At 39.3% G+C, this 576,716-nt stretch overlaps 1 protein-coding gene, 1 long non-coding RNA gene and 1 pseudogene across 16 annotated transcripts; 1 reads left to right on the forward strand and 2 right to left on the reverse strand.

Moving 5' to 3' along the window:
- Positions 1-3,323: 3,323 nt before the first annotated feature.
- Positions 3,324-475,624, reverse strand: PPP2R2B (protein phosphatase 2 regulatory subunit Bbeta). 14 transcript variants are annotated; one of them, XM_017960026.3, is made up of 12 exons: positions 475,351-475,494; positions 475,153-475,230; positions 280,650-280,843; positions 258,717-258,801; positions 108,659-108,756; positions 105,673-105,838; positions 98,711-98,823; positions 59,844-60,021; positions 47,472-47,636; positions 14,022-14,191; positions 6,779-6,870; positions 3,324-4,043 (listed from the first exon to the last, which is right to left on the reverse strand). In XM_017960026.3, the coding sequence occupies exons 4-12, from the start codon at positions 258,751-258,753 to the stop codon at positions 3,764-3,766; spliced, it is 1,299 nt and encodes a 432-aa protein (XP_017815515.1). In that variant the 5' UTR covers positions 258,754-258,801; positions 280,650-280,843; positions 475,153-475,230; positions 475,351-475,494; the 3' UTR covers positions 3,324-3,763. The 14 variants fall into 14 exon arrangements, with proteins under 14 accessions (XP_017815515.1, XP_017815507.1, XP_017815508.1 ...); XM_017960018.2 differs by lacking the exon at positions 258,717-258,801 and having other exon boundaries at positions 475,351-475,623; XM_017960019.3 differs by lacking the exon at positions 258,717-258,801 and having other exon boundaries at positions 475,416-475,514.
- LOC101021129 lies at positions 114,105-115,815 on the reverse strand (annotated as a pseudogene).
- On the forward strand, positions 116,068-136,426 carry LOC116274967. Of its 2 annotated transcripts, XR_004183848.1 has the most exons (4): positions 116,068-118,012; positions 125,254-125,408; positions 126,441-129,113; positions 135,832-136,426. It is a non-coding gene; the product is annotated as an uncharacterized LOC116274967 (long non-coding RNA). The 2 variants fall into 2 exon arrangements; XR_004183847.1 differs by lacking the exon at positions 116,068-118,012 and having other exon boundaries at positions 122,574-125,408.
- Positions 475,625-576,716: the final 101,092 nt, after the last annotated feature.

A 576,716-nucleotide genomic window follows, 5' to 3' on the forward strand; every position in this document is an offset into this window, starting at 1 on the left:
GCGTTCAGGGTGGTATGTCCAACGACTGTCAGGGGATTTGTTCTGGAAGGGGGGTGGCATTATTGAAAACACAGCAGCTTCATCCACACATTCATCATGAAAGAGGGAAAATTAGTAAGGTTTCCACCATTCAGGCTGTGGACTGTAGTGTCATCCCTAAATCCTCATTATGAGGCCTATCAGGGCTTTCTTGAGCCCTGCAGGGCAGCTAGCAAAGGGACTGAAAAAGAAATGAGGTCCGGGGTGGGGAGGGGAGGGAAGATTTAGGCAGTTGCTCTGTAGGCTTGAAGGAAGGGAAATTATGGCTTTTTAAGTCCTTAGAAATTGGGCATTTGAGGGTATACCTTTTATTATAATGGACCCTAGAATGTTCAAAGGAAGCTTAGTGGAGATAGCTGACTTATTTCATTGGGCCACTGAGCTAGCAGAATTTTAGCTTCATCTTTGTTCCATCTTACAATTGTTCCATCTTATATATGCTGGTTGCCTAATAGATGTTGATTTGGTTGAATTAATTACAAGACCAATGAGAAGTTTAAAGGTGCTTTTTTTTTTTTTTTTTCAATGGAAGAATAAAGGCAGGAGCCAAACTTTAAGGAGTTAAGAAGCAACTTGATTCCCACTGCCCATCTGCCTATGTATATCCCACTACTTGATGCTGGCTAATGTCTTCCTTTTTTATTTTTTCTAACTAATCTTCCTCCTCCTGACAGAAGAGCATGAATGTCTACCAAAGTTTAGCTTTTTGCATTACTTGTTTTTAATGTCACGAACTGAATGTTGCACGAGGATGGTTTTGGTAAAAGCCAAGGATGGCGTGGCTTCCATTTTCCTTAATTCAATGGACACCCTCCAGTTGTAATCTGATGGCTCTTACCAAGCAGCAGGCCTTGCAGGGTAAAGTAGTACAGGGCCCTTAGAATCGAACCAACTGTTGCAAGGTAGCAAATCAGGCTTCAAGTAGTTTTTAGTGTCAGCTGGAAAACAGACTGACTTCTATGTGCCACTAAGAAGTATTACCAGTACTGGGGCTGAAAGATCACACATATAAAATACCTAGTTTAGTACCTGGTAAAGAACAGGTAATTTGTGAAACATTGTGGTGGTTATTGCCCCCTGAGGCCTAATCTCTAGGGTTTTCCCCTCCTGTTCCTGTCCAGGAGACTTGGGTGTTTGCTCTAATGCATCCTTTGCAGGGGATGGAAGAGAGGATGGCTGCCCTCTGCTCTTTCTTCCCTGGAAACTCATCCTACTCTGGGTCTCAGTTTGTACATCTATGTGCTAAAGGTGTTGGACTGGTGTAGGGGCTTTTATTTGGAATTCACAGATAAACTGCCAAGGGGCCTATGAACTCCTTAAAGCATGACAAAAAATTATTCCTGTGTGTGTTCTGGGCGGCCCTGGTGACTCTATCATCTTTGATGCACCTGAAGGCGTAAATATTCCATCATATCAGTTACTCGGTGTCCCAAAATTTGATACACATGCTCCTGGTGGTTCACAAAATGATTTCAGGTGGTATATGGGTGCATGTTTGTTATATTGATAATAATGTGATTCATGTTAGGGAAAAAAACCTAGCATATCACAGTTGAAATTTCATGCATATTATTTCTTTGGAAGAGGCTAAGTCTTGCTTTTAAGAAAAGATGACTTAAAAAAAAGTTACATGAATAATAGTACAAATGTGGGTTGATTCTTAAGTTTGAGATACAATGATTGGTCCCAACTCCCGACCCGGTACAGACAGAGGAGCTGAGTCTGGAGAAGTGGAGAAAAGGCCATAAAGAAAGTTGGTGGTAAAAGGCCAATAACCCAGTGGCCTTCTGCAGTATCATCATTCTCTATGACTGGCAGAAGTTTCTGACTCTCTCATGTCTCTTCCAAGAACAATGTCCCAGTCAGGCCAGAAATCTTGCCCGGAGAGTTTCCACCTTAGGCACTTTACTTGAGATGCCTAAGGAGAGGCTTTCCTTGCAGGAAAAACGAGTAATACTGAGAAAGTCTCGTCTTTTTTCCCATGCTCCCTCAATTCTGAGATGTACTTTTTCACATTTTAATGTTCCTGAAATTGGGCTGCATCTTACAAAACTGTTTTTACCTAAGGTGACAGTTATTTCCTTGCCAAAAAGCTATTAGTAAATGGATAGTAGCTTAGAATTGAGACAATATGATTCTTTCACTTTTTTTTTTCCTCCAAAGCAAATTACACTTGAAAGTCAGGACTTCTAATACATCCGTAAACTGAAAGAAAATTTCCCTTTCAATGAAAAACTCTCATCTCAAACCATTTACCCTGCACTGAATGGAAGTTAGGAGAAATGAGTCATCAATGCAGATGTAGAGATATTAACCCAGACCCAGCTTTCTGGACTCCACCCATCTACTCTCCTCTCTAAGTTTATAAATCCTTTGCATGTATTTAGTGCCTTTCCCAGGGGTATGCCACATAGAACCTTCTGGAAATGGCTTTCTAGAAGTTATAAATCTGGATCCTCAACAGGGGAACAGGATGAACCATCTTCCACAGCTTCAAGTGGACTTCATTCACTTCATGTCACAGCTGCTTGATTTCTCCACAGTTCATTTCTGTAGAAGACAGCCTTCTGGTCTGTTTTTCCAGATGGCGAGCTTGGGGTGAGTTAGAAGTGCCTGACTGGACTTTACAACTCAGCATTTTTATTGGCTATTTTTGTTCTAGGTACAATGGAGGTTGATGGATTGTTACTTTTGGTTACCAAAACCAGGAGGAGGGGAGGGAGCTGCTTAGGAGAAACACCCTAAAAGAACAGACCAGCCTTTCTCAGGGACTCAGGGGTGGTGGCACTGCTTCCAACTGCTTCATTTAGAATACCAGATAATAAGCAACCAGGACTCGGCCTTTAGAAGTCAATGGAATAAATAAGCTGGAAAAGGTTGAAGAGAAAAAAGCCAAGGAACATGTAAGTAGAGGATTATATGGAGCCATTTAAGAGCACAAAAAGCAAGAGTAACAAGGCAGCAGATGGAATTTGGCCTCGCCTGGCCCTGCCAAGCTCACTCTGGGAAGCACTGTGTCGAAAGTGCTCTCTTTCTGTCCCCTGAAGCATTCAAGTTTCCTAGCCAAATTCTCAGGCTGTTTCTATGGAGTTTACAAAAAAAGAGCATAGCAGGGTTGATGTGCCCTTTCCTCGTCATTCTGCATCCTCTTCTCAGCTTCATGCAATAAATCTCTGGCTTAAATGAAATTGTTCAAAGGAAAATGGAAAATAGAAAAAAAAAACGGTGGAGGGGCAGGGGATACTGACTAGTTCTGGTTTTTCACAAAACAAGAAGAATTTGTCTAAGAGTAAACGGTGTTTATTTTTTGTTGTTTTTTTTTTTCAATCAAATGGAATTGCTTAATTAAAAAAAACTTATTTCTTTTCTCCTTAAATACTACAGACAACCTCATTTTATCGCAGCAGACACCTAGGAACAAAACACTGGACCCACCAGAGAAAACTGGGCAATAAAAGCATCAGAAGTTCAAGTCAACTATGGAAGAATTACTGTTAGCTGGCAGCTTTCAATTCTAAACAGAAGTGTCCCAAACCTATTGGGTTTGACAAAAGTTTCTTAGAACTGGGGAGCTGGGAATGTTGGACTCCTTTTAATTCTATTCCAATCATTTCCTGCATAGGGAAATTAAAGTCAATGCATCAAATGAAGACCCAAAGAAACATTTAAAAACTTGTTTGACTAGTATTCAGTATGTGAGATTATTAAGTAATAACTTGTCCACCTAGTTAACCTTGTCCTGGAATATATATAGGTTATTTGTAGCCGCCACTGCTATAATATTTTCTGAAGGATGCCAAGCTGTATGCAAGATCTTTTTGCTAAAGTCCAGACTGTCGACACTGATCTCGTCTTTTCTCCGCTTGCCCCCCACACACACTTTTCTGGGTTTGAGGATAGCCCGGGGCTTGCTGTTTTCCCTCGAAGCCTCAAGGGTCACATCACGCTTGGTGTTTCTGTCGAACATCCTAAAGAAGTTGTTGTAGGAGCCCGTCATGATGACACTGCAAGATAGAGGGGAAAGGGAGTGACCGAGTGTTATGCAGAAAGGCAATGACGTATATTCATTGTGTCATCTTTCTAGAGCAAATGATATCATGTTATGGGCAGCTTGTGACACCATAGGTTTTACTAAAAACAAAAACCAAAAAGTGAGAACAGGCTCTGCAGTGTGATTGTTGGCTTTTTTTTTTTGAATCACTGAACGCAGTGAGCCTTTTGGCTGGGTTTGGACATGAGGGATGGTGAGAACTCTCCCTATAATTTGCTTTTGTTCGGTAGATTCCTTTTGGTTCTTTGGCTCAGTAAAGGTGTCCAGTGGTTTTAATGATCCCAGTCCTACCTACCTCCCATCAGGAATGCGAGACTAGAATGAGGTTTGTCAAAGTAGACACATTTTTGAAAACAATAAGCAGTTGTACGTGTTTAAGGCTTGGCCACTGTCAAGGGGGCTCCTGGACGTCTGACCTCTAAGGCTTTATGGCATCAGTGCGGTTGGGGGAGAGATGCTGGTGGCATCGTGCATGAACCCGGGGCGTATCGTTTCCCTTGCCGAGAACTAGCTCTGAATTCGGCCTTTTTAGAAAACTTATCTACAAAATGGATGTCATCATGGTCTTATCTGGGAAACAAGTAAGAAAATTCAAATTTTAAAAGAATCTGGGATGGAGAAATAAAAAGATTTTATATGGTTTTTATTTCCACATTTAATGGACACATGGCTTCCACATTTTTACAAGAGTTATCCCCTCTTAGGCATAGCTGCAATTGATCAGGAGAGTGGCGAACACCCAATGTCTTCCAGAGGCAAGGTACTCAATGTTTAATGGTGACATTTCAGACATGGTGACAAGCTGAGGTGGGGAGAGAGAGATTCCTTGAGCCAGGGCATCTGCAAGTACCCCAAGTGCCATCACACAGCAGTTCCCCTGGAGGGGCTGGCTCCCGCTCACTTCTGGGTGGAGCTCTGACTGGCTCCTTAAGATGGGAGAGCAGGAACTCTCATCCGTTTCTCAAATTATTTGGGATGTATAGAGAGGTGAAGGAAAAAGCTGACAAGATTGGGCCACAGCAAGGAGGATGTGTTTTTGGGCATGTTGTCAGCTGTACCAGGTAAATTAAGCAAAGGCTAGATTTTGTTACTCTGGCCCATCAAACTGATGCTGTGAACTGTGTCTGTGTCCTTGAGTGGACTGTTATTACCTTGTCAGGCAGGGCACTGAGGGCTTTGCCTCCATGATCTCGTTTCAACTTCTATTATCCCATAAAAGGGTTTTACACAGAGGTAAGTAATTTGCTCAGTGTCACATTGCTAGTAGGTAGTAAAGTCCACCCTTAAACCCACATATGGTTGACTCTGGGGCATAAGTATTCAGCCGGTTGGCCTCACTGCTTCCTGTGCTTTGACGTTCGCTTCCCTCCCCTGACCCAACTCATTTTTAAACAAGTAAGAGATATTATTTTCAAAAAAAAAAAAAAAAAAAAAAAGACTATCAACCTTATTTGAAAGAGAAATTAAATTTCCCAGTTGTGATGTTATAAAAAGTGTTGATCTTAGGATTCAAACTCTACACTTGTTACTTTTGCTTCTACTACTTACTACTTTATGAGGTTGGGCAGATTAATTTCTCTTGCTAAGCCTCAGTTTCCTGAACTGTAAAATGAGAATGATGGAAACAATCTTGTTAGACTGTGGTTGGGATTAAATAAAATGATGTGTATGAATGTGTTTGGTGTATAGTAGGTGCCTAATAAGTGTGGTTTTTGAATCAAGGCTAAGATAGAGGAAAAATCTGAGCAATAATAACAGATATGTAAATAATAATATATGAATAAATCAATACCTATAAATAAAGAATAAAATGAGAGGGCTGGCTTCTTCTCCCCGTGGGGGATTTTGTTCATATGTCACAGTTGCTTTGCTCTCTGTCCTATACCAACTGGTCAGTGTGACTTGGGTCCTTTGCCATGTGGGGACTCCTTCCAAGCCTGCTAAGGAGGGGATTCATTTTGATCAGTGGCAAAGAAAGCCAAGAAACAGGTTGAGTGTGAGAGAGATGGTTTGTATTCACTGAAAGCTTGAATGTCTGAATGTCCTGCCATAATAGAATTTCTATGCTTTCAAACACTATAATTGGTGCCACCTTCATCAAAGAACGAAATCAACCCCTGGTAGCTTGCACTTAGTTCTCATGGAAGTCAAAGAATCATTTGTATCTGTCAAACTAAAAATGAACTATTGGGAGGTATTATGAAGTATTGTTCAAATCAAAGGCCTTAAAATAGTAATAAATCACTTTGAGGGAATGTGATAAATGAGGTCGACTAGAATTCAGTTAATGAACCACCAGGACCATTGGCCAGGTCTCCACTAGCAGCTTCAAGGGATAATTTTTGATCTGGAAAGCCCACTTGGCAGTAATCTGAACTGTTCAGGCTGGAATTTGCTGGTGGATAAGTGATCTTCATTTAGGCATGTTGACCTAGTGCTGGAGGTGTCTTGTGTGAAAAAGATAGGACTTTCTCATTAACATTAAAGTGTTATCTGTGCCAGTTCAGAAACAGGATTCAAAGGCCTTACTATATCCTTCTCTTCTTTCCAGGCCTGACATTATGCATTTCAGCCAGGTTTTGGAGCCCAATTTTGACCTCCCTTTGGCTGTACTCTACTTAGGATAAATTGCCCGAGCCTCTTCAAGACAACCTTTGGAAGGTTCTTCAGCTACAGAGCCTTTCTTACCTGTCTGACCCATTCCACACACACTCAAATTTATCAAAAATGCAGTCATTTTCATAGAGGGAACACAGCTTGCTGCGGAGGTAGTCATGAACCTGGAAAGGAAACATATCGAGAAGGTCAGTTATTATTTTAAACAGTAATTATTTCTGCAAACACCTTCTCTTCTGGTGTGAGCTGTTAAATCTTTCATTTGTACATGCTCCTTGAATCAGATGGCCCTGGATCTGAACCTAGGCTTGGCCCTTTCTAGCTGTAGGACATTAGGATGGGTTGATGAGTTTCTCATGTAGCTGATATGGATTAATTAAGCTTGCTTGTATAGACAGTGGCATCCAGTAAGACTAAAGAAGTAGATTCTCATTTTCTAAGCTGATTTGCTCACAGGCATTAGAGGTCACCATTCATCCAGTCTTTTATTCAACAAATATTTACTGAATACCTGCTATGCATTTGAGATGCAGCAGTGAGCCAAATATCCTTGTGGTGCTTTCCACCCAGTGTTACGTGAGAGACTATATAACCAAGTAAATAAATAAGACATTTAGATGGTGATAAAATCATAGAACAAAAGTGTATGGAAAAAGAGCCTGGGAGATCTTGTCGGGGGTGTATTATTTTATACAGGGCAAGTAGTCAGGGCTTCACTGGAGGAGGCAGCATTGGAGCAGAAGCCTGCAGGTGATGAATGAGCCACAGTGATGTCTGGGTTTGGGGTGAGGGGAAGGCTCTCCAAGCATAGGAAACAGCAGACACAAAGGCCTAGAGGCAGGAATCCTGGAGGGAGTGTGGTTGGGGAGTGGTGAGTAAGCAGCTGGGGGAGAGGATGATCAGTTTACATAGGCCCTTTATTCTGAGGAAGAAGATACTTCACAGAAAGGATTGCTGAATCTGCTGTGTTGCAATGGATCCTAAAGGTGCAAAGACAAAGGCAGGGAGACCAGTTATAACCTGAGTGATAGATGTTGGCTTGGACCAGGGCATGAGCAGTGATGGGGACTGGTCAGATTCTCCTTTTGTTTAGAGAAAGAGCAGATAGGACTTGGGTCAACTCTGAGGTGTGGAGAGAAAAACAGGAGTCAAAGATGACTACCTGATCTTTCTCCTGAGCAAGTGGAAGGAAGCGGGTACCATGTTCACTTTTGGGTACAATGGTTTAGAGATGTCTACGTGTGGAGCTGTCAAGTAGACTCTGAGGTAAAAGGTGCCGTCCTGGAGTATGTGGAGATTCTTTCCTGGTTTTTCTTAACCATGCTGCTGCTTTCACTGGAACTCAACTGAGAGTGAGCAGGAAGAGAGGAATGGTTGGCAAACAATGTCAGATTTCTGGAAGGCACCAGGGGACACTTGACATTGTTGAACATGTATGTCAAATAAGGCTGATCAAGCATAGTTGAATATTTTTCTCCAGCTACACTCAGCAACTCAGATGTAGATGCCAAATAGATGAATAAAGTTCAGAGAGTAATAGCCTGGGTTCAGTGTTTCGAAGGTAATCCTTCCTGAACCCACTAGCACAGAGTGGCAATAATAACGGGCATACCCAAAATGCTGGCTTGTCATTATTAGCCAGGTGCTTTATCTGTCAAAACCTCATTTCATCTCTAAAGCCATCTTATGATGCAGGTCCTTTCATTCTCTTTACTCTAATGGAGCATGAAGCACAGAGATATGACATCATTTGTCCAAGATCACGCAGAAAAGAAAGTGACAGAAGGGGAGGGAACTGAGCCCCGGTATCAGGCTCTGGAGTGCACACTCTGAGCTGCACTAGCAACCTGCCTCCAGCTTGCTCTGGTGGGTCCTCAGTCCTTGACAGGAGCTGTGATAACGAACTCAAGTGAGGTTGAGAGAGAAGGAGATAGAACTAGGTGAAAGCAGAGGGAGGCTACCAAGGGTATTGGTGTTTAACTTTAAGAGTGATGATTCAATCTCTTTTCTCCTGCAACTGTGGCTCTTTCTCTTCCTTTGACTCCAACAGTTCTGCTGGACGCTGAGCTTCAGGCTCAGTTGTGTGCTTAGTCTTGGGTAAAGGAACGAGGTCAGGCTCATCCTATGTTCCATTAGATGTTTTGGGTATTTGAAAAGCTCTGAGTTATTTGGACAGAGGAAGTTATTTCTAACTCTGCAAATTAATTTTCCCCCACCTTTACTCTCTCACTCCCAAACAGTTTCAGGCCTTGTCAGGGTAACAGCTTCAGTGCTTTGGTGACAAGGGAATACCCCTCTGGCAGTGCTGTTGGCATTGTTAGGTGCATTTGGGGGCTGCAAGGGTGAGGCTGTGTCCTGCCCTAACGGAGGCATCTCTGCTATAAACTACTCACTCACCTTCCCTAGGGAGCACAGCAGTAAAGGTTTATAAACCTGGCAGTGGTAAGATTTTTAAGGTCTAGTTCCATCTGCCCACTTTGTGATGAACCTTTCCTCATCTGTCACCATTCACTTTTGGCATTTTGTCTTATTACTCACCTGCGGTGTTTCTATAAGTGTCAAAATGTGTGCTTTGGAAGTCACGCCCATTAGCAGGAATGACATTGCTGAGCACTCTGTAAATAATTCTTGAAAGATAGAAGTTGGGATAGACTCAAGGGAAAATCTAGTCTGAACCATTATTTCTCCTCCACCACACCTAAGGTCTGGGTAGCTCCTACCTGCCTCCAATTGACAACATTTAAAGAAAAAGAATGTCTACTGTGAAGTATGCTGTATGTATGTTTTGTTGCATAGAAAGAAGTCTTCTTAGGCAAACCAGAGGGACCTTTTTCTACCAGAGGAAAGAATAAGGTAAGATGTACACATGAGCAACCTCTAGAGCATGGAGCAAGAGAGAACTTAAAACTCATCCTGTTTAACGTTCTTTCTTCATGTTCCTAATATGACTTTTCTATGATCCTATTAATTTGTGCATGGGATTTTTGACACTAGACTGAGTGTCCCAATACAGTGTTTCTCATTATTTGTGGGAGTCCAGTGTCATACAGTTAGTGGACTGCTATGAGGCAAACAAAGAGCCAACTCTGTCGGTCCATTCTTGTATTTCAAGTGTTGACAAACTTTTTCTCCAAAGGGCTGGATAGTAAATAGTTTAAGCTCTGTGGGCCGTATGGTCTCTGTGACAGCTACTCAACCCTGCCATTGCACATGGAAGCAGCCGTAGAACATATGTAAGTGACTGTACATGGCTGTGTCTTAATAAAATTTACCTGCAAAGACAAATAGGGGGCTGGTTAGGAACACAAGTTGCAGTCTGCCAGCCCTTGTACTATGGGAAAACTTGAAAATAGCTAATCATACTTAAGTCTGCAGCCTTTTATTCATGGAAACATGATTGAGATCTGTGAATGCATGTATGAAAACGTATAATAGTAGCATTACCTGTCTCCTTGCTCAGGGCAGGCATTATTGACTGATCACTAAATTCTTTCCCACTGGACCTCACAACCTATCATGGTGTTCTGGAGGCTCACTGAATCAGAGCTTGTTTACCATCTTTAAATTACTTCATGTAAAAGTTAGATGGCTGTGCTCTAAAACTAGCTTTGTCCTAAATCTACTCTTCCTAGTTAAGGCTCCCCAGCAGCCACACTCAGGTCCTAGTTCCCACTGCTCTTTCTTTTGCATTAAGGATTCGAATACTATCAGGTTTGTCTTATGCAGCTGGAAGAGGACACTGTGGTGACTCTAGTCCTGGGCTAAAGATGAAGGCTGCAAATGAAAGCTTGGGGGTAAGTGATGTGGAGCCAAGCCCTGAAGTCAAGGTAGGATTCAGGAGACAGGAACACTAAATAATAGGGAATATGATGGACCACAGGGGAAACAAAGCTATCTCCACTACATATATGGCTGTGAATTCTGGCTCCCAAACCTTTCTCTAGCACCTGCTGGAACAGAGTCATCAAAGTCTTCAACCTCCTCTCTGAACCTTTCCTTCTTCTTCCTCTGACTGGAATTTGGATCTCCTCTGAAGACACTCAAGTGGTAGCTAGAGTTTTGCTCTCACTCCACATGCCAATGTTGGGTAGGTAGGCTCCTTGTTGCTCCAGACAACTATTCCTATTTAAAGTCCTCAACTCCTTTGAAGTCATGCCATCAAACTAAGCTTCCTGCTACCTGTCCTTCTTTTAGCCATCAAAAGTTCTGAGTCCCTAATCCTTATTCCTTGAAGCAAGTTTGCATCTCTGTCTCTCTTCCATTACTATTCCTGTCACTATTTTTAGTTATTCGAGCACTCTAGTCTCTCTCTTACTCAGTCTCATCATATTCAATGTGTTTTGTCCTTTGCTTCCTTGGTCATATTATGAACCTTGTCATTCCTTATCCCTGTACCTGTCATTGCTATCCCTGCTGCTGCTGTTAACTCCTGTCTTTTTAGTTCACTCCTTCTAGTATCTTGATTCTATCAATCCTTAAAATTCATTATTTCCCCTTTGCCCACCTTCGACTCAGCAGTACATCATTACAATCATTCCTTTAGCATATATATTCAACAAGCTTGCCTTTCTTGCTCTCTCTTTCCATTGTACTCATTTGGCACAACTCTATCACTGGTTAAATCTTACTTTCTACCCTTTCTTTACCTGTATCAAGCAGGTGAATGTGGCTGAGAAGAAACATAATCATACAGGTTAATCTCCCTTTAAATCAATTATGTAAATTTCAAGTGGATCCCTGAGCAACCCTACCACCCTACAACATTTCTCTTTCTTAGATGAGTACTTTACCCCTTTTCTTTCTTCCCATTCAGCTAATGACCTTACTACTTATTTTACTAAAGAAAACACCTACATGTTCTCATCACAAAATTCACAAACCTACTTCATCTATATATGAAAACTGCTGTCATTCCTTTGACAGATGAATTATCTATGCACCTTACCGTCTACAGCCAATTCTGCAATGGACTGCATCCCCCACTGGCTTGCCTCAAGGGCTTTGTTCTTTCAGTGGTCTCTCTCTCTAATGGTCTCTCTCTCTAGTGGCTTATTCCTATCAGCAGAAAACATGCTGTAATAACTTCATTCAGCCAGAATCCCTTTTCAGCTACACTTCCATTTCTCTGTTCTCCTTCAGAGTAAACTTACTGAAACAGTTGTCTGTCCTCATTATGTTATCATCTTCAGTTTCTTAAACTCACTCCAATTGGACATTTATTCACACTGCTCTACTACTGTTCCTCTGTCATTCAGGTTACTGATAATCTCCACTTACTAAATCCAAGTTTGTAGTCTTCTGTACTTGATTCAGCAAAGCATTTGGCAGTTGATGACTTCCTTTTCCTTAAGACATTTTCTCCACTTGGCTTCCTAGTCACTCCTCTCATCTCACTGGCTAGTTTCCCCAAATCTCTCCTGCCAAATCCTCTTCCTATTTTCAACTAGGTCTTATTTTCCGACCTCTTCTTTAATTATACTAATTGCCTAGAAGATCTCATTCAGTCCTATGGCTTTAAATACCCTCTATATACTTGTGAGTGTCAGGTTTATATCTTGAAGCTAAATATATCCAGACTCACATTGAGCTGTCTACTTGCTGTGTCTGTTTGGATGTTAAACTGGTTTAACAGAGCCAAAACCAAACTCTCGATTTTCTCATCTAAATAAATTGGCAACTCTACTTTTCTAATTGTTCAGGACAAAAATTTTGGAGTAATCCTTGGTGCTTCTTTCTTTTCCTGTTACATCCCACATCAAATTCGTCCTCAAACCCTATTGCTTTTACCTTGGAAATATATGAAGAATCTGGCTATCTTCATTGCTAATACACTCATCTAAGCTACTATTTCCCCTTGCCAGAATGTTATAACTATTCTCCTGTCTCTTCCAATGTCCCTCCCACAGTTTCTTCTCCCCAGCGCAACCAGAATATTAATTTAAAAATGTCAATGATGAAAATGATCTGGAATTAGATAGTGGTGGTTTCATTAAATTGTGTGCTTTGAAAGGCCAATTATTATGATATGTACATGATATCTCAAGGAAAAAATGTAAGTCAAATCCTTCTGTATAGAATCCCCCCACTTCTTTTTATCTAACCCCAAATAGCTTAAAATAGGGTTAGTTTATCCCCACCCCACTTGATCTTTGCTTTCATTATACTCTTGCCTGGATTTTGCTTCTTTAAGTCCTCTCTACTTCAAAGTCTGGTCTTCCTCTTTCAACAACACCACCCTAAAAAATGCCTTTCCCTTTGTTTCCTTGCATTTACACCATCTACCTAACACTTAAGTTCAAAACTTCCAGTCTTTTTGATTCCTCTCCCTGTACATTTGATCAGTAAGCAAACCTCACTGACTCTTCATCTTACCTATCCTTCCATCTGCACTCTACCACTACCAGACCAAATTGCCATCATCTCCTCTTATCTAAATTGTCTGTTTGGCAAACTGCAAAGTGAAACACACTGTAAAAACTAAAACTCACAATGTCATTTCCTGGTGTAAAACTTTAATGGTCCTCCATTGTACCCAGTCCACAGGCAAAACAGCCTACTGTACATTACCAGGGCCTAGTGATTGGCCCCTTACCTCTATCTCCAGGCTCATCTTTCTGCCTTTGTGATTCATATTCAAGGTATAAGCACCCTGAACACACCTCATTTCTCTTGACACCAGGCCTTTGAACATACTATGTTTTTAATTATTATACTTTAAGTTCTGAGATACATGTGCAGAACATGCAGGTTTGTTATACGTGTGCCATGGTGGTTTGCTGCACCCATCAACCCATCATCTACATCAGGTATTTCTCCTAATGCTATCCCTCCCCTAGCTCCCCACCCCTTGACAGGCCCCGGTGTATGATGTTCCCCTCCCTGCGTCCATGTGAACACATTATTTTAAGAGCATGCATTTCCTGACTAGTTCATGGCAGTTAAGACTCAGTTTAAGGGTCACTTCTTTGGGAAAATCTTTCTCACCTGGCTGGACCATCTCTTGCAGAGATGCACACTCAATTCCTTGCTCATCATCTGCCTTTTCCGTCAGATGGTAAGCTGCATGAGAGCAGGACCATTTGTTTACCTCTATAGTATCCATTCCACATGAAGTGCTCAGTCCATATCAATTACATTGAATTCTAGCCTCTCCACATGCACCTTTATGTTAATTATAGCCTGTACCATTTTACTGAATGTATCACCATGCACTGCCTTCCATTTTTCTGCATTGTAAACCTTTGGAAGCAGGGGTTGGCTTAAAAGCTCATGAAGGCAATGTTCCATATACCTATGGGTGCCTGGGGTTCTATACCTGGTAAGTCTCGATGGGGCGGTTTTCCATGTTGAGATCCCAGACTTTAACGGTCAAATAGTCCCTGGTCATGATATACCTCCCACTGTGGCTGAACTTCACATCCGAAATTGAAGAGATAATTTCAGAGAAAAATGATCTGTTGCTTGGATCTTCCGGCTCTTCAAAAACTGCAGAACAAAAGCAAAACAAGACAAATTTAGCAATCCTTATCAACTGACTCTAACATGTTTGGACTGGCTAGGAAGCTAATAGTGTAACTGAGAGTCTTCCTTAAGTAGGGCTGGTGTCTGCAGAATGTAAGTTGCTAATAGAGAACTGCCATCTCTCTGGTAGCGGAAAAAGCTGTCATTAGTTTCTGGATTTTAATTCTCATGGAAGGACTGGCATGGGACCTGTCCCGTTCATAGATCTGGCACTGACAGATCTATGCATCTAACTCTTTTTCTGTTTCCCTTGGTATCTGGGTGTCACTGCATAAAACCTGGAGTCATCTTAGATACTTAAAAAAAAATTTTTTTACAGCTTTTAGTGAGATAAAATCCACATACCACAAACTGTAAAGTGTAGAGTTCAGTGGTTTTCAGTATAATCACAAAATCATCGCTATAATCTAAATTTAGACTATGTTCTTTACCTCCCCCCAAAAACTCCATATGCATTAGCAGTTACTTTCCATTGCCTGCTCCTATAGTCCTAGGTAAACACCAATCTGCTTTCTGATTCTCATTCTGGAAATTTCACACAAATGGATTCATAGAATATATGGTCATTTGGGACTAACTGGCTCATTTTACTTGGCATAAAATTTTTAAGGTTCATCCATGTCGTAGCATGTATCAGTTCTTCGTTCTTCCTATGGCCGAATAGTATTCCATTGTATGAATATACCACATTTTGTTTATCCATTTATCAGTTGATGAGCATTTGAGTTGTTTCCACTTTTTAGCTGCTAGGAATAACAGTGCTATGATTATTCATATACAAGTTTTTGTCTGGCCTTATGTTTTCATCTCTCTTGTTGGCTCATGGTGTTTAACGGTGGGACTTTGGCCAGGTGTGGTAGCTCATGCCTGTATTCAGCACTTTGGGAGGCCTGGGCAGGAAGATCACTTAAACCCAAGATTTCAAGACCAGCCTGGAAAATATAGGAAGACCCCATTGCTATAAACAGTGAGCCAGGCATGGTAGGGCATGCCTGTGGTCCCAGCTACTTGGGTGGATGAGGCAAGAAGGATTGCTTGAACCAAGGAAGCTGCAGTGAGCTACTATTGTGCCACTGCACTCTAGCCTGGGTAACAGATTGAGATCCTGTCTTCACAAAAGAAAGAAAGAAAAAAGGTGGTGCTTTCTTGCTGGACTGCCTTGGGTCTAAGGTCAGCCTGTCATTTACTTGTTGTGTGACCTTAGGCAAGATACTTCTCTGTGCCTTAGGTCTCCTTGTATGTAAACTGTAGCTATGATGTCTTTTTAAAATTAACAATATTTACAAATTTGTATAAATTTAATGGGTACAAATGTGGTTTCATTACATGGATATATTGCATAGTGGTGAAGTCTTGGCTTCTAGTGTAACCATTAGCCAAATAGTGTACGTTGAACCCACAATGTCTTCTGTGTGAATTTTCTATTTGCTCTGATATCCAGCCTCTTATTATCTCTCTCAATAGCTTCAGCTGATTTCCACTTACAGGAAGAAGGCATGGCTTCTCAGTATGTTATCAGAGCCCATCATAAACTGTCTCTAATTCTTCTTTCTACCTCGATTTTAAGTTGGATGTATAGAGTATATCTCCATGTTTCCCACTTCTATTCATTGCCTGATTCCTTCTTCATGGATCCAAATACTCTTTGATTCATATACCTCATCTGCTACATATTATTTCACCCCAAATGATCTTTTCTTTTCTCTGAAGCCCTATCATACTTGGTCTGCCCATTTATTTAGTATTTGCTCAGGTACTCTCTTGCAATGAAACTATCATTTTTCACATTATTATTTTAACAATTCATGAGTTTGTTTTATCTCTTCAACTAGGACATAAGCTTCTTGAGAACAGGATTTTGGTCTTATCTTCATACTCAGAGTCTTGCTCACAAATGTTCAATGAATATTTGTTGCTTCACTGGAGCCAAAGCCAGATAAATTAACAGATTCTTTGCCTTCTGGGTGCTTAGCATGTATAGTATTAAGTTGAAACATATGCAGTTGCTGACATTCAATTATTTTTGACCTACAAAGATGGCAATTGTGTATGGTTAAACCCAACAAGGGTTTATATCACAATTTCAGGCTGAAACAAACACTGGCCTGCAGGTTGCTGAGTTAACTCATCCTCCAAGACTACTTCTTTCCTGCCTGGTCAATGCACTGACATAGTCAGTAATGAATTCTGTATAAAGAGCCCAAGTATATAATAAGTTACATTTCAAACCTTGCTGAATTAAACTGTGAACTAAGCCAAAATGTTAATTTTCACAGAACGATTGAAGAGAATAGCAACAAAAACCCTGATCAATCGAATTGAAATTGCAAATTAAGAAAAGAATCATTGAAACAGAAAAACATGGCTCATTACAGCCTCTGACCCATTGTCTTAGTCTGTGCCCTCATCTTTTGGGCTTCAGCTGAGTATTAGTGAAGGCCCCAGGATTCTGATTGGTATCTTCGTAGTTGAGAACTAGATGGGAAGAAAATTTTCACATTAGTTTCAACTAACAGCCATCTCAGTACTGGGGGCTTGGAAATTCCAAGTAAAACACCAGACCCAGAGGCAGTAAAGTGGATGAGCTTAGCAAATTGTGCTCTGGAATCATCAATTCCTGCCTCTGTCAGTTACTAGCTGTGATCATTTTATTTAGTACTCCAGCTTTAGTTTTCCCAGCTGCAAAATGAGGAGCCCCATTGCTTGGCATATAAGCTTGGTACATAGTACGTCCTCAATACATGCCATCACTATTTTCATTTTCAGCATGCACTGCTTCTGTGCTGGCCAGTCATATCTTATTCATGAAGACTCTTGAGAGTTTGGGACTGAGGAGTACAGAACCTGTGGACTATTTAAAAGACATAAAGAATGTTTACATTTTCTCTTCTTTAAACTCAAATCTATTTTAAAATGTTTAAATAGACAACAAAATTGTATATATTTATGGTGCCTTTTAATGTTATACATAGGAATCTGTTTCCCAAATACTTGGCATGTTGGGAGGCCAGTGTAGCAACACTGTAAAGCCTCAAAATGACACCTTCACAAGATGGATGTGAAATGAAAGATGACAATTCTTCAATCAACCCACCACTATTTATTTGTGGAGTGCTGGCTTTAGGTAGCACACAGAGGGCAAGGTACAGATAATATACTGGCATAGCACTTTGCAGTTCATGACATATCTATGTATATTCAAGTTTTAATAGCAACTCCAGGAATTATTTTCATTCCATGGGTAATAGCATTTAATAGTATTAATAATTACTGTTGATGGGAAGCTTATAATACTGCAGACCCTGTGCTTTACATGTTTTACTTCATTTAGTTGTTAAAACAGCCTATAAAGTAGGAATTATGATTCCTCATTTTATATATGTGGATAACTAAGGCACAGAGAGGTTTTGTAACTAGTTCAGGGACACACAGAGGTAGAGCTGCATTTTGAACTCAGATCTGTCTGACTTCAAAATCGTTGTTCTTAATCATGATGCCATGTACGAGACCTTGCTGAGCATTCATTTATAAGTTAAGTGTCTTGTATGCACAGGCACACATACATGCACAATACAGTACATTAGCTAGAGTCCACAAATAAAATACTTTTTATGTGTGGGATGGATATGTGCCAGGCCCTGTACCAAATGCTAAAGACACAATAATGAACAAGACAGATCCAGCACTACTCTCAGTGAGCTCACAGGATAGAGGAGGGGATACATGTTTAGCAATCACACAAATGTGGTTACAGTTGTGAATAAGTGAGATTTTACTGTGTTATCAGAGGGAAATTATGGTGCTATGGAACTGACTAGTGGAAGGTAAATGGAACACCAGTGTGCATTCCATAAAATTTACTTCTCATGCCCCCTCCAATATCAGAGATATGCAAAATTTGTTGACCATGTAGTACAACAGTATCTGGTGCCTGAGTGATAGAACTCGAGACAAATCAACACTAGCATTTCTCCCGGAGACCCTTGGCTTGGTATGGCACTAGAGAATCTGCTGACCTGCAAGGTTTCCAATTAGCTATCAGAAAATAGAGACATTGAGAGGAGAGGGAAGAGAACTAAGGGGGAGACAAGAAGAGCTTTGCTCCCTTTGTGAGGAAACAGTCTTGGTGAGAATCCTGATAGCCCAGTCCTAGCCACTGGGGGTATGTCAGGTTCACCAACAGAAGCGTATGTCTTGGAGACCCCAATAGTAACAGTAACAACAATAATGACATTTGCTACCACTTCTTGGTCCTCAAGCTTTGCATACATTATTGCATTTAATGCTCACACTTCTAAGGAAGGTACTATCCTCTTCTCATTTGTAGATAAGGAGACCAGGAGGAAAGGTTCAGTAAGTCACCCAGGATCATGCGGCTAGGCAGTGGCAGAGATGGGCTCTTGACTCTGCCCATCTGTCACACCACCTCCACAACTGGGCCTTGTCTTGCTTTGTCAATATTGTTTCCCTGTTCAAACAAGTCAAACCAGGATTCCTCACATTCTAGATATACCTTGTATATTCCCACTTTTGTGCCTCTGCTGCTCCTCACCTCTTCCTGTGCCCATCCAGGTACATTGGAAAGAACATCAGACTCAGGGATGCTGGGCTGGAATCCAGGCTGGGCACAAGTCCAGGCTGGCTTTTGATAATACCTATATCTATTGAGCTTTTGTGCTGTGTGCTCTACATGTATTAACTCATTCACTATTCATAGGTATTAGTACTTTCTCTTTTCCACAAATTAGCCTAATCAGTCAACTCAGGCACAACTCACAGCTAGTAGGAACAGAGCCAGAATTTGAACTCAGTATACTTCCAGCTTATGTTCTTAACCTCTGTCCTACTCTCTCATCTGCGTGGCTTTCAGCACTGTCAGCTCTCTGGGCGTTTCCTTCTCCGTAATAGGAAGGAGTTAGGGTTGCCTACTAGGTCCCTCCCAGCTCTTAGATTCTAAAATCTATGAAATTTCACTGGCTTTTCAATTTCCCTTTCCTAATCCCCACTACTCTAGGTAGCCTTTCCAAAGTGACTTCAGCAAAATGTTCAAGCTGTGATATGTCAGGCATTCCAGATTCCAAGGTCAAATAAGCTTGGGAAACCTTGACAATTTTGGGAGTTGACAATGCAATTACCCTGTTGTTGGGGCATTATAGAATGTTCAGCAACTTATCTGGCCTCTACTCACTAGATATGCCCTACTGACTCCATCTGCCCACATGTGGCAACCAAAAATGTCTCTAGATATTGCCAAATGTCCCCCGGGGGCGTGACTATACCTGGTTGAGAATCACTGCTTTAATCCTACTTCAGAGTATTATTTGATCATACCTTTCTCCCCACTCCATTTTATTTTTATTTGGCAAATCATTTGCAGCTCAGTGTTTAGTACAGGCTTCCTCAGAATACACTTTGGGTTATATTGCTATAGTCAAAAGCAACTGAATACTGCCTTTAAAATTCCATAGGCTATCTTATGTGCCTTGTGCAGATGTGTTTTCTGTTATAACGTGTACAGATATGAATACATCTCCATGGAGCTATAAGTATCTTGTGTGAGCCCTGAAAGGGCTCAGATGACTGGATAAATAAATAAGGTTCCAGAATCTAGGGAAAATCTTGAATTCAATAATTCATGAATTCAAAAATAAGAGAAGGAGTTAAGAAGAAAACTGCCAACTTTAGAGAAAGCTAAAGTGAAACAGCATTCATTACAACTGGAGCAAGGGCAGAAAGGAGGCATGCAGAGAGCTGGTTGTGGACTCTGGGGATAGGAGAAGAGAGAGATTAGGTAACCATAGGTGCAGGCTGTTCCTGGGCATGGCTCCTTTCTCTTGACCTTACACTGGACCTTCATTAATTGCACAGGAACTCATGCCCATGTAGAGGGGTTAGGAGGGGTCCAAGGCCACTAACAACTGATCCTGAAGGCCAGGACATCTAAGACATGCTGGCTCTGTCTTAGATGGTGTGGTGACTAACAGTACAGGTGGTTCCAAACTCAGTGGCCTGGGTTGAAACCCCAGCTTTGCTGCTTATAAATTATGGAGCTTTGAACAAGCAGCTGGACTCCTTCCAAGCTTCATTTAATGGACATAATAGTAGTACCTATATTCTAGGGTGGTTGTAAGGATGGATGAGATCTTGCTTGTGAAGTACTTAGCAAAGTGTCTGTACCCAAAACAACAGGGACGGCAGCCATAATGCAGAAGTAGGCATTGCTTAAGGCAAGCGTGGTGTGCAATGAGTCCAAAAGCCTAAAGTGTTTTCCTGTTTGAGGCAGATCTTAAGAACCAGTTGTGATACTGATTTCTAGGTCTTCTGTCTGGGCTGTGACACAGACATGTACTAGTTTGTTTCTGAACTATCCCTTGAAAGACACCCTCCTTGGTCCAAGTGTCTCATTTCAATGTCACCCCCACCCTGGCTGTGATGATGCGGGCAGATGAGAGTGAGAGTCCAGGAAACAAGCCAGGGGGACATGAGGGTCCACTCATGATGAAAAAGGAACTGCCTCGGAATCATGCGCGGGGCTTTAAATTGCTCACTTCTGCTGACATTTCTTCTACAGGGAAGCGCAGCTGGCACGTTTTTCCATTTGGAGACATGGTTGACAATTTCTCCATGATGGGGACACAACTGGCAATTTTCCTACAGAGTGAGGCAGATGGCAATTTTCCTTCAGAGATATGCAGGCAACAGTTTTGCCCCTGGAGAGAAAAGCCTCGCCGATTGAGATGCAGCCAGTAATTTTTACTATACAGAAGACACATCCAATAATTTTGCCCAATGAGAGAAACGGCCAACAATTTTCCCACAGAGGGTAAGAACTCGCTCGGACTGACAATGCTGGCCTTTATCCAGCTGAGGACAGTGAGAGAAGAGGTTTAAGATTTAATTAGTGGCTACTGTGCTACCAGGGGCCTAATGACATAGTCTCCAGACACGGATTGGAGACTGCAAATTTAGATCGTATTAAGACTCAGATGAAGGATTCTGAATTGGGAAATAATGAAACCAAGTTGCTTAACCCTTGCAGTTTGCTTTTCATATAGTCCTCCATTAATTCAACAAACAATTGTTTGACAGTGACACTTTAACAAGACAAGGCATACAATGCACAGTGTGATGAAGCATGAGAAGTTAATCTAGAAGAAATTATATTGGCCCCTAAGTTTTACATAACTTTTCAAAATAATTCTGCATCTACTATACTTCTTTTACAACATGTCTTTAAACAAACTAATCATTCAAAGTTAAGAAGTAATGAATCAAAACCTTTTTTTTTTTTTTTCCCAGACAAGAAAAACTGACCAAAAATTCACAGTGGGGAGAAGTGAGGAACAAATGGGCTGGTGTGACAAGAAAAGACTTAATAAGAAGCTGAGCCTTAAATGATCAATAAGCACTGAATAGATAAGAAGTTAGTACATATTTTAGGCTTTGAGGGCCATTTGGTCTCCATTGCAACTGTTTAACTCTGCCTTTGTAGTGTGAAAGCAGCATAGACAATATGTAAACAGATGAGCATATATCCCGCACGAAGGCTTTGCATATGGACACTGAAATTTCAATTTTGTATAATTTTTATGTGCCTTAAAATACTATTCCTTTTTGATTTCTTCAACTATTTGAAAATGTAAAAATATTATTCTTTGCTAGAGTTGTAAAAAAGAAGTTTTGAGCCAGACTTGGCTGTATGCCATAGTTTGCTGAGCCCTGATAATGGTGTTTGAGGGGTAGGAGGGGGCATCCTATCTAGACAGGGGAATCAGCATGAATAAATGCCTGGGGTGATCAATGCATTTTTGTGGGACAATGGGCCCCTAGGACTGATAGCACCATGAGATCACGTAGAAAGGCTGGAAGATGAGATTACTTCTTAAACTGCAAGTTGCTTTCCTAAGTTACGTCTCTCAGGCTGATACATGAGAATGGACTTAGGAGTCAGACATATTGGGGCTAGAACCTGGGCTTCATCATCTCCAGGTTGGATTGTCTTTGTCAGTTTTCCTTATCTTGTTAAGATACAGCATATCTGTAAAATGTAGACATCAATATCTTATTTGCATGGTTATAAAAATTAAAAGAGATAAAAGCAAATAAGACATGTAGCACAGGCCAGCTGTGGTGGCTCACAGCTGTAATCCCAGCACTTTGGGACTCCGAGGCAGGTGGATCACGAAGTCAGGAGCTCAAGACCAACCTGGCCAATATGGTGAAACCCCGTCTCTACTAAAAATACAAAAATTAGCTGGGTGTGGTGGCATGTGCCTGCAGTCCCAGCTACTTGGGAGAAGAATCGCTTGAACCCAGGAGGCGTAGGTTGCAGTGAGCCAAGATCGTGCCACTGCACTCCAGCCTGGGCCACAGAGTGAGACTCCATCTCAAAAACAAAAACAAACAAGACATGTAGCACAGTGCCTGGTACACTGTCAGAAGTCAACAAGCCCATATCAAACATTTAAAGAAGAACTAATGTCAATTCTACTCCAACTGTTTACAAAAAATAGAGGAGGGAATACTTCCAAACTCCTTCTATGAGGCCAGTGTTACCCTGATACCAAAACCGGACAAAGACACACCAAGAGAACTATAAGCCAATATCCCTGATGAATATTGATACAAAAACCCTCAACAAAATACTAGCAAACCAAATTCAACAATACATTAAAAAGATCATTCACCATGACCAAGTGGAATTTATCCCAGGGATGCAAGACAGTTCAGCATATAAAAATCAATCAATGTGATACGTCATATCAATGGAATGAAGGAGAAAAACCCTCAAAAAACTGGATATAGAAGAAATGTAACTTAAAATAATAAAAGTCATATATGACAGAGCCACAGCTAGTATCATGCTGAATGGGGAAAAACTGAAAGCCTTTCCTTTAAGATTTGGAATACAACAAGAATGCCCACTGTCACCACTGTTGCTCAACGTAGTACTGAAAGTCCTAGATAGAGCAATCAGACAAAAGAAAGAAAGAAAGAAAAGGCATCCAAATTGGAAAAGAAGTAGTAAAATTATCCTTGTTTGCCAATGATATGATCTTGTATTTGAAAAAACTTAAAATATGCCACCAAAAAGCCATTAGAACTGAAAACAAATTCAGTAAAACTGCAGGATACAAAATCAAGATACAAAAATGAGTAGAATTTCTATATGCCAAACAGCAAAGAATCTCAAGAAATTAAACCCATTTACAACAGCTACAAATTAAAAACCCAGGAATTACCCAAAGAAGTAAAATGTCTCTACAATGAAAATTAAAAAACATTGATGAAAGAAATGGAAGGGGACACAAAAAAATGAAACGATATTCCATGTTCATGAATTGGAAGAATCAATACTGTTAAAATGTCCATGCCACCCAAAGCAGTCTACAGATTTAATGGAATCCCTATCAAAATACCAGTGACTTTCTTCACAGAAATAGAAAAAACAATCCTAAAATTTATATGAAACCACAAAAGACCCAGAATAGCCAAGGCTATCTTAAGCAAAAAACAAAACTGGAGGAATCACATTAACTGACTTCAAATTATACTACAGAGTTATAGTAACCAAAACAGCATGGTACTGGCATAAAAATAGACACATACACCAATGGAACACAATTGAGAACCCAGAAACAAATCTATACATCAACAGTGAACTCATTTTCAACAAAGGTGCTAAGAACATACACTGGGGGAAAAGACAGTGTCTTCAACAATTGGTGCTAGGAAAACTGGATATCCATATGCAAAAGAATGAAACTAGATCCCTATCACTCAACATATACAAAAGTCAAAACCAAATGGATTGATGACTTAAATCTAAGACCTTAAAGCATGAAACTACTACAAGAAAACATTGGGGAAAGTCTCCAGGACATTGCACTGGGCAAATATTTCTTGAGTAATACCCCACAAGCACAAGCAACCAAAGCAAAAATGAGCACATGGGATCAAGTTAAAACATTGCTGCACAGCAAAGGAAACAATCAACAAAATGAAAAGAGAACCCATAGGATAAGGAAAAATATTTGCAAACTACCCATCTGACAAGGGATTAATCGCCAGAATATAGAAGGAGCTCAAACAATTCTATAGGAAAAAAAATCTAATCCATTTAAAAAAATGAACAAGTGATCTGAATAGATATTTATCAAAAGAAGACATACACATGGCAGATAGGCATACAAAAAGGTGCTCAACATCATTGATCATTAGAGAACTGCAAATCAAAACTACAATTTGATGTCATCTGACCCTAGTTAAAACGGCTTTCATCTAAAAGGCAATAATGCTGATGAGGATGTGGAGAAAAGGGAACACTTGTACACTGTTGGTGGGAATGAAAATTCGAACAACCACTATGAATAACAGTTTGGAGATTCCTCAAAACACTAAAAATTGAGCTACTATATGATCCAGCAATCCCACTCCTTAGGTATATACCCCAAACGAAGAAAATCAGTATATTGGAGAAGTATTTGCACTCCCATGTTTGTTGCAGCACTGTGCACAATAGCCAAGATTTGGAAGCAACCTAAGTGTCCATCAACAGATGAATGGATAAAGAAAATGTGGTACTTATATACAACGAAGTACTATCCAGCCATAAAAAAGAATGAGATCCTGTCATTTGCAACAACATGGATGGAACTGCAGGTCTTTATGTTAAGTGAAATGAGCCAGGGACAGAAAGACAAACCTCGCATATTCTCACTTATTTATGAGAGCTAAAAATCAAAACGATTGAGTTCACGGAGATAGAGAGTAGAAGGATGGTTACCAGAGGTTGGGGGGCAGGGGGGAAGTGGGTTAATGGTTAATGGGTACAAAAAAATAGAAAGGATGAATAAGAACTAGTATGTGATAGCACAACAGGGTGATTACAGTCAATATTAATTTAATTGCACATTTAAAAATAAAGGATTATAACCAGATTGTTTGTAACATAAAGAATACATGCTTGAGGTGATGAATATACCGTTTACCCCAATGCGATTATTACTCATTGCATGTGTGAATCAAAATATCTCAGATACCTCATAAATATATACACCTCTGTACCCATAAAAAGATGTCAACAAGTTCCAGTGTCACACACCATTCAAACAACAGGTATTGAGTACCCAGTGTGTGTAAAGCACTATGATAGGTGCTAGGGTTACAAGAGTGAGCAAGAGAGATACTGTGCCTGTGCTTCCTCAACAAAGAGTGGGCCTTCTTACCTACCACGGCTGGGGCTTCCTCTCATCTCTTTCTCTTTTTTTTTTTTTTTTGTTTTGAAGTGGAGTCTCACTCTGTCACCCAGGCTGGAGTGCGGTGGTATGATCTCGGCTCACTGCAACCTCTGCCTCCTGGGTTTAAGCGATTCTGGTGCCTCAGCCTCCCAAGTAGCTGGGATTACAGACGTGAGCCCCCACATCCAGCTAATTTTTGTAGTTTTAGTAGAGATGGAGTTTCAACATGTTGGCCAGGCTGTCTCCAACTCCTGACCTCAGGTGATCCACCTACTTTGGCCTCCCAAAGTGCTGGGATTACAGGAGTGAACCACCGTACCCAGCCATCTCTTGAAGGAAGAAAAGTTGCTCAATCAATTCCCCTGTAGTAGGCAGAATAATGCCACTACCCCCATCCCCAAATAAGTCTACACCCTAATCCCTAGAACCTGTGGCTATGTTATGTTACATGACAAGAAGGAATTAAGGTTGCTAATCAGCTAACCTTAAGACAGAGATACTACGTTAGATTATCTGGGTGGGCTCAGTGTAATGACCAGGGTCCTTATAAGTGAAATAGGAAGGCAACAGGGTCAAAGACTGAATAACCCCATTGAGAAAGACAAGACTGGTCACTGCTGGCTTTGAAGATAGAAAGGGGCCATGAGCCAAGGGAGGCAGGCAGCCTCTTGAAGCTGGAAAAGGCAAGAAGCCATTCTCCCCTAGAGCCTCTAAAAAGGAGCACAGCCCTGCTGACACCTTGACTTCACCCCAGTGAGACCCATTTCTGACTTTTGACCTCCAGAACTGTAAGGAAGATAATCAATTCGTGTTATTTTAAGCCACTAAGTTCATTAAGTATGTGATAATTTGTTACAGTAGTGTTAGAAAACTACCCTCCGTCAGTCGACAAAGGGAGGGCTCAAAGTCCATGAGTTCCCCCTTCAACTCTGCAAAGCCACTGTTATTTCCCTGGCCCCAGGGCCAGCTCCCTTTCAGCACCTGCCCGTATAGAGCTGGACAGGGAAGGCAGGCCAGAGTGGGCTGCTTCTGGGCACAAGCCATGAGAGTTTCACCATTTCCAAGGGAGCTGGTGAACCCCAGCTCAGCAACCCTTTCCTCCCAACATTCCTGCTTCTGCCGCTGCTGTACCCATAAGCTGACACAGTTCAGAAAAACCAGAGCCCAGCAGCTGCAAAGGCAGAGCAAGCCAAACTCCTCAGAGACATCAGGGCTTAGCAGCAGAACATGAAACAACCTGCAATCCTACCATGTGCTAAATATTTGAATCTTTCCAAAGCAGTGCCACTTTGCGTTCAGACATCTACAGTGACTCTGTATGACTGACCGCCAACAGTTCTACTCCCTTGTCCTGGTTCAGGGGCTCCATATCAAGCCCTAGGTCAACATTCCAATATTACTCTCTACTTCATTCTTCTCAAATGCTCCACTGAGGTCTGACCCGTCTAGTCATCATTTGCACCAGAGTTGAAGAACTCCTACCTCCAGGGGCCAGGCAGGTAGTGAAATAGGTGACACATTCATGGGTAGCAATAGGGAACAGCAGGGACTGTGGCAAACTAGAGTGTCCACACCCCATAAAAGGGGCAGTTTCCACCTGAGGTCAGGAGTTCAAAATCAGCCTGGCCAACATGGCAAAACCCCATCTCTACTAAAAAAAAAAATTTACAAACATTAGCTGGGTGCGGTGGTAGACGCCCGTAATCCCAGCTACTCCAGAGGCTGAGGCAGGAGAATCGCTTGAACCTGGGAGGCGGAGGTTGCAGTGAGCTGAGATCACACCATTGCATTCCAGCCTGGGCAGCAGAGCAAGACTCTGTCTCAAAAACAAAACAAAAACAAATTAAAACAAACAAACAAACAAACAACACAATAAAGGGGCAGTTTCCACTCTGCTCCGGCTGAACGCGGCCATGCAGAAATGGGGCGCCAGCATATCCAGATTGTCTCATTTATAAAGTCTAAATTTTTTTTTGAGGAACTCTGATTTTTTTTGTGTTAGCAACTAACTAAAGAAATTTGAGTGTGTGATCAAACCTACGTCCTCTGTAAGCTATGCAGGCCGTAGCCTGTGACCTGACTGACTCCCTGCAATGATGATGGTGATGTCTGTGGTGCACTGGCATGTGCTGGGCCTGGATCCATGCTCCTTCCCTACCCTCTCCCTGCTCCCCTGTTTCTCTGGCTCCTATTCAACCTTCAGGACTCACTGTCTTTTCTAGAAAGCCTTCCTGGACAACCTCAGCCCATTGCATCTTTTCCTCTTTACTGGTTAATTTGGCTACCCTCTAATCTTCCTAATATTTTTAAATATTATTTGTTCAGGATTCACAATGACACAATGAGTTAAGAAATTTTAGTTCAGGGAATTGGCCCCACAGAAAGGCAACACCAGTGATAACAAGAGCACCTGTTACCTGCCAGGCACCATCTAGGGAAAGAATTATCTCTATTTTATGGCTGAAGAAACAGAAGCTTGGAGAGACGGGGACCCAAAGGACCATATGGTCCCTGAGTGAGCACAGCATTGGAAGGCTCATTATCTGTGGGGTTAGAACTTTCTTACGAAGGAGCCTCAGCTGGAATCTGATCTAAAGAAGGGGGGAGCAAAAACCTGTGTTTGGCTTAGGGTTCGCCTGTCAATCTAAAGACTGAATTTGGGCTAATATCTACAGACAAGTTCATTAATTGTGGGTCTGTTTGTCCTTCTTTTGTGAGGAATAATCATTTATTAGCCAAGTGGGACTGGTGCCTTTTTGAGAACTGTCATTCTGGAAAGATATTGATTGAAGGAGGCCTCTGAGCACATTCTCTCCAGCAGGCAGCCGAAAGGGAGGCGGCTGCAGTCCAGACAAGATGATGAGTTGGCAGTGAGCATCTCGACAGGAGCCTAATGAAGAAATCTGGTAACAGCGACGGCTGGCTTTATGAGCACTCACATTTGGTCTTTCACTCTCTGCAAGGTTGGTGAGTGGCAAAGGTATCCGTGGGCCTCTACCTCCCATTGTGGAATTACACATTCCTACGGTCAGTGGGCTCTGGGAACCCAATGGCAGCATCCCCAGGCCCCTGGGCCCACTCCACACATCACAGGCTAGAGACTTCTTGTCTGCCTCCTTTCTCATGTCTCTCCCCCAGAGATAGCATGCTCTCCCCTCCCTCCTTCCCTCTCATAATTTGTTCCCAACAGGTAGCTTTGTGCGGCTACTCCAAGAGAAGCCTGAACTCCCTGGGGAGCCTCTGCCCAGGTGGAAGAGACCTCGAGTGGCCATTATTAGGGGTGATTGCTGGGAAGCTGGTTGCCATGGCACCGCAGAGGCCAGTGCTGAACTCCCAAGCTGTCCCCGTTTCCCAGGCTGTCTACATAATCACTGCAATGAGAGGCACAGGCACAGAAAGGGAGAGAGGAGCAGCTTCCCGCTGAGTGATCTCCCTGCAGAGCAAGGTGAGTAGTTCATGGCTGAGTACGACAGTCCATCTTGGCATGGGCCAAGCACTGCCTGGAGGGACCCTGGTGTGGGCTGGTCACTGCTTCACTGTCTTCTCATGGATCTAGCACTATGCCTCTGTGTTCCCAGGACTGGTTTTCTACAGGAAAACACTGCTCCTAATCCACTGACCTGTTTCTTAAAGGTTCTTGGAGTTTGCAAACATCAAACAGTGACAGTCTTCCATCTGCCAGGCGCTGCACTAAACTCTTTATGGAGACAAAGAAATGATGCTCAGAGAGTCATTTGCCCTTGGTCACAGGCTAAGAAGAGGCAGAGCTAGGATGTAAACCCAAGTCTGGCTCTACAGCATCTCATACAGCATCATTTTTCCTCCAGTCCCCTGACTAGAAAGGGTGGCCCCTTCAACCTGGTGCTAAGAACAGACACTGGCGGCCCCACACCTCTGAGGGCATGGTTCCAGCAAATAGAAATTGGACTGGCAAGGATTAAACCGCGGGTTTGGGCTTCATTAGCTATGTGATCTCACCAACCACAGAGAATTAACCAGAGTGGAGCCATCTCTTTACCGACTTAACACAATGTAACAGGGGCAATGTGGAGAACAGTCAGTGAATTTATTGAGCACCTACTACCTGCTAGGCCCTCCCACTGGCTCCAGACATACCATCAACACGTGGGCTATCCTTCTCTTCAGCAGTCACTCTAGAACTTGAGGCCACTGTCCTCTGATGCAGAGAGAAGATACATTTTATAATCACTGTAGACAATAAAGGCTTTATCTGTTAGCAAGCCCTTTTGCTTAATGACTTGGTTATGGGAAAGGAGATACAGGTTGTACTTAGTTCTCATTTTGCACTTGGTTAGAGAGTAAGAGGCCTTTCCATCTCCACTGCTGCTCAGGTACTTCCTCCCAGTGTACTCTAGCACTCCCCCAGCAGGTTCTGTAGAAACACGGACCCTAAGGCCTGGACAGACTCTAGCAGAAAAATATTTGTGTTCCTCTGTGCTCTGCCTAGTACGTGGCTTCCCTGGCTACCTCTCCAACAGGCCTGCGGAGGCAAAGATCGGAAGTGTTTATAGGTATTATCTATTAACAATATTCAACTTTAGACCTGGGTTCAATCTCCCTCTACCTTTGCCTAGATCTTTGACTTTGTGTAAACAACATGCTTTTTCTGGGCCCAATTTTCTCATCTATAACCCCGAGTTTCTGAATTGTTTTGATAATAAAATACTAAAAAATATTGAGTGTTTACTGTGGACCAGACATTTCACTGAATCTGCACAACAATCCAGTAATGCATGTTCCATTATTGTCCCCATTTTATAGAGATAGACACTTAGGTGTCCAGTGGGTAAATCCAAGGAGTTAAGTCCAAGTTACACACACCTGGGCTTGTCTGATCCCAGAACCAGCACTATTGACCACTATGATATACGACCTCTTTCTATCTTCATTAAAGCCAAGTTTCCAAGTCACAGGAATCTCACGAATACCTATAACTGGCCTTTATAACAGTTTGCAGGGGAAATTTACAAATTCTGTGGACTCTCAGATTCATGTTTTTAAAAAGGCATTCACGAACTTCAACAGAGCATCTGAAAGCCACCTAGTGGCTGGAAGTTGTTCAGTAGAATTTGAAATTCTATAAAAGGCAAAATTGTTCCCATATTCCAGGCTCTGCTTCATTGCTCCCTCTCCACCTTCCACCACCCCTTGATATTCTTTCTGAAAAGTTCAGTTGGAAACAATCACTTTCTCCTCTGAACTTCTATAGAGCAAGGTTCCCAAGTTGTGATCAAGACACAAAAGTCAAGGGGCAGAGCACCACAAAATATTGTGACATTATCTGTAAACTAGTTTATATGTAACTCAATATACCATTTTGTACTGGGGTCTGTTATATAGATCATACAAATTTCAGGAAAACTTCCAGGAGAAAAGTTTAACATTGAGACAATTCTGAGTTTTAGCTTATAATTCATAGCCTTAGTGTATTCTGAGATACGTATCACCTTTTATCTGATGTTAGATCTCATCTCATTCACTCATACATTCAATAACTACAATTTAGTATCCATGAAATGTCAGGGATGGCCTTTGGAATCTTCCAGTACTCAATAACCTCCCTAGGGGCAAGCAACAGTACATTGGATTAACACACATTTGTAGTTCTGTGGCTCCACAATGACACGAACACAAAAGATTCTCAATAAACAGAAACTGAAAAATGCTACGCGTCAGAACTTTTGGGTACACATAGGATATGCTGAGGATAAGAACATTTGAAATCACTATTTCAACAGTCTAAAACAATATTCAGCATAAACACTTTTTAGTCAGCATTTTCTCTTTCTGATGATGGGAATCTAAATTTCACATTCAATTGAAAATGAACTTTATATTAGAAACATTTCATAATTTTATATTCTCTTGTCCCACCACGGTAAGTGTACAAAGGCAGTAATTGCGTAAGTCTGTCTATCCATTGTGCTTAGCACAATACTTTGTTAACATTTATTGACCAATTCATTGCTTTGTTTGATTTCACAGTCTTTTTCCTAAGCTTGATGATTCTATTTTTCTCATATGTAACTCTTCAATGACAATTTCACTGCATTACAGACATTTTCAAATGGCACAAAAATGTCAGAATATGCTATTTGACCCTGGGCTTAAGGATGCCCATACATGAGATCAATCCTATTTAAATCCTTATGTTCAGGTTAAAAATAGAACATAAAGGCAAGTATCATTATGAGCTTCATGGGGCTAGCATTCCCCTGCCCTCTGCTGTCTCTGAACAGTAGCGATAGCGATGGAGGCCAGCAGATTACTGATAATTCAGCAGACCGAAAGAGACTTGCACTGATGGGGCTGGAAGCTGCTTGAGTGGACAGCAGATCTCACAATTCAGTTATTGATGCTACCTACGGAGCTGTCAAAATAGAATTATGAGAACTGCATGGGGGGCTCAAATTAACCGATATACGTAAACATGAGTCAATTACACACACAAGAGATCCCCCCTTCTCCATCTTACAGGGCCATGCAAGTCGTGAGGGTCATTGTATGCATTATCTGATATAAGAAAAAAAAAATCATTGTCGGTGTTTCAGACTTAATGTTTTCTAACCCTGATTTCCTCAGCTGCAAGGAAGAGATACTGCAAACTTATTGGGTTTTCAGGAGGATCAATGAAGATAAATCAATGAGAAGGGGCTCTATAAATAGCAAAGGGCTAAACAGCAAAAGATATCAATTTTTACCATTTTATGCCTTTTTAAAAACATGAATCTGAGAGTCCACAGAATTTGTAAATTTCCCCTGCAAACTGTTATTGTTAACTCACTCTGTACGCCTTAATCTAGATGTGTGCTCAGGCCAAAAAGCTGGGAGCTGTCCTTGGTGCTGTCCTTTACTTCACCCTCTACATCTTTTTTTTTTTTTTTTTTTTTAACAGTTCTATTAACTTTACACTCAAAACATGGCCCAATCAATTCAATCTCACCATTTCCACTGTCACCATCTTAGTCTAAGCCATGCTCATCTCTTGCCTGGAGCATTTTGATAGCTTTCTGACTCTTCTCCCAGTATCTACTCTTCCTCCTGATGCCTCATTCTTAAATAGCCACAGAGTGATATATTAAAAGTATAATAAATCATCTTCTTTAAACCAATCCTGGATTTTCTCTTAATACAGTAATATCCAAACTCCTTACCATTGCCTACAGGTCTACCCCCTCAAGTCCTTTGCATGGAATACAATGTGAATGGGGGCTATGTGTTGTGCAAGGGGACTGCCTGCATGTAGCTCTTCCTGCCTCCTCTCATGCTGTTCCTCCTTACGGTACTCTACACGGCCCAGCTGGTGATCCTTCTGCCCTGTGACCTGCCAAGCATAGTCCAGATTCAGAGCTGCTGCATTTGCTGTTGCTTCTTCCCCTGAAATATTTTCACTAAATCTCAATCTTATTTATGTGTGTGTTGTTAGATTCCTTCTCCTTGAATAAAGTGCTGCAAGAGCAGGCGTCACGATTTTCCTAGTGCCTGGAACAGTGCCTGGGACATGTGAAGCAACAATAAACATGTGTTGAATAAGTAAGTAGCCGTTGATTATCATTACTTCATGGACTCCTCTTTCTTTTACTTTGCCTGCAAACACCAAAACTTATGTTCTAGTTCTCCAATTTGTAAAAATATTGCAACTTTTAAAATCTTAGTCCATGTTTGTTTAATTGCCATTTTCCCACTTGTGGTGCCTAGGAATGTGATTTAATTTTAACATTCATGGAACAGAACAGAGCCCTCAGAAATAATATCACACATCTACAGCCATCTGATCTTTGACAAACCTGAGAAAAACAAGAAATGGGGAAAGGATTCCCTATTTAATAAATGGTGCTGGGAAAATTGGCTAGCCATAAGTAGAAAGCTGAAACTGGATCCTTTCCTTACTCTTTATACGAAAATTAATTCAAGATGGATTAGAGACTTAAATATTAGACCTAAAACCACAAAAACCCTAGAAGAAAACCTAGGTAATACCATTCAGGACATAGGCATGGGCAAAGACTTTATGTCTAAAACACCAAAAGCAATGGCAACAAAAGCCAAAATTGACAAATGGGATCTAATTAAACTAAAGAGCTTCTGCACAGCAAAAGAAACTACCACCAGAGTGAAAAGGCAACCTACAGAATGGGAGAAAATTTTTGCAATCTACTCATCTGACAAAGGGCTAATATCCAGAACCTATAAAAAACTCAATCAAATTTACAAGAAAAAAACCAACCCCATCAAAAAGTGGGCAAAGGATATGAACAGACACTTCTCAAAAGAAGACATTCATACAGCCAACAGACACATGAAAAAATGCTCATCATCACTCGCCATCAGAGAAATGCAAATCAAAACCACAATGAGATACCATCTCACACCAGTTAGAATGACAATCATTAAAAAATCAGGAAACAACAGGTGCTGGAGAGGATGTGGAGTAATAGGAACACTTTTACACTGTTGGTGGGACTGTAAACTAGTTCAATTGTGGAAAACAGTGTGGCGATTCCTCAAGGATCTAGAACTAGAAATACCATTTGACTCAGCCATCCCATTACTGGGGATATACCCAAAGGATTATGAGTCATGCTGCTATGAAGACACATGCACACACATGTTTATTGCGGCACTATTCACAATAGCAAAGACTTGGAATCAACCCAAATGTCCATCAGTGACAGACTGGATTAAGAACATGTGGCACATATACACCATGGAATACTATGCAGCCATAAAAAAGGATGAGTTCATGTCCTTTGTAGGGACATGGATGCAGCTGGAAACCATCATTCTCAGCAAACTATCGCAAGAACGGAAAACCAAACACTGCATGTTCTCACTCATAGGTGGGAATTGAACAATGAGATCACTTGGACACAGGAAGGGGAGCATCACACACTGGGTCCTATTGTGGGGAGGGGGTAGGGGGGAGGGATAGCATTAGGAGATATACCTAATGTAAATGACGAGTTAATGGGTGCAGCACACCAACATGGCACATGTATACATATGTAAGAAACCTGCACGTTGTGCACATATACCCTAGAACTTAAAGTATAATAATAAAAATTTAAACATAAGTTAAATATAACAAGGTAGGTATTTTATTATTACATATGTGTGTGTGTGTGTGTAATGTATTCTTAATGCTAGAAATGAGCAGTGAGTCAACTACTCTTTAGTGTTAGCTTTTACATCTGTGTAAAGAGAATTATCAGATGCAAATTTATCAGATTGAATGACTATGGTTGTTTTACCTCTAAAAGCATTTCTTTAGCACTTTCACTGTCCTAAATGGTAAGGGAGTTTGAGAAAAGAGTCTAGCCATAATAATGGTCCCATCTGTGAGAGAGACCAACATAGAAAGAGGTAATTAAATGTATGGTTTTAAGTGCTCTGAGAGAGGGCATTTAATCCTATTTGGGTCCAGGAAGTCTTCCTGGAGGAATATGCCTTAACTGAAACTTGAAGAATGATGGCTCCCCAAGGATGTCAAAATCCTAATGCCTGGAACCTGGGAATATCTTAGCTTACATGGCAAAATGGAATAAAGATTGTGGATAGAATTATGGCACTAATCACCTGACCTTAAGGTGGGGAGAGTATCTTGGATTACCCAGGTGGGCCCACTGTAATCACAAAGGTCCTTGAGAGAGACAGGAGAGACAGAGAGAGAGAGATGTGATGTAAGAAGGATTCATCTCCCTGCTGCTGGCTTTGACAATGGAGGAAGGGGCCATTAGCCATGGAACGTGGGCAACCTCTGAAAGCTGAAGAAAGTGAGGAAACAGTCCCCCCCCAGAGCCTCTAGCAGGAAACACAACTTGATCAAAACCTTGATTTTAGACAGTGAGACGAATGTCAGACTTCTAACCTGCAGAACTGCATGATAAGTTAGTGTTGTTTTAAGCCACTACATTTGTGAGAATTTGTTACAACAGCCATAGGAAGCTAATACAAAGAGAAAGAGGGACACTTTGATTTCTCTGTGGAGGGAAAAAATGGCTATTAGAAGATCTATTATACATAACAATTGTATAATAAAATTCCCACCTTGTTATGATACTTGTGTGAATGTTAAAAGATTAATTCCTTGGCACTACAAATGGAAAAATGGTCATAAAACACAGACTTAGATTTTAAAAGTTGCAACATATTTACAAATTGAAAAAATGGAAGATAATTTTTGGTTTTTATAGGCAAAATACAGAGAAGAGGAGGCCAGCACCCTCCCTAGACTCTAACAGGCCAATGTCTCTTTCTGGGGAAAATATTTCTGGGCATTTCCTTGACTCGGTTCTCCTGAACCTAGAATTCAGGATGCTGCCAGGTGCCTGTGGCTGCTTTGCTAGTTACAGCTTGTTACAGGGCACGATGACAGGTAAGCTGGCCTAGGATGTCCCAAGGCCAGAGCCATCTATAACCCCAATCTTTCCCATTCTGCATGTCTTAGGGGCTGCAGCCATGTATGTGAGGCAATTTTGGCCTTCACTGCTTTCTCATTCAAGACCCCAAGTGAGGGAGAGGGCAAGACTTGGGAAGGTGTTAACTACTAATGAATAACACTCACTTCCAAAATTAATAAGCCTTCTGGTTCTTAGCAAAATCCACTCAACTGTATTCTCCAGGATGACTAATTGACAGAACTGGTTAAATTAATCAAAAATGGAAATGAGGATGGAAGAAGGGGGAAGGGATTCTATTTTTACTCGATGGCTTGGGCACTGCCTGCTCTGTTAATTGCTGCTAAGCTTGAATGGGATAAAGCAGCTTCAGACATGGGGGTGAGGTGGGGGTGGTGGTGGTATCAGTGGATTCTGCTCCATGCAGCAAGGCTTTTGGCTTTTCTCCAGAGTGGGGAGTGTGTGTGTGTGTGTGTTTGCAATCCTGTCATCAGGCAAAAGCATTTTAATAAAGGACCTTGTCTTTTTAACCTAACCAAGCTCCTCTGAAATAAATACTGTTAATTATACCCCAGATCAATACTGAACCCCTTTTGGAAGATGTGCCAAATCTCAGGGGCTTTAAGATTCATTGCAGTTGCTGTCTTAGCTGATGTCTTTGGACACATTCCATCAGAGACCTGGGGAATGAGCCACAGGTTTATTAGGGAGCTCTAGCGGCTTACTTACCAGGGCTTGGCAATTAAGTTTGCAGATGAGGGTGAAGAATGAGAGTGGATTTTATGTTCTGTGTAATGGCAGAATTAATTCTGTAGTTGAAAATCGTCAGGCTGGGGAATCCAGCCAAATGGGGATTGTATAAAATGGACTCTTGTGAAAATTATCCTTCTGGATTTTAGAAAAACATCATGCTCTTTATCCTGTCAGATGCCCAGGAAAGGAATAAATCTTCCGGAAGCAGACCGACATGGGTTCAAATCTTAGGTCCTCCACTGTGATCTGGGGCAAGTTTCCTCACCTCTCTGTGCCGCCTCTGTAAATTAGAGGTACTAATACCAATCTTCATGGGTTGTTGTGAGAATTAAATGAGATACAGAAATGTTCAAAAATAGCACCCTCCCCCTCTACTACACCCACCTGGAAGACAATGAAATTTCTGATTTGGATAGTTGGACTGGACATCAAACTTTGCCCTCTTCTTGTTGGAACTTGGGCTTTTTCTCCAATGACTACACTGTTCACAGAAATATCTCAGATTTTTTTTTTTTTTGAGATGGAGTCTCGTTCTGTTGCCCAGGCTGGAGTGCAGTGGCACAATCTCAGCTCACTGCAACCTCCACCTCCTGGGCTCAAGCGATTCTCCTGCCTCAGCCTCCTGAGTAGTGGGGTGACAGGTGTGCGCTACCATGCCCAGCTAATTTTTATATTTTTAGTAGAGACAGGGTTAAGGTATTAAAATACCTTATTGGCCAGGCTGGTCTCGAACTCCTGACTTAAAGTGATCTGCCCCCCTCGGCCTCCTAAAGTGCTAGGATTATAGGCATAAGCCACTGCGTCTGGCCTAACATCTCAGATTTTAAGGTCTAAAGTGCTTATGCCATTTGCCCCTCAGCATGAAAAAGTCAGACTGCCCCTGGACAGGAAGGCTGCTTTGAGGTCATCTGAAGGAGGGGATTTCTGTGGCCAATCCTTGGGTTGCAGACTTGCCAGTGCAGAAGGGCCTTGCTGCTAGAACAGAGTGTCTACAGGCAGCGAACTTGCTGGTAGAGCCAGTGCAAGGATTGGTGCTGCAGGGCAGCTCCATCGCTACTGCTGAGGGGAACCCTGGCTCCTCGCCCTGGCCCTCAAGACCTTCCCTGGCCAGATTCAGCTTCTGCAATTCCCCAGCACTAGACATTCCCTCTCAACAAGATGGAAGCTCGAGGGGCAGGTGAGGAAGAAGGAAGGTCTGCCCAAACCACAATGGAATTAAGATGCTACTGCAGAACCTACCCTGTGCCATTACACACACACGATTGATTGCATTCAGCAAATGTGTACTGGGAACCTACTATGTGTCAGGCAGTGTGCTAACTGCTTTTACTTTAACTAATTAATGGACAAAGACTTCCATGAGCCCACATCCTATGATCACTTCCCCCGTCTCATCCTTCTTGCCCTCTCAGAAGCATTTGACATAGTTGATCCTAATGTATTTCTAAATCACTGTCTTCTCTCAGCTTACATGTGTTGGTTTTCTGCTCACTTCCCTGGCAGCTCATACTTGATCATCCATAAAAAGCCACCTCTTTCTTTCCCCTACCCCATTGGTAAATGTCGGTGTGGCCTTTGCCTCATTCCTGGGCCCTCAGTTATTCTCTAACCATACCTTCTGCCCTAATTGACATTATCCCATCCCATGGCTTAAAATAGCCATGACATGCTCATGATTCCTAAATTTATACCTCCAGCTCAGACCTCTCCCCAGACTTCCAGACTCATGTTATCTAATTGTCTGCCAGACTTCTCTAATTGGATGAATCACAGACATCTCCAATCTGGACACATCCAAAAGAGAATGCTTGGTCTTTCCATGCCAAAACTGTTCCTTCCCCAGTCTCCTCATTTCAGTATATGGCACCATACAGTCACTCAAGCACCAAACCTATGAGTTATCTTAGATTTTCCCTTTTCCATCACCTCTCCACTGCCAATCTCTCAGCAAGTCCTCTTAGCCTCACCTCCTAAGGGGATCCTGAATCTGCCCACTTACCACCACTTCACTGTGCCCACCCTGGTCAGAGCCATTATCATGTCTCCTCCAGACTGTGGCAACAACCTCTAAATGGTCTCTCTGCTTTCCAGGCCTGGCACCCCTTGTCTGAGAACTCTTTTAAGGTCATAAACAGTATTCACTTCCTTCTTAGCACGATCTCATGGCTTCCCATCTCACTTACAGTGAAATCCAAGTGCTCTGCTCTGGCCCATAAAGCTCTCCATGATCTGGCCCCAGCCTACCTCTCTGGCCTCACTTTCCTTTTCCCCTCCCTCCCTTTCTCCCTCCCTGTCTTCCTCCCTCCCTCCCTCTCTTCCTCCTTCCCTCCCCTTTTCTTTTCCTTTCTTTTCCTTTCCTTCCTTTCTTTTCTCTCTCTCTTTCCTCTGTCTCTCTCTCCTCTCTGTCTCTCTCTGTCGCCCAGGCTGGAGTGCAGTGGCACAATCTTGGCTCACTGCAACCTATGCCTCCCAGGTTCCAGTGATTCTCCTACCTCAGCTTCCTGAGTAGCTGGGATTACAGGTGTGCGCCACCACACCCAGATAATTTTTGTATTTTCAGTAGAGATGGGGTTTCACTATGTTGGCTAGGCTGGTCTGGAACTCCTGGCCTCAAGCAATCCACCTGCCTCAGCCTCCCAAAGTGCTGGGATCACAGGCATGAGCCACCATGCCTGGTCGTGGCCTCACTTTCTGCACTGTCCCTAGCCTACTTGTATTCATCCACTGATCTTTTTTTCTATTCTTTGAACACATAAGGTTGCTCCTCTGTTAGGGCCTTCACACTTAGATGTTGGCTTTCTCTTTGGATCCCTCTGATAACAGGTCTCAATTTAAAGGCTTTGCCACATACTACTACTTCCTGATCCTGCTAATTTTCTTACAGCCTTTTTTTTTTTTTTTTATCATGTCTGAAATGACCTTGTTTATTTGTACATTTGTATGTTCTCTTTCATCCTGCTCCACAAGAAGGTATGCTCCCTAAAGGCAGAAACCAGCAGGTGTTTAACCAATCTTAGTTGAATAAGTGGTTTTTGGTGTTTTCTTGAAGAGCTACAGGTGGTCTGGCTCAAACCTTAACTTCACCACTTGCTCCTTGGTAGCCATAAGTGTATCTTTCCCCCTTTTAGCTAGTTGCCTCATCTCTAGGATGTGAATAATGGCAGTATGTACTTCATAGTGTTGTTATGAAGATTAAATGAGCTCATGCATGTATACTTGGCTTACTTCCTGGACACAGTAAAATGTCATGGAAGTTAGCTGTGAATCAGGCTGTTGACATTACTAGTTTTATGATTGCTGCTGCTCTTCCTGCTCCCACTCTTAAAAGACACATGTGGTAGGGAAGCAAGATAATATCTTCACTCCAACCATAACACGATGCTTATACTATGCACCAGGCATCATTCTAAGGCTCCATGGGTGATATTTAATCCTCACAAGCACCCTATAAGGTAAGCACTTCCACTACCCATATTTTATAGGTGAGTAAGTTGAAGCACAGAGGTTAGGTAACCTGTTCAAGATCGCCAGTTAGGCCATGGATACAAGCTGATAGTGGCTGCTCAACTATGTTGATTTTCCTCCTCTGTTTTGACCCAGTCCCTGAATTAACTCACTACTGTCAGCTTGGTTTGACAGAGGGAAGAAACAAAACAAAAATATCCTGGGCTGTGCTTACAGGGAACATCATGCTGGGCTCCTCACTGCCTTGCCTCATCCCAGTACCTATGACAGGGGCTGCTGGGATGAGCAGGGAGTTTTGATGTTTTCTGCTGTCTCTACCCTGGAGGTAAGGCGCCCAGTGGGGCTCTTCGGTCATTCATCAACTTTCTTCAAGTTATAGAAGTAAAAGAACAACCTTGGAGGGAATCTAGAAAATAAGAAAAATGCCCACATTTCATGGCCCCTGACCTCATCCCTTTCATACAGCCTCTGCTTGTCTTTGCCCACATATACTTATCCTGACCTTGCTGCATTCATGGCGAGATTGTCATTTCGTATGCAGCTTTAACATTCATAAGCATTTCTCCACTTGCTACACCTTTGTGTCCCCAGGTCTTTGGCAAGTCAAGTCTCTGAGACCTTTCAAGGTATCCCTTTTTCCATTCCCAGTCCCACTTGAGGACTTCACCTGCTTTTATGCTGCTAAACCACACCCTACTTATTGGGGAACCTCTCCCTTCAAGATTGGCTTTTCAATAGAAATCAGGTACCTCAATGCCTCTAAAATCAATTAAAGTCCCCTTTGTTCAGAAAGAAAGTGTTCTAGCACCACATGAAAGCCTCCAGGCATCACTGTCCTAACACACATTGGACAACCCTGCCTGGTGAAACTGTCGAGACCCAATGCACAGGTTTCTATCATCCTGGACCTTTGGTCCTTTATCTAGTTTCTCTCCTACCTTTAATAAAAGTTATGCTCATTGTGTGCTTCAAATGTGTCAGGGGCTGTGCAAGAGCCCTGTGTCCATGACCTCTTTGCACTCTTACCTCCTGGAGGAAGGTGTCAGCATCAGCACCTGCCCAGGCATCTGGCGGCAATGAGGCCCAGAAACAATATCTGGAACTGCTGGCTCCAGGGCTTGTGTTCTTGATGACTTTTATGTCTTTCCTGGCTGAGTTGTGTCCCCCCGCCTCGCCACCCCATTCATATATTGAAGTCCTAACTCCCAGTCCTGCAAAATACAACTGTATTTGGAGATAGAGCCTTTCAACAGGTACTTAAAATAAGGTCAACAGAGTGGGCCTTGATCTAATAGGACTGGCGTCCTCATAAGAAGAGGAATTTTGGACACAGACACAGATGGAAGGTGATGTAAAGACACAGGGAGAAGACAGCCATCATCAAGCCAAGGAGAGCAGTGTGGAATTTATCCTTCTTTCACAGCCCTCAGAAGAAAGCAACCCTGCCAACACTTCATCTTGGGCTTCCAGCCTCCAGAACTTTGAAAAAATAGTTGAATTGTTTAAGCAGTGCAGTCCATGGTACTTTGTTGCAGCAGCCCTGGTAAACTAATGTGCCTTTTTTCACTTGTCTTTTCCTATCTGCCTGCCTTTCCACCACAGATGTTCTATGAAGTCCCACCAGGTGCTATATAAATATTGTACAAATTCAGTAATTACTGAGATAAAGTCCCTGTCTTCATAAAGATTGTATTCCAGTCAGCAAGACAGAGGTTAAGTAAAGCAAACAACTATAATGGAGGCTATGAAAGAAATAAAGAAATAAAATAGAGTGATGAGATCGAGAGATGGTAGGTGCAGATGGGGTGGACAGAGAAGTTAACTCTTAAGTAGTGACATTTTCTCAGAAACTTAAAAAGTCAGTACAGGCCAGACAGGTAGGGTGCGTGGTGGGAGAGCATTCCAGGCAGAAGAGCATGTGCAAAGGCCCAGAGGTGGGAAGGGACTGGATGTATGGAGGTGCAGGAAGCAAGCCAGTGTGGCCAGGCTACAGGGAGCTGAGCCTGGAGGGGTTAGCAGAGACCAGATTTATGGGGAACATTGGAAAGGAGTTCAGGCTTAATTCCTTTCATTCCCCAGGTTGGTGTCCATTACACCTGGCCAGTTTCTTCACCCAGACCCCGATACTCATGCATGGAAAGGGAAAAGCATAATCCACTCTAGCTAAGTGCTGCCACCATCAGCACCCTATTGTTTCAGGCATCTAAACTGCAAACACAACCCTTGTCACTACCGCCAGAAGTGGTAGAAAAAAATAGGCGAGGGAGAAAAAGAATCATCCCTTCCAACCCCCGCTGAGTATGCAGAGTGAGGGACATATGGAAATTAATAAATGCAGCTCTGATAACATGGTTCTCCTCGGCAGTTTGATTAAATGCTGATGGTTATTAAATACCCTCCTTCTCAGTGCTCATCTCCGAAAGCCAATGTTGCTTTTCATTTTGAACTCTGATGAACTGTCTCAATTCTGATCGCACACCTCAGCTGAACTGCGGTCGACTGCAGGCTGCCGTTTGAGGAGGATGGAAAAAATCAATATGAAATGTCAGGCTAGGGGTCAGATTGAACTTGTTCTCCCAGCTGGCAGGAGCTGGGGCCTGTAGCCACAGCAGCTGAACAAAGGGAGATGTGCGCTGAAGAAGGTTGGTACTTTGGAGGAGTCGGGAAAATGAATTTCATTTGCGTCTTAATTAGATTAGTAGGCTGGCAGCTTGCAATTCAGAACTCTGTTGGTGTTGGAATAGGGAGTGGGAGGACAGGGCTGGGCAGAGGCCTGAAGGCCAGTAGCTGGCTCTTCCACCTCCTTCAGGATGGTCACCAGGGCTTTGCTTCTCTGGGGCTGTGTGGGGCTGAGGCTGGAGGGAGAAGCAGTTCTGGGGCTCCCTGGGTGTGTGGCTTGACCGGCTTCCTGCTTCTGTATGACTGCATGATTCTTCCCTGGGCTCTCCCCATCCAATTCTCCATCCTTAAGTCTCAGCTCAGCAGCCACTGCCTTGTCGAGCCCTCATCACCCCTACTTGTACCAGCACATGCCTCTCTCTTATACATGTATTGCAGTTGTGATACTATATTTGTTTCTATTCTCTAACTAATACATCTTCTCTCCTTAGACAGTGTGGTTAATGTTATACATCAGATTGACTGGGCCATGAGGTGCCGAGATATTTGGCTAGAAATTCTGGGTGTTTCTGTAAAGGTGTTTTTGGAATAGTTTAACATTTACATTAATAGACTGAGAAAAGGAGATTGTACTGCCTACTGTCGGTGGGCCTCATCTCATCAGCTGAAGGCCTGAAGAGAATAAAAACGCTGACCCTCCTGCAAGGGACAGAGAACTCCTCTGCCTGACTGCCTTCGAGCTGGAACATTGTTTTTTTCTCCCCTTGCTTCTGGACCTGAATTGAAACACTGATTTTTCCTGGGTCTTCAGCCTGAGGGCTTTATTTATTTATTTTTTTGAGATACAGTCTTGCTCTGTCGCTGAGACTGGGGTGCAGTGGGGCGATCTCAGCTCACTGCAACCTACGCCTCCCAGGTTCAAGTGATGCTTCTGCCTCAGCCTCCTGAGTAACTGGGATTACAGGTGTGTGCCACCACACCTGGCTAATATTTGTATTTTTAGTAGAGACGGGGTTTCACCACATTGCCCAGGCTGCTCTCAAACTCCCAACCTCAGGTAATCCACCCGCCTCAGCCTCCCAAAGTGCTGGGATTACGTGTGTGAGCCACCGCACCCGGTATCTGATGGCTTTTAGACTAGAACACTACCATCAGCTCTCGTGGGTCTTCAGCTTCATGGCTGCAGAGCTTGGGACTTGTCAGCCTTCATAACCATGTGATCTAATTCTTTATGATAAATCTTTTTACTTACACACACATACCCTACTGGTTCTGTTTGTCTGGAGAACCCTAATACAGACAGTGAGCTCTAAGAGGGAGGAAACCAGGTCTGTTTTTGCTCACCCTTGTGTGACTCCAGAGTCTGATACAGTACCTGACATAAAGTATGTGATTAACAAATATTGATTAAATAAAGGAATAATGAGGCCTCCTATATCTGGCAAGAGGGTTGGGGTTTCGAACATCTTGCGTCTGCAGGCCTGGAACCGGGAGAATCCTGGGTGAATAATTGTGATAACTGCTGCCGTCATTTATTGACTCCTTTGTGCCTGGCAGAGGGAGGGCTAGGATCTCACACACATGAAATTTAGTTCTTGCGAACAACCTGCCCTATGACGCTGTCCTTAATATTTCTACTTTCAGATGAGGAATCTGGGGCTCAAAAGAATTAAATAACTTACTTGAGGTCTTGCAGGTACTGAGTGTCAGAGCCGAGTTCTGATTCCAAAGCATCTACTCTAAATCACTCAAGTTTTTTTTTTTTTAACTTTCAAGTTCAGAGGTTCATGTGCAGGTTTATTACATAGGTAAATGTGTGTCATGGGTTTTTTTTGTGTGCAGTTTATTTCATCATCCAGGTATTAAGCCTAGTATCACTTAGTTATTTACCATTCTAGTTTTGAAAGCTTCTAAGGCCTTGCCCTTTTTCTATCTTGTGTTCAGGGTTCATCAAGCTTCCCAGTCAGTTGATTCCCCAACATCCAGAACGCACATGGATCTGTCTGACTCCAAAGCCGAGGCTAGTGTCAGTCACACCGGGCTATGGGGATGCCAGGGCTTCCTGTGCCATCCCTGGCCTCCTTCCTGGGTTGGTGGCCCAGAAAGCCCAGTTCTGCCTTCACTCACCAGAGAGGCCCTGCTTCCTTAGACAGTTCATGTCACCTCACCCACAGCATGTCCCGCACTGAATCCCAACCCTTCACTGTCTCTGGGAGGGAGTTAGAGACTTTCCATCCATCCCCATTCCCACTTGTTATTTATGTCTACCCTTAGGCACACATTTATTAAATATTTCCTGACCCCTGCTTATATGTCAGGGGGTCATATAATGTGACCAAATCAGATTCAGTTCTCATCCTCAAGGAGTTTACTATCTAGAGGGGAATGACATTGAACAATTCATATCACATCCATGTATGATGAATGCCAACCTTTAATGTCACTAACATCATTTATGACACCCATAGTTATTTTAAAAGAAAATGTTCATTTTCCCCCTTCTCTTTCTTTGGATTTCTATAGCCACCATTCTTTATCTAGGTTCCAAACTATCCTCGCATTGAGACTAAAGCAAAACCTAACTTTCATACCTTTCTTCACATGACCACTGTGTTAATCTTCCACAAAACACAATTATTATTAAATCTGCTGTCTAGCTAAATGATCTCAAATTACTTCCCACATACTAGAAACTGTGCTTCTCCAAGTAGGGTACCTGTGTGTATCCTTGCGGGTTAGGAAGAGGGGAGGATATGGGGTATACTAGAAATTATAGGAAACCATATGATAAATGTTACATCTTTTAGAAACATCAACTTTGTTTAAAATTTGAGAGTGGGGGATAGAAATGTAATTATTAAAGTGAAAATAGATATTATATGGGGGTGAAATGTAAAACTCACATGAAATTTTAGAAAGAAAAGTAAGGCTTCAAAGAAAATCTGTTGTGGTCAGCACCTCCCCCAGGGTCACCGGTCTCTGCCAGGCATGTGCTGTTTTACCTTTGCTGGTAGGTTGGGCCAACCCAGAGCACACAGGGGGAACAGGATTCCTCTCTGTGCCCTCCTTCCATGGCAGCAGGGCTCATGGCTTGGCCCCACCACAACTGTGTTTGGTAGAACAGCTTAAGAAGGACTGGATGCTATGGGAACCAGACTCTGGGTACAAAATAAGTACTCACTGAATGCATGAATACATGACAGCATAAACTTTGGAATCTGATCTTCAAGGATCAACCTGATATAAACCATCATCCCTATTTAACCTCATTAACCCAAGATTCCCCTTTCCCCCAAGCCTGACACTTTTTATTTAACACTCTTCAAAAGTTCCATTACTTTAGTAACTTCAGAATTTTGCCCATTCTGTGCTTGCTGCCAACAATACTCTTCTTTCTGTTTCCCACCTAATCAAATCCTACTTGTACTTCAACAGTCATCTACTCAGCCTCTGCCTTCCCTGTGAGGTCTGTTTCGAACATCTAAACCCCCTCTGAATGACCTAACCCATAATTATCTCCACCATTCACTTGAGTATTAAAACTGAACTGCCTTATACATTGTTCCTGAAATGCTTCTTGGGTGCATCTTGCCTCATTAGCCAAATTTTAAATTACTTGAGCATAGGAAATAAGTCTTACCTTTCCACTGTACCACTCAGAGTTCTTTATTGTAACAAATACATTGTAGATACAAGAATATCATGCTGTATCTGTGACTGAATGAATTGTAGTTTAGATCAGTGGTTCTCAACCGGGAGTAATGTTTTCGCCAAGAGGATATTTCACAATGTCTGGAGAGATTTTTGGTTATCATAACTGGGCTTGTGTTATTTGCATCTAGTGGGTAAGGCCACAGATGCTGCTAAACATCCTACAATGTACAGGACAGCCCCTTCCCCGAAACAAAAAACTAGGTAGCACAAGATTCAATGGTGTACTGTTAAGAAGTGCTTATCTATATTATAGTGGCTTCCTAACCTGTCTCCTTGTTTCTTTGTTCTCTCAGCCAGAATTTAACATTTATCCTTCTGCCTTCTGTCTGAACAATTTCCCTAACAACTAATTCTGATCATATTACTCCTCTGGTTACTATTATGGCCGTTCACTGACTTTGATGAAAAAAATTCGGGTTTTAAAAACCATGGTCATTACGACGTGGCTCTGGCATCCTATAGTCACAATCTCTCCAAGAAGCCACCAGTTCCTTCCCCCAGCTGCTGTTCTAGATGCCTTTTATGTTCTTAGCCTCCCACGCAGTTCAGCAAGTCCTGTTAACTTTATTGCCAAGATCTGTGCAGTACTGTGCAGGTTACATGGATTAAAAAAAAAAAAAAAAAAAAAAAAAGATGTGTCCAGAACCCATCTACCCTCTCAATTTCCACTCACTTCTTTGTCTAGGCCACCCTTCAATGGTCTCCTAACTGGTCTCCCTGCTATTCCTCAAAGTCATTCTCCCCATGGCAGCAAGCATGATTTCCTTAACACATAATTTGGATCACATCACACTGTTATTTAAACCCTTTTCTGATGAAGGTCATGTCTTATTTATTTTCATCTCTGGATGTTTTGGAATCGAACGTGAATGTTCATCTTTACTGAAATATAAAATACGGAGCTGACTCCCACTTGTAGTTTCTTTACTCCTAGTGTGTCTGGTGTAGAAAGGGAGATCATAGGCTTCCAGGCCCTCCCCCTGCATGTTGGAGCCAGTGGCCATGTCCCCCCACCTCCCTTCAGCTGCTACTCACACTTGGTGTGCCTGTCACACAGGGCAGATGCCCGCATGTCACACAGCCGGATTGTCCCTTTGCTGCTGCTGTACACGAAGGTGTTGCAATGATGGGGGTGGAACTCGGCTGCTGTGATCACCTCCGTGAGCTCCTCCATGTTGGCTGGCTTAATGTCCACGATATCTGGCACAGACGAGTCAAGGAAGAAACCAGGAGAAGGCGGCAGGAACTTGGGGAAGGGTAGAATTAGCAATGGCACCATCTTACATTAGTGTAATATGTCAAGATTTGCTATGCACATGCTGGATCCTCATCATAAACTTGTCCCAGGCAGATGAGCCTCAGGAACTTTAACAGCCCAGGGTTGCCCAGTAGTCAGAGGCAGCATTAGAACTCAGGTCTCTTGACTCCTCATTTGTGTTTTATCCTCTAAAAACATGTAAAAGACATCCACTCATGACTAAAGTTAACTGCTTGTGCAATCAGGCTAAAATGTACCAAGTTGCAAAGATTTTGCTTCTCATTTTATAATAATGATTAAGGTACTACTCCTATTATAACCAAATAATTCATTTTGTCTGATTCCTTAACTGGATTCTTGGGCTAGTAAGTGATATCTATAATAATAGAGTGCACACTCTCTTTCATGAAATCCCTAAGCCCTTCTTTATAATATGTTGATGATAATAATAATAGCTGCCACCAATAATTTAGCACTAGCTATAGGCCATTCACTGTGCAAAGCATATCATGTACTTTATCTCATTTAATCCTTACAAGAACTCTACATATCAGCATTTTCCTTATCCTCATTTTTTCAGGGGTGGAAACGGATGCTCCAAGTGCATAAAGTAACTTGCCTCAAGTCACATGGCTAAATGACAACACTAGGATTTCATCCCAGGTGCAAAGTCTGTGCTCTTTCATAATTATGCAACATTTCTCTCATGTATGATATATAAGACTTCTAGTCTCTGTAAGTTGTGATCTGCTTTTCAGCTTGTGAGGGAGTTTTTAAGTATCAGAAAGAAGCCATCTAGTTGGAAATTTTTAGGGTCCCATGGAAAATATCCTTAGTTTTATCATCTGGGTTTTTTCTTCTCAGTATTTCCCTTTCTGATCAAGAATTATACCTCTGTTTTTTAAAGACTATATCCTTGTATATTGGAATGAAACATTTACTCTTTTATTTATGAAGGTGACTCAATGAAAACAACCCCCTTCTGTAGGATGTCTGGCATGAGTGAAGGAGTGGGTTTGTACAGATCTCTTCACACCTCCACTCAGAGCTTGGGGGATCAGGACACAGAGGGGCCGAGGCACTGTCTGAGGACCCAGCAACATCCTGCAAAGAACGAGCCTTGTGATGTGGATGCTGCTACACAGTGAAGCTGACCAACAGGACTCCCACTTTTCCTAGATTTTTCCCACTTGTGAGCCACCTTTGTGATTTTTGCCCTATCTGTGCATCATCAGGTAGTATGTTTTACTTGACATTTTTCTTTCAGATCAACTTTAAATTGATCCACTGTTTTCTTTACTTAGCTTTATCTAAACAGTAACCCAATATTCATAAAATCATGGGTTTAATAAGGTAGCTATACTTTAAGTAACATGCATAAAGATCAATATATTATATATTGCATTTGTGTGTATATATATTATATATATTTTATATATATTATATATATTTTATATAATATATAAAATAGTTGCAAATGAGTGTACCAGGAGTTTATGCACCACATTTTGGACAACAATGTATCGAATCAACAAGCAATAACTTGATATAACTGCCCCATTAGACTGAGATGGATGAAAGTCTTGCATGTTTTTCATTAACCTAGTAGCATAGTCCCCTCCTTAGAGTTTAGATGTGGTACAAGAAAATGCACTGATATTTTTAGTCCCGCTAGCACTAACAAAGTAATATCTATGATCAAACATCACCTATGCTCCTGCTACAACATTTCAACATGCAATTTGTTGCAACAATGGCTTTGTATTTGGTTGTGCCTCTTTCCCATTTATTATCTCTTATAAACCCTGTTGGGTTCTTTCTAAAATTGGCTTGAGACTGAGCTAACATGTTACTACAATTTCTCCCACCAAACACAGATGCAAATATTACTTGGGTCTCCGGGGCATGTGGGTCTCCTGGCTTCACAAAATACTACCTTTCAACTCAACTTCTGCCAGAGTTATAAATATGATTACAGTTAGCACCACATGCTTTGGAGCAGGAGCCTGTGCCCCTCAGAAGGAGGCTCTAGGCTGCAGCTCTGGTGCTCTCTCAGCCACTGACCCATGCCCTGGGCTCTATGGCCATGACATGGCGTTGGGTAAACAGAGGTTAGCATTCAGCTGCTGTTAGATTTCTTCATCCTCCAGAGCAAGCCTTGATACCCCACGGTGCCAGTGAACATGTTTCTCTTTTCTCAAAATAGGGAAAGAAAATCTGGTGTCAGCTTTCTCAACCTCTACCAGTATAGCTCTAAAAACAAGCTGAACTGGAAGGGATCTTCGCTGTGTGGGAGGGGGAGGTGCTACAGCTACAGTTATTTTTTCCCACCTAAAAATAAAGCCCCAAAGTCAGAATGTGCAAAAACAAAGTGCCTAAACATGTCTATGAAACCAGGAACATCCTCCGCCATCAAGGACGCCAGTGGGGCTGTGCCCACAATATCTGCCTAGAGCTGCCATCTCTGGATCTTTCCTTCTCTCACTGGACCTTCCAAGCCTACCCACCTCCCAGCCCTCATCCCCAAGCCTTTGGCTTCCTACCCCCGGCAGGTCTCAGTCTTCCTTTTTGAGTAGAGGGCTTGTTTAGTTTGACTCAAAGGGGTTCCAGGAATAAACCACGATTATCCCTCTTTTTAATCACTCTGAATTTAAGAGAAAGATATGGCCAGTAGCTAATGCTGATCAGGGGCCAGGTCTGCCCTGTGCTAACACTTTCCATGTGTTGTCCCCCTTGCCCCTCGTCTCAGCCTTATGAGGGCAGAACTATTAACAGCTCCATTTTACAGCCAAGGGAACTCAGATACATTGCTTGAGGTTATGTGACACAGTGGGCAGAGCTGGGATTTGAACCCAAGCTTGTCTGACTCTGGAGCCTGGGTTCTTTCTCACCATGCCCCTCTGCCTCCTTTGAGGAATGGCCTCACAAAGCTGGCCAAAATGTGACAATTTTGGTTCTCTTGAAAAGACCCCCAGCTAATCTGAGAGGGCAGCCCATCTCTTCTGGCTTTAGGCTTGTGCTCTCTTAATTTACCTACCACTTTGGTGACTGAATTTTCCAGAACCAGAATTTTTATGTGCTCTAAGATTTTGTTTTTTTTGAAGCAGAATTTGGGACAAAATCCTGACAAGGTATTGTTTGGATTTTTACCTGTTGGAGGATTTGGTGAGTTCTAGAAACATTTGAGAGAAGTCTAGTTGCTAAAAATTAAATGACTTATGGTGATGATGGGAGAGGATATTTGACATCTGTATCCTCTAGAAACCCGGGCATTTTCCCCTGCACGGCTCTAAAGGGCAATCCATGTTTTCAGCATATGTAATTTTGCCCTTCATGTTGGGAGGGAAGGAGAAAGAAGATGAGCAACGCGTGGCTCCATGTGTAATCTTGAAAATGGAATGATGCATTTTGACAGTCAATTTTCTTTTTTTTTTTAATCCTTTAGAGCTCTCTATCCAAATTATGTCCCTGTTGTCCCAAATAACTAGATGGCAAAAGCAAAACAGAGCATTGAATTCATGGCTAATATACAACTCCGACAGCCAACAGATTGCTATTAAATTAACCCTGGGGCTTGACAGATCTGTTCTTCTTGACCTGACCGCTTACGGCATTTCTTATTAATGCTGAGCCCAGGCAAATTACATCTGCTAACAAAAGGGGTTAATCTGGCTCTCTGCTGGGACTCTGGAGGCAGCTCTGAGGACAGGAGGGGGCACAGCCAGCTTGGCAGCTGAGCTCCATGCTTGGAAGGCAGAAGAGGGGAAGGTGAGGGCACTGCTGTGCCAGGCAGTGGCCTGAGGCATCATTTAAAATAATAATTGAAGACACCAGGAGGTCACTCCTTAAGGGATCCACTTCAAACAAATGAGAAGCCAGAGCCATAAATGGTTCATCAGCGGTGGGATGAGGGAATGGAGAGGGTCATGGCAGGATGGTAAGAGGTAGCATGGGGGCCATTCAAATATCATTTCCTAATCCCAAGTTTAGAGAAAGCTTTTTATGAAACCAAAAGCCCAGTGTTATATTAGAAAAATATTGACAACTGAAATAAATATACAGAATAAGGAAGTGATTAGATGAATTTTTATATATCTCTTTACATTGTTTTTGCAGTGAAATTTCCAAGTCTGTAAAAACCATAGTGCACAAAATTCTAACGATAGTATGATGATGTCATTTAAAACTTATACTCTGAAAATGATGAGCTAAATGGGAAGACACCAAAACATTAGTGATAGTTCTATCAGGGTGGGTTTATGAATGGTTTTTCTTTTGATTTCAATGATCAGTACTATTTCCACATTTTCTTTTAATGAAGTTGTATTTCAGGCAGGAAAAAATCTTAGGGCCAGGCATGGTGGCTCACGCCTGTAATCCCAACAAGTTGGGAGGCCAAGGGGGGGTGGATCATTTGAGCCCGGGAATTTCAGACCAGCCTGGGCAACATGGTGAAACCCTATCTCTACCAAACATACCAAAAATTAGCCAGGTGTGGTGGCATGCACCTGTAGTCCCAGCTACTGGGGAGGCTGAGGCAGGAGGATTGATTGAGCCTGGGAGGTTGAAGCTGCAGTGAGTGGTAATCGTGCCACTGCACTCCAGCCTGGGTAACAGAGCGAGACCCTATATTGAAAAATAAAACAAAAACTTAGGATACGTTCCATACTTAACATGTGTATTATTTTGGGTAAGGAAACTTAGGTACAAAGTATATACAGTCTGACTACGACCACATAAATTACACACACACACACACACACACAGAGACAGAGAGAAAGAGAGAGAAGGGCCCATTTTCACTCATTTATTTCTTCATTTATTCTACAAGTGTTTCCAAAGAATCTACACCCTGACAGTACTTTTCTGGGTGCAGGAGATACAGTAGCGACCAAAGCAGACCCCAAACCCCCTGATCCATGGAGTCTATATTCTAGTAGGGAACAGTCAATAAACAAGATAAATGAGTGTAATACACAGTATATTAGGCAGTGATAACTACTAAGCAGTAAAAGCAGGAAAGGGAGAGGGAAATTATGTCTCTATATGTCCTAGATTGAATAGAAGGAAGGTTCTTGGCGTTGTATGTTCCCACTCATAAGTGGAAGCTAAGCTATGAGGATGCAAAGGCATAAGAATGACACAATGGACTTTGGGGACTCAGGGGGAAAGGGTGGGAAGGAGGTGAGGGATAAAAGATGACAAATTGGGGTCAGTGTATACCGCTCAGGAGATGGGTGCACCAAAATGTCATAAATCACCACTAAAGACCTTACTCATGTAACCAAATATCAGCTGTTCCCCAAAGCCTGTGGAAATAAAAGATTGTTTTAAAAAGAAAAATGCATATGGTATAATCCCAACTATATACAAAATAAAATAATCTGTGAATATGCCTGGTGTATAAATGAATAGAAAAGTATGAGAGTCCATATCCTAACGTAGGCGAGCTTCCATAAGGATCACGTAGCAAATATTTTCAGCCTTTTGGGCCTTTGTCACAACTATTCAACTTTGCAGTTGCAGCAGGAAAGCAGCCACAGATAATATGTAACTGAAAGGGTGTGGCTGTGTTCCAGTAAAACTTTACTTACAAAAACACTTCGGGATAAATTTGGTCTGGGAGCATAGTTTGCCAACCCCTGTTCTAACCTTTTAGCAGAGTAAGAGGTGAATTGTTTATTGCTAAAGTAATTTACCAAAAAATAACTTGTATTAATGTATGATTTGTATTAAAAATAATATCAATAAAAGGAATGTCCTAATGCAAAAAAAAAAGTGGATTAGGAACCTGAACTTCTTTCCTTAGGAAAGTTGCAAAAAAAAAAAAAAAAAAAAAAAAAAAGAAGAAGAAAGATTCTTGGGTAAATCAGGAGTTTTAAATTGTTTTTGGCTCTTTAAATTTCTTTTATTTTCCCCTGAACCCACATTGTTGAATTAGCTAGCATTAAGTTAAAACTGTGATGCAAATCCAATGTATAGACAGCAAAATTGGTAGTGAGATTATTGGTCATTTCATTTTCCCCAAATCTCTACAATGAATACATATTATTAAACAAAGAAAGCAAAAAACATTAAAAATGAGCAGTTTTCCTGGCTTAAAATCATCTTTGAGAGAGTTGGGAGACCAGGAACCTCATCTCGATGGGTAAAGTTCAAGATAATATTGTGAAAAAGATTGTGATGGTAACAAAATGGGGCCCAGAGATTGGGATTCAGTTTTGATTCTATTCCCATTTTGCTAAGAGAATTTGGGAAACTCATTTTCTCTCTCTGGGTTCCTATTTCTTTGCCTATAAATGGGTATAACCCTATCAGCCTCTAAGAATTTTGATTATCAAACAAGATAATGGAAAAGATAATTTATTAAGTAGTTTTACACTGGTGTGAATATTCCTCCTTCTGAAGGAAACACATATTTCTCCAAGGATAGGGTTTATATGCATTGCCTTTATGAGGTGACTTTCATATGCCTCTGTCCCATTGCTGCTGATTTTGCTAATACTGACATGCATATTTCCCCAATTCCTGTCTAAGCCAATTGAGGATAGGAGAGCCAAGTAGGACGCTTTTCTGCAGGGCTGAGTATTATAAACATTGGCCAAGTTGAAGAGTGGAATCTATGTTTACCAGGGTAAAGTACCCACATTCAAAAGCAGCTGAGGCTTTTCATATCCCACTTAAAGTCTGCCGATACAGAAGGTAGAAAATAGTAATATCTTTGTGTGAACACAGCATATTTGTTTGATGAGTTTGATTTCCTTTTAGGGACATGAGTTGCTTTGAGGTCTTTTTTTCTTTCCATGGTCTAAATTTAATCTTTGGATATTAAGCAATGATTATGAAGCATAAAGATCTTATTAGCTGAAAGGACATGTTGCTTGATGATGAGACACTGGAAATCTCCAAAGAGGACTCCAAGGGATATTCCTCTCTTAAGAGCTTAAAAAAAAAGCCAATGTGTAAATATTCATGGAGTGTTTGCCAATTCCTAGGCTCAATATGAGGAGACTGACAAAGAGACACATGGTGTCATATTAAATATGTATTGGGCAGGGTGAAAGCCACTGAAGCAACAAGAGGGGAGAAACTTGTACTAGACCCCACAGCTCCCCTGGAAGCCTGCCTGGCAGAATCCCACTGAATTAAAAGGAAGCTGCTGTCCATGTTAGTAATGAGTGCTAGAACCTGGAAGCCAAGAGTTGAGGCTATGTGGTCCCTTAATTAGGGAATTGACTCTAACAGGGCCTCAGCTTGGTTGACAAATAAAATGAAGCTGCTGTACAGGGTTGTTAGGACCAAGGTCAAAGTTGAAATATCCCTAGAGTCCAGTTGGCTTCTCCCAGATAATTCCTCTGTCTCATGTTCAGAGACTGGACTTCTGAAAGGTGAAGCTTCTGCTACCATTCCCAGCCTTGCTTATGCCATGCTCCACTTCACTCTCTGGGCTTCAAAAATAGTGGCCTTCTTAGAGTTCCTCCAACACGTCATACTCTCTCCTGCCACAGGACCTCTGTACACACTGAACACCTTTCACCACACCTCTTTGCCAAGTTAGCTCATACTCTTCCTCTTTCAGATCTTAATCAATTCTTCAGCAAAGCCTTCCCTGGTCTATAGCAGGATTTAAAAAAATGCATTCATAGAACCATATTCCCTATCTTCACAGAAATTATCTCAGTTTGTAATTATATACTCAGTATATTTGATGAACATTACTCTGAAAGTGGCAAATTTGTTTTTTCTCATTTTCTTGCCTGGCACAAACTAGGTGCTCAATTTATCGTTGTTGAGGGCTAGTCTTTATTTTTACTTGTTATGGGTCTATTTAATAGATCCCATGTTGGACAAGGTAAGAACTCAGGTCAATTCATTCTTAGTCCTAAGAAAAGAGTTCAAAGGATTCTAGGTATACCATAGTTTTCATAAAGAAGCAACACCTTTTAATATAAATTTTCATTTATTGCTATTGTCTCTTGTCCTAGAAAACTACTAATCTATTAATGACTTATTATGGTCCTGATGTAGTTAGCCTATTAAGACCAAAGTTTGACTGTTTATGTGAGAACCTGTTACACAAGACAAGGACAGACTGGCTACGGATGGAAGGGAGAGAATTCATGACCAGGTATTATGAGGTTTAGCAATGCCTTGCTCTGATCTGGTGCTAAACACAAGGCCCTAGACCTCAGAGTTCCTGCAAACATCTAGTAAGTAGAGGGTGACATCTTGCAAAGGACACCCAACTGCAGAGCCAAAGGAAGAGTCTAGAATTGAAAAGATGATCCAGATAATAAATTTAGCAGAATAAAAGCTACCATTCTAATGTTCAACTTTTCTAGTTTCCTTGTTTCTCTCCATAATTATCATGATTGTGGTAGTCCTGTTTACTGAGCATTGGCTTAGCAAGGTACTGCCCTAAATGTGTGCATGTATGTGTGTGTGTGTGTGTGTGTGTGTGTGTGTGTGTGCATTTCATTCTCATAATCCTCTTTGATAGAGCTGCTTTCTACAGATGACAAAATAGAGAAATGGAGGCTTGGATAAATTAAGAAACATGTTAAAGCTTATACAGCCAGAAAGTGGTAGGGCTGGGTGAGAACTCTGTCACTTGTTGGATTCTAAAGACTGAGTTCTCAACCATAATGCCAAAGTCACACCAAACGCCAGTCGCAGGAAGTCATGACTTTTTTCTAACCATATCTCCAGATCACTTGTCTCACTATTTACTCAATACTTTACATATACTTACTTTGTAATCTAAATAGATATTGAATATCTGTGAAATTGTAGGATATGATGGTTGTGTTTTTTGACATTCATTAAATAAATACATCAATATAAAAACCAAAAAAGTCTATGTATTGCTTAGAAGCACGTTGCTTACCACTCCCAGTAGTAGCCACACTATGCTTTGGGAATCCCACATTATGCTATCCTGAACCATGTTTCTTCTGTCTCCTTTGTGAATAAGGGGCGTTGTGGAAATGAGACTTGCCTGGTGGCTGGTATTTTTCTGAAGCTGTTTTGAAAGATGGCCGCTTCCTACCCTAGAGGTGGCTATACTTCAGTGATGAGAGGCTCAGTGCTTAGGGCGGTCTGGTTGAAAAGAACTATATAGATATCACTTATCATCATTCTCATGATGACAATGATTATTTTACATATGGCTGCTTTAAGGGTGAATGGCACGGTCTCATTTGTATGCCAGCATCTGGCAGTCTGTCACACATCTGCAGAATATAACCTAAACTGCACTATTAATATTTCCCCTTTGCATTCTCCCCAAGGCATCTGTCTCCCAAAATGCCTAAAGAAACTCCCCTCCCCCTTGAAGGCCTAGAGGCAAAATTCAGAAAACATGTCACCTAGACTGGGGAAGCAGAAGCTCAGAGTGACAGCCAGCTGAGCCTGAGCAGATTTCTGGCTCTTGGAATAGATAGAGAGAAAGGGAACCACCACCCACACTCATTCTATTAGCAGCTGCACTGCCAGGCAAAATCTGTAGGCAGGCCCAGACAGCATGTGGAGTCTGTTCCGTGATCAACAAAAGATGCCAGGCATGATCCTGATGGTCAGTTCTCATTGCCTCCAAATATATCTCATAATTGCCACTACCTGATTAAAGCTGCCTTCCCTGAAAGCCCTTGGAGACTGTTGAGTGCTCTCTGTGGTGGAGACTAGCTAGCTGTGTACCAAAACCGGGTCTTTTTTTTTTCCTGGGCACACAGCCAGACTACATTTTCCAGGCTGCCTTGCAGTAAGAGGTGGCCACGTGGCTGAATTCTAGCCAATGGAATGTACGCTTTTTTAGGGCCTGGCTCAGAGGAATCTCCCACTTGTGATCTTCCATGACCTTCCCTTTTACAGTCGTGCTATAAACGTGGTAACATTGGGGAGCTGCAGATGAAAGAGGCCTGAGTTTCCAAATTACTGATTGGAGGAGGCTGCCTGCTGATGGGGATCATCAATATTAGACTTTACAGGAAAATAATCTTTTATTTGTTTGAGCCATTATGGGGTCTATTCTATATACAAACTTTTGGAGCTTTACTATAACTCTTAAAATTAAATTTCCAGGTTAGATTTTATGATCAACTGTCTACTGGATAGCTCTACTTTGATGCCCTACTATTATTTCGAACTTGACAGGTCCAATAATTTTCTATGTGTCAGAGTGTTCTACATACTGGAATACAGCAATAGTTCATACAAAACCCTTGCTCTTGTAGAATTTACATCCTAATATGAGGAAACCAAAAATACATAAATAAAAAAATTTTAAATCATGGTAAGTACCATGATGATAACAGGGATAGAGAGTTATTGGTAGATACTAAGAGTTAATGGGAAAAAGTACCTCTGGGGCCTGAATAGTGACATGCAGCTAGCCATGTGAATGCTAGGGACAAAATTTTCTAGAAAGATGAAACAGCAAATGCAAAGACTGGAAGAATAAGGTTTACTTAGGAACAGAAAAGTGATTAGTTGGCTGAAACAAAGTGAATTAGGGAAGAGTGACATGACTGGATATCAAAGATGGAGACAGGTTCCAGATCATGTAGAATCTTATAGGCCGAGTTAAATAACTTGGATTTTATTCTGAGTTCAGTGGGAAGCTACTGGAATGTTTTTTTTTTTTTTTTTTAAATCAGGGAAGGAATGATATTTGAATTACATGTTGAAGGGTCTGTACTGTATAAAAGAGCAAGAGTGAATGGAGACCAGATGAGATTACTGCAGTCACAGAGGTGAGAGACAACAGTGGCTTATGCTAGTGTAGGGAGGTAGGAGTGGAGATAGGGATATATGAGTTGATTTGACATATATTTTAGAGGCAGGGCTCATGGATAGATGGAGTTAGAGTAGGGGAGGCTGGTAAGCGGAAGAGAAAACTCCATATTGATACCTAGGTCAATTGTTCAGTTGCCTGAGTTGTTCAGTGCCATTCCTCATAAATCTCATGCCTCAGGTTTGTGAGGAATGGAGCACATGATAGGTATTCAATAAATGACCAATTTTTACTATGAAATAGAGGGTCAACATAGTGGGGGTGAAAATACTGGCCCAGCTATTTGGCATTTTTTTGACTTTTCTATATATTTTTTATTTTTATTTATTTATTTTTGAGATGGAGTCTGGCTCTGTCACCCAGACTGGAGTGCAGTGGTACAATCTCGGCTTACTGCAACCTCTGCCTCCTGAGTTCAAGCGATTCTCCTGCCTCAGCCTCCCAAGTAGCTGGGACTACAGGTGCATGCCACCATGCCTGGCTAATTTCTTTTTTGTATTTTTAGTAAAGTTGGGGTTTTGCCATGTTGGTCAGGCTGGTCTTAAGAAATCCTCAAGAAATCCACCTACCTAGGCCTCCCAAAGTGCTGGGATTACAGGCATGAGCCACTGCTCCCAGCCGACTTTTCTATATTTTAATTAAACAGGAGATAATGATACTTACATTACAGGGTTGTTTTATCAAATATGTCCTTGGGGGTAGAAGTTACTAATATAAAGAGGCATGATAGGGGATTAAGAATTGTTAGTAAAGTTCTGTTTCTGGATGTCCATGCTGGTTATAGGTGAGTTTAAGCTGTGAAATTTCATCAAACTGTACAATTATAATATGTGTACTTTTCTATATGCATAATATACTTCAATGAGGTAAAAAATGTGATACTATACTTAAAGTTCCCAGTGCAAGTGCTTGGAACTCAATAAATATCAGCCACTATTATTTTCACTCTTATGATATAATGGAAACCAGTATGTCTGTGGTCCATGCAGTTCATACAGATTTGTGAATCCTTTAATAGAGAAAGGAACAGAGAAAGAATCTGAACTCTAGGGTCTTATCCTATTGTTGATAAAATCACCTCTAATTTTAATTCATGGCACATAAATGCCTCCCTATGAAGGAATTGATTCAGAGTCCCAATCCAGAGCTAGCCCTGGCTCGCCACTTGTAATAACAATATTTCCCTAATTTTATTGTTATGATTAAAGAGTCTCATAGGTGCTAGCACATTTTAAAAGGGGCAAGTTCTCCACATATGCTAGATGTTGCATTTCTATTCCATATTTTCCCCAAGCCCACTCGTACCTGAATACTCTTGATTCAGGCCAGTTGATTCTTGGTCACAAAGAAAGGATACTAAAACTTTGATTGGTTATTTCAAAGTTCCATAGGTTAATCCTCAGGTCATCAGCGGACATGTAGGTTTCATAGTCGCTGTTGACGGATATGGAGTTGATGTGATATGTGTGTGCGTTGGCAAATACTCTTCGCGGGGTGGCTTCCACCATCAGGTCCATGGGTCTCAGGACAGGCACCTGGGATGCAAGAGAAACAAATCACTTCAGAACCAAAGATCTTCCATAGGAAAAGAGTTTGCATGCTAATGTCATTTATTATCACACACAAAATAATAGCCGCATTGAAGAAACTGCAAGTTAAAGAAGAGGCTAATAACAAATCACACACTGTTCCTGTTCCCTTCTGTTCCTCCTCTTTCAAAAGATATCAGCATCACTTAGCCCTGATGGAAAATTTCATTCTTTATAAATTCTAAACATTTTTCTAAGCCCCTCCAGGTAGCCTCATCTCAGGGGAACTTGGCTTCCATTGTGGAGTCATTACCTTCCAGAGACATGGTTCCATTTTTTTTAAAACATGAAATTTATTTTAAAAAGGAAGTTGTGGGAAAATTTTAGAAATGTCTAGTTCAACTTTAATCTAAATTTATCTTTTATGTCTTTTCATCTCATGCCTTTGGAAGCCTACACCCATTCCTGGCTTTGTCCTTAATCCTTAAGGGGATTTTGAGAAACTTTAGCATCACCCAAGACTCTAATAGTCCAGATTCAGCCACTAATACATAGGGAACCCAATGACATCTGATTGACCTGAGAAAATCTTGGTTTATATTTGCCTTAGAGTGCGAACCAGGTAGTGTCCACTTTTACATGCAAAACTGTTCCAGCTTGGACATTAATGATATGGTCACCTTACTGAAAAACAAAAACTTCTCAGTAAGTATTTCTTGAATGAGTGAGTGAGAACACATGATTAAATGATTTCTGTCTGGTGGGTCAGAGAATCGGCAGCTAAATAGTCCCCCATACATGACTGTCTTTCTGGCAAACATGAACAAAGACCTATCACTCTTCCTCCTTTGAGTTCTGGGTGAACTGGCTCCAAAGAAAGAGAATAAGAGCACGAATGCCTGAGAGGGAACAGACTTAAAAAAAAAACACCAAAGACAAAGAAGACCCCACAACACAGGTGTGGTCCCTTAATAGAAACAACATAATAAAATACCCAAAGCTATTTTCTTTTCAAGCAAATCATTTTCTTGCAACTGAGCCCCGACTGATTTGATACCAGGTGGTAGATTAAGACTTTGACTTCTGGATTGGCTTCAACCCAGGTGGCGAGGAGAAGAAAAACAAAAGTTAACTTTTCTGAAGTGCAGTCACCTCACCAACATAACATAACCTTTTAGAAAAAAGAATTCTCCCAGTGCAGACTTGAGGGACTTTAACTCATCTATGAGGGAGTTTTTAAATGAAATCAATGATTCAGAGGAAACAGAATTCTAGACAGATGTGGTACTTGATAATCCAGAAACCAGAGGTGACTTGAGGTGTGGCTGTAGAAGGGTCAGGGGTCCTCCAAATACTAGGAAATGGAGGGAAAGTCTTTGTGGTCCCCCATCCCAATTATGGATAATGGCCCTATAGCTTAAGTGTGTGTGGCAGGGACTGGGAGACCAGGGTTCTGATCAGATTCACCACTAACCAACAGGCTATGAGGTCTGGGCAACGAACCTGTTCCTCCTGAGCTCGAGCTCAGTCGCACTGTCTGCGAAACAGTGACCGTGCTCCCTGTGCCCTCACTATCACAAAGGGTGGTTTGGGGTTTTGTTGCGATGATCTGACCTCCAATGCATCCTCCTACCCACTCTTTCAACAATATTTACTGAGTGCCACACAAAGTCCTGGGGGGTTCAACTGGTGAGCAGAACCAGACACAGGTCCTGGCATCATATACCTGTTCTTGTCAGGGGAGATAGACAAAATTAAAAGGGCTAGGTGTGCAAAAGAGAGGATATACTGCCAAGAGGGATTTAACCTGCTCAGGGAGAACTGAAGAGGCTTTCCTGAGAATGTGTGAGTGTGTTGGAATGGGAAAGATGGGTAGAGATTTAACCAGGCCAGGAGGGGAGTGGAAGGGAGAATGTGTCTGAGGGATGTGCAAAGGTCCCATGGTAGAGGTGAACAAAGCAAGAGTGAAAAACTGGTAGGTCACTGTAGTTGAGATAGAAGTAGTGATGGGAGCTATTGTGGGAGATGAGGTGACAGGGTAGGTAGGAAGCAACATCCCCAAAAAAGTTTTGCCATTATTCCAAGTGAATAGGGTAAAAAATGAAAGGATTTGCAATGATTGTGGTATAATTAAATCCAGGTTTTGATTAGATCAGTCTGGATGTACAATGGAAAACAAGTTAAAGGACGAATGAAGTAGAATTTTTAAAGGGAAGATCATATACTCTCGGACATCAATTAAGGGCGTGCCTGAGTTAAGGCATTGTGATGGATAAAAACGTGACTTTGTCCTCAGAAACGCTACACCGAAATATTTATTGGGTATTTTCTCTGTGTCAAGCATTCTTCATACATAATCTCAGGTAATTCTTTCAAGAGCTCTGTGAAATAGGTACTCATACAAAGAGAAAACTCAGGCACAGAGAGGCTACACCACTGGCCCAGGGTTGCCCAGCTATAGGAAGCATAGCTAGGTTTAATTCGGGGACTGGAAAGTGCATGTTCTTTCCACTGCACCACACCACATTGAAATATCATACAGGGTAGGAAGTGATAAATGCTCTGAAAGTGACATAAATTGCCAGGAGAATTTATGGAATAACTAGTTACTGGTAGTTATAATGGTAGTGGTACTCATAGTAGTGCAGTGGTTAAGAAACCTCAATTAGGTGTTGTAGGTGTTTACGGTATTTGAACAGGGCATCTGTTCTTTCAGAAATGTGTGCCATGCTTTTATAGTTTGTCACAAAGGAGCTCCCCACCTGAAGCTTTTGGTTGCTACCTGGTTCCTCTGCCGTCAGGAGGTACCAGAGCTCAAAGCAGAACCCCAAAGGTCACAAAAGAAATGGAATCTGCAGGACTTCCTGTGGCTCCTCCTAAACTCTTCCCTGGGCCTTCTCAGTTACTGTACATTGTCTGTTGAGATTTCTTGTGGCTGTGGCGACATGGAAGGGAGCATGCAGCCAGGAATAAGAGGCATTACAGAGTGGGAGCTGCCAGCCCACAGCTTCAGCTTAATGTGATGGGCCTGCCTGCTAATTCAGGCTGACATATTCCATGATGTACCACTTAATGGGGAAGGGCTCCGTGTAGGTATCTGGGGATGGAGCCTCTAATGCTTTGCCCAGATAAGACAGGGGGAATGGAGAGCTGAATGCCACTCATGGTATTCCAACATCAGTACCAGGCCTACGTAAAGGCTTGTCTGCTGCCCAGTGACTGCCCTCACAAGGACAAAGAGGGAAGTTTGGTGGTTCAAACAGGACAGGATGGACTGATTAGGAAACCACGTTGACTGTTTTTCTTCTGCTCTGGCTACATATTCCTTTTGAGGCCAGGCAAGAAGAAGATCTGGACACTATTCCCTGAGTCAGGCCCACAGGCAATTGTTAAGGCTGTTTCTGGAAACATACATGGAGAGCTTCCTGTGCCAGTTGCTGCGTTTAGAATCCCTGACTCCCTGCCCCACCCAACTCCAAGGTGTTATCTCCTCCAGCGCCCTCAGTAACTAACCTTTCAAGCTAGATTCCTCTGTTTGCCCCATTTTACAGGGGAGGTGAGGGGAGGTGGAGGGAGGTGGAGGGAGGTGGAGGGAGGTAGAGTATCCAGTCCAATGTCACACAAAGTATAAGCTGGGGGTTGGGATCTGAAGCCAGTTAATTTGGTTCCTGAATGAGCACACCTAGCCACTACTGTGAATGAAACTATTAGGTTGAAATACAAAACTGCCATTTTTGCAAGTCAAAAATTGTCAAATATCAGCAATCTCATGTGGTTTAACCTAACACTTTGGAAAGGTTCTGTGGTGTATGGATGTGACATCAAATCAGGGAACATTTTGGCTTGGAGGGACCCTTAGAGCCTCTTCGTAGGACATCATCTGTGTGTGTGGTGGGAGTCTTATAGTGGGAGGCCATAGTGTCTAAGCCTCTCCTCCTTCATTATTCTTGGTATTATATGCTTGCATCCTCAATAATATGCTGAAAGAACTATTTCTGTAGATAAGCAAAGTGTGAAAGCGAGTAGCCAGGGCAGTTCTTGAAATCTACAGATGAGAACATTGAGATCCAAGAGGTGAAGCACCATGGTCACCCTTCCAGGGTTGCTTGCACAGCCCGGGTCTCTGCTTCCTGTCCCAGACTTCTGCTCCCACACACCATCTGCCTGAACCATCCTCCACAGGACCAGAACCTCTTTTTGTCAAATGACAGAAGCAGAGCCAGACAAAATTCAGATCAGGCCAGGACGTCTTAATTCAGTTCAAACTTTGTCTGAGCCACCTCGGCAGAGTCGTTGATGGGGCTAGGACCAACACGAAGACAAGGGACATGCCGCGTGAACGGCGGTCAGTCCTTGGCCCTCTGAGCGGCCAGTCCTTGGCCTACCTGCAGGTGGTTCTGTCTTGAGCAGCTGGAATTCAGTGATGTCCCCTGATTCAGGTGCTTCACCCTCCTCTCTCACCCTGGTTGAGTTTCAGCTCATTCTCCTAGGCTGCTTTCAAAGGACATGCATCCCAGTCCTGTGTCTTGCCTGGACACCCAGTATTACATTAGAATATCAACCAAATAATGTACCAGCCCCAAAAGAGCAGCCGGAATCTAATCTGCAATAAAGCTTACAGAGATGTATTTCAGTTGTAATATTCCTGGGAAGCTCTTCCCTCCAGAGACTGGCATGGCTTCCCCCGTCACTTCAATCAGCCCCTGCTCAAATGTCACACCCTCAGGGAGGCCTTCCATGACCATCCCACCTCAAATCGCACAGCCTCCAGTCTATCCCCTTCCCAACTGACTGCCTAGAGTGTTTTAAACACTTCAGCAGTTCCTCAGTGAATTTTTGTCACTATCCTATGATTAACTTGGTAGATGTTACAATCGCTATTGCACAGATGAGGAAGCTGAGGCAGAGAGGTGAAGGTGTCTGAAGGCTCGCAGTGAGTCTGAGGCAGGGCGAGTGCTCAGGCCTGGTACTCCTTCCACCCCTTGACTCAGCAGTCTATGCCCTTAGTCGCTTAAAGCACACTCAGATGCTTGGGAGGGAGACAGCGAGGGCGATCACGCTGCCATGGAGGTCATCAGGCACTGCCCAGGCAGTATCAGCCAAAGGGGTCCTGCCTGGGGATCCCAAGGTAGACCTCAGAAAGGAGAAGACTATGAAGCTAGGCAGGGCTTGAAGGGTGAGTGGGAGGTCCCCAAAGAGAGGTGGGGATGGGGAGGGGAGGGAACTGGGCTTCAGTCAGAGGGACCAGCATTGTACAAACTCAGAGGAGAGACAGCAAGGTATACACATACAGATGGGTGACTGTGCTTCTGTGGTGAGGTCAGTGATTAGTTATTCATTCAACAAATACTTATTAAATCCCTCCTCAATAGCAGATATGTTACAGGGGCTGGGGCCACAACAGTGAACACTCTGTGGGGTATAAGTTCTTGTGTGTATGGGTACATGAGGAAAACCTGAGTTGGGTAAGGGACTAGCAAGCAGGGGGTGTGCTCTTTGAGGTGGGGTGGTCATAGAAGGCCTCTCTGAGGGAGTGGTGTATGAACAGAGACCTGAATGAAGTGAGAGAGGGAGCCATGCAGCTCTGTGGGGAAGAGCACTCCAGCCGGGGGGAACAGGAAATGCAAAGGCACTGAGGTTGGAGTGTGCTTAGAGTACAGGAGGAACAATAGCAGAGAGCTTTTTTTCTCTTTTTTTTCTTTTTTAAGAAATGGGGTCTTGCTATGTTGCCCAGGCTGGAGTGCAGTGGTGATTCACAGGCATGATCCCACTACTGATCAATATGGGAGTTTTCACTTGTTCTGCTTCTGACCTGGGCAGGTTAACCCCTCCTTAGGCAGCCTGGTGATCCCTCACTCCCGGGAGGTCACCATATTAATGTGAACTCAGTGTGAACACCCTATCAGCATAGGGTACTACAGCCGAGGACTCCTGGGCTCAAGTGATCCTCCTGCCTCAGCCTCCTAAGTAGCTGACTACAGGCACGCACCATTGTACCTGTCAGCAAAGAGCTTTTATGGCTGGAGAGGAGTGAGTAAGGAAGCATGGCAGTTGGAGAAGATGTTGGATCAGTAGTCAGGGCCGGACCAGCGTCTTTGCTGTGAGGGTGAGGAAAGCTCAGGGAGGCGTGAGTGGCTACCTGTGAGTAGCTGCCTGATACGGGACTCTACCCTCCCTCACCATTCCTTCTGTCTCTGCCCATCTGCTCTGTCTTCCTCCCCCAGGTTCTTATTATCTTTCCTGCCTCTTCTCTTGGGAAATACCAGATCATCTTTCACTTCCCAGAACCCATTTACTAACAAAATGAATGTTGCTGTCATTTGGCTTATTTGGTGACCACACCAGTCATTCTTCACAATCTTCCATGACACCTAAGTGGGGGTTGGCGGGTCACGGTGCCTTGCTTCAGAGACATGCAATTAAAGCAGAGTAGAGCCCTAGAAAACAGGAAGCCCCTGAAGCCTCCAGTTTAAAAAACATCTGTGAAAAGGCACAGCAAGGGGAGGCCATCGGAGGACTCCCCTCAATGCGCCGTCATGAGAGGAGTTTTTCACAGAGAAAAAACAACAGCTGTGTTTACCATGGCAACCTCCAGCAGCCCAGTCAATTGACAGATTCAAGGCAAGACTCGGAGAAGAGAGAAAAGATGGCCATTCAGGAGATAAAGAACAGGAAAGATGACGTCATGGAGAAGGAAGAAAAGAGAGATGTCTGTCTGTAAGATGTGGATGAATTGTAGCTGTTCAGTAACTCTAGGTCAAATCTCATTGACCTCAACAGACAAACCTTGGAATACCATTGCTTGGTACGTATAAGCATAATCAATTTTGTTATGGAAGGAGCATCCACGTTCTCCTTCCTAAAATCAGATCTTCTCAGGAGTACCCACAGCGTAGGTTCTCCTTCCTTTTGCAAAAGAAAGATGTAGAAAATGTTCCTTAACTTGTCCTGAATCTTACTAAGGTGTACTATGCAATTCATAAACACTTCTGAGAGGGACAGTTGCATGACACTTTTAATCAAGGCCCCGTAGACATCCCTGTCCCCAGCTCATTGTGATTTATACAACATAATCAACATTATAGGGTCTTTTGAAAAAATTGGTATCAATTTAAATCCACACTTGCTCCATATCTCTTGTTAGTGTTCAATAGATACTCCCCATTCCCCTCCCCAAATAATTGAGATTACTCTACATTTAGACTGACTGTATATATCAAGGTCATGGGGTTTGGTGGGTTCTGTATCACCAATTAGGAACTGCACATAGGAAGGTTATAACCACACACTGGCCCCAGATAAAGCCATTGACAAACATTTATTGAGCATCTACTACATGCTGAGAAGTTGCCAGAGTATCCTTGAGAAGCTTAGGGGAGGTAGGCAATATGTAACCCCCTCCCTCTTGTTACTCAAACCATCCCTTTTGGGAAGGCTGTTTGATCTAGAAAAGACAAAGATGACAACAGAAGTCCTGGGTGTCCACTTCATCCTAGGTATAAGGAAACCCTGACCCTGGTGCTCTGGGACCACAGGTTTGAGGTCCAGTGGAGAACCTGAGGGTGAATATGTTATCCCATCTTGAGGCACTAGATGGTAAATCTCTCAGAGGGGCTTGGAAATTCCAGATTCCGGCCTCACTTCAAACTTATCACCTTGCCTTTTCACTGGGCTTCCTTCAAGAAACAGCCTTTGTGACTTTTTAGTAACAACTGCCATAGGTTTGGGATAAAGCCAATAGCTAAGGGGCACCCAGACTTCATTTTCAAGGAAGAGGGAGTGAGTTGTCATAAAAATGGGAGATCATTGGGTCCTCCTGTAAATATCCTAATTCCAAAGAATACAGCTTGGTGGTACAGAGCAGCTGTCCTCAGTGAGAATACTGTTCCCCCAGGAACAGTAGTGGTGGATGACTTCCTAAGAACTATGTGAAAAAGTTTTAAGGAAATTCATTTCTTCATTCCTAACTTCCATGTTCTCCTTCCTAAAATCAGATCTTCTCAGGAGTACCCACAGCCTAGGTTCTCCTTCTTCCTTTTGCAAAAGAAAGATATAGAAGAGGTACCTTAAATTATCCTGAATCTTATCAAGGTGTACTATGCAATTCATAAACATTTCTGAGAGGGTCATCTGCATGATACTTTTAATCAAGGTCCCATAGACGCCCCCATCCCCAGCTCATTACGATATGCATTTCTAATAAAATTTTACTTTTTATATTTAGTCATCGTTTGTCAGAATTATATGTTTATGTTGTTTTGATGTATTATGTTCTATTAATAGTCAAAGCAGCAACTAAACCCAGACGATAATTTTAAAGTCTTACAGTCACATATTCATAAAAGAAAAAATCTATTTACATCTATATTTGTTATAGAAATGATCAAAAAAGCTTTTAACATGATTTAGGGGAAATGCAGTAAAAATAGATGTTTGAAGAAGAAAAAATAATAATATAAAGCTTCTGACTTAAAAACATTTGTTCACATATTCTTTTAGTGGGTTTTGGTGAGTATTCAGTAATGAGGTATTTAAATCCCACTGGCTGCAATAAAAAGGTGATATAAAAGTTTTAAACTGCTAACGGTTAAAATACTCTGAAATCACATTTTCTGCAATTATTTAACATTACAATGGAAATGCTTAGTTGCCTACTTTAAAATACTCAAGAAAGTACATAGTTATTCAAAATTCTAGAGGTACACAAGTACACAATTTGAATGGTATAAGAGGATTTTTGGAGTTATGTGGACTTGGGCTTGGATCCTGGCTGTGCTAATTACTAACCATGTGGCCTTGGGCTTGTTGCTTAGTCTTTCTTGATATCAGTATTCCCTTCCTTAATGTTGGGGATATGTAACACCTTCAGTAGCACTGTTAAGAGAACTTCGCACAAGGATTGACACATACTGTCTAACGAAGAAACATTCATGGAGACATGATTTGTGCCAGGATTGTCCTAAACACTTATGCACATCATGTTATTGAATCTTCACAATGGCCTCATGAAGTAGGTACTAAGATCATTGTCATTTTATGGATGTAACTCCTGAAGCAACACAGGTCATGAAGTTTGCCCACGGTCATATGGTTGCCACGGGGTAGAACTGTCCCTGGATGTCGGCTGTCTGGCTCCAGCCCCTATGGTAGCTATTATTAGCATTCTTACCATTAACTTCCAATTGTAGAAAAAAATGGTTCATTCTGAAAGATTGCCTGGGGAAGATTTTCTGACTTTTCTATATTGACTATGAGGTTTTAGCATCTCTTCCATCCACCGAGGGAGTTCAGTCATATACAATGTAAGGTTGCTTAGGAAAAGTAGCTAGGGGAATGATTGGTCATTGGATAGCAATTAACTTTATTGAGAACTTAAAAAGCTGAAAGCTCTCCTGGTTAGGAGTTTTGCAAATAGCTCCATCCTCATTGTCATGAAAATCTTGAACAATATGGACGCTCATCCAGTTATCAAAGCAACCTGGGGGGCAGAGTCTGGCATTGTGTGTACCCATTATTGAAGGGTAATGCGGTGTAACAAACCAAATCGAGTATGTACGACGACTGTCAAATAAAATAAACCACTAACAAATTAAATTACTTTTCATTTTCAGTAGGAAGAATGCCAGTCATTTTTCATTTTAAAAAATATGCATCTTAATTCCATTTTTTAAAAATGTGAAGAGAAGCATTTAAAGGCCTCTTGTGCTATCTATACTGATGTTTATTTTCTATAGATATCTTTCTCCTGGTTCCGGGGCATTTTCCCTCAAAGAATTAGTGGAGCGTTAAACCTCGCTTTGGTCAAAAAACCTGTTTCTTCCATGGATCAATGGTGGATGGAGTTCAGAAAGCAGGAGTGATAGGCTGGCTCTGGCTTACAGTGACATATCAGAGCTGTTGTTTCCAGAATGAAACTGCCACTCACCAGCACCCCGCCAACCCCCCCTGGGAATCCTATCCAAATAATATAATTTTGAGATTTCCCTGCTCACACCCTTCAACAGCCTCAATATGTCCCTAATTTCTTCTTTTACTGGCTTTGTCATATAGATTGAAATAAGCCTGAGAAGAAAAACCTCTTTGAACCAAGTCAGGCTTTGTGTTTCAAGTCATTAAAGATCTTAGAATTATATTCTTTCACTTGACAAACATTTATTAAGTGCCAATCACTGTACTAGGTAGTATGTGTACAGAGTGAACAAAACAGATTAAGGGGTAGAATTTCAAGTCTAACACGGAAGAAAGACACTAATGTCTCTAAGTAAATGCATTGTTATAAACTGTCACTGATGCTACAAAGAGATGTATATTGTTTCATGAGAGAAAGAAATAGGGGCTCTAATTTAGATTGAGGAATCAGATAAGTTGTTTGTAAAGAAATGACAATTCACCCCACAAAAGCAGGGCCATAAGCATTCAATCCTCTAAATCAGTGTTTCTCAATTAGGAGCTATTTTGCTATTGGGCAGTGTCTGGAGATATTTTTGGTTGCCACAATAGAGCGGATGTTACTGGCATCTGTGTGCAGGAGCTAGGGATGTGGCTAAACTCATTTTGATGAACAGGGCAGCTCTCCCTGAAACAAAAAATTATCTAGCATAAAATGTCAACAGTTCCAAGGTTGAAAAACCCAAGTCTTAAGGACACTCTCCTGGAACACAGTCCAAATCTAGAGTGGATAGAAGAAACCAAGTACTAACTTCCACAATAGGCCAGCAATAAGTTTCAGTTCATGAAGGTATTTTGGATTAAAAAAGTACTTCATATACATAGATATATTATATACAATATACATAAATATATGCAAATATCTGTGTTTAATATCTATATTTCAAAGACATATAAAATATATATTTGAAAGACTTATCCCCTATGGCCAGCTATAAGAATAATATATAATGCATAAAAGCTGCCTGGGAAATTAATGTATATATTTTCAATTCAATGCATCAAAAATGGTTTGCATGGCAAAAAATGTTCATGCTCTTTGTGTCTTTGACTTCTTTTGGCCTGACTATGAAAAGGAGAGGAAAGATACCTTTTTCTCAGAAGATAAACTCACTATCTAATTACCAACTCATGCAGAAACCTGTAATTCTGCCAGTTTTATCTTATTTTTTTCCCCCAGACACTTACTTTTTATGCCAATATCACTATTTTTTAAAGTGTGTTTCTCTGTTCACTGCCTTTCCTGTTATCTCCTTTGATGTTTTACATTGTGTAATGCCACAAGAAAAAAAAGAGACATCTTAAAATACCCCGGTAGAGGAAAATTTCATTTAACATTTATAGCTGGGGAGAGTGGGGTTGGGAGAGGCAGTGGTTTAATTTTTGGTTAGTTTGGTTAGGATTAATCACAAAAATTGTTTTTGCTGTTTTTTAACTGGTATTGATGAAGTATTACTTTTTCCTATTATTAGGATACTCATCACTGAATCTTTGATCACCGAAGATTGACCAAGCCTCAGAAGTATCACACTGCATTCTGTCATTTATTACTGTGGAATCTATAGAACTAAGAAGATAAATACAAATTTGATATTAACTTCAAGAATCTTACAGCTGGAAGTTACCTGAGAAGTCATTTACATTAAAAAGGTCTGGATAAACACAAAGATGCATTTCTAAGAATTTAAAAAACATGGCCTTTCGTAGATATCCATAGCATGTCAGTTCTGCCTCCCACCAACAGATGGCAGTAGTAATTACTAGCAACACTTTGATTTAGAAACAAATTGACTTAAGATTGACATTTCAGGGTTGCACTGTCTGATTCCCAATCTTGGCCGAGTATCAGAATCAAAAAAGACCTCTTGTTAAAAACTGATGTCTGCCCCCCACTGGCGTGCTCTTTTGCCCTTCTGCTTCTGCCATGGGGTTATGCGGCATGAAGACTCTCACAAGAAGTTGGCGCCCTGATATTGAACTTTCCAGCCTCTGATACTGTGAGAAATAAATTTCTTTTCCTTATAAATTACCCAGTCTGTGGTATTCTGTTATACAAACACAAAATAGACTAAGACCATGGGTTTAAAATGATTTTTATAGTTCTATACTGATTGAAGGTTTTTTATGTTAATTTAAAACATTCTGATTATGTTTATAATCATTAAAAGGAAATCACTTATGGAAGATAAAAATGACAGGAAAAGGGTTACTATTTATAATATACAAAGAGTTCATGAAAATTAGTAAAAAGACAAACAGCTCAATAAAAATACGGGCAAAAATATGAATGAAAAATTCAGAAAAAGGGAAAAGAAAATGACCAAGACATAAATAGAAACATGTCCAACTCATTAGTAAAGAGATACAAATTAAAATTTGTAAAATCTTTAATCTTATAGAAGATTAATCTGATGAATCTTTTAATTTTTAAACTTTGCTCATAAAGAATTTACTATATGCCAGTCACTGTTACAAGTCTTAAAACTATTAATTCATTTACACTCATAACAATTTTATGAGGTAGGTATTCATATCATCCTCTTTTTACAGATCAGCGTATCTGAGCCACAAAGCAGTAATGTGTCCTAGCTAAAAGCACACAGCTAGTACTTGCTGGAGCTGAGACAGGTACTCAGTATTTCCAGCCAAGGGAGTCCTAACTCTAAACCACTACACTATGCTGCCTCTCAGTTGGATGTATAAAAAGAAAAATATAACATCCTATCCTGGAGATGGAATAAACAATGAACATTTACTCATGGAAGCATAAACTGCAACAAGATTTTCAGAAGGGAATCTTGAAGTAGCTGTTAAAATAATCTACACATCTTTTGACTTAGTAAACCCTACTTTAATGAAAACTATCCTATAAAAACATCCCTATATAACAATATACAGGCATGTCCCAGAAATACTGCAAGTTCAGTTCCAGAACAACACAATACAGTGAATATTGCAATAAAGTTAGACAAATTTTTGTTTTCCCAGTATATATAAAGTTATGCTTACACTATACTGTAGTCTGTTAAGTGTACAACAGCATTATGTCTAAAAAAACAAGGTACTTACCTAAAGTAAAAATTACTTTTTGCTAAATAATATTAATGATCATCTGAGCCTTCTGTGAGTCATAATCTTTTTGCAGGTAGATGGTCTTGACTCAATGTTGATGGATGCTGATTGATCAGGGTGGTAGTTGCTGAAGGTTGAGGTGGCTGTTGCAATTTATTTTACTTTTATTTTTAATTTTGTTTTTTTGAGATAGAATCTTGCTCTGTTGTCCAGGTTGGAGTGCAGTGGCACGATCTTGACTCACTGCAACCTCTGCCCCCGGGTTTAAGCAATTTTCTGCCTCAGCCTCCCAAGTAGCTGGGATTACAGGCACTTGCCACCACGCCTGGCTAATTTTTGTATTTTTAGTAGAGAGACGGGGTTTCACCATTTTGTCCAGACTGGTCTTGAACTCCTGAACTTGTGGTCCACCTGCCTTGGCCTCCCAAAGTGTTGGGATTACAGGCGTGAGCCACCGTGCCCAGCTGGCTGTTGCAATTTTGAAAAAACAACAATTAAGTTTGCCATATCGATTGACTCTTCCTTTCATGAAAGATTTCTCTATAGCATATGATGGTGTTTCACAGCACTTTATCCACAGAACTTCTTTCAAAATTAGAGACAATCTGTTCAAGCACTGTCGCTGCTTCATTAACTTTATTAACACTGCTTTATTAATATTGACGTGATATTCTAAATCCTTTGTTATTTCAACAAGGTTCACAGCATCTTCACCACAGTAGATTCCACCTCAATAAACCACTTTCTTTCCTTATCCATAAGAAGCAACTCCTCATCTGTTAAAGTTTTACCATGAGGCTGCAGCAATTAAGACCCATCTTCAGGCTCCATTTTTAATTCTAGTTTTTTTTTTTTTTTTTCTATTTCCACCACAACTGCGGTGACTTCCTCCACTGAAGTCTTGAGCCCCTCAAAGTCATCTGCGAGAGTTGGAATCAAATGTTTCCAAACTCCTATTAATGTTGATATTTTGACCTCCTTCCTTAAATCATGGATGTTTTTAATGGCACCTAGAATGGTGAGTGCATCCCAGAAGATGTTCAATTTACTTTGTTCAGATCCATCAGAGGAACTATTTTTGGTAGCGATAGTCTTTCAAAATGTATTTCTCAAATAATAAGACTTGAAAGTCAAAAATGACTCCTTAATCTACGGGCTGCAGGATGGATGTCATTAGTAGGCCTGAAAACATTAATCTCCTTGCATTTTTCCATCAGAGCTCTTGGGTGACTAGGTGCATTGTCAATGACCGGTAATATTTTGAAATAAATCTGGTTTTCTAGGCAGTAGGTCTCAACAGTGGGCTTAAAATATTTAAGTAAACCATGCTGTAAACAGATGTGCTTTCATTCAGGCTTTGCTGTTCCATTTTGAGCACAAGCAGAATAGATTTAGTGTAATTCTTAAGGGCCCTAGGACTTTCAGAATGGTAAATGAGCATTAGCTTCAACTTAAAGTCACCAGCTGCATTAGCCCCTACTGAAAGGGTCAGCTTGTCCTTTGAAGCTTTGAAGCCAGCCATTGACTTCTCTCTAGCTATGAAAGTCCTAGATGGGATCTTCTTCCAACATAAGGCTCTCTTGTCTACACTGAAGCTCTGTTGTTTACGGTAGCCGCCACCACCCATGATCTTAACTAGATCTTCTGGATAGCTTTCTGCAGCTTCTACATCAGCACCCGCTGCTTCACCTTGTACTTTTATTTTATGGAGATGGCTTCTTATACCTCATGAACCAACCTCTGCTAGCTTCCAAATTTTTTACTTTGCAGCTTCCTCCCTTCTCTCAGCCTTCATAGAGCAAAAGAGAGGGACTTACTCTAGGTTGGGCTTTGGCTTAAGGAAATGTTGTGGCTGGTTTGATCTTCTATCCACCCCACTCAAACCTTCTCCATGTCAGCAAGAAGGTTATTTTGCATTCTTATCATTTGTGTGCTCACTGGAGTAGCATTTTTAATTTCCTCCAAGAACTTTGCCCTTGCATTCACAACTTGGCTAACTCTTTGGCACAAGAGGCCTAGTGGTGGGCCTATCTTGGCTTTTGACATGTCTTCCTCACTAAGCTTAATCGTTTCTAGTTTTTGATTTAAAATGAGAGACCCAAAACACTCCATAAGAATTCCAACATTAACATCAGAGATTAATGATCACAGATCTCTACAACAAGAATGATAATGAAAACATTTGAAATATTATCAGAATTATGAAAATGTGGCACAGAGACATGAAATGAGCACACGCTGCTAGAAAAATGGTGCTAATAGATTTGCTTGTTGCAGGGTTGCTACAAACCTTTAACTTATAAAAAAACCCATACGGTCTGTGAAGCACAATAAAGCGAAATGCAATAAAACAAGGTATGGCTGTATGTCTAAGAACATGTATTGTAGCACTGTTAGTTATAGCAAAATCTAGAAACAATGTGAATATCTATTAATGGAGGAATGATTTAATGTCATAGCTTACCTATGCTTTAGAATACCTGCAGCTCTTTCAAGGAAGGTAAATTGGCCTGGAGGGATGTTTATATTCCTGAGTAATGTGTCTAGTGTGATCTCAGTTTTGTAAACAAAACAAAGTCATATCTATTCATTCATTAATATTAAAATACGTATTCATAGATACAGAGAAAGGTATGGAAAGACACACACCAAACTAGCAACCATAGTTACCCTGAGATATGGAACCGTAAGTATAGTATTATTTGACTGGATTCTATAAACATGCATTGCTTTTGTAAGAAAAGGAAGGGAAGACGTCATGTTTAATGTTTTGTCAGGGCAGGATTCTTAAGATTCTTCAGTCTGCACTGGACTCTTCTTGGGAAAACTTAAGAATCTCTAATGAGCACAACTTCCTCATTCCTGTGAGCTTATATCTGTTTTCCTGAACTGTCCACCTGTTCCCAGAGTGGACAGGGAGTCAGCCCACTCCCTTTCTCTGCACAATGGCACTTCAGATACTTGAGGACAGCTCTCAACCCATCTCCTCTCCAGTTTGATAGATTATACCAAGACTCAGCCTCCAATCTTCACACTTCAATAATGGTTAGGGTCACTTGGCCTCCACAGATGCTTTGCTCCACTGAACACAATCTACCAGTTCAGAACACAGGCATTTATTATTCCAAAGAAGACATGTGCTTTCTGTTTCTGTACGTTAAAACAGACTTCCCTTTGTAATCGTCCATATCATATCATCAAGTAAAATTCCCAGGTCTTTTTTCAAATGAAGTAATATACCAAGTTGAATCTATTCTATACTATTGACTGTTTTGAACTTGAGTGTGATTTCCTAAACTCTCCTCCTAGATCTGTCACTTTCTCTTAAAATACGGAAGTAGGAAATGGTATGTGTGTGAATGTGGGAGATGGTGGTAGGAATCTACTGAACAGTAGGTTCTGAATAATTGGATTTTTCTGTCTAATAAAGGCTATTGATCAGAAGATGAACAAATGAGTTAGGGAGGTGGAGAAGACAATGGCAATGTTCTGAATTCAGGCTTGAGGGTGGGAGAGACCTTAAATCTTCTCTTCCCCAATGGCTGAGCTGAATTTGAATGTAGTGATTCTAGAAAATAAATTGTTATATGAAGTGGATGAAGAAGAAATAACTCCAGAGAGGAAGGTTTGCTGGTTCCAAAGAGAGAGAGCAGGAATAGGCACACACACACACACAAAGGAGATAAACAGTAAACAGGATGGGATGAGCAAGAGAAGAGAGTATCTGAGAAAAGAAGCAGAAATAAGACTCTATAGAGTAAAAAGATGCCAAGCTTTCAGAAATAAAAATGGAGAAAGAGAAGAAAGCAGAGAGGTGAAGTAGTAGTCTAGTCTGGGCTCTTTAGATTTTAAGAACAGAAACCTTCCTAAACTTACTTAAAAAAACCCAAAAGGATTATTGAAGGATAGAAAAATATTACAGATCATCGAGACAGAAATGGAGCATATGAAATAGAACAGGGACTTGGCAAGCTGTTAGGAACCTCGAAAAATATGCTTTGTTTTTCTGTTTCTCTCTTTGTCTGTCTCGCCTAGGGGCCACCTGGTCTCTTAAACGCCTTCTCTCTGCATGTCTGGCCCTTTCTCCTCTTTTTACCAATGACTTCATCTGTTTACCAGTCTGAATATGGCCTCCAATGAGTCACTCCAGCCCAGATTTTATAACACTTTCAGCCCAATTGCTCAGTGCTATCAGAAAGGAGAGAAGGAAACAAGCAGGCAGAGAAACAAAGTGGGAAGAAGGAAGCGTCAGAGCCCTCTAATTGGGTCTCATCATTGTCCCTTGGACATCCCATATTCATAATCACATCCACACCTTTTCCTAGGATATTCCTTTGTTCACTTCACTTCTATCCACCCATCCATATCCCTAAATCATCCCAGAACCCGACTGCTGCAGTTAACAGAGCTCTTTTCATTCCTCCTTTCTTGTATGTACCCACTATGATGAAGAATAATTGTATACTTTTAAGAGTCCTAAAGAAAATGATTAATTCTCTAGCTTCCTTCTTCAACCTGTCACTATTTTGACAACCTTCCTGGAATCATTTTGTAACTTGAGCTCCTAGTGTTTTAATCTAGATTTCTAACAGTGTCTTGTACAAGGAAGGCAAAGCACAAGTGGTCACTATTCCCTAGCTAGAAATTTTATTTGGTTTAGAATGTTATAATTGCCTTTCAATCTTCTTTAGGCAATGAACCCATTTATGTAATGCTCCCTTATAATTTCCCCCAACTTTCCTACCAATCTTAGAAGTGCTATGAGGCCTTTTCATGGCAATCACATTCTTTTTAAAAACTAGATCCTCAAACCATATTAGAGTAAGAATCTATCCTGAACTGAAGAAAATTAGGTAATTACTTCCTCTGGAACAATGCACTATTTGGGGTGACTTACACCTGGTCTACTTTTAAGTAACACTTTTATGTTATTCACTAAAACCCTGAGATCTTTTTCTGCAACTTTACTTTGGCTGTGTTTCCACTTTCTACAAATGAATGGTTGAGTTTTCTCTCCACATGTCCCAGCACTATGCTCTATCCTTTTAGAACTCTGAATCCTATCTATTCCCTTCAAGTTTTCAAGGTTGCCATCCATTTCTGTACTGCTTTCTGACCTCTTTGCCCCCAAATGTTGTGAACTGCATTGCCATAGAATGGAAGGAAGCAGGGCATGGGTGGAATGGATGGAGGTTATTGCCTTTGAGGACTGTAGACTCCATTAATTCATTTTCTTCCTGAAGGAAGGAATATAAATTATTTTCTCCAATAGCCAAAGCAGAGGACCTCCTTTAAAAACCATCAAGCTCTGAGGCTAACAGAAAGGAAAGGAAAACCTAAAAAGAAGGGAAAACTAATCATAGAGAGGGGAAAGAGAACAAATGTGCAGTTCATTTAAAATCACTGTAGTTGAACATCAAATTATGGTACCTGACTTCCTATTTTATATTCTATTGAGTATTTATTTTGCCTCTAATCTAGGAATATAATTATGTACTGAATTGCATCACATATGCATTTAATATGTGAATTCAACTATATATGCTTAGAATAAAATGAACAAAGGAAGGAAACAAATTTAAATAATGGGTCAGAGGTCCCAGTGAGTATGAGATGGGGGAGGGGAGTTAATCTGCTTTTTCTTCAGACCGACGGTGATGGGTGGATCTCATCTCTGAGCATCGTGGGATGTTGAATAAGTTACTAAGGTTTAAGGAAGTGTATTTTTCACAAATGGCCCTTCATATTGTTTGCATAGCTTATATTCTACATTATTCTTTATATCCTATATATTTATATGTATATATTATTCTATATAGAGTTTATAAATACAAACAAATCTTATGGGTGATTTATGGGATTTTTCAAGAGTATTTTTATCCAACCTGGTACTTGCTTTATGGGATGACTTTGGAACCTAACCTCTGTAAAACTGCCACTTTAATGACCTTTTAAAAAACGCTTACTGTCCCCTGTATGCTTTACATACGTTACCTCCTTTAAGCTTCACAAAGTCCTGCATGATTGATACTATAAATATTTTACAGACTTTAAAGAGCTGAGGCTCAGTGAGGTTAAATGACATAGTAAGTCATGAGGTCCTCAGGATCAGCAGAACTAGGATTCAAATACCATCTGAACCTTACAGAGAATGCTCAATACCATGGCATTTTTTTCTGGTGATGTTATTATATTTTGAGTATAAGAAGATTTATGGATTATCTAGATCTTTAAAAATGAATTCCTCTTATATTAGAGGGAAAATAAGGCTGGCTTCAGGCTTCTCTCTGTAGTAAACTCAATGTCAGAATCATAACCAAAAAATGTTCAAAAAATTATGACACTTTTATATCTTTCAGGTTGTAATTTAGCATAGAAGCAAAGCTCATAAGCAGGCAAAAACTCAGTGAACACAGTATCTATAAACACAGTATCTGTATTATTTTCCATCATATCCTTGGCATCCAGGACACAGGACATTATGCAGAATAGATACTCAACAAATGTTTGTTGAGTGAATTTAAAAGAATTTAAAAACAAAATCTGATTTTTCTCATTCAGAGATTCCTAAACCAGTTTTTTTAAAAAAATAGGAATCACCTGAGAGTTCTTAAAGAGAAGTAGAAAATACAGACTTCGAGATGAACTCAGTAGGTCTGAGGTAAGGTTTAGGTATACTGATTTTTTTTTTAAAAGCTCTCCAAATAATTGAGGGAAAATTAGAATAGTGCTTTCTAAAACTCAGTCCTAAAAACCCTTCAGATTTTCTTGTCTTATCTGTTTTACCTGTACTATTATTTATTTAGTAATTTATTTATTTATTTATTTACTTGAGACAGAATCTTGCTCTGTGACCCAGGTTGCAGTGCAGAGGCACAATGTCAGCTCACTGCAACCTCCGCCTTCCGGGTTCAAACAATTCTCTTGTTTTAGCCTTCTCAGTAGCGGGCACTACATGCATGTGCCACCAGGCCTAGCTAATTTTTATATTTTTAGTAGAGACGGGGTTTCATCATGTCAGCCAGGCTCGTCTCGAACTCCTGACTTCAAGTGATCCGCCTGCCTCAGTCTCCTAAAGTACTGGGATTATAGGCATAAGCCACTGCGCCCGGGGCCCACTTAGTATTTTCTTTAAACTGATTTGCTTTCAGTTAACTAACTTTACTTTCCTAGGGAACTTTACATTACTGTAATACATGGAAAACCAGTTTTCTATGAATTGTCATAAAAGAAGAAAATTATAAAAATAAATACAATAAAAATTGTTTTTAAATTCTAGCCACATATAGTCACCTGAAAAGACAGAGTGTAAGGTCAGTTCTCAGTTTAAAAAAAATCAAGATTTGTAAGTGTTATTAGAGGTTAAAAAATATTAACATCAAAGTGAGACTTTGGGCTTGATGTCATCATAATAATTTATAAAGCAGGACAGAAAGGAGTAACTTCCTCAATTATGTGATTCAATATTACTTAGAGTTGTGTCTTATATCAACAGAAACACATACCCCAGACTTTGGGAATCACAATGATGTACACAAAGGTGGTATGTTAGGTGATTCATGTACGTTGATTTTAAATATTTATAGAAAATGTACTGTGTCAGGCAAAATATTGGGTCTTGAGAATAGAAAAACATGTCTCTTTCCTCAGGTTGTTCAATGTTATTTCACATACCTTCTCTCAGTTAAGAACCGCTAAACGGTGGGTTTGATGAGTTATTTGCGTAAACAAATAGAGCTGGGATTCCTGGCTGGACATTGAATGCCTCTGTCTCTCACCCATGTATAACTGCAGCTTTCAAACCTAGTAAAGGGTAGGATTGTCTTTTATGTTTGCTTCCTATAATCATGACACAGTAGTGTCTAATACTTACTGTGGGCTTCCTGTGTGCCACTTCATCAAACACATTACGTAATTTATCTCATCTAATCTTCACAAGTACTGCATGAAGCAGATACTATAAGTGACGGCTGACTTCACTTCTCAGATGAGAAAACTGAGGCACTGCTATAAAAGGAGACATTATCCATCCCAGAGAGCACGAAACTACATCCTCTGTTTTACCTGACTGGCTGAATCCCTGCCTATGGCTTTTCTTCTATTGTATTACCTGCTACTGCTATTTAAATCCCATTTCCTTATCCTGGTGTGATCAGAAAAGGAGCATGTGACTCCAAGGGTGGTCTCATTAACTTCTGGTTATTAAAGAGGAAAATGCGGAGGACTCGGAGGCAGGTACAGATGGGGACTGTTGGACTAAGCATTAAGTTAAACGATAAGCAAAACAAAGGGAGAGAATAAAGGGAATATTTCACTAGAGGTTAAGAGAAAAATAATGAGCTCTTTTTTAAACACAAAAGGAGAATGTAAGTGGTGAAGACGGAAGCCAGGCTGCTGGAGCTTGGCAGGGGGTAATTTATTGATCGACAAGTAAGAATGTGCCAAAAAGAAAGACATAGGGAAGCAAAATTATTTGCTGCCGCTTTCACAATGGGAGACATCCAAGGAGGCAAGAGGAGATGTAAATTTCCCAGGGGAAGATTATGAAGCAACATTCTTGTTTTCCAGTCCTCAAAAGGCAAAGCATTGGTTTTTGATGTTGAACAAGGATCAAACCACACAACTGCCCCTGGGTACTGACGGACATCTGAAGCTGTTTGGGGTACAGGAAACAGAGACTAAATATTCCTGAGTCTTGAGTAGTCAGAGAAGTCCTGAATTTGCTCAGGGAAGGAGCTCAAAAGGTTTTTGTGGATTCTCCTAGAGAAAGGGGTAGAATCTGGACTTAGAGGCAAAAAAATAGCTCTCGAGGATACTGCTGGAGACACGGGGGTGGGGGGAATGCTTGAAAGACACAGAAAGGGTAAGCAGACCTTGTTCGCATGTTCCAGATTAAAGTTACATTATCTATCCCAACAGAGAAAACTGCTTGCAGAAACTGAGATGGATAAAGACAGCTAGGGAAAACGGACACCATAGTTTGGTTCAGCATGCAAACAAATAAAGATGGCAGACCAACCTCCCTCCCTCTATAAGTAGTACATGCAGCTGTTCTATTTGAGTATTCATTTAACACTTTCTTGTTAATTTCCAAGTTCTATAAAGACTCTGACTCACAACTCTCTCCAACGATTTATTTTTTCCTTCACGAGAACTCTCTAGTTTAAAATGACATTCTATTCTAGATATATTTATAGGCATGTAAATTTTTTTGTCTTGAAATATAGAAAATGGGATAAACCCAGATCTTGAGTTATGACACCAAATATAGGGAGGCATTTTTATTTTTTAAGGTTGCAGGGAAGCTAAGTTTACAGACTGTTTGGAATTTCATTCTCTCAACATATATGGCACTTGCAAATGCTTCTGTTCATACATTTTTCTTTCTTTCCTAGAAGGGACCAATGCCAATAAAGCTCATCTGTCTGAGTTATGGTTTTTTCCTTCTGATAATCAGCAAGAATTATGCAAAGGCACAGTGTTGTTATCAAACAGAAATATAGCGCAATCTAATTCTACCTGATAATTTGGCATGGCACATTGTTTTTCCAGAATCTATCTTACCACAGATGCTGGCAGGATGATTTTTATAGGAAAGCAGTCCAATTAAGAGGGAGATTTCTGGAAAGTCAGAACTAATGTCTATGTTGTATCTGAATTTGCAAATGTTAAATGGGTTAATAATGAACTTGTGCTGGAAGAAAAGATATTTTTTTCCCTTAGTGGTCAAGACAGAGGAGAAAATATCAACAGAACTTTTTGGGGGGTTGTTTTTATTTAAGGAAAAGTAACCTATTTAGAAGATTTTTTTTTATTGCTACTAGAAAATAAAGACAGAAAATCTAATATTTGATAGTGGATCTCTTAACCTGAGGGGAAATCCATGGCCTAGGCTGAGAATTCTGCATTTTTGGTGACTAATGATTGAAGCAGAGAATCTAAAGGAAGATTCGAAACTAGACTCTTGACTTTAACAGCTTTCCAGACAACCGTAGCTGCCATCAGCCCAGAGGCCACTCACATAACTGCAGCTTCTTCCCCAGAAAGGAATGACTCTTGAGCATATAACTTTCTTAGCTCAGTGAGAACTTGAAAGTTTACTGATTTTTCAAAAACAGGCATTAGAGGGTGAACTCACTTACCTCCTTTTATCCCCAGAATCTCAAATGACGATTTATTTTTCATCACCATCTGATCCGCACTTGCAGAGTTTCCCATTCTCTGGGGAACTTCCTTCCAGTAAGGGATGGAAATAATCACTAAGAAGTCTTACATGTTGAGATCAGTATGTCTTAGGCAAATAAACTCTGACCATACAACCAAGTTAGAAGTCTCTTCCCTCTTATGTGTTCTTTTGTAAATGTATTCTTCTATCCAAAAGTAGCAACTGGAGTCTCCCAGTTATCTCTCTGTTCTGAGCATTCCTGATTTCCATCTTGGAGCTAGCTACCTATCATTGAATGGTTAGTGCTAAAAGCCAGATACTGTGCTAATATTTTTTTCTGATAACAAGTCCTATGAGATACTTTAAATAATATTATCCCTCCTTTTTGATGATAAAACTGATATGTTGAGAGCTTAAGTAAAAGGTTCAGAGTCATACAAAGACAGAGCTAGGATTTGAACCTGGAGTTGTCACTCTAAAGCCCTAGACTCTCTCCCATAATGATTCCAACTATGGGGTTTCTGCCCCTATTAGATGATAAGTAGAAATAAGTCTGCCCAACATTTCTCCTGGCAGTAAGAACGTTTTGCTCACAATTTTGAACAAACAAACAATTATTTTGTTTTATTTTAAGGTATCCATGTGACTCATTCCCTCAGCTTCTACATCCCTTTGTGTACTGTCTTGATGCACTTTTAGGGTCTGTTTGTATGTTTCCCTTCTGATCCTAAGGAATATAATTGACAGCTCATACATCTTGGGTTGTGTTGTAATTTTGATAATATGCTTCCCTTTAAAATATACCAACGTGGAATAAAAGGTCTCTTCTATCGTTGGCAGCAGGAATATCTGGGCTGGACAAACACGTGGCTCCCTTTCAATGTAGGTGCCACTCACCAAACTTTCTCTCAAAAGTTCTGGGAACTGAGCTTACATCTATTCTGAAGAATGAACCAGTCTCCCCCAAAGTGTTATCTACTCTGTCTAGTGTAGCCCAGAAGAAGCACAAGACTTAGTATTTCTTGAGTTTTGCTGTACAAGTTAGTAGTTACTCAGTGTTGGTGCTTCTCCAACTAGGATATTTCAGGTTCTCACATTCTGCTAGATAATTGCTATTATTATTATTATTATTAGAGACAGAGTCTTGCTCTGTTGCCAGGCTGGAGTGCAGTGGCGTGACCTCAGCTCACTGCAACCTCTGCCTCCTGGGTTCAAGTGAGTCTCGCGCCTCAGTCTCCAAGTAGCTGGGATTACAGGCATACGCCATCATACCCAGCTAATTTTTGTATTTTTAGTAGAGACAGGATTTCACTATGTTGGCCAGGATGGTCTCAATCTCCTGACCTTGTGATCCAACCACCTCAGCCTCCCAAAGTGCTGTGATTACAGGTGTGAGCCACTGCGCCCAGCTGATACTTGGTATTTTAAACAACATAAATTGTGATGAAAATCTGGGTACTGCCCAATCAACTTAAGCTTTTGAATCTTTATTGAGCATCTTCGGACTTGCTATCTTTCATTTAATCTTATTTTGTTTTTATGTTCCTGCCACTTCACTATAAATACCCTGGTATCCCAGACTGTGGGATAGCAGGTTAGTTGCAATTGGTCTGTCTCAGAGATTTTTGCCCAGTGAATGAAAGGAAAATGGCAACAATAACAACCATGATTGTTATGACAATTACAAAGTAGAGAAATCTAGGATCAAACATATAGCAAGTACAATACTAAGCATGCTCCCTGTTAAAGTCTGGGAAAGCCTTGGTGGCTGTTAATGTTAGATTAGCAGTAAACGCTGTTAGCAAATGCCATAGAAACAAATTGCCCCTTGATGGAGCCAGTGGGCATTTGTCTTTGTCGTTCCTCTGGGCATGGGGCTCAGTTTTCTTTGCACGGACAGCAGAGGAAATCCTGCTTCGGAGGAAAGCAGGAGCTCTTTTTTATGGTTCTGCACTGTTAACCAACCTCAGTCACTTTTCTGTCTCTCTCTCTGGCCCACTGCTTGCATGGAAAATTGAGGTAATGATTTATATGTCGTAAGCAGTTCTGACAGGTGCACTCTATCTTGGCTTTCTCCTGCCCCAGGACTAATCGGAAGCTTATCTTTTCCTTTGTGTAATAGGGAGCTGTCAGGTTCTATGACCCTCCAAACAATTCAATCACTCATGGGCAGATTCACCTTGGAGGGAGGACGCCTTAATATTGGAGAAATCCGGTGGAGGCCATGCCCTGACATGTATCGAAACAATGGCAGCCGGGGGCTAGAGGGCAACATGGCCAAACTTACAAAATGTCATTTGCTTCCTAAATTTAAACTCTTCTTCCAGGAACTATCTAGGTGGCTTTTCCACCTTGGCGAACATCCTGTCTTCGGTACAGAACATGTAACTATCTGGGCAAAGTAGGGCTGTTCCAAAAAATGACCTGTACTGAGAAGTGAGGGCTTGCATTGCTCATGGAGAAAAAAGCGAGTTCCTTAACAAGACCTGTGGTGCCCAGCATGATCTGGCCATAAGCTGCCTCACCACCTGCATCTTACTGGTACCACACATCCCCTGCACTCAGCATTCAGCCACCTGGGCAACTCTTTCCACACTGTGTTTTCCTGTGTGACTTCCTACCTGATGGCCTTTGTGCATGCCACCTCCTCTGCCTGGAACATTCTTCCTGCTCCTCTTCTTACCTTCCTCCTGCTGTGGTTTAAATATTAATTGCTCAGGAAATTATTCTCTGCTCTCCCTGAAAAGATCAAATTCTCCTCATAATCTGCTCTCCTGTACACCATGCACCTTTTCTCTAGAGGCCCCATTACACTGTCAGCTTTACATTAGGAGCATTTTATGCATGCTTTTTCCAACCCAAAGAGACTGCTAGCTCCATGAAGGCAGGAACCATATCTTTCATGTTCACTTCTATAACTCCAGGGCTAATCATACTACCTGGCTTACAGTAGGGACTTAATAAGTGCTTGTGGAATTAATTTTTTAAAATGTATAGCAAGAAACCGACGTGGTGCTTATGTTCTTAATTGGTTTGACCGCCAAGTAGTGCAAGGGCATATCTAGTTGGGACTGGTGTGGCGGTCACCTCTGAGTCCATCTGCATAGAGGATTTTACTATGGGAAGGAATAATGATAACCAAGTGTGGCTTTGTTTTGTCACTTCTATCTTAATCTCTAACCTTATAACTCCTGAACTCCTGCCCTGTTGTCTGCTTTGACAATCTTATGTTTCCCTCATAGGATGCTTTTCTTAGATGCTCTTTGAATCTGGAGAGCCTATGATTTAAAAATTCAAGCTTTCAGAAGTTTCTAAACATCTGTATATTTGATATTGAACTGGGAAGATAATTGGACAGAGTTTTCACCTTGTGTCTGGATGTTTTCGCATTAAATAGTCAGTGTCCTTATTTAATTGAATGTTGCAGAACTCTCACTCCCTGAAAATAATGAGACGATGTGAGATCACAGAGTAGAGAAGAAAATGTTGAGAAAGAACTCAGGCAGTTTCTAAATACACAATGGGATTGACTGTAATGTTAGGCAGGGGCAAATGAAGTTGATGTCGTCACTATTTTTTTTTTTTTTTTTTGCGGTGCAGGATTGCTTTATTTTTTACATTAATGGTATCATGCTATAATCTTATACTTTAAAAAAAATTTCCTGTCTCTCTCCCTCCTTTCCTTCCTTCCTCTTTCTGAGACAGGGTCTCACTCTGTCACTTAGGCTGGAGTTCGGTGTCCTGATCTCGGCTCACTACACTAGGCTCAAGCAATTCTAACCACCGTAGCCTCCCAAGTAGTGGGGACTACAGGCATGCACCACCATACCTGGCTAATTATTGTATTTTTTATAGAGATAGGGTTTCACCATATTGCCCAGGCTAGTCTTGAACTCCTGTACTCAAGCGATCCACCCACCCAAGCCTCCCAAAGGGCTGGGATTACAGGCGTGCACCACCGCTCCTGGCTCGTTATGACTATTTTCAAACCAAAGATTCCTAGCCACTGGATTACAAATCCCTTGAGGGCAGAGACCACACATGTCCATCATGACTATACGTATGGAATCCTTTTTAAATAAGTAGCAGGTAAGATTAATGTTAGGTTAGACAGAAGGAAACATTTGTGAACAGTGATTGGTTTTAGATTGGCTGATGGTTCTTTTCTGCTTCAAGAACTCTCTAAAGTAGGATAAAGCCTCCATGGCTCAGATGGTTAAAAGCCATTGCTGTTGGGAGGCCAGGTAACATGGTGGTGAAGAGTGAGGCATCTGCAGTTAGAGAGGCAGCAGTGAACTGTGCTTCTGCCACTTGCTAGAGGACGGACTGCCTCCTCCACATGCTGGAGTTTCCTCATTGTGAAACAGTGATCATAGCTCATGGGGTTAGCAATTACACTAGCAAACGAGCAAAGTTCCTGATACAATATCAGGCACTAGTATGTTTTCAGTTGATATTAATGAACTTGAATGTCAAGAGGGAAGTGCTAGTAAGAATCTTATACCATCAGGTGATTCCTTGACTGGAAGGCAGTAAGGGCAGAATGAAAATCTTGCCAGAGGGTAACTCCTGTTCACTGATCCAATTCCTTCAGCCAGCATTTCCCAAAGTGAGGTCTACTGCTGTGCTACTCAAAATAACAGACTGATGAACTGTTTATTACTGGTCCATAACAAGGTATAGGAGCTCAAGCCAAAATCAGTGCATTGCTTCATCCATTGAGAAAGTCTTACTATGGAAAAGTAAAGTGTCAGCTGAACTATGTAGTGGCTTAGTGGCACACATGACTCATATTCTGGTGCAAGCTCCTTAGCTCATTGTGTACTGGCACGGGCCAAGGACTGCATTTGGAGTAGAATATTCTAGAGAACAGTAATCCTCTGAATAGAGAAAAGAGTTCTTCATGGTCAAATAAGTTTGGGGGAAAATGCTTCGTGCCACATATCTTTCTTGGATTTGATACTGCATATTATCATATTAAAAGTTCCCAGAAACCCTGAAGTAAATAAATTTGCTTAAATGTGTTTAGCTAGAGTTTCCCATATTACTTGAGCCAGAGACATTTGTGAGACAGAGTATGTGTATGCATGTGTGTACCACTGCTTTTAACAGTTTTCTGGTAAAGAAAATAAACTCATCTGATCACAGCAACAAACTACAAGAGCGTGACCCACCTTTCTCCATCCAAACAAACACAAACCTAACACCTTTCAGGTAGAAAATTCCTTTCCTCGTTGCTAAACCATTCTAAGGAAACCAGAGAATAAAATATATTTTTCTGTTGAAAACAATCTCCTCTAACATGAAACCACCCTTGTAAGTAGTTTTCTGCAACCAAGATCTTGTTTTTATGCATCAAAGACAAGATAGTATCTTGCTATGCACACTACCCCTAGGGAAATATTTAAAATATTTTTCTCTGGTAAGGACTGGTATTTAAAATGCTTACATCAATGCATCAGTCGAAGCCCGGCTTGCAACATACTAGGATCAAAGTGATCATGTCCTCTATTGAGGTGGATTCCAAATCCATTTGCACTAATTATTTTCTACAAAAATCCTAATGCATAATGAGGAAGAGGCCCTAGAAGTCCTCTACTGATTTCAAATTAGTTCTTTGCATAACCTAGTAGTAAAAAGGGATCTAGGCATGTATTTTTGATATCCTATTAGTAAAGTCTAGTTGAAAAATAAATAAAAGTCAGCTCTTTACTTTGTTAACATTTTTAGGCTTCTTGAGCAATGCCCTGCTTGGGTACTGTGTGCCATGTCCATGCCTGCACACGCCCACACATGCACGTGTAGTTTCGGGTACCAGAGACACACCCATTGCTCCAGCAACAGTGAGCTCACACTTCAGAAATGGGACCTGGTGTGGGGCGAATATCTTTCCCATTATGCTCATAATTCAGATAATTTCATCTGAAAAATTCAGAAAATAAAAGTATTCTCTCCTTCAATCATCCAATTACCTTGATTTTTCACTTCCTTTGAAAAGTATACAGAGAGCCCTTTAAATGAAAAGGTGGGAGAATCACTCTAATAACTTCTCATTTGAGAAAATCCTATCTGGGTCAGTGTGAATCAGGTTGGAATAGTGACAAGATCCTTACTTGCAAAGCCCTAAAAAGGCCAGAACTCTGCCCTGTCAACCTTCCCACATCTCTGAAATTCAGACCATTTAACAACCAAGTTTAGGGGAAGACAATGTGTCAGAGCCTGGAACACTACCAGGCTTTATGGCCAGGGAATCTCAAGGTAAATGGCACCAGAGGCCGTGGAAACATCCAGATTTGCTTCTGTAATGTGATTCTTTTCTTTTTCTGACACGAGTGGACTTCTCAGCTTGCCACTGCCATTGAGTGTACATATGGGAGGTGTCCTTTATTGGTTCCTATCACATTCAAGAAGCCATGGACACCTTCCAAAGGGTTTGGGAGCAAAAGACAAAGAGAACTCGATCCTAAGCCAGGTATAGGGTTCTGCTTATATTTATATCTATGTTGGATCTAATTACTACACGGTAAGTGCAGCATAACAAAGGTACCTTTGGGAAGAAAGAAAATATTTTATTGTCAGTGAATACACTCTGAATGCAAGGCAGCTTAGGAGAGTCAGTACAAAGGCAGATTCAAAGCATAATGAATTGCTTGTCTCTAGATGTAATACTACTTTGAACTTTTCAATATACTCATCATGCTTTCCTGAAACTCCTAGTCTCTAGGTAAAAGACACGATGGGAAAAAAGAGGAGAAAGGGATTAACATAAACTAAGCATAGGTACAAGATATTATGCTAGATACTTCAACAAGTGACTTTATCAGCCCAACCTCTGTAAGAAAGTATAGTTATTACTTTGGAGTCAGCTTTCACCTGGTTTAAAAATATGGCTGTGCCACTGAGTAGCTATAGACATGAGCATATTGCTATAGCTCTCTAGATCAAATGTCCTCATCTGCAAAATGGGGATAACAATAGTACCCACTCCACAGGTGGCCGTCTGGGCATAGTGAGATGGTACCTGCCTAGCAGGAGGCCTGGCACAAAATACATACTTAATAAATGTTTGCAATAGTGTTACTCTTATAGCACACTGGCAACTAAGTGGGCTGCCCCCATGACTTGACCAGGAGTAAGAAGGGGAAAGAAGTTGAGTTATAAAAGGCACTAACAGCTCACAATCAATCACAGAGTCATCATGGATGCTCATCCTAAATCAAATCACTCGCTTAGTGTAAAGGCAGTCACGTTTTGATAATAATGTTGTCCTCAGTCTAATCTATATAGAACCTTGAGGTAGGAGGAGACAAGAGGAAAAAGGAAGGAATTTTAAAAATCAAATCTGAGAATCTCTACTTTTGAGTAGAGAGATCGTTATGCCAAAGGGTCTCAAATCCAGCTGATCTTCAGGATGGTCAGGAATATGGCCGAGAAATACAGGTGGGTGCCTTGGCCCTACTCCTGGAGATTCTGAGTCAGTTGGTTGGGGATGACTTAGATGTTCCCAGAGTCTGATGATCATCCAGCTTTGGTAAGCCATGACCTAGTTTCATGTACCCTTCCTACCCCGCCTTCTCCCAAAATAAAATAGAAAGCCCACCTATGCCCAAGGCACCAGTAACTTTTACAATCTCCTTGCAAAGTTGTTTTCCAGCCCCTGCTTACTCATATGTGTTTTGGCTTACACTGAATATTCAGATGCATATACTAAGCATTCTATTTTAATACAAGAGGCAGGACAGCAGCATTTAGAGTCATAAAGACATGCACTCAAGTCGAAGCATTACCACTTACTAGCCGTCTAACCTAAGGCAAGTTCTTTAACTTCTCTGGCTTCAGCTAACACATCTCTACAATAAGGATAATATCAGTGACTATGTTACAGGTTAATCTTGAAGAGTAAATTAGCCAATGCATGCAAAGTGTTCTTGGAACATTAGCATAAATGTTAGCTGCTCTTTTAATTCCAACTGAAGCTGTTCCTTTGGCTAACATGGAACTCAATTACCATCATGTCTCTGAACATTAGCCAAAAATATTAGCCAATGAGCAGAAGAGAAACATCCCCAACCCTCATCCACCAAAGGCGAAACATGTCAAAACACAAAGGCTTGTCAGTGAGGGTAGTGGCTGAATTCTCGTAGAGGGCTTTCTGATCCCGTAACTGAAACCCCATGACACAGACAGATACAATCAGATAATGATGGCAATCAATAATGATAACAGAAATTATTACTTATTTTCATAAACACAGAGTATGTGCGTCCCACTGAGTTACACACATCACATGCCAGTATTCACTTTCAGGGCAGTCAATCAATGAGAGATCTTAATATCCACCCACCGAGGCAGGAGGGGGAGGATGGAGTGAAGGTTGAGAAATTACCCACACCAGAATGACACATTCACAAAGTTAATCTAATCCAGGAGCTGTTGGTGCCTGTGAATATGGAATAGGCTTGATTGATTTTTCACTGCAGTAGCTAAACACGCCATTGTTATTTGCAACAAATGTAAGGAAATAAAAGATGAAACCATAAAAGGATTGGATATGAAGCTCCCAGAGCAGCAATAAATCACAAAATGAAGTCTAAAAAAATTAAAAATGGTAGAGGAAGGCTGTATCTATGTCCTAAGAGGCCTCAGTTATCAAAGCATATACCGAAAATTAAAACCTAGGGCAGTAAAGGCTGATCCTGACTCAACCAATAATTTGCACTAAATCTGGCCTGGGGTTCCCCCTTCTCACAGAATGAGTATCATGACATAGGTACCTCTGAAGGAGCAAGAAAGCCTAAAGGCTGTGGACAGACAGAACATGCTTCATTCCTAGTTCTGCCTCTTTCTAGCTGTGTGACCCTGATGAGATACCTGGCCCCTCAGAGCCAGTTACCCTCTTTTATAAATGGGATAATCACATCCACACTACTAGAAAGAAAGAAATGGCAATGCACATCCTGCATGCCTCAAAGGATCCCTGGGAGCCTCAAATGAGATGTCCAGCGTGAAAGCCCATCTACCTTCCAGATGCATCATGGAAACTCCTTCCTAATCCTCTGTCTCCTACCTTTGTGCTTCTTCTGAACTGCCATGGTTATCATCTGGCTTTTCTCAGGACAGTTATCCTTCCTCCATGATTTCTCAAAGTGTGGTCCAGGGACCACCTGCACCAGAATCACCTGGGCATTTTCTGGGAGGGGCCCTGTCAAAGATGTCATTTTTTTTAGTCCAACTCAAACTTTCTAAACCAGCATCCCTAGTGACGAGGTCAGAAATTATATTCTAGGCAGAGTCCCCGGTGACCATGAGGCACATGATCATTTAAGAACCACTGATTGAATTCATTTTATGTTTCAGCCACTCGTAACTTGTCTCCTGCATGCCCCTTAAGGACAGAGAGTGTGTTTCATTCATCTTTGTAAGAACCACACTTTCTGGTGCATGCTTAGTACAGTGTGTAGCCTCATAGGCACTAACTGAGATACAAAATACATGGAAAAGTCCTGCACATCAGATGTTGTCATCCTCACTGTTGTTTAAATCAAGGGTCATGCCATTAAATAGTCCTAATAATAGTGAGGAACAGGAGCTCTGGGGTCAGACAGACCTGGACTCCATTCTTGGCTTTGCTGTTTACTATCTGCAAGGCCTTAAGCTAGTACTTACCTCTCTGAGCCTCTGTTTATACATCTCTAAAATGGGCAGGATGCCTAAGTCACAGAATGATGATAAAGAATGGACATCAAACAGCTGCGCCCCAAGCTTGTCACTAAGAAGGGTTGAACATGCATAGTTGCTATTATTAGTAAACCTAAACCAATAGTCTGTTTAATCAGTTCTCTAGGAAACAAATCAAGTAGTTAATTAAGCTGTTTCACTCAGAGGATCTCTCTTTGGGAAAACTAGCTGGTCTTTTCAGTCAACCTGCCTAATCTCATGACCTTTTAGCAATGGTCCTCAAGAAGTCCTCATTCAGGAGTTAGAGCTGGTAAAACTGAATGCCAGTTGGCCAAGTGTCTTAGACGGTGCCTATGGTTGTGTCCAAATCACCACCAATGGGATTTGCTAACATCAGGGTCATTTTAAGTGGAAAAAGTTTAGTTCTGGAGAGTCATGAGACTGTGTGTGTCCTGTGCCGAGAGGAAGACAGAAGCAGTTATTGTGTAAAACATGATGTCATTTGACCTTTCCTCTAAAAATCAGGGCTTCCCTTGTGTACCCACCCTGTGGCAGAAGAGCCTCTGCAGCCCTCACCCACCGCCTTCCATTCCATCAAAATCAAGCTCATATGTTAAGAAAGCTTTGATAAAAAGCTCTGAGAGACATCAATCAATAATAAAACATTCCTGCCCCATGTTCAGCAATTAATATTTTCTTAAAAAGCAGAACTGTAGAGAATAAGAATGAAAAACATCAGATATGGAGTCATGTGGACGAGGTTTGAATTCCAGCTCTTCCATTTTCTAGCCATGAGATTTTGGGCAAACTTCTTGGCTAGTCTAAAACTTGGTTTCCATTTCTGTGTAATCTGTTCACTTGACAGATATTTACTGAATGCCTACCATGTGCCATGGATTGTTCCAGGTGCCGGAGCTGCAGGAGAGAACAAAACAGAGTCCCTGCTTTCATGGAGCTTACATTTTACTGGGGGTGGAGAGAGGCAGACAGCGAAGAAAATGCTAGACAGTGACAAGAGCTAAGCAAAAAAGGGCAGAGAGAATGAATGGAAAATGTGTACATGCTCTTTTCCATAGGGATACCCTAGGAGGGCCTGTTAGGTAGTACTTGAGCAGATACTGAAACGCAGAGTAGGCTATGGCTTCAGATGATCTGGAGAGAATAATAGAACCTACCCAAGAGAGGTATAATGAGGACTATGTGATATTAAGGATATAAAATCTAGCACCTGGCACCTAGGAAGCACTCAACAGATGGTGGCTATAATTACTTTTATTTGACGTAAGTCATGTTTGAATAAAATTCATTAGAAAAATTGAATTCATCACATCACCTTCATTTTGGGAAGGTTATGACAAGTCACAGCTTGGGAGCTCATAACTTCTAGACTCTATATTTATAATAGGTAAAAATGCCTATTTCAACCTGGCCTAGGTTCCCAGGGCACTGGCAGCTGATAATAATGAGAAAAAGAATACCTGCAGTCTCATCCTACAGGGAGAAGTATGCTAAGTGTGATTTCTCACCACCCAACTTCCATTTCAGGCTGATTAAGTCACTTTAACGGTGAGTTCCCATTACCTAGAAAGAGCTCTGAGGGTCTGTTACTCCTGGGCAGTGGGAGATTGGGGAAGAATGGCATGGAGGGTCTTGTGAAGTAAAACTGCATAGAGACCTCAAGCCCTTTGTTTCTCCACTGCTGAGGTCAGAGATCTGGAAAGCCAATGTGTAAGTGTGTGTATGTGTGTGTGGTGGGGGGAGGGGACAGTGGTAGGGGGGAGTCATGGTGGGAGGGAGGAAGAGGAAGAGAAGGAGAGGAAGGGAGGGAGGGAGGGAGAGAGAGAGAGAGAGATAGATAGATATCAATAGATTGATCCCCTGACCTGGAATAATAATGGCACTAATTATTAAGACAAACATTTCAAATGCCCAATTGTATATGTCTAAGAGCCCTAACTCTTGATTTTTAGTCCCAGTCCTGGAATAACCAGTTGAGAGATACTGGGTAAGTCATTTTCCCTCTCTGAGGCTGCATCGGACTGAAGGGCTCAGATCCCAGACCAAAGTAGATTAAGGCTTGGTTCTCAGCCCTGCATGATCTTGGGTATGCTACTTAACTGCTTGGAGCCTCATCTGTTAAATGAGCTTTTTAACACCCTTTGAGATAGCTAATGCAGATATAGAGTGCAGCATGGTGCATGGGATATGACAAATGATCAATAAATGCTGCAGACCAGCATTTTCACCTGCTAAATACCTATCCTGCCCTCCTCACTGGCTATTCTGAAGATGAATCAAGAGACTAGGTAAGAAAATGCTTTGCAATATAAATGGTACTTTACAACTGTAAGGTGTTATTATTAAATTATCACCATGATTATTGCTTTATGTTATGATATTGAGCAGGGGATATAGTTTTCATAGACATGCTTCTCATAGGCTCTTTTGGTAACGAGATTGATTTTGAAAGGCTGTCTTACATGAAAGATACAGTCACATTCTTGCTTTGAAAAGCTGAGTCTCTCAGCACTGAAACAGAACAGGCACATTACACAGTGAGGATTAATTAGCTGTCGGGCATTATTAAATGTTCTCACTCTCAATACCCACATAGAACTGGAAACTATGAAAGTGAGCAAGAAGTAATCATAGTACAGGGAAGGGAAAAAAAGACACAATTGCTGGCAATGCATATTTCAAGAGGTAAATTATAGTCTGATTAATATCACGTCAGCTCATTCTCTGTTTGGAGTCATTGTTCTGAATCTAGTCTTCAGGGTTGCCTGCTTTTTTTTTTTTTCTTCTTCTACCACTGGGATCAAAAATAAAAGGAAGCTGGACTTTCCAATGTTTAAAGAGTGCTGTGGTGTGGATGTTTACACTGAAATGCAGGATATTTGAGAACCTAGGAAAGGAGAGGAGGTAAATACAGATACTGATATTTATAATCATATAGCAAATATAACATGTCTCTCCAGATTATCTGAGAATTTTCAATTCTCAAATAATTGAAAAATAACAAAGGTTCATAAAAATGATAGCTCGAATGTGTCTTAGGGATGCTGGAGTCCAGTGACAGCAGACCCCCCTTGTCTCAGCCACCAGGGGCAAGTGTTGAAAATGCAGATTCCTTTGGACCTCCTCTCTGGAATGGGTCTCGGGAATCTGCATTTCCCGGTCCTCTGCTTGGCAGCTTAGAAACTAAGCTTAGAGGGAAGAAGGATGATTCATCAGTTAGTTTACACAGCTGGTTAGTAAGAAAGCGAGAACCAGAGCTGGAATTTTCCAACTCCCAGCCACACCTCAGGGCCTCCTTCTCTGTTTCATCTGAAGTCCACTTCATTGGCATCACTGGCTTGGCATGGGGAGGATCTCTGCTCTCGTGGAAACTGAATAGGCCTTCTCTGCTTTTTATCATAGGGATGGAATTCTCCCAGGGTTAAGCACAGATATATGAAATCCCATAGGATGCCATGGACAGTAGGATTCCACAGTGGGGTTTACAGATGGCATCTGAGAAATTCCATCCACATAGCAAATAAGGGCAAGGTAAAGTCTAGGCATTAAGTTCTTGGTATAAACTCTAAGTGGCACTTAATCCAGTTGTTTTCCCCATAAGATTACCATGTCTCAAGGGGCAAAAGACAGTCTTATTCCTGCTATATTGCCAGTACGGTGTTTGCCACTTAGTAAATATTGGTGAGTAGTTTGCAGAATAAATACAGCAGTATAAAAAGTATAAAAAGAAAAACAACTGAATTGTCTCATATTAATAAGCCCACTATCAGTAGGGGGTAGTAATAGCCATGGTGATGATGATGTTATTAATACTAAAATAACAGCAGGAAACTAACATTATTGAGTGCTTTTTGTGAGCCAGCACTACACAGGTTAAGCTCTTTCTTACACAAAATAACTTATTGAATCCTCACAACAATTCCAGGAAGCAGTGACTATCATCATCCCTGTTATACAGATGAGACTTTGGAGGCACAAGGTGTTCAAATATAGCCACGTGCCACATGATGTTTTGGTCAATAACATTGGTTCCATAAGATTATAATACCGTATTTGTATTGTGCCTTTTCCATGTTTAGATATGTTTATATACACAAATACCACTGTGTTATAATTGCTTGCAGTATTCAACACAGGAACATGTGTACAGGTTTGTAGCTGAGGAGCAACAGGCTATACAATGTAGTCTAGGTCTGTAGTAAGCTATACCATCTAGGTTTGCATAAGCATACTCTGTGATGTTTTCACAACAATGAAGTCACCCAACAATGCATTTCTCAGAATATATTCCCATCATTAAATGATACATGACTGTAATATGCCCAAGGTCACTATTGGAAAGTAATGGAGCCAGAATTTAACCCAGACTGGACTGACTCAACAATAATACTCTTCACTACTCTACTTTCCAGCCTCCAAAACCCCTGCACATTCAGAGCATCAAGGTTGGGTTTATGCCAAGTCCACCCAGTCTGATAAAGTGGACGTGAATGGAGGTTCTTCAGAGTTGAAGGCATAGGCTGATGAGAGGAAAGAGAGTCACCAATGCTTGTGAGCTCAGAAGCAGCTCAACTGAAGACCATGTACCCATTAGTACAGGGTAAACACCTAATAGCCTAGCACGGTGGTCAGCAGAGAGTCTATATTCAAAAAGTAACTGCTGAATAAGCAGATGTATGAATAAATGAATTATTAAACAAATAAACAAGTGAGCTAATGAAGCATACAATGACCATCTCATTTTGACTTTCAAACATAGGACAAGAACCTCTTTTCCTCACATCTGCTTCACTGTCTCCCTTCTTGCTTTTGGTCTTTAGCAGAGTTGCTGGTGTCTGAAATCACATATTTTACACAGTTTTACAAGTCCATTGGGGCTAGGGCTATCCTAACATGTGCCTGCTTTACTGCTCACATTGAACGTGTTCATAACTGAGCTCATCATCCAGTCCTAACCCACTTTACCTTACATCTAGAGACTCTTCCCTTAAAAATTCCCTTTGAGAAATCCATTTTTAATGCCACTTTCCTATTTGAACTTTTCTGGTCTCCAACAACCACAGATAATTTCTTCCTCCTTTGATCAAACTACAACTCTCCAACACTCTCTCAATGAATTTATCTTACTATACTTAGTGCCATAATCATTTGTATATTAGTCTTACAACTCCTCTTTATCAGACTATGTATTTCTGAAGAACAGGAAGGAAGCCTCTCAGACTAAGAGTAGAGATCATATATTGAGGACCAGCCATAGAAGAAGGGTTTTCCATCCTTCTTGCATTTCTTCCTCGTAAGTCCACGAGCAGTAGGTACTGTGTTCACCATTTTGCAGATGGAGAAACTAAAATTAACTTGCATGGTGAAAGCTCAAAAAGGTTAAGTGACTGTTGAGAAATTTGGGTAAGTGGCAGAATTTGAAGCCAGGTCTGTTAGATTATTAAGTTTGTGTTCTGAATCGCAAGACTGCAACTCGCCATCTGGGTTCTCATCCCTGTACCTTGAGTACAGAAGGTGCTCAAGACATTTTAGATAATGTGAACAACAGAGGCTAAGATTATAGTAACGTCTGGCAGTGGCCATGTGGGCAAGTCTTCTGGGACAAAAGGAAAAGCATGGATTTGTAGTCATTAGAAGGCTTGGCACCTTTCCTACTTCTCCATCTGCCACCAGAGAGACTGGGGTAGGCTGAGTCTCTGCCTACGTTCCCTCACTGGCCCATTGTAGTTGCAACCTACGGTAACAACCAGCATGTGGCCAACCTTAGGAGACCTGCCCCTGACCGTGGTGGCCAGGGCAACCGTGTGCACTCACCCTCAGGGTTGTGATGGTGGCAGGATCTCGGAGCCGACCCTCCTCATCTTTCAGATTGTAGCCTTCTGGCCTCTTATCACGCTCGCTGACTTTCCACAGCTTCACAGTTTTATCTGCAGTGGGCAACCAGATTAAGTCAGAATTATAGTGAAAAGCAAGCTCATAAGGGAGTTTTCCTGGGGGCAGTGGGGAGAGGAAGAGGTAAGGTTGGAGAGAATTGCTACAGAAGCTGGCTCACGTAAAGGGTTGCCGTGCATAAATCCCTTGTCATTTGAAGGCAGAGCTCATATTTCAAAACAAAAACATACATTATGCTGGGACAAATGGATTTCCCTGACAATGGGCTCTTAAATCTATAGCGTATACCTTAATTTAGCTCATTCCATAAAAGCATTTATTGAACATTGAATAACAAGAGTAGCGACATACACAGAGCTTACGATGTAACTAAGAATTTTACATGAAAAAGTTGTTTAACAGTCATAACTCTAGAAGTAGGTGCTATTATCTCTATTTTAGCATCTCACCTCACTGACACATCGTCCTTACCATGTCCTAAAAGGCCCTTCATGACCTGCCCTCTCCACTTTCTCCACCTTTCTGACCTCCCTGTCCACCCTCTCCCTGCTCACTCACTGTGCTCCTGCCACGTGGCTTCCCTACAACTCCAGGTACACGTTCAGCTCACTAAGCCTTGGGGCCTTTGCACTTGCTGTGTCTTCTGCCAGGAAAGCCCTTTACCCTCTTTTTCATGTAATTCGCTTCTTTACTTTTCTCTTGCATTTGCATCCCAACCTTAGAGAGGCTTATGTAAAACCTACCTAAAAATGCTGTCCTCGGAACTATTCTCTATCTCCTCTCTGCTGCTTTATTTTTCTTCATAATACTTTTTACTACCTGACAATTGGTTGATTATTTATCAAATAACTATCTGTCTTGTCTCACTAGAGTGTAAAATTGTTGAAGGTAGGGATTCTATCTCCCTTGTTCATCACTGTACCACCAGCACCCAGAACAGTGCCTGGCACATAGTAGCTGCTCAACAAACATTAGTAGGGCAAATGAACAAATCTTATCTACCTACATAGTGCATATTTCTATCAATATTCAGGAAAATAAAATGGTAAGGAGATACATTGAAATGCTCCTTTCCTTTTGCTGCCTCTATGGAGTCTCCAGCTGGAAACTACCTGTCTCAGCTTTGTACTGCCCCAGCACTTTACACAACTTGATGACACATGTCATTCTCCATAGCATTGAAACAGAGAACTCCTATCCCTACAGAACTTCCATGAGAACTCCCTTCCCTACGCGTGTCATGCAGGCCAAGGAAATGAGTAAAAAGGGCTAAAGGATCTGTGGAGCTGGAATGGCATGCCCTACATGCAGGCTTTTAATTAATTTATTTATGTATGTATTTTTTTTTAGACGGAGTCTCTCATTTTCACCTAGGCTGGAGTGCAGTGGTGCGATCTCGGCTCACTGCAAGCTCCGCCTCCCGGGTTTATGACATTCTCCTGCCTTAGCCTCCCAAGTAGCTGGGACTACAGTTGCCCGCCACCATGCCCGGCTAATTGTTTTGTATTTTCAGTAGAAACGGGGCTTCACCATGTTAGTCAGGATGGTCTTGATCTCCTGACATCGTGATCCACCCGCCTTGGCCTCCCAAAGTGCTGGGATTACAGGCGTGAGCCACTGCGCCTGGCCTAATTCAATTATTTAAGGAGACAAGATCAGGCAAACAAATCATGTCTGCCGGCCACATGCCTTAGTGGGCTTTCCTTATCAGATCCAGTGTACATTTTTTAATACTTGTTTTAACATATCTTTTTGAAGGCAGAAACTTGGTTGCCTTATTTGTATCTTCCTCTGTCCTGCACAAGGTAGGGTTTGGAATTAGACAACCTTGGGCCCAATCCCCATTCTGATGCCAGTCACATGACCAAGGACGGGGATTCCCAGGCAGTGGGTACATAACCCTTCCTCCCTTCCTCCCTTCCCTCCCTCCTTCCTTCCTTCCCTTACTCCCTTTTTTCCTTCCTTCTTTCTTTCCTTCCTTCCTTCCTTCTTTTATTCCTTCCTTCCCTTCCTCCCTCCCTTCCTCTCCCTTTTCTTCCCTTCCTCTCTTCTTATTTTATTTTTAATTGAGATAGGGTCTCACTCTGTTGCCTAGGCTGGAGTGCAGTGGTGTGATCATGGCTCACTGCAGTGTCGACTTCCTGGGCTCAGGTGATTCTCTCATCTCAGCCTCCAGAGTAGCTAGGACCACAGTCGCATGTCAACACGCCCAGCGAATTTTTGTATTTTTTATAGAGACGTCATTTTGTCATGTTGCCTAGGCTGATCTCAAACTCCCAGGCTCAAGCAATCTGCCCAAAGTGCTAGGATTACAGGCATGAGCCACCACACCCGACCATAACTAGTATTTCTTAAGCAACAAATAGGATTGCCAGATTTAGCAAGTAAAAAAGTACAGAACACCCAGTTAAGTTTGAATTTCAGATAAGCCAAAAAAAAAAAAAAAAAATTAGTATGACTATATCCCCCAGAGTTCAATCTTACAAAGAAAGATGGTGCCTCAGTTTCTTTATTTGTAAACTGGGGAAACAGTATCTTCCTGATGGGGCTCTGATGAGGATTAAATAAATCACAGCATGGAGAGTGTTTAACACAGTATTAGGCTTCTAATAATGGTCCACAAATGACAGCCTTTATTAGAATTAGCAAATTGGGCAACTATTCTGCCATAATAACATGTTGCTCTGACAGCTTTAGCTTCATCCCTCGACGATGTCAGCACATCCTATTTCTTCTCTGTAACACTGTCGGGGAAGAAAAGCCATCCCTCTGGGAATTCCTTCCTCTTTTGCCCCTTGCTTCATTCCTCCACTTCTCCTCACCTGACTTTTCACCACCACCTCCCAATTCTCTATGCCTTTGGGAGGACAGATCTTCTAAGTAGGAGATGTGGATCACAGTACCATTTGCCTTGAAGCTGCCAGAAACAAATGCCTTGTTCTTGGAGGTCTTAATGCACCACATTGTGAAGTGGGCTTTCAGCAGCAAATAAGTGCCCCATTTTCTTGTATCTGGGCATCACTTGGGCTGCTCATGTCTGACACACTGGCAAGGCTGCTAAGTGTATGATTTGTGCGCTCTGAATTGTGCAGTCACCCTGGCTTGTGCTGGAGCAAAAGGAGATCCTGCTGCATACCGAACTGCTTTTTAGGGTGAGAAAATGAACATGGGCCATATTTATACAGTCACGTGACTAGCTCTTGATCAGCTATGGCTTAGAACATCCCCACAATTTTAATACCAAATTTTTTTTGTTGCGTGGATTTGGAATGTATCCTATCCCCTTTGCAAAGTTAACATTGTATATTTTTCTTATCATGAATGATAAATTGCTATACAGAGAAACAGAGAAATCATGCGTATAACATAAAGAATAAAAATCACCAACAACTTCTCAGTCAGGGACGATCATCATTAACATTTTTCATAAATCCTTATAGTACTTTTTCTATGTACTTTGGGGGTAGAATCCAAATCTATAATATTGCCATACAGATTTTGTATTTTCTCATTTTATTTCCTTCTTTTTGTTATACAAGTGGTACATGGAATGGTTATTCAAATAATCATATTGGAGGAGGGGTGGGAGAAAAATAAAATAAAATAATAATAAAGGTAAAAAAAAAACTCCCTTAATTCCACTAGAGATATCTATTACACAAATTTTGTGTTTTTTAATATTTATGTATACAATTATGTAACTGTTTTTAGTAAACATAATATGACATACTTAGTTTATAGTATGCATTTGCCTAATCATATTTATCTATACCAACATCTATCCCTGCAAATATACTTATAGGGATAGAATGTATTATGTATACTATAACATAGTATATATGATTTATAATAGTGAGAATCTGTTAACAGCTAAAGGACTAATAGTAGGAGGCTTACTAGTAAACTACAGAAGAATCACGCAAGGAAATACTATGTGGTCATTATGGTATTTTAGACTAACAATTGGGAAGATATTCCTGTTATTAAGTGTTAATTAATAAAAACCTGGTTACAAAAGAGTTTGCAGAATATATCATATTTCTGTTAAGAAACAAACAGATTTATTCATGTCTTTTTGCTTTTTTCTTTAAAAGACTTAACAGTGGTTCTCTCTGGATGGGAACACTTTTATTATTTTTGTTTTTCTGTATTTTTTTTTTTTTTTTACACTGAACACGTACTAGTTTCATAGTGAGAAAAATAAATTCAGTATATCCCCCCTTCTCATTATAGGTATTAAAGTGGAAGTAGAAAATGAGATAAAACAATGTGTTTTTATGTGGTAAATAATTTGAGGGTCTAGATTCACAACTGAATGTTGGTTTTATTTTTTATTGAAATTGTAAGGTTGAAAATATATTCTAGCAGAAAGTAAAATTGTTCCTAACTATAATAAGATAAGCAGTATATTTTCTTAGAGATAATTGAAGGTGAATTCAATGCAATTCCCCATGGTTGGGTTGCCTGGAGTCATTCTTGACTTTATTATCACACTATTTTTCTTGACTCAGTGTCTTGAAGCTTTGTGAATAAAAAAGTCTAAGGAACATGTGACTGTTAATATGAGTAATGACTTTTTCTTTCTTCTTGCGGGTTCTCTGGGTAGTTTATCATCACTTGTGGCAGCTTTTAAACACAATCTTATCATCTATCTTCATTTTCTCTTTTATAGAGTAATTCCAATTGTCTTCCATTAATTTTTGCATGTTAACCTATTTGGCCTAAGGGGGATTCTCAACCTCAATATTAGTATAAAAAAGAAAATTACATAAGAACATGGGAATTTTTCCTAGAAGAATCATTTTGAGATGCTGTTGGCATATGAAACAGTATCCCAAATGGGAAGATAATATCCTTGTTAATCAAAAAACTATTTAAAAACTCAATTAACAGAATATTATGCTATATAATTAATCTTCATTGCATTTCACTGATTTTTTTGCCATCCCCCCGAACAAAGTAGTTAATAAGTCCTTGAGGTTTTTTTTTTTTTTTGAGATGGAATCTTGCTCTGTCACCCAGGCTGGAGGGCAGTGGAGTGATCTTGGCTGACTTCAAGCCCTGCCTCCTGGATTCACGCCATTCTCCTGCCTCAGCTTCCCGAGTAGCTGGTACTACAGGTGCCCGCCACCACACCAGGCTAATTTTTTTTTTTTTTTTTTTTTTTTGTATTTTTAGTAGGGACAGGGTTTCACCGTGTTAGCCAGGATGGTCTCGATCTCCTGACCTCGTGATCCGCCCACCTCGGCCTCCCAAAGTGCTGGGATTACAGGCATGAGCCACCGCGCCTGGCCAAGTCCTTGAGTTTTAAATGCAATAATCAATAGGCTAAATTTGATCATATAAAGTAAGTTAGCTATAGAAGACAATCAGACATTTTTCCTCTGCCTGAAGTAAGTCAAAATCATCATAAGTCTCTTTTATTCTGAGTAGTGTTGAATCTGCAAAGCCTGTTAGTGAAACTTAAATAGCAAAAGTAAAAGGAAAGAAATTGAAACAAATTTATGTGGTTTGGCTTCCAAGAAATCAGGATTGCAAAATGTAAACAGAACAATAAATACAGTTATGAGAAAGAATCAAACTACCTGGAGTCTGGAAAAACAGATGAGTAGAGATCTGGTCATGAGGAGATGAGATATGCTTGGATAACCCTAAACCAGTTGCATCCGAATTGTAATTTTTTAGACTTCTATGCTGGCTTTATATTTGAGAGATTTGGCGTTCAAATGCATTAAATAACTTCCCCCTTTTTTCCATGACATTAATATAAGACTCATTGTAAAAACTTTACAAATTAAAATGACAAAAGGAACAAATTGGCAAATTACCCATACTGCACAAAAATTAATCATGATGAACCTTATGTCGTATTTCCTTCCAGTCTTTAAAAATATTCATGTATGTTTGATCACATTATTGACATTTTATTTTTTCACTTGAAATATGAACATTTCCCTTTCTTTTTAAATCCCTTGCTTCTTGCTTCTCGATTTAAATTAAAATGTATATTCCTCATAGATTCACATGTGAGATAAAATGAATCATTCTCCAACTCATTTTCTTGGGAGATGGTGTTTAATTTTTAAATATGAATCCTTTTAATTGTTATGCTATTCAATTAGCACCCTTTAACATGTGACTTTATGCCAAGTTGTTTTGAGCTTAGATGGTTTCTTTTAGCAAGGATTTAAGAAGCTGGAGGTTAGGTAATTCCACTGTATAAAGACTTACCCAGTGATTATGTAATTTGTCTCTCTATTCAATACCCAAATACCCAACATCCTCTCTCTCTGACCTATTTATGTCAACTCCTCTTCATCCAACAAATGGTGTTAAGTATGGAGGGAGATAGGGAAAGAAACCCTTTCTTGATTTTTTTTTTTTTGATAAAGTCCCTATCTCTTCTTGCTTTGTGCTCCTATCTTAGAACTTAATTTTTGTCAGAGAGACACACAGCCATCTGCTTTGCAGACCCTAAAATATATGCAGGGATTAATAACTTCTATTCAATATGCCAACCTCACAGAGACAGCATGTTGAGTTTCCTGAAATGTATTCCCAGAATAACATTCAGTGAATCTTAAGACAGGAAGTCACATTCCAAAAACACCTGCAAATCATCTGCAATAGTTGTAAACTGCAGATAATGGGTCTCACGTAATTGGGTCATAAATTTAATATTTTAAAAAACAATAGTTACTATTTAGTGAGGGCCTAATCTGGGTGTGCCAGGCACTCTGCTAAGCATCTTGCAAATGTTATTTCTAAGTTTTTCAACAGCCCACACGGTTCAAAGGAAAATTGAGGTTAAGAGAGATTGAAATATATAGTTTGGCCGACTGTATCACTGAAAATACCAAACAGGAAAAATCACTTCCACCTACCATTAGTAGACAGAAGAAAGTAAGCTGCATTCTGCTGGGGGAGCCATCTTATTTTATTGATTTTTTCTTCTATTTCTAAACTCTTCAGGTAATCGAACTCGGGTTCATGGCTCTGGAATGTGCTGTAAACATTGTATTCACCCCTACGATGAACCTGATTTTTACTCTGTAGGAAAGGAAAAAAATACACAAATGATTAAATCACAGTAGCCAACTGTAAAACTCACCAACCCTCTTTTTTTTCTAGCAGTCATTGGGGGTGGGATGAGGGCAAGGCCACTAGCACCTCTGAAAAAAGAATATAATTATACACATGAACTTCTGTACTATCATATAGTATATATAATACATACATAGAAATATATTAAAATAGAACAAAATTTTAAAATCAATATAAATAGAAGTTCTAATATTTTCTTTTTGCATCCTAACAGATGCTGCACTCACCCATCGGAGTGAGCCATCCCACAGTGGCATTCGTAAATACTTACATCGAGCCCTTAAAGAGACTACAAAGTTGTAGCATCTGTGACTTTCATTGGCCTTGTAAGATCTCATCTGATTCTCATGAAATCTCTGAGGTAGGCGGGGCAAGGAAATGGACAAAAGAGGCTCAGATATTAAATGACTTCCCCTAGGTCTCACAGCTCATAAGGAGCAGATTTGGGCATCAGATATGCCCCTGCTACTTTTTTCTGTTTTTCTTTCCAACATGAGTGACAAAGCAGACAGGAGCTCAGGGATGCTACCTGCATCATTAAGAAATGATGAGATTTTACCTCTTGGCTTTCCTCTAGCACTGATTATGCAATGAGCAAACAGCAGGGACTACATACATGAGAGAATTAAACACAAGGGCAAGGGTCTGCAGAAACGGGAAGAAAAAGAAAAAAAGGAAGAGAAGAGAAAAAACAGGATGTGAAAGAAAGAAGGAGAAGAAGAGGAAAGCGGAAAGGGAAGTTTTATTTCAGGTATTTTAGGTCCTTATTACCAAGAGCTTCGAGATGCAGGCTTTGAAAAACTCAAAAATTCAAATTTGAGTCTTATTAAACGTTTGTTATAGAAGTTTGACTCTTAATAAAAGGGTTAATTTCCAACTGTGTATTTCTAGGTGGATATAAAATATCCAAACCCAAATCTCAACTTACTGACCAGCGAGAGTGCTGAACCCTGGGTGTGAAATGTATTTGTGCGGACTCTCTGGTTGTGTGCCTCCTAAGAATTCACTCCTGGAGTTCACCCACTGAAGTCGAAAGCAGGTCTGCCCTAGATGACGTCACATGGGTTTGTTTCTCAGATTTAGTGCTCATTTTAATCCCAAGACTGGCCACAAAGCTTAATGGTTAATTGCAGGTTCTTTATCCTCATTGACATTTATTTTTTTATTGAACAAAACTACCCTGCTTTAGAAAATGTGTCCCCCATCATTCTACTAATGAATCAGGCTTCCCAAATATTTCACTAAATTAAAATAGGTGAAACCTATAAATAGCTAACAGAAAATGTAGAGCAGAATATTACTGGCAACATGCTGCCTTGGGTAATTTATGCTAAATAGCTCCTCCGGTTCCTCTTTATCATCACTGTGAACCTAATTGGGTTTTTTTTTTTTTTTTTTAAAGAAAAAGCTGGAAAAGGAGGTTTGAAAATCAGTGTCCAAAAGACTTTAAATGCTGACATACTTGGTACTATCCTGCTCATTTGCAGAGAGAGCCAGTCCACCTTAACAATACATTTATAAGAGTGTTGATTTGCTACCATCCAAATCAGACTGTCAAGTGTGTGTAGTATGTGCCAGACCAATTAGCACTAGGCAGCTCTGGAAAAGCAGGAAAAATTCCAGGTCACGAAGAGCTATTAGTTTCTACTTGCCAACCACATTTTCGTGTTTCCAGGGCCAATGGAATAGGCTGGTTGCCTGATTTAATGCTGAACACTTGAATTTATACGGAACCCCGAGGGATTACGATGCCCTTATAGAAATTAATTGCAAATAATGTGCAATTACCAAATATATCACCTCTAAATGAGGCTTTCCTTTTTTGAGGGGAGGTGTAACGCAAATGGCTTTGAGGCACAAAGCAGGCTTTAAATTGCTAGGGAAGTCTCTTGTGAAACCTTCCTCTCACACTGGGCCTCCCTCACGCTTCCTGAGTACCCGGTGAATCTCAGAGGCAGGCAGTGGCAGATGGGAGAGTTACTAGAACACAGACTGGCCTGCTGGAAGCTCCAAGACCATGCCAGGGGAGGCCAAGGAAATCAAATTGGGCCATAATTCCATTCTGACAAACAGAAGCAGACACCAAAAAACTCAATTTATATGAAGAAGAGAAACAATTCCTAGTGGAACCCATGTCTCAGGAAGAAATGGGTTTATGAGAGTCACTGGAAGTTAGAACTCCTGCTCAGAAATGGTCCTATATGTAGCACTGAGCTTCAGGAGCTTCTGTGTCACCTACAGTGATACTGTGATGTGTGTCATATGCTTTACTCAGATGCCAGTTTGTGGCCTTTAATCCCTTTGGTGAGGCGAGCTATCATTTTCTTCTCTCCTGTCCCAAGTTGTCCTCTTCACATCTGTTGGCAAATAAACCATGTTTTTTTTTTTTTTTCCTCCTACATATTCTGGCAGCACCTGAAATCAAGGGAGACTGAATTTCAATGGCTCTATGACAGATCCCACTGAAAATGGAGGAGTTATGCTCAACAAGCACCCATGGAATGTTGCAGGTCAGGCTAGCAGTGAAGATGTTTTGAAGGTGTAACATCCAGGCTTAGAAAGATAAGGCCATGCCCAGAAAAGGCTCTCTTTTACAGGGCTTTTATGAGTCTGAATGTAGAACTGCTGATGTTAATGACTTTTTGGCAGTTTTTAGTTTTCAAGCAAAGTAGCAAGGTTGAGGGCGACACATAAGGATTAAAGAACAGTAGGAGGCCTCCTTTAAAAAGAGAAGAAAATGGGCATTTTGCATTCACCACCACTTACCTCCTGCTCTCGTTGAAATATTACAACCCGACCCCCCTTGTCCCCTGTCGCTAGTAATTCTCCCGTGTGGTTGAATTCTACCGTAGAGATAATGTCAGCTGCAAAGAAGAAGACAAAGGCAATTTAAGTAACTGCACACTTACTTTGAAAGGATAGATAATAGACATACTTTTCTGTGCATTTAAGGGCTTAGGGCTTTGTCTCTGCAGTGGAATTTACAAGGATATTATGTTCTGGGTTTTTAAATGCCACCAGAAGTGGCACTTGGGAAGTAAATTTCCTAGATGCCCACACTGACCTGTGGTCTCCTGGAACATCTGGAGAGAATAAAAGGGAAAAGCACATTTAGACCCTTTTTTAAGTAAGAGAAAATTAACTTCATGATGGCTGAAGGAAATGGTGATTTTCTTTGATGATTTCTACCAACCACACACCCTTCATGCACCGATGGCCTTTACACCAAGAATCTTCCCCACACAGGCTTCAGTTGTGGCTATTCAAATCAGTCCTGGGGGCTCTGATGAAGCAGGGTTAGGACGCTTGAAGCTCAGTCATGGAAAATGGAGGAACAGAGCACAAAGAAATAATTGGGAAAACTCTGCCAGTCAATAATTCAAGGAAGGAACTGACGAATGCTCTAGCTTGGCCCGTGTCCCTTCTTTTTTTATGAGCCCAATGCATCCTTTGGAAGAGCATGCCTTATTTCAACCCCAGGAGAAGGGTGCTGAGAAAACAAGGTCACAGGGGCAGAGAAGTGAGGGCAATTTGTACTCTGTATTTCTAATCAGAGAAAATGCACAGGCACCAGGAACTCAGATCACAGATAATTGCTGACGGCATGCCAGCCTGCCAAGTCTTTCTTCCATGCTGGTTACCCCTGGAGGAACATGGACAGGTAAATTACCTATGATTGGATTTATTAGGGCTATTTTTAGAAAAATGTCAGAGGTTAATTCCCCCACAATTATTCCCCTGCAGGGCTCCAACAATTGCTACCAAGAGTACAAATGAGTTAAAAAAAAAAAAAAAAAAAAAAAGAGGCGAGGGAATTATGACTATGGCCTTTGACAGGAACATTCTGAAGGTAATATCTATGTAAGGAAAGCAAAGGGGAAACAGTGAGGTGGAAAACTAAGGCAATTACCCCTGATTAATTCTGATCTCAAATCTTACTCTTATATCATCATTTCAGGATTTTCTTTGTATGCCTGATTTGTTCAGGTAAGTAGTGTAAAATTCTCCACTTCACATATAACTGTTCTTTTCCATGTATGAAAAGGCTCCTTATGGTCATTCATTGTGCAGAAGTTAACAAAAATAAGGTATAAACCTTCGTCACTTTCAAGCTAGACACATTTAAAAGAACAATTCTTGATTTCTTGTTTTGACTTCTTAGATGATTGACCTCATAGATAGCAAATTCAAAGCCCTACAGGGCCACAAAGTAACACAAGTGAACTAGAAAGACTACGTATGTCTCCTTTAAAGGGACAAGTGGCTATTTAGCTTAAGCTGATTGGGGCCATGATTGCCTGTATTGCCATGTATTGCCTGATGTTTTGATTTTTTAAGTATATATAGGAAGCTGGAAATGAAGACTTTTATGCAAAAATCTCTTAAAGTTTATACATTGGCAAGTATTTTTTTCAATGCCATGAGAATGAAAAAATAATCATATCTGTGGGCTGAATATGATTTGTGGGTTATCAGTTTATGACTTCTAGTGTACAGAGTCTTCATTTGGAATAGGCTATCTCATTCCAATACTGATGCTCTTAACTAGAAATCTAGTTCATTTTCTCAAGAAGGCTACTCCAGTGAATGCTACCCTTAAGGAAACACAAAATAAGCAATATGGTTACTAAGTTCCAGATGTAAGTTTAGAAGGTCCATTTATGTAACCAATGCCCATGAATTGAGAAGAAAGAAAGTCCAGCCAGTGAGAAAGTCAGACACCTCAAGTGAGTTATTTGACCACTTTCCTTTGTTATAGTTTGCCCATCTTAGCAAACCACTCCCATGTTTAGAGGAGAGAAGGCATCTACTTAACATTTGCAGTTGCCTCAGATTGCCCTGCTTGAAAGCACCAGTGCTAAGTTATGCTTCTAACACTAACCACTGCTTCTGACTTTTCAATGAGTGAAAAGTCAAAGGGTTATTCATGGGGCTTCCCAATTTGGGTAGAGCCTAAAGCAGGCATGGCTATTGCTTTTCACCTTGGTCTTTGGTCAGGTACAAAGGCTGGTCCAGTTCAAGGCTCTTGAACTGCTCAAATACTAACATTTCTCAGAAAGAAAGAGTAGCAGGAAATAATGAGAGGGTGGTGGGAACCAGGCCTGAGGTTTACAATGCTCAGCTCTTGTCTTAGAGCTATGTTCTAAGGTTCTGCTTACATGCAGTCTATGCCCTTTCACTGGACAGTGACTAATGCAGAACACTAGAGTTCTGGGTGGGCTGCAAGGGCCTTACAATGAGAACTAAAGATGGGCCTTTCCTTTTGGACAAGTTGGGTATCAGAAAAGAATTAAGTAGCTTTTTCCAATGTGAGCTCTTGGCTCAGTTGCCAAGAAGATGCCACTCCAAGGACAACAACACTTGCTTTCCCAGGGGATGACACATACATTTTCCTTCTTCCTAGACTCTGAAAATGTCTCTACTCTCACTTTAAGGTCCATGCAAGTCAAAACAAGGTGGGATTCAAGTGCAAGTCAAAGTCACATGATTTAAGCCAGTATTATTAGAATTCTGCATTGTGGAATATTAGGCATTGTCCCAGGCAATAAAAATATTTCTTTTGTTTTCCAAGTGTTATTATTTTTCAATGCTATGTCTCCCTCAAGAACCTTGTAAGAGAAAGGGTGATTTGCATGGCAGGATTCTGAAATTCCTTAGTCCTCTTGCAGAGACCTTACCTTTATTTTAATTCTACTAGCCAGCTGCTCTGTACATGAACCTGTTTATATCATGCTATTGTCTACTTCCCTTCAGAGAATATGCCATGGCAGCTCAAGTTAATACTTGTTTTGAACTTTCATGTTTCCTGACTCATTTGTCATTGTTAAGCCAGTAGGTATAACTGGAATACTTTACTGCCCCATCCATCTCTGCATATCTTCCTCTATGACTGTTTAATAATTGATGCAAAACTCATGAATCACTCTACATTCCAATTTCAAGATACGGAAACTTCTGATACAAATACTCTTGTGTTTGCAGCATGCTCTTTGGTAAGGCATTTTAAACTGGAAAATATACTGCTCAAGACACAATAATTTTGAGATATGGAAATAGGACGTAGTAATAGTAAGGTAGCAAGTTTAGAGATAATAACGTCATTTGAAATCATGATCAACAGAAATCAATTCATCGAGTTCAACACGGCTTTCACCTTTAAATTATAAGTTTATATGACAATTCCACATTTCATTAAATGTTCAGCCTAATCATGCTGTTGATCAAGACACTATATGAGCATTTTTCCTCTGTTCTATATAGATGTGGATAAAGTACACATTGACTAAAAACAAAAGCCAGAAACAGCTAGAAAGGTCAAATGTAGTTAAGACAATTTTTAAAGGAAACCCTGGGTAGTGTGAAATTTGCCTGGCTCCACATCTATTTGTGCTGATTTAATTTCCACAAGATGGTGGCCTGGTAACCCCATTTCTAGCTCAATAGGCACTATTAAGGCTGAGCTTTTTTTTTTTTTTTTTTTTTTTTTTAAATCAATCTCAGCATCCTACAAAAGTTCTAGACTGGTAATTTCATACATAAAGTATTATTTACCTGAATAATAGATATTGATTTAACAGTGATACTCATGTGAGGCTAATGATTGTGAGGCTTACAGAAACAGAGGAATCTCCTAGTTCATCCCTAGTCTCTTGCAGTATCATGCTAGGCTGAAGTCTATGCAATGCCAGAGAATTGAGTTGAGGCAGGCACCTGGATTATTAGGTAATATACAGCTCACATAGCAGGGTGACATTATTAGGTGATATACAGCTCACAGACTGTTTTGATAAAATGGAGACTCAGTTCAGACTTAGGATCTAAACTCAAAGTCTACAGATGGAATATCTTACTGACCAGGTCACTAGCATTGACCTCTCAACATCAATCATAGAGATGGAAATGAAAGGGTAATGCAATTTAGTTTTCGGAGCCCATTAAATGTTTTATCTTTCATCTAAGAAACATTTGGTAGATAATATCATAAAGTCATTTACCCTACTTGCATCAGCTGACTAGTTCTGCCCACTCAATACTTAGCTTTATTTCTGATGATTGGATTGGGTTTTGGTAGTTTTCTCCTTCAGCTAAGACAAGAACGGAAAATATAATTCATAGTGAATGACGATGGTGAAATGATCATAGTTACCAGGTTTGTGTTGAGAAGGTTTTGCGGGGTCACTTCTAGGCTGGGGTGCCAAGATTAATGGGTAATGAATCTGGGTGGGTGGTGGGGGAGGTAGGATGTGTATCATTTGTCATACCAGCACAGAGGCTTCTAGCTAGACCGGCAATGACTACTTTGTGGATCATTAAACAAACGGGATTCTCAGGCGTCTTGATGGGAATTACAGTTGTTCCTCCCCTCCATATAAAACTGTAGTCTGCTTCTTGGGTCCTGGTTCACGGTCCAAAGTCAGCATCCATTTTCTCTGATAAGGTTTATTTTGGTAAGTTTTGGTAACTGAAATAGTGCATTTGAGTATATTTTCCACAAATAGGGGGTTGGGGAGGGGACAGGAAAGAAGTCTGGTTATGGCCAAACCCAAATACTCCTACTGGGATTATGCCAAGATGACCTTGTTGAAAGATGTTAATATGTCATAAAATTTATAAAATAATCAGTCAATAAAACAGTTTATGTCAAATGATTGCAATTTTGTCAAAGTGTTTTCATTTCAGAATATATCTTTTCTTTCTTTTTTTTGTTTTTTTGTTTTTTTGGCAGAGCTAGCTGAGGTTTTAATTTTGGACAGAAAAAACAAAACAAAAAACAATTGAATTGTTTTGTAGCTGGAGGCATGGACAAGGGGCGGGGGTCTCCAGGCAGTGAACTCCCCCGCGGGTAGGCTGAGGGCTAGGGCTGAGCCTCAGGTGAGTCTCCTGTTCCCTGTGCTTCCTTGTACAGCGGCCTCCTCAGGTGAATCTCCTGTTCCCTGTGCTTCCTTGCACAGCGGCCTCCCTCCTGGGCTCTGGGGCAGCTGCAGGAGCGGCAGGTGGGAGGGGCTGCCGCAGCTGTTCACTTGGGCAGGAAGTCAGAGGAAGCCAGCTTCCCATCGCGGGTCTCAATCTTCTTCACAGCCACAGACCTGGTGGAGCTAGTGCGGCTGAAGGAGCTGGAGCCTGCGCCAGAGTCAGAGCTGGAGCCCAGGCCGTAGCTGAGGCCAGAGCTTGCGAGGCCCCCATAGGCCGAGCTCACACTACCTGCGTAGCCGCTGGTGGTCTTCGTACGGATACTCATGTTGTGCATCTTCCAGCAGCTTCCTGTAGGTGGCGATCTCGATGTCCACGGCCAGCTTGAGGTTCATCAGCTCCTAGTACGCACGCAGCTACTGTCCTGCTTGGCCCGCTGAAGGGCGGCCTCCAGCTCGGACAGCTTGGCGTTAGCATCCTTAACGGCCAGCTCCCTGTGCTGCTCGGCATCTGCGATGGCGACCTCCAGGGAAGTCCTCTGGCCTTTGAGGCCCTCAATCTCAGCCTGAAGCTGGCTGATGTTCCGGTTCATCTCAGAGATCTCAGTCTTTGTAAGACGCAGGTCCATCCCAGCCAGCGTCTGCAGCTCCTCATACTTGATCTGATATATGCTCTCGGCTTCAGCGTGGCTGTTGTTGGCCATCTCCTTGTACTGTACCTTGACCTCAGTGATGATGCTGTCCGTGTCCGGTGAACAGCTGTTGTCAGTGGACAGTACCACAGACATGTCCGAGATCTGGGACTGCAGCTCCTGGATCTCCTCTTCATACAGCTGCCTGAGGAAGTTGATCTCGTCAGCCCTTCCAGGCAAGACTCCAGCTCTACCTCGTTAACGTAAGCTTCATCCACATCCTTCTTGATGAGGACAAATTCATTTTCCATCTCTGTACGCTCATTGATCTCATCCTCATACTTGTTCTTGAAGTCCTCCACCAGCCCCTGCATGTTGCCAAGCTCCGCCTCCAGCTTCAGCTTCTCCTGGCTCAGAGTCTCCAGCTGCTGCCTAAGGCTGTTGATATAGCTCTCCAACATGTTGTCCATGTTGCTCCCAGCCTTCTTCTGCTGCTGCAGGAGGCTCCACTTGGTCTTCAGCATCTTGTTCTGCTGCTCCAAGAACCGTACCTTGTTGACAAAGGAGGCAAACTTACTGTTGAGAGTCTTGATCTGCTCCTTCTCCTGGGTGCTCACAGCCTGGATGCTGAGGTTCACCTCCAGGTTAAGGGGGCTCAACAGGCTCTGGTTGACCGGGATGGCAGTGATGCCTTCCATGCCACTGGCCCCACCATAGGCCACCCTGGAAGCTGCTGCTGCTGCCCACGCGGGAGAAGCTCAAGGAGATGATGCGGACACCAGGCCCACTTGTTTAGGAGCAGCTGCAGAAGGACCGGGTGCCAGAGGTAGACACCTTGTAGGACTTCTGCACCCTGATGGACATGGTGGAGGCAGGAGTGGAGGCAGGTGGGCTGAACTAGGCGGAGATTCCAGAAGAAGCGGAGAAGATGCTTCTTGGTAGAATATATCTTGTCTAACAGGTAAAGCAATATGTACACTTACAGAAACTTCTGTTAATGACAAGGTGGCACTTAACATATAAAACTAAGTTTCCTTTACAATCGGACTCTCCTACAAGTAATTGTTAATGACTATACATACACACACACTCTCTCTCTATAGACAAAAGTTTATCAAGGAGAATCCAAAATAGTACTGTTTTGGTGTAGGACGTACATAATTTATTTACTTATGGTCTTTTTCTAAATCTTCAGTATTTTCTATTTTTTGCCATAACCATAAATACTTGAACAATTTAAAACTTGTAAACAATTTTAATTGGTTTTCAAACTGAATGAAAGATTTTAGCACTTAGCAGCTTTAAAACTTTTTAAAAATTTAAAATTTATATATAGGCTGGGCACAGTGGCTCATGCCTGTAATCTCAGCACTTTTTGAGGCTGAGGTAGGTGGATTGCTTGAGCTTAGGAGTTTGAGACCAGGCTGGGTAGCATGGTGAAACCCCATTTCTACCAAAAATAAAAAAAAAAAAATAGCTTGGCATGGTGGTGTGTGTCTGTGGTCCCAGCTACTCGGGAGGCTGAGGTGGGAGGATCGCTTGAGCCTGGGAGGCGGAGGTTGCAGTGAGCCGAGATCATGCCACTGCACTCACACCTGGGCGACAGAGCCAGACTTGGTCTCAAAAAAAAAAAAAAAAAATCTATATATCTGTATATCTATGTATATGTGTGTGTGTGTGTGTGTATCTGTGTGTGTGTGTGTGTAAAATTCACTTTATGTGGCATCCAGTTCTACAGGTTTTGACAAATGCATAGAGATATATATCCATAACCACTATCATGATATAGAACGATTCCATTTACTCCAGAAAGTTCCTTCATACTGTTCTTTTTAGTGGACAATTCTTCCAAAAGAAGTAAAATTATGGGAATAAAATGAACTGATAGATATAAGAGCTTCTAAGAGTTAAAAATGCTGTGTAGATACACAGGTTTAACACTACTGATCTCTATTGATATGACTCAACTTGATTTGGCACCAATAATTATTTTCTTAGTACACAGAGGCAAAGTTTTTTTAAATCTTTCTGTCTAGATGTTATTACTATTTGGGATTCTGTTTGGGTGGTATGGAGTTAAAAAAATCCATCAATACACTTTTGCCAACCTGCACCCAAACTAGGTTATCCATTAAGTATTCTACCTTTTCACCTATGCCCTTGTCTTTAAATGGAACTATGTTTGAGTTCCTGATTCAGTAGCATTACTTTCTTAACTTGACACTGCTTCTCACACTCATTTAGTTTGGTCCTAAAGACAGAAGTAGTGAATACACAGTTCTGATTACACGTACCATATGCTTGCTATCCTTGACCTACTGTGCATAATACATACTTTCTGTTTGATCCAGAATTGTTTCCTCTGTCATCCAACCAGTGTCTGGTATTTGGATACTGAATCCTTTTCCTTTCACTTAACTAATTCTGTGCATACTGGTTTTATCTTCAACCTGGTGCTGGTATACCTCTTATATGAAATAATACAGATAGAAGGGTCCAATAGCTCCAAGTCCCAAGCTCTTATCACAATGGCTGTTTCCTACTTAACCATAAGTGCAGTATTAAAAAATAGGCACTGCTTAAATGTTAGTCTGACCCTGTAGATCAAGCCCATTAATGGCAGGTGATGTGTCATGGCAGATACTCTTGCTTGGCTACTCCTGCTCAGTGTCTTTCTTCCTTGCCTGCCTCCTACTGTTCCACTGTAGAGGTTGGAAAACCCACATACTTGCTTTTTAGCCTCCCTTGTGGCTAGGGGTAATTGTGTGACCCAGATCTGGCCATTGAGGCATATAGGAAAGTCTACTGGGGAAACAGGAGGGGACAGAGATTCTGGGAAAGAGTTTTCTTACCTGAATAAAAGTAAGTAAGTGAGGGGAGGCCTTCTGACCATACTCTTCCTTGCTTCCTGCCTTTGTTTGTAATTAAATGTGTTCATAATATGTGGGGCTGTGGCAGCCATCATCTGACCATGAGGTAATAAGCCCATGGACTTTAAAAGGCTAAGAAGCTGAGTATGACAGATGAGAGAATGCGACAATATCTTTGATGACACTGTTGAACAACTAAAACCTACCTTAAGACCGCCTATGTCTGAAATTGTTGGTTTAAGCTACTGTTAGTAAGTTTTCTGTTATATTCAACTAAATTCATGCTACTATACCTGTCTTTCCATCTTTTGTTTTCCTTATAGCACTTTGCACAGGGCCAGGTTATTAATGCATGTTGAGTTGGAAACTCCCTTGCCTTACAATATCTCTGCACAAACTCTCACATGCACATTTCCATTTCACTCCACCACACAACCAATTTTCCTTCCCACTTACTTGATTCCCAGTATTAAGACGATTTGTGTTTTTCCTCCTTCCCCTGCTGGTGTATTATTTTTCAACCATTCAAATATGAAAGCAGCTTACTGGGATAGAATGCCAACCCCAATTTATTCATGGTGTTCATTGTAAAATTATGACTTCACAGGGACCTAGCCACACCCTTTTTAGGAGCCAAGCTTTCCCTGCTAATATGCAGGAAGCCCACCATGCTTGCTGAGCTGTGAAAATCCAGATGGTAGGAAGCAGGTGAGTAATGAATGCCATGCTGTTCCCATTAAAATGCACACAGCTTCCCCAGGCTGACCAAATCTCCAACACCAAACAGGTTTGAATCAACCCAAGGACATGTGGGTTGATAAAGATTGCCTTTTATTCAAAACAAGTTCTTGCAACATAGAAGCCTAGAAGATAAAATTTTCCCATAGTTGAAACAAAACTTGCCTAAAGGGCAAATGAGTCTTAAAAATTATACGTCTCTGAGTACAGAAAAATCCAGTGGGAAATTGATAGCAGTCCAGACTTGCCTACACGCCTGTGTGGTTTACAGTGGAATCTGCTGTCAAGGTGTTTACCATCTGTCACCCAATCTTTCAAAAAGCAGAGGAGTAATTAACTGCTCAGGCAATACAAACTCTGTCAATCATTCGGTTCTATTATCCGCACAACATGGGACATCTATGACTGACCCCAAAGTCGGCAGGACTCCAGGTCCACAATGAGAAAGCTCTCACATCTGTGGGGAAATGGGAGTTCTTGGGCAGGCCCTGTGTTATCCGCTACCCAAACACATATATTATGGCATCTGGCACATGTTTGGTCAGAAATTTTGCTTGCCAGATGCTTTGAAGTCAGTAAGACATGGTATTGACTTTGTGGAAGCTAAAATTCCCCATATTTGGGGACTGGCTCAGGTATCACTTCCTTAAGAAGCCCTGTGTGACTTCTTTTAAGCCCAAGACAGCTCCCTTTATTATGCAGCCTCATTGCTCCCCATACTTTGCCTTTGTAAGTTATCACCACTAATCATTAGCATTTATCACAATGATATTAGAATCATTTAAATGCCTGTTTCAGTCTCTTCATCATAAACTTTACAAGGAACTTGTTCACCACTAAACCCTCAGTGCCTAGCTGAGTCTCTTAGTATATAACAGATGCTTCTCAATCTTTTTTTTTTTTTTCTATATTCACAAGTCATCAAGCAATCAATCTTTTTTCTTTAGTGGATCACTGAATGAGAGCTGAAGAGAGCCAGTACCAAAGTGGACAAACATATAGAGAATGGATAACCCTAAACAAAGTACCAATAATCAAAATATGTATGCTGGATAGATGTAAACATTTACTTAAGATGTGAAGGAAGAAAAAGTTCTCATTTGAAATAGTGAGTGTTTGATGATTTTAGAATGAGATACATTGCTCAATAAAGAATAGATCTTGTCCTAAAAAGCCTCTGCAGCATTGGCAGGGATTCAGAGTCCTATGAATAACAGGAAGAGAAAGCAGATGGGTTGGGGGAAAGAGGATGTCCAGATAGGGTGCTACTTGGGAGAGGGCATGGAGGTGGTAATAAGAAAGCCAGAGTGGATGAGCAAATACATCTGAGATGAAAGGATTCAATTTAATGAACACCTATTATGTGCATGTCACTGGGCTGGGTACCAGGGATATAGTAATAAATAAACACAACTGGTACTTGCCTTTGTGAAACTCTCAGTTTAGAGGACTGGGAGGTAATGGGATATTGGGATACAATTACAATGTTGGAGGAAGGTTGTTCAAAGATTCTGATCATAGAGATTTTTAAGTGAAAGATTTTTTTTTTTTTTTTCCTAGAGGGAAGCAGGAAGTCCTTACCAGAACTCAAGGAAACACATCTCAGCCATATCCTTGCATGCAATAAATCTCTTTTATTTCTCTAAAGGACAAATTGAACACTAAATACAATGCATTTTTTTGTTAAACTATAGATGGGCCTATAGAAATGAATGAAGAATATGATAGGCAAGGATTTGATTTTCTTCCTTCTAAAACATGAGGTCCTGATGTGAAACAAAATAAATATGTTGCTAATAGTTCACAAGGTATTACTATGTTATGATGGTTTTTCAATGGTCTTAGCAAATAAAATGGAAAGTATTAGAAACAAGTGTGCCAATTATAATACCATGAATCATTTAGTATTTTTTTCTCTCTCCCTCCCTCCTTCTAATTTCTGGCTAGGAGTTGTGGTATTCTGAAGAATATTATAAAGTATACTCTTTTTTGGATAATATGCATATTTTAAAGCACTGAATGCAATACTGTACACACAGTAGGTAAAGAGTAAAATGCAGAATGAATAACCTAGCATTGATTTTCATCAGCAGCAGGACCCAATCTTTAATAAATATTCTTCAGGATAAAGGCAGTATAGTAAATACTTACTGCTTTTATCTATCCACTGAAAATTGGATATTTAGAAAATCTATTATATTTGACTTCATGGTCATGTAGCAGTTTAGATAACAATGAATAATATTAAAACTAGAAAAATCAGGAAATACTTAATGTTAATAGGACATGAGGCCGATCTGGTTGCAACATCTGTCACCCCATTGATTGCCAGGGTTGATTTGGATGATCTGGATGGCTAGGCAGGTGTCTCCTTCCTCCCTCACCACTCCGTGTGCCTCCCTTCCAGAGCTGCATGATGGGTTGAACAGCACAACCATCCCCAGTAGAGGAGGACTGGTCTTTGGTCAAGGGTATATGAGTAGCTGCGTTCCCCTGCTAGAATCTCCAAACAAAGTCTAAAGATTTAAGGTTAATCAATTCATTCATTGACCCATTTATTCACTCAACAAATGTACATTGAACATACCAATTATGTGTCAAGTACTGTTTCAGATATTAAAGAAATATCAATTAAAAGATGATAAGAGATTTGTCCTCATGGATCTTACATTCTAGTTGTGGAGAAAATACAATCATCAATGAACATACTAAATTACATTTTATGTTGTGTACTATGGAAAACAAATAGAGTTGAGTAAGATGAACAGGACTGGTATTTGAAGGGAGGCTGCAATTTCAATAGGGTGGTTGTGACAGACTTCATGGGGGAGACTTGAAGGAGTGGAAGAGTTCATGATGCAGGTATCCATAGGAAGAGTGTTCCAAAGAGATGAAACTGACAGTGGAAAGACCTTAAGAGGGTAATGAACATGTGTTAAGGGATCAGTGTGGCTAGAGCAGAACAAACAAGGGGTAAATAGGTAGGAGACATGAGAGGTTCAGATGATATAGAGTCTTGTACAACACAGCAAGGACTCTGTTACTAAAAGTCAAATGAGCACAACAATGTGAATGTATTTGATGCCACCAAACTGTATACTGAAAAACAGTTAAAATGGTACAGTTTATGTTATGTACATTTTACCACAATGAAAGAGTGAAAGGGATAACTGTTGGAAGGATACTAAATAGATAAGTGATGTGCTTTTACAAGACTCAATTTGGCTACAGTGTTGAGAATAGACCGTAGAGGCTGAGGTAGAATTGGGGAGTGTATTGAGATAATCAAGGGGAGATAAATCATGGTGTAGGCTGTGGAGTTGAAGAGAACTGGTCATTTTCTGGATGATATTGCAAGTTGACCTGTGAGGATTTGCTGATGGATTGATTATAGGGTTTGAAAAAATAGAATCAAGGATGATCCCAACGTTTTTGCCCTCAGCAACTGGCATGTTAGAGTTGCCATCACTGAGAATTTTGTGAGTAAAGCAGGCTTTTTGGGGACCAGATGTTCAGTTTTATGCATGTGAAATGCTAGAGGTTTGTAAGTACAGATGTTGAGGAGATAACTGGAAATAAGAAATTGGAGTTCAGGAGAGGGGATTGAGCTGGTGATATAAATTTGGGAGTTATTAGCATTCAGATGGTGTTTAAAGCAACAAGACCAGATGAGGTCTCGGGGAATGAGTACATTAAAATAAATGAAGGACCAGGAGCCGAACAGTAGGGCACCCCAGCACTGAAAAAGCTGGGGGGAGAAGAAGAAAATCTCAGGAAAAAAACAAAGGGAATGACCAGTGAGATAATAGGAAAATCAAAGAAATGTAATGTCCTGGAAACCAAGTTATGTTTAGACAAGTGACCAACCATGTCAAATACTGCTCATAGGCAAGCTAAAAGTTTAGAGTAAAACTTTGAGTTTAGTACTGTGGAGCTCACTTTTAACTTTGAGTAAAGTATAGTTTCTATGGGATGGTGGCCATAAAACTTAATTGGAGTAGGTTTCAGAGAGAATGAGAGGAGAGGAATTGAAGATGGTGACTATGTACTACTCCTTCAAGGAGTTTTGCTGCAAAGAGTTGCAAAGAAATGAGGTGAAAGATGGTAAGGAAAGTGGGATCAAGAGAGTACTTTTACAATATCATAGAAATAACCGCATGTTTATATGCTGATGGGAAAGTTCCAAAAGCCAGGAAAAAAATAACAATGAAGAAGAAAGAAGGTGGAATTGCTGAATGAATAAAAAAATAAATGTATGGATGAACAGGCCAGGAATGAGGACTGGTCACCACCAACATTTGAAATAAAATCTGTACAGGTTCAAATCCTACCCACAGCCAAAATCTGAATAGTAAGAAAAATGCTATTGAAATCTTCTCTCCATATAAGGTTTAACAGGATTCTTAAAACATTTAGTATTGCAAGAATTTATCTCATATATCAGCATTTCAGAGATCCATGTGATTGCTATGAATAAAAGACTACTTGATTTTTTTTTTTTTCCTCCTTACCTTCTCTCTCTCTCCCTTGACCTCACACCTCTTCTCTCTTTTCTGCTTTCCACTCATCTCTCCCTCTCTTACCTTCTCCTTTTGAAGCTGAGAGCAGAAAGGACTCTGTTCTTTTAGCTACCTACTATCTGCGTACCAGGCAGAGGGCTGCTAACTCATATACACTTTAAAATGATGAGAAATCTACTACAAGATCACTTCCACATGGGTAGGCTGACCTCCTTTTGGCCTTCCTTAACTTTCACCAGTATCCTTAACATCTTATAGAAACAAGTCTGTCAGAGTGGGGGAAAAAAATGCTACACTCTCATCCTTTCCCTGTGCAAGATTTACAGACACGTTGTAAATGGTCAGACTCAGGTGATGGTGCCAGGAACTTTCCAAGTGATTTGTAGATCTCCCTTCCAGGACGTCAGTCTTTAATAGAAAACTCTTTTAGCTGCACATTCCTTTACTGCAGTATGACTACAGGAAGAGAATTGCAACTGTCATAAAGAAGACTCACTGAAATTAACTAGCTATTGACTTGGCCTCAAGACATTTCAGTGTAAGAGAAACACCAGCACTGCACAGTTTAGAAAAGCATAGTTTTTCTTTGAAACTACCATTTATTGAGTTGGTCTACTGCAAGCCAGGCATAGCATTCGAGCCTCTATATACATACACTCTCTTTCTAAATCTATAGATCCATGGTTATACATTGGATAACGACTTTGGTCATGATCTGTGCTTTGTGTTTTACGTTATATCATTTAATTGTCACTCAAATGCCATGAGTTTTAGTATCTTCTCCATTTTTCAGATGGGAAAATGGTGACTCAGATAGGATAAATAACTTGCCCATGTTTGGAAGACCAGTCATGGAGCTGGGATTTAAACCCAACTATAGTTCCAAACTTGCTTTGCATTCAGAAACTGCGTTTTGTGTGCTGCTTCTTTTCCCTCCACTTTCTATTATTTCTTGTTCCTATTCTCTTCATCTACTATCTCTTCTTTCTTCTATATAAATTCTTTTTTCATCTTTCACTCACAGTTACAGGTTTTACTTCTTAAAACGCCAGTGTATCTTCTGGGCTCAACCTTCACTTTTCCATCCTTGTCACGCACTTCATCAAAGTTTAACTCCTCAGACTCTCAAAGCAAATACAATCTTTGCTGACCAACTGTTCACGCCATTTCATTTATCTAATATATTACTGTCATTAATTGTGCCTGCTGACATCTCATTCTTTGAGAGAGCGTGTCCCTCGTGGGCAAGATCTTCTGCATTCTTATAGTGGGAGGACCTAGCATAGGGATTGGCATCTAGTAGGTTTGCAAAAAACACTTGTTTACTGACTGAATAAAAAAGTAAATACACAAATCCTTCAAGGCCAGCTCAAATGTCAACTATTCCATGAAGCTTTTCTAAGCTTCATTGATTGGAAAAAAAATTCCTTCTTCCTCACAACAACTGTAACTCTTTGTACTTTTACGTGTGATCCATGACATTGTCATTTACATGTGTACTTGTTCTATTTTCCTAACTGAAATGTATTTCATTAAGGACAGAATTCCTATTTTACTCAATTTTGACTCTACTAAGCACAATTGATGTTTGATGAATAAAAGAATGTAAAATCTGAACCTTTCTCTAGTAATACAATTTAGCTCTTAACCTTTTTTAGGAGATCTCGGACCTCTTTGAGGATCTAATAAAAGCTGTAAATCCTTTCCCCATAAACATGCATGTACTTATATTTGTGAAATTCTGCATCTTATTTTCACGGTACTTCTGAACCTCTGGATCCCTAGTGGGATCTGAGACCATCACTCAGTACTACCCTGCATTCAGACCTTTGCTTAAACAATTCTTCAATCTGGAATTTATCCTCTTAGAACTTATCCTGTTTCCCTTCCCTTCTAACACGCAGTTGAAAATTAGTCTTTTCTAGAAACCAAGTAAAGATAGTTTACATTTAAAACTTCACTAACTTAGCTGGCACCTTCTTATCAGGCATGACTCATTTCTATTGGATTATGCTATAAATGTTAATAGATGGCTCGAATATACTTTGTGCATGTGTTATCTGTTTAACTAGATTATAAGTTCCCTGAAAACAGAATAATATTTATTTCTTTAGTAGATAGCATCTTTTTCAGTACCTAGGATCGTATTCTGTGCATAGAAAACATGACATAAATGGTTCACAACTGAAGATTTAGGATTCTCATGGGGACAACTGACTGTGGGATTGTGTAATGCACATGACAGCTCTCTGCTTAGCTTAAAGTCACACATGTTCCATTTTTGCCTACAACTTATTATGATTCTTAATGGTTCATTGCTATAGGCTTATAGCCTGGGACACCTCTGAAACAAAACCAGTATTTGAGAAATCTAGTACCAAGGCCATTTTCAGAAATGCTTTCTCTAGGAATAGCAGATAGGAAAGGAGTAAAAATCAGATCACATTTCCATACCTCCAAGGACTCTATTTTTGGGTAACATTTCAAGTACTGAGTCCAACAACCTAAGTTATTGCCTTTGGAGAATATGAAGAAGCTTCAAGCTTGAAAAAGTCCGTAACTATTAAATGCATTGGCAAAATTCCTTTCTCTCCAACACACACCATAGCAGGTTTCTAGCACTGATTGTGATGCATTGTTTTCTGCAAAGTTCTTGGGGAATAAAAAAATGATATGTCAATATTTTATCAGGTAACAGAAGGAATCAAACCATTAAGCACTGAAGATATAGACTCAACACTGGCCACAACCTCAAATATACCTCCTGCTTCTTCAATTGAACTTGAATCAACAGTAAAATGTACTAGACACCATTTTGGGGAAGCTTTGGGGTAATACAACCTTTGGTAAGTTATCACTAAGAAAACTTTGCAAACGGGTCCTTTCCTCCCTCTCAAACTATCCCCCGACCTCCTTCCTTACCGTTTTCTAGCCCCACTTTTGCTTTCAGGATCTCATAAATTTCCTGCTTTCCCCCTTACTTTGGGGAAACATGCTGTGCCTAAACTACTCCCCATCCTCCCTTTTCCTTAGCCAACATCTCTTCATTTAAAAAAATTTCAGCTTGAACAGCGGCACTTCCTGAGAGTGGACTTTTCTGACAGCCTATTTTAAAGTCTTCACATTGTTCTTTATAGTACTCGATCCTTTTCCTTTAATGCTTCTACCAGAATTCATCATTATGTATGTTATGTATGTGTTTTGAGTGTTTATTGTTAATGTCTGTCTCCCTTGTAAGACTACATAATTCACAAGAATTCATAATTCACAGGAATCACAGCTGATTTTTTTTTTTTTTTTTAACCAATGGTATTCTTGGCCCCTAGCCCAATGTTTGACACACAGTAGACATGCAAGCAATGTTCAGTAAAAGTATGGTTTTCTAATCCTCTCTCTACAAAAACCACAAAGATTACCCTGGCATGGTGGCACACGCCTGTAGTCTCAGCTACTCAGGAGGCTTAGGTAGGAAGATAGATTGAGCCCAGCAGGTTGAGGCTGTAGTGAGCTGTAATCACACCACTGCACTCCAGCCTGGGTGACAGAGTGAGACCCCGTCTAAAAGAAAAAAAAAGTATGGTTTTCTAGAATATTTATTAATTAATATTTGTAGCCTGATCATTTGGATTATATCCTCTAATGTTGTTCTTATGCACACACATACATTTGGTTTTCAGTTGAATTGAGTGTAGCAGAACTATGGGATCATGAAAATTTGAAAACCAATAAAATCCACATTTGCTTCATTCTAGTTAATAAGGTCTATGCTGAGCTAATCATATACACGATAACACAAGCATTATAAAATGCGCACACACCCTTCTGCTACTTAAATTCTAGCCCTTGTCTAAACCAGTCTCCACCCTTTCAATTTGCAGGAAGAAAGGCAACTGAACACCAGAGACTGGGTGGGAAGATCTTGATATGCCAAGAAGTCTGACCCAGTGAACTATTTCAGTCACACACGCAGTTTGAATTGGATTGCCCGATCCCTGAGAAGGGATTTCTGGATTAGACAGTTCATTAGAGGCTGAGCCAGCTTCTAGGGCTTGTCGGTCTTTGCTCTGCATGCCTGGAATTAGCAAAGTGACGCAGTGAAGGCTGCTTGAGTGACAGCTGCCAGTGAGTCACATGAAATAATGGCTGAAACAGCAGCTACTCAGAGGCAACAACCACACCTGCAGCACAGAATCCCAAGACGAAAATGAGATTTGCTGTTTGTTGAAAACTATTTACTGAGCACCTTCTATGTGCCTGACCTAGGACTTTGTCTTGGGAAACAATTCTAAGAGTTGATCAATAGCAGTCTTGTAATCCCGGGTTAAATTATAGCTTCCACATTTACTAGCTGGCAAATCTTGGGTTTATTATTTAACCTCTCTCTCTGCCCACTACTTATTTAATCTGCAAAATGGAGACGATATTATGTTGAGGATTATGTGCATAAATTTATGCAAAGTACTTAGAATGGTACCTGACACGCAGAAGCACTAAATGTTAGGATAGTATTTTACCTAGAAGTAACATAATAAATGGTTAACAGAATGACTTCAGGTGTCAGAAAGATACCATTCATCCCTGTCATTTACAAGTGATGTGCCTTTGGGCAAGTTACTTGAGTTCTCTGAATCTCAGTTTCTTTATCTGTAAAATAAGAATAATATTGGTGCCATTTTGGAGGGAAATTGTGAGGATTAAATGAGATAAGGATGAGGAGGAGCTTAGCATGATGCCTGGCACATTGTAGCTACTCAATATATATAATTTGTTGTTATTGTTCCCAGTGGATCACTCATCTGGATCCCAGATAAGGCAGAGCAAGTCTCCACAGCTCCACATCATAGGACCAAATAGCCCAGAGGATACCAGTTGCAGTGGATAAGTCATATCTGACAAGCAGATTTATTTTATTTGGACTAGTTTATTAACATTGCAATATTAGCCCACACAAAGGTTTCCAATATTTTGAATGAGTTTCTACCATCTAAAAAGTATAAAGTTTCATTTTAAACAATTGAGATTTTTCAGCTTCTTTAGGAAAATAAAGATTGGCAACATGGAGCTGGCATTCCCATATGGCCATTACTGGCTTGAGTGGGGAAGCAGCTGCTCCCTTTAGAAGGGCATAGGTCTTGAAGTTACTGCACCTCCTAACATTTCCTAGTGTACCCCCAGCCTTAGTGTCAAATGCCATCTCCCATTTACCCTCCTGAGGTTTCCCTCTACCTCTCTGCTTTCATCTTTTATGCTACTTTGCGTCTGTAGGCATCTGAGTTAGCAGCTGCTGGTCTTTACTGTTGAGTGGTATCCTCTGCAAACTGGTACTTCTCTACAGGGCTGCATGCAAGGCAGCAACACCTTTATCCCCACAGCCTTAGGTCATTTGTCAGCACTGCAAGTGCAAGTGTGGAATGAAAAAACAGTCAAATCACAGCTAAGGGCTGGCCTAACCAGTAAGCTAAGCACATTCTTGGAGGACAGCCTCTTACCCAGAAGTTGACTGCATGAATTCACTATTCACTCACCCTGAATTTTCTCCAGTTTCATTTAGACTGAGGGTAGAGGATATGGGACAAAGGATAGGGGTGCTATACAACCATACTTTAAAGCTTAGTTATCTAAAATATATCTTATGGACCATTAGTTCCTTAAGATGCTGTTTATTGGGGGGAAAATGTCGAACACTGTTGGGAAATAGCTCATACACTGTCCCTCATCTTGGGGATTTATCTGGGTAAATATTGAGTCGTCCTGTCAGGAAGAAGTTCACCCACAATTCATACATTAACAGATATTTACTAAGGACTTACAGATATTCATTAAGATTTTATTAAGGACTTGCCAGGCACTGTTCGTTTTGGTGCTGGAGATTTAGTATTGACAGTCAATATTAAATCTGAATATTGACAGATTCAGTTCAGACAATCCTGAACTCAGGTAACTTATTCTAGTGTGGAGTAAAGAAGACTTCACTCTCTTTCCAAATTTATCTGACTATAGAATGCTACTGAAAAATATTGCTTTATATATAGTGCATAGCCCCTTGCAAATCTTATCTCTAGAGACCTTTCATGATAAAGGAATGATAGAGATTTTCACTACGGTGAATACATAAGAGAATAAGACCACTCCAAAATGTTTTAGAAACAGATAATTTCTTTATTATTTCTTGAAAAGTCAACCCACCAGGGCAGTCTTAATTTGGAAAGAACCACAGCCTCACCTGGGGACTCAGGCCTGGCAAAGTTTTCCAAGAATATCACATGAAGGGTTAACTTGACATTTTCCTCCAAACTGGAGCTGTTTTTCTCTGCCTCTAATCTGACCCAGTTGGAAATGTATTTGTTTTTCACTATTTAATCTTCTGCATCACCCACTGTTGATTAGATTTAATTAATTTATGTTTCTAATGAATTTAGAAACTTGCAGTGCTGTAGCAGGAAAATTTTCAGAAAGCATCTGGCCACCAAATGGATTGATTACCTTGTCTGCAAAAGTCTTTCAAACATCTGGGGCCTGATTTTGTGAAACATCCAGAGGCTGTTTCAAAGGTAAGAAAACCCACACAGAAGAATCTTGAGGGGAGAAAGAGAGAAGGTGCTAGAAATAGGTAGGATTCTCTTTGATTTGCAAACCAGGATGCTGGCACTCTCCCAACATGAAATCACATTTTGCTGCTCATTGGCACAGTTTCAATGGCACCAGATAGACTGATCTGAATCTATTTTGTTCAACATCATCGGATTCCACCAGGCCCAAGCCTGGCTGCCGCCCTGTGAACTTCTTTGGCACTTCCTCCTGTGCGGAAGCTCCCAGTGATCATTAAGGCGAAACATTTACAGAAATCATTTAGAGAGAAGCACTTTGCTCTCGTTCACTCAACAAACATTTATCAGGAGCCCACTGTGTGCTTGGCACTGAGCCATGCATACCTGTTTAGTAGCTCTTGCAACAACCTTGTAGGATAGGTAGGTACTGCTCTCCCATTCTCATAGATGGGGCCAAGTAATATGTAAAAATAACAATAATTATTAAGGTTAACAGGAACACTACTAATATAGGATGTAGAGATATGCATACTCACACAGCAGGCTCTGTGTGAAGAACTTTACATGTATTAACTCATTTAACCCTCACAATAAAACCATAAGGTGGATGTCATTATTACTACTCTCATTTTACAGATGAGGAAACTGAGCCACTGGAAGCTTATGTTAACCCAGTTAGCCTTTGGCAGAACCAGCCTTCTAACATGGACAGTCTCACTTGAGAGCTTTTTGCTAGAAACCACTCGACTTTACTACCTCTAGATACTATTTACTGAAGACCTGCTATATGTTAGGTACTATCTTAGGGCTTTTACAACATTAGATTTTAATGACATTTACACCATATGCAGTGGGTGCTATTATTGCCAGACAAGAAAACCAAAGCCTAGAAACATTAAGTAACTTGTTGAAGTCACAAAGAGAGTCAGTAAGACTTAGGCTAGGGCTTACTTAACTCAGGTCTGCGGGGCTACAAAGGCCACTTTCTGCTTACTGAGTTATCTGCTGATGAATGAGAGAAAAAATGAGTGTTGGAAACTCAATAGCTTCTCAAAGCTGCCCCAGGAAACAAACTAAAAGTCAGAAGAGGGGGTAGCCTGGCTGCTTTGCACAGCACAGTTCAGCCCAGTCCAGAAAAGGGGAAGCTAAAAAATATGCTACAAAGAATGAGAAAACAGCTTCGTCTAACAGAAGTAGGTGAAAGATGTTAGAAATCTTACTGCCTGACTGGTTTTTCTGGCTCAAGTTCAAAGAGAAATGACTGACAAGCAGGTGGGTTGCCCACAGTATAAACAATAATAAAAAAGCCCACAACGCTGAACATCTGAAATTTTTTGCAATGTTGCACAATCAGGTTAGTGCCTGATACATAGTGTGAAACACAATTATATACAGTACCAGTGTTGAAGAAACCCAGTTTGACATGGTTCTTGTGATAGAATGTAATTACTAAGTTTGGCCATTTCTTTTGATTAAAAAACATATTTTCTTTGACTTCTTTCTTGTCTGCTGCCACTAACTAAACATGAACAGGTCCTTGCTCCTCTTTGTGCTTCTCTGCCTGGGACCATCCTCATCTCAGTCTCCCCTTTCGTCTGGCTAATCTCTATTCATCCTCGATCCTCAGATTTGTCATCTCTTCCTCGACTTTCCTATTCTGGGTTAGATGCCCATTTTAAGAACAATGTATATTTCCTCCTACTATAGCATTTACTACACCATAAGATAACTGTTTATTTGTTGGTCTCCTCATTGAGAGAGCATATGTTGGTTACCACTGTATTCCCAGTGTATGAGTATGGTACATAATAAGTGTTCAATAAATATTTAATTGACTGGATGAATGGGAGTGAACCTCATAACATCCTCTTGTTGGTCTCCCTGTTTGAAACCTCTCACCTCCACACTTTGTGCTACATCCCATCAGTCATTCATCTTTCCTTTAAACTTTCATAGTGTCATTTAAAAAAAATCGCTTCCCTTTGAATACTCACATAAAAGTTGGAATACTGATAATCTCTGGGCAAGAGAGAATTAAGTAAGAGTGGGCAAAAGGAAATCTTACGGAGTCCTAAAAGTATCCTATACCTTTAATGGGTGACATGGTTGTATACATGTATAAAAGCTGAATACAAAAGAATAATGCTCCTTACTGTAAGTAGTTAACATCTCAGAATAAACACATGAATCCTTTGAAAGGTGACTTGCGTTGATAGGATAAAATCCAACCTCCTTGCCCCAGTTTTCATGGTTCTTTACTGATTGGACCAATGGTCAATGTACTTGTTCAAACTCACTTTTCTAAAACACATGCCTTGATCTTCTAACAGGTCCTGAAACCCCTCTCACTCATTCCCATCTCTGTGTTTAAAATCATGTTTTCTTTCCCTAAATGTTCATTTCTCTTCCTCCCACCTTCCAGAAGCTCCTCCCCGTCTTGGAGGGCCAGGACAAATTCATCCACACAAACTCAACAGATCCACAAATCTCATTAATCCCTTTTTTCTTTGAACCTTTGACTATTTTGTCTGTTTCATTCATTCGTGCCAACATTTCCTGAGGACTGTAAGTTCCTTGAAAGCAGGGATGTTATCTTATTTTCAATTTTTATATTTAGGACAGTACCTGGTCCAATGGTAGATTCTCAATTTATATCTGTTGTGAAGATACCAAGGTCCTACTTACGTGTCCAGATCCCGGGCAGTTATAAGCCTGTACAGAGATTAAAAAGGCAGGTTGTCTATGTTCTTGATAATGAAAACATAGTGGTGTTGTTAAGCCCATGGACTGAGGATTCCCACATGATTTCAATTCCAGGTTTTGCAACTCACTGGCTCTGTGATCCAGTGTATTCGATGGCCATCCCCAAAACTCAATTTCCTCATTTGTAAAATGGGGACTCTCATAGAGTTTTTTTGAGGGTTACATGAGAATATAAACATTTATTTTATTAGTGAGCTTTTATTGTTGTTTTGCTAAATAATACACAATAGCACCCAAATAAAAGCTTATGCTCTTGATGTTATAATGCAAAGAATTCAGCATAGTGATCGACTCACAGGGAAAACTGAACACATGGTAGCTATTCTTGTCAGAGCTATTATAATACAATGTATAGTTGCAGTGAGAAAAATCTATAAATTAGGAGGTAAAAATGTAGAAAGCAAGAAGAGTGGGCTCATTGTTAGATATATACATGTGCACACAAACACAGAGTGAATCTAATCTACAAGAAGTTCCTTAGGGAAATTCCATCACATCCCATTAACACGGTCCCAAAGGCAGGAGCTGTGCTGATCTTGACATATTTAATATCTTTGAAAAAATTCTGAAACCATAATCATCTCAAAATGGTATACAAAAGCAAGTCTATCTGGGAGTTACATGCAAACGCATTGTACCTTAGTTCTAGCTCACATAATTCTTTAATCATCACAATTCCTAGTGCTTCTCTTCAAACTTTTGACCTTAATAGGATTATTGACAGTTAGGAAAGGGAGAACACTGCTCAATAGGGGTTTGACAGTCAGGAAGGGAGAACACTGAGGAACAAGTTCTCAGTGTGCTTTTACACACTCATTTAAAAGACAACAGTTTCATAATTCTAATTCATATATACTTCTATTCATGTAATCAATAATTCATAGAAATTCTTCAGCAACATTTTTAGTGACAACAGAAAGGGTAAAATATTTCTTCTTTTCCCTTTGCCTTCCTTTCTTCACTTAGTCATGCCTGGAGCCTGGAGAGCACAGAATTTCAAGAAAACAGTTTCCATGGTGATTCTTCCTTTGAGTACCCGACTGTATTTTGCTCTTTCTGGAGTGAATTAATGCTTCTTATTGCTTTCATGCTAAATATATTGCAGATTAGATTTGATTTCCTCTGCAGTGATATAGTTTTATTGCGAAAATGGAAAGTAAAAACACAGCATGAAGAAACTATGTATTTCTGCCACTACGCTATCAGAAGGCAGGAAAAAAAACCCATTTTAGAAAAAAATAACCAGCCATAGGGAAATGGATGCAGGTATCTGGAAGCTAGGATATGCATGCATGCATCTAAATGTTGGAAAGCCTGCCTTAGGAGATAATGATCTTAATTCTTCTATATGTTGAAGGTGTTATAAGTTGACCATAAAACACTGAGTTACAAGACATGCTGATTTTTAGTGTACTATCCTCTTCTCAGCACAGAAAATATAGATCATATAGAACAAAGAAATCTTCAAACCCACAATATGGCACTTACTTTATATTTTATTAAGGAGAGCTTTGTTTCCTACTAAAGCTAAATAACTGGCCTTCTTTGACTTGTTAAAATAGTTACATGACCTTCCTAAGATTCCCATAGCAACGTGCATTTCCTGACAGAACTTATCACATGTACTTACTATCCATTATGCCCATCTTCCTCACTAGACTCTAGAAGGGCAGGGCCCATGTCTGTCCTGTTCACTGTTGTACCCTTGTGCCTAGCATGGCACATGGGAAGCTGAAAATTATAAGAAAACTATGAAAGCTAACTCTAAGGCACTGAGGACTTTCTTGTAAAGCATCAGTGGGCTCGTGTGTTGGATAGAGATGGAATCTTATGTACATTATAAATACTGAAATCTTAGCAGCAGCTATCGGTTTTGATAGTCCTACCTGGAGCCTTGATCATCACTTGTCTTCAAGGCATTAAAGGGTTAAAGGGAAGAATCCATCATGCCAGAGGAGGAGGAACAAAAAGCAGGCACCATCCTGTGAAGCCTCCTTTTCCACAACTGCATTCCCACCCCCAGAGCCTGGAGCCAAGCACTTACTAGGTGCCAAACAAGCAGGAAGAAAACCAGGATTTTGGCCAATTTAAGCCAACTAGGGAGTATTCAGCATCTATGACAAACTAGATATGACTGTCCTAGGTGCTGCTGAGGATGAAGAGTGGAACACAGGACTTTTTGGCCCTAGTGAGTTTATAGTCTCTTTTGGGATAGTGCAGAAGGGGAGTATGGCCAAGTATAAACATGCACACATACCCTGATTATTAACAATAGTGACAATTAATATTTGTTGAACAACCCATTAGGCATTCTTCTAAGCACCATGTATGCACGAACTCACTTGATCCTCATAGCAAATCTGTTTATTCCTATTATTTTCATTTGACATACAAAGAAATTGAGACTTTGAAAGGCTAGGTAACTTGCCTAACACTCTAAAACCAGTTAGTAGTGGAGCTAAGATTCAAACCCACACAGTCTAGTCCTTGAGTCAATATCTTAACAACAAAACCATTCTGAATCTCAGGCTCATGGGATCTGATCTGAGAAATCTACTTTACAAAGGATTTCCTATAGTCTCTTTTGCTGTATAAATTATCAAAAGTTGGTTATGTTTATAAATGCTTCTGGGGAATCATCAGGATGCATAGAGGGCCATATACAGTTCTAGATTTCAAGAGGAAACCCAGTTCTGTGGCTATGTAAACGTTAGATTTGAATGGCTCTGTAACTAGGATACACACCATGATGAGATTTCTTGTGGTTCAAGGAGGCGTTCCCAAAAGAAGGGACAACTGAAGGATTGCTGAATGCTAGGTTTCATCCTATAGAACAGACACACTCTAGTGTTTTGACGCCCTCTACAAAGGGGTTCTTTTGGAACTTCATTTTCTAAACTACCCTTCAGGAAATTCAAAATTGCTCAGCTGTATGCTGAATTTGATTCCATAGAAAACAGTGACAAGAACAAGGTCTCATTGTATTAGCTCATAGATATTTCCATTCATTCCAGAGTGTGGATTCCTACAGCTATGTTAAACATTTATTTAAAAAAAAAAAGGACAGGAAGGATGTGGATGAAGTCTTAAAGGGTAGGATTATGAGAGGTTTTTTTTTATTTAAAAATTTTATTTTTAATTGATGAATAATAATTGTACATATTTATGGGGTACAATGTGATATTTCAATATATATTTACATTGCAGATAGATTAAATAAAACTAATTGGCATAACTATTACCTCATATTTATCACTTTTTGTGGTGAGAATATTTTAAAATCTACTCTTTTAAGTGAAATAATAAACACTGGAGACTCTAGAAGGTAGGAAGGTAAAATGGGATGAGGGATGGACTATTACCTATCAGGTACAATGTACTCTATTTAGATGAGTGCACTAACAGCCCGGACTTCACCACTAGGCAATATATCCATGGAACACAACTGCACTTGTACCCCTAAGTCCAAAAATAAAAAATTTTTAAAAATTATAAAAAATAAAATACCCAAAAACTCTTTCAGCAATTTTGAAATATATAATACATTATTATTAACTATAGTCACCAAGTTGTGCAGATCTCTAAAACTTATTCTTCTTGTCTAATTGAAATGTTATATGCTTTGAATAACATCTTCCCATACCCAGTTGCTCCCCATTCACCTATCTCAACCCCCAACTCTGACAACCAGCCCCTGGTAACCACCATTTTACTTTATACTTCTATGAGTTTGACTTTTTTTAGATTCACATATAAGTGAGATCATGCAGTATTTGTGTGCTTGGATGGAGTTTAAAATTTTACTTTTGCTCTTTTGAGATAATTCTATTTCTCAGTTTTCTGTAATAAGCATGTATAATTTTAAATACCACAAAGTAACTCACTCACTTTAAAAAAACTGTTTTATTTTCTCTGAATATGATTGCCAGGGAAACACTTACTCTTTTTTTTTTTTTAGATGCAATGATTCCCCAACCAAAGGAAAGCAAGGACAGAGAATGGAGAGATACCAATGTAGCAAATGTTACCTACGAGAGCTCAGAATCATGAAGGGGGAAAATATTTTCTTCTCAGTATTATCCATTCCACTGTGTGACTCCTATAAACAGAATATTTTTAAATAAGACCTTTTCCCCATGTTTAGTAATAAGAGGGATTATCGCTTATTAAGCAGCAAAAACATTGAATAGGTGTGTTTATTTTTTCTCCCAGAAGAGAGAATGGGCTCAGAGATTATGTTCTTTACACGCTCAGAGTCACAGAGTTAACAGATCTCCATGGGTCTGCTGTACTCCACATCCTGTAGGTTAATACTTTGCTCTCCTGTCTTCATGTGGAGCAAAGTAATACTCCAACAGTTGGGAAGTGATATGGTTTGGCTGTGTCCCCACTGAAATCTCAACTTGAATTGTATGTCCTAGAATTCCCACATGTTGTATGAGGGACCCGGGGCGGGGGGTTAATTGAATCATGGGGACCAGTCTTTCCCATACTATTCTTGTGATAGTGAATAAGTCTCATGAGATCTGATGCATTTATCAGGGGTTTCTACTTTTGCTTCTTCCTCATTTTCTTTTGCCACTACCATGTAAGAAGTGCCTTTGCCTACTACCATGATTCTGAGGCCTCCCCAGCCATGTGGAACTATATAAGTCCAATGAAACCTCTTTTTCTTTCCAGTCTCGGGTGTGTCCTTATCAGCAGCATGAAAACAGACTAATACAGTAAACTGGTACCAGGAGTGGGGTGTTGCTGAAGAGATACCCAAAAATGTGGAAGCAACTTTGGAACTGGGTAACAGACAGAGATTGGAACAGTTTGAAGGGCTCAGAAGAAAACAGGAAAATGGGAAAGTTTAGAACTTCCTAGAGACTTGTTGAATGGCTGTGCCCAAAATGCTGACAGTGATATGGACAATAAAATCCAGGCTGAGGTGGTCTCAGATGGAAATGAGGAACCTGTTGGGAACTGGAACAAAGGTAACTCTTGTTATGTTTTAGCAAAGAGACTGGCGGCATTTTGCCTCCGACCTAGAGATTTGTGAAACTTTGAACTTGACAGAGATAATTTAGGGTATCTGGCAAAAGAAATGTCTAAGCAGCAAAGCATTCAAGAGGTGATGTCAGTACTGTTAAAGGCATTTAGTTTTAAGAGGGAAACAGAACATAAAAGTTCAGAAAATCTGCAGCCTGACTATGCAAAAACCCATTTTCTGGGGGAAAAATTCAAGCTGGCTGCAGAAATTTGCATAAGTAGCAGGAGCCTAATGTTAATCCCCAAGACCATGGGGAAAATGTCTCTAGGCCATGTTAGAGACCTTCGTGGCAGCCCCTCCCATCACAGGCCCAGAGGCCCAGGAAGAAAAAGTGGTTTAAAGGACTGGGCCCAGGTCCTCATGCTATGTGCAGTTTAGGGACTTGGTGCCCTTGTATCCCAGCTGCTCCAGCTGTGGCTGAAAGGGGCCAATATACAGCTCAGGCTGTGGTTTCAGAGGGCAAAAGCCTCAAACCTTGGCAGCTTCCATGTGGTATTGAGCCTGTGGGTACACATAAGTGAAGATCTGAGGTTTGGGAATCTCCACCTAGATTTCAGAAGATGTATGCAAATGCCTGCATGCCCAGGCAAAAGTTTTCTGCAGGGTCAGGGCCCTCATGGAAAACCTCTGCTAGGGCAGTGTGGAAGGGAAATGTGGGGTTGGAGCCCCCACACAGAGTCCCTATTGGGGTACTGCCTAGTGAAGCTGTGAGTAGAGGGCCACCGTCCTCTAGACCACAGAATGGTAGATCCACTGACAGCTTGCACTGTGTGCCTGGAAAAGCTGCAGACACTCAATGCCAGCCCATGAAAGCAGCCAGGAGGGAGGCTATACCCTGCAAAGCCACAGGGGCGGAGCTGCCTAAGACTCTTACATCAGTGTAACCTGGATGTGAGACCTGGAGTCAAAGAAGATCATTTTGGAGCCTTAACATTTGACTGCCCCTCTGGATTTCAGACTTGCATAGGCCCTGTTACTCCTTTGTTTTGGCCAGTTTCTTACATTTTGAATGGCTGTATTTACCCAATACCTGTACCCCCATTGTATCTAGGAAATAACTAGCTTGCTTTTGATTTTAAAGGCTCATAGGCAGAAGGGACTTACATTGTCTCAGATGAGACTTTGGACTGTGGACTTTTGGGTTAATGCTGAAATGAGTTAAGACTTTGGGGGACTATTGGGGAGGCATGATTGGTTTTGAAATGTGAAGACATGAAATTTGGAGGGTTCAGGGGCAGAATGATATGGTTTGGCTGTGTCCCCACCAAATCTCAACTTGAATTGTATCTCCCAGAATTCCCACATGTTGTGGGAGGGACCCAGGGGGAGGTAATTGAATCATGAGGGCTAGTCTTTCCCGTGCTATTCTCCTGATAGTGAATAAGTCTCATGAGAGCTGATGGGTTTATCAGAGGTTTTCACTTTTGCTTCTTCCTCATTTTCTCTTGCCGCCACCATGTAAGAAGTGCCTTTCACCTCCCAACATGATTCTGAGGCCTCCCTGGACGTGTGGAACTATAAGTCCAATTAAACCTTTTTCTTCCCAGTCTTGAGTATGTCTTTATCATCAGCATAAAAATGGACTAATACAGGGAGATTATACTTATGTCGTTAAAAAGACAGGTGGTCAGGGAAGCCTGAATGGGCATGAGGAGTCTGACCAGGAAATGTAGCCAAAAGATATTCTCTGCATTCCAGGAAGAAACTGATGAGGCCTTTGAGGCTCACAGTAGAAAGGGTTAGAGAGGAAGATTCAGCCATGTACGAGGTGTGAGTTTGGAAAGAAAAGCACAGATTAGATGTATCTTCCTGCTGAAGCTACATACAACACACCAGCTGACTCCTTTTCCAATCTATGCTCTATCAGCTAATCCAACAATCATATTTTGATATTCTTCTCATAAATAAAATATTGCATGTGTCACAAAGACATGCCTGACAGGAGACTGTACTCCAAGTAAGTTAGAATGAATGGAGACAAAAATGGGATGTTTTCAGGTATATACAATTATTGCCAGTTAGGCACTTAAAATGGCTGCAAAATCTGTGGTACTGCTGGGTACCTGATGCTTGCTGCAGCCTCAGGACTCTGATGCCTGGACTTTTTCAGGGTCTTATAGTATCCATTGGCTTTCTGCTTATAGTGCTAATGAAAAATTAAAATTATTTTTCAAGAGACCTTAACTATACTATACTATGAGTACTTTATGTGGCAGAGAGAAGGCCAACTTGCATTTCTGTATATGCTTCTCGTCTCCCTCTTCATTTTCCATGGCTTCCTGTAGAGTTTAACTGAGTAATTAAGAGCTTGGGATTTGAAGTCAGATGGATCTGAGGGTCAAAGCACATTTCTGCCATCTATTAGCTGCAAAACCTTGGGAGAGTCAGTCACCCTCATTCTCAATTTCCTCCTCTGTACAACAGTGAAGAAAATCTTTCTGCTTTTCATGAAGGAGGTGTGCAGATGAAATGAGATAATGGAAATAAAGGCGTTAGCACACTGCCTGGCATCTGATAAATCCTCAATAAGTTTTAGGAAAACAACGTGACACAACTGACAAGAATTTGGACAGAATGGGTATGTTCATTGAATTTTTTTTTTTGTCTTTCCTCTATGAGAAGTTTGCCATCTCATCATGGGGTCATATTAATTTCTCTATCTATATTGTTGGCTATAGCCTTTCTTTTTGACCCCAAAGTTAGAAGCATAAATATCTCCCACTAACTTGATGATTAAGATAAGGTCCAGGAACTCCTTCTCCGTTTACGGTTTAAAAACAACCTTCTGAAGAGATTTTTGATGGATTGCAGGGATATTTATGGCTCAGGCCTCCTGGCAGAGTCCTTGATGCTGACTCATTCATTACCCCAAGAAAGGAGGAGGCAGTTGAAATCATCACTCATTTATTCTGCTTCTCACTTATGGTGAAAGGTCAAAGGTAAGTCACTCCGCATAGGACCGAGTATGAGAATCAGAATTTCAATAACTTCTTTTGACCACAAGAGAAAACAGCATTTGTGATACACATACATTCTTAAAAATGTTTGCAAGGACCTCTTTAATACGCACTGAAAAATGATAATATTTAGTCTGAAGCCTCAGGCTTCCAGCTGCTAATACACAGAAACTATGGTTTTTCCACAGAGCAAGTGAAAACCAAGTGACAGCTGATGGAAAGGGAGGATGGACAAAAATAGAAAGGAGGCATGATTTGGAATTTCCACACTGACTATGGCCTTGAAATCAGGAACAAAGGGCAATCTTGCAGAGGTATAAGAGGAAATATAAAAGGTTTTGTAAAACAAACCTGGAAGTGAATTCCCGTTGAAACCATGCTCATGGTAAAACATATTTTTACCACAAACAATAACAGCATTAATAGCACTGTGGCCATCAGACTATATTAGGCAACAAATACAACATCAATAAAATTTACTGTATGTAAAAAGCCTAGGAATATGCAAATCAATAGAAGAGGAAATACTAATAAGGAACAAGTATTTGAGTACTTTGTGTCAGGTGCTCAGTTACAAACTCTAAAAGCATTCTTTCATTCACTCCTCAAACAGCACTATGAGATTGATTCTACTTCCATATAGACTCTGTAGCTGGGGCACTCCAGGTTTACAGATGTTATACAACTTGTTCAAGACCACACAGTTAGTGAAGGAGATCAATTCTAAAGCCCATCTTCTGCTATTGCTGCTTCAGCAAAGTTGTGTTGGAAACAATGCTATCTATATGCTATAAATTACTGATACACACTTACTGTGAAAATTATTTTTACATACTCAACATTACTCTTGGCTCTAGCTACAGGATATAAGAGAGAATACGGGCCAAATTTGGACTTCTAGGTTACCATGAACTCTCAGCATCACTTCCTTTACAAATGTAAATCAGTGGGAGGTGCTGTTCCCACAATCTGGTTACTCATATTCTACCCTAAATATGCAGTAACCCACTCAGTGCAAGTTATGTGGGAACATGGGATAAAACTTCCAGTATTTCCAAAGTACAGGGCTGGGTGGTCAAAAAGCAATGGCAGTATGGGATTGCTAAATGTTAGTTGGGGCAATGCCAACATAAATAGTTTTGCAAGATATAAAATTAATTGGGGGTGAGGGGCTTCTTCCAGTTTCAACATAGCAGATACTCCAACAGAGCTACCCTTGGCCCATATTTTAAATAAATGAATAAACTTTCTAATTGTAAATATTCTAAGTGAATAGAAGGCTACCCATAAACATCTGGCTTTCAGTAAGAAGCATGTGAACTAATACAAGTAGATTTGCTAAAGCTTGAGACCAGAGAGATAAGATGACAGGACACTGAATTCCCATGTTAAAGTTGTTCCAAGCTTGGGCCAGAGCTTTATACAAAACTTCCCTCAAAGTCTAGAATTAGCAACCAGTTTGAGAAGGCCATAAGTAGATCTGGGGCAAGGAAAACAAAACCACACACAGACACACACACACACAGAGACACATACACACACGTCATTTATATGGTAGCACAGGCTGTAATTACTATCATGGGTGAATTCAGCTTACCAGGACCCTACTCAAGGTCTTTGCAATATACAAGCTGGAAAGTACTGATTTTGTATTGAATTTGATTCATGACAGTAATAGCAGCAGCAGTAGTAGTGGTGGTGGTAGTAATAGTAAACAATAATAACAGCAGTAGTAGTAGCAGTGGTGGTAGTAATAGTAGTGGTAGTAATAACAGCTAACATTTATTGAGCATTTCCAGGAATTGTTTTAAGTGATTTACATAATTACCTCATAGGGTTGTTGTGAAGATAAAATGAGTTAGGTTTTTTTTTTTTTTTTTTTTTTTTTGCGACAAGGTCTCACTCTGTTGCTCAGGTCAGAGCACAGTGGCATGATCACAGCTCACTGCAGCCTTAACCTCCCTGGCTCAAGCAGATCCTCCCACCTTAGCCTCCCAAGTAGCTGGGACTACAGATGCATGCCACCATACCTGGCTAATGTTTTTATTTTCCTGTAGAGATGGGGCCTCCCTACGTTGGCTAGGCTGGTCTTGAACTCCTGGGCTCAAGAATTCCTCCTGCCTTGGCCTCCCAATGTGCTGGGATTACAGGTATGAGCCTGGCCATTAGCCATTTTTAACAGATGGAGAAACTGTGTTAAATGCCCTATATACAAGATCTCATTCAGTTCTCACAATTACCTATCTACTTTATTATTCCCACTTTGCAGGTGAGGAAACTGAGGCACAGACTGGTTACTTATGGTCCTACAACTCAATAGGTTAAAGAACTGGAATTCACTTCCAGGTCTGCTTGATTTCAAAGCTCATGTTACATTACAGTTTTGGTACCAGTATTACCCCTCATCCTGGCCATGTTCCAGACACCCCACCCCCTGGCCATGCTTCTCTCTCCCACTCTGCCTGTCCTCGTGAGATTGAGATGCAGCATATTTCAAACTGAGACCCTCTGCTGTCAAATAGGATAAAATCAATGTCTACCTCAAAGTGCTGGTGTGACAACCAAATCCTATAATGTATAGAGAGGATTTGCATGGTACTTTCCATATAAAGACCTGATGATATTTATGTTTTGGAATTCTATTAGACTGGTGCAAAAGTAATCGCAGTTTTTGCAATTACTTTTAATGGCAAAAGCTACAATTACTTTTGCACCAACCTAAATCGCCACTTTCATTACCTTCCCCTCTCCCTGCCAATAGTATTCCTTCCAGGGATCAGAAGGAAGCTGAGGATGAATTTCTCTAGGAGAAGAAGTAAGAAGGCCAAGGGTTAATGTGTAAGAGATGAACTGAGCTAGATGAGAGGAAAAGGAGAGGTGGAATTGCTTTGAATTTCATTGGTAGGAACCCCGATCTTTTTTATTATTTGTATAAATCACTTGGCTGTGAAGACACCACAGGCCAAGCCTCCGAGTGTGCCGATGATAATAAATTGGGTAGCACAATAAATAATGGGTAAAACCAGGCTGCCAAATGAAGAAGGATTTAGATCATTTAAATCCCAGGCTATGAGTTGTCAAATCCAGTTTAATACTGATAAGTGTGGGATAATAACTCTTAGCAAACAGTCCCCTCCCACCAAAACCCCCCACTACAATCCTTCCACTCTCTTCTCCCACCCCTTGCAAACAGAGAGAGAACCCTGAGGGGATTTGCAGAATGAAAAGGGATGGTATATACTGACCAGATATGAGCCCAGGTTATTACATAATAATCCCAGATGCCTCAGCTTGGGCCGAGAGCAAACAGGAAGAGCTAATAGAATGCTGCAAGGTTCGATTAGCTGCAAAGGAGATTCTAAATCAGAGCAGGTTTTATACGATTAAATTGGATGGGGGAAAAAAGAGTCTCACACTTGGGTATAATGGAAAAGTGGAAAGCATAAGGGAAATATAAAACCATGGACATTGCTGGAATGGCTATGGAGTGGCCTGAGGGTAGAGTCAACGCTGAGGGACACTTGTCAAAACAAGAGACAACTTAGTCAGCAGTTCTCAGTAGCTGTGACTGTTCTTACAAGACACACACCCACATTTAGAGGTATAGCAGCAGGATCCTACCTGATGACACTGAAATTTCAGGAATAAAGAGTCATCCATTGCTTGATTTGATGATGATGATCTATTTCATTCATTCAACAAGCATTTATTGAATACCAAATATGTGGTGGGCATTATTATTTATGATTACATAAAACAGGCTGTGATGGTGACTGATATACTTTGGCTGTGCCCCCACCCAAATCTCATCTTGAATTGTAGTTCCCATAATCCCCACGTGTTATGGGAGGGACCAGGTGGAGATAATTGAATCATGGGGGCAGTTTCCCCCATCCTGTTCTTGTGATAGTGAGTTAGTTCTCATGAGATCTGATGGTTTCATAAGCAGCTTTTCCCTTCACTGTGCACTCATTATTCTCCTTCCTGCCTCCATGTGAAGAAGGATGTGTTTGTTTCCCCTTTTGGCATGATTTTAAGTTTCCTGAGGCCTCCCCAGCCATGCTGAACTGTGAGTCAATTAAACCTCTTTCCTTATAAGTTACCCAGTCTTGGGTATGTCTTTATTAGCAGTATGAGAACAGACTAATAGAGTGACAACAACTAACAACTGGGTGTTATGCCCTGCCACATGTTTTACATGCATTTGCTTCTTCAGTCATCACAGAAATCTTCTGATCTAGTTATTATTATGAGTAAACTGAGGCCTGGAGAGATAACTAACTTGCCCAAGATCACATAGGAAGGAATGATGCTGACATCCAAACCTCACGTGTCTAAAGCCCATCTGCTTTAACATGCTTCCAAATGAGGAAGTGAATCATAGCAGCCATCGTAAGGCTTGAGGACATCTCTGCCAGCTTCCTCCCAGCCCCCAGTACCACCCCCTTTCCTAGGTGTGTACATGGGTACATTCCACAATTGGTATTTGAACTAAAGTGAATGAGAATGTTCTGACTCTGGTGTAATCTGGTAATTACTGTTAATACCACCATGAGGGCATGAAAGCAGCTTTGCTTTCATGCAGCTTTGTGTTTTCATCCCTGCTCAGTCATTACCTAGTGGTATACATTTCTGGATCACCTTTGGCATCTCCAGTTTGTTCTTTTTAGACCTATAAGGTACATTTCCTCTCTAACCCAGGACTGTTCAATAGAAATAATGTGAGCCATATATAATTTTTAATTTTCCAATGATAACATTTAAAACATAAAACAGGTAAAATTAATCATATACAGCATTTTATTTAACTCAATTTATTGAAATATTATCCTTTTAACATGTAATGAATATAAAATATTACTGAGTTATTTTACTGTCTTTTTTTTCATGGTAAGTCTTCAAATCCTGGTGTGTATTTTATACTTACATCACATCTCAATTTGGACTAGCCACATTTCAAGGGCTCAATAGCTACTGTGGACTTCATATTGGCAGAGAGCTTTGGCTGCACTGTGAATGTTCATTGACCTGTCCTGATTAAATTATAGGAGCTGTGCCTTCCGGTAGCATTTATTGAGTGTCTACTTCATGCAAAGACCTAGAGTGGGCATTTTGATACATATTATGCTTCATCTTGCCAGTAGCTTTCCAAGAAAACATTGTTGGCCCCAAATTACAGATAAAGAACCTGAAGAAAGTGATTGGAAGCTCCAAGATTGTAGAGAATATTTACTTTTACCTCTTTAACACTTAGCACATTGCCTTGCACAGAGCATGATTCAACAAATATCTATGAAATCAACGGAAGGTTACTTGTCAAGCCTGCAAAAGAGGTGGAATTTCAATCAGGTATGCCTGATTTTAAAGCTTGTACTTTTTGATCCGTTCCACTTTTTTTTGCCACATTATTTTTTGTCAGTGTGTCATAATCCCTAAGTAATATACAGTGATTACACAATGCTTATTTAGTATATAAGCCTTTTATCCCAGTGAAAACATTTATAAATGGGAAACTCTTCAGTCAGGTGTTATATTTATGGGTGTCACCATCTTCTTTCAGTGTATTTGGTTTAACAAATAGTTGTTGGAGGCCAGGTGTGGTGGCTCACACCTGTAGTCCCAGCTACTTGGGATGCTGAGGTGGGAGGATCATTTGAGCCCAGGCACCACTGTACCCAAATAGTTTTTATTTATGTAAAGACAGGGTCTCAACTATGTTGCCCAAGCTGGTCTTGAACATCTGGGTTCAAACAATCCTCTTGCCTTAGCCTCCCAAAGTGTTGGGATTACAAGTGTGAGCCACCGTACTTGGCAAGAAGTGCATCTAAATAGAATTTAGAGAAATCAGGGGAAGCATACTGGAGAAAGCATTCCAGACCTAGTGTTAAAGGACAAATGAGAGTTGGCCTGGCAAAAGGGAAAAGGATGGGGAGGAAAGAATGCCAGGGATGGGGGACAACTCATATAAAGACTCATAAAGCATGGTACATTTGGGGACCAACAGAGATTTCAATGAGATGGAAGCATGGAGTGCCAGGACTGGGCAAAGGAAGGACACATGTTCAGAATATACTAGAGAAGTAAGCTTGAGGTTCATGAGGAAGGTCTTTGTGCATGATAGGAAGAGGATGCATCAAAGATTTTAAGGAAAGAAGTCACAATTATAATTTAAGAACATTTTACTGTAGCCCTGCTGTGTTTCAGGTACTTCTCACATTCCATGATCACTATTTATCCATCTACTTCCATTTCTGTCCTGAGATCCTTAAAACAAGGGTTCCTGTGTTTCTCTTTGTATCCCCAGTACCCCAATGCAGTGTCTGCTACATAATTGATGCTCAATACTTATTTTAATGAATAATGTCTGTGGGAATCCTTTCTAGACCTGAGGGAATTCAGTCTGCTGAGGACGTATTATCAGGGAGTATCCTTAACCTAGATTCCTTGGACCTCTTGAAAATACTTGGAAAAATGTGGGTGCAAATACATGCATTGATTTTAGGAATGAGAGATTATCATTTTCATCAGATTCTCAAAGGAACCTAAGACCTCACAATGATTACAAAGCACTGAATAAATGGGGATCCTTGGGAAATATTGGGAGCCCTCTCTAGCTAGAAAAGACTTCTCAGAGGTGAAATGCTAAATGATGGTTCTCACCAAAGGTAGAAAAATGAATAGGTGAAATGTTGATGTGACCTAACTTTTTCCAAGTGAAGGAGGTGTACAAGTGATAAAAGAGAACAGCTCTGTGGTGACAAGATAATGTTTGCAAGAAAAAAGAATCTTGGAGATGGCAATTTCCCTTATGTCTCCTAAGTTATTAAGAGCTCCTGGTAGCTACCCAGACTTTAAAGAAGAGTGCTCCAGGTAGAGGTGTAAATGAGGAGCTTTGAAACCACCATGGGAAGAGGCTGTTGTAAATGAAGAACTCTTGGAGTCACAGAACTCAAAGAAAAAGTTGTTATCTCTGGAAGAAAAAGGTCTTGTGGAAGCTACCTCCCTCTTTCTTTTCCATAAATTTGGGTCTGCCAAATTAATATTTTTAAATGAGATACACACACACACACACACACACACACACACACACAAAGTTCTTGACAGATGCCATTAAAACATAAAACATTTAGGGCAATTCCATCTCAATGCTGAAAAAACTGATGATTTTTACTCACACAGTCTGATTATTTTTTCACAATGAGCATATTTTTTCACAGATGAACATGAAGAAATTTCACTTTGAAAAAATGATGGTAGGATAATAATGCAAAAATTAGTGTTCTAAAAGAAAGGAGATCACAGGAGGGCAGAGTGCTGCTCAAATTATGTCTCATAGGCCACGAAGCTCACAGTCACCAAAGGAACACATTAAAAATGCAGATTCCATCCCAGCTACTCAGGAGGCTGAGGCAGGAGAATCGCTTGAACCCAGAAGGCGGAGGTGGCAGTGAGCTGAGATCGCGCCACTGCACTCCAGCCAAGCGACAGAGCAAGACTCTATCTCAAAAAAAATGCAGATTCCTGGGTCCCACCCCAGTTCTACTGAATCAGATTCTTTAGGAATGGGGATCTAGGCATCTGCAATTTGAAAAATTCCCCAGGTAATTCCTATGCTTATCAGAGAGATTTTGAAAAAACCTAGTTGATAAGGACAGAGCACATGCAGTAAGGAAGGTTCTCATCTAGCAGGCAACCCCCCTTTCTCCATGTACATATGTGCCTTGGACACTAACAGAGTACAGGACAGAGATGAGCTTAATACAGCGTCTTAACCTAACGAAAATGATTTTTTTCACCTTCTAAAACATTTTCTTATACATTAAAAAATGTACTTATAATCTGAAGTTGGACATGTTGGTGTCAGGGGAAGGTATAAATTATGAGCTGACAGTGCTGCATATTCATACAAATCCTGCCTTTCTAGGAATGGAGGGTGAAACACTCATGGTGTCCTTGTAGGTGTCATACTTCTTGGACACCCAAGGATTTTTCCACTCTCTCACCCCTCTACAGGGCAAATGGGAATCAATAGCTAGGGGTATAATGCGAGGGGCAACTGCCTCTCAGGAGGTGGGGACAGAACTCAGAGCTCTGAGAATCATGCCATCTCAAGAAGGACTGGCTCACCACCTGTTAGGTTTGTGAGAGCTGTCACTCCTGCCTGTGCTGGGAGGCCGGATTCTGATACTGAGAGTACACAATTTTAGGCCACCCAACTTTTAACGTAGTCTATCATGTCATATTTGATAGATCCTTGAATGTCATCCTAAATTATTTTTGAAGCAGAGTAGAATACAAATATTCTGGTTCAACAGAGTATTTTTGGTTCTGACAGATCGATATTAGCCTAGTTTCCAAATATAAACAGGTGAACTGAATGGTGTTTCTATGCTTTTAGGTAAGAAATTATATTTGTGTGTGTAGGAAGACTCATCTGGGTCTGTACCTCACTGGTGATTCTTCATGGAGGTAATGGGATTTCCTTAATCCAACCCATTAGACTATCTTCTTGTAATTATCTCAGGGGCCAATCTGTCTATGTAATGGGCTCTGGAGGAATCAAACCTTCACGTTCTTACAAAGGAAAATGTTGTCTATGTGTCAGAAAAAAAATGTTTTGAAGAATTACTGGCTAACCATCTCAACAGCTGCCCGGGGGGGAACTTTGCTGTGATACTGCAGGAAATTGTTGGATTTGAGACTATATTGCTCCAAAGGGTATTTCTTTTTTTGTGGGCTTTTTAATAAATCTAAAATGCGTATGACGCCAGTGACGCGGGGGACTCCACACCATCTGGTGAGGTTGGGCAGGCCGCTGCCTGCCTGCTCACTGTATGAAAGGATACCAAAATCTTACCATTGGAGAGACTGCCAACACTCTGGATGGCTGGGGTGTAACTAATGACTAGCTCTGCTGCCTCACTGGATTGGGCTGGCCAGTTGTTCTGGATCCTCTTACCTGAAACATTAATGCCTGAATATGGTGGCTATGCCCAACAGTTCATCATTACTTGAAGATATTCACACTATGCATTGATATTCTGATTTCTTCACTTCCCTACTTTTTCCTATTTTTGCAAATTTTTAATTCTCTGCAGGGTAGAGAATAGATTTATAGTAAAAAGGAAATTATGAGAAGCTAACAAATAATGAAGATACAATAATAAATGATAATAATTATTATGGGTTGCATTGTGTCCTCCCAAAATTTGTATGTTGAAGTTTTAACCCCCAACATCTCGGCATGTGAACTTATTTGGAAATAAGAGTCATTGCAGAAGTAGTTGCAATGAGGTCATTAGGGTAGGTCCTAATTCAATATGACTAGTGTCCTTATAAGAAGGGGAAACTGAAACACAGAGATGGGTATGCACAGAGGGAGAACAGCACATGAAGGCGATGAAGGCGAAGGCAGAGGTGGGATGATGCATCTGTGAGCCAAGGACTGCCCAAAATTGCCTGAAGACCAAAGGAGGCTAGGAGAGGGGCCTGGAACAGTTTTTCTGTGATAGCCTTAGAAGGGAGCAACCCTGCCAACACCTTGATCTTGAACTTTCAGCCTCCAGAACCGTGAGACAATACAGTTCTGTTATTTAAGCCACCCACTTTGTGGTACTTTGCTATGGCAGCCCTAGCAAACTAATATAGTAATACACAAACCAGGTCCTATGCTAAGCACTTTGCTTATATCATTTTACTCTCTTTAACGACAGTCTTTTGGTCTGAAGATTGTCATGAATTATTGATGGATGGAATGGCTAGGTGGGTGGAAGAAGAATTATTTTCCTTCTCTTTTCACCATTCAAATAGGGTTTTTCAACATATGCTGGACTGAAAGGACTTGGGCAGTGATGCTGGATTTATAAATTCCCTTCATGTGTGACTTCACTAGAAATTTATAAAACTATCATGTGAGGCTAAAGGAAGGCATCATGTTCAGCACTCCCCTCACTTGTGATACATAAAAGATATTCTTTACAAAAGAAGGAAAAGGTGAGGTAGCTCCTACTCACCTAATGAGAAGGAATTGGGATTAAATGTAGCTTAGTGACTTTGATGGCAATTTTTGCTTCTGGACTAAATGTTATGACCTTCTCCATCCCCATGTCTAATCCAATTCAAATTCCTCAAGCACTAAGACTCTATAGTGCTTTAATTTTATTATTATTATTTCCTTTTAAAACTTATTTCATTTCCCTTCCTGTTAAGTTGATTTCCCCAAGCTTCCTTTCAATAGGCCCTTTGTAGTATAAGAAAGAAAACAGGCACTAAACGCTAGTGCAGAAACAGTTACACCAAGTCACAAGCTAAAATGTGCCTCAAATATGGCCACAGAATCATTGAGCAAATATTGCTGCCAATCAATCCGCCTCCATAGTGAGTGGTTTACAGCCAGGATTACCAAGATTAAAACTAGGACCAATGACGTGCAAAAGTGGGCCCAACTGACCTTATTGATTATTTCCCACTGAGAGAGAATCACAGATTAGCAGGCAGAAATCAATTCAACTGCATTAAGTTAAGCCAAGTGTAGATTTATTCATACCATGCCTGGAAATTATAAAGTGGCAAAAAATTATTTAACTATATCTAGTATACATAGTAACTTACAAATATATATTTACATACATAGATGCTTTCTCCTTCTTCCTTTTCATAATATTTAAAAATCTGAAATAAAATATAGAACATAAGGCTGTTCCTACATTTTCCTCCCACACCACCCCCCACCCCCACCTTTTAAATAAAAGAGGTTATTTGTGAATGCTCTTACATGGCTACTTCAGCCACACCCCAGATTTCAGGATGGAGTGACAGAGCAGATACAGATATGTCTCAGCAGCCAAAGAAGCAATGAGAGCCATTTGCTCTTGAGGAAATCATCATTTTTGGCTTTTTAGATGAAAGGAGCTTGGCCCTTAGGCTTCAGTGCACTGTGGGGAACACAGAATTCATTCTCTTTCCTCCTCCAGTGACAACACACAGGCTAGGACTGAAGAGAGCTTTCAGAATGAACAATGGGTGGAAAACACTGCCGTTCCAGCAGTGAGAAATGTGAAATTCCACTCCTACCCTCACATGTGTCACCAGGGAACCATCCTGTGTGCTCCATCATCAGCACTGGGATATAAGCCAGGCAATCATTTGTACTCAGGGGCTCAGCCTTAACCTAAAAAATCATCAGAAGAGCCTAAGAGGGGTTCCTCCTCATTCCTCATCTGAGAAACAAAGAACAACACATTTTACTGCAAGAAATTGTTTGTGGATCTGATTGAGAATAGCTTAGAGCTTGCTTTTCCTTTAAGCAGGCTATCTACTTCTTAGTCTGCCTAGCTAGCTATATTTATCTCCTACTTTCATGGTCATTCACAGCCACCCAGAACTTTTAAATGTATCGCTCAGGGTCTCTGAGGGTGGCCTGTAAAACAACAAAAATACCTTTATCAAACACACCATAGAGATCAGGCAGTTAAGAGACCAAGGGTCAAATTTATATTCAGTTTAGAATATAAATTGTCCATTCCCAGTTCAATAGGAAAATACACAATTGACCAAAACCCTTTAGTTGCTCAAAGCTGGGCACTGTGGCAATAGAAGAAACCTGTGTCTTTGCAGCTCAGTGTCAATCGTCCTGACTCGTTTTCCCCCAACTCTAAAATGTGCAGAGAGAGAGACTGTAAGCATGGAATGATGTGAAGAACACTGGGTCAGCCAGCAGGCCTGAGTTCTTATCCTAGTTCTACCACTTGGTAACCCTGTGCCCTTGAACAAGGTCTCACTCTAAAATGACACAGGATTTCAATCAATATTCCAAGATTTTGAGCTTTTTTGTCCATAAAAATGGGATCTAAAAAAGATCTGATTTGCAGGGTTGTTATAGGAGATCTAAAAAGAAAATAAATATAACAGCATTTTGTCAGCTGTTAAGTGAAAGATCAATGCTAGTTATTGTCATAGGGATAAGAGAAAATTCTTTAAGAACTTACTATGAGCAGCCTGGCACAATTATTAGGGTGCTCTAGATTGGTAAGTCACTGAATCTCTTTGAACTTCAGTTTCCCCACCTAAACTGCTTGCCTTCTGGTATGAGGAGAAAATGAGGTAAAGAAAGTATGCTTTAAAACGATAAATTTTCGGTCAGGTGTGGTGACTCACGCCTGTAATCTCAGCACTTTGGGAGGCCGAGGTGGGTGGATCACGAGGTCAGGAGATCAAGAGCAACCTGGCCAACATGGTGATATCCCGTCTCTACTAAAAAGACAAAAATTAGCCAGGCATGGCGGTGCACGCCTATAGTCCCAGCTACTTGGGAGGCTGAGGCAGGAGAATTGCTTGAACCCAGGAGGTGGAGGCTGCAGTGAGCTGAGATTGTGTCACTGCACTCCAGCCTGGGTGACAGAGCGAGACTTCATCTCAAAGAAGAAAAAAAAAAAAAGATAAATTGTCCTAGAAATGCAAGCAATTATTATTTAGAGAACTCATTTTGACTTTTGGCATTATGATGCACACACTGTTAGTTCTTGGCTCAATGACAGATTTTAATTGGCCTGGCTATGAAAACCTTATAGTGCTATTATGTGCTACACCTGTGATGGCCATGCAGCGTGTTAATCAAGACAATTAGGTTGGGGACGCAGAGAACGGTTTTCCACCACTGTGCATAATCCCCCTCACTTTGAGAGGGAAATTAACAGCTGCTTTATGGTCTCTCATATTATCTCACTTTCTTGGAGAGAGATCCCAGTCAGATCCACCTTGACTAAACAACACCTACCACTGATGCCTGGGATGACACAACATCTGTATTAACTTTGACTTTGAAACAGCTTTTGGACTGGGAGTTTTAAAAAAAAAAGTCATATGTAGCAATCATTAGACAAAGCAGCCACTGGGTGACAGCCAAAATCAGAGGCCAGAAAGTTGTTCTCTTTCAAGTGACATATTCCAGAGGAGAAAGGAACAGGAGGATGAGCAGATCAATTTAGCTCTCAAAGTATTTATTCTCTAGCCTGCAAAACGAGAACAGGGCTTCTAGGACAACTCTGCTCCTCAATTTCTCACTGCAGTCATAACATCTTTTGGAATTTTCTTCCTTGCCCTACCCCTGCTATCCCCAATTCTTCTAAGAAGCATGAGAAATATATTTTGTTGTTTGGATTTCTTTTCACTCTTGGGCAAAGCAGCTTGAACTGATAATCAGTGATTTTAAAAAGCAGCACATCTAAATGGTGGCTGTTTGCTAATCATAACATTCTGAGTTTACATGCATTTATCTCATTAAATGCTATGAGATAAAGGTGCTGTAGGGATACTTAAACTCCCATTATGCAGTTACCAAAACTGAGGCTCAGGAAGGCCAACCTAACAAGTTCATATGGTAAGTTCAAATTTTTGTTCGGGTCTCTTGGCTCCAGGGCTTTTCTATAACATCATGCTGCATATCATCTGTGGAGGAAGAATTATTCAAGGGCTAGGGACTAGGCTCAATTTATTTCTGTGCCTCCAGTACCTACAACAGTGCTTGTCACCTTCTAGGTGCTTAATGCGGAATTCAATTTTAAGAGGAGCTTCTGAAATTGCTTAATATCTTTAGAATACCAGGAAAAAAAAAAAAAAAAGGTATCCCATTCCTAATCATCTCTGCCATTGCTGAGTCAGAAAAAATGGCTCGTGTCTCCCAATGGTAGGCAGTTTAGCTGTGAGACCATCCTGGACACAGAGGTGTGGAGAGCAGCAGATGGATCATTCCAACTGGAAAGGTCCCAGTAGAGCAGCTTTGGGCCTGAGTCTACTTTGCTTTGCTCTGGAAGAGGCCAAAATGAACTGTTCAACCTGTAATTCCCAATTTATGTACCAAAGCACTCCAGGGCATCATGACAGACTCACAGGGATGCTGCAGGATATTTTAAATTTTGAGTGAACAATAGTGATATTAAACCTCTGTCAGACAGTGTGAGAATGGATAGCATGAGGGAACTTACCACTTCAACATTAGTGCATGGTATATTCCCCTTAATTACAAAGTATTTTTGCAAAGCTGGATTTTTGGTAGTTAATATAATTAAAAACAAGCACTGCATCAAAATCAATATGGAGGAGACAATGAAGGTGACAGTATTCAATCTGATTCCAAGGTTTGGGAAGCGGTACAGACAGGGACACATAATTCATTGTAAGCAATTGTAGTTAAGAATGCAATAGGCCGGGCACGGTGGCTCACGCCTGTAATCCTAGCACTTTGGGAGGCCGAGACGGGCGGATCACGAGGTCAGGAGATCGAGACCATCCTGGCTAACACGGTGAAACCCCGTCTCTACTAAAAAATACAAAAAAAAAAAAAAAAAAAAACTAGCCGGGCGAGGTGGCGGGCGCCTGTAGTCCCAGCTACTCGGGAGGCTGAGGCAGGAGAATGGCGTGAACCCGGGAGGCGGAGCTTGCAGTGAGCTGAGATCCGGCCACTGCACTCCAGCCTGGGCGACAGAGCGAGACTCCATCTCAAAAAAAAAAAAAAAAAAAAAGAATGAAATAAAATTATTTCTTCAATTTACGTTACTATGTTTTCAAACAGTTACTAAATTGTTAGTGCAAACATACTTATTAAGTAGTCTGAACCTAACTACTTAGTAAACAGAACTGTTGTGAATTTTTTTTTTGGCCCAAGAACAACATGAAAAAAGTTAGGAGGATACTAAGGGTGATATGAACTGAGGTACTTGGGGAATCTCTGCTCTACACAAAGCATGGTTTAACCTGAGATGTTCCAGGGCTGAACCTGCCTCTGGATTCTCTACGTGATACAGTGACAGCAACAAAAGCAGCTCCCATCTACTGAGCTCTTCGCCAAACACAGGCGAGCCCTTAAGCATCGTAACTGCACAACCTCATTTAATCTCCAGAGCACTGTGAGCATGGGTCTTTTATGATCCCCATTTAACAGATGAGGAAACTGAGGCCCCAAGAGGCTGCCCAGGGTCATTTAGCTAGTAAGTGGCACAGCAGGAATTTAAAACCAAGGCTGGTTGGTTTCCAAGGCGTGTACATTTTTTTTTTTAAAGAAAAATTAAGCTTTTTTTGAGATACACATGCAATTGTAAGAAATAATAGAGAGTTACTATGTAACATTCACCCAGCTGCCCCCCACCACAATGGTAACATTTTGCAAAACTATAGGACTATATCACAGCCAGGATCTGAGGTTGATACAGTAGAGATACAGACAATTTCCATCACTATAAAAATCTCTCCTGTTGCCCTTTCATAGCCACACCAATTTCCCTCCAGTCCCCACCCTTTCCCTCAACCCTGGCAACCATTAATCTGTTCTCCATTTCTACAACATTCTTGAAATGATGATATCATAAAAACGGAGAATAGATTAGTGGTTACCTGGGGTTAAGAAGAGGTACACCCAATAGTACATAAGCTTTTGGAATTGGCTTTTTTTCCACTCAATATTTTCTAGAGATTCATTCAGATTGTGGATTGTATCAATAGTTCATTCCAATTGCTGAATGGTATTCCATGGTATGGACGTGCCACAGTTTCATGTGCTATTTACACAGCTAAGGACATCTGGGTTGTTTCCAGTTTTTTGGTAATTATGAATAATGCTGCTATAAACATTGTGTACAGGTTTGTATACAGGTTTTTGCGTACACATACTTTTTTTATTGTTTCAAGACAAATACCCAGAGGTGCAATTCTTGGGTCATATGGTATTATAGTTTCATGTTTTAGGTTTTTAAGAAATTGCCAAGTTGTTTTCCAGAACTTTTTCCCCAGAATATTCAGAAGGTACCTTTTACATTCCTACCAAAAATATACGAATGATGGACTTTCTCTGCATTCCAGCACTTGTACTGTTACCATTTCATTTTTAGCCACTGTGATAGATATGTAGTGATATCTCATTGTGCTTTAATTTGTATTTCCATAATGACTGATAGTGTTAAACATCATTTGCTGTGCTTATTGGTCATCTGTCTATCATCTTTGGTGAAATGTCTCATTTCTTTTGCCCATTTTCTAATTGCATTATTTCTTTTAATGCTGTTTTGAGAGTTCTTTATATATTTCGGGAACTAGTCTTTGTCTGACATGTGGTTTTCAAGTATTTTCTCCCAGCCTGTAGCTTGTCATTTAATTCTCTAAACAGAACCTTTTGCTGAGCAAATGGTTTAACTGTTATGAGATTCAATTTATGGACAGTGCATTTAGCGTAAGAACTCTTAGCCAGCCTAGATTCTGAAGATTTCTTTTTTTTTTTTTTTTTTGAGACGGAGTCTCGCTCTGTCACCCAGGTGGAGTGCAGTGGCACAATCTTGGTTCACTGCAAGCTCTGCCTCCCGGGTTCACGCCATTCTCCTGCCTCAATCTCCCAAGTAGCTGGGACTACAGGAGCCTGCCACCAAGCCCAGCTAACTTTTTGTATTTTTAGTAGGGACGGGATTTCACCGTGTTAGCCAGGACGGTCTTCATCTCCTGACCTCGTAATCTGCCCGCCTTGGCCTCCCAAAGTGCTGGCATTACAGGCATGAGCCACCGCACCTGGGCAATTTCCTTTTTTTTCTAAGAACAAAGCTTCACATTTTACATCTAAGTCTGTGATCCATTTTGAGTTCATTGAGATTAGGTTGAGATTAATTTTGTGCCTATGGGAGTTAAATTGCACCAGTGCCATTTATTGAAAGGCTATCTTTCTTCTATTGAATTGCTTTTGCAAGTTTGTAAAAAAAAAAAAAACCCAAAAACCTGAGTTGAACATATTTGTGTTGGTTTGTTTTGGGATTCTTTACGCTGTTCATTGATCTATGCCTCTATCTCTCTGTTAGTATTACAGTCTTTCATACTATCGCCATATAATAAATCTTAAAATCAAGGAGACTGATTCTTCCCACTTTATTATTCTTTCAAAAACGATTTTTAGCTATTTTGGTTCCTTTGGCTTTCCATACACATTTTAGAGTAGTCAGATCTGTATTTATAAAAATCTTGGTGGGATTTTAATAGCGATCACATTAAACCTATATATCAGTTCGGGAAGAATTAACATCTTTGCCTCGTTGGGTAGTCAAGTCCTATGCCTTTATAAACACTTGTTTATTTTAGGAGAAACGAGGGTCACAAATTCAGCTGCTCAAAAGAGGCCCCATGTACCAGGTTTAAGAACATGCAGCCTTCTTGTGATAGTAGACTGGATACAGAATATTTCTACTGTAAGAAAATAACTTAGTCAGATGTTAAATGACAAAGAACCCTTGACCTCAGCATTAGAAACATAACAAGGAGCAGTGGGGATTGTGGCTTGCTGGAGGAAAGCCAGGTCCCCTATGAATGGAGCAGTTGCTACTCAAGTCTTCTCGTTGTTAAGAACATGGGCACAGCATTGCTACGGCTTATATATTTTCAACATAAACCAAAAATCTATTTTTTAAAAAACCTAAAATGTTGGCACCTAGTTTGAATTAACATAAAACAGTTCAAAAACACACGTTGGTACGCTGGATCCAGCAGCCTCTCTGTGGTCTCAGAATTAGAGACAACAAAGGAGGTCCCCACCCTCAGGGAACATACACTCCAGCTGGCGCAGCAGAGAGACACCACAAAGCAGCACTGCCTGCTCTCAACAGTGGGAGCTGAAGAGCATGCAGGAGGATCCTGAACTCTGCCCTGGGAGGTCAGGGATGGCTCCCCAAGGAAGTGGATTTACACAGCAACTCCAAGGAGAGACATTTGGAACCAAGGTGTAAGCACATTAGAAAAGAGTAAGAGATACTTTCCAGAGAATCCAAATCGTGGCATGAGGTAGTCTTGGGAAGGTTAATTCAGTTGATTATTCAACATGTGCTATTTAATCCATTGCCTCCAGAGCAAACATTGATAGGATTAAAGAACAGTACGGAGCTTTACTTCTGGGCATCACAGAACATAGTGGGGAAGAGGTCATAAAGTTCAGTGTTTTTCCAAGTGTTATGTCACCTGTTGGGAATTACAAAGCAAAAGCTTCCCAGAGGTGAACAGTTTTCTGATGCTCTTGGAAGAAAATCAGAACTCCTTCTAATTACTCACAAGGCCCTGTGTAGTCTGGCCCCCGCCTGCATCTTTAGCCTCCTCTTCTCTCCCTATTCCTGTCTTCTTTCTGTCTTTCCAGCATACTATGACTCAAGGCCTTTGCGTTTTGTCATTCTTTCATTTGTTCTTCTCTTTATTCAAGAACTATTGATTGAATAGAAATAACTCTTCTAGGTATTGGGAATACAACAGCAAACAAAGTCGACTCAGTTCTTACCCTCATGGGGTTTACATTCTAATAGGAGAGAAAGACACACATAGATAATATCCTGCCTTGTGTGATGAGTTCTATGAAGAAATATTAAACAGTGTTAAGTCATAGGGAATAATGGTGATTGCCCCTAGAGGGTGGGGGCAGGTCTTCTGGTGAACATATAAGCAGAATTTGAATGAAGTATGGAGCACAACACAAAAGCACATGGGCTTTTCCAGAAAGAGGAAACGACAAGTGCAAAGAGCCTGATGCAGGAGCACATTTGGCCTATTTGTGGGTAGCAAGAAGGGGAGTGTGGTAGGGCAGAGGAGCGGCAGGAAATGAGGGTAGAGAGGAGGCCAGATCATGTGAAACTGCAGGCCTTGGTTAGCACTGTGGCTTTTACCCTCAGCGTAGGGAGGAGCCACGGAGACATGAGTTGACTTACAGAGAACAGACGGTGGATAGAAACCTGTTACAAGTTTATTAGAAAAGTCCAAGTGAGAGATGGCAGCAGCTTGGACTAGTGTGGTAGCAGTGAGGGTGGGGAACGGCTGATCAGCTTGAGACACTGTCAAGGTAGAGATACAGGGTTGCCTTGCACTTGCCTTGGAGTATGAGAGGAAGGAGTCAAGAACCACTCCGGGAGTTTTGCTCTGAGTAAGTGATGCATTTATTGAGATGAAAAAATCGGTGCCTGTAACATCACAATGTTGGCTCCTGATCATGATTCAGGTCTCAATCCAATGTCTTCTCTTTGGAGACATCTTCCCTGACCACCCCTCATCCTATCAGCACTGCTCATTTTAATTTTATTTCTCAGGACTTAACACATATCTGAAATTATCTTATTCATTTTATTTGACTCATTTATCATCTGGATTCCCTACTGAAATGCAAGCCCTAAGAGAATAAGGGCCATGTCTGCTTAGTTTATTGCAATATCTTTAGAACCTAATTCAGTGCCTGGATCTTGAATAAGATCAGTAAAAGTTTATTGAATGAGGTTTGCAATGTGTGAGATAAGTTAAGTCTCCAGGTTTGTGTGTGTGTGTGTGTGTGTGTGTGTGTGTGTGTGTGTAGTTCTTCTCAGAGCAATTAGTTAATGGATTAAATAGTATTGATTATCTGTGGCAGGCACTGTGCCGGACTCTGGGAAAACAAAAGTGAGCAGAAAAAAAGCATTGTCTGCAGCCTCATGGAGCTCCCAGCAGCCTGGCAGAGCCATAGTAAATAATCTCACAAACAGAGTTTCACTGTGCTAATAACTCTGAAGGAAAGATATGTGGAGGTATGAAAGTCTGTAAACTGGGGATCCAATCACTTCGGGGAGCACAGGTGAAGCTTCTCTGAGCTGAGATCCACAGGAGAAGCCACTGTGGGCCTCAGGGACCTCTGAGAATCATAGATGCTGTGGCTATGAATTCAAATTTTTCATGGAGCTTCTTGTGGGAAGAAACCCATTTTTGCAAAAGCAGAACTAGTATAACCTTCTCATGCGCTGGTGCTCAGCTGGGTTCAGAACCTGGATAAGATGAGCAGCTGCTCCATGACAGAACTAGGGTTTTGCATTTATCACAACACATGTGGGTAAAAAGGGAATGCTACCTACTTAACAGGGCTGCTATGAGAAGGAAAAGTTATTGTTCATGAATGCTTAGCACAGTGTCTGGTATACAAGAAGTGCAAAATACCTGGTAATAATTATCATCAGACTTCAAATTTGTGAGGGTATAATCATGTGACTACTCTCCCACACTGAGAATAGACAGCATAGAACCTTACACAGAGTAGGACCTCAATAAGTGTGTATTGAATAAATAAGTACTAGTTGCCTTGATGACACACCATTTTGAATCTGACCAAACATTTTCACCAAAGACAGACACAGTAAATAAGTAGAAATGAACCAGGCCAGTTCCTTTTGTGTGGTTCAGCTGTCTCAGCATTGGTAGCTGACATTAATTATTGATATTACAAGGAGGGAGATTCTTGCCAGCCAAGGACACTTGGCAGCTTGAATGTAAGGAAGTCGGTCTGATGCTCGGTTTTAAACTAAAAATAAGTGAGAAGTGGGAGGACCCAGAGGATTCGATGATTTTATGCATCAATAGTACTTGCCATAGGAAGGCTCAGTCAGAGTCTGGGAATAGCTGCTACTGAAATGGCATTTTCCTTTGCATCGAAATCCACATGCTTCATTTGTGCATGTGACTTCTCAGCTGCTACCATAATAGAGGAAGTGGTTTTGAATTAACACTAATCAACCTGAATCTCCAGGGGCACCTTGTACCTGAAAACCTCCAAGTCCTTTGTAAACAGCAGTTAAGCTTCCCTGTCTCCCGAGGGATGAGCTTCTGGATTTTTGCTTAAATCAAGCAGAATTGTATGAAAGAGGTTGCAATTATGAGCAAAGTGGGTGTCAGATAGGATAATTTCCCATCAGAAACCCAGGCTTGAAAAGGGCCAAAAATAATCTGAAAGTCCCCAAGATATTTTGCCCACCAAAGTTCTGCCACAACTCCCCCAGGTGTCAGGTGAAGGATGATTGGAAATTAGAACAGCCATTCTGGAGGGCAATTTAGCCATAATTGTTATGACAAGCAGACCCTTCGACTCAGCAATTCCGCATCAATGCATTTTTACTAGAGAAATCCTGGCACATGTGCTGAGGAGTAGGCAAGTACCCCCACTGTTGTGTCATCTGCAGAAGTGAAAGTCTGAGAGTGATCTCAAGGTGTACCTATCGGGAAGAGAATGATTAAATAGGTAGTGGAATAGTATGCAGCAACTAAAGAGAATGAAGTTGACCCCCATGTATTGTCGTGGAAAACTAAGATTGTTAAGTGAAAAAAGCAAATTTGCAGAAGCATATGTGCACTATGCCATATGTAGTGGTTTTAAAATACATACAGAAGTTCTTTGATACTCTTTCCCTTATGAGATGCAGCTTAATTCGCCTCCACTTGAGTTTGGGCCAGACTTAGTAACTCATTTCTAGTGGATAGAATATGGCATAAATGACAAGGTGCCACTTCCAAGACTAGGCAATAAAAAGGTATTGTGGCTTCCTTCTTGATCTCTCTCTTTCATTCTTTTACTCTCCCATCACTCACTCTAGAGGATGCCAACTACTGTGTTTTAAGAACACTCCAGGGACCCCGTGGAGAAGCCCATGTGGCAGCCTCCTGTCGATAGCCAGTGATGGACAGAAGACTCCAGCAACAGCTGTGTTGGTGAGCCATGATGGAAGCACATCCTCCAGTCCCAGTCAAACTTCCAAATGACTGTAGTCCTGGCTTAGACCCTGACTACAACTTCATGAGAGACCATGAACTAGAACCTCCCAGAGCTTAGTGCCCTTGGATTGCTCACTCTCAGAAAGTGTGAGAGATAGTAAATATTTGTTATTTCAAGACACTGTTCGCGGCAGCAATTGATAACTAATATATCGTTTATATAAACATAAATTTTTAAATAAGTTAACAATACACACCCAGAGACAAATGTTTAGAGAAAGGTCTAGCAGGAGATGTGCCATAGTGATGAAGGGGTTACCTCTGAGAAGTGGAGAGGAGAGCAATGGAGGGTGGGGATAAGATTAGCTTCACCTGTTCTGTCTCTATTTTTGTTATACAAGCATTCATACATGCATAACTGACTGACATAATTTTAAAAAGCACTAAAAGGGAAGAAATAAAATGTAAAATTCCACTACTTTGGAATTTCATGGCAAGTAAGATAAAGCTGAGGCTTACCTTTGATCATCTCCAAGTAAAAGGGTTGCTTAGCAAACTCATTTAATAATAAACAAGGTTATCGGTGGAGCTCTCCAACCTACTTAAGAAAGCCAACTGTCAGTTACTTTTAAAAATCACCTTAGCATAAGTCATATATAATAAATGATCATTTTTACTCATGTTTCTTATCTATTATTAAAGCAGGTCAAAGAGACCTTTCTTTGGACAACACCAATTGGCAATATTTGTATTCCCAAAGACCATCAAAATTCTTTTGAAAATGACAAAGATAAGCTCTACTGAAAAAGCCAAGTTACATATTAATGCACTGTGGTTTTATCAAATGGTTTAAAAATCAAAGAGGTTTTGTTGTCAGGTAAGGTTATGCAAAAGGTATTTTAAAAGTAACTTTGTATTGGATTTCTTTTAGGCTTGTGCTAATTTGTTTTCAACTTCGAGCCTGGGGGTCTGCATCATTTAATAGCAGTTCCGAGGCAAGGACCCTCATCCTCGTCTGTGGCTAGACTGGCTGCAGGCACCAAAGCTTATGCATTTTCAGTGGAATTGGGTCCAGAGCTTAGCTGCAAAATGCCTTCTGGGTGACTGACCAGAAATTCAATCACAGCACATTCATTTCAAAAATCCCTTTCATGTATCATTTAAAAGCAGCCTGCATACTTATATTTGCATATCTGACCCTGGATTTTGGAAATGCAGGAGAAGAATGGATTGCTGTTTATTTTTCAGGATGATAGGAAGGAATAAACCAGAGGCATTTCCTTCTCTTGACTACTGAGTAGATTTAGTACTTGTGAAAGATTCTGAACCAGTAGTTTCGTAACATAAGCTGCTGTTCCATAGAGCTCGGGAATAAGAATAACATTTATAGAGCATTTTATACCCTACAAAGTGGGTTACCATTCATTGCCTCATTTAATGGGCAGAGGGGCTCTTAATTATCCTTTCTGATGAGTGGACAATGATTCTTTCAATCCCAGCGTCTGCAGAGATTACTCTGGTTTCCTTTCATATGGACATACTAAAGAAATAATGATACTGCATGCTAGCTTCCCCAGCCTGGGAAAGAATACACTACAGCATATGTGAGGTTTATCATTTTCCCCATGCTGTAGTGTGTATTCCAATTTTCTTTCGATTAACTGAAAAGTATATGTGAATCTTCTCTGCAGGAAGACAGGAAAGTTAAAAGGTAGCCTCTGGGATGCCTGGATTTGAATCCTAGCTCTGTCATTTTCTAGCTGCAAAGTCTTGAGCAAAGTATTTGTCTGTTAGATATTTAAAAGCATTTAACTTGTCAGTTTTCTCGTCTGAAAAATGGGGTTGATAATAATAGTACCAGCATCACATGGTTTCCATGAGAATTAAGTGAGTGAATTCATGTCGTGTGCTTAAAAGAATGCCTGATGCATAGTCAACGTGCAGTGACTGTTGTTAGTATGTGCAGTGAGCTGCATTTTAGCCTGGATGGGTAACAAGACACATCCACCATTTATTCAATTACTGCACAGCTCAATGCCAGGCAGGCTCAAGCTCCAAGGATATGTCAAATGTGGTTCCTCTCCTTGCAATACTTACATGCTGGTGGAGGAGGCAGACAAAATCAAGATTAAGGAGGGTAGACAATAGAGAGTGGAGCTAGAGAATGAAGCTCTGAGTGAGATGGGATTTTCTTTTATTTTAGGGTGTGAAAGGCCAGCCTTTCAAAACACGTGGGGAAGAACAGTCCTAGTCAGGGGAAGATCAGGAGTGAGGGCCTGACGGAGGAGAGAGCATGGCAAGTGTGAGGAACTGACAGGCAATGGAATTGGAGGCTGAGTGGAGAGGGAGGTAGGCAGGTTGCCCAGGCCATGGTGGAGCATGACAGTTTTGTGCTGTGTACAAAGGGAAGCCACAGAAGGTTTAGAAGCAGAGGGGGAACATGGTTTTATGTAAATTTATGACATTTAGTACAAACTTAATATATATAATTGTATCACATATAAATATCTATCGCATACACATATTTAAAGATAGTACCGGCTGCCGTGTAGGTTGAAGATTATGGAATGGAGGGACCAGAGTAGGAACACAAAAATAGAAGAAAGAGACACATACCAGCAGAGAACTACAACTGCTTTGGAGTTTAAAGGAAAATGGGTGGAAGGCGAGAAATGGAAGCCCCATTTGAGGTGACTTTGAAGAGGACATTGTTTTGGACATGCAGGGGTGTCTGGAAAACACAGATGGCCTCACTAATTGCTATGTATCTTGCACGGAGGACATAGGGGTCTTCCCCAGAGTGTCCCAAATTTTATGTATGGATCTCTGAAATCTGTACATATGTGTGATATGGAGGAAGGAAGGAATACAAGAATATGGCTTGTTTCGCAAATCACACTGGTACTTAGACTATCCTGTGGAACCAAACTGCAAGAAAGTTCCAGAAATGACCAGTGACTTGATCTGCACCCAAGTGGAACCCTTTGCTTTTGAAGGCCAAGAAAACCTACAGGGTTTAAACTTACATTTTCCACAAAGCTTTGAGGCCAAGCGGAACTCTTCCATGCACTCTGATGACTTGGTCGCCTGAAATGAAGCTGAGTAGACATAAGGAGATGTCCAAAGGAAAACAACCAAGGAAGGACATGAAACCTCTCAGCTACTCAGACCTGTCCAGATATAGAGCTTGGCATTGCAACGCTATTCCTCAGCTGATTTTGCTCACATCATGGTTCTGTTTATGTGATATTCTTCCTGACAGGCCACCCTTTCCTCTCAACATTAACATCAGTGATGTCTGCTTTCTCTGGAGTTACTCATACAAGCATTCTCCTTGGCTTAGAGATTTACAAATGATAGATAACCAAAATTTCAATGACTGCCCAAAGCCTCAATCTGTAGCAGCAAAAGCAACAGGTGAACTAGCACCAGAGGAGCTAGGTTTCAGTTTCAGCTCTACCATGAAACAGCTTTGCGATTTGGGGCAAGAACCCTCATTCTTTGAATTTCAATTTCCTCTTGGCTAAAAGTTACCAACATTTTACCTCAAAGGCTTGTTCTGAGGATTAATTATGACATCTGTCCAAGTATTTTATCAAATTAATAAAATACAAATACGGCACTATCATGATGAAATAACAGCAAATGTTTACATGACATTTAAAAATATTTAAATATTTTCACTTGCTATATTAGTGAATTGCTAAGAAATATAGCAATTCACTAATATATGAAATATGAAATATAGCCAGTTCACTAATGAATGAATTCCCCCATTAAGTTGGCTCCATGAGGGGCCGCAAACTTTGTCTGATTTTTCCTTGTCTTGAATCCTTAGCATCTAAAGAAGTACCAGTACCTACTAGGAGCTTAATACCTACGTGTCAAATGAAAGAAAGGAAGAATGAACAGAAACCTCTCTGGGGGAATGGAGGGACACTGGTTTGCAGAAGACAGAGAATATCTTCTGTAAGTCATAGGAATAATCCTGAGCCACAGAAAAATTTAGTTATCCCACAAACTAAAATTTCACAGCTACATTTATGATAGCACAGGCCTTAATCCTGTCTCTACAGACCCCTAGGTTTTTCTACTTCCTATCCCTGCCCTCTCTTACATGGAATTTTCTTTTCCAAATGGAATTAAAACCTAATGCTTTCCTAATGCAGTCTTTCAGTTCTCTTCTTAAGCCATCTGCTCTTTTATCTACAAAAACTTATTTATTTTATTTGAAAACTTTTAATTAGATGCTTCCAGGCAGTGGCTGAGTTAAGTTTAGAAGCTTCAAGCTTGTCTCATACTCAGCAGCTGCAGTAAGGAAATAAGGCTTATGATTTAAATTCATTATTATCTCCATGTTGATGTCATTTTCTTTTCCCTTGCTATTGCATTGTTCCAGGAAGTTACATAAGGCTTAAGAACCACCAGACTAATAATATTGCTTCTTAGAAATGACCTTTCAGGGAATTTTCCTTATGTGATCAGATGCTAGTAAAGCTATGATAATAAGTAATATACTTCCCCTCTACCTCACCTTTTATCTGAAGATTACTGAAAGCTTTACAAACATTAATTAAGCCAACCTCATAACACTCCGGGAAAAAGGAATTATCCATCGCAGAAAACTAAAACTGAGTTTAAAGGCACATTACTGACATATTTAGAGTCAGCCAATCAGCAATAGAATTCTGATTGTTCTGTCCCCCACCTTCACCCCTACCTCCCCTGTGGGCTTAAAAGAAACTCTTACTTATCCTCCAAGACTCTGCTCAGGCATCACCTCTAGAAAGTTCTCCTTGCCTCCACCTTCCAAGTTGAATTAGGTGCATCCCTTCCTGTTGTACTCTCAACATCTTCTGCAGGTATCTTCATATAACTCATTACAATTTTTACAGTTTGTATTCTTGCTTATCTTCCTCCCTAGACTTCAGTTCACTAAGGATATGTATTTATTTTTCTCACCAAGGACCTACTCACTGGGGACATGCACAACTTGATTATTTTAGTTTTTTCCTAATCATCCCATAGTCTGGCATGTAGACAATGTTCAATATATGTTTGTTTAGCTGGACAGGATTCCTGTTTTAGGCATAAAGCACACTTTCAAGAATATGGCCAAAAATCCCTTAGCTTATAATTTAGTACCAAATTTTTTTTTTAACAAAATATTGTAGGGTGAGGTTTTCTCACCCCAATCTGCTCTAATTTCTTTGTAAAGCATACAAACTGGTATACCGAATAACTCATGGTTAACACTGGCGCGGATCACATTGAATAAAACAGCTTCTGCTGTGTTTGCCTTACAGGTGTTTTCAGGACCTACAAGATTTAACGCTACACATAGTGCCTGGGACAGTGACTCACACACCCTATTTTTTATAGTAACATATATTAATGAAGTGTCCATATAGGTGGCTCTGACGGGCAAATTCATTTCTTCCCTTCGTTTTTTTTTTTTTTTTCATTTGTGATGAAGGGTATAAGGACAGGAAGTGATGGCATCATAATTATTTTGAATCTACATTAATTTATATAAAAGAGCAAAACATTTGTCAACTCCAGTGCTTTAGTTGTTGTTAGTAGTTATTGTGATAAGTCTTACAGTTACATGATGTGCCAATAGTGTAATACAATATCATATTTGTGCCTTCCCATCCTATGACACAACTCCAAAGACAGAGCATCTGACAATCTTAAATAACTCTTGGGTAACAAGAAAGGTGTGTTTGAAGCTAAATGTGCTTTTTATATTATGTAAAAATTAAATGATACTTGCATACAAAGCATTTAGTACAGCATGTAACACATAGTAAACACTGAATAAATTCAGCTGTGTAATCACATCAATAATTACTATTTATTAAGTGCATGTTATATGTTAGGAACTATGCCAAGTGCTTTATATGTACCCTCTTACACTCCCGGCAACCCTATAAGGTATTGTTTTAATCTCTATTTTGCAGATGAAGGAACTGAAGTATATGGAATTTTTATAATTTTCACTGCATGGCTAGTAAGTCGAAAATTAAGCTTGTCTGCCTCCAGAGTTCAGCAAACTATACCGTCTCTCTTTAAGCAAACGAGCGGCATTTATGAAGTGTCTTTGTGGCCACCATGTGCTATTATGGGATGAAATGAACTCTCTGCTCTCCGGCAACTCATAGCCTTGCTGGAAAAGACAGGCAAGATATACCCAGGTGGAAGATGTGAGGTGATAAGACAGTATGTGATGAATTATCAAAATAAACAATTTAAAGCAAATATGTTCTAGATTTAAAGGAGGAAGAGACTGAGGAGCTGCAAGTCAGAAGAGACCTTAGAAGTAAAGGTGTACCTGGAATTATTAGTACGGTCTGCATACTCTGCTGTGATTTTGTGGGTGAGGGATGCATTGGAAATACCTGGCTGAGGGGCAGGGTGCTTTCTCAGACTTCACTCTCACCCACCCTTGACTCACATGGTTGAAAAATTGCTGTTGAAGTTTACCAGGGGTATGAAGAAAATATTTGAGGGTTGTAACTGTCTGGATTTTGTAGTCAGATTGCCTGCGCTCAAATTTTGGCCATGTCTCATTTCTTTTTTAACCTCAGTTTTCTGATCAATAAGATGGAAAATAATAATTACAGTATGAGAAGATGTTTGTAAAACACCTAGCATGGTGCCTGGTGTGTAACATGTTTAATGTGTGACAGTTAATTTAGTAGTGTTTTCCTGGCTTGATGAGGGATAAAAAAAGATGGGACTCGCTAATCTAGAATGTTTGTCAGATAGCAAACTGCACTGAGCTCTCTACAGAGTGTATGCGGGAATGATGGCAGAGAAGGGCTGGAGGAGGAGCTGACAAGCACTACATTTCCAATCTGTCTGGGGACCTAAACCTTCCAGCCTGAGACATCTTAGCATCTTAGCCTGACAGTATTTCTTAAACAGCTCTGACTCCAAATGGCCACCCAAACATAATGGAATGATATGATTTCATACAACATGCTCTTGGGACTGGTAGAATTCCTTTAATGAACAAAACGCTAAAGAAAAAAGTTACTGATATTGGCTAAAACAGAAGAACAGTTTACTGCAGAATATAGAATAATCTTTCATAGATTTTAGGAAGCGACAATAAGCAGTTATGAACAACATGGGCTCAATGGGAAGACTACGCTTGAATTCACTCAATTCAGCATTCTCTGAAGGCATCAGTTTCCCCATCTATTAAATGGGGATGAAAATAGTATCGAAAGCTGCACAGAGGCAGTTATGAGGATTAAAAGAGATAGTGAATATAAAGCACATAACACAGTGCCAGGCATACAGTCAGCACTCAGTTCTGTCCGCTACTCTTACTATTCAAGGTGCTGTGCTAAGATTTTGGGTAACAGAGGTGAAAAATATCTAAGCATCCTCACAACAGTTTTTAGTAGTTATTTCTTACATATCTACGTACTCTTTGGAAACAGAATTCTGGTCTAATCCATTCTATTCATCTCCATATATCCAGAGTCAGGCACAGAACTTGAAGCACAGCATGTGCTTAATAGTTGTGACTTGAATAAATAAATATGGATGCACGGCACCCAACCATCATGTTTAAGAAATTCACAGGAGTGAAGAGAGGCACCCAGACAAGTAATTATAATGCAGTGTAATTGTTGTGGTCAAGAGGCTGTGGATTCACAGAAGGCCTGGGTGACTAGCATCATTGTCCTGGAAGCAAACCAGACCAAGTCCAGGTCTGCCCTGCTTCAGGCTAGTAGGTAATAAGGAACATGTGTGGAATATCACCAACATCTGACTATAGTCACTTAGAGTTTTCTAGTTGAGCCTCTGTCATTTGGCTAATGTGCCCCGCACATCAGTGGAGTGACCTGTGACCTGCCTGGCTCCAAGAGCAGCTCTGTGAGCCTGTTTTGCTAGATTTCTGCCTGGAGCACTTGGTCATAACAAAGTGGAGAGGAGAGAAATCAATAACAACCTGAACTGAACGTACACTTAAAACATCAGCCTTCAACTCTGGAATCACACCCTTGTCACTGACATCCAAAGTGCTTTGGCTCCATGACCTGCTCAGGGTCTAGTAAGCAAACATGAAGAAGGAAATGGAAATAGCTCCAGGGCACAGACAGGGAAATGTGCTATTTGATAAACGGGAACCCACTGAGGGGCAGTTTCCTAGTGTACAGGACAGAAATAATGCAGTTGGTTCAGATGCTGGTTGGGGATCTTCCGGTATGTTTCTCAACCTCTCTGAGCCTCTGGCTTCCTGTTTGGAAAGGATGATGATGATAATAATCTTACCCAAGAGTGGTATGACTGTTTTGGCAATTCAGTGAGCATTAATGCATGTAACATACCCAACACATGAACTGACTCTTGGCTGGTGCTCAATAAATGTTAGCTTATTACAACTGCTTCTCTACTGCTCATAAGGAGGTAAGCAAGACCAAATGCAGTGAAAATAGTTTATTAGCCACACAAATAAAAGCTACAGCAATTTAGGTTTCCCACAGTTTGGTTAAAAGAATGCTTGTCAAGCATCTGTCATGTGCCACCTGCTGTGTTAAGGACTGGGGCCCCAAAATGAGTAAGACAAGGACCCTTCTTTCCAAAAGGTCTTGCTCTGTCTCTCAGGCTGGAATGCACTGGTGCTATCATGGCTCACTGCAACTTTGACTTTATGGGCTCAAGTGATCCTCCTGTCTCAGCCTCCCAAGTAGGTGGGACTGCAGGCATGTCCATGCCTGGCTAATTTTTATATTTTATTTTTTGTAGAGGTGGGGTCTCATTATGTTGCACAGGCTAGTCGTGAACTTCTGGCCTCAAATTATCTTCTTGCCTTGGACTCCCAAAGTGCTGGGATTACAGGTGTGAGCCACTGATCCTGGCAACAATTTTAATATAATTATTAAAAGAGACTTCACAGAAAAGAGAAATGGACAGGTGGCAGAACACACAGAGAGAGGAAACCAGCTCAGCACAGAGAAGATGGAAGCCGGTTTGAGTCTGAAGGACTTCACGGAGCCGGCCCCATGAAGGAAAGTGGAAGGGGCACTCCAGGTGTGGGCTGTAGGGACCTGAGTCTGGAGCGGGGGTGGGCAGGCACCAGATGACAAAAGCCCTGTGGGGCCACTTTTGAAGGAATTTCCCTGAGAAGCCAGGAGCCACTGAAGGTTTTTAAGTAGGAACAGATTTACATTTGGATACATCACTTTGGCTTTAGGGTAGAATGAAAATTATTATTTCATAATAAGAGTATTTAGGGTGCTACTTCTTCATTTCTTTCCAACTCAAGCAAATACACAAGTCTATAGCCTCTTCTGGATGACTCAAATCAGTAATTATACAATCAAACATAACTTCTGGACCCTGAATCATTCCCCTAATGGATAAAATGTTTTAAGCAGGCATCTCTCAGCTCTCATGCTCCTTGTTTCCCTAGAGTCCTTATCCCCTGATCACATACTTGTCTACTTCTGCTGTACCTGCAAGAGTGAGTTCATTACTCTCCATTATACCTCTCCATTCAGTCATAGGCAACCTCAGTGAGAATGTCACAGGTCCCAGCCCTTTTGGTGTCTGCTACAGTTAAGATAATTTAAGTCCTTCTAATCTCAAGAGGTGATCTTGCTAGCCAAGAGATGTTTCTTTATGGATCATCTCTATCCCTCTAGAGAGAGAGAGAGAGAGAGAAACACACACACACACACACACACACTCTGCCTTATCTAAACCATCCTAGCGGATCTTCCTAGTTATTACTAAAATATTAAGCTACTTGAATCGTATGTCATTGCAGTACAATTAAGAATTTAATTATTCTCAGGTATAAAAAGAGTTAATAAGGCCAATAATTAAACTCTTGGTAGAAAACACATAGTTGTAAATAGAGGATTCAGAAGAATACGTAGATTTTGTTAAAAGTGTGTCATACATATTATTTTATGACAAATGTATCTTTTTTTAAGTTCCAAATCAATGAAGATTTCTTATATGCTGCAGCAAATTTAACATCAAAATGTAAAAGGTTGCTTGGAAACACAGCTGTAAATAATAACTGTATTTCACATTCATAAATTATAAGATATCGTTTTCATATGATATCTGAATGCTTTCAGATCCCTTAGCTAGACTGAGCACAGGAAATCCACGTCTAGGCAGTGTGTGTTTTCACACCTTGTACTAGGGTAATTTTCAGAGTCACTACCATTCTGGTAAGAAAGTTTCATAAGGGTTTTAAACAACATATGAGAAATAAGGAAAATCTATCTCTTTCTCCTTATTCCTCTGAGCCTCGAAGTTAAGCCTGCATTGGAAGAACAGTACTCAGAACATGGAAGGAAAAACATCAACTATATACTACGAGAAGTGGCCAAAACCGTTTATGTTAGCATCTGACTTATTATTGATAACATCTAAATTGACATGCTAAATTATAAATAAACTGTGCCCAGCATGAAATAATCAAGACCATGCTTTCTTTCTCAACATCTACTACACTGGCTCAAATACTTCTATACAGATTCCTCCAACACGGCACACATTATATTTAGAACTTGGTTTTCTCATCAGATTTGTAGAGAAGACAGTTAATGCATATTTTGCACCACAGGAAGTGATTGGGGTAAGCTTAATATCATAGGACATTTTGAATTTAGACAAAGAAACCCATTAGTTCTCTCAAACAGCCATCAGAGAGACTTTAATTAAGTCACCCTGACACACGTATGCCTTCCATTGGATCACGATTTCTCATGCTGGTAACTTTCAAGCCCAGAAGAGAGTCACTTTGGGAAAGTGTTTAAACTGGTTGTTTTGGACCGACCTTTTTAGACTCTCCATTTATTATCATTTGGTGATTAAAGAATTAAGATGGTGATACCTAAACATGTTCTTTTAAAGGAAAATAAGTATCCTTAAATCATTAATAGTTGAGGAAAAAAGAGCCAATGGCATCTCTTGAAAAGCCCTCCTTATACTTTCTGTAATGTGCTCCTAGCTTAAATGCATAAAGATGTCTTTGCTAACTTTAACTGCTCATGAAAAGTTACTGTACCACATACTTAGTAGTCTTTGATGTATTTTGCTGATGATAAAGAATCAAATTCCATTCTTCCCACAAAAATGAATTCCAGTATTTTTAGGTTTAAAAAAGATGTCTGGGAAAAAAAAGAGAAAATGTCTCTAAATTAGCATTCGAGATGAATTATCATTTTCCAGAGATATCACTCCCTACAATATTCCACCCCAAATAAACAGGAGGAAGAACTGTGACTAAATCCCTAAGCAAGGAGCGAGTGGGGAGTGGGAAAAGGCTCCACGCAGGTGAAAAGAACCAAGTTAACGTCTGACCAAGACGGAGGTAAAAAACACATAATTCCTTCTGATAACATAGCAGCTATTATTATAGCTAATGTTGTGCTCAGGACTTTCCCTGAGTAATTTCACTAATTCTTGTAAGTACTTCATGAGGTGATTTCGATTATTTATACTTTCACATGAGAAAACAGGCTCAGAGAGGTTAAGTTCTCAAAGTCACACAGACAGCAAGTTCTTGTCTTAGCTTCTGGAACAGTGAATGCTACCACACCTCCCTGGGCCCTATGGCACCATAAAAAAGCTTGGCAGAAGGCCGGGCATGGTGGCTTATGTCTGTAATCCCAGCATTTTGGGAGGCTGAGGTGGGAGAATCACTTGGGGTCAGGAGTTCAATACCAGCCTGGCCAATATGGTGAAACCCCATCTCTACTAAAAATACAAAAATTAGCCGGGTGAGGTGGCGCATGTCTGTAGTCCCAGCTACTTGGGAGGCTGAGGCAGGAGAATCACTTGAACCCAGAAGGCAGAGATTGCAGTGAGCCAAGACCACACCATTGCACTCCAGCCTGGGCATAGAAGTGTCTCAAAAAAAAAAAAAAAAAAAAAAAAGTGCTCAGCAGAGACAGTACCAGCACAGATTATCTTAGGTAGCATTAGTTTCTCCTTGCATATGTCCAGACTTCACTAAATGTTTAGGTCAAGAAGAAAATCACAAAACAGGAATATTTGCGAGTGTATAAAAGTGGCTCATGTCCTTCAAAATTTGAACCCTGAGGCCCACCCCTTGTCTCCTGTTTGGGGAGTCCAAAGAATTCACAGACACGTCAGTCATTAATCTGTAAGCAAATTTCATTTAATTCATACTTTGCCTGGGGTTAGCAGTCCATGGTCAGAAATGCTCCTGGTACCATGTTCCTAAGACTGGCTCTGCAGCTGGTTCTTCCTTGGTACAGAGCGAATCTTTCAGTAGGAAGTGTTTCTAACAAGTTCCCATGCTGCTGAAGCCAACACAAGGCCAGAAGCTTTGAAATGGCTGATGTTTACATTATGACTCCAATACATACATACATACATACATACATACATACATACATGTATTTTTAGTAGACTTTTTTTAGAGCAGTTTTAAGTTCACAGAAAAATTGAGTACAAGCTATAGAGATTTCCCATACACTCCCTGCTTCCACACATGCACAACCTCCCCATTATCAACAACCTCCACCAGAGTGGTTCATTTGTTGCAATCGATGAACCTCTATTGACACATTATTATCACCCAGAGTCCATGGTTTACATTAGGGTTCACTCTTGGCATTGCACATTCCAGGATTTGGGCAAATGTAGAATGACATGTATCCACCACTACAGTATCATATATAGTAGTTCCACTGCCCTAAAAATGATCTGTGCTTTACCTATTCATTCCTCCCTCTCCCCAAACCCTGGCAACTGCTGATCTTTTGACTGTCTCTATAGCTTTTTCCAGAGCCATATATTTTTTGAAACAATTACCTGTGGTCCTCTGGGGAAAAAGAGCTTCTCAGAGATTCACAGTGAGCACTGTCATTTTAAAGGCTCTGAAAACTCTAGCGGTTAACAATTGGTTTTCTTGACATTTTTTGAAACAGGGTCTCACTCTGTCACCCAGGTTGGAGTGCAGTGGCACACTCACAGCTCACTACAGTCTCTACCTTCCAGGCTCAAACAATCCTCCCACCCCAGCCTCCCAAGTAGCTGGGACTACAGGTGCGTGCCACCATGCCCAGCTAATTTTTTTATTTTTTGTAGAGACGGGGTTTTGCTATGTTGCCCAGGCTGGTCTTGAACTCCTGAACTCAAACAATCCATCTGCCCTGGCCTCCCAAAGTGCTGGGATTACAGGTGTGAGCCACCATGCAAGTCCTAAGAACTGGTTGTAATTTTGTTGTAGCCAATGCTTCTCAAGAACTTCCTGGGGGTGAAACAGTTAACAGTTTTATTCCCTCCTCTTCTCACCATCTCCACTCTCACTCCCCAGCTCAGACCAACCTCATCTCTCACTGTCCACTGTCATGGCCTCCAAATCTGGTCTCTCCATCCAGCTCCTGCTTATTTTCCATCCTTTTTCCTCTCAACACAGAGTGATCGCTTTAGAATATAAACTGGCTTTCCACTGCATTAAGGTAAAATCCAAACTCCTTCCCATGATCAATAAGATCCCATACCATCGGATGTTGGACCTACATCTCCAGCTTTGACTTTTATTATTTTCTTCCTCATTATCTGCAAGTCTCACTGGCCTCCTCCCAGCTCTTTCCTGTTCCTGGAGATTTGTTGTTGTGTCTGCCTAGTGTTTCTGAGACTTTTTACGGCTCCTCATCCTTCAGGTGTCAGCTTAGCTATCTTACTATCTTATCTTCAGGCAAAGATTTGTTACTGTTTTTTTTTTTTTTCTTTTGAGACAGAGTCTCACTCTGCCTCTCACTGAGACTGGATTGCTCACTTTAACCTCTGCCTCTCAGGTTCAAGTGATTCTCCTGCCTCAGACTACCAAGTAGGTGGGAAAACAGGTACGCGCCACCACGCCTGGCTAATTTTTGGATTTTTAGTAGAGGCAGGGTTTTGCCATGTTGGCCAGGCTGGTCTTGAACTCTGGGCCTCAAGCAATCTGCCTGCCACAGCCTCCCAAAGTGCTGGGATTACAGGCCAGGGAAAGCTTTTGTAACCACCTAAATAAAGCACAACCTTCTCCCTTGCCCTTCTTGATGTTACTCCCTATCACAGTTTTCAAAATGTGGTCCCAAAACCAACAGCATCAGGAACATCTGGGAATTTGTTAGGAATGCAAGTTCTCAGGCCCCACCCCAGACCTGCTGAATCAGAAACTCTGGGGTGTGGCAAATCCATGTGTATTAGTAAGCCCTGCGGGTGATTCTGATACATGCTAAAGTTTGTGCAGTTCTATGGCAGTATACTGTTTATTTCCTACATGTTTATCATAAACTATAATCGTTTCTTCTCTTTATTTAATGCATTTGGCTTTTCTCACTAGATTTGCAAGCACTGTAAGGATCAGCAATCGTTGTTGAGGTACAAGACAATATCTGAGGCTAATTAATATTTGCTGAATGAAGGAATGACATGGAACATACCTTGGAAAATACTGCTTTACATAGGATCTATATTAGCTTATGACTAAACTTCAATTGCTGTGAACCACCTTACCAATATTTCTCTCCATTCATTTATTCAATATTTATTGACATATGTAATATGCTAGGCACTATCCCAAATGCTGTAAATACAAACATGAGCAAGTCTTTGTTCTGAAAGAAATTATAGACAAGTGAGATTTAAAAACAGGTAAATACACAATTATTTTATTCTGATAAGTGTTATTATAAGGCCTAGAAAAACCTATCAAAAGCATTAAAAATACACACATACTTGTCTTTGACTAGTTATTCTAGTTCTAAAAATTAATTCTAAAAAAAACTCAGGGACGCATACACAGATTTATCAAAAGGATGTTTGTCAGCATTATTTATACTAGCAAAAAAAAAAAAATCAGAAATAACCTAAATGTAAAAGAATGGAGAATTCAGCCAGGTGTAGTGGCTCATGCCTATAATCCTAGCACTTTGGGACGCCGAGGTGGGCAGATCACTTGAGATCAGGTGTTCGAGACCAGCCAACACGGTGAAACGCTGTCTCTACTAAAAATACAAAAATTAACCATACGTGGTAGTGCACACCTGTAATCCTAGATACTCGGGAGAGGCTGAGGCAGGAGAATCATTTGAACCTGGGAGGCAGAGGTTGCAGTAAGCCAAGGTTGCACCACTGCACTCCAGCCTGGGTGACAGAGTGAGATTCCATCTTAAAAGAAAAAAAAAATGAAGAATTCGAAAATTGTCCTAGACATAGGCCAGAACACTAAAAAATTATTGCAATTAAAAAGAATCCTTAATGATGTGAAATTGTTCACAATATGCTACTAAGTAAGAAACTAATATATTTAATTCTATATAAAAATAAATATATCGGGAAAACGTATTAACAATGTTAACAGAAATTATTAGGTGGTATGACAACAGGTAATTTAAGGCTTCTACTCTTATGCTTCTCTTTGTGTCCAAATGTTCTGCAATGCACTATGCTACTAAGAGAAAAATGTTAAGGGCAACAAGTCAGAGTTGAGGGAGCAAGTAAATCTGCTATGTGGGTTGGGAGGTATCATCACGCAGGAGGTGTCATCTGAGTTGGGACTTGAGAATGCATAGGAGCTGTTATCAGGAAGAGTTGTCAGTAAAGCAGGATTCAGGGAAGTGCTGAGTGCCTTTGGGGGCCAAAAAATAGCTCAATGAGGCTGAAACAGTTGCAGAGGGGATTTGCAACTCTACACCGAATTTAGTCTACAGTGAACAACCTATTTACTTTCTCAAAAGAAAACAAAGTTCCATATGGACAGTGGCTTTCTTTTATAATCAAAATCAGAATTTACTTATGCATGATGGGCCATCCATGCTCCACCAGGCTTTCTTCTTAGCATTTTGAAAAGCCACAGACAGCTTTCCTGCTGCATAAAGAATGATACAAATAAATAGAAATTATAACAAGGTTTCACTTTGGCTGGCTGATTATGAGATAAAATCAGATGGAAGAAGGAGGAGGAGGATATATCTTTATATCTTAGACCCAAAGCTGCCAGTGCCAGAATTCTAGAAGCAGGTCTAATCCCATGGTCTGGCTCTCATCAGTGGCCAAGAAGACTGAATGAGCAGTGAAATACCTCTTTGATGCTTGTTCATCACTCAACACCAGCACAGAAATTTCAAAGGCCATGTTAAGTGACTTGACAATCTGGAGACAGATGATAAAGTCTCAGCTTGTGATCACTGAACACAATAAATCCCTTATGAACAGGTGCTACTAATTTTTTAAAAAAGATGCATCTTGTGCTGTCAGTCATTTTTAGATCAGCTACAAGTGAGCCTGTTGACCTGAGGCATACTCAGATTGGGCTAAAATTCAGTGAAATATGACTCTTGAGAAGGATACATGTGATTTAAATAGATGATATTGCCCCAGAGATGCCTTCCATAAGAGTTACAAACTCAAGTGTCAATAGAGTAGTGGCAGATGATGAGCTGTCTACCAATATCAGTCCTTCCCTTCTTGAACAATAAGAAAGTTTTAGCTGGGCACATGATTAGGTAGAACATTTGCTACATTCTCTTGCTATGACAGACATGTGAGAAACTCTCCAAATGATTTTTCTATTTTTCTTGGATATATAGCTAATCCATGTTTCCCAGTCCCCCACTGCAGTTAAAAGAGGGCATGTGACTAATTTCTAGCCAATGAAATGTGGGTGGGGATGAGATACCCAATATCTTGGCCCATAAAAACTATTCCAAGCTCTTTTCACTTGCAGGAGAATAGAAAGGAATCCACAAATCTACAGGAGGTCACAATGTGTGTAACTTCAGAGGCACAAATATTATTTCAAAAAAGTCATCTTACTGAAGCACTTGCACATGTACACAGAGAGTCATTTTCATGGGTGTTCATTGCAGCATTGCTTATACTAGCAGAAAATTGGAAACAACCTGAATTACATCTATAGAAAAATGGTAAAGCAAATTCTGGAATATCCATACTAAAAAATACATGCAACTTTTAAAAAGTTTCTATATGGGCTATCATGGAAAGATCTCCAAGACCTATTGCTGATCACAAAAGCAAGCTGCAGGATAATTTATTTATCCCCTAACACAACAAACATTTATTGATGATTTATATGTTGGGTACTGTTTAGGGAGTGGGGATAAAGTAGTGAACCACACAGACAAATATCCCTGCCTATATAAAACTTACGGCACATAGAATGTATATTTTAATATCCTAAAACTATATATTAGTTAATAACATATATATACTTCTTTCTAAATACAGAGAGAAGATCCAGAATGATACCCACCAAATTGTTCATGGTGGTAATCTCTAGAGAGCAGAGTGGGGTCAAAGAGGAGATAACAACTTTTTTGTCTACATTCTTCTGTGTTGTTTGCATGTTTATAGGAATGCATTTGTGAATTTGAATCCTTTCTAGTGGAATGCATTCCACTAATGCAGCCAAAAAACTGCTCTTCAGGGGCCTAGCCATGGAACTCCTCAAGGGCCACCACCATTGAAGGATGAACCATGTCTCCACTTTCCTCAACTAGCGTGTCTTCATCTGCTTTATTTATTTATGCCCATGAGGTTTCTTTTGATCAAATGTTTCTGTGGCCACAAACATTTAAGAACAACCAACATTGCTCATAATCAGAAAATTAAAATACACAAAGGAATACGGATAGAGATCTCACTTGGGCATAACACTAGACTAATCCCGTATCATTTAAGAGTTTTGATTGTCTTGCTCTTTTGTTACTAAGGCTCCTCTGCCTGTAAAGGAGAAGATTTAAGCTTTTCAGATGTCAAATAGCACACAATAAACATCACGAATGAGTTCTGATGCGGAAAATGCATTTTCAAATAGAAGAGTTTTTGTTTTATTTTATTTTAAAATTGTGTTAGCACCTAAAAGACCCCTGTAATAGTGAAGATAAAGTTAATCCAGTAATGCATTTACCATAGTAAACCTCCAGAACAGAAACACATTACTTCCCTCTGATGGAATTTTAAATCAGCGTAAGGGATTAAACAGTATTATCCAGCTGATGGAGAGCGACTTGGAAATTATGGGAAATGGCCATATTGCATAGCCGTTTGCGTTCCAGGAATTCCGTTTGGCGCTTCCATGATTAATATGTCTGATATAATTCTGGGGAGCTGGTGTCTTTTCTCCTTTAACTTTTTCATTTCATCTTTTCAAAAGGCTTGCACAAAGCAGAGCCAGGCTTCATGCTCTTCTTTCAGACTGTGGTTTATTATGATCTAGATTTGAATTAAAGCAGTGGAAATGGCCTCACAATTCTACAACTCCACTTTTAGTATTTGGTTGAAACAGAATTCATTCTTCATTGTATTAGCACATGCACAAAATAATGAATTATGGCCTATCTACAAAAATAAACATTGTCTGACAGATTATAGGGTGAGTGGATTGGATGATACAGAGCCTGAAGGTAATCAAAGTTCATTCCTTCTTTTGCCACCTTCCCTTTCAGCTTGCTTTCCTGAGCAGCAGTGTTTGAGAATTGTCTCTTTTTTTTTTTCTGTACTTTTAAATTAAGGCGTAACTCAACAGCTATTTCAGATAAAATAGTCTCCCCATTGATCCATCTTTTCCTGAAATATTTTTACCATAGAGGCCAATTTTAATTGCCGTGAGTTTTTTGTTTAATTTGAATTATTTATACAATTAATCTGTTTTTCTTAGCACTTATTGACGGCCTACCTTCACAGACCACCTCTTCTCCCAAATACCTCATCCTTTTTTCTTCCACCTGTAAATATTCCAACTGTAACCCATCATAATAGGTAATGTCAGCCACAGAAGGAAATAAGGTATCTTAGTATCCATAAGCAAAACAAGAGAGAAAACTGTATATTTTGTAGGCTTGGTGAATTCTGTGGACTTACAAGCCTTGGACTAATCCTAAGCAAAATTAAATCTTTCTTTGATTTTCCTGGACACTCTAACTTGATGAATGACTTAACTACTTTGTGTTTCAGTTTTCTGAAAATTGATAGGATAAGATGATAATACCTATCTCATGGGGTTGAGAGTTGAGTGAGATGATATAGGAATCTATTTCACATATAATACCTGGCATGTGGAAAGCATTTAGTAAATGGGAGTTATTATTGCTGTCGTTATTATCACTATCAGCAACGTGTTTTTATCTTAAACTGACCAAAAAATAATAAAGTCTGAGAACCAGGACCAAATATCAGAAAGGTTCTTGGATCCAGATGTTAGTAAAAATCAAGGAAAACCTCCCTAATGATGAGAGAGACAAAAAAACTGGGGGATTGTATACTAACATTACTACTGAGTTTACAGAAAAAAAAATGGATGTAAGAGAATATTATAAGGCTGGGTATGGTGGCTCACGCCTATAATCCCAGCACTTTGGGAGGCTAAGGTGGGCAAATCACCTGAGGTCCGGAGTTTGAGACCAGCCTGGCTAACATGGCAAAACCCCATCTCTACTAAAAGTACAAAAATTAGCTGGGCATGGTGGTGCATGCCAGTAGTCCCAGCTACTTGGGAGGCTGAGGCAGGATAATTGCTTGAGCCCGGGAGATGGAGGCCACAGTGAGCTGAGATCATGCCACTGCACTGTAGCCTGGGTGAGAGAGCGACTCTGTTTCAAAAGAGAGAGAGAGAGAGAGAATATTATGAATAACTGTATGCCAACAAATTGGGTAACCTAGATGAATTGGACAAATTCCTAGAAACACAGACATCACCAAAACTGACTTAAGGAGAAATAGAAAATCCAAGAAGACCTGTATCAAGCAAGGAAATGAAATCAGTAATCAGAATTCTTCCAGAGAAAAGCCCAAGACTAGATGTCTTCACAGATGAATTCTACTAAATATTTAAAGAAGAATTAATACTGATCCTTCTCAAACTCTTCCAAACAAAAACAAAAACAAAACACTTTCTTAATTACTTTATAGGGCCAGCATTACTTTGATACTAAAGTCAGACAAAGACAACATAAGCAAAGAAAACTACAAACCAACATACTTTATGAATACTGATGTAAAAATTCTCAGCAAAATACTAGGAAACCAAGTTCAACAGCATATTGAAAGGATTATACACCCCGAGCAAGTGAAATTTATCCCAGGATTGCAAAGGTGATGAAATGTATGAAAATCAATGAGTGTAATATACCACATTAATAGAATAAAGGAAAAAAAAACTATGTGATTGTCTCAATTGATAAAGAAAAAGCATTTGACAAAATCTAACAAATATCCTTTCATGATAAAATCCTCAATACATTAGAAGTAGAAGGGAACATCCTCACATTAGGAACAAGACAAAGATGCCTGCTTTTATCACTTATATTCAACATAATAATGAAAGACCCAGTCAGTGCAATTAGGCAGGAAAAATTTTTAAAAAAGCATCTAAATTGGAAAGGAAGAAGTAAAACTATCTTTGCCTACAGATGATATGATTTTACATTTAAAAACCTTAAGAACACACACACACACACACAAATCTGTCATACCTAATAAAATGAATTCAGCAAAGTTGCAGAATACAAATAAACAACAAAAAAGTTGTATTTTTATGTACTGGCAATGAACACTCTGAGAGGGAAGTTTATAAAAACTCTGTTTACAATAGCATAAGAAAGAATAAAATTCTTAGGAATAAATTTAACTAAGGAGGTGCAAGACTTGTACATTGAAAACTACAAAACATTGCTTAAAGAAATGAAAGACAAAAATAAATGGAAACACATTCAGTGTTCATGGATGGGAAGACTTAATACTGTTAAGATGATAATGCTGCCCCAATGTGGTATGTCTATTCAAAGCGACACACAGATTCAATGCAATCCCTATCAAAATCCTAATGGTGTTTCTTGAAGAAATGTGAAAACTGATTCTAAAATTCATACGGAATTTCAGAGGACCAAGAATACAAGAATAGTCAATACATCTTGAAAAAGAACAAAGTTGGAGAACTCACATTTCCTAATTTCAAAATGTACTTACTGCAAAGCTGTATTATTAATCAAAATGATGTGGTACTGGAATAACAATGGTTTTATATAACAATATAGGATTGAGAGCCCAGAAATAAACCATCATCTCTATGGTCAAATGATGTTCTACAAGGGTGTCAAGACCACTCATTGAGGAAAGAACAGTCTCCTCAACAAATGGTGCTACGAAAAAACTGGACATTCATATTCAAAAGAACGAAATTGGGCCCTACCCAAATATAAACAAGAAATTAACTCAAAATAAACTACACACTTCAATTTAAGAGCTTGAACTACAAAACTGTTACAAGAAAATGTAGTGGCAAATGTGTATGATGTCAGATTTGGCAATAGATTTAATATGACACCAAAAGCACAGATAACAATAATAAAAATAGATAAAATTGGACTTCACCGAAATGAAAACTTTGTATATCAAAAGACACTATCAAGAGAGTGAAAATACAACCCACAGAATAGGAAAAAAAATTTTGCAAATCATACATTTGGTAAGGGTTTAACATCCAGAGTATAAAAATAACTCTTATAACTCAACAGCAAAAAGACAAACAACCCAAATAAAAAATGGGCGAAGGACTTGAATAGATGTTTCTCTATAAGAGACATACAAATGACCAATATATACATGAAAAGATGCTCAACATTATTAATTATTAGGAAAATGCAAAAAATACCACAGTAAGACACTGTTTCACGTCTACTAGGATGGCTATAATTTTTAAAAAGGAAAATAAGTATTGTCAAGGATGTGGAAAAATTGGAATCCCCACACATTGCTGGAAGGAATGTAAAATAGTGCAGCTTCCTTCCTCAAAAAGTTAAACACAGAGTTAGGATATGGCCCAGCAATTCCACTCCTAGGCATACATCCCAAATAATTGAAAACAGTGACTCAAATAGATACTTATATACCAATGTTCATGCAGCATTATTCACAATAATCAAAAAGTAGAAACACCTAAGTCTTCATCAACAGAAGAACGAATAAATAAAATGTGGTGCATATGTAAATGAAATATTATCCACGCATAAAAAAGAATGAAGTTCTAATACATGGTAAACATGGACGAACCTCAAAAATATTCTAAGTGAATAAAGTTACACACAAAAGGACATGTATGATTCTACTTGAATGAAATATCTAGAACAGGCAAACTCATAGAGATAGAATATATAGTAGAGGTTACCAGAGACTAGGGAAAGGGAGAAATGAGAAATTATCATGTAATGGGTGCAGTTTCTGTTTGGGGTAATGAATATTTTTGGAAATAATGGTGATAATTGCACAACACTGTGAATGTAATTAATGCCACTAAATATGCAGTTGAAAGTGGTTAAAATGGTAAATTTTATGTTATGTATATTTTACCACAATAAAAAGGTAAATTAAGAAGTCCATTATAAACATAATTGTTGGCATTTGTAATAGCACCGTAGAAGGGAACATCCTCACATTAGGAACAAGACAAAGATGCCTGCTTTTTCTATGCACAACTGAGAAAAAGAAAAGTGGCCCTTATAAACTGGAACTTAAACATATTTTTGGCCAGATAGCTAGGACAGGCAAAATGCAATTGGTTAGATTGTTTGTATCAGTTCTACCTAAACATATTAATCCATGTCTATAAATGTTTAAAAAAGTGAATGCACTGTTACAAGGGAGTAAAATTCCCAGCACTGAATATACTAATAAAAAATTGTATGGTAGCCCAGCAGGGAAATTGTAGAAGGAATTTATACACATGGCAGGATGTTAGACAAGATGAGGGTCTCAAAGGCCTTCACTTTTTAAGAGTTTAAACTTCTATGAGAATTGTGTACAACTAGAAACTTTCCCAAGGTTAAACAATTTTCCTTTTTCCAGAGGCAATGGAAAATGGCAATTTGGGTTCTTGCATTCATGATAAAAATTTACCGTTCTAGTCTGGTGATGTCTCTACTGAAAATATTCTTTCCTATAAATCTCGTGCCTGAAATTTCCATAGAGCTTATCAGGTTTCATAAAGCATATCACCTTAAAATGGATTTTAAAAATTCAGAGTGGAACAGATTCCTCTATGAAATTGTAATATGGAAAATAAAGTTCTCCTAACCCTAATTGTCTTCACAGAAGTGTTTCCAAGGAGAACACCCAGGGATATGACATGAGTAGGAAGACCATAATAAAGATGTGAATGTAATTTTCACACATGCTGTCAACCTCAAATATACAGCCTACTCAGAGGCAATTTGGGTAAAAATTGTCATGGCTATTGCCAGTGTTGTCACTTCTTGATTTTTTCCTCCTAGGGACTGTGTCTTATTCATTCTTGGTCTCACTGATGGTGCCATAGCACCATGTTTCAGGCATTCAGTCAAAGTCTCTTGAGTTGAATTTTCAGTCCTCCTAGATTTCCTGTATCAAGAGTTTTTGATAACAAAGGGGATTGTGAAGAGAGGAGATGGGTCAGTGACTCAAACTTGTAAAGCAGAGGTAAATGGCACAGTCATCAGAATACATAACTGGGCCACAGAAGGCACATTTAAGTAACAATTTGGAAAACTCAGAATCTAATCAAACACATCTGTGCTTTATATTCTCTACCTGCTGTCTTGCCTAAAATGAAGATGCTTAAATCCCCATTAGTGGGGCAGGGCTGCCCATCTATGGAAAAACAGAACCGGACTCCAATCTGCTTTGTGTGTCTTCAGAACAGCTGCCAGCTGATCAGAAAACATTTAATGTGGGGGATCCAGTGTGGGGCAGGATGAACACAGCTGGTTGACACAGCAAGCAGTTAGAAACAACAACAACAACAAAAATGCCATTTGATTCGTGGGCTGAGCCAATCCATCTGGGAAATCTCTCAAAGAAAGTAGCTGGAAATGACATTTCAGCTCTGATTTTCCTAGTTAAGTCTGCACCTTAAGCCAAAGACTCAACAATAGCACTCCATCTAGATGGTGTAAACACAGTGACACTTGAGTCTCTTCACTTTGGTCTTTCGAGAGTGATTTTAACTCTTTCAGAGATAACATGGGAGACTGAAGGGGCTGGGTGCTGGAAACAAGACTGTCCACATCTTGTTTCCAGAAAATGGATTACTCTGCTGGCGGCTGATTCTTGGATTTCCTATCATGAGATCTGAACCCTGGGCCTGATGTACAGTGAGGCGTGCGATTGGCATTTGCAGAAGCCTTGACATCCACACTGCAGTTCATGATTGGTGTCAGACAAAGAAGCATATTAAATGACTGCCGGCCTGGTGATAAGGCCGGTTATTACCGAGGTGTAGTTTCCCCAGGTCTAAAGACTCATAGTGGTGCCACTGAAGCATGCTGGGGAGAAGATAAAATTTAATTAATAATTTCCTTAGAGGCCAACAGTCTATTACAACTATGTTCCTTGCTGTTCTCTGCAATGACCTTATAGCTCATAAACATTATAGATGCATGCTTGGTCATAGTCTCATCCCCAGGTTTAATTTATGGCTCAGGTTGCATTGTATAATTAGCTAGTCCAAAATGAAGGTTTTCAGATGCTGAAAACATTTGAAATAGACTCTGCATAAGGTCGGTGTGTGCCTCCCTCCCTTCTGTTCAGTCCAATGCCTGGCATACATAGTGTAAATTCCTAGATTAATAATACACATATGATGAAGCTGGGGATGAAGGTGAAGTCTGCTTTTGAGTTACATATAGGGGACAAATTTTGGTTTATGTTAGATTTGGAGATTCTGGACACTAAATTAGGTAGCTTTTTTGTATTCCATAGAGTACCTCAAACTAAGTATTTTTAGAAACACAAAATTGCAAAACGATGATGTAACATGGGGTTAGATTTTTCTCTACTACAGTAAAACACTTGTTTCTTTGTATGTGACTACAATTTACTTTTGAGCTATTATGTGGCCAACACTTTGTAGAGCTGTGGTAGAAACAAACAAACAAAAAGCCTCAATTGTCTCTGGGATTAGTGCCTCAAAATCAGAGAAGTAGTACATGTTTAATAAATAACTGTTGAATGCATGAGTCAATGAATTGACTGTGGGATATTTTATACATTAAATTATTTTTAAAAATGGGCAATGTTTATATGGTCAGTAAAGTAATAATAAAGTAGATTAAAAATGATAGTTGCTATCTTCCTAAAACTGAGAACCAATGTTTGCTGAAGGCCTCCATCCCGGCCCTGTGGTACGAGGAATACAGAGAATACAGCAGTGAATACTGATTCAGACTTTAAAGGCTGACTGTCCAACAGCAAAAGTGACTCCCTCAACTTGCCAGAATCAAGCCCAAACTCTAAGTATTACATTTTCTACAATTATGTTTGGCATATTCCCCTTTCCATCCTATGCTATATCCAAATTAGATGGGCTTTGTTCTAGTGCCTGGCCAGAATACAGTCTGAAATGCCTGTTGAATATATAACATAAAAAGAAAAGTAATCACTAGGAATCCTGTGCTGTTTGCTGTTGGTGACCCCTCTGGTTAGATATTCTTCCTCAATTGCTAGTCCATGACAACTCTCTCTGCCTGTTCTTCAAGATCTACTTCAAATACCACAACATAGAAGTGCATTGTTGGTATTCGTTTCTTTCGATCACTCAGTCACTCATTTGTATATAAATCACCTCTTTCTAAAATGGCTAAGGCATCACATGTTAGAATTGCACGGAAGGAGAGGAGTATCTATGCTTTGTGAAGATATAGTTTTCAGTGCCAAAGCAAACCACTTTATTCCAATTCTCATCCACATTCCAGACAATGATGAGATCAGTTAATACAGTTAACACTATTGACAGAGCATTTATTATTTGCTCTGGACTATGTTAACTTCTTCATATATAATTATTTCACTTACATACACAATGCCACTATGATATATATATATGTATTATTATTCTCATGTTATAAGTGAAGAAACTAAAACAGACAGACTAAGTAAACCTGCCCCAAATCACATCATAACAGTAGTGTGAGTATATCAACCCAGGTCTATGTCTAAATCTTTGCTCTTAGTCACTACATTATCCTGCCTCTCTCATAATTCTCAACTAATGACAAACAGATGTGAAAGTATGTCTATTGAACTGTATCCTTGAAGAAGGCAACTTGAATATTCCATTTGCCTATCTGATGCCAACGATCCAAATTTGTGTAGTCACTCAACCACCTGGATATTTAGTTTACGTTAACACAGAAATCTGGATATTTGAAAAACTGTGATGCTCAAGCAAGCATTTCAAATCTCATCTAAATTCCTAGCTTCATATAATACCCAGGCCAGGCATTTTTCATGAAAACAGAACGTAAGAGATCTGAGCTAAGAAAAAAAAAAAAAAAAAGACAAAATTTTAGACAAGAAGTATGTATTGCTTAATCAATACCAGTGGGAAAAAATGAATTTTCCTGTAGCCTACCACAACATTTCACAGAGTCACTATTGTCCCAATGTGATACTTTATGAAAACAGAATATTTCAGGATATTACAACCAGATTAAATCCAACTGAAAGTCAAATAAAGGAATAAAGATGCTAGGAATGAAATACATTTTGGATCCATCCAGATTCATCACCAACTGATATGATTTGGATCTGTGTCACCACCAAATCTCATGTTGAATTGCAATCCCTAAAGTTGGAGGTGGGGCCTGGTGAGAGGTGATAGGATCATGGGGGCAGTTTCTGTTGAATGGTTTAACACCATTCCCCTTGGTAGTGTTGTTGGGATAGTAAGCTCTTTGGAGATCTGGTTGTTTGAAAGTGTGTGGTACCTCCCCGACCCATGCTCCATCGATTTGAATAGTGGCTCCCCCTTTGCCCTCCACCATGATTGCAAGTTTCCTGAGGCCTCCCCAGGAGCTGAGCAGATACTAGCATCGCACTTCCTGTACAGCCTGCAGAACTGTGAGCCAGTTAAACCTCTTTTCTTTATAAATTACCCAGTTTCAGATACTTCTTTATAGCAATGCAAGAACAAACTAATACATTATCCATTGTCGTAATTGAACCAGAACTCTCCTATGGCTATTGAGGATCTTAACATGTTGTTTCAAATAAAAATAAAGACACCATTCTGAATCCTCTTTACATTTAGAATATGCCAGTTTCTATATTCATCCAGGAAACTCAGGATCTAAGTTTCCCCTAAAGCAGCTGTTCCTGGAGTGTACCCACCAATTTATAAAGTTATAAAGTCCAAAGAGATGGCCCACAGAAATTCACTTCAGCCTGACTGATGACTACCTGATTCCTCCAGTTACTAGCAAATTTTTCTGTTTGCTCTCTCTTGATTTTTAATTCTTGCACAAGTCACATCATACATAGCAAAGGATATAATATTCTTCAAACCTAATACATCAGTACTCAATAGTTGTTTTTATCCTTGCCCATGTTTTTTTTTTTTTTTTAAATAGTTGATACATAGTTTTTCAAGCTATGCTTCATGTATGGTGACTACCTTGGTGTCTGAACTTTTCTTGGTTATTTCAATATATAAAAATGCCTGAACTTAATTGAAGGGTGAGAGAGAGAAGAAGGGAGAGGAAACAGGAGAAGAAAGAAGGAAAAAGAAAGAAGAGAGGAGAGACAGAGAGAAACAGAGGGGGAAGGAAGGAAGGTAGAAAAGGAGAGAGAGAAAGAAGGGGGAATGTGGCTAGAAATGTGGATACAAGATTGTCGTAGATTCGATATGGAAAAAAATCTTTTAACTTGCTATCACATACACTGACTCAAATTCTGCTTTTAGTGAATTTCCCCAAAATATGAAAAGATAAGTAGGTATAGGAAGAGTTTTTAAGAACATTGAAAAACTAAAAACCATAAAATATCTGAGAATAGAGGATAGGTTAAATGAATTAAGGTTAATGTGATGGGCTTTATAAACTACTGAAAGTCACATGATATAAGAGTATTTGATGACATACGTGTGATCTATTCCTAATACAGAAGCATGCATGGTCATAGTCTCATCCCCAGGTTTAATTTATGGCCCAGGTTACACTGCATAATCAGCTGGAATAAAATGAAGATTTTCAGATGCTGCAAACATTACAAATTCTGCATAAGTTATAGTGTGGTATAGCATAAGCCCTGATTTCATTGAAAAGATATATGCACTGAATAAAGAGATAAGAATTTTCACAAAAATCTTCATATAACATACCTTTGGGTGCTTTAAGCATCCCTTGTTCTGGACCTGTCATTTTCTCTTCAGTTGATAAAATAGCATAAGTAATTTACACTTTTTCTACTTATGCTTTTTGCATCTTCCCCATTTTCCAAAGTCCATACAACTTTTATAATCAGGCAAACATCATGCTATTTAAAAAAACAATTAATATCAGAGGCTGTAAATTTTTTTGACATTCCTCTAACAGAAAGCACCCAAAAGGAACTTCTTGGAGGTGGATGCTTATCTTTGCAATAGTCAACAGATACAAGATTGCAGACGACGCATTTGCAAGTCTCTGACAGATGTTATGAGAATTTCCCACGAACTGGAAATGAAGCCTCTGAGGAACAAGGACTTGAATCACTAAATATCAATTCCACCCCAGAGCACTGCAGAAATTTTGCTACTGTCTGATGAGGAGGATAGGAGGAGCAAGAAGGCTGTGCTTCTGCCTCGGAGAATGACATTATTAACTTATCACATTAGAATATCAAGGAAGATAGGAGCATGCATATATCTTTCTGTGTGTACCTGTCTATATTAGCTTAGCAGGTAATTCCCAGACCTATAAAACTTGGCACACAAAGGAAGCAGCAGCACCGAAATGGTGAAGGATTGATCGGAGTACCCCAAAATCTTATGCAATAAAAAGAACCTCAGCTGGTTAACATTTTACCCTTTCCTTCTTTAATTGTAAATAATAACATTGAATGTTTCGGCCTATTTTTCCCCAAAATTGTCTCCAACTTCTAGTTTTTTTCTGTAAATAGCATGCATGATGTGCAAAGGTTTTCTTGGTAAACAGCTATAGAAACAAAACAAAACAAAAATTTAGTCACAACTAAAAGTGCGAGAAGAGGACAGCCTCAGTCCTCTAAATGACTGGATTGGATTCTGACATATTTAAAAAATAAATGTAGTTATTATTTTAAAGTCAAGGATGTTTCCATATCACCTAAAAAATTGCTGTGAATGAAAATTCTTCTGGATTTATTTTGATTAAGAAATATATTGGCTCTTATAACACTGATGGGAAAATTTATTCAACACAATATTCCTTGGGATGATTAGATATTTTTACCCCACTACAATCTTATTTATTCTATTCACACCTTTAGTAAGTATCACACCTTCTCATAATAGTAAATCAGAATGAATATCAATTAGCACTGGAATTCTAAATATATACAATCTATAATGTATATAATATTAATATATACACTCTATAGGTTGGTCTTAAATGTACTATTAAAAGTGCTAGTTCAAGTTCGCAAACATACCAATACAATTTCTTTTTGTCTGGATCTCAGCTCTTCAGAAGAATGACTGCCCTGTTGATTTTAAAACATTGTTCATTTTTCTAGTTAAATAAATATTTCCACATCAGAAAAGAAGGTTCTATGATGTTAACTTTACAGAATATCAGTTTCCTGGTGAGTTCAGAATCAGACATGCTTGACTTGTCAGAATCATGAAATTGTAGGATTAGACATACATAAGTTAGATACAAATTTACAAAGGAATAAAAGAGATGAAGAATCAACTTTTGGACTGTATGATTGCAAACAAAAAAAGCAAACAGAGGCCGGGCGCGGTGGCTCAAGCCTGTAATCCCAGCACTTTGGGAGGCCGAGACGGGCGGATCACAAGGTCAGGAGATCAAGACCATCCTGGCTAACCCGGTGAAACCCCGTCTCTACTAAAAAATACAAAAAGCTAGCCGGGCGAGGTGGCGGGCGCCTGTAGTCCCAGCTACTCGGGAGGCTGAGGCAGGAGAATGGCGTAAACCCGGGAGGCCGAGCTTGCAGTGAGCTGAGATCCGGCCACTGCACACCAGCCTGGGCGACACAGCAAGACTCCATTTCAAAAAAAAAAAGCAAATAGAAAATAAGAATCACCCAAGAGTGCATCACACCCGTGGAGAATAAAGTGCAATCATAGCACTCTATTTTAGTTAGCAATAAATAAAAAGTAAATTGTTTAACTATTATTTACTGCTTTTGAACTTTAAGAGATAACTCACTGAATAAACCCTCAACCTTAATAGTGGTTACAAAACAGAATATAAACACAATCAACCCTGACGATAATAAAAGGAGAAGAGTATAGAAAAGGAGGAAGGAGATGGGAGCTAACATTCCCCTCTAACACAGTGAGAAGTCAAGATAAAATAGTTGACCTGACACGGTGTCTCATGCCTGTAACCTGAGCACTCTAGGAGGCCGAGGCGGGCAGATTGCTTGAGCCCAGGAGTTCAAGATCAGCTTGGGCAACATAGTGAAACCCTGTCTCTACAAAAAATACAAAAATTAGCTGGGCATGGTGGTGCACACCTGTAGTCCCTGGTACTTGGGAGGCTGAGGTAGGAGGATCACTTGAGCCCAGGAGGTGGAGGCTGCAGTGAGCTTTGAATGTACCACTGCACTCCAGCCTGGGCAACAGAGTGAGACCCTGTCTCAAAAACAAAGAAACAAAAAACAAAAACAACTTAATAGCTTAAGCTGGTGAAACAAGAAATAGAAGTTTCACAGTGACATTTAAAGCTACAAAGGCAAGCAACAGAACTAAAATAATAACTAGTAAAAATCCGAATGGAGTAATTTTTAAAAAGTCGGATAAGTTATGGAAGTAAATCCTTATTTTTCACAGTGAGGAGTTAATAGAAATATATTAAATGTATATATCAAGAAATAGCGATATATGCATGTTCTTACTGATATGTGGGAGCTAAAAAAGTTGATCTCATGGAGGTAGATAGTAAAGTGGCAGGTACCAGAGGTTGGGAAGGGCACAGGGGAGGGGAGAATAAAGAGAGGTGGATTAATGGGTACAAAAATATAGTCAGATAGAAGAAATAAGTTCTAGTGTTCAACAGTATGGTAGGGTGAGTATAGTTATCAATAATTTATTGTATATTTAAAAATAGCTAAAAGAGAAGATTTGGAATCTTCTCAACATGAAGGAATAATAAATCTTTGAGGTAATGGATATCCCAAGTTACCCTGATATCATGATTACACATTGTATGCATGTATCAAAATATCACATGTACCCCATAAATATGAACAATTACTATATATCAGTACAACTATAATAAACCAAAGGAAAAAAAGAATCACTCAAGATATGTAGGATACTATTGAGAAGGACTCATTTCAAGGGTCATTTCTGAGCTTTAGGATAACTCTAGACCCTGTCCCCCACCCCACTTTTCTGTGATACACACATCAGGAAACACTACTTTAAATGCATTATCGTGGTTCACCCAGGCTGCCAAGTGAAGTGCTCCTGGAGACAGTCAGCCAGGTGCCAATTATGAAGTTGGCACCTTCCTGATTATCCCTCATCCTGATAAGGAAGACAGATGCTGCCACTTCCTGAAACCCCTGGCTGTACCCACCTGGGCCTCCTGACAACCACCAACTATCACTGAAGTGCTGTTCATGGGGGCCAGGTTACTTCCAGACAATTTAAGACATTTACATTGCCCTCTGCTTTCTCTGAGCTCTTAATTTATAGCTTTTTTAGTCCTTTGACCATATTAATCCTTCTTGGTATCATCTGGAAAGAGATGATATTGGTTTGATTCTCTCTGGCTCTCCCCACAACCTCCCAAACTGGTAGGGAAAAAAATGAAGACACATTTGGTTATGATGTAATCTAGCAAGTTCCTTTTTATTACAGATCAATCTTTAGAGAAAGACAAAGTCTCCTGAAAGCAATAAAAAGGTGAGGCCTCTAAAATTTTCTTTAATTCAATCATCTCAGGAAGCTTTTCTTTATAATAAAGCTAACAACAACTCTTGTTACCTATGCTTATAATAATTCCAGTCAAATGCATAATGCTTTAGGGTATATCTTGTTCATTTTTCATAATAAATCCCTATTTTACAGATAAAAAACTGAAGCATAGATTTTCTTACGGCCATGTGGATCTTTAGTAGAAGATGTGGGATTTTAACTTTAGATTTGTCAAAAATCAAACACACACAAAAATAGTGCTTACAACTGCCTTTTATTTTCCTTGCCATGGCCTTTATTGAGGGTTGCAAATTCAGATGCCAGGCAGATAATCTCCATGGGGGAGCAGGCTGGAAGGGAAATATGGCAGCCTGGAATACTCCTACAGGATCTACAGGGCAATCACTATTGGCCAACCCCAGCTAACTGTGGCCATGAAGGCTGTATGTATACACTGTGGCCACAAGATCAGATTTGTCAAGGGAAGATAGATATATAGATTTTTTTAACATTTAAAAATTATATGTTTTTCAAATATTGGCAACTCATTTAAAATATTTTAACTGGCTGAACAAAAGCCTTCTGTAGGGAGAGTTCAGATCTTAGGCCACCAGAGCTCTTCTCTCTTTTCCTCTCTTTTCTCTTCTCCTCTCCTCTCTTTTCTCCTCCCCTCTCACCTCTCCCCTCTCCCTTCTCTCTTGTCTTCTCTTCTCTTTCTTCTTGAGATGGAGTCTCACTGTGTCACCCAGGCTGGAGTGCAATGGGGTGATCTCAGCTCACTGCAACCTTTGCTTCCCAGATTCAAGTGATTATCTTGCCTTGGCCTCCTGAGTATCTGGGACTACAGGTGAACACCACTATGCCTGGCTAAGTTTTGTATTTTTAGTGAAGATGGGGTTTCACCATGTTGGTCAGGCTAGTCTCGAACTCCTGACCTGAGGTGATCCACCCACCTCAGACTCCCAAAATGCTGGGATTACAGGCATGAGCCACCATGTCTGGCCTATTCTTTCTTTCTTTAGGCTCAAATCTTAATAGGTGTGATAATAACATGCTGCTTCAATGAAACACTGCATCTTTGGCTTTTAAATTTCTCTCTCTCTCTACTTATAGTTAAGGAGTTGAGTGACAAATATCTTTCTTGTGTCTGCTTTCAGAGGCAAAGTCAAAACTGAGCAGGCTTAGTGGAAGCCTGATTTTCCAGCTGGAAATGAGAATCCCTCTCTCTATCTCCTCCAGGCTATTGTGTGAGTGTTTGTGCAAGTTGCCTCTACTTTTCTCATGTGGTTCGGCTACATAGTGTCTTCTGAGTCTAGCTATATTTTGTCTTGGAGGAGGAAGAAAAAAAATTCCGTGTTAGACTCCAAAAAATATAGCTCAGCTTCAATCTTCTCTGCCCAAATTTTGGAGATAATGGTAAATTCCACACTCACTAACCACATTTTTTTTTCTTTAGCACACCCTGCTTTAAAGAAGAAAAAGTGGGGGGAACAGTAACCTCCAAAGTAGGGAGGTTTAGGTTGGACAGAGCAACCTACAATCTTAACATTAAGTAATTTGGAAAATTACTTTAAAAATCTACGGTGAGGCTGGGCACGGTGGCTCATGCCTCCCAGTACTTTTGGGAGGTCGAGGTGGGCAGATCACCTGAGGCCAGGAGTTCAAGACCAGCCTGGCCAACATGACAAAACCCCATTGCTACTAAAAATACAAATATTAGCTGGGCGTGGTGGCGCATGCCTGTAATCCCAGCTACTTGGGAGGCTGAGGCAGGAGAATCACTTGAACCCAGGAAGCAGATGTTGCAGTGAGCCGAGATGGTACATCATTGCATTCCAGCCTGGGCGACAGAGCAAGGCTCTATCTCAACAACAACCACACACACACACACACGTGTGTGTGTGTCTGTGTGTGTATATATATATATGGTGAAGGGTACTCTTTAAATATAATTCTTTGGATTATAATTAAACACCCTGCAACAACAGAAACAAAACTCTCTGCTTTGGGGTTTTGACTCACATAGACCTCTAAATTCATCCCTCTTAGTTTCTTCCAGAGGCCTTAGCATCAGTAAATCAATCTTGCTCACTGTTGTACCCCAGCACCTGGCACAAACATTGGTAAATATTTGTTGAATAAATGAATAAAATGAAAGAAAGGCTCAGATCAATTGGGACCAAGATAACATCTATGCAGTGATTTATTCATTCAAATATGTTGGAATGAACTCAGGTCCCTAAGGAGCGTGCTCCAGGAACAAAAGGTGGCCACTGTTGAGATTACTGTGAGGTTTTTGTTTTGCTCTGTAAGGTGGAATCTGAGGGCAACAGCTGATTGTGTCTTGATAAAAGAGTAAGGAGGAGGATTTCTGAGTGAATATGTGGGTGAAAAGGAAAGAGAAAATAACCAAAACTTGGGGGGCAAATGAGTAAGACTTGGAAAAGAAAAAAGATGTTGGGTATGTGACATAACCCCTTCAGTCTCTCCATAAAACTTTCAGTAACATGTTCACTATCATCAATGATTATAGAATTGAGTAACATGGTCAGTATTAATAATATAGCTATCACACATGCTTAACATAGAAAAGCAAATACAAATACAAAAATACAACAAAATCTTTAGAGCAAACAGTCTCTGGTGAAACAGCCAAATAAATAAAACCTTATACTGCAACATGAAAATCACTCAAAGGTACTCAGAAAACACTGTTGATTTACACAGAGACATTTACTGAACATTTACTATGTGCCTGATGATATTGTGGTAAACGACACAGTCACGGGCATGGTCCCTGCCCTCAAGGAGAGACAGGCAATACATCTAAGAAATAGGACTGTATCAGTGATGGGGGCTTTGAAGGGAATAAAGAGGAGGTGGTATAAGATAATGATAATGGATTGGATTTAATATTAAATAGGTGGTCATGGCTGGCCTCTCTGAGGAGTGACAACTGAGCCTAAATGTGAAGGATAAAAAGAGGCCAGACATAAGAATGTCTGTGGATGAAGCTTTCCAAGAAGAGAAAAGAGATATGTGCAAATGGCCGGATGTAGCAGATGGTCAGGCAGGCAGGGGCCAGATCAGGGAGACAGAGAATATTACTAGGTCTGCAAGGATAATGGGTAGAGAGGCAAAGTCTCAGGGAAGTTGACTGAAATGCAGAGGTAAAATGTAATCACAACACAAGGGCCTTGACATGCCCCATCTCTGGGGGAAATGTTCTCAAACACTAGCCCTCCAGGGGGCAGGAAATAATGTAGTCTAGTTAATTGCCCTTCGGGACTGCTCTGTGTATGAATGTAAAACTAGGGATTATCCAGCCCCAGATGCAAATGAAAAGGGCACAGTGGGTCACTGGTTTTCCTGAAGACTCTTCTCACTTGAGGTAGAAGTGAAAATGCCAATTACCCTCATTTCTGTGGAAGGGAACTGGGAGAGGAGAAACACCAGAGAATTGTGCTTCCGATTGGCTTGAAAATCATAACAACCACCCCAAAATTAAGAGAACAGGAGAAAAAAAAAAGCCCTTTGCTCTTGGGACCTTAAGTGATTAGAAAGAGTTGTTATTTGGCTGATTTTCACACTTCATTAGCATATGCATGATTTAATGAGGGAACATGCTGGGGGGCTGGCACTGGTGAGGGCAGCTCTTTCTACCCACAGACTAGAAACTGGGGCAGTAGCATTGGGAGTGCTTAATTATGCCAGCAAGGCAACAGAGATCAGTGCACAAAGGGGGATGAGCATATGATGGGGCCTTGGAACAAGTACAGAAAGATACCCCAATGTCTGTCTTCACCTATGAGCACACCTGCACTGAGCCATAAGGCAGCACTGCCTAATATCCCTCCCAAGGATAAATCCGCCTGTGATAAACCTCACATTTTCTTTTTCTTGCCTCAGACACCTAGATTTTCTTCTCTGAAAATCCTACAATGGCAAGAAGAGTGAAGCATTGTATTATGATTGTCCACATTCCATTTAGCATTGAAGAGAGGAGGAAGCAAGTGGGATAGTGTTTTGGGGGCAGAATAAAATGAACTCTTGAGGAAGAGTCAGACCTTCACATTTTAATTCTGAACTCTAGTAAAGTAGATACACGAGTGGAGCAGAAAGGACAAAAGTCACAACCAATGCTGCAAATTCGTCAAGGTTTAGGCTTTCTTTTCCTCCATTCAAAACACCCCAAAGGAAGATGAAAAAGAAGAAAAGGCAAAGAGAGGCTACCTGCAAAGGAAGGACTCAACTATGCCCAGTCACCTGTCTTTTAGGAACTGTTTCTCTACTTGTGTCCTTTGGAAGGACATATATATAACACAAAAAGTAAGGAGTAGAATGATGCGGGTCTTTTTGAAAAGCGGCAGGGAATTTTATGACTATCACACCATATCTTACCTTAGTACCACGTGCAATGTCATATAACTATCATGCTGTTATATCTTAGTCCATTGGTCTATTCTGAGATATTTTGCCAATCTTTTTCAGCTTCTTATACCTCCTCAGTGTCAATTTCCCCTTTTTCTATTAAGAAAATATTACTTTTTATTTTTCAGTCCAATCTGTTGTCTGTGTGTGTGGTGTGTACACGTGTGCGTGTGTGTCTGTACAGCTTAAAGGCCTGAGCTAATTGGCATATTCCCTGCCCCTGGCAACAGTGATTGGTTCAGGCATTAAAAAAAAAAAAATCCAACTTGGACCAATGAGAGTTGGGTCCAGATTTTCACTGCTACATTGAGAAGATTCCAACATATTAGTTTTACTCTCTTCACACTCACTCCTCAAAGCTCTCCAAACATGTCAAACATTTTCATACCTCTGTGCTTTTGCAGATGCTATTCCACTTCTTGAATGAATGAAGAAATCTATCAGTTCTTCCATATGTTATTTTGGCTTGAATCCCCAAACCTTATGCTACCATATTTAATTTAATAAGCGTACACTCACTACTATTTATTATACCAGACCACTGGCTGTCTCCCAGCAACTCATTCTTTTCTTCTTTTGCCAATAATCCCCTGACTTTCCCTTTTCTTATCCTCAAGTAAAATTTGAGAGGTGCTGATTCCTCCCTCCACACGAGAGTGAGGTCTTAATTGGCCTAATTCATCAGGTATTCCATCTTACTGAACATAGGGAATAGATTTAGGAATAAGAACAGAATCCAAACACAGCTAATGAGATGTTAGGAGATGTTTCCTAAGGATTTAAGGAGATGTGGAGCCCTGCACTATGGCAGACAATTTTCCACCACAGAGAGGCTGGAACAGCTGCTGGGTCTACATAGAAATCAGAGGACAGAGACTATTGAACCCGGGTGACATAGCTAGGCTCTAGATCAAGCCTTACCCAAGACTAGTGCTCTTTAGAACTTTTAAGGTGTGTGTGCCTAATTTTTGATTAAGCAAATTTTTAGTAGAATTTTTTAGCCTGTTTAACCAAAAAATTCCTGGCCAATACAGTGACAAAATGTTTAATAGTTCAAGAGCCCAGCCAAAAACCTGTGGGAAATTATAAACTATCTTCTAAGTCAATGCCACATTGTTCATGCATTCATCCATTCAACATGTAGTTGACCACCACTTACTATATGCCAAGTACTATTCTAGGATGTTGGGAGTATAACAATGAACAAAACAAACAAGTGTCCTTTTGAAACACAGATTCTGGTGGAGGGAGATATGTAGCAAACAATAAATAAGTAAAGTATGTAGTATGTTAGAAGGTGACTATGGGGAAGCAGTAGAATAGGTTAAGGCAGATCAGAAAGGCTAAAGGTGCAAGGGGACTGCAATTTCAAATAGGTACTCGAGAAAGGCTTCATTGAAAAGACAACACTTAAAGATTTGAAGAAGCAAGGAAATTGGCTATGCAGATGTCTGGAAGAAGAGCAGGGCAGGTAGAAGAAACTGCCAGTCCTAAGGCCTTCTGGGCTGAGGAGTTCAAGCAGCAGCAAGAAGGCTATAGGACAGGCAGAAAGCAGTAGGAAGTGAGGTTAGAGAATAAACCAAAGGACAGATGATGTAGGGTCTTGCAGGCCATCATAAGGGCCCTTTTTTTACACTGGGTGAGGCGGAGAGTCATTGAAAGATTTTGAACACAAGAGTGACATGATCTGACCTAATTTTTTATAGGAATCAATATGACTACTGTGTGGAGAAGAGACTTGGGGGTCAGTGGTAAAAGTGGAAGCAGGGAACTGCTACAACAATGTATGTTAGATACTTGTTTGCATCAGCATGGTAGCAGTGGAAGTGATCTAAAAAGATTAGATTCAGGGTAGATTTTAAAAATAGAGCCAATATGATTTTCTGATGCATTACATGTGGAGTGTGAATAAAGAATGACTGCAAAGTTTTTGGCCTCAAGAACTAGAAGGATGAAGTTGTTATCAACTGAGGAAGGGACAGTTGTAGGTGAAACAGGTTTATTCAGGAGATGAATAGGAGTTCAGTTGGAAATGTTAAGTCTGTGATATTTTATTAGACATCCAAATAGAAATTTTGAAGCAGCAGTAGCATAAGTAAATCTGGAATTCAGGACTGGACTAAAAACATGAATTTGGGAGTTGTTGACATATAGATACTATTTCAAGTCACAAGAGTAGATGAAATAATAAAGGGAGTAATTGTAAATAAGAGTGGATCCAAGTACTAATTCATTTAAGTCACTTATTTAATCCCTATAACTGTGTTTAGTCAGTTGTTATTGTTATCCTAATTTTACAATTAAGGAAATTGAAGCTTATGGATGTTAAGATCACACAACAGCTTGGCCAAGAGCATATATGCTCAACTGCGTATAAAGATATAAATAGCTGAGCTGGGACTGTAACCCAGGCAGTCTGACTCTAGAGACTGTGTTCCTATCACCCAATATTGCTGCCTATTCCCAAGTGGAATTTTTAAATCAGCTGATACATGTTTAGGGTTAGAAATAAGGAGAGTATAAAGGACCTAAGAGTGGGCAACAGAGCTAAAAGAATTCAGTTCCCTGTCTCTAGGGTTATAGTGAGCTGCAACTACAATGCTGAGACAAAGGTAAGGGCTGAGGTGTCTAAACACAGGGAGACCAGTTTACTCAGTGGTCCCTACACTTAGTCAGATTCACTATATGCAGCTTTCTAGGTGATCATGCCTAGACATTGATTCAGTAGATACTGAGTAGAGCTCAGAAATTTCATTTTGACACATGTCTCAGGAAATTCTGAACACTTTTTGAGAAATGCTACAATAGAAAATAGACTTAGTTTGACTCTGTCCAATAACTCTCCATCCCCAAAGACCAACAAAACTGGCCTTTATCTTAACTTCACAAATAGGATTGTGACCGAAGAAAGATATCTGCAAATGGCTAATGACTATAGCTTAGCTTGGAAAAATAGTTTGATACTCTTTATGAAGGTCTTCAGTCTTCTTTTGTCAACCATAATCAATTTCCTACTTGAATTGAAATTGATCTTCTTTTATTTAGTCATGTTAGTAAACAAAATAATCTTGAACTTTGCAGAGCAAATGGTAGGTCTGCACTAATCACTCATTGAAAGTGTGTGAGAAATTTACATCTTTCATTTGTCAGTGGAGACCCAAGCTTATTCAGATAACTTTACCTAACGATCGTTGTAATCAAAGTGTAATAGCTTTTAACTTATGCTAACAAGTGACTATATGTACAATAAACTGCCAAAGCAGAGCTATAAATAAAATGGGTTGCTATGAATGCCCATTTCCTTTTTAGTTCTGACTAAATAGACAAGTACAGAGCTTCTCAGAAATGCGCATATAACTCCAATAATTGTACAGTTGAGTAAACCCAGTAAAACATGGAAAAAAGAGCTGATATTTGCTTCCAATTTGGTTTGAATCAAAGGTAACTGCACAAATGATTTCCTTCAATACCAAATGCTATTACCAACTGTTTGCACATCCTATTGGTTTATGTTTTTACTTAGGGTTTTGAAAACAGTCCTTATGAATTGTCTCTATTTTAGTGATATGACTAATCATATTAATATGGTGCAGTTTTATTTTAAGAATTTTTTCCAGAACCACTGACTCATCCAATTTATTGGTTCCACTGGGAGGCAATCAAATGGGACTAGACTAATTTCTAAAACAGGAAAACCAAGACAACAAATAGTAGTTTCTTCCTCCTGCACCCTACTTTTTTGAGCAAAATGAAAATATGGGGGCAAAGAAGAAATAATTTCTTAATCACATTATGTTAAATGTTTACACAGCAATTTAGTGTAGTGATTAAGAAAATGGGTTCTTAGTTGCATGGTCATAAGCAGGTTATCAGTTTCTTTATCTATAAAATACTGTTAGTGAAAGTACCCACCTCATAAGGACTGTTAAGGAGATTAGATAGGCTCCCACTTCTGGGTATATATCCAAAGGAAATAAAATCACTATCTTGAAGAGATATGTAAACTTCCGTATTAACTGCAGCATTATTCACAATAGCCAAGATATAGAAACAACTTAAGTGTCTATCAACAGATTAATAAAGAAAATGTAGTATGCATGCAAAATGAAATATTATTCAGCCTTAAAAAAGGAAATCTTCCCATTTGCGACCACATGGAAGAACCTAATACATTATGCTAAATGAAATGAACCACACACAGAAAGACAAATACTGCATGATCTCACTTATATGGGAAATTTTAAAAAGTTGAATAGAAACAGAGTAGAAGGGTGGTTACCAGTGGCTGAGGAGTGGGGTATTCAGGAGCTGTTGGCCTAATAAATTCCAGAGACCTAATATACAGTATGGTGACTATAGTTAGCAATGTGTTATATACTTGAAATTTGCTAAGAGTTGATGTTATTCTCATCACATATGCACAAAACAAGAAAAAAAACACAAAACATAACCATGTGAGGTGATAGATATGTTAATTAGCTTGATTGTGGACTCATTTTACTAGGTATAGTATATCAAAACATCAGGTTGTGCAACTTAAATACAAACTGTTTTGTCTCAAAGCTGAAAAAGTCAATTTACATGACTAAAAAATGGAAGATTAGATGGAATAACGCACATAAAATGACCAGCACAGTATCTGGCACATGATAAATTCTTTGTTATCATTAGTGACTATCATTTTTATCTATGCACATTTTTAATCTATGCTCAACTGGGTATAAACATGCCTGCAAATAGACTATCCCTACTTTTTGTCACTTTGCATTCCACTATTGAACTCAGCTGCCTAGTTACTGCCTAATAAGCATCTCTGTTTCACCTCTTCCACTGTAGGCATTCAGTGTGTTGCTGCTGACTCAAACAATGGTACACCAACAGATAACACCCATATAAAAACGCCATTGCAATGATCTGACATTTGAGGAGGATTTTTAAATGTTGTGGCATCTTCTTCTTATCCAATTCGGCAATGAAAAAAAAAAACAAAGGGTATCTTAATGATGGGTCCATGTGTGCTCCCATATGTCCAAGTGTATACATATCTGTTCCTCGAGTCATCACAAACAGAAGTCATCACAAAGGATAGAGTGAGCAGAACTTAAAACCACCCACCTGGCCTGACTATGTGTAATGCAATTTTTACCAAGTGATAAGTTTAAGTTATTATGAGATAGAACACCACTTCCTTGGCATCTGACTGCTCTAGTAGCTACAAATGGCAAAACATTCTTCTTCTTTTAATTTATACTCACAGAGTGCCTACAATGTGCCATATACTGTGCAAAGGGCCCTGGGGAAAGGAAAGGCAAATAAGACAAGATATTTGAGCTAAAGATAAGCCACAGAATATACTATTTCTCCAACACAAATACCTAGCAGAGGACCTGGCTCATAATTGATGATTAATAAGGATTTGCTGAATGAACAAATGTACAATTTGGGAAGTCCTATTTACAAACCTAGGGTAGAAAAGGAAACTAATCAAGCCAAATTTAGCAAGCCTCTGTTCCCAGTTACCACTGCCAAAAATCTTTATTTGTTTTGTAGCTTCTAAGTCTGGCCAGGAAGCACACGTTTTTTTCTTAGTTAGGCCATTGATTCCTAGTGACTACCATCACCTTGTGATTACTGCTACTAATTAAAGTACACTCTGAACTTTTATAGTAGCGAGAGTGACTTAATATACCACCATTGGCAATGGGAAGAATCAGTTTGATTTCACCAGCCTGTGACCCCATCCCATAAGTTCTCCACCTTTTAAGGTGGAAGTAGCAAATCAGCTAAACTCTTCCATAAGTTTGGGGAGTTGACCGTTTGTTAGCTCTCAACGTTCCCACTGTGTCCTCACAGCATGAAAGTGCTCCACCATGATCCATACAATAACAAGCCCTGTTCCACTGTAATCAGCAGAATAAAGGGCTCTCACATACCCCCTTTCAGCTATTATTTGTAGTGTGACTACAATCCTGCTTTAGCTTTCAAGACACTCAAGAACTTAAGGATGCACCATCTGTGGATTCTTGTCATCACATAAAGCAAATAATTGCTTTTTAAAAAATCCATGCCACTATTGCTAATTTTTTCATTTCCACAAGCTACCCCACTAAACAACCTCTGGGTATTTACATAGTGTATTTGATTATGCAGTGGTTTTGTGTGTATTGAACATTATACAGTGAGTCCATGTATCCTGAACTCACCATCTGGATTTTTCAAACCAACTTGCCTGCTTTCTTTTATTTTTAGCAGGAGGATGATAACACCCATCTTTCTGGCCTCTGGAGGGATTAATACTCACAAAAGCTGTAAAGCTGAAAGACACTGGATCTGTGCTGAGTACGATATAACAAGGTATATTTGTAACCTCACGCTTAAAGAGACCTATCAACCAGGCATCTCCGACTACCAGCAGCTAAGCACATTATTGTCATCAAATGGTATTTATTGAACATGCAGTAACTGTCTGGTGAGCTCCAAATTAATCGGGGACTCCTGAGAACCTAATTTTAAAACATTATCTCCCTCTTTGTTATCTGTATTTGTTTGTTTCAGAGCCTGACATGTTAATTGGGGCTCAGGACTTCAACGCACAACTGCAATTTTCCTTTTGAAAGCAAGAAAGCGGCTGCCTAAAGACGGCTGGCTTAGCTCCTGGAGTTCAGAGGTTGGCAGGGAGCTGTGCAGCCACAAGTGCCAGTAAGTGCCATGAATATGGCAGAAAACTGGAGCTTGTCTCAGGTACAGGCTGAGAAATAGACAGACAAGCCGTCAATCTCCTTTCAGAGTCTCCCTTCCCGTAACTACTCCATCCGAGACAGGCATTTGTCTTATTTTTAGTCTCCTTCTCAGGAGCTTTCCATTTTTATCCCTAGTATCTTCAGGGACTTGGTGAGTCTGGTTTTGAGCCTCTAATTGGCTTTTACCCTCTAATTCTTTTTCATTCCCCCAGAAGGCAAATTGGCCCTTTCCTTGTCTACTTTATCCCATTTTTTTTTCACTTGGTTGCCTCATTTTGTTTTTCATCTTCCAAGGAGACTTACCCTCTTCTCTCCCTTCACATATCACTGGAGATCTGTCAAGCCTGCTGTAACCCTGACTTCCCCAACCTTCCCCAGCTGGTAATTTATTTCTCTAATCCACAGCTTCCACAGTATTTGGTTTGGATCTTCTCTGTAATACATTCTAAGATGATTTGTACCCATTGATAGGCATATTCAGAAGATAAATCTTCACACACCATACAACACTCACCAGCATACTGAGCCTAGAGCAGGAGCTTAGATTATTCTTAGACAAATGAATGCTATCATTTAAATCATATAAGTATTTTATAAAAAAAATGTTTTACTGATGATAAAAATCAACACCTAACATAATCTAACTGTGCTTTAATACTGAGAACAAACAAAATTATCAACAGTAGCAACTAATATTGACTCAGCACTTAACAATGCTCCAGGCATAGCGAGGTGCTTTGCTTGGATTATCTCTTTGAATCCTATCAATAAGTTGATGAGGTAGGCACTAATATTATAGAAGGGAACTGTAGCTTCAGGAATTAACTTTCTCCAGGGTATACAGCTAACAAATAGTAGATCTGGGAATCAGGTCCATGTCTGTCTGACCTCAGAGCTTGCTATCTTAGTCACTTCACTTCTGTCTTCTTTTTCCTTGTGAGCCAGTTTAAAAGGATCTAGTCAGGCTCAACCAGAGTGACTCTGGGAATTTATAAAACATGTATATAAAAATAGGTGACAGATACACTGAGTACTCTGAGGTGACTTTTTTATTTCTGTAGAAAATGTCCTCTGATTCCCATTCCAGGGCAGCCAGAGCAAAGCAATGGCCAAAGAAAGTTTACTTACTCCCCAGTTCTTACATGGAGTAATGATTTCTTCACTAAACAATGAGGAGGCCAATCTAGGTTCTTAGAGCAAATCTTGTTTTCTAGCAATGAACATATTTCTCCTTGTCTTTGACTTAGATGTTATTTGCACTAGCCTAATTTAAATTGTTAACACAGTACAGTTTTTAACAGAAAGACAGAATGAATATGAAAGATTTGGGCTGCTGCTGGTGGTAGTGGGGAGCTCTATTTACTTTTGGTTAAATGCCAGTACTGTAAGAGTCCAAGGTCAGTAAAAGAGGTGTGAAACCAATTAGGGTTTCTCAGCTTCTGGCTGCTGGAAGATATGCATATTGCACACCCAAAATATACAGTTTTGTAAGGAGGTATCGACAGGCTATAGTCACTCTGCCATGCTGCACAATGGCATGGTGCCAATCCAGCCTGAGACAACACATGTCCACTCATGAGCCTTGGGTTAAAAGTGCTGCAACCCAAAGGAACAGAGGTGAACAAAAGAGATTCAGCAAGACTGGGAATGAAGCACAAATCACAGATAGAGGAGATCACCATCAAAAGCTTAGGAAAAATCTGCCAAAGCTATATAGCTCTCTGCTAATGACTATGATTGTAATTTCTGCATATTTTAACAGATGTTCTGTTTATAAAACTGCAAATGAATTTAGGGGTTATGAATAAAGCCAGGAGGCCCTGGAGATGTTTCTTTGTATGATTAACTGACCACAGGCCATTTGTTTTACAACAAAGATGCTCAATGATCCATAGTCCATGATTTATACCAGCCTATGTATACTAATGGCTGATGTCTCCATGGTACTTCTCATTAGCATCAGAAGGGGGATTGGAGGGAAACAGATTATGGGAATAGCTCTCCCATTGCTCAACACGATAGTTCATTAGTGGGTGTGGAATCGATCCGAAAAAAAACCTAAGAAGATAATCATAAGCTGAAATTTGAATTATTATAACAATTAAGGAAGCCAATTCAATGATGAAAGGAAGAATATGGCTTTTTATAGCTCTAGCTCCGTGCATCTTGATAAACTGGAAATGAGAGGATATTCTGTAATTTCCAAATAGAAGATGAATTATAGTAAAATTTTGAATAATAATAAACATAATGTTACTGACTTGTACTGAGTATCTATCTATGGATCAAGCATTCTACTGGGTAATTTATATAAATTATCTCACTTCATCCTCACAACTGTGTATTGTAAGGATGCCTGTGTACTGGTACCAGAATAGCATCAAGGTTAGGGGCATCCCAGGCTGCTGGCTATTTCTTTTCTTCCTCAAGACCCTTCTTCTTGGTGGGCACTCTCTAATGCCCTCTCTACCAAATGAATTTTCTCTGCTTTCTAATAGTCACTGCTGCCTCATTACTTCACAGCTCAGACTTGATCTCATAGTCTCATTTCGTCTTAAGTTCTCAGAGCTAAATACCCTGATGGTATTTTCTTCTAGTCTCAACTCCCAAGAGAAGAAATCTGATAGACTCAGCTAATGCTTTTTTGGGGGACTGGGGGGACTAGGTCACATAAAAAGTCATAAGCCCATCTATCGATTGGCTACCTTTCTGTACTCCTGCCCTTCAGTCTAATTAACTGCTTGGATGTGGTAGGAATGACTCAGGGTTCAAGGTAGGGGGCCTCTCTAAGGAAGTGAAATTAGGATCTCCAAGAGAGATCCACATTCTCATGTTCATTGCAACACCATTCCCAATAGCCAGATATGGAAGCAACCTAAATGTCTGTCAACAGATGAATGAAGAAAATATGGTATATGTGTACATACACACACACATATATACACACATGTATTATATATAAATACATGCATATATACATACATGTACATATAGACACACATGATATCCCAGTGTATACACACACATATATACAATATATACATGTGTGTATATATACATGTATTCCATACGTGTGTACACACGTATGTATATATGTGTGTATTCACTGGGATATCATTCAGTCTTTAAAAGGAAGGAAATCCTGCCATTTGCAACAACATGGATGAACCTGGAGGACATTATGCAAAGTGAAATAAGTTGGATGCAGAATGACAAATATTGCATGATCCCACTTATATGTGGAATCTAAAATAGTTAAACATAAAAACAGAGTAGGATAGTGGTTACCAGGGGTTGAGGGGGTGGGGAATGAGAATATGTTGGTTAAGGGGTACAAAGCTTCAGTTAGACAAAATGAATAAGTTCTGAAGATCTGATGTACAGCAATGTGACTATAGTTACCGTTATTGTATTGTAGACTTGAAATTTGCTGAGAGGGCAGATATTAAGTGTTCTTGCCATATATACACAGAAAAAATGGTAACTCTGTGAGGTGACATATATGTTAATTTTACTGTGGCTAATATTTTATACAGCAAATCAAGTTGTATATTTTAAATATACACAATTTTAACTGTCAAATATACAATAAAACTAGAAAAAAAATAGGGCCTCTCTATAACCTTTTGAATGGAGACTGGAGCATAGCAGATGCCCTTGAATGGGGAAATCACCATCAGTAAATCCAGTTCATGCTGAGGGTGATGGGAGGATACAGGCTGTGGGGTCAGGCCGTCTGCCTCTGCCTCTTATTGGCTGTAGGACCTTAGGCATTTATGTTAAAAGACTGAGCTTTATTCACTCACCCATAAAATGGGAATATTACAATTACCTACTTAATAAGGGTGCTATGAGAGTGAAAGGGATGTACAAGTGCTCAGCACAGTGCCTGGTGCAGAATCCACACTTAACGCTGGCTATTATCATAATCCTATTAATACATTTTATTAATAACAAATTATAACTGCAATATAACAACTTCTCCAGAGCTAAGCCCAAATTCGAAGATGAACTAGTGCTCCAAGTGGCCCCACTTAACCATGCTGGAATGAAAGGGAGGAGCAGCTGCATGTGTCTGTCATTCAAATCAACGGGGTAATTCTGTTTTTATTGTGAACAGACAAAAGCTGTGTCCTCGGCTGGGTCCAAATGATGAGATTCTTTATGACTAACTGAGGTGGAGGTGATATTCTCAGACCTTCCTGAATGACCCTCACAAATACCCAGTGGTTCTTGGAGCTTAAGGAGTAACATCTGACTCTGAGGAAGTCACCACAAATTTCAAGCTCTCGTCCCAGTTTCACCCCCTCTTTTCTCACATCCAGAGTCTTATTTCCCAAATTTGCTTTCCCTGCTCTCTCTAGAATGCATCGGATCCTTCCATTGGAAATGTCTGGGTCAGTACCCAACATCTGGCATAGCTATCTCCAAATTTGTTGGATAATTAAATTCTACCCAAGAACTCAACAGGGGGGTGGCAAATGAATACCTGAGGGCACTGCCTGGCTTTGGAATTTTGAGTGCATATTATCACTATTTGTGTGTATTTGTGAACACAAAAGAATTAGTAAGTGCTCCTGAAACATCATCTCATTCCATCTGTTGTCAAAGTTCACATTAAGCACCAAATCCAAGGGAGCATAATGAGTTATGTGAAAATGAACTTGTGCTTGGAATTTCAATATCCCCAGGTGATGCAAATAGGCACATTTCAGCTTGTTCTGAAAAATCCCAAGCTCTGGGACCTGAACATATGGTCCAAGTTATTTAGCCAGATAAGACATGGGATTTCCTACAAGTAGGGTTTTGTCAGCAGGTTGGTAAACAGTTTTTCCTCAGCTTGGACACTCCAAATCATGGTGGGGGTGGGATAAGGATATAGCAAGGTCTTTCCACAAAGGACATGTTTATAAAAAAAGGAGATCAAGCCTTTAACTTGTGCCCCAAGGCCCAGAAGCCAGCACTAGTTAGTTATGCAAGTATTTTGAACCCACAGGGCTTCTGGGGAATTGGAAGGAGTCCAACCTGGCTATTAGAACTAAGCTTCAGATAAATTTTACTCCCGTCCTCACTATCAACATTAATAAAATGTTCAAGGAGCTGGAACCAGAGCCATAAGGAATGTTCATGTCAGAGAAAGCAGGATACACAGGGAGAGGAGGAGTGAAATTCAGCTTATGAATTGTTCCCTTCATATGCTCCAAATGCTACTTCTCTCTCCAAAACATATTTATTCCATAGAGCACATGCCTAACGCCATCCACATCTAAATGCTTTACAACTACTATTATTTAGCTGAAATTAGAACACTTTTTAAGTATTAGGAGATCAAATCCCCAGGCAATTGTAATGTAAAATTTCCCTGCATCGTGTATTTCTCAGTGCTGTCTGAAACCCGACATTAGAACTACGTAAGCCCTAGCAAATGCCTCATGTCGGGGAATGTTCTAAGACAGTGCTGGGGATTATCAGTCACATTTGTTAACTTTAGTACAATTTAGACACTTTTAAAGATAAAGGTCATTAATATTTTAACATATCATTAAATTTAAATTCAGAACTGAGAACTGTTATAAGTGAGAATCTAACCAGTTTTAATTAGGCATTTAATAAAATTTATTTATGTTAAGAGAAATACTTGGTATTGGGAGAAAAAACACAATAGAATGAATATTTGAAAATATTATATTCTAGCTAAGTCATGGGGCTTTATTTAAGTCATCATTAGCAGACCTAGCAAATTAAATTTTCAAAGCCCTGTGACATGTGCAGCTCCTAAAAATAAAAGGAAACTTAAGCCAGTCACCTGGGGTAATGGTAAGGAATATGAGCCCAAGTTAGACATCCCTGTGTTTAAGCCTGCCATTTACAAACTATGTGGTTTTTGGCAAATTATTTTGCCTTTCTAGACTTTGGTTTTTCCATCTGCAAAGTAGGGGGAAATAACAGTGCCTGCTTCATGTAGTTATCGTGAGGAAATCAGGTGATAATTATATAATTAACCGGTTGGGGGCAGTGGCTCATGCCTGTAATCCCAGCACTTTGGGAGGCCGAGGCAGGCGAATCACAAGGTCAGGAGATCGAGACCATCCTGGCTAACATGGTGAAACCCCGTCTCTACTAGAAAAAAAAAAAAAAAATTAGCTGGGCATGGTACCCAACTCCTGTAGTCTCAGCTACTTTGGAGGCTGAGGCAGGAGAATCACTTGAACCCGGGAGGCGGAGGTTGCAGTGAGCCGAGATTGCACCACTGCACTCCAGCCTGGGTGACAGAGTGAGACTCTGTCTCAAAAAAAAAAATTATTATAATTATAGCTAACATTTATCGAGCCCTACTTCCTATGCACTGGGCATTGCTACAGGCATTTTAATATACATTATTTAATCCTCACAGTAACCCAATGAAGTAGGCACTTTCATCTCTGTTTTTAAAAATGAGAGGAATCCAATGCTTAGAGAAGACCCATGACTTGCTCCAGGTATCACTACTAGCATCCGGCAGACCCGGGACTGGAACCCAAGGCCATCTGTGCACAAAGTTCATAGTTCTGTTGCCTGCCCTCTCCCCTCCATCCCCTCTACACCTGCTCTGATCTATTGCCTTTTAAATTGACTATATTATCAATAACAACATAAACACCTTGAGAGCCAGGGTTGTGACTTGCTACTCAATAAATATTTGCCAAATGAATTACTGACTCTTCTGATGTTGTTTAGAAAGACAAAATCAGAATCTGTTCAGAAGCAATGAGGAGTTCCTTAGAAAGCTTAAACGGAAGGTAGGATGGAGACTGTGGATTTTCTGATATTATTATATATTAGACATGAATGTCTTCAAACTGGAACAAAAACCGATAAACAGAATAATTGCAAAATATGTGCCAATGGCCTTGAAATAAAAAAGGAGCAGGTCACCTGAGGAAAAGCATGTTTAATGCTTCACACTCCATGATGAGTCCTCGAGAAGAAACGAGGCTAGGCAGAAACAAGCCAGCCTAGGTGGGACCTCATATCCAGAAGTGAAGAAAAGCATTCTAATCTTTCAGGGGAATATGACTTCTCAAACTCCAAGAGTTACTTTTCCGAATAAAGCTGTTGGGCCCCAAGATGGCAGCATAAACAACAGCAATTCTCCTCCTCAAGCTGTGAGGTCAGATTTTATGTGCTGGGAAGAGATTAACTTTATTGCAAGGAGAAGGATTTAATTGCAGAGAGTGATTAGCCGAATGCTCAGATCAATAGAATGCAGGTCAAACTGTGCTCAGAAATATCCATGGCTCTTATTACATAGAAAGTTGAGGACCCAGAAACCATTTGGGGACCCTGAGCCATTTGCACATGAGGTCATCTGCAAACCTTTCCCTAGACCGCAGAAGCATTCTTTTCTTTACCCAGCAATGATGGCATGCTGACTCAAGGAACATTCGCCCCTCCCCCCAACTCTTGGAATTAGAGAAAGTCAATAAAACAGCTGGGATCCTTGAATGCTGTTTTCAAAAGTAGAGAAAGGATCCTGCCTGGTCTAGCTCTTTGTTGCCTAATTGCAACAAAAATCAATGGTTTTGAAAACTGAAAGCAGATAGATCATTCCTCATTTATCCAAGATATTTGAGCAGAAGATGGAGTGACATTGTCTAACATACTTTAATTTTCACTCCAGCCAAAGCCCTCTTTATTCAATGAGTTCTGTGTTTGCGTTGTTCTTATGAAGAAATTCATTGATAGGAATGGAATATGGTAAAGCAGATGAGCCTGTAGTACAAATTGCACCTTAGGAAAAAAAATGGAGTGGTTTAAAAGTGGTATTTTACATAAGTGATACCTTACTGGCTAACCAGGCATCCCAACAAGTTGAGACTATGCAGAGGGGATGTGGCTTAAGGGGAAGGCTGTGTTTGCCAACTGGGAGCTCTAAATATGTTGCTCCACTTGTGATCTACACCTGACAAGCAGAGGCCCCAAATTCCCTTAATCGTTGGCAGCTCAGTGAGTCTGACTTCCTAGTTCTTATCATTTATTTCCTAGAATCCAAATCGTATGATGGAAAAGACCTAGAAAAGTGTCAAATCCCTACCTTGGCAACTAAAGCTGATAAAGAAGTAACATCAAGAAAAAGGCCAACTCTTTCAGAATTTTCTGGGAGGCTTGTAGGTAACATTTTACTCATCCTGAAAATACATTTGTGAGATTTGGTGGATGACAAAATGAACTGAGTGTGCCACTGAACAAATGGAGAAGCTAGGGAGACAGTGTGTGTGATGCGCACATACATACATGTGCACAAGCAGAAACACGCCTCTATCCAAGGTCACCTAGAGTCAGTGAAGAGGCTACGACTTGGGCTAAGTTTCAATCTCTCCCACCAAGTTGTTTTAAGAAACTGTGCAGCTCAGCCCTACCAAGGAAACATTTTCTTTTCCCTGGCAGTTTGATACTTCATTTCCACCTTTCCTACTAAGAGCTGTCATTAATTTTAGGCTCCCTAGGAATAAAACATACCTCCAGCAAACAGCTTGTGTATAACCTTTAAGGTATTGCTCGGCTTGTAAAATGGCTCTGAATCTTGCTTGTAATATAGAAAAAAGAAAAAAAAGAGGTACCTGATGCTTTCTATTCCTTCATGTTTTTTGCTGTGTGGTCTCCTATGCAGATTGACCCCAAAGTCCTTATGAAGGCTTATGTTGTTGGCCATCATCATATCCAGCCTGGAGTTTCCCAACATTAAAAATGAAGCAACAGAGGTGCTGTGATATAATGGAAGGTACTCTGGGAGAAGAGTCAGCATATTTGAATTTTTGCTCCAGTTTAACTAGCAGTCACCAACCAGGATAGTATGAACAAGTGGAGTAATCTCTGCCTTTTGTTATCCTCGGCTGACAAATGGAAAAAGGACATGACAGAATGTCGTTTTGCCAACTGCTGATTGTCACGTGATGCAAGAGACTGCCGCCACCTGGGGAAGTACAAAAGTGCCCCCGACAGGGGAGCAGGCAATAGGGGACCTTAGTTTTAGCTTTGGCTCAACTTCTCATTGTCCCATTCATTACCTTAGGTCTACCCCTGTGGGTCTCCATTTCCCCATCTGAAAAAGAGGGTATTGGTCTTATGACCTAGGTGCTCTGCAACCTTGTTACTCTAAGTATGGACCCTAGACTAGGAGCATGTGGGAGACCTGGGGGCCTGGCAGAAACGCAGAATCTTGACGTCCACCCAGACCAACTGAAGCAGAACCTGCATTTTTTCAAGCTTCTCAGGTGATTTGTTTGTACATGAAAGCTTCAGAATCACTGGTCTTCAAGATCTCTTCCAGATTTTTCATTCTATAATTATACTGTAAGTGGTCCAGTGTAGTGCACTGTCACAGAACATCTATTTCATGAGACAGTGGCATAACTTGCTATTCATGGCTAAGGAGGCATGGTAGTATTTTTTTGCTTATAGGTGCACTTCAGCATAGTCACATGAGACCAATCAGTTCTTGCAGAGGAAAAGTTTGTTTTCGTTCTTCCATATCTTTTCCTCTCTGATCACAAAGCTCACCAACACTGATATCCAGACGTGGGTTTTGATATACAAGATGATCATATTTCATATTAAAAGATAATGTCAAAGTTGCTAAGATAATAACTTATGCCAGGCACAGTATTAAGTACTTTCATACAGACCTCATTTCATACTTAAAACAGCCCTCGGAGTAGGTTCTATTGTTATCTTCATTTCACAGATGAGAAATGTGGATCTTGGAAATGTAATTTGCCCAAATTCCAAGCTGGAACGTGACAGAGCTGGGATTTGAATATAGACCTGACTCACACCAGAGTACATGCTTAACTACCAGGGATATGCCCTCTCCAACTCCTTGGTTAAATCTCCTGGGGTACTTTCTTTTCCTTTCCTTTTCTCTTTCTTTTCTCTTCTCTTTTCTTCTCTCTTCTATTCTCTTCTCTTTTTTCTTTTCTTTTCTTCTTTTTTTTTTTTTTTTTGAGATGGAGTTTTGCTCTTGTCGCTCAGGCTGGAGTGCAATGGCACAATCTCAGCTCACTACAAACTCCGCCTCCGGGGTTCAAGCGATTCTCCCACCTTAGCCTTCCATGTAGCTGAGATTACAGGTGCCCACCACCACACCCAGCTAATTTTTTGTATTTTTAGTAGAGATGGGGTTTCACCATGTTGCCCCGGCTGGTCTTGAACTCCTGACCTCAGGTGATCCGCCTGACTCGGCCTCCCAAAGTGCTGGGATTGCAGGTGTGAGCTACTGCACCCAGCTATCTTCTCTTAAATATTCTCACTCCACCTTTGTGTCCTCACATCATTCTTGCTATTGCAAACCCAGTCATACAATATTTTAGGTTGGTGCTGTCCAATGGGTTAATCAGTAGCCACATATAGTGATTCAAATTTAAATTAAAAACTCAGTTTCTTATATGCACTAGATGACATTTCAAGGGCTCAACAGTCATATGTGCCTAGTGGCTACCATGTTGAATAGCACAGATATAGAACATTTCCATCATCAGAGCAAGTTCTATTGCCTAGTGTTGTTTTAGAGAATCCAGTTGCTGAAAACTATCACTCTATCACTGGCCTTGTTCTGTCTCACGGCTTCTCAGTATTGAAAGCTCTACTGTTAAATGCACACACTTAGAAAAGATACCTCAGAGCCCCATTCACTAAGACGTAAGAGGCTGTCTGGAGAGGAAGAACTGACCAATCCTGAATAGCCAACAAACTGGGAGTCCTAAAGCTTGACCCTGACTTCAAGTTCAAAGACAGCATCCCAGAAGCTGGGGCTCTGGCGTGTGTTGCCAGCCTTGCCAGCCTTGGCTCTTATGATTCACTGTGACAACTCTTCATTTCTGTCAGGGGAAAGAAAGTCAACTGGGCAAGTTTTATTTCCTCTCTGAAATAAAACAGAATTGACTTGCCAAGGTATCTGCAGGGACATCCACTGTGGGACCTTAAATTACCTGGTAACACTTCTAGTCAATCCCACTTTCATGTTGGAGTTTGCAATCAACATTTATCTCTATAAGACAGACCATCTGCAGGTTTCTAATACCATTTTTATTATTACCTTGTAAATGTAAAATCCTCGAGGCAGAAATGCCAGCTGCTAACACCGGGGAGTGTGTGTGTGCGTGTGTGTGTGTGTGAGCACCCACTTCTCCAGTGATGAATGTCCTTGGGTCCTCGAGTTTCCAACAGCAACAAAAAGACATACCAAGGACTTGCCTAGAAATGATGTATTGTATGGATCCAATGTCAGGGGCTTTGGGGGTAGCTTTCTGTAGTAGACCCACTGACACAGAATGACCTTCCCTTTCTCCGCCAGGGTAAAGCCTTCTATGTGGCTGTCAGTCTTTCTGCTTTGGAAATTAAGGCAAATAATGGAGACAGAAATTCTTGCCAAATGCTCACAAGCAGACACTTCACAGCCGTCTCTCTGACAGATATTAATAAACAATAGTTATCATTTATTGAAGACCCAACTTTAATTTCTCTGCTAATTTAGAAATTCATCAAGCCTCTACTAGAATAGTTCTGGGTCTCAAAGAGCAGCCAACCCAGTGAGGAAGGTAAGTATTTAATCTAGTAGGCACCCAAATAAATGTATATTAATTGTAATAATGGCTGGGAATGAAAAAAATAAGGCGCTATGGTAGCAATGAACAAAGGAGGCCTTATTTAGAAGCAGTGGTCAGAGAAGACCCTCTCTGAGGAAATGACCTATCAGTTAAAACTGGAAGGATGGAGCAGCTAGCCTGCAGCCAGAGCTTGGTAAGCAAGGAGTGGGCCACGAGGCTGTGGGCACACAGAGACCAGATCTTGCAAGGTGAGCCTTGGTAAGGAGTTTGCTACTAAGAACAATGGGAAATGATTGAAGGGTTTGAGGCAGCAGGCTGACAAGTGCTTCATGTTTTTAGAAGATCACTCTAGCTAAAGTGTGAAGAACGGATTGGAGGTTACATGGAGCAGAGAGTGGAAGCAGGGAGACGGGGTAGGGGCTCTGTAGTGCAGGTGGGAAATAGCAGTGACTTAGACTCTCATCATAGTACTGTGGATAGAGATAAGTGAAGAAATCTGTGAGATGTTTTGGGGGAGTACAAAAAGGACTTGCTAGCCAATCTGTTGTGTGGGGGTAGAGTAAGGAAAAATCAGGAATCAAGGATGACTCTCAAGTTTCAGGCTTGAGAAACTGGTAGGTAGTGGTACTGTGTGCCAGAACTGGTTTTGCATTCATAATTTGCAAGCCTGATAATTAGCCTTGTTAAAGTCAGGTATTGTTACTAACATCTCCCTTTACAGACGGTGTATTAGTTCGTTTTCATACTGCTGATAAAGATATACCTGAGATTGGGCAATTTACAAAACAAAGAGGTTTAATGGACTCACAGTTCCACGTGACTGGGGATGCCTCACAATCATGGTGGAATGTGAAAGGCACATCTCATATGGTAGGGGCAAGAGAAGACAATGAGAGCCAAGTGAAAGCGGTTTCCCATCATAAAACCATCAGATTGTGTGAGATTTACTCACTAGCATGAGAACAATATGGGGAAAACCATCCCCATGATTCAGTTATATCCCGCTGGGACCCTCTCACAACTGGAGGGAATTATGGGAGCTACAATTCAAGATGAGATTTGGGTGGGGACACAGCCAAACATCAGATGGGGAAACTCAGAGCAAGTAATTTGCCCAAAGTCACACAGCTGGTGAATCATCCAGCCAGGATTTGAACACTTGTCTATGAGCAAAGTTCGTGTATGCTCTTTCCTTCACCTTCACTACCTCATGACTGCGTTTTCTCATTCACTGACTTCCAGTCTCTATGGCTCCTATCTTTTTTTTTTTTGTTTTGAGATGGAGTCTCGCCCTGTCGCCCAGGCTGGAGTGCAGTGGTGCAATCTCAGTGCAAGCTCCACCTCCCAGGTTCAAGCAATTCTCCTGCCTCAGCCTCCCAAGTAGCTGGGATTACAGGCATGCGCCACCATGCCTAATTTTTGTATTTTTAGCAGAGACAAGGTTTCACCATGTTGGCCAGGATTGTCTCAATCTCTTGACCTGGTGATCCGTCCACCTTGGCTTCCCGAAGTGCTGGGATTACAGGCATGAGCCATGGCACCTGGCCATATTGCTCCTATCTTTATTAGTCTATCTGTGTGTGTGTGTATATATATATCTACATATATATACTATGAATGAAGCTATATATATAATGTGTGTGTATATATATGTATATATGCTATATGTAGAGTATGAAGCAGTGCCTAGAGCATAGGAAGCACCTAATAAACCTTAGCCTTTTAATATACACACATATGTGTGTGTGTATATATATCTACATATATATACACTATGAATGAAGCTATATATAGTGTGTGTGTATATATGCTATATGTAGAGTATGAAGCAGTGCCTCGCGCATAGGAAGCACCTAATAAATCTTAGTCTTTTAATAATCATTTAAAAAACACTCTCTTGACACACAAACACACGCACCTCACATACCAATTCAACTTCTACACCAACAATTTTGGAGTTACATTATTTGGACGCATGTTTTTGAAAATGTCACTAAGAATGAATATTACCTTATGCCCAACCTGAGGAGCAGCTTCTTCAAGCACAGTTTCCTATAAACTTCGTACCAAATAGTATGCCCCTCCAAAACCAACAGGCTCTTTGTAGAAGTCAAGTGAAAGCAACGCTTAGAGGTATGAATCGCTCAGTTCCATGGAGACAAATCCAAGTGGGCACTGGCAGCTGCCCGAGTCCTCAGTGAGCTGAAGCAGGCCACATGGGAAGATAATTTTAAAAATTTCTTAGCATCAATAAAACACCTCCTTTTTAAGAGCTCCATCTCCTAATTCAAAGTTGAAACCTTCTATTTTCCACTGCTCTGCTCCGCTGCTATTTCAGTTATTAGAACACCTGCCGTCTGAACGAGTTTGCCTCCCAAATAGCTGAATAATCAAAAGATGAGGAGACTTGCTTAAGCAGCAGGAAGGAAAACTGGTGAAAGAAAGGGTTGACGGGCAGCAAGAGGAGGAGAATCCAGGAACACATGGGACAGAAATGGAGAGAGCAAGCAGGAGGAGTCCTGGCAAGGTGGCAACAGTTTAGACCAGGACAGGAAGTGGTAAGAACAGAGAGGAGACAACACCACACTCAGGAGAAGGCAGAAGAAAAGGGAAGTAAAATTGCTAAACCCTCTCACTTGAAGAATATCTATAAGGCAGTTATCATTATTGTGGCAGTTAAAGCCATGACTTGGGACACATAGAACAGGGACTGAAACTGTGCATACAAAGCATGCACTCAGTAAATGCTTTATAATAGATTATGAGCATCAGAATGGGAGTAAAACACTCCCTCCCTCAATAAATACTGAAGGAAAAAAAATGCCAAAAACAAACAAACAAACAAAAACCTTCCATATCCTACGGTCTTTTTTTTTCTCTTTTTGGGGGAGACAATGTTAGTTTTCTAATTTGTCAACTTCTTCAAATGCTGCTGTCTTCCCTAGTAGCTCTTCTACATGAAATCCAAAGATGACAAGTCCTTATGTTACAGTAGGTAACTAGTCAAAAATGAGCAGAGTAGGAGAGGGCTCCCCTGCAACACACACCAGGAATGTCAGGAGACCATCAGGTGATGGTCAGGCAGTTGTTAACTCTAAAATAATAATTGGTCATGGTCAGTGCCAGGGAAAGGCACCCAATAGATGGGAAAGTCTCCCAATAGACAGAAACATCTGAAACTGGTGATCAGCAGCTTCCTGATAAGATCTCAGGAGTTGCGTGAGTGAGCTCAAGCATGCGCACTAAGGCAAAATGGCAGATGACCTCCCTCTAGGAACACTGGACTGGTAAGGGGAAAAGCACCTCAAGTGAGCGTGTACACAACTTTAGTAAACACACTGTGCATGTGGTCCCCCCCGAGTGCTGGCAGGCCACTGCTCATGCAGACAGCCCACCCCAAGGGAAGAATCAGGAAAGAAGTAACGCAAGACCCCAGAGGTATGACAACACGAAAAAGCCCAAGTCAAAAGCCAAACTGCGCACTTGATCTCTCAAGTTGTCTGCTTGGCCCTCTTCCAAGTGCACTTTACTTCCTTTCATCCCTGCCTTGGTCTCTCCTTCTGTCTTATGCCCCTCAGTTGAATTCTTTCTTCTGAGGAGGCAACAATTGAGGTTGCTGCAGACCTGTACAGATTTGCCTCTGGTAACATACTTTGGTGCCACATGACTCAGATGCATTCCGCTGCCAACACTTACAGTAGAAGGAGACACAGAAGCCATCTATCCTACTTCTGCAGAGCTGGAATCTCCTCCATAGAACCCCTGACGGATATGCATGTTGGCGCTGCCTACACTAGTCTGCTGGGGGAAACCCAGTGCTTCCAGCAAGGTCCATTCTCTTCCTTGTGAACTGGATTATGAAAGTTCCTCCTCTTAACGAGCCAAAACACTCTCTGCTGTTAACATCATCACTGGTCTTAAGACCTTTTGGAGTTAATTACAGAAGCTGTATTTCCTCTTCCAATGTATGTTCATTCAACACTCCTGCACACACTTTCACTGTATGCTTATTGAGAGCAGAGAGGCCATCTGTTAGGTTAATTTTTATCTTAGCAGGCTGCACAATACTTGACACACAGTAGGTGCTCACTAAGCATCTGAATGAATAAATGATTCACATAATCAAAGGATTTAGAGTACCTACTAGGGGTGGTAAACTAAATGCCTTCAGGAGTGAACGCAAGTGAAACACATAGGAGGAGGGGCGTGGCTTGTGGCTAATTGAGGAGTGAATGTTCTGCCTAAAGGCATTTGAATTCGAGTTGTTTAGAAGAGTTGATTAGCTGGACAAATCCTTTTACCGTTGGGTTGCAGCCTGCAGGCTCCTGGTTTGTGACTCCATTTTAACCTACCCCCACCTTTCTACACACACACTTTAGGAATCTGAATAGTCTCAATTATATTCTTTACAAATGCTAACTCATGCTTAGAACATCCCTAAGGATAGGGAAAGCAAGATCATCAAAACTCTTCATTATTTAAAAATCCATTACTTTGAGCTGAAAGCTGCTTTTTTGAAAATTTTCCCAGTTGTTCCTAGTGGTGCCCTTTGAGGGTGGCAAAATAAATTGACTTCTTTTCTGTTTGATTTCCCTGCAAATATTTGAAGATATTCACCACCCCTCCAACCTCACTAAACCTGCTCCAGATAAAAGTTCTTTCAGCTATTCCTAATACCAAGATTATGAAACCTCTACCATCTTGACTACTCCACTATATCAATATTCCCCTCCAAAGTGTAGTGGCACACACATACAGTATTATTAATAATAGTGGGCTCATGCCTGTAATTCTAGCACTTTTGGAGGCTGAGGCAGGAGGATCACTTGAGACCAGGAGTTTGAGACCAGCCAGGGCAACAAAGCGAGACTCCAGCTCTACAAAAAAATTTAAAAATTGGCTGGGCATGGCAGCACAAGCCTGTAATTTTAGCTACCAGGGAGGCTGAGGTGGGAGGATGACTTGAGCCCAGGAGGCTGAGGCGGCAATGAGCCACAGTTGCACTACTGCACTCCACTCTGAACAACGGAGTGAGACTATCTCCAAAAACAACAATACTGCAACATTTTGGAAAAGATCCAAACATATGACAATAAAAATTTAGTAAATTTTGGTCATCTTCTACAATAGAGTTTATGCACCTATTAAAAATTATGCTAAAGAGCATAGAAAAATGTCCATATCAGAATATTAAAAAAAGATATCACATTACAAAATGATGCATTCAACATGATTTCAATTTTATTTAAAATTAATTTGAGTAGAAAACTCAGAATGAAGACTGCATGGTCCAAAAATTACTTCTATAATCAAATAAAAACACAGGTTATTTTATCAAATATTATTTCAGAAATTAAAAATTTAAGATTGTAGCTCCTTTAACACTGAAGAGTCTTATGTCAGTTTTTAAAATCAGAGACCCATATAGGGGAGCTGATTCCAAAATCCATGTTCTAATTCCTTATCCCTTCTCCCCGAGATTTGAATACAGTCAGTTTGGGTGGGGCCTGAGCATATTTTTAAAAAGCCTGTCAGGTGATTTTGATGAATAGCAGTGGTGAAGAATTAAACTAGACAGATTTCTATCAATGCTGCCAAACAACACACACCTCTTCTTGGCAGCTGCACGACTTTTTGACTTCCTCTTGGAGTTAACCAAGACCCTGGAGGCTTGTTGTGATGAGCGTTGCTCTCAAGGGCTACTCCCCTCCCTGTATGCATGCAGGTGGCTTTGTAAGACCTCAGGAAAGATACTGGCATTGATCCCCACACAATCCATGTTATTACATTTGGCCCATCACCTAGAGTGTCAAGATCTTTCTTTTCTGCCTTCTCCTTCCAGCTGTGAGTCATCCTAAAACTCAGCCAGAATGACATTTCAGGTACTATGCAAATCTCCTCTTTCCCAAGGTAAACATTCCCAATGTCATCAACCAGAAAGCCTAAGACATTTTTCTCTTCCCCACAGACTTGGACATCTGGCCTAGGTGCTCACCACTTACGACAGAGATGCTACCTCCATCCCACCACCACCATTTTAAAAAACTTTGATGATAAATTTATGTATATGCAAATAAAAATTGCATATATTTATAGTGTACAGTGTGATTTTTTAATATATATGTGCACTGTGAAATGGTAAATCAAGCAAATTGGTATTTCCATCATCTCACACAACTTTTTTTTTTTATTGTGAGCCTTTTCCCTTTTAATATAGATCCTGGAACAGGATTTGAAAAGGCTTCTTTTGTTGCATAAAAGTCTCTAGTATTTTTAATGACTAAAGTAACATAGGCTTGTTGTAAAATATTTTTCAAAAATGTATGGAAACATGTAAAATAAAAGTCTCCCCCATTTCCAAGCTCATTTTCCCAAGGCAATCACTATTCACAGCTTAGTGGTATGCTCTACTTTACATCTCTCATCTAGGCTCAGTTTCATTTCTTTGACCAACAGTCAAATGTTTCTGCCACCCATTTCATAACAATAATTTTTTGATGCCAATTTAAAATTATCAAATCAGTTCATGACTCTGGCTCCCATAAAACACCATCCTCCCATTTGCTCACACTGCTCCACCCCACTTCCTTTTCTCCAAAGTCATGGATCCCTTTCCACCTCGTGGCCTTACCTATGCTGTTTTGTCTGCCTGGCAGGGCTGCCCTATGCCCAAACCTTACCTTTAAGATCACTTCTTCAGGGCAGCCTTCCCTGATCTTGTCAGACTAGATCAGGTTATCCCAGCACGGCCTATGATGACTCCATCACAGAGGAGCCATCCTACTTGGAGTTTATATGCTCCTTTTGTGACTATTTGATCAAAGTGTGTCTTCACCACTAAATTTTAAACTCCACGAGGGCATGGAAAGCTGTTTTGATAGATGCTGTGTCTGTAGCTCTTAGTACTGTGTCTGGCACATAAGACAGCCAAATGATATTTGTTGAATAATTAATGAAATAAACTACAGAGATATTCATCTATGCTAAAAAAAAAATTCAGTGAAAAAAAAAATCACAAGGATTTTTATAATGCCTCCAACTCAATCTCTGCTCCCTCTACTTGATGGTTGATGGGCATTTTCTCCTCACTCTCATTCCATATAATGAGATGTTCCCATCCCTGCCCCAAGATTTATAAGTCACTGAGCTCTTCTTGAAAACATCTTGAAGGAACATCACCAATATTCATTCCATTGTTCCAAGGGAACTCACATATTTTGAGCACTTTACCATGTGCAGGTTCTATTCCCCTGCATCTTAGGTTATGTAATTTTCTCAGTGACCCATGAAATAGTTTTATTATTTCCATTTTACAGATAAGAAAACTGAGACTCAGAGAGACTAAGTAACTTGGCTAAGATAATAGAGCAAGTAACGGTAGGGATTTGACATTAACAGGTTAATAGAAAGGATGCTGGCCTGGACATGAGGAGATGTGAGTTTTAGTCCATCTTCTTCCATGAATTCCTTGGGTGACCTTGAGCCAATACTTTAATCTCCAAGTTTTGACTCCCCGATATAAAGATAGTGTCTGAAGAATTGGCGCAAGGCCTGCAAAAGTTTCTGACCAAGGATAAAGTACAGCATGCTGTAAAGGAGATCATCCTGCCTCTTTCCCCTACCCTCAAGAACCAACAGATGGCCTTCTCTGCATTTGAAAATCGAACACTCCTACCAAGGTCAGTTATGCCTACAAATCAGTGCAGGCTTTCTTCTCCAGCACAAAATCTCCAGCTGAAAATCAGCTCTAATTCTTTCTCTTGCTCAGGCCTTGCTCTGAATAATATATTTTGAAAATGAACTATTTTGGGGCCAAGAATCTGTAAATCTGAGCTGATTCATCACTTTCACCACCAGGCTGCTGCTCTCCTGCATCTTGTGTGTTGTGAGATAAAGATGTTTTTCTTCATTAACAGTTTATCAGTGGGCTATGTGGAGAGTTCTCCTTTTGTCATGATAAGATTCTCTGCAAAATACTACAAACCCTAAGGATGAGCACATTCTCAAGAAATCAATCTGGAGTAAATAGAACACTGGGGTGGGATGGGGGTATGCAGAGAGAGACACAATCACAGGACAGAATAACTGAAATGGAATACAACATGGCACCTCTCTTTGAATGTGGAGATTGCAAAGTGTCAACTCCTGACCTTCCTAACAAAAAGAACAGGGAGGTGAAAAAGGTAATTCCAGAAAATGTACTATTTAAAAACTAGCTCCAGCTAGCTTTGGAATACTTATCGTTTCCTCCATAAGATTTAGCTTTCTAACTATGTTTTTTTGTATGAATGTATATTAAAATGAATTTGATTTTTTAAAAGAAATTACAGAGATACTCTTAAAAACATACTAGGCAGGTTTGTCAAAAATTAAAAATAGAACTACCACATGGTCCAGCAATGCCACCACTGGGTATATATCCCAAGGAAAAGAAATCAGTACGTCAAAGAGACATCTGCACTCCCATGTTTACTGCAGCTCTGTTCACAACAGGCAAGGTAAGAACTGACCTAAGGGTTTATCAACAGATAAATGGAGAAAGAAAATGTGGTATGTACGTATAATACAATGGAGTACTATTCAGCCATAAAAAATGAAATTCTGTCATTTGCAGCAACATGGATGAGCCCAGAAAACATTATGGTAAGCCAGAGCCAGGTACAGAAAGACAAATAGGCACATAATCTCACTCGTATGTGGAATCTAAAAATGTTGATCTCAGAGAAGTAGACAGTAGAATTGTGGTTACCAGAAATAGGGGATTGGGAGAGGTTGGTCAATGGGTACAAAGCTACAGTTAGATGGCAGGAATAAGTTCTGGTGTTCTGTTGCATAGAAGGGTGACTATAGTTAACAATAATATATTGTAATTTCAAAACATCTAGAAGCGGGAATTTTGAGTGTTCTCACCACAAAGAAATGATAAATGTCTGAGGTGATAAATATGTTAATTACTCTAATTTGATTATTATACATTGTATACATGTATCGAAACATCACATTGTACCCATATAGGTACAATAATTATGTGTCAATTAAACATTAAAAAATTTTAAACACAAAACAAAACCAAAACCATGCTAGGTAGAATGGAGCAGCCAGTTAAAGAATAAAAGCAATTGGCATGGATTCTCATTTGTGGATAATTGAGAATTGGCCAGTAGTTTCCTAGGGGCAGAAAACACTCCTTCAGAAAACCTCCTGTGTTCAGTGGAATTTTAAAATGCAATATAAATGAACAATGTAATCACAAAAGCACACCACTGCAATATTATATATAAAAAACGCTATGTTGTTTGGGGATGTTTTCTTCCCATTACTCTTCCTCTAGGCTATACCTCTACTGAACTCTAGACCATATTTCCAAATCCACCTGCAACACTGACATCTCCATGTGGACGTCAGGCTGCTCAAACTTACTGAGTCCTAAATTGACCTTCGCCTCCTCCTCTCTCCAAATCTTCCTCTGCTGCTACTTTCTTCATTTAAGTTCCTAGGACTCCATCCATCAGATTGCCAACCTAGAGACCCAGGATTCATTCTGAACACCTCTCAGCTGCACCATTGACCTAGATAGAAGCCCTACTAATTCTATCTCAAAATATCCCTCTCATAAATCTCCTTTTCCACTCCATGCCCTCTGTACTGCGCTAGTCCTGTTCCACACCATCTCTCACCAAGATTAGTGCATCGCCTTCTAATAGGCCTCCCTCCTTCCATCATTCCACCTCCTTGACAGTGGCACATTCAGCCACACCCTGGCTTCTCACCAGGTCACTCACCACACATCACACACAACACAACCTTCTCACATACTAAAAAATATCCACAGAGAAACACACACAAATATACAATCTCCAACACCAAAACACAACATATATATATCTCCCCACAGACAACATGTGCTTACACACATGTACATGTACTATAGCACAAATCCTCAAATACATCAACTTACCTGCCATCCCTCAATTCCATACTCTTCTCTCCCATTTCTAGATGTCTTTTTAGGCTATTTTTATCTTCTGAGACGTCCTTTCTTCACTGTCATACCACCTATTAATGTCCCCTTGAAGCTATGATTTACCCTTGTAGATCAAGCTCAAAGCACGAGCCCACCCTCCCATGAAACCAGCGAAGCATGGCTCTCCCTTCTCTGGCTGTCACAGCACTTTGTGAATGCATATCACAATGTACTAAGAAGGTTTGCTACCCCTGCCTCTAGGCTTAGCCCTGGAGTCCTAAAAAGCAGCAGAACTTAACAGCACAGGCTTTGGGGGCAAACAGAGTCAGGGTGAAACCTCAGTCATCTCTTACTAGCTTGGGAAAGTAAACTCCCTAAGCCCCCGTTTTCTCACTTCAAAAAAAGATAATATCACTTATTTAATATAGTTGAAATCAGAAATAAGTGGAAAAATTCTAACACCCAGTTAAGACTCAATAAAATGGCAACTATTATTAAAACTATTTAGACCTCATGTGCCTAGTACTCTGCCAAAAAAAAAGCTTAATTACATGAATGGATTTAGCTTTCAGCTGGTTCAGTGTCATAAAAAGCATATTCAAGTATGATGCCACATTGTAAATTCCCATTTATGTAAAGTAAGCAAAGGAGCCACAAATATTCATGTTGACATTTTACCAATGGCAAAATACACATTGAGAACATAAGTAACTGTGCTGAATCCACACTGAATCCATAGCCCAAGTAAGACTAGAACTCAGCCTTTGAGTGTTATTTCCATGTAAAACATTGTCTCACATTTCAAAAATGAGTCCATCTAAAAATGATATAGCTATCCAATCATTTGTACTATGCTGTGTACTTTTCCTAAATATGCTTATTTTACAAGAAAAGAAAGTTGGTAAAATAACAAATTGGTAAGATGCCAGAACAAGGACTGGCTCCCCAATTTAGAGCAGAGCCTTGCAAATGAGGATGAACATTTGAAAGAGCGATCTTCTGGAAAGTATAACTCAGATTATATAATTCTCTTGTTTCTAAGCCCTCCAGTGATTTCTCCTTGCTCTCCAAATAAAATCAGCCGTGTTTTCATGGCCTCCAAGCCTCCATATGGTCTGGATCCTGCCTAATTCTCATATCACTGTGTCTCTTTCAGTCATTATACCCAGGTTGCACTGGTCTTCTGTTTCTCATGTTCTCCACATTCATTACTGCCTCAGGACCTTTGCATTTACTATTTTCTCTCCAGCAAGTACTCATTCCCTAAATTTTCTTCATTTTTGGTATTTTTTTGTTATTTAGGTTGTCCCGTCAAGAATACTTCTCCATCTATTTGTTTACCACTCACTCTATGTATTTAACTTGTCCTAATCGCTCCATACCATTTATCAACATATAAAATTCTCATTTGCTTTGTGGGTTCTTCCTCCCATAGCATATTACTAGAAAAGAGAGAAATCTTGATCTTGCTCACTTCTCTATGACCAATACATGAAACAGTGATACATAGTAGATATTCAGTAAACATTTGCTAAATGAAGAAATAAGCTTCTCTTATCACCACTAAAGCACCAAGATGAGTCTTTCCGTGCCTTTGTCATCTAGATTTATATAACCTCCTTAAAACTAAAAGCAATGCAGTTCCCAAATTTAGAACTTGTAGGAAGAAGTGAGCAAATTGTAAACATCATTCTTACATCCTTGAGAACAAAAGACTTTTGTTTTTATTCATATTTAAGGAAAGCTGAGTTTTTTGGCAAAAAGGACTGTCTGGAGACACTCCCTCCATGTGAACCAAGAGGTTACACATGCTTCTTCTCCAATTTGGAGTTCAGCCCCCTGTTCTGGTTTCAATCTGGAGATTTTATCTGACAGCCTGCATATCACTGCCTATGGTGGACTTGCTCTGTGGCCACAGTTTACTTAGACGGCACACCACATAATGAGCAGAACGTGCACTGAGAGGGGAAGAACAGATTTTCCAAGTAGTCTAATTTCGAGAATTAACTTCAAAATTATCTGGTAACCTCATTCCTAATGTCATAGTACCTCGTCCACTTTAAAGTTTAAAATCTTGGAAATGGATTCAATCATCCATGACAAACATATGTTGTTCTTTTCAAGCAAAAGTATGAAATAGTTCTTCTAACTTTCTGAATTTTCCTTCTAATAACTTGAAAAAATAACAGCCCCCAGTAGCCCACCTGTGTGTTAACAGTGATTTTTACAAAACCTAGCAAAACAGAAGTTCCTTTTTGCCTCATTTCAAGTTAATTTGAAAAAGAAAAGTTGGTTCAACCAAACCTATGCTGTAATGGTCCTTGCTTACAAGTCAGAAAGTATCATCTGAACGCTTAGGGGTAGCACTGCATTTCCCTCCTGGATCCCTGGTGGTAGACGTGCATGCAAAGTGAATGCAGGTACAAACTCAAGTGCTCTCCCAACAAGTTTCCACTGTCCTCTTCATTTATAAGCAGCGAAGCCACAAATTCCCCTCTATCAGATGCCACAGGAAGCTACACAAAGTAGGATTTGAAATGTATATATGTAATTCTGTCAAATCTGATAGCAGCATAATTTACTGAAAAGCAGAAAGCTTATTGAACAGGAGGCTATTTCTATTCCAAAAGCCTAGAACATAGAGTCAGTCTTATCCTCCCAACCCAGCCTTAAAAATCAGATGGAGATTCATGACATGGAAAGAATCATGGGGAAGATGTTCACATTCATAGTGAGGTTGCCTCAATTTGTGTTCCTCATGACCATCTCTAGTTTTCAGGCCAATAAGGGCAGATACTGCTGGTATAGCAGCCATGTTATATGATTTTCAATTAATTTGTGAGTTAGTTCTTTGACTCTCTAGGGCACCCTCAATAGCTACAGAATTAGCATCTATGGCTTTTCATTTGGTTCTTATCATCACAGAAGAGGGTTGGCCATACACAGAATAGTTGCGTTTTGGGGGAAAACTTTGGGTAAGAGGAAGGGAGTGTGCACTAAGAAAAAGTAGACTCATGACACACAACTGTGGTAGAGTGGTAATTTTTGAAATGGGCTTTAACAGAGATACAAAGAAAACTGTATGAAAACACTTCACAATAATTAATTGAGCCTCTCCTAGTCCTAAATTAAGAAAAATGTAAGAATCAATAAGTTGGGTTTTTTGTTTGTTTTTGTTTTTGTTTTTGTTTTGAGTTGGGACTGGAGTGCAGTGGTGTGATCTCGGCTCACTGCAACCTCTGTCTCCTGGGTTCAAGCGATTCTTCCACCTCAGTCTCCTGAGTAGCTGGGATTACAGGTGCCCACCACAACACCTGGCTAATTTAAAAAATATTTTTAGAAGAGATGGGTTTTCACCATGTTGGCCAGGCTGGGCTTGAACTCCTGGCCTCAAGTGATCCACCTGCCTCAGCCTTCCAAAGTTCTGGGATTAGAGGCATGAGTCACTGCACCCAGTCAAAAATCAATAATTTTAAATGTTTCATACTTATTGACATTAATGAAACCTCCTGAATAAGCATTTAATGCAACTCCGCTGATATTTTAAATTTACGTTCCTCACATTACAAGGTCAGGTCAGTTCCGCTGGGTTTCACGGACCTGATGTTATCACACAGACAAGACTTTGTTCATGTTGTGTATGGAACAACCCTTCAGAGGGTTGCTGAGCTGTCCATGGTGCTGGGAAAGCAGCTGTTTCTCCTCTTTGGTTCAGCAGGAGACACACATTCAGAAACGATGTGTTATTTCACAGTGCAGTGACCCACACTTCCACGTTTATTTGGAAAAAGAAAACACATAGTATCTCCTAATGTTCTGCTTTCCTAACAAGCTTTGATTTGTTTAGGCTACCTCAGTAAAGTATCTCCTTTTACTCTTTTACCCTTCAGATGTTAATAACCACATTGAGGTACATCAATTTGCACTTGCTTGCATTTCTATTTGTATCATTGCACTTGCTTACATTTCTATTTGTATCATAAGTGTTTTTTCTTTCCAAACAGACTATAAGTTTAAGGGTTAAAGAAATACTTATGGACTGATTGAAGTAACTGAATTCAAATTTAGGCTCCTCTACCTATTAGCTGATAACCTGGTTGAGTCAAGTTACTTTTTCTGCCTCAGTTTCTTTAACTGTAAAAAGAGGTGATTGAAAGTCACTAACTTTTTGGAAGCGTTAAATGCAGTGGCATATTTTAAGGTATTTTGCAAACTGTGACATGCTATGACAGTGTGCTATGACATGCTATTAAAGCAAGCATTTATCATGCCACATTTTTGTTGTTGGTATCACATGTAGTAAGATATTATTGAAAGAGCATGAATAGCATTAATAATTGAAGTTTTTGTTGTCTCCTCCAATTCAGAACAGGCCTACGGGAATTAAGGACCCATCTCATGCCAGGGGAATCTTAGGAGTTATAGACATAAGGAGAATAGAATTTCACTTGAAAGAAAGTAGAGAAATGTAGAAGCTGTAAAATTTATATCCCATAAATAATTCAAAGATTAATACCCAAAGTCTCAGTCATCTCTAAGCTCATCGTCATTGCCACCTCCTCAGTACTTGGCATTTCTTTTTTAAAAATGCCCCAGTCATGGTTTAATCTGAACACATTCTCTTTAAAGTAAATGATCTAGGAATAATTAGATAACCTGCCTAACATAATAAAGGGTGGCAGAGACAAAACTTGACATCGAATTATTCTGAATTCAAAGCTCATTCTCAACCATCATGTCTACAGTCCTCTAAATCTAAATGAGTCTTTTACGTATAGGTTAATTTAGGAGCTGGCCAAAACTTCTTGGATCCCTTATTCTGAAGTAGAACTTTTGAGAGCCCAAGTCTAGCATTTTAGAGACCACCCTGAAAATAAGGTTTTTCAGGAGGAAGGGGATAAAAGAAAATTTGCTTTGTGAATCTAACACAAGATAATTTCCAGTTTCCATGATGCAACAAACCAGAGGTTGGACAAGCCCCTGGAATCACAAGAACACTGACTTACCACTTACCAATTTACCGAGTCAGTATCCATGAACCAACTAAAACTTACTTTTTGTGCAGCATAAAGAAATTCAATTAAAATGTATTCTGGTGGAGCTGTTTTTCAAAACTCAGCAACTTTAATAATTACACCATTTAAAAATTGCATTTAGTGCCATTACATCTCATCTATTTAAATCCTTCCCATTCTTAAAGATCCAGTTGATATTCCCCTTCCTCCAAGAACACTCACAGATGGCTCCAACTTACAGTAATTTAATCTTTCTCTGCGTACATATCACTTCTGCCTACACCATACATCTGTCAACAAATCACCTATTGCCCTGGAATATCTGGGGTTTTTTTGGGTTTTTTTGTTTTTTTTTTTTTTGTTTGTTTGTTTGTTTTTTTACATTGCTATCTAACAGATTTTTAATTGGCTTTTCAAATCTATACCTTATGTCTTCAACCTTACTGGAACACTGGCTCATCACAGGTGCTTAATAAATATTTGAACTAAAGTTAGCACTTACATTTTATTGAAACTGCTTAAGTTTCTGCTTCCTCCCCATTCTTTTCCCCCATTTTAAGTCCACAAGGGTATAGCTACTTTTTCTGTCATACTCACTACTGTATCCTTGGGACCAAGCATATCATAGGGGCTTATGTGCATGATTGGAATAACTACAGTAATAAAAATATGAGCTAGCTGAATTGTCAGGGATTACTGCACCACCTTGTAAACCCCCTACTCCCAACCCTCACTCCGTGGCTATTAGGAGAAATTTTCAAATCTCTAGTTCAAGGAGATCAACTATGCTCCTAGGTGAATTTATTTTATTTCAGATGAGAATCACTTTCAAAGTACTATTGGGAGATTTTGTTTGGAAATTCTGTTCTCAGCTATAACAAAAAAATGTAGCACAGACCGTAGATCAAGGCATGGAGTAAGGTAAACTAAAATATGAATAAAAGGGAAAGAGCACCCAGAGCACATGAGTTAATTATTTTAGAAATGTCTTATGTAAAGGCTGAGGCATTGTGCTTCAGCACAGAGCTGAGAAGAAATTTGCACGAACCCTTTCAAGAGCTTGCAAGCTGTCTTAACTCCATTTATTTATGTGTTTTTCAGGAATGTTTACTGTGGTAGATGTTAGGGATAGAGAAGTGAACAAAACCAATATAGTCTTGCCCTCATAGAATCCACATTCTAACAAAATGAGAAAATAAAGGAAATTTCTCCAATTCATTTATACAATAAGTATTGACTCCATGCACAGCATTGGGTTTCACTTTCCTGGCTTTGCTGCTCTGATATTACTGAGGGTAGAACAGATGACACAAGTAGTTAATCTGATTTAATAAATCCTTTAATTCTCTTGGTAAATACTGGGAAGGAAAGGGGATAATGGAGAAAGAGGGCCCAGAAATAGACTTTAAGCCCTTTTTCCGTCGTCTTCCTACACTTTAGTAATATTAAGACAGTTCCTTGAGAAAGACAGCAATCTCTGCCTTGCTCAGGGGAAAAAGAATTGGGAGTCTCCATGGCCTAGTTGGGGGGGAGGGAGAGAGAGAGAGAGAGAGAGGGAGAGAGGGAGAGAGGGAGAGAGGGAGAGAGGGGGGAGGGAGAGAGAGAGAGAGAGAGAGAGAGAGAGAGAGAGAGAGAGAGAGAATCATATATGCTTTCTTTCATGGTGGTGTCCTGGCTGCTGTAATAGTTGCAGCTCAAGGAAGGTAGGAGCAACCCCCTCCTGCATGATCATGCATTATCTCCATGAATTCTACCATCCATAATGCACATTCTCTAGTTCAAGGTTTTATTTTCCCTTTTCTTTGTTGTAATGGAATTTTCTATTATACCCTAAAATATTACTTTTACTTTAAAAAAAAAAAGACATTCTCTTGCTGTTTCAGATGCAGTTCTTAGATAAATACTCAGATCCATTTAACATCATAAAAGAGAAACTTCTGTATCAATGACCAAATCAGTGGGTGAGATCTACAAACTAGAATAAGGGCTGGTGCATTGCTTTCAGAATGTTCCTTATTTATAGATAGCTTAATTGCATTAAGTGCCAAAGAATGTACTGCTTTCTTTGTAATGAGTTTTTATGGTCTTAGTGTTCAGAAGCTCAGATTCCATCTGTGACAGCAGAATGTTGTAGAATTCAGCTATTAATAGCTGCTGGTACACACTTACTCAGAGCTAAGAGGCCCAAGGCTGTAGAGACAGCCAGATGGAGATACCAGAGAGTGACTGTATGGACAAAAAGGATGATCTTTTTCCCCTCAACACAAAACAGACAACACTAAAAACACGGCAATCCTGTTTTATTATAAGCCAGACTCTCTGAAGAATTTCTCCCTCTTTAGAATTCTCAGGTCTGGTCCTAAATCACATGTGATTTATCACTGTTTCTGATGTTCAAATAACTCCTTACACAGGTTATAAAATCAAAGACATCCAGATGAGTTAACAACCATGATTTAGTAAAATGATGCCAAGTAATCACACAGAAAATCAGAAATAATACAATTTGGCTATTATTCAAGGAAAAATAAACTTTGACAAAGGACAGTCTTTTGAATCAGGAATATTTTCCTTAACATAGAGAAGAATGGGCAAGTGAGCTGAATAATACAGACCTTTTTATGGAAAGAAAAGATTTTTTTTAAAAACCTGCTTAATGTGACTTAGAGTGATTATAGCTTTAGTTCATCTTCATTCTAGTAAAAGAAAATTATACTGCAAGACAAGGGTGACATGGCCACCATATTTAATGCCATTACATCAATGAATGATTCTTATGGGCCAAAGAACACCAACTCTTTTTTTTTTTTTTTAATATAATATCCTGCTAAGTAAATAAGAAAAAAAACCTATTTTTAAATCATTGGTAAATTGAATGGCTAAGTTATATTTTGGTGGGAGTACAACTGTAAGTTGCCAAAGAAATGTGGGTTATATGCTTAAGCATAGAAATATTAATGGGCATGCTTGTGTGCAATGAAAAATCATATTAAAAAATGGGTAAGTGTTCAGCACATTTTGTTTCATTTGCAACATGAGTAAAATCACATTGTTCTTGTGAAGTCAAGCACAGCTAAAGGCAAGAGGTACAGATAAGGTGGGGCTGGAATGGGGAACCCTCTGCTTTCATGCTTTAAGGAAGTTTCTGGCAAACAGAGAATGGTATGTTAAGTACTTGCTGTGGCCATTTCATAGAGCCACCATATAAAGAATCCTGCAAAGCAAAACTGATTTATGTAAAAGAGGCACAGGGTTACAGTTTCATACAGGTGGGTAAGAAAACCAGGATGTCTCAAACTATCCAAAGAATCTGAAGTCTATCCCTACAGACTTCCATTTTTTCATGTAACTACCCCTACTTTGTAGGAAGGACTTTTTTTCTTTTTAAGTCAAAAACAGGCCTAAAATTTTGGTAATCTATTTTCATTGCAGGCAAATTGGCAAGTAGTTTAGGTTCTAGAGTCACACTCATTGTGTTTCATGTTTGCCTCTTACTAGTTGTGTAAACCTGGGCAAGTTTTTTTTAACTTGGTAAGCCTGTATTTTCTCAGAGATAAAATAGGTAGTGTGAGAGTATCTACATCATAGGATTGTGAGGATTATGTAAGATATTCTATGCAAAACATGTAGTACAATGGCTAATATACAGTCAATGTTCAATAGATGTTTCTTTTTTATTCTTATTTTTGTTATTTATTTACATTTTACTTTATTACTGCTATATGTAAAGTGCTTCTAATATTAGAGAGATCTGGGTTTGACTTCTGGCTGAGAAACCATGATGAATCTCCTTCAGTTTACTCATCTGTAAAATAGGGCTAATCATAGGTGTGCCATAGGAATGTAATAAGTAAACTAAATAATTTAAGCCACACGTTTAACACAGTATCTGCCACAAGCTAAAGCCTATAAAAAATTAGCTATTAGGACTTCAATCGTAGTCATATCCACTCAATGAGGTTAATATGACACTTACATGTGATCATAAAGCCCAACCAACAGTATCTGAAACTTAACAAATATTACCTCACTCTTCCTCCATCTTGGTTAGCCACCTGCATGTATCACATAGTATTTTTAACTAATAGTATCTTCTGTGTATTGGCTTTTTTTTTTTTTTTTTTTTTGAGATGGAGTCTCACTCTGTCACCCAGGCTGGAGTGTAGTGGCACGATCTTGGCTCACTGAAACCCCCGACTCCTGGGTTCAAACAATTCCTGGCTAATTTTTGTATTTTTAGTAGAGATGATATTTCACCATATTGGCCAGGCTGGTCTTGAACTCCTGATCTCAAGTGATCCACCCACCTCGGCCTCCCAAAGTGCTAGGATTACAGGTGTGAGCCATTGCATCCGACCTGTATGTCAGCTTTAATATTTATTGGTCTCCAAGTTCATTAGGTGACTTGCTACCATACTATCATTTCACAAAACAATTGTGGTACAATCGTGTATTGCATAACGACGTTTCAGTTCATGATGAACCAATGTGTGATGGTGGTCCCATAAGATTTTAACAGGGCTAAAAATATTCCTATTGCCTAGTGATGTTGCAGACATCATAATGCCAGAGTGCAGCACATTACTCAGGCGTTTGTGGTGATGGCGGTGTAAACAAACCTACTCTGCTGTCAGTTGTATAAAAGTAGAGCACATACCGTTATGTACAGTATGTGATACTCGATCGTGATAATAAATGACTATGTTACTGGTTATATATACTATGCTTTTTATCATTATTTTAGAGTGTACTCCTTCTGCTTATAAAAAAAAGTTAACTTTTATTAAAAAGCCTCTGGGTTGCCAGGCACAGTGGCTCACGCCTGTAATCCCAGCACTTTGGGAGGCTGAGGCAGGTAGATTACCCGAGGTAAGAAGTTTGAGACCAGCTTGGGCAACATGGCGAAACCCTGTCTCTACTAAAAATACAAAAATTAGCCGGGTGTGGTGGTGGGTGCCTGTAGTCCCAGCTACTTGGGAGGCTGACGCAGGAGAATCACTTGAACCCGGAAGGCTGAGGTTGCAGTGAGCCGAGATTGCGGCACTACACTCCAGCCTGGGGGATAGAATGAGACTCCATTTCAAAAAAAAAAAAAAAAAACCTCTGGGTTGATAGGTACAGCGAACCTCTATGGCACACATTTACCTAGGTAACAAACCTGCACGTGCCTGTAATCCCAGCTACTCGGGAGACTGAGGCAGGAGAATCCTTGAATCTGGGACGCAGAGGCTGCAGTGAGCAGAGATTGCGTCAGCCTGGGTGACACTCCAGCTTGGGTAACAGAGTGAGACTTCGTCTTTTTTTTTTTTTTTTTAAAGCCTCAGGCTGGTCCTTTAGGAGGTATTCCAGAGGAAGGCATTGTTATCTTAGGAGATGACAGTCCCATGCATGTTATTGCCCTTGAAGGCCTTCCAGTGGGACAACATGTGGAGGTGGAAGACAGTGACACTGATAATCCTGACCCTGTGTAGGCCTAAGGTAACATGTGGTTTTTGTTTCTTAAGGTTTAACAAACAAGTTTAAAAAGTAAAAAATTAATGGGAAAAAGCTTATAGAACAAGGATATACAGAAAGATAAAAATTTTGCATAGTTGTGTGTGTTTTAAGCTAAATGTTATTACAAAACAGTCAAAAAGTTAAAAAAATTAAAAAGCTTATAAAGTAAAAAAGTTACAGTCAGCTAAGCTTAATTTACTATTGAAGAAAGACTTTTAAAAATAAATTTAGTGTAGCCTAGGTTTACAGTGTTTATAGCAGTGTACAATAATGTCCTTGGCCTTCACATTCACTCACTAGTCACTGACTCACCCAGAGCAACTTTCAGTCCTGAAAGCTCCATTCATGGTAAGTGCCCTATACAAGTAACTGTGGCATTTTTAATCTTTTTTTTTTTTGAGACAGAGTTTCACTCTTATTGCCTGGGAGTGCAATGGCGTGATGTCGGCTCACCACAACCTCCGCCTCCCGGGTTCAAGTGATTCTCCTGGCTCAGTCTCTCAAATAGGTGGGATTACAGGTGCCTGCCACCACACCCAGCTAGATTTTTGCATTTTTAGTGGAGATGGAGTTTCATATTGGCCAGGCTGGTCTCGAACTCCTGACCTCAGGAGATCCACCTGTCTTGGCCTCCCAAACTGCTGGGATTACAGGCATGAGCCACTGTGCCCGGCCATTTTAAATCTTTTATATCATATTTTTACTATGCTTTTTCTATGTTTAGATACACAAATACTTACCATTGTGCTATGATTGCCTACACTATTCAGAAGAGTAATATTCTCTACAGGTTCATAGTCCAGGAGCAATAGCCTATACCATATAGCCTAGGTGTGCAGTAGGCTATACCACCCTAGGTTTGTGTAAGTACACTGGTGTTCACACAAGGATGAAATTGCCTAATGGCACACTTCTCAGAACATATCCCTATCATTAACTGATGCATGACTGTATGTATTAATATCACAAGCCCTTTGCAAACTAGATAGGGAAGGTATTTCATTCTCATTTTCATGCTTTAGTTAATATCAGAGAGCCACCAACTTAAAATATTTCCACATACTTCCAGCTGAAACTGCACAGGCTGCTTTCATTTTCTACTTAGTTTCTAACATTATCATTTCTGAAATTTCCACATTAGCTCATCACTTCAAAATGCCTTTAATACTAATATATCAGGTCCATCATCAAACAGATCATCTTATATATTTGTGCAATGTGTGAGGCTCTAAGTGAACACTTTCTACAAAGGGAATTTTTATCTACATCCCCAAGTAGAAGAGAGATTTTGCTGTGCTACTTTCCCTCTCATGGAAGGTTTACTAATAATTTCATTGTCATCTTTAAGTCTTTCACTAGTCACAGCAAGAGTACATGCAAGGATCTAAGCAAACCAAGTTCTTAGGCTGCCTTGAAACAAAACCTGTCTGTACCATCATACTAAATTCCCCCAGCCTGTTTCAACACTGGCAATGAAAACACGGCATTTTTCACCTTGACTTTGCTTTCAATGTGACAAGGCAGTGTCTAACTTCAGGGCATTTGGTGGTTATGAAATCTTGACACCTCACCTACGGTGGGAATGACATGTTGAAACCGTTTCTCCATTCTCTGAGGCATTTTCATATTAAGCTCTGGTGAATGAGTAGTAATGAGATGGTCCTTAGAGCATCAGGTGGGCCGTGTCTCTTCTTTTTCTGTCTCTCTCCCCCTGCCCTTCCCCGTCCCATCCTCCTCCCCCACCCCCAGCTGCACAGCTGACATTTATTAATATTGATCCCCTCGTCCCCTAACAATCAATAGTTGGCATCCCCCAAAATCAAATAATATTCAATGTGCAGAGCTGTATTTGTTTTCACATAACACTGCAGGGAAATTAAAGATAACTCATCATGTGAATCAGGTTATCTCTTTATGATTAAGAAGTGACTGCCATTTCCATGCACATCCTAGGGGTTAGCTAACGTGGTTCTAAAATGTCCTGGGCAAACGCTCTTACTACTTATCCAATTACATTAAACTATGGATTGTCTAATGATTCTTTGGAAAAATATAATTTTATGATACCTTGAATGCTAAGAAGGATACTTGTTATCCATGATAAATTACTTATCTTCTAACAATAGAAATAGTAACATGTATTAAGGGCATACACTGTACTAGACAAGGTCCTAGGTGCTTTACGTACATAATCCATTTCATTCTCATAGTAAGTCCAGGGAGGTAAGTACCATTATTATTACTCATGTTTTATGTAGAGGAGAACAATGACAGTCTGATAGAACGGGTGACTTGACTAAGGTTACAACTAGTTAGTGGCAGAACTGGAATTTAGAATTGTCCTGTCTGAAACAAGAATCAAAAGTCTTAAACACTGCCTTTCTTGGTGAGTTGAATTATATCAAATGACTTTTTTTTTGGTTTAGTTATAAATATTTCACTTGTCTCACCTCATCTAGCATCTTTGTTATTCAGGTTATCAAGGATCACAACGCTAATTGGTGCTCTGAATGATAATGACTGCATTTCCCATATGAAAAGTTATACATGTTTATTATTTTTCCAAAAGGTCAGAATCTTTGGATTGTGTTTTGTTGTTGTTTTTTTCTTTAATTTTAGGTTCTGGGAGTACACATGCAGGTTTGTTACATGAGTAAATTGTGTGTTGCTGAGACTTGATATACGATCCCGTCACCCAAGTAATGAGGATAGTACCCACTATGTAGCTTTCCAATCCATGCCCTCTTTCCATCCTTTCCTTTCAAGTAGTCCTCAGTGTCTATTTTTCCCCTCTTTTGTGTCCATGTGTATTCAATATTTAGCTCCACTTATATATAAGAACATGCAGTATTTGGTTTTCTATTCCTGCATTAGTTGACTTAGGATAATGGCCTCTAGCTGCATCCACATTGCCGCAAAGGACATGATTTCATTCTTTTTATGACTGTATTATATTCCAGAGTGTAAATGTACCACATTCTTTTAGTCCAGTCCACCACTGATGGACACCTAGGTTGATTCTGGGTCTTTGCTATTGTGAATAGTTCTGTGATGAACAAACAGGTGCATGGATTGTGTTTTAAAAGTGGATTTCAGAAATCATAATGAAAGATAATCTCAAAGATTTATAAGGATCTATTTTCTCACTTGTAGTTACACTCTAGCAGAAAAATTTTGATGACTTAATAATTCAATTTAATAATAAACAATGTATTATATTATTTTTTCACTTATATTTTGAGGGAAATATTAAAATATTTCCTCAAAAATACATCAAGAAACATACTGAAATTATGAAATATGGCCAAGTTAAATCAGAAATTTCAGCGAATGTTTTGATTTCTCAATCTACCACTTTATGAGGAAGCACAGAGCCCACTTCAGCAGGTCAGTTGGCCTGGGCCCCACCCTCACAAAGCGTGTTGAATTCTAGCAAACATGTACATCTTTGGTTTGCCACCTGTCCATACTGAACTTGGAGTGGAAAGATCACTGCTTCACACCCCTCCTTTTCCTCAAGTTTCAAAGTCTCAGAGAATTAGAACACTGTATAAAACCTTAGAACTCAGTGTATTCCAGCTCTCGGTCTACTGATAAAGAAACAGAAGCTCGAAAGGTAGTCACAGGACCTGGGCCATCCAGACCCAGGTTCCAGAGCCAGCCCAACCATCTCCTACTATCCCATGCTTCCTCTCCAGCTTATGCTGTACAGTACAGACATTAGTAAAGGATTCATCATTTGTAAATAAGGCTGACGATGTTCCCTCCTCTCAATGTCGTTAACTAGAAACTACTTTATTGTAAAGAAAACAGATGCTACTAATTCTGCATCAAAGACATCTTGGACATTATGCTAATGAGAGCCTAATTATCTGGGTTGGCATCCCAGTTCCACCAGTTTAAGCTGTGGGACAAATTATGAAACTTTCTGAAGCCTGAGTTCCATTATTTGCAAGAAGGAGATGATACCACCACCAACCGCATCGGGTTGTTGGTGATACATATATATATATGTAATAATTCATACAATATACCTGACACATAATAAATATTCAATAAATATTACTTTATCTTATCATTTGCTCAATTGTAACAGAAAATTCCCTATAAGGTCTTCAGAGTAATTCTGCCTACTATCCCCTCCTCATTCAGCTGCCAACAAACTTATTGTAGTTGATATGTCACTGGTTACATTTTCCAATGTTTGAAAAAAATTCTACCTCACTTCTCATCCTGACCACACACATACCCCCCATCTACTTGGAGTATAAACTCCTGGGAAACCACTTACAGTGTACACTTTGGCTGTGGCTCCCCACACTCTTCTCGAGGCTCTTCAATATTGGGATGCATGGCAAGAATTACATTTATTTTCTTACCTCTTTTGTTTAAGGTGCTGAGTCAGATTAAGAGATGGCACTGTCCCACATTGCAACGAACTGGACTCCACTTGTATTTTGTAAAGTTGAGCTGGCCCGGCTCAGCTCCTAGAAGAGTGCTGTTTGCCTGCTTTTTCAGGATGAATACTTTAGCAACTGCTGCTCCTCCTGTGTCTGGACTCAGCTTTCAGGGAGGCAGAGACTTTGAGGTTCTGTGGCTTTGCCTAATGAATGATAACCTGGTCTCTGTCATTTTCAAAATGCAAACATTTGTGGGACTCTGAGACCTGTTCTTTGTAGAAACAAGTCATTGCCAAAGTTCAGAGAGATAGCTACAGTCACAGATGTAGTTTTAGGATATATTGATTAGCTTTCTGGCTAGATCCTTTTAATGTAATGGGCATACTATCTTGATGAAAGAAGTTGACTTTTTGACAATTTGCAGCCATGGAACTTGCCTTCTGCATAAAAATCATTGGAAGATTATGTTCCTCTGAAGTTCCTAATACCTCAGAAAACAGCTCCTGTCCATCTATTCATCTGTTCATTCAACAAATATGTATTGAAGACTTGGTTTAAGGTGTTATGGCAACAACTAGCAGCATCAATAATAATGAGGAATAGTATCCTGGAAGAGTTTAAAATTTAGAAGCAAAAATAATCCACATGACAACTACAGACAGTTCTGACTTAGGGTGATTTGATTTAGGATTTTTCAACTTTACAATGATGCAAAAGTGATACACATTCAGTAGAAAATGTACTTCGAGTATCCATACAATCATTGTTTTCACTTTCAGCACAGTATTCAATAAATTACATGAGCTATTCGAACTTTAAAAGTAGGCTTTGCATGAGATGATTTTGTAGTAGATGAGTTGTAGTCTAATGTAAGTTGTTCTGAGCCCATTTAAAGTAGGCTAGGCTTAATTATGATTTTCAGTAGATTACGTGTATTAAATGCATTTTTTGACTTAGGATATTTTCAACTTAATGATGGGTTTATTAGGATACAAACCTGTGGTAAGCTGAAGAGCATCTGTATAGTATGTTAGAAAGTTGCATAGGGATGGGAGAAGAAAGATGTGGTTAGAAGGTGGCACAGGGAAGTACTAAGACAGCACTGTTCAATAGAAATAAAATGTGAGACACGTATGTGGTTTAAAATGTTCTAGCAGCACATTAAAAAGTAAAAGAAAAAAGGTAAAATTAATTTTGATAATACATTTTCTCAAACTCAATGTATCCAAAATATCATTTCCACATGTAATCAATATTAAAACATTATTGATGAGATATTTTATATATTTTTTGTACTAAGTCTTCTAAATCTGGTATGTCTTTTACACTTGCAACACATCTCAAATGAAATAGCAACATTTCACATGCACAAGACTCACATATCTTCTGATGGCTATCTTATCAAATAGCATAGTTCTAAGAAGTTCAAAATGGGGAACAATTGCCTCTAAAATTGATGAAGGTAGAGAAGATTGGTATCAGAGAAACTGATTTAGGAGGGACCTGGGGATCTGAGCTGAGTTCTGGGGCATGTTTGTTCCCTAGCACCATGACCTACACAGCAGTGTCTTTCTTCTAATACTATTTTATGAGCCCCTGGTAAGTAGGCTCTGTGTTCATACTCCTAACAGAGAGCCCCATATGCCCCTGTCTTATGGTGTTAAAGAAATCTTTATATGTTGAATGAATAAATGAAAGAAGAGTTTAAAAAATAGTTACCTACAGCTCGGCAGACCCTGTGTTGGTATTTGCATATAGTCTCTAATACTTATATTGTGATAAACTTTCAAGGAGCTACTAACATCTCCATTTTATAAGAGAGAAATGTGAAGTACAGTGTGGTTAGGGGATTTCCCAAGGTTACAGAGTTGGAGGGAAGGAGGGAGGCCAGGCTCATGCCTGTAATGCCAGCACTTTGAGAGGCCAAGGCGGGTGGATCACTTGAGGTCAGGAGTTCAAGACCAGCCTGGCCAATATGGTGGAACCCTGTCTCTACTAAAAATACAAAATTAATTGGGCATGGTGGTGGGTGCCTGTAATCCCAGGTACTTGGGAGGCTGAGGCAGGAGAATCGCTTGAACCTGGGAGGTGGAGATTGCACTGAGCCAAGATTGTGCCACTGCACTCCTGCCTGAGCAACAGAGTGAGCCTCCATCTCAAAAGAAAAAAAAAAAGAAAAAGAAAGAAAGAAAGAAGGAATGAAGGGAGAAGGAAGGGAGAGAGGAATGGGACAGAGTTACATAATGGGAAGGAGAGCATACAAAAACAAGAATGAGTATAGACTAGACAGAAGGGTGAGCTACAAAGAGAGTTAAGAAGGTGATATACTAACACATTTATGATTAGTAAGTACTAATTTGTCCCTCAAATCTTAAATAGTTCCTCATATATTATACCTTGGGCCTCTCTTCTGTTTCTCCTGACAAGGTTGTCTTGAAATAAGAAACAAAAACAAATGACTACCTTCCCAAGGCAAAGGGTATTTTGGGAAGTCAGAAGCAGCATTAGAAGTTTAGCCCAATCTTCCTCACTACAGACTCTTTAACATTTCTGAAAAGTGAATGTCCATCCTCCCTGTGCGAAAATCATCTCCCAAGACAGTCCCTGCCACTCTTTCATAGGCTGAACACTAGAAAATTCATCCACATACTGATTTCCAACCTTCCTTCCTATAACTTCCAGTTAGAAGCTTGTTCTAATTGTGCCTTCCTAAATACTCTTCTTCATTCAGATATCATGTGCCTACTTAGTCTATTTGATCTCGTGGGGGTGGCAGGAAGGCAAACATTACTTATGCAATACTCAAGTCAAATAAATATGGACTCAAACTGAGTCCTAAAATGTATATGCAGCTGGGTGCAGTGACTCACACCTGTAATCCCAGCACTTTGGGAGGCTGAAGCAGGCAAATCACCTGAGATCAGGAGTTCGAGACCAGCCTGGGCAACATGGTGAAACCCCGTCTTCACTAAAAATACAAAATTAGCAGGGCATGGTGGCGTGTGCCTGTAATCCCAGCTACTTGGGAGGCTGGGGCGGGAGAATCGCTTGAGCCTGGGAGACGGAGGTTGCAGTGAGCTGAGATTGTGCCATTGCACTCCAGTCTGGTTGATGAGCAAAAGCCCATCTCAAAAAAAAAAAAAAAAGAAAAAGAAAAAGAAAAAGAAATAAAATGTATATGCAATTTCTAAAAAATTAAAAATCATGTCTTTGTGTCATCTGGGAGGTTAAGTGTAAGAACCAGGGCTTGGCCCTATAAAATTTAATATTAATTTAATATTTTCTCATTTTTACTTAAGAAATGGACTTGCTAAATCTGCTGACCATCCCAAAAAATCATCAGCAACTTGGAGAGTCAGCTTTACATTACAAACAAGTCTGAAAACTGGAATGATAAAAACATGATGAAGTTCTAACCTGCTGACTTCTTGGCTGTGTTTGGACAGCTGTGACTCCCCTGCCTTCCTAAAGGGGCAGAGAATATAATACAAATAGTGTCACCATTTCTACAATTTTATTCATCCTTCTTTCCAAACATTTATTTTTACTTCCTTAGGGTATGGGGAAGAGCTTGTTCTAACACAATTGTTCTGAGTTGTTGCCAGGAAGTCAAGTGTATCTTTAGCATCATCTCTGGGCAAATAGTACAAACAGAGGAAAATGATGTTTGAGGTCAAATGTTGAAAATTTGAGTCTTGTGTAGCCTGAGCTAAAAGAGCAAAGAGCTAAAATGAAAAGTTAATTATGTTGATTCTGTTTTTTCCTATGAGAATTTCTATTTAGAGGAGCAGTGGCAGTGAAAAGAGGATGGGCTTTAAGTACCAATAGCTTTGGGTTCAAATGCAGGCTTATCAATTGCTGCCTGATTGAGTACCCTTGAATATACATAACAAACATTTAATTAAGTGACTTCTCTGTGCCAGGCACTTTGTTCTTACAGAACTTAAAGTCCAAGTAAGTTACCCCTTGGAATCTTTTTTTTTTTAACATCAAAAAGAAAATATAATACTATATGTGGGGCTCTTATAATTAAATGAAATAACATATCTAAAATTATAAAGTCCAGTGCCTAGCATACAGTAGTTGCTTAATAAATCTTAGTTTTTTTTCCTTGTCTCCCGAATAACCAAATTAATCTCTCCTTTGAGTCAAATTGTGATTTAAAAGCACAGCTCTAGCACATAACTAAAAATAAAATCAACAGACAGTTCCATAAATCTAGACACTCCTAAAATACCCAAAGGGGTTTGGAGGTCCATCAGCTATGACAGGCAGACTTCAAAAAATCAGACTCAGATACTGCCCCATTCAAATAGTTCTCTTTTGACTCCAATTTGTTTTTATACAAAACAAAAATAAACTACTTTTCATTTTAATTATCAGCCAGCAAGTATAGTATATGTAGCACAGAAATCAAAGCTATAAATGATGCTGAAGTATCAGAACTGCTCATTTTAAAAAAATCTATTCATTTTCTGTAATGTGTGAGACATTGTGATGGTATTAGAGTAATAAAAGCAACAAACATGTCCTTAATCTGATGGAGATTACTCTACAGTAAGGGAGATATAACATCTACCTTTAGGGAGGCTAAACAAAGAGATGAAACAAGACAAATATGTATTGAACGTTAGTGGCCAATATGCTGTATTACAAGCATTAAATTTTGAACTAGAGTCTCTAATATAGGGATTCAGGAGAGGTGACAAAGTCAAGGAGGCTTTTTGGGAAAAAAAGTGAAATTTGAGCTGAGACACTTGAAGCTTATGGAGGATTATTCAATGTCTTCTATTATTCCTGTGCATAAAAATCAGATGCACCAAAACTCAAAGCAGAAGCCAGCTATAATAATGCCTTCTCTTTCTGAACGCATGTAGTTCTGCATGAACTGCTTCTTTATTCACTAGTACAAATTTTACTTGGGTCCCATTTCATCCAAAAGGCAGCATTAACTACTCTTGGGTAAAAGGTAACAGGTTTTTATATCTTTGTAGAGATTTTAAAGAAGCTGTTCAGTCCAACTAGCTTCCACTGTCTCACATACACACAAAAGAAATAAAAGAGAAATAAAGGAAGTGAGGGAGAAAATGCACTATTTGCATTTTCTGGTTGTGAAAATTCCTCATTCCTACCTCCCAGACTTCCTTATGGGCAGGACATAATCACAACCCAGACAGTGGATGCTTCCCCTCTTACTACTCAGAAATGGGAGATAAAGAAAATGTGGCACATATATACCATGGAATACTATGCAGCCATTAGAAAGGATGAGTTCATGTCCTTTGCAGGGACATAGATGAAGCTGGAAACCATCATTCTCAGCAAACTAACACAAGAACAGAAAACCAAACAACGCATGTTCTCACTCATAAGTAGGAGTTGAACAATGAGAACACATGAACACAGGAGGGGAACATCACACACCAGGGCCTGTTGTGAGGTGGAGAGCTAGGGGAGAGATAGCATTAGGAGAAATACCTAATATAGATGATGGGTTGATGGGTGCAGCAAACCACCATGGCACATGTATACCTATGTAACAAACCTGCATGTTCTGCACATGTATCCCAGAATTTAAAGTATAATGAAAAAATTTTTAAAAAGAGAGAGATTTGGTATCAGAAAGCTTTTAAAATTTTAAATTGTACTTGGACTGGGCAAACTTCAGAGGTGAGTCCTCTGAGAGAGGGATTCACCTATATTCCCTAGCCACATCATTGTGAAGCCAAAACAAGCACATTCCATTCTTGGCATGGAATACAACACCCTCCCCTTAAAGTACTGCATATTTATCTTCAGTTAAATTGTGCACATTTGTTCACTCCAACCTTTACCTTCTTCAATCTGAAGTGCTTGATCAGCCACTGAGGAATCAACTTCATGGGAATTCATAATCTAAAATTATATGCCTGCTGTACATTTACAGCTTTCTTCCAATTCTCCCCGGTGGAGAGAAGCCAGAGCTTTAATCAAATTTTCAAGGGGTTCCATGATTCCTTCCCACCCCCACACATCCCCCAAAGTATAAGAGCCTATATTCTAAATCTGCCAGGGTCAACTTGCCTTTTATTTCATTTCCAAATAACCATACTCTAACCATAATTCAAGAAAAAGGAAAAAAAATAAGACACACTTGAAACAAATATCTCTATGCTTTTTTTTTTTTTTTTTTCAAGTTCAGGGTACATGTGCAGGATATGCAAATTTTTTACATAGAAAAACGTGTGCCATGGAGGTTTGTTATACAGATTATTTCATAACCCAGGTATTAAGCTTGGTATCCACTCATTATTTTTCCTGGTCCTCTCTCTAATTTTACCTCTCCTCCTCTGGTAGGCCACAGTGTGTGTTGTTCCTCTCTATGCGTACATGTGTTCTCATCATTTAGCTCTCACTTATAAGTGATAACATGCTGTATTTGGTTTTCTGTTCCTGCATTAGTTTGCTAAGGATAACGGCCTTGTGATCTGGTAATAACAACTAAATACTGTTAGAAGGTTTGTCTCGGAGACAGTCTCAGTAAATTATATTAAAATAATTTTTAAATGAGGATTTTTTTTTTCTGTTCTAATATTTTAAAATTGGCCGAGCATGGTGGCTTAAGCCTATAATCCCAGCACTTTAGGAGGCCAAGGCGTGTGGGTCACCTGAGGTCGGGAGTTTGAGACTAGCCTGAACAATATGGAGAAACCCCATCTCTACTAAAAATACAAAATTAGCCAGGTGTGATGGCACATGCCTGTAATCCCAGCTCCTCAGGAGGCTGAGGCAGGAGAATCTCTTGAACCTGGGAGGCAGAGGCTGTGGTGAGCTGAGATAGTGCCATTGCACTCCAGCCTGGGCAACAAGAATGAAACTCTATCTCAAAAAAAACTTTAAAATTATCCAGGTTCCAGGATCAGTGAATAATGATCAATTTGGGTCTTGATTACATCATTTTTTCTTCAATATCTGATGACACGTTGTGAGTATCATTGTATGCCTATTGAACACTATACAAGCTGAAGTACATAAACCCAGTTACTTTGAAGCTTACAATCAAATTGCTTTACCAATAATGTATAATATACAACAACTCCACCCTCTCTTTACCCTGTAGTGATAGAGTAGATAAGGTTTCAAATAGCCCCAAAGGAAACTTATTCCCAATGAGCTTAGACCTTATTTTATACATTGCTAAAAGAGGGGTTTGTAACAGATTGGTGTAGGATTAGAATAGTCACAGGTGTTCTCTCACACAAGAGAAAAAAGTACAAATTAGATGATATCATCTCAAGGTCTATTTTGGCCACAAACTAACCCTTCACTTCTCAAACCCTCTGTTTATTCTTCTATAACTTGGGAATGGTTCTACTTGCTTCTTTTATCTTACAGAGTTATCATGACCCTGAGATAATGATTTCAAAAATATACTGAAACATCCAAAATGCCAGACAAATAAAAGGCTGTCTTCTCTCCTAGCTTCCTAGGATTCTTGCTCTTTCTCCACATACACAAACTGTTGGCAGGACCCTCAGCAAGACGTCATCATGCACCTGTGAGCATTCATGTCAGGAACAGCCAACCATTTATCTGGAAAACCAGAAACCACAGAGAGGGCAGAAGACCTGCATGCCCAGCTCCATTCTGTGCAACTTAGTTTTTTGAAAACAAATTTAAGATTCCATTCAGAAAGCACCCTGAACACTGAAAGTATGCAATTCCTTTACAAGGAGCAGCTCAACAAAACCAGCTGGGTTTAACAACCCCCTTTCTTTCTTTTCTTCCCAGCACTTTGCATCTATAAATCAGTATGTTGTCATTCCAGAACTTTTACTACCTTATTCTATCTTTCTCTCAATAACCTTGTGAGATTGCAGAACTTTCTTCCAACTTTCGCTTATTGCATTTTTACCTTTAGCCTACACAGTGACCTGAGGTTAAGGCAGTCTTCTTAATCAAGAAGCCCCTTCCCTGAAAGCTCTGTAGATTTCACAGCCCTTAGAATAACATTCCAACTCCATTCCACAGCTTACAAAGTCCATGAGATCCGGCTTTTGTCCATTTCTTCATCTCACACCACTCTCTCCTTCCCTTGCCAGCCTTCAGCCACGCTTACTTTTTGATTCTTTGCATACACAAGTCTCAGGGCTCTTGGACATGCTATTTCTTCTACTTGATCAGCTTTCCCACCAATTCTTGTATGGCTGGCTCATTTTCATCCTTTATCTCCCAGCTTATGTCATCTGAACTGAAATCATCTAAAGCCATCTCATCATTGTTATCCAGCATCTCAACCCCTCTTTTGTTTTCATCATAGCATAATTTATGACTATTTCTTTTTTCTTTTTGTTTCTTTCTTTCTTTTTTTTTTTTGGAAACGGAGTCTCACTCTGTTGCCCAGGCTGGAGTGCAGTGGCACAATCTTGGCTCACTGCAAGCTCCACTTCCCGGGTTCATGCCATTCTCCTGCCTCAGCCTCCTGAGTAGCTGGGACTACAGGCACCCGCCACCACGCCCCGTTAATTTTTTGTATTTTTAGTAGAGACAGCGTTTCACCGTGTTAGCTAAGATGGTCTCAATCTCCTGACCTCGTGATCCACCTGCCTCGGCCTCCTAAAGTGCTGGGATTACAGGCATGAGCCACCGCGCCTGGCAAATTTATGACTATTTCATTTTCTGTTTTATTCGGGTCTCTTCCATAAAGGTGTAAGCTGAAGGACAGACACTGTGTGTGGTCAGCTCATGATTGGAGCTCCAATGTGTGAACCATCACTCGTGCTAACATAGTTGATGCTCCATGACCATACAGTGAGTGCTCGAAAAGTATACATGGAGTAAAATAGGCAATTTGAGTATGTACACTAAATTCTGTTTCCCATGTGCACATACTGGAATAGGAATGTTGATTACCTTGTTTTAAAAAAGAATTCCTCCAGCAAGTATAAATCTAAACTATTTTTGACTAACTTTGGGAACTCCAGACCTGCACTGTGCAACATAGTAGCCACTAACCACGGGCCATTATTGCTCACTTGAAATGACACCAGTCTGAATTCAATGTGCCGTAAGTGTAAAATATACACTGAGTTCTGAAGACAATATGAGAAAAAGAATATAACATCTCATAATTGTCCTTTTGATTAGATATTAAAATAATATGTTTGATACATTGGATTAAAACATTAAAATTAATTTTATCTGGCCAAGTGCAGTGACTTGCGACTGTAATCCCAGCACTTTGGGAGGCAGAGGTGGGTGGATTGCTTGAGCCCAAGAGTTTGTAACCAGCCTGGGCAACAAGGCAAAACCCATCTCTACAAGAAATACAAAAATTAGCTGGGCATGGTGGCATGTACCTGTAATCCTAGCTACTCAGGAGACTGAGGCAGGAGAGTCACTTAAACCTGGGAGGCGGAGGTTGCAGTGAGCCAAGATCGCGCCACCATACTCCAGCCTGGGCGACAGAGTGAGACTCCATTTAAAAAAAAAAAAAAAGTTGGGCATGGTGGCTCATGCCTATAATCCCAGCACTCTGGGAGACTAAGACAGGTGGGTCATGAAGTCAGGAGTTTGAGACCAGCCTGACCAAGGATGGTGAAACCCCATCTCTACTAAAAATACGAAAATTAGCTAGGCATGGTGGCACATGCCTGTAATCCCAGCTACTCAGGAGGCTGAGGCAGGAGAATCGCTTGAACCAGGGAGGTGGAGGTTGCAGTGAGTCGAGATCATGGCACTGCACTCGAGCCTGGGTGACAGAGAGAGACTCTGTCTCAAAAAAAATTAATTTTATCTGTATTCTTTACTTTTTTTAAAAGTAGCTACTAAAAAATTAAAATTACATATGTGGCTTGTGTTAGATTTCTATTGGAGTGATGCTAGTCTAGAATACTCCTCTATTCCCTCATCATTTCAGAGTTAATCTGATTTTAATGCTTATTAATTTTTCTTAAACTTGCCTATAATGGTATATATTGAGGGTGAAAAATATTTAGAAGTCTCAAAGTCACTGCCTTAAATTCTTATGTTATTCTACAGTATTCTTATCTCACGTAGATCTTAGAACATTGTCCAAGTATCATCAACTATAATACATCGGACTATTGGGTGGGAAAATATCTTCACACAATTTTAGAATCATTATTTACCCTACTGTTCAAATCCTTTAATTCTACTTCCATCTATTAACCATCATTTAGGCCACCATAATCTCTCAACTGATCTGTACAACTGAAGTAGCTTCCTAACTGGTCTTCCACCTCTATCCCATTGTTTTCCAACAATAGACAGTGTAAAAGTCTTACATGTTGCCTTCTTGCTTGACCTGCCTGTAGTTGTCCACTAACCCCAGAATAAAGTTCAAATCTTCAATTCAGCCTTTAATTCCTGACATAATACAGACTTACTTCCTCCTCTTGCCTACTTCCTCCTCCTCTTAGGCTCCTCACTCCAGTCATTCTGAACTCCACTGTTCTGTAAAGGTGCCATGCTTCTTTTGGTTTTTGGATTTTTTTCCTTTTACAGAACCCATATCCATTACTCTCCTTTTATCTGGTCAACTTCCACTCTATTCTCAGCTTAAGGTTAGAAGTAGCAGGAATGTCTGGTACATAGGTGTCTGCCTTGCAAGGGAAAGCATCTCCTGGCCTCTGGGAACCTACCACGGGGCTTGTGCTGTGTAGGTGGTGGATGTAGAACACAAGCCACATGCCCAAACCTAGTCATGCACTAAGTACTCTCCACGATTCTCCCACTGAATCCTCACCACAAACCTGTGAGCAGACAGCAGCAGCAGCATTTAAGTACTGTGCGCCAAGACTTGTTCCAAGCACTTTAAATATATTTTCTCAGGCTTCAAGAAAACTCCTTAAGGTAGGTACTTATTATTTCCCTATTACATTATTCTCTTATTATCCCATTCACTGATGGGGAACTAAAGCCCAGATGGATTTAGTAAATCACCCAGCCCCATAGCAGGGGATACGAGCTCCTGTGGCTTGGCTTGGCAGCCTATGTTTACTTGTGCAGGTGTTATCACCATTTTAGAGATGAGGAAATGAAAGCTCAGCAAGTTTAAGGAATTTTCCCAAAGTTGTCAAATCAGGATTTAAAAGACAAGTTAGATGCCACATCATGTTTTTCCCAATAGCTGTCCATACTCCTGTCATTTTACCCGTATTATAATTGTCTACCAACTTACTGGCTCCCCCACTAGACTGTATTTTCTTATTCTTTAGGGTTTGTTTTTTTTTTTAATCTTAATAGATTTTATTTTTAAAAATAGATTTAGATTGACAGAAAAATGCAACAGATAGTACAGAGAGCTCTTCTATACCTCTTGCAGTTTCTCCCATTGTGAACATCTTATGTTAGTGTGGTACATTTGTATAATTAATGAAACAATATTGATATGTTATCATTAACCAAAGTCCATAGTTCATTCAGACTTGCTTAGTTTTCTAATGTCCTTTTTCGATTCTAGGATCCTACCCAGGATGGTACATTACACTTAGTTGTCATGGCTCCTCAGGCTCCTTGAGGCTGTGGCAATTTCTCAGACTTACCTTACCTTTGATGATCTTGACAGTTTTGAGGAATAGCAGTGAGGTATACTGTAGGATGCCCCTCCAGTGGAATTTGTTTGACGTTTTTCTCATGATTGAAGAACACAGAGATAAAGTGCCATTTCCATCCTATCACATCAATCAAGGGTATCTACTATCAACATGCATTATGTTCATGTTGGTCTTGATCACCTGGCTGAAGAAATGTTTGTCAGGTTTCTCCATTGTAAAGTTACTCCCCTCTCCTCCAAACTGTACTCTGTACTCTTAGAAAGAAGTCATGATGTACAGCCCCATCCTTAAGGCATAGGGAGCTATGCCAACTTGCTGTCTTCCTCAAAGGTATGTTATCGGAACAGTTTATTTGGAGTTCTGCATGGGAGATTTTCTTCTTCTGTCCTATTTATTCAATCATTTACTTATACCAGTATGAATTCATGGATATTGATTTTATACTTTGGGATAGAATTCAATGCTATATTTTATTGTTCAGATTGTTCCACTTTGGCCATTAGGAGCTCTTCCAGTTGATTTCTGTGTCCTTTTGACATAGCTCCATCAATGCAGGCTTTTTTCCTTTTTTTTTTTTTTTTTTTTTTTTAAGTGCTTCTTTATTTTCTGGTTCTATAAGAGGCTCCAGACTCATATACTTCCTTTGCTAGTAGTAGCATCAGACATTTCTCCAAGAATTCCTGGTTCCTTTTATTAAATAATGGTTTTAGAAATCAAGATCTGGGTGCTAGTTGCTACTGGGATGCCATTTCTTTTAGGCCCTCTCAGCTGACACAGAAAGAAATATATGTGTGCATACAACCCTATGTATGTCTACATAAATATTTCTGTATGTAGTCACTTGTGTATATATAAAGTTAAGCAGGGGTTCTTGTTGATGTCTCTAACTTTAATTCATTACCACATGTGGCATTCTAACATCCTCCTCTTGCTTATCTGTCAATTCCCACTCCACTAGTGAGAAACGACTGTAAGCTTCTTAAAGGCAGAATTAGTGCTTTAGTCATTGCTGTATCCCAAGTATAGTGCTTGGCACATATAATGTACACGTTGACTTACTGTTGAATTTACCCCATAATCTCAATTCTGGAAGGGACTACAGATAAATTTGCAAATGTTACAAAATATGGATTTCAAAGACTAAAATCACAACAATTTATTAGGGCAAACAGTACAAGAGGGTGCACTAACAAAGGTCTGATTTAAGTGCTTTTATTCAATCTAGTGAAGGGAAAATGACAGTAATACATCTAAGCCATGCAAAAAGGATTCAGGCTTCCTTGAAAAGGATTCAAGTGGCATAAAATGGTTTGTTTCTCCACAGCAATTTACATTTATTAAAATAGATAATAGGCATAATCATTGCTTCATCATGATTTTAAGTGATCCAAATGCCTCACTGGGATAACCTGCATCATTATTGCTTCGTGGTACTAGGTGGATCACAGTCTTTTCTTTTTACTTGATGAAGGATTAAATAATTTTCTGTTTTAATGCCATGGTTTCCTTTAAGAATTGAAATATACTCACTTTCTAAAATTAAATAAGTGTAGGCAAAACACAAGGTATACCCTTTCTAAGGAGTCACTATAATCCCTCAAAATCTCTATTGTCAGCTTTGATGCACCCCAAAAGATCAAAGTGCCTTGCTCTCTAAGATGCGTATCTCAACAGAGCAGCTGTTACATTTCAAGAGATTCTTCATTTTTTTTTAGTGATAAGCTTACAAGTAGTAGTTAGTGGTACAGGAAATCTTACGACACCTATGGAGAAGTTGTAAATTTTGCAGATGGGGTCAGTACTCTCTGGATAATCATTAAAAGTCTTGAGGTCTAGGATAGCGTTTGGAGCATAATTTGACCTCAATTATGTGTTACATGTTTGCTGAAGAAATGGTGATGCTTTGAGAAAATTAGCTATTTGAAGCATGAGACCAGAGTGGAACTGAAAGAAAAAAATTAAAATTAAAGTGGTTCACTTATCAAAAAGCAAAGCCACAGAGAAAGGGGACCAATAACAGCATCCTCTTCATTCCCTTTTGATTAAGGCTGCAGGCTTATGAGGGGACAGGAAGCTGGGAGAATCTCAAGATAGGAAAATGCAGTCCTCAAATGCCACAGCTCAAGTGGAATGCTCCAGCCTACTGTCTCCAATGGAGAAGAACAATCTGCAGATTGACAAAGCCCTGTGTTTACACTCCTGAACAAATAAACTAATTGTGCCTTTGTTTTTAACCTAACAAATCATAGCCTGACTACAGGTCATTAGTGACCATTAATATGTGAAACTGTTTGCATTTCACTAGTATATCTGAATAACAGTCTTGCCTTTCACACTAGCTCAGTCAAGTTTCCAAAAGGAAAGCCCTGTTATCAGGCCATGAGCAGGACTTAAATTAACAATTAGCCTCTGGAATTGAACTATGATGCAGAAGAATTCATTATTTTGATTCATTGTGGTTCCACCTACTGTAGAACGAGTCTTTGCCTTTGTAGTGTAGACATGATCTTTGTGCCAAAAGATTGTGTGACCACCTCTCTCCAAACATTCTCAACAATTCCCAATGACTGCTAATGTGTTGGCCAGCAACATGGACCTGCTTACAGGACAATTGTACAGACTGTCCTAAGTTCACAATACGATGGCTGATTAGAGTTGAGATAAATGCAGGGAGCACACTGGGAATTATCAGAAACATAGAAGTGACAAGAAAAAGGTCTATTTGGCAAAAAAAGTGGAGGCAGAGTAGAGAGTATGTATACCTGAGTGAACCTGGTAATCTAGAATTTTTTAAAGTGCAATTGGAGCTTTGGATTATCCGCATTAAGAGGCAAGAGTCTTCAAAGGAATTGGATAATTGCCAAGCCTCCATTTCATTTTGTGCTGAGCAGTCACAGAGGGGCATGGAGTGATTAACAGAGATTAAAGATCTTAGGAATGTTTGAGAACTTTCTAACATAGCAGTTGCCATTTAGGAGCAAACCCATGGTCCATCTTATCTAATGTTCTGTTGCTTCAAAAAATGTCCCCTAGGAAATGCCACTTTTGACTACTAATGTGTTGAGGCCATAGAATTAGAGGCATTGCTAACAAATCAAGAAATGGCAGCCCATATATTGCTGCAATCATTTTTACTTTTTATTCTGGACTAGCTACCAACCACGTGATTCATGCCCCAGTTTAAAATGCAGAATGATAGTATAGAGTTCCATGTAGTTTAAAAAGTCCTTTCAATCCATTATCCTGCTCATCTTTTATCAGCTTATGAAAGCTAGATTATGAATAGTATAGTAATAGTGCAAAACACAGGTTCTAAGTTAAACTTGTCTGTTTTCAAATCCTGGCTTTTCTACTGCTAATAAGGTGACTTTGAGCAAGTTTCTTAACCTTTCTGAGTTTCTCTTTGCTTATCTGTGAAACAGATAATAATGGTGCCTACCTCAAAAGGTGATTTCAAAACCCTAATTAGGTAACTAATGCATGGAAAAGGCTTAGTACACTACATGGCACATAATTAGTTGCTCAATACATATTAACTGCTATCATTTTTTTTCCACCAGCGGCAGTATCCACTATGGCCACCATCTCCATCTCCCACAGAATGATAAGGAAAATAAAATATCTAAGATAGACTTTTTCCTAAAGTCACCCAATTACTAAATAACTGAGGTGGGACTAACCGTCGTCTTGACTACCATTCTCTCTGCTTGGAATACTTTTCATTCTTCTTCCCTCCTCCTCAGCCTTCAGGTCTCAGTTTAGCCATCTGCTTCCTCATGAGCCCTTCTTATGTCATTTCACAGTCCCTTGTACTTCCTTCATCAGAGAACCTCTCATTCTGCATTATAATTGCCTGTTGTCCTGCATGTGTCCCCTACTAAACCACAAGTTCTTTAACAGTAGAGACCAGGTCTATATATTAAACCTTTGCATCCCCAGCGCCGAGTACAGCATCAGACACATAGTAAGTGCACAATAAATACTTAATAAGTAAAAGGATGGATGCCAGACTCTTTATTACCAATCTGCTGATACACATTAAATTATTATTTTGCACTGGAACGGATTTTAGAAAATCAGAGAGAGCCCTACATGGCTTCATGTCTTATACTGCTCTTAAATGATCATAATCTCATGTCAAAATTCAAGGCAATTTTTAAAATACATAATATGTTACATATTTATGGGGTACATGTGATATTTTATTACATGCACAGAATGTATAATGATCAAGTAACAGTACTTGGGTTATCGATTACCTTGAGAATTTATTATTTCTATGTGTTGGGAACATTTCAAATTCTCTCTTCTAGCTTCTTTGAAATATGCAATACATTGTTGCTAACTACAGTCATGTACTCTATCAAACATTAGAATTTATACCTTTTATCTAACCGTATATTTGTATATATTGACCAACCTCTTTTCACCAAGGCTGTCTCAAATTCTAATAGATTCAATTTGTGAAGAAAGTAACTAAACCTGTGAAAATGACACCTTGAAGTGACTCTTAACATTCTATTAAAACACAGACGTGTGTATACACACACACTCACCTTGTACCTCACACTTATCACTAAGCTGTGCATAATGCTTATATAGTCACCAACCCTCAAAATTTGGAGAAGGGCACTGTCTTTGTACTTTGAAGGGATTTTTAAGAAACATTTGGACTTGATGAGGCACAGTGAAAAGCAGATATTTATCTTGGCTATTCTTCACAAGAAACTCCTGAAATTTGGAATCTGAACTGTCTCTCACAGTTTTTATGTTTTTAGAAATTTTGAGTCTGATATAACACAAGTCATAAAATTTGACCAAATAACAAAATACTTTTTTCTCCCTCCATCTTGGAGGAGGAATGAGGGGCATAAAAGTTGGAAGCTCCAGGGAAATCTACTCAAAGCTATTCAGTTTCATCTCATTAAAGCAACATCATCAAGGGCAAACCAAATAAAACTCAAACCCCAATCAGTATTATATTAAAATGCACTGAAAGTGTTACTTAGTTGGTAGGAATGAAAAAAAAATCGTACATTGAAATTACAACAGATATAATTCAATTGGACCAGACAGCAAAAGGTAATTTTTCAATAGCAAGGGAAGAGCTGAACTCTACCTCACATCACCAACATTATTTAAAAACAAACCCTGCTCTTTTATTATTTTATATAAAAACATTAAGAAATGTCACCTGCATGGAGTCTATATAAATGTATAATGCTAACATTGCACAGTTCCCTTAGGACACAAATGCCTCACACATCTTTATCCATAGTCTGGTGGAGAATATTCACAAACATATATGCATACACATACACAATATACATACACATACACACATACCTGCTTTTTGTTTTCTTCCCTTTTTGATCTGTGACCACCTTTTGCATTTCATTAGCTCTACGATAAAATATTTATCTAGAGCCTTTTTCCCCCTTCGTTCCTTTTATTAAAGGGAGCTCTTCTCTTCTGAATGTTGTACTCTTTGATCTGTCTCAGGGTTCATACAAACTCTGTTACAAACTCCACCTCTAAAGAGAATCTCTGATGATTCTTTTTCTTAAATCAAAATACAGTTCTTTTGGATTAAATTTTATTTTCCATTACCACAAAACATAGCCAAATGTGGAGGCTGTAAAGCTAAAGCCTCACCACACACTGTATTGAGAAATGAATAAAAAAGCCTAGCAGAAGCCTCCATGCTGCTTCATTCAAATCAAGTGTAACTACTTAGGAGTTAATAATGAAAGGACTTTAGAATATTTGATACAGGTGAGAAGTTGTTTTTTCCTACACAGTGATTTCTAGATCTATTTTCTCATTGGAAATTACCCGTTCAGTGATACTTTTATTTTTCGTTATATTCAAAGTAAGATGCCCATATTGTCTTTCTTTGCCTCTTGACCCCAAAAGCTCTTTTTCTTTGTTTGAGCAGTTAATACATTTACCTTGTTCTCTAGTTTATTCGACAAACCTAACATCAATAAAGCAGGCTCTATTCTTGTTTAGCCAACACTTTCTCTCCTGGTAATTTTATAACCAATGATAATGTATCATCCCCATGTACATTTGGTCAAAATATGCTCTTGTTCTTAAAACAATAAATCAAATTATGCTTCCTATGTACAATAATTATTTTAAAAATGTAAATTAACTTATTTGTGTCCCACGGAACAACTTTTAAGCAATTGGAACTATTTAACACTTCTATACTGCTACTTTATCAAGAAGAGTAGGTATAAATAATAATACGAATACCTTTATTTCCATAGGTGTTTTCATCTGGATAATTCATGCTTCATTATTGTGCCACTATTCTCTGTCTTGGGTTCTCCCTTGGCTCCTGTGACAAACATGGGGTTCAGATCCAGACTCCAGGAGGTAGCGATGCTTCAACTTTTGGTAACATACAGGTGCATTTACACACTCTCCACATACCCCCTACCATCTCTTTGGGAGAGTTTGCTCCTGGCCCGTCAAAATCCAGGCTAACAAGGTAACACAATCAACACTGTAAAAGCTCCCTTGCCTCAGCCCCGTCGACCTGAAATGAACTGTCTTCTCACTTGAGAAGACAGACGTAGAGCCGTGGGTCTCAAAGTGTTGCTCGTGATCATCATCAGCAACAGTAGGATTACCTGGGAAACTGAAAAAATCAAACTCACAGGCCTACAGACCTATTCTAAGCTTGACGGGGTGGAGCCTGGAAGTTTGTCTTTAACAAACACGTCAGGTGGTTCTAATAATGCACGTTTGAAAGTTTGAAAACAGCTGCTGTATGGCATCTAGGGAGTTTTGAAGAGGCTGTAGCGATTAGGAGGGCTGGCTTCATATAGCCAAAGCGGGGTCCTGTGGACAGGATACGCAGTGTTTGGGGTAAGGTTTTATGGTGCAGGGCTAGGAGCAGTGGGTAAAAGAGAGAATGCTCTGGTGCAGAACAACTTTTATGCAATAGGAACTATTCAGGAGCAGAAGCAAGTCACCTCACTCACTAGAAATAGCCCCCTTTCTCTGCAAGAGTTCAGAAGTTAAGAGGTTATACCCTATGAGAAGCTATGAACAAGGTAATATAAGAAGAAATATTCAAAATAAACATGTAAGATTAAAAAAAAAGGCCTTACTGGAAAGCTTCAACATACCACTAATATAGAAAAAAAGGTTCATAATTAATCCATTATTGTTAATTTTTTAGTATCTTAAAGTTATTATCCTTAAATATCCTGATGGTGCATGGAGCAGATAATGAATTTTATTTTCCTCAATGCTTCATTTCATATTCAGAAAAAGGCAGCGGTTTGTTTAGATTGACACAAGAATCCAACCTAACAGATTATGTTTGTTATTTAAAGGAGATCAAATCACCACCAGCCAGTACTGATACTGGATCAAAGATTAAGGTTAGTGTATTAACTTATTTGTCCTCTGTTTTGTGAACAACTGTCTTTCAACAGTAATATCTTAAGGCATATACATAAGTGTACTAATATTAATGAAAATACAGCCTAATATTATTTAGCAATTACTACCTACTATGTTCCTGGGACTGTCCTGAGGACATTACAGGCACTGTTACTTTTAATACTTACAATAGCCTTATGAGGTTAAGCACTGTTATCTTCATTTCACAGATGAGGCACCTGAGCTTAGCGAGGTTAAATAACTTGCCCAAGAACTAGTAAGTGATGGGGCCAGGATACAAACCCAGTCATCTCCAGAGTCTGTTTTCTTGACTACTTTTTTTCACATTATTCTAAACTCTAGGGTTGGGAGCGTAAAAGTGCACATAGTCCATTGCAAATAATGCTTATGACCACTTAAGTCATCTAAAACTACTAAAAACAACCAACTACTCATTGAATGCTTAATCTGTGTCAGGGACTGAACTAGCCATATACAAGTATTATATCACTTAATCCTCACAACAACCATGGAAGGTAGTTACTACTATTGTCTTAAGTTTACATAGGGTTAACTGCAGTAAGAGGATTTAAGTAATGAGCCCATCTTTTTATCAAAGATTTCACTGCTTACATAATAAAATGGAAATGAGGCAAAAAATACACATAATACTCAGTAAATGTTGCTTTTCTGTCCTTATGTTAGTTTCTGGGGATCAGAATCGTGTTGGTGATGATCAATCCATTGTTTTTCTTACCTATTTTCTTGCTGATTCCAAATGGTAGATATCTGTGAGTTAGATATTTGGGCGCAATATACAGCCATGACATAGAACTAAATCCATTGGCTTTTTCTTTATTATCACCAAACCCTAGCGCTTTAAGGCTTGCACCACTGTCCAGGAATGTGGTTCCAGAGACTCTTCCACTTGGCAAGAGTAACAATGAGTGACTTTAGGAATGAGACACAACCCTGCCTAAGCCCCAAAATCAAAGGGGTAAGGCACACCAAGTTGTTCCACCCAAAGAAACTTGTGCTAAAAATGTTAGTGGTCAATGCCTTACAGAGAGTCAGCAAGCAGATGCACTTTTTTCCAAGACTGTAAGATTTCATCTAGTTAGGAGTTTATTGATTTATCTCATATTCTGATATCACAGAAAGAGCTTGGTTTTATGAATCAGTCTCTAAACCTCAGTCTTCTCTCCACCATGAACTGGCATGTGATCATAGGCAAGTTGATTAACTCCACTGGATCTCAGTTTTCTAACTGAGAAAATGAGAAGAAAGGCAATTTACTCTTTATGTTTGTTGTGCAGAGTAAACAAGAGCTGTGAAAATATTTTGCAGAAATACAAACCCCTCCACAAGTACAAGATAGCATTACCACTTTATATAACTCCTTCCTTACCTAATATTTAGCTGCTAATGTATCAACCTGTTTGGTGAAGTTGGTTTACTGATGAACTAATTTAAAAGCCAGAGGAAGGGGGAATTCTTTAGAGTTGAAAACTATCAGCAGTGCCAAAGACAAGTGAACTATTTGATCAGTTGTTTTGATGGTTAAGAGAGTAAAATATGACCTGGGTAACCAAATAATCTGCATGTTGCAAACCCCTGTGACATGCAGCTTAGAGATCTAACAATCCTGCACATGTACTTCTAAACCCAAAACAAAAATTTTATAAAAAGAAGGAGTCAAGAGCCAGTAAACTTGGCAAACCCCCAGATAAGTTCATGTTGGTATGAAATAGCCTGAGAAACCTTTCTGTGAAAGCAACGAGGAATATCACTAAACTACCATGTAAATGCACAGTACATAAATAGCAGCTCAACAACATGGGCTCAATGTAGCAAAGATGACTTTGGGTTTCTATTCAAATTTCAAGGTGCCAAGTCTCTTGCTTGTCTACATTAGAGAGTAGAACATGGCCTATCTGTAGATTAAAACATCAGGGAAAGGAGGTAGTATGAAAGACAGTTTTGTGTAAGGAAAAAAGAGAAATTCTATTTGAAGTTTACCTTGGAGAGATGAAGAAAATATGGTATTTAGCACTATTAAGTATTTTTACATCTTATTGGAGAGATTCAACCAAAAGATATAAGAGCAAAGACACAAAAATCAGGAAAACAATTTTTTTCCTGGTGATTTTACCTTTATCTTGGGCTATGGTTTCCTTTCAAGGTATCTAGCAGATTAAAATTGCTTTGTGATGTGACACCACCATTCTGCTTTTCCTTTTATAGCTCTCATCTTGAAATGTTTTATAGGTCCACACAAATAGGTAAAACAAAAGCAATCATGCTATTTTAAGTATACATTCTCCCTGGGCCTATGAAATTTAGAAAAACATATTCACTCTTTCAAGTTGCTAGTTGTGGCTTGAACTGATTGCTTGATTAATCACTCAAACTCTGGCTCTAGACCGTCTTACCCACGTTCCCTTTTCAGTATACCAAAAACAGAGGTCATAAGGTTGCTTAGATCATGAAACCAAGGAAGGAAATCAAGCCTTTGACACAGAAAACACACCACACTTTCTAAAGCCAAGATCGTCTCATGAGTGGATGGTAGTATTCTCCCATGTTTCTCTGACAAAATGTACCTATACTCTGTCACTAACAGCCTCATTGCAATACACTACACTTGCCCAGCTGCCCCATGTGCAGACCTCTCCAGTAGGTCCGATAGTCACTAATCCACTGATTAAACATTTTAAAACTGGCTTTGGCAAAACATGCCAGAAATTCCTTCAGGGTAATTAAAACCACCCTCTGTGTCAATAAACACAGACTGAAATCTTTCATGTGCAGAGGGGCTGGCTCTGACTCACTGGCTCTAGGACATTTTTTCTTAGATGGGTTTTCCATCATTGCAATTGATTTTCACTGACTCATCCAGACCATTGCTTAGTCCCCCTTATAAAATGATTGACCGAAGTAAGAGATATCGTCTTACCTTTCTTGTTGCAGCCAAGAGGTAAGGACCAAAGGGGCTATAAACCTGAGGGTCAGGCTCATTGCCAAAGCCCTTTCACCTAGATCTTCAGGTGAGAGACCTTAAAAAGGATTCTTACTATAGAATCTGACAGTCAGTGTTCACTTATCACTCCTCTTCCAGTATTCAAACTGATTTTTTTTTTTTTTTTTTTTTTTTGAGACAGAGTCTCTGTCTCCCAGGCTGGAGGGCAGTGGCGCGATCTTGGCTCACTGCTACCTCCACCTCCCGGGTTCACGCCATTCTCCTGCCTCAGCCTCCCGAGTAGCTGGGACTACAGGCGCCCGCCACCACGCCTGGCTAATTTTTTGTATTTTTAGTAGAGACGGGGTTTCACCGTGTTAGCCAGGATGGTCTCGTTCTCCTGACCTCGTGATTCACCCACCTTGGCCTCCCAAAGTGCCGGGATTACAGGCGTGAGCCACTGCACCCGGCCGTCAAACTGATTTTTATTTGAAGAATTATTAATGTGTCTTCAAAGTAAAAGGAAGAACTCAGGTGAATATTCACTACATTGAATGCCAGAGACTAGTCACATTAGTAGACACTCCATGAATTGCTTCTCACAACAATGGCAGCCTTATTGTTTTTATTACATAAACAATGTATATATTTATTTAAAACTGTCATACATTATAGAAAATATAAAAACAGTAGAAGTTACTTAAAATTTCATCAGCCTGAGCTATCAATACATTTTTGTAGCCATTTTTCCATGGAATTCTTTATCTATGCAAATAAAATTTTATATAACAGAAATCATACTTTACACACCCTTTTTATCGTAGATGAAGCTACCTTTGACTTTCTTTAAAATACAGCGTTTTTTCTTTCTTTTGGCTTGCTGCTTTCATCCCCCTCATAGCCAATATTAATAAACTTTCACATAATTTTTCTTATTGATATTTTCATGTAATAACTCATGTAATATGAATGAAGCTTCATTTGCTCAGTAAATACCTGCTGAATGGTTAAATAATGAAAGAACACACACGTAAACACATAAGTGAATGAAAGAACAAATAATCAATTATGATCTTAATTAGCCAGTACAGTTTCTAAGTGATTGCAGAAATCCAAGATCACATCTTTTGACATCTCTCCTGCATCTTTTTTTTTTTTTTTTCTTTTTTTTGAGAAGGAGTCTCCCTCTGTCGCCCAGGCTGGAGTACAGTGGCCGGATCTCAGCTCACTGCAAGCTCCGCCTCCCAGGTTCACGCCATTCTCCTGCCTCAGCCTCCCGCGTAGCTGGGACTACAGGCGCCCGCCACCTCGCCCGGCTAGTTTTTTGTAGTTTTTAGTAGAGACGGGGTTTCACTGTGTTAGCCAGGATGGTCTCGATCTCCTGACCTCGTGATCCGCCCGTCTCGGTCTCCCAAAGTGCAGGGATTACAGGCTTGCGCCACCGCGCCCGGCCTCTCCTGCATCTTTAAACTTTAGCTGGGGTAGGAGGACCTGGCTTTACCTGGTTCAGAGAGATCTGCAAGTCTAAACTCCCAAGAAAAGAATATGTAACTGGCTGCTGTCCTAACTAGAGAAATGCTATTAATCTACTCTCAAACTGAAATCAAATTCAAAAACCATTTATTAAGCACCTGTGTGCCAAGAACCGCACTGTCCTTTGTACGGTAAACTAGAGGGAAAGATGTGGTCACTGTCTTCCTGGAGTGTATGTCTTGCTGGGGAGATGATGTGCAGGATCTATGTCTTTAGGTCTAGGTATCTGAACTTGGACCTCAGTTGCCACATTCGTGAAATGGGGAAAATATCTATATGCTCATAGGATTGCTGTGGCGATCAAAGAACTTGAAGAATTCAGGAAAAACTTCACAGGAAAATGTGGACTGGAGGCAGGCCTTGTAAGTACCAGGGAAGGGGAAACAGCACACAGAGAGGCAGGGAAGCAGAAATGACCTGGAGTAGTCAGGGCCCAGCACAAGCCAGTCTTAATGCTTTGAAGATCAGTTAGGAGAGACTTAGAAGATGCGAGGAGGACAGGCAGGAAACATGAAAGTTTATAAGCACAGCAGAAAACTGTGAACAGACTAATCTTCTTAAAGGGTCAAAGAAAGGAAATTTTTTATTTTTATTTTTTATTTTTTTTGCCTTTTCAGCATTTGCCAACGTCTGCATCAAGGCCATTCATGTGAGTGACTCAAAGGCGACCTGCTTGTCAAGTAATTGGAAAAATTAAAAAAAAAAAAATTAAAAAAAAAAACCCTGGCTTGCATAGTGGGCTCAAATCCAAGTTTCTAAGACTTATAGGAAAAATTCTGATCGGAAAATTTCCATCTCAAATTGTGCTGAGGAAGCTTAAGGACTGAGTAAGCATGTTGGCAGCCGAAGTACAATACGATAATCAGACTGCTTTTGCTTTTTTTTTTTCCTTTTTTCCACAGTGCACAGAGATTTTCAGGTCCGGGTGGGTGCTTAGCAACCTATAGAAAAATATATCTTGTTCACAAATGGAGCTGCACCCAAAACTTCCCTCTGTATCGTATTAAGTGACCAGAGGGTCCTGACTTCTAAAACATAGTATGTCAGTTTCACCCAGGCTAATCCTACAGAATGGGAAAAGGGATTAGAAGTTAGTCATTGCAGGAGATGTCAGCTGGAAGCACTAAACTGTCCTAATCTCTTCTGATAGTTCAGGGTTCTAGGGAAGCTCTTCTCTGCTTGTCATATCTTCTCCTTTTAAACTAGCACCATTAATGAATTCCAGGAATCATGTCCCTACAGATCTGTGCTACTCTAATTAATCCCACCTACATTTGGCTCCAAGACAGAAGAAGAAGAGGATGAAAAGTAGATTTTAATATTGCACCCCCAAATCTCTACTGAAACTTGGAGTTTCTAGAAGATGCTTTAACACTTTTAGTCCTCTGAGAAGGCAACTGGGTCACCTACTAACCACCACAAATATTTATCCATTAAACTGCCCATCCATCCATCCATCCGTCCATCCTTTAAATTGTATGTGCTACCCTGTGTATAATTTTTAAAATATTGTATAAACTTTTTTAAATTAAAAAATGCCTCAAAGAGCTTAATTTTTTTTTCAATACCCCAAGACACTTCAGAGAGGAACAATGTTCTAAATAAATCCTCAGGCCAACTGAATTGAGATTTCAAACTGACTCCCAACTGTAATCCCCAAAGACTGCTGAAATGCAGACAGCCAATATACTTTGAAAGTGGACTAAAAGTCACTCACTGAAAATATGGATAGAACAAAAGTGGAAAAGGATCATAGCAATTACAAAGGTATTCCTTGGGACAGAGATTTCAGAACGGCATTTATTCCTATCATCTAGAAACATAATCGTTCATACCATTTAATCCAGTAATCCTGCCTTTAGAAACTTGTTCTAAAAAATAACCAAAGACATGACTTAGAGTCATGGTATTATTTATCTATTTCACAATTATTACAGCAATATTGGAAATAATCTAAACTTCCATCATTAGGTGGCTGGTAAAATTATGGTTCAACTATAGAATGTTAACTACAGTGGTAATTTATAAGATCTACACTTTTCATTTAGATTAAACAATAGTGCCAGTTTTGGGAGAAGACTAGAGATGTCTGGAAGTCTCAAGTTAATGATAGCTAAAGTCTAATTTTTTTCAGATTTGCCTGGGTTCAAATTGCGTTCAACCACACATAGTATTAACCAAAAAAAAAAAAAAAAAAGTTAGCACAGTTTTCAGAAATGTCAAATTTGTACCCCATGAGAGACTAGCTCATTAAACAACCATCCTGGTTGTCATACTGGGGCAATCATTCTTTGAAGTTACCTACTCACCAGTTTGAAGAAAATTAACATTTCTGGGTCACCAGGTTCCATATACTCATCTACAAATGATGCCCTGGAACCATGAAAGTAATTTTATTTAACATAGGTGGGCAACTGAATCCCAGGGAACAAACTACTCACCCATGTGCTTAATGGCAGAGGCTGAGAACTGAGCCTGCCACTCCTCTCAGAAAGGGTCCAAGTACCTGGAGCTTTGGGGGGTAGAAGGGCAATGGGATCAAATTAAAATTCAATGGCTGTATCTTTATGAATTTTTTTCTGATCTTCACCCCACGTAAGTTCCCTAGGATAAACTTAAGCACCTTGAAAATTTGTGACAATGTGAGGTGGAAGCAAAATATGCATAGAACAAATGTAGAAAACACCTACAGTAATTACAAAGGTATTCCTTGGGATAGCCATTTTAGAAGGTAATTTATTCCTATCATCTAGAAACATAATTGTTTATACCATTTAACCCAGTAAGCTACTTTTAGGAACTTGTTCTACAACATAACCAAAGACATGATTTTGACTCTATAACATAACCAGATATATTATTTACATATTTCAGAATTATTATAGCAAATACTGAAAGCAACCTAAACTTTCATTATTAGGTGACTGGCAAAATTGTGGTTCAACTATAGAATATTATAGAAAATGCTAACAGTTTGCGTTTGGGGCAAAAGCAAACAAATAAACCCTATATAGGATGCTGTTTTGCATATAATTCTAGCATTCTCCATTCATCTCTTTCACACACACACACACACACACACACACACTGAGTGAGCCTGGAAGGAAATATAGCACATCAAAAATGTTTATAATGATTGTCTCTGGCATAGCTAGAAGGAAATTTGATTTTCTCTTTTAGACTTTTCTGTACAGTCAAAATTTTCATCAATGAACATGTACTTTATTCTCTTAGAGGATCTCTTCCTTCTCCTTTAACAGGTTTCATATTCATATTCACATGTTTTTTTTAATGTATCTATTCCCAATAGAATGCAAGGTCTGTGAGAGCAGGGTCTACATTTAATTTTTTAAAATTTTATACCTAGGTTTTTTAGCATAGTGCCTAATATATAATTAATATTTTTAAAATAACTGCTGAGTGAACTATTGGACAGACACTGATTAGAAGGGATATGACTATGTGTGAGGACTCTAATGAGCTGTCAAACATTCTGTTACATCTCTAATCTCCAGCTCACTTGTTAAAACAACATGCCATCTTCCTTGCATACTTTTGCCTCCTAGCATCACACAAGACTCTGCCTCCAATGAGGAAAGCCATTGCCACCCCTCTCTACCTGCCAGCATCCCACCAAGGCCCCACCTTCCCACTTAACCACTTCTGGTGAGGTGAGCTTCCCTCTAGCACTTACTGCAGCCACTCACTTGCAAGATTAACATTGTTTGGACCTCTACTAGGTTCCCAGTACTTTTCTAGAATGGGGGTCAGCAAATGATGGTCTACAGGCTACTCCTTGATTTTGTAAATAGAGTTTCACTAGAATACAACCATGCCCACATACTACAATGGAAGAATTGAGTAGCTGGGACAAAGGCTGTATGCTCAGCAAAGCCTAAAATATTTATTATCTGACCCTCTACAGGAAAAGTTTACTGATCTCTGTTCTAGAATATCGACACATTTTTATAAAATGGAGATAATACCAAAGTTTCATTCTATTAGGATATTCGTAGGCAATATGAGATCCAAAGTATATGTCCAAGAACTTTGTACAGAAAAATTACTGTATTGTACCTCAGTTTGCTCTTAAGAACATATATTTTTATGTCAGACATACCTGCATTCAAGTCCTGGATCTGCTGATTGATACTGGGAAAAATGACACAAATTCTCTAAGCCTCAGTTTTATCATCAGCAAAGTAGAAATCTATTTTCTCTTTCACTCCATAAGTGTGTAATGAGTGCTTTTTCACCAGATACTATACTAGGAGATGGATAAACAATGGTGAATAAGATCTAAAGTCTCACCTACTTCAGCTCTAATTGTACATACTTTTGACAGTTGTTGTGAAGTTGAAATTTTATATATATATATATACACACACACACACACATACACACACACAGATATATACATATATATACACACACATATATGCACACACAGGCATCTATATAATATATACATCATATGTAGTATACCATAGATACATAATACGTAGTATATAACATAGAGTACATCCGGAATACTTAACCTGATTCCTGCTACATTGCAAGCACTCAGTATATAGTGGCTCTTCCTCATCATCATAATTACAGCAGAAGTCCTTTTAACAGACCTCCAAGTAGCTGACTCTCCAAGAAGAAAAAGTGCCTTCCATTCTTTCTGTAAAACAGGCCTACAACATCCTTTATAAGTACTCACAGCTAATTCAGTAGGCTAATCTCTGGTACATAGGCACACTTCTGCTCCTTCAGGTTGAGTTGCATATTTACTGAGAGTCATTTGTGTTTGTTTCCAAGTCTCCTGATGCCAGTTATACTTGTTATTTAATTAAATATCATGGAAGGTGATGAGAGGAATAGTGTAAAAAAAAAGGATGGTTGTTTCATATGAAAAGTCAGTCGAAGAATTTCAAAAGACTTGACAAAGAATCATCAAATTAAAAGTAGGAGATATAAAAATTGGGGAACAATCATAAGAATCTAGAAGGATTCTGTAGTAAGATTGCTTCTGTGATATCTATGGTCTTGTTCAACCTTAAGGAAATCAAAATTGGACATGGTCTTTGTCATTTGGGGTATGGTTCATGCAAGAAAAATATTACAACCTCCAATCACCAATCCATACTCAAAGGTAAGGCCTTGATTCTTCATCTGGCCTTTCATTGAAATTAATAAATTTAAATGGCATGTTATTTTTTGTGACTCCTTGCCTTAACTTTTCAAGTTTACTGTCAACTATTGGTCCCAGAGAGGGATTCTTTTGTATTTATTTATTTATCACATATAAATAATAACATGTTGCCTCATCCCCTGCCATATTTTTGTAGGCAAGAAAACACTCAGCAAAATGAAGTGATCTGCCCAAGGCCACAGAACTAGCACAGCCAGAGGTGTGTCTAGAGCCAGGTGGGCTCTGATTCCACCACCTTGGCTACCTCATAATAATAGAGAGATAAACAGGACACAGTTTCACACACCCTGGCTTCTGTGGTTAATTATGTTTTGAGAAGAACTGAGTGTCACCTGCCCAAATAGATGGAGAGATGTTTGAGAACAAGACAATAGTCATACTTCACCATATGCCCCAGCACATCCTACATAGCACTTGGCAATAAATAATTTTTGTTTGAATTGTTAAATTTTCTTTCCTATTTTATAATAGTGGAAGAAATTGGGGCCTTCCTGGTTTCTGAAAAAGTTACGTTCCCTTGGAGTTTATAACCCGCTCCATGGAGTATAAAATAGCAGGAGAGAAATTCTATTGTGCCTGTCAGATCATGTCATTGAGAGCTTAACTTCATTGATTGGCACTTGCTCTTCCCCATCAGTGTGGCAAGATGAGCAGCACCCTGCTCACCAGATGGTTATTTGTTCCACCAGCCACCTTTGCTGCGTCCCTGATTCACTCCAGCCCAGGACTGTCTCCAGCATTCATGCTGCAAGGCAGCTCCTGCCAACAACTTTGCCAAATGGCTCCTCTCAAAGTCATGGCTGCCCAGACAGACTGGCTCCTCCATCTGCAGCAGCTTTTGGCAAAGAGAAGTTTCTCTTTCTGGCTCTGCCTCTTGGCTGCACCAGAGCCTTCTTGCCAGAAGGATGATTTGACCCTGGAATTTCTGGGGTCATTTAAAGCCTATGGCTGTGTTTTCCCAGTCTCACCCCTGAGTTGAACATAGAACATACCAAAGAGACCTAGATGATCACAAATACAGAAATGATGCCTCATAGAAACTCAGAGTCAGAAAAGCCTACTGTAGAGAGCATGCCTTCCCTCCCCCATCTTCAACCTCATTATAGTAGATTAGGAAACTGAAGCCCAGAGAGTAAAAGTGACAAATTATGGTAGCAGGACTGGAATCCTACCCAGGTCTTCTGACGTGCATTCCACATTACTGTTTACGATAGTGTATTTTGCCTTTCCATTTTCCCCCAGTTCATTTTCAAATCCTTGGTAGAAATTGGACTCTTGTATTGATTGATTCAGAAGAATATTTTTTAGAAAAGTGAATCATCTTTTCTCTATCAACGTCATAACTGTTCTTTTAAATAGGTGTTCATTTACTACATTGTGATGAATTTTTGCCAAGTTTAAGAATACAGGGTTTGGAATCAGACAGACCTGGATGTGACTTCTGTTTTACTCACCCTTGTGTCACAATGGACTAGTAATAATATTATTTTGCTTTAACTTTTCATTTAAAGGGGGATAAGAACAGTATCAGCCTATACAATTAAATTGGACTACATGAGAAAAATATTTTAAGGCTCAAAACCTGTACTGGCACACAGAAAACCCTCCATAACTACCAGCAGTCATTATTAATTATTAACATTCAAATCCACAATGGTTTTGGGAGACACAGTACTGGGCACATATAAATAGGTAGGTCAGGTATTCTCATTCTCTGCATTAGCAAATTCAGGTTCTTTAGTTTACATTACTGATCCACAGTTACACAGAAAACAAATAGAATACCAGAGATTTCTAATTTTTTCTTGCCATTTTGCTAAGAAATGGGAACTATCATCTCAGCTTTAAAGATAATAAAATCAGGAAGGAGAACATTTAAACAAAAACACATATACACATAATCACTGCAGCATCTTATGTAATATAAAAGCTGGAAACAATTTTCTATCCACAGGGAACTACTAAATAAACTGTGGTACTGTCATACTATAGAGCACTGTGCAACCATTAAAAGGCATGAGACAGATGTAGGTGTTCTGATACGGAAAAATCTTGAAGACATATTACTAGTAGAAGAACAAACAAATTGCAGATAAAACAGGCAGTGTGTACTCATTTATGCAAACATCCTCCCCAACTATATATCTATACCTGTATATTTAAATGCATGAATAGAAAGATGGCTCTGAGGAAGTCTACCAACTACTGATAATGGCAACCTTTGGATAGGAAAGTGGGATGGGCATGGGATGGAGGGTGACTCATGCTTTATCTACTTATCATGCTTGAATCCTTTTAAGTAAGAAAGAATGTAGTATTATTTGACTTATAAATAAAAACATAAAGGCAGAGGGAAATGTGAATTGCAATAATGCAGTTGGAATGAACCAACAGACCTCCCAACTTGAGTGTCTCTATCCCTAACCTGACTTCTACAAAGCTACATGAACAATGTTAGTCTCACTGAGTTTCCTGTGTGGCTCTCCCACTGTGGTAAGGTCCTTCCTGGTGGTATTTTGTACTTAGGGACCCAAGTTCTATCTTTTAGACCACCTGGGAACTCTCAGCAGCATCTTGCTGCAATATTCTGTATTAGAGACATTTACAGCTTTGCCAGCCTCTACACCCTTGTGTGTCTGTAGAAGGACACCAAGTTGATGCGTCTACATTAAGTGGAGGAGGCGGCCTGCCATTCTGTGACCACTTCAGGTTCATTACTTAACAAGGATCCATACCGGTGTGATAAGCAATGCTTGATGGAGGAGGTTTTCAGTTCCCCAATATTATGGATCAAATTGTACCCCCCCCTTCACCCTAATCTAAATGTTGAAGCCCTACCTCCTAGTGTGACTGTATTTGGAGATAGGTCCTTTAAGGAGATAATTAAGATTAAATGAGGTCATAAGGATAAGGTCTTATGGGGCTAGTGCCCTTACAAGAAGAAAAAAAAATGCCAGGGATTGCTCTCTTTTCATACTTGCACACAGGAGAAAGGCCATATGAGGACCCAGCAAGAAGTTGGCTATACATGGGAAGACAGAACTTACCACAAACCAACCCTGCTGGCACCTTGATCTTGGAATTCCCAACTCCAGAAATGTGAGAAAACAAAATTTCTTTTGTTTAGGCAACTCAGTATGTGGCATTCTTTTAAATGCAGTCTGAGCTGACTAATACACCAAGCACAAAGGCCAGTACACCTGAAACACATCCTCCCGCAGGTAAGGTACTCTTCAGCACACTCTGTCCAACAGACCCCATCCTTCTCAGGTTAAATCCTGTTCATAGAGGCCCCACTAGATTCCTAAACTCCACACATCTTTTTTTCCCCTTACACACAGACCCCTCCTTCATTTAACATTTGTTGTAAGCAATCAAGTCTTTTAACTCTAAAGCACAGAAGTGAAAGTCTGACTTCCCCCTATACATGCACACATCCCTTCCCACTACCCAGGATGACCCTTTCTCCAAAGAAAACTATGAACATTAACTATTAATATTTCCCACTATTAACTCTTTCCACAGTGAACTTGGAGAAGGACTCAAAGGTTCCTGGGTTATTTCTGACAAAGTCCCTAGTGAACTTATAAAAATAATCTGTGTTTTCTGTGATATAGTTGTATTGGAGCTGACGTTCAGCCTGATTCTAGACTTCTATTGGAGAGGCAAAAGAAGGAAATTTGGTGGTAAAGATGACAAGTTGGGTGAAAGCAAAATCATCTTCTTATTAATGGAAGATGAGGAGAACCAGCTGGAGAGCCACTCTGGCCAAAGTGAGGCCTCAGACATCCACATATTTGTGTGCAAAAGGACATCTGCCATCCCACAGCTGCCTCTGTCATACTCCTCTTGCTGTGGCCCAGGCAACTATATGAGTTGTCATGAGCTGGGGAGAGTGGGTGCCTAGATGGCCCAGTGGGATCATCTCAGCTCAGCCCGGGAGCTGCATGCTTACTGTTCTACATCAGGGATGAGTGACATGGAGAAGGCTATTCAAAAAACTTCCAGCTAGTTCTCACATCTTCATTGCTCAATTCCAGAAACACTTTTTTTCTTTTCTTATTATAGAACAGAAGAAATCTACAGGAGTAAGTCAGCTAAGGATTCTGTTACTGGGTCGGAGAATTCAGCTCCCTCCCAGTGGGATAATGGAAAAGGCCCAGAGATGTGCACTGCTGTGCTAGGAGAAGAAGATGGATCAAGTAAATCCAGCAGCACCGAGTAGGCACCAACGGGATATATGTGGAGGGTGGAGCAAAACTTGCATTTCCCCAAAAGATCCTGAGCAGCATGGGTGGGCAAAGAACATGTGCCTAGAATCCACAGAGTCATGGGCTCTAATCTGGTTATGCCACTTACAAGTAAGTATGTTTGTAATACATGTGTGTTTGTTATGCAAGTTCCTTTGGTTCTCTGTACCTCGAAATTTCTTATTTTAAAAATGGGGTTAATGCAACCATTCTCTCTGGGTTGTTGAAAGAGATTAAATGAGTAAACATAAGAAATACCTAGGAAAATGCCTGGAATAGACTGTACTCATGATACCTTAGTTTCTTTCCCTCAGCTAAGTGTCTAAATTGGACCCTTATTTCTTCTTAAATGCAAATGCCAAAGTCTAGGAATGTCAGTCTACAGCTGTGCTATTTTCATTGGGCATTATCAATATTTTGACAGGACTGGCCTAATATTATTCACCCCAGGATCATTGGTACATTTCTGACCAGCACTCATAAATGGCTTGGGATTGCCCCTGGGGACCTAGACGCTAATAATGAATACTTTCTAGTGATTTTCAATGCATTCTGGTTATTATGTTTAGTAGCAGAACATTTCCCATCCCCAGAAAGGTCATTTACAGTAGTGTAAGGCAGCTACTTCTCACCTCGCATTTCAGGTTTCTCTGAGAACAGTGGAGAGCTCAAACATTCATCCATATGCATTGGAAATAGCATTCTGATCTGGCATTTGCATACAAATACCAAAGCAACTTAAGGAACTATGAGGCAGCGCTCCATCATATGACACTACCCCCTTTTATTTTTTCAATGCCTTCCCAGCATCTTCACATCAAAAGCCATTCTCATGTACTTTCCCAGCTTTATTCATCATATGTTCCCTTTTTCTTGAATTTATGTGGAATGGAGGATGGAGGAGGAACCTTTACTTCCTCACTTTTATTCTCTGTGGCCCTAAAAACCTAATGTATTTCACAAATCACTCAGATCTTAAGTTTGGAGACGCTCTAAACTGAACTCATCCAAGACTGGACTCTTCTTATCCTACCACATTGCTGAGAAATGGCCATATATTATAGTATTACTTGAATAATATCAGTGTGTAGTTAGTTATGCTTACCAAGGCTCTATTCTATTGTGAGGTACTTTTTTGCTACAATTTCTTCATACCAAGCCAAGATCCGCTTCCTTGTACTTTCTCACTCATTGGTTCAAGTTTTGCCCTGAAATGCTCTTATCTGAGGCATCTCATCTATTCATACAGTTTTAAGTACCTTTAATATGCTGGTGATGTTTAATCTAAAATTTATTATCTAGTCCAGGTCTTTCTCTTGAGCTTCAGACCCAGAAATACAATTGCCTACTTGCAAGTCTCACTGTGAAACTAGATGTCTCACTGTCTTCTCAAACTAATCAGTTTTTTTTTTTTTTTCTTTTTTCTTTTTAAATTTATTTTATTATTATTATACTTTAAGTTGTGGGATGCATGTTATAACATGCAGGTTTGTTACATATGTATGCTTGTGCCATGTTGGTCTGCTGCCCCATCAGCACGTCATTTACATCAAATTGCCGCTCCCGTGCAATCCCTCCCCTCCCCCTCCATGATAGGCCCGGTGTGTGATGTTCCCCTTCCTGAGTCCATTGATCTCATTGTTCAGTTCACCTATGGGTGAGCCATGCGGTGTTAGTTTTTTCTGTTCTTGTGATAGTTTTGCTAAGAATGATGGTTCCAGCTGCATCCATGTCCCTGGGGCGCAAATCATCCTTTTTATGGCTGCATAATTCCATGGTGTATATGTACTTTTGTTTTAATCAATCTGTCGCACTGATGGACATTTGGGTTAGTTAGAAGGATTATGTCAGGATGACTCCCCGGAAATTTTTGCCATGAAAGCGGATGTATGGGGCTCATCACTGGCGGAAGCAGACTTTGAAACTGATTAGTGCTTCAATAGCAAGACTAATCAGTTTTCAAATCTGTTCACATGAAACGCTTCTCAACAGAAAGTCCTAGAATCTATTTCTCTAATCATGAAGTAAGTGCAATGCATTCTTTCTCCATTATGTATCTTAAATCCATCTAATTCTCTCCATCTCTACTGCTGCCAGCATCCTGGAGCACACCATGACCTCCTAATTATCTCCCACCTTTCATTCTTTTTCATTACATGCCTGGCTCTCTAACTCCTACATAGCAGCCAGACTAAGCTTCTAGAAGAACAAATCTGATCATGTTTCCTTCTCCCTTAATGACTTTCCATTCATCTTTGGATAGAGTCCAAACTCCTTGTGGTCAACAAGGCTTGATGTGATCTGGTCCCTGAATACTTCTCCAGTCTTTGTTTCCCCAACATTTTATTATGAAAATTCAAACGGACTGCAAAGTGGAAAAAAATTACAGTGATTATCCATAGACCCTTGATTTAGTCATTAACTTTTTTTTTTTTTTTTTTTTTTTTTTTTTTTTTTTTGAGACAGAGTCTCGTTCTGTCATCCAGACTGGAGTGTAGTGGCATGATCTCGACTCACTGCAACCTCTGCCTCCTGGGTTCAAATGATTCTCCTGCCTCAGCCTCCTGAGTAGCTGGGATTACAGGCATGCACCACCACAGCCTGCCAGTGATTAACATTTTATACTTGATTTATCATATGTCTATCCATTTACCCATCCCTGTATCTTAGCATTAATCTTTCTTGCTTTTGGTACATTCCAAAATGAACTGCAGACTCCAGTCTCATTTTTATCACTCTTTTCTCTGCTCCTCGCCATGGTCATCTTTCCATTCCTTGGATCAGTTAGGCTATTGTATCGCTCTGGGCTATTGTACCTATTGTCTCTTCTACCTAAAATGCTTTCAGGTCTTGTTAATTGCAGATTCATCCTTTGGTTCACAGCTTCAGCTGTCTGAGAGGCTGTCCTTGAACTCCCGATCTAAATTAGATTCACCTTTCCACCTTATGACCCCAAGCATCTTCTGCCTTTCCTAAATATCACTTGTCACAATTGGTAACTATACATTTATTTGCAAAATTATTTGTCTAATACTGTCTCCTCTGCTAGATTGAAAGATCCATGAAGACAGAGACCTTGTCTGCATTGGAACATCCTGTATCACCTCTGCAATATTTGTTGAAAGAATTAAAGGCAGAATGAATCAATAATTGAAAGGAGCTACTTGTAATAGTAAACTTGTTCTTCCTTTAATATGTATAAACAAGACAGTTTTTTTAGAAAGGCTTCTGAGGGAAGATGGAACCCACTTGTTGCCAGAATATAACCAGCAAGTATATTAAGTAATAATAACAACTATAATGAATTAAGGGTAGGCTTTGTACTAGGCATATCCCAAGTGCTTGAGTGCTTTCTCTGCATCAAATAATTTTTCTTTGGCATAGGTTCTATTGTTATTCCCACTTTCCAGCTAAGGAAACCAAGAACAGGGCAGTTATTTTAAAATATCCCATCTATGTAGAATATTCATTCTATCTGTGGCCCCATTTGAAAGTAGAAGATTAATCTAGAAAACTCACAGGCTGCTATAATGGAGACAGGGTTTTACTTGGCTCTAACTGAAGTCTAAAAATATAGCAGGAAACCCATATATAGAGAGATTTGAGAGATGAATCCCTGGTTAGGAATCCTGGATTTCCATATCTTAAAAATAAATAAATAAATAATCAAATCATTGTGTTGACTTTATTTTTGTGGGAAATTTCAACCCCACCCAAGGCCCTTCCTCTATATAACCCCATACACACACTTCATATTCTCCCTTCAAAGGATTTTATGCCTGATGGCAACACAGCTTACACACCAAGATAAAATCATTGCAATCTTTCCCATAATAAGACCTGATTGGAAGCTAAACGAAAATGAAGCAGTGCAGAATTTCCTAGTGGGAGAACCTAGCCTTCAGACACTGGCTTGAGTTTGAAGACAAGGTTTTCCATTCAATGTGTGACTTTTGGCAAATTGGTAACATCTCCAGTCCTCAGTTGCATCAGTTACCTTCTTTGAAAATGGAAATGACAACATCCATTTAACAGGGTTTAGATATATTGAAATGCTATACATGAAGAGCTCAGCACAGTGCTTGGAACATAGAAGATGCTCAAAGATGTTAACTTTAAAAGAGGAGGAAAGATAGGGAAAGGTAGGGGAGGGCAGTAACTTTCATGCTCAGAATTTAAAAAAAAAAGTCCTAGGAAATTTATTTACTAAATGCACATCATGCATTCTTCTGAGAGAGACAGAGAGAGAGAAAGAGACTGAGAGAGGGGAGCTTGGGTGAAAGTGTCCTTTAGCATTTGCATTGCTCTTAGCTGGATGAACTTGCCTGCAGCCACCACTTACAATGCAAATTGAGTTTAGAGTCCTTCACACTAACTACACAGCAAAAACCTTTCAGCTTTAAATAGAACACTGCAATGTGGAATGATCTGAGCAAACGGAAGAAAAATTCAGAAATACATGTGAAGGAGATATTTTGGAGGAAAAAAAGAACAATCTGACATAACTGAGCAGATAGGAGGAAAATGTAGAAATATTAAAGGAAACAGAAAAGCAAGATCTATAGAAGGAGCTAGAAGCTAATTCCCCACCCAGTAAGTGGGTATAAGTTAATAAGGGGGAAGAAAACTTGTGGGGCAAGTCCCCAGTGAGGATAATTTTAACAAAGAGTCTTTTGATCTGGTGCTCTTTCGAGGTATACTAACACTTCTTAAGGTATTCATTGGAAGAACCGGGACTCTTCCCCCTCTGGCAATAAAATTGCATGAATCTTCCCTGAAACGAATAGGTCAAAACCATAGGGAACTTCTTGCTCTATCTAACTTCTGGTATTTACATCGTTTAAGTTCTCTTTTCCTTTTCTTTCCATACCTTCTCTAAGATCAGATTTTAAAACCTGGAAGCTTCTGTGAAATAAAGGTTTGTTAGTTTTAAGTGTGTTTAGTATGTGTATATGTTTGAGAAAGAGAAAGAAATCTGAGAGGTTGATTCTCACATGCCAGAAAGCTCATTGCTATAAACTCATATCTAATTGTTGACTACATGAACCTAGATATTCTATCCAGAATCAGAGTTTTCAAAAATGGAATAAAAATAAGAACAAAGGTAATATCCAGGGCCCTGAAAACAATAAAAGAATGCCATTTTAAACTGATTTCTTCACTTCACAGTTGACACTCCTATACACATAGCTCCACTCTGGGCATTTTCTAAGCTTGCTAAGTTTCTCTTGCCTGCATAATGTAATATACAAGAAAACACGAAGGCAGCTTTCTTTCTTTGTGGTTACAAACAGAAAGAAATTTACCCCCCAAAGCCAACAGATCCAAGGCCAGCTTCTCTCTTGGATGACATGCTTAGCTACAGAGTTAGTCATATGCTATCAAGTCACTGAGTCAGTGACAAAGCACTAAGATTGAGGGAGAACGTCTTGCAATCAGGTTGCCATCATGCACAGAAAAAGAATCGGTAAGTATGGTGCTCTGGATAGGGGAGAGATGGACTGCACATCTTAAAAGCCATCTCTAAGCTCCTGGAGGCCAGAGCTTACAACTCTGCTTTATCTGTCTAGCACCATGGGCATACTGGGCTTGATGCTCTCCAAAAATGATGGCAAATTGAGAATATACTTTCAATAGCACTGGGCATTCCTTCTATCTAGAACTTCCAGGGATGTTTATAGAAGATGCCACCTTTACCCCCAGATGTGTGTGTGTCTTTTTATTTCTTTCAGAGTTTGAACTATTTTACTCCCCCATCACATTTCTCTAGTAGTCTTTTGATTTGATTAAATATTACAGAAATGTTAGCATCCAAGAATAATAATTTTAAATTAATACAACTTGCAACATTGTCCTAAAGAACTTCCACATACATTTTCTCGCATGGATATTACAATGTGATAATGCAACACTTTGTAGGAGTGGCTAAGGATAAAAGGCCTACAGGTAGAAAATGAAAGCAAAAATGCAAAAGTTTTGGCATTGGGGGGAAAAATGCCTCAACTCTCTATTCACACACAAAAGGAAGAATGAGATTCCACCTGCTGACTTGCCCTCCCTGCCCGCACAGCACTAGGGCTTATGTCAGAACAAGCTGGGAGAGAGGGAGAGACGACAATTTCACCTCTTGGCAAAGCTCAGCTTGCTGAACCCTCTTGCTTTCTGCTGGCTGTTGATTCAGCAGAAACTACTGCTGCAGAATTCATAATGGTGATTTTTAAAGGCCCCACCGATCGCGTTGCTCGCCCCACGTGTCAGCCTCATTCGCTGGCCGCTAGAGCACTATTTCCCCAGCCACCTTTTTATTTTTGCTAATGCACTTCCAAAAGGAAAGACGTTCGGCCGTTTGCAAAGGGCCTTTGGGGTTTTGATTGTCTGAGCAGGTAACCTGGCCGGCCAGGGAGATGAATGGGCAGGAAATGAAACCATGCCCTCCCTGCAGCCACTGAGAGACATAACATCGTTTCGCTCAGGGAGGGGGTACCAAGGTCCTACTGGGCCCCTCCCTTCTTATCTCCCCCCAAAACCCCTGCAAACATCTCGGGCAAGGGATCATCTGCCTTCCTGGGGTCATCTTTCTGGGCGAGAGCCCCACCCTGAAAAGCCTAATCCCTGAGGGCCATTTTAACTCCCGTGGGCGCCGGGTCCACCTGCTGCTGAACGCCGGGCTCGCCTCGCGGAGCCCGGATGGATGCGGGGTGCACTGGCGGCTGCCGGGGCCAGCCGAGCCCCCGCCCCAGCCCCAGGGCCCGGAGGAGTCTCCGCCACTACGCGCCCAGCTGCCCACGAAGCACAGTGATCCGCAACTTGCGCCCGGCCCCAACGGCGGAATGCGGCGGGGCTGGCGTTACCTTCGGTCGCATAGCTGTGGTCGCGCAGGAAACTGTTGTTGATTTTGCGGGTATCAATGTCCTCCTCCATTGACAGCAGGCTTACTTGCGTGGGAACCAGAAGCCGGCAGACAAGTATCCATGATCCCTCCCCGCAGCCAGTCTCACAGGAGAGGGGGGCAGGGGAGCCAGTGGGACTGCACCATGGTCCGAGCCTGAGGAGGAGACGGGGAGGCGGAGAGAAAAAAAATAAAAACCCGGCAATGGAGCTGTCACCTCCTCCACTCGGGTTCTGCGAGGCTGCGGCGGCTCCTCCCGCGCGGTGCGCTCACTCCAGCTCCAATTCCCAGCGAGGATGCTGCGCCTGCCTCCGCTGCCTTCGGGTGCCAAGATGCGCCGTGCCCCGAGGGGTCTGGTCCCGCCCGCCCGCCCCGGAGGCGCTCACAAGCGGGTCTGGGGAGATGCCCAACAGGTTCCCCTCGTTGGCAGCCGCTCCAAAATGCAAAAAAAAGATCCCTCCTCCCCCTGGGAGAGCGGGCAGCCGCGACAAAATGGTGCCTTTCTGGACCCGAGCTGCAGTGGCGAGATGGCAGGGACAGGATTCAGGCTTGCCTGGCCGGAATGAGGGTGCTGGTCCCACGGGAGGGCGGCTCCGGCAGGCGGGGGCAGGGAAGCTGGCGGGGAGCTGGGCAGGGCGCTGCGGCCGGCGCCAGCGCACTCACCCTCACACCCACACGCGCGCACTCGCAGCTGCTGCTGCAGGAGGCTGGAGGCGGCTGGTGCATTAAAGGCGAGGCTCCTCCCAACCGCGTCAGCAGCCCCAGGACTCTTTCCCAGCAGCGGTGGTGGCCGAGGCAGAGGCTGCGGTTGCTCTTTACTGCAGTGGGGCGCATGCAGCCGCGAATCGGCACCTGGGCAGCAAGCGACTAGCTTGCAGGTTCAGGTGGAATGCATAGACGCGCTCTTCCAACCTCCTCCCCTCTCGCGCCACTCAGCTAAGGGCTGCATTTACGCTAGCACCCAGAGCCCCTAGCTCACTGCCTTTCTCCGGACACTTGCACTTGAGGACAGAAAAGAGAAGTAGGTTTCTTTGGATAGTCAGGAAGTCTACATCCAGGTCCCTTTTCCTCACCCTTATATGATGCATGTGGTCCCTTGGTGTATTTAAAGGGCGAGGTTTGGGGCTGGAAGCTTCAGAAAGAGAGGAGAGAGTGGAAAGCGCCGCTCAGAGCCTATCTTAAGCCCTCCACTAGGAATAGGAGGGAGAGCAGGGGCCAGAACTTCGCAATTGCTTCCCCCATTCCTAAGAGTCAAAATATCTTCTAACTATAGGAGGCTGGTGTTCAACAAAGCATCTGTGTCTACACAGGTGAAGGAAAGCACGAGACTAGTAAACAGGGTCAGTCTGAAAAAGTCCACTCTCCCTTGCCCTTTGCACTTCGTTTTGGGCAAACTATTGCAGCCCCTCAATTAGGTTTTGCTTGTGCAGGAACACCTTCTATTTGCTCTCAGCGTGGAAGGTACACTGAAGCACAGGAACATAAGCATAAGAGCCCTGTGCTCACAGAGAGCCACTGCTACCCTGGGGGAATTTCGGGAATCCAAATAATACAGAAAAGAGACCTGTCTTGCTACTTCAACTAGGAAGAAATTATACAATTCCCTCCCCACCCATGTTTTCCCAAATTTCAAACTCTACTTTTGCAAGAAAATGAGAACATTATTGTTATGAAACAACCAAAAACACTTAATGAAGCAACTCAAATCATTAGAAAGCTAATTTGGAAAAGACATCAACCCCAATCACTAGAAAGCCAATTTGGAAAGGACATTTCCTAGGTTTCATCTTGTAGAAGGTATTCATTTCAATGGGTATCACTGTAGGGAGAGACATCAGCAAATGTCTTGCTCAGTTAAGCTCCACAAGTCTAGCTAGATGGGCCCAGAGGGACCTATGAGTTAATTATATACATACAATGCTTCAGCTAACACAATTTAGAAAGTATTTGAAGTTCAAAAAAATGGAAAAACAAGTCCTTAACTGAGGTTGGGAATTGTCATTAGATTTCCATGCAGTATGGATACTTCTGGTAGATAGAAAATTACTTTGTCCTCATCTCCAGAAAGTGACTGCATATCCGTAGGAGAAAAGAGCAGAAATGTTCCTTGACATAGTGTGTGTGTGTGTGTGTGTGTGTGTGTGTGTGTGTGTGTTTTGGGGGAGGGGGCGGGGGGAGTTCAGTTCAACTTTCAATAGATTCCATTTTATTTTCATCTGGTGGTTAAGGCTTATGCACTTGTTTGTTCAAAATCCACATTTAAAATTTTAGTAACAGGTGAAGACGGGTACAAGTTGATTTAATCCACTTTAGTGCCAGTTGTCCTGGCTTGTTCTTCCATGGGATGAGCTGTATCTATCACCAAGGTTCCAACATCTAGTCCTTTTGTAGTTACACATTGCAGCTTCTCTTGGATATTGGCACAGTTTGGAGTAGGAGCAGAGTGAGGAAAAGCTACGTTCATCTCTTAGTGAATCAAAATGATGAGAAGACATTGTGCCTTCAGTTGGAACAATCTTAAATTGTTTCAGGAGGCCTTGGAATAGTATTTGGGAAAATTTCCCCCTTGTCTTTCTGAATCATGGGCTAGATTGGGACAGAGCTGTGTGATGAATCAGGTAGGCCCAGGCTCATTGGCCAGGCTGTGCTTGAGGAATTTTCCACTGTAACCAATGGGGAAAATGTCCCTTCCACAGATCAAGCCTCTGGATTTATTCATTTTTTTTTTTCACATATCCTGCAAAATTTCTCCTGCATTTATTCAACAGTCCAGGCATTTTTCCTAAGACACAAGTTCTGAAAAGGCAAATTGGACAGGTCTCCATTGTTTAAGTAGATTTCAAGGTTTCCATTTGGCCAACTACTCTTTTCTAATATGAGAGAACTAGCTCATCCACCCAAAACCAAGGGGGAAAAAGCTGTTGGCTCTGTGCCTTAACACAATGACATGTGGTGAAGGAGGTAAGGGAGTGAAAAGAGCCCTGTGCACCACTGTGGAGATGGGGGGTGTGGGGGAGAGTAGGGGAGATGGGAGTAGGCTGCAGAGATCAGTCTTCAAAAGACTCACTGGCCACTTCTCTATTCCTCTAAAATGTCAAGTTCTTTCCAATAGTGGTGAGCATTTCCACATGCTATGTTCTATGCCACTTCCTCACATCTTGGCATTCAGCCTCTCAACTGTCCCTGCTTCACTGAGGCCTTCCCTGACCACACCATAGTCCCGTCCTCTGGTGTTTTCTGTGTTCACATTTTTTTTTGGCCTTTTTCATGACCCACAGCATTTTATAATATTTGTTTACTTATTATTGGTGGCTATTTTCACTAGATCTTTTACTTTTGTTTTCTTATTTTATTTTATTTGTTTTTTTGAGACAGAGTCAGGCTCTGTCGCCCAGGCTGGAGTGCAGCGATACGATCTCGGCTCACTGCAACCTCTGCCTCCCAGGTTCAAGCGAGTCTTGTGCCTCAGACTCCCGAGTAGCTGGGACTACAGGCATGCACCACCAGGCCCAGCTAATTTTTGTACTTTCAGTAGAGATGGGGTTTCACCATGTTGGCCAGGCTGGTCTCAAACTCCTGACCTCAGTGATCCACCTGATTCAGCCTTCCAAAGTGCTGAGATTACTGGCGTGAGCCACCATGCCTGACCTCACTAGATCTTTTCTGTTGACTAACTGGCACTTAGTAGATGCTTAATTATTTTTGTTGGAGACAAACATTTCTTAAACAAATGAATAAATTGCTGAATATCCTACTTAAATATTTAGGTTTCATACCTCTAACCCCCATATTAAAATTATCTGTTGTGAGCTGGAAGTTTTCTAGCTCATAAGCTGTATTCCTATTGAAATAATTGTTTTGATTTATTCCTGTATGCATATACACGATCAAAATTTACCAAGTACTTATGTAAAGAATTATTCTGGCCAGGCGCGGAGGCTCACACCTGTAATCTCAGCATTTTGGGAGGCCGAGTCGGGTGGATTATGAGGTCAGGAGATCGAGGCCATCCTGGCTAACACGGTGAAACCCTGTCTATACTAAAAATACAAAAATATAGCCGGCATGGTGTCATGTACCTGTAGTCCCAGCTATTTGGGAGGCTGAGGCAGGAGAATTGCTTGAACCTAGGAGGCAGAGGTTGCAGTGAGCCGACATTGCACCACTGCACTCCAGCCTGGGAGACAGAGCAAGACTCCTTCTCGAGAAAAAAAAGAAAAAAAAAAAAGAATTGTTCTAGGTGCCAAGGATATAGATTTATATAAAACAGAGTTTCTTTCTTCTTAGAACTTAAATTCTATCATCTAATTTTAATAACATGAGCTTTCTTAGAAATACAGCAAATGCATTCTATATCAGCAGCCTATAGCGCAATGTTAAGTGCCAAAGCTCCAATATCATTCTCTGTCACTTATTTGTGTGTTCTCAAGCAAGTTACAAGATCTCCCTAAACTGTGGTTTTCTTATCTATAAATTAGGAAAATGAATAGTATTTATTTCATAGAGTTATTACAAGGATTAAATGAGATAATATGTGGAAAAAATACATTGCTATTACTTTGAGTATTTACTTTCGTCATCATCACCACCACCAATGCTCAGCAAATGTGCAAGTACCTAACTATGTCAGACACTGGGATAGGATCAGAGATTCAGCAACATCAGTGTATAAGATGTAGTCAGTCTCTGATGTCATGGAACTTAGTGTCTAATTTACAGTTCATGTAAAAGGGGCCATAGTCTTCAAAGGAGGCAGCAGAGGGAACTCTGAAAGACTGACATATTTCAGGCTTATGCTTTACATAGAAAAGGCCAATTACAATTACACAGCCTTCTTAAGTTACCCAGCTCAGTATGACAGCATGTGGACACATTTTTTTTTTTTAACCACCCTTGTCATGGTCCCCTCCCCCAACACTCAACATACCCACTTATCCTTCCTTAGGCTAATGCTTCCTACACGGGAACCTTTTAGGTCACTCTGTCTAATTAGCACATTAAATATCTACAATTTTATTAAAACCTTTGACCTAAGCCAGTCTGGAGATTCTTAATAGAGGCTTTAGATGTCAGACAGTCCTGGTTTGTGTCCCAGCTCAGGCATTTATAAATTTCATGACCTTTGGTGAGTAATTTAACATCTGTGAACCTCTATATTTGCAAAATGGAGGAAAACAATAGTTGCTACTTCACAGGGTTGTTGGGTAGCTTCAGAGGTAACCAAAGTGCTTAGTCCAGGTTTGGCTCAGAGCCAGGCTTCACTAAAATGACCCTTCTTCCTCCTGCAGTACTTCATGAGATCTCCCATTTGCAGAGAATTGGAGAGATGCACTCCAAGTCAATTGTTCATGTGAACAGAAATGACCTAGAAACCTCAGTTTTACTGCCTATCAATCTGTCTTAATGAACAACTAGAAACTGGATACATGAAATTTTATCATCTTGCAAAAAGTCCTTTATAAACCATGAAGTCTTATGCAAATGAAAGGAATCGGGATTATCTTCTCTTGACTTTGACATTATGTATGTGCAGACCTAGTCACTTTTCTCTGTTGTGGAATCATATGGACTTTCTCTCTATGATCACTAAGCACCAATTGCACAACTCTCTAAGGTGGTTTACGTGCTGACTGTCCAGAGAATGACCTCTTGAACTTCTAACAAGTTTGCAATTCCTGTTTGTGCATGCTACAACATGTAATACCACATAAGTGATCCTTTAATGTGGCATTTAACCTGGGAAAAGAAAACAAAACCTCTTGTCCTCAAAGTGTCGTATTTATTCTAGACTCTGGACTCTTAATGGATTTTACCATGTAAATGTTTCTGCAACTGAAATTCAAGTACAAAAACTTATGAAAATACACAGTGGTACACTGAAGCGGGTAGGTACTGGCTATTGAGAGCTGATTTTGCTGATCACGCACATCTCTTTCTAGTTCTGCTTTGAGAGACATCATGTTGGTAGTTTAACATCAGAAATCTGCCATATTTACATAATGGAAAATTTTTTTAAAAACACTATGTAAATTCAGGGTTTTTTTTGAGAGCCAGTTGTTAAACATTTACCAGTCTAGCAGTAGAAACACATTACTTGCTGATATATCTTTCCCCTTATCTCTGTTATCCGTGCAAAGTCCTCTTCAATTTCTGTATAATAAATCTCCCAAGTTGTGTCAGTTCCAGAGCATTCCACCATTCAACCAAACTTCTGCCATAATGTTAAATAACTCTTGAAATCCTACCTATCCCTGAAGGTTTCCCATATCCAGCAGAGGAAATTTGATGCCTTTGCCTGATCCTTTCCAGGCTGGTTATGAAATTACCATGGTAGACTTGTGAGTGATTGCTTTTATAAGGGTCCTAGACCTAACAATGTAGGACTGTTTGGCCATGCCCACTCTCGAGGAATCATTCCTTTTGACTATTCAGGTTCTGTTGTGACCCTACTCTTGTCCTTGATTTGCCTCAATACTAAGCAAAAATATCCACTGTGCATGATTTCATTGACAGCTGTTTTACTTGTCTAGTTAGGATATTGATGTAATGAGAAAAATGTTACAAAACTCAAGAGTCTAGATCTGAGAGCATGAGATAAAATATCTTCTTGTACCTCTTATCATTCATTGGTTTTAGAGTTAAATTTAGGCTGTCCTGTGCAAGAAAGTTTTAGTCACAGTGTATTTGTTAGGTATAGGGTGAGGATTTCCAAAACCAGTTTAGCAACACTCCAGGGACATACTTAGTACCTGATTACATTGCTCAAAGTAAAATTGTAGTATAATTTAAACAAGAATAAGTATTGGGAAATGTCTTTCAAATCTTTAAAAAATATACCAAGAAATAACACTTTACAGAATTTATTCTAAGAAAATAGCCATGGATGGGGGCAAAAATTTAGCCATAAAATTATTTCTAAAGAACATTGCTTATAATCATGAAAAGCTTTGGAAACAACTCAAATGCCCAACAAAATAATTTATTAGGCAAATTATAATGAGTTCATATAATCAAAAATTATTGATTCATTCATATAATAATAATAGCTAACATTGAGCATTTCTTAGGTACTAGGCACCGTGGTAACGGCTTTACTTGCACTGTCTCATTTTATTCTAACAACAGCCTCTATACAGTAAGTATCATCTCCATTTCACTGAGGCTAATAGAGGTAAATAATATACCCAAAGTCAGACAATTGAGAGCCTGGCTCTGCCCCATGATCTGTCTCTACAGCCCATGCTCTTAACCACTGTGATTTGAGCTATTGTGAGTGTGTGTGTGTATGTGTGTGTGCGCGCGCGCGTATGCATGTTGTGCATGTGTGTCTATTGCAGGGAGTTTAGGTCACAACAGAATCACCTGGAGGTCTCTTTCCAAAGCACTCACCACTAGACTCTTACTTGTCTCTGTTAGGGATGAATATTCTCTCAGTTGAAAATCACCACAATTGTGTTGGTGAGGATGTGGCAAAAATCAGAACCCTCAAATCTTACATTGCTTGTGGGATTGTATAACAGTGCAGCCACAAATAGTTTGCCAGTTCTTCAAAATAATAAGCACAGTTACCATATGACCCAGCAATTTCACATCTACGCATAGAAGATTGAAAGCACGTGTTCACACCAAAACTTGAACACAAATGTTCATGTAGTAGTATTATTTATAATAGCCAAAAAGTGGAAACAACCCAAAATGTCCATCAACTGATAAATGGATAAACAAAAACTTATACGTCCATACAATAGAATATTAGTCAGCTATAAAAAGGAACGAACTATTGAAACATGCCCCAACACAGATGAAACTTGAAAACATTATGCTAAGTGAAAGACACCAGACACAGAAGATCACATATTGTATGATTCCATTTCTGTGAAACGTTCAGAATAGACAACTGCTTAGATAGAGAAAGTAGATTGATTAGTGGTCGCCAGGGACTGAGGGTAAAAAAGAAAGGATGCGAATGACTGCTAAAGGGTTCAGGATTTCTTTTGGGGGTGTTGAAAATGTTCTAAAATTAGGGTAGGGGCGGCCAGGAGAGGTGGCTCACGCCTGTAATCCCAGCACTTTGGGAGGCCGAGGCGGGCGGATCACGAGGTCAGGAGATTGAGACCACCCTGGCTAACACGGTGAAACCCCATCTCTACTAAAAATACAAAAGCATCAGCGGGGCGTGGTGGCGGGCGCCTGTAGTCCCAGGTACTCAGGAGGCTGAGGCAGGAGAATGGCGTGAGCCCAAGAGGCGGAGCTTGCAGTGAGCCCAGATTGCGCCACTGCACTCCAGCCTGGGCGACAGAAAGAGACTCTGTCTCAAATAAACAAACAAACAAACAAATAAATAAAAATAAAAATAAAATAAAATAAATTTGGGGCAATAGCTACACAACTCTGAATATAATTGAAAATCACTGAATTGTATAGTTTAAAAGTTTGAATCTTATGGCATGTGAGTTAGATATCGATAAAGCTGTTATTAAAGATTAAAAAATTATCACTATCATAAACCACTGTTACTTATAGGGAGTATGGAGTATGCCATATCCTTAAGGTATGGTAGTGCAGAAATGCTTAAAAGTAGTGACAAAGATAGATGTTCATGATGTTTAAAAAATGATAAACCAAAATAAGCCAACTGCTACAATTTTTTGGTTAAAAAATGTGCATATGCTAAAAGGAATGTATCAAAATATTAGCAATGGTTATGTGTAGTTTTCTTTTGTGTTCATATTTTTGTTAAAAACATTTTTAGAACATGCATCATTTTAGTTTTTTTTTTTTTTGGAGATGGAGTCTCGCTCTATTGCCCGGGGTGGAGTGCAGTGGCGCGATCTCGGCTCACTGCAAGCTCCGCCTCCCGGGTTCACGCCATTGTCCTGCCTCAGCCTCCCAACTAGCTGGGACTACAGGCGACTGCCACCAGGCCCAGCTAATTTTTTTTTTTACTTTTAGTAGAGACAGGGTTTCACTGTGTTAGACAGGATGGTCTGGATCTCCTGACCTCGTGATCTGCCTGCCTTGGCCTCCCAAAGTGCTGGGATTACAGGCGTGAGCCACCGACTCCGGCATCATTTTACATTTTTTAGATTATCATTTTAAACTTAGTAAAAAAAAAAAAAAAAGTATTTTTTAATTCTATGAAATACTTTTTAGGATGAAACTTGTATAGAAAAGATTAAACCATTTTCTTCACACCAGGAAGTCAAGAGACACATGAAACAATTCTGGTCACATATAAAAACATATATGTGACCAGAATGTATAGAACAGCTCTGTGCAATAGAAATATAATGCAAACCACATTTGTAATTGTAAATTTTCTAGTTTCCACATTAAAAAGTGAGGAACAAACTGATGAAATTCATTTTAATATATTTATATTTGAATTTTTTGAAGATAAAATTATCTTATTTAATCTGTCAAAATATATTTTCAATATATTATCAATATAGAATTACTAATGACATATCTAAATTCTTTTCTTATGCCATATCTTTGAAATCTGGTGTTTTACACTAAAAGACCTCTCAAAACTAGCTACATTTCTAGGGGTTGGTAACCACAGTTACCATATTGGACAGCAGAGGTACAATGGAACTATTTCAAAACTTTTATTCCATTTGCAAAAAGAATTTTAATGTGTTCTTTAAAAAATAAATTTTTATCTACTAGGACCTTGAATGTAATGCTAAAACTGAACTAAATAACATTAATCTGATGAGCCTCAGAGCTATTTAAAGTTATACAAACTGAAGATGAAAATATATATAGACATACCTATATATATATTATACAGAATAGTAATTTTTGAATCCAATCTGCATTTTCCCCTAAAACTAGTAAGCTGAATAAATAAAATACAAAAAGGCCAGGATTCTAATAGTAAGATGATACCACGTAACAAACTCAGACAAGAAAGATGTAATATATTCTTCCATCACTGTAATAGTTACCATCCTAATAGGTCAACTATTTAGTTCAACACCTGTGTCTTCAATTCCAGCTAAGAGAAGAAGCCAAATAGCCAGATGTCACTGCCAAAAAGGGAACTTTCATATCTGGGCATCTGGACACTATTATAACCAATGAAGGTGGAGAAATTTAAAGGTATAGTTGGTAGGCATCTAGTAGAGAACCATTAGTAGTCTTTTAGATTGTACTGGAGAGTAGAATGTTGTGGTCACATGATCAGTGGATTAATATCTGAGGACTTATTGAATTAGATATTCCATTGTCTTTAACTCATACATGCAAACAGTTCGTTTTGTATGCAATTGAGCACTCTCTCCTTCCTAATACAGTTTCTTCACTGATTCCTGGGCACTGCTCTCTCTTTATTCTCCTACTGCCTCAGTGTACACTCCTCAGGCTCATTTGGTAGCTCCTCACTGCTGTGACCTCTAAACGTGTAACTACCCTAGAGTTCAAAGTTCAAAGTCCACAGTCCCACAGCTTACCACTCACATAACAACAAAACCCTAAATCTGAACTTTAAGCATAAACCTCTCCCCAGACCTCCTGAACAATATCACCAGCAGCCAAGCTGATATTTCACAGGGCATCTACAGGGCATCTCAATCCCTAATTCTGCCCCACAATACCCTGTCCCACCCTCCTGTTCCTTCATTCCAGTCTCTCATTCCCATCTTTTCAATCCTGCCTGCTCTAACTTTGAAATATGTCCAGAATCAACCACTTCTCACCATCTCCACTGCTGCTACCATGCTCCAACTATCATCCTATCTCACCAAGATTATTTCAATAGATTCGAACCACTCTCTGATCCTCCTTCACCCCCAACCCCTACAGAATAGTTTCCAAGCAGCAGGCAGAATGGTCCTTTTAAATGCAAATCACTTCATGTCACTTCTGCTCAAAGCCTTTTATTGGCTTCCTACACATGCAGACTAAAACTTTCTTAAAATGCTGGAAAGATTTAGCTCCAGCTATAGCTCTGTCTTTTTTTTTTTTTTTTTTTTTTTTCACTTATCACCTGCCGCACCACCAAATTTCACCTCCCCTCCCACCACCACCACTCGCTATAGACATGGGAGGAAGACAGGACAGGAAGACAGGAGAACATTCCCATTCCAAGACCTTTGCATCTTATGTTCCCTCTCTTTCAGACACAAGCATAGCTCAGTGCTTTACTTCTTCAGGTGTCTGTTCCAGTATCAACTTCACTGGGATACCTTTCTCGACTACTCTGTATAAAATAAATTAGCACCTCCATCTCTGTCCGTCACTCTCTATCCCCATATTGCAACTAGACTGTATATATTTATTTGGTTTTGGTTATTATACCAGTAGAACATAATTTCCAGGGAGACAGGAACTATTTTGTTCCCTGCTTTATATGCAGTACCTGGAACAGTGCCTGGCACTACTAGTTATGCTAATATATCTTTTGAAAGAATAAAAGAGTGTATATGTGTTTGTTTAATAATAAAGATGAATCATGAAGGAAAATTAATGAACAACAAACCTAGGATGCTTATGTAGTAAAGGATTTACCCTTGCCCAAAGAGAGGCCTAGGTTTTGCCCTAGGCTTCTTGGAAGTAATCTGTATCATATATGACAGCAATGTCTTTGTTTAGGGTAAGGACTGACTTCAGTGGAACTTAGGGTGGGGGTGGCAATACCAGAATGACCATGTGACTTAGGGTGGAAGCTTTGGGTCACATGGTTATCAGGGGACCTGAACACTAAGTTCAATCATATATATAATCAATGAGTCCATCATGTCTACCTAATCAAGCTCCAATAAAAACTCTAAATACAAGGCTCAGATAAGTTTCTTTGGTTGACAATACTTTATGCATATTGTCACATGGCAGGAGGATAATGGCAGGGAGGTAATGCATGAGGTCAATGGCAAGAGGGTAATGCCCCCTGAAGACAATTGAAACTTTGTAAGAGCCTCTCCCAGGCTCTGCCCTATGCATCTCTTTCTTTGGTTGATTTTAATCTGTATCGTTTCCCTATAAGTCATAACCTTGAGTATAATCACTTTCAGTGAGTTCTGTGAACTCTTCTAGTGAATTATCAAAACGAGAATAGTTTTAGAAACCCTCTGAATTTGTAATTGGTGTCAGAAGTTAGTGCAGTTTTGAGGATTCTACCCTCAAACTTAGCAGTTGTCTAACTCCAGGCAGTGCTAATCATACATCTGGCAAAGTTGAAGCTAAAAAGTGGGCTTAGAGAGCATTAGGTCTAGCCCATCGTTTTATTGATGAGGAAAGCCTAGAGAAAAGATGCGACATGCCCAGATTACCTGGTAATTTGGTGACAGACAAGCATGAGACTTGGTGTCCTGAATCCCATGATCACATCCGCACACACACAATGGTTCTTCTTAACTTTTGTTTTGTGGCATATGCACCACTTTTTCTTAAGAAGGTTAATACAAACTTATTGGATAATTAAGTTGGCTTAACTCTCCAGTATTCTAAGGTCAGTGTCAAGGGGAGAAATTACCACTGTCTTTCAAATTACCAGTGTCTTTCAAAAGACACTAGGGCCAGCCCTGGACAAAATTGTAAAGTAACACAGTTCCTCTTCTCCCTTGCCTCTGCTTTTAAGCCCTGTGATGGGCCAGGGAAATGCTGCAGGAGGAGCTGTATCAGTCCTCCTGAGCCACAGCTGTAGAGGTCCGGGTAGAAAGCCTTTATGCTCAGTTCTATTATCTTTAACTGGTTCTATTATCCTTCACCTACACCATCATGGTCTGCCACACTCTCCTTCTTTGGAGGAAATCTGAAAAGTATAGGCAGCTTTAGAACCTTTAGGACACAGCACATGGTAAACTTAGCTCATCATGTGGGAAACATGTTGACAAATTCAAGGCATTATGCAAAGAAGGTTGTCATTCTGGCCATTACTGTACTAGTGTGATAAGTTACAGAAGCCAGAATTCAAGAGTTAGATGGACCTTGAACTTGTAAGCAAGGTTGTATATATTTTAAAACTCAATAAATATTTATGGAATAAATATAGAGTGAAAATAATATTAAACATCCCGCAAATAGAGATCTTTGCAATTTACATTTGGCATCTGACAGCCCTACAAGGACTGAACAAAGGATGAAAACCCAAGTTCATAAATTTACATTTGAAAAGTACCATAGGCCCTGAGCCGTGACTTTAACATTTTAGGATCATAGATCCTTTTGAGAATTTAATGATGGTTTTCAACTCTCTCTCCAGGAAAACAACAACAGCAACACAGTTTAGAGCACTTCCTGCTTCCAAATGCTGACTCATTATGTCTATTTCACAGATAGGAAGAAGAAGAGAGAGAGAGAGAGAGAGAGAAATAAATAAGGCCTGGGTCCAAAGAAAGGTACAAAGTTGAGTGCAAGTTTAGAATTACAGTGCTCTCATGTCCCCAGCATATTTTTTCGTACAGAATACAAGTGGCTCTTACAGATACAGCACTTAACTGGTAATGATATAAGTCCAGATGTGAGTCTCCTTTCTATGATGGGTCAGTAAAGTGTAATAGGCAAATGGCTAACGGCATGACTTTTGAGAACCAGGTTGCCTGAGGTCAAATCTTTACTGTGGGCAAGTTTCTTAATCATGTTCTGGTTTTATCTCATTTGTGAAACAAAGATAGTAATAGGATCCACTCATAGGGTAGTTGTAAAAATGGAATGAAATGCCTAAAGCAATGCATGGCACATAATGCACACCCAATAAATGTTCACTCTTGGTATTAGGCGTTGGATACTGTCATTTTTATGAACACTGTCATTGTCTACATGGATGCTGGATTTTATTCACTTGTGTAGTCTTCATCTTTGAATTATGTTAACAGATTTGCTCTTTTTTTTTAAGTTAACTAAAATTCATGGTTTCATTATAAAGGAGTATGCAACTTATGTCAGTGGGCTTCTAATGGAGGCATATTCATTCAACATCAAATTTTTATTACCTGCCTACTATGTGCTTAGCACTAGGCTTTCTAGTTGCTTGTAAGGAGCTCATGACTTGATTGCAAAGATAACTGTTACAATTTATGTGCAAATAAGAGACCAACCAAGTGTGAACTAACCACAATGTAAACATGTAGAGGCATCTAGTGGAGTGAGAATAGCTTTGAAAGATAAAATAGATGAGTAGAATACCTGACCTAGGCCTTGAAGCAAGACTCACTACATAATTTGTACATAAATCAAAAAAGGGGGAGTCTTTTGTTCTTAAAGTATTTGGAATTTTAAGACAGCAACAACAGAGCATTAAACCAAGCACAGGACCCTTCTAAGAGTGGGTCTTAAGCCACTACACATGTCATATGCTCTGCCTTGAAGGATGGGAAGACTCATGGAGAGATTACCAACATTAGCAGAGTGACACTTTCCAGACTGTCAGTCATGCCATTCACATGCCTCTGTGTTCTTTCTTGTACTTTTTCTCTGAAGCAAAATGTTTTTACTTACTTTTTCAACCCATGCAAACCCTACCTATCCTTCAAATCCCAGCTTGAGTCTGAGCTCAGAGGGAACACAATGGAATAAAAAGAGCCCCAGACTTAGAAGAGCAAAGGTCAGTTCTGCATTCCATCAGCTCTGGAACTATGAGCAAATTCTCTTAACTTCTCTCATAGTGGGTTTGCACACATGCCACATAGGGGCATCAAAAGGCATCAGAAATGCAAAAGAGGTTTGAAATAATAATTCCTCATATTGACAAAGAGCTTTATAATTTTCCTGTAAACCCTTCCCTAGCTTCTACAGACTACAAATAGCACTTGCTGAGTGTCCAGTGCCTGATTAAAACATACATGCACACACGCACGTGAGCACCTGTCTGTCCCTCCCACCACCTCTCTCTACTTAGCATATATGATTTTTCTGTCTTATTATCTCATTTAACTTCTTAAGATCTTCAGGCCTTCAGTCTTTACCCCTTCCAAGTCACCCTCCTCACTAAGTCAGTATGATCTTTGTAACTTATGGTTCCTCACTGCCTAGTGTAAAGTTTCCTAAATCCAATGGCACAGAATCAGTGTCTTTTGAGGTGTTTGTTAATCAGTGTTCTGGGAAAAGAAGTGCAGTTTGAAAAAAAGCCTCATGCTATAGTAGCCCTCTGCTGTAGGTTTCCAATGCACATGTAAAACCTCTGAGAAATCCTGCAATAAAAAAGTTAATTTAACTTTGTTCAAATCAGAATTTTCCATATTAATTTGTCTATATTTACATTTTATACAATACCCATGTTCTGCAGAAATGTTTTGTCAAATGCTGGCCTGCACTCAGACATTCTGCTTGTTTTATAGAACCTCTAGAATCTATTCCTAACCTAGGTTTCTAGTTCATTTTCTGTTAACCCCTTCACAAACCCTGTGCTGCAGAAACAGTGGGCCATTTTCAGTTTCTTGAAGAACTCTGAGCTCTGCATCTGTTGTGCTCTCTGCCAAGAATGTCTTTTCTGTCACTCATCCATCCATTTATCCCCCAGTGATGTGTGTCTCTTCACTTAAGACCCAGCTCACTTGCTCTGTAAAGACGTCTCTGACATTTTCAGTAACTACTGTCTCCTACTTCCAGTGGTTAACTCTTCTAAAGAACTTCATATATGAAAATGATTCCTGAGCTTTATTGAATGCCTTCTTTGTGTCAATTGTTTAGCTTTTATTGTGATGTAGGCAACCATCTAAGATGATTAAAATAAGGTCTACTTTACAGATTAATAAATGCATGGATTAAGAAACCCACTTCTTTTTCTGCCTTTTGAGTGGTGCCCACCATTCACCTAGTAGACCCATTCCAGAAACACAGAAGACATTTTGAAAATCTTCCTCTACCCTACATCCAGTCAGGTGTCATGTCCTATATATCCCAGATTCCTAAACAACCTTAAAACCTGTCCATAGGCCAGGTGCTGTGGCTCACACCTGTAATCCCAGCACTTTAGGAGGCTGAGGCGGACGAATCATTTGAGGTCAGGAGACCAGCCTGGCCAACACAGTGAAAACCCATCTCTACTAAAAATACAAAATGAGAACACATGGACACAGGGAGGGCAACATCACATGCCGGAGGCTGTCGGTGGGTGGGAGGAAAGGTTGGAGAGAGCATTAGGACAAATACCTAATGCATGTGGGGCTTAAAACCTAGAAGACAGGTTGATAGTGCAGCAAACCACCAAGGCACATGTATACTTATCTAACAAACCTGCACATTCAGCACATGTATCCCAGAACTTAAAGTAAAATTAAAAGAAAAAAAAAATTTAGCCGAGCATGGTGATGGGTGCCTCTAATTCCAGCTACTTGGGAGGCTGAGGCATGAGAATTGCTTGAACCCAGGAGGCGGAGATTGCAGTGAGCCAAGATTACACTGCTGCACTCCAGCCTGGGCAATAGAGTGAGACTCAGTCTCAAAAGAGCAACAACAACGGCAACAACAATCTGTCCATATCTATCCATGTACACTGCTACTAAGTTAGCCTGGACGAGTATTATCTCCTGGCTGTGTTCCTGCAGTAGCTTCTGAGCAAATATTCCATCTCCATGTTGCCACAAGTGTGATCATTTCCTAAAGCGCAGATCTGATCATGCCAATTGCCCTGCTTAAAGTTCTTGAGTGCCTTCCCATAACTCTGAGGAAAAGAATCCAAGGCCCTTAATACTATGTAATGGATCTTTAAGGATTGGCTACTGTCTGCCTTCCTACCTATATTTTGTTATTAATTAGGACCTCACAGTCTACACAGGAAACCTTGCAGAGCCTATTGTGATTTATAGGCCTCGCCAAACATTCTTTCACCTCTGGACTTTATTTTTATGCTTCATTTTGAGACAAGATCTTGCTCTGTCACCCAGGCTGGAGTGCAGTGGCACGATTATGGCTCACTGCAGCCTCAACCTCACAGGTTCAAGCAATCCTCGCACCCCAGCCTCCTGAGCAGCTGGGACCACAGGTGTGCACCACCACACCCAGCTAATTTTTGTATTTTCAGTAGAAATGGGGTCTTCTCATGCTGCCCAGGCTGGTCTTAAACTCCGGGGCTCAAGTGATCCACCTGCCTCAATCTCCTGAAGTGCTGGTATTACAGGCATGAGCCACCACACCTGGCCTGCCTCTAGACCTTTGTACACACTTCTTCTACTTCTTGAAATTATCTTCCTTCTCCTCCTAACTCTGCTAATTCATGAGCTTCTTAAATGTAGGCCAAGGATAGTGCTCTTCCTCTAGGGCCCATAGCATCTTGACATTTTTTTCTCTCCTGTAAGATCTTTGGGGCTGGGGCTATATCTTAATCACTTTCTTATCTGTACCTAATATGGTGCCGGCCCTAGAACTGGCATGGAATAGTCATTTATTGAATGCCTGAATGAATCAAAGAATGAATAAATGAGTAAATGAAAGCAAAACTAAAAGAACAGCTTGGGGTATTACAAGAGAAGGAATTTAGAGCTTTCTTTCACACATCCTCCTGCCTTTGTCCTTTATGTCAAAATATGTTGTCCTCCTTTCACTTCCCCAAAAGCTCCACGTATGCTCCACTTGAAGAGCCTTTGCATCTTCCGGAGTGTTTCTTCTTCATTCACCCACAGTTACTATCTCTTTATCCTTCACGTTTCAGATTAGTCATCTTTTCATGAGGAAAGAATTCTTGCTGATGCAGATGAGTCGGCCCCCTGCAATACTGCTCTCAGCACCGAGTGTCTCCTTCATTACTTTCACCATAGTGTAGCTCTATATCTATGCCTATGGATGTTCATTTAGCAAAAGTTTCCTCCAATAGACAGTAAGCTCATGAAAGGATCATGCCTGTTTTTTATTCACTATTGGATTCCCAGTGCTGAAGTACGGACACACAAAAGTTTGTTAAATAGATGCATGAATTAAAAACAGTAGTTTTTAATCTCATCAGCGGTTTTTTGTTTGTTTCATCACCGTGTACGTGCATAGTAGGCTTCAGTATATAAGGGCTGTTTGTTAAATGAAAGACTATAACTGATTTCTTGCCCCAGTTTATAAGCAGTTGTTAACTAGTATGGTTGAGATAAAAAATTTTGTTTCTATAAATTTAGTAATATTTGCATATTTTCATACTATTTTGTAATATGTTTATGGCTTCTCTCGAAATAAATGTCAAAAGAATTCCATCTGCCCAGCTCCTGGACTCCAACTCATTAGGCAAATAAAGAGCCACAAAGTCCATCTCCACCACAGGAAAGGACAATAGCTGTAATTCATAGATTCCATAATGTGTACATAATTGGAAGACATCAAAATCTGTCATGTCACAGACTAGTCAGTGATTCTTCAGTAAGAAATTATGAAAATCGCAAAACAAACGTTCCAAAGGGGTCATTACTGTTTGACAATTCATCGGGCTAGATAATATTGTCTAAGTGATCACCTGGCTCTGTTTGACCTTAAATGAAAGCAGAGGAACTGAGAAACACATTAAAGAAAGGCTATGCTTAGGCTTTTGGAGTTACACAAACTTTGATATGTCTGAGAAGAAGTGCTTTTTTCCCCCATAATTTTAAGAAGAGGGTAGGCAATGACATTTTAAAGCCTGTTTACCTCATAATCAAATCATCTGCAATTTGATAGGTGCTTATCAAGTGCCGGGTATTATGCATGTCTTTATGCACACATTAACTCTGTCTCTCGCGATCACCCCGAAGGAGGTATTATTAACTATCACTGAGGCAACTGAGACGCAGAGACCTGAACTATCTTAGAGAAAGTAGAACGTGACTGATGTGGGGCTCAAACCCACCGTTACTTGACTCTACTCAATAATGATTCCACTTACATTTCTCTATGCAAATTTCTGTTCCAGCCTTCTACTCAGTAAGTACACACTAGGTATTTGTCAAAAAGAATCAAAGTGCCATAATTCCCATAATTATTTGAAAACAACACCTAAACAGTCACCAGGATGACTTTTTCTCTCAAAGAATCTATTCAGTTTGAGATGCCCTGTCGTGGTGAGATCTTACAAAACGATAAATAAACCCTTAGACATTTTGTTGTTGAATTTTTAAAGCCCATTTCTTTCTTTCTTTCCTTTTTTTTTTTTTTTCGGTGATTCACTTTCCTGTTACTCAGAACATTATACACCTACACACATCAAATAAAATGGAATATTCCAAGATTTAAAGGCGTTAGTGGGGGTTGTCAATACATGAAAGCAGAGAAGCTGTTTAGTGTAATTGGGGAAAAGTGGAGGCTCAGACTGTCAAAAAAAAAAGATAGCTTTTCTACTTTAAAACTACAGTTTCAGGATATAGAAGTGGACCATCTAAAAAATGCTGGCTTAGCCTCTTAAGAAGGTAATGATCCTCCTTGATTTAGAACAAGCAGAAAAAGAAAATTAAGGTCAATGATGAACTAAGCATATATTTGTTATCTCCTTTTCCCAAGATCTCTTTAAAATGATAGTAAAGAAGCAAAGCAGATACAGCCCCAGAACAATGAAAAGAATATAAAGAGGGTCATTAAGTGAATGATGCATATTATGTGTTTCTGGGAGAAGACAGGTAAGTGGAGGAATGATGACAGATTGAGGGCACAGCTAAGGAGGGCCCCCATCTATCTTGCAAAAACCTAGAGAGAGTTAGGATTTAGAAATGCCAAAGATGATGTGGGATGAAGGGTGAAAAATGGAGCGGGTGTGAAAAGGGATTTACCTGCCCCCCATTCCCACTGTTCAACTCTTCTCATCACACCCTGGGAGGATACAATAAAAAGTTCTTCATTTTGAAAGAAAACTAAAATGGTCGGGTGGATTAAGGTCACGAGTGTGGGAGTTGGGTCTTCAGAGCAAAGTGTTCTGCATTTTGGCATTAGGGACTACAAAATACAAGGTAATCTCTGTGCCTACTCACTGTATAATGAAACTCACTAGTTGGTAAGTCCTATTCATATTCATTTGACAGTTCTACTGATTCATTCTCACATATGACCGGGCAAAGGAAGATTATCTAGTCAATTGAGTAAAATCTACAATGTGAGGGGAAAAAAGACCAAGATAAACAAATATAAAAACACATACTGAATCCCAGCACTTTGGGAGGCCGAGACGGGCGGACCACGAGGTCAGGAGATCGAGACCATCCTGGTTAACATGGCGAAACCCCGTCTCTACTTAAAAAAATACAGAAAAACTAGCCGGGCGAGGTGGCGGGCACCTGTAGTCCCAGCTACTCAGGAGGCTGAGGCAGGAGAATGGCGTAAACCCGGGAGGTGGAACTTGCAGTGAGCCGAGATGCGGCCACTGCACTCCAGCCTGGGCGACAGAGCAAGACTCCGTCTCAAAAAAAAAAAATACTGGAGAAAACAGATACTTTTAGGGCCAGAAATAAATAAATAAATCCTAATTTGTATGTGCAGAAACATTTAAAAGGAGAATAAATCTACAATTCAAGAACCGAATGCTATACAAAGAAGGAAAACAGAGAATAAGAAAAAAACCATGCAATTAAAAAATATGGCAAATTTGTTTTTAAATTATTAGAAGGTTAAAATATACAGGTCAAGGAAATCTCTTAAAAAGTAGGAGAGGCTGGGCACAGTGGCTCACGCCTGTAATCCCAGCCTTTGGGAGGCCGAGGCAGGTGGATCACCTGAGGTCAGGGGTTTGAGACCAGCCTGGCCAACCTGGCAAAATCCCTTGTCTACAAAAAGTACAAAAATTAGCCAGGTGTGGTGGCGGGTGCCTGTAATCCCAGCTACTCAGGAGGTTGAGGCAGGAAAGTCTTTTGAACCAGGGAGGCAGAGGTTGCAGTGAGCTGAGATTGTATCACTCACTCCATTCCAGCCTGGGTGACAAGAGTGAGACTCTAGCTCAAAAAAAAAAAAAAAAAAAAAAAAAAAAGGGAGAAAAATATAAAGCCAAAATCAGAGATATTAAAATTAGGAAATTATGCTGTGAAGCCTCATATCCAATTAATAGAAGTATCGGGTAGAATTAGGAAATCAAAAATAAGGAAATTATTAAAGAAATACTCAAAAAGCTATTTCCCAATTGAATAAAACAAGCGTTTGAGATTAAAAGGAGCCCTTTGTGGGCCCATACTGGTTATTTTAAAAGACTTACAACTACATAATCATTGTGAACACTAAGGATACAAAGAATACCCTAAAAGTTTCCTGGGGAAAACACAGGCCACGTCTATGTTAGTAACTATCAGATTGTCACTGGAAAATTTCTTCAACATTGGTCCCTAAAAAACAATGAAACGACAACTTCAAAGTCCCATGAAAGAATGACTCAAACAAGATTTCTATACTCAACCTACCAACTGACTAAATGGCTGGGGCTGGGGAACCTGAAATTTATTGAGCCATGCACTTCCTTTGCTAGATGCTTCATTGTGATTGTCAACACTCCTTTAAAGGAAATGTTATTTTTGCCATCCACAGACAAGATCCACTAATAGGTCGACCCAAGGAATAAGTGTCAAAAATAAGTGTCACAGTCAGAAAACACACCTGAGCCAATCTGCTATTTTTCTTCCAGAGTATATCACTAGGTCTTTGAACACACAAAGGCAGGCCAGCTCATAGGGCATAGAAGATACAATATAGAAACAGGGAGAACCATTCACTCCTGGGACTTTGAGGCAAGGTTAGACTGTTGCCATATGCAAAGGAGCATTAGGTCATTGTTGCTACCTTGGCAACTTTCAAAGGTTAGTGTTCCAGCTATATTTTCTTTCTTTTCTTCTTTCCTTCCCTTCCCTTCCCTTCCCTTCCCTTCCTTTCCTTTTTCTTAAATTTTATTTTAAGCTCCAGGCTACAAGATGTGTACAGGATGTGAAGTTTGTTACATAGGTAAATGTGTGCCATGGTGATTTGCTGCACCTATCAACCCAACACCTAGGTATTAAGCCCGGCATGCATTAGCTATTTTTCCTAATGCCCCCCATCCCCCTGCTCCACCCCCACACAATGGACAGTCCCCAGTTGTGTGCTGTTTCCCCCTCCCTGTGTTTATGTGTTCATGTCATTCAGCTCCCACTTATAAGTGAGAACATTCAGTGTTTAGCTGTCTGTTCCTGCATTAGTTTGCTGAGGATAATGGCTTCCAGCTCCACGCATCCCCCTGCAAATGACATGATCTTGTTCCTTTTTATGGCTGCATAGTATTCCATGATATATATGTACCACATTTTCTTTATCCAGTCTATCATTGATGGGTATTTGGGTTCATTCCATATCTTTGCTATTGCGAATAGCAGCTATATTTTCTTATGTAAATATAGCTGAAGATATTTTACAAATTGAGGCGCACCCAATTTTGAAGTTGAATATGACCAAGAAGCTTCCATTACAAATATTTAACTCATTGGTGCTAACATAAAATACTGTACAAATAAATTCAGCCAGTGGCTTACTCCTGTAATCCCAGCACTTTGGGAGGCTGAGGTGGGAGGATCACTTGAGCCCAGGAGTTCAAGACCAGCTTGGGTAACATAGTGAGACCCAGACTCTACAAAAAATTAAAAAGAAAAATTAGCCAGGTGTTGTGACATGCACCTATTTTCCCAGTTACTTGGGGGACTGAGGTGGAAGGATTGCTTGATCCCAAGGAGGTCGAGGCTTCAGTAAGCTGTGTGATCATGCCACTGCACTCCAGCCTGGGTGACCGAGTGAGACCCTCCCTCAAACAAACAAACAAAAACCAAAATACAAACTCCCCTACATTTCCTGTGCTCTCTATTCCAACCTATCTGTTGAATCTCATTTACAAACTCATGAAACAAATATTCATTATACCTGAGGTCCTAGATGCTATGTCAACAACACAAATTCCCTGTCCTCATGAAACTTTCAGTCTAGGAAGATAATGAAGAGAATTTGGTGAAAGAGAAGAATGCAAGCAGGAAGAGGGAGATTTACTTGGTTAGAGTGGTCAGGAAAATAATTTCCATTGAGGTAACAATTCAGTCGATTCAAATAATCCAGTTATGTAATGGTTGGTGTGATGGGTGGTTGCATTAGAAGGAAATGGAATAGTAGTGCAAACACCTCAAGATGGGAAAATGCTTGGAGGGTTCAGGAACTGAAACTGTGCCAAAGTAAGTGAGAAAAAGGATGGCCAAAGATGAAATTGGAAAGGTAATTAGAGCCATAACTTACAGGGCCTGTAGGCTATTGTAAGAAATTAGAAGACAACTCAAAATGTGATGAAAACTGAAGAGCTGAAAACAGGAAGGACATGAACTGATGTATGGTTGTTTGTTTGACTTACCTGAAGACCCGACGATGTGCACACTCCACTGGCGTCTCAGAATCAACAAACACAGACATCATCTTCCTTGCCCCCAATGTCTCCATTTCTTTCTATTCCTCTCCTCTCCCCATTCCTTTCTTTCAAATATTTATTAAAAATCAACTCTGTCAAAATACTTCCTGAGTCCCTATGGTAGTCAAACAGCAAAATACTGTCATCTCAGCATTGTTTTATTTCCTCACCCACACATTCAATTAACAACTACATCCTATGAACTGTTTTGCAAAATGTCTCTCAAACTCTGCCTAGTTCAAGCTTTTATCACAACTCATCTAATATAAATAATAATAGCAATAATAATGTTGCTACTACCCACAATAATTATTACAACTACTTCTAATACAAACAATGCTTACTATGGATCAGGCTTTGTTATATGCATTTTACATAGATTAACACATTTAATTGTCACAAAAATCCTGAGGTCTGGCTCTAGATACACAACCACACATGGCCTTGTTAAAGTGCTCTTAACTGGTGGCCTTTTCTCTGTCCTCTTTCTAATTCATCCTACTCATTTTATTGACAGACTAATTGTCCCCATACAAAGATCTGATCAAACCAAAAGCCATCTGTGGTTCCCCAGTGCATTGAGAACAGCATTCAAACTCCTTAAGCTGATAATCATCCTCCCAAGATCTGGTCCTAATCTATACTTCCCAATTCAGAGCGTACCTCTTCTCTACACATAACAAAATTTTGCTACACTGGAATCAGTTTATTTATAATTATCTTCAATGCACCAATTCTCAAATTGTGGTATGAGCACCTCTAAGGATCCCTAAAATTGCTTTAGGAGGTCCATAGATCAAAACTATTTTCATAATGCTAAGATGTTATTTGTTTTTGTAACTCTTTATCTCACGAGTGTACAGCAGGGTTTCCCAGGCACTCTATGATATGATATTACAACAGACTGCAGAAGCACATATGAGAATCTGCCTTCTATTAAGCAAGATGTTAAAGAGATTTATAAAAAACATAAAGTAATGCTACTCTTCTATTTTGGGGGATATATATATATATCAATTTTCATAAAAGTATATCATTAATGTTAATATGTAATGAGTTTATTCTTATTTTTAACTGAATTAATAAATAATTTAAGTGTCAACAGAAATTAACCACATTAATTAAATAAATTTGAGGATCTCAATCACTTTTAAGGTTATAAGGTGGTCCTCAGAACAAATAGTTTAAGAAACACTGTTTTTTGGTTGTCTTTTTTGCTTTTGTTCTGTTCTGTTCTTTCTTTCTCTCTCTCTCTCTCTCTTTTTTTTTTTTTTTTTTTTTTTTTTTTTGACAGGATTTCACTCTGTTGCCCAGGCTAGAGTGCAGTGGTGCAATCTTGGCTCACTGCAGCCTCCACCTACCAGGTTCAAGCAATCCTTTCACCTCGGCCTCCCGAGTAGCTGGGACTATAGGTACATGCCACCACAGCCACACCCACACCTGTCTAACTTTTTAAATATGTTTTGTTGAGATGGGGTTTTGCCGTGTTGCTGGGCTGGTCTCAAACTCCTGGGTTTAAGTAGTCCGCCACCTTTGGACTCCCAAAGTGCTGGAATTACAGGTGTGAGCCACCATGCCCAGTCAAAAGAACCACTGTTCTAATGCTTAAGAGTACATGCTTTAAAATCAGATTAACCTGGAGTTCAAATCCTTGTGATACCAGTGACTTTTTGACCTCAGCAAAGTTAAAGTTGTATCAGAATACTCAGTTTTCTCTACAGCAAAATGGGGATAATAATTACTGACCTTATAGGGTAATATGAGCAAAATGCTTAAGCCAGAGTTGGCACACAGTACCACATGGTGCCAAATGGTAGATTCTTCCCATTTCATGACTAACATAATGATCATTATATTGTCATCTTCTAAATATACTCTGGGGTCTCCTGGCTCAGAGTAATAGTGATATTCTTGTCTCTGCAGGGATTGTCTTCTCAGAGACTTGTCTAACTACAGAGAGCCAACTGTAGTAGGCTAGTATTTGTAGAATAAAGACATCACTCTCTCTCTCACTCCTATAGAAGAAGAAAGACCAAAGTATTATACTTGTTCATGAGTTTCTAACTCATGAACTGTAAGAGTCTGGTGCCTAAGAGGGAGAAAAAAATTTTTGAAGGTCAAAAGCTTGCTTTTAAATACTGATCCCCAGTTCCTAAAAGATTGAAAGGTTAGTAATTATTCTGAGGAAGAAAAAGGAAAGAATGCAAGGTTATTATATAAGAATATTATTATGAAAAGAAACCAAAGTTTGACCAAGTGACAGAAAGTAGTACAATCAGTAGGCTTAGTCTAGAGATTAAACATTCACTCAGCCTCTCATGAGTCTTATCAAGCCCATTCCTGGGGTAGGAGATAACTGATGGAAACTACAGGAAAGTTGTGGAAAATTCCACAGACAGTATTGGGAGCTTGTTCCCCAAGTCCTGAAGTATAGCTCAGAGAGGTTGTAAGCTTCTTGGACAAACCTCATGTCTAACCAATATGGTGCTTGAGTAATGGTTGTAACCACTGATCATACAGACTGGCTGAAGACATCTGCTTGAAGTCCTGTAGCCTCAGTATAGAATGAAAGAGACTGCTGAAAGTAGCTTCAGCTCCCCGAGAGAAAAGCAGAAGCAGTTAAGAACACAACGGTGAACCCAAAGGTGCTAGGAGTCAAAATGAGAACATGGACATGGTACTAGAGGTCATGGTAACACATTTAACAGCAGCAGGTTAACATTAATATCAGAAACCAGATACAAAAAAGTCACAGAAAACATACACAAAACATGTTTGCTAAGTAACTTACATTCAGCCTATTTAAAACAACTTTTACAAATCAATAATTAAAAGACAACCTGATAAAAATGGAGACAAAATATCTGAACAGAAACTTTACCAAAGGATATATATGAGTGGCAAATAAACACCTGAAAATAAGCTCAATATTATTAGTCATTAAGGAAATGAAAGTAAAAACCACAGTGAAATACCATTGCATCTCTACTAGAATTGCTAAGACTAACTATATCAAGTGTTGGTGAGGCCATGGAGCAACTGGGACTCTCACACATTGCTGGTGGGAGTGGAAAAGGGCACATTGGAAAATATTTGTTATTCCCCTATAAAATTAAACACACACCATTCAATCCACTCCTGTGTATTTATTAGGAAGAAATAAAAACCTGTCTCAATCTACTCCTTCATATTTATTAGAGAGAAATAAAAACATGTCCACACAAACATTTGTACTTGAATGTTCTTTTTTTAAGTTTTAAATTTTTTTGTTTCTATAATAGAGATGGGATCTCACTATGTTGACCAGGCTGGTGGTCTTGAACTCCTGGCCTCCAATGATCCTCCAGCCATGGTCCCACCTTGACCTCCCAAAATGTTGGGATTAAAGGTATGAAGCACTATCCCTGGCCTGAATGTTCTTAACAGCTTTATTTATAAGCCAAAAACTGGAACAGCCCAACTGCCTACCAACTAGTGAATGGTATAGTACATCGATACAATGTAATACTACTTAGCAATTAAAAGAAACTCACTCCTATTAAATAACCTATACATAAATCTCAAAATCAATGTGGTAAGTGAAAGAAGTCAAACAAAAGGCTAAGTGCAATCTGATTTTATTCATGTAACTTTGTAGCAAAGTCAAAACTATAGAGTCAAATGGCAGATCGTTGGTTGCTAGTGCCCAGTGGTGGTAGGTTGGGATTGATTTCAAAATAGCAGGAGACAACTTTTGGGGATGACGGAAATGTTCTCTGGGCTATCCAGTATGGAAGCTCCCAAATCACATGTAGCTACTGAACTTTTAATTACATATAATTTAAATTAAATCAAATTTAAATGGAAATAAAAGTTATAATGGAAAGCTTGTAAGTAGGCTTGAAACAACTTGGACATTTTAACCTATTTTTTCAACTGTGAATTTTATATGTTTTAAATAAAAATTAAATATTTCTAGTGAAGATATATTGTCTGAGTTGAGATATGTTGGAAGTGTAAAATACACAATAGACTTCAAAGAATTGATGCGAAAAAGAGATAAAATAGCTCATTATTCTTATATTGATTCTATAACAAAGTGATAATATTTGAATATATTCAGTTAAAGAAAATATATTATTAAAATTAATTTCATCTGCTTCTTGTACCTTTCCCTATTTATTTATTTATTTATTTAGAGACAGAGTTTTGCTCTTGTTGCCCAGGCTGGAGTGCAATGGCATGATCTCGGCTCACCAAAACCTCTGCCTCCTGGGTTCAAGTGATTCTCCTGCCTCAGCCTCCCGAGTAGCTGGGATTACAGGCATGCGCCACCATGCCCAGCTAATTTTGTATTTTTAGTAGAGACAGGGTTTCTCCATATTGGTCAGGCTGGTCTCGAAATCCCGACCTCAGGTGATCTGCCCACCTTGGCATCCCAAAGTACTGGGATTACAGGCATGAGCCACCATGCCTGGCCTTTTCCTTTTATTTTTAATTGACACATAATAATTGTGCATCATCACGTTTATGGGGCACGCAGTGATATTTCAATATATGTATCTTTCTTCTATTTTTTGAAAATGTGGCCACTGGAAACCTTTTAAATTATGTAGGTGGCTCACATTATATGTCTTTTGGGCAGTACTGTTCTACCTCATGACTGTGGCAGTGGTTACAACACTGTATGCCCTTGTCAAAACATATTGAATTGTACATTTAAAACTAGAACATTTTTTGAAATGTCAATTGCACTTTATGCAGCTGATTAAATTTAAGGAGACAATCTACATCTAGGAAGACCAGATGAGTTACACTGTAGCAGGAGATAGGACGAGTAACACAGGAAGGGGGTGCCGTAGGGACAGAGGCCTATAGGGAAGACCAGGAAAGGCAAGAGGCTCCTTGGCTGACTGTGGTGACGACAGAAGATAGGGCAGGATGCCATTCCAACAGGGAAGAAGGAAAGTACAGGAAGCTTTTGTGGATATAAAATGGAATGTTTAGAGCCTAAATTATCAGCTTAAGTCTGAAGACAATTGGATAGGCATGAATTGGCTAAATTACATTTTTTTTCCATCAGCAGACGTAGAAGTTAAAATCTAGAAATAAAGCTGCATTTTTGCACAAGTGAGCTGGTGGACTATTACGACTACATATTTTAAGCCATCTATGTGCATTTTCCTGAAGCTCAGCTCAAGCAGCTCCTCTCCCAGAGCTTCTCCAGGACATTGGTTAAAATGAATGTGTTCCCATATGAGTGTTCCCAAAGTTCAGCTTATATTCCTATTATGGAAAATTTCATCTACCCAGGAGCCAAAGAATGTGGATTAATGTCCTTACAGAAGGGCAAAGTCTACAACAGCATCTCTGTGTTGCCTGGTCATCATCAAGTTGGAGAAGGGACAAAGTACTAGGTGTACCTGAACATCCCCGCAAGAGGCCAGCCCATCAGCTGTAGTGTGGGATGCACTATGCCTCACACTGTTTAAGTTCTCTACTTGGGAGAAACCCCCTTTTCCATTATCCTGTATAAATGTTGTTGATTTGTCAAGGCCCAGCTAAGTTTTTGTCTTTTCTCATACCACTTTCATTTTCTACTACTTTGAAATCCTACACTACTTTATTATTTAGCAATTGTGAGTTGTTCACTGTTGGGTCCTATGTGTTTATTCTGTCTCCTCAACCAAATGGTGAGGTTCTTGGGGGCATGCCTTTCATTTCCATAGTATGCAGTGCTTTGTTAGCCTTTCAAACTGGCTGATCGAATGTTGGCAGCATTGAATTCCCTAGAAGGAAAAATCATGTTGTTCTTCCTTATTAATAAATATGATCATAGAGAAAAACTGCTGAGCAGAACAGCAGCAGCAACAATTTTATAAGCTTACCCACAGCCACGTTCTTTATATTCATGCTCACATTTTGTCTTCTAAATCAAACGACCTGATACCTATAACCATGCTTCCCCAAGTGACTGGAGGCACCCCAGGGCACCACAGCGAACTTACAGGAAAGCCAAGACAGATTTTAAATTTTTGAGGGAAACGCTTCTGTGATACACCATATAAACTATTAGCTTGAAGTAGATCACAGTTGCAACATTAGAGTGTACTATATGTCAGATCTTTGTAAAGGTTGGCTGTGATGACAACTAAGTATGGTGCAAAATTCAATATGGAAGAGAAAAGTCTGATTCCAAGTTTCAAGGAACTATGTAGCAATCAACAGCCACACACATTCCACTAGTAAGTACTTGGTGTTTACTTAAAAATTAAATTATTGTTTTTTTCTCTCAATATATATATTTCAAAAGACTTCTAAATTTTTTGAACATATATTTGTATACAGCTGTTTGGGCCTAACTACTTAATAAAGAAATTGTTAGATTTTTTGTTTTTGGCATAGGGGTGTGTTAAACAATTACTGAGACACTAAGGGCTCCATGGACAGAAAAAAGTTTAGCAATCTGCACCCTGTAAGGCTCATATCATTGTTTTCAGGTAGTAGTTGAAGAAGCTGATGACCTAGAGTGTCGAGAAACTTCCCAAGGGCCTACACTAGTCAGTGTCAGACCTGGGATTCAATTCCAGCTTCCCCTCAATATAAAACTCATGCTTTCTTTCTTCTTTTCTTTCCCTCCCTCCCTCCCTCCCTCCCCAGGGTTTTGCTCTGTTGCCCAGGCTGGAGTGCAGTGCCCTGATCACAGCTCACTGCAGCCTCAAACTCTTGGGCTCAGGCAATCCTCCTGAGTTGCCTCCCGAGTAGCTGGGATTACAGGGGTGGGCTCAACTCATGTTTTTAATCCTGGGTTTACTTTAAGATCCTTCAGATCAGCTTCTGGAGGCAGTCACCAAAGAGAAAGCAGATGGTCCATGGAGAAGTAATAGTGGGAGAAGATTTCCCCTGCGACTAAGAGAGGGCAGTGGGAGGTCACAGAAAGTAGCAGGGTGAGTGACCCTGGCTGTTTCTGACCACCAGCTATTACCACAACATAAATTTACACTGAGGAATTAAGAGACTAACTAGGGGTCCCATGGGGAGCTCATCCATCCTCCTGGACCATGACATTCCGCCACACTAAAATCAGAGGGAAGAGTGGTTAACTTATCAGTAAGTGGAGCAGTTCTTGAATTCAGTTCATTTGCTTCTGGGATATTCTTGGATTTTTATTCCAACCCCAATACACTTCAAGGAATGACAATGTGACCCTTTTCTTGTCCTGATGATCTGGAAGCATTTTCCTCACCATTATGCACATATTACTACCCTCTTAAGAGGTCAGTAAAGCTCTTCATTTCAAAACCTGATTTATTTGCATTCATAATCTCCCTGTTAGCTAGGCAATCTGCATAATAACCTGGCATGAAATATTTTTAACCAGGATTTCCAAAATGTAGAAAGAAGCCTTCATAATAATGGAAGGCATTAACTATCTTAAACAGGAATCCATTTACAGATTAAATTTGCCAAGAGGTCAGCTTGCAGCTGCCACTGTGTTGCAAGCCCACGTGTCCTCTGTGTCACATCCTGTGACATATCTTGAGAAGAGTCAGGGTCTTTTCCAGTCTGCTGGTTCTCTGTTTCAATTAGAATAGATTTAAGAGTCCCCAAGCTCTGGTTTCTAGGTGGCCTTGCACAATATTATTAATAATTCAATCATACCTACGCTGATAACAGATTACATTTCTACCATCCCACAAAAAAGCCCAAACAGATTAAGGACTACCCCTATGGCTAATTTCTTTAGCAGTTTCATATCTGATTGACATCCATTTATCTAATTGCAGCTAGAAGATTTAATTTCCATTTCATTGGCTTAAAATTAATGGGAAAACCCTGTTTATTTTTTAAATATTTGACTCATCCTTTCTCATCTCCTGAATAATGCTGAGATAGTCCATTCTATGGGATGGATTCTACAATATATCAGTTTTCAGCTTGGCTGAAATGAATTCTCTGAATTCTCTGAATTCATTTCAGCCAAGCCTAGCTATTTACAACTTGAAGTCTAACATAAAATTTAATCTTTCATTGCAACTAATTTCATTTTCTCACGAGCCTAATAACAAGAAGGGTAGCAGGGTGTTCATTTAGAATTTCAAAAAATTTTACTGATAGAAAAAAATTTGAAGGCTATACAGCTATGGATGCAAAAGCTAGTTTGATCATTTATGAGCTACAATGCCCAGAATAGGTTACTTAACCCAGATTTGAGGCAAGAGTGAGACAAGTGTAGTGCCTCAAGTGCAAGATTTAAAGGAAGTACTCACTCTTGGGGTTATGCAAGGTTAGGATAGCACATGTACAAACATGCAGTGAATACCTTTATCCTTAAATTTTGTGCCATATGGCTGTCGCTTCCTTCACTCTAGTCCTGGGAAGATCTCTGACCATTAGTTGCCTCGTCTGCAAAAGGGTGATGGTAATAGCAATCTTCCTCATGGTGGTATAGTGAGGATAAAATGATACAATACACTTAAGCACTTAGAATATTGCCTGACACACAGTAAGCACTTAATAAATGCTCCATGTTACTATTAATAATATATTACACTGTATTATACAATTTGATCGTGTTACTATATTCTTTCAGCAGTTTCTTTTTTTTTTTTTTTTTTTTTTTTTTTTCAGAGTCTCGCTCTGTCGCCCAGGCTGGAGTGCAGTGGCCGGATCTCAGCTCACTGCAAGCTCCGCCTCCCGGGTTTACGCCATTCTCCTGCCTCAGCCTCCCGAGTAGCTGGGACTACAGGCACCCGCCACCTCGCCCGGCTAGTTTTTTAAAATTTTTTTTTAGTAGAGACGGGGTTTCACCGTCTTCGCCAGGATGGTCTCGATCTCCTGACCTCGTGATCCGCCCGTCTCGGCCTCCCAAAGTGCTGGGATTACAGGCTTGAGCCACCGCGCCCGGCCAGCAGTTTCTTATTTTTTTAAGAAAATAGTATAAAATCATATTTTTAAAAGAATATAGTATAAAATCATCAGCATGTCCCCAAAACCTAGCATAATCTGGCTCCATGTACTTCTCTGTCAATATCTTCTAAAGCTCTCCCTGAAAATCTCACTGGTCTTCCTTTGGGTTCTTAAATAATTTATGTTCCATATTCATCTACCTGTCACAGGGCCTCTGCATAGGCTGTTCCCAGTCTAAAATTATTTTCCATCCCTTTTCATATAGTTAACTCTTCCTCATCTTTTGTATCATAGTTCAATCGTCATTTCCTTAGGGTCCAGATCAGTTCTGTCAGACACTTTTTTTTTTTTTTTTTTTTTAGATGGAGTCTGGCTTTGTTCCCCAAGCTGGAGTGCAGTAGCGTGATCTCAGCTCACTGCAACCTCTGCCTCCTGGGTTCAAGCAATGCTCCTGCCTCAGCCTCCTGAGTAGCTGAGACTACAGGTGCACACCACCACGTCTGGCTAATTTTTGTAGTTTTAGTAGAATCAGGGTTTCAGCATTTCGGCCAGGCTGGCCTTGAACTCCTGACGTTGTGATCTGCCCACCTCGCCCTCCCAAATTGCTGGGATTACAGGGGTAAGCCACGGTGCCCAGCCTCTTGACTTTTAAAATAAATCACAGTTGGTACTTACGGATTTATTTTTCTGATTATTGGATTACTGTCTCCCTATGTCACTAGATGCTAAGTTAGTTCCAAGAGAGCAGAGACCTTTCTGGTTTGGTTGGCAATTTATCCTCACCAGAGCAACATGCAATCAGTAGGTGCATAACAAGTAATTGTTTAAAGAAGGATATAAAAATAATATTGCCACTGGTTATCCTGGCCAGGGACAAGGAAGACACTACGTCATGTGGGAGACTATTGCCTTTTGTATTAAGAGTTCTTACTGCTTGTTTTTTCTCATAGTGAACCCAAATACCTCTTCCCTCTATATGGCCACACCTAGGTCCAATTTCATTTCATAAGCAACCACTTTCTTTGAATATTTTATGAGTTCACAAATACTTGTCAAGTGCCTAGAATGTGTAGCACACTAGGTTTAGTTGGGCATATACACTTCCTATACTTAGGGTTTTTTCAGCACAGTGGAGGGTGAATCACATGCACAAAGCTCTGATTTAAGAAAGTGTACAGTGTATATTAAGTTCCCTAAGAGGCCAGATGCAGTGGCTCATGCCTGTAATCCCAGCACTTTGGGAGGCCGAGGTGGGCGAATTGCCTGAGCTCAGGAGTTCGCGACCAGCCTGGGCAACGAGGTGAAACTCCGTCTCTACTAAAATACGAAAAAATTAGCCAGGCGTGGCGGCATGTGCCTGTAGTCCCAGCTGCTTGGGAGGCTGATGCAGGAGAACTGTTTGAACCTGGAAGGCGGAGGTTGCAGTGAGCCCAGATGGCACCACAGCACTCCAGCCTGGGTGACAGAGTGAGGCTCCATCTCAAAAAAAAAAAAAAAAAAGAGAAAGAGAAAATTTCGTAAGAGAGGTACAGCATACCCTAAAGAGAGTAACCTTATCATCTGAGGAATCAGTGGCCACTTCCTGAATGAGGAGATTTTTCTGAGGTAACATCTGAATAATGAGTGGGAGGTATACACATGAAGAGTGGTGGGGAGACAGTGAGCATTCTGAAAGAAAGAATAGAGCAGGGATACTTAGGCATTATTCATACTCGCAGAGTTGACATATCCATGATCTCTTGTTCTTTCAACTTTCCTTTTCTTTCTTTCTTTCTTTTTTTTTTTTTTTTTTTGAGACAGAGTCTCCCTCTGTCGCCCAGGCTGGAGTGCAGTGGCGCGACCTCCGCTCACCGCAACCTCTGCCTCCCAGGTTCAAGCAATTCTCCTGCCTCAACCTCCTGAGTAGCTGAGATTACAGGCATGTGCCACCACACCCGGCTAATTTTTTTTTGTATTTTGAGTGGAGACAGGGTTTTACAATATTGGCCAGGCTGGTCTTGAAATTCTGACCTTGTAATCTGCCCGCCTCTGCCTCCCAAAGTGCTGGGATTACAGGTGTGAGCCACTGCACCAGGCCTCTTTCAACTTTTGATTCATTCATTCATCTGCTTATTAATTCATACCAAACACTAGGTAAGTCTCTTCAATGTGTCAAGTACTACCTTCATATGGGAAAAAAACAAGTCCAAGCTCTTCTGGGGATTATATGCTGGTAAGATCAAATCCTATCGATAGTCAAGAAACTCTCACCTAACTTGCAGGAAATGTTGTTAAAAACACCATGTGTTCAGCCCTGTAGGCAGATACTTGCCTAATGCTTTATTTCAGGCTTTTTTTGGAATGCAGTTGTCCTGAGGAGGCCCTGTCTGCCCATGCAGGTAAGATGTTCTGAAGACAAGAATGAGTTTATATTTGGCGGAAAAGGTCTATTTGCTATGATTTTAGAAGCATAGAGTCAAGTGCTTAAAACACAAAGAGTGCCAAATAAATGTTTGTCCTTGTTATCATTATTATTACCTATTCAGGATGTAGGAGAAGGCAGAGGAAAAGGACTGATGCTTTGGAAGAGGTAGTCTTCACGTGCAGCCACCCCATGTTTAAGAAAGGCAGGGAGGATACTCTCTCCCATTACAGTGCCTGGCCATCTTAACCCACAGTTTCAAAATAGCCCTACATCCAAGGCAGAAACATGCAAGGAAGTTCTATGCTTAGTAAAAATGGAAAGAAATAGAGGCCAACATATAGTTCCAGTAATGACTGATATTCTATTTATATTCTAGGCTTCTTTACTTTTTGATTTTCTCATTTTCAAGGTTTTTTTTTTTTTAAACATCACATTAAAACAGCTCACTCAGTCTCCTGATCTCCAGTTTGCCTTGAGCTGAGGACCCCACAAGGCATGGTTCTTGGTTTGTGTGTTCATCTTTATTTTGAAAAACATAAACTGAATTAAGAGATGGAAAATTTGAGGAATGCTCTCTAATACCATAAATATACATTGATTACTGCCCAGTCACTCAACTTTAAGGACTAAAAGCTAAACTCTTAAATCCTTTAGTGAATTAAACTGTAAGAAGGGATACTTAAAGGTGATAGGACTATTTGCTCCCCATTTACCTCCTACGTCCTACTAAAATGAACCTAGCTCAGTGCTTTTCACTTTTTACTTATGTAGCCTTTGGTAGGATTTTTGTTCTGGTCAATCCAACTTCAAATCTATGAGGTTATAAGGAATCAGCAAAGAAAATGACATATGGTGGAGAGCAGGTGGCTTTGAGAGGCAATATTAACTATGTATATATGAAATCACAACAACTATAAATATTTAATTTCCAAGGTTTGAAAGAGAAAAGAGGGTTTCTTTGAAAGTGGACTTTAATGCATATGTAAATTAATTACAACTCGTGACATTCATTATTTCAGAAAATGATGCAATAATTTAAAACCAATATTGACAGTTTGAATGTTACAATACTTTTAAAGATTTATTGCTGTATATTTTTGCTTCCTATTAAAGAAGACCTTCTATTATGAGCAGGATGAAATGCAAAATAGAGGCCACATGGTTTCTGTTTGTCAAGCTTGTGTAACTTGGACTCAGAGGAGTTCATCCATGGCGTCCTTTGGGAAGCAGTGGTTAGGGTGGTGGCAGTTTACACAGTTATCCCACTGCACTGCATCCTGGTATGTCATTACAGCCTATGTAAAGATCACCTCCAAAAGTTAATGACTTGTATGATTTCCTGGACACCATACTAATCTCTGGTGATCTTCAACCTTAGTATGTATCTATATTAACAAATTTGATCTCCTGACATAATCAGCTTTTAAAAGTACTTAAAATCTGGGAACCAATTAGGCATTCACATGGTATAAAGGAGCTATTGCTGCAAAAAATGTTGTTGTCCTGGTTAGCCCTAATTTAAGGATGAGACATGAGTAGATGGGAACACGGGCAAAGAATAAAGGTCATGTGTTGATGAATAAAAATAGGGTTGGGTTTTATGAACAAAGCCATTTCTTTGGCTACATGATGTAGACAGCAGATTTGGTAGCCCAAATGGAAGATCCAAGACCTAGTGGGAGTTGGCATATCTTTTGTGGTACAATTTAGGGCCAAGATACTCTAAGTCTCTCTCCAGCTCAAATGTATCTCCCCGACCAGTCTTCCACTTTCAGCATTAGAATCAACAGTGGCTTCCAAAAAGGTCATTTTCATAAAGATGTTCTGGTTAAAATACACACATTAGAGAGCTAAAAAATCAAGATGTCGTTTTTTTCTCTTTTCTTTTATTCTCCATATCAATTTTAACAGAAGATTCAAGGTTTTATGTACTACATTGCTCTCAGATATATCCTTATCTATCTTCAGTACTACCAGTCTGGTCCAAGCCACCATCATCTTTCATCTGGGCTTGGTAACACCCTCCTCACTGGTTTTCTTACATCCCAATTTTGCCCCTTGAAATTTGCTGTACTCTGCCAAATAGCCAGAAAAAAAATTTTAAAAATGTGAATCAGATCATGTCATTCTTCTACTTAAAATTCTCCAATGTCTACCTCCTGGACTCAGAGTAAAATTCAAATTGCTCACCCTGGCTTCAGTGCAAAACATTCTTCTTATAGCCCTTTGCATGCCCACCTCTCTCTCATACATACATCATCTTCCCCTCCTACTCAATAAATCCAAAGAAGTCATCCTACCTATTTACACACACACACACACACACACAAACACGTACACATGTGTGCAATTTACATACCCCTCCCCCATTGCTATTCCTTCATAACAATTGCCACTTGTGAAATTTCAGCATTCCAGGCATTCATCCCTCTGTCCTGAAGATGTTGTCCCTTTATCCTAAGTTTAGTTGTCATACTCAGGTGCAGATTTAGAGAAAGAATCATTGTATTTCCTTAATGACTGACTCATAGATTCACTGGCCTTTGTTCCTTTCCAGGATACCATTCTATTTGGTTTATATATTATGCTACATTCTGAGTCACTACAGCAAAAATCACTGTTGTTGGGTCCTTCTTCTCTGCCCAAATTCTTGTGCTTGCTTCCTCCTTGCTAATATTTAAAAATCATTAACCAAGACAAAAAAAAAAACCAAAAAACAAAAAACTTCTCCATTTCAACACTGTTACTACATCTTTCTCTTCTCATCCTTTTTTGCAATGAAACTCTTTTAAGAAAACTTACTGCCTCATTACTCTGAATTCTCACCCTCCAGGGCTGATGGAAAAGTCATGTTTTTAGAAACTGGACTTGTAAGATGCATGACTTTCACTTTGGGGCGAGCTATGTTTCCCGTTAAACTAAAAGCTCCTTGAAGACAATGCATTAGTATAGCATCTCTAAAGAAAATAAAAAATTGTATCACTTTGAAGAGGTTTGCACAGCATCTGACCCATGGTTTGTACTTAAATATTGGTTTTGAAACCACATTAACCACAACAAAAAGGTGCAAAAGGTTAATACTTTTAAAAGGCATTTCAATTTTTGAGTTATTCAAGTTCTTTTCAACCCAGAAGAGTGAAAACAAGGAAAATCCTAACCACACGTTACCACCTTTTTTTTTTTTTTGACTGCTCAGAGAAAGTTCTATCTCTTTGAGTATATAGTAGGTCTCATTATATATTTAATCAAATGATTTCAAGTATGCATGCTGGGCAGAGAGTGACAGAGAGAAATAAAGCAAGTGATTTTCCTTCATTCTTCTTTATCTGTCTTGGTTGCTGTCATACTCCTACAGCCAAACCCAATATCTGACACATGACTGGCACCTGAGATATGTGAAATAAATGAATGAATGTATGCAGCTAATACATGACAGAGTATTCCAAGCCAGGTTTTTTTCTGATTAAAAGCCTGTGTCCCACAACCAAACTGTATTGACTTCCCTCATCCATCTGAGTGAGTTCATACTCATTCAACTCCAAACAACAGCTCCAGATCCTTGCTATGTAGTTGAGTGTTTAATGTTTGATCTGTAGACTATGCCAGAATAGCAACTCTACAGGCTAAAAGCTCAGTAGTTTCAATTTTGTGACTTGTAATATGAAAAAATGTTGGGCACTGAATTAAACATTTATTTAGAAAATTAAATTAAACCAGTTTGCATATCATGGCAGCCACTGATATAGCTCTGCCTCTTAATAGCTGTGTAACTTTTGATAAGTTACTTAACATCTTAATCATGAATTTGCCCATCTAAAAAATGGGCTTACAAATATAAGTAATTACCAAAGATATCTTTGTGAGAAGTGAAAAAACAAAGGTAAACTGCATAATATGTGGCACATAATCAGGCCTTAAGTGAAGGTTATAGCAATTATTACAAATAATCCCTACATTATAGGAATTATTTGGGTTTCTGAAAAGGTGGCTTGGCAGAAAAGATGAAAATCTCTTCTTTTGAGTCTATTTGCTCATTTAAATTTAGTGGCAAAAGCAAGCTGCATCATAGTTACTCCTGTAATAACCAGCGACATGGGCTCTACACCCTGCCTGGCACAGGCTGCCTTTGCTGTGCACTGTAAAGCCTTTACCAGGCCCAATGCAGTGGGAAGCACAGAGTGGGTGCTCAAGAAATGCTTGTGTCTTCTGGTGCCACTTTTTGATCCTTGCTGTATACCCTCCTCAACTGCCATTATCTGTGTTTGTGCTTTTGTCACCAAGTGCCTGCCTCAGTAAAAGGTCATTCCTTGTATAGCATTATATATGAGCCTCAGAGCCAAAAAAAATGTTTATTCTGCTCGTTGGTGTCTATCAGTTTAAGAAATCCATTTTATAAGTAAAGATCTTCATTGATAGAGAGGTGCAAAGTTACGCCCAAGGGCACACAATTAATGGTAGAGTTGGTTCTAGAACCTAATTGACCTGGTCCCTTCACATTTTTTATGAATACGATGGGTTACACATAAATAAACAATGTATCTTCTGCCTCACAGTCAATATTCTAATACCACAGTGGCTGACAAAATCAAGCATTTCAATTCTTTAGTCCAATCTTATTTCATAATCTATCTGTAGCAAGTTCTGAGGTGAAGGAATGTGAGCAGTCTAATGAACTTAGAAATGATGAGTTTTGCTTTCCTCACCTTTTACTGAGTCCTGTTGTTTTATTTGCTACCCAAGGATGCAAAGTATTTATTTCACAGTAAAATGCCAAGCAATCTGACATCTCCTCCTGGTTAAAACAAAGTCATCTCAATGCAGATGGATACATGTCATTATGCAAACTATCTGCTTTTCAGAGCTGCTGCCTCAAACTTCCTGCAGTAAGATGTCCCCTCATACTCCCTGCAGTACCCCACCCCTGGCCCTGGCTTTCCTTGAAAACATATAATCTTGTCTACCTGCATTTTTGTATGTTTAGGCTCTAGCAAAGAATCCATTATGAAAATGACAGAACTGCCAGAAAGAATTATGACTTCACTGCTTAACAAGCTGTGAATTCACTGTGGAGGTAGCAAGGCAGAGAAGCAAAGAAACAGGAGGAAGAATATACCTGAAGGAAAACTCGCCTTGGGCTTCGCATTACTGCAAGTTGAGAATGGTTTTCCCAGCCTTTCAGGATTTACATGTTTCCTCCACCACAAACTACTTAAGTTTCTTTCCATAGTGCGGGGCAGGATTTTTACCTTTTACCTAAAGTTGGTAATACTAAGAATGATGAAGTTGATGATAATGACAGTTTGAATTTATTGAAAGGTTAATAGGTACTAATAGTAGGCTAAGCATATGTGCATATTATTTTATTCAATACTCACAACTTCTCTATATAGTACTCCCATTTAAATCCTTAAGGACTTCCCGTTGCCTTTAGGATAAAGTCCAAATGTTTTAACACAGTTTATGAGACTCTCTAAGATTCCATGAACTTTCGCCTCTCTCTCAACTTCATCTAACACCACTCTGCACCTTTCTGGAATGGTCTGGTCTCATCTATACTTTTGGTTCTTCCAGTGTTTATACTTTGTCTTGCTTATAGGCCTTTAAATACATTCCCTTGTAACCACATTACTCCTACTAGTCACCAGATTATCTCATACCTCCCTTTAAGACCTTACTATTTTTTTTCCTAGAGAGGCTATCTCCAACCCCTAAGCTAGTTAAGTTTTCCCTGTTGTTTGCTTCCAAGGTTCATTCATGGTGAAAAAAGAGGAAAAACTCTTTTGTAACTCTATACTTGAAATGACTATTTAAATATGCACCTTTTCTGTGAGATTTAACCTCTACGAAGGCTGACACCATGTCTTCTAATTCACAGTTGTTTCACTAGCCTCTAGCTGAATGCCTGACACAGAGTAGACTTTGAATAAATAATTAGAAATCAATCATATGCAAAATCTATATATGAATGTTCCCATTTATTAGATGAGGAAACAGGTTAAGAGGAGTTAAATAACTTGCCCAAAGACATAGTTAGCATATGGTGAAGCCAAGCTTTGAATCAAGAACTGATGTCAAAACTCATGTTTACAATTACTCTATAACACTGTCTTCTCCAAATTCCCTCCAGTTATCACAGGAAAAATAAAGTATATTTCTATAGGATATGTGTCTTACAGAAAAATTTGGTAGAAAAAGCTCCCAGGATTCAGGGACGTGATCTTTCTCCCATCTGATTTCAGAACTACATAAAATAAGCTGGATGATTTAATATCTTTCTGCACCCTGGGCATGATGGTATACCTCTCCAAAATCTGGTTTCTGCTTCTCAACTATAGGTGGTAGTGGATAATAGGCAACCTATAGCTACAGCTGTTAGTCCTTCCCACAGATCAACATGCAAAAAGGAAAGTGAGTTTCTCACATTCTAGAGAGATGTTGCCCAGGCAACAAAGACAAAGCCAGAGCAACAGACCACCCAGCTGAGAGAGGCTCTGTCTTCCGCACATCCTCCCATACCAGTGCCTACTTTTGTGGGGCAGCAGATGACTATGTTCATACACCCTTTTAATGGGGTGCCCCTGAAGGACTCACCTGCCCCAACTGCACACAGTTGGCAAAGACATCTCCATGAATAGCCCAAACAATAGCTCCAGATTCTTGCTATGTAGCTGAGGGTTTAACGTTTAATCTGTAGACTATGCCAGAATAGCAACTCTACAGGTGAAAAGCTCAGTAGTTTCATTTTGTGACTTGTAATAAGAAAAAAATTTGGGCACTGAATTAAACATTTATTTAGAAAATTAAACTAAACCTGTTTGCATATCATGGCAGCCACTGATATAGCTCTGCCTTTTAATAGCTGTGTAACTTGACAAGTTACTTAACATCTTAGTCATGAATTTGCCCATCTAAAAAATGGGCTTACAAATATAAGTAATTAACAAAGATATCTTTGTGAGAAGTGAAAAAACAAAGGTAAACTGCATAATATGTGGCACATAATCAGGCCTTAAGTGAAGGTTATAGTAATTATTACAAATAATCCCTACATTATAGGAATTATTTGGGTTTCTGAAAAGGTGGCTTGGCAGAAAAGATGAATAATCTCTTCCTTTGAGTCTATTTGCTCATTTAAATTTAGTGGCAAAAGCAAGCTGCATCATAGTTACTCCTGTAATAACCAGCGACATGGGCTCTACACCCTGCCTGGCACAGGCTGTCTTTGCTGTGCACTATAAAGCCTTTACCAGGACCAATACAGTGTGAGGCACACAGTGAGTGCTCAAGAAATGCTTGTTGAAGCTGTCAACCATGGGCCATGCAGGCAGTTTAAGGCACAGTAGGCATCTGGATCTTTAAAGGAAATGGTACTGTTCTAAGAGTCATTGAGTTCTTCAGGGAGGGCAGTAACAATGTGCCATCTGATTGCTTTGTTCAGAAGTACTTTCCGACTGAGTTACCCTACTAAAGACGCTGTTCTTTGCTGCATAACCTCATGACTGCCAGTCCCTGCTAGGAAGTGGCTTTTCATGATGGCTTGCTGGTACATGTGTACATGGAAGGAAGAGGCTGGCTACAGGGGAGAGAGCCCCAGAGCAGAATGAAGCTCCTGCCAACCTGCTCCAGCACGCTGCTCCAGCACACTGTTGTGTCCTTTTATGCTGTGTGTGTGTGTGTGTGTGTTTGTTTTGTAGGGGAGTAGGTGGGTACATCTGCAGTACCCCCTACGTTTGAAAAACAGGTCTGAATCTCATAGAATTCTATTAGAAAATCATTCCTCAAGCATAACTTAATTTTCTGAAAGTATTTTATCCTTTCACCACCAAAACCTCTTTGGAGAGAATTAAAATGGAAAAATGTGTAAATAAGTACATCTCTAAATTAAACCATTTCTGCCTGAGCAGACCTAATTAGCCTTTTCTAGGGTGCAGAGTACAGTATGTTGTCTCTGGTCTTTGTTCTTCAGTAAAAGACTTCAAAGGGGAAAACTATTCTAGAGTGAGTAGCCTCCAAATGTTAATTTTGCAAATCTAACACTAGTGACTCATTAATATTTGTAAATCATCTAGATTTTGCTATTTTGAAAAAGAAACCCCAAGTGCTAATTAATAAAAGATATCATGTCTTATTAACGTTCACATAGTAATTACCAAAATCACAAATTCATCTGCTAAGCAGTCAGCAAACAAGACAAATGACTGTGCTCAGTTGAACAGATTATCAAATACCTTTGGGAGTACAACCTAATAGCCCCAACTAAACCATGAATCAAGCAGCTACTCCTTTTGCTACATGGACAGGCAATAACAATTTCATCTCTCATGTGAGGCGGGACAGAGCAGTGGAGACATCCAGCAACTCGCCTTCTCTAGAGCACACGTGCTTATGCAAGTGTCAGTGTTGCTCATGTATCTTTCTCTTACAACCTTTTACTGACACTTAAGATTTCATTTCTTAGCGAGACATGAGAAAAGACTCAAAAGATGTCACCTAAAGTTAGACATCATCCTGCTAGCTTCTGCATGTAAAATACATATTGGTGAGCCTTCTCAGCTCTCAACATGGAGAAGAAATTTCATCTTCCTGTGAACTTCTATATCAGTTCATCTCTGCTTCTCTTCTGACACTCATTACCTGTACACATTCCACACCTCCTCCCCTAGAAAGGCATCTCAAGAACACAGACCATGTCTCACTAGCCATTCAAGTATAACAACAAGTACTACTACTATTAATTAAGATACCTACCATTTCTTATGACTATAAGTGTGCAAGTCACTTGGATGAATGCTTTATTTAACTTTTATTTCTTCTTGTCATTTAATATTTACAACAGCCACTTAAGGTAGGTTTATCCTCACTTTACCACGAAGCAACTGAGGCTAAAAGAGGCTGAGCGACAGAACTGGGATTCATCCCTAGGTCTGAAAGATTCTAAAGCCTTTGCTAACCTGTATGCTAAACTGTACCTATGCTAAACTGTACCTGTCTAATATGGTGCCTAGTTGAGGGTTAAGTACACAGCAGACATTGATAAATGGTAGAATGAATGAATATCTTAATATCAATTAGCTTCTGCATCCCCTTGGTAGTTAAGATTAAACCTTTGCAGTTTCTGCTTTTCTGTTTTCTTCCAGGTGTGCGTGATATCAAGGATTATTGTTAGTACTGTGTATCAAAATGAAAGCTCTCCTTACCTTTTTTATATCAGAAAATAAACACCTCTCCAGGACTCTCCCTCCTAGTTCAGAGTCTGCCAGGATGATATTCACTATTGGACACATTTGATGGCTTTTCATTTGTGTTGGTGTTACTCACATGTTGGAGTAAGCTAGATGGTAGGAAGCAGCCTAATGTTCTTGGCACCTCCTCCCAGCTCTCTTCAACATCCTAGACTCTATAGCACATGGGGCGGGGAGCTCAGGGTCTGGTGGCCACTGACTTCACAATAGTCAATGTTTCCTATTGGTGGGGTAATGGGCTTTTGCTAGTTTAACCCTCTCAGTACATAGCATTCTCCCACTATCCTGGTAACAGTACCTTTACCATACAGCCCACGTGCTTGGAGGAAGTACACCCTACTCTCAGTTCTAGAGTAGAACTCTGGGTGGTTTAAGCCCATCAGCACATCCGATTGGCTTTGCTGCAGTGATTAGTTCAAATCAGAAGACTCAGTTCAGGCCAGTGAGAAATAAGGAGGTGTTTGCTGGGGCTTCTGGGAAAAAATCCTTCCTGGCTCAGAGAACTACGAGGGAAGAGGTTCTCTCTCCCTGTTGGAGATTCATGTAGAATAATAAAGATCCAGAAGGTACCGGAAATAATTTTGGAAGTATAATGGAATCCAGCTTTAGGAGTAAGCGAAATGTCATAGAAAGCCAAGAAGAAAAATGTAAAAAAAAAAAAAGCATTTGATGACATAGGTGAGCCATCATATAATCAAGCCTTGCTCCAAGGCTTTGACAGCTCCAGGTGTTTCAGCTACATGAGAGTCTACATTTCTTCTTTTTTTGTTTAGCCGGTTTTGAGCCAGATTTTCTCTGACTTGACACTAAAAGATTCACAATATACCTAGGTGACAACTTTGATTGTTTCATGCTCATCCTCATATTTACTTTCCTTTTTTCCAGAAAAACAAGTATGACAGAGGTCTGAAGGACCAGGGAGGACCACTACTAGCTCATCACAAACTTGAAGCAGGCAAAATGTACCTGTCAGAGCCTAAGTAGAACCGGATTGCATGATGTATGGCAATGATCTTCCAGAGTGCTATCAAGAGTATTTGACACTAGTGAACTGTGTTTGAGTCGATTCTCTCTATGGCAGTCACAAAGCCTAATTATGAAAACATGATGAGATCATTGCGCAGTTAGATCATTGCACCATTGGCATTCCTAATAAACAGATCAGCTTAGCCCAGCACAATCCCTAGTGAGTTTGTGGGAAATCCTTCTTGGGTTTCACATATATTGAACATTTTCAAATGAATTAATGAATGGTAGGAGTGCAAATTAATTCAGCCATTATTGAAGACAGTGTGGCAATTCCTCAAAGACCTAAAAGCAGAAATACTATTTGACCCAGCAATCCCATTACTGAGTATATACCCAAAAGAATATACATCATTCTATTATAAAAGACACATGTGCACATATGTTTATTGCAGCACTATTCACAATAGCAAACACATGAAATCCACCCAAAGACCCATCAATGATGGACTGGATAAAGACAGTGTGGTACATATACACGGTGGAATACTATGCAGCCACAGAAAAGAAGAAATGGTAGTTCGTTCCTTTGCAGGAACATAGGTGGAGCTGGAGGCCATTATCCTTAGCAAACTAACACAGGAACAGAAAACCAAATACAGCATGTTCTCATAAGTGGGAGCTAAATGATGAAAACACATGGACACATAGAGGGGAACAACACACACTGGGGCCTTTTGGAGGATGGAGGGTAGAAGGAGGGAGAGGATCAGGAAAAATAACTAATGGGTACTAGGCTTAACGCCTGGGTGATGCAATAATCTGTACAACAAATCCCCATGACACAAGTTTACCTATGTAACAAACCTGCACTTGTACCCGTGAACTTAAAATAAAAGTTAAAGAAAATATCAGGTACTTAGATAATGATGTTCTTCTCTGACACCCCCGTGCTGTCTTTGCTTACAAGGACAGTTGCAACTGAAAAGCACAAAGTCAGCACAGATAAGGGAATTACAGGTTTCAACGCAAAACCATCTGCACCAAAGTATAATGGTAGCTGCCTAAAGTTGAAGTAACACCTTGGATCTGGTCTCTTGGACTTCTGGTTGTGAAGGATGGGCCCTTCCCAAGTACTGGAGATTTTGGGTACAAGGATAAGAAAGGACAGGACAACAGGGAGGCACCAAAGGGGGTTTATCCAGAGAGTGAGAAAATGGGATACCTCTTGCTTTTTATTAGGGCCAGCTTCATGGATGAACAACTTGCCTAGTCACACAGGACCCTGTGGTCAGAAGGGCCTCCTTTTTTAGCTTTATGATCTGCTTTCACCATCCTGAAATTTGAAATACTTTTTGAATAACGGCCCATACATTTTCATTTTGCTTTGTGTCCAGAATTATGTAGGCCATCCTGCTTGTTATAGATTTTTAGTTCCCTCTTCACTAAAAATCACAAGGAGCAAAAAGAATAACAGTTCTACCAAAGACCTGCCTTAGATTTTCTGTCTTTTGTCTTTCTACTTGATTGCTTTCTTTGTTTTGAATAAATATTTTTAATGTGCCATTTAAATTGTCCCCTTAATTTACCATATTTTCATGTTATTTTCTTAATAGTTGCTCTAGGATTACAATATACATTTTATTACTTTTTAAAAAATGTTTAATTACACTTTAAGTTCTGGGATACATGTACAGAATGTGCAGGTTTGTTACATAGGTATACACGTGCCATGGTGGATTGCTACACCTATCAACCTGTCATCTGCATTACACATTTCTCCTAATACTATCCCTCCCCTATCACCCCATGCCCTGACAGGCTCCAGTATGTGATGTTCTTCTCCCTGTGTCCGTGTGTTCACATTGTTCAACTCCCACTTATGAGTGAGAACATGCAGTGTTTGGTTTTCTGTTCTTGTGTTAGTTTGCTGAGAATGAGGGTTTCCAGCTTCATCCATGTCCCTGCAAAGGACATGAACTCATCGTTTTTTATGGCTGCATAGTATTCCATGGTGTATATGTGCCACGTTTTCTTTATCCAGTCTATCATTGATGGGCATTTGGGTTGGTTCACAATATGCATTTTAATGTATCATGATCTTCTTTTGGTTAACAGTAATTTAACTCCAGAAAATATAAGAACTTTGCTCCAATATAGTGCCATTCCCTCCTCCCTCCTTTGTGCTATTACTATCCTATACACTAAATCTATACATGTTACAAACCCAATACTACAATGTTAAAATTATTGTTTCACACAAACCTATGTCTTTTAAAGAAATTGAGAAAAAATATATTTTATGGAATCTTTTATACTAACTCACATATTTATTATTTACAGTGCTCTTCATTTTTTTCCTGTGGATTTGTGTTACCTTAGAGTACCATTTCCTGAAGGTCTTCCTTCCTTCGGTACATCTTGTAAAACAGGGCTGCTAGCAATACATTTGCTCAGTCTCTGTTTATCTGAAAATGTCCTTATTTTGCCCTCATATTTGAAGGATAGTTTTGTTAGATACAGAATTCTTGTTTGACATTGTTTTCTTTTTGCACTACAGATTTGCCATTATTCTTCCTTCTGGCATCCTTGGTTTTAGATGAAAAGCCAGCTTAATTGCATGGGTGCTCGCCTTTCTATGGTGTGTTCTATTCTTCTTGCTGCTTTCAAGATTTTCTCTTTGGATTTGGTGTACAACAGTTTGAAAATGATGTGTTCAAGTGTGGATCTATTTGTGTTTATCCTGTTTGGGTTTATTTGAGCTACTTGGGTATATAGATTAATTTTCTAAAAAACCAAATTTTGGAAGTTTTGGCCATTATTTTTTCAAATAGGGTTTTTGTCCCTTTTTCTTCCCTCCTTCTGACATTCCCCTGATGTGGTGGTTTTTGTGCTTGATCTTGTCCCACAGGTTTTTGAGGGTCTGTTAATTTTACTGCAGTCTGTTTTCTCACCATTCTCTAGATTGAGTAATTTCTATTGATTTATAGTTCACTGATTCCTTCTTCTCTCTCAAACCTGTTGTTGAACTCTCTAGTGAAATTTTTTTTATTACCGTTATTGTACTCTTCAGTTATAGAATTTTCACTTGGTATTTTTAAAATAAATTCAACATCCTTATTAAGAATCTATTTGTTGATCTCTTGTTACCCCACTTTTCTTTCATTCTTTAAGCATGGTTTGCTTTAGTTCTTTGGAAATATTTATAATAGCTGCCTTGAAATTTTTGCCCACGAATATTTGGTAACACAGAGTTTCTATTAACCGTTTTTCTTTTCTTAAGTATGGGCCACGCTTTCTTTTCTTAAAAATGCGACATTTAAGATAACACATTGCAACTACCCTGAATTCTGATATTTTTTTCCCTTGATGGTGGCTGTTGCTGGTATTTTGTTTGTAACTTGCCAGGACTAAATCCGTGAAATCTGTTTCCCTAGGCTACTAATGCCTATGCTAGTTTAAAATATATATACATTCCTGATTTTATTTTTTATTTATCTACTTTTTTTTTTTTTTGAGACGGAGTCTCGCTCTGTTGCCCAGTGGAGTGCAGTGGCATGATCTCAGCTCACTGCAAACTCCACCTCCCAGGTTCACTGCATTCTCTTGCCTCAGTCTCCCACGTAGCTGGGACTACAGGCCCTGATTTTATTTTTAACCTTGGCTTGCTAGAGTTTGCTCCTGTGTCTGTACAGCCTTAGTGGTCAGTTCATGATTGAACATCATTTATGTTCAAACACCTTAAACCACTAAGGTTTCCATCCTTTGCCCTTTTTTACCTATTTTCAGGTAGAGGAACATATACAAAGTTCAGGCTCTTTTCAAGCTCCCCTGAGTCTGGTATCTGCTGGACTTTTTTGAGTCTCCTATGCACACACATTGAGACTTTGGATTAACCAGAAGCATATAAAGGGCTTCTGTCCCTTCAGTCTCCACTGCCCATATGCACAGCCTCAGCCAGCAATATGCTGTCTCTGACCACAACCGCAACTTCAGGCTGCTGGAGCCGATGGCCCTTCCAACTCACTCCCGTCCAAGATGATCATTTCTATTGACAACTTTGCTTGGTGTCTGCACTGCCCAGCTCTTCAAACTGGTTGAGTCTCCTTCAACATCTACAGAGAAGCTACTGGTCATCATGGCTTGCTGTACGTTGGCAGAACCTATAGGCTGGGTTGAGGTGGATGAGAGGAGGCCTAGGTCAGAACATCTCAGATTCCCAGTGTTTCTGAGTGATGTCCCATGCTTTTAAAAAAATAAACACTTCTCAGATTGTCACAGGACTTTGGTTGATTTCCAGAGCACAAATAGTTGAAGTTTCCAACTTTCCATAGCTCTATCACTGCATTTTGGGAAGAGGATTTACCCAACCTCCTCCTAGAGTCATGGCTAAAAGTCCACTCTTTGCCTTGGGTTTTGACTTGTCTCTCTCTTCTTCCTTCATTGTTCCCCTTTCACACACTTAAGTCCAACACATGCTAGTGGCTCTAGAGCAATAAAATCTTTCTTGTGTGTGTAAGATAACTTCAGCAACAGATTATTTAGTACGATTGATATAAACCACACAGATTAACTTGCAGCAAGTCAAAAGCATTCAGTGAACTCTCTAAACACTGCTTGCCATATATCCTCGGGCTTGTGGCCTTTCCTGCAGGCAAGGAGTGGCAGATATCTGATGCTGCCTGCATGCTGTTACACCGGTCACAACTCTAGCACACATCACTAAATGACTGTGACTTTCTTCCCCACTAACCCTAGACATGGTCTCAGAATCTTCCTCAGACAGAACTCCAGGCAGCCATTATGTGGTTCAGAAGATGAGACCTCATAGTCATACCTTCTTCTTCTTTTTTTTTTTTTTGAGATGGAGTCTTGCTCTGTCACCCAGGCTGGAGGGCAGTGGTGCGATCTCGGCTCACCGCAACCTCTGCCTCCCAGATTCAAGTGATTCTCCTGCCTCAGCCTCCAGAGTAGCCAGGATTACAGGTGCCTGCCACCATGCCTGGCTAATTTTTGAATTTTTAGTAGAGATGGGGTTTCACCATGTTGGCCAGGCTGGTCTTCAACTCCTGACCTTGTGATCCACCTACCTCGGCCTCCCAAAGTGCTGGGATTACAGGTGTGAGCCACCGTACCTGGCCACCTTCAAGTCCCCAAAGCTGAAATGTATAATTCATCACACTATCTGCTGTGCTTCCACATATCAGTCAAGGCTTGGGGTTGGTTTCCTGAGGAACATGTCTTTTTTTACTTGTGCCTCAAGCTCAGCTCCTGTGACAGTTTTTCTTCTGAACATTTGCACTTACTCCTTTGGTGATTTCATCGATTTTCATGATTTTAAATCCCATCCATTTATTGGCCCTTTTCAGGTTTATGTACTTTTTAGATCAGATCTCTCCCCCAAACTCCAACTCTCTACATGCCATCTCCACTTAGAAATCTAATGGACACCTCTAAGTCACCATACCCAAAACTGAACTGTTCCTACCTGGGGCGTCTTCAACCTATAGGCTTTTTCCATCTTGACTGATATTCATTCATCTGCTCAGATGCTCAGACCAAAAAAAAAAAAAATCGATTTATTCTTAATTCTCTTCATTCTCTCTCACACCATCAGGAAATTCTGCTGGTTTTACTCTAAAAATAAATCAGAACCCTGTGCCTTCTTACCACTGTCACTGCTACCATCCTAGTCTGAGAAATACCATCTTTCACAGGACTATTGCAACTGGTTTTACTACTTCTAACTTTGATCTCTCATATTCCATACTCAACATGGCACCCAGAGTGATCCTTAAACCTTGGTATACTATACTCAACATCGTAGCCAGAAAGATCCTTTCGAAAAATGAGGCTGATAGTGTTAGTTTTGTACTCAAAACATTCCGGTGGCTTCCCATTTCGCTTAGGGAAAAAGCCAAAGGTTTTCCAGTGACTTACAATACTCTACATTGTCTGTCTTGCCACCCTCTTCAATTCACTTATCTTTCACTACACTGCCTCTTACTCTTTTCCAGCCTTGCTGGCATCCTTAATGCTTCTGGAAAACATGATACTGGCTTTTTGGAGCCTTTGCATTGGCCATTTTCTTTTCCTGAAATCCTCTTCCTTCAAATATCCAAGTGACTAATTCTCTCACTTCCTTCAAGTCTTTGCTCAGATGTCACCTTCTCAATGAAGCCCACCTTGTATTTATAATTGCAAACCCTATCCTTCCCATCTGTGTGTCCCCACTGCCCCCCTACCTCTCTCCTTCCACATCCCTCTCACTCATTCCCACATTTCTATTCTTTTCATAGCATATTACTTTTTACTATATGATTTACTTATTTCCTATCCTTAATGTTTGTCATCTGTCTCCTCCTTCTCTAGAATGTAACTCAAAAAGGGTGGGGACTTTTGTTCAGTGACATATCATTTCACAGTTTCTAGAAATGTGCCTGGCACGTAACAGACATTCAAAAAACATTTGTTGAATGAACAAGTCAGCGGCAGATCTATGGTTCTGATACAGTTTTAGAAAACATGCACTGAATGTGAGAACACTTTCCAAAGAAATGTCAGGAGAAGCATAGTTAAAAGAAATGTCAAGAGACTCCATGAAAAAGAAGAGTCCGTGACAAAAAGAAGAAAAGAAAAAAAATGATTGGGAAATGATGGATATAATATAGTTATCTGGGTGAGTCATGGGGTACATTAGCATATTAAAAGTTATGAGAAGTCCTACAGGAAAAAAATGGGCTTAATTTTATTATTTTAAAAAAATTCAACACAAGCTCAAACTTCAAAAAAAAAAAGATTTCTATATCATATTGTATAAATAAAATAAGCAGCAATTTTGCATGTGGGCTCTGGAGATAGACTACTAGGGTTTATATCTTGGCTTGCCATTTACAAGAGTTATTTGATGTCTCTAAGCCTCAGCTCTTTTATCTGTAAAATAAGGTAGTATGTATATTACAGGTTTGGGGTTAGAATTAAGATAATATAAGTAAACAGTGCCTAATACATGGTAAGAACTCCCACAATGTAAAAAATTAAACAATGATCTAAATGCCTGTGATCTACCAGTTATTATCCTTGACTCTGGGGATACAGATTAGAAATTGGTCCCTGGTCTCATGGAATTTATGTTCTGCAGGCAGAAGACAGATTAGAAACACATAAACCAATAGATGAACATTTTCTGATAGTGGCACTATTATGAAGAAAATAAATCAGGGTTATGTGATGTAAAGAGTGGAATGGAGGGCTGCTTCAGACTGAACAGTCCAGAAGGATTTTCAGAGAAGAGGATGCTTATACTGAGAGCTGGTCAGTGAGGAGCCAGTCAAGCAAGGGTCTCTCTGGAGGAACAGCAGCACAGGCAGAAGGAACAACAAGGACAGATGTGTAAAGGGAGAAATAAGCTTGGCTTGCTCAGGATTAGATAAAAAGTCCATGTGGCTGGTCATGGGGAATACTGGAGAAAAATAGCATTTTTTTGTAGCTCTAAATAACACTAACCCCTCTGGGTCTTTATTTGTGGGATGACTTTTTGATTTATAATTCTTTCTTGGGGGAAAGAAAAGAGGCTCTGGAGGGATTGTGGCAACGACCCTGCGGTCTGGAGGGAAAGAGAGAGGCAATGGTCACAGTTCTATGATTCAGGGGGAATTGACCAGCCTGTTTTGAATAGGCTTCCTGGGTTAAAGTGGTAATCTTTTCTCTCCACCATTCACAAAAAGGACAGTGGGGTTAGGTGGACATGAAGTGTCAACTCAGAGGATAGGGGAATATGAATTAAAAATGCAGAAGAAAAGGCTTGTACCTGGGACTCACTGACGTTGTGGTTTCTCTTGAACCCCATGTTCTCATTCTCGTTGAAGCCTAAGTTCATTTATCTTTGTCGATATTAGAATTTTATGTCTAAAATTTGTTTTTTATGTATTCTCACCCCACCTTTCTCTTTTTTGGAATGCAGAGACTAGTCTCTTGGGTGTGGCTAAACATCCAGGAGAATGCTCAGCAAATACCACATGGTATTACTTTTAACTTGCAAAAGCTTAATTGCTCACCATATTATAATTAAGTCCTTTTCCATACGTAAAGTCCCCCTCACATGTCCAGAGAATGTAAATTCTCACTGGTGTTCACCTGACCTTGACAAACTAGCCTGAATATTTTGTTCTCTATTGTGCTAAAGATAATTTTTTTAGTGCTCTTCTCAATGACTATAGTTGAAAGGAGGAGAAAGTGATATCTCTGTAATGCAAGCCAGAGCCTTCCGCAATAATACATTGGCAAGTGGCAATGTGATGAAAATGTTTTATGTAGGCATGCTTTTGTTTCCCATCTTAGTGTTTCTGAGTGCAGATCCAATCTGCTCATTATTCTTCTGCTACACAATGGGAAATGGAGGTAAGAAGATTGCTGACCTCCCTGCAGCTTTGAGACAAAATTTCTTGACTGCTAGCTCACAATAGGCCTTCTTGGAACCATCCAGAAATAGCACCCTCTCTCAATAATCTCTTCTTTCTAGATGGGCAGTGCTGTTTTGATCAACTTAACCGCAGTCAAGGGTACCCTACCGCACCAATTCAAAGATTTGGGGGTTGACTGTTTGCCTATCGAGATTTACTCAGATGTCATCTTCCTTCTTTCTTGGCTTTTGAGGCATTTCATTATTCCTAGCAACTCCAGTCGAGGGTAAACATGAGACACTGGGAATAAAATTCAAGCCACTTTTAGCTTCTTATTAGCAGGTATGGGAAAAACCTGGGAGTAACTTGGGTGGATGGTAGAAAGGACTGAAATTGTCCAAAGTGAGGTTTGAGAAATATCTATGGGTTCTAATCAGCCCCACCTTAGCTTATTCTTTCCATACCATAGTTCATAGTGAGTTGACTATAAATGGAAAACACCTATTAATTCTCTTAACTAATAAAGAAGTTCCTTTCCTATATAATGTAGAAGACTAATTTAGAAGAGAATTGTGTGTGAGTGCACACATGGCATATGTGTGGATGCATGCACATGTGTGAGTGAATGGATGAATCCAGACATTTTCCCCCCAGCCTCCAGCAGCAAATCCATGTCTGGTCATCAGCAATAATCTGGACTATTTCTCATCATTCTTCCTGAAGCACCAGGAGAATTTCAAACTCTTTGACCCTTCCTTAGCATGCTTGAACTGAATTGTTTAGATTGGCCCACCCATTTATTCAGTAACTATTCACAACACATCACTCCCTTTTGTTTGTTTTCCTTAAAGTAGATCAAAATAATCTCCAGGGAACTGGGATTGTCGAATTCAAGGCCTATTGTATTCTAGGGTTTATCAAGTTATCAGCCTATCCCTCAGCTTTCTATCCTGGTTTGAAAGGATAATTTGAATTACCTCATAAATTGATATGGTTTGGCTGTATCCCCACCTAAATCTCATCTCAAATGGTAGTTCCCATGATCCCCACATGTTGTGGGAGGGGCTCAGTGGGAGGTATTAAATCATGGGTGTGGTTACCCCTATACTACTGTTCTTGTGATAGCAAGTGAGTTCTCAGGAGGTCTCATGGTTTTAAAACGAGCTTTTCCCCCTTTAGCTTGGCACTTTTTCTTGTCTGCCACCATGTAAGATGTGCCTTTGCTTCTCCTTTGCCTTCTGTCATGACGGTGAGGCCTCCCGAGCCATGTGGAACTGTGAGTCCATTAAACTTCTTTCCTTTATAAGTTACCCAGTCTTGGGTATGTCTTTATTAGCAGCATGAGAACAGACTAACAGACAGAACTTCGGACAATAGATTCCATGAAGAGATTGAAGACTCTAGTGGCCCAGGTAGCTGAATCTTCTCCCAGCTTTCTTCTTCTTTATATACATTCCATTTGTGATCATGATAAACAAAGTCACAGAGTAGTGAGAAAAGGAAAACTAACCACCTAGTATATGCAGAGAAATACCAAATGCTGAAGTAGATCAAGAAGACTTCCTTGAGTAAGGGGGCAGGAGGAGAAAACTATATCCAGCAGAGATATTACAGCTGTGGAGGTATCAAAGAAGCCTTGAGAATCTGGAAGGGCAGCCTAGGAAACAGTGTTTCTTTACCTGTACCAGCACTAAGCATGCTAAAATATCCACGTGGGAATTATATTGTATGCTGTTTTAATTAAAGCTGTTTGTATTCTACCTTGGAATTGTTACTAATTCTGTTTGCTCTTTGAGAAATTCTTATTTCTTTTTAATATCCTTTGCTTTGGCAGCTGAGATTTCAAGTAACAGGGATTGGAAAACAATCCCATGTGTTTCCAATTGGATGAATTTTTTGGTTGTAAAGTTATTTCCTAAGACTTTTTTTTTTCCAATTAACATATTAGATCCTTGAGGAGTATCCTGGATAAATGCCCAAGTTGCTCTTTGGTTAAGCAGAATAACACAAAGGCTGTATCCAGGGAACCCAATCCTCTGATTACAGAGCAGGTCAAAGCTGCACCTTAATTATTTCTTTAAAAAAATCAAAAGATTTAAAAAATGATTATTAGGGAGTTTTTATTCCCATTCTCTCTCAGATAAGTATTTTGGCTATGGCGCCTGATTCTTGAGAAAAAAACAAGAGAAAAAAATAAAACCTATTATCAACCACACTTGGGATACCATTAAGGGCCACCTCACTTTATTCTGAAATTTCTGCTTCAGGGAGATTACCAAGCATCCAGAGAGAAGCAGAATGAGACCCATTTAAGAATGTGTGACCTATTGCGACAAACGGAAGTTCTGAGGTGTCCTGGAATTAGAAGAGGTAGTTTTTCATAAGTGGAAAAAAAAAAAAAAAAAAAAAAAAAAAAAAAAAGCACATGTTGGGTGCCTGGGGAGGCTTTGGCCTCAACAAACAAACCTGTAACTTTTCTAGGTTTAGCTGTAGCTTAACATTTAAAACTAAATATTTGAAAGTTGTATCCAATTTCCTCAAAGCTAAAAGAGAAATCAGAGAGCAAACTTTTTTTTTTTTTTCATTGAAAGGTGTTGCTTAGGTGAACAAGGACTATTATTCTAACAGCATAAAGCACTTTCTTCCAGATCACCAACTGATAATGTTTGTAAATAGGTAGGGGTAATCTGAATGTAGAATGATGGAGAAGACAGAATTTGCCTTTGGTATGGAAAAATAGATGGGAAATTATCACTCTTCTACTGCAAAGCATTCATACTCCATCAGTTACCAATGATTAATTTATGCATTTATTTATTCTTCCTACTACTATTTATTGAACTTATGTTAGTTTCTAGGCATTGAAGTTTCAACAGTAAATCAGACAGACTTAGATTCAGTCCTCAAAGTTCTTAAAGTCTATCTGTGCCTCTCAAAATTCATGTGTTGAAATCCTAATCCCCAAGGTGATGGTTTTAGGAGCTGGGGCCTTTGGGAAGTGACTAGATCATGAGGGCAGAGCTCTCACGAATGGAATTAGTGCCATTATATAGTAGGCTCCAGACAGACCCTCATCCCTTCCATCATGTGAGGTACAGCTAGAAGGCACTGTCTATGAGCCCGAACACAGGCCCTCACCAGACTCCAAGTTTACCAGCACCTTAACTTTGGACTTTCCAGCTTCCAGAACTAGGGGAAATAAATTTATGGTGTTTATAAGCTACTCGGCTTATGATATTTTATTATAGCCATCTGAATGGACTATGACACTGTCTAATGAAGGACACAGACAATGATCTAAGATGTAATTATGCCATGTAATCCATGCCAATATGGGGGAATGCCAAGTAGCTCTGGGAGCACTTAGCAATGCCACCTAGCAATATGTGGGGATGGTGGTAGGCTGTCAGGAAATACATTTCCTGAAGTGGCATTTTAGCTGAGGTCTGAAAGTGTGAGCCAGGTAAGAGAGGATTAAAAGTAAAGAGGGCAAGAAAAGAGAAAAAAAGAAGTTCTCATAGTATGTTGGAGATTCTAAAAGAAGTTTGGTATGTCTTCAGTGTAAAGTTTGGAAAAGGGTGGTAGAAAACATGGCTAGAGCGGGGAGCAAGCCTTAAAGCTGTGCCTATTTAAGACCTAACTTCTGAGGTCTGCATATGCTTGGACTCAGATAGAGCTGGGTTTGATTTCCAGTTCTGATCTTTCCCAGCAACTTAGGCAAGTTATGCCACTTCTAAGCCTCATTTTCCTTATCTATGTAATGGGGAATATACCTACTTCATAGGATTGCTCAGAAAATTAAATGATGAAGCATATCTGTACCTGGCAGATGGAGCATATCTGTGCCTCCCATATCTCAATACATGGGAGCTACAGCTGTTGCTGTTACTACAGTCAAACACAATGGCATTCCAACAAGGAATAATGTATCAGGAAAGTAAGCCCTGCTACCATCAGTTTAGCCATCAGCAGAGCTACATATGTTGACATTTTGGGGTGGGGTAACTTCCTGATGGGTCTCAGTATCTTATTCTTTTCAGAGTTTAGCCCCGTCCTTTGTTTCCAGAAAGCAAAGATTTCCCTCTGTAAGCAGTGGAGTCATTTGATACAATGGTTCTAGGCATCGTGCCCATCCATTATTACACTTTGTCCTGGTCATTCATGCTGCCTAAGAAGATGCCTAAATTATCATCCCATTCCCCCTCTGAGTGGGCATAAGAAGTAAATGAAATAAACTAATGCAGTGGTTGCTAATACCCATGTTACCTTCTTTTTATTATCGGCCTTAAGACTCCTTGTAAGCAGGAAAAGAAAAGGAAAAAAAAAAAAAAAAACCCTAGACAGTTATGAAGGATGGTTTCTAAAAAAAAAAAAAAGATATGTCTATTGAGATTTTTACAGTCCTTTTGATTGCTTTTCACATCACTAGACTCAAACAAACAGAACCTCTCTGTACACAGAGCTAGTAGGAGGACATGCACAAAGCACTAAAGCTCTCTCTGAGCCAAAAAGAGATGCCTGTCATCTCATTTCTTTTAGCCCCTACGGCTGTGGGCTTGGTTTTTCTATGTGAACACTCTAACACACCTGTACTGAGAATGTATTCCTTGCCAGGTAACTGGGGATCATAGAAATAAAGGACATATTCTATGCCCTCCCGGGGTCCTTGGTCTGTTATGGGAGACACACCAGTGAGCCAGTGTTATTTGTTTTCAATGCTGTCTAATGGACAGTCCCTGTGCTAAATGCTTCATATGCTTTATTAGCGTCTTCCAAACCATTCTTCGAACTAGACAGTATAAACTTCCATTTGTGGATAAAACAATTGAGATTTAAAAGTGGTTACTAGGCTGGGCGCGGTGGCTCACGTCTGTAATCCCAGCACTTTGGGAAGCCAAAGCGGGCGGATCACCTGAGGTCGGGAGTTCGAGATCAACCTGGCTAACATGGTGAAACCTCTACTGAAAATACAAAACTAGCCAGGTGCAGTGGCACCTGCCTATAATCCTAGCTACTTAGGAGGCTGAGGCAGGAAAATCGCTTGAACCAGGGTGGCAGAGCTTGCATGAGCCGAGATTGCACCATTGCACTCCAGCCTGGGTGACAGAGTGAGACTCTGTCTCAAAAGAAAAAAAAAAAAAAAAATGGTTACTAGTAACTTCCCCAAAGATAGGTAGTGAGTGGCAGAGCTGGGATGGGGCTGGGGCAGTCTTGCTTTCGCACTTTATGTCATGCCACCTCCTCACTCCTGACAGTCTGTCAGTGGGTTACTCTGATATGTGTTATTAAGGGGTTACTTAAGTACTAAGTACTGTGGAAGAACTGTGGGTCCACAGAGAGGAGGAACTTTTGACAGAAGGCAGAGAAAGAGAAAGATGGAGTCAGAACAACTTGCCAGGGGAGGTGGCCTCTACTCTGAGGTTTGAAGGCTGATCAGGGGTTGGCCATGTAAAAGCATGAGGAAAGGAGACATCCTTTGAGCTAGAGTGAGCCGCAGTTACACCTTCACGAGGCTTAGAGAACAGGATGTCTTCAAGGAGCTGCAGGTCGCTCAGTACAGCTCTTGGTTATCTGCAACAATAGAGGGAATGTGCGGGACAGATGATCTGAAATGTATGTCTGTTTGCCTTCTGTATGTATAATGTTTTTATTTATTTATATTCTGCTTTGTTCCACAAAGGTTTTGAGAGAAAATTCATTATGTGGTTTTTATGCAGTGACCTTCCTAATTAAGTTTTTCTCAGCACTGTCATGTTCGTCTTTGTATTCCCTGAGCCATATGCAGAGAGACTTGAATAAAAGTTGAATTGAATTTACATACTTTGAGCATTCTGTAAGCAGTTAGCAAGGGCAACTGGTCCCAGAAGCTTGTGGGTGGGAAGGAAAAATTTTACTGGGCCAAAACGTAAAATTGCTTAGATTGAGGTACCGTATTTCATGGAATCCAACACACTATTGATTATAGGGTATGCTGTTATTAAACTTGAAGTGCTATTAAAAAAGAAAAAAATCCTGTTCATTAAATTACAGCACAATATAAACTCACTATCTATTGCAAGATGTACTCTGATTTCAGATATATTAAATGTGAAAAAAATGTGTCTTTAAAGAGAAAATGCATGGTGATGATATTAACCCTCACCCGAAATAGTCAGAAATTCTAAAACATACTGATTCCCTGGTTGACATGAAAGAAAATGAGAAGTCTTACACATTTCTGGATGGCAATTTGCCCAACAACCTAAGCCCAAAAGATTCTGCAAACTCTTTGACCTAGCAATTATATCTCTAAGGCTGTGGGTTTGGTTTTTCTATGTAAAATATAATTAAAGTTAAAAAAATACTAATTTAAATTTTAGAAGCTATATTGCATTTTAAAAATCAGGTAATAAAGTATTTGTTATACAACTACTCCTGTAAAAAAATATATTTACATTCCATGTTTACATAGGAATTAAAATCTTGAATGACATATACCAAAAGGTTGACAGAGATTGTCTGGATGAAGCAATTTTGATTGATCATTTTATGTTCTAATTGAAAAACTACTAGTTAGATACAAGCTTTTTTCTTTTTTTTTTCTTTTAGAAATGGAGTCTCCCTCTGTTGTCCAGAATGGAGTGCATGGAGTGCAGTGCCATGATCTCGGCTCACTGCACCCTTCGCCTGCTGAGTTCAAGTGATTCTCCTGCCTCAGCCTCCTGAGTAGCTGGGACTACAGGCACATGCTGCCATGCCTGGCTAATTTTTTGTATTTTAGTAGAGACAGGGTTTCACTGTTGCCCAGGCTGGTCTGGAACTCCTGAGCTCAGGCAATCAGATATGGGCCTTTAAGTGGACAATACACTTGTGAATACTGGAAAATTAATTCCCTTGTCTTAGAAACTTTATTTTTTATGAAGAAGTCTCCTGAATCTTTCCTGTCTCATAAATGAGTCTGTCCAGGCTCCAGGTGGTTCCAACTGAGGCCCTGGTTAAAAGGGTGTGAAAAGATTATTTGATTCCCAATTGGAAATACAGCTTTATCACCTGGAATTTTCCCTTAAAAGCTGATACCTAAAAGGAGAAAATAAATATTTCTACCTCAGGGTGCCAGAGGGTCTGGGGGATGAGATCTTTATGATGTAATCTTGGTCTGGGGCAAAGCGTGAGACCCTGAGCACATGCAAGTCATGTTCTAGGTCCTGTGAGTGGGAAAGAGGGTGATGGGCAGAAGTCAAGCTTAGGCTTCAACTTTTGCTATGCCTTAAATGGTAAATCCTCCACCTCTAAGAACCACACTGCTACAAATTCACAACTTTTGTTTTGTAAGTCATTCAAAATTCTTCATAAATGTTTTTTCTAAAAGACAAACTTTTTGGTGGCTTAGACTCCACTTTAAGGGGAAAATGCAACCCTGACTATATCTATTTATGAGGTGAACTGGACCTCCTGCTTCATAGAGGAAACATTTTTGAATGGTCAAACATAGTATTCCTGCTTGAATAGGAAAAATTGTAACTATGCATTTGGTATTTGCATTTTATCCCCAAATTAGCAAGTTGCCTTTTTGACTTTTTTTCTATGTAGCTTTATATTTATGTATAGCTTGCTTTAAAAAAATAAGCTGTCCTTATACTTCCCAACATTATATACCTAACTGTTCCTTAAAGTTCAGCTCATGTATGAATTTTATTTTGCAATCAAGTTTTATTTACTTGCTTATAGAGTTTGGTTTGTCATTGCTTTTTGTCAGCTCTGCAAGGTTTGAGCCATTTGTAACCTTTGAATATTTATATAGTATCTATCTATCTACATCTATTTTTATATAATGTATGATAGTTGTAACCTAAAGAGTAAAACAAAGATTTCAAGCTCCATGGAAGTCTAGGTCAAGAAGAGATGAGTTAGCATTTGGCGAACGAAAGTATTCTAGTGGGCATCTACTGTCTGTCTTTCCTACATCACTTTCCTCTTTCTCTGGATAGCAGAACTCCATGTTGATCTTTCCACTCCACTTTGTCTTCATAGAGTTACAAATCTCAGTGCCCTGCCCTCCTGGCTGCAGATTCAGGCCTGGATGATCAGAGCGCCACATCTACTTGGCCAGGATAGTTGACTCAAGTGTGAACACCTATTCCAAATCCAACAGAGAACTCCTCTGGAATATTTATATATGGACACAGAGAAAGGAGAATTTTTCTCCTCTTTTTTGCTTTCATTCTGGATTGCGAGTCATAAGAGCACCAGTCAGGAGTTATACCTACTTGTTCTGGCCAGATGGAAGACATCCAGATGGAAGAACATTTGCTAGGAAAAAAAAAAACCATAAGGCTACTGCCCAAGGAGAACATATCTAAAAAGGGAGCACAGTGACAGACACATATTTAATAAGCCCTTAGAGACTGGATGCCACCTCTACCCTTTGATTTCCCAACAAAATCCCTTTTCTTTTTCTTGGTATAAACTTGATAGAATTGGGTTTCTGTCATGTGAAACTGCACAAGTGCTTGACTAATCCTTGATCCCTTAGTTATCTTCCAAATCACACTAGGTGCATACATATCCTCCCCATGAATCCACAGTTGGCTGTGTTCCACTGAATTCCTTATCATATGAGCATCCAAACAGGTATGATTTTATTAAATTAGCATTAGTGTAGTTACTCTAAAGAGAATATGAGCGACTTTCCTTAAGCTGTAGCCTTCTCCTAGAAGTATTCCTTGTTGAGTAGTTCTTTGCCCTAGTGTTCAGACTTTAGTACTGGACTAGGATGTTTGTCCACCCCTGGTGCAATTAAAGCCTCAATTTTACATTGCTGAAGACCTAGCACAATCAGAAGGAATGTTTCCTGGAGACTTGTCTTCTTGGTTCTCAAGATTACCAAAGGGCATTTTAGAAAGAAAATGATTATGAGGCTACATGAAATGCAACAAGATTTTATGGCAATCAAGACTGACTTTAGAAGGCAGCTGGAAAACAGGACACTCCTCCTCCCACCCTTTCTCCTCCCCAACAAATGCCATATGTCTGTTCACAATGCATTCTGGCTCACTGCTATGTGGTTGACCTTCGATACTGAAAAAATGCCAAAACACTTGGGACCTAATTTTCCTTTCAGCTCATTGTTATAGTCACATTTAATATGGTTGAGGGAAAAAATGAAAATTATGACAAGCCAACCTGAAATTCTTTAAAGTAGTCCATCAATAAGACAGATCTCTGGATACTTCATAATATTTGTGATGGTTCAGAGAAGGAGGAGTCTTTGGGGCCCTTGAAAAATGATGCTTCTGTTGCCTAGGGATGTATTCAGAACCACTTCAGCATTTATGTCATCTGTAGAAAAACTAAAAAACACTAGGTTGGTGCAATTACTTTTGCACCTGCCTGATAGAACCTTTTCACTTCCTTTTTCTATGAGCATTTAATTCAATTTCAGGTTACTATATTGGATGCAGAACAGTTGATAGAGGAGTTTGCTATTCCATGTATGGCATAGTAGACTGAGGAGACTTTTTATTGCATCTGTATAGTAAGTGAAATTTCCTCCCCAAATTAAAATGGCTTTTGTGTTGGTTTCTTAGGTCTGCTGTAACAAGGTACCACAAACTAGGTGTCCTAAAATGACAGGCATTTATTCTTTCGTGGTTCTGGGGACTAGAAGTCTGAAATCAAGGTGTTGGCAAGGCCAGCTACCCTCTGAAACTGGTAGAGGAGAACCTTTTATTGCTTCTTCCAGCTTTTGGTGTTTGCTGCCAATCTTGGCATTCTTTGGCTTGTAGATGCCTCACTCCAGTCTCTGCCTCCCTGGTTGCATGGCCATCTTCTTCCTGCGTGTCTCTCTTATGAGTACAACAGTTATGTTGGATCAGGGCCCACTCTAATTCAGAATGATCTCATTTTAACTTGATTTTTCAGATTACATGTGCAAAGACTCTTTTCAAATAAGATGACATTCCGAGGTACTATGAGTGAGGACTTTAACATATTTTGGGGAGAACATGATTCAACCCTTAACAGCTAAATTGTTGCCTGACTGTAAAACTAATACATGCTTGTTGTAAAAAAGAGAGGTATAAAGAAGAAATTAAAAATCATCCAGATTCCTCCCACCAAAAATAACCATGTTAACAATTTGGTGAAAGTCTTTTCAAATATATCTCAAAACAAATGTTGTTTTTCTTACATCGGCAGGAATAAGTCAAGTTCAAGGACAGAAGCAGTTAAAGATGTCTACAGTTTTGTGTAGATTAGAACAAATGATGCTGTGATGTGTTTTTTTGTTTCTCTTTTTAGTTGCACTTGTGCAATTACTTATTTAGGATACATGCTTAGAAATACAATGTCTGTGTAGAAGAAAAATATGCATTTTTATACATATTATCAAGTTATCCTCTAGGAAGAATGGAGTAACTTCATTCTCACCAATAATGCATAAGAACTCTTGTTTCTCCTGCCTTCTTTGTCCTGTAGATTACAAGTATTAGTATGATATATGTTAAAAACTTTAAATTTATGAATATTTCTATGTTCTCCTATATGAAATTTTAAACCATGGTATTTCTTTATTCTTAGGTAATAAACATGAATGCATTTTTTTCCCCCCTTGAGATGGAGTCTGACTCTGTCGCCCAGGCTGGAGTGCAGTGGCGCGATCTCGGCTCACTGCAAGCTCTGCCCCCTGGGTTCCACCTTATCCCCCTCTTCCGCCTCCTGAGTAGCTGGGACTACAGGCGCCCACCACCACGCCCGGCTAATTTTTTTTTTTTTTTTTGTATTTTTAATAGCGATGGGGTTTCACCGTTTTAGCCAGGATGGTCTCGATCTCCTGAACTCGTGATCCGCGCCTGGGCCTTCCAAAGTGCTGGGATTACAGGCGTGAGCCACCGCGCCCGTCCCAAATCCATAATTTTAATCTAGTATTTTCACACTTTGATAAATGTCTAATTCTGACCCATCCACAACATGTTTTTAATACAGGGTATGGAATTGCAATCCAGAGTTTCAGAATGAACTGAGTTTTATTTCTTTATTAAGTCACTCTAAAAATTATATTGTTTGGGAATGTGAATGAGAAATTTAGTGTGTTTCCTGTTTGCCTTTCCAAGAGATCAGGTTTATTTAATAAAAGGCTTTGTACTAATTCACAGAAAAATGCATACTCTTCAAAAAGTAATCAGGAACATAATGTTGAGCCATGGTAATAAGCAGTACTTTTAGCTTCCGTACTCATAATTGAATTTATCAGCATTCTTGCTGTAACTAAACCCTTTTCTCTCCCATTCAGCCTATGAGGTTGTAAGAAAGCAAATGACATTATAGGGTTAATCTTGACTCCATTTTAATGTGTTTTCTTTAAATTGCAATCTTGGCACACTTGGGCCTTTTGATTATCAGTAGTTCAAATTATTTGCCAACCATCTTTCAACTCTTTAGAATGGGCTTGATGTTAAGACCCCTGGTTTAGAAAGGCACTAATATTTTTTTTTATAGCAGAAAAGCATAAGCTCAGAGAGAAGTATTCTTTCCCCAGAGAAAATCTGTAACGAGTTATATGAGAGGCTCCAAATCCAGCTTACTGAAACAAGCACTGTTTCCAGATAAAATGAAGACAATATCCCTGCATATCTCTTTCCCTGATCCTTCATGTGGATTCACTATTGAAGAACACTTGCTCCCAAAATACACTCTTCTTCACACTGGCCTTTTACTGCTAACTTTGTATTGGATTGGTGGGTGATTCTGTCTATTATTTCGACCTCATTGACATGTGTTCAAGGAGAGGTAGCCCCAACACCTTGTCTCAAGTGGATGACATTTCCTGTCAGTAACTTGCTATTTAGCTACAGAGACCAGCCTCCTCATCCTTATCTCTTTAAAGGAGTAAATGAATACAAATTAAAGTTTTAATCTCAGACTGTAACATCAATGGTATTTTCACTACAAGTAGTTCCATAATGGTCTCATTACTGCTCCTAAGTGCAATATGCTGAGACGTCTAAATTGACGAATTGCCACTACATATATTCTTTGAGAAAAGGTATCCAGGTAACCATGGCAATTGTGTCTCCAGGCAGGATGGGAGTGGGGTGGGAAACTATTTCATTAATTGAAGGGAAGAGACTGAAAAGAGATTTTCAAGCTTTAGATCAGAGAGAGAAAAAAGAAAAGGTAGATCTCACAACCTTATTTTGTTTTCATTATTAGATTACGCAACCCAGGGAAACTCCAAATGATTTGAAAGGTTGAGAGAAATCATAAGATTAAATAACAGGAGCATTCTTAGCCTTTCCACATTATTACAGTGGTTGACCTGTACCAGGTTTTATTTGGTTGGGTTTTATATAGTTTGATTGAAACTCGATATATCTCCTGAGAAAGCAGAATTGTGTCCCACGATTTAAAGAGAGAGAGAGAGAGAGAGAGAGAGAGAGAGAGAGAGAGAGAGAGAGAGAGAAAAGGAAGAATACTCACAGGAGTGCGAAGACTGTGTAGGCGGTATAAGAGCTCTATTTATTTCAAGTTGATAACACCTGAAAGGCTGATTTTATCAGTAAAATTCATTTGCAACCTTTCTTCCCTGCCCTCCCTCCACCCTTGGTAGTCCTCAATCTTTAAAACAATTTATTAAAGGTAAAGAAATACTGTGATGAAAAGAGGGCATCTGGATAATAGAGAAGAAGAAAACAAATGTCTGATCTGTCTCTCAGAGGTGTCTAATAGTTTGTTTTCATTGAAAAGGTATTGCAAATTAGTGATTAGATCAGCTTCTGTTATTTAACCAAAGATGCCCTCTTGTAATTTACTGTGTTGACTCTTTGACAAATATGTTCTAACTTAAGATTTGCAAAAACTTCATTTACACAGATAGACAAACTGACTTCTAGTATACGTTGGCCATAGTTGTGGAATTATTTTTCAAATTAGGCCAACATACAGCACTTCAGTGACCCATGTTAAATCTCTGTAACTCCTGATGAATACCTGCTTTGTACTCCCCACACACTATATTATCTAGTTAATTCAGGAAGAAAAATAGAAGACATTAGGTGCAACTATTACCAAACAGGGAAGTGAAGACTTGGGTATGTTCTTCAGGTTCCTTCCTCAACGTTTAAATCCACTTTTCATCAATCACTGGGAGAGGTAATGGAGGAAATTTTATTTACAGAAATGAGGAAAGCAACCTAAAACTGGGTGGATAATTATTAACCAAATGGATTTTATTTTATAACAAACATTTCTTTTCTGCCAAACAGATTTTTATCTTGGAAAGCAAATACTTTTCCAGAATTGGGCCAGAAATCATGGTCTGAATTGTAATAGTCATTTGGTCACTGTCCAAGTCCAATATATTGACTACCTTGCTCCCCACTGCAACCCAGAGGCTTTTTGTAACAAGGAGCTAGAGTTATGCTGCTGTAGCAGCTGCTGATGATGTTTTTTAAGGGCTGTGTGCCCAGGGTGCACCCACTGGAGAGGCAATGGTAAATAAAAATAGCAATTTGTTTTCCTAAAGTTTAGAGGACAGTGGGGGAAAGCATTTTCAGCCTTGTCATCAGGGATAACATGGTTTTATATTGTGCGCACATGAGTCTAATTTTTGAAGACAGACAATCATTGTGTAAGGCAATTCGATTTGAGAAAGAATGTTACTGATGGTATGCAAGAAGAGCCATTGTTTTCAAGAATGAGCTGAGATGTGTGTCAGATCTGTCTAATAGCCAGGTGTTACTATGGACCCCTGCCTAATGGTCAGTGTGTCATCAGCTGCTGGCAACTCTTACCTTATAAAGACAAATACTGGGATTGTGCAGAGCCTGAAGGGTGACCAGAGGCTGAGTGAGATTTCTTACATTTGGGCTGTTGATTCTAATACACAGTTTAGTTTCTGAGCCAAGCCAGCCATTAGTCACGTGAATTCTATAAAGTGATTTATCTAAAATCTCTTTATCCCTGCGTTCCCTTTTAGACACTGTACCGCTTAAGCAACAGCCTTACACAAAAGGACATACAATTAGCTAGTAGCACGTGTAGCCCAACTACCCCTGTGCACACTGAAGCAATCAACTTGTAACAGGACCAGATGCAGAGAGACGTCTTCTTTTCCCATCTTTCAAAGGTGGCTCTGATATCTGTCTTCCCCCTGTCCCCCCACCACTGCTTGGAGTATGATAGGACACCGACAAGAGCTCACTTACCAAGTGATGCTTGAATTCATGGTAATTGCTCCTCCTTCCCAGTTCTGGGGTGTAAGTGAGAGTCTCTCGTTGCAAGTTTCATTTTCAAAAGGCAGTGCAATCAATAGTGTTACTTTTCTGAGCCCCAAGTCTGTTGCTTAGTCTCAGCATCTCCAGTGACTATGGGTCTATTAGCATAAGCTAGAACTGTAAGTGGTGAATATTTTTATTATCTAAAATTACACTAGAACTGTTAGGCCAAAAGATTACAATTTGTCACTGAATGTGGATGTATGGAGAATTGTATGTAGAGTATATAAAATCTTTTCTATGTCTAATTTGCATTGCAAATTGAGAAGCTAACCAGAGGTCTTGAGGAAATAACATAAATAAAACATGGCTTCACTACTGTAAATGCTGAATTCATGTCAGAGGAGGCCAAAGCCATTACAGAAGGATTGTTTCCATCTAAACAATTCCCATCTCACACACTTCCCCTCTAAAGTGGCTGCCAATAGGACGGGAATTGGGTGGATGGGGTGGGGGTGGGGGTACCTGTTTAGACAGCTTTAAAAAATACTCAGCAGAGAAAGCCTGAGTGTTCCTCAAGAAAGTCAAAGTCAAGGCTCAGTCCTACATCTTGTTTTATGTTGAACATCCTCACAACTGAAGGAAAGAGAGCAACCTGCTCTTCAGTTTTAGCCCCAAAGAATCAGAGATCCACACAAAGTCGGTAACCAGACAAAGCTCATTACTAAAGGTTTAGGAAAAAATTCCATAATATGAGGCAGATGCCTGGATTAGTTTACAGACAACATTCAAGATCTCTCAAAATATGAACTTCAACTTCAGTGGATATTTGTTATATTTCTGCACAGCATTTATGCTCTCTTCTTGTGACAACAGCAGCCCAATTCTACTTTGGGGTCTAACTCTTCTTTATTCTGCCTGCATGTGCTTTGCGCCTACTTCATAATTTCCAAAGGCAGAACGTGTGGTTTAGACATCTGTGCATTCTGTCCTCTAGTGATTGGATTGGGATCAACAGGGACCACCATGTGACTCAAATTTGGTCAATCAGTGTCAATGAAATTCATTTCCTGTTTTCTCTGGAACTGTTGGAGAAGTGGACTGTCTCAGTGGCTGAGCTTGGTGCTTTGTGTAATGAGATGATTGAGGCTTGGAGCTGCAGTCAGAGAAGAGAGCCAATGGGACAGAAGCCAAGTTGAGAGGCCAGAAGAAAGACACAAGGTGCCTAACTAAACACATGGTTCAAAGCCTTATATACCTGGGGCCAGCCCTATTTTGTGACTTCGTTTGATGAGGCAATACATTCTCTTGTGGCTCAAATCACTTTGGATCAGACTTTCTGTGAGAGATCTAATGGCTATATGCACCTTCCTCACCACTGTCCTTTCACATCTGACCATCTACCACTTCCTTCTTTGGAGCTGCTGTAAGTGAACCTGGCTTAGCCACGCAACCCTGTGTTCTCGTGAGTCCATGCCTTTGCTTATGCTATCACTTCACAAGGAATGCCCTTGCATTCTCTTCTTTTCCTTAAGGCCAAATCCCACTAATCACCTTTCATGTTCAACCCAATCACCTTCTCTGTAAAGGCATTCCTAATGAAGTGGTGGCATAAGCAAAGGCATGCACTCATGAGAACACAGGGTTGTGTGGCTAAGCCAAGTTCTCTTCCTTCATATTTTTCCCCTACTCCCCTCAAGGCAAAATTTAAAATTTCCCATGCTGTGTTAATATAACCATTTCCCTTACCCTATAAAGCCTTAACACTTTACGCAAATACTTTTTGAGACTGTCCATCTCTTCCATGAGGCTTTAAGATTGGGGACTATGTTTATTCAACATTCAGAGGCAGGAAACATTAAGGGCATGAGTTGTCTTTGGATGCAGACTGTCTAGGTTTAAACACTGGCTCTGTTACTTCCTAGGGTGTTCGGCTTAAATATATTACCTATTCTGTCTGTGCCTTGGTTTCCTCATTTATACAACGAGGGATAATGTTAATACCTATTTGTCTTATAGGTTAGTTGGGAGGATAAAATGACTTAATGCATGTGAAGTCCTTGGTACTGTTTCTGGAAGATGGTAAAATTTCAATAAATATTAGCTATTATTATTATATTTCTAGTTTCTAATAATGCCTGATGTACGTACACAAAAATATAAATGCAACAATGAAAAGAAGGCTTAAATTCTTTAAGTCTTATATATGAAATAGAGAACAAAGGGAAAAAAAGAAATAACTTAAACTTTATAATTTTGTTTTCTTAAATTCATGTGTTCCTATGAGAAATCATGAATCATTAAAGATAATTTGGCTAATTTGGGGAGATTTGTTCATATTCATTCATTTGGTGCAAAAACTTCTATTAAGAGGGCATTATGATTGGATGTGAGAGTTAAAATTAAGATAATATCCTTCCTTTCAAGAGGCTCGTGGTTTAGTAGATACATTTGACAGGTAAGTAAGTAAGTATAATTGGGCGAATGTGTAACAACAGAAGTATGCACACATACCATGAGGGCATAGAGTGATGTTTCCCGAAACTGCTGTACATAAGACTCACCTAAGGACTTTGCTAAAAATCACAGAATCTCAGAAGAGGCACCCATGGAGCTTGTGAAACACTGGGTTTGGGGTCATGTATCTGTACTTGTAACAGAGCTTCATGGGTAATTCCTGGCCTAAAAGACAGGATAATAACTTTTTGCCTGAATAGGTCAAGGAATGCTACATGGTGAAGGTGATACATGTACTAGGTACTTACAGATAATTAGGAGTTTGCTAACATTTGACATGAGTGGTACTATTAAGCTTCAATAATAGTTTTTTTTTTCTTTTTTTTACAATCAACAAAGTGAAGAGACAACCAACAGAATGGGAGAAAATATTTGCAAACTATCTATCCAACAAAAGATTAATAACCAGAACTTATAAGGAGCTCAAACAACTCAACGGGAAAAAAATCTTAATAATTTGATTTTAAAAATTGGCAAGAGCTCTGAATAGATATTTCTCCAAAGAAGACATACAAATGGCAAACAGGCAAATGTAGAAGCGCTCAGTGTCATTGATCATCTGAGAAATGCGAATCTAAACTACAATGAGATATCATCTCACGCCAGTTAAAATAAAAACCAGTTAAAATGGTTTTCATCCAGACAGGCAATAACAAATGCCACTGAGGAAGTAGAGAAAAGGCAAGCCTCTTACACTCTTGGTGGGGATGTAAATTAGTACAACCACTATGTAGAACAGTATGTAGATTCCTTAAAAAAACTAAAAATAGAGCTACCATGTCACCTGGCAATCCCACTGCTAGGTATATTCCCAAGGAAAGGAAATCAGTATATCAAAGAGCTATCTGGACTCCTATGTTTATTTCAGCACTATTCACAATATCCAAGATTTGGAAGCAACCTAAGTGTCCATCAACAGATGAATAAAGAAAACATGGTACCTATACACAATAAAATACTATTCAGCCATAAAAAAGAATGAGATTCTGTCATTTGCAACAACACGGATGGAACTGGAGTACATTATGTTAAGTAAAATAAGCCAGACACGGAAAGACAAGCAATTGAACTCATGGAGACAGAGAGTAGAATGATGGTCACCAGAGACTGGGAAGGGTAGTGGGGGTAGGAAGAGTGGGGATTAATGGGTCCAAAAATATAATTAGATAAAATAAGTAAGAGCTAGTATTTAATAGCACAACAGAATGATTACTGTCCACAATAATTTATTGTACTTTAAAAAATAGCTAAAAGTCTATAATTGGAAGGTTTGTAACACAAATAAATGATGAATGCTTGAGGTGATGGATGCTCCATTTATCCCGATGTGATTATTGTGTATTGTATGCCTGTATTAAAATATCTCATGTACCTCATAAATATATACACCTATAATGTACCTGTAAAAATTAAAAATAAAACATTTTAAAATCAGGCAATCAGGGAACTTTGAACATGATAGATAATTTATGATATTAAAGAAGTACTGTTAGCTTTTTAAAGCACCATTAAAAGATGAATATCTTTGCTGATATCACTGCCAAAGACAGAGCACAGAGCCTGACAGTTGTTCCACTTATCCCAAAGAATGTCACATTTTAAAAAAAATTTTAAGTTTCAAGTTGGCAGCACAGTGAATCACCTGGAAAGCCCTTGAAATATGGTGACATTTGGGGCCCATCCCCTGAAGTTCAGGTTCAACTGCTTTGAGACAGGGTCAAACATCAGTACTTTTCCAAGTACTGACAGTTCTTTTTAATGCTTTTAAAAAGTAGTGACAATAAATATTCAGCCAAAGAATCACTGTTTAGGCTGTACATAGTATCCCTAGAAAGACTCTAAGTGCTGGACCTAACATCACAAGTTGTATGCTCCCAGACGCCAAGACAGACCAAGTCTCTTGCTTGAATAAATGTCAAAAGAGGGTGACTAAAGTCATGGTATAATTTCCAAGGTTTACATTGACAAATTAATGCTGTTAGCACAAAATATGATACAACAACATAGGTATGCCACTTACCAGGTAATTAACAGATATATAAGACATATTTAATTCTTAGTGCCAAAAAATTTTAGACAATATGGATAAAACATTAAAGGGTGTAAATGCAGTCATCTTTCAATCCTCGTAGTGCAGTACTATGATGGTATACAACTGCAGGTAGAGATAAGGTCAAGCATCTAAATTTGAGATTTTTCATGATTGAAAGGCCCAGGCAAATGGCCCTTTGATATAAGGCCTCTACCTACCACTTGGCAGTTCTTCAAATTCACTCCTGGAGATGAACTCCAGATTTAAATAAAGCATTATTTCTGAGAACGGGACTCTGGAATCTCTTGTTTGTTTTTTTTAAATCTCAGCTTTATTGAGGTGTAATGTATAATAGAATGTATAGAATGTATGCATTTTAAGTGCACAAATGATGAGTTTGATGAGTTTTGATTATTATATTATTATTATACCCAGGTAACCAGTAACCACCAACACGATTAAGATATAGAACATTTCCATTCCCTGTTGAAAGTTCCTTATGCCTTTTTTATTTTTAAAATTAAGTTCCAGTGTGTATGTGCAGGATGTGCAGGTTTGTTACATAGGTAAATGTGTGCCATGGTGATTTGCTGCACCTATCAACCCATCACCTAGGTATTAAGCCCAGTATGCATTAGTTATTTTTCCTGATGCTCTCCCCCATCTCCCAACAGATCCCTCCCAATAGGCCCCAGTGTGTGTTTTTCTTCTCCTCGAGTTCATGTGTTCTCATTGTTCAGCTCTCACTTATAAGTGAGAACACGAGGTGTTTGGTTTTCCGTTCCTGTGTTAGTTTGCTGAGGATAATGACTTCAAGCTTCATCCATGTCCCTGCAAAGGACATGATCTCATTCCTTTTCATGGCTGCATAATATTGCGTGGTATATATGTACCACATTTTAAAAATCCAGTCTATCATTGATGGGCATTTGGGTTGATTCCACGTCTTTGCTATTGTGAATAGTGCTGCAATGAACCTATGCATACATGTATATTTATAATAGAATGTTTTATATACCTTTGGGTATATACCCAGTAATGGGATTGCTGGGTCAAATGGTATTTCTGGTTCTAAATCTTTAAGGAATCGCCACAGTGTCTTCTACAATGGTTGAACTAATTTACATAGAATCTCTGTTTTTTTTTTTTTTTTTTTTTTTTTTTTTAAATATCCTCAGTGACTTAACAGAGCTGATCCACCCTGGCATTTGAGGATCAAGGAAATTTATAATCTTTAGCACTTTTGTAATGCTGAGATTCTACAAATAAAATTCTACCTATCTGAGTAAACTGAAAATACTATTATCATGATCTTCAATACCTTCCCATGGGAGTAAGGGAATAATTCTCCCTTTCTTTCTTGCACTATCGATTTTTCAAATTCTTTCTTTGGGGTGACCAAGTCTTTCATAATGATCACTTATTATTACAAACCAAGATAAACACCACCATAAAGTACCCCTGGTGATTTTTTTCTCCATTCATTCACTCTTTTTGACAGACAACAGCATCCTGATGGGGCACCTCTTTTGCATCACTGTGTGTGATCTTAGTGAGGCTGTCAATCAAGATGCCTTGCATGTGATCCAAGCTAAAATGATCACTTTGTCTCTCTCAAGACTTTGGACGCTGAGCTGAGCTACACAAGGATGGGGAAAAATGTTGGGGTCGATTAATTCCTGGAATAGCCTTCAGATGAGACTATCAATTAGAGACATAGACACCCTAGCTGCCCAGTTCCAACCCTTTCTCAGCTAGATTTTCAACGTGCTGAACTACCTATGTTCTGCCAACAATGTCCTGTTTTGCTAACTTTAGCCAGGATCAGTTTCTGTTGCTTGCAACTGAAGAACTCTATAAGATACAATGTTATAAGCAAGGCAGTAATACCATCTGTATAGTCTGGAACTGCCGGATCTGATCTGGTGATAAATTATTGCTAAGGTGGGTGGAAAGCATGAACGAGTGAGATTATGTGACTAACCTTGGCTGCTAGGTATGTGAGAGTTGTAAGCTTAAGGAAATGGATGACCTGGATGGTTATCCACTTCAGACAAAATGTTAGAAAATGAATAGAAACAGCAGATAATAAGTGAGAGGGGTAGGGGACTAAAATCATAGTAAGTTTAGTCAGATAGTTGCAAAGTTTCAAAATAAAACCCATCTCTGAGGTTAACGGATAAAATATGTCAAAAATGATAAACAATATTTAGAATCCCTGGCTTCACAAGCCAAAAGCCAAATGGCTGATACTCAGTTACATGCCCTCCTGCTAATCAAAACAGAGCACTGAGTTATAAACTAGAAAATGCAGTAAGAAATGCACATGAATCTGCATCTGAACAAAACTACTGATTGTGAATAAATCAGCAATATGGCTTCTGATAAAGCATTTACTCTTCTCATTTGCTTGACCTGTAGCTGTTGCATTCAAAATACATACACATATACTTACACAGACATACCTGTATTTGCAATTTATAATATGTCTGAAATGTAATACTACAGTTCATTTGCAAAGCTGCTACCAAGGCATATGGAGTATAATTTTATCATCCAGGGCACAATGGATACACCAGCTCCAAACATAGAACTCACTGAGTTGCCATATATTACTATAGTACCAGCATTTTATTTCAAACTGATGGGAACCTCACATAAGTTAGGGGAGGAAAGGCAAAAATGAATTCAGAGGTGTTAGTGGAGTTGGTCCAATACTTGTTATTTAAGTGACAAAAATACATAAATGATACAAAATTGAATTTTCTAAATTGCCAGAAGAAAATTAATCCCACCAAGTGAAGAAGTGAATATAGCATAATGGCCAATGTTTATGGAATACTTAGCCTGTGTTAAACATTGTACTGAGCCTGTCAATAAACACAATCCCCATTAATTTTATAACAATCCCATGAAGTAGTTATTATTCCTATTTAACTGTTAAAAATAGGTTTCAGTGACTATCGGCTACTGAGGATGTGTCCAATGCCAAACTCCTATGTAAGAATGCATACATGTAAACACAAATGTGGATATTTTAATAAGACATTCAAAGTCGGAAAATAGGTAGAGATGTATGAAAAGAGAATTAGTAGCATCAACTAGTTTGGTTGTTCACTAAGAAAGAACTAATGTCTCCAGTATTTCTAAATTGGGATATGAATATCTACTAATTGGTATCTGTGAGGTAGACTTGGGGGGCAGGTGTGCATGCAATTTGATTTTCCCTATAAATACCACATTGTGCCAGCATTTCCTTGTAGAAGACAGGATCACATAGTTTGGTTTTACCAAGAAAGATCTTTTTTTTTTTTTTTCAATTTGGGGAGCCATCAGAGCCAGTCTCTCTCCCTCCTCCGAACCTCACTCCTGGAAAGTGTTTTCTTGGTATTAGTTCTCCAGGACCTCAAAGTATATAAGGATACTTTAGTAAAACTACTGCCCTGCTAAAATGGAATGACTAACATTGAAATGATTCCCATGTCAGTTTTAAAATAGATCAGTTGGACCTCCAGAAAATGTATGAATTGAAAAGATATGCTTCACTTAGAATAATAGTCTCCAATCTCATCCAGGTCAGGAATGGAAAACCAAACATTCCTGGAAGCTAATCTATGAGGATATAAAGGCATAAGAACGACACAGTGGACTTTGGAAACCCAGGGAGAAAAGGTGGGAAGGGGGTGAGGGATAAAAGACTACAAACAGGGTGCAGTATATACTGCTTGGGTGATGGGTGCACCAAATCTCACAAATCTCCACCAAAACACTTACTCATATAACCAAACACCACCGTTCCTCAATAATCTATGAAAATAAAAAATTAAAAGAAAGGAAAGAGAGCCCAGATCTTTAGAGAAATACACACACCAGTACGTATGTGTGTGTATGTATATATATGTATGTGTATGTGTGTGTATATATATGTGTGTGTGTGTGTATATATGTTGAGTTGAGGGTATAGTGGCAATGATGCTATTGAGTGTTTCCTTCACTTAGTTCTTACCCCCAAAAGACCTATTTTCTAATCAGTAAAATAAACCAGGTACAATCCCATAGTGTAGGCATTTCCAAACTTCACTGATCATCAGAATAAAAATAGCCAGAGTTTCTTTGAATGCTTACTGTATAGGAAGAACCATGATGAATAACTTATCTGCCCAATGGTCCTCCCAAGTAGGTATAATTTCCCTCTTTCATAGATGAGGTAATAGACCCAGTCAGATTGAATTATTTGGCCATTAACTCATCTAGTGAGAGTGAAAACCATAATTTAAACCTAAGCAGTCTTTACCAAGAACTCATACTCTACCAATTGTGCTAAAATATAGTATACTATTGTTGGAGCCTAGGGATCTGAATAATTAAAAGCCCCCAGATGATTCTTATGCATCCAGCTCAATACTGGTCCAAGAATCCACTGGTAAGTATTTGATGTGCATATCAATCACCTGCAGATTTTGTTAAATTATAAATATTGATTCATTAGGTCTAGGTGTGGGCCTGAGAATCTGGATTTCTGACAAGCTCCAGGTAATGTCAATGCTGTTGGTTCCTAGACTACATTTTGAATAGCAAGTCAATAGGGCACAGCACTCAGTTTTACAATGTTTTAAATTGTTCTGTAATGAAAACCATAAATTATGTCCCCAGATAAATTGGAAGCACTGAAGTATCAATTGTACAGTGTCTCCATACCCTAGTAGTACTAGACCCATAAAAATTAAGCCATTCAAATAATGCTTGGTAAGTAATTCTCAAGAGAAGTGCTATTCTGACTCTTTTTAACATCCAACACAAGAAGAACTGGAACAAAGGGGCTTGCTTACTTTCAGAGTACAGGTGTCCTGATTTACTTCTGCATGGAAGAGGTTACAGATTCTGTCCCTCCGTCTGGTCACTTGATAGGTTGTCATTAACAATAGTCTTCTTTCTATTACATTTTTTTTTCCCTGAGACAGAGTCTTGCTCTGTCACCCAGGGAGGAGTGCAGTGGCATGATCTCATCGCATTGCAATCTCTACCTCCCAGGTTCAAGCAATTCTCCTGCCTCAGCCTCCCGAGTAACTGGGATTACAGATGCCCATCACTGTGCTGGCTAATTTTTGTAATTTTAGCAGAGACATGTTGGCCAGGCTGGTCCCGAACTCCTGACCTAGTGATCTACCTACCTCAGCCTCCCAAAGTGCTGGGATTACAGGTGTGAGCCACTAAGCCTGGCCCAATAGTCTTTTTTCTAAGAAGTCTAAGAAAATATCTATGAAGGGATATCAACAAAGTCATTAGAAAGCAGAACAAAGGTAAAAGACACATGTTCTTTGTGATTAAAAAAGTTAAGTGCAAAAAACCCCACAATTTTCTCCCATCAAAGTTCCATTTAATTTTTTTTCATATTAGTTATTACAAGGTTTTTGTACAATTTATTCTCCTTTACACTTTAATCTCATGAATGGAAAAAACTTTGCCTGCATTCTTGACTCCCATGCTCTTTGTTCTCCTATCTGATTCCCAACTATGTGGAACTGTCATCACAGAAAAATAATTGCCCTGGTCACTCCCCAAAAAGCTTGCTCAAGATTTTATCCACTTCTGTTTGACCAAAGATTAGTCTTTTGATCTTGGGGAAAAATATATCCAACTCAGTCAGCCAGCTTTTGAAATAACTCAGGATATTGTCATCATGCATAGCTTAGAACCACTTCAAACTCAGAGTGCGCTCCATCTGTTTCCCTAGGTCCCCCCATGCCAAATACACAGACCAGTCCATAGACTTGAGATTCTACCTCTTTCCAGAAGACAATATGCATATGTATGTATATATCTGTCTTAGCCCATCTGGTCTACTATAACAAAGTACCATAGACTGAGTGCCTTAAACAACAAACATTTACTTCTCACAGTTCTGAAGGCTGGGAAGTCCAAGATCAAGGGGCCAGCAGATGTGGTGTCTGATGCGGGGCCTCTTCCTGGTTTTCAGATGGCCATCTTTCACGTGTCCTTACATCTTTACATGGTGGAAAGAGCAAGGGAACTCTCTGGAGTCTCTCTTTTGAGGGCATTAATCCCATTTATTAGGGTTCTATCTTCATGGCCTCATCCCCTCCCAAATGTCCATCTCTTAATAACATCACATTGGGGGTTAAGATTTCAGCATATGAATTTTGGAATACATAAACATTCGGTCTATAGCCATATCCTAGAGTTTCTAATACATTTTGGAACTCAAATATTTTATTATTGGGAAGACATAAATCACCAAGTCTTTCTCCAAGTAAAACATATTGCCCAATATTTTACCACTTGCAGTAAATATGTGCCTTGCCCTCTAGAGCTGTGAGCTTCAAAATGGAGTGGACATATGCTACCCAGGTGAGTCTTATTTAAAAATGCAGATTTCTAGATTCTATGCCCAGCAATTCTGATTTAGGAGATCAACAGTCAGACTCAGAAATCTACATTTGCATAAGCATCCCATGTGGTCTTGCTTTAGAAGCTCATAGTTCAGAATGAGAGACAGCCATGTAAACAAATGACTGCAATCCGACATGATAAATTGAATGACAGAAGTGTGTACCATGCATAGTGCTAGCTGTAAGCGGTGGGGGCACAGTAGGAATTCTACTTAGTTTAGAGAATGATGTTAGAGGGTTCCTCAAATAGTGTATTTAAGTTGAGCCTTGAGAGAGCAGGGAAAATTCAGCAGGCACCAGTTGATGCGATATAAGCAAATAAATACATCTTTATTTGCATGATTGTTGGAGATAAAGTTAGGGGGCAGCGGGAGCAGGTATAGGCACCTGACACAAATGGTTATGTAGGTTGTACTCTACTCAGCTTTAGGGCACCAGTCACACCATAGTCATCACAGTTTTGTACATTTATTGCAATTACTTTCTGACCTATGGTAACACTGTATCTTGAAGAAATGGTCTCAGTTTCTAAGTTGTGCAAAGACCAGTGGGCTAGTGGTAGGTCTAGAGGAGTGGAAGTGGGAAGATCATATCCCTTGTTCACAGTTTACAGTCTCACACATATCACTTCACAAGGAACACAGGGAATCCTGCAGGAAGAAAATACTATAATTACAGCCTAGGTGTTGACTGCATGTCAAAAAGATGTATCTGCTCAAAATATAAAGTGAACCTAGGACTGAGAGAAAAGGGTCAGATAATGAGGGAAGTAGGAAAATCTGAGTTGGAGGAGGATCATCAAACACCTATTTTTTTTTTTCTTCTCCAAATGCCGGTGCCAAGACATTAATCAAACAACCCATATCCAGTGTTCTTCAGATACAACAGCAAGCAGCCATTAATTGCAGATCTCCCGAAGGCCCCACCCTTTCAAATTCCAGGCACCATCTATGAAGAGAAGTAACTTTTATTTTCCCTTGAGGATACTCAGCTGCCACTGTCTCTAGCCCTTATCTGGGTCCTTGGAGCCCTTTACTCTGAATTGTCTTGATATTCATTCCAAAGGCTTCAATCCCAGAGAGATCTTTCCATTCCATTTTTGAAGGAAATATCACTAGTTGATCTGCCTCCATGAGCACTTTCTGGGTATGGCATATTTTCCTTCTAAGGAGAGATGAGGAATCCATAAAATTAGTGTTGGCCATCTTACCTCTGTAACCACTTATTACTTTATTACCATAACTACACCAAATAATATTTATTCATTACTCTTCATGTGCCAATTACACTAAATCTGTATTTTCATGATTTTCATTTCAACCTCACAAGATTTCCATAATGTAGCCATTATTAAACCTCATTTAGAGAGAACATCAAGATCCAGAGAGGTTATGTAACTTATCCTGGATCATGTAGTTAATAAACACTAGAGCCAGCATATAAACTCAAGACTGTCCAACTTGAAAGGCCATAGTATTAGTCAGTATATGATACTGCCTCCGATCTCTTTCCTTCAGATCATGAACTATATCATTACAATCTTCCGAGTGCCTTTGTGTGAACTTAGCTCTTTGTGTGTATTAACCAATTTAAACCTCACAACAACCTTATGCAATGGGTTCTATTGTTTCCATTTCAGAGACGAGAAAACTATGGCACAGAGAAATTAAATTATATTCCCAAGATCATCCAGTTAGTAAGTAGTTGGAGGTGGGATCCAAACAATTCAAAAAAGCTATTGAGATCTTATTTCACATTTTGTTCTTACATAGTAGCCTTAATCCAACCAAAGCCAACATTTTTAAGGTGTTTTAATAAATATCTAGGAAAATATACTGATATCCAGATTTACAATTTAGTTCAGAGGGAGAGTATAGTAGAAACCCAGAAATTTTAAGTCTAAAGTCTTTGCCTTCAAATATGATAGTCCTTGGAAACTAAATAAAATTTTATGGTAAATAATCAAAACTTCCCTACCTAACATGCCTTCTTGGCATTAATGTTTTCATTCAATTGTTCAATGATGGATGTGTGTTTACTGAGTGCCTGCACCTTCAGGGACTGGGGAATCCAAGGGGATTGAGACATAATCCCTGCCTTCAAAAAGCTTACAATCTGGTGGAGACTCAGAAGGAAACAGTGATTGTAGTATAGGTATCAAGTGCATGATTAATTGGGAGCTCCATGAAGAGAGAGCTGCTGCCTTACTCTGCTTTATCTCCACCCAGCACCTCATCCATTGCCTGGCAGAGTGAGAATACAAATATTTACAAATGCATACTTGAATAAATGCATGCACTGTGGTGGTGCTGAGGAACTGCAGGGAGGGTTGGGGGGTAGGAGCTAAGTCAGCTGGGGATGAGACAGAGAGGACAACGGAAAGGCTTCTGGGTCCTTGAAGAGGGGCTTGAACTGTGTGCTGAAACTGAAGAATTTAGCAGCAGTAAGCCAGGTGAGGGAAGAGGAGAATGGGAGAGACAGACAAATAGACAAGAGCACTGTAAGTGAGCTGTGAGGCTGATGATGGGTCTATCTATGCAAGGCTTTCCAGGTTTGGCTGGGGGAACATACAGAAAGGAGAACCAGCTGACATACTGAGGAAGAACAAGGGAGACTAGAAGCCGAGTAGGAGACGACAATGAGAGACTCAAGAGGTCAGTAGGAGACAGATCATATTTCCCAAGCTAAGCATTTTGAACCTGACTCTGAAAGTCATGGAGGAGCCATTGATAAGTTTTAAGCAGTGAAATGTCATGATCACTTTTAGCTGATTGCAAAGTTGTAAACCCTTCTTTCCTAACCCTCTGTAGGGATGGCTGTGTTAGATAATACTACATTGTTCCAGGACTTAATGAGTAGAGGTCATCTACCTCCAGCTGTGTTTTAGCCCTACTTGACTATAATTCTCCCTCCTAGGTTTTTACTCAGATTCCCTTGGCTCTATTGAGAGTATCTAGGATACTCCCTAGTCCTTTTTTCTGCTACAAAAGGCATTTCATCACTCAGATACTATCTGGTTACATGCGTAAAGAAAAGACAAACACACACTCTTTTTCTTTTTCTTTTTCTTTTTTTTGATGGAGTCTCGCTCTGTCACCCATGCTGGAGTGCAGTGGCACAATCTCTGTTCACTGCAACCTCTGCCTCCTGGGTTCAAGCGATTCTCCTGCCTCAGCCTCCCGAGTAGCTGGGGGTCAGCTACTGACCCCCAGTAGGTACGGGCCACGGTGCCCAGCTAATTTTTGTATTTTTAGTAGAGATGGGGTTTCGCCATGTTTGTCAGGCTAGTCTCAAACTCCTGACCTCGTGATCCGCCCACCTCGGCCTCCCAAAGTGCACGCTCTTTTTTTTTTTTTTTTTTTTTGAGAGGGAGTCTTGCTCTGTCGCCCAGGCTGGAGTGCAGTGGCGCGATCTCGGCTCACTGCAACCTCCGCTTCCTGGGTTCATGCCATTCTTCTACCTCAGCCTCCTGAGTAATTGGACTACAGGCGCCTGCCACCACGCCCGGCTAATTTGTTGTATTCTTTAGTAGAGACGAGGTTTCACTATGTTAGCCAGTATGGTCTCGATCTCCTATCCTCGTAATCCGCCCGCCTTGGCCTCCTAAAGTGCTGGGATTACAGGCGTGAGCCACCGAGCCCGGCTGTGCACGATCTTTTAAATAAAAGTCACTCAGAGTTTGAGCAGGACAGAAGACAGAAGTACAGTAATTAGAATGGAAAATCATTAGACCTACATGAAAATGGACCAAGCAATGTAGGCAAACCTAAACAAATTAGACTCTGAGCTCTGGCCAATGTGTCTTTCAGGCAGGAGATCAGCCCTAGATCCTAGATGACAGATTTTTACATATTTGAGGAAAAGTAGTAACTTTCCAAATCAAATTAAAAGACAGGCATGATTTCTAGCATGCTGAAGCTGCAAGCCCTTTTTTGTTGTATAAGGTACGCCTCACAGCTCCTCCCTGATGCTTTAATTTATATGATTTATAAAACCAATGTATGCTTATTGTAAAATTCCAGGAATAGAGAAAAAATAATTTTAAGTAAAAATTATTATTCTTCATCCCACTGGAGTCAACCAGGCTTAACATTTTTATACAACTCTTGCCTCAGCTTTTATCCTTTTGTGAAAACAACATTATTGTTGTTATTACTGTTGTTGTTTAAAGAAATATTACCTTAGTTGTGTGATTTGCTTTTTTCCAGTTACACTGTGAATATGTATTTACATTATCATTGTTAAAGCACACAGAGTATTCCATTACGTAGTTGTACCATAATTGTATCAATATCGTCTTCATAAACACTTAAATTGTACAAATAACAACAACAAAAAAAGCTTAGGAAGGGTGAAGGCTATGATGAACACCAGTGTAGCTAAATCTCATGTTTCTATGACTATTTTCTTAGAATAAAATTCAAGAAGTGGAATAGCTGAGAGTCAAATGGCATGCATGTTTAATGCCTGGGCTACACAGTGATGAATTGTCCAGAGAGCTTGTATCCAGGTACTATTTCACCAAAAAAGTGTCTGTTTTGCTCTGTCTGTAGCAACTGTAAATATTATTTTTGATTCTAACTTTTGCCTACCTGATGGGTAAAAAATAGCAACACATTGTTATTTTAATGTTTTATTTCTTTAATTACTAGTAAGCTTGAACACCTTTCTATATGATTATTAGGCATTTATTCTTTTTCATAAATCACACTTTCTTATCCTTTCCTCATATTTGTTTGGTGAAGCTTTTTATATGTTAAGAGTATTAACCCATTGAAAACCCATTTTATAGCCTGAATATTATAATTTGGTCCAGTCATCTACAGAGAGCATTCAGCCCAAAGTCTGCCCAATATCAGTACTAGATATTTAAGCTTAAGGAATCCATAGTTAGGAAGACATTGGTCCCCCACGGAGGAGCTTTTTTCAAAGGAATGGATCATAAACCAAAAGGGATTTTCTATGGCATCCCTATTAGTCAAGCAAAGTGGTCTGACCCACTTTAGCTTTGGCAATTCCTGGTCCTTGCTTGTGTGTGTCCCCAGAGAACAGAATGAATTAAGGAGTCACTATCTAAGGTGTTTTCAAGAGAAAACACTTTGGCAAAAGCTTATTTAGCTAGTCTGGGATTAATTTTCTTAAACGACAAGTTAGAGCTTCAAAAAGAAGGGAATGAGTTAATAAACTCTTTGCGACATCCCTGCCCCCATACTCCCATTTAGTATGGTCTTCTGAGTCTGGACATGGTGGGGACTCTTCTTTCCACATGTGTATTCTGAGCCCTAGAAACACTCAGGCTGTGAAGCGCAATACACTTGTTTTTTCCCTTTGGGTCAGTTCAAATTGATCATGTCAGCTCTTTTCCATTCCCTTCTCTTTGCTTCCAATGTTTCCCTTCTCCTTTGTTCTTCAGGAGAAGGGAGAAGAATTTGGTAGACAGAGAGAGAGAGAAAGAGAGAGAGAGAGAAAGAGAATGTGTGTGTATTAAAAACAGATAAGGAAGCAACCGGGTATGGTGGCTCATGCCTGTAATCCCAGCACTTTGGGAGACCAAGGTGGGTGGATCACGAGGTCAGGAGTTCGAGACTAGCCTGACCAACATGGTGAAACCCTGTCTCTACTAAAAATACAAAAAGTAGCTGGCTGGGTGTGGTGGCACGCACCTGTAACCCTAGCTACTCAGGAGGCTGAGGCAGGAGAATCGCTTGAACCTGGGAGATGGAGGTTGCAGTGAGCCAAGATCACGCCATTGCACTCCAGCCTGGGGAAAAAAAAAACAAAAAACAAACAAACAAAAAATAAGAAACAAACAAACAAACAAAAAACCTTAAAGCAAAAGTCCTTGGAGCCAATACCAATTGATGACCAATCAGAGATACCATTTCAGAATTACAAGTATAACCTTATTTGATTCTTATCACCCTCAAGTTCACTTTGGAACTTGCCAAAGGCCCAAAGCTAGACAGTGGCAGAGCTGGGACTCTAACTCAGGTCTCAATGACTTCAAACTCATTTTTACGAGATTATGTGTCTCGTAAGTCACCATGCCTGCTACCTCTTGCTTTACAGGTGAATGAACCAAGGCCCAGTGGACTGACCAACTGGCTAAGGCAGTCAGACTTTCTTAGAGGAGCTGAGTAGACAACACAGGCCCCTTTACTGTGCCGACTCATCTTTGAGATGATGATGCAATTCAACAAGAAAATATTCAATGTGTACAAATTCGATTGGGGCAATTATTCAAGAACAAATAGTATAAAGTTACACCTCAAGCTCTTTGCTTAGCTTCTCATTTAGGGGCATTTCCTATGAGTCCTTATACAACCCTCTCTGGTGGTTATAACCTGGTATCAAATCAAATCAAATCAAAATCATCAATGCAGGCAATCATTGCATGAGATTTGCTGTCTTCATGGAGGTTTTGTGTAGTTAAACACTGGGCTGACATCGCCTAGGGAATTTCATGTGAAAATTCCTCCCAAACATTTTTCTTCTCAGAGTTCCTTTTCTTAGTACCACCAGGGAGTAGGGATCTGGAGGGTGAAGTGAGGTTTTTCTCTCTTTCCCCTTCTCCCGTCTTGCTCTCCGCCTCACCACTCACTGGTTCCTGCCTGAACTTCTAGGTTAGTCCTCCACTCAACACTTGGAATTTCTTATCCTTTTGCCCTACAGAGAACTTAACTGTGTTACTCGAGCATTTCCTTGGGGACCCAGGTTTTTCCCCAAGGGGTTTATCAGCAATTATTCTGAACATATATGGCACCTTCAATTTCCTTTCTTCATCTTTTCCCATAGAGAAAATTATCCCAATTTTTACATAATGTTATTATCTCCATTTTAAGAAGTCTGAAGTTCAATTAGTGTAACTTGTCCAAAGTCACACTGCTAACACCTTGCACAGCCGAAATTCAAATCCACATTGGTCTGACTCCTAAAATTCTGGCTTTGTTTAAAGACATTAATTCTCTAACTCATTGTATTAAACTCTCACTATCTCTGCTAATTTCTCAAATATTGTATAAAAGGAGTTGTCCTCCAAAAAGAACAATTGTAACAGCTTGACCTTTCAGATCTCATTCAGAAGGCTCTTACAAAGACAGCTCTCTAGTATGAATAATTTACCCTTCTCAAGGCTGAATTTCCTCGGATGATACTTGACCTTCTCCAGGCATGCAGGCCCTCCAAACGTAGCCCTTAAGTCGGTTGGACACTGGGGTTCAAAGATAGTTTTGCCTTGTCCATTGCTCAGTGAAGCCATTCCGAAGTATGCTCCCCAAAACATTTATCCTATTATCCTATTAAACATGAGATTCCATGACCAAATACGTTGGAAAACTGAGAAAACAAAAATTAAGTTGGTGTTTCCCAGTTGCATTCCATTAAACACTGTTGTGTGAGCTGTTCATAGATCTGACGGTCAAAGAAAAAAAAAAGAAACAAAAATCAAAAAAACAGTTTCAGGTTAAATAATCTTGGCAAAATCTAAATACTCTAATTCCCTTTTGGGAGATTCATGATAAACATTAGCATATTAAAGCTTCCAGCAAGTCCTGCTAAATAGTTTGACTTGGAACTTCGCAGATTTTTTTAACTTCAGGATTTTTTTTTTTTTTTTATCTTGCAAGACCAGCCCACAAGAGCCCACTCTGGAAAGGCTTCTGGTTTAAGTTCTCAGCTCCTGTATTTTTCTTTTGTTTGTTTGTTTGTTTGAGACGGAGTCTTGCTCTGTCACCCAGGCTGGAGTGCACTTGTGCGATCTCGGCTCACTGCAAGCTCGACCTCCCGGGTTCACGCCATTCTCCTGCTTCAGCTTCCCGAGTAGCTGGGACTACAGGTGCCCACCACCATGCCCGGCTAATTTTTTGTAATTTTAGTAGAGACCGGGTTTCACTGTGTTAGCCAGGATGGTCTCGATTTCCTGACCTCGTGATCCGCCAGCCTCGGCCTCCCAAAGTGCTGGGATTACAGGTGTGAGACACCGCACTGGGTCAGCATATCCTGTATTTTTAAGGGAGTTGACAAAGGGTCCTCTTTTGGGAATCTGGGCCTGGTCCTGCCATCAATTATTTGGGTGACTGTGAACAAGTCACTTCTCTCTGGGGCTCAGTTTTCCCATCTGTTAAATGAAGACAATATACAATTTTGTCTCTAACTTCCCTTCCAGTTCTAGCACACCATCACCTAAACATATAGGAATTGATGGGGACACACACCAGAATATCATGACAAACTGTGCGTTTATATTTTCTTAATCTCATCCTCTTAATTGAGGCCCAGAGAGGAATAACTTATTCACAGTCACTCAATTAGTTTGATGGCAGAATTAGGCTTAGATTCCCAAAAGAAAATCATCCACTAGCTCCCTTCAAAATACATATGATGAAAATTTAAGCCATATGTTTGTTTTACCCAGAAACCAAATAATAATCTTTTTCAAGCTATAGGAATCTTAAACATATAAATAATTTGTCTCTATCTGCCAGTATATCATAGAAGGTCTTCCCCGGAATCACACTCTCATTTACTTGTTCAGAACGCTGAGATTCTCTCTGATTAGCCAATTTTCAGGATAATGGGAAAGCGCAGAGAGTGGTACAGGTGAACTGCAGTGGGACCTCAGGCAAGCAACTTTCCCTTTCTGTGACTTGTTTTTTTCATCCATAAAGAAGAAAATAATGACAGTGTGCCCTCCATTCCTCTAAGACACCTTGTCAGAACTGTCAGTCATAGTCAGAAGACTCTGCTGCTATGTGCCTGCCCTGTCCTGAGGTGTCAGGAGAAGTGTCATTGGCCCCGCTTGCTTTGCATCAGTTTCCAGGTGGGTGCTGCATAAATCCTCCACTTGGTAGTATGAATACTAGTATTATATGGATACAAATATAATGCCCTAATATCAGAGATAATTTACTTTGCACTAATGACACTTATCTTGATAATAATTCTTCTTAAAATCCATAGCAGGACAGCATGATGGTTAATAGCTAGGCTCTGACATCCGATAAACCCAGGTTTGAACCCAGCACTGTTACTTACCAGCTGTGCATCCAGGCAAGGTGTTACTCGCCGATCCTCAGATCCTTCATCTATACACTGCAAAGCTGGTACAACAATGCAATGCAATAATGTTTGCAAAGCTCTTTGTACATTCCCCGGGCATATAATATGTGGTTGGTTATGGCAATTTAAAACATTATCTATTTCAGACATAAAATGCAAGAAGATTGAGAAGAAAATTGCCACCATACCAAAGCCAGGAATTGGAATCCTGTACAGCCATTAGAAAGGAAAACTGTAGTTGGTGCTCTTAGCAAATGGTCTTTAGGCTGCCTGCGGTATTAGCGCTGGCCAGAGGCTCGTTAATGTTGTCATTGTTTATTATTGAACACTGCCACCTAGTGGATATATTGGACACATGCAGGTAAGGAAATCGCGGAGGTTATGTCAGGTCAGCTGGTCACACATGGTAGAGGCTGTTGTGTCCATCTTGTCCACATTGATTTCAGCTTGTTGACTTGCAGCCATGCCCAGGGAGATATTGGGGTGTTCCTGTTTATGACTGCTTAGTGGGAGTAATGTCACCACCCACATAGGATCAGAAATTTCTAGGGCCTAGAATTGATCTTTCAATTTCAACAAGCATGGTTCCCCTTTGCTCAGCATTATAATGCCATATCTTATTTAATCCTCTCTTTTGAAATCCTTATTGCAGTTTCACCCATTTTACAGATTTGAAAGCTGAGTCTCATAGAAGTGAAGCAATTTGCTGAAAGTCACTCAGTTCAGGTTTAAAACTCAGGTCTTGTATAAGTTTAAAGGTCTGGCTCTTTTCACTGCAACATACTGCCTTCTATTAGATGTATGGATAAAAAAGAGCTTTCTTGATTCAGTCCTGGAAACCCAGGCCTGAGTTTTGGTTAAGCCTTTGTAAGAAGCCTTTCTCCCAAGCTAAATCTCAAGTTGGTCTTTCTTGTAGCCAGGTCTTCATTGGTTTCTAGACGTCTCCTGCATCTTCACTTCAAAGACAAAAACTAGCTGCAATTTATTGAAGATTTTATTATGTGCAAATGATCTCATTTAATCCTTATAACAGCCCTGTAAAATAGGTTCTGTTGATATTATTCCTATTTTATCAATGAGGAAACTGAGGCACAGAGAAGTTAAGTAATTCCCCCATGGTTACCCGGATTCTAAGCCAGAGCCCTGGTTTGAACCTAGGCAGGCAGTTTCCTTCCAGGATACACTCCTAAGCACCAGTGGCCACCCTAGGGGGCTATATCTGGGACATTCCCTTAGCTGCCATCAGGTAAGGGAAGGTTCTCAGAAAACCTCAGGGGCAGCCCCACTCAGTAAAGCACTTCCCAGAATGTTTAAGCTCAGAAACTGCACTGAAGTCGGAATAAATAGGGATGCCAGGCATCCTGCAGCTAGCCCTCCTCCCTCCCGGTTTGCAGTCCCAGCCTACGGTTACTCTTCAATTAGTTTCCATCTGTAGGAGCAGCTATTCCCTAGGGGTACATGGGCCAAAAAGAGAGACCGACTCAGCCAAGAACCAAAAATATCCTCACCGCAGCAAACAAGCTAGTGATGAAGAAGACGAAAATTTCCCCTTCAAGGTCTGGACATTTCTCAAAGACATCCCACTCAGCTTATATAAGCCGCATGCACCACTAAAGGAATGCAACAAAGGCCCCATGAATCTAGAACAATCCTGCCAATTATGTGTTAACTGAAAGTCATGTAGGGGCTATCCACATGCCCTTTGGGAAACCTGACACTGTACTTATCGAATTGTCTTTTCTGGATCGCTGACCTGGGCAAAGGGGCTCAGGCAACACTCAAAGGACAGTGGCAAAGTCATTCCACATTCCATGGGTATCAATTCAGAGTTTCCACCCTTTTTTGAACCTTTCCTCCAAAGAAATAGTCAGTGATGGTGTTTAGGGACATTCTGGGCTTCCTTGTATTCATTAATTCATGTTTTCATATCTTTATGTACTTGTAAATTGACAACTCTTATCTTGAATATATATTTGCTAAGCATCACCTCTGTTTCAGGTTAATGCCAGGTACTGGGAACACCGAAGTGGGTTAGACACAGTGGGGTGCTGGTAAGTGATGGCCAGCTGGCTCGCTCTGTGTCGGGCTGACATGAATGAATGTTGGTTGCATTTTCCTTTACATTAATGAATAAGATAAGATTGAAACTACGAAGATCTACATCAGTGTCACCTGTTAATGACATGAGCTACTTGAGCTACTTCTTTGCTGAATTGAAGAGAAGAATTATTTAACTTTTTGTGTTGTTCACAGATACTATGACACACTTTAAAGTTTAATCTGCATTATTAACATTTCTCCATCAGTTTCTTGAGTCTAGACAATTAACTAACAATAAATCAAGCCTTGGTTTCTAGCATTTGCCAATCTTCATGTGCAAATATGACCATCATGGCCAATTTCAAGCTACCAATATTTTGCCGCTAAGCATGGAGTTAAGGAGAGATGTAAAACATGAACGTATATTATCTCAAAAGTGTAGATTATAGTACAATCTTGTAATTAGGAAGAAATGAGTCTTAGGCTTTTATTATTTTCATTTTCAATATACTATATTTACTTCTATAATTTGCTATTTTATAACGGCTGTGCTTAACAACCAGCTCAAAACAATCCAGGACATTTAACAACTGGCTCCAGCCAGCTGGTATTTCGTAACTCCAGCACACTACCGGTTAGACATAGTCTCCTACTTGAGGAAGTTTACAGTTGAGTTGGGGAAAAGCTCTCATAGTGTGAACTGCTTTGTAAGAAGTAAGATCAAGATACCATGGGAGCACTTGAAAGGCAGATCCAACCAAGAGTTGGGCTTGAGGAAAGCTTTCTGAGACAAAATTATCTAATCTGAGACCTGAAGAAAAATAAGTATTAACTACAGGAAGGGTGGAAAGTGGGTTCCAGATGGAGGAAGGCCCTGTGCAAAGGACTGGAGTGAAACCAGACCACAGAAACTTTTAGAAATACACAGTATTTCATTATGGCTTGAATAAAGTGCTGAAGGTAAGGTGGTCACATCAGGTAAGATTAGGGGGAGGAGAGTACAGAGCCAGCACATATAAATCGTATTAAAAATAGTTTGTCTTAAGGATGGTGAGTACTCACTGACAGCTTATATAAGTGAGGGCAGCCGGATTGGATTTCTTATCAGATTATTCTGCCCGTGGTATAGGAAAGAGAGAGACTAGACAAGGCTATAGGGTACTGCAGCCATCCAGGAGCGAGATGCAGGTTGCCTGCCTGGTGGTAGTGGCCACAGGGACGGCAAAGAACAGAAGAATCAAGAGTCATTTAGGAGGTTGTGCCTGCTGGACAAAGTGATCTATTATTTGTGTGTATTTTGGGGTAGAAGGAGTACTGAGGGAAACAAAGTCAAGAATGATACTCAGATTCCTGACAAAAGCAACAAAGTAAATGAATGGAAGTGGAAATGGTGGTAGGGAAACAGGTAATTAACCTGAAGGATGATGAGTTCTCTTCTAGACAGATTACATTTATCTAAGTGAATGTTCAAGTGGAGATATGCAGAAAGCAGTTGAATCTATGTCTGAAGCTCAGGGCACCTATCTGGGCTGGAAAATGAATTTCGGAGTCTTGAACACATAGATGCTAACTGAAACCACGTGTGTGGATGCAATCATCCAGGATGCATCAGAATCACTGAAGTTTCTGGGTCATTTACTCCACCAGCACCGTCCACCCTCTTTATATCCTCCCACTGTTTTAATCATTACTGACACTCTATAATGTAGGTATACTTATCATTCCCATTTTGCAGATGAGGAAACTGAGGCATAGAGAGAACGACTATTTCCTCAAGACTCCTCAGTAAGTGGCAGTGCCCAGATTTGAAACCAATGAGTCTGGCACCAGAACCTACACCCTGAACTATAATATTAGTCTGCTTCTGTGTCAAAATACACAGACTAACGAGGGAAGACCACCAGCTGGGTGCGGTGGCTCATGCCTGTAATCCCAGCATTTTGGGAGACCGAGGCAGGCGGATCATTTGAGGTCAGGAGTTCCAGAATAACCAGGCCAGCACGGCGAAACTCCATCTCTACTAAAAAAATATAGCTGGTAGTGGTGGCGGGCTCCTGCAATCCCAGCTACTTGGGAGACTGAGGCATGGGAATTGCTTAAACCTGGGAGGCTGGAGGTTACAGTGAACCAAGATCATGTCACTGCACTCCAGCATGGGGGACAGAGGAGACTCAGTCTCAAAAAAAAAGGAAGAAGAAGGAAGAAGAAAAAGGAAGAAGGAAGAAGAAGACCAGAAGGTTAGACCCTTCAGAAATGAATATTTAAGTCACAGGAAGAGGAATTTCCAAAGGAGATGGTAAAGGGAGGTGTGGTGGTGGGGAACTTGCGGCTTGTAAGATCACCTTCTTAAAAACTCCCTCACCACAAACTAGGCAACTTAGGAGTTGCCCCGTAAAACTTACAGTCACATTGAATTTACTAACATTCTTTTCTAATCATAAAAGAAATGTGTTTTTTTTTCCTGTAGGAAAATTAGAAAATACAGAGAAGAAAATAAAAATCACAGTATTCAACTATTTAGAAATAATGGTGGTAACTATTTGTTGTATCTCCCCCTTCAGACTTTTTTTCTATGCATATAAAAACAGAGATCCCTTCAAAACATTTTTCAAAGTGTTATTTTAAAATTATATTTTATCATTTCCAAAGCTGCACAATTTAAAATCAGGATTTATCTTATAATCAGTGGTATTCTACAGGTTAATGACAACTGTTTATTCTTAGTTGTACAAAGAATGCTGCATCTTTTCATTAATAGCATCAGAGATTTGGTGCAATGTGGTAGGTCATATATTTATATCTTTAAAAATTGAAAATGTGCTAAAAGGCACACTGGAAAGAGACAGATCTCTTTCCCCCTCGGCATATTCCAGTGTTTCTCCCTGGAAACAGATATTTTCCAGCTGCTTGTCTACCCTTCCAGATGTGTTTAATGCACACACAAGAAAATATAACATGTGTCCCCTTCTCTTTAAATACATGGTAACATACTCTCCACTCTAGGGCATCCTGGCCTTTTTAAAAACTTACACTCTATGTTGGAAGTTTATTTTCCAATTGCAAATTTTACCTTGAAAGAATGCGCCACAATTCATTAAGTCCCTAGTGATGTGAAAGTTATTTCCAATCTTTTTCTATAATAATGCTATGATGAATAGTCTTTTTATTTTGCACATACAGCAGTATATCTATTAAATTTCTTGAAATGTAACTGCCGAGTCAAAGGATAATTCAGTTGTTATTTTGAAGATATTGCCAAATTGATCTTCTTAAATGTTCCAATTTATACTTCTTCCAAAAATGTATGAAAGACTATTTTCCTACAACATTTCCAACATATTAGGTTATCAAACTTTTTATCTTTGCTGTACCTATAGGCAAAAATTACATCTTTAATATACTTTTTTATTTTGGAATAATTCTAGATTTTACAGAAAAGTTGCAAATATAGTACAGAAAATCCTTGTATATTCCTCACTCAGTTTCCCCTCATGGTAACATCTCATATCTCCATGGTACACTCATCAAAACTAAGAAACTAACATTGATATATTACTATTACCTAAACTTTTTTTTTTTAAGTAAAAATAATAGAAATTACTTTAATTACTATTAATAGCAGTCTTCTAACACTTGAAAGACACATTATCATTTCAGTTATTCTTCCTGGGAAATTTATTTTTTTATTATTTTTTTATTTGGATTTTAACAGTTTTTCTACTAATATTCCTGGATCCCATCTAGGAGGCAATATTGTGTTTAGTCATCATGTCTCCTTAGTCTCACCTGGTTTCTGACAGTCTCTCAGTCTTCCTTTGCTCTTCATGACCCCAAGTGTTTTGAAAAGTCCTGGTCAGTGGTTTGTAGAATGTCTCTCAATTTGGGTTTTTCAAATATGTGTCTTATGATTAGAATGGTGTTACAGTTTTTGCAAGGAACACTTAACAGGTAAAGTTTCCTCCTCATGTCATATCAGACGGTAGGTGATATCAACATGACTTATTACTGGTGACGGTCACCTTGTGGATTTGGTTAAGGTAGTATTTGCCAGATGCATTCGTGGTAAACTTACTCTTTTTCCCCTTTGCACACACGTATCTCTGGATATGAGTCACTAAGTCAAACCCAAACCCAAACTCAAGAGGGAAATGTTGGCTGGGCACGGTGGCTCATGCCTCTAATCTCAGCACTTTGGGAAGCTGAGGCGGGTGGATCACCAGAGGTCAGGAGTTTGAGACCAGCCTGACCAACATGTTAAAACCCTGTCTCTACTAAAAATACAAAAATTAGCTGGGCGTGGTGGCAGGTGCCTATAATCCCAGCTACTCAAGAGGCTGAGGCAGGAGAATCACTTGAACACGGGAGGCGGAGGTTGCAGTGAGCTGAGATCACGCCATTGTACTCCAGCCTAGGCAACAGAGTAAGACTCCATCTCAACAAAACAAAACAAAACAAAACAAAAAATAGGGAAATCTTAGTGTAATTATAATTAGCATTTATCTTTTTTTTTTTTTTTGAGACGGAGTCTCGCTCTGTCACCCAGACGGGAGTGCAGTGGCCAGATCTCAGCTCACTGCAAGCTCCGCCTCCCAGGTTCACGCCATTCTCCTGCCTCAGCCTCCCGAGTAGCTGGGACTACAGGCGCCCGCCACCTCGCCCGGCTAGTTTTTTGTTTTTTGTTTTTTTTTGTATTTTTTAGTAGAGACAGGGTTTCACCGTGTTAGCCAGGATGGTCACGATCTCCTGACCTCGTGATCCGCCCGTCTTGGCCTTCCAAAGTGCTGGGATTACAGGCTTGAGCCACCGCGCCCGGCCCATAATTAGCATTTATCTTATAGGTAAGGATATCTTTTCATAAGCCTAAGGACCATCTATACTTTCTGAACTCTCTCTTGATATTTTTCTGGTGAACTTTTAATCAATTTTATTTCTGTCAATTGTTATGAGAAATAAGCCTTTTCTCTGTAATGCAAAATAAGAACTTTCACCCAGTTTATCGTTTCTTATTTTTTCTGTTCTGTTTTTGCCATATGGATTTTTAAAAATTTATGTAATAAAATTTATTAGTTTCTTTTATGATTTGCAGTTTATTTGTCACACTGAGATATATTACCTATTTCTTGATGATTTTTAAAAATGTTCTGTGGTATCCTTTTTTGAGGATATGTTATGTCTTTGATCCACCTGGAGTTTATTTAGGTATAAAAATGAGTAGGATTTGATTCTATTTCTTTTTCATGTGGTTACTTGGTTGCCCTAGTAGCAATTTATGGACTATTTTCCATTATTTTATTGATGAGCAATAGATCATTTTGCCAGAAAAATGTGTAGGGGCTTCAGCCCTGGACAATTTAAATTCCCATGTTCTTTCCATAGAGACAGATAAAGCAAAGCAACACAAACTCTCATATTTTACGTTATTGCTCACATAAATTGACCTCAATATCTCCAGGCACAATTTCCATTTTGAGCCACTGTTGGCACGTTGGGCTACCCTTTCTTTGACCTTACTTCAACAGCAGCTGAAGGGCAGCACGGCCCCAGGCCATAGCTAAGTGGCAGATAAGGGTGCTGATCCTCAGAGTCACACTGGGTTAGTGGCATTACTTTATAGTTAGAGCTACAAAATTGGGGTTATGAGAAGAATTCCATTGCTTGTAATTCCTCACGAATAACTCAACCCCAGTTTGGAGATAAATGGCCACTTGATTATATGAGGGGAGATAGTATTTGAGGCTAGGATTCTTTAAGGTGGTACATAGGCACACTGATGACAGAGGTAAGTGGTACAACCTACTTATATTTTTAAAACATCTTTGACAAGGTTCTATATCAAAACTAAATGAGAAATACAAGTGTCCATGTTCTTGGAGAGGACAGTTCTGTCAGGGTCAGTCACTGCATTAGCGAAGGGAACAATGCGCATAGATAATAGGCACTCATCTGAGAGGACAAGATTTGCAAAACCCATAGGGTAAGGAATCCTTGTTCCCTAGAGTTCCATCCTAGGCCCATCCTTCTTTAAAATCTGAAGAAATAATCTGGAGGCAGATGAACAAAATGATAATTTTAAGGTTTTCAGTATTATTGATTTGTTTTCTCTACAGAGTAAAGAACTAAGTAGATTAAGTTAAAAAATAGTAAACTTTTGTAGATCTATTTGGAATCTGGGCAAGAAAGTATCATTTGAAGTTAAAGGTGAATAACAGTATTAATGAATATTTTAAAAGAACAAAAAAGTCAAAATAGACAGAAAATAAAGGACTCTGTTCTACAGTAGGTGTAGTTCACACTACTACTAATGCACTAATAGTACTTTCTGTGTGCTATATACTGTTCTAAGTCCTTTAACATACATAGATTTATATAGCCTTTAAAACCAGCCATGAGGTAGGGTTCATTATTCCTCCCATTTCACACATTAGAAAATGGAGGTCCAAAGAGTATGAGTAACCAGTTGATGGTCACACAGGTAGTAAGCGGCAGAGGTGGGTTTGGATAGGGCAGTCCTGTGCTGGGGTTGGTGGCCTGAATCACTGGGCTTGCTATCTTCCTAGGAGGGCTCTGTACAACTCAGGCAACTGTCACATTGATTCATTTCTTCACTGGAAGAGCTGGGGGTAAGTCACATTCATCTTTGTGTTTTCAAGTTTAGCATAATCCTAGGCACAAACTACATGCTTAATAAATTAATAAATTTTGACCACTTAAAGTATAATTTAAAAAATGTGTATGGTGAAATAAATTTTTTGTTTTTCTTTTTTGAGACAGAGTCTAGCTCTGTCACCCAGGCTGGAGTGCAGAGGCGCGATCTCGGCTCACTGCAAGCTCCCTCTCCCGGGTTCACGCCATTCGCCTGCCTCAGCCTCCCAACTAGCTGTGACTACAGGCGCTCCCCACCACGCCTGGCTAATTTTTTTGTGTTTTTAGTAGAGACGGGGTCTCACCGTGTTAGCCAGGATGATCTTAATCTCCTGACCTCGTGATCCGCCTGCCTCCGCCTCCCAAAGTGCTGGGATTGCAGGCGTAAGCCACCGTACTCAGCCTATTTTTTTAAATTTTATAAGTTTAAAAACTTTTGCAATTGTGATACAACACATAGAATGTACCATTTAAGTACAAAGTTCAGTAGTGTTACATAAACTCACATTGTTGTTCAACCAATCACCAGGACTTTCTCCTCTTGCAAACTGAAACTTCATATTCACTAAACAACTCTCCATTGCACCCACCCCCAATCCCTGGTGAGCACTACTCTAGCTTTATTTCTATGAGCGTGACTACTCCCTATACCTCATATAAGTAAAATCATATAGCATTTTTCTTTTTGTCATTGGTTTATTTTGCTTTGCATATTTTTAAGGTCCATCCATGTTATAGTATGAATAAGAATTTCCTTTCTTTTTAAGAATGAGTAATATTCCACTGTGTGTATATTCCACATTTTGTTTATCTATTCATCAGTCCATGGACATTTGGGTTGCTTTCAACTTTTGGCTATTTTGAGTAATGCTGCTGTAAACATGGGTATACAAATATGCTTTTAATTTTTTTGGCTATATATCCAAAGTGGAATGGCTGGATCATATGGTAACTCAATTTTTAATATTTTGAGAAACTGTCACTGTTTTCCATAGCGGTTGCACCACTACAGTGCAGAAGAGTTCCAATTTTCCCACATACTTACCAATAATGATTTTCTTATATTTAAATGACAGCCATCCTAATGGGTGTGAGGTAATACTGTGATTTTGATTTGCATTTCTCTGATCATTAGTGATGTTGAACCTCTTTTCCTATGCTTATTGATTATTTGTATGTTTTATTTGGCAAAATATCTATTCAGGTCCTTTGTTAATTTTTTAAATTGTTTGTTATTGTTCAGTTGTAGGAGTTCTTTACATATTCTGCATATTGATCCCTTATCAGATATATAATTTGCAAATATTTTCTCCCATCCTATAGGTTACATTTTCACTGTATTGTGTCCTTTGATGCATGGAAGTTTTTAATTTTGAAGTCATCCAATTTGTCTATTTTTATTTTTGTTTTCTGTGCCTGGTATCATATCCAAGAAATCATTGCCAAATTCAATGTCATAAAGCTTCTCTCCTAGGGTTTTTCCTAAGAGTTTTATTTTTAAAAAATTATTATTATTATTATTATTATTTCTGAGACAGAGTTGTGCTCTGTCTCCCAGGCTGCAGGGAAGTGGCATGATCTCGGCTCACTGCAACTTCTGCTTCCCGGGTTCAAGCTGTTCTTCTGTGTCAGCCTTCTGAGTAGCTGGGACTACAGGCATGCACCACTATGCCCAACTAATTTTTGTATTTTTAGTAGAGATAGGTTTTGCCATGCTGGCCAGGCTGGTCTTGAACTCCTGGTCTCAAGTGATTCACTCACCTCGGCCTTTCAAAGTGCTGGGATTGCAGGCATGAGCCACCATGCCCGGTCAAGAGTTTTATAGTTTTATGTTTTCCATTTAGGTCTTTGATTCATTTTGAGTTAATTTTTATACATGGTACAAAGGTAAGGGGGCAACTTGTAATTTTTTTCCCAGCTAATTAGCCATTTGGCACAACACAATTTACTGAAGAAGAAGGTTTCTTTCTATCAATCTGTAACATTATTTTGTTCATATATCAAATTCTAATGTATATGCATATATTTCTAGACGTTCTATTCTGTTCCATTGAGCTATTTGTCTATTCTGGTGCCAGTACCATATGGATTTATTTAACATAGGTTAATTTTATGTTCTGAGTAAGCAGGCAAATGCCCCCTCACTATTATTCTTATTTAAAATTTTCTTGGTGACTTTTGCATATTCATTCTTCCTGAAAATTTTACTATGAATTTTTAGACTACTCCTCAGCCACCCCATAAACACCTTCCTACCCATCACTCCCATAAAACTAACTAACAAGCATAGAGATTAAAAGAACAGGATTGACATTTTATAGTATTTGGATATTTCTCTCTATATATGTTTCTCCAGTAGTATATCCCATTTCATCTTTGTCTTTGCTACAGGTCAAAAAATCCTGAACAAAACAAAAAACAAATCTGGAGTCATTCTTGAGTGCCTTCATTCTTTCATACCCAACGTCTAATACATCAGAAAATTTTATTAGATTCAGCCTTAAAAACAGTCATCATTTTTCACTCCCCAACAAGGTCCAAGCTCCCATTATATTATCCCTGGATTATTGTAGTAGCCTTTACTTTAATAACCTCTTTTTCTTTTTTAGAATTGGGGTCTTGTTCTGGCACCCCAGGCTGGAATGCAGTGGGGCAAGCATAGCTCACTGCAGCCTCGAACTCCTGGGCTTAAACAATCTTCCTGCCTCAGCCTCCTGTGTAATAGTCTCTATTATTATTATTATTGTTATTATTATTATTATTATACTTTAAGTTCTGGGATACATGTGCAGAACATGCAGGTTTATTACATAGGTATACATGTGCCATTGTGGTTTGCTGCACCCATCAACCCATCATCTACATTAGGTATTTCTCCTAATGCTATCCCTCCCCTAGCTCCCCACCCCCCAACAGACTCTGGTGTGTGATGTTCCCCTCCCTGTGTCCATATGTTCTCACTGTTCAACTCTCACTTATGAGTGAGAACATGTGGTGTTTGGTTTTCTGTTCCTGTGTTAGTTTGTTGAGAATGATGGTTTCCAGCTTCATCCATGTCCTGGCAAAGACATGAACTCATCCTTTTTTATGACTGTGTAGTATTCCATGGTGTATATATGCCACATTTTCTTTATCCGGTCTATCATTAATGGGCATTTGGGTTGGTTCTAAGTCTTTGCTATTGTAATAGTGCTGTATAAAACATACATGTATGTGTGTCTTTAGAGTAGAATGATTTAAAATCCTTTGGCTATATACCCAGCAATCCCATTGTTGGGTCAAACGGTATGTCTGGTTCTAGATCCTTGAGGAATTGCCACACTGTCTTCCACAATGGTTGAACTAATTTACACTCCCACCAACAGTGTGAAAGCATTCCTATTTCTCCACGTTCTCTCCAGCATCTGTTGTTTCTTGACTTTTTAATAATCGCCATTCTAACTGGCATGAGATCATATCCCATTTTGGTTTTGACATGCATTCCTCTAATGACCAGTGATGATAAGCTTTTTTTCATATGTTTGTTGTCCACATAAATGTCTTCTTTTAAGAAGTGTCCATTCATATCCTTTGCCCACCTTTTGATGGTTGTTGTTTTTTTTATTGTAAATTTGTTTAAGTTCCTTGTAGATTCTGGATATTAGCTCTTTGTCAGATGGATAGATTGCAAAAATTTTCTCTCATTCTGTAGGTTGTCTGTTAACTCTCATGTTAGTTTTTTTTTGCTGTGCAGAAGCTCTTTAGGTTAATTAGATCCCATTTGTCAATTTTGGCTTTTGTTGCCATTGGTTTTGGTGTTTTAGTCATGAAGTCTTTGCCCATGCCTATGTCCTGAATGGTATTACCTAGGTTTTCTTCTAGGGTTTTTATGATTTTAGGTACAACATTTAAGTCTTTAATACATCCTGAGTTAATTTTTGTACAAGGTGTAAGGAAGGGGTCTAGTTTCAGTTTTCTGCATATGGCTAGCCAGTTTTCCTAACACCATTTATTAAATCGGGAATCCTTTCGCCATTACTTGTTTTTGTCAGGTTTGTCAAAAATCAGAGAGTTGTAGATGTGTGGTGTTATTCCTGAGGACTTTGTTCTGTTCTATTGGTCAATATATCTGTTTCAGTACCAGTACCATGCTGTTTTGGTTACTGTAGGCTTGTAGTATAGTTTGAAATCAGGCAGCGTGATGTCTCCAGCTTTGTTCTTTTTGTTTAGGATTGTCTTGGCTATATGGACTCTTTTTAAGTTCCTGTGTAATAGCCTCTGAAGTGATAATCTTGCATTAACTTCATCCCTGTAAAGTCTATTCTCATTACAGCAGACAGGAAAAATCTTATTAAATGTTAGTTCATGCATATCACTCTTCTACTCCAAACCTTCCAGTAGTTCTCCATTTCACCTGGAGGAAAAGCTGATGTATTTAAGAATGGCTTCATTCCTCTTTTCCCATTTCTACTTACTCTACTTCAGTAACGTTGGTCTCCTTGCTATTTCTCTAATAGGACATATATGCTTCTACCTGAGTGCCTTTCCATTTGCTGTTCCCTTGGCTGGAAACACATTTCCCTCAGTTAACTGCTTGGCTTGCTTTTTTACCTTCTTAATGTTTTTGCTCATATACATTTCCAAGAACATCTCTGGCCCATCTATCTAATATTGCTTCTCTGTCTCAATATTTCCTTATTCATCCTTTTCTGTTTCATTTTTCTCCACAGAATTCATCATTTTATAAAATTTCACACAATTTTCTTATTTACTTTCTGTTTCCTTCCACTAGAATATAAACTCTGTAAAAGCAAAGAAATTTACTTATTTCATTCGCTGCTATATCCTCAGTGCCTACAGTAGTAACTGTCACGTAGTAGATGTTCAATAAACAAAACTTAAATGAACCAACGAACTAATATTGAATCTTCCCACCTTGAAACACACACACACACACACACACACACACAAAATAGTCCCCCTTTATCAACAGGGGATATGTTCCATGACCTCCAGTAGATGCCTGAAACCACAGATAGTACTGAACTATATGTACAAATAACATATGTAATGTTTTTCCTCTTACATACACACCAATGATAAAGTTTAATTTACAAATTAGGCATAGTCAGATATTAACAACAATAATTCATAAAACAGAACAATTATAGCAATATACTGTAACAAAAGTTATGTGAATGTGATCTCTCTCTCTCAAAATATCTTATTGTACCCTACTTACCTATTTCTCAATGCAATTGACCACAGGTAACTGAAACTCCAGAGAGCAAAACCATGGCAGATAAAGGAGAAAATGGTACGTGTGTGTGTATATATACAAACACAAATGCAAACTTGTTTTATTTTTTAATATGGCTTGGTGGTTTCAACTTTGAGATATCCACAAAATTGAATTTAATTTTTAAATTTAATTCCATAATTGATAGGTGAGATAGATATATATTTATTGCTATGGAGAGATGCCAATGATATATTTTTATGAAAAAAGAAATTCAGAACAGTTTGTAGAGCATGACTTCATTGTGATAAAAATAAAAGTGTGTGCATATATCTACGTTTCAGAGTAGACTTTCCACATCTCCAACTCCTTTCCTAGAGTTGGGCATATACTGAAGATAGGGTAACAGAAGGAAATCTTATAATTCAGGGAAGGAGCCAGAAGTTCTCTGAGCACAATGAAGCAGAGATGGTATTCAAAGAGAAAATCAATTAGCAGGATAAATGCTTCAGGTTTTTTTTTTTAATACGTGAACCTCTGTCTCCTTTATACTATCCCTCTCCTCCCTGCTAGTCTCATCCAGAAGGGAAATCTGATAACTGACAATCCAGCCCAGAGATTAAGATTAGGAACAGAGCTGGAAGAAACAGCAACAAGGAAAAAGAAGAGAGAGGAAGGAAGGCTCAAGGGAGAGAATGGAGGCTCCCTTGCCTGAACTAAATGTGAGTTGAATCCCTGTTCACTGTGGAACTAGATGGGCTGGGAAAGATGTGAACATTAAATAGATTAATCTCTCTTGTTTTGTTATATATTCTAATTTTATGGTGTTGTGGTCTCTGTTAAGTTGATTTACAGTATCTTTTGCATCTAATTTGAGGCTATATGTTGTCAATTTTTGGAATGTTTTATACATACATGAAATAATTGCTTTCTCTAATGTATAGATACAAGATTCCATATACATACATGTTTGTTACATGACACTAGTTAATTGCATTATTTAAAAACTCTATATCCTTACTAGTTTTCCATGTTGTAACCTATCAGTTTCTGAAAGGGGGGGAGGACCTTTAAACATTTTTTTTTTTTAACACAGATACTCAAATTCAAGAAACGATGAATCCCAAAACGACTAAATAAAAAGATATCTACATCTAGAAAGGACTCAGTGAAACTTCAGAACATTTAAAATACTGTATTTCTTATTCATTTTTTTGTTTGTTTATTGTATGTCTCCCACTAGAATTTTAAGCCCCATAAGGGCAGGCAGGAAATTCTGCCTATTTTGTTCATAGTACCTGGCATATAGCAGGCACTCTACAAATATTTGCTAAAGTAATGGATTCAGTTCTTCCCCTGCTTCATTCAGGGTTCAATTTTCTTCTTACTAAAGTTCCTACTTCAATCCCTCTTTTAGGGAGAGTCTTGGGTGGTACATTTTCTTAGTCCTCACAACTAGAAGTTTCTATTTTGTTTTTACTCTTCAATGAGAGTTTAGCTGGGTAAAGTCCTATATAATGAGTTAGTTTTTTTTTTCTTCTTCAGCAGTTTGACTCTATCACTTAATGAAATTTTTTCTGCCTTTAATGTTTTCGAGAATTCAGTTGTCAGTCTGATATTCTTTGGAAGATAACCAGTCTCTTCTCTCTTGGAAATTTTGTTTAATTAAATATCTTTTCCTTTGAGATAATTGTCGATTCATAAGCACTTGAAAGCAATAATACACAGAGAATAATTGTATCATTTTCCCAACTTATCTCAATAGTAACTTCTTGCAAAACCATAATATACTATCACAACCAAGATATTGACACTGATACAATAAAGACATAGAACATTTCCATCCCCACAAGGATCGCTATGCTGCCCTTTTACATCTACTTTCCTCCCACTTGAACCCCCTCCTTAAGTCCTGGCAACCACTCATCTGTTCTCCAATCCTATAATTTTGTCTTTGCAAGAATGTTATATAAATGGAATTGAGAGATACAATATACAAACTGAGACAATGAATATGCAATAATAATAGAACTCTGACTCACAACCTCTGTAGCAACTAGTCCAGAAGTCAAACCCCAAGCTGTGCAGCAGTCGGCCCAGATGGTCAGCATTAGTTCAGTGATGGAGTTTCCTTATTTTTTGTTCCTACTTCCAATTTAGGACAAACCAGGGAAAACCAAATTCTTCCCAAAGTAACCATATAAAATACTTCACTTCTAACCAGTTCTTACTTTTATTATTTTTTTCTTCGTCCTTGCTTTGGGCTTATTTGCTCTTCTTTTGCTAGGTTCTTGAGGTAGGAACTTAAATTACTGATTTGAGGTATTTTCTTCTTTCTAATCTATAAATTTGGTACTATAAATTTGCCTTTCATTTGTTGCCAGGTCCCACAATTTTTGATATGTTGTAATTTTATTTTCATTCCATTTGATATATTTATTTTCCTCAAGACTTCCTTTTTGACCCATTGATGAAGTGTGTGATTTACTTCCCAAGTATTTGGAGATTTTTCTGTTATTTTTCTGTTATTGATTTCTAATGTAAACTCCATTTTGGCCAGAGAACACCCTCCATACGATTTTAATTCTTTAAAATTAGATGACATTTGATTTATAGTCCAGGTTATGGTCTAGGTCCCACAGGTACTTGAAAAGAATGTGCATTCTGCTGTGCTTGGGTGTAAGGTTCTACAAATGTCAATCAGATCCTGTTGGTTGACAGTATTACGGCATTCTTCCACATCCTTGATGTTTTCTGTCTAGTTGTCCTACCAATTGTTAAAAAGGGGTTGTCGACGTATCCAACTATAATTAGAGACTTGTCTATTTCTCCTTTCAATTATATGAGTTTTGCCTAACATATTTTGCAGCTCTGTTGTGTGGTACATATGCACTTAGGATTGTTACGTCCTTTTGATGAGTTGATTCTTTTATCATTATATCATGTCCCTCTCTGTCTCTTTAAATTTATTTGCTCTAAAGTCTACTTTATCTCATGTTAATGTAGCCACTTCTGCTTTCTTCTGATTAGTGTTCATATATCTTTTTCCATCCTTTTACTTTTAACTTGTCTATATTCTTATATTTGAAGTTAGTTTCTTATAGACAGCATACTATTAGCTTACGTTTTCTCAATTAACCCTGCTAATTTCTGTCCTTTAATTGGTGTATTTAGATTATTTAGATTCAATTAAATTTTTATATATGGTTTTAAATCTCTCATTTTATTTTTATTTTTGTCTTTTTTGGTTCATTTTCTTTTTCTTAATTTCTAATGGGCTACTTGAACATTTTTTAGAATTCCATATTGGTTTATCTATCATGTTTTCCAGAGCATTTTTTGGGGGGGGTGGGGGGGAGACGAGGTCTCACTCTGTCCCCCAGGCTGGAATGCAGTGGCGCCATCTCGGCTCACTGCAAGCTCCGTCTCCCGGGTTCACGCCATTCTCCTACCTCAGCCTCCTGAGTAGCTGGGACTACAGGCACCCGCCACTACGCCCGGCTAACTTTTTTGTATTTTTTAGTAGAGACGGGTTTCACCGTGTTAGCCAGGATGGTCTCGATCTCCTGACCTCGTGATCCGCCCACCTCGGCCTCCCAAAGTGCTGGGATTACAGGCGTGAGCCACTGCGCCTGGCCCAGAGCATTTCTTTGTATACCTTTTTAAACATTGATTTCTCTAGATATTACATTATATGAACACAACTTATCCTACTCTCCCGGGGGCGTCATTTTCCCAGTTCTAGTAAACTACAGAAATCTTACCTCCCTTTACATTACTTTATTCTCCCCCATTTATAACTGTTTTAAACATTTCCTCTACATAAATTTAGAACCCCATCAAACATTGTCATAATTTTTGCTTCAACCATTAAATATAATTTAGAGAACACAAGAAAAAAAAGAAAATCAATTGTATTTACCCACATTTTTGTATATTGTCTTTTTTCTTCCTTCTTCATAAGGTAAGATTTCTTCTTTTATCATTTTTTTTTTTTCTTTAGAGGATTTCTTTTAATCATTCCTTTAGGGTTGATTGGCTGGTAACAAATTGTCTTGTTTTCCAAGATCCGAAAATGTCTTAATTTTCCCTTTATTGTTTCTAAACATTTTTATTATAAATTAATAATTTATAATTAAATATATTTATGTGGTACAAAGTGATATTATGATTTATGAACACAATATAGAATAATTAAATCAAATTAGTTAATGTATCCATCACCTCAAATACTTATCATTTTCAGAGTGAGAACATTCAAAATTTACTCTCTTAGCCAGTTTGAAATTTACAATATATTATTAACTATATTAAACATGCAGTGCAATAATTATCAAAAAAAGACCAGCACCCAACTAATTTCTCTTGTCTAACTGAGACTTTGTACGCTCTATCATCTCCTCATTCCTCCAATCCCCTACGGTCTGGTAACCATCATTCTACTCTCTGCTTCTATGCGTTTGATAATCTTAGATTCCACATGTAAGTGAGAACATGTATTTTTCTGCACCTGCCTTATTTCACTTAGCATAATGTTCTCCAGTTCCATCCATGTTGTCACAAATGACACTTTTCTTCTTTTTAAAGACTAAATAGTATTCCATGATGTATATATGCCATATTTTCTTTAACCATTCATCTATTGATGGACACTTAGACTGATTCCATAACTTGGCTACTGTGAATAGTGTGGTAATAAACATGGGGCTGCAGACATCTCTCTGACAAACTGACTTTAATGTTTTTGTGAATATCCAGAAGTGGGATTGCTGAATCATATGGTAGTTCTGTTTTTAAATTTTTGAGGAAGCTTCATACTGTTTTCCATAAATTTAAATTTCCACTAGCAGTGTATAAGGGTTCCTGTTTCTCCACATTCTCATCAACACTTATCTTTGGCTTTTTTTTTTTTTTTTTTTTTTTTAAACAAAAGTCATTCTGACAGGTGTGAGGGGATATTTCTTGTGGCTTTAATTTGCATTTTCCCAGTGATTACAAATGTCGAGCATTTTTCACGTATCTGCTGACTGTTTGCATTACATGCCTTCTTTTGAGAAATGTCTATTCAAGTCCCTTGCTCATTGTAAAATTCTGTTCTTTGATTTCTTTCTATTGAGTTGTTTCAATTTCTTACATATTTGGGATATTAACCCTTTATCAGATGTATAGTTTACAAATTTTTTTTTTTTTTTGAGACGGAGTTTCACTCTGTCACCCAAGCTGGAGTGCAGTGGCGTGATCTTCGCTCATTGCAACCTCTATCTCCCAGGTTCAAGCAATTCTTCTGCCTCAGCCTCCTGAGTAGCTGGGATTACAGGCATGCACCACCACACCCAGCTAGTTTTTGTATTTTTAGTAGAGACTGGGTTTCATCATATTGGCCAGGCTGGTCTTGAACTCCTGATTGTATGATCCGACTGCCTTGGCCTCCCAAAGTGCTGGGATTACAGGTGTGGGCCACTGCACCCAGCCTTAGTTTGCAAATGTTTACTTCTCATCCATATATTGTTTCTTTACATGGTTAGTTGTTTTCTTTGCTGTGCAGAAGCTTTTTAAGTCTAATATAATCCTATCTGTTTATTTTTGCTTTTGTTATATGTGCTTTTGGGGTCAAATTCAAAAAATTATTGCCTAGACCAGTGTCATGTAGTTTTGCTTCTATAATTTCCTCTAGTAGCTTTACAGTTTCACATCTTACGTTTAAGTCTTTAAATCATTTTCAGCCAACACCATAAAGCCCATATAGGATAAGCCCACAGCTAACATTATACTCAAAAATAAAAGATTAAAAGTCTTCCCGCTAAGATCTTGAATAAGACAAACATGTCCACTATCATCATTTATTATTCAATATAGTATTGAAAGTCCTTTGTCAGAGCAATTAGGCAAGAGAAACAAAAAAAGGCATTTATATAGAAAAAGAAGAAGTAAAATTGTCACTGTTTGCTGACATAATTTTATATTAAAAAATCCTAAGACTCCTTCAAAAAACTGCTAAACTAATAAACAAATACACTAAAGCTGTAGGATACAAAATCACAAAAATTGGTAGCATTTCTATACAAAAACAATAAACTACACAAAAAAGAAATCAAGAGAACAGGAAAAGGTAGAGCAAGATGGCATAATAGAACCTTCTGACAAGTGTCCCCCAACAAAAACATCAAATTGAATAATAATTCATGTAGGACAACAGCTTCACAAGAACTAAAGAAATCAGGTGAGATATCATACTACCTGGTTTTACCATATAAACAAGAAGAGGCACGTTGGAGAGTGGAGGAAGGACAGTCCCACATTGCCTGCACACTGCTCCCCCAACCTTGGGCAGTACAGCACAGTGCAGAGAAAGAATCTGTCAGCTTAGGAGAGAGAGAGAAAAGTGTGTGTCAGGCTTTGCATTGGAACTTAGTACCAACTTGCGGCAGAAAAATATAACATAAAATAGAAACCTGCAGCTCTTGATTCCAGGCCAATATCCACAGAGGGTGTATTTAGATCTATCCCTGGGTAGAAGGGAATCTCCTCCTCCAGCTGGAAGAAATTGCGCCCTGGAACACTTCACCACTGGCTGACTAAAATGGCCACAGGTCCTGAATAAATTGCAGTGGAAGGCAAGCTGTAGTGACCATGGTTCTTAGGCAAGTCATGGTGCTGCACTTGTCTGGAAGGCCATCGCTTGGGGTGCAACTCAGTGTGACATCAGCTGTAATAGCCATAGGAGTATCTGCATCTCCTCTTTCCAAACTACAGACAGTGAAACACAGACAGAGAGATACTACTTCTACGTGGGGGAAGGAGATGGAGGAGTATAAGGACTTTGTCTAGGCACCCAGTATCAACCCCACCACACTAAAACACAGGGATGAGAACACCACAGCCTATGATGCCAGGCTGGTACTCCTGGATGGTGCTTCCAGACCTACCTCAGGCCAGATGGGAATTCACTACTGTGGAGGGATAAAACTGAGTCCTTGCCAGCTTTACCACTGGCTGACTAAAGTGACTTTAGGCACTGAATAAATATCAGTGTCAGTTATCGAGCTTTGGGGTTTGGGCAAGCCACAGTGCTGCACTCGTCTGGAAGACCATGAGCTTAGGATGTGACCAAGAGTGGTGCCAGCTGCAGCAGCCATGGGAGTGCCCACAATACCTCTCCCCAAACTCTAGGCTTTGCAGCATAGAAAGTCCAGTTGGGAGAAAGACAGAAAAGTGAGGAACTTTACCTGGAACTCATGGAACTCTCCCTGATCTTCCCCAAGTTCACCAGGGCTGGGGACCTTGTAGTATGCAAGAGAGTTACAACACACCTGAGTTTAGGGTACCATGTAGTGCCGAAATGGCTGCAGTGAACAGAGGCCTAGGGAACTCAACAGTCAGTGCCCTTTGAATTCCTGGAAGGCCCACTGAAAAAGGATAGGTACAAACAAGGACAGATTGAAAAGACTAAAGCAAATAACTAATTCTTCAATGCTCAAACAGCAACAAACATCCACAAGCATCAAGAACAATTAGGGAAATCTGACCTCACCAAATGGACTAAATAAGATGCCAGTGACTGTCCCTGGGGAGACAAAGATGTGTGACCTCTCAAACTGGAAATTCGAAATAGCTATTGTGAATATGCTCAACAAATTTCAGTAAAACACAGAGAAGGAATTCAGAAATTTATCAGAGAAATTTAGCAAAGATATTGAAGTATTAATTTTTAAAAACCCAGAAATCCTGGAGTTAAAAAATATGGATCAATTGAAAAGTACAGTAGATAGTCTCAATAGCAGAACTGATTAAGCAGAAGAAATAATCAGTGAGCTTGAAGACAGGCTATTTGAAAATACACAGAGAGGGAAAGAATGCAAAAGAACAAAGAACACTATGAGCTATATAAGATAGTATCGAAATAGCAAATATAATAGTCATTGCCCTTAAAGTGGGAGTAGAAAAAGAGAAATGAGTGGAAAGCCTATTTAAAGAAATAATAACAGAAAACTTTTCAAAAGAGAAAGATATAAATAGGTGGGGGAAGCTCAAAGACCACCAAGTAGATTCAACTCAAACAAGACTATCTTAAGGCATATAATAAACTCTCAAATGTCAAAAATAAGGGGAGGATCCTGAAAGCAAGAGAAAAGAAGAAAACAACATATAAAGGAGCTCCAATATGTCTGGCAGCAGATTACTCAGAAAAAAAACTTATAGTCCAGAAGGGAGTGAAATGATATATTCAAAATTATTTTAAAAACCTGACAACTGAGAATACTGTATCTGGCAAAGCTATCCTTAAAACATGAGAGAGATATAGACTTTCTCAGACCATCAAAAGTTTAAAGACTTCATTACTACCAGACCTGTCTTACAATAAATACTAAGGAGAGTTCTTCAATCTGAAGGAAAAAGACACATGTGTAACATGTGCAACAAGAAAACATCTGAATAAATGAAATCCATTGACAAACGTGTATACTGTAACCACTCATATCTTTAGTATAAGTACTAAAAGATAAAACTACTAAAAATAATAACTATAATGATTTGTTAAAAGATAAGCAATATAAAAAGATGTAAACTGAAATATCCAGAAGACAGAATGCAGGGATGAGATGAGTTAAAGTAAAGAGTTTTATTTTTTGTTTCTTTTATTGTCTTTGCCATTCAAGTCAGGTTATCATCAGTTTAAAATAACTATACATTGTTTTTTGTAAACCTCATGGTGACTACAAAGCAAAACCTATAATAGATAAGCTAAAAATAAAAAGCAAGAATTTAAAACATACTGCCAGAGAAAATAAACCTAAACGAAGACACTAAGAGAGGAATAAAGGAATAGAGGAGTTATAAAACAATCAGAAATCAACAAAATGGCAGTAGTAAGTTCTTTCCTATTTATAATAACCTTGAATATATATGGACTATATTCTCTACCTAAAAGATGCAGAGTCACTGAATAGATAAAGAAACAAAACCCAACTATATGTTGCCTACAAGAAACTCGCTTCACCTATAAAGACATGCATAGACTAAAACTGAAAGGATGGATAAAGATACACCAAGCAAGTGGAAACCAAAAGAGGGCAGGAGTAACTGTACTTATATCAGATAAAATAGACTTTAAGTAAAAAATAATTTTAAGAGACAAAAATACTACTATATAATGATGAAAGTTTCAATACAGCAGGAGGATATAACAGTTGTAAATATATATGCACCCAACACTAGAGCACCTAATTATATACAGCAAATATTAACAGACCTAAAGGAAGGGATTGACTGCAATATAATAATAGTAGGAGACTTCACCCAATTTCAGCAATGAGCAAATTATCTAGACTAAAAATCAACAAAGAAACATTGGAATTAAACTACACTGTAGACCAAATAGACCTAACAGATATTATAGAACATTCCACTAAACAGCTGTAGAATACACATTTTTTTCAACTGCACATGGAACATTCTCTAAGATAGAATGCATTTTAGGCCACAACACAAGTCTTAACAAATGTTACAGAATTGAAACCCTATCAAGTATCTTTTCTGATAACAATGCGATAAAACTAGAACAATAACAAGAAGAAATTTGGAAACTGTTCAAATATATAGAAATTAAATGACATGCTCATGAACAACTAATGGGTCAATGAAGGAAACCCAGAGCTAACATTACACTGAATGAGCAAAAGTTGAAAGATTTTTCTCTAAGATGTAGAACAACACAAGAATACCCACGTTTACCACTTTATTTGGCATAGTACTAGAAATTCTAGCCAAAGCAAGCAGTCAAGAGAAGGAAATAAAGAAATAAAGGGCATCCAAAATTTAAAAAGAGGAAGTGCTATTGTCCCTGTTTGCAGATGACATGACCATATACATAGAAAATCCTAAAGACTCCACTAAAAAACTATTAGAATTAATAACTGAACTTAGTAAAGTTGCAAAATAAAAAAATCAACACAAAAATCAGTAGCATTTCTATATGCTAATAATGAACTATCTGTAAAAGAAATCAAGAAAGCGATTCTATTACAATAGCTACAAAAATGCTAGACATAATAACCAAGGAGGTGAAATATCTCTATAATTAAAACCATAAAACGTTAATGAAAGAAATTGAAAAAGACACAAATAAATGAAAAGATATCCTGTGTTCATGGATTGGAAATATTAATATTATGAAAATGTCCATATTACCCAAAATAATCTTCAGATTCAGTGCAATTTCTGTCAAAATACCAATGATATTCTTTCCAGAAATAGAAAAACAATCTTAAAATTTATGTGGAAATGCAAAAGATCCTGAATTACCAAATGAATTTTGAGCAAAAAGAACAAAGCTGCAAGCATCACACTACCTGACTTCAAAATATACTACAAAAGTATAGTAACCAAAACAGCATGGTACTTATAGAAAAACAGACCAATGGAACAAAATAGAAAGCCCAGAAAGAAATCCATGCACTTTTAGCCAACTTTTTTTTTTTGCCAAAGGTGGCAAGAATGCACATTGAGAAAAAACAGTCTCAATAAACGGTGGTGGAAAAACTAGACAGTCACATGAAGAAGAATGAAACTAGACACTTATCTTTCACTATGAACAAAATGAACTCTAAATAAATTAAGACAAATACAAGGCTCACTATTAGTAGAAAATATAGGGGAAATGCTTCATGAAATTGGAGTAGGCAAGGATTTTTTGAATACTGCAAAAGCACAGACAACAAAATAGACAAATGGGATTATATCAAGCTAATAAACTTCTTCACAGCTAAGGAAACAATCAACAGACTGAAGAGTCAACTTATGGAGGGGTAGCTGCAAACTGTGCATCCGACAATGGATTATTATTCAGAATATACATGAAACTCAATAATTCGATAGCAAAAAAAGAAAGAACAAAAAATAAATCATAGGATTAAAAATAGGCAAAAGATCTGAATAGACATTTCTCAAAAGAAGACATACAAATTGCCAACAGATATATGAAAAAATCTTGAACATCATTAATCATCAAGAGAATGCAAATCAAAGCCACAGTGAGATGTCACCTCGACCCAGTTAGAATGAATATCATTAAAAACACAAAAAATAACAAATGCTGGTGAAGATACAGACAAAAGGGAATGCTTGTACACTCTTGGTAGGAATGTAAATTAGTACAGCCATTATGGAAAGCAGTAGGGAGGTTTCTGAAAAAATTAAAAATAGAGCTACCATATGATCCAGTAATGCTATTACTGTATATATATACAAAGGAAATGAAACCAGTATGTTGAAGAGACATCTGCACTTCCGTGTTTATTGCAGCACTATTCATAATAGCCAAGATAGGAAATCAACCTACATGCCCATCTACAGACAAATGTATAAATCTATGTGGAATCTAAAAAAGTTGATTTCACAGAAGTAGAGAGTAGAATAGTGATTACCAGAGGCTAGGGATGGGAGGTGGGAGAGAAGAACCAGGAATGGTTGGCCAAAAGGTACAACATTACAGTTAAGCAGAAATAATAAGTTATGGTCATATATTACATAGTAGGGTGACTTTAGCAAATAACAGTGTAGTGTATATTTCAAGATAGCTAAAAGAGAAGATTTTGAATGTTGTCACCACAAACAAATGAAAAATGTTTAAAGTAATGGATATAATGCTTTACACCAACTCAATTATTATACAGTATATACAAGCAGTGAAACATCAACTTGCACTCCCTAAATATGTACAATTATTATGTGTCAATTATAAATTCTAAAACTAATTAATCAAAGAAGAAATCAAGAGAACAATCTCATTTTACAACAGGTACAAAATAAAATAAAATACTTAGGGATAAATTTATCTAAGGTGGTAAAAGACCTGCAAACTGAAAACTACAAAATATTTATAAAATAAACTGTAGAAGACACAAATAAATGAAAATATTTTCCATATTCATGGATTAGAAATATGAATATTGTTAAAATATTTATTCTTGCCAAAGCAATCTACAGAATCCATGGAATCCATATCAAAATTCCAATGTTAAAATTTTTCACAGAAATAGAAGAAACACTTCTAAAATTTATATGGAACTAAAAAAAATCCCAAATAGCCAAGACAATCATGAGCAAAAAGAGCAAAGTTGGAGTTATTACACCACCTGATTTCAAACTATTGCTTAAAGTTATTTTAATCAAAACAGCATGGTACTGGCATAAAACACACATGCAGACTAACAGGATAGCCCAGAAATAAAATATTCATGTAGAGTCAATTGATTTTTGACAAAGGTGCCAAGAATACCCAATGGGAAAAGGAGAGTTTCTTAAATAAATGGTGTTGGGAAAACTGGATAGCTACTTTATTTCTAAAAGATATTTTCACTGGATATCATAGTGTAGTTCTCTTTCAGCACTTGAAAAAATGTTGAGCCACTTCCTTCTGGCTTCTGTAATATCTGATGCAAAATCCATTGTCATATATACCTCCTTGTATGGAAGGAGTATGAGTTCCTTGATACTGCTTCCCACATGGCCTTCAGCGCTACTCTATGTTGGGGGGAGGCCTTGTTTCTGCTGGGTGGTAGTGAAAGTTCTGACTCTCCATTAGGCCTCTTATAACATACCCCTAACAGAGAGGACAAGGGGCACCTAATCACCACAGCGGGGTTGGGGGAGTGGAAACGCAGCATCATCCTCACATGGTTTGCACAGACACTTCAGGGCAGGGGGCTCTCATTACAACATAGTTGGGATAAAGTCCTGGCTTCCCACATGGAATTCTCTGATCTCACCCCAGTGGGATGTTGAGATATTTCATTACAGATTTTTATAGGTGAAAGCATAGGCTCTCCACTCAGCCTTTGCTGGCACGGGTACTATGGTAGATGATATTATATGTGAGATCAAGAAAAGCTGAGGCAGCTCTGTCTTCAGGGAACATCTGAATTCTTTATTCTGGTGATGAAAAATCTTCTTTTTTTTTTTTTTTTTTTTTTTGAGATGGAGTCTTGCTGTGTCACCCAGGTTGGAGTGCTGGAGTGCAGTGACATGGTCTCGGCTCACTGCAGCCTCCACCTCCCAGGTTCAAGTGATTCTTGTGCCTCAGTCTCCTGAGTAGCTGGGACCACAGGTGTGCACCACCATGCCCAGCTAATTTTTGCATTTTTAGTAGAGACAGGGTTTCACCATGTTGGCCAGACTGGTCTCAAACTCCTAAACTCAGGTGATCTACCTGCCTCAGCCTCCCAAAGTGCTGGGGTTACAGGTGTAAGTCAATGGTCTCAGCCTTAAAAACAAATTGTTTTTGAGACACAGTCTCACACTGTCACCCAGGCTAGAGTGAGGTGGCGCCATGTTAGCTCACTGCAGCCTCCACGTTTTGGGTTCAAGCAATCCTCCCACCTCAGCCTCCCTAGTAGCTGGGACTACAGGCTGCTCCACTACACCCGGCTAAGTTTTGTATTTTTAATAAAGATGGGGTTTCGCCATGTTGGCCAGGCTGGTCTCAAACTCCTGACCTCATGATCCACCTGCCTCAGCCTCCCCAAGTGCATGGATTACAGATGTGAGCCACTGTACCCAGCTGATGATGGAAAATCTAATAAGGAATATACAGTATAAGCGTCAGGATACGAGTTTGACTCTATAAATTGCTACTGTGTGATACTGAGCAGAATTTGACTGTTTCCAAGCCTCAGCTTTCTTATTTGTAAAAATGATGGCTATAGTAATTACCTTACAGGACTGCCTCCTAGCTCACAACAGGGGCTCAATAAATGACACTTGCTATCATCATCATAACTGTCATCATTGTCATTGTTACATTAACTAGAAATATCCAGCGCAGCTTTTTTTTTTAAATAAGTGTAAATCACATATAAACTAGATTATGGCCCCCTATGTTAGGATACTAGCATAGTTAGTAGCTGTTCTCTAAGGATCCAGAACTGCTATTCAAGCCAGGAGGCAGAAACAGGCCCCAGAGCTATGTGTGACCTGCAGAAAACTACTTCTCATTAAAACCACTGTATTTTCCCTCGGGGTCTGGTCTCACTTCAGGAATAGCTAAGCAGGTTGTGGCTTCTTAAGGTCCAGGCAGACAGTCAAAAAACCTCTTCTAGCCATTTGGCTCTTACTCGGCTGTGTCCCAGCTGGGCCAGATGGGCATGTGACAGGGCAATGGTCCATTTCAACAACTCAGTGCAGCTCCAGCAGGCTTTTCTTACACCATATGTTGCTGGAGCCAGGCAGCAACCTGGTGAGATAGTGGGGACAAGGGTGAAGGCTCAGAGAGGTAATAACTTGCATAACCCAGCAAATAAGTGGGTGGCTGAGTCAGGAGGCGACTCAGTCATTCAATCTATATTTGGTGAGTAACATTTTAGTTTGGCTTCCCCCAGAAGCCAGCTCTGAGTCAAGGATCTGGTTGAGAGTGGTTTTTGTTTGTTTGTTTGTTTATTTTTTTTAATGGGAGGTGATCCCAGGAAATATTGGTAGGGGAGTGGGGAAGTCAGAAAGGAAAAGAAGGCCCCCAGTGAATAATGAAATCTTAAGAAGTTTAGTACAGGGGGTCACTGGAGTTTAAGCCTCCATGTAGAGCATATAACTCAGCCTTATCCCACTTTAGGGTGAAGAAAGCTACTGTAGTATTTTCCACCAACCCTGACAGTCCTTGGTTGAGGCTGCTTCCAGGAGTGTTAATTCCCTGGGGCCTGTGACTCTTTGCCTCCAAGACCCACTCTGCCCAACACTTCAGATGCTGATGTTTGGCAGCCAGGCAGGCATGCGTGTGAATGGTAAGGAGTGAGGCTGTGCGCAGGGCATTTACTTTAATGTGTCACATACTCAGCACTGTGCCAACTGCAAGAGATGCAGTGGTAGTCAAGACAGACGTAGTTCTTGCTCTTATGGATTTTATTATTGAATGGGAAAGACCAAAAAGTAAATAGGCAATTACAATGCAGGGTGATAAGAGCTGCAATGATGGAAGTATAGAATTCTTGGGAACATATATAGGAGGAGTCCTTGTCCCAAGACTGAGGTGGGTGCAGAAGAGAGTCCCCAGAGGCAATGGTATATTAATGATTTAAGTCACCACTGTCTTACCTTTGAGTTTCCACAATTTTATTCCCTTTGTACAAAATACTCTAATCTCCATCTTGAACTGGGTGTCTAATACATATTATTCAAGCCTTACATTACATGTCACTTCTTCACAGAGATTTTTCTGAATCTTCCCGGTGGGTTTTACTTTCAAACTATATGTTTCCATAGTAATCAGTATTCATATTAAGATTAAATAGGAGCAGTGCCTGCCTTTTTAATTGTTGTATCCCCAGTACTTGCCCAGTTTCTTACACATAGTCAGTTATTATTTGTTGAAGGAAGGAATAAATGACCTGTCTATAGAAAAAGCTACACTCTGTGTTGAGGCTGAGGCCACAAGGAAGTGTGCATTGTAATTGGGGGTGTAACCACTGACAGGCTCTGCCTTTTGAGAACTGATTCTCTGTGGCTGAATGTGCAAGTTTGAATTCAGGAATGATATGGGCATTTCTGAGTTCTCTAAAGCAAACAGTAATACTCTGCCAAAAAGTGGAAAAGAAATAAAGGTTATTTTTAGTATCCACCTCCTACCTTCCCACAGGTTCAACTCCATATTTCCTGCATTGCTACTACATGCCAGGATTGTGTTTTGATTACTCAGAAGAAAATTCTATGCAACTTCCATTCTAGTGAGCAAGACGGTGAACCTCAGAATACATAAGAGATAAAACATTCCCAAGATGATAGGAGTAAGACCAGAACAGGGGAAATATCAGGAGTCACGAGCAAAACACAAGGTGGGCAGGCACACAGGAGAGCAAGATTTCCCCTTCTTGACTTCTTAGAGGTAGCAGGAATAATTTGTTACTGTTGGATGTGTCAGAAGTTCCCTAAGGTTTTAAAACCAGCAATATAAAACCAGCAATTATATAGGCCAGGCTTCAATCTGTTCTGAGGCAGAGTTCAAATTTCAATGCGCTAGTCATGATAAAAAATGAAAACACTCAATGACAATTTTTGTGAGTGGTTGGGCAGGAATAATTGGAATCCTGGAATAAGGATAAACAGTCACTCAGTTATTTTTCAGGACCAAGGACAGTAGGATGTGTGTACAGGTGGGCTCAGAAGCATACTCTCATGCAGATATTAATTAAGCCAGGCCTATGACAGATTCACAAATAAAATGCTCTCAGGTCATCAGAGAGGAAAAAAATTATTTCTAATTGGCAGAGGAGGAAGCCTTCACAGAGGACAAATGGGGCTTGGCCTTAAATAACTGGAAAAAAAATTTGATTTTAAGAGGAAGTTATTATGGGGTGTAACTTAGACAAAATCAGAGTGTGAAAGTGTAGGGTATAATTAGATAATTAGGGACTTACTTCTAAGTTGTGCAGTGTGGGTGGGCTATATTTGCATCGAAGAAAGTGTAAGGAAATAAAAGTGAAAGAGCAAGGTGGATTTAAGGAAATGGAGCAAACTCAGCACCACACTGAGAAGATGGGATTGTTATCCTGTTGGCACTAGGTAGCTCCTGAAGATCCCTAAATAAGAGTATGGCTTGCCCATAGAGAATTCTTGTGGCTGTATGGAAGTCTGACTTCAGTAGGGCCAGAAAAATGAGTTAGGAGGCTAGAAGAACAGTGACAAAGAGGGCCTGGACTTCAGCAGTGGCAGGGGTAATGGAAAGGAGGAAACTACTGATAAGTCACTATGGTGCCTGGGTGAGGACAGAGAGAAACAAGTGAAAGGCAATCCCGAGGTTTCCAATCTGGGGCCCAATGGGTGGTGTCATTAACAGCAAGGAACTCAGGAGGGATCCATTCTCCCTCCCACTGTCTCCTCTCCTCACTCCATGTCCCACCAGGCCTCACATTCCTTGACCTTTCCAGATCCCCAGATTCTGTCTCCCTCCAGGCCTGCCCTACTTGGTAAATGCCAACCCCTCTGCCCCACTGTCTTTAGGCAGACTGGCTTTATGTCTTTGGGAAGAATCACTTAACCTCTTTGACCTTCCATTTCTACCTTTTAAAATTAGAAGACTCAAACACGGGATTGCACCCACTCTAAAGTTCTAGATTTTTTTCCAGTTTACTTTTGCCAGTATGAAATGTACTCAGTTGTTAAACATTCAGAGTATCCCCATCTTCTCACCAGGTACTGGCATTTTAAAAAGGCATAGTGCCTCACCAAGAAACCCAGGAACAGTGGTGGGGTTTCACGGAGCAGCCATGGAGATAGGTCTGAAGAAGAAGGGGATAACTTGGATTCAGAGGGGCCCTTCTGATTCTCAAATCCTTTTCCAGAGCCACTCTCTACTCTGATCCCTGGTAAAAACACTTGTGTCTGTCAACAGCAGCCATGGTATGAATGAGGGAATCCAACTGGGCTGCCTGCACAAGGCAGTAAGCCCTCCAGATAGACATTCTGTATAAGACTGACTGAGCAAGCACAGCACCCATGGACATGGCCTTTCAGCTGTGCCTTACACATCCCTGACAACTTCATTTCAAGTACCAAACCTGAACCTGCTGAATCAGAAACTGGCGATGGGACCCAGCACTCCACTTTTTAACAAACCCTGCAGGTGATCTTGATGCCTGCTAACATTTGAGACCAATAAATTAAAAGATGGAGTAATAAAAGGAAAAACACTACTCCTAAATAATGCATGAATATGTTCATTATTTTAAGCTAACAGCAGACTCAGTAATATAATGTGGTAAAATTTTTAGAATGGATAGAATTTAATTTTTGTGAATAAAGTAGATATTTCCACAAAACCTAGCAACATCTCTATAGACAAAGGAGGAAAGAAATTACGCAGAAACCTTAGGTAAAAAAATTCAGCTACTTAAGCAAATATAAGTGCTGGGTTTTTATTTACATCCTCTAAATGCGTAGGTTCCAAGACCTACTCTTTCTCTTTTTGAAAGCAATGTGAACTTTGATTTAAATGAAATCTAAACTGAAACCCCAAAGGTACAACAGATAATTGAGTTATACTCTAGTGAAACAAGTCGGGGTCAGATCTCTGCCTCCCACTCCTTCTCACAAGGGTGCAGAGAGCTCCAGGCAAGGCTCATTATAGCAGAAAATAACTTTAAGTCCCTCTTCACTTTACATACCCCATACAAAGGCCACAGGGAAAGTATCATATTCCTGGGACAGGCGCTTTAATTAACATGAAAATAAAATGTGTTTTTGTTGAGATTGTGTTTTTCCCCAAAAACTGAGAGTTAAGAGAAGTGAGGTGAACCTCATCTAAGAGTTCCTTTCAGGGAGCACAATTCAGGTGTGCACAATGAAAATGCAGGTGTTTCAATCATCTTTGCAGCTGGGAGATTGAACCACCTGCCCAGGAATGTGCTCTTAGTAAATATCCTTAATTGAGTCAGACAATCTGGGAAGCCTGTGAAATTGCCAGCCCAGGAAGTGGGAGTGACTCAGTCTGTGTCTGTTCTGTTTGGGCAGATGCAACTAAATAAGTGGGCTTTATTGCTTCAGAGCTTTTCCTGAAAAGAAAAGCCCACCTGTATTTGCACGCACATTTGCAGCCTTCTAGAAAAACAGAAACCTGACTTGCCAGCTGTTCAATCTTCTCAGAACTCTGTGAGTCAAGTCTCCTTTGGAAAACATCCAGTTTTACAGAAGTGTTCAGCCAGAAGGGGATTTAGGTAACTTCTAGTCCAGTGGTTTTTCGAACTATTTTTGTTTTAGGAACTAAACTCTTCTTTCAAAAGAAATTACCCAGAAATAGATTAAAATGACTTTATTCCACTTGCCCCTTCAGCCTTCTCTTTTTTCCCCCTTATCACTCACTGATCCTGAGGGATTTAGCAAAACCTAGTTTAAAAACCACTGATTCAGTGTTTAAAAAAACTGAAGCCCAAGAAGCAAAAGGCCTTTACAAAGGTAACAGGGGTAGAAAGTTTCAGAGCCTGGATTAAAAAGTCAGTCTCTGGTTTTGAGATCTTTCCTGTGCAATTCTTCAGGCCCATATAATTGTCTATTTGGCTGTTCATTCATTGTTTAGGCAAATGTTTATGAAACACCTTTTATGTCGAAGCACTAGCTAATTGCTATGGACTCAGTGATAAACAAAAGAAGATGAGGCTCCTGCCATCACAAATTCTACTGTAGAATAAAGATATTGATTAAATGGTCACAGAAATAAATGTAAAATAAAGAGGATGATAACAAGGAAGGTGGTAAGAATGACGTCTAGCTTATGATTTGTGGACAGTGTCTGTGAATATTACATTAGACCAGATCTGAATCCTCCCACATTTGACAGCCCCCTCATTCTCAGCCCTGAATGCATATTACAATCCACTTTGGAGTTAAAAAAACAAAATACCAATACTCAAGGCCTATCCCCAGAGATTCTGATGAGGTCTGGGTATTGGTCCTTTCCCAAGCTCCTCAGGTGATTCTCACAAGCCACTAAGGTTGGAAATTACTGCTGTTAGCAATCCCTCTCAGGGGACCTTATGTGACTTCTCTATTTGATTATATGACACCAGGAATAAACAGAAGCAAAATGATTCGTCTCCCAGAAAGGAACAGATTCCCAGGAAATCCTGGTAAATATGGCATAGAACATATTACTGACCACACTTGGTCAGTTGAATGGGTGGGGAGAGGTGCAATAGAATAGAAAGGGCCCCAAACTCACAGAGAAATCCTCAGATGTGCTGCTAACATGTCCTCTTCCCATGTGTCATATGAAGGCATTGGGCCAGACCAATGGTTTACATACCACATGTAAAGGCCACAGGGAAAGTCTTGAAACTTGAACTTACATCAGCATCACCTAGAAGCTTTGTTCAAATACAGATTGCTGGTCCCCACCCTCAGCCTCTGATGGATGAGGACTCAGATGGGACCTGAACACCTGCATTCCAAAAAAAATTGCCAGGTGCTGCTAGTGCTGCTGATTTAGACACCAAGGCTGTGATGACGGTGCCTTTAACAGACAGAGGGAATCCAAGAGGAATCTATTCTTTAAGATAACTATCCTGTTTTATTTACATTTGATATTTTATTTATCACAAACCTTTGTATTACTTTTGATTCTTCTAAATATGGCATTAGGATATTGTTTATCATAACTACTGAGCTTTTTGGCACCCCTTTACATTTTGCACTTAGGATGAGTGCCTCATTCATTTGATTCTAATCCCTGTTGTTGGGGGACCACACTCAATCACTGAACTAAATGACCCTCTAAGGGCTCTTCAAGTTGAACTTCTTTAAACAGAGGGGCAGTAGGGATGGCGATAAAGAGAAAAAGCTCTGGAGCCAAGCTCCTTGTTCATGCTCCTGTAAATGTGTTCTGCCATTTACAAGCTATGTAGCCTTGTGGAAGTTGCTAAGCCTCTCTGGGCCTTTGTTTTTCCGTATCCATGAAGTCAAGATAATATTAGGGTGGTGTCCGGAGTTTCTTCCTTCTGGTGGGTTCGTGGTCTTGTGACTTCAGGAGTGAAGCCGCAGACCTTTGCAGTGAGTATTACAGCTCTTAAAGATGGTGCGTCCAGAGTTGTTTCTTCCTCCTGGTGGGTTTGTCATCTCACTGACTTCAGGAATGAAGCTGCAGACTTTCATTAATGTTAGGTTGGATCTAGGTGTTTTTGCCTAGATCCCTCGCATGCGCAGTTCACAATAGAGTTCATGCCCATATTGTGAACTCTATTGTGATCAGTAAGTATTAGGTTGGTGCAAAAGTAATTGTGGATTTGCCACTTTTAATAGTGAAAACTGCAATTACTTGTGCACAAACCTAATACTTACTGATCACATAGGTTTATAGTAATTGAGATAACACCCATAGAGTACACAATGTGTGGCTTTAGCAGTGAGCACCATCAGCAAGTGTTGCTTGGTTGAATCATCTCCTGAGGGGTTTCCCTTCTGATTAAGTTCACACTGATTTCTTCAAAGCCTAAGGGGAATCTTTATGTTTCTTCAAGGCAGCATATTATGAATCAAGTTACACAGCCTCTTGGTTTTCCTGATTTTCCAATTTGTCCATTGTGGGTTTGCATTTTCTTTATTCCAAAGAGATAGTGAGAGGTAAAGCCAGCTGGGCTTCTGGGTCAGGTGGTGACTTGGAGAACTTTTTTGTCTAGCTAAAGGTTTGTAAATGCACCAATTAGCACTCTGTAAAAACACACCAATCAGCGCTCTATGTCTAGCTAAAGGTTTGTAAACACACCAATCAGCACTCTGTAAAAACGGACCAATCAGCACTCTGTAAAAGGGACCAATCAGCTCTCTGTAAAATGGACCAATTCGCTCTCTGTAAAATGGACCAATCAGCAGGATGTGGGTGGGGCCAAATAAGGGAATAAAAGCTGGCCACCTGTGGCAACCTGCTGGGGTTTCCTTCCACGCTGTGGAAGCTTTGTTCTTTTGCTCTTCACAATAAATCTTACTGCTGCTCACTCTTTGAGTCCGCACTACCTTTATGAGCTGTAACACTCACTGCGACGGTCTGCGGCTTCACTCCTGAAGTCAGCAAGACCATGAACCCACCAGAAGGAAGAAACTCTGGACACATCTGAACATCAGAGGAACAAACTCTGGACACACCATCTTGAAGAACTGTAACACTCACCGCGAGTGTCTGTGGCTTCATTCTTGAAGTCAGTGAGACAAAGAACCCACTGGAAGGAACTAATTCCAGACACATTAGACCATAAGGTTAATATAATGAAATGCTGAATGTTAAACTAAACTCTTTAGAAAAACAAGAAAAACCTTCGGATCAATTCTTATTTATTGAACATCAATGAAATAAATGTACCTCCCAAAGAGGCCAAGAATCACTCCCATTTATGTGAAGGGACAAAAATATTTGTATAAAGAGGAAGCAGAGAATGACATTCATTGGATCTTGAGAGGGAAGCCATGATTTGTGTAAATGTAGTGACTAGTTGTCAAATTTTTAAATAAATTAGTGCTCCCAACTTACAGACTTTTTGTCAGGGCTCTAATTTCTTTAGAAGGCCATGTGAGATGAAGGGAGGGGTTTTCAGGGGGGAGGAAACATAGGCTCCCCAATGTCTATTCATAAATCTTCACCCTGGTGTCTATGCTGTCTTTCCTCATGCCTGCCACTGATCACCATTTGTCCTAATTAAATAGGACTTTCCACTGTTTGCCAACATACTCTGTGAACCTACTCTCTTCTGCATAGGTCGAGATGTTTATCCATATAAAATGGGCTTCCATGCTTCTTCATATCAAAATCTTATTCATGCTTTGAGATCTAGCTCAAGAATCACCTCTTCTAAGAAGCCTTCCTCAACCCCACCCCCCACTCCCATGTCCCTGTGGTTGTTACAGGGGAGTCAGCCTCCTTTGGAGCATACCTCAGATGTTTGAGGGTTTCTATGTCCACACATCATCTTTGATAAGTTCTTTATGTCCCACTGAAGGAGCTCAACTCTAGTTTCTGTATTGTTGATTGTGAAACTTTAATCACAACAAAATAACAGAAATTTAGGTTCTGGCCAGAGAACCTGATCATTCTGCTACTCAATTCTTATTAAAAGCAACAGTGTGGGAAGTGATATTCACATCATTCTTAGATTGCACCATTTGGGCCTCTTTACTCATCTGTGCTTGAATGGTGTGTAATCTATCTGAACTAAGAAATATTATTAAAATGATCCCCATAAAACCCATTGCTGCATTACTTTTAGAAAGCTCTTAGAAAAAACCAGCCATGTGCTTTTATTACCCGCTGGAGAAACTGTTCTCTTGATTGAAGATCAAGAAAAACTGCACTATTTCTAAGCAACTGGTGAGATTTCATCATGTTGATAGCAGTGAATCCGGTTCTGTTTTCCTCTTTGCCCTGGCTTGGAAACAGCCTGGAGTGAACATTGAATAGAATGTTTTTACGTGCATTTTTATACTGATCCCATTCCTGGCTTCACATTATTTTTCTAACTTTGTTTACTTTTTAGTCTCACGCCTATTTATTTTTTTCCCTTTTGCCTATATACTTCTGTAAGACACTTTAAATCCTTGTGTGAGTGAAGTAGGGGATACGTACTTAGATAATTCATATTTCTTTGAAGGCAGATAATCTACCCTCTTTGTTTTGAAAGCCTAATACTTAATCTAGAACTTGACATATTGTATACAGTTTTAAAAAGAATAAGATGAAGGATGAGGTGGAAGGAAAGATTAAGTTTATTGGCAGAGGTATCCACATCCTACTTTTACATGTAGACAAATGATGGGAAAACTCAAAAGATTTTTTTCTTTAACAAGAGATTTTTTTAGGACATGCAAGCTACACCCAAAATCTTAGAATATCTGCAAACCTAAAGATATCACTTCACATGTTTTCAATTCATTTTAATATTGCACAGATTTTAAGGTTACATACAGATATTTGGCATATGTAGACATGACCACCAATTTAACAACTACCCCAAGTGTAAAATTATTGTTAAAGTGGTTATTTCGTAACTTTCTGAGGCACATTTATATATATATATATGTATATATACACACACATATATACACACACACATACACACACACACACATATATACAAAACACATACATATATACACACATACACAAATATATATATTTGGTTCAAGATATAGGACCTGGAGATAATTTAAGCATTTTTTATACTCACTAGAAGCATTCTAACACAGAGATGTTTTGACCATTAAACGAGATGAGAACGCACTTTGTAAAGTTAAGAACCTTAATCAAGAGCAATGTGATGTGTGCGTACTCATAAACACACACTTTACAAGGGCATTCATTTATCTGTCAGAAGGAAATTCCAATTTCTGTAGTTGACATAAAAGGGCTATAAATGTGGTGCATAAAAAGCACACATACACAAACACAAACCCAGCAATACATAAAAACAAATTAACAGTTGTTATTGCGAACATGAACTACTTAGAGTCAGTTAGACTAGTGACCCCCAACCTTTTTAGCACCAGGGGCCGGTTTTGTGAAAGACAATTTTTCCACAGACTGGGGCAGGGTGGAAGGGGGAATGGTTTGGGGATGGTTCAAGTGTATCACATTTATTGTGCACTTTATTTCTATTTTTATTGTATTGTAACATATAGTGAAATAATTATACAACTCACCATCATGTAGAATCCGTGGGAGCCCTGAGCTTGTTTTCCTTCAACTACATGGTCCCATGTAGGGGATGATGGGAGACAGTGACAGATTATCAGGCATTACATTCTCATAAGGAGTGTGCAACCTAGATCCCTCTCATGCACAGTTCTCAATAGAGCTTACACTTGTATGAGAATCTAATGTCTCTGCTGATCTGACAGGAGGTGGAGCTCAGGCAGTAATGCAAGTGATGGGGAATAGCTGTAAATACAGATGAAGATTCACTTTGCTTGCCAGCTGCTCACCTACTGCCCTCCTGCTGTGTGGCTCGGTCCCTAACAGGCCATGGATCGGTAGTAGTCTGTGGCCTGGGAGTTGGGAACCCTGATCTAGACTCCTCTATGTCTCTCACACTTACTCCACAGCCAGTTGGTCCACATATCTGGCCACTCCCAACCTATTCTACAGCTGCCACCCTGGACTGAGCTGCCTCATGGCCAGACTCCCTGACATTGCTCTCATCGCTACTCAGACATTCTTCACACAGAAGCCAGGGTTATCCTTCAGAAACCTGACTCAGGCCTTGGCACTTCTCTACTCAAAGCCCTCCAGTGGCTGCCCATGTAACTAAGAGAAAAAGCCAAAGTCCTTGCCATGCTCCCTTCCTGTGACCTTTCTGGATGCCTCTCTGACTACTGCCCCTTCTTCAGCCCACTCCAACCACTTGGCCTCTTTACTGTATTTTATATGTGACGGGCACACTCATGGCCTTTGATTTTGTTCTTCTTTGTGCCTGGAATGCTCTTATCCCAAGTTTTCACATCATTTATTTTCTCATCTACTCCATGTCTTTGTTTATATGTCATGTTCTCAGTAGGACCTTCCCTTACAGCCTTATTTAAAATTATAAATTCCACCCCCATCCCTACGTAGGAGTTTTCCATTTTCTTCCATTGCTTAACTTTCATCTGTAAAAATTATCACCCTTTAACATGTCATATATATCACCATATATGTCACAAATAAACTATATGTAACTATATAACTAACTATATAACTTACTCTCTATGCACAAAATTATTGAAAGTATTATATAAAAGTACCTTCAGGCTATGTGTATAAGGAATATACAAAACAAAATGAATTTCATAGACTGGGTCCTATCACCAAGATATTTCATTATATATTTGCAAATATTCCCAAATTAAAAAAAAACAAAATCCAAAATCCCAAACACTTCTTCCAAGGACTTTGATAAGGGATATTTAACCTATATATAGCAGCTGATTTGTTAATTGTCTGTCTTCCAACTAGAAGAACTCCAAGAGGGCAAGGATTTTTGTTGTTTTTGTTCACCAAGGTTTCCTAGTACATAAAACAGTGCCTGACACAGAGAAGGTGCTTAATAAATGTTTGTCAAATGAATGACTGAACCACCTCCAGACTCTCCTTTCCCTGATTTTATAGACCACGGTGTATTATTCATTGCATATCATTGCCCTGTTCTAAAATTCTCATTGAATTTATATGACTCTAAAAGGAAGTTCACCTTGCTTAGTTGGAACAATGTGAACCTCCTACATGAACCTTCTACTGACATTTTAATTTTCTTCATCGCTATTCTTTTGCTCCATTCAAACTGATCTCCCTTGCTTTGCTTTGTGTGTGCTATATAGTTTCCCACCTCCATATCTTTATTTGCCTATCTGAAGGTCCAAGTTTTACTCATATTTCAATGCCTAAATCAAAAGCCATCTCCTTCATGGAGCCTTCTCTGATTCCTCCGGCAGGAAACCATCTGTCTCTGCCTTCTCTGAGTCTTACGGTTGGCTGACTCTCATAGCACAACACAGTATTGCAGAGAGCATAGCTACGGTTAAGCATAAATTTGCATGCCTTCACAATGTGACCTTGAGCATGTTTCTTAACTCTTGAGTCTTCATTCTCTTAACATAAAATAAGAATGCTAATATAGTTAATATATTCTTAATATAATATAAAATAATATAATATACATTCTTAATATAAAATAAGAATGCTAATAGTTTACTTGCAGTATGATTTATGAGATTATTTGAGATACTGGAAATGCCTTATTTTTTCAATAAATAGTATCTATTATCAGTATCATCACCATCATCTCTTTCTCGAAATACGAGTATATTATTTCCTGTTAAATTGTAAGTTTCTTAAAAACAGAATAAATGTCTAAGTTGTCTCTACACACACATAGATACTCAGTAAATACGTGTTAAGATAATTTGAGAACCAAGACCATGACTTTGTCCCCTAAGTTAAAACAAAAATACTTGCTAAAAAGTTAGCCCAGCACAGAGGCCAAGGCAGGTATATTGCTTTGTCCCAGGAGTTCAAGACCAGCCGGCAAGATATGGCAAGATCCGTCTCTACAAAATTTTTTTATAAGTTAGTTGGGCAGGCGTGATGGTATGCATCTGTAGTCCTAGCTACTCAGAAGGTAGGAGAATTGTGTGAACCCAGGACTTCACGGTTATAGTAAGCTATGATTGCACCACTGTACTCCTGCCTAGGTGACAGAGCAAGACTCTGTCTCAAAAAAAAAAAAAAAAAGATGATAGCAGTTTTTGTGGGAACAATCATCTTCTAACAAGTAACTCTATTCCTCTATGACTTTGTTTTACTTCTAAGATGTTGTTAGCATAGAATTTGAGGCTTACTAACATTAGGTTTTCTTATTTTATTTCCTTGTATATAAAAAGGACTTGTAGTTAAAAAATATCAACCCAAGCTTTTCTAAAATAAGTCTGAGAAAACATAAGGGCAAGGAAGAAAATAAAAGAGTAAAAATAAAATAAAAAAGATATGGGCCTTGCCATTGAGGAGACAGTCACATATACAGATACATTGTGAAATCAATATATGTAGTAAGGAAAATAGAAGCAAGCCTAGTACTTTGGGAAACACAAAGGCAGTATATTCAATCCTTCTGCATTGGGAAAATATTTTCTAGAGAAGATGGAAGCTGAGCTAAACTACTAGAGATGAGTGAAAACTAGTCAAAAGAAGGTAAGAGAATGAGCATTCTATCCAGGTGAAAAATATGTCATAATCAAAGGCAAGAATACTTGAAATCCGAAATAGCATGATATATGCCAGATTTCATAAGCATTTAGGCATGATTACAGCTTCTATTCCAGAGCAAGGAGTGGGAAAATGCAAAGTTGGAGAGAGAGTTGTTGGCCAAGTTACAGAATATCCTAAATGTCATGCTCTAGAGCTCTATTTTGCAGGTAAAGGGGAAACTTGAAGATTTTAAGTGGGAAAGAACATGGTCAGATTTAAGTTTTGGATAGATTACTCTGGCTGCAGGGAAGAGGTTAGATCTGAGGAATACAAGAATAAAGGCAAACAAACAAAAATGCACGTCAGGGTTACTGAAAAACTCCAAGCTAAAGAAATGGAATGCCCAAGCCAGAGAAGTAGGATAATACAAGAGGCAATGGAGTCAAAAATCATGGGCAATAGAATCAGCAGGATTTGGTGACTGGTGTATGAACGGGCTTGGAGGAAGGAGGAACCTGGGTTTCTATTTGGATGACAGTGCAGACAGTGATGCTAATCATAGGACATCTTTGAAGAGAAAGAGCAAAACACAGGCTGGGCATGTGGGAGGGAGATGACAGTTCAGTTTCAGTCACACTGGAACGTCTGTACTTAGCATTTTAACCTTAGGGGAGGGAGAGAGTCGAGCTGGAGATAACATTTGTTTTCATTATAATATAGAGTGGTTCAAACCATGGGAGTGTGTAAACTACCTCAAAGATGAAGTTTACGTAGAGACCAGAATTCTGGTGAACACAGCATTTAAAGCAGAGGAGGAGGAGCCTACAGAGGAAGCATATTAGGAATGCAAAGAGAAAGAAAAGAGGAAAATCAAATGAAAATTTGTTGAAGCTAAGTGGGAGGAGAATTTCTGGAAAGAGGGATTGATCAATGGTATCAAATGCAGGTGCAACATAAAGTAAGATACAAGCAAAAAAGCATTTATTAGCTTCGGCAAAAGGCACTGTAAATTAGGTTTAGAGTGAGAAGGAAAACAAGACAGGGGTAAGCCTGCCGCTTGAAAAGATGATGTCATGTAAACAGATGACAGTGAAAGAGAAGCTTCCAACATTCCTGTTGCTTGTCTATCCTAACAAAGATAAAGATCTTCAAGCTGGAAAGGTAAAGCAATTAAGGCTCAAGATAAGTTAGAAGATAATAAAGACAGGACCATGTAGTTTTGCATGGAGGAAATCTTCCAGGCCCAGATGAATTATAGTCTAGGACACACACACACACATGCATGCACACGTGCACACGCACACACACACATACACACACACACTTAGAAAGCTTTAAGCATCATAGATAGAAATGTCAAAAATGCTAAGAGGCTATAAGCTAACAAAAAGAAAAGGGACCTCAGAAAACTTGTCAAATATATAAAGTACTATTATACGGAATAGAAAGAGTAAATTTATTTTGTATGACTTCAAAACGCAGAACCTACATAAAAGTGTAGAAATTTCAGAAACACAGATTTCCACTGGAAACAACTTTCTACCATCCAATCATGACATAGCCACTCTGAAAGGCAGTGTTTTCCTGTCTTGGAAGTATTCAAGATAAGGTTGATGGCCATCTGTTAGAACGGACAGTTGGACTCGATTTGGAAGTGTCAATATCCAGTATTCATGCCTTCACCTCTCTTTAAAAGATCCCATTTTTTGGGATCTAATTAAACTAAAGAGCTTCTGCACAGCAAAAGAAACTACCATCAGAGTGAACAGGCAACCTACAGAATGGGGCAGTGTACTCCTTGCACCTACTCATCTGACACAAAGGGCTATCCAGAACCTACAAAGAACCTGCTAAAACAAATTTACAAGAAAACAAACAACCCCATCAAAAGTGGGCAAAGGATAAGGAACAGACATTTCTCAAAAGAAGACATTCATACAGCCAACAGACACATGAAAAAAATGCTCATCATCACTGGCCATCAGAGAAATGCAAATCAAAAACCACAATGAGATACCATCTCACACCAGTTAGAAATTTGGCTTGTATCATTAAAAAGTCAGGAAACAACAAGGTGCTGGAGAGGATGTGGAGAAATAGGAACACTTTTACACTGTTGGTGGATTGTAAACTAGTTCAACCATTATGGAAAACAGTATGGCGATTCCTGGCGATCTAGAACTAGATGTACCCATATGACCCAGCCATCCCATTACTGGTATATATTCAAAGTGATTATAAATCATGCTGCTATAAAGACACATGCACACGTATGTTTATTGCAGCACTATTCTACTACAAAAGACTTCAAATCAACCCAAATGTCCATCAGTGACAGATTGACTGAAGAAAATAAAAGTAATACATGGCCACCATGGAATACTATACAGCCATAAAAAGGATGAGTTTGTGTCCTTGTAGGGACATGGATGCAGCTGGAAACCATCATTCCAAACTATCACAAGAACAGAAAACCAAACACCGTGATGTTCTCACCATAGGTGGGAACTGGAACAATGAGATCACTTGGACTCAGGAAGGGGAACATCACACACCGGGGCCTATCATGGGGAGGGGGAGGGGAGGATTGCACTGGGAGTTAAGTACCCGATGCAAACGACGAGTTGATGGGTGCAGCACACCAACATGGCACAAGCATAATGCAATGTTCCACTGCTATGCACATAAAAATTCCCACAACTTAAAGTATACAATAATAACAAATTTTTAAAAATTAAAAATTAAAAAATAAATAAAAGATCCCATTTTTATTTTTTTTTTAAAACAACACCTTTCCTTATTGAGCTTAGAAAATCGAATATATTTGTCATCACTGGATTCTATTATTTCTAAGGTCCTTTCTGAATAGGAAATGTTATGTATCTAGATTCTAGAAAATACAGTAAATGTTGATATAATGATCAGAAACCCAGCTTAGTTAACTAAATTATTTGGGACCTGGAGAGGACTGGAACAGAGTATGAGTTGGTGTTGTGTTAGTTTCATTTGTCATGAGACCCCTTGCAGGAGAACAAGGGTTATGGATTGAATTAGGCAGTGCTCCACGCTGGCTTTGGACTACCAACTTTTTAAACAAATATTTAGTGATGTCCTCATGGTGCCAGACCCAATGCTAGGTAAACTACTGTGGTAAAAACATGTAAAGACAGACATCAGGCAAACTCAGAACAGAAGATGATGGTGGTTATTATTTTAAAAAACTCCCTCTTGGCAAGTTAAAATGAATTAGAATGCATCAAAAGCATTAGCACTGAGTTCTTGCTTTGTATAGTTCAGCCTGCAAATCAAATACTGTTCTCTGCTTATTACTGCAAGATCATAATTCACAAAGGAATGTTCAGAGAGGTCAGTATTTATGACTACCTGAAGTGTTTCATTTGCAAAAATTATAAATGGAAAATCTGGCACTTAGTTAGAAATGTAGATCTTCTGGTACATAAATTTGCCCCATTGATTTTTATGTATTTCTTAAACTGTGCACTGTTGATTTCAGTATTGTTTTGGAACAGATTTACCATAAATATTTAAATAACTGCTGTTCAACAATCAAAGCTACTCAAAACAGTAGCTGTTTGAAGATACAACTGTGATCTACTGAGGTCAAGAAAAGCAAGTTAAAATAGAAAAGATTCAGAATAAATTGTTACTTGCAACTGTTCTATCAACCAAAACAGAAGAAAGTTAATCAGATCATCCTTGCAATTTGTTAATACCAAAAGTATGTTTAGAGTGGAATATATGTATAAAGTATCCACCACCAACATGAAAGTGGGAGAGAAGGAAGATTTTAGATTTCACAATGACCTGAATGAAAGGATGGAACCACGAAACCTGGAGAAGTGAGATCTAATGCTGGCCAAATAGTTTAACTTTGCTTTTTTGTTTTCCTTTTTTTAAAAAAACCTATCTATTACTTTGAAAGAAGATATTTTAAAAGCATAGTGTGCTTTACATCCAGGGTCTATACCAAAAATATAGCAAAGTGGCTCTTGTCTTAACAACTAGTCTAAGAAATACTGTCCTATGTGACCTGAATACCTACTCTTTCTATTGTAGCATGTTAAGAGATGTTAAAGCCATCACTTAAACATGATTTAAAATATTTCCCAGGAAGCCTTTTTCAGTCTCCCAGGCTAGATCTGATTCTCCTGTATGGGAGCTACAGGAATACACTGCTCATATCTTCTTTCAAGGAAAACATGCTGTGAGGGATGACTGAGCACAGCATGGGTACTAGATCTGGCCATTCCTTATCAACAGAGGATTTCTCTAGAAGGCAGTCTTTGCTCTGGGGCTTCCCATTAACCTGGCCTAGAGGTTCTCAGAGCCGCATTGAACTCTGATGCTCTTTCTACTCAATCTTCCTTCATTCAGCCTCTCCTCATAAAGATGTTAGATTTGCATCACTTTCTATAGCTCTCCCGACTCAGATTTTCTCTCTTTTTTCCTCTATGGTCATTTATTCTAATAAATCCTGTAACACATTCAATTCCATCTTGGTATTTGATCCTGGAGAATCAAAACTGACACCCCATTGATGTATCTTCAGAGTTGCTTGTACCATTTATTTAAAGCACACATATTTTGTAATGATATATTTATATGATTATTTAATAAATAATTTTTGTCCTATCAGACCATTGACTTTCATTGGGGTAGGAAGCATGTTGACTTCATCCCTAGGTCTACAAAACTACTTAGAAATTCATATGTGATTTATAAATATGTATTGAGTGACTATATGAATTAAAAAATAGTGATACTACTATACTATCATCAAAGATTTGGGGGTTGCATTAAAGAAGATGAAAAAAAAAAGTGGTCACAATAGACTTTAGCAAGAGAAGGAGACCAGGAGGGTTGGAGAAAGAAAACAAAAGCTGAAAATAAATCAACAGTGCTTGAAAAGTTGCTTGACTATATCTTTCTGCTTATAAGGTTTTGATAGGAATTGACAGAGAAGGTATATTCAATACCGCAAGGATCTCAGAGCTCAGATTATAAGAATCTGGTATTAATATACTTGTTTTAACTTCTAATGAGAACAGTACTAATGAGCCCAGTCAATATTAATCATATTCTTGAAGTTCATGCATTTATATTCTTAACTGAAAAATGAAAACATTTTCCAAATCAAACCAAGCAAAATTCCATGAATACCAAGGGCTTAGGAAAGTATTTTAGTTGGAGAGCTGTATAACTAAAGTTTCCAGGTTTATTAGGATATTCTATATGCTATATCGTCATTAATTCTTATAGTCACTGAAAAATTTGCAAACTTCTTTGACACACAGAATTGGTAGTGTAAGTTAACAGAAGTGGAGTTGAAACAGTACGTTTCTGACTTCTGTTTCTGATCATGGTGGGGTAACTGGTACCAGACTAGCTCTTCCACTGTAAACAACGAGAACACCGTTGCTGTACAAAATGCAGGAAAGACATTCCTATTTTTGAATATCAAACAATGAACAACAAAGAATTGTAACCACCTAGAAAAGGAAAACAAACAGACTTAATTGCTCTTTCAGTTTGAAGGCATTTGATGAACCCTGGGGTACGAAAGGGGCACCCAAGGAAAACATGACAGTCTTGCTTAGCTGAGGAGACAGAGGCAATTTCAGGTAGTTTCATGCAACCATAATTTGGAGGCAGATACTAGAGAGGAGAGAGTAGAGAAAGAGTTTGAGAAATCTGCTATAGAAGTCCTATTGAATCTTTGGTTGAATATTAAGATGCACATGTGCAGTGTGAGACTCCACAGGCTTGGCAAAGAGTGACTATCAGTGAGCCTAAAATACTGGGGAGGTATAAATTAAACAACTGTGAGAACCACCCCAAATTGAGAGAGTTTCCACCTGAGATGTTGAGGGGAGACCCAAGAAAGGCTATACCTTAGCAGCAGGGCTAAAATAGCCACAGGGTGATAGCTAATCTAGATTCATTCAAGCAAAGTTTGCAAACAGGCCTTAAAAGGAGCATGATTATTAATGAATAAATTAACTGCTATCAAAATGAAGTCCAGTATATTTTTAATGGGAGACATCTAGATAACAACATAATATTAAAAATATTCAGCATCAAATAAAAATTTCTAGATATGCAAAGATATGATTAAGATTAAAATCAGTCAATAGAAACAAATTCTAAAAATGATAAGGATGATGATATCATTAGTCAAGCACTTAAAAAATCTATTAAGATTATGTTCAATGACATCAAATAAAACATGAAAATATTGAGGGGAGAAATGAAATCTATGAAAAAATACCTAAAGGAACTTCAGTAGTTAAAAAATACAATGTTTGAGATGAAATTTACTGGATGAGCTTCAAAAAAAAAAACAATAAAATTGAAGATGGGGTATAAAAGTATTCAAACTAAAACATAAAAATGTGGCTAAAAGATAAATGAACAGACCATTAGTGTTGTGTAGGAAAATATCAAGTCATTGAACATACTGCAATTGGAGTTCTAGAAACAGAATAAAGGGTGGGCAGAAAAACATTTACAGAAATTATAGCTAAAATCTTCCGGCCAGGCAGGGTGGCGCTCTCCTGTAATCCCAGCACTTGTGGGAGGCTGAGGTGGGTGGATCACAAGGTCAGGAGATTGAGACCATCCTGGCCAACACAATGAAACCCTATCTCTACTAGAATAAAAAAAAAAAATTAGCTGGGCGGGGTAGCGCGCACCTTAGTCCCAGTTACTTGGAAGGCTGAGGCAGGGGAATCACTTGAACCTGGAAGGTGGAGGTTGCAATGAGCCGAGATCATGCCACTGCACTCCAGCCTGGTGACAGAGCAAGACTCCATTTAAAAAAAACAAAAAAACAAATTTAATAAGAAAATAAAGCCATAGAACTAAGAAATTCAATAAAATTTGCTTAGGATTAAATACAAAGATAGTTTTTCTAAGGAACATCATAATAAAATTGCTGAAAACCAAATACAAAGATAAAAATATTAAAAATAGGGGGAAAAGTCCATTATGTACAGGAATACATATAAGAATTACCATTGATGTCTCATCATAAACAGAGCAAACCATAAGATAATGGTAGACTATCTAGAGTGTTGAAATAAGGAAAAACAAAACTCAGTCTAGAGTACTAGAACCAGGGAAAATATTCTCAGATCCCTCAAAAATGAAGGCAACATAAAGAACTTTTCAAATAAGAAAAAAGTTCAGTGAATTCATTGTCATGCATAAGATTTTAGATGTGAATTCATATCTAAAGAATGAGGAATAAAGGAATGACAAAAATTAGAAATGATAAGATGTCAGTAAATATAAAAGATAATTTTCTCACTTTTAATTTTTTTAAAAAAGCTATTTAAAGCAAAAAAGAATAACAATGAATTGTGTTATGCCATATGTACATATATTATATTTATACACATATGTATACATATATCATGCGTAGAAATAATAATCAGAAAGGGAAAGAAATACTGTTGTAAGATTCTTACATTACACTTAAGTGGAATAATACGCTGTGATAAGTGTATTATAAATCCTAGAGCAACCACTAAAATGAAAACCAAAACAAACAGGTATAGCAAGGAATTCACTAGAGGACATAGTATGCTAAAAATAATTACTATGAATGAAGTCAGAAAAAGAAGAAGCAAGGAACAAAGAGCAGATGGATAAATAGAGAAAATAGCAAGATGGTAAATTTAAAAATGGAATGAGCTCACCAATTAAAAAGTGTAGATTGACAGATTGGATAAAAATGTTAGACCTAACTAAATATTGCCTAAAAATATATACTTCAAATATAAAAACATAGGTAAAAAGTAGAAGGACAGAAAAAGACATATGATGTAAACAATAACCATAAGAGGGATATCTTAGTATCATATCAAGCAGATGGCAGGCTAAGCTATATTGCCAGGGCCAAAATGGGGCATTTCATAATAGCTGATAGGTAATTTTATGTGTCAATTTGAGTGGGTTAAGGGATACACAGATAGCTGGTGAAACATTATTTCTGAGTGTGTCTGCGAGGGTGTTTCTAGAAGAGATTAGCATTGGAATCAGTAGACTGAGTAAAGAAGATTACCCTCACCAATGTGGGCTGGCATCTTCCAATCCACTGAGGGCCCAGACAGAAAAAAAAGTAGAGGAAGGACAAATATGCTGTCTTTCCTGCAGATGGGACATCCATCTTTTGCCCCCAGACATCAGGGGGCAAAGAAGTCCAGGTTCTTGGGTCCTCGTCTCCAGAACTTACACCAATACACCACAGGCCCCTCCAGTTCTCAGGCCCTGGACCTTGGACTTGGAGTTCCACCATTGGCTCCCGTGGTTCTCGGCCTTTGGGCTCAGACTGAGTTATACTACTGGCTTTCTTTATTCTCCAAATTGCAGATAGCATATCATGGGACTTCTCAGTCTCCATAATAAATCCCCTCCTATATCTGTCTGTCTATCTATCTATCTATCTATCTCTCTCTCTCTCTCTCTCTCTCTCTCTCTCTATCTATGTATCTCCTACTGGTTCTGTTTCTCTGGAGAACCCTAATATGCTGATAAAAGGGTCAGTATATCAGAAAGACATTAATATATGAAATGCATACTGGCCCTATAAAACAGCTTCCAAAATGTAAATAAAAAACTAACAGAAGCAAAAGGAGAAATAGACAAATCCACAATAATAGCTGGTAATTTCAACATTCCTCTCTCAGTAATTCATAGAACAAGTAGAATGACTATCAGTAATTATGCAGAAGATGTAAACACATTATTATCCAATTTCACTTAATTGACATTGAAAAACACGACACACAACACCTAAAACAGTACACATTTAGAAAAAGTGTATGTGGAATATTCACCAAGAGATCATATACTGAGCTACAAAGTAAGGCTCAGAGAATTTAAAAGGACTAAAATCATACAGAGAACACTCTCTGGTCACAAAAGATTAAATTAGAAATTAATAAAAAAAATAGAGCCGGAATGTCCTTCAACATTAAAAATTAAACAGCACATTTCTAAATAACGCAATGGCTCAAAAATGTCAGAAAAGAAATTCAACAATATTTTAACTAAGCAATGATGACAAAACAATACATCAAAATTTATTACTTGCAGATAAAGGCACACTTAGAAGAAAACTTATAGCTTTAAATGCTTATGTTAGAAAATACAAAAGTTTTAAAATCAATGATCTAAGCTTCTACCACCATAAGAATCTAGAAAAAGAAGAGCTGAGCAAACCAAAGTGAAGAAAAGGAAGGAAATAAAGATAAGAGCCAGAATCAAAAATGGAAGCACGAATAGGCCCTTTGAAAAAAAAACAATAAAATTGATTAACCTCTAGTTGGACGAATGAAGGAAAAAGAGAAAGAGAAAAAAACAAATTGACAATATCAGAAATGAAAGAAGGGATCTCATTATAGGTCTTACAGAGTTTAAGATGAAAATAAGTTTAAGAAGAAAATAACCATTTTATGCTAATGTATTTTCCAGTTCAGAGGAAATAGACAATTTCCAAGATACAATTTAACAAAACTGATATATAAAGAATCTGAAAATTCCTATGATCTACTAGAGAAATCATATTTTTAATAAATAAAAAATCATCCCCCAAATGTGGATCCAAATGGTTGCAATGATAGATTCCTTCAAACATTTAAGAAAGAAATACCAATCTTACGTAAACTCTCTCAAAAAATGGAGAAGGAAGAAACAATCCCCAACATGTTATAGGAGGCAACCATTACCCCAACGCTAAAGTCACGCAAAGACTTTACAAAAAACAAACAAACAAAACAAAACAATACAAAACAAAACAAAAACCCAAACTAGGAGAAAATCTTTATAACCTTAAGTTAAGCAAAGATTTCTTAGATATGACACGAAAATATGATCTATAAAAAAGACATTAATAAATTGAACTTCATCAAAATTAAAAACTTCTGCTATGTAAAAGATACCACGAAGAGAATGAAAAGATAAACCATAGGCCATGAGAAAATATTTGTAAATCACATACCTGATAAAAGGACTTGGATCTAGGATATATAAAGGACTCTCAAAACTCAATTACAAGAAAGCAAACAATCCAACTGAAAGATGGGCAAAATATTTGAACAGACATTTCACCAAAGAAGACACAGAGGAAACTAAAACTGGAAACAGATATGGTAATCCATAACAAAATGTTAGCATTTAGAAGTAAGCAAATAACAACATAAAAAGATGCCCTGCTTCCTTAGTCATTAGGGAAATATAAATTCAAACTGCAGTGAAATACCACTATACTCTTAGTAGAATGAGTAAAAATAAAAAGACTTTCTCTCCCAAGTGGTAGTGAGAATGCTGAGGAACTGGAACTCTCATACATTGCTGGTGAGAATGTAAAATGGCACAATCACTTTAGAAAACAATTTGACAGTTTCTTAAAATGTTCCCCTATCATATGATCAAACCATTTTCCACCTAAGTACCTACTCCAGAGGGAAAAAGGATAGATCTCCATATAAAGAATTGTCCATGAATGTTCATAGCAAGTGTATTTATATAATAATAGCCCCAAACTGGAAACAATCCAAATATCCATCAACAGATAGACAAAGTATGGTATATCCATACAATGGGACACTTCTCAGCAACAAAAGAAAATTGAACTATTGCTACACATGGTAACATTGATGAATCTCAAAACAATGATGCTGAGTTAAAGAAGCCAGGAAAAACACATACTCTATATATTTATGTGTATAAAATTCTAGAAATTGCAAACTAATCTATAATGGCAGAAAGAGGGCTAGGGAAAGGGATGGATTACAAAGAGGCACAAGAAACTTTCTGAGGGTAATAGATATTTTCATTCTCTTTATTAGTGATAGTTTCATGTGTATATATCTCTCTATGTATGTCAAAACTTATGTACTTGTGCATTTTATTATGTACAATTTACTGTATGTCAATTATACCTCAACAAAGCTGTTTTAAATAGACACCTATTTAAATAAATATTTCTCAAAAATATACAAATGACCAATAAGCACATGAGTAAATGTTCAATATCTTTAGCTACCAGGGAAACAAAAATTAAAACCATGAAAAGATACTACTACACACTCACTAGAATTCTTAAAAACAGTGGCAATTGCAAATGTTGGCCATTACGTGGAGCAACTGGAACTCTCATACACTGCTGATGCACGTGTAACTACTTCGGAAAATAGTTTGGAAATTTCTTATAGTACTAAATATACACTAACCACATGACCCAGCAATTCTACTCCAATTTAGTCAGAGGCAATCAAAGCATGTGTTCTCAAAAAGCTTTGTAAAACACAGTTCCCAGTAGCTTTTTTCATAATAGAAACTGGAAACCACACAAATATCTATCATCAAGTAAAAGAATAAACAGATTTTTGTATATTCACACAATAGAATACTATGCAGTGATAAAATGAAGGAACTACTGACATGCAATAGCATGGATGAATCACAAGAACATTTTGCTGGAAGAAGTCAGACAAAAAGGAACGCATACAATACAAATCCATTTATATCAAGTTCTATAAGGATAAGCCAACATATAATGATCAAGTCACTGTGGTTACACAAAATTGTAAATGTACTAAATATCACTGCATTGTTCATCTGAAAATGGTTAATTTTATGTTGTATGGATTTCACCTCAATTAAAAATTAGTGGGCCGGGCGCAGTGGTTCACGCCTCTAATCCCAGCACTTTGTGAGGCAGAGGCTGGCAGATCATGAGGTCAGGAGATCAAGACCATCCTGGCCAAAGTGGTGAAGCCTCGTCTCTACTAAAAATACAAAAATTAGCTGGGCATGGTGGCATGTGCCTGTAATCCCAGCCACTCGGGAGGCTGAGGCAGGAGAATCACTTGAACCAGGAGTCAGAGGTTGCAGTGAGCCAAGATTGCGCCACTGCACTCCAGCCTGTTAACAAAGCGAGACTCGGTCTCAAAAAAAAAAAAAAAAAAAAAATTGGTGTGGTTGCCTAAGGAGATTCACTGTAAATGGTCACTAAGTAATCTTTTTGGAATGATTGAAATGTTCTGTATCTTCACTGTGGTGATGATCAATGGGAGTATACATGCGTTAAAATTCCTTGAATTACACTCTTTAAAATGGGTGCATTTTATTGCATGCAAATTATGTCCCAACAAAGTTCATTAAAAAATACATTTTCTCAACTTCGCTTTCAATTATGGGTGCTTAAGTGTCTCATTTGGGCAATGAGAGATAAGAGAAGTCAGTGGCTGGGGCTTCCAGGACATCTTTTTAACAAGAGGCAACTCTGCTGGCATGGATTTTGTGGCTTTTGTCTGTACTTCAGGCAGACGAGACCCTTGAAATTGACTTTATCAACAGTTTTCCATGCTCTCTGACTGCTGGTCAGGTTTAAACTATAGGAATTTCCAAGAGGAGATAAGAGGGAAGGTGGAAGATATTTACACACACATATTCTTTTCGGCAAGGTCTTCAGTTGGCTTTGCCTCTTAACAGAAGACCTTGGCTCCTTTAGAAGCAAAAAAAAAAAAAAAAAAAAAAAAAAGACTTCTCATTTTTAGGACTCAGTAACCTCTTCTCCCTTCTTGATCCTGCAGGACCAAGGCTAATAATGATTTAGCTCCTGGTTACTGTACTATGCTTTTTAAATTGAAGAGTAACATGTATACAGAAAAGGCATTAAAGGATTTTTTTTTCACCCATGTAACCACCACCTAGATCAAGAACTAGAACCAATACTCAAAAACACCTTTGGATTCCTACCTCAGTCATTCCCCATTTTATCCCAAAGCAAACACTATCCTGACTTCCGATATTTTGTTTTTGAAATGTATATCAATGAAGCAATACAGTATATTTTCATTCCTGTAAGCAATCCCTTATATAAATATCTCACAATTTACTTGGTCATTCTATTTTTTATGGATATTGAGTTGTTTTCATTTAGCGTTATCATGTACAGTACTGCTATGAACATTCTTATACATGTCTTTTGGTGAATATATGTATGTGTTTCTCTTGGATATATACTTAGTAGAATAGTTGGATTAACTGTATGTGTATATGCAGTTTTAGTGGATTTGCCCATTTTCCAAAGTGGTTGTGATAATTTATACTCTCACTGGTCACATATGAGATTTTTAGTATCACAATATCCTTAACCACCATTGGTATTTTTAGTCCTTTTAATTCTAGCCATTCTGATCAGTATGTAGTGGTATTCCATTGTGGGTTTAATGTGCATTTTCCTGATAATAGAATTGACTACATTTTCAGGTACTTATTCTCTTTTTTGAAATGCCTGTCAAGTCTCTTGCCTATTGTTCTATTGAGCTGTCAGAGTCTTTCTTATTTGTAGTTCTTTATAATCTGATGTCAAGTCTGTTGGTAGTCACCTGCTTTGCTAACTTATTTTTCTACACTGTGGCTTGCCTTTCCAGTCTCTTAACTCTTTTTTTTGATGAATAGGAAAATTTAACTTTAATGGAGTCTAATTTATCAATATTTCCTTTAATGATTATTATCACTTTTTATGTCATTTTAAACATTTTAACCTACCTAAGGTTTTCAATATTTTATGTTATCTTCTAGAAAATTTAGTATTTTATTTTACACATTTTAAACATTTCATTTGAAATTGCTTTATGTGCCTGTGGTAGGGACCAAGATTATTTTTCCCCAAATAATTTCAAAATTTCTCCACATCGTTTATTGAAAAGACCACATTTTCTCCATTGCTCTGTAGTGTCATCTTTTCAAAGATTGGAAATCCACATAAATGTGTGTTTCTGGACTTTATTATATTCCATTGATTTATTTGTTTGTCCTATATCTGATACCCAGTATCTTAATTATTGAAGCTTTATAAGGTATCTTAATAGGTGGTGTTCCAGATTGAACTGTGTCCCCCTGCAAATACATATATTAAAACCCTAACCTCCTAATGTGACAGTATTTGGAGAAAGGGTCTTTAAGGAGATAAATAAGGTTAAGTAAGGTTATAAAAGTGAGGTCCTAATGCAATAGGACTGGTATGCTTATAAGAAAAAGAAAAGACGCCAAAAGTGGGCACACATAAGGGAAAGGCCATGTGAGGTAACAGCAAGAAGGAAGCTGTCTGCAAGCCAAGAAGAGAGGCTTCACCAGAAACCCACTCTGCCAGCACCTTAATCCAGCCTCTGGAACTGTGAGAAAATCAATCAATATTGTTTAAGCCACACAATCTCTGATATTCTCTTATGGCAGCCCCAGCTGACTAATATAAGTGGTTAATTCCTGTACTATTCTTCCAATTGTGTTGGCTGGCTTCTTGCCCTTTACATTTCTATATAAATTAAGAATTAGCTTTTCATTTTCCACAAAAACCATCCTGACATTTTTATGAGAATTGCGTGTTGCTGTAGATCACCTAGGAAAGAATAAACAACTTTACAATGTTGAGTCTTTCCATCTGTGAACATGATATATTCCTCTAGTCACTTGTCTTTCTTACTTTCTGCTAATAAAGTTTTTTGGTATTGATGTTTTGAGCCTCTTTGCTTAGATTTATTCCTAAGTATTTGATATTTTGTTGCTCTTAGAAATGATATAACCCCCCAAAATCATTTTAAATGTTTGTTGTTATCATGTGAAGATACAAGTTCAATTTACATGTTAATTAGGTATCTGAACACCTTGCAAAATTACCTATTTATTCTAAACAGTTTGCCTATAAGTACTTTCATATTCTCTATGAAAATATCCCATTAAAATGTTCCCTTCTACCTGTAGCTTGCTGAGAGATTTTATCATGCATATTGATAATACAATTTTTAAAAATTCAGCTCTAGAACTAGCCTTTAGCTTTTTAGTCCATTTACAATTAATGTAACTACCATAGGTTTATTTGTTTTATTTTGGCCTAGGAATGTATTTTTAACTTCTGAAATTTCCCTCTATTAGCCTGTAACTCATGAATTATTTTACCATTTTAAAAATATTGGTTGCACTAGAAATTACGGCATATATCTATTAATTTTTAAAGTCTAATTTATATTAGCTATCTTACTACTTTCCCCAAAGTGTAAGAGAGCTTAAAAACTTTAACTCCCTTAATCCCTTCCTTCTGTTATTTGTGTTATTTTTGTCCCGTTTTAAACTTTACATGTTATTATTTCTGTCATTTTTTCCATCAACTTACAACACTTTTCATTATTGTTCACTCACTTCTGTATTTTAAATGCATGTCTCTCCTTGCAATAAATTATCTCATATTTTACTCATTTAAAAACATCTTTATTTTGCTTTTATCTTAAAGGTTATTTTATTAGATAGAACATTCTAGAGTGGCAGTTAGCTCCTTTCAGCATTTTAAAGCTGTGACTCTACTGTCTTTGGGGTTCCATAATTTCATTAAAAATTCAGCTGTCCAACTGTTTTTGTTTTAATGGTAGTATGTGTTTGTCTCCAGTTTTAAGATGCTGTTTCATTTCTTAGCAATTCTACTATGATGTGCCTAGGCATAGTTATTTTTTAAAAAATTTATCTTGACTGGAGTTATAACAGTTCTTAAATCTGTAGTTCAATGGTTTTCATCAATTTTAGAAAAATCTCAGTCTGTATCTCCTCAAATATTGATATGGCTCATTACCTCTCTGTCATCTTCTTGAACCTCAATTAAAAATATGTTAGACCTTTTTACTATATCCCATGTATCTTTTGGCTTTTTTCTCATTTTCTATGCTTTGTATTTAGGCACACAGACCAATGGGAAAGAATAGAGAACCCAGAAATAAACTCAAATACTTACAGTCAACTGATCTTTGACAAAGCAAACAAAAACATAAAGTGGGGAAAGGACACTCTTTTCAACAAATGGTGCTGGGATAATTGGCTAACCACATGTAGGATAATGAAACTGGATCCTCGTCTCTCATCTTATACAAAAATCAACTCAAGATTGATTTAAACTTAAGACCTGAAACTATAAAAATTCTAGAAGATAGCATTGGAAGAAACCTTCTAGACATTGACTTAGGCAAAGATTTAATGACCAATAACCCAAAGCAAATGCAAGAAAAACAAAGATAAATAGCTAGGACCTAATTAAACTACAGAGCTTTTGCACAGCAAAAGGAACAGTCAGCAGAGTAAACAGACAACCCATAGAGTAGGAGAAAATCTTCACAATCTATACATCTGACAAAGGACTAATATCTTACAACAACTCAAACAAATCAGTAAGAAAAAAACAAACAATCCCATCAAAAAGTGGGCTAAGGACATGAATAGACAATTATCAAAAGAAGATATATAAATGGCCAACAAACATATGAAAAAATGCTCTTCATGTCTAAAACACCAAAAGTAATGGCAGCAAAAGCCAAAATTGACAAATGGGATCTAATTAAACTAAGAAGCTTCTGCACAGCAAAAGAAACTACCATCAGAGTGAACAGGCAACCTACAGAATGGGAGAAAATTTTTGCAATCTACTCATCTGACAAAGGGCTAATATCCAGAACCTACAAAGAACTCAAACAAATTTACAAGAAAAAAACAAACAACCCCATCAAAAAGTGGGCAAAGGATATGAACAGACATTTCTCAAAAGAAGACATTCATACAGCCAACAGACACATGAAAAAATGCTCATCATCACTGGCCATCAGAGAAATGCAAATCAAAACCACAATGAGATACCATCTCACACCAGTTAGAATGGCAATCATTAAAAAGTCAGGAAACAACAGGTGCTGGAGAGGATGTGGAGAAATAGGAACACTTTTACACTGTTGGTGGGATTGTAAACTAGTTCAACCATTATGGAAAACAGTATGGCGATTCCTCAAGGATCTAGAACTAGATGTACCATATGACCCAGCCATCCCATTACTGGGTATATATCCAAAGGATTATAAATCATGCTGCTATAAAGACACATGCACACGTATGTTCATTGCGGCACTATTCACAATAGCAAAGACTTGGAATCAACCCAAATGTCCATCAGTGACAGATTGGATTAAGAAAATGTGGCACATATACACCATGGAATACTATGCAGCCAGAAAAAAGGATGAGTTTGTGTCCTTTGTAGGGACATGGATGCAGCTGGAAACCATCATTCTTAGCAAACTATCACAAGAACAGAAAACCAAACACCGCATGTTCTCACTCATAGGTGGGAACTGAACAATGAGATCACTTGGACTCGGGAAGGGGGACATCACACACTGGGGCCTATTATGGGGAGGGGGGAGGGGGGAGGGATTGCATTGGGAGTTATACCTGATGTAAATGACGAGTTGTTGGGTGCTGACGAGTTGATGGGTGCAGCACAGCAACATGGCACAAGTATACATATGTAACAAACCTGCACGTTATGCACATGTACCCTAGAACTTAAAGTATAATAATAATAAAAAAAAAAAAAAGAAAAAATGCTCAACATCACTAATGATCAGGGAAATGCAAATGAAAACCACAATGTGATACCGCCTTACTCCTGTAAGAATGGCACTGGAACAGAGGTGTGTCTATTTTGTTTGGTTACACGAGTAAGTTCTTTAGTGGTGATTTGTGAGATTTTGGTGCACCTATCACCCAAGCAGTACGCACTGCACCATATTTATAGTATTTTAGCTCTCGCCCCTCTCTCTCTCTTCCCCTTAAGTCCTCAAAGTCCACTATAGCATTCTTATGCCTTTGCATCCTCATAGTTTAGCTCTCACATATCAGTGAAAACACAGATGTTTGGTGTTCCATTTTTGAGTTACTTCGCTTAGAATATAGTCTCCATTCTCATCCAGGTCACTGCAAATGCTGTTAATTCATTCTTTTTTATGGCTGTGTAGTATTCGATCATATGTATATATATCACAGTTTCTTTATCCTCTTGTTTATTGATGGACATTGGGGTTGGTCCCACAATTTTGCTATTGTAAGTTGTGCTGCTATAAACATGCTTGCGCAAGTATCTTTTTCAAATAATGAGTTCTTTTCCTCTGGGTAGATACCCAGGTGTGGGATTTCTGGATCAAATGGTAGTTCTACTTTTAGTTTTGTAAAGAATATCTACACTCTCCATATTGTTTTTCATAGTGGCTGTGCTAGTTTACATTCCCACCAGCAGTGTAGAAGTGTTCACTGTTCACTGCATCCATGCCAACATCTACTGTTTTTTGATTTTTTGAAAATTATGAGACCATGCCATAGTGACAAATGAAAACCTTAGGTTAAGAAAACAAATATTAAATACTCAAATTAAGAATGCAATCAATGGATTTAAAAGCTGCTGTACTATAGAAGTAGAGAAGATTACTGATCAGGAAGTCAGGCCAATAAGTATTTGGTCCTGGGGCTCCTTCTATTTTCAATTTCGACTTTTTCTCTTAATAACCACCCAGGCGCATGGCTTTAACTACCATCTACACCTCTCATTCTGTTCTCTTCCCAAAACTCATGGCCTATTTGATGTCACTCCATGGATGGATGATACATAGCTAAAGTTAATTTTACTCAAACAGAACTCTGATACCCTTGAATAGAGGCCCTTGAATATCTATTCTAATGTAGCAATCCAACAGTTACTAACATATTCTCCTATCCCTATTTTGTCATAGTAGTTTTAGGTGCCTGATATTTTGTTGTATTTCCTTTTTACAGTACAACTTCCCCCATTAGAACATAAGTTGCAGGCCAGGCACGGTGGCTCATGCCTGTAATCCCAGCACTTTGGGAAGCCGAGGCAGGTGGATCACAAGTTCAGGAGTTCAAGACCAGCCTGGCCAATATAGTGAAACCCCGTCTCTACTAAAAATACAAAAATTAGCCGGGCGTGGTGATAGGTGCCTGTAGTCCCAGCTACTTGGGAGGCTGAGGCAGGAGAATTGCCTGAACCTGGGAGGCAGAGGTTGCAGTGAGCCAAGATCGTGCCACTACACTCCAGTCTGGGCAACAGAGCAAGACTGTGTCTCAAAAAAACAAAACAAGCAAACAAACAAACAAAAAACATAAGTTGCACTGGAACAGAGGTGTGTCTATCTTGCTTGCTACTGCATGACCAGTACTCATAACTTAGTCTAGAACATAGTAACAAATATGAATGACAATTTGTGGAATGAACCTGAGAAGATACTCATAGCTAGACTGTACTTCCTTTTGCTTAGATGACCTGACTGGAATGGGGTTGGGAAGGTTGTAGGTGGTTTGGGATGCAGACAGATGGTGGATTGGGAGGTGATGCATCCTCATTCTTTGCTATCTATAAGCCTACATAGCAAGTCAAGCCTTCATCACAGGGATGCCACTCATATTTCCCGATTGACACCATACTTAAACTTATCCAATTTACTAGCAATCCTATCAACTCTGCCTCCAAAATAATTGATTCAATATCTATTCATTTCTTTATAGCTTCTCTGCTATTGCATTAATCCAAGCCTCTGTCCTTTCTTGTCCACCAACTGTGATAGCCTCTTATTGGTATTCCTGCCTCCTACTCTTGTTTCCCTATCATTTATCTCTACACAGCAACCAAATAGCTTAAAAATAAAAAAATTAAGTCCTTGACCTACTTTAAACTGCAAAGGTTTCCTATTACACTGAAAATAAAGCCAAGTTTCTTATCATGGTGTTTAAGGCCATATATGGCCTGGCCCCTACCTTCTATACTGACTCTGGCTTCATCATTCTTCCTCTTGCAAACTAAGCTCTAGCCACACTGCTCTGCTTTCTTTTATGCTAACAGAGTAAGCTCATTACTGCTTAAGGTCCCTTTTACTTGCTCTTCACTCTGTCTAGAAGATCCTCTCCCCTGATTTTTATATGGTTGATGACCTCACGTCCTTCAAATCTTCAGCTTCCTGGACCACCATATTTAATGGCCACTCAGTATTTCATTATCACACTATCCTGTATTATCTTCTTCACAATTTTTGTAGCTAACCTAAGTTATTTATTTAGAATATTTTTCCTATTATTGTTTGTTTTATTCATTACCATTTTCCCAGCATCTAAAATAATAGTGACCCATAATAAAATAATGACCCATAGTAGGTCCTTATTACTTATCTGTGGAATATTGCAGTGAATGACAATGAAAGGAATATACTCTCAAGCTCTCACACCACTGCTCTTCTAAATGTCACTTCTTTGGAATGAGTCCATGTTTATTTTTTCTTTACTTAAAAGGAAATAAGTAAAGTTTAAAATCCATATTTTTTTCCTTTGCCTATACCCTCTCTCTTCTTATAGAACTATTACATATTTCTTGTAATAATAATGATTGTATATGTTCAATTGACCTTTTATTCCTGTCAAGGTGCTAAATTATCTCATTTATTTATTACATCAACCCTCTGAATTAGATCCTATTATAATGTGCACTTTATAGATAAGATGTATGAGTTTTGGAATGTTTCCATTAGTTTCTCAAGACCACAAAACCAGGTAATGATAAAAAAGACTTTGAATGACTGATGACTGAAACTTTTTTAAACAACCCATTTGGTAATCAGTGATGGTGGTAGAAGGGGGAGATGTGGGGCAGGGAGGAAGAGGAAGGGAGAGAGAACACTTTATATCATGACAGCCAGATGAAACTTTGGTAGCAAACTCTGAACTCGGCTCATTTAACATCATTCCCAGAAGGAAGGTGCATTAGTTCGTTCTCACACTGCTATTGTATAAAGAACTGCCTGAGACTGGGTAATTTATAAAGAAAAGAAGTTTAATTGACTCACAGTTCTGCATGGCTGGGGAGGCCTCAGGAAACTTACAATCATGGCAGAAGGCGAAGGGGAAGCAAGGCACATCTTACATGGTAACAGGAGAGAAAGAGAGAGAGTGAGGGGAGAAGGTGCCACATATTTCAACCATTAGATCTCATGAGAACTCTATCACGAGAGTAGCAAGGGGGATTGTCTCCCCCATGATCCAATCATCTCCCCCTAGGCCCCTTCTTCAACATGTGGGGATTACAATTTAACATGAGATTTGGGTGGGGACACAGAGCCAAACCATATCAGAAGGACAAACCAAAGTCAGGTCATTCACTCTGAATCCCTTTGTCTTCTGTTAGAATAACCCTCGAATAAGTAGACTCTAAAGACTTTGAGTTCAGGAAAATCAGAAAGACTGACTTTGCTAGACCATTTAATCTTGGGGCTTAGCTTGACCCACTTATTCTGTTATCTAAGAAACAAAATTACATGCAAAGTAGAAAGTCATTTACATCTGCCAAGAAGTTTAGTTTGAAATAGGAGAGAATGGAAAGAGAAAAATAGTTAAGAAAAGTCTTAGGAAGATAAAAACCTCAAAGACCAAGAGTCTGTCTTTATATAACCAAATGTTTTGATGAAAACTAAAGGAAAAAAAAAAGTTTGTGTCTAGATAATTGATTAAAATTTTAATTTTCTACCTGGTTATTTGGTACTATAAAAATATAATCATACTAAATCACTTCACAAAGTGTTGTAATATTTGTTGCTTTTTCTCAATGAATTTTCTTAGAATTTTCATGTTCTATATTAATATTTTGTGGTATAAAGTACAGTGATTATTTTTTTAAATTTCCAACTTTCATTTTAAGTTCAGGGATACATGTGCAGGATGTGCAGGTTTGTTACACAGGTAAAAGTGTGCCATGATGGTTTGCTGCACAGATCATCCCATCACCCAGGAACTAAGCTCAGCATCTATTAGCTATTTTCTTCTTGATGCTCTCCCTCCTCCCACCCTCCACCTTCCAACAGACCCCAGTGTGTGTTGTTCCCCCCATGTGTCCATGTGTTCTCATCATTGAGTTCCCACTTATAAGAGATAACATGCAGTATTTGGTTTTTCTGTTCCTATGTTAGTTTGCTAAGGATAATGGCCTCCAGCTCCATCCATGTCTCTGAAAAGGACATGATCTCATTCCTTTTTTTGGCTGCATAGTATTCCATGGTGTCTATGTACCACATTTTCTTTATCCAGTCTATCATTGATGGGCTATCATTGATTATCCAGTCTATCATTGATTCCATGTCTTTGCTATTGTGAATAGTTCTGTAATGAACACGTACATGCATGTGTCTTCGTAACAGAACAATTTATATTCATTTGGGTATACACCTAGTAATGGGATTGCTGAGTCAAATGGTATTTCTGCTTCTAAGTCTTTGAGGAATTGCCACACTGTCTTCCACAATGGTTGAAATAGTTTACCTTCTGACCAACAGGGTAAAAGCATTCCTTTTTCTCTGCAACCTCACCAGCATCTGTTGTTTTTTTGACTTTTTAATAGTAGCAATTCTGGCTGGTGTGAGATGGTATTTCATTGTGGTTTTGATTAAATGCAATTATTTTTATGCATTTGGAGAATTAATCCTGCCCTTAAAATCCATTGAAACATAGCATTAGAAAGACATTTTGTGAAATTTAGTAATGGCTTAATTTGTGTCTAGATTAGCAAGTGATGGAAACAGCAGAGAGGAAGTATGAAAAAGAAAATCAACAAATTCTATGAAGCTATTGAAATGTGTCAGAAATTTTGCTAACCACTACATGAATTAGCTCATTTAATTCCACATTAAACCTATACAGTCTTATCATGACTCAAGTTTTTAGATGAGCAAACTGTATGCCAGAGAGGCTAAGTAACTTTGCCCAAGTTAGCATGCAGTAGAGCCCAGGGAACCTGGGCAGTCTAATGACAGCTTAACCACTCCAGCATACAACTCTTGAAGGAACCCACAGTAGCTTCAGGAAAAAAAAAATATTAATATGTGCCTAAGATAGGTAAGTCACAGCAACAGGGGCAGTGGAATCAATTGTCTGAAAGAGTCTATACCACAGGCTTATTTAGGTAACCAGTATTCAAATCAGAAAGAGCTAAAGACAGAGTGACTTCTGGCATTATGATCCAAGAAAAACTTAGCTACATGTGAGTAAATTGTTAGGCAAAAAAAAGGTAGGATGGGAACTTATCCTTGAATCTCTGAGAGAGAGAAAGGGGTGTATGTGTGTGTGTACATGTATGTATATGTATATATAGGTATGTAATTGTAAATATACATATGTATAAATATATACATAAATACATTTGTGTACTCAGGTTCTTTGTTTCCTAACATTCATTTTGGTGCTGAATGAGAATTTTACATTGGGATGTATGTGTGTGTACAAGTATGTGTTGAGTGAGCGAAACTTTTGTGTATCATGGGATATGTATCCATGCCATCTGTAGAATGGCATAGAATAGTACTGAAAACCACCAATACCCTAAGAGTGGTGTGAGGAGGGATGAGTCAGACCGGGAACAGCATTTCCTGACTGCCCACTCACAGGCACATTGCCAGAAGGTTTTATTTATTCTCCAGGTTCTAGTCTTCAGATTCATAAGAACAGATAATATTGATTTTTATGAGAATTAGAGTGATTAACCACAAGACTGTACTCTCCAGGGACTCTTTTTTATTTACCCTTGTTTACCAGCATCTAATACTCTGCCTGGCATAAAGTCAAGACCTAATAAATGTTTGTTGAGGGAATAAGTAATAAATTTATGTAATGTTTTGTATTTATTAGATCAGTTCCTGTTGTAGAGTCATTGCCCTCCTGGGTTATGGAGAAACTGGCACTCAGATTGTGTTATGGGATCCTTTCAGAACCAAGGTTCTTTGACCCATTAACAAACCCACTTCCTGGTATATTTTTTAGGGGTGTATAGAGACATTAATTCAATAAACAAGAACTTATTGAGCTCTATTATTTGAACACTATCAGAGGGAACTGGGGATGGCTCATTGAACGAGCAGGCCAAATCCTTGTTCCCATAGAGCTTACATTCTTATAAGTTAAGCAACAAAATAAGTAAATGCATAACATGAATGGGTGATAAAAGCTATGAAAAATCAGGGAAAGGAGAATGAGTTTGATGGAGGAATACTATATAGTGTCCCCCGGGGACAGAATTCTCCAGGGCCTAGAATCAATTTAATGAGAATTTTAAGTGACATTATTAAATTACATTAAACACTTCCCTTATTAGATTATATTGATAACTTTTCAAAGATTTCAACTGCACCCAAATTATAAAGTTCTTGGGAAACTATTTTCTACTTTATGTTTAGATTTCTGTTCAATGAGTGGCTGGTGGGACAAAAGGATGGCAACAATGATCAAGAAAATAAACTTCTAGAGGAAACAAGGAAGGAATTATAATAGCCAACATATTTTGGGTACTTTCCCTATGCTGGTAAACACTTTATGTTCATTATCCCAGTTTATCACCAAATGATTTCTTTGCAATAGGATTATTCTTATCTCCCCTTTATGACAAACAAGGCACAGTAAGATTCTGTAACTTGCTCAACATCACTTAGCTAGTAGGTAGAAAAATCCAGGATTGAACCCAGGTGGTCTGATCTAGGGCCAAATTATCCCCTTGTAGGATTAAGTAAACTGCCCCAGAATCCAAGTTTTCTAACTACTAAGATACACTGCTTCTTTTAAAAGTATAATGAAGTAGGAGGGCTTAAGTATTTGAGATTATTATTATTTTTTAAACAAAACTGCAAACCCCACCATGAAAAGATGCAGTATTCCATGATGACTTTTCTATTCTTTGAATACTATATTGAATTTATTCTAGCCTTTGTCCAGTCCTCTGTGCTTGCAGTTCCCTCTGCCTGGAATGCTCACCACTGGGCTCTTCGCTTTGCTGACCCTTTCCCATCAGTCAAGCCTCTGTTCAAATGCATCTCTTCAGAGATGCCTTCCCTGTCTGCCCAATTGCTGGTAGCCCATCACCCCTCAGTCACTACCATGATTTATCCTGTTGTTATGTTCTTCCCAGCCCTTGTCACTATGTTAAAAGTTACTGATGTTCCCTATGGCTATTTTCCCCTACTAATATGCAAATACCATGATGTGGGTGGCAGTATTCATTGTAATTGGTCCAGAACCTGACCTCTGCCTGTACATCACAGAGGCTTCAAAAACACTGAAGAAATGAATGCTGTCCCTTGGGTCTGAAGACCCAGATAGATCCCAGCGGGCTCTACTTCTGTGCAGGATCATGCATCTGCCCACCATCCCGTGCAAAATTAGAGTACAAGATGGGAAAAGAGATATCTGCAACTGGGGCCTGAAAAATACTTACCAATAAGCACCCAAATGAGCCACAACTGCTCAGAAACCTACCATGGAGACCATCTATGAAGCCTACTTGCAGGAGGACCAATTTGGAGTCAATTTCTGCAGTTAAGTGTATGTAAGTTCATCATTTCAATTTTATCTGAATCTCCTTGTTCATGTCTTGTTTTTAGTTCCTACCTTAATTTGGATCTAATGCTTGTCATGATTAATCAGCCATTTCCTCCCACCAGAATGTAAGATGAGAGCAGAGATCCTTCTACAGCACTGTATACTCAGTGTCTAGAAGCATGCTCAACACATAGTAGGTGCTCAAGTAATACTTAATAAAGGGATGAACAAATGACCCAACACTAAATTTCCTCTGTAGAAAAAGGCAGCTGGAAGAGCAGAATGAAACATTTATTGAGTCCCTTCCAAGCCCCAGGCACTGTTTCAGATGCTTTTATGTATCTTATTTCATTTGTTTACCCTGTTAAGTGGCAAGCTTTGAGAGTCTCACTTATAAAAAGCTAGAATTCACAGAGTGAAGATGCCTTTCTTCTTCCTTGCCATAAAATTGGGTCTTGCTGGGCAAGTGGGTTTTTAAATGAACACTGGGTATCACTGGAAGCCTCAAACTTTAATCAGTTTGGTGAGGTCTGTGCCATGACCTGATAATGCTGTTTCCAATAAATAATTATTCAAATAAATAATTTTGTATGATACCCTAGCATATCTGAGGATCAACAGAGAATTGTAATGAGAGCCTTGGCCACCACCTCACCTATAGGATCACTTCCATTTATCATCTCAGCTCTAATTTATCTGAATCAAAGTTTAAAACACAATTTCCAAACAGAAGACTAGAAATAACTGCAAATAAAGTGAATTTGAAGGAGGCTGTTCCCAGGAGGTACAGAACGCTTAGCGTAGGTCAGTCAGACAGGGACAAATGAAAGCTGGCACAGGGTCATGCTTGAGATTGGACTGGAGAAATTGTAGGAGAACCAGTTCATAAAAAATGACTGTCCCAAATCCCCAGCCCTGAGCTCAAAACACTCAGACTTGGCCCACTACTTAGTGATGCTTCAGGGGCTCAGTGTGAGCAAACATGTAACATGTGCCCTGGTCCTGAACTACCTTGTTAGGTGCTGGGTGTGAGGAAGGTAGCACTTATGAGAACATTCTTGAAGGCTTAATAACAGCGGAGAGTCTTTTCAGCTCATTCTGTGTGTAAATAGGGCCAATTTCAAAGAAAGATGAGTTTCCTTTAAAAAAAAAAAAATAGTAAAATAATAGTGCCATTACACATGCCTCCCTCAGCCACTTAAAAATACCTTGAGGCTGGTTCTCTCCTGAGGGCTTATCAAGACATATGCCTGCCATGTAGTCGATTCTTTACAGTGTATCCTTAAGGTGTTTTTCCCTCTTCACAGAGTTGCTACTCAGGTCAGCACATTGTTCTAAGGTATTCCCAGGAACCTCAGAAACAGTCAAACCACTTTGCTTGTAAGTACAGAGGCCAAAACACCACCGTGGAGCCCACAGGCTGGTTCAGTCCTCGTAGTTTACACTAATTCTCTGTGTGGTTTTGGGTAGCTCACCCGTGGTTTGGGGTTAACCTCTCTGCAAGATGGTGGGCAGGATCTAAAAAGGGCTTCCATGTCACTTCCAACTCTGGCTGTCTGACTTGATGAGGACTGTCAAGGGCCAGTGGGTGCCCTCCTCTCCTCACAGGCTACAGCAGCCATCTAGAAAATAGCTCTGTATACAGGCAAGGGAGAAAACTGACATTGTTCCTTCGCTTCTGAGTTCACCTGTAGCATCCTTCCTTTAGCAGGTCTGCAGCTATGCTCTCTCCAACTGAGACTTAGAGAACTGGGCATTATAAACAGCACATATAATCCCCTTTTCTCCACCATCGTTGTTCCCTGGCGCTAAGTCCAGAGTTTCCATACCCTGAACTAGACATGGAAGAAGGGAGGAGAGTACGCAAAGTTCAGCGGTGCCATTTTTTTTTTAAACTTTGTCATCCTAGGACAAAGTTTCTTGAAATATTATGCTTTGGGTTTTTTCCTCAAAAGGCACTGGGGTACTTCTTGAAGATGGTGATTCTTGGGCTCAGCTCAGGATCTACTGATTCAGATCTTTAGGGGGCTGTAAGTCCCCAGATCTTCATTTTCTTTATTTTTATTATTTGCTTTTCATTCATTTGTTTAACCCTTTTCTACCATATCTTCATGGTGTCTAACACCTCAGTGACAAAGCTTTGTTGATGACAGTGTGGGGGATTGCTTTGAGATCTTCTAATTAAAAGTGCCATAGGACTACCCAGATTTTTGGTTACTGAGTACAAATCTGCATTTTAAGCCAAATACTGTAGATAATTCTTATTTATGGTAGCTAACATTTGGAAACTACTATTCTAGAAAAAGGGAGACCAACTTTTAGCCTTTTGCTGCTACTAACCATGATGATTATTCATTCATCCAACAAAGATTTATCATTCACTACTATATGCCAGGTACAACAATGAGCGAAAACACAAAGAACCAGTTCTCACAAAGCTAGCAGTCTAGCAAGAGAAAGAAATGATAAACAAACACATAATATGCCAAGTAGTAAGAATATCTAGGGAGTGAGATGAAGGGTGAGTGATGGGAGGCATGCTTTTCAGACAAAGTAGGCAGGAAGGCCTGTATGTAGGATGATTGTGCAAAGACAAAAGAAGTGAGGAAAAGAACCATGCGGCTGAGGGAAGAGCGTTCCAGGCAGAGGGAGCCACAAGTAGAAAATCCCTTTCCTTTGCTATGACCTGGTGGTGTTTTGGCCTCTGTACTTACCTGCAAAGTGGTTTGACTGTTTCTGACATTCCTGGGAATACCTTAGAACAATGTGCTGACCTGAGTAGTAACTCTGTGAAGAGGGGAAAACACCTCAAGGATACACTATAAAGAATGGACTGCATGGCAGGCATGTGTCTTGATAAGCCCTCAGGAGGAAACAGAGGTGTACATCCCCCAGGAGAGGGGATGTACGTGGTCTGTTTGAAGAACAGCAAGGAGGCCAGTGTGGCTGAAGTGAGGTGAGTGAAGAGGAGAGTTAGAGGAGATCAGGGGCTAATATCTTGTAGCTTGTTTGCATTATTTCTAGGCTGCAGAATAATACTATACAGTCTGGATTGTGGAACAATGATTTGCGGTGATAATATGTTATACACCTGTTTATTAGTCTTTTGTCCTTATTTATGCTGTAACTCCTTGTTCCTGTCTGAACTCCTAAGACAACCTAAAATAGGTCTTTTGCTTGAGAATTGGGGCAAAGAGTAAGAAAGCTTTGGGAGGGAGGTGCTGTGGACTAAACTGTGTCTCCCTGCAAAGTCATAATTTGAAACCCCAACCCCCAACATTATTAAATGTGGCTGCATTTAATAATAGGGCCATTAAGGAGATAATTATGGTTAAATGAGGTTATTAGGGGTGGGACCTTAATTTAACAGGACTGGTGGTGTTTTTGCAAGAAGAGAAATGCAGAAAAAAGACCACACGAGGACTCAGTTTAGAAGGCGGTCATCAGCAAGCCAAGGAGAGAGGCCCTAGGAGAAACCAGCTTGCTGGCAACTGGATCTGAGACTTTCAGCCTCCAGAACTGTGAGAAAATAAACTACTGTTGTTTAAGCCACCCAGACTCTGGCATTTTGTTATGGCAGCCTTAGTGAACCAATACAGGACGGTAGGGCCAGGAGGTCTTCATTTAATTATTCACCCATTTACTTCCTCAGTCTTTGCTGCATGCCCAGTATGTGCAAGGCACTGTGCTACTTCTTTGCATGCATTATTTTATTTAATCTCACAGCAATACTGAAGTAAACTTTATGACCATCACCTTACAGATAAAGAAACAGAGGCTTAGTTAGGGGCAGTCAGTTGGCCAGGGGACATGTTGGAGCTTTTATTCAAACGCAGGACTGTGACAGTAAAGCCTGTGTTTTCCTTCCATCTCAGAAGCGGGAGAACAGAGGTGTGGAGCCAGCCTACCTGGGTCTAAATCCCACCTCTCCTGCTTGCTAACTATGTGACTTTGGGCAACTTAATTATCTTTCTGGGCCTTGATGTCTGCATCTGTAAAATGGGCACAATAAATGCTTTCCATTAACTAGGCTGTAATTAGCACTAAGTGAGCTAATACATTAAAACACTCAGAACAGGGCTAGCCACCTAAATGCTTATTATCACCCTGAAGTCATAGGGCCCTGCTTGAAGGAATTTGAAATCTTTAGGCTGTACAGAATATGAAAACCCTCCTCATTCTCATGTAGAGTTTTCATGTGGAAAGGGCCTCAGGTTTCTTATTTGGTAGTTCCAAGAAATAGATTTCAGTGCAATGTAAAGACTTAGGCATACTTGGCATTGTCCAGAAGTAGAATGGCCAGGTTTGAGAGGGGGTGATCTGTCTGTTGCTATCTGGTCAGGAGTGTTGCGAGGGGGTTCAGGGCTCCTGTGAAGGACTGGTATAGAAGAATTCAGAAGTCTTCTCTTGCATAGGAATTTTATAATTCTTTCTAATGGGATGGGAATAGGTGTGCTACAGGACTGGCGCAGCTCTGCTTTCCTTGCACAATATCTTTTCTTTCTTTCTTTCTTTCTTTCTTTTTGTTTTTGTTTTTTAAACTGAATTGTGTTGCCTTTAGACAGGGCTTGAACTCACAAATTCACAACAGATAGTATCATGCTTTTTTTTTTTTTTTTTTGGTTCATGCTACATGCTTAGCTTCTGCAGGAGTTTACATTTGGGGTTCCGACTCCCATGCTTAAACATCCTGTCATCTGGGTTATAGGACAATGACAAGATTATTAATTAAGGTAGATGTGGCATCCTAACCTTGGCTTGTAAGAGTGACTGTTGGTCAACTCCCCTGAGAGGGCTGCCTTGCTGTTTCTATAGGAATATATGCAACTGAGCATATGCACAATTCTTTCTGGAGGCTTTGACGCAGCAGCTATATCTTGCTGAATAAACATGATATGAAAACATTCTTAGTGGTTCTGTCCTAAGACTGCCTTTCCTTTTCTTCCAAACATCATGCTCTTGTAAGTGGTCTGCCTGGAAGAGCACACTCACCCCTATGCCTGGAATGTTTACTGCTACTTCCAAACAGAACAGAATGTGTTTCTGCCACTGCTCATTGAGAATAAAAAATTCTTTGTCTGGATGTCAAGACAATAAACAGGTTTCCATGTTTATAAGCAGTTCTATTCAGATACAGTCACAGATAGACATTCAGGAATTTGAGGGCACACCTACAGCCATTTACAACTCTACATAATGTAACAGTAAGGACTGTTTCTAGTGACCACTTATCTCTGTTTTGTGTGTTCTACCCCTTAAAATATATTCATGTACTGCATAATGACATTTTGGTCAATAACCAACCACATATACGATGGCGATTCCATAAGATTTTCAAATTGTATTTTTAGTGAAGCTTTTCTACGTTTAGATATGTTTAAATATGGAAATACTTACCATTGTGTTACAATTGCCCACAGAATTCAGGACTGTAACATGCTGTACAGGTTTGTAACCTAGGAGCAATAGGCTATACCATATAGCCTGGGTGTGTAGTCAGCTCTATGATGTAGATTCATGTAAGCACAGCCTATATTTCCCCAATGATGAAACTGCCGAACATGCATTTCTCAGAACATATTCCCATCATTAAGCGACGCATGACTGCGTGCTAATCCGCTCTTAGCTCTTCTAATGTATTTTCCTCACAGCAGTCACACAAATCTTTTCATGCAGCAAATATGATATTTTCTTTTTTTAAAAATGTACACCCCTTGATAATTTACAGTTGTTCTCTGGCTTAAGATGAAACTCTGTAATTTACGTTACAGAGGCACACAGGGTCACATCACTTGATAGCCTCATTTCCACTGTACCCCATGTTGGTCTCTGTGCTCCAGCTACAATGACTTTCCCTCAGAATCTTGCTTTCACCATGACCCTCTGGGGACTGGAACTTGCAAATGTACTCTCCTTTGCCTAAAATATCCTCTTTCTCATTCTTCCTAGTTAAGTTTGACTCATCCTTCAGATCTCAGCTCAAGTGACACTTCTTTAGGGAAGCTCTCCTGATCTTCCTGTGCATAACAAAGCCTCATTAGATCTTGTCCTAATGTCATATCCTCTCCATTGCTGCATTTGTCACAGTTTACATTAATTTATTAGGTTAATTTATTTGCCTACCATAATAGCAGGACCCATACCTATTTTTACTACCTGTGAACCCATCGCCCAGCTAATATCTGACACATAATAGAGATGTTCTTTATGTGTGTGTTTGTATTTTTTGAATAAATGAATAAATAAATGAATAACTGCTCTTGCAAGGCGGTTCACAGAATACTGAATTTGCTCCCAAAATTTCCGAAAAAGTGACATTCTCATGTATCAACAATAAGATCCAGAGCAGGCTTTCATACATATCTTCAAAGTCATACATTTATTTGCCTCCTGTTTGCTTTTTCTACTAACTGTGCTTTTGCAGACACTTTTGAAGATAAAGGCCTTGGCCCTCTCAGCCCATCTTTTCTCTCGGTTCAGTCTGCCAGTGAGGAAACAATGACTCAGAAAACTAATGAGCCAGTCTCTCTAACGATGGCAGTGATTTCACTGCCGGTGATTTTTCTATTAGATTTATAAAATTGAGTCAAAATGAAGGAATTGCCTTGGGGCGCAAAAACCAAAGACAAAAAATAGATCCAGAAACACAAATCAAAACAGCACTGATCAGTGTGTGTTACAGGCAAACACCAGTGAAGGTGATGTAGGTTGAAAGAGTTAAAGAATGAAAACAGGAGCCTCTTTTGCTGGGAACAAGCAAAGTGGGAGGAACCCCAGATTTGCAACTGAAGAAGTTTGATGTCATGCTGGTAAGATCCAGATCTGTCAGTGTAAGTACAGGTGCCATCTATTAGGTGGCTACCAGGCACATTGCATTCAATGTCTTGATTCTTACAATTAAACATGGAAAGGAAGCATTATTACTTCTATTTTAAAGTTGAAAAAAAACACACTCAGAGGATAAATCACTTTAAGTCATAATTAGAACTCTAGTTTATCTGATTCCAAAGTGAAAGGCATTTGGAACCAAATATTTCATCTCACAAGTCCTCCCTCACTCTTTTCACCTGTAAGATGTGGATAATACCATGCAGACTTGGGATAATCATCCTCCTGTGATAACACAGCGAGAATGCCTGGTGCTCAGTTAGTTTTTATTAAACTTGAGTATCTGTTCTTCCTCTGCTGAGTTCCTTGTGGATTATATTAGAAACTCCTGAAAATGGGTTACCACTTCTAATTTAATATGGGAAGATTTAAGAGGGGGATATACTTCCCAAAGCACATATCCCTTAATCTGATGCCAACACCACCAAGTTTCATTATATTGTCGTTTGACTCTGAGGCATAGCAGGATTAGTCAATTTCTCAAGGGGATATCACGTGTGAAGAGGACTGGAATCTAGATGACTCTGAACTGCAGGCCCAGGATTCTTCCTATCAGCATGTTGTATCAAAACACACAAGTGTAGAGAGGGATAGGGAGAGATTTGTTAAAGGACACGCATTTATAGCTGGATAGGAGGGATAAGTTCCAGTGTTCTATACCACTGTATGATGACTATAGTTAACAATAATATATTAGCTTCAAATATCTGGGAGGAGTATATTAAACATTTCTAACACAAAGAAAGGATAAGTGTTTGAGATCATGAATATGCTAATTACCCTAATCTGATCACTGTTCATGGTAGGTGTCAAAACATCACTACATATGCCATGAATATGTACAATTATTTGTCAATTTTTTAAAAATTTCTTAAACTCCACCCCCCAAAATGTACAGAGACCAAGAACTGATTTCCGGGCCCTCTACTAATATAAAGAGTATTAATAATAGCTAATTTTTATTAAGCTCTTAATTTGCACTGGGTAATACACATCTACTTGGTATGAATGATCACATTTACTCACCAAAGCAATTGTCTGATATATGCAACATTTCCCTCCCTTTTTATAGATGATAAAATTAAAGGCCAGGAAATAAAATGACTTTCTGTATATTAGGTAGATGCTTTCGCCAATACTTGAATATAAACTCTTGAAGCAAATTCACAGCTACCTTGAAGCAAATAAGTGCTCAACATAGTTTCACTGAACTCTTAGGTAGATGACAGTGCCTTGATTCTCCCCACGGCAGGCACTTTTCTGCCAGATATCAGAAGCCTTCACCAAAAGTAACCTCTTTTCAGCTGCAGACTTACTGTCATTTTAGAGAGATTTTCTCCCAGAGCCCTTCCCTTGAGCTTTTAGTATATTTCTCTACCCTGGCCATTGCTGAGTTCTTACCTCTGACTGTAGAGAAGATTCACTTGGGGAAGCTTAAAAACTGAGATTCCGGGGGCCCAGTTCCAGGGGATGTAATTCAATAGGGCTGTGGTAGAGATAGCTCCTTGTATTTGCCGAGGTGATTCCCATGCATAGCCAGGGTTAAAACCTGTTAGAGTTGTGTGTGTACGCCTTTTTCCCTCTTGCTAGTCACTGTACCTTAAAGTACAGATGAGTGTTTTTTTTCTTTTAATTATCCATGTGCTAAGAACAATGCCTGAAATGTTGTAGGCAGTCTTGTAGGGCAGCAGAGAGCCTGGACTCCGGACTCAGGCAGTGTGGGTACACACCCTGATCTATCACATTTTGGCTGGGTGGTTTTTGATAGGTTACTCAGTCTTTTTGTGCCTTATCTGCTCATCTGTAAAATAGGGAAAATGAATAGTACTTATCTCATCATATTTTTGAGAGATAGTAACTGTAAAGTACTTAGCACAAGGCCTGGCAAGTAATGAGCCTACAATAAATGCTAGCTTTGTAGGTAAGCAAAACATTTAATGGACTATCCTTTGTTATTGCTGTGGTGAATGCAGTGGGAAATATGAAAGAAGAATGTGACGCCCCATTCGTTGACTATTCACAGCCATTATGCTAGGTGTTTTACAACACTTTTTTTCACTCTCATAACAATACTTCGATATATTATCATTAGAGAAGGAAATACACCAGTTGAGTAATGGAAGGTCATCCAGCAGGTAATTAAGAGTGCTGAGATTGGAATTCAGGTTTGTCTAGTTTTGAAACCCATTTCCCCCACTTTATTCCTAAGACTTAATGTAAACATTCCCTCATATATTCGTGCTTTCAATCCACAAATATTTATTATATGTTTGATATGTGGGAGAAACTGTTCTGCCTACTGGAGATATAGAAATGTACAAAACAGAGAAAGCCTCCGCTTTCATGTCACGTACATTCTATAGTGGGAAAGACAGGCAACAAACAAGTTAAGAGATGTATAACAGGTCAGGTAAAGATAAGTGCTGTGAAGGAAAAATAAACAGGGTAAAAGTAACCGGGGGTGGGAAAGGAGGCAGAGAGAGACAGAGAGAGAGAGAGAGAGAGAGAGAGAGAGAGAGACTCTTGAGAGAAAGGGAGTGAGCATGTGTGTGTGTAATATTTTACATAGGAAGGCCAGGAAAGGATGCTCTGGTGAAGAAACATTTGAGTGATGGATGTGATAAGATGCAATTGGATTCCTGATATTTTTAAGAGGTGAAGCCCAAAGGATTTACCACAGAATAGGAAGAATGATATGAGAGAAAGAAGGAAATTGAGGCCGGCTCCAAGGTTTTTGGCTTGAGTCTCCAGGAGAACAGAGTTCCCTCTTACTTCCTAGGCTGGAGAAGAATTCTGCACAAACAGGGGTTTTTTTTCAGGAGGGAAATCAACAGGTCTGTTTTGAGGTCTCTACTATGCATCTGATTGGAAATGTTGGCTAGGAAGCTGGACGTACAAGTCTGCAGTTTAGGGGAGAGATTGGAGCTGGATATAGAAATTAAATCAATGATATATAAGCCCATAGGAGTGGATGAGATCACTTATGAGCAAGTATATGTTAAGGAGAGGACTGATTCCTGGGCTTCAATGTTTACAGGTTAGGAAGATGATAAGGAACTGGCAGGGAGTCTGAGACTGCAAGGGAGAGAGAAACAGAGAGAAAGAGTGGGTCTTGAGGCCAAGACAAGAAACCCCTTCAGGAAGGACAGAGCAATCATCTGTCGGTGTTGCTGAGGGCTGCAGTGGGAAGAGGACTGGAAAAGCATGACTGGACTCTGCAGTGTGGTGGTCATTGGTGACTCTCACAAGTGCAATTTTGGTGGCATGATAGAAAGCGCAAATCAGAGGAGCAGTGGCAACAGTGAGCGTGGATGACACTTTCAAGCCATTTTTCTGAAAAGAGGAGCAGGTGATGGGGCAGCAGGTGAAGGAAGATACAGGCTCGTGAGATCAGTGTTTAAAATGAGATGATTTATAGCATGTGTGTGGACTGTAAAACATGACCCTGTAGAGAGAAAAACCTTGGTGCTGGCAGAGTGGGAACAAGTGCAGGAGTGATGTGCTTGGGTAAGACAGAGGGGAGGTGACCCGGCTTAAAGTGGAGGCTTGGCCTTAGATGAGAGCAGGGATAATTTATGCATTGTATATACAATTCAAAAAATATGTTTCAGACGTAAAGCGATATCAAACAATGTAAGGTTTTTGCCTTACTTAATTCTTACAATAACTCCTTGAGTTGAGCATTACTATTTCTATGTTACAGAGAAATGCTGTGCGCACTTGGAAAAGACTTTAAATGTAGGTGTGCATTTATAAGATGAGAGAGATGGATGAGAAAATGAGTAGTCAGGGAAAGCTGTGGGTGGATGTGCGTTTGACGTGGGCTATGAAGAGTGGGTTGGTTCTAAATATGTGAAGGGGACTGAGAAGAGAATTTCAAACACTTGAAAAATAAAAATCCATAAATATGAAAAAGGCACAAAATATAGTAGTAATGAATCCATTCTTAGCATGTACCCTGGAACCAGACTGCATGGGTTCTAATCCTAGCCCTTGCATTTAACAGCTGTGTCAACTTAGACTAGTTATTTAACTTGTCTGTGACTTGGTTTTCTCATGGATAAAATGAGGATAACAGTGTTGACCTTATAGAATTGTTAGGGATACACACACACACACACACACACATCCATACCTACATTGATATACACATGGTAAAATTGTGCCTAGCAAATAGTATGCGTTCTATGTTTTACTTATTCTTGTATTATTATTATTTATAATATAACAAAGAATTAGAAAAATGTGATGCTATTTTTCCCTCTGTGTGTGTGTGTGTGGACTTCCAGCAAACACGCTTCCAGTGTCACTAAGATACTTGCTTTAAGATATGTCCTCCTCTTGAAGGAGCATTGTTGATAGAATATGGGTCAGTTTGTTTATTCACTCTCCCATTGAGTCCTTCATTTAAGAAGGATTTCTTGAGCATCTACTCAGAGTCAAGCTCTGTACTAAACCAAGATGCCAAGACTGAAGATGAGTAGGGCAGAATTCCTGTGCACAAGTTGCTGCTGGCCACTCAGGAGACAGACATGTAAACAGACTGTTTCAATGTAATCTGAAGGCTGTTCTCATACTCAGAAGGAAATGTGCAGTGTGATATAAAGATTAAGAGTACCGATTTGGGATTCAGAGAATTTGGACTTGAGTCTTGGCTCTACCACTTCACTAGCTGTGGTCCTGAGTAGGTTGCATCCGAGTCAGTTTCCTCATCTATATACATGGAGATAATGGCGTTTAATAAGAGAGACTGTTGTGAGGAGCAAATGAGATGGCACAGGCACAGCCCTTAGCACACAGCCAGTGTTCCACAGGGTCCATGGTGCAGAAGCTGCTGCTTCTTATTTCTTCTTTCCACTCTTCTTGTGGTTTGTGTGACTCATAATAACAACTTCATTTTTGGAGTTGTTGAAGACATCTTCCTAGAAAGACTTGACTCAAGCTGAGTTTTCAAGCATGGAGAGAGATTTGCAGCATGGAAATGAGAGAAAGACAATTTTGGGAAAGGAAGAAGCACGTGGCAAGTCACACTACCCTTGTCCCTTTAGGAAAAGAAAGTGTCCCTACTGATTTGTTAGATAACAATAACAGGCCCTCCACTGCCTGGTGCCAAATTAGATCCACCAGAAAGTATCAGGCAAGGTTCCTTATACTTCACTGACTCTCTCTTTTCTGTTTTGTTTCTTTTTTTTTTTTCAGATGGAGTCTCACTCTATTGCCCAGGCTGGAGTGCATTGGTGTGATCTCGGCTCACTGCAACATCTGCCTCCCAGGTTCAAGTAATTCTCCTGCCTCAGCCTCCTAAGTAGCTGGGACTACAGGTGCCCACCACCACACCCAGCTTAAATGGCTTCTTTATAGCTATGATTGGAATTTTGTTTCTGCAATTCTGATACCACTTCTGTGGATGAATCCTCCCCTACCAAGGGGAAGGTGTTATGTGCTTCGTTAATGAGGTCCACAGAGAAGGAAGTCAGTCCAATCCTCTTCGCAAAACCTGATTATGGATCTGCACTATTTGGTCCCCCTGGCTTCTGTTTGTATCTTCTTATTTCAAGTTAAAGAACACTATAATAAAACTAGTTCCTTAAAGTATGGTTACAGAAAGCTCCCCAAGCCACAATGATAAAAACAATTTTTGTGCATGTAGGTGTGAATGCTTTTCAGAATATTTTTCACATATGGTTTTGGAAATTTATCCATACAACAGCCTTGGTATTTATCATCTTTCATTCAACAAAAATTTACTAAGCACCTATAATGTGCCTGGTATTGTTCTGGTTCTGGAGGTATGACAGTTACACATGGGTCCTGCTTCCAGTGCAGCAGGGAGGCAGACACTAACAAGTCACATTGGTTTCCCCATAATGACAAATTAGGGTAAGTGCTTTGAAGTAAGAAATCCAGTTCTTAAAGAACTGTGATCAGCTGAGGGTCAGGATTGCTTCTGAGTTTGAGCTGAGAGTTGAAGGTTGGAATTTACAAGGCAAGGGGGCAGAAGGAAAAGAGAAGCAGCCCAAAAGTCTATGGTGGGAGGGAGAATGTTGAGGAACCGAAGAAGGCCTGTGTATCTGGGGGTCAGGCAAGATAGAGTATATTTGACACCAGTCAGGAAAGTCAGGCAGGGTCAGAATATGCAGATCCCACAGGCCACAAAACCACAGAGAGGTTTTAAATGTGAGTTTTTGTGTTTTAGAGTGTGGGGTGGTAAGATAATCATATTTTTTAAAAATTATTCTGACAGCTACATGCAGAACCAAATCTCCATCTAATGGATGAAAAAGCAGCCTTGAGGGCTCAGAGTGAGGGAGGAAAGGGAAAAGGAACCAATAGTTGTGAACCATATATTGCTGATTTACCTTATATACAAATCTGTTTCTATATATAATGTGCTTAGATAATGCCTTTGATACACTAAATACAAGTGAACGCTGGTTATTACTATTATTATTATCACCCTGGTATTTCATTCTGAATGTATTTTTTTGCAACTATCCTGTGGAGTATTGTTATATATATTTTAAAATGAGGAAACTAAGACTCAGAGACGTTAAATAACTTCTCAGTATCTCTCAGTTAACATGTAACAGAGCTAAGATTCAAAGCCTATGGCCTTCCTGAATTAAAAAAAAAATGATAAGGAGAAGTTGGGAAGACAAGCCAAGTTTTCTAATTAGGATGGTTCTATCCCCTAAGAAGCCCAGAAATTGTTGAAACTCTTAAATTTGTTCTAGAGTTTCTCTTAAGGAGATTGTTTGGGTTATTTGTATTTATTTGACTTTCACAGAGATATTCACACATTATTCATTCTGCACCTTTTCAAATTAATAAAATGTGAAGTTCACAGCCATATTTTTTTCTAGTATAGACTACAGGGTGACACGATTGACAATGATATAAACACACACACACACACAAACACAACCTCAGGCGTATTCTGATATTTTTTTCCCCAGACAAACTTTAAGTAAGTATAACTAGTTTCTGGTGACACAGTGATGTGTTTGAGGAAACCATTCATTGCTTAAGGTAATGTGAAAAATAAAGCAAACTTCAATATCTAAGAAAACGCATGGGCATGGGACTCAAAAACAGACGGCACCTATCATGTGCAGAGCATTACGAAGAACTTTATTCAATGGTCACATTTCATCTCAGCATCCTTGTTATAGCTAAAACTGGGCATAGAGCAATTAAGTGACCTGGCACTGCTTGCTTGGCACCTTGGCACATAACTCATGTCTTTTCCACTGTGTCCCAGAGCCTCCTCCATGATGTTAATGTTTGACAAATGCTATTTTCCTTACCCATTGTCTTTATTAGGTTTACAACAAATTTAAATACATGCCATTCTACCCTCCCATCCTGAAATCTGGTGATCGTGGGTGAAGCAGAAATTGTTTTGACATAAGCAAAATGGGGTTTCCATTTTAATGAAATAAATCAGTGAAATTCAATTTTCACAAACAACTTTAAAAGTTCTTGTTGTTGCAGTGTTTTTTTTCTATATGATATAGGATGTTTCGTCTGATTAATACACAAGACAGCAACTGAGTAGACCAAGAGTTTAAATTTTCAAAGTCTAAGCAGGCAGGAGAGGACAAGAGAACCAATCAGAAATACAAAAGTCATCTAAGCAGTTTCTCTATGGCTTTAGATCTTTAGTATTGGAAAAGTTCTCCGGGAGATTTTGGTCCCTGCCATTCTTTCATTCCTCTCCTCCCCTCAATATGGATAAGGACTTACTAAGTTTCTCTCCACAGGGAAGAAAAGATTTCTCAGTGAACCATTTCCTTTTGCCATCAATACATTTTTAAAGGGAAATATCCAACTTAAAAAAAAATCTATGAGATATCAATATCTAGGAAAAATATCACCCTCAGTCTCAATTCAAGGGTGATCCCAAATGTTTACTCCCTTTCATGAAGGTACTGATAAAAAATTACCTTATGGTATAATACATGCTTCCTTCATTTTAAACACACAGCGCCCAATCTCAGGATTCTACTTGGAGGATGAAAACAAGAGCGGGTTTTCAGAACAAGCTTGTCACCAGCTCAGTTCCAAGACAGTGTGGCTAGACATGAGTTGGAGTCACAGCACCTCACCATCCTCAACTCTTTTCAATCAAATACCACTAGCAGGACAATCCTTAAGCCTTAAAAATGCCCAGCCAGTTGCTTTTCTTGAAATTGTTCTTTTTCTAGGATATGTCAGATCTAAAACACAGGCAAATCACATATAGAAGGCATATAACCAGCTTCTGACTATAGAAATGTTGAATTCTGTAGTGCTTAGTTGAAGGGGAATTGCCAGAATGTTTGCAAGGCACACATACACGTATGCATAGCATGCTAGGTTAGAAGGCAGCAGAGAAGGTCCCCAGAAAAAAACAGGAACTGGGGAAGGTGTAGAAGGCTCAGCCTACCCTCTCTTTAAAGTATTAACTTAGGACCCCCAGAAACCACATTTCCTGTAGGTGCCAAAAGTCAGCTGTGTTCTTACCGCTCTGTAACACAAGTACAGACTCCAAGTGAACCAATCCAACAATCAACAGTCCCTAGTGATGTACTAAGCTAATTCTATTTTGCTAATTGCTTTCTTGGGCATGGACCAAGTTATCAAACAGACAGTGACAAAACAGAGAGCTCGGAAAGATGTATGTGGCAGCACCTACTGATTTTTTTTTCCTTGACACGAGTTCCAATGACTTGTTTGCATGGTAAATGAAACAAGGAAAATTGGCAAAATATTTCTGAGTTATTTTCCAATTAGCTGTGTCAGCTTTGAGATTACCTTTGCAACATTATTCTGCTTTTCAGAAAACACTTCCCTTTCCTTGTACAAGACAGACTGATTTTAGAAGCAGATCTAAGTCTGTCGGATACAAGCTTTTGCCAGGAATGACAGTCACCTAGTAGCTACAGAAAGCAGCATCAGCAGAACCTGTGGGAAGTCAGACACCAGCCCACTTTTCCCACCCACCCAGATACTCTCCCTCTCTGGTCTGTACCTTCTGTGTGGCAGCTGGAAGAAAGGATGGTGTTCGGAGGTCTGAAGATGTAAGGCAGGTAACGAGAGAAGCATTTCATCTTCCAAATAAAAAATAAAAATCTACATAAAAAAACAGTCTCCTGAATCCATAAGGATTCTCTCGGCCTTTTAAGCTGGCTACATCACCAATATGTTTATGTAGGTTCTTTCCCAGATTTGCAAAGCTGGGGTGCCCGAGGAATAACTGGCGATGGGTCCCATTTTGCCATCAGCACCGGGAAGCACTGCCTTACATTTCTGCATGCAGCTCAAACTCAGAAGCCCCCAAGCAAGCCGGGATATAGCCTCTTCATTGGCTGAAGCTCCTCCGAGCAGGATTTGCTGAGTAAGTCAGTCCTGCCTGTAAACACACGCTGAAATGCTCTGCCTGAAACCTCTACCTTTTCCCATGTGGTGAGTTTCTCTTTTCGCAAGAGAAATCCAGCAGGATATGGGAGTAGTGAGGATAAGTGACCATCTCTTATTTAGCTGAAAGATCAGATGAAACAAAGACAGCATAGTGTTCCGCCCTGGAGAGAGATGGCTGTTAAAAGGAGCTACCCGTAATGCCATGGATCTCAGGAATATTAAAGTACAGTGCAATGAAATGGGTCTCTGTCCTTGCTTAATCTAGATTTAGTTCTATTTTTTAAAATACTAAAGCCCAAACAATAGGACCATTTATCATTTAGGTGAAGCCCAAAGCTGGGTTGAGTAGTCGGTGACAGAGGGCTAACACAGACAGATTCTGTGCTCCACTGCTGTCTCTTTCTTCCCCTGCCAGCCTTAACAGCGAAGCAATAACTTAGTTCTGAGTTATTCACTCTCCAAATAGAAAGCCACAACACAGGAATAGAGACTAAACCCAAAGGAACTGACCCTTCATCAATCCATGTACCCTGATGGCATTAAAAAACATAGAAAAACTAAGTTGATCCAAGGATTACACAGCTTTACCAAAACTCTGAGATTTCAAATGAGAGAGAGAGAGAGACACAGAGACAGACAGAGACAGACAGACTGATATTATTTAAGGACATGACCAACCACAAGGTATAAGTAATTTGGGATGGGGAATTGGTTTGGTTTTGGCCCATGAAATAATAATGACTTTGGAAACCCTATCACTGGAAGGCAAGAAAGCACAGGGCTTCAGTTTGGGGTTTATAAAATCTGTCAAAGACACTATTGTATATAATGAAGAGGAAGAGACAAATGTCCTTCATGCTGCATTCAGAGGCACAAGGAAATGATTTAAATGTCCATAAAAGAAAACCAACATTTTCCTGAGTAAGATTTTTAAAAATAAAATAAAAGTGTTCCTTGAAAATCTGATGGAAAAATATTTAAGCCTTTATGGGCTCTCTTCCTTACAAAAATATTTAACTCAGCATTGGAGAAATGTGCTGGTCTCCCCAGGAGGGAAAAAACAAAGTCATTAGAGTGCCAGAACAGCCCATGGTCATGTCAATCCATTCCCCCACCAGTATGCCACTTCTCTGGCTCTTGGACTGTTATGACATGCTGACAAACTGCTGGCAGAGTCGGGCCATTTAGTTCTGCAATAATCATATAACCTCCTTAGACCCAGGACTTGGCAAGGTAGGGCCATCCTAAGTAAGGTGCTGTTTAAACAATGCCTAAGTGGTCTGGTTTGTTTGCGTGAGTAATTTCAAACTCGCAACACAAGAGTATATGCAGGAGTGTCTTCCGAAGAGATACTTCATATCTAACCTCTGGCCCGCAGGGTGAGAGTGGAAGGAGTGTGGGCTTTGGGTTCAATTTGACCCTGACAGTTTACATTCCAGTGCATTCACTTGGTGGCCAGGTAGAAATGAACAAACTTTAACACTGCAAACCTCAGTTTCTCCATCTATAAAATGGGAACAATAGCAAGGTTTTCCTCATGTATTCTTGAAAGAAGTGAGACAATAAGCATAGAGATCTGGCACATTGCAGGCACGTGATAAGCTACCAGTGTTGCTGCTATTAGCCTTCTCTGAGCTTCTGTGCCATGCACCAACCTAAGAGTAGTGGAAGAGGGGATGTGCTTAAGAGGAGTGATGCTGCAGTTAGACAGCCAGGGTTTAATCCTGCCTTAGACATTGACTTACTGTGTGATCTTGGGCAACTTACTTAACATATGTTAGCCTCATTACAGGCCTAACAAGGATAATAATAGAATCTTAAATGATATTGTTGAGGACACAATAGGATAGTTCATATAAACGGCTTAGCTCAGCGTCTAGTACATTGTAAGTGCTTCCTAAGTTTAATTACTATTGTCTATAACAGTAGTACCAGCCCTTAATTACGGCATATTACTTTATTTACTTACCTATCTTATCTAAATAATGAAAGTTCAAACTCTTGAGGGGAAGATCAATGTCTAATTCATCTTTATATTCCTTCTGCCTCACCCAGTGCCTGCACAAAGTAGATAGTAAATATTAGGTGAGTAAGTGAATGGATGAATGGATAAATCAATATATATGGATAAAGCTTCTGGAAGATATTTTGTACTTTTTATGTGTGTGTGAAGGTCCTTTACAGCACAAATGAAGTGGATTTGAGCCTATCATAAAACTGGAATAGATCATTCAAACAAAGGCATTATGGAATTTTTAGATAGACATGCTTCAACTTTAATTGTGTATTTCAGTCTTAAATAAATGGTAGGCACTTAGTGAATACTTTCTAAGTCAATAGTAGGCACTCAGTAATTACTTCCTGAGTGAAAAAAAGACTCACTGAGGATTATAGCCATAGCTATCCACAAAGAACTCAATAAAAACAAAACAGAACAGACAAAATACTGTCTTCTCCATTAGAAGCAAAAAAAAAAGAAATGAGACTAGACCTCAAGTCCCAAATAGGCCTCTCCAAACCATCCAATACCTCTTGACCTCAACTGAAAATATGTTTTCAATTCAAATCTGAAATGATTGATCTAGTGTAAGGCCTAGGCACCTATCTACTCATATGCAGAATGGGCAAGAGGCAGAAAAAACAAATTTGAAATTTCTTTGGACAGGTGAATCTGCTGCAGGTAGTTTGCACTGCACCATTTGAACTGCTTCAGTGTGCTTCTTGTCTATTTGATTCTCTCAACAATCCCATTTTACAGAAGAGAAAACAGGCTGAGGGGATATAATAATTAATCCACAAGAGATCCCCTATTTCCGCACTGGAATCACCTGATGAGCTAGTGAAGAATGCAGATTTCACAGTCCTCAAGCCAGTGGATCCAGATTCCCTGGGGATAAGAAGTGATTCTTCCTTGAAAGTTTGAGAACCTCTGGAGTAAGATGTTTAATTTCACACTCTGGCTTGACAAGTTTGGGTAACGGAAAGTTTTCCAAATACCTTTGTCCTAAATCACGTATCCAACAATTTGTTGCCACCCTGATGATGTGTCAGGCTGAGTGATGGGGACATAGGATATGAGATACCACTGCTGCTCTAAAGAAGTGCATATTCCAGAAAAAACAGATGAATGAACTGTTTTAATACAGCCACATATGGGCTATGACAGCAGGAAAAGGATATGAAAAGATTCTTTGGGATTATAAAGCCCCAAAAGGTCAATGTTAGAGATCCATGTTTTTGCATTAGGCATTATTTATAAAAAAAATAAACAAAAAACACCTCCTGTTAAAAGGCAATTATCTTACTGGGAGGCATAGCAAATGAAGAGTTAGCAGTCATTAACTCTGTAAGTGGCATTAGTCTCTGATACATCTAATGTCGTCACAGATAAGAGCAGGGTCACCAGGAGAGGAGAGGAATGGTGTCATTATAAGGAGAAGGGAGGATCTAAAGCAATGGCAGAGGTTTCTGGAGGGAGAGCCGAAGAGCAGAAAGAGGTCTCTGAAAGGGAAACCAGGAGCCTCAGAGGAAGGAAAGATAAAGGTGACCCATTTAGGTGCCATGTGAGAAGGCCCCTTGAGTGTGGCAGAGCAGAGTCCAGAGACAAGAAATTTCTCCCGATGATTTCTGCATGTCAGGTTCTGACAGTGGCAAACAAGCAATTAATTGGGAGTTTCTTGAATGTTGTGCTCTGGACTAGGCTGCTCTAAGCTTTTCTTTAGACTGACCTCCTGGGAGAGCAGAAACAATCATTTCTGCCCGCCAAGTCCAGCTGGAGCCCCTGCCTTGGGGCCAATGGACTTGGAGTCTCCTAACTGCCTGTTCTCACTGGTTCCAGTCTTGTTGCCTACCTCATTGAAGCCCAAGTTTTACAGAAAAGTTACCCTGATAATTCTCTTTGTATGTTTTTATAACCTCCTTTGGGGGAAGGTTCATCATTACAGTTTTACATTTTGCTATGAAGGAAACTAAATCCCAGGAAAAAAAATTAGCTTATTTAATATTAATCAGGATGAGTCTGCCCAGGTTTTTACTCTTAAGTCAAAGCAAAGCAAATTCCTACTCCTTCTTCAAATCTTAAATGAAGTGCTACATCTCCAAGGAGAGGTTTCTTGATGCCTCAGACTGGATCAAATCCCCCTCTTACAGACTCGCACACACCATGTTCCTCTTTTAAAATACTCGTTCCTTATTGAGCATATTTACTGAGCACCTGCTTAGGCCAGGCACTGCGCATAGTACTAAGGAATCCATAGTAAACATGACGATAAAACACCTACTCTCAGCCAGGTGTGGTGGCTCACCCCTCTAATCCCAGCATTCTGGGAGGCCGAGGTGGCTGGATCACTTGAACTCAGGAGTTTGGGAGCAGCCTGGACAACAGGGTGAACACTCATCTCTAAAAAATATACAGAAAATTATCTGGGTGTGGTGGTACCCACCTATAGTCCCTGCCACTTGGGGGGCTGAAGCAGGAGGATCACTTGAGCCTGAGAGTTTGAGGCTGCTATGAGCCATGTTCACACCACAGCACTCCAGCCTTGGTGACAAAGTGAGTGAGACTCTCTCTCAAAAAAAAAAAAAAAAAGAAAAGAAAAAGAAAAAAAAAAAAACTACTCCTCTTCTTTGGGTATAATAACCATTCCCAACATATACAACTCATGAGCTGCTGTGAGGATTAAATGAGGTAATCCAGTAAAGTGCTTAGAATTCTTTAATAATTGCTGTTTAGTATCTGACACCCTGGCCAGACTCTAAGTTACAAGAGGGTAAAAATTTGATTTTTTTTCTACTGAATTCTGAGATCAAAGTTTGCTGCCTGAAGCATAACAGGAGTTTGATAAGTACATGCTGGATTGAACTGAGCTGAATTGAGTTGAACTGAAGAAAGAAAATTCTGACAATTTCCATCACACTTCCTACACCCACTAGCCAGTGTGTGAAATTCACAACTTGTTAGATTCTGGCCTGAAAGAAAGAGGATCCTCTTTGTGGTTAATTCATTTATCCATTCATTCATACAATATAATCTTTTTAGCAGCTATTAAATGCCAGGCACTCTTCTAGGTGTTGGGGATACAGCAGTAAATAACATATTGAGGTTTAGCTCTTTGAGCTTATATTCTCAAAGAAAGAGGTAGGCAATAAACAAACATTACATCAACAAGGTTATTTTAGGTGGTGAAAAGTAGAATGAAGGAAATAAAGTGGATCACGGATTAGAGAGTGACTGCTTTGCTTGATGGTCAGGGAAGGCTTCTTGGAGGAGGTGACATTTGAGCTGAGGCTGAAAGACAAATTAATGGCCAAGGAATGGGTTTGGCCCTCTCATTTACCCCACTATAGCCTGCAATTTATCCTCACAGAGATTTCCTCTTCTAATTTAACTAACTACCTACATATTTTTTAAATAGTTTATTTAACATTTGTTTCACTGCTTTAATATAAGCTCTAGGGGAACACGTAGTGTGTTGTCTTTCTCACTCGTTGCATCCCCTAGACCTTGCAGAGCAGTCAAGAGTGAGTTGATTCATATTTCTGATTGGCAGTCTGCACTGAGGATTCAGCCAGCTCTCTTGGCATGTGACTAAAGCAAGAGAGAGGTGGGCAGCTACAGATAAGACTGAAGAGGACTTTGAAGATGGGGGTCGGCTCCATTTAGAGCAGCTGCTACCAGGCAGCAGGGGGAGAAATAAAGCCCAGTGCCTCACAACAGAAGATTTTGGCTCTCATTAAAAAGAACGAAAGAAGGAAAAGCACAATAAAGCCAATTACGTTTTCCACCAAATTTTCTATAGTAACTCTCATAGTACCTAGAAAGAGTAGACAAATAACATCTCCTAATTTATAAAAGGAAGTCAGAGCAGGTAGGCAACAGGGTTTTGTTTGTCTATTTGTTTTGTTTCTGAGCCATGGAAACATGATTTGATTTTAACAGATGATGATAATGCAGTCATGTGCTTAATGACATTTCGGTCAACTGTGGACTGCAAATATGAAGGTGTCCCCATAAGATTATAATACTGTATTTTTCCTGGACCTTTTATATATTTCAATATGTTTGGATACACAAATGCTTATCCATTGCATTACAACTGCCCACAGTATTCAGGACCGTGACATTCAGGACTGTACGGGGTTGTAACCTAGGAGCAATAGGCTGTACCATCTAGGTTTGTGTAAGTGCACTCTAGGATGTTTGCACAATGACAAAAATTGCCTAATGATGCTCTTCTCACAATGTTTCCCCATCATCAAGTGATGTGTGATGGTAGTAGTAATAAGAGCAAACCCAAATCTATATTCATCTGAGTTCTTCATTCATCTGAGTGACTAGGTTCCAGTTACTCTGCTAAGTGCTATACCTAGAATATCATGGAATCCTCCTGAAAAACCTATAATAAAGTAGGTATCATTAATTTATCTGTTTATAGATGAGGAAGTTTACACAGGGACATTAAATAAAGTCAACTGCAAACAAGTGGAGGAGGTAAGATTCCAGTAAAGGCTTTCCGCTCACCCCTCCCCTCAGGCTGTCCCATGCCACTGTGTTCTCTGAGTTGCCTGATCTGAACATTATCTCCCCTACAGTCTCGTATAGGACATGGCACCAAGACTGAGACCAAGATTTTGTATCTACTTATTTGGAACTTGTGGGTATTTCATTAGGGTTGGGCAAATTTACTTCTGACCTATTTGAAAGAAAGGGTTCGCTAATGACTACCATAATCATGTAGAAGAAATCTAGCCAAATCCGCACATGTACCTATCAATGCCTCCAGGGATCCAACATGTGTTGAAAGTTTGCTATTCCTAGGACATGGTGCCAAGGACTGTGAGATTAAATGCATGTATAGGCATATGATGTAAAAGGGAGGGAGGGAGGGAGAAAGTGGGGAAGAAGAGAAGGGGGAAGAGAGGAAGGAGAGAAGGAAGGAAGGGAAGGGAAGGGAGATAGGAAAGAAATATAAAATTTAGTAATAAATATATGAATATTACAGAAGGGCCAAAAGAGAGTAACAGATAAAGTGCATAGTAGAAAACTCTCGCACCTAAATGGAACATTGGGACAGAATCCAAGAAGACTTCCTGGAGGTAGTGGCATCTAAGATAGGCTATGAAGGAGAAGAAGAATTTGCACATATGAAGATATAAGTGGGAAGAGTCTTCTGGTAAGAGGTAACAGTATCAGTTTTATTAAAACAGCTCAAATTCACTCTTTCTCCTATTTACTACAAATTAATAGAATTATAAAAACATATTTTAAATATATAAAGCAGATTTCAGCTGCTGTGTTTGGGCTATGCACTTATTAGCTCTCGTTTGGAAATAGTGGGCTTTAACATTTCTTGTCCAAGCGGGATAAAAAATGTTCCAATTATTCAGTCTACATAATGCTTCACAGCCTTCATAAAAAGAAAGCATTCCAAAGCAAATCCCGAATATGCTTCCTGTTCTGCAGAAGAAAAAAAAAAATTGTCCTATCTGCTTCCTTCCCAGACATCTCTGCATTTTAATTAAATCATGAATATTATGAAAAGGAACCAATATTCTGATATGAAACAATATTTTAAAAGGATAACTGTGACTCTGATATCTATTTTGACCTTAGAGCCTTCCCCAGGATTAGGCAGCGTATTTCTTTTTGGACAGATGAGAACTTTAGAGGATTTGAAAGGAACCCAGGACACGACTCCAGGTGGCAAGATCTTAGTTTTCTGACCCGTAGGCTACCCCTTAGAGATACAGAGTAGGCATTTGAGTAATTGGGTTTAATGTCTTTTCAAGAAAACACTTTTAACCCAGCTTTCCTCTTGATTCTGAGAGGCCATAATAGTAAATCTTTCAGGAGGTAGCAAAGGAGAAAATGCTGTACCTGTTGTTCTTACAGTAAGGGACCAGATCTGCTCATTCAGGGAGGACCTTCCCCTGGGAGTGTGACACGGCTCACAGCAGCTTGCACGAGAGTTCTGTTTGGCCTGCAGAGTATTATATTTTCTAATTCAAACTTCATGCCTTTAAACAGGGTATGTACTCACCAGTTCCTCTACATCTTGATTACCTCTGGAGAGATTTACACAATTACCTTTTCCTTTGCTGTTTCAGTCTATGAGCTTTGCTTTATGGCAGGGTTTCTCAACCTAAGCACTATTGATATTTTGGATAAGGTAATTGTTGTATGGTTATGTGGGGGAGATGGGGCTGTTTTAGGATGTTTAGTAGTGTCACTGTGCTCTGCCCAATAGATGCCAGTAGCACACCTCCCATCCCCCAGTCAGGACAATCCAAAATGCTTCCTGACATCAGTGAACATCCCCGGGGGTGCAAAATTACCCTCCCACACCCTAGATTGAGAATCACTGCTTTACAGCAATACGGCCTCAGAGACCTGGGCTGTGATAATGGACACATTAATTGCACATTAGGCAGCATAATGAGGGTAAATAATATTTTGATTAGAAGAAAGGTGAACCAAGATCTGTGCGTAATTCTTCATACCTTAGTTTCCTCACCTCATTCTCCCACAGGTCTGGTATATAAATCAAAACAATCTAGTATATGTAAATGTGTTTTGAAAACGTAACCATATAAGGTTGTTACCATTTGGTCTTACCTATCTCTTTAGGCATCCACTGATACCGGCACATTGAAAAATGGCAGCTCTATTTAAGGATAAATCATTTAAACTAGAAGGCATTCCATAAACCAAGTGCAGTGACAAGGAGTTGAACTTAGCAGTAAGAAATGTCACTTTGGGCACGAGAATGAATTTTCTTGGAGCCTCCTGTCTTCTTGGTATTTCTTGCTGATTGGAAAGCTAGTATTCTTTCATTTATTTAATCATGCATTTATTCAATATGTATTTGTTAAACATTAGTGTATGCCAGGCATGGTGCTGGGCACTAGGAATGCTTACACAACTTGTAGTTGTATATCAGGAAGTAGCTGTAGCAGACTTGTCTTCATGCAGAGTATGGACTAATAGAGAAAACATACAAGGAGCAAGAAAATGATAATGCATTTGGCAAGTGTATGATGGAGAACATTCAGCACCTTCTACGAGGGCCACCAAGCTCAGAGTTCAGGGTTAAGAAAGGCTTACTTGGGGAAAATGAAACCAAAACTGAGATTTGAATGATGAACCGGGGTTGCCAGAAAAAGAGAGTGTGAAAATATTTCTGGCAAAGGGGATAGTATGTGTGTAGTGCTGGAGGAGGGGATATGGCATTAGAGGACACATGGAACAGAGAGTACATGAGGAGAATGGTGAGTGAGGCTGGGGATATCCCAAGAGCAATGAAACCTAATGAAGCTTTTTGGGAGGCAAGTGACATATGTACACACTGGAGATACTACTCTGGATACAGTGTGAAGAACAGACTGGAGGTAGTCAAGACAATAAGGATAGTGGGAGTAACCCAAAGAGGCTGCTCCAATATCCAGAGAAGAGAAGATTGTGTCCAAAGTAACATAGTGGCAATGGGGTTGGAGCAAGGTCGAGGGATTGGAGATACTGACCTATTTAGAGAAAAGAGGGAAAATGGCATATGACTTAGTGATAGAGTGCATGAGTATGGGTGTTCAAGGAAGTTAGGAAGGCAGAGCCAAGAACGATTCTTGGGTGTTTGGGAGGGCTTTTGGAGGCAGCAACTGGAGTTAACTACAGCCATTGCTACTATTGACAAAAATGAAAGAGTTTATGGGGCGCCTGGTGAGTGTGGGTCCATGAGCTCAATGCCAACAAGCATTATCTCCTTTAAATCTTGTTATACCCCTGTGAGATAGGATGTATTATTCTCAGGACTCCAAGGCTCAGAATAACCTGTTCCAGGACCCACACCTGGTAATAACAGGGTCCTGATTTGGACTGGAATCAAACCCGACAGACTGACTCCAGAGTCAGGTGGTTAAGCCTGCTCTCTTACCCACCACATAGAATATTATTGATTCCCTTGAATGTTTACCTTCTAGGTTTAAATCATAGGTTTTCTGGTGACTAAAGATAGTTTTGGAGGAACCATTCAATCATTTAAGCTCTTCAAATCTCAGTTTCCTCTGCCAAAATCTAGGTATTGGGATATCTCCTTTACAGGGCCTATGGAGTGAGTAAGTTAGTGCTAACACTAATAATGACAGAGCAAGCATTTATTGAATGCTGACTGTATTCCATGCTGCATTGTAAATACTTTACATGTATTAGCTAATTTAATCCTCACAAGAGCCCTGGATGTAGCTTCAATTATTATCCCCATGTCATAGATGAAGAAACTGAGGCACAGATACATTAAATACCATACTCATACAGCAGATTTGTTGGAATGCAAACCTGGGTGAGCCTTTTTGGAGCCTGTGTTCTTCACTATGGTGTCATGCAGCCTCTGCTAAGACATGAGACCTTAAAAAGTGCTTGACACACCAAGAGCCTAGCACCTGGCATGTTAGATGTGCTCAGTGCTGACTATCATTTTTCTTCAATGTTAAGTTTATCGAGTTTTCAATAAGTGCCAGGCACTGTAATAGACAAATAAGATAGACATGGCTCCTGTCTTAATGCCTTTCTTAGACTACTAGAAAGCCATTTCTAATCATGATTCTTTTTTTTTTTTTTTTTTTGGTATCATCAAGCCTCCCTTGCCCATGAGAAACTGGGAAATGTCAGCAGTTTCTGAGGAAGGCTTTAAAGAAGGCCAGGGAAGCCAGGGTTCATCAACAGCCAAATACACAGCCTGAACCACTCTGCTGATGTGATTAGCCTGGGTGTTGGCCAAAAGACCACACCAACGCCCTTGGAGGGCTACTGTTTTTCCTCCTTTCATATTTGTGCATTTGATCACCACCTAGGTTAAAGAAAACATCTGGCTGATACAATAGAGGTAGAAAATGCTAACATCTGCTTGGTGGTCAGGAGGTTTTAATTTTTAATTGACAAAAGTTGTCTAAATTTATAGTGTACAACATGGTGTTTAAACATATGTATACATTTTAGAATGGCTAAGTTAATTAACATATGCATTACCTCCCATACTTATTATTTACTTCTGAGAACACTAAAAATCTACTCAGCAATTTTCAAGTATACAATACTTTCTTATTGACTACAGTTACCAAGTTGTACAGTATATCTCTTGAATTTATTCCTCCTGTCTACCTGAAATTTTGTATCCTTTGTATCCCCAACCTCCTCTTACCCCAACCCCTAGTAATTACCACTCTGCTCTCTGATCTATGAGCTTGACTTTTTTAGATTCCACAGATGTGAGATCATCTGGCATTTGCCTTTCTGTGCCTGGCTTATTTCACTTAACATAATGTCCTCTAGATTCATCTGTGTTGTCACAAATGACAGGCTTGCTTTCTTTTTCCAGGCTGAATAATATTTTGTCTTTCTACCGGAAGGGATATCAAAGAGACTCTTATCCCATAATGCCACAGGGGAATCTGAGTGGTGGAAACATTAAGTGGTAATGTGGAAGAGGAAACTCATAACTTCATTGTGTCTGTTTTACTTTCTGTACTCCACCTTCTCCATCTATAAGTGGGCAGATCTTCCAGAAAAGATCTCCCAGTTTCCTTCAAAGGAAATTCCTTCAAATTCCAACATGCTATGAATCTAAGTGTTTAATCGCACAGTTTCCTATTTGCTCATTAACATCATGTGGGTAAATAATACTTGGATTAGGTGTAAGAAGTGGTAATTAATTGTTCATGTTTGTTGATAATGTGGAGACAACTTGCTGTCTGTAATTTCCTTCCACTTGCTCGTAGAACCCTCTACAGGTGTTTATTGCTCTTCCCAAAGATGAAGTGTAATCTTTGTGTGGACCCAGGTGTAAATAATCTTTTCAGTAAACACATGGATCTGATGGCCATTTTAAGTTCATTTAGCGAGCGTTTACTAAACTTAGCAAATATTAAACATTAAAAAAATAATGATCTGGGTGGTAGAATGACGAGTCATTTTTATTTTCTTGTTATCTGTGTTTTCATTAGCATCACAGCTAACATTTACCTAGCATTCACTCTGTGTCAAGTGCTGTGCTTTGTTTAGATTATTTTATTTCATCCTCATGACAAGCCTATGAAGGAGAAACTACTATTTTCCCATTTTACAGAGGAGTAAAGTGAGTTTAAATCAAAATAAAGTTATGCAATCTATTCAAGATGACACAGAAAGTCGTTTCATTGGGATTCAAACCCAGGCCATCTGTGCATAGTTCATTCTCTTAACTATGGTAAAGTCTGTCCAATGCTCTCAAGTTTCTGTTAGAAACGCAAAGAGTATTACTTTATGTGAAAAAAATGCAAGTTTTTAAACAGTAATATCAGAGTTGTTTTTAAAATAAAGTTTGTTATTTATTTTTTTCTGTTTTAGTTTCATGAATTTGGTTTAAACTGCTATTAAATAGCAATCTTTTTAAAAGACATCTTCAGCATGCTGTAAAATACTTTTTAGAAAAATATTCTCTCTCAGGTATGTCTGATGAGAAGCTGTGCTTTACATGAATCATTGACTGAAAAAAGAAGAGGCACATAAATTCTGAAGCATGTGTGAATGGTAAGCTGTAAAAAATTGCCATCAGTTTTCCTTGGAAAATAGGGACTTATTACCAATATTTGGAAATCATTAGTGCTTGAATATCATTGGTATAGACCTGCCAACATAAAATTACCTGGTATATTTGATTAATGGTGTAGAGTGAGACGTGCACATGGACAAATGACTGTGCCATAATTTTGGGAAAGGTTGCTTTAAATCGTAATCAGAAAAATCACTCATGAAACAATAGATAATAATGGCCCTTAAGAAACAGCTAATAAAATTATGGAAATATCATCCACAGTAAAAACTAAAATGAAAAAACAACAGATCTTATGTTCCCTAAACTGTAAGCTGAAAGGACATGGTCAGGTCTCAAGGCTGCCAAATTTAAGTGATCTTAACAATGCCTTGAAAATTGCTTTTAGGCACTGAACAAAACTGTAACATTTACAAATTCCAGTGGTGATCCTGGGCAAAGATAGCACAGTGAGCTTCAGACCACAGACAGGATTTTACTACGAGAGGGAAGGTATGAAGACCTCTACGTTGGAAGCAAAAACAAAACAAACGAAAATAGTTGAGTTTAGAGGTGAGGTTGAATTTTCACAATACAACTAAAAGGAAGATTATGTTACTGAAAATTCTCCATTGAGGTGAAATGCCCTAGGATTTAGGTCCTACAACATCAGAGTACTTCCGTGCTTAGAATCCTGAAAGCTTCCCATTGTACCCAGAATAAAACACAATTATTTACCATGGCTTTACACACCTGAACTTGCCTCTGCTTCCCTCCACGACTTCAACATAGACTCTTCCCCTACTGACCAATCCAGGCATCCTGGCCTTCCTTCTGGCCATGCCTGGATTGCTTCTGTCCAGGGTCTTTGCGCTTGTTGTTTCCTGTGTCTAAACACTGTTCCCATGGGTTTTTTGAACATGGTTTCTACTCATTATTTGGGTCTTAGCTTAAACGTCACCTCTTCAGAAAACCCTTCACAGAAAAGCCCTCTAATAATGTAGCATTCCCCATTCCCTCATTTAGCCACTCCCACATGAGACAGAGTCTTGCTCTGTCACCCAGGCTGTAGTGCAGTGGCATGATCTTGGCTCACTGCAACCTCCACCTACAGGATTCAAACGATTCTCCTGCCTCAAACTCCTGAGTAGCTGGGATTACAGGCGCCTGCCACCACACCCAACTAATTTTTGTATTTTTAGTAGAGACGGGGTTTCACCATGTTGGTCAGGCTGGTCTTGAACTCCTGACCTCATGATCTGCCTGCCTTGGCCTCCCAAAGTGCTGGGATTACAGGTGTGAGCCACCGCACCAGGCCCATTTTATATTCTTTATAGCATATGTCATCATTGGAAAATATCTTGTGTCTTTGTAAGCTTGCATTTTCCAGTGTCCACCTCTGCACTAGAATGTGAGCTCCATTAATACCACAGACTGTGGCTATTTCGAGGGCTGCTGTGTTTCCAATACCTACTGCCCAATATATATTTACTGAATAAATGGATGAATAAAATTCAACATTCTTAACTCCAACCAAATTGGTATAAAGTTAGTTATACTCTCTTTTTTAAAGCTCTATATGATAGACTAAAAATAAATATACTAAGAAAAAGGCATAATGCTTACTGAAACCTTGAGCAAATAAACAGGAACCACCCACAATGTCCATGTGCTTAATTATTTATTCTTGGCTTTTAAATTCCATTAACTAACAACATAGGCAGTAAATAGGATGATGCTGAGCCTGCTTAATGAGCAACATTTACAAAAAGGCAAGTGCTCTTCTCACACACCTCAGGCCCCAGCTTCAAGACAAGTCAGTCTAGAGAAGCTTGGTGTCTGGATTTGCCTGAGCCAAATGTTTAACCAAGAACAAGCCAATAACTCACCACCCTTTGCACAGCGGTAGCAATAGAACTGGTTAAGCCTTATCTGTCTCTTTTTCCTGTAGCTGATACTCTTGTTGGACTACCTTGAATCGCATCCTCATTCCTTGCTGCAAAGCCTAGATTCTGTTGTGGCATCCTCCACTCAGGGATGATGATCCCATTCCAAACTCAGATGCAAGCCTGTTTGTATAAAGCTAGTTAGGCTAATCCCATTCTCCTTGCCAATGGATGGCTTAGAAGTGGGCATCTGCTGGGAGGTGGAGATTGCAGTGAGCCGAGATCGCGCCAGTGCACTCCAGCCTGGTGACAGAGCGAGACACTGTCTCAAAAGAAAAAACAACAACAACAACAACAAAAACCAGAAGTGGGCATCTGACTTAGACTGTGGCAAAGGGGACATCAAAAGAAATTTTCTAGGGATATTGGGGGGAAAAGGTTTCTTTATTTAAAAAAAAAATCAGAATGTCCTTTCACTTGATGTTGTTGGTTTATCTGAGTGTGACGCCCAGAATTGCATGCAGCAGTTGTCTTGGGACAAAGCTGACATTCCAAAGACAGCAAGGCATGGAGAGGATCCGAGTCCTTTATGCTGAGCTTCACCTAGGGAATTCATCAGCTCGGGGGCTCCCCGCCTTGTGACTTATGTGAAACGCTGGATTATTGCAATAACCTTTCAACCGATTCCTGCTTCTGACAGTGGTCCCTTAATCGAGCTGCTGCTAGAAAGAGCGTTTTTCAACCAGTGGCTCTCTATTTCATTCAGGCAGGAGTCCAACTATTTTTAATGGGTTATAAGGTCCCCGTCTTGCATCTGTCTGCCATCATCTGTCTCCATCTTTCACAACTTCTTCCTTTGCCTACTCAACTTCAGATACACTGGCCACAAGTCCATTCCTTAAACATACCCGATGAGCTCTTGCCTCAGGGCATTTGTACTAGCTATTCCCTCTATCTGGAACTCTACTCCCCAGATATTCACATGACTTTTTTTTTTTTTTTTTTGCCTTCTTCAAATTGTTGCTCAAATGTTATCTTTTGCATGAAGTCTTGACCATCATATTTAAAAGAGAACACCATATTCCCTGCACCCCCTGTTGGTTTATTTTCTTGCATTTATAGCCTCATATTTTATATTCCATTTGTTTATTACATCTATTATTTAGCCCCTCCACTATTGAATCTCCAGTGCCTAGAATGCCAAGCACATAGTAGGTGCTCAGTAGATATTTGCAGAAGAGGTCATTCTTTTACTGTTCCAGATATTTTGATAGCAGTTTTCTGTTGCAAGTGAAAGCATCTTGAAAGCATGATGGATTTCCCTTGAGTTGCCTTGATGTCCTGTGCCCTGCATTTTCAAGACAGTCAACCGTATCTTAAACTTACAGTCAGTGCGTCTAGCAGAAGATGAGCAGTAAAAAAATTGCTGGTGTAGGATTCAAAAATTTGCCTTCTGGACTCCATAAGACCTTGGGCAATTTAAGACTTATTTCTAGCTGCCTTCACCTCCTCATATTTATGAAGAAAATTAGGTCTACTATCTATAATATCTGTACTATCTTTTTGTCTGCAATGTGGGATTATAAGACCGATTCTAGTTATCTCCTATGGGTTATAGGATATATATGATCTATATATGTTAAAGTTAGAAAAGTTCTGTGTATCTATAATGGATTGTTTTGAATGAGCTATTTTATTCTTTAAAAATATCCATTATTGTTGTATTAACAGTAATATTGATGTTTTTTGGTTGGTTGACATTTATTAGTTACTGAAGGCTATATTCATTCAATAAATATTTATTAAGCCCCTGCTTGGTGTCAGGTTACTTGCCAGGAGTGCTCTATCACAGTAGTTGAGAATACCAACTCTGAGGTCAGACTGGTGTGCAAATGGATATGTTGTTAAACTTTCTGAGTCTCAATTTCCTCCACCGTAAAATGGGCTCAAGCTGGCACCTGCCTCATATCTTAGTGTTGCAGCAAAGGTGGAATGAGATAACATGTTGAAAGCAATTATTAAGGAGTCTGATCTCATGAAGCCTGATTAAACAGAATTATCATTATCATTACTTTACCCTGGCCAGGTATTGTGCAGCACTTTCAAAGATCTTATTAACATATCCTTTCATCCTCCCAAGTTGGCGATCACCCAGGGAACCTGAGCAAATAGCACAAGAGAATAATTGAACCATGAATAAAATGTGGGTCTATGTACCCAGAAGTCCTAGCGAATTCCTGTTTCTACTTTAGGTCTCAGATTGGCTTCCAGTCTAGCCAATCTTACTCTAGCAAGCCTTCCCTGCTCTGTTCCCAGTGTGGGTTGGGTGACTTACTCTTTTTCTAGTACTCTCCACAATCACATTGGATTGTCATTAAAAACCATGTGGTGATGCCCTCAGGAAAGTGTACAGTGCTTAATGGAGGGGAGCAACAGTGTTTTGTCCATGACTGACCTCATCGTCCAGCCCAGTGCCTAGCACATATTAGGTGCTCCATAAATATTTGTTAATTAAACACATTTCAAGTGATTGGCATTAGGGAAGAGGAGAAATAAATAGTCACAGTTTTTTTCTCTTTCTTGGCTAGGAAATATTTAATTACCTAATGCTTACAAAGAGAACAGGATGTTTGCCTTCAGTGTTATGCAAAGAACCTGCTTCCCTTCCTCCAGCGTTCACTTCTCACCAGCCCACCTGCAGAGTACAGCAAGCCTTCTCACATCAAAACATTCTGCATCACAGCTGAGAAAAAATGCTTTCATCTTGCACAACTTGTTCATAATCAGTCCAATTTTTCTTCTGGCAGATTGGAGCGCCATGCAAAGTGAAGTTGCATAGGAAATTCCCTTGTAGCCTACTGGGTGCAGAGAAAAGATCTCCACTTCTTTTTCACACACAGAGGAAAGGTTTTTCACTCCCTTCAGTGCCCGAGGCAGAACTTGGCTGCACAGTATCTCACATTTATTGGCATTCTTGTTTCCTTTAAATGCACTCAAAACACCTGCAGATTTTCTGTCTTCTCTGCTCTTAGAATAGCCCTCTGATGTAAGGAAAGAAAGAACAGAATTTCTCAAAGTGCCTCTTGGATCAAACTATTAGAATTGTTTGGGATGGGCCGGGTGCAGTGGCTCCTGCCTGTAATCCTAGCACTTTGAGAGGCTGAGGAAGGTGGATCACGGGTCAGGAGTTCGAGAGCAGCTGGGTCAATATGGTGAAACCCCGTCTCTGCTAAAAATACAAAAAACAGCTGGGCGTAGTGGCGGGTGCCTGTAATCCCAGCTACTCAGGAGGCTGAGGCAGGAGAACTACTTGAACCCGGGAGGTGGAGGTTGCAGTGAGCTGAGATCACGCCACTGCATTCCAGCCTAGGCGACAGAGCAAGGCTCCATCTCAAAAAAACAAAACAAAAATAAATAAATAAAAATAAATAAAAATAATTATTTGGGATGCTTGTGAAATATGCAGGTTCTTTGACTCTGTCCCAGACCTAGTGAATCAGAATCTCTAGAGGCAGAATCTAGTAATATGCATTTTAACATCCTTCTCAGGGTATTCATATGCACAATAATGTTGGAAAATCATTTAGTATCCTGTCTAAGATCACTAACTGAGTAGCTGAACCAAGTTTAAAGTGAGGGATTATCTGATTTCAAATTGGTGCCTAATTAAAAATCCCCTTGAGTTGCTGATTTAGAAAGCTTCTGTCTAAAAAGACAGGATTCCTTCTTCCTGAAATGGGAATTCTTCTCAGTGCCAGCCCTTCACCCTGTATTCAGGAGAGCAAGGCAAGTAAGACTCCGTTTTCTATCATTTAGGCTAAGATCTGTGGGGTGAAGTTACAATTATTGTAACTAAACATCTAAACATCTAAGAAAGGTTATTTGTCAATCACGGACTTCTTTCTATAAAATGAGGTGAAGGTCACAAGTCTTTATACTGCTTTGAGACAACCCAATTGGTTGTTTTTTTTTTTTTTCTGTTGACAGCAAAGAGTCACAATCACTGAAAGAAAGCTGAAAAATCATTCCTATAATCCTCGAATTACTTAAACATCCATGCAAAATGAAACATTATTGCAAATGTTATAGAGGATTCCTCTTTGCAAGGAAGTCACAGGTGTTGGCTTTTACTTTAGGGTATATGAAATACACCTCACATCGACAGTCACGTTGATGTTTTTCTCTCATTAGAAAGCACAATTGATAGAATGCCTCATCCTTCCCTCTACATGAGTGATCTTTTCAGAGGGAGGGAAGGAAAAAAATGTTATGCCCATGTAGCAAAACAGAATAAATATCACAATTATTTCCCATGAATAAGATGAAGTGACCTGTGTTGACAGACATCAAAGAACTGCAGAATGAGGAACAAAGCACCCTAGAATTGCAGTATCAGAAAGAAAATGGTTATATGCTGTAGCTGGAATAAAAACAGAAACCGCACCAGATAATTCTTTTTCCCATGTACAAAAATCAGACACCAAGTCTCAAGAAGTTGTCTGATATCGAGTGGGCAATTTCTCCATATATAGTACTTCTAATGATGAAATAATGTAAAATTTCATGCAATGAAATCATGTTATATGAAATACGCCTGCTAAGCAAATCAAATACAAGCATTGCACATGGTAAATCAGAACCTTTAAATGTGTAAGTGTCTTCCAATAACTCAACTAAGTCAACAATGTTTTTATGGCATCCTAACCACCAGCATAACAGTGAAAGTTTAGGTCATCAAAATTGTTTGTTGACTGCATGTCCACATGATCTGCATAAGTTATGTGATCTCATTCAGTTCAACGGTTCCAAACACCATCTGCATGCTGAGGCCTCCCCAGGTTCTATCTCCATCTCTGAGACTGTCTCTCCAAGACATATATGTGACTCATATATATACATACAACTTCCTTCTTGATGTTTATACTTTGTGCCTCATAGCTACTTCATATTAATTATGTTCAAAACAAAGCTCATGATTTTTCTCCCCAAATATCTTTCTTTTTCAGGTTTCCTGGTGTTAGTAACTGGAGCCCACCAACCACCCAGTTGTTCAAAGCTAAAACCTGAAAACTATCTTAATTCCTTAGTTTACTTCTCCCGTAAAATGCACCCTATTGCCTCCAAAACAAGCCTGGAACCTGTTTTCTCTTCATCTGCACCTTCTCCGCTCTAATGAAGCCATTGTGAAGCCACATTGTCTCTCATAAGACTTCCTATAAAGCCCAAGGAATGCTATTTTTGAGAATGTGTCCCAGTGACATAATCACAGTAGCTAATCATGATTACTGAATCATGTCTATGTGCTATGTTGTTTAAAATATATGTCTAATTATATTATCATAAGAGTTCTTCAAGATAGCTCTTATTATCCCAATTTTACATATCAGGAAATAGAATCATGAAAAGTTTGAGGTAACTTACTCCATGCCCATAAGTAGTGAAGCTAAATTTGAACCAGGTATTTTTAACTGTGAAACATATGCTCTTAATCACTATATCACACTGCTTTTCCTGGATAAATGTAAAGATTTTACTATTAGGTGTTCATAACAATGTTATAAATATTGAAAATCTAGGTAAATAAAACTAGGGTATATGTACCTCTTATTATACGAAAGATGATCCTATACATTCTTAAGTAAAAACATCAATTTACAAAATAGTATTTCCATTATGACTCCATTTTGGTAAAAAAAAAAATATGGATATTGTTTGATGTAAACTAAGCAATTCCTTGCACAGTATTTGACACACAGTATTTGTTTCTTGACTGAATCAATTAATGACCATATATGCATAATCAAGAGATTAGAAAAATATACCATAAATTTTTAACAATGCTAATCTGTGGGTTGTGGGTTTCTGAATGACATTTATTTTCTGATTTTTATTGGTTAAATTTAAACTTTTCTACACTGAGAATATATTGTTTTAGTAATCAGAAAAATAAAAGAATAAATGTTATGGTTTTTTAAATTATTTAAGGTTTGTCTTAAATGTTTTCTTCCCACAAGTCTATTTTTCTCCACCAAATGTGTGAGATTCCTACCTCTCTGGTAGTCAAAGCATTGTAGTCTTTAGCCTAAGTACTTTTATCTGCAGCTCATTTTACCTTGTGTTTATTTGATGTGATGCTTTACTCTCCCAGGCCATACTCTGTCTCCTCTTCAATGGTGCATTTCTTGAGAACTTGGACTATATTTTATTTATCTTTACAACCTTCTTACTTTCTGAGACAGTACCCTGGATATAGTAAGCACTCACCAAATGCTTATTGTTGAACTCATAGTATAATTCATTTAAAGCCCTATAGAATAATTTGACATGTGAAAAAATTCTAGTCTACTACTTGATACCCAAGATGTACATAAGTATCTTGCACCAAGATGCAAATTGAACATCTTATAACAACCTATTGGTAATGGTCTGATATATATTATATATAACATATATTATTATATATATTATATGTGTTACATATATTAATATATATGTGTGTTATATATAATATGTAATATATATTTTATATGTATTATATATAATATCGTATATTATATATGTATCACATATGTATATTATACACATATATGTATGCATATATATAATATATACACATATATGTATATGCGTATACACACACACACACACACACCCCTCCTAGCCCTTATAGCCATAATGGGTAACTATACTATTATCCCCATTCTGCACATGAGGAAAACTGAAGCATGGAGACATTAACTTGCCAAGGTAACTAGCTAGAAAGTGATAGAACTGAAATAGAAAAAGCTATTAATAGGAATAAGTAACATGGAAGGGAAAGCTGAATAATTTTTATTGACTTTGATTGTATAGAAAATTAACTTGGGTAGATTATGCCAATTAAACCAAAGGAAACCTGATTTTTAACGAGTAGCAAGTGAAAGTCTTTTATTTATTCACTCAACAAATATTCAACTTCCATTGAGGCATTGTTAGTGCAGGTTAAATGACATCTAAGATATGTTGGCTAGGGAACCTCCATGCCAGTGGCTGTGTGTTTGTGACTAACCTAATTCTTCTTTTTAAAAAGTTTCTCCCTTTATTCACTATTTAAAAGTGCATTTTCCAAACAAAATAGGGATCGATTGTCATTTTGATCCTGACTCTGACCCAACTAACAGTCAGTTCAAGCAGGCTACTTTTTTTGTATTATGCACAGTAAACGTTTCAACCTATCTTCAGTTCACGTGTATTCATAATGATCATCTAAGGGCATGTGTGTAAAATGCACGTTCCAGGCCTTCATTCCAGACTACTAAGTCAGAGTCTCTATTTTCAAAACAATGTTTAAAAAGCAGGGGCTTTGGAGTCCCAAAGACTAGGTTTGAAAACTGCATCACCCATTTATAAGCTATAGTGCCTTTGGCAATGTACTTAATATTTTTTGTTTGTTTGCTTGACTTCAATATCCTCATAGGTAAAGTGGGAATAAAAATTCTTACCTGTCATAAGGTTTTGGTGAAGATTAATTTAGAATGAAGGTCTAATTATAATAATATTTATAATAATAGCTTACAAATATCAAGTACTTACAAAGTATTGAGAACTATGGCCAATGCTGTATCTGTATTATCTTAATAATTTGTCTTAAGCAAATAATAAGTCTGCAATTGGTAAGACCTATAGTTACAGCAAACACTCAGAATTCTCATAATTGATGGGAAGCCAGTCACGAGGACAAGATTTAAGATTTAAGTGCAGAGTGAGAGAATAATGGATTACTTGGAACAAGTCCTTTAGCTTTGTGATGCCCAATGCTAGTCCACTACATTAGAATTAACTGGGTAAACTAACACACATTGTATCACCCTGACCCTTGAAACTCTAACTTAGTAGCTCTTGGAGACCTGGGAGTCTCTATTATTTAAAAAGTTCAAATGATTTTGAATCATGGCCAAGATTTAAAACAATGTATTCACTTGAACTTCCTTTTCTTAAGATCCATGAGGTTAGAGAGTAGGTCATTTTTTTTCTTTCCTTTTTAAAAAAATTTCTAATGTCTAGCACAGTGCTGTCATATAGAAGACACTCAAAATTCTTTTTTTTTAGGTGACATAAAATGGGATTGATAGTTTCTATCTGTCTTCATAGGGGCTTTAGAAGGATCTTTTGTAAGGCTCTATTTGACAATTCATCTCAAAAATAGAGGATGCTATATACAAATATAATATTAGATCCAGTAATCCCACTACTTGGTCTATATTTACAAAATAAAATCAGTATATAGAAAAGAAATCTGCTCTCCCATGTTTATTGCAGCTCTAGTAGCAATAGCCACATTATGGACACAACCTAAGTGTCCATAAACAGATGAATAGATACATACAGTTTTATATATATATATGTGTGTGTATATATATATATATATGAAAAATACACACAAACACACATATATATGCAATGGAATATTACTCAGCCATAAAAAAGAATAAAATTCTGTCATTTGTGGCAACATAGATAAACATGAAAGGCATTATATTAAGTGAAATAAGCCAGGCACAGACAAATACCACATTTTCTCACTCATATGAGGAACCTAAAAAAGTCGATCTCATAGAAGTAGAGAATAGTAAATAGTGGTTACCAGAGGCCTGGGGGGTGGTAGGAAGATGAAAAGAGATTGGTCAATAAATATAAAGTAATAGATCTGAGGAATAAGTTTTGTTCTTTAGCACGGTAGGGTGAGTAGGTTAACAATATCATATGGTGTATCTCAAAAGAGAGAGAGGATTTAGAATCTTCTTACCACAAAGAAATAATAAATGTATGAGGTAATGGATATGCTAATCATCTTGGTTTGATATCATTACACAATATACACATATCGAAACATCACACTCTACCTTATAAATATGTGCAAACATTGTGTCAATTTCTTTTAAATATAATTTTATATAGATTTATTTATTAATTTATTTTAGTGTGCTTTCTCCTACTTTGTAAACATAGAGTATTTGGTTTTTGGTCACCCACTATTAGATTCTCTACAAAAGAATTATAGCAAGATTGTAAATAAACTACCTTTTCCAAATTACTCAGATTAATTTTTGCTCGAATTATTTTTTACTCAGAATTGAAGTGCTACAGAATGACCTGAAGTTCACATGCATTTATGCATGTTAGTTTGAGTATAGTGTTCAATCCTGTCAACTGTTCACTTCATCATTCTTTAAAACTAGTTTTACACCTGTGTTATACCACTTCTAAAATCTAAAGCTACCATCAAAGCAGCAAAATCTGTTTCAGGCAAGCCCTACTGCATTCTGCTAGAAGAGCTAAACCATGATTTAAAACACCCAGAAGTACTATTCTAGTTCCTTCCAATTGCCTGTCATCCAGTGTTTTGTAATGCAGACACCCTTAGGGAGAGTCATGGGGGTCTCCAAGCCCAGGCTTATGAAAGAAGAAAATAAAGAAAAATAAACAGTTCTTCAGGAGGAGGAAAACTAATGCATTATCCCAGGTAAAGGGCCCTGGAATAGGAAAGTCTCCTGAGAACCAGAAAGGCAATTATATGCTAAGATTGGGATTCAATGTTCCCATAAGTCATATGACCAGACTTGAATTCTTCAGTCTCCCTCCGCACTTCATGTATTGCCAATGGTCCTCCACATAGAATGGAAGGGAGAGAATTATGGCTGACAGTCTTAAAGTGTTTGGACTCAGAATTCTACAGCGCTGATGACCATCCTGAAACAAGGCTTGCCTAGTTTAGCCTCTGTCTCTGCAAACCTATTTTACTGAAAGTTCATTTCAGTGCTGCCTCATTGGTAGGAACAAAATAAATATCAACAGAAAAAAAAAACAGGAGAGAAAGAGAGAAAGAAATTATTAAATCTATTTCTAGCTTAGAATGCAATTCTAGGGTGTGTGGGGACTTAGATTCGTGAAAGCAAAGATGAAAGTGTTTAATTTTGAAACCAGCACAAACTCCCAAGGAGGCAAGGAAAAGGGTATGGGGATTTCTCCTACCTTCTGTGGTCCCAATCTCGATAGTGCCTTTCACTTGACTGAAGCACCATAGTGTGTCCTGGGTGAGTGTCCCAATTCCTGAAAGCAACACAAGGAGATACTTCAGGTTAGGTAAGAGCTTCCAGTTGTTCTTAGGAGACCAACAAGAAAAGAAATATATAGCAGAATCTATGCATTTCTAAAAGGAGACTTGCACACCAGGTATCATCTCGTCAGAGAAGAGACCCTAGTGAGTCCTGAGAGAATGGTCAGTCTGCAAGTACCACGTCCTGCTGTGGATCACTGCTCTGTCTCCTCCGTCTGACCAGGCCAGGACCAGTTTGAACTGGAGCAATTGGAGTTTGTTCCTTCTCAGGCCCTGGCAGCATCTTGGAGTGGTTACGAAGGGCTTGCAGTCATCCCCTGTGTGACTGGCCCTTTTCACAGGAATACTAATGCTTTTGATTGTTTTCCTTCTGTGATGGTGGGGAAGAGAAAGAGGCAGTTCGTTAGGGGGTGAGAGGAAAAGAAAGGCAACATTTTTTTTTTTTTTTAACTGGGCTTCACAGCTTGCATGGTTGAGTGGCCAGTAAGGGGTCAGATACCCAGAGCACTTCCATCTCTCTTGTTCACTTCTTGACTGCTTGCCAAAGTCAGGCTGACTGTAGAGTAGGGGAAAAAAAAAAAAACAACAAGGCTGGGGATGAGGCGGGGTGGCTCACACAGAGTTGGAGAGTCAGTTTCTGACAAATGTGGCCTATTTTGTTCCAAGGGGATTTTTGTTTCAGATCTAATTGGACACTTGATGTGGCTAAACCAGTGACTCCTGGTTTCTACAAATATATGTAGCCAATACGTATGTTAATACATATACTAAGAGATATTCTAATTCCTTTACATATTCAAAAGAGTCCTTTACAGAACACTTCTGGATAGCAGGGGTGCCAGTTTTCTTCTCAACAGCATGAACTTCCTCCTTCAATTCAACTGGGTTTTAAAATTCAAGAGAATATTGTAGAATCAAATTTTGGAAGATGGTATGAATTTAAGAATGATTAAATCCAGTGGGAAAAAACCCACAAAATTTCAAAAACGAATTGACCTTTAAAATGCACAGGGAACTGAATAGTCATTTTCATTATCAGCCACAGATTCGTATTGAATTCCTAGATGGAAACCTTCATTCGCTCAGCCACATGAGAGAATTGCCTCTCATATGCTCTTCTCAGTGTTGTTGACAGGTTATTTGATGGAAGTATTATAGAGTCATCATTAAAAGTAGAGACTTTGCACTTAGGCAGAGTTTCTAATTGGGCTCTGACTTGGGATAAGTTTCTAAGCATAATGAGACAGTTTCCTCATCTTAAATGGCAATAAAAATAGTACCCATCTCTCAGAGTTGTGGATATTGAATGTGATTAGCACAGTCAAGAAACTTAAAAATGGATATTATTATTAGTAGTAAAGATTGATTCGAAAGGGTTTCATAGTAAAAAAAAAAAAAAAAAAAAAGACGAAGAATATTGGCTGAGAAAATTTCAGACACTGTGCTAAGCACCTGACTTAGAGCAGCTTTATTCTTACATAAATCATGGAGAGGGCATTATTATCATCCTCATTTTACAGGGGAGGAAACTGAGGCTCAGGAAGTTTTGGTAACTCCCTCAAGGTCACACCTAGTGCATGGCAGAGTTGGAATTTCAATCAAGCCTGTCTGAGTTGCAGTATTCCCAGTGTGTAGAGGTTGGATACCCATTTGACAGTTTGGGCCCTTTAGCCCAGAGAGGCTTCACAGCAAGAATCTCATTTGGAAGGCTGAACTGGAATACAGTTTCTGATATCAAGTAGTAAAGTATCAATGTCTTCTTTAAGATGACACAGGGCTAAAACTTCCTAATAATATTAGCACCTAGAAGGGGAGAAGGAAGGCCTTTGGCAGCATTTATTACTGTATAGACAGACACAGCCACAGTGCTGATCCTTGCTTGTACTTTCTGCTCTGGCCTTGGATTCCAGCATCAGATATTCTTTGACAGGTTCTTACCCTTCCTTGTGAGTTGTCAGTGACCCTCTCTACACTGAGTCAATTCTGCTGTTGAGATCTGAGACCACATCTGTCTTAGGGAACATTAGCTATAGATGAGATTTCCTGCTGATTTTTGTCCTGGCACAGTTCCTATATCACTAGTTAATGATTCTGGATGTAGATGCTGTTTCTATTTTCACAAAACATGTACTTTAAAGCAAGAAACTCTGAAACACACACATGCATACATACAAACCTAGGCATATTTAAATATGAGCCTATGTCTAGATATTTGTACTACTTTAGAGAATTTTAGCTCTAGGAGGAACCTTGCTTATATGTGAAATTAATTTATTTCACATCTGAAAAACCCAAATCATGGAAGTTACTGACTTGGTGAATTCACAAGGAATAATGTGACCAATTTACATACCAATGCCAGTTCCTGATGTTTACTCCTAGATAGGGTTGCCCAGAGGCATAAGCTCAGTTGATGAGAGTTGGTTGATTACTGTGAGGGTTCCAGGCAGCCAAGATATCGTCAGTGGTTTTGTCCAAGGCAGGCTTCCATTGGACCCAATTTCTGTCTCCCACCAATATTATTGCCAAATGAGGGAATTAGTGATGCAAAGAAAGTTTGGAACATGCCATTTCTTTCCTAAAAGTGCTAAGCAGCAGCTGAAAACACAAATGCCTGGATGGATTAGGATGTAAATGAGACAAGCTGTCCAGGTGTCAGATATTCAGTGATTTGACACTTGATCTCAGTCTGTGATCATCTCAAAAGCGGTAGGAATGAAGGAACTGGAGGATTCAGGCTTTGCCTGAAGGTCAGCAGCTATTCAACTCCAGCTAAAAGTTGCCATGAAAATTTTCAGCCCAGTGTGACCAGATTGGCTAATGTTTTTCAGAAGAAGCCAGAAATCTGGATTATTATGAGAATAATCCAAATGTTCAAATAACTCCACATTTTTAAATGTTGTCAATAAGTTCAAATTAGAACACTCACACAGCACAGCTCACACAGCCTAGGGCAAACTTCATATCTGCGGGCTGAATGTTGTCTTGGTGCCACCAATTTGTAAATCTCTGGTTAGAATATTTGTGCTGAAAGACACTTTAATACCTAGCTCATGCTTACCATTTCACAGATTAGGAAGTGGGACCCTAGGAAGGAAAAGAACTCACAACACCATAATTACTTCAGTTGCAGACCTAGGACACCAAGGGGTCAAATCCCATTCTTATATCAGATTCTCTTTTACCACCAGGCTACCTGTCATGGTGATGTTTTGGCAAGATATCTATCTATATTTAATGAATTCTCTTTGGGGAAGTGTATTTCATTGCTAAAGTGGGATGATTGGGAGAATTACACTAACATAGAAAGGAAAATTTGTTTCTCTTAAATGGCAGACCTTGACAGCTTCCCTAAACCCCAGTGTTAAATGACACATCAGTGGCTATGGCAATGGTGTCCACAAGCAACATTCCCTACCAGGAGGCTGATGCAGATCCAGTGGCTAAACATCCTGGAAGGTGCTCATGCTTTTCTCCTTCTCCACAGCTCAAAAGGGGGCCGAGTCTCACCTACTGAATCGTTGGAAGCACAGCCCACAGATAGCATGTACCTATCTCATGTCTAGGATCATGGAATAGACAATTTCTGAATCTGGTCACCCCTTGGAGATCACTTGGTCCAACTGCTTCATTTAAAAGCAGAGGACACAGAAGCCCAAAAGGGGCATGGCCACACAGTGAGTTAACAGCAGAGTTGGAGCCAGCCCAGGGCTCTGATGTCCTGCACAGAGCCCTTCAGAGTTGAGGCAGCCTTTGTCCTGCCTCTTTTGTGCCAACTCAGCTTTGTGAATACAATGAACAGAGAGTGTGACGTGCAGCAAATAAAGCTCCTTATTGATTGGGAGGTGACTGTAAAGAGTTATTTTCAGGGGCTTTGTGCTAACAGTGTGCTTCTCTCTGCAGAGAGAGGGAGAGGGAGAATGAGAGAGAGAGAGAGAGAGAGAGAGATCCTTGCCCAGAAAAATTTTCTCTGAGAGAAGTCTAATTTGAAATTGATTATGTTATAGGCTATAAATGTATATTCACTACATAGAAAGAGCCTTAATGGTGCAGTCCTCTCTGTTGTTACGAGGGTACCACAGTAACTTACGGCAGGCACTTAGTATGAAATATGAATGAATGTCTTGCTGACACATCAGTCCCAATTTGGTGTAGAAATTTTTCTATCTAGGAAGCCGAATTTCTAAAAGGAGAGACGTAGGTACTCCAGAGACAGTTAAAAATAAGGACTTCAGACTTCAGTGAGAAAGAGAGGCTTTTAGTTTTCACTTTCCACCTCTATACCCTGTATATTGCTTGATATTTGACAATTGCCACTGTGTTTAGTAAAGACAGGCCACTTGTGTGTCCCCAATTTGCCAGAGAGCTCATATAGAACAGAAACAAGCAGAGACAGTAAGCACATCAGGTTTTAAAGTCAAACATTTCCTTTGCACAGGATCCACCATTAGAAACATTATGCAAAAACCATCACTGGATCATTTTGCTGGGTGTAGTTCACTGGAGGATTTCAATTGGCAATCAGAAAAATTGTTAATTGGCTAAACTGACCATCACAACAGTTCATTTATTGGAAGAAAGAGAAGGGAGGTGGAAGGAAGTGGCTACATTTGGCAGATTATTAAGAAGGTAGTATCAGGGATTTGTGGTGATTTGCAATAGGAATGAGGAAGGAAAGAAGAGGTGAAGGAATCTTGGACTATTGGTGAAACAGTGGAGCTACTCTATTGAGCTCTTGATCCTATATCCTAATAATTTACTGAATAAAGGAAAGTTTTTATACTCTCAAAAAAATAATGATGCTGCAAAGTTTCTCATTAGAAATCTCACCCTATTTTACCAATCAAAGGAAATGAAGGTGCCTAATATCCTCAAATAGATCCGTGTAAATATCTGTATAGTAAATACAGAGAAAATGAGAAGACACATTATTTCTTGCCTAATGCATCCTAGCACACCATTCTGGAGTGTAATTCAAAAGTATCCAAGATTGAAAGATTGTATTTTACTCTTCTCCATACATACAATAATTATTTTGTGATAGTGTTCTACTATTTCTAGTAAGGTTTTAATAAATAGTTAATACGGTCCTTTCCACCCTCTCTTTTTAAAAAGCTTTTGAAGGTACAATTGACATTTAATAAATGGGAGATACTTAAGGTGTGTAATTTGACAAGTTATGACATGTATACTGTCACCTTGAAACCATCATTGCAATCAATATAATAAACATAATCAACTACCAAAAGATTCCTCATGCCTTTTTTTGTTTTTTGAGACGGAGCCTTACTCTGTCACCCAGGCAGAGTGCAGTGGCTTGATCTCGGGTCACTGCCATATCTGCCTTCTGGGTTCAAGCGAAGGGGCCTCAGCCCTATGAGTAGCTAGGATTATAGCCGCACACCACCACATCTGGTTAATTTTTGCATTTTTAGGAGAGACGAGGTTTCACCATGTTGGCTAGAGTGCTTTCAAACTCCTGACTTTAAGTGATCCACCCATCTCGGCCTCCCAAACTGCTGGGATTACAGGCATGAGCCACCACGCCAAGCCCTTTTCATAATCTTTTTTAGCCCTTTGTTTTGCCTATACTTCTCCTTCCTCCTAATCTCAGGCACCTCTGATTTGCTCTGTATCTATATATTAGTTTGTATTTTTTGTAATTTTATACAAATGCAATCCTATGGTATGTACTCTTTTTTTTTTTTTTTGCTTCCTTTGATGAGCATTGAGATCATTTCCTGTTTTTGCATGTATCAATTATCAATTGTTCATTTCTTCTTATTGTTGATTTGCATTCTTTTTTTTTTCTTTTTTTTCTTTTTTCTTTTTTTTTTTTTTTGAGACAGAGTCTTGTTCTGTTGCCCAGGCTGGAGTGCAGTGGCTTTATCTCGGCTCACTGCAACCTCCACCTCCCAGGTTCAAGTGATTCTCCTGCCTCAGCCTCCTGAGTAGCTGGGATAACAGGTGCATGCCACTACGCCTGGCTAATTTTTGTATTTTTAGTAGGGATGGGGTTTCACCATGTTGTTCAGGCTGATTTCGAACTCCTGACTTCATGATCTGCCCGCCTTGGCCTCCCAAAGTGCTGGGATTACAGGCATGAGCCACCATACCAGGCCCGATTTGCATTCCATTATATGGATATATTATAGTTTGTTTATTCATTTACCTTAATTTAGGTTGTTTTCAATTTTTGGCTATTACAAACAAAACTACTAGAAACATTTGTGTATGCTTTTACTTTTCTTGGGAAAATACCTAATAGTAGGATAGCCAGGTCATATGATAAGCATATATTTAACAATTTTAAGAAATGCCAAAGTGCTTTGTTTTTTCCAACTTATTTTAGGTTCATGGGGTATATGTGTAGGTTTGTTACATGGGTAAATTGCGTATCACTGGGGTTTGGTGTATAAATGATGTCATTACCCACGTAGTGAGCATAGTATCCAGTAGGTAGTTTTTGAAACTTCACGTTTCTCCCAGCCTCTACCTCCAAGTAGACCCCAGTGTCTTCTGTGCCCACCATTGTGTCCATGTGTACTCAGTGTTTAGCTCTCACTTGTGAGAATATGTGGTATTTGGTTTTTTCTTCCTGTGTTAATTCACATAGGATAATGGTCTCTAGCTCCATGTTGCTGCAAAGGACCTAATTTTTTATGGCTGCATAGTATTCCATAGCATATATATACCATGTTTTCTTTATTCAGTCCACTGTTGATTGACGTCTTGGTTGATTCCATGTCTTTGCTATTGTGAATAGTGCTACAATGAACAGGTGCACGTGTCTTTTTGGTAGAACAATTTATATTCCTTTGGGTATTTACCCAGTAATGGGATTTCTAGGTCAAATAGTAATTTTGTTTTAAGTTCTTTGAGACATCTCCAAACTGCTTTCTTTCCACAGTGGCTGAAGTAATTGACATTCCCACCAGCGGCTTATAAGCATTCCTTTTCCTCTGCAACCTTGGCAGCATCTGTTATTTTTGACTTTTTAATAATAGCTATTCTAACTGGTGTGAGATGATATCTCATTGTGGTTTTGATTTGCATTCTCTAATGATTAGTGATGTTGAGCGTTTTTTCATACGCTTTTTGGCCACATGTATGTCTTCTTTTGAGAAGTGTCTGTTCACGTACTTTGACCATTTTTTAATGGGGTTGTTTTTTGCTTGTTAATTTAAGTTCTTTATAGATTCTGGATATTAGACCTTTGTTGGATGCATAGTTTTTGCATATTTACTCCCATTCTGTAGATTGTCTGTTTACTCAATGGTGTCTTTTGCTGTGCAGAAGCTCTTTAATTAGGTTCCACTTAGTCTATTTTTGTTTTTGTTGCAATTGCTTTTGGTGACTTCATCATGAGATCTTTACCAAGGCTTATGCACAAATGGTATTTCCTAGGTTTTCTTCTAGTGTTTTTATAGTTTTAGGTTTTATATTTTAATCTTTAACCCATTTTGAGTTGATTGTTGTATATGTGAAAAAGAAGGGGTCTAGTTTCATTCTTCTGCATACGGCTAGCCAGCTATCCCGCAACCATTTATTAAATAGAAAATCCTTTCCCCACTGCTTGTTTTTATTGACTTTGTCAAAGATCAGATGGTTGTAGGTGTGCAGCTTTATTTGAGTTCTCTAATCTGTTCCATTGTTCTACATGTCTGTTTTTATACCAGCAGCGTGCTATTTTGGTTACTATATCCTTGTAGTTACAGTTTGAAGTTGAGTAGTGTGATGCCTCCAGGTTTGTTCTTTTTGCTTAGGATTGCTTTGGCTATTTGGGCTTTATTTTTTGTTCCATATGAACTTTATAATTTTTTTTTCTAATTTTGTGAAAAAATGTTGTTGGTAGTTTGATGGGAATAGCACTGAATCTGTAAATTGCTTTGGGTAGAATGACCATTTTAACAATACTGAGACTTCCTATCCATGAGCATGGAATGTTTTTCATCTGCGTGTATTGTCTCCGACTTCTTTCAGCAGTATCTTGTAATTCTCATTGTAGAGCTCTTTCACCAACCTGGTTAGCTGTATTCCTAGCTATTTTTTTCTTTTTGTGGTCATTGTAAATGGAAATGTGTTCATTATTTGCTTCTCAGCTTGAATGTTATTGGTCTATAAAAATGCGACCGATTTTTGTACACTAATTTTGTATCCCAAAACTTTACTGAAATAAAACTTTTTTCAAAGTGATTGTGTCACTAGTATGTATGAGAGTTCTAGTTTCTCAACATCCTCACTAATACTGTATGGTCAAAATTTTTAAGATTAGCCACTCTACTAGAAATGCGTGGTTTGCTACTGTGTTTTCAATATTCATTCCCCTAACTATCATTTTTGTACTTATTTGCCATCTATATTTCTTCTCCTTCTTGCCTTGTTTTATTGTCTAAAACCTCTTGTGAAAATTTTAATAGAAGCAGTGCAGTTAGGCATCCTTAATTTGTTCCTGATTTGAGGGTAAAAGCATTCAGTTTTTTAACATTCAGTGTGATGTTAATTGTAGATTCTTCACATATGGGTTTATCTGTTTACCTACTTAAGAAGTCCCATTCTATTTCTAATCTATTAAGAGTTTTTCTCAGGAATACTTGTTTGATTTTGTCAAATCTTTTTCCTGCATCTAGTAAGGTGCTCATATTTTTTCCTTTAAAAATGTGTTTATGTAGTGAATTACATGAATTGAACTTTGAATGTTAGAGCAATCTTGCATTGGGCTATGGTGTATTATCATTTTCTATATTGTTGGATTCTATTTGTTAAAATTTTATTTAGAATTGTTACATTTATAAATAAATATATATGTATATTTATGATACCTATAAAGTCATAGGTATCAAGGAATGCTTACCCCATAGAATAAACTGGGAATTATTTGCCCCTCTTCAATGTTCTGTAAAGTTGGTGTATAATTGGTGCTATTTCTTTCTTAAATATATGAGAGAATTCACCAGTGAGTCATCTAGGCTTGATGTTTCTTTGCATGTGGTTTTTAATTATAAATTCAATTTTCTTAATAGACATAATATTTTCAGGTTATCTATTTTTTATTGAGTGGCTTTGGTAATTTGTGTCTTTTCAAGGAACTTCTGCATTTCATCTAAGTTTTCTAATTTACTGTTATAATGTTGTTCATAATATTTTATTATTATGCTTTTAGTATCTGAAGACTCTATAAAGATGTACCTCTTTCATTCCCAACATTGGTATTTTGTGTCTTTTATCTTTTCTTCCTGATCAATCTGGCTACATCTTCCCAAAAAACAAGACTTTAGTTTTATCGATATTCTCTATTGTTTTTCTATTTTCTATCTCACTGATTTTCTCTCACATCATTATTATTTCATTTCTTCTGCTTACTTTGGATTTCATTTTGTTTTCATTTGGTTTCTTAAAGTAAAAACTGAAGTCATTGATTTGAGACACTTCTTTCCTAATGTAGGCATTTAGTGCTATACATTTCTTGTAAAGTAGTGGCATGCCATAAATTTGGATATACTGGGTTTTTATTTTTATTTATTCAAAATAATTTCTAATTTTCCTTTTGAATTTTTCTTTGACCCTTGATTTATTTAGAAATATGTTATTTACTTTTGAAATCTTTGGGAGACTCTCCAGACATCTTTCTCATTTTAATTTCTAATTTAATTCCAATATTGTCAGAGAACATGATTCGATTTACTTTTTAAAAATTTTACTGAGACATTTTATGGCCCAAAATATGGTTTATCTTGGTAAATACTCTGGATGCGTTCAAAAAGAATGTATATTCTGCTGTTGTTGAATGTTCTGTAAAGGCCAATTAGGTCAAGTCAGCTAATTGTTTGCTTAAGTCTTCTGTATCCTCACTGGTTTTCTGTTCCATCAATTGTTGCAAGATGAATATTGAAGTCTTATATAATTTGGTTTTATTTTTTCTTTTCACTTCAGTTAGTTTTTTCTTTATATTTTTGAAGTTCTGTTGTTATATGTATTAACATATTTAGCATTGTTATTTTCTCCTGATAACCTGCTCCCTTTATCATTATGAAATGACTTTCTTTATCCTTGATAATATTCTTTGCTTTGAAATTCACTTTTATATTAATATAGCCATTGCAATTCTGTTTTGATTAGCATTAGCATGGTGTACCTTTTCCCAATCTTTAGCTTTTAACCTATTTGTACCTTTTGAAGTTTGTTTCCTGTAAGTAGCATAGAGTTGAATTTAAAAAAAAAAACAAAACAAAACCCAGTAAATATCTTTGCCTTTTAATTGAAGAGTTTATACTATTCACATTTATTGTGCTTATTGATATAGTTAGATTTAAATTCATCTTATTGTTTTTTACTGTGGCACCTTTTATTGTTCCCTTTTACTGAATTCTTTTGATATATTAGGGTTTTTTTTTACTTCATTTTACCCACTTTTCTCAGTATTGAGCTACAATTCTTAGTGTTATTGTTTTAATGGTTGCTATAGGTTTTATGGTATTTATCTTTAAATTACCAGTCTGTTTTGTAGTGATTTTATATTACTTCATATATAGTACAAAAACTTTACAATAGTATATTTATTTTTTCCCCTTCCCATCTTTGTGATGCTGTGCAGTCTTCTGGCAATCCAAAGAGAAAGGATTACAGAGACCTCAGCCCTGGTGTCTTTAAGCCTTGGAGCAAATATGGCAATTGCCTCCCTCTAGCTTTTCATGTGATGAAGAAACAACAACAACAACAACACTTCATTTGTTGAAGCCACTGCTTAGTCAGCTACAGCTGAATCCAATACCCCATATGCAAATGGAGAAAGGGGATATTATCTGTGTATAATTAAACATCATTTTTATTTCTTTCACAATATAAACCAAACAGTCATTTTTAGGTTTTGAAAAGGTAAATCAGTTCAGTACAATCCATTTTCCTCATCCTCTGTCTCACCACTTTCAACCTTCAACTAAAATTTCAAGTATCAAAACACAAATAGCACTATGCTAGAATTTATGTACAATATAGTTACATCTCTGTTTATGGACTCTGAAATCCTTGAGGGCAAGATCTGTGTTTTATTTATCTTCATGCCTTTGGAACTGAAAATATATCCTGGCATCTATTAGATCAGGAAGTTATTATTTGAATTACAATAGGAGGAGAGGCAGCTCTTCAAACCCGTAGTACAGGCTGTGTCCACAGGATACAAAACCAGTGGTCACATATGTGATATGACAGGCAAGCAGAAGGGAACCAGAAGAGAGGACCAGCACTTTGTCATTGTACCAGTGTCTTGCTCCCTATAGTCCAGAAAACATCATGTGGCTCTACAGGGACAAAAGTGTGTCTTCTGGGTGCCTGAAGAAAACTACCTTACAAAAGGAAGCCTTGATAGATGCTTTAGCAAATGCTCCTCCACTTACAGCATTTTCTGCCTCTTAGCTACATTTCACCAAAGACAGCAATCATGTGAAAATATAGTTATCATACTTAATATGGATACTTTAAAATGTTTCACTTAAAAATGTCTCACTTAAAATGGATACTTAAAAATGAATACTTAAAATGGAAACAATGGCATGCCCATTTAATTTTGTTTTCTACTGTAATGATGATTCACTCATCAATTGCCTCAGATCTGGGGGTATGGTATTTTCTGGCCTATGGAGTCAAAACTCAACAGGAACCAGCAACAGCTCAAATCAGATTTCTTCTTTTGCCTGTACATAAAGGTTAGACAAGTTATTGAGGCATGAAACTCCCAAGTACTGCGCCATTGACAACTGAAATGGCCTAAGTGTGAGATCATACTTCTGCCTGAAAACTTGCAAGAATATCTTTGGCATGGGTGTCAGTGAGATGATCAGATAAAATGGGGTCAATGAGATCAGGAGATTTTGACATTGTAAATTATTTTGTGTTTTGTGATTTTGTATATTGGCAGCCATTCTCTTCAAATTACAGACACATACTCTTAAGAAAAGTTGCTCACAGTGTGCAGTCTAGAGTATTTTAAGTAAATCGGAAAACACAGGGTTGAAAAACCCAGTTTTCCTGCAAGTTAGAGGGATGGATTTACAATGAGGATTTTAAAATGAAGGTTGAATTTGCAACCATTCATTTTCCACAAGCATGCCTAGACCACCTGATAAATAATACATTTTTGTATTATGCTTATAAAATATGCAAATGGGTAGAATTTGCAAATAAGTGCCTTGAAGAATTTTTAAAACTTCAGAAGTAGCCTAATCCTAGGATTTGCAGCCTTCTTATTTGTGAGGTTTTTATTTTATTTTGTGACAGCAGCCATCAATTCAATTAAACTATATGGAAAATAAAATTTGGTTGTTTGTGTTTCTTTTCCTTTCTGAAAGAAGAAAATGATAAAAAATTTGGCAAGATGGGAAGCAAGAAGCAATTTGCAAACAGGGAAATCAAACAGTGCCACATCAAAATAAGAGGGAAGGAAATCCAGCAGCTAAGCAGGTATAGCCTTACGTGTTATCTCTGTCCTTCACTCTCATTCTCTTTCCTCGTGGTGGAAAAATGTAGATATGATTAGAAACTGCAAAGTTAGAAGCTAAAATAATGCTCTGACAGCAAACGGAAGTGCAAGGTGAAAACTCAGAATCTGTAGGCATGGAAAATACTGCAAGAGATGGCCATTTCAAAGATACTTCAAAGCAGCCTCTGGCAGGCACCCAAGAATAATAGGTAAGCATGATCAATATTAGCTTCTTATAAAATAAAGCTACAAATCCCCATGATATATATGCCCACAGAGGTAACACAGATTAGAAACTTGCATACAAAAATGCATGAACAAGACTGCTGAATTGCCTTTACACGACAGACACGTTTCCCAACCCTGCAGCTACTATCTGTTGAGGACACGCTCTGTGCTGGGCACTGAGATAAGCACAACTCAAATAGTCCTCACAACAGCCCCACGGCTTAGGTGTTTACAAGCAAAGAAACTAAAGCACAGAGAGGTTCAGGGGCTTGCCTGTGGCTAAGTGTGGCCAAGCTGGAATCAGAAATCAGATCTGACTGAGGCCTACTTGAGGGTGGAGGATGGGAAAAGGGAGAGGAGCAGAAAAAATAAGTATTGGGTACTAGGCTTAGTACCTGGGTGATGAAATAATCTGTACAACAAACCCCCATAACATGAGTCTACTTACATAACAAGCCTGCACATATACTCCTGAACCTAAAATAAAAGTTAAAAAAAAAATAAAGAACCCAAGAAAGAAAAAAAAAAAAAATCAGGTGTAGCGATCCTAAAGCCAGCCCTTATTCCTCATGACATCTTCATCAGGTGCCTCTGTGGCCAAACAGCAGGTGGAACATCTGTGACCCCAATTCTGTCCTACAGGTACAACAGAAAGTTGCTGGTTAAAAGAAATCTCAGGGATCCTTTAGCAAATGAAGCATTCATTAATAATGGTACATAAGTAAATTCAGATTTTTCTGAACTCTAAATATAGGCCAAGTACAAGAGGTGGCAGTCGAGAGGGGCATTATGGATAAAATGCTCGTAGCCCATTTTTCAATGACCTGAATTTCTCCCCTCACATGTTCGGTCTTTCAGGCCACACAGTTCCCAGATAGAGGTAAACCTCTTTTCTGGCTGAAGCCCTGGTTACTGGAAAGAGTGTCTTCTGAAACGACCAGGTGTGGGGAAAGTGTCAACGTGACTAGACACCTGGCTCACCTGTTGAACACGCCCCAGTGAACCAGATTCAGGAGAATCAGCAGGGAGAGGGGCTTCTGGGGGAAATCCCAATATGCAGGACATGAGCTGCTTTCTGTCTCCTACAGTTTTGTGCAAAGGAAGATGCGCAAATAACAGACAGTAGGAAGGACAATGAAAACAGCATGAGAGATGAAGTGGCTGAACGTCATCGGAATTGTGCCCATTTCTCCAAGCTTTTGGGTGAATGTGGTACTGTTTCTTAATGCATCATTTATTTGTCTAATACATCATTCAAATATTTATTAAGGGCCAACTATGTTCAAGGCTGTGGGAATATGACAAACAAGGATGTTGTTTTTATGAAACTTACATTCTAGGATAGACAGATAGACAGTGATGAGATAGACAATGGCAGATAGACGATGACGAGATAAACATATATATGAGTTGTTAAGTAGTGGTAAGACCTATGAAGACAAAAGAAACTAGTTGAGAGGAATAAAGTGCTACAGGGATACAAGTTTTCAAAAGAAAGTCAGGTAAGTCCCCTCTGAACAAGCAACATTTGGATAGAGGCCTAAAAGAAGGGAGTAAGTGAGCCAGACAGCTAGGAGAAGACATCCCAGAGAGAAGGAACCATCAGTGTGAAATCCCTAAGGCTGGTATGTGCTTGTGTCCCAGGAACAATAAGGAGGCTGGAGTGGCTGCAAAGAGGCAGGAGGGCAGCAGTAGGAGACAAAGACAGAGAGGCTACGGTGGCAAGCAAAGCATGTCAGATAGGGCTTAAACACTCAGGACATTATCATTATAAGAATTTCTACCTTATTCTCTGAATAAGATGAGAAGCCATTGGGGACTTTTAAGAAAAGAAATCACTCTGGCTTCTGTGCAGAAAAGAAACAAGAGTGAAAATAGGGGGGAAAAAAGGTCACTAGGAGGCTAGTGCAATAATTCAAGTGAGAAATGGACCACAATGGTAGCAGTGGAGATGGTGAGGAGTGTTGGACATTGGGTACACAACAAAGGCAGTAGTGAAGAATGATGCCAAGATGTGTCAGCTTATATGACTGCAAGAATGGAGTTATTTACTGAGGTGGGGACAGGCAGGTTAGAAGATATTTCATTTGTGTTACGTTTTAGGTGTCCGCTGGATATGAACTAGGCGTTACATAGCATCACCCTGACACGCTGTGACCCCTTACTCTGTGTAAGGTTTCTATGCAAAAGCTTTCTGACTTAATAGGATGTCTGAATTTGATTAACATTTATCTTCCATACTGGAGTGCAGTTTCATGAGAGCAGTGGCTGTTTCGATTTCTCTCTGTGTATTCCTGGCACCAAGCACAGTGCCTGATGAAGTAGACACTCAGTGACTAGCAAATGGATGACCGAATGAATGAGTGAAGAAGTGAGCCTTCCCGACAACTCCATACAGAACTGGACCAACTGCTTCCACAGTTCATCTTGGTCAAGTCTGATTTCCATCGGTGGCATGACCGATGGAGATGCCCCTGGCATCAATGCCTCCTCTTTCCCTTTGGTCCAGGTCAGACCTTCAATTCAAGATTCCTAAATGCTGATATTATTTTATTGTTACAAAGTTTAGTAGAATATGAAAAAAATACACTTTCTTCATAATATTATAGATTAATTTCCTCAATGTTATGCCACTATGGCTGCCTAATCTTAAATTTTCCATACAGGTCTACTTGAAAATTTACTCTAGGGTTCCTTTGTGAACTCATTCAACCTGCCAGACCATCCCAGCTCTACAATGTGCACCCCCAACATCATACTCTGAAACTCCCTCATCCTTGTGCTAGCTTTATTTGTAGTCAGAGTAGTTTGTGGTCTATACTTTAGCTCAAGGAAAATGCTACTATCCATTTCCCAAGGCACAAGTTGATCTTATGCTTAAGAGTCCAGCACAAAGACGCATTTCTCTGCATTGACTTTCCCTTTTCATGAGCTCTTCAATAAAATGGTTTAACAAACGGAGCCATTACTTTCAATTAATATTTATTCAAAACAGAATGATCTCTATGTGACTAGGTGTACCTGGGAAGGATGGTTCACATAAAGGCATTTAGAATAAAAGTCAGGAGTAGAGTCCTGAAGGGGCAGTTTGAGAGCAATAAGGTAGACCTCATCATTTCCCCAGTTGGTAGCCCAGCCTACATAAGATATAGGTATTAGGCAATAAACAGTGTGATTCCTGGTGTTTTTAAAATACCCTCCATCTTGCTATTTAGAGGCAAAGACATGGGAGTCAAGTCATCATCCATGGTTGACACACTGGCCAGCCTTTATCTAAAGAATGAAAAGGGTTACATGGGCAACTAAGTTGGGAACATTCTGCTTATCTTTCTCTTGGATATTTACAATGGACATTAGCAACTTAGACGCAGGGAGACGTCTTAGATTTTAGAACTCTGCTTAACCTTGTTTAATGTAACATTTTGACAAACCTATCTTTGTCACTAAATGTCTTTAGAAACATGGCATTCTGTAGAAGATAATTTATAAGAGGCGGAACTAACTCGCTCTTCTTGGAAGTTAATAGTATGAAAGGAAGGAAGCTGCCTCATATACCGAAGAGTGTAGTCTTTGACCAGGTTCAAAGACATGGGTTCAATTCAACACTAACCTACTTACTGGCTTTGTGGCCTCAGGTGAGTTACTAAACCTTTCTGTGCATCTATAAATTGAAATTCTATATTGGTTTTTAAATCTAAGCATTTTACCTCTAATGCATGTAAAATATCTTCATATGTATTACATACTATCCATGTTTTTATAATCTGGGCTCACCTTTGCATCTTTGTCCTTTCTGTTTCTCCCTTGATCATCATCCCTGGTTTAGAGTAGCCAGATGTAGTAGATAAGAGCAGGAGCATTGGATTAAGATACACTTGAATTCAGTTTTTCATTCTGCCATTTACTAGCTGTGTGGTCCTGGGCAAGTTACTTGAACTCTATGGGCCTTATTTTCTTTATCTGTGAAACAGAACTGCAGGGAGGATCAAAATAGTTAAAGCACATACAGTGACCAGCAGGGGGCCTACTTCAGAGTAAATGGCACAGAAAAAAGCTGTCCCAGGATTCTGGTTTTCATTTCCTGTCTCTACACTTTTAATCTCTGGCTTGGCTGTGATCTCTTGACTTAATCCCATTGCTAAGCACATCTGATCCTGGGAGCCAACGTTCCTGACAGTGGAGTCCAACAAATCCCTCTTCCATTTCCATTCCCAAACAGTAGCTTCCTCCCTGGGGCAACTGGTGCTTATAATTTACTTCCAGATCCCTGGCCCAGCTGCAGAGAAAAAGAACAGACAATGATTTCTCTTCCCACAGCCTCCCACACGTTAGTTTTCCCTGCATGTCTGACGTTTGACTTCTAAGTGCCCTCTGGCTGTGATTACTCAGGCAAACTGAAGTGGACAGATGGAACAATTATTTGGAAAGCCCAACCAATGGAAAGCAAAACAAAAAGACAGAAAAAGAAAACCCTACACCCAACTCTGCAGTTGAGAGGAAAGAGTTTATCAGTTTAAATTATTCTTATTGCCTGCTGGCATCGATTGTATTTTCCAGGTAATTGGTCAGCTCTCCCCATTCGTCTGTCTCTGTACAGAAATGATCTTTTCTTAGATATCGGCACTCCAGGTAGCCCTTTCTTGTAGGAATGGATGTGTTTGGGCAAAGCTTGTCTAAAAGCAAAATTTTAAAGTGACTCTGATCAATTCATTGGCTTTCATGATAAACACAAAAGATGTTATATTAATGGGAATAAATGTATCTCTGAAAATGACAAGAAATCAAACTTTAGAAGAACGCATACTTTCAAAATCAAGTACTTGAAAAATTTCTGAGAAAACTATAATTAATGTTTCATAGTTCTGGAATCAAGCTGACTGATTCCATTTCTGGCTCCATCACATTTTTTTCTGTGCAAACTAGTATTAATATAAATTATTTAGCCTCTGAGTTTGTTTCCTGGTCCCTTCAGTAGAGATAATAGCAGTACTTACTCATAGAGTAATGATTAAATGAAATAGCTGTGTAACTGCCTGCTACATAGTAAATTCCCAGTAAATGGTGGCAGTTATTAATAAGTTATTTATCAATAGCCTTATGTTTCAGGCTATAAAAGTTAAAGATGGAAAAACCTGGAACCCCAAATGATGGCAGCTCAGGGCCTTTGTGGGGTTTCAGCTCTTATTTTTCTGGTTCAATTCACAGACTGCTGCAGCTTCAAATTCTCTGGAGCACATTTCTGTTCAGTGAGAGGTGCCTATGTATAGGAGACCAACACGTAGTAGTTGAAATTCATTCATTTTTCACAAATATGGCGAGAATCTGATTCAACGCCAGCTGAACAATGAGTGTAGATTTGCTGTGGCAATGACAGGCCCTAATTGGATCTTCAATGCTGAAACAGCTATCTGGGTAGGGGAGCTGGGTAAGGGGCACATGCTTTGGCCTTCCCTTGGTGCCGTCCTGCCTGAGTTTAGGAGGCTATGCTGCATAACTTAAGGTCGTGTGAATTGTGTTTCAGACTTTCTTCCATTCTGGAATAGAAATCAAAGGCAGACTTTGATGGCTTATAGCCTAAATTGTTCTCGCCCATGCAACAGGGTCAGCCACTGTGTAACAGAGGTCAAAGACTTTTCCTGAAAGATAATAAAAAATATTAATAGTAACTACCACATATTGAGTATTTATCAGGCACCCATCTAGATGTTTTACCAGAATTACTTAATTCCTAAAACCACTTTCTGAGGGAGGAATTCTTATTAAGTCTACTTTTCAGAAGAAAAAACAGGCGCAGAGGAGTTAAGCAATTTGACCAGATCACATAGCTAGTGGGTGGTAGTCTGGATTTGAATGCAGGCCTTTGGATTCCAAAATCAGAAGGCTTAATTAACCACTCTGTTATCTTTTATGAGATCTAGTTTCCATCTGGGGACAAGTTGAAACACCTGTTTTTCTGGAAAGCCCTTTGCCGTGGTGTAGGGCCACACAACCAATCCACGAGAGCCTGCAATGAAATCCAGACTAACCCCAGGTCTGCCCTAAATAACAATGAGGAAGATGATTGATATTTAACAGAGGTAACAACTACGACAATTTAGTGAACAAGTTCCGCACACCAGCTACTATACTCAGCACTTGAAAATTCACACAAGTAACCCTCACAGAAACTGCCGCTCTGGCGACTAATAAGCCTGCGTTTGCATCTAACTCTGCCATTTAGCAGCTGTGGAACTTTCAGTAAGCATTTAGATTCTCTCTCTCTCATTTTCCTCATTTTAAAAAAAACAAAATTTGGTGTGAGAATTAAATGAGATAATGTGTGATAGACACATGGTGCCTAGAAGATGCCAGGCCTCAATAAATGTTAGCGTCACTCTTACTATCTCTTTTCTACAATATGAAGAAATACAGTCTCTTGGAGAAAGTGGATGAACTGAACCTTCATGCCTAACAACGTCTGTTTGTAAAATCTGGGTCAGTTTCAATCCAAAGCTGAATGACTCTTTCCACTTGACCCATGGCTCTCACACAAGGCCACCTGTCAGAAACAACTGGAAGACATGTTTAAAATCTAGAGTATTTGCTCCCATCCCAGGTGATTCTGATGCAGCGGGAGTGGACTTTTCAGCTGCGCTGTTGCAGGGCCCGATTGGGGTCCACTGCTCCGGCTCTGGCCACCACCTTGGTCTCAGGGTCCCATCTGCCCTGTTCCACCTAAGGGAGTGTGTCTATTATCAGTGACTGCAGAGAACCCTCTGACTTAGCCTGGGCTGCCATTACAAAATATCATAGACTGGGTGGCTGAAACAACAGAAATGTATTTTATCACAGTTCTAGAAGCTAGCTGGAGTCCAAGTTCAAGGTGCCAGAATGGTCAGTTTCTGGTGAGGTCACCTTCTTGCTCTACGCTCACTTGACAGGTCAGGGGTGGGGAAGCCAGCTCTCTGCTGTCTCTTTTTATAAGGGCATTAATTCCATCTCGAAGGTCCTATCTTCATGGACCAATTATCTCCCAAAAGTCATACTGCTAAACATCATAACCTTGATGGTTAGGACTTCAATATATGAATTTTGGAGGAAAACCATTCAGTCAAAAGCATCTTCCTAATTAATTTAAGATGTTCTCCTTTTCCATTCTACTTCAGCAGCAATAGTCTTTAAAAAAATTAAAAGATATTGGCATAGCACTTGTTTGCTGGGCACTGTACCCAAAAGACTATTTATTTATTTATTCACTACTTACCCTTGGTCTGCCTTCAAAAAAGTATATAGGGTGTCTTCTGGGAATTTAAAATTCTCCCAGGAAACACTGAACAAGAACACGTGAGATCGCACCCTACAGAAAAGCAGGGTCATTTTCCTGTCTGTTGTTTTCACTGCCCTGTTGCTGTTGTTATTAACAGAAATGTGGACATCTGCCCCTATAGCTAATACTCTTCATTTCTCCAGTCACCCTCTCTTCTCTGCTTGCTCAGGCTTTTGTTGCAGGGCACAGTGACTGAGTCATCAGCTGGCTCTGGTCTTCATGTGCCTCAGCAGATGCAAAGGGCAACATCTTTGTCTTAGCTGGTGATCTGAATAATTCCCATCTCTATGTTCCTGAAAGTAAAATGATGATGATGATGATGATGATGATGATGATAGCAAGTAGCCTTCACTAGTCACTTAAGGTGTGCCAAGTACAATTTTATTTAATCCTCACAGCAACCCTAAGAGCTCCACTTCTCATCCTGCAGAAGTGAAAGCTGAGGCTTAGAGAGGCTAGGTATGTTACTCAAAGTCATATACAGTGAATAAATCAGGGAACCATGGAGACAGGCACTTCCCTGTTTCTGCCTCTGATCAGATTGTTTTCATCCCTTTAATGTTCTCTCCTATTGTATTCCTCTAATATATTGGCTTAGAAATAGGGTGCCTCATCGACCAGATTTTCTACATCATGGAGGTGATGTCAATATATAGCGGGGCTGATAGGGAATGTCAGTCAACATGAAAAATTCAACCATCACCAGTCTAGGGAGACAATAGAGTAAAACAGATTCCTAGACCCAAGTCTCATTACTACATTTAATATTAAAACTGATTTCAAGAGACAACCACTGGGATAGTTGAAAAATTACAAATCCAGTTTAATAAATGCTCTCTAATTTTATTTGTCACATATTAGAACTGGATTCAGAATCTAAAAATCACTGTTAAACTGAGGAATCTGAATAAGCAGGAGGTCCAAAACAAAGTCAAATAGACTCAGTTTGATTATATTTGATAAACATGGTTTGGTAAGAGGTGTTTTCAAAACATCATTGTCCTATCCAATGTGTATTTACCAAGTAAAACACATAAACTGCACCCCAGAAAGCATTCAAATTTAAAGACACTAATGCATCATTTCTCCAGCATTTGTTACCCAAAATTCTTTTGCAGAAACAATTCTTATGGAGCATTATTGAAAACCCATTCTCCAGAGGAGACTGACCCATTTCTCACTAGCATGATAGCTTCCCCACTACAGGGACACTCGCAGTGACTGTAGGGCCCTAAATGATAGCTGGTCCAGTAGTTGCCTCTGATGCAGCCTTTAGAAGCCATATCCAAGTTGAAGTCTGAAATATTCTTGTACCTTTATAGATATCTATACATACACTGAATGGTAACTTTTTAGAGGTAGAAATGGAACAGAATAGCATAGTGGTGAAATACACAAGTTTTGAGATTTGACCTCATCATCTCAGTCTTGGGCCTTGTATCTAGAGTGAAGATATTAGTGATATTCACTTCCTAGGGCTGTTGTGAGGGTTATATAAGAAAATGCCTATATATCTCTTAGCAAAGCCACCAGATAGTGAGAACTAAATAGTAAGAACCATGTTTTTATTACTACTGTAACCACTATCAATACCACCATTTTACTGCCACTGTTGTTACTATACCATCATCCTATTACCATTACTCCTCCTCCTCCTCTTCCAACTACCACCACTACCCCCATGGCAACTACAACTACACTATTACTATCCACCTTAATACACTTTTAAAATGTCTTTTCTACATCCTCATTTTCTTATGTGTTCTTTTACTCCTTCTATTTATAACAAGAAATGAAATTGTTTTTCCTTTCAAAGGAGTCACTTGAGACTGGAACATCAATTTATTTGAGCAGGTGTGTGTCAGTGTTGCTGTGAATAAAAGGCTCCAATATGCTCTGCTGACATATTTCATGAAACAAATGAAGTGTGGGTTGTACATAAATTCATATTTTCAGCTCAAGTCCCACTTCCTTTCAAAAGCCTTTGGCCCACATTGATGTCTGCCTTCTCTGAAACAGCAATCATTATATTCTCTAATTCTTCCATGTTTGTGAAACTTATTTCCCCGATCAATAAGCCACCTGTAGGCAGACTTTAATACCATAAACATAATAGGCGTTCCACAAATATTGATATGTGAAGATGGTATTGAATAAGTCAAGACTCTGAGCCCTATAAAGATTTTATTTGCTCATGTAACCTAAAGTCCAGGGATAGGTCAGGGACAGCAAGGTCTGGGGGCTCACAAGTTGCCATCAGGGTTCAGTCTCCCTCTCTCAGATCTGCTTCCCTCTCTCAGATCTACTTCCCTCTGCTATTTCCAGGTATGCTCATACCTTGTGTTAGAGGGCTGTGCTCATATCCTCACAGCAACAAATGCAGTGGAAAATACACTTTCCCTAGCCGCTCTGCCCCCTGGGTTCATGCCATTCACCTGCCTCAGCCTCCTGAGTAGCTGGGACTACAGGCGCTTGCCACCACGCCCGGCCAATTTTTTGTATTTTTAGTAGAGACAGGGTTTCACCGTGTTAGCCAGGATGGTCTCGATCTCCTGACCTTGTGATCCACCTGCCTCAGCCTCTCAAAGTGCTAGGATTACAGGCGTGAGCCACCGCACCTGGCCTGTCTCATGTTCACTTCTAATGCAAAGAGAAAAATATATTTCTCAAGATCCCATGAGAATTTCCTGACTTCTCATGGGCTCGAATTGAGGTTTGTGTCTATTACTGAATCAATCACTGCCCAAAGTAATGGCATACACTGATTGGTTTAGGTCTAGGGCACATGCTCCATCCCAGGGCGGATATGGAGTAAAACAAAGCACAGGTCCAAAAATAGAGAAAGGGTCATTCCCAGAGGAATATCCGATCTGGAGTCAGGAAGGGAACTATATACTGGGTTCATGGAAGCAGCAAATGTGAAACATGCCTCTCCCTTTAGATAATGTGTTTACCTATCATCTTGGCCACAATGCCTAGTATAGTGCATCACACATGCTGACAAGATGCTTAATAAATGTTTGCTAGAGGGAGGGAGGAAGAAAAGTATTCACTATGCTAGATGAACCATTGATTTGAAACTTGTAACAGTTTTGCATGCATAAGTCAACCCCATCTAATACATATTTGAAATGGGATTTGGAATTTCAGAATATAAAGTTACTCATTAGTGTGATTAGCTTCAGCCTGTGCCAACCAGAAGTTTTCCATAAGCATTAGCTCTTTGCTTTCTTACTTGAAATGTTTCTTGGTAAAAACACCAGGAAAGAAATAATTCATGTCTGAATATGGCAAAAATTCTTAGCTCTTGGCTCCTGGAATTATACATTGAGCCCTGGAGCCATACGATGCAAGAAATACAGCCTTTCTTTTCTTCTTCTTCTTCTTTTTTTTTTTTTTTTTTCTTGAGATGGAGTCTCGCACTGTCCGCCAGGCTGGAGTGCAGTGGCGCAATCTCGGCTCACTGCAACCTCCACCTCCCAGCTTCAAGTGATTCTCCTGCTTCAGCCTCCCAAGTAGCTGGGATTACAGGTGCCCGCCACCACGCCCAGCTAATTTTTTTTTGTATTTTTAGTAGAGACGGGGTTCCACTATGTTGGCCAGGCTGGTCTCAAACTCCTGACCTCGTGATCTGCCCGCCTCGGCCTCCCCAAGTGCTGGGATTACAGGCATGAGCCACAGCACCCGGCCCCATTTTTGAAAGAATTTTAAATTGCCCCTTAGAGAATCCACTGGAGAACTGATTTAGCAGGGCCTTGTCGAGGTAATTTACCTTCCTTTTTCAGCTCTACTACACTTTTGGCCCAATGGGTTTTTAATGGTAATAATGCTCTCTTTGCATAGGGGGTTAATGACAGAGTAAAAATAGAAACGAACCCCACTTCAGTGTTGTTTCTTCTAATAAGGTGCCATAAATATAATATGAGGTTCATTCTTATCTCACTTTTATCTGAACATGAACATGTGCTATGGTTTGAATGCCCCCTCCAAAACTCCTGTTGAAATTTAATCGCCATTTTGACAGCATCAAGATATGGGAATTTTAAGAGGTGATTAAGTCATGAGGGCCCTCATGAATAGATTAATGCCATTATTGAGGGGAGTGGGTTACTGTGGGTGTGGGTTCCTGATAAAAGGATGAGTTTGGCCACCTTCCCCTCTCTCTCATACATACTTTCTTACCCTTCTGCTTTCTGCTGTGGGATGATGCAGCAAGAAGGCCCTCACCAGATGGAGCCCCTTGATCTTGGACTTCAGAACTGTGAACCAAATAAACCGCTGTTCTTTATAAATTTCCCAGTGGTGTTCTGTTATAGTAATAGCACAAAATGGAATAAGACAACATGGGAATTAGATATTATAAATTCAGAACCATTGATTTTCTTATGCCCTGTCAAAGCCACTTAACTCTCCTTGGCCCTTCACTGTACTGCTCATCTCTTCCATTAGCTACGAACGAGAGGTGAACTTAGGTCCCTCTGACAAGGATTAATGAATCAATACAGTAAATTCCTTCCAAGACTGAATTCTTATAAGTTCAACTTTTTTCTTCTAGAAGGAAAATTGCCCACGTTCAATATACTTTTTATTCAAAATTAACTTGAATTAATTCTGTCTACTCATGAAGTTGGAAGCTAAGAAAAGCCACACTGTTGAAGAGTCAGCAAAGATGTGTTTTAGAATTTAACATCACTGGTAGGTAATATCCTATTTGTATGATAAAAACTGAATTTTGGGCTGGTAGCAGTGGCTCCTGCCTGTAATCCCAGCATTTTGGGAGGCCGAGGCAGGTGGATCACCTGAAGTCAGGAGTTCGAGACCCGCCTGGCCAACATGGTGAAACCCCATCTCTACTAAAAATGCAAAAATTAGCCAGGTATGTCGGTGGGTGCCTGTAGTCCCAGCTACTCAGGAGGCTGAGGCAAGAGAATTGCTTTAACCTGGGAGGCGGAGTTTGCAGTGAGCAGAGATTGTGCCATTGCTTTCTAGCCTGGGCAACAGAGCGAGACTCCTTCTCAAAAAACAAACCAAACAAATACTCACCTATAGAAACTTAGCTAGGGAAACATCAAAACTCTATAAATTTTTATTTTTAAGGTAACTATAACATCAGTATTAGTTGCTAGATGGTTTGGTGATAGGCTACTGAGTGAGGTGGCTGACCCGTTTATGTAGTAACAAAAAGAAACAGATGAGAAGTGGGAATTACACTGAAAAAGGCTCGAAATGATGTTACTGGCTGCTAATTTATTTTTTAGCTTAATATACTCCACTAGACACAGGACATCACTCTGCTGAATTATTGTTTGCCACTGTCGTTTTTGGAAAGATTCAAAATTGTTAATCAATGTTAAGTGTGAATGCTTTGACCAAACAACTTTAATTAATTTTCAAGGGCTCCAAAGACTACTTCTGGCTTGATGTAGAGAATTTAGGAAAAGAATAATGGATGCCACTAGATGTCTACTGAAACAGAAATATATGGTAGTAGATTTTGTACAGAAATGGGCTTCAGGATACAATAGGAAATAAAATAAGCATTTGTCAGTGTATGAGATTCTGAAACTTGCTGCAAACAGAAATGATATTGAAAAAATGAAGACTAAAATAAATATGTTATACAAGAACAATTTCAACATTTAACACAGATAACAGATTTTCCTAATTTTCAGAGTAATAAATTTTCATGAAATACATTTTGGAAAATTCTTAAACATTTCAAAAAGATTAAGGCTGGGCGTGGTGGCTCATGCTTATAATCCCAGCACTTTGGGAGGCTGAGGAGGGAGGATCATCTGAGGTCAGGAGTTCAAGACCAGCCTAGCTAACATGGGGAAACCCCATCTCTACTAAAAATACAAATATTAGCCATGCATGGTGGCAGGCACCTGTAATCCAAGCTACTCAGAAGGCTGATGCAGGAGAATTGCTTGAACCCTGGAGGTGGAGGTTGCAGTGAGCCGACATCGTAGCACGGCGCTCCAGCCTGGGTGACAGAGTGACAGTCTCAAAAAAAAAAAAATTAAAATTATCTAATTCCATTACTCAGAAATAGTCACTTTATTTCAGTATTTTTTTCTTTCATTCTTACATGCATTTATTTCTTTTTTGAAAACTCATTAAGCCTTTAGGAAAAATTTGGAAATTCAAGGGAATATAAAGAGATTTAAAAATCATTCATAATTCTATCAGCAAGCAGTAACCACTGCTAATATTCAGAATATATTTGCTTCTAGTATTTTATTATGTATTTTTGCATAGCTTTCATATAAAATTCTGTCATTTTGTTTCCCTTAAAATTGCAGCCATGCAAACCAGCAATTCCAGTTATGGGTATTTATCTCAGAGAAATGAAAACTTGTATTTAAATAAAAGCCTTTACATGAATGTTCATAGCAGCTTTATTTGTAGTAGCCCAAAGGTTTAAACAATCCTAATGTCTTTCAATTCTGAAAGGTCAAACTGTGTTATATCCATGCCATAGAACACCATTCAACAATAAAAAGAAAGAAGTATTATACATGCAAAAACTTGGATTAATCTGGAGTGTTATGCTGAGTCAAAAAAGCCAATCTTAAAAGATTAGCTACTGAATGTTTTTATATAAGATTCATGAAATAAATTACAGAAATGTAAAGTACATCACTGGCTTCCAGGAGAAGTGGGACAAGGAGGTGCTGTTTCTATAAAAGGGTAGCAGGAGGGATACTTATGATGGAACTGTTCTGTACCTTGACTGTGTTGGTCTTTACATGAATATAGATACATGTTATAAAATTACACGGAAATAAGCGCACACACACACACACAGTAAGTACATGTAAAACTAGGAAAACCTGAATGTCAGTGGATTGCATCAATGTCAATTTCTTGGTTATAATATTATAGTATAGTTCTACAGGTTGTTGCCATGGAGGGAACTGGGTAAAGCATGTCTAGAAACTCTTCGTAGTATTTCTTACAACTGCATGTGAACCTACATCTATTTCAAAATAAAAAGTTAAGACAAATCAAAATGAAATCAAAATACAGCATAAGCATTTTACCATATAAATACAATTTTAGCTGGGAACATTCTCAGTAAACATAATTTTAATGCCTATATAATATCCTATTATTGAAACATTATTTACCTAATAATTTCCCTAATATTGGATATTCAACATTGAGATGTGTGCTACATTACCATATCACAAATATCAGTGCAAAGAAGACCTCTGTGCATAAAACTGTATCTCATTTCTAAGGAAATATTTTTCCTTAGAAAATGAAAAAATATTTTTCTCAGAAAAATATTTCATAAAGTCAGTGCTGGGAGACATTAACAGTTGTAATGCAAAAATCAGATCATATGGTTAAATATATTTGGAAAACAGCTTTGTTCATTCCGGGAATTAGTCTTTAATAGACAAGTATATATTGTGAATCATCTAGCGGCAATAATCTAATCAATGTTTCCAAAATTTACTTGCTCTGGAAAATCTTATTGCAGAATAAAGATGATTGCTAATTCTTCAACTCCACTCCCCATACTCCCTGATTCTAAGTGGGCTCTGTGACTGCTTTGATCAGCAGACTACTGGGGAAGCAATGCTGTACCAGTTTCCGGGCACAAACTTTAAAAACATGGCAGACTCCATATAGTGTCACTTGAAACACCCCTTCAGGGGAACCCAGAAGCCATGTAAGAAACCTGAATACCTTGCAACTGCCACATTAGCCCAAGATGACTATGTGGAGAGACTGTGTGGAAAGAGGAAGATGCTCAGCTAGCACCAGTTGGCCCAGAAACCACAGCTCAGGTATTAGACAAGTGAATGATGCCATCTTGGACACTTTAGCCTCAACAGGAACAAATGGATGAAAACCAAAGAACCAAGCCAACAACCAGAATGAAGACTCCAGACATACTTTGTCAATGAAGCTTTTCCAGACATCTCCAGCTATTTGAGGCAACTCAACAACGCCCGAGTCTTTGTGGAGCAGAGATGAACCGTTTCCACTATGCTCTGCCCAAATCCCTAAACTATAAAATCATCAACAAAATAAAATGATTGTTTAAGCCATTAAATTTAGGGTTATTTGTTACACAGCTACAGATAACCATTACACTTCATCTTTATTGTCATGGACAGTACAACATAGTGTTTCAGATCGTTTGGCTTTACAATCAGGGTATCAAAATTGTGTATAATTTACTAGTGGTGTGATTTTGGGAAATTAAATTCCTTAAAAGAGTTTCTGCTTTGGTAATATGGAAATAATAATCATACTTATTTTACAGAGTTGTAATAATATGATGAGATTACATCTGTAAAGTGTTCAGTACCACATCTTGTATGTAGTAAGAGCTCAGCAATAATTTAATCCACTCCATCACTGGCCAACTAACACCATGTTGTACAGAAGAGGAATTACTATATTAAGGAATATGAGCACATTTTTGTTAAACTTCCTTAATACAGATGTTCACTTTTCTATCTCAAAAGTATGCAACAGTTTGTACTCATTTGTGTAGTATGAAAGGTTGAGAAAACATTTTTATTTTAGAATGAGGCTTGACAAAGATTTTCTGTAATGGACCAGACAGTAAATATTTTAGGTTCTGCAGGCCAGTTTCTATTATAACTAGTCAACTCTGTTGTTGTAGTGTGAAAGCAGCCATAGGCAATTTGTAAAAGAATGGTCATGGTCTATAAATAGACCTTATTTATAAAAGTTGAGGTAAGCTGAATTTGCACTGAAGGATTTAGCTTGTCAATCTTTGTTCTAGAGGTTGGACCAAGAGCGTTTTCAGCCTATTGAGAATATGAGAAATTCTGTCTAAAATTTAATACTCTACATGCCCTTGTGGGATCTGCTCCTTCGAGACAAACTGGCTACTTTGTTAGGCATGTACATGAGCATCCAGAGCAGCGTAGCTTCAATTTTACCATATTACTTTCTACAAGATTAGCTACATCAGCTGCTTCTACAAGCTTTAATTGGTAATGATCTATGTACAAGGCATAGATACTCTAGTACTTGGTTAAACTTGCAATTACGAAAGTCAGCTTTTTTCTTGAAGCAAAAGTGATTTGAATTCTTTTTTTAAGCACAAAATAGATATTCAAAGTTAACTAAAGCAGTAGGCATAATCACTAAATATAGACAGTGGGCTTCGACAGAAAAAGGCGTGGGTTAGCAAAGAAAAGACCCGAGTTCTACTGCCAGTTTTAGCTTGTAACTAGCTGTGTGACTTTGGGGAAGTCACACCCCTGGGCCTCAGTGTGCTATAAATTTATAAAATGAGACTAATAATTCCTTCTTTAGCTGCCTCATAACATTTAGAAAAAACAAAAAATGCCACATGAAATTTATAAATCTCATATTGTAATGTAGTAAACAATTTATTTGTCATCTTCCTAGTTAGAATATGAGCTTCTTGGGAACAGGGGTTATGCTTTATGGATTTTTAAATACCCATTTCTTATACATTAGCATACTCAGCACTTATTAAATGTTGGCAAAATGAATAGTTCAGTGGATAGATGAATGAAAGAGTTTGTAAACTCAATACTTAAGAGCAGAAATTAAAATGAGGTTTATTATCATGAAGCAAATCAACACATTTTGGAAAAAAAATCTGAAAAAGGATCAGCACCATTTATACTAGTAATTTCCCTGTGCCATCTTCTTTGAATCCCTGACATATGCAAAGGCTTCACACATCAAATGAATCACTGAAACTTGCTGTCAGTCCGCTTTTGTTCTGAGAGTGAATAGGGGCAATAGGGGCATAGATGTTGGCCCCACCATTAAACCAAAAATGACTAATTTTTTCAAAAGTCATATGTGCGACTGTCATCTTCAGCCCTTGAAACAGCAAAGGCAGAAAAAATATCACTGTTGGGTGTTATGATCAAAAGTAATATTACTTTGAGAAACTTAAATTAAAACAAAGAAATATATTAAACAAGCACTTGTAAAGTTAACTCAGTACAATTTTATGCTTCAAGACAATATCTTGTAGAGGAGCAGACTTTTTAGCCTTTTGAACAGTGATACATCTCTTCATTGGTCAGATAGGCCTCCCTTGAATAAAACAGCCTTAGAAAGCTTTGGAATTCTCCACTTGTTGGCAAATCCACGGGGCTGAAGTATCTGTTGCCATGAAATTTTATATCCGATGTAATGAACTGATCAACAATTTGTAAATAAGTGTTTTTCAGAAAAGATCTTTTACATGAAAAAATCTGCATGGGTGTGACTGTTGAGTAATGGATGTGCTTAATAGAATGGATGCTAATTTTAATGCAAATGGTTTCTTTGGCAATAGTGTGGATTCTAATGTCTTCAAATAAGAAGGAGGTTGCATTAACCTTCCTTTTCAGGGCTATCTGTGGCTGCACTGATATTACTGTGGAAAGAGTAAATAGTCAGGATATTGGATTAAAGATTGGTAAAGATTGTTGTTAATCAGAGTGACTACTTCTCCCCTGAAAATGCAGGAGGGAAACTATTCCCTTCTCAACTCCTTCCTACTTAGTAGAGTTGCCGGCTACCTAAAGGAAAGAGGATTTGCATAGAAACTGATTTTCTTGACCAGCATAATTTTGCAAAATTCTGGCTCTAGATATTTAAATTTTTATTCTCCTTTGGAAGAAGCAAGCCACAGAATAGACTCAGTAGTGCCTTTTATTTGTTTGTTTATTTTGAGACAGAGTTTTAATCTGTCACCTAGGCTGGAATACAGTGGTGTGATCTTGGCTCACTGCAACCACAGTCTCTGGGTTCAAGCAATTCTCCTGCCTCAGCCTCCTGAGTATTTGGGATTACAGGCATGTACCACCACACCCAGCTAATTTTTGTAATTTTTGTATTTTTAGTGGAGATGGGGTTTCCTCATGTTGGCCACATTGGTCTTGAACTCCTGACCTCAAGTGATCTGCCCACCTCGGCCTCCCAAAGTGCTGGGATTACAGGCATGAGCCATCATGCTTGGCCGGTAGTGCCCTTTTGTTGTGCACATATACATCAGTCTCCAGGACAGAAAATTAAGCATACTTGGTCTCTCCCATCCTTGTTATCCAAATGTACATGATTCTAATAACAGGCTGTATTTTACAATTTCTTTTTACCCAGACACATTTGACTTTTACAAAAATTCCATATTGTAGATAGAATATATGTTGTTATCCTTGACTGACAGAAAAGTAATCAAAGGAGGGGAAGTGTCTTAAAGGAGCTATGGTAATTATCTCACCACAACCTATAATTCTCTGATTTAAGTGAAAATTTACTGAATGGCTTTAAGGAATGAAGCACAGGACTCATTTATTGTGTCTACAGCAGATTCTTGGGTGTCACACTTAGTCACTTCTTTCCACTCCTTGCTCAGGTACAATTTACTCTTCTCAATTTCACATTGCAAAACCTGAGGCACAGAATAGTGAGTTGCTCAAGGTCACACAACACAATAATGACAAAGACAGGTAATGCTGTTAATATATTTAAACCTACTAGTAGAAATCTCAAGCTTTGCTTCTTGATATTATAACATTTTCACACACACAGCGAAATTGAAAGAATTTTACACTAAACATCTTATATTAGGGGTCTCCAATGAAATAGAATCCGTATGATATATAGATACACAGAAAAGGAGAGAATATACATAGATATCTACATACAGATTTATTATGAGGGGTCGACTCAGATGATTATAGAGGCTGAGATGTCCCAGGATCTACCATCTGCAAGATGGAGTCCCAGGAAGTTGGTGATGTAGTTCCAAGCCAAACCCGAAGGCCTAAGAATCAGGAGCACTAATGCCTAAGGGCAGGAGAAGATGAATGTTCCAGCTCAAGCAGAGAGCAAATTCACCCTTCCTCTGCTTTTTCATTCTGTACAGTTTCTCAACCTGATTCCCACCTGCATTGATGGGGGCAGTCTTCTTTACTCAGTCTAAAAACTTAAATATTAATTGTATTGGTTCTTTCTCACACTGTTATAAAGAACTACCTGAGACTGGGTAATTTATGAAGAAAAGAGGTTTAATTGACTCACAGCTCTACGGGCTTTATAGGAGACATGCTGGGGAGGCCTTAGGAAACACAATCATGTCAGAGGTTGAAGGGGAAGCAGGCACAATCTTTACATGGCAGAGCAGGAGAGAGAGAGTGAAGGGGGAAGTGCCACACACTTTTAAACCATCAGTTCTCAGGAGAACTCACTCACTGTGATGAGAACAGCAAGCGGAAATCTGACCCCTTGATCTAATTATCTCCTACCAGGCCCCTCCCCTGACACATGGGAGTTACAATTTGACATGAGATTTGGGTAGGGACAGAGAGCCAAACCATATCACTAATCTCTTCTGGAAACACCCTGACAGACATACCCAGAAAAAAAATGTTTTACCAGTTATCTGGGCATTCCTTAGTACATTCAAGTTAACAGATATAACTAACCATCACATACCCACATACTAACCCATATACCATTAGTGTTTTGCTAAATTTGTTTTAACTTATATCTATTCAGTTATCTATTCCTCTATGTATTCACCGAATCATTTTATTTCCTGACACATTTTAAAGTGAATTGCAAATATTGGAATGCTTCTTCCTAAATATTCACTATGCATATCATGCACTTCAGCTTAATATTTTTATTTAAAATTACATACAATAAAGTCCACAAATCTAAAACTATACAGTAAGCCCTCACCTCATGTTGTTGATAGGTTCTTACAAATTGACTTTAAGTGAACCAACATACAGCAAGTCTTCAAATAACATCGGTTTGTTCAACATGGTTTTGTTATAATGATGATGAGAGGAAAAACTGGTTTTGTTACTTGTTTCACTTAAAGTCACAGTTTCCGAGAATTGATGACATTAAGTGAGGCCTTACTATTCATTCACAAAGTTTTGATAAAACTAAATACCTGTGTAATACAAACCCCTGTCAAGATACAGAACATTACCTTTATCCCAGAACATTTCTTTACACACCTTCTTAGTCAATAGCCTCTTCCACCTTCCCATTACCAGAGGCAACCACTACTTCAAGTTTTTTCACCTTACAGTAATATTACTTGGACTAGAATTTCATATAAATGTAGTCATATAGTATGTACTCTTTTCTGCAAGCTTTATTTCACTCAGCATAATGTTTCTGACAGTCATCCATTCTGTTGTGGATGTTAGTAATTTTTCTGTCAATTGCTGAGTAGTATTTTATTGTTTGAGTATACCAAAGTCTGTGTATTTGTTCTTGTATTGATTAACCCCAGAGCTACTTCCAGTTTGGGCTATTAAGTATATAGTTGCTAAGGCTTCTTGTACGTGTCTTTTGTGAACTCCTATTTTTCTTTCTTTTGGGTATGTATTTAGTTATATAAGAGGTAGCGTGAACATTTCCAAAATAATTGTATCATTTATATTTCTAGCAGCAATGTATGACAGGTCCAGTTCCTCCACAACTGCATCAACATTTAGTGTCAGTCATCTTCATTTTAGCCATTCCAAATGGTATATATTCATTTCCTATAGTTGTAATTCTCATTTCCCTCATGATTAATGAAGCTGAGCACTTTCCCATGTGTTTATTGGCCATTAATATATTTTTTGTCAAGTGTTCATATCTTTCAATTAATTTTGGGGGGGGGTGGTATTAATAGGGCCTAGATATCAGCCTTTTGCCACATACATGTTTTGACAATATTTTATCCTAGTTGGTGGCTTTTCTATTCATTTCCTAAATGGTATCTTTTGATAGGCAGTTTTTCATGTAGAAGAATTATAATTTATCTTTTTTGTTCTTTCATGATTGTTCCTTTCTGTAGTTTTCCCAAGAAGTATTTTGCTACTCCTGAGTTAAGAAGATACACCGCTATGTTTTACTCTAAACTTTTATATGGTTTATACAGGAGTTGAATTTTATTTTTTAAAATGGATATTGTTATTTCTACTTGGTTGGTGAAAAGACTTTTCTTTCTCCTTTACTTATTTATTTATTTTTACTGTTTACATTTGAAAAAGTAAGCATCCATGAGGATTTCATTCTAGGGCCTGCATTCTGTTCTACTGATCTATTTGTCAGTTCTTCTATTATTATATAAGTCATGAAGTCCAGTAATGCAAGTATTCTAACATTGTTCTTCTTTTTCAATTTTGATTTGAATTAAGTCCTTTGCTTCTCTATATGTTTTAGAATAGCTTACCAATTTTCTAAAAAATATATGCTATGATTATAACTGGGATTACATTTTATCTGTTGGTCAATTTGGAGATAAATAACATTTTAACAATATGGAATCTTCAAATCTAATCTATGAATATTTAAGCCTTAAATAATTTCTCTCAGCAGTGTTCTGTAGTTTAATTTTCTGCTACAGTAATTTGTTTTTTATTTGTACAAATTTATAGGGCACATATTAAATGCAAGTGTATATAATGTATTGTGATCAAGTTAGAGTATTAAAGGTGTCCATCATCTGAATACATTTTTGTTAACTATGTTTATCCTACTCTGCTGTCAAATATTGAATTTATTCATTCTACCTAACTGTATGTTTGTACTCTCTAACCCACTTAGCTTCATCTTCCCACCTCTCCGCAACTCACCATTCCCAGTCTCTGTTATCAATCTTTCCACTGTCTACTTCCACGTATTCAAATTTTTTAGGACCCACATATAAGTGAGAATATGCAATATTTGTCTTTTGGGGCCTGGCTTATTTCACTTAAAACAATGACCTCCAGTTCCACACAAGTTACTGCAAATGACATGATTTTAAACTTTGTTATAGACCAAATAGTATTCTATTTTGTATATATGCCACGTTTTCTTTATCCCCCATGCATTCATTGATGGAAATAGGTTGATTCCATATCTTTGCTATTGTGAATAGTGCTGCAATAAATATGCAAGTGCAGAAATCTCTTTGATACATTAATTTGGGTAGATATCCAGTAGTGGAATGACTGGTTCCACTGGTAATTCCATCTGTAGTTTCTTGAAAAACCTCCATACTATTTTCTGTAGAGGCTGTACTTGCTTACATTCCCACCAACAGTGCATAAGAATTCCCTTTTCTTTGCACTTTCACCAGCATTTTTTATTTTGTTTCTTTTTAATAATTGCCATTCTGACTGGGGTAAGATGGTTTCTCATTGTGGTTTTGATTCATACTTCTCTGAGGATTAGTGATGTTGAGCATTTTTATATACCTATTGACTATATGTTTTATTTCAAGAAATGTCTATTCATACATTTTGCTCACTTTTTAATAGGATTATTTGTTATCCTGTTATCTGAGATCCTTGTGTATTATAAATATTAGTCCTCTGTTGGATGAAGGGTTTGCAAATAGTTTCTCCCATAAAACAGGTTGTCTCTTCATCTGTTGAGTATTTCTTTTGCTGTGCAGAATGTTTTCAGTGCAATTAAGTCCCATTTGTCTATTTTTCTCTTGGTTCCCTGTGCTTTTGAGGTCTTAATCACAAATTTCTCTAGACTCATATCCTGGAGAGTTTTCCCTAGATTTTCTTCTAGTATTTTTACAGTTTCAGGACTTATGTTTAAGCCTTTAATCCATTTTGAGTAAATTTTTGTATATGATGAGAGATAGGGACACAGTTTCATTCTTCTGAATGTAGTGATCCTATTTTCTCAGCACCATTTGTGAAGAAGGTATCCTTTCCCCAGTGTAAATTCTTGTAGGTTTTGCTGAAGATGAATTGGCTGTAAATCTGTGGCTTTATTTCTTGGTGTTCTATGCTATTCCATTGATCTCTGTGTCTATATTTTTGCCAATGCCACGCTGCTTTGGTTACTATAGCCTTCTAATATGTTTCATATATCTATATGTGTGTGTATGTGTGTGTATATATGTGTTCATGTATGTGTATATATATGTAAATATGGTTTTATATATATATTATATATATATAGAGAGAGAGAGAGAGAGAAAGAGAGAGAGAGAGAGAGAGAGAGAAATAACATATATTCCTCACTAAAGCGATCCTCCCACTTCAGTCTCCCTAGTAGCTGGAACTACAGGTGTGCACCCCATGTCTGGCTAATGTTTTTTTTTTTGTAGAGATGGGGTTTTGCCATGTTTCCCAGGCTGGTCTCAAACTCCTGAGCTCAAGCAATCTGCTCACCTCAGCCTCCCAAAATGCTGGGATTACAGGCATGAACCACTGTTCCTGGCCTACTATATATATTTTTAAGTAAATAATTTAATTTTCTTGCATTCAAGGTTATCATTGATATGTGAGATTTTGTTTCTATCCTATTGTTGTTTTATATATTGTACCTTTTTCATTGTTTGTGCAGTTTGGTAGATTTCTTTAGTGGTATCCATTTGAATCCTTTCTCTCCTCCTTTGCGTGATTGCTTTACCAGTGAGTTATGTATTTCAATGTGTTTTCATGATGGTAAATTTTGTTCTTTTGCTTCCAGGTTTAGGACTCCTTTGAGCCTTTCTTGTAGGGTCAATCTAGTGGTGGTAATGAATTCCTTCAGCATTTGCTTGTCTGGGAAAGTCTTAATTTCTTTTTCTTTTATGATGGATAAATTTGCTGGATATACTACTCTTTCCTTTCAACACTTTTTTAATAAATTTTATTTTATATTCAGGGGTACATGTCGGGTTTGTTGTATAGGTAAACTTGTGTCATGGGGGTTTGCTGTGCAGATTATTTCATCACCCAGGTATTAAGCGTAGTACCCATTAGTTATTTTTCCCTATCCTTTCTCTCCCCCTACCCTTCACCCTCCAATAGACCCCAGTGTGTTTTGTTCCCCTCTATGTGTCCATGTGTTCTCATCATTTGGCTCCCAATTATAAGTGAGAACATGTGGTATTTGGTTTTCTGTTCCTGCATTAGTTTTCTGAGAATAATGACCTCCAGCTCCATCCAGGTTCCTGCAAAGGACGTGATCTTGTTTTTTGTGGCTGCATAGTATTCCATGGTGTATATGTACCATATTTTCTTTATCCAGTCTATCATTGGTGGGCATTTAGGTTGATTCTATGTCTTTGCTATTGTGAACAGTGCTGCAGTAAACGTATGCATGCATGTGTCTTTATAATAGAAAGATTTGCATTCCTCTGGGTATAAAACCAGTAACTGGATTGCTGGGTTGAATGGTATTTCTGTTTTTAGGTCTTTGAAGAATCACCACAATGTCTTCCACAATCGTTGAACTTATTTACACTCCCACCAACAGTGTATAAGCATTCCTTTTTCTCCACCACCTCACCAGCATCTGTTATTTTTTGACTTTTTAATAATAGCTCTTCTGTCTTGTGTGAGATAATATCTCATTTTGGTTTTGATTTGCACTTCTCTAATGATCAGTGATGCTGAGCTTTTTTTTACATGCTTGTTGGCTTCATGTATGCCTTCTTTTGAAAAGCGTTTTGTCATTTGCCCACTTTTTAATGAGGTTGCTTTTTTTCTTGTAAATTTGTTTAAGTTCCTTATAGATGCTAAGTATTAGACCTTTGTCAGGTGCATAGTTTGCAAAAATTTCCTCCCATTTTTGTGAAGGTTGTCTGCTCACTCTGTTGATAGTTTTCTTTGTTTTGCAGAAGCTCTTTAGTTTAATTAAATCCCATTTGTCAATTTTTGATTTTGTTACCATTACTTTCATCATGAACTCTTTGCCCATGCCTACATCCCGAAAGGTGTTGCATAGGTTGTCTTCCAGGGTTTTTATAGTTTTGGGTTTTACATTAAAGTCTTAATCCATCTTGAGTTAATTCTTTTATATGATTTAAGGAAGAGATCCAGTTTCAATGTTCTGCATATGGCTAGCCAGTTATGCAGCACCATTTACTGAATAGGAAATTCTTTTCTCATTGCTGGTTTTTCTCAGGTTTGTCAAAGATCAGATATTTGTAGGTGTGTAGGTTAATTTCTGGGTTCCATATTCTATTCCATTGGTCTATATATCTGTTTCTGTACCAGTACCATCCTGTTTTGGTTACTGTCACCCTATAGTGTAGTTTGAAGTCAGGTACTATGATGCCTTCAACTTTATTCTTTTTGCTTAGGATTGCCTTGGCTATTTGGGCTCTTTTTTAGTTTCATATTAATTTTAAAGTAGTTTTTTTCTAGTTCCACGAAGCATCTTAATGGTAGTTTAACAGAAATAGCATTGAATCTATACATTGCTTGGGCAGTATGGCCATTTTTACGATATTGATTCTTCCTTTCTATGAGCAAGGAATATTTTCCCACTTGTTTATGTCATCTCTGATTTTTTGAACAGTGTTTTGTAGTTCTCCTTGTAGAGAACTTTTACCTCGCCTGTTAGATGTATTCCTAGTTATTTCATTATTTTTGTGGCAATTGTGAATGCGTTCCTAATTTAGCTCTCAGGTTGACTGTTGATGTGTAGTAATGCTAGTGATTTTGGCACATTGACTTTGTATCCTGAGACAATGCTGAAGTTGTTTATCAGCTTAAGAAGTTTTTGCGCTAAGACTATGGGGTTTTCTAGATATAGAATAATGTCATCTGCAAACAAGGATAGTTTGACTTCCTCTCTTCCTACTTGGATGCTCTTTCTTTCTTTATCTTGCCTGATTGTACAAGACTGGGCAATCCTTACCCAGGATTGGCCAGGACTTCCAGTACTATGTTGAATAAGAGTGGTGAGAAAGGACATCCTTGTTTTGTCCCAGTTTTCAACAGAAATGGTTCCAACTTTTGCGCATTTAGTATGATATTGGGTATAGGTTTTTCATCCTTTTTTCTGGCTGCATAGTATTCCATGGTGTATATGTGCCACATTTTCTTAATCCAGTCTGTCACTGATGGACATTTGGGTTGATTCCAAGTCTTTGCTATTGTGAATAGTGCCACAATAAACATATGCGTGCATGTGTCTTTATAGCAGCATGATTTATAATCCTTTGGGTATATACCCAGTAATGGGACGGCTAGGTCAAAAGGTATTCTTAGTTCTAGATCCTTGAGGAATCGCCACACTGTTTTCCAAAATGGTCGAACTAATTTACAGTCCCACCAATGGTGTAAAAGTGTTCCTATTTCTCCACATCCTCTCCAGCACCTGTTGTTTCCTGACTTTTTAATGATCGTCATTCCAACTGGTGTGAGATGGTATCTCATTGTGGTTTTGATTTTCATTTCCCTGATGGCCACTGCCCATCATCTAGGTTTTAAGCCCCACATGCATTAGGTATTTGTCCTAATGCTCTCCCTCACCTTGCCCCCCATCCCCTGACAAGACACGGTGTATGATGTTCCCCTACCTGTGGCCATGTGTTCTCCTTGTTCAACTCTCACTCATGAGTGAGAACATGTGGTGTTTGGTTTTCTGTTCCTGTGCTAGTTTGCTGAGAATGATGGTTTCCAGCTGCATCCATGTCCCTGCAAAGGACATGAACTCATCCTTTTTATGGTTGCATAGTATTCCATGGTGTATATGTGCCATATTTTCTTAACCCAGTCTATCACTGATGGGCATTTGGGTTGGTTCCAAGTCTTTGCTATTGTGAATAGTGCCACAAAAAACATACGTGTGCCTGTGTCTTTATAGTAGAATAATTTATAATCCTTTGGGTATATACCCAGTAATGGGATGGCTGGGTCAAATGGTATTTCTGGTTCTAGATCCTTGAGGAATCGCCACACTGTCTTCCACAATTATTGAACTAATTTACACTCCCACCAACAGTGTAAAGGCATTCCTATTTCTCCACATCCTTGCAGGCGTCTGTTGTGTCATGACTTTTTAATGATTGCCATTGTAACTGGCATGAGATGGTATCTCATTGTGGTTTTTATTTGCATTTCTCTAATGACCAGTGATGATGAATCAACTTTTTATCATATGTTTGTTGGCAACATAAATGTCTTCTTTTGAGAAGTGTCTGTTCATATCCTTTGCCCACTTTTTGATGGAGTTTTTTTCTTCTTGTAAATTTGTTTAAGTTCCTTGTAGATTCTGGATATTGACCTTTGCAAAAATTTTTCCCATTCTGTAGGTTGCCTGTTCACTCTAATGATAGTTTCTTTTGCGTGCAGAAGCTCTTTAGTTTAATTAGATCCCATTTGTCAATTTTGGCTTTTGTTGCCATTGCTTTTGGTGTTTTAGTCATGAAGTCTTTAACCATGCCTATGTACTGAAGGGTATTGCCTAGGTTTTCTTCTAGGGCTTTTATGGTTTTAGGTCTTATGTTTAGGTCTTTAATTTTTCCATCTTGAGTTAATTTTTGTATAACGTGTAAGGAAGGGGTCCAGTTTCAGTTTTCTGCAAATGGCTAGCCAGTTTTCCCAACTTTTTTTTTTTTTTTTTTCTTTTTTTTGAGAAGGAGTTTCGCTGTTGTTGCCCAGGCTGGAGTGCAATGGTGTGATCTTGCCTCACCACAACCTCTGCTTCCTGGGTTCAAGGGATTCTCCTGCCTCAGCCTCCCAAGTAGCTTGGATTACAGGCATGCACCTGGCTAATTTTGTAGTTTTAGTAGGACAGGGTTTCTCCATGTTCGTCAGGCTGGTCTTGAACTCCCAATCTCAGGTGATCCACCTGCCTCAGCCTCCTAAAGTGCTGGGATTACAAGCATGAGCCACCATGCCCTGCTAACAACACCATTTATTAAGGAAATCCTTTCCCCATTGCTTGTTTTCATTAGGTTTGTCAAAGAACAGATGGTTGTAGATGTATGGCATTATTTCTGAGGCCTCTATTTTGTTCCATTGGTCTATGCATCTGTTTTGGTATCATTGCCATGCTGTTTTTGTAACTGTAGCCTTGTAGTATAGTTTGAAGTCAGGTGGCATGCCTCCAGCTTTGTTCTTTTTGCTTAGAATTGTCTTGGCTATACTGGCTCTTTTTTGGTTCCATTTAAAGATGCTTTTTCTAATTCTGTGAAGAAAGTCAGTGGTGGCTTGATGGGGATAGCATTGAATCTACAAATTACTTTGGACAGAATGGCCATTTTCACGATATTGATTCTTTCTATCCATGAGCATGGAATGTTTTTCCATTTGTTTGTGTCCTCTCTTATTTTCTTGATCAGAGGTTTGTAGTTCTCCTTGAAGAAGTACCTCACATCCCTTGTAAGTTTTATTCTTAAATATTTTATTCCCTTTGTAGCAATTGTGAATGGAAGTTCACTCATGATTTGGCTCTATGATTGTCTATTATTTGTGTATAGGAATGGTTGTGATTTTTTCACACTGATTTGTATCCTGAGATTTGCTGAAGTTGCTTACCAGCTTAAGGAGTTTTGGGACTGAGATGATGGGGTTTTCTAAATATACAATCATGTCATCTGCAAACAGAGACAATTTGACTTCCTTTCTTCCTATTTGAATACTTTTTATTTCTTTCTTTTGCCTGATTCCCTTGGCCAGAACTTCCAATACTATATTGAATAGGAGTGGTGAGAGAAGGCATCCTTGTCTTGGGCTGGTTTTCAAAGGGAATGCTTCCATCTTTTGCCCATTCAGCATGATATTGGCTATAGGTTTGCCATAAATAGGTCTTACTATTTTGAGCTATGTTCTATCAATAACTAGTTTATTGAGAATTTTTAGCAAGAAGGGGTGTTGAATTTTATTGAGGGCCTTTTCTGCATCTATTGAGATAATCATGTGGTTTTTGTCATTGGTTCTCTTTATGTGTTGGATTACATTTATTGATTTGCATATGTTGAACTAGCCTTACATTCCAGAGATGAAACTGACTGGATTGTAGCAGATAAGCTTTTTCTTGTGCGGCTGGATTGTTTGCCGGTATTTTAATGAGGATTTTCCTATCTATGTTCATCAGGGATACTGGCCTGAAATTTTATTTTTTTTCTTGTGTCTCTGCCAGGTTTTGGTATCAGGATGATGCTGGCCTCATAAAATAAGTTAAGGTGGAGTCCCCCTCTTTTCCTATCGTTTGAAATAGTTTCAGAAGAAATGGTTCCAGGTCCTCTTTGTGCCTCTGGTAGTATTTGGCTGTCAATCTGTCTGGTCCTGGACTTTTTTTGGTTGGGAGGCTATTAATTACTGCCTCGGTTTCAGAACTTTTATTGGTCTATTCAGGGATTTGACTTCTTCCTGATGTCGTCTTGGGAGGGTGTATGTGTCCAGGAATTTATCCATTTCTTCTAGATTTTCTAGTTTATTTGTATAGAGATGTTTATAGTATTCTCCGATGGTAGTTTGCATTTCTGTGGGATCAATGGTGATATACCCTTTATCATTTTTTATTGTGTCTCTTTGATTCTTCTTTCTTTTCTTCTTAATTAGTCTGGCTAGCAGTCTATGTATTTTGTTAATCTTTTCACAAAACCAGCTTCTGGATTCATTGTTTTGTTTGTTTGTTTGTTTGTTTGTTTGTTTGTTTTTGAAGGGTTTTTTCTGTTTCTATCTCTTTCAGTTTTGCTCTGGTCTTAGTTATTTCTTATCTTCGGCTAGCTTTTGAACATGTTTGCTCTTGCTTCTCTAGTTCTCATAGTTATGATGTTAGGGTGTTGATTTCAGATCTTTCTCGCTTTCTGATAATTTATAGCAGCTGCTATAAATTTATTGCTATAAATTTCCCTTTTAACACTGCTTTAGCTGTGTCCCAGAGATTCTTGTAATATTGTCTCTTTGTTCTTATTGGTTTCAAAGAACTTCTTTATTTCTGCCTTCATTTCCTTATTTATCCAGTAGTCATTTAGGAACAGGTTGTTCAGTTTCCATGTAGTTGTGTGGTTTTGAGTGCATTTCTTAATCCTGAGTTCTAATTTGATTGTGCTGTGGTCTGAGAGACTGCTTTTTATAATTTCCATTCTTTTGCATTTGCTAAAGAGTGTTTTACATCCAATTATGCTGTTGATTTTAGAATAAGTGCTATGTGGTACTGAGAAGAATGTATATTCTGTTGATTTGGGGTAGAGAGTTGTATAGATGTCTATTAGGTACACTTGGTCCAGAGTTGAGTTCCAGTTGAATATCCTTGTTACTTTTCTGTCTCGTTGATCTGTCTAATATTGACAGTGGAGTGTTAAAGACTCCTGCCATTATTGTGTGGCAGTCTAAGTCTCTTTGTAGGTCTCTACGAACTTATTTTATGAAACAGGGTGCCCCTGTGTTGGGTACATATATATTTAGGATAGTTAGCTCTTCTTGTTACATTGATCTCTTTACCATTATGTAATGCCCTTGTGTGTTTTTTTGTTTTGTTTTGTTTTGTTTTGTTTTTGGTTTGAAGTCTGTTTTATCAGAGACTAGGATTGCAACCCCTGCTTTTTTTGAGCCTATGTGTGTCTTTGCATGTGAGATGGGTCTCCTGAACACAGTACACCCATGGGTCTTGAATCTTTATCCGATTTGCCAGTCTGTGTCTTTTAATTGGGGCATTTAGCCCAGGTTGCATTTAAATGTAATATTGTTATGTGCAAATTTGATCCTGTTATCCTGAAGCTAGCTGGTTATTTTTCACATTAGTTGAAGCAGTTTCTTTATAGTGTCATTGGTCTTTCTATTTTGGTGTGTTTTGCAGTGGCTGGTACCAGTTTTTCCTTTCCATATTTAGTGGTTTCTTCAGGAGCTCTTGTAAGGCAGGCCTGGTGGTGACAAAATCTCTCACATTTGCTTATCTGTCAAGGATTTTATTTCTCCTTCACTTATGAAGCTTTGTTTAGTTGGATATGAAATTCTGGGTTGAAAATTATTTTCTTTAAGAATGTTGAATATTGGCCCCCACTCACTTCTGGCTTGTAGGGTTTCTGCAGAGAGATCCACAGTCTCTCTGAAAGAAGTCTTCTCTCAGAGAAGTCTGGTGGGCTTCCCTTTGTAGGTGACCTGACCTTTCTCTCTGACCGCTCTTAACATTTTTTCCTTGGTTTCAACCTTGGAGAATCTGATGATTATGTGTCTTGGGGTTGCTCTTTTTGAGGAGTATCTTTGTGGTGTTCTCTGTATTTCCTGAATTTGAATGTTAGCCTGTCTTGCTAAGTTGGGGAAGTTCTCCTGGATTGTTGGGATTCACTCAGGATGTTGGCAGAAATATTAAAGAGAAATATTAGGGAAAGTTATAAGGAATAGTCACAAACTTTTTTGGAAGGCTTAAAGGTTACATAGCTTGTAATATTTGAACAGGCTGAAGGTGGCTGGTTCTTACCTTAGAGCATTAGGTTATAGGGTAAATGCTAGGAACAACAGAGGCTTCCCCAGTTAAGTCTGTTTACCCTACCTTCATTAACTAACCTTTGAGACAGATGGCCCTCTGGGTGTGTGTGTTTGTGTGTGGGGGTTATCATTCTTAGAACTATTCTCTTAACTATGTTAATTATCCACAAATGTGTTTACTCAAGCTTCTGTTGTTAATTGTATACTAAATAAATGCCTGGAGTGGGAGCCGCTCAGGGCCGCAGCTGCCATTCTTTACAGGACTCTCCTTGGAGTCTCTGAGTGGCCTTGACCCTCAGCTGGACTGGCAAAGTGGAATATCTGTATGTTAGTATACATTTTATTCATCTGTCATTTGGATCAGGGTCTGCGGGCAGACCCTCACAGCTAATGTCCTCTTGTGAGGAGCAATACCTTACTGGATAATATCCTGAAGTGTGTTTTCCAACTTGTTTCCATTCTCCCTGTCACTTTCAGATACACCAATCAATTGTAGATTTGGTCTTTTCACATGGTCCCATATTTCTTGGAGGTGTTCTTCATTCCTTTTCATTCTTTTTTCTCTAATCTTGTCTTCACGCCTTATTTCACTAAGTTGATCATCAATCTCTGATATCCTTTCTTCCACTTGATTGATTCGGCTATTGATACTTGTTGTGTATGTTTCACAAAGTTTTTGTGCTATGTTTTTCAGCTCCATCAGGTCATTTTTGTTCCTCTCTAAACTAATTATTCTAGCTATCAGTTCCTGTAACCTTTTGTCAAGGTTCTTAGCTTCCTTGCATTGGGTTAGAACACGCTCCTTTATCTTAGAGAACTTTGTTATTACCCACCTTCTGAAGCCTACTTCTGTCAATTCATCAATCTCATTCTCCATCCAGTTTTGTGCCCTTGCTGGAGAACAGTTGTGATCATTTGGAGAAGAGGCACTCTGGTTTTTGGAATTTTCAGCATTTTAGTACTGTTTTTTCCTCATCTTTGTGGATTTAGCTACCTTTGATCTTTGAGGCTGATGACCTTTGGATAGGGTTTTTGTGTGAGGGTCCTTTTTGTTGATGTTGATGTTGTTGCTTTCCGTTTGTTTGTTTTCCTTCTAACAGTTAGGCCTCTCTTCTGCAGGTCTGCTGCAGTTTGCTGGAAGTCCACTCCAGACCCTGTTCACCTGGGTGTCACTAGTGGAGGCTGCAGAACAGCAAAGCTTGCTGCTTGCTCCTTCCGCTGGAAGCTTTGTCACAGAGGAGCACCAGCCTGATGTCAGCTGGAGTTCTCCTGTATGAGTTGTCGACCCCTGTTGGTAGGTCTCTCCCAGTTAGGAGGCACGGGGGTGAGCGACCAACTTGATGAGGCAGTCTGTCCATTAGCAGAGCTGGTGTGCTGTGCTGGGAGAATCCCTCTTGTCAGGATCAGCTGCTCTCTTCAGAGCTGGCAGGCAGGAGAGACTGCATCTGCTGAAGCTGCGCCCACAGTCACTGCATCCCCCAGGTGCTCTGTCCCAGGGAGATGCAAGTTTATCTGTAAGCCCTTGACTGGGGCTGTTACCTTTCCTTCAAGAGATGCCCTGCCCATTGAGGAGGAATCTAGAAAAGCAGTCTGCTTCTCCAGAGAAGCACTTTGCTGTGCTGTGGTGAATTCTGCCCAGTCCACACCTCCCAGCCTCCGTAACACTGCCAGGGGAAAACCCGCCTACTAAAGCCTCAGTAATGGCAGATGCCCCTCCCCCAACCAAGCTCAATTGTCCCAGGTCAACTTCAGACTGCTATGCTGGCAGCAAGAATTTCAAGCCAGTAGTTCTTAGCTTGCTGGGCTCCATAGGAGTAGGACCCACTGAACAAGACCACTGGGCTCCCTGGCTTCAGCTCCCTTTCCAGGGGAGTAAACAGTCCTGTCTTGCTGAGGTTCCAGGCACCACTGGGATATGAAAAAAACTTCCATAGCTAGCTCAGTGTCTACCCAAACAGCCACCTAGTTTTGTGCTTGAAACCTAGGGCCCTAGTGGTGTAGGCACATCAGGGAATCTCTTAATCTGCAGATTGCAAAAATCATGGGAAAAGTAGTATCCAGGCTGGACAGCACAGTCCCTCACAGTTTCCCTTGGCTGGGGGAGGGAGGTCCTTCCAGCTCCTTGAACTTCCTGGGTGAAGTGATGCCCCACCCTGCTTCTGCTTCCTCTCTGTGGGTTGCACCCACTGACTAACCATTTCCAGGGAGATGAACTGGGTACCTCAGTTGGAAATACAGAAATTACCCACCTTCTGCATTGGTCTCGCTGGGGGCTGCAGACCAGAGTTGTTTCTATTTGGCCATCTTGGCCCCAATCCCAGCTTTTCAAACTTGGAACCACATTCAACATATACATGTATTTGAAAAGACTGACTGACATATTACAGGATTCAGTCTTCCATAGTACATGGTATAGTATTCTACTTAGTCATTCTTTATGTCTTTAAACAGGTAACAGTGCTTTGTTCACACATAGTCTATACTATCTCTAGAGTTATCTCTCATTTTTTGTTGCTCTAACAATTTTCATTGGGATTTTTAAAGTATTTTTTTGGTTCCTTTCTAACATGAAACATTTTGGGTGTTATATATTTATTTGCATAGTTACTATTTTATGACAACAATCCTGTCCTGTGCCAAGAGATTTTTCCAACATTTATAACCGTAATTTCTGTGTCATACCTAACTGCACTGACAAACACATTGAGAACGGTGTTAAATAATCACTATCGTAAGCATTTGTATTTTGTTCCTAATTTTATCCAAAATGATTAAGCCTAGCCATTTAAATTTTTCTTCACTGTATTAACTTTAGACATTTATCTACTGAGGCATGACTTTGAAAGATGAGGACACTGATGGATTTGCATTTCCATTTATCTCTTTCATGCCAATTTATTTTCTTATTAATTTTATATTATTGATATTTTAAATGATTGCTTTCTATTCTGTAGGATAGAAACCTTAGCCTTCACAGTTGTTTAGCCATAGGATTTAGTATTTGCTGTCTTTACAGATCTGTATTTTAAATTCATCTCTCTACTGGCTGGATTCTATAGTGAAGTTTTTGCAAGACAGGCTCATGAAAGTTTGTATTAGTTTGCTAAGGCTGCCATAAAAAGAACAGTCATGCACTTGCATAATGATATTCTGGCCAACGATGAACTACATTTATGACAGTGGTCCCATAAGGTTACAATGGAACTGAAAAATTCCTATCACCTAGTGACATCATAGCCATCAAATGTCATGCATTACTCACATGCTTGTGGTGATGATGGTATAAACAAACATACTGCACTTCCAGTCTATAAAAATATAGCACAGTAAATTGTATACGGTACATAATACTTGATAATGACAACCAACAAAGTGTTACTGGTTTACATATTCACTCTACTATTCTTTTTATTGTTATTTTAGAGTGTACTCCTTGAACTTATTTTTTTTTAAGTTAACTGTAAAACAGCCTTAGGCAGGTCCTTCAGGAGGTATTCCTGAAGAAAGCGTTATTGTAGGAGATGACAGCTCCATATGGCTACTGGCCCTGAAGACCTCCTAGTGGGACAAGATGTGGAGGAGGAAGACAAGTGATATTGATAATCCTGATCTTCTGTAGGCCTACACTAATGGGTGTTTGTATGCTAGTTTTTAACAAAGAAGTTTAAAAAGTGAAAAATAATGAATAAAACATTTTAGAAATAGGAAAAAGCTCATAGAATAGGGATATAAAGAAAAGATTCTTGTACAGCTGTAAATGAGCTTGTGCTCTAAGATGTGTTACTACAAAATACTCAAAACGTTTTTTAAAAATTCAAAAGTTTATAAAATAAAAAGTGAAACTAAGCCAAGAATAATGTATTACTAAAGAAAAATATGTTTATAAATTTTGTGTAGCCTAAGTACACAGTATTTATAAAGTCTACAGTAGTGTACAGTCATGTCCCAGGCCTTCACATTCACTCACTGACTTCTAGCCCTGAAGTTCCATTCATGGTAAGTGCCTCTACAGGTGTACTGTTTTTCATCTATTATACCATATTTTGACTGTCTTTTTTATATTTAGGTATGTTTAGATGCACAAATACTTACCATTGTGTTACTATTGTCTATAGTACTCAGTACAGTAATGCCCTGCATTGGTATGTGGCCTAGGAGCAATAGGCTTTACCATATAGCCTAGGTGTGTAGTGGATTGTTCTATCCGGGGTTGTGTAAGCACACTCTCATGTTTGCACAACAATGAAATCACCGAACGCATTTCTCAGAATGTATTCCTGTCATTAAGTGATACATGACTATATCACAAACTGGGTGGCTTAAAGAACAAAAATTTACAGTTTTTGAGGCTATAAGTCTGAAATCAAGGTGCCAGCAGGGTCGGTTCCTTCAGAGGAAAGTGGAGGAATGATCTGCTACAGGCCTCTCTCTTCATATTGTAGATGCCCATCATCTCCTTGGGTCTCTTCATATCATCTTTCCTTTATGCATGTCTGTCTCTATGTCCAAATTTTTCCTTGCTATGAAGACACAAGTCTTACTGGATTAGGGTCTCACCTTACTCCAGTATAACATTATCTCAATTAATTGTATCTTCAGTCAATCTATTTCCCATAAGGTCACATTCTGGGATATGGGGGTTAGGATTTGAAGGTATGAATTTGGTGGGGGTTGGGGGACACAACTCACCTAATAACAGAGCTGCATTGCCCATGGCCATGCATGTTTACAAATATTTTCCTGTTGGGCAATATATAAGTGGTAATTTGGGATCCTTTTAAATTCTTGGATAGCTCTTTTCTATTCCTCTTCCCAGGACTTTGCCCACATTATTCAACTGTCATCTGGAACTGATCATTGCTCTGAATAAGACTGACTTGAGACGTGCAAAGGACTCCTTCTTTAACATTCTGCTTATTTTCTAGTTCATCTCCTAGGTACTAGTCATTTTCTATCCATTTTTTTTTCCAGGAATATGATGTACCTTCTTAATATACAAAGTTATATCTTCCTCTTTTCCAGAAAGAATGTATTTTACTTTGTTTCCCATCACACCTTTGAATACCTGTTGTACTCTGTACTTCTGTACTAACTACTGACCACGTATTTGTTCCCCTTGCTCATTTTCTAAACATGGCATCTTTTCTCAACCCACTTTTATTTTTACCTTTTACTCTTTGTATTATTGGTTGTTTTAAATAGCTTGTCCTTCAGGTGACTATTTTTTCAGCAGCATCTATACAATTTCATGCTATTGCCAATAGGGGTCTCAATTTTGGAATAATTTTGTCTTCAACTTCTTTTCTCAGCTGTGCTAGCTCACTTTTATCTCTTTCTCTTGTCTCTTCTACAGATCTCTTTTCTCTCTATTTATTTTGAATTTTGTATTTTTAAGTACACAGAGAAGGTTATTTCTAAAACTTTCTTGTGTTAGAGCCCAAATGCCAAAGCAATCCTAAGCCAAACGAAACAAAAACAGAGCTGGAAGCATCACACTACCCAACGTCAAACTTTACTACAAGGCTACAGTAGCCAAAACAGCATGATACTGGTACAAAACAAACACATAGATGAATGGAACAGGTTAGAGAACCAAGAAATAAAGCTGCACACCTGCAACCATCCAATCTTTGACAAAGCGACAAAAACAAGCAATGGGTAAAGGACTTTCTATTCAATAAAGAGTGATGGGATAACTGGCTAGCCATATGCAGAAGATTGAAACTGGACCCATTCCTTTTACCATATACAAAAATCAACTCAAAATGGATTGAAGACTTAAATATGAAACCTAAAACTTTTTTAAAACCTAGAAGAAAACCTAGGCAATACCATTCTGGACACAGACCTTGGTGAAGATTTCATAATGAAGTCTCTAAAAGTAATTGCAACAACAACAACAACAATAAAAATTGACAAGTGGAACTTAATTAAACTAAAGAACTTCTGTACAGCAAAAGAAACCATCAACGGATTAAACAAATGACCTACAGAATGGGAGAAAATATTCACAAACTATGTTTCCAACAAAGGTCTAATGTACAAATCTATAAGCAACTTAAACAAATCAACAAGCAAAAACCAAACAACCGCATTGAAAACTGGGTAAAGGACATGAACAGACACTTCTAAAAAGAAGATATACTCACAGACAACCAGCATGTAAAACAATGCTCAGCATCACTGATCATTAGAGAAATGCAAATCAAAACCACAATGAAATGCCATCTCACATTGGTAAGAATGCCTATTATTAAAAAGTTCAAAAAACAAAACAAAACAAAACAAAACAGATGCTGGCAATTTGCAGAGAAAAGATAATGCTTATGTACTCCCAGTGGGAAGGTAAATTAGTTCAGCCACTGTGGACGGCAGTTTGGATATTTCTAAAAGAAATTAAAACGGAACTATAATTTAACCCAGCAATCCCATTACTTGGTATGTAACCAAAGGATTATAGATGACTCTACAAAAAGACGCATGAAATAATATGTTCAATTGCAGCACTATTCACAATAGCAAAGACATGGAATCAACCTAGACACCCACAAATGATGGACTGGATAAAGAAAATGTGGTACATATATGCCATTGAACACCATGCAGCCATAAAAAGAGTGAAATCATGTTTTTGCAGCAACATGGATATAGCTGAAGGCCATTATCCTAAGTGAATTAACGCAAGAACAGAAAACCAAATATGGTGTGTTTTCATTTATAAGTGGAAGCTAAACATTGAGTACTCATGGACACAAAGGTGGGAATAATAGACATCGGGGCCTACTTGAGGGTAGAGGGTGAGGGTCAAAAAACTACCTTTTAGGTACTATGCGTATAACCTGTGTGACAAAGTAATCTGTACAGTAAACACCAGTGACATGTAATTTACTCATGTAACAAGGGAATGCCTGCACATGTCCCTCCAGAACCTAAAAGTTGAAAAAGAAAAATTAAAAAATTTTTATTTTGTTTACTGAGCTAATTCTTCTTCTAAATGTGGTCTTCAATGGCTGTTTATGTGTGCCCTTTTCTTTTTCTTTTTAGTGGTTATACAGGGTCTTACATTGGTTTTTAATTATCACACATTTGTAGGCCAGACCACCAGAGTACCTCTTAATTTTTTTCTTTAATTTCCGCCCTGTTATAGGCTGAATTACGGGTCCCTCTTCTGTGATCCCAATGCACTCTATGTACTTCCCTATCATCGCACTTTTTACACTTCCGCAATCACTGCCTTGTGTTGTCTGCCTTTTCCACTGTTAGTTCCTTGATATGGAAAGCACCATTTATTTACACCTCTCAGCAACTATCCAGAGCTGTGCTTTCTAATATGGTAGCTACCAGCTACATATGTCTGCTGATTACTTGAAATGTGGCTAGTCAAAATTAAAATGTGCTGCAAAATACACATTGGATTTTAAAGACAATATGACAAAATGATATAAAATATGTCATTAATAATTTGTCATATTGAATACATGCCAAAATTTTGATCTATTGATTTAAATAAAATATATTAAAATTAATTAGGCCTGTTTGTTTTTAATGAGGCTACTATGTAATTTATTAAATGACACATATTTCTTTCTTTTGAACAGCAATGCTCTAGTGTTCTGACACATAGAAGGTGCTCATTAAGTCTTTGCTAATAATTAAGTGATTTCAAGGTATACTGCAAAAGCATCCTTTTTGGTTTGCTTTCTTTGGATTTCTCTCTTAATTTTGGATAGGCCACTAGTGGAGGAAGAGGAGATAACCTAGTGTGCTTGTACTGTAGTTCAGAATGCTGATGGCCAGCTAGTTGGGCCAATGGACACATATCTTACTAGCTATGTAACTATGGGCAAGCTACTAACCTCTCTGTGCTTTATTTTCTCAAGTATAAAATGGGGATGGGGATGACAACAGAGTGTTGAAAGAATATAATGAGATAATTTTATGAGCCATTTCACAGATCAAACTCTGCTTGGCATGGAATAAACACTCAGCACATGTTAGCTTTATTACTTGTGCCATAGCTATTATAGCTCCCTGGTAAAATGTAGAGAGAACACCTCATTCATTGTTCTGTCAAATTCTGTAGAAGGCCAGAGTAGAGAATTACTGTCTCTGTATCCTGAGCAGTTAGAGGTTCCTTGGCAGCAAGGTGTGGGGACAGTGTCAAGGTCTTAGGAGGCCAGGCATCCTGCAGATAGACGGCAATCTGATGACTCTTCCTGCCAGTTCTGGGACCTTCATACACAGACAGCTTCCCTGCCTTGGGCCACTGGGAGCTGAGCATCTGGAGAATAGCAAACTTGATTAGCTTTAAGCAAGAAGAGCACAGCAGAAGAAATAACGGTTGTAAGCTCTAAACTTACAAATTAAAATACGGAAGGCACTGTGGGTCACACACACAACTTATTTATAAATTCTGCTTTCCAATTGAGTTTCCAAAATATGTCTGTGCAAAACTGATTTTTGACCTAAAAAAGCAAAATGGAGGGAAGGGAGGTAGACTTGGCTCCATGTACATTTAATGCATCTTGAAATTCACCGGCAGACTCTCTTTTTCTTTCATCTCTTGTAAGTTGGCCTGGGCTTGCAAATTAAATGCCTTTCCATTCAGATCTGTTCAACGATCAAATATGCCTGCACACTTGATTGTTCCAGAGGGCTGATGGAGTTTTAATGATATTTTCTGGCACTGACTGCTAGCAGAGATTCTTGAAGGCAGCCCTCATGCAGGTCAAACATTAGAAAAGGTTGGGTATTTCTTGGCCTTTGTGCATTCCTAGAGATGTTTTAGTTCTGAATATAACCCTGGTGCAGAATAGACCCAACCAGCATAAACAGAAGAGCTGTGGCATTCCTGAAAAGAATGTGGATTTCAAAGCCAAGGAAACTCAGTTTAGAATCCCAGTCCTAGCACGTCCTAGCTAGTAATCACAGAGGCCACTTCTCTTTCAGTCTCAGTTTTATAAGCTGTAAAATGGCTACAATAATAACAATCTCACCTTCTGGAAGAAGACTAAATGAAATAACATATATAACACTTCTACCATAAGACCTGATACGCAGTAGGGTCTCAAATATGGTAGCAATTGTGTTTTGTTTGTGACTAACAAGAACTTTAAGAAATAAATATGCTCCTATACTGTCTACCCCTTACAATGAATCGTACATAGTAAGCAGGAAATGTTTTAGCTCTACCTATTAGGCACTAATATCTCATTATTCAGTATTGAAATGGATCATTTATTCCATATTCAGCTAAAAAAATCAGTATTTATACAATTATCAAGCCTCTTTTGAAAGCAGAAAACTGACAGCTTCTTGATAAAAGGAAGAGAGACCGTCTCACATCTTTCTTTGTGAAACTTAAAATCCTGTTCAGGAGCAAATAACATGCTCCCAATATTTCTTACATATTCTGAGCAATTTAAGCTTTTATCATTGAGGTATAAATTTCCATTCTGCTTAATTTTGAGATTCACAGAATGAATTTTTTTGAAATCCCAGCCCTCGGTCTTTAAAAATGTCACATTATATAACTAATAAGGAAAAATAGGGATGAGAGAATTTTCACATGTCATTTTTATTCTATTCACAGTGGAAACAAATTTAGTCTGAGTGAGCCTAAACATGAATACAGAAGTGCTTCAGCAAAGAAGAATTTAACTGCTGTAAAGGGGTAGTAACATGATATATTTCAGAAGTTCAAAGCTACCCAAACAATGGCATTTTTCTAGTTCTAATGGTTTTTATTTTCCTTCTTTCTTAGATTATAACAAAAAATGAAGTGAGGACATGTATAATTCAATAATTTGATCTGCTGCTTCACATAATTTGTTATAATCCTAATAACAATAGCAATGATGATAATAACATTTAAAACACTGAGTATGCCTATGATTCAAGCACTTTCTATATATTCTCTTTTTAAATACCCACAGCAACCTTAATGGCTAAAACTATTAAAACTGAATGATTAGGAAGTGATGGAGGCAAGATATGGTAGGATTTTATCCTGTTGCAGAGAATGCATTGCTTTGCTTCTAGAAAGTACCTATATGGGTATCAAAAGGAGAAAAATTAGAAACAGAATTGTTTTGATAGATTCTTAATTATGTAGATGATTTGTGTGTTGATATGTTGGGTCTTCTTTGATAAGCAAAATGGATCTGAGTCAGCCATTAGTGCTATTTCTTTGCCTCTCTGTGCTTTAGGGTTGGATGGCAATTGCTAATACTTCAGCAGTTTGTGGGTTCTTCTCCCCATCTTTATAAATCCTGTCCCTGCTTCTATGAAGAATACAAGCGTAGCACCCACACACTGAGAATCAGAGCTGAGATTAGCTCTGAAATGCCACCTCCAACAGTTTGTTTCTTCCTTTGGAGGAAATTGAGATACGAAGGCGTAATGGGTGCAGTTGTCAATGTTCCAGACAGTTAAAGACAAGCAAAAATGTTTCTGATACTTTGGAGATGGTAGGAATATTCCACTATTGATTACTTATTTAATAATAGATAAAAGAAAAACTGTATCATAAAATTGTCTTAATCTACTACAAAACAGGGATTAATTGGAACGGTACTGAAAGGTAAATGAATTGTGTATAGAAAAACAGACTAAAAATGCTTTTTAAAATAAGGAGAGGATTAACCAAATGAAAAGGCAGCCTGAGTATTGGGAGAAAATATTTGCAAAATCCATAATATATGAATAACTCACACAACACAATAGAAAAAAAAAACAAATAACCTGATTTAAAAGTGGACAAAGGACCTAAATAGACATTTTTTTGCAAAAAAAATATGCAAATAGCCAATGGGTATATGAAAAGGTGCTTAATAACATCATTAATTATTAGAGAAATGTAAATCAAAACTACAATGAAGGGTGATTATGAAAAAGACAAGAGATAATAATAAGTGCTGGCAAGGATGTGGAGAAAATGGAACCTTTGTACACTATTGATGGGAACATAAATTGGTGTAGCCATTATGAAAAACAATATGGAATCTCCTTAAAACATTGAAAATAGAACTACCATATGAACCAGCATTCCCACTACTGGGCATATACCAAGAGGAAGTGAAATCAATATTTCGTAGGGATATGTGAACTCCCATGCTCATGGCAGCATTATTCACAATAGCCAAGATATGGAAGCAACCTAAGCATCCATTGACAGATAATTAGATAAATAAATTATGTTTTTGTGTGTGTGTGTGTGTGTGTGTGTGTGAGCGTGTGTGTGTGTGTGATGGCATCTTCAAAAAGTTCATGGAAATGCATACTAGGAAAAAAACTATGAGTGGATTTCAATTTTTTTTGCACCAAAATTAACTGATACTAACTCCTTATAAGATGCTTCAACAGGATGTAGTTTGAGGCACTCATAGAGATATTAGTTTGAAAACAGGCCGTAGAGGACAAGATGAATTCTGCTAAAGTTGAAGCAAGAATAAACATCAAATTGTTGGTGAAGCTTGGGTGGAAGAATAGTGAAATTATTGATGGCTTATGAAAAGTTTATGGAGACAATGCCCCATGGAAATCAGTTTACAAATGGATAACTAGTTTTAACAAGGGATGACATGATGTTAAAGACAAAGCCCACAGCAGCAGACTGTCCACATCAATTTGCAAAAAATAATTCTGTTCATTCTAATTGGAGAGGACTGACAACAGCAGAAATAGCAGCCAACACCAGAGACATCTCAATTGATTCAGCTTACACAATTGAAGTGGAGCAAACTTTCCACTTGATGGGTGCCAAAACGATTGCATCCAGTCTAGCTTCAGATAAAAAGCAGATTTTGCTTGCTTTCTTTTTTTCAAGACAGGGTCTTGCTCTGTCACCCAGGCTGAAGTAAGGTGGTGTGATCACAGCTCACTGCAGCTTTGACCTCCCAGGCTCAAGTGATCCTCCTACCTCAGCTTCTCAAGTAGCTGGACCACAAGTACATGCGGCTGGTCCACTGGCTGGCTTGCTTATTTATTCATGTATTTATGTATTTATGTATTTATTTGAGATGGGGTCTCACTACGATGCCCAGGCTGCGCTCAAACTCCTAGGCTCAAGCAATCCTCCTACCTTGGCTTCCCAGAGTGCTGGGATTACAGGCATAAGCCACTGTACCCAGTCAAGAACAGAGTTTTCAATAGAAATTTTAAACAAGTGGGATCAAGATCTTGAAGCATTTCCCCAGATAACTGTACCAGGAGATGAAACATGGCTTTGTCAGTATGATCCTGAAGACAAAGCACAAATCACACCAATGTCTACTAGGAAGCAGAAATGTCTACTCAAAGCAAAAGCAGATTGGTCAAGAGCAGAGGTCATAGCACAGTGTTTTGAGATGCTCAAGGCATTTTGCTTGTTGACTTTCTGGATGGCAAAGAAATCATAACATTTGCTTATTATTAGGGTGTTTTGAGAAAATCAAAAGCTGTAGCAGAGAAATACCTGGGAAACCTTCATCAGAGATTCCTTCTCCACAACAATGCTCCTGCTCATTCCTCTTATCAAACCACAATTTTGCAAGAGTTTTGATGGCGATTCATTAGGCATCCTCTTTACACTCTTGATTTGTTTCCCTCTGACTTCTTTTTGTTTTTCTAATCTTAAAAAATCTGTAGAGGGCACCCATTTTTCTTCAGTTAATCATGTAAAAGAGATTGCATTGACATGATTAAATTCCCAGGACCCTCAGTTCTTTAGGGATGGACTAAATAACTGGTATCGTTGCTTACAAGTGTCTTGAACTTGATGTAGCTTATGTTGAGAAGTTTACATATATTTTTATTTTTAATTCCATTCCATATACTTTTTGAAATCTGTTCATACATAAAATGGAATACTATTCAGCCTTAAAAAGGAGATCCTGCCATTGCCACACATCGATGAACCTGGAAGACATTATGCTACACGACATAAGCCAGACACAAAAAGAGAAATACTGCATGATCTCAATTGTATGTGAAATCTTAAAAAAAAAAAAATGTTAAATGCATAGAAACAAAATAAAAAACTGGTTACCAGGGGTGGAAGGTTGGGAGGAAATGAAGAGTTAGGTCAAAGCATACAATGTTGGAGATACGTAGGTTGAATGAGTCTAGAGATCTAATGTACAACATGAGGACTATTATTAGTAATATTGCATTATATTCAGAATTCTTGCTAACAGAGTAGATTTTGGGTGCTCTGGCCATACATCCAAAATGGTAACCATGTGAGATAATATGTTAATTTACTTGACTATAGTAACCATTTTATTATGCATAAATACACCAAAACATCATGTTGTATATCTTAAATATATACAAACATAAACAAAAATAAGAAGACTGTAGTCAAATTCCTTCTTGCCTTTAGAGACTACCACAGCACTTATTCTATCCAGTAACTTTTTCATCCCTTCTTTAACTTAGTATTTAAGGCCACCTCCCCTTGGTAATAAGGAATTAGTCCCCCAAGGAGATTGCAAGAGCCACAGAAGGGCAATTGGCAGCACAGCAGCTTTAACACCTGACAGGTTTGGTTTGGCAACTCACTGGTTGTATAACCTTAAGCAAGTTACATGACCTTTTGAGTTTCAGTTTTTTTTTCTCATCAGTGGGAAAATAATGGCTAGTTGGTAGGTTTATCATGAGGACTGATGAGCTATGATGTTTGTAAGTCCTAAGAAAGTGCCTCATACAAAACAGAGGCTCAGTAAATGTTAGTTGTTATGATGATTATTCATAATATCTTAAACCTCAGAGTCTACAATTTGTCTTCTGAAATTACAGATTTAGCTCAGGTATTGGATCTTAGCAAATGTTCAATGTATAACCCATTACTGTTATTATTGTCATTATTCTAAAACCTAGACTTAGTGAATTTACACTGTAAAATAATTACTATTAAGTATATATGATTATACTAAATATGAGGGATGACATACAGCACTATAGAATTCAGTAGTTGGTATTAATTGAATATTGACATGGGCATGTGATATGGATGGTATCAGGTGAGTAGTAGCTCAACAGCCAAGGCTTAATGAGTGTTTATTCTTTGCAAGTGTAATACTAAGAATTCTAAAATGTCACTACATTATTTATTGATCCTTCAAATAATCCTTGAAAGGGATCGTTATGCACATTTCATATATGAAGAAATCTGAAGCTTAGAAAAGCTAAGTAGCTTGCTGGAGGTTCACACTTGGATATGGGCAAGCCGCAGCTCAAATTCACTTTCATCTGACTGCAAAACACCTGTCCTCAACCCCTAAGCCAGTGACTCAGAGTGAAGTCACTTGGAGCTCTACCCTGTCAACAGCTGTGTGTTCTTTGAAGGATATAGGAAAATTACATATGTATGCAGTGACCCTCTGGAAACTGGAAGGAATGGAGAAGTCTGAGACATTGTCTTAATTCTTTTTATGATAGTCTTTTTTTTTTAAAATTTATTTATTATTATTATATTTTAACTTGTAGGGTACATGTGCATAACGTGCAGGTTTGTTACATATGTATACTTGTGCCATGTTGGTGTGCTGCACCCATCAACTCGTCATTTACATCAGGTATAACTCCCAATGCAATCCCTCCCCCCTCCCCCCTCCCCATGATAGGCCCCGGTGTGTGATGTTCCCCTTCCTGAGTCCAAGTGATCTCATTGTTCAGTTCCCACCTATGAGTGAGAACATGCGGTGTTTGGTTTTCTGTTCTTGTGATAGTTTGCTAAGAATGATGGTTTCCAGCTGCATCCATGTCCCTACAAAGGACAGACTCTATTTCACTAATACAGCCTGGGCTTTCCACAAAATAATTTAAGATAATGAAATTTCCCTGCAGTAAATATTCATCCCATTAAAAATAACTGAACACCAGAAACAGAACAGAATAGGAACTCAGTGAATGCACTGGCATAATGACAGACACTGGGAGGGACCTGGCCTTCACCAGTGTGCCATGCTGCTTCCTTTTGTTGAATGCCTCCAATGAGAAGTCCGTGGAGTGGCAGCCCCAGTAACTGGTTAAGAATTCAGATTTGGGGGCCAGATGCAGTGGCTCATGCACATAATCCCAGCACTTTGGGAGGCCGAGGTGGGCGGATCACTTGCGGTCAGGAGTTCAAGACCAGCCTGGCCAATATGGTGAAACTCCATCTCTACCAAAACTAAAAAAAATTAGCCAGGCGTGGTGGCGGGCACCTGTAATCCCAGCTCCTCAGGAGGCTGAGGTAGGAGAATTGCCTGAACCCTGGAGGCGGAGGTTGCAGTGAGCCCAGATTGTGCCACTGCACTCCAGCTTGGGCGACAAGAGCGAGACTCCGTCTCAAAAAAAAAAAAAAAGATTTCAGACTTGGGAGTCAGGCAGAGTTGAGTACCAGTCCCAGGCCTGACACTTATTGAATGTACAATCTTGAACAAGGATTTGACTTCTCTGGGGTTCCATTTCCTTATCTGCAAAATGTTTATCTTTATCTATTACCCTTATCTGTCTCTTTGGGGTTTGTGAGCATTAAGTGAGCTAATGCAGGTAAACCACTGGGCACCATACCGGATGGCAGAAAACACTCAATGGTGGTAGCTGGTCGTGTGGTAAATGGCTTTCACACAGGGCTGGTTCCAGCACAGATATCCAAATACAAACAAGTGCTGCATAAATGAACATTTAAAGGTTAAGTACTTAAACTGAAGGTGTAAAATGTTCAATGTGAGCTTATGCTTTCCTGTTAGATCTATTCTTTGCTGAAGCTAAGGAGGGATGGTAAGGAGCCACTGGTATTTGTATAGGGGAATCTCATTTCCTTTAGTGCAGGAGCGTGTTCATATCCAGAACCACCCCTCACTATGGAAGCCAGCACAGCCAGACCCACAAAGCCCTTGAATGTTTAGCAAATTTCTAAATCTTGGCAACAAGCCAGAGAAAAGGATACAGCTGAAAATAGCAAAGGTGGAGACCCAAGAGGCAGTGGGGTCACTCCTAATGCTGAGCAAGTTTTTAGCAATCTTATCTGCTGTGCCCCCAGCATCTTTTCTTTTGTTAAAAAGCTGTGTGGCAAAAATAATGCTGTCAGCAGAATGCAGAGTGCAGTGAGTCCCACGTAAAATAATGATTCCATTCCCTAAAGGCTCATGGTTCTTTACAGTCATTGTATGCCACATTCTTTTGAGGCTGGAAGTTGACAGGTAACATTAGAGGGAGGAAAAGGAGAATTAATTTGCTTAGTCTGGACTGCTATTGAGAACCTGGGCTGTGGATTCGGCTCAGCTACAAAATCAAGACATAATGTGCATGAGCCCCTTTGTCTGTGAAGCCCTGGCCTCAGTTTCTTCATCTTTGAGATGAACAGTTTCTAAAGAGGAGTTGAGCTCCATGAAGGCAGGGCTTAATGAATCCTTGGTACCTACAGTAGGGCCTGACACACAGCAGGTGCTGAATAAATCAGATATTATTGTTGTCAAACTAGCAAAGTTAAGAGGACCCTTCACTTTGCTAATGAGACTCCCTTCTATGAGCATATCTAAGAAGCTATGAGTCAAAAACTAGCCAAGTAACCCTTTAAAAGAAGTGACGCTGCCTTGCCAAAGCCAGGCTAATACTGCACGCAGACTACACAAGGGCCGAGATACCCAGCCCAAAGCTGAATGAATCCTTCTTAGAATCACAGGGTCGTGAGGAGCACTTGAGGTCTTCCTTCTCTGCATCACCATCAGAGCATCTCCACTGAACAAGAAGGCCGGAGTACTTGGAGGAGGCCCAACTGTTAGCAAAATCCTTCACAGCTTAGAAACACCTTATCATACACTGTCTTATTTGGTACTCACAGAAGTCTTGTGAGGAAGGGAAGTGGGTGGTTTATCCAAGGTAGGATGATGAAACTGAAACTCAGACAAGGTATCCTCTTGATCAAAGTTAATTCATTGGTAAGTAGAACAGCCAGGAATTGAGCCTGCGACTTTAAACTCCAAGGTCCCAGCATTCCATAGGAAGAAACTGGATTCCCATCTGTTCCCACACTATGCTCAAAGATTCTGTGTCCTGAGCAGAATAGTAATTCGTAATAACCAGCATTCATTGCTCCTAGCATTACCAGATACTGTATCTCAGGCACTGTTCTCAGCACATTACGTGTGTTAACACATTTCATCACAGCAATGCTATGAGGCAGGCACTACTTTTACTCCCAATTCAGAGATGAGTGAAGCACACAGATAATGAAGCAGCCTGCCAGAATTTACCCAGCTACCAAGGGAGGCTGTAGGTAATCAGGGAATCGTTAAGTCCCCTTTCTCCCACTCATGAGAGAGTGTCTGGGAGGTTGGGGTTTAGGAAGAGCCCCTCCATCTTTAGTTCACCAAAATGTGCCTAGGGAGTCCAAAGAGGTCTGACTATGCTTGAGGATGGAAATTGGCCAGCGTCTGTCATCTCAGGTTTGCGGCTGCCAACACCAAGGGGATATATTCCCTTTCCTTTGTGGAGTCATGCGTCGTGTCCTCCTCTATTTCCAGCAGCTGTATCCTTTCATTTTGCCAAAACTTTTCTCACTGATTAAGGCAGAGCTGAGAGAAGAGTTGGTCTGGGATTTCCAGGAGCCTCTTCTGTCACTGGCTCCTCTGAGTGAGGATTAGATAGCAAAGACAGGGCAAGGAGAAGGGAGGGCCATTAGAAAACCCACCTATGGTTTTCAACCACCTACCATGTGACAAACACTGAATTAGTTCATTCACTCATTCAAAATGAGTTTACTGAGCACCTATTATGTGCCAATCTGACTGTTCAATATTAATTAATTTTAAAATAGCATTGGTCATCTATAAATACCAAGCCTGAAAATAGGCATTATGCATGAGTGATGATGGTCATAACAAAAATAATATTAAAAAGTTACCAGTGTTCTAAGAATACGCTATTTAATGATTTCATCATCATGACTCTGTAAGACTACTACTATTACTATTTCTATTTTATATACCATAAGAGATACGGCTAGAAAAGTTTAATAAATTAGCAAATATCACACAAGGGGTAATTTGTAGAGCCTGGATATCTATATATCCAGTATATCTATATATCTAAGATAACTAGAACTCAGTCCCAACCTTAGGGTAGGCTCAGTCATTGTAACCTATTCACCCCTCACAACAACCCAGTGAGATAAGCAGTACCATTACTTGTATCGTGGATTATGCCTGTTTGATTTTTACAATTTCAATTTTAAGTGCTTAGTGGGAAAACCATACATGAAACACGCATTTTTCATAGAGCATGACCTCTACTGGCAAAGCAATTTTTCAGCAGATATTCAATGAAATAACAGCCTTTTCCAATGCTTAGGTTTACATAAAATCATACCAAATATACTTTAAATGTGATTCAATTTCATTTAACAAATGAGAAACTGAGGCTCAGGGAGCTTAATTGACATTCTCAGGCCCCATTGCTAGTAAGTGGCAAATCCAGTTTGTGGTCTTTATACCAAACCACACTTGCAAATAGAGCTGTGGAAAACTTAGTTTGTAAGGTATCTGTAATGCTATTTGATTATATCTTTCTGGGGAAGACAACTCTTTATTCTCAACAGGCTCATTACAGGTTTTAGAGATTTCTGATCAACTCTGAAAAACTGTCAAAGCCAAACCCTGGTTTTGGTTTTCTGTGCAAGCATTGACAAAAGATGTACGCATTTGCTGGGCAATAGACATTTAGGATCTGTCCCAGGTGCTGGTTTGGATGCCTGAAGTAGAACGCTACAAGCATAATGGAGAAATCCTGCATTTGTACATTAGCGTCCTTGCAAAGTATAAGGAAATTAATGTGTTCTTTACAAATACGTTTTAAAATGACAAATTATTGAGGAAGTTGGCAAGCTTCAGAGATGTTCTCAACAGAGCTGTCATAGCAGGAAATACTCATAACCCACTCTTTGGTGCCTTAACTGAAGAAAAAGCTTTTGCACAGATAAACTTTTCTCCTGGGGCATGACTGGCATTCTGAGCACAGGCATGCATGTGTGAACTTGAGATATCGGACAAATCTTTTTAGCTCTCTGGCCCTCAGTTTCCCTGTTTATTAAAGGGGAAAATATAGAAAGAAATCTTTCTATAACATTTTCTGGGATCATGGACTCAGGAACCTCTGCAAATCTAAACAAAATTCAGAGTCTTCTCTCCCAAAATGTGTAAATTTTTATGTTTCATAAGTACACAGGCCCCTGAAGCCCAGTAATGGTTCCCCTAGATGTCTATGAATCCCAAGTTTAGTCTATTTCTAAATTCAGTTTTAGCGGAAATATGTATTATTTCTAACAATCAAAGTTTTGGATTTATTGTATGCCTGGGCAGCCATCCATTCTTGCTCCTCCACTACCAAGTGACTTAGCAGCTTATGTCAAAGTTCTAAGGGAAGTCTTTCAGATTAATAGATGTGTGCCCAGGACTAACAAAGAAACCAGCTCCTTCAGTACTTCCCTTCAATATTTAACTTTGTGAAAAAATAATCCTTTTAGTGGGAAGAGCTGCTCTACCAGGCTCGAAGAGGGTATAAGATTACTAGCCTAATAACTTTCAGGAGTAATATGTTCCTTGATGCCAACTGATTGTTGCTGGGAGAACGTAAATAACTATTTTGATGCTCTTCATTAAAGAAGCAGTTATCTGGCTTTTTATTTGGTCAACTAATATGGCTTGAGTAATCATTATATGCAAGTATTTGGGAAATACAAAGATGATTCATTAAATGACCTTTTCCTTAAACACATTACAAAATTTTTTTTACTGGCCTTACTAATAATTCCAAAATCATATGTTTTGCAAGTATTATTTGCTGCTGTTGTTTTTCACATTACCCTATTTCCATGTACATTTCATGTATGTAGAGGTATGTGTGCATTGGAATATTTATGTGTTTGTGAGTTCATGTTCCTTGCAAATTTATCTGTAGGAATTTGGGGAGGGTTTGACTTGAGGTTGCATTCCTTTAGAGAAAAACTGCATTTCCTCTCTGGGTATATTACCTGTATAGTACTATAGTATCGTACTGATTTAGAAGACCTCTTTTATCAAATTCTTCTTTGGAGATGTTTTATACACTACAAGCAATATACATTTGGCCACAAACCCACATAAGGACTAACTTGGAGTTATGAAAATCTCAAGAAAATGTTTATAGATTCTATTTTTCCCCTTCATTCAGCACTGTTTCATCTGAACATTGGGTTGATTTCAAATTTCCCCTTAGTTTGAAGATACAGCCCTTTGGGGATCCCAGGAGTTGGGATCTCCTATTTGATTCCCAACCTTTTAAGGGTTGTAGACTTTATCACCTGTTCATTGTGCAAGTTTAAAAATGGAAGCTCAATGTCACCATTTTTCTGGAGATCCCTGCTGGGATTATTTCTGTTTGCCTTCATTTTTCCTCTCTGCAGTTTCCCGCTATCATATGACTTGTAGTTTATCTAAATTATTCCAGCATATAAAGTGATATATTGCAAATTTGGATGTGTGCATACATTTCATTCATACCTTCAGAATAGTTACATCTCATTTAAAAACCCTCATTGTAAAGCCATAACCCAGAATTGATTTCTACAAGCAATTCTTCTTGTCATAATATATGTAAGAGCCATATTCAAATTATGATCTAGGACCAGCAGCATTAGCATCACCTGACAGCTTATTAGAAATGCAAATTTTTGAGCCCTTCCATGAACCTACTGAATCAGAATTATTCTGGGCTGGGGCCCAGGAATCTGTGTTTTAATCAGCTCTCCAGAAACAAAGGGGAAGGCATGTTTTGTGACAGGCAGAGAAAAATTTTGATCATAGACCAAGGCTAGAAAGAGGTACATGGGAATAGTAAGACATTCAGTTTGGCAAGAGCTTCTGTTTAGCTGGGACAGATCATTGAGCCCATATCACTGATGAGTTTAAAATTTAATTATATTCTGTTTTAGTCTCTTAATATTCTACAGGAAAACGGAAAGTAATGGAGACAGGACAGTCTTGGGATAAAGCAACGAGTTCTTTCCTAAGACCTATAGAAATAACTCAGAACACTACCATTGTGATCTGTGAAAGGCGTAAGGAAAATCCAGAGGCTGATGCTAATATTAGCCCAAGGCTTGGAATCCTACCGATGCATTTTACAGCCCTGTGTTGGCAAAGAGCACGTGGAAATGTATTTTCACAATTCAAATCAGAAGGCTTTGGGAGAAGATTGCCAAGTGCACAGATGCAGGGGATGTTAATTATTCTCATGGACAAAGCACCTAAGGACTTTGTGTGAATTATTAAAATGCTGTGCTAACTTATTGCGTTTGAATGTCAATTGACTGGATATCAGTGTTAAGAGATCTTTACTCCAGGACAAAATAATAAAATTTCTAGTTATTCCCCCCCTGACAGAGCTGCTATGATTGTTGCCTTTATTGAATTACATGGTATAGAAATTGGAATGGCAATATGTCTGTACAAATACGGACACAGAGGGGTTTTTTTTTTAAGGAAAAGGTGGGAGAACAAAGAGACATTAGAATTTGTATTAGACTCTATTCCTTTGAGGAAATAATGTCATCAGTTTTCCCAGGAAATGCCATCTTGACATTCTAATTGTACAACACCAAAGGAAAGCACTTCCACAGTTAAAGGGAAGGCTTTATTAGAAGAAGACAGAGGACATGGGAGGCAGTGGAGTGTTCAGAGCTGCCAATAAATGACTTGCTGATTGATTCCTCATAGATGTCTGCATATAAATCAACCTCATTAGCGCCTCCAAAAATGTAGATGGCAAACACCTAACTTGTGAAGATTAAAGAAAAATAGATTTAGTGTATTCTGCAACATTTCTGGCATATAGGAGGTGCTCAATAAATGAAAGTTTTTGTTTTTATTAATGAGGCAAAGATGACCAGCCAGAACCAGACTCAGACCACATGGCTGATTGTCCATTGTGTTTATCTGCCCGACACTTACTCCTTCTTCTGCTGCTAATTATGTGCTAGTTCTATTTTGGAGAATGACTCCTTCCCAATTGTACAATTTTGGAGGGGAATTTTGTCATTCCCCTGCAGAGAGGGCTTGAAGTCCTTGGCAAGGTCAATCGGATGCTTCCCTTCTAGATGGTGACAAACAGCCTGAAAGCAAGCCTGCTGAACAAAATGGACATTGATTACTGCTCCCAGATCCCCAAAGCTCTGTGACTCTTGTCCTTTCCAAGGACTGGTTCTTCAGCTTTCTCTTCAATTCTTTGAGATTTCTGTTGCCTGAAAACAAATCCCAAATGATATAGAATATGAGTACTAAAATCATCTTCAATATCACCTAAATCCACTCTTTTACGGAGGAAAAAACTGGGGCCCACAGGAAAAAAGAAGTTTTTGTTGTGTTTTTAGTCACAGTGACAGAGTTGGGACTGAAGCTGTTTTGGATCTTGCACCAGTGTTCTTTTCATTCTTCATTATGATTTCTAACCCTGGTTAAGGTGCTACCGTTCAGACAATCTGTGGACAGTGGAGAAAGTTCTTCTGAAACAGTCCCAAGTTTTGCAGCAAATGTCAGCAACTTGTGCTGTTCTAGCCACTGATGTAACTGAGCTGTGAGATAAGATGCCCTGCCTGCTTAGCCACTGCCTCATGGCAGTCTCTGGGGAGAAAAAAAAAAAGACCATGAAGCAGCAGGGATGGTACTCACTAATTTTTTTTTTTTTTTTTTTAAAGGACAACCTAAAGTTCTTGGCTTTTTGCTTTCAAATTATCCTGGAGAAGCAGAGATTTCATTCAACTAGTAAGTGCCCATAGGACTTGCCTTCCTGCCTTCCCTTCCCACTTCTTCTCATCCTTCCTTTTCATTTTTCCTTCTTCCTATTCTTCCCTCCCTCCAAATATGATTACAGTTTGGCTTCTCTATATACCTTTGTATATGTCACTACTTTCAAGCTCATTAATGAATGATAGGAGAGGGAAAAACTCAATCAGCAAAGAGGTAATTTTTCCTTAACTATCTACATTTAAGACAGAAATGACTACATAACTTATATTAAGGTTTTATGACTTAAAATTTTATATAAATGGTAGTAATTGATAAAAATTATCCAGTATAACACAGTAATTGACAGCTCAGACTATGGAGGCAAAATGCACCTGGTTCAAATGCTGGCCTGCTGCACACGAGACTGCAGACAACACATTCTAAGGGTTCCCTTCCTTCATCTGCAAAATGGAGGTTATGAAAGCAGTATTTACCAGTAATCCCAGCACTTTAGGAGGCCGAGGTGGGTGGATCATGAGATCAGGAGATCAAGACAATCCTGGCTAACACAGTAAAACCCCGTCTCTACTAAAATACAAAAAATTACCGGGCGCGGTGGCGGGCCTGTAGTCCCAGCTACTCGGGAGACTGAGGCAGGAGAATAGCTGCGTGAACTGGAGGGCGGAGCTTGCAGTGAGCCGAGATTGCACCAATCAAGACCCAGCCTGGCGACAGGAGTTTGGTGACTGGCCCCTGCTGAGAAAAAAAAAAAAAGGTTACATAGTGTCTTTCCCAGCTTTTCTTGTAGCTAGGTTTAGCCATGGGAAATGAAGTTACACTTCTGGATAGTGGGGTAAAAGCAGAAATCTCTTGGGGGATTCTCGGTAAACTCTCCCTTCCAAAAAAAAAAAAAAGTGCCCTCTTCCTTCTTTCTTCTTGAATTAAATGAAGATGTGATGCCAGGAGCTACAGCTACCGTCTTGTAACTATGAGGAAATTAGCATGAGAGTGAGACCAAGATACTCACTGAGATGCTAATCTTGTTAGCCAACTATCGGTGGCCATTTCTCTCTTAATGTCTTTTTTTGTGAGAAAAATAAACTACATTTAGAATGACAAGGTCAAGTGTTCTTTTATCAGGTGGAACCATATGAAGTCGTCAATAATTAAGAATTTCGACTTATAAAACCAACTTCATACAGTTTTGTAAAGTTAAAAATGCTTAATTATTGACAACTATCAATGGCCATTTATCTCTTAATTTCTCTTTGTGAGAAAAATTAACTATATTTAGAATACTAAGGTCAAGTGTTCTTTTATTAGGTTAGAACTATATGAAGTTGTCAATAATTAATATTTTTAACTTACAAAAATAGTAGTTTTACATGGCTAAACTTAATGTTTGTAGCTAGAGTATTCCTCATCAGTTATTTGTCTCATATTATAAAGGGATTAATACATATAAAGCATTTCTCATACTGCCTGGCACTTGCTCAATAAATGTTAATTATCATATTTCCTTCATATTAGGGTACTTAAATATATCTGAAAGTTGAATAAATCTTATGTGTAAATAATTAATGTGCTATTGTTTCTTTCCTTTTTCTTCTGAGGATGTTATTAGTTTTTCTTATAATAGAGAATAGTTAAAAATTGATTTGATATGGTACCATGATTAAGTCACTCAATCCACATTAATTAATCACTTTAGTAAACTAAGCTTATAATAAGCATCTTCTTCAAAAAAAAAAAATTTTTTTTTTTTTTGGTTTTTCAGTATTTGGAACAAAAACAGCATTATTTTAGTAAAGGGCTATTTTGTGAAGATTTCTACCATTATTTTGGACCGAGTAATAAAGGTATAAGAAAAAATAAAGAGCTTAAATTTTTTTGCAAGATCTTCAAAAGATTTTTGAATTTAAGTCATTTATGCAGAAACCAGCTAATGCTAATTTGGCAATTAATAAAAGAACTCTCTTAATATATCTGGCATTCAACAATCTGTTTTCAAGTTACTTTTTTAATATATTTGGGGCTTCCTCTAAAACAGCAGTCCCCAACACTTTTGGCAACAGGGACTGGTTTTGTGGAAGACAATTTTTCCATGCACTTGGGAGGGGGTGGCTTCAGGATGATTCAAGTATATTACATTTATCGTATACTTTATTTCTGTTAATACGTTGTAATATATAATTAAATAATTATTCAACTCACTCTAATGCAGAATCAGTGGGAGCCCTGAGTTTGTTTTCCTGCAACTAGGCAGTTCCATCTGGGGGTAATGGGAGACAGTGATAGATCATCAGGCATTAGATTCTTATAAGGCATTCGATACCTAGATCCTCACATGCACAGTTCACAATAGGGTTCCTGCTCCTGTGAGAATCTAATGCTGCTGATCTGGCAGGAGGTAGAGCTCAGATGATAATGGGAGCAATGGGGAGTGGCTGTAAATACAAATGAAACTTCACTCACCTACCTCCTGTTGTGCGGCCTGATTCCTAACAGGCCATGACCCGTCATCAGTCTGTGGTCCGGGGGTTAGGGACCCCTGCTCTAAAAGACTCCTCTGCAACAATGAGATTTGGGGTACCTACTGTCCTCACACCTTGTCATCCATCAACCACACTTCTTTTCATTGAAGAATGGCTTCTTTACTCAGTTCATGGTGTATAACCAATTTTACAGAACTGCAGCATCTAGTATTGAGTGCCTAATATCTTCCAGGAATGGTTCTAAGTCTGCGGTTTGTAACCCATTAGTGGGTCATGGCCAACACTTTTTAAAAAGACATAGAATAAAACAGAATAGAAAATATCACAGTATATCATAGGTAATAAGAGTATTATTTCATGAAACATTTTAAACATAAATAACATTTTAATGAAAATAACTATACTTTTCAAAAAAAAAGTGAGAAGAGTGTTATTGCTTTATATTTTAGTGAATCTTTTGAATGTCTGTCTTAAGAGAAGACAGCTGGATTCTCATGTCAACTTCTGCATTTCATTTGCTGCAATTTATTGTTTTGGTCAAAGTATATGAAGAAAACCCAGCTTCATTCAGACATATAGCTGGAATAGGGAGAAATGTCTTAACCTTTTTAGAGAGTTGTAGATATTCTTTGACACTACACCAAAACGATATAAGACGTTTCTTAAAGGTTCATCCTAATGGGGAATCCAAAACATTTCAATAAACTTAATGTATTCTGTAACATTACAATCCATTGCACTTAAAAAATCTTTATTTCAATAGCTTTTGGGGTACAAGTGGTTTTTGGTTACATGGATGAATTGTGTAGGGATGAAGTCTGATATTTTAGTGCACCTGTCACCCAAGTAGTATACATTGTACCCAATATGTATGTTTCCTGAAGCTTTAAAATATTTTATATAATTCTTGATTGTAGGTTCAAGATATTGTTATGGAATGTAATCAAACATTTAAATGGCACTGTCCTAGGAGCTGAGGTTTCGGAACTAATGAAAGATGGCCTTTTCCACAGTGGTTTTATCCTGAAGGGGGAGGCAGACAGCAGCCAATCAAACAAACGAACACACATACATCAGGGAGGGATACAAATAGTGAAGAATTATAGGATAAGGTGTAGATGGATGGGGGTCAGGGTTGCTGTTTCAGATAGTGGTCAAGGAAGCACTCTGGGATAAGATGACATTTGAGCAGATTCCTCAAAGAAGTCAGAGAATGCATTGTCAAGATGTGTTCCAGGCAAAGGAACAGCAAGTGCAAAGGTCCTGAGGCAAAAGTCAACTGAGATGAACTGGATTTCTGTTTCTGTTCTGAAAACACAAACAGATGTTTGTGATAGGTTGGGAGATAAAGTCGTAAGGGTAACCAAGGACCTGGTAGTTTAGACTTTGTGTTCCACACAAGAACTTTGGCTTTACTGGGCAAGATGGGGAGCCTTCAGAAGACTACTTGATGTGACCGAGGATAACAGCCAATAGAGTCCTCTCTGAGTCACCGTAGATCTAAACATTCCTCCTTTGATCCTCATTGCATTCTCTTTTTTGTTTGTCTCTCTACAGCTAGGCCATTAATACCTTCAAGGCAATTCTTGTATGTGTATGAGAATGTGGCTATAGAGATGCAGAAGTAGATGTTTATCTCTACTATTGTACCTAACACAGTATCAAGCACATGCTCAACTCAGTAAATAGTTGATTGATTGTTGCATAAATCTGTTAAAAAGATAACCACGAAATGGCTGCTATCACTGCATAGTTCTTAGTTCAGGAACATATATTGTTCTTTCTGAGTAGTACCACGAAGTTCAAGGGGTTTTGAATATAATGGTACTATTAGCTAACACTTACTGAATGCTGGCTATATGCAGGGACTTTGCATATATTACATACATTGTGAACAGACTTTGTGTCCTGACTCTCTTCCCGATCATGCTTGCTTGGAGCCCGGTCATGTCTCAGAACATCATTGTTTCTCTTTCATTACACTCAGTTACACTCATCATGCACAATTTCAAGAGTATTAGTAATTCAGGGGGTGTTTACTGAAGAACAGAGGAGAGTGCTGCTCTATTCCAAACAACACAATTTAAAGTCATTCCATCATTAAACATTTCAGTCCTCTCTCAAAATTTTCTCTATGTGACTGCCCTGTTGCTGGGTCTCTCCTCTCGTGTTCTCCCTATAACCTCTAAAATATCCATTGTGCTTGCCCAAGCAATCCAGGTCTTCCACCACAGATCACATACTCCATTCACCAAAGCAGAAATCCAATAGTTAATCTATGTGATTTCCTTTGTAAATCACAATTGATTGTGGCCCACATACAGTGTCCCTGCAAGGTTGGCCTTATTATCCACCAAAGGTTCTGAGAACTTAGGCAACACGTCAGGGTTGCTGCTAGGAAGTAGCGCAGCTAGGATCTGAATGCCCATTGTTTTCACTCTTACACCTGTGATCCTTGCAATGGACATGCTTCTCTAGGGGCATTCCTGTCACAGTATGGACAAGGACGTAGTTTCATTACTAGGCTTGCAATACAGCTTCAGGGAAGAGGTGGCTCACTCAGCACTGTTCATTCTGGAAACCATGGTTTCCTGTTTCAGGATCTGATGACTCGCTATCAGACCTTGGACATGTTATTTTTCTCTGAAGTTTCCATTTATAACAATTAGACTTTGCATAAGCATATGAGATTGCTACATGGTTAAAAAGTAGACTGTGTAAAACAACAAAATTACAAGATGTGATTTAAAGCACTCAGGGGAGTGTGATTGAACATGGAGTCCCTGTATTGCAAAGCAGTTTCTCCTCTTCCTTTTCTTCCTAACTCCACAGCTCTGCTCCTCACTCTGTAGATTTTATTTCAAGACTATTGGGACGCAGTTAACATTGAGGCATGTGAAGCATGTGCATTGTTCAGGTGTGAAGCCACCAGTGTTTGGCACAGCTGTTATAATAGTATGAGTAGTCAATGACAGCGTATTCACACACAAATACATACTCTGGCCCAAACTAAATCATAGTAGAATAACCAACCAAGGATACCTAAGTCAGAATCCTCTCTATTCCACCAATGATTGCAAAGTTGGGAAATGAAAGAAGCCTCAGGGAGAAACACACACACACACACACACACACAACACACATACACACACAACACATTTCATCTAGCTTTAGTGGATCTCTCTGAAATAGAAGCAAAAACTAAGTGAGTAAAAAACTTGCTTCAGCAGAGTATTTATTCCATCCTTAACTACTCTTTCAAGTACTCGGCTTATCATTAAACATTAATTTCCCTAGAAACTGGAGCTTTCACTTCTTGTAGCTGTAGCAATTAAGGACAGTTTTGGCTGGGCAGCTCTGACTTCCCAGCATGACTAAGAGTTCTGTGGCCTTTCCTCAACTATGGTACAGAGACCTTTGCTCATTTATAAGTCTTGTCATTTTTCTGGGAAATACAAGATACATTCTGCCCGAATGCAATGACCCAGGTCAGACCTGTAAACCTAATTCTAGTAATAAACAAACTAATTGTCAAGAGGAAGCTATAGTTATTGATCGAGCCCACCCTTTTGCCCTCAACCAAAGCATCTTATTATCTCCAGGAGTGTGCTTTTTGTTTTTCATCTTTCTGTAATGTACTATCATCACAATTTTATAAAACATAATGTTGCACTATAATCAAAAGCGTGGAACCCAGCAGAGTCTGATATTCCCATGTCCGTAGTGTTTATATGCAAAAAGGCCACATCATGGCTTAGAAATGTGGTTTCATTCATAGCAGTTGTCTCTGTCTCAGGAAGGGACAAGGTGTCACACCTGATAGGTGCAGGGACAGAGAGGTGACTTCACTAAAGTCATAAACTGAGCCAAGGATTGCACCGATAATAGGCATCTAGTTCCAAGCCCAGGCTATGTTCTTTATTTACTTTGTACCTGGTTCTCTATTATCATCACAAATTCATATTTTGTAATAAAAACACACCAAGAAATTTTGACCTTATGTATCATGTGAGACTCGGAAAGATTACGAACCTGCCATAGGCACCTGCCACAGGCTGAATTATTATTGTACAATGAGAGATTTTCTTTACCTCTGTTGAAGGTGCTGCTCATTCTCAGTTACCCACGTAAATACAGGGGAACAGACACTAAGAGCACAAGATAATCAGAGAGTCATTAATAGCATATAAAGATTTGTCTCCAAGGAATATTCATGGGAACATTTTCATAGGGAAAAACTTCTTTTTTCTCAAGGGATTTCAGAACAAAATAGAATAAAGCATTCTTGATGAAAGTCAACTAGCCTTTTTTTAAAAAAAATAAAGAAGAAACAAAGAAAAAAGCTGCCACATATTCCTTACTGCAAATGAACACCAGAGATGTAAGAAAGATAAAAGCTGACACTGTTGCAAATCATGTATTTAGGGGAGGAACAGTCTGGCTTGGAGGCAAGGCCATGCTGACCTCTGAGACATATTCAGGGGCCCAGCGCGTGGCAGGAGCAAAGTTCAACCTGGCATGTCTGAGAGGCCACATCACAGGTGCCACAGGCCAGGCAGGGGAGCGGATGATGGCATTCACATTGAACTCACACAGGAACCTAGCAAGAATATCCAGTTTTGAGAAAACATGAGACTCTGATTTATCAAGTAGAAAACAAACACCAGACTGTACAGATCAAAGCACAGCATTTAGAAACCCCACTGATGGAGAAATGCAAATCAAAACCACAATGAGATACCATCTCACACCAGTTAGAATGGTGATCATTAAAAGTCAGGAAACAACAGGGGCTGGAGAGGATGTGGAGACACAGGAACGCTTTTACACTGTTGATGGGACTGTAAACCAGTTCGACCACTGTGGAAGACAGTGTGGTGATTCCTCAAGGATCTAGAACTAGAAATACCATTTGACCCAGCCATCCCATTACTGGGTATATACCCAAAGGATTATAAATCATGTTGCTATAAAGACACATATACACGTATGTTTATTGTGGCACTATTCAATAGCAAAGACTTGGAACCAACCCAAACGTCTATAAATGACAGACTGGATTAAGAAAATGTGACACATATACACTATGGAATACTATGCAGCCATAAAAAAGGATGAGTTCATGTCCTTTGTAGGGACAAGGTTGAAGCTGGAAACCATCATTCTGAGCAAACTATCACAAGGACAGAAAACCAAACACCGCAAGTTCTCACTCATGGGTGGGAATTGAACAATGAGAACACTTGGACACAGGGTATGGAATATCACACACAGTACCTGTCATGCAGTAGGGGGAGAGGGGAGGGATAACATTAGAAGAAATACCTAATGTAAATGATGAGTTCATGGGTGCAGCAAACCAACATGGAACATGTATACATATGTAACAAACCTGCACGTTGTGCACATGTACCCTAGAACTTAAAGTATAATTAAAAAAAAAAGGAACCCCACTGATGGGAGACAGGTATACAAGCAAAGAGCCCTGCGTTTAAAACTAAGCCCTCACAGGCACTAGTGGGGTAACATTGACCAGGTCACTTCTCTGAGCCTGGGTTTCTCCTTAGGGCTGCCCTGAGGAAGAAATGAGTTAGTGTATAGGAAGAGTCAAGTAGACTTTCACATAGAATAAGCCCATAACACGTGTTCGTGAATATTGTTGATCTTCTTACCATCTATAGCAAAAGGTATTTACCCAGTCCCTTAAGCATGGGCTACACTTAGTGAGTGACTCCTTCCAAAGAGTACAGTGTGGAGAAGCAGAAAAAAGAGTAACTTTACAAAGACGAAGCCTAACATCACTTCACCTAGGTGATCCAGGTCCACAGCAGGGATGAGTCATGCCAACAGTTCACACCCTCACCGTGATGTGATGTGAAGGGCACTTGACCTCAGTGGTCATCCTCCCCCAAATCCCTAATTCCAGTCTAACTATGAGCAAAGCATCAGGCAAATCCCAGGAAGAAGGACATTCTACAAAATACCTGGCCAGTATTTCTCAAAACTTTCAAGGTCACTGAAAACAAGGAAAGCCTGAAAAAGCAGTCACAGCCCAGAGGAACGTAAGGACTCGTATTGACTTGGTGTAATGCAGTATCCTGAATGAGATCCCAGAATAGAAACAGGATATTAAAGAAAAACTAATGAAATCCAAATGAATTATGAAGTTTAGTTAATGATAACATATCAGTATTGGTCCATTAGTTGTGATAGAGCTACATGCTGAAAAGTAAAATGTTAATAGTAGCGGAAACTGAGAGCAAGGTATACAGGAATTTCTGTACCATCTTTGCAACTTTTCTGTCAATCGAACACTATTCTAAAATAAAAATTTATTTAAATAAACAAGAGGCTGAACTCCCACTTGCCAGGAATGTTTCAAGTGGTCTTCACACATTAGAAGGGGATGATATTAGACTTGACACATTCTGTGAGATCCAAGTCTAAACTTGTATGAAATCACTTTTCACCTTGACGAGCCCCCAGGCCCATCTCTTTGGCCTACGTCTATTTTCTCAATGTTGTTGCCGTCCCACTCCTCATGCTATGAGGTCTTAGTTTCTAAAGCCTATGTGCTACTAGCAGCTTCCCCCCAACTCGTTGCTGACTTAAAAACAAGATGTCTTCACAATTCACACCTTTTCATTGTAAAATCTTTCAGAGAAGCAGAAAGCAGATGAGCACAACTATTAACAGGGAGTTTTACAAGGCTTAAGCTAAATCTCAGTCCTCTTTCTGAGATGGTAACTTCTAAAAGTGACTAATATTTCCTGAGCATATATTCAATGCCAAACACCAGTCTAAGCACTTTACAAAGTAATCTTATTTAATCATCACTAAAGGCTACAAACAAGTTACTATCAGGATCTCCATTTTACAGATGAATACATTGGGTCACAAATTATTTAAGTGACTCATGCAAGCTCATACAATAATAATGGTTAACCGGAATCCGAGCTGTTCTGTGTGCCGAACCCATTATGAGTGAAATTTGCAAATGTTTCCCTCTACATAGCAAGTTGGTCATAAAATTCATTCAGAACAGTATGATGAGTCTTCAATCACTTGTCCCGTGATATGGTTTGGATTTGTGACCCTACTCAAATCTCATGTCGAATTGTAATCCCCAGAGTTGGAAGAGGGGCCTGGTGGGAGGTGATTGGATCTTGGGGGTGAATTGCTCCCTTGTTGTTCTCATAATAGTGAGTTCTCACGAGGTCCAGTTATTTAAAAGTGTGTAGCACCACCCCCTTCACTCTCTTCCTCCTATTCCAGCCATGTAATGTGTGCCTGGATGATTGTAAGTTTCCTGAAGCCTCCCCAGCCATGCTTCCTAGATAGCCTGTAGAACCATGAACCAATTAAACCTCTTTTCTTTATAAATCACCCAGTCTCAGGTAGTTCTTTACAGCAGTGCAAGAACGGACTAATGTATTCCCTTACCTCCAAAGTGTGATTCTTAATCTCAGGCTTGCCAGACAAGTCACGAAGTAGTGGCTTCAAAATGTAAAAACACATCTTCACTAATTGACTTTTTAAAATTAATTAATTTACAACAGACATTTCTGGCTGTGTCCCATTTCTGAATCTCAGTCATCGATTGCCCTATTTCTATCTCTCACATTAAGCCCACGCCTGGCTTCAGGACTGAAACAAGAATGGGGATGGGCTGCAAGTGTCTGTTACCTGCACTACGTCCTCAGTCAAAACAGCTGAACATTGAATGCATTGATTTTCAGTTTTGGCAAATTATCCCTCGTTTTATAAGTCTTTTTGAAATGTTATACATCCCTCCAGATTGGTTAATGCCCATTCAAACAGTCTTATTTCACAGGGAAAATGTTTAGCTAAGGCTTGCTCCAAAATAAAAACAATAATTAGGCTCATAATTATTATTACTTATTGAGCATTTCCTAAGAAATTGGACTGGATGGGTACTTTACAAGATAGGTCAATGTACACTAACAGTGATAATTAAATAAGACATTATTATATCCATTTTAGAATTGAAGAAACAAGGCTGGGTACGGTCACTCATGCCTGTAATCCCAGCAATTTGGGAGGTTGAGGTGGGTGGATCACGAGGTCAGGAGTTCCAGACCACCCTGGTCAACATGGTGAAACCCCATCTCTACTAAAAATACAAAAGTTAGCTGAGTGTGGTGGTGCTCGCCTGTAATCCCAGCTATTCTGGAGGCTGAGGCAGGAGAATTGCTTAAACCTGGGAGGCAGAGGTTGCAGTGAGCCGAGATTGCGCCACTGCACTATAGCCTGGGCAACAGATTTCATCTAAAAAAAAAAAAAAAAAAAAAAAGGATTGAAGAAACGGGCTTAGAAAGGTTACACAACCTTGTTCAAAGTCACACAGATAATACATGGAGGAGTGATTATTTGAGCACAGATTCACCTGATCCGAAGCTTGAGAACGTCCCACTAGCCTACAACACTCCTCCCATTTCTGATCTTTTCCTGGCAAGCCATGGGCTCACTGTTGTGCTGTCTTCCTAGCCTCACACAGGGCCTCTTCTTTCCTCCTTGCAATGGCCTCCTCTTGTACCGCACTTTCTCAATTCCAGGGTGTCTTCTTTCTCATCTGATAAAAATCACCATGTTAAGTGAAGGCGACCAAAATTCTGCACTGGGTAACACCTGTGCATCTCACCTGGGACCCTCTGGAGAAAACCGCCTCCTATTCTTTGACAGCTAAGCACCTTGCCACAAGCTACTTAACCTCTGAAAACCTCAGTTTTTTCTCCTTCAAATGAACCTAGTGCTGGCTGTCCTATCTAACATCTATCCAACTCACACTGATCATTCTTGCAGGAGTTTCCCATTCATAACTGCATCATTAAATAAAAGCTTGCTGAAGAAGATGGGAAGATTTACAGGCTACAAGCATTAACTGTGCAGGTTCCACGTGACAAGCAACAGGCTAAGCACATTCATGCCGTTATTTCACGCAACAATCTTATGGTGCAATCTGTTACTGGTCCCATTTCACAGTTGAGATCATTGTGGCTCAAAGATGGTAAAAGACTTAAAATACATAACTAGAGAGGAGCAGATATTTAATTGTATATAAAATATGTTAAAGTATTTTAACGATGGTGAAGAATGAGATCAAGAAATTTTAACTGGATATACGATAAGCAGCATTCACCACTCAGCTTGCCACTTCCCCTTCTCTGGTCCTCTTTTTCATAAAGTTCAAAACCTTCTCTTCATACCTGCCTTGGTTTAAAACCAAGTTTTCCGGTTAACTTTTCTTCCTAATGAGCACTTTACCACCCTTACTACTTGCCTTTCTCTTCCACTGTGCAAAAACTCCCAGACTTCGTTGTCTGTGTTGAAAAGCCACACCCTTCTGATCTTTAGAACCAATCAAGAGGCCATCTTGGGAAATAGATTTCACCTCCCTTCAGGTGTCTGCACCTGTAATCAGCTTCTGAAGTCAGAATGCAGAAAGGCTGGAACAGAATCATCTGTACTTTTCACAAACGCTGATAAGTCAGCCAAGAAAACCTGAATCGTACAAATGCCCTGCGGCAGAGGTTTTGTTTGGTAGCAAGTCAGACACAGCAAGGGGACCAAAAGAAATCGTTAATAATTTTGCCTTCCTCATGATGTGCTGAAAAGCAGGCAGCCCCATGTGCTTTGATTTCTTGGGAGTGCAGTGCACACGGTGGCCTGAACACAGTAAATGGCCTGATACAACTCAAAGAACAAAAGTCTTGGAGCCTAAAGACCTGGTCGGTTCTGCTCTTACTAGGTACACAACCTTGGGCAGGTTGTTTAACTTCTGAGTCATCAGACACAAACTGGACTTAATGTTCTCGTTAGTGATACATAGTCCAGCTTGTATATAAGCCATCCATCTAAAAGTCATCCTTGCTTCTTCTCTTCCTTATCCCAACAAACAACCTGTCTCTGAATTCTGTTGATTCCATGGCTTAAATATTTCTCAAATCGCATTTCCAATCCCACAAGCTATATTAGTTGGCATCATAATGTCCTAAACTAACACTATATACTCCTAGTCCATTTCCCTCTTCCTAACACCAAAATATCCCTTCTCAGTGCATTCAGGTGTCTTGCTAAAGTGTACGTCTCATCATCCTGCTCCTGATTAAAATACAGTTCTCATTCTTTACAGAATAAAGTAAAACTTTACCATCATAGGGCACAAAGCCCTCCATGACCTGATCTTACCTATCTGTATTAGGAATCTTCCAGATGCAAGTGACACCTCTGAAATAGGCTTAATCAAAAAGAGTATGTATTAACTTATGAAACTAAAACAGCCTGCTGAAGCTCCAGGCAAAACTGGGTCCAAAGCTCAGCCTCATCACAAAGCTGTCTCTCTCCATCCTCTGCTTGGCTTTCCTCCAGAGTAACTTTATTCCTTATTAGGTTCTTCCTGCTTCATACTAAATTGGCCCCCAGCAGTTTCAGGCTTACCTAGCACCTGTTTAGCAATCCCTCTTTACCCCAGCCTGCCCAGAGACTGACTTTTTCTCACTAATTTTAACAAAAGTCACAAGGCAGAATCTCAGTGGTCCGTCCTAGATTATTTGCTCAATTCTTTACAAACACTGTACTGTAGGGGGGATATGATGGTTACGTAGGCACATCCAGGAGGCACCTGAACTACATGGCTTAAGAACAGGGTTACCCCCGACCCACCCACACACACACAAAACACACACAACACACACAAATCAGACTGCTATCACTAAAATAAGAGAAAATGGATGGTAGCCTAGGAAAACGACACCTACTCAAAGGAACTTCTCCCCTACTCGAGGCTCCAAAGTTTAGTGGCTCAAAATAACCATTTTATTTTGTGCATGGCTTTTTGGAGGTTAAGAATTTAGAAAGGGTTCAGCTGTGCAGTTCTTGGTTGGAGGCTCTTCTGTGGTTGCAGTGAGATGTCAGATGGGGCTGGCAACATGTGGAGGCTCCATGGAGCTGGATGTCCAAGATGGCTTCCTCATGAGAACAATTGTTGCAGCCAGGATGAAGCTCCGCTGGGCTGAGAACTGAATGCCGGCATGTGGCTTCCCTAGCAAGAGAAGCTCAGAGTGCATGGACTTCTTAATCAGTAGCTCTGAAGTCCAAGCGCTGCATTTCAGCACAAAGGGGGAAGCTGCATCACCTTTTCTGGACCTAGCCTCAGAAGCCATGCAGTGTCACTTTTCTGCATTCTGTTGATCACAAAGATTCTCAGAGTCAAGGAGGGGGACACAGACTGCACTTTTGAACAAGATAAATGTCAAGTAATTTGCAGCCACAATCATTTTCTGTCGTTCTTCGAATACGTTCCCATCACTTCAACATTTTTTTTTTTTCTTTTTGCCTTTAGGAATATGCTTCTCCGTCTGGAATGTCCTTTTTCTCTTCTTTGTCTATCTCCCAAGCACTATTCACCTTATGAGACACGCACACCCTGCAAAGCTTCCCTCTCCCCACCACATAGTAGTATTGGTCACTTTCTCTGCAACACCACATTCCAAAAGTACCTTTTTAATTATAAAACTCTGTGCCTCTGTCTCCATCAGTAGGCTATGAGCTCCTTGAAGGCAAGAATCAAGTCTTACTTACCTCCCTACTTCACATATTAACTGTCTTTTATAGGGCTAATTGTGTCGTTTGCCTCATGGCAGAATTAGATTATACCAAGAGTTTTCTAAATGTTGAGGTGTTATTCAAACAAAGGTCGTCATTATCCATTAGTAAGGCTTTTACTGAAAAAATGTAATAACTTCTCATGATAGCTTTCCACCAGATAAATTCTAAATGGATATTCCATTTAACTGTTAAAAAGAAGTTTTAGACGCGGTGGCTCAAGCCTGTAATCCCAGCACTTTGGGAGGCCGAGACGGGCGGATCACGAGGTCAGGAGATCGAGACCGTCCTGGCTAACACGGTGAAACCCCGTCTCTACTAAAAAATACAAAAAACTAGCTAGGCGAGGTGGCGGGCGCCTGTAGTCCCAGCTACTCAGGAGGCTGAGGCAGGAGAATGGCGTAAACCCGAGAGGTGGAGCTTGCAGTGAGCTGAGATCCAGCCACTGCACTCCAGCCTGGGCAACAGAGCTAGACTCCGTCTCAAAAAAAAAAAAAGTTTTAGAATTTTTTTCTTCTTGCAGCTTAAATAAGAGTGATAGCTAGTTGTTTGTTCTTTGTCCGTTATTTAGATCACTGTTCCCCAGGTTTTATCAATCAGTCACAAGTCTATTAGACTCTCCACAAGTCTATTGTATCAGGTCAATCCTTCTCTACTTTCTTTATAGTTTGGTACCTAACTCTTTGTAGCACCTGATCTTCGTGGATCTAATTCTCCTATATACATGTGTGTGTATCCCACATGCACGTATGTTTTCTAAATGTCAATAAAATAAGTAGTAATACATTTGAAACATTGTTATATGGAACACACAGAAGAAACTCGAACAGAAAGCACAAATGAAATGTGTTCAATCTCACCAGTAGTCATAAAAGTGATCACAAATACTGCAACCAAATACATTTCACACTTGTATGATAGGCAGAAATATTTAAAAGACTTAGTATTTGAAGAAATAAGGTATTTTACATGTTAATGGCATGAACTGATACAATTCTTCGGGGAAGACTTGATATAGTTCTTTGGGGAACTACTTGCCAACGTATAAAGTTAATGAAGCTGAGGCTATTTATACCCTACAACCCTGCAATTGCATTTCTTGGAATATAGAGTTACTTCCATATGTTCATCCTCTGATGGGTGGACAAATAATTTGTGACAAATATTTATAAAATGGAATGTTTTACTGCATTAAAAATAACCAAAACTGTAGGGATCAATATAAATGAATCTGGAAAAAATCACATTGAGGGGGGAAAAAGGAAGTTACAGGAAAACTACCATATGACAATATTTATATAAATTTTCAAAACAAGTGAGGAAATCCTAAAAATACTTAAACTAACATAAATTTGTAGTAAAAGCATATACACCTGCCAAAAATGATTAATGCCAAAATTAGACTTGTAATTACTTTTGCAAGTCAGAGAAGAGATTCAACAGGATTGGTCACGACATTTGTTCTTAAATGGTGGTGGATACTTCATATTTGTTATAGAGTCCTCGGCCTCTTTTTATATGTCCAGAATAATTGTATTTGTAATAATAAATTTTAAAGAGAAAAAGTTTATACTATCATTGAAAGATGTTTAAAATATAAGTATACTTGTATACTTATAAACTTATATATGTAAAATATATACCAACACACCCATGCACCACCCATTAAAACAACTCAATGAGCATGAAAACATACATGCAAAGTAAAAGAGTGGAAAGATATACAAGAAAATGTTACGGTAGTTAGCAGCTGGTTTGGAATTATGATTGCTTTTAGTTTTTTATTTGTGTTTTCTGCTCCATTTTCCGTAGCGAACATAATTAGCTCTTAATGAATCTGAATATTTTCGAATGTCATGGTTGTAATAAATACTGACAATCAGTACACCTGTCCTGACGTGTCTTCAAGAAGCAAATAGACTCAGAAAAATGCTCAGAGCTGCATCTCTGTATACAATACCATTTGACCTAATTGAGAAAACAATTTTTAAAACAGGACATATCCCAATCTTTTGTGAGCTTACCAATTAAAAACAGAAGACAAAAAACGTGAAATGGGCCTATAAATTGAGCATAAAAAATTGCATTTGAATTTCAGTGCTCTTTGACATTTAGACATAAGGCTGGTCTCCACTCTGTCTTTTGATTCTGGAGAAAAGCTAATGCCTTTAACAAGAGTGTGAAATAGCTGTCCAAACATGTCATTCTTGCCACAGCCTTTATTCACACCAAATGTTCTACTTTCTTTTTCAAATGAGGAAAAGACAGCACTGCAGCCTTCCCCCAACTATAGGAAATGGATATAAATTGAAGCATGATTTGTGTTGGGTTTTGTTTTTCACTCACCTCCTTAGTGAAGATGCCTCCTCGCCTGAGAGCAGCCAGCTCTGTGTGGGTGTTCAGCGCTTCCAAAACTTGCTATCCAGCCCACCTTGTGATAGAACAGAAATAACCAAAATGGACCACGTTTTCCTGCAGGATTTAACTTCTACCAAAAATAAAAAATAATGGCTCTCCTAGGTTACGTAAAAGAGATCCAAAGGGTTCTGGAAATATAAGAATAGTTCGTAATCTGGTGGGTCATTTTACAAATACCTTAGGAGGAATTGATCATTGCAGAATCCTCACCACCTGAATTGGGAGCCTTGGTGAACACGTGCTTAAAATGTAACACCTGAATTTTATTTGCTGCTCACCCGTACTCTATATTGAGTTAAATACTTTACATTCAATGTCTCAATGAATCCTCCTGGCAACTTTATTAGGAAGGTTTCATTTTATTAGTTCCCATGTTACAGATGGGAAAATTGAAGCTCAGAGAGAAGTTTAGTGGTTTGTAAAGGCCATGAAAGTAGTAAATGACGGGGCTGGGATTTGGACCCAGGTAGCCTGTCTGATGCCTGAACCTCTCTGCACCTGTCTTTGGAATCATTCAGTGATCAGTGCTTTTCCTATATCATCCCTATTACTACTCCCATAGCCATTACTGGTGGATATGGTAATTAATCTCTGTTTACTGATGAAGTAACTGGGTCTCTGAGATATCAAATAACTTGCTCCCTAAAACCAGAGCTATCTAGCTTCAAACTCAATGTATTTAGCACTAGACCACATTCCTTCATAGACCCACAGCCAGGACGGAGTGATTCCAAGTCTCTTCTTCCCTCTGTCTCTCCATCTGCAAAAAAAAAAAAAAAAAAAAGAGAGAGAGCGAGAGAGAGAATCATATTTTCTGTGTTGAAAACTGCAACAGTTTGTGTGAAGAACCAATGAGATTCAATGTCAAAGAACTCTGAAAAGTATAAAGACATAAGGGATTCATATTTACACCCATATTTCAGCTAAGTTTCCTTACCTGGCATCAACAATTAGAAAACGCCAAGTCTCTCCCACTCATGCTGATAAGGCTGTGACTGATAATGTATTCCCTACTTTCCTTCATAGCAGGACTCAGATCACTGTTCCAGTATCCAGCCTTTTCCCAGACAGCCCTATACTTTAAGATTGATACACCTGTAACCCTACCAGCTTGGGAGGCCAAGGCGAGCAGATCACCTGAGGTCAGGAGTTTGAGACCAGCCTGACCAACATGGAGAAACCCCGTTTCCTCTAAAAATACAAAATTAACTGGGTGTGGTGGCACATACCTGTAATCCCAGTTACTCGGGAGGCTGAGGCAGGAGAATCGCTTGAACCCAGGAGGCGGAGGTTGTGGTGAGCCGAGATTGCGTCACTGAATTCCAGTCAGGGGAACAAGAGCGAAACTCCATCTGGAAAAAAAAAAGCAAAAATTGATATTGTTTTGCTGTGTCCCCACCCAAATCTCCTCTTGAATTGTAGCTCCCATTGTCCCCATGTGTCTTGGGAGGAACACGGTGAGAGGTAATTGAATCATGGGGGTGGGTTTTCCCATACTGTTCCCATGATAGTGAATAAGTCTCATGAGATCTGATGGTTTTATAAAGGGAAGTTCCCCTACACATGCACTCTTGCCTGCTGCCATGTAAGATGGGTCTTGCTTCCCCTTTGCCTTCTGCTATGATTATGAGGCCTCCCCAGCCAGGTGGAACTGTGAGTCCATTAAACCTCTTTTTCTTTATAAATTACCCAGTCTTGGGTATGTCTTTATTAGCAGCATGAGAACTAATACAAGAATAAGCTGCCCTCATCCCCAGGTTCAAGGGTGGACACTGACAGGTCTAAGTTAATCAAAGTAATTTCAGTCCCCTGAACATAGTGATTCTTTCAGTTAACTTTGACTTAGGACAAGCAGCCCATGTATAACCCTAACTAGGAGATTTCACTGAATTTGGACCAATTAGGTGTGTATTGATGATATGCTATGTAGCTTAGAAGCCTGAAACCATGATAGCCATTGTCCACTGCAAGGGAGGGTGGTCATAGGAAAACACTGATGACCTCAAAAGTAATAAAAACTTTAAAAAATGGGCTGGGCACAGTGGCTTATACCTGTAATCCCAGTACTTTGGGAGGCTAAGGCAGGCAGATCACTTGAGGTCAGGCGTTCAAGACCAGCCTGACCAACATGCTGAAACCCTATCTCTAATAAAATTAGAGACTACAAAAATTAGTCAGACGTGGTGGTGTGTGCCTATATTCCCAGCTACTTGGGAGGATGAGCCAGGAGAATCGCTTGAACCGAGAGGAGGAGGTTGCAGTGAGCCTAGATCAAGCCATTGCACTCCAGCCTGGACAACAGAGCAAGACTCCGTCTCAAAAAAAAAAAAAATGTTATTTACATTATTATGCTCAAGTTTTTGACAGTTTCTGTCCAAAATTTGATGGTCCCCCACCCTTCTTGAAGGTGATTATTTTTAGGACATCCTCATTTAAACTTGCATATTTAATCTCTGTCTCATCCGTAAATCACGAATATTATTGCATCCAACTACTTTGTATGAAAAGGCAATCTAATCTTCGCCTCGTTGTCTCATTTCCTAAAGCACTAAACCTTTATGTTGACTTTTGGAACATGCAGGGAGAGACGTTTCCTAGTACTGCATTTTACAAATTAACGTTTGTTAAGCATAATTCCTTGAAATGGACTTGTGCTCTCTGGGATTCATCTTCCTCTGTAAGTCAGAAGCACCTTTTCCTTCACTGAGAAGTGCCACTGACTGTTTAAGCCTCTACTTTTTACATGTAAAGCAAGAGATATTAGCAAAATAAGGTAAATAACTTACTTTTTAGTATTAAAATGCTGCAGTCAAAGAATCATACACCAATACTCAAAAAATAGACGTTTCTTATGTCTCCTTAAAAGAGGAGTTTTGAAATAGGAAACAGATAAATGGGAATGGTTTATTCCACCCCAGAACTGACCTCGTATAAGGACTTCAGGTTTCTGCATTGGTGTCTCCCATCCCCAAATTTTATATTTTTGGTGGCCAATTTCTTGTGGTCAGGAAGAAGCTAATTTACGTTCACTAGCTCCCAGCCATTGCCTGTCCTTAAAAGTTCTCAGATTCACCTCTTCTTTTGCCCATCACAACAGACACTGCCCAGACTCAAGGCCCCATCGCTTCCACCTTGCTGACCACAATGGCCTTCTCACCATTGTTCCTCACTCCTGTTTCTCCTCCTCCAGTGTCTGCACCTTGTTGCTGCTAGAGCGGTCTTATAAGGGAATCTGATAATCACATCACTCTGCTATGTCAAGTCTCTCTGGCTGTCTATTATCCTTGATAACATTCCAACACCACAGCCCTTTGTGATCTGGCCCTGACCTGTGGACAGACACATGTGCAGCCACTTCTGTCACCATCTTTGCTTTGTTACACTTGCTCACTGCAGCTACAATATTGGATCATACCTTCTGACTAATAGGAGGGGGACAAATTTTTTTGTTGTTATTGTTTTTTGTTTTATGTTTTGGTTTTTTTGATGGAGTCTCACTCTGTTACCAGGCTGGAGTGCAGTGGTGTGATCTCGGCTCACTGCAACCTCTGACTCCCGGGTTCAAGTAATTATTCTGCCTCAGCCTCCCGAGTAGCTGGGATTACAGGCACATGCCACCACACCCAGTTAATTTTTTGTATTTTTCATACAGATGGGGTTTCACCGTGTTGGCCAGGATGGTCTCAATCTCCTGACCTTGTGATCCACCAGCCTTGGCCTCCCAAAGTGCTGGGATTACAGGCATGAGCCACCCCGACCTCGCTCCGCCAACAATTTCTTTTTAAAATTTTTAAGTTTAAAGAAAAACTTTTAGAAAAATGAGAGGTTTTCTTCTATATATTTTACTGAGTTTTGTTTCCCTCACATATAGCACTTTGAAGTCCCTGGCATTGTTTAAGTATAGTGCAAAGTAGGACTCTAACTTTATTGTCTTTATTGTGAATAACTAGTTGACTTAGCATCTACACAACAAATATTCTTAAGACGGTCATTGTCAATTTTTGGAGTATTAGTTAAAACATCTTCGACATGTCTTTTCAGTGGAGGCAAAGCTCTTTAAAATTTGATTTCACCCAGTTTTTCAGTGCAGAAAAAATTTCCTAAACACGATACAAAGAACACAATTCAAAAAAAAAAAAAAAAAAGAGAGAGAGAGAGAGAATCAGAACATTAAACTTCATCAACAGATTCAATTAGCAAAATGAAAAGAGCTATAGACTAGAAGTATACATTTGTCACTCATTTATTAGACAAAGGACCAGTATCTAGGACATGTAAGGAATTTTTATAAATAAATAAAAAGAGTAAACAACAACAACAACAAAAAACCCCAACACAACAGAAACATGGGAAATGGTTTTTGAACAAGTCAACTGCAGAAGAGGAAACCAGATAAACTTGTTTAAAAAATGCTAAATTTCTTAGCAATCAGGATATACAGGTTAAAAAACATGATCAAAATGCAGTATGCACATAAGAGGGTTAAAAGGGTACACATCTCATATAATGCCTTTTTTTTTTTTTTTACTACAATGATAAAACACACACACGCTGAAACACAGCAGAATGTCAAAGATTAGAAGTCTGTGGGTACCATATATTTTCAAAGACAAGATCAGGTCCTTCATGTACCCACCATGCACTGCTAATAGGAATGTACATTAGTACAGCTGCCTTGGTACAGTCCACATTTGTTATTTATTTTTTGTCTTTTTTTTTTTCTTTCCTTTTTGTGGAGAACGGGGTCTCACTATATTACCCAGGCAGGTCTCGAACTCCTGGGCTCAAGCTATCCTCCCGCCTCTGCCTCCCTGACAGCTGGGATCACAGGCGTGAGCCACCGCGCCCAGCCGCTTTTTTTTTTTTTTCACATTTGTTATGTTTAATGGACAATTTTGGGAGCCTTGGGGCTTTGAATACGGGTTATGGTTTTTTAATCTGGAGCAAGATCTCAGATTACAGAGTGAGTAACACATGGGATTCAAATGGCTCTACTCAGAAATAAAGCAGAGGGCCAGAAAAGCATCAATCCCCCAGGACCAAGCATAGGTCAGGAAGTCTGGATATGTGGACAGAGGGACAAACCAGAAAGGATCACAACAAAGAAGAAAAGAATTGCCAAGGCTCTATTCAGCCTGACTAGCACTCCATGAAACTGTCTGCAGCCTCACCTGCGGGTGGGAGGCAATAAGGATACTGAGTCAATTTCAAGCAATCAGCAAATTCCTTTAATCTAGATTCAGATTTTGTATAACTCCATGTTGAAGAAGGAAGAGTCAGTATCTACCAAGGTCTCACAGCCAAGGTGCCAGGATTCACAGCTATGCTTCACTTTCAGCTTCAATACTGATCATTTTGTGTCAAAAACTAATCCTGTCCATTATTCATCTTCTCTTTCAGATTGAAAAAGAAAATCAACCATCCAATAGGCAATGAGTGGCATCTTGGTTATAAGACTGTGCAAGTTAAATAAAGTTCAAGACACTGTCTGTTTTAGTCTCAAGGCTCTTGACCTGTGAAGTGGCCGGGCACTATTTATTTAAACATTAATATGTTTTGTTTCATGGTTTCTCTCTCCCTTCCATGAAGATAGCCAGGCCCTTTGTATTTCCTTTTCCTAGGAATTTTTGCAAAGGTAAAGTAGAGGTCGCTGAGGACAGCTCTCCTCTATTCCCTTCCTCCCCATTCTCTCTTCTTCCTCTTTCTCCTTTGAGTGAAAATTTGGGCTTTTACCATATTAGTCTGTTCTCATGCTGCTAATAAAGACATACCCCAAACTGGGTTATTATTTTATTTTATTTTATTTTATTTTTGAGACAGAGTCTTGCTCTGTCACCGAGGCTGGAGTGCAGTGGCACGATCTTGGTTCACGGTAACTTCTGCCTCCTGGTTCAAGTGATTCTCCCATCTCAACCTCCCAACTAGCTGGGGCTACTACAGCCAGAGAAAGGCTTTCATCTCTAACACGTCTTTGCTGCTGTTGATCAAAGTCTTCCTGACTCGGATACATACCTGGAGAAACAGGGGCCTAGACTCCCAACACAGGCAAGGGTCCTTCAGGCAAGAAACAGCAGCAGGTGCTTGATCTCAGGAGAGCAGACAGGCTTGGACAATGGACATCCCTCGGTACCCAGTGTGGACAGAGGCTCCCGGAACAGGCACCTCCTGGACTCTTTGGCACCTTTGTAATCGGGGTGGGGAGAGTTGGGGGGGGGGCGGAGCTTCGATAATGACAGATTACACTTCTCATCAATCTGGCAGGATGCGGACTTATAGTTTGATTTATGAACAACAAATGTGACATTTCTTGCACCCAAGCCTTGTTCGTACCGTGTTAAGACTCATGCCGCCTTCTACACTAGGAGTGGTCGAATGTGAGAGTCGAAGTAATCCGTAAAAGTTGCCCAGCCTCTTCAGTTCATTGTCAAAATCATTCTGATCCAGCAAGCGGAGTGATTTCCGAAGCTCGGTGAGTCACTCACTAATGCAGGACCACAAAGTAAGCAAGCATCCTGGCATTTTATCCAGCAATGTTTCCACGGCTCACGTTGCTGGTTGAAAAAGAATAGTGTCCTGAAAAGCTGGGGAATCTCAAGGCATTTAAAAATGAAAAACAAGATAAAACAAAATAACGGTAGCAATGAAGCTGTGAAGGCGCGGCCAAGTAATGCTCAGAAGACTTGATTTCAGAATCAAACTCTGACTTAGACTGCCCCCTGGTGGATATGAATCAAAGTGTCTCTGCTCTGCAAAGGAGCCTGTAACAGATGAAAGAAATGAGAAAATCCTTCTGTTCAAATTCAGGTCATCCTTTAGAGGCTTTAAGCCTTTTAATTACAATGACCCTATGACTGCTATCACAAGGAAATGGTAAAATGCAGATGCTAACAACACGGGCTTTTAACAAAACTGCAGGTTAGGTCCCAGCTCTGGAACTCTGAAGTTACCCCATCTTTCTGAGACTCATTTTCCCCCACTGTAAAATGGGCACAATAATAAAACGTTCCTTATAGGGTTGTTTTGAAGATTAAAGAAACAAAATCTGTAAGAGTCCTTAGAAAAGTGCTGGGTGTATAAGAGTTCAATAGAGAAACTCTTCTTCTCATCGTTGCATTTATTGTCGTCGTGATAACTTCGTGAAAAATATATGCACATGAAGTCTTCATAATTGGGAAAATTATCAAGGAACATGATTATGTGCGTTTTTCATATATTCTATTACTTCTGTAAGAAGTTTCTGTATATTTACCTTAATGTTTTCTGCATATTTACAGAAAGTTTACAGTCATGTGTCACCTAACAACAGGGATATGTTTTAACAAACGTATCTTAAGGAGATTTCAACACTGTATGAATATACTAGAATGTGCTTACACAAACCTAGATGACGGCATAGCTTACTACGCACCCAGGCTATCTGATATTGCCTATTGCTCCTGGGCTTCAAACCTATAGCAGGGGTATCCAACCATTTGACTTACCTGGGTCGCACTGGAAAAAGAAGAATTGTCTTGGGCCACACATAAAATACACTAACAAGAGACAAAGAGCTTTTAAAAATCGCAAAAAAAAAAAAAAAAAAAAAAAAACAACAAAAAAAAAACCCTCATAATGTTTTAAGACACTTTGTGAATTTGTGTTGGGCCACATTCAAAACTGTTCTGGGCTGCATGTGGCCCATGGGCCACGGGTTGGACAAGCTTGTTAAACAGCATGTTACTGTATTGAATACTGTGGGCGACTGTAACGCAATGATAAGGATTTGTGTGGCTAAACATACCTAAACATAGAAAAGGAGCAGCAAAAATACAGTATTATAATCTTATGGGAACACTCTTGTATATGGGTTATATATTTTTGTCATTGACTGAACTGTCATTATGCAGTGCATGGCTGTGTACCATTTCTGTATATTTAACTTGGCTTTCTGTATATTTACCTAAATGTTCATTCTCCACCTATAAAAACACCTTAAAAATTCTCTTACTATTGATTTTTACTTCTGTCCTTTTTTCATTCAGTAAGAGGGGAATAAAAACTGAAACAGAAGTGTCAACCTGTTTTAGGCCTTATTTGTAAGGAGAGAACGCCTAATTTAAAGACTGTCTAGAAAACACCACTTGTGCTGCAGGATCTGATGTGTAGAGGCATTAATAAGCCTTTGCCTCCATGTCAGGTAGCTATTATTGTGTAAAAGCCAACTCGTAAGTTAGTGGCTTAGTACAATAATGACTTCTTACTTGTCCTGATTCCAGGGGTGGTTGATTAATTTTTCCGGTCCATTGGTCCCAGATGGCCTTGCTCACATAGCTGGGCCCTCCCTCCACATGGTCACTCATCCCCCAATAGGCTACTTTGGGCTTATCATGTGGTGGCCAAGAGTTTCCACCAGCAAGACAGGGCAGCAGGCCCCAACACCCAAGCACTTGCTTACCACATATTTGCCAATACCCCATTAGCCAAAGCAAGTTACACGGGCAAACCCAGGTTCACAGGGTGGAGAGATGGGCCCCCATCTTGTTTGGAGGAGCAGCAAAATCATATTGCAAAGGAACGTGCGTGCAAGCAGAGGGGAAATTAGTGACAATTTTTATTTTTGCAAACTACCACACTTCCTGAGTTTCAGGCTCTGAAAAAACACGGGGGATATGAGCCAGACAACAACAACAACAACAACAAAAGCCTAAATAATAGCAGCTGACATCCATGGAGTGCTTTCCATGAGTCTCATGCTTCATGCCTATGTGCACCAGGCCAGAGAAGATTTTTAAGAAAGAGCCTATGGCAACACGTAGCTCACATGCTCATTTTCCTGCTCAGCTCCATTCAGTTGTTGTCATGTGGGTATGAGGCTCAAGGTTATGGATACACTGATTTTTCAGGAGATGGTGAAACCTGGATCGTTATATAAAATCTGCTGATATTTAAATGCTGACAGCTCATTCCATTTTGTAACTTTGTGCTGGAACTAATCATCTCTTCTGAGGGGGCAGAGGAAGACCAGTTTAGATCCTTTTGCTCGCTCATGCTGGGATGAAGTGATTTGCATCAGCATGAACACAGGAGTACTATTTTCCTTTGCAAATGTGTGATGTGTGAAGTGGGAGGAACCCCAGAGCAACAGCAGCACTCACCAGGAAAAGATGCCCCAAGACTGAATGGGGCTTTTACAGTTGAGGCTGTGATTCTGAATTGAGAACTTAACAGTTGAAGGGAGAGTATTTACCTCTTACACAACAGTGGCTGTCCTTCCTGAGATGAGAGGTGAAATCATCCATGGTTTATATGCAGCCATCTAATTTCTTAGAGCATACTTTTATTTTAAAGAGTAACTTTAAAAAATCTGGGATAGCTTCCAATCAGGCAATTAAATTTGTTTCCCAGAATTAGTTTCTTATTTCCAACCAAATGCATTTTTTGGTACCCATCTTCTCCTCACATGTCTTTGTGGTCCAGAATATGGGAAATTTACTACAGATATAGCCTTATTTCATCAGGGTATAAGCATACCACTGACCCATGGTTTGGCAAATCACTTGAAATAATTTCACAGGAAGAAAAGTGTAATATTTATTCAAAAATAATATGGTTCTCAAACACCATGAATGATCCATTGAGAGTTGATGACATTTTACGTAATTGTGGAATAATATAAATCACTATGCTATTAGACAATGCCTTAAGTGAAAGAAACCTGCCGCTTCCAGTCAGTGCTGTACAACAAAAAGACCATGCATTTCAAAGCCTCGGATTTGAAAACCAGCTTGACTGTTAGTAGAGTGAACATTAAAAAAGTTTCTTTACCTCCTTTTCTCTTGACAGGCTCTACTTCCCACTGGTGAAGAGTCACCGTTTGATAGTCTTAACCAGAAAGTGACTGAGACTGATGTCTCGATGGATAGAGATGACCATAATCAAAGTTTGAGGGAAAAACACAGGCCACAGGAACATCTGTGACTTGTACTTTTCTGAATAGGGTTTCAGGAGCTTCAGTATTTAAAGGAGAAAGAGCAAGCAGAAGGGAATAAAAGAGAGGGAAGAGAAGGGAAGCAGTGAGGCAAATCCTTACATTCTTCTGAGGCTCTGATTAGCCTCAGTAATTCTGCACTTTACATGTGAAAGGGGGAGTAGAGGAAAAAGTCAATTATGCATCTGTCTCAGGGTAGGCAAAAGGATGATTTCTCTTCTCATCCTTGTCCTGTACCTGTGAAGATAAGCTGGTAATGGACAATTTCAGGGTGAGATTCAACAGAACTTGGTTTTAGGGATAGTTTATAGATAGAATATATATCCTGAAAGATTTAGGGACCATAAGGAATTTCCTTGTGAGTAATTTGTGAGGAAGGCCATCTGGGGAGACATGTGGCCTTCCCTAGTTGCAGGAACCTGGCTTATGGATGAGGTTGTGACACAGGGTTGTGAAATTACAGCTCTCTTTGGGGGAAGGAAAGAAACAAGGGCAGCGTTGTGTGACTCAGTCCCCAGTTTAACATTCCCTTTGGCATAGTGATTTGGGGGTTTAAAAAATTCTATTTTCTTTCACAATAGCATGCATTTCAGCAATTTCTACTTGTTTTCTTTCTGTCTCTCCAGCAGGGGAAACTGACCCAATAAGCTGTTATAACCATTTCAGAGTGCGTGGCATTGTATCCTTCCTTCATTCCTTCCTTCCTTCATTCAGCAAGTAATTATTGCATGAGTACTATTGGTCGGGTACTCTCACAGCTGCTGGGGACTTAGTGGTGAGAAAGGAGGACAAGTTGCCTGCTCTCGAGGAGTTTATCTTTCATTGGAGAAGTTAGACAATAAATTCAGAAGCAAATAGTTAAACAAGATAGTTTGGACTGAGGGCTAAAAATAGTGCTATGATGGCAATAAAGCAGTTTTATAGTGAAAGGCGCCTGTGCTGGAGGGCTGCTCTAATCAGGATGGCCGTGGAAGTTCTTTGTACTAGGAGAGTTGGCTGCTGAGGAAGAAGCTGTGTGAGGATCAGAAGGAGATGCTAGGCAGAGGGAACTGCAAGTGCACACGCTGTGAAGTATGAAGGCTCCGGGCAGACAAGAGTCAGTAATCAGCCCGGCGTGGCTGAAGCACATTAAGCATAGAGCAGCAGGCGGGGGGCAACCTCGCTGAGCCAGATCCCATCCAACCTAGTAAACCACGGTCAACACCTTGGATCGCTTTCCAAGCAAGGTGGGAAATCACTGAAGGATTCTAATCAGGGGACTGACATAATCTGGTTTATATTTTTAAGAGTGATCTGGTTATTATGTGGGGAATACATTGTAAACAATCGAGAGAGGGTGTTTCAGTCCATGCCCACTGCTATAAATGACCAGAGACTGGGTGATTTATAAATAGTAGAAGTTTACTTTTCACAGTTCTGCAGGTTTGGAAGTCTGAGATCAAGGTGCCAGCAGGTTTGGGGTCTGGAAAGGGCCTGGTGTCTACTTTGAAGGTAGTTCCTTGAACCCTGCTTCCTCCAGACAAGACGAACACTGTGTCCTCACATGGCAGCAAGGACAGAAGGACAAAAAGAGCAAATAGTTCCTTTGCACCTCTTTTATAAAAGCATTAATCTTATTCATAAAGGTAGAGCTCTCATGGCCTGATCACCTCCGAAGAGCCTCACCTCTGAACACCACCAGCCATGAGAATTAAGTTTCAATATGGATTTTGGCAGGGACACAAATATGGAAACCACAGCAGAGAGATCAGTTAGGAGACAACTGTACTTCAGGTAACAGATGATGATGGCTTAGACTGAGGTTACATCAGAGAAGAGAGAAGGAAAGGAATTTTAAAAAAGCAGGTGGATTCGGTGCACATTTTACATACTGAATGGACAGAGCCAGTATGCTATACTGTCTCTTCAATGTCTTTAGTGTCCCTGTGTTTTAAATGGAAATTGTGATTATAATGCCCTGTTTCCCTCACCTACTTTGTAGAGAGCCAGAAAAGTAGCAGTAAATTATTTGATTCTCTTGGGACAGGAGGATAAAATCTACGTTATCCAACTGATAAATACTTTTTCCCAGAGTTCTCAAACTTGCTCCTGATCTGTAGAAGCTTAAACAAAATACATCCTTAAGAAGATAAAACTGGATGGACATATTGACCTCAAAGGTTTTCTCTATGAAGAAAAAAAAAAGAGGGGGGAGAGGAAGGTATAAACTAAAGAAGCAGTTGTATGTGTCCAGGTTTTGGCCTGCGGAATTGTTCAGACCATGTCTTTTGGAGCAATCATATTGGTAGGAATTGCCTTCTGTCTACTGAACCCAGAAAGATTCCAGCTTCCGCGATGTTTTGAATAAACGTGCATGCCCCTGTCTGCTTCTATGTGCCACTGTGTGTGTGTGTGTGTGTGTGTGTGTGTGAACAAGGCAGATATTGATGAAGTATTTGGAGCCTCAGCTGGGCTGTTGAGGAGGGAAGAAATTGTGTTGAGGGTGGCTAATAAGTGTTATATAAAAGTTGCTACTTACACAGAATGTTCTTATGAATTTTCTCAGTAGAGCCTCAAAACTATCCTATAAGGCAATCCTCCACACTGCTTCCCATTAAGGAATAAATAAAAATCAAAACATTTCTGCAGAACACTGAAGTAAACTGAGAGAGATTTGAGAGTATCTAAATGGGCTTGGGAAAATTTTATTACATTTTATTGTAGCATTAGGAAAATAAAATACAAAGTATTAGTGATTGCTCTAAATCTTTAATTTGTGTAACCTCTACATAGTAACTTGACACAACTCCTATTAAAGAGTTTTTGATTGAAGAGCTCTTCAAATCAGATTAGACAACTTCCCTGTAACACGTTTGCTCAAGTATGTGATAAAAAATGTTGAAACAAAATTTTTTACCAGTCAAATATTTGCAAAAATCGCTTATCTGCAAAGCTCTAATAGCTCCTCTCGGACTCCTCCTTAACTCATTTTATGAGGCCAGCATCATCCTGTTACTGAAACCTGGCAGAGACACAAGAAAAAAAACAAAATTTCAGGCCAATATTCCTGATGAATATTGATGGGAAAATCCTCAATAAAATACTGGCAAACTGAATCCAGCAGCACATCAAAAAGGATATCCATCATGATCAAGTCGGCTTCATCTCTGGGATGCAAGGCTGGTTCAACATATGCAAATCAATAAATATAATCCATCACATAAACAGAAGCAATGACAAAACCACATGATTATCTCAATAGATGCAGAAAAGGCCTTCAATAAAATTCAACACCCCTTTATGCTAAAAACTCTCAATAAACTAGGTATTGATGGAACATATCTCAAAAATAATAAGAGCTATTTATGACAAACCCACAACCAATATCATACTGAATGAGCTAAAGCTGGAAGCATTCCTCTGAAAATCAGAACAAAACAAGGATTCCCTCTCTCACCACTCCTATTCAACATAGTATTGGAAGTTCTGGCCAGGGCAATCAGGCAAGAGAAAGAAATAAAGGGTATTCGAATAGAAAGAGAGGAAGTCAAATTGTCTCTGTTTGCAGATGAAATGCTTGTATATTTAGAAAACCACATTGTTTCAGCCCCAAATCTCCTTAAGCTGATAAGCAACTTCAGCAAAGTCTCAGGATACAAAATCAATGTGCAAAAATCACAAGCATTCCTATACACTAATAATAGACACACAGAGAGTCAAATCATGAGTGAACTCCCATTCACAATTGCTACAAAGAGTATAAAATACCTAGGAATCCAACTTACAAGGGATGTGAAGGACCTCTTCAAGGAGAACTACAAACCACTGCTCAAGGAAATAAGAGAGGACACAAACAAATGAAAAAACATTTCATGATCATGGATAGGAAGAATGAATATCACGAAAAAGCCCATACTGCCCAAAGTAATTTATAGATTCTATGCTATCCCCATGAAGCTACCACTGACTTTCTTCACAGAATTAGAACAAACTACTCTACATTTCACATGGAACTAAAAAAGAGCTTATGTAGCCAAGACAATCCTAAGCCAAAAGAACATAGCTGGAGGCATCATGCTACCTGACTTCAAACTGTATTACAAGGGCTATAGTAACCAAAACAGCATGATACTTGTACCAAAACAGATATATAGACCAGTGAAACAGAATAGAGGCCTCAGAAATAATGCCACACATCTAGATCTTTGACAAACCTGAAAAAAAACAAGCAATGGGGAAAGGATTCACCATTTATTAAATGGTTCCAGGAAAACTGGCTAGCCATATGCAGAAAACTGAAACTGGACCTCTTCCTTACACCTTATACAAAAATTAACTCAAGTGCATTAAGGACTTAAACATGAGACCTAAAACCATAAAAACTCTGGAAGAAAACCTAGGCAATACCATTCAGGACATAGGCATGGGCAAAGACTTCATGACTAAAACACCCAAAGCAATGGCAACAAAAGCCAAAATTGACAAATGGGATCTCTTTAAACTAAAGAGCTTCTGCACAGCAAAAGAAACTATCATCAGAGTACACAGGCAACCTACAGAATGGGAGAAATTTTTTGTCATCTATCTATCTACCAAAGGATTAATATCCAGTATCTACAAAGAACTTAAACAAATTTACAAGAAAAAAACCAACAAGTCCATCAAAAAGTGGGCGAAGGATATGAACAGACACTTCTCAAAAGAAGACACTTATATAGCCAACAAACATATGAAAAAAAGTTCATCATCACTGTCAGTAGAGAAATGCAAGACAAAACCACAAAGTGATACCATCTCATGCCAGTTAGGATGGCGATCATTAAAAAGTCAGGAAACAACAGATGCTGGAGAGGATGTGGAGAAATAGGAATGCTTTTACACATAGTTTTGAGGCTTTCTTGAGAAAATTTATGGTGGGAGTGTAAATTATTTCAACCATTGTGGGAGATAGTATGGCGATTCCTCAAGGATCTAGAACCAGAAATACCATTTGACCCAGCAATCCCATTACTGGGTATATACCCAAAGGATTGTAAATCATTCTACTATAAAGACACACATACACATCTGTTTTCTGCAGCACTGTTCACTATAGCAAAGACTTGGAACCAACCCAAATGTCCATCAATGATAGACTGATAAAAGAAAATGTGGCACATATACACTATGGAATGCTATGCAACCATAAAAAAGGATGAGTTCATGTCTTTTGCAGGGACATGGATGAAGCTAGAAACCATCATTCTCAGCAAACTAACAGAGGAATAGAAAATCAAACACCTCATGTTCTCACTCATTAGTGGGAGTTGAACAATGAGAACGCATGGACACAGGGAGGGGAACATCACACACTGAGGCCTGTCAGGGGGTGGGGGCCTAGGGGAGGGATAGCATTAGGAGAAATACTTAATGTAGATGATGGGTTGATGGGTGCAGCAAACTACCATGGCACGTGTATACCTATATAACAAAACTGCACGTTCTGCATATGTATCTTAGAACTTAGAGTATAATTTTTTTAAAAGCTCCTCTCTCTTGTTGACAAATATTTTGATGATGAAAGTAGTTCATAAATCTTATCAGGCTCTGCCTGTGAAATGTTTTTAAGGAGTGATGGAATTTCTACTTCTAGTACACATGTGCTTGGTTAAAGAAATTCTGCAGACAGTTTGGATAACGCTAAAGGGGCACCATCCACTCAAAAGGATAGGTATAGACCCCATGTGGGAAGACAGAGATTTGGGTCTCCAATTGCAGCTGCATCTCTCAGGACTCCCGTCTAGCTTCCCAGTCCTCCATCCCTATTGGCCATACTTTGAGCATGATGACATGCTCCTTGGACACCTGAAACACAGATTCCTCTGACAGCTCTGTTTGTTCTTTGTCCACAATGAGAAGCTGTACATTCTGCAGCTGACTGATAAGGCAGATCTCCTTGGCTACTCTCAGCTTGCTGTAGTAAAGCCATGAGTGCCAATGCTGTATAAGCTACTTTTCATCTTGGGGTACTCAGAGATGTTGCATTAGACCTCATTTCTCCAAACATGCCCTCAAAGAATTCCTAAAGAGGGCAGACAGAAGCATTAAATCCTGAAGTTATGAATACCACAGAGCCAGAGCTAACTGAGCTGCTTTGAGGACTGGGCGTGGGTATGGGAATACATCTTGATGCACCGGAAAACCCTTCATGCTAAGTACAAGAGTACCGTGGTGCACCAGTTGGTACCACTAGGCTATAAAGTATATAAGGAAGATCTTGGTACAGAAGAAGAGTAGAAGCTTTCAGAATTGTAGAATGCCTTGCTGAGTTTCTCACAGATAGAAAATAGCAGGCCAGAGACAAAATCAGCTCTTATAATTGTACATTCTTTCCATTACATCTCAAAACCTTTTTTGATGCGATAAGCTCCACGGGAGAAGAATTAGAAAATCCAGCAGCACAGATCTTGAATGGTCTTTGGGGATTCAAATTTATAAGGTCATGCTTTCAGCTTTGAAGATTGAGAACTTAGAAAGGCAAAAAGATTATGCAAAAGAGTTTCCTCATTCCCTTTTCAAATGCACCCACTGATCCTGCAATCATGGAGTAGGAATTTGTTATAGTTTAGCTATTGGTTTCATCAACTGAGGCAGTGCATAAAAGTGTGCCCCTATTCTGAAATCAGATGTCTGTAAGCTTTCTATGGTAGTCACTGTTGTGCCTCCTGTCTTGGTTCAAACCTCTATAGCAAATTACCATAGACTGAGTGGCTTCTAAACAACAGAAATTTATTTCTTACAGTTCTGGAGGGTAGGAATCAGATCTGGGTACCAGCATGGTCAGGTTCTTGTAGGGCTCTCTTTCAGGTTGCAGACAGCTGCCTTCCAGATGTATCCTCATAGGGTGCAAAGAGAGCTGAGAGGAAATGCTGACTTGCATCCTCTTCTTATAAGGACACTAAGCCCATCAGGGGCTCTAGCCTCATGACCTAATTACTTCCCAAAGACCTCACCTTCCAATTCCATCATATTAGGGGTTAGGATTTCAACATATGAATTTGTGTGGGGGACACACACATTCAGTCCACAACAGTTATTATGTTGGTGCAAAAGTAATTGTGGTTTTTGCCATTGAAAGTAAACTGCAATTACTTTTGCACCAACCTAATAATAAAAAGAAACTTTTCCTCTTCAGCTGATAGCCATGCAGTCAGACTGTCATGGCAGTAGCCTGAGAGCTGCCCTGATACTTGGCTCTTATATTAGGGGGAGGTGGAAGTCCCTCAAAGCTGAGGGAGCAGAACTGAGGTGTGGACTCCAGGTGGGTCTGATGTCCTCTCAATAGTAGCACACCTGATACCCTGAAATTGTAAGGAGAATGCCTAAGAGTGGCCTCTGTGGGCTTCCCTTGACCATAATCAATGCTATTGCTCAGAAGCAACTATCCTTTCTCTGTTATCAACCATTCAGGAGCCTGTCTCCATCTGAATCTGCCTTCATAGAGTTATGTACGATCCTGAACCACCCCATGATGTGGTAAACCTGCAGATAGGGAGTGGGATTAGGAGGGAACCAGAGGAATCCTGTGTTTTGGGAATGTTCTGAAGGAGTTGCATGCTTATATTCAGCCTGCACACACCAGTATGGCTATAATGATGGTTAATAACTACTGACTGCTCTGTTTAATCAATGTCCAGGTCAGAGAGTTGTTAAATATTTTCAGCATTGCCTCTGATAATATGTACTCAGAATGATGTGGGAGCTGTGAGATACTCACAAGTATTTCCCCTGCCCAAACGGTGCTTCTGTTACTATATATTATGAACAAAGTGCCTCATTTTGGGAACATGTACCTATTTGCAAAGTATATTCTGTGGCTTGTTATTTATCATTCTCATGCTAGTCATGCAGGGCAGGTGCTAGAACTATCAGCATTTTATAGGCATTGAAACAGAGAAACAGAGAAATTAAACAACTTGACCAAATGCATAGAGAGAATAAGGACGGAAGACACTGAAGTGCCCACTTCATCAGTGTAGCTGTGGTCGAGAGGTAGAAAATAAATTTGACACTTTTTAGTTAAAAGGGGAAAAGACATAAGTTAATATTTATAGTTTACCCAAGAGAAAGACAAAGTACACTG

This window comes from Papio anubis, chromosome 5 (assembly GCF_008728515.1).
Source record: "Papio anubis isolate 15944 chromosome 5, Panubis1.0, whole genome shotgun sequence".
NCBI classification, from domain to species: Eukaryota; Metazoa; Chordata; class Mammalia; order Primates; family Cercopithecidae; genus Papio; species Papio anubis.

Coding starts and splice junctions, on each gene's coding strand:
- PPP2R2B (XM_017960016.2), bottom strand. CDS start 281,521: ATGCGCCCCACTGCAGTAAAGAGCAACCGCAGCCTCTGCCTCGGCCAC. Junction 6,871..14,021: donor GCCCCATCGAGACTTACCAG/GTATAGAACCCC, acceptor TTTCCTTTCCAG/GTTCATGACTACCTCCGCAG. Junction 4,044..6,778: donor GTGTGGAATGGGTCAGACAG/GTAAGAAAGGCT, acceptor TCTATCTTGCAG/TGTCATCATGACGGGCTCCT.